This window comes from Microcaecilia unicolor, chromosome 2, assembly GCF_901765095.1.
Source record: "Microcaecilia unicolor chromosome 2, aMicUni1.1, whole genome shotgun sequence".
Classification (NCBI taxonomy): Eukaryota; Metazoa; Chordata; class Amphibia; order Gymnophiona; family Siphonopidae; genus Microcaecilia; species Microcaecilia unicolor.
The window spans coordinates 444,030,376-444,607,091 of NC_044032.1; the positions used below are offsets into that span (position 1 = coordinate 444,030,376).

General features: G+C 44.6%; 2 protein-coding genes and 1 non-coding gene across 5 annotated transcripts; all 3 read left to right on the forward strand.

Moving 5' to 3' along the window:
* Positions 1-21,190: 21,190 nt before the first annotated feature.
* LOC115461211 (nucleophosmin-like) lies at positions 21,191-269,009 on the forward strand. 3 transcript variants are annotated; one of them, XM_030190881.1, is made up of 11 exons: positions 21,191-21,496; positions 24,273-24,355; positions 53,155-53,274; positions 74,145-74,238; positions 74,599-74,699; positions 93,148-93,200; positions 141,504-141,555; positions 186,036-186,134; positions 238,906-239,016; positions 257,392-257,466; positions 268,768-269,009. In XM_030190881.1, exons 1-11 carry the CDS (start codon positions 21,451-21,453, stop codon positions 268,816-268,818), a joined length of 885 nt encoding a protein of 294 aa, XP_030046741.1. In that variant the 5' UTR covers positions 21,191-21,450; the 3' UTR covers positions 268,819-269,009. The 3 variants fall into 3 exon arrangements, with proteins under 3 accessions (XP_030046741.1, XP_030046742.1, XP_030046743.1); XM_030190883.1 differs by lacking the exon at positions 21,191-21,496 and adding an exon at positions 23,053-23,188; XM_030190882.1 differs by lacking the exon at positions 186,036-186,134.
* Positions 115,743-115,849, forward strand: LOC115463902. The gene has a single exon (XR_003941163.1). It is a non-coding gene; the product is annotated as a U6 spliceosomal RNA (small nuclear RNA).
* Positions 269,010-316,863: 47,854 nt separating the features above from the next.
* On the forward strand, positions 316,864-458,607 carry LOC115462129 (fibroblast growth factor 18-like). Its single transcript, XM_030192168.1, has 5 exons — positions 316,864-316,902; positions 334,758-334,788; positions 429,358-429,535; positions 449,545-449,651; positions 458,308-458,607. The coding sequence occupies exons 1-5, from the start codon at positions 316,871-316,873 to the stop codon at positions 458,605-458,607; spliced, it is 648 nt and encodes a 215-aa protein (XP_030048028.1). The 5' UTR covers positions 316,864-316,870.
* The last annotated feature ends 118,109 nt before the right edge of the window (positions 458,608-576,716 follow it).

Genomic DNA, 576,716 nt, shown 5'->3' on the forward strand with positions numbered 1-576,716 from the left:
ATATTAACCATTATATTACCATAGATTCAGTAAGGTGTAATTACTGTCATATTACCTACATCCTGAATGGACATATAAAAATGTATGTACTTCCTACTTCCTAAAAAAAAAAAAGGGAATTGTGAGACTGAAATAAGCTGCAAACTGCTATGTAGATAATGATGAAGAAAAAGCAAATTTGCTAAATACATACTTTTGTACTGTTTTCACAGAAGAAAATCCTGGAGAAGGACTGTGATTGACTGGCAAAAGAACGAATGAGAATGGAGTGGATACAGCACAATTTACTGAAGAGAGTGTGTATGAACAACTTGAAAATCTAAAGGTGGACAAAGCCATGGGACCGGACGAGATCCACCCCAGGATATTGAGGGAGTTCAGAGAGGTTCTGGTGGGTCCTCTTAAAGATTTGTTTAATAAATCCTTGGAGACGGGAGAGGTTCCACGGGTTTGGAGAATGGCGGATGTAGTCCCTCTTCACAAAAGTGGTGATAGTAAAGAAGCTGGAAACTACAGGCCAGTAAGCCTCACTTTGGTTATTAGAAAAGTAATGGAAACGATGCTGAAGGAAAGGATAGTGAATTTCCTGGAAGCCAATAAGTTGCAAGATCCGAGACAACATGGTTTTACCAAAGGTAAATCATGCCAAATGAATCTCATTGAATTCTTTGACTGGGTGACCAGAGAATTGAATCAGGGACGTGCTAAAAACGTAATCTACTTAGATTTCAGCAAAGCTTTGACACGGTTCCCCACAGGAGGCTCTTGAATAAACTTGACAGGCTGAAGATAGGACCCGACGTGGTGAACTGGATTAGGAACTGGTTGACAGACAGACGCCAGAGGATGGTGGTTAATGGAATTCGCTCGGATGAGGGAAAGGTGAGTAGTGGAATGCCTCAGGGATCAGTGCTGGGGCCGATTCTGTTCAATATATTTGTGAGTGACATTGCCGAAGGGTTAGAAGGTAAAGTTTGCCTTTTTGCAGATGATACTAAGATTTGTAACAGAGTGGACACCCGGGAGGGAGTGGAAAACATGAAAAAGGATCTGCGGAAGCTAGAAGAATGGTCTAAGGTTTGGCAATTAAAATTCAATATGAAGAAATGCAAAGTGATGCACTTAGGGAGACGTATGTGTTAGGCGGTGAGAATCTGATATGTACGGATGGGGAGAGGGATCTTGGGGTGATAGTATCTGAGGATCTGAAGGCGATGAAACAGTGTGACAAGGCGATGGAGGTTGCTAGGCTGTATAGAGAGAGGTGTGACCAACAGAAGAAAAGAGGTTTTAATGCCCCTGTATAAGTCGTTGGTGAGGCCCCACCTGGAGTGTCAGGCAGGACCGGAATTCGTGAGCCCTTGGACCACTGCCGAGGAGCGGCAGAGGGTAGGCAAGACCACCCTGGAACTGGATACAAGAACAGCAGGACTGGAGTAGTAACAAGGCAGGCAACTAGAACAGGCAGAACAGGACAGCTTCACCTCGCTTGACCACCTGTCCTTCGGATTGAGCTCCGGAGTGCGGGTGGCCAGCAGACTTGTAACAGAGCAGAACTGAAGATCCAGAGGACCCACTCCGGGTCTGGGAAACACGAGGGAGGCTAGGCACAGAACTAACTAGACTAGGACTGAAAGCTGCTACGCAGCACTAGCAAGAAACACAAGACAGACTAAGCCGAACAGGGCGTACACAAAGGCTAGCCAGAAACAGGGGCTTGATATACAGACAAGCTTGGTAGAACGGGGTTCAGGATATACGGGGTTCAGGATAGACATGCAAGCTTGGCAGAGGCGGGGGTTCAGGATGTACACTCAGGATACACACCCTAGCTAGGCAGAAGCAGGATTCAGGATATACACTCAGGATATGCAGGATTCAGGATATACACACTAGCTAGGCAGAAGCAGGTTCAGGATATACACTCAGGATAAACACACTAGCTAAGCAGCAACAGGTTCAGGGCAACACATACGCTGGGCAGCAGACAGGAGAATAACCAGGAACTAACAGGGTCTTGGGGCAGGCTGCAGACAGAGAGAATAACCAGGAACTAGCAGAGTCTTTGGGCAGGCTGCAACAGAGAGAACCCAGGAGCTATCAGAGTCTTTGGACAGACGGCAGACAATAGATAAACCAGAGCTAACAGAGTCTTACGGCAGGCAGCAGACAATAGAATAAACCAGGAGCTAACAGTCTTAGGGCAGGCAGCAGACAATAGAATAACCAGGGATTGCAAAGTCTTGGGGCTGGCAGCAGACAGAGGATAACCAGGAACTAACAGAGTCTTAGGCTGGCAGCAGACAGAGGAATAAACCAGGAACTAACAGGGCTGGCAGCAGACAGAGGAATAGCCAGGAGCTAGCATTCCTTAGGGCTGAAGCTTCAGGCTCCAACACAGACAGAGAGAAACTGGCTGAAGCTTCAGACTCCAAACACAGAGCAGGCAAGATAAGGACTAACAGTCCACAGACACAAAGCAGAAGGGCAGAGCCCACACAGAAGGACTAGAAGTCCACAGACACAAATAGCAGATGGGCAAGGGCCCCAGAGAAAAGCTAAGTAGCAGCGCAGCAGTGCACTCACTAACCTGACGACCTTTTGGCGTAACCAATGCAAAGGCCCTGAATGCAAGCACAGCACTGCCTTATGAAGACTCTCCCTGATGATGTCACCTACTGCAGGACAGGAGCAGGGAACACACTCACTCCAAAGAGAGGCTTGGAACACATAGGAGGACAGGCAGGGAGCCATCTTAGATGCTGGCTCCCCAAGAGGCATAGCTAGGGTTACCTTATGGCTCCAGAAAAAGGAGGCGGATTGAAGCCAGCCGGGTTTTACTTCCATTGCAATGCAAAACTTTGAATAAATTATTTAGTGTGCTGTAGTGGGTAATGTATAATGTGTGTAATGTAGTGTGTAATGTATAATGTGGGAGGTGTTTGCTAAGGCCTTCCCCATATGAAAGGCCATGGGAGGAAATTAGTAATATCACAAAGAATATTATCTTTGCCTCCTTTCTACCACCCAGAAAGAGAGTGAGAGCTCAACATCCTAGTATCTTACTAAAGAAATATTTAATTGTACATTGGTAAATGGCTTTTAGTTAATGAACACACATCAAACAGTGACTGACTTACAGTACAGCAGTGGACAATAATCTACTTTTCAAAACTTCTGATTTGAGTTTGACAAAGTCTGAGCCCAAGTGTACTTATCAGAGGAGCAGATATCCCTGAACAGCTTTGGCTGGCTTCTGAGATACATGTGAAAATCTTTGCATGACATATGTGCATGACACATGTGCTGCATGAATAAAATTCCTTTGACAGATTCAACCAGCAGGGAAACAGAGAGGAGAACACCAATGCCTTTCTCTCTCTTTAGCACCCCATGGGTCCAGAGATGGTCCAGAGATGGCCAGAGATGGTTTCTCTCATTATTTGGATAGATGTGTTGGTCATAGGCACATAAAAGAAAAAGAAGATATTTCCTAAAAAATGTAAAAACCTGGAGGACATATCTGAAGAAGTCCAAAAGGAGGAAATCCTCTCAAAAACTCATACTTATGCCTGCTGAAACCTGGTGTTAAATCAAACTATTCTATGACATGAGTTCTAATTTCTGGGAATGCTCCTGACCCAACCATGCCCCTCCCATGGCCACACCCACTTTCAAGTTGCACACTGTGAAATTTAGGCGCCCATGTTATAGAATAAGGCATAGGGCAGATGCCTGCACAACTCATAATTAGTTCCATTTAGTGATATTTATCTTCATTAATGATTGTTGGCACCTAATTAGTTGTCCATGCATATTTGGAATCCATGCTCAAATTTGTGCGTCCACTTTTGGTGACCTTTATAGAATCTGGAGGTTATGTGTGCAAAACCTATAGCACGAAACTGCAAGAGGAGATGCACGTGGGATGAGCACTGGTGAGTCAGAGGTGTGGCCCACACTTACGTTCTAAGATTCTAGAATATTTATAGTTAATGTGCACAACTGAACATTTAATCCTGGTCATTTACACCAGCTATTGTCATGGCACAAGAGGTTGTGCCTAAATGTTGGTGTGTAAATTCCACTTATGCTAGTATTCTATAATGGGAATCATACGGTAATACCCATATAGAATTTGCACATGGCGCACTACATCCTAGTGGCTAAATTTTGGTGACTTTTTCAGAATTAGCCCCTTAGTACTTCCCCTACTGGTGCCCTCTCCCCTACCAGCACTCTTTGGCAACCTCCAGACCTTAAAGTGCAGTTGGCAGCCAGTCCCATGGGATGGGAGCTCCTATACAGATGCACAACACAGCACTTCCTGAAAAACACAGGAAGGGCATGCAGGAAGCTGATCTAGTCTTCCACACCAGCACCACTGAAATTTTAACCCAGGCAGAAGCAGGAAGACTACCTCAGTTTCTCTCTAGAGCTTGCACAGGTGCTGGCCAGCTGGGAACCTGAAACAAGATTATGTATCAGGAGCTGCCACTGGAGAGACATGGGCCACAGGAGGCACTCTGGACAGGAGACACGAGTATTGACTTCTTTAAAACTATCAGTCAGCTAGAAAGGGGAGACAGAGAAGATGGCTGCCCAGCTGAGGATGGGGAAGGGCAGACAAGGGGGATGAGTGGGGGATTAAGGGAAGGAGAGAAGGAAAACTGTACAGTACTATAGGCAGGAGTGAAGGCAGAAGGGGTGAGTGAGATATTAGTTATAGGCAAAGGATAAAAGAGAAAGTGGAGGTGGGGCAGAAGTGTAAAAGAGGGAGAAGCTGCTGAATATTGTGGACTAGAGAAAAGAGGGCTTCAAGGGGTTACTGGTGATGCGCACAAGATGGCAAGCAGGGAGATAACAAACAGACCCCCTTCATTCTATAACAGGCTGCTTACATGTACACACCTATTGCGCCTGTAAATTTACAGAATACTGCCATCCCCATGGGCAAGTGCACACTTATCTGTGTAAATGGCAGCCATGTGCCATTCTATAAATACACACTCAACTGCCATAGTGTGTAACTGTTAGAGGGGTATTCACAGGGGAGAAGCATAGGCAGGCCATCAGCGGGGCTGATATTTACGTGGGCTAGTTATAGCTAGGGTTACCATATGGCTCCAGAAAAAGGAGGACGGATTGAACCAGCCGGGTTTTACTTCCATTGCTTTCAATGGAAGTAATTGAGCCAGCCGGGTTTTACTTCCATTGCAAAGCAATGGAAGTAAAACCCGGCTGGCTCAATCCGTCCTCCTTTTTCTGGCAATGGAAGTAAAACCCGGCTGGCTCAATCTGTCCTCCTTTTTCTGGAGCCATATGGTAACCCTAATTATGATCAAGGGACTGCCTCATAGGAATACTGAAATTGGCGACAAGGTGTTGTCCTTCAAATTTTGAACTAGGCCAAGAAAGAAATTTTTTCCAGTTGGCATGTCCATTCCCTATTGTGGAAAAAGCTTCACCTGTGGCTTACCAGATTTGCCTCATGAAAATCTTCAAGGTGAAGATTCCCTTAAATGGGTCCATGTCCATCAGCTGAGACTGTGTCCCAGACGTACAAATTGCTGACTTGACGCTTACTAACCATAACACAGAATAGCTTTTTATTCTTTTGTTTTTCAGCTACGAAACAAATGTTGAAAGATTCTGTTCCTGGTTTTCCTGCTGATTGGAATTATTGCCAAATTGATTGGCCCTATTCCTATACCTGGTGTCCATTCTTCAAGATGTTCCTGACTTTCTGCTTCCCATCCATTTCTGGTTCTGAACATTTCTTTTCCTTGTTCCCACATGATTTCAATTGTCTAGTCCTGACTATTGGATTCCTTTTTCCAAATAATTTTTTTCTTAATGTTGGGGGAGTTTTTCTGTTTTACCTTGAACACAGATCCGGTGTTCCTGCAACTGAAGTTCTGGATGGCTTTTGTGAACATCTTCTTGACTTTATTCCCGATCTGTGTCCACTCCTTATGTTTTAAGACTTTCTCCATCACCACCATCTTGTGGACCATTTTGTTCCTGTTTGCTGTCTTTTTGGTGTGAGAAGTTGTCCATCTACACCGCATCATTCATCAAGGTCCACCACCATTGACTTTGAGACTGCAAGATTTTGTGGAGAATAAATACATAAGTACATAAGTATTGTCACACTGGGACAGACCAAAGGTCCATCAAGCCCAGGATCCTGTTTCCAACAGTGGCCAATTCAGGTCACACATACCTGGCAAGATCCCAGAAAATTCAATACATTTGATACTGCTTATCCCAGAATTAAGCAGTGGATTTTCCCCAAGTCAATTTAATAATGGTCTATGGACTTTTCCTTTAGGAAGCCGTCCAGACCCTTTTTAAACCCTGCTACCCTGCTAAGCTAACCGCCTTTACCACATTCTCTGGAAACGAATTCTAGAGTTTAATTACACGTTGAGTAAAGAAAAACTTTCTCTGATTCATTTTAAATTTACTACTTTGTAGCTTCATCGCATGCCCCCTAGACCTAATATTTTTGGAAAGAGTAAACAAATTATTCACGTCTACCCTTTCCACTCCACTCATTATTTTATAGACCTCTGTCAAATCTCCCCTCAGCCGTCTCTTCTCCAAGGTGAAGAGCCCTAGCTGCTTCAGCCTTTCCTCATAGGGAAGTCGTCCCATCCCCTTTATCATTTTTGTCACCTTTCTCTGTACCTTTTCTAATTCCACTATATCTTTTTTGAGATTCGGTGACCAGAATGGACTGGGGGAAGAAGAGGTGGAGGTGGCTTGGCTGAGAACACAAGGTTAATTTTAAGAACCTTATCATGAAAGTAATCAGCCAGAGTCTGAGGAGAAAATGAAGGGGGGTGGGTGGGACCAACATTTACATGTGTAAAGTTACGCATTATAGTACCGTATTTAGACGTGTGCATTTGCATCTGCTATTGACATGGCATAAGTGGGCACACCTAAATGTAGGTGAATAGATGCCAACTTACACTAGTATTCTATAATGGAGCCATGATGGAGGCGGGGCTAGTGCTGGGCAGACTTATACGGTCTGTGCCAGAGCCAGTTGGTGGGAGGCGGGGCTGGTGGTTGGGAGGCAGGGATAGTGCGGGGCAGAGTTATACAGTCTGTGCCCTGAAGAGGACAGGTACAAACAGGCCCACCGAGAGACTGGGCCGGGCCCGGGACAAGGCCGCCCCCTGGGCCCCGCCCCCACTGCCACCCCCAGGTTGTCGCCGCCCCCCCTGAGGGGGGCCCGGCGCCACAGTCCCCCCATCTCCGCCACTGGGGCCGGGCGCCTTCCACCCGAACCCCCACCAGCAGAAGTGCTGTGTTCTGACTCCGGCGTGCGCAGCCCACAGACGCGCTCCTCTCAGCTGATCTTTGCTGTACTCTGCAGGGCTTCTGTGCGTCTGATGTCCGGCACGTGTAGGACGTCAGACGCACAGAAGCCCTGCAGAGTACAGCGAAGATCAGCTGAGAGAAGTGCGTCTGTGTTTGCCGCCCACACCGGAGTCAGAAGACAGCACTTCTGCTGGCGGGGGTTCGGGTGGAAGGGGCCCGGTGGCGGTGGCGGGTGGGACTGCGGTACCGGGCCCTCCTTGGAGGCCCGGGTCCCGGGAATTTTGTCCCCCCTGTCCCCCCCTCTCGGTGGCCCTGGGTACAAATAAAAAGTAGCACATATGAATTATCTTATTGGGCAGACTGGATGGACCGTACAGGTCTTTTTCTGCCGTCATCTACTATGTTACTATGTTATAGAATTTGCAGTTAGCATGCTGCATATTTTATTTATTTATTTTTGTTACATTTGTACCCCGCGCTTTCCCACTCATGGCAGGCTCAATGCGGCTTACATGGGGCAATGGAGGATTAAGTGACTTGCCCAGAGTCACATAAACACCTAACTTGTGGCACCCAGTTATAGAATTGTCCCCATTATCATGTATAATATGAGCAAATGGTGTGACCCAGTAGCTCTCACAGTAGCTGAGCTTGAAATGGCCAGTCCTGGTTTTAACCTTATTTCCAAAGCAGTGTGGTATTTGTAGTCCTCCCCCCCCCCCCCGGATATATTTAACCGGCCAGAAGGGCTACAGTTACCTACAAGCATATGAGACTCCCAATGCAGGCACACTAGCTGAAACATAGTGCCGTGTCAAGTCCTTTTATGCAATAAATTTGAATTTGATACATCATCATTGCCCACGTGTTTTTTTTTTCTGAAAAAGTTCTGTTGACTGCGCTATTCCTTTCTTGTGGTCCACTTTCGTAGCAGTTCATGTTCCTCCACCTGTTAGTTGTTCTTGAGGGCTCGATATTCAGCCAGCAGCGATCAGTGTTTTGCTGATTGCCACTGGTTTTAAACCCAGAAATTCAATGCCTTCCCATGTCCAGGCACCAGCACTGAAATTCTGGGTTTGCAGAGCTAGCTAAAGAATAGCCAGTTAAGTGCCGATATTCAGTATTTAACCAGCTATGGGGCACAGCATAAAGATAGGACTGATTTTTAAGCGGTCCTATTTGTACGGTTACCTTGGCTGGTTAAGCTCTGAATATTGGCATTTAAGCGGACAAATGCCGTCCCCAGAACGCCCCCAAAATAGGCAGTTTTCAGTTCGGGGCTAATCAGTTAAGTGCCACTGAAAATTAGTTGTTAGCCCCAAACAGGCAATTGGCCAGGAACTGTTTCTGACTGGTTAAATCACATATTGAATTGGAGATATTCTATGTGCTTTTTTTTTTTTTTTTCCGTCTAATCATCAAAAATGCAGAGTTTAAATAGGAAAGCATATGAAAGTGTTTGATCAAGTTAAACTGGAAAATACTAAGCAACAGCTGGCTGACAAAATAAGATTAAGAATCCTCCCTCTTCCCCAGACAGCTGCAGCAGTTTGCATTAATAGGACCAGACCCTCTACAGATTCTTCTCCCCCCCCCCCCCCCCCCCCCCCCCAGAGACAAACACATACACACACACACAAATATATACTGTACACAAGCATTAATGAAGCTCATGGATTGCTGCTGATTGGCTTTAAATTAGCTCTCAGTTGCCAGGCTGGTAATTCTAGGTGCCGATAATCAAATTTGTAGCTCAAACGAATAGGATTTTAACTCAGCCTCACTAATAGCTGTCTGTGAACCCTGCCTGCTCCCTTAGCTCATTCCCCAGAGCAGAGAACCGATATTCTGATTTAGAAAGAGTGGCTTCTGTTTCAGCAACCAGTACAGCACAATGGTGGTTGTAGCTGCTTCTGCTGCTCCATAATGCCCTCAGAAGAAAGATATGGCACTTTAGACACTAGTTCTGAAGTTGCCAGGGAGTATGCAGAGAAGCAGCGAGCACTGCCTCTGCCAGTTCTTAAGGAGAGGCAAGCACAGGGACTATTTGGAAAATGTACTTTGAGCATAGGAGCCGAATCTGTGGCTGCTGTGGGTGCTTGAGCACCCCCAATATTGAATAAATTCCTTGTATATGTCCAGGGAGGGGTTATCTCCACTGGGGTTAGCACCCCAATAATTTTAAAAAGGTGGCTCCTATGACTTTGAGCATAGAATAAATGGTAGCTGGCACGATGGTCAGAGCTAGCTTTGCATGTTGCCATATGATAGACCCTGGTTTCATTCAAGGACTGAAACTGCAACATTCACAGTGACATCTACTGACAGGATCAAAAGTAGCAGGGAGTGATGAGGAGCACAATCCCTGCCTTTCAGTCCATGTGATGGCTAGGCTCAATGGAAGGGGTTAAATGGAATAAAAAGTGGGGAGCAGCTGAAAGTAAGATTCTGGGAAAGTTTCAAATGACCTGGTAGCTCAGAGAAGTAAAAGAAAAGTGCAGAGCAAAACAGAAAGAGGAACTGATTTGGGAGTTGTGAATTACAAGTCAGTATTACAAGGTAAACTAGGAGGGCAAGACATGCATGTTTTCTCATGGCGTATCTACCCAGGAGCTTTTTTTTTTTCAATGAACATGTGTAACTTGTCAAATCATTGAGATGGACAAATGAAAATTTAAATAATTCCCCTCCCTTCAGCATCTCTCCCTTCTCTTTCTCTTCCCTTACTCCCCCCCCCCCCTTATGTATTCACTCTTTCCCCACACAGGCCACTACTTCCCATCTCCCTTTACCATAGGCATGAACATTTCAGAATGATTGGTGGTGCCAAACACAATACAAATTACCATTCCCTGGATGCAATAAAGAAATATACTTAGTATCAGGGGTGCTAAACACCCACACACCCACAGAGCTGGTTCCTTTGTGCCTTACTCCCTCTGCCTTGGCCTGCAGCTCCTGCTTGCTGAAAATACTACAGCCCATAGCTAAGTTTATTCCAAGTTTATTCAGAGCTTCTATCCTGCCCACGAATTTAATATCTGGGCGCAGGGGCGTAGCCAGACAACAGATTTTGGGTGGGCCTAGGCAAGAATTGGGTGGGCACCAAGTGTTCTCCCTCCCTCCAAAAACAAATGATCTCAGCTAGTGGAAAAACGCTTCTTTCCACCTTGGCAGCAGGCATGCACTGAAAACTGAGCATGCGCAGGTGCCGGTGTTGTGGAGAGTAGCATTTTTGTTACTATCAGGGGGAAATCTTCAGCTGGCGGAGCTTAGGATTCCCACCAGTTACCACTAAACATGTGCTACTGTTGGGTGGGTCTGAGCCATAAATGGGTGGGCCCTGGCCCACCCAAGCCCACCTGTGGCTACGCCACTGTCTGGGCAGCTTACATAGTAATACAGAGAACACAGGGGGGAATTAGAGAGCAAGAAGTGAGCATAGAAAAGTCAATGGAGAGAAGGAGGGAAGGGGTAGAAGACAGTAGAACTACAATATTTTGATAGGAAAGTGGGGAGGGGGCTAAGATAGATGAGTAAGTAAGTAGATGATATGAAATTCAGGGCAGCTACCGGTGGAGCTGAAGCGTAGCAGTGTCAGTCATAGGCCGTAGTAAATACAAACGGCTTTAAGTTCAGCTTTGAACTGCTGGAGGGAGGGACCCAATCTGAGGTGCTGGGGCAGTTTATTCCAGAGGTCTGGGCTTTGAACTGAGAAAAACAGAATAGCTATTTGCTCATTCTTTTCCCTGTGGAGACTCTGCCTCAGTTTCCCATTTTTATGGTGGTGCTGGCTCCAACATGACGTCTCTCACCTTTTTCAGTTCCTGCTGCACCTACCATGTAACTTCTCTCATGATTCTTGTTTTCTGGTAGGAGGAGGAAGAGTACAGCAAACTGGATGGAAATGGCTTAGCAGGCTGTAGTTTGGGAATCTCTTAGAACATGAAACACAGTCCTATGTTACTGTAGTTTAATAGGCTTTTCTACCTCTAGCACTACTTTACAAGTTCTTTTGGCAAAGGCAAATGCACTCTGCAAATGTTGGCATAAATGAGTGACAAATTCGTGGGCAGTAACAGCACTGAAAACATCCACATTATTAATTCTGTACAACAAATGAATGAGTAACAACGTCTACTTGCTGATCATTATTTCAAAAAGAAAACACTTCTGTGGAACAACAGAAACTTCATCACCCACTCCTTGTCAGAAAGTAACACATACTTCATCAGGATGGTAATGATGGTACGGTTGGCAATGATGGTAACATGCAGGTCAGTACTACTACTACTACTACTTAGCATTTCTATAGCGCTGCTAGGGTTACGCAGCGCTGTACAATTTTAAACAAGGGGAAGGACAGTCCCTGCTCAAGAGACAATCTAAAGGTAGTAAACTATGTAGTCAGTGTAGGTATCATGAATGGGGAAGGTGGTTAGGCGCCAAAAGCAAGGGAGAAGAGATGGGCTTTGAGTAAGGACTTGAAAATAGGCAGGGAGGGCGCATGGCGTATGGGTTCGGGAAGTCTGTTCCAGGCATAAGGTGATGCAAGGCAGAAGGGGCGGAGTCTGGAGTTAGCGGTGGTGGAGAAGGGTACAGATAGGAGTGATTTGTCCTGAGAACGGAGGTTACGGGTGGGGACATACGGGGAAAGGAGGGTGGAGAGGTAATGGGGGGCTGCAGATTGAGTGCACTTGAAGGTCAATAGGAGAAGCTTGAACTGTATACGGTAGCGGATCGGGAGCCAGTGAAGCGACTTGAGGAGAGGGGTGATATGAGAGTATCGGTTCACGCGGTAGATAAGACGTGCGGCGGAATTTTGGACAGATTGGAGGGGGGGATAGGTGGCTAAGCGGGAGACCAGCGAGGAGAAGGTTGCAATAGTCAAGATGAGAGGTAACGAGTGAGTGGACAAGGGTTCGGGTGGTCTGTTCAGAGAGGAATGGGCGAATTTTGCTAATATTATAGAGGAAGAAGCGACAGGTCTTAGCTGTCTGCTGGATATGGGCAGAGAAGGAGAGGGAGGAGTCAAAAATGACTCCGAGATTGCGGGCTGAGGAGACGGGGAGGATGAGGGCGTTGTCAACAGAGACAGAAAGAGGGGGAAGAGGAGAGGAGGGTTTGGGTGGAAAGACAAGGAGCTCAGTCTTTGCCATGTTCAATTTCAGATGCCGGTTGGACATCCAGGCAGCGATGTCTGAAAGACAGGCCGAAACTTTGGCCTGGGTTTCGACTGTGATGTCGGGAGTGGAGAGGTAAAGCTGGGTGTCATCGGCATAGAGATGGTACTGGAAACCATGTGATGAGATCAGCGAGCCCAGGGAAGAGGTGTATATCGAGAAAAGAAGCGGTCCAAGGACAGATCCTTGAGGAACCCCAACAGAGAGTGGGACAGGGGTGGAAGAAGAGCCATTAGAAAATACTCTGAAGGTGCGTTGGGAAAGATACGAGGAGAACCAGGAGAGGACGGCACCCTGGAACCCGAATGTGGACAGGGTGTCAAGAAGTAAATTATGATTGACGGTGTCAAAGGCAGCAGATAGGTCGAGGAGGATGAGGATGGAATAGTGACCTTTGGATTTGGCAAGGAACAGGTCATTGCAGACTTTAGAGAGTGCTGTTTCTGTCGAATGTAGTGGGCAAAAGCCGGATTGAAGCGGATCGAGGACGGCCTGAGAGGAGAGGAAATCAAGGCAGCGGCTGTGGACAGCGCATTCAAGTAATTTGGAGAGGAAGGGTAGAAGGGAGATGGGGCAGTAATTGGAGGGACAGGTGGGATCAAGTGATGGTTTTTTGAGAAGTGGTCAGTAAACCCACTATCATAGGAGTTTCATCACAGAGGGTCTTGTACTGATACAACAACTCAGTCAGCTGCACATTCTGTTCTTCATCAATAGTACAAGCATCAGTCTGTTCCAGGGCTGCCGGAGCCGGGCCCGGGACAAGGCCACCCCCGGGCCCCCCCACCCGAGGTCGCCGCCCACCCGAGATTGCCGCCCCCCCGCCGCCCCCCCACCCGAGGTCGCCGGGCCCCCTCCACCCGCTATCGGGCCGGGCCCTCGGAACTAACCTTAAGCCTCCTTTCACTTTGCAGCAAGCAGCGGCAGGGCAGACCTCGCCTCCTTCCTTCCGTGCCCTGCCCTCGCAGACGTTACGTCAGGCGAGGGCGGGACATGGAAGGAAGGAGTGGCCTTACCTGCTGCTGCTTGCTGCAAAGTGAAAGGAGGCTTAAGGTTAGTTCTGGGAGTGACGGAGGGTGGGCCAGGCGGTGACAGAGGGCGGGCCAGGCGGCGGCGCCGGCGCTGGGCCCCCCTGGAGGCTCGGGCCCTGGGACTTTTGTCCCCCCTGTCCCCCCCTCTCGGCGGTCCTGGTCTGTTCCAACTTATCATTCACCATGACAGCAAACTCGGAGAAAAGCTGGATTAATGGAAGTTCCTTTTGCTCTTCAATGTTCTTCTTAAGAGATGAAAGTGCTGTGGCATTGACCACTCCAGGAGTCTGGGTTATTTTATTATCATTATGCTGTTAACAAAATTGTAAGTTTTATGTTAAACTGTACCTGCTGAACACCACCTTGGGTGAATCTCTTCATAAAGGCGGTTAATAAATCCCAAGAAATAAATAAACAATAAATAAAGGATGCACCATAAGCAGTGGTGTGCTGGAGCCGGCTCGCGAGAGCCAGTTTTTTAAAGAATTTTGGGAGCCGGGACAGGCTGAAGAAAGGCCCCAGGATTGCCTGAAGCAGCCTGCTTTTTCTGACAGTGCCGGCTGGCACTGGTTTGTCAGCAGCTGTTTGCATCAAGCAGTTGGACTTTGTTGGAGAAAGCTGCTCAAATCGGAGCACACACGCTCTCGGGTGCTTGTCTTGAGTCACGAGCTTTGGAAGAACTTTGCCAGACTGTAGCAGGGCTTTTTTTGAGGGGGTACTGAGTACCGGCACCTTTTCCATTGTCTGCCAAAATTGACTTATGGGCCCCAAGTTTTAATGAAAGAGCTCAGGCTTTACACACCAGTTCTGTCTTGTCATAAATTCTGTGACCGGTTGCAGGGGGCCTGGCTATTGTGGTGTGGGTTCCTCAGTGATCACCCCACCCCTGAAGGGTGGCCTAGCATTTGAGTACTGGCACCTTTTTTGCTATAAAAAAAACGCACTGGTAAGGAGTGAGGGGTATGTGTGAACAATTTGAAAATCCTTACTCTGACTTTCTAGGCTATAATTACTTGAATTTAACTCATTTTGAGTTACCAGTGAAAAGACATGAGCTAAATCTAACTCTGTTTAGTTATTGTATTTTTTATTGATTGCTGCTGAAAATAGATTTATTTTATCTGTTTCTGATACCTGTTCATCATGTTGTAAGATGCTTCAAGTCCCTTTTGTGGGAAAGGAACAGACTATAAAAACTCAACTTTATGTAACATCATGGTATGAAAATCAGGTGCTCAACATTTGGAGTTTCTATCTGTCTATTTATTTATTTATTTATTTATAACATTTTTATATCTTTTTTTTCCTGTGCCTACATCAACAGAAAAAAGTAGCATGTGGGAACTTGCTCCTTTTCTTTCGTGGATTGCAGTGGTATATTATAAAAATGCATGTGCCTTTTTTATTACTACTATTTCACAGAGAAGATATTGATTAATGATGGAAGAGTTTCCTTCAGCAGAACTGTCCAGAGTCAGTCTAAATGTGCCAACGTTGTCCAGTTCAGTACAATATTGGCAGCCAAGTTCATACAAAGTTAATTATGAACATGGCATTTGATTTGGGCTATAAAGATTTGCTGTTTAATGGGAGATCTGACATGAGGGGGGAAGGAGAGAGAGAGTAATGCATTGCCCCCCCAGTCCACCTCTGCGCCCTCCACCATGCCCCCCACATGCCCCTTCCCCAAATTGCAGGGCGGGGAGAGTCTGTTGTTAAAAATTTACCAGCACACCACTGACCATAAGCATTAACAAGTTAGGTACAAAACATTGATAAGGAAGGCTAAAAGAGAATTTGAAATGAAACTTGTCATAGAGGCAAAACCTCATATAAATAACTTTTTCAGGTATATCAGAAGCAGTGATGACATGAAGGAATTGAAATAAATTTCGGTGAACCTGGAATACAAACTGAGCCAAATTGACAAGTTCAAGAGCAGTAAATCACCTGAACTGCATAGTATACACCCAAGGATAATGAAAAAAAAATGAAAAATGAAATTGCTAATCTACTATTAGTGATCTGTAACCTAGTGAAGGTAGCACAGTATGTAATCTGTAGAATTTTGAGATCTATATGGGTAGTGCTTTAGTCTTGAAGGGGCTCTCCGCTCATTATTCAGAATTCGCCTTTATTTGACATACCACATATAATTAATAAAATATATCTAAGTGGCTTTTAATAAAAGGGTTAGGCTGGGTAGACAAAGAGCCAAAGACAGTTAGGTAAATGTAGCACAAGGTTTTCACACCGGAGCCTGCAAAGACCTCTTCGGTACTATGTAAGCCACATTGAGCCTACAAATAAGTGGGAAAATGTGGGATACAAATGTAACAAATAAATACATAAAATATTATATACAGGTACTTTTTCTGTCCCTAGTGTGCTCACAATCTTACCCCCTCTATTTACTAAGCTGTGCTAGCATCTGCCGCATGGCAATGCCAACACAGCCCACAGCTAGTGCTGCTTAGTAAACAGAGGGGTAAGTTTGTACCTGGAGTAATAGAAACTTGTAGTAAGTGGATGCTGCCATCTGCATGTGATTACTGAGTATTACTGGCTTACTTGAATTCTTCAGAGATTTTGATATGTTTGATATCCTGTGATAACCTCTTACGAAGCCCTTTGGTTGGGCAAAACGTGGCCACAATGGTCTTTTTATTGTGTGAGATCTCCTGTACTGAATAAAAATATCTTTGAACATTTTTGACATGAGATCTGCTCCTTTGACCCCTCCTTTTTTTTTCTTGTTCTAGGTATGAAGCTTATAAACCAACATGTTGTGCTTTGAATAAAGATGATTAAAACAAAAAAAATAAGTTTTGGATGTTACTGAATTCTATTATTCTCACCGTATTTCCAGTTTTGGCTCAGTATAAGTCATCACAAGGACAAAATATACGAAAACCAATAGACTGCATTAGGGACTTATAGCCCCTTTAGTTACGTTTAAACAAATGAGAGATATGCATGAAAGAAAATATTTATTTTTATTATTTTGTCTTATGAAAACCACTTGTCTCTGAAACATGCTCAAAACAGAATAATCCATTTACAAAAGAGATGAGGTGAAGATGTGATTCCATGTACCCCAAAGAAAGGAGAATTTAATTTTACTTCCAATCTTTATAACACCAGGCTTCCCACGGCAGATTACAACAACAGTTAAGATGAACCCATAAGTAAACAGGATATCCTCACAGAAATTTGGCCATGTATTACTGTATATAGAACAGTGTAGAAAAAATAGCACAAAATACAGTCTTTATTAGTGCTGTTTTCACCAGCTACAATACTTTTTGAAGCTATTTTAGTGACACACAGTTTTTATTTCATGACTAGTAAAAAAGGCCCCTTTCTGACACAAATGAAATGGGCGCTAGCAAGGTTTTCCTCAGAGTGTGTATGTTTGAGAGAGTGACTGTATGTGAGAGAGAGAGAGTGAATGTGTGTGTGAGTGTATGTGTGTGTGACAGAGAGAGAGTGAGTGTGGGTGCGTGTGTCTGTGAGAGAGCATGTGTGTGAGAATGAGAGTGTGTGCGAGTGCGTATGTGAGCCACAGTGAGTGTGAGACAGTGTGTTTCACACAGATACAGTGTGTGTGAGAGAGAGTGTGTGTGAGACAGATAGAGTGTGAGAGAGTATGTGTGCGATACATAGACTCTCTGTGAGAGCGAGAGTGTATGAGATCGAGAGAGTGTTTGAGAGTGACTGTGTGACACATAGAGAGTGAATGTGATACAGTGTGAGACATAGAGTGTGTGGTAGACAGTGTATGAGAGTGAGAGAGACACTGTGTGTGTGTGAGAGAGAGAGAGAGAGTGTGTGAGAGTGTGTGTGTGTGTGTGTGACAGAGATACCTCCCCCTCCCTCTCTGTGGTCTCAGGACACCCTCCCCCTCCTTCTCTGGTTCCCCTCCCCCCTCCTCTCAGGTCTCTGGACCCCCTCCCCTCCGTGCTCTCAGGACCCCCTTCCCCCCTCCTCCCCTCTGACGTCTCAGGACTCCCTCCCCCCCCGTGCTCTCAGGCCCCGCCCCTGCCACCCCTGGCCACCACGCCCCCCGAGGTCGCAGCCGCTCACCCCTCTACCCCCCCCCCCGAGGTCGCCGCAGCCACTGCTCCCCCTCCACCCCCCGAGGTCGCCGCCGCTCACCCCTCCATCCGACGTCAGATCAGCTGCCATTTCCGGCCACTGCTGCTTCTCCTGTCGAGCAGCAGCAGCCGGTACAAAAACAAAAAAACCAAATTAAACCTGCAAAAATGCTTTTAAAAAGGAAGTAGGGCACCGCAGGCAGCCATCGGCTGTCAGCTCTGCATCCGCTCCTCCTCTCACCTCTCACGTCACTGCCCCTGGATTAGAACCCCGGAGGAGCACAGCAACATGAGAGGAGGAGCGGCTGCAGATCTGACAGCCCGGGGTTCCGGGCTGCCTGCTCTCCAACTTAGAGGAAGATGTGGTAGGGGCACTGTCACTCATCTTCGACCCTGGAGCCCAGGAGGGTGCTTTTACCTTGACACTCTCGCACAGAGCCTGCTCGTGTATCCAGAGGTCTGAGGCAAGAGTAGACTCAGATGTCTCATGAGGAATACTTTGCGGAGTCTGATACGGACTACTCCTGGGGACGTGGAGCCAGAGGAGTTCTCTGATAGCCGAGATTGGGTGGCAGAGCCGGTGGTGGGAGGCGAGGCTGGTGGTTGGGAGGCGGGGATAGTGCTGAGCAGACTTATATGGTCTGTGCCAAAGCTGGTGGTGGAAGGCGGGGCTGGTGGTTGGGAGGCGGGGATAGTGCTGGGCAGACTTATATGGTCTGTGCCAGAGCCGGCGGTGGGAGGCGGGGCTGGTGGTTGGGAGGCGGGGATATTGCTGGGCAGACTTATACGGTCTGTGCCAGAGCCGGTGGTGGGAGGCGGGACTGGTGGTTGGGAGGCGGGGACAGTGCTGGGCAGACTTATACGGTCTGTGCCCTGGACAGGTACAAATCAAAGTAGGGTATACACAAAAAGTAGCACATATGAGTTTATCTTGTTGGGCAGACTGGATGGACCATGTAGGTCTTTTTCTGCCGTCATCTACTATGTTACTATTGTTTTCCTCTCCAATTTTCCACCTGAAGCTCTATCTCCTTCTCAGTTGCCACTTTGAGAGGCATCAACTTCTCTTGTAATCAGCCTTTACTTATTTCTCACTCTAGGATCCCCCGATACTCCCAAGGACAAATCAGACTCAGGTATAAAGTATCACATACCATGTAAAATGAGTTTATCTCGTTGGGCAGACTGGATGGACTGTACAGGTCTTTATCTGCCGTCATTTACTATGTTATTATGTACCTCACTCAAGACTTTTATTCTTTTTCAAGCTCCACCCCTGCTGTCATTCTACTCAGTTAAGCCACTTGGGCCCAGATGCACTAAAAAATCGTTAGAGCCCTTCCCTTACTGATTCCCATAGCGAATTGGTAAGGGAAGGGCATGCATCAAGGAATAGGAATGCAAATGAGCTGCTCGTTGTAGCTCACTTGCATTCTCTATTCCATTGGTAAACAGTCGGCCGGTGGAGCATGCGCAGAGCAGCCAAGCGTTATGCTGGCTGCTCTGCGCATGCCAAGAATGTCCTTTATGGACGTGCTTCACTTTAAAAAACAAAACTTTAAAAACACTTTAAAAACAACAAAAAAAGATGAGCGCGTTTAGCTCAGCTCAGCCCCCCCCCTGGGGTTGCCGCCACCGCTGCCCCCTCCCCCTGCATCGAAATGACAGCTTCAGCACCGGCCTCCCCACCCCGTGGCCCCGCCACCCCCCCTGAGGTCGTCGCCGCCGCTGTCACCCTCCGTCTGCTACCAGGCCTTCTCAGCGCATCTCACCTCCGTGTGAAGGCGCTGCACCAGGCAACAGCTGATCGCTTCGCTTCAGACTTCCCTTCTTTCCTCCTTGGCATGCCCTCGTCTGACGTAAGTTACCTATGTAGGTTACTTATATCAGACGAGAGCGGGCCAGGGAGGAAAGTAGGGAAGTCTGAAGGGAAGCCATCAGCTGTTGCCTGCTGCAGCGCCTTCACACGGAGGTGAGAGGTGCTGTGAGGGCCCGGTGGCAGACGGAGGGGGGCGGGTGGAGGGGGGAGTGGCGGCGGCGACGACCTCAGGGGGGTGCGGAGGATGGCGGGGGTGCTGAAGCTGTCATTTCGATGCAGGGGGGGAGGGTGGAGCGGCGACGGCGACCTCGGGGGGGGGGGGGGGTGCTGAGCTAAACGCGCTCGTCTTTTTTTTTTGTTTTTAAAGTTTTGTTTTTCAAAGTGAAGCACGTCCATAAAGGACGTCCCTGACGAGCACTTTTTTCCCACCGATTTTTTTTTGTAACATTATAGAAGTTTTTTATCCCGCGCAGCCCCAATGAGAGGTACAGACCTCTCGTTAGATTTTCCAGCGTTAAGGCAATCGGAAAAGGTTAGTGCATCTCATTACAATAGGGTTTCTACACAATTTGCTCATCTGCATTCCGTTTTCGTTAGCTGCTAGTCGTCGGAAAAAAGTGTTTAGTGCATGCCAGGGTTTACTACTTGCTCGTTAATGGCTCATTTAGTGCATATCTCTGAAACTTCTCTGCCAACCCTTCCCCTGGGCAGGCCTCCAAGTTCACACTCCAACCCTCAGGCAGGGACTTCCCTCCCCCCTGGGCCTCTGGAAAAATCCACGACTGTAGGCTCTACTAATAACCATATCATAGGGTATTACACAAATAATAAAAGAAGCAATGTTAAATCAGAGATCAATATCAGTCTCAGAAAGAAGAGAAAGCAATAGAAACAGAGGAAGGGACAAGAAGACTTCAAAGGTATTTACTTATTTTATTAATACAGCTAAAGTCATCTGCAGCAGGGCCCATAGGAATAGAATGGGCCCTGCTACAGTTAACTCGAGCTAAAGTTTAGTAAAAAATCCTCATAATTTGCTATGACCCTGAAAATCAATCATGCACGACTTAAAAAAAAAACAGGCTTTGACAGATAAGAACTAAGCAGATAGCACAAAACTGTAGGCCAGTTCGTAGAAGCCAACTTTTCAAAATGATAGTGTGCTAAACACAATGAAAATTACCCCATCCCTGGTCACAGTTAAGGAATTTGCTCAGTACTACTAGGGGCGTTCGGGCACCCAGAGAGCTGGTTCCTATCGGCCAATTTATTTTTCTTTTATTTCTAAACAAATAGGAACCAGTGACTTACAAGACAATATTGACTAGAAACAAACAAAGAAGTTGAAATAACGTTGTGGACTTGATGTAAAAGTAGATCTGTTTTCTCTAAATGAGTTTAAACTGTACATTTTCCCCCACCGAAACACGCACAGCGAGCGAGCATGATGGAGCAGTGTTAAACTCCTCCCGCTGTTGGCAACAGGGCGCGCGAGAGATTGGACGCCCTCTAGTAACACACATTGGAACAGCTGGTGATAAACAATCCTCCTAGCGAGCCCGCCCTTCTTTTTCTCTGATTGGTCTCTTGCGTCGCCTGTCTGAGCAGCTTCGTGTCCCGTTGGCTGCGTGTTTGTACGGGAACGTTTCTTCCGCTGAAAGAGCTTGTTTCTTTCGTGCTTTCAGGGGCGTGTGTAAGGTGTAACGGTAGTGGAGGTCTGTGTTGTGTTTTGCGCGAGGAGGCGTGGTAGTCGGTGTCCGTGTGGCGCGTGGGGGGTGTATCGAGGAGGGTAGGGAAGAGTTCTGTGGGCGGTGAAGGAAGGGGAAAGGTAAAGGGACAAAGGAGAACATCCGTGCAGCGCTTGGGGTGAGGAGAGGGAGAGAGAGAGTCTGTGGGGTGCGGTGGGGCGGGGCGACTGTCAGTGCGGCGCGTGGAGCGCAGGTGTCTGTACATTGCAGCGCGTTCGGGACGCTGAGGGAAACATAATGGCGGAGGATCCGGGCAGGAGGGAAGCACACGTCTCTATCTTTGGTGGGTTGAAGCAGTAGCACAAGTAGTGCAGGATCTAGGAATTTAGGCTGCGTGGCCACCGCCCACTGTCATTCCACCCTGGCACAATAAGTAGGGTACCACTACAGCTGTAGTGATGAAGCTTGGACTGGCTCTGGCCGGGGCTTATTGTGACATGAAGCTGTGTAATGATATAAAGGTGGGCGGGCATATAAAAGGAGCGAGTCGGTGGCTTGCTCAGATTCTGGTACTGAAGGTTGGCGAATGGGACACCATCAAGGAACTTTGGGGACTGCGTGGAACTATGTTGAAAGGATCAGTCTGAAGTCTTATTGGAAGCATATATCTGTAAGACTGGGATGACATTGGCCTACGCTTCTTGAGAAGGGGGCCTTTTTTTACTAAGTTGTGCTAGTAAATGTAGAGCTGCCAAGTTACCCATTCCAGGAGAGAGACTTTTTGACTGGTCTTGGTTTTAAACTTGCATCCCAGAGCAGTGTAATATTTGTAGGCCATGATTCTATCCATTGGCATCAGTGCTGCAGGTTCCATGATGTGGTTCCATGATGTGGTTGCCACCAGGACCAGCCAAAACGTTTTCTTCCTGGAATAGGTAATTTGACAGTGCTCTGTAAATGAGCTTAGCCAGGTTGGCCTTTCCCACACACAAAGCCCATTTCTAGCACATCCATTAATAAGGGCTCGCTATTTGTTACTTTTCTGGTTGTGTGCTAATGTTGGCATTAAAAAACATTTAAAAGCCTGAAATTTAGTGCTTTTAAATTTAGCAGAAATGAAAGGGTTGATGGAAGGGTGGATACTTTTTTTTTTTTCCTTTCTGGAACATCTGTTTATTAAAAGGAGGGGGGTAGGGTGGAAGGCAAGGGAAACTAGGAAGAAGATCTAATAGATGAAGGGCTTCTACTTTATGGAGTGAGAGGCTATAAGAAATGAGTCCTTTCGTTGCAATTTTGGTTTGCCCTTTAAGCTTTATACTCCAGATTTCAGTTTTGGATATTATACATTGACTTCTTTGTATTTTAGTAATAAGATTTAATATTTAAAAAGTTTAAAAAGGGCTCCTAAGTTATGGATGCACTAAAGTGAGCATGCTAACTGATCAGTGCATCCACGCCCATTCTTCACCCCTGAAGAGCATGCTCCCTACCCCCCCCCCCCAAAAAAAAAAAATACAGTGCTCGTAGCATACACAGGTATGTGTTCATACCTAATTCAGTTAGTAAAAAGGCCCCAAGGAGCTGTATGGCCTAATTTAAGGCTACATTTCTGAGTTTTGTGTATAGTAAATAGGCATTATTAAAAAGGTGAGAACATTAAGCATGTTGGTAAATCTAGTCCTAAATTTCCCTTTATATGAAAAACTGATTTGTGCTTGTGGTACATCTGTAGATAATTTTCATGTTTGTTTGCGAAAATAAAGTGTAATTACTAAGTTTCTCCCGGGGTCAGCATGGCTCTCTGAATTCTCTGCTTCAGAGTATTTTGTTTCCTGCTGTATTTTTCCAGTCAATCTCAAGGATAGAAAAAATACACGAAGCAATGATTTTGGAAATGAATTCATAGAATGAGAGAAGTAGGGGATCATACTTAGGCCACAATATAAGAGTTATAGGAAGAAGTATTAGATGGAATCCTTGTTTCACAGAAAAGATGCTGGATGCAAAGAGTAGCCTTCTAGTGGAGATGATAAAGGTAAACATTCAAGAAAGCCTGGGTTAAGCATAGGATTATGAGTGCTGATGAAACGTAAAGCTAGAAACAAGTGAGTGTTGTGTTGTTGAGAGAGGCCTTGTGTATTTTGTCCCCTTCCATTATGTTTGATTTTATTATGTGCACCATCTATTCTCTGGTGCATATTCTGCCATTAGAACGAAAGTGGAGCATTCCAGTTCTTAATGATGCTTAGTGAACTTCCTGGGTTTGACCCAAGGCAGGTTTTTGCTCTGGTAAGTCGTCATCTGGCAGAAAGAAGGGGTGGAGGGGACCAGAGCCAGCACTGCCTGCATTTCTGTTATTCCCATCCCAGTATAGTGTTTCTTACCTTACGCTCATTCTGGTTTATGGAACCACTCAGGTCCCCCCAGTTAGTGGAAGTTTGAAAATGTGTTTATTTTGATGGGGGCCCAACGTGGGCTTACCAAATGGTTAGTCCTGCCCTGTATGTAAGCAGATGTGGGAGGAACCTGTGCATGCTGGAAATGTCCTGTCAAGGGATGAGGAGGAGTGAATGCAAAATATTTAAAAGAGAGGGTTCAAAAGGTTATGCCTAATAGCAACATTTTTGGGGATCAATTTTTTCCTTCTCTGAATGCATTTCTATTCAAGGGTTTTTTTTTCCATAAAAAGTTGTGCTGAGAAGGTCTGAGTAAGAAACAGCAGATAGCACAAGGAGGTCTTGGGATAGTGTAGACCTTTATTCAGGTTGTTTTGTAGCAGACTTAGACCTGATGAGGACAGTATTTCTAATTTAAAAAATATATGTTGTAGGCACAAGTGTTTAATTTTTGCACCTGCAAAATTGCTGTAGTTCTCTATCTTCTCCAGGGTAATTTCAAAGCTTCCTCTCTACTTGGTTCTTCATACCCCTTTCTTAGTGTACTGCTGAGTGATGTTAACAGAGGGAATAATGTTTTCATAAAGCAATAGGGTTGTGTGAACGTTCCTGTCAATAACATATTTCAAGATGAAATAATAGGCCTTCATCAGGCTTATCTATTCATTCATTTGTTCCCCAGATTTGTGTCTTAAAAATATTACCTCCTCTTTCTTTCTGCAGGCTGCCAGTTGACACTGGATAAAAATGAGTATCGTTTTAATGGAGAGGGTGATAGCATGACGCAACAGCTCGTGTTACAGACGGTGAGATCTCTCCTCATGTTCTAAGAGATTTGTATATCAGTGGGAGCTAGTTCTGCATTTTTCTCAAGCTTAATATTAGCGCTTGAAGCACAAAGGCCCTCGATTATGCTTTCCTAATTAGGGGAATGGAAATCCCCTCTTGGGACTTCAGTAACATTTTTGAGTGATATTATTAGCCTTTACTTATGCTTATTTTTTTGTTGTTGGAATTGGTATTTGACCTAGAATTTCTGCAGTTCTCTCTGTTTGCAGATATTTCTTAATAAACTTTGGGGGTTATTGACTATGGTTATGTTGATACCCTTTTAAAGAAGGAAAGTTAGTAATGTTCATTAAGGAAATGAGATACTTTTATGCTAAATAACGCATGTTATGTTTGTGCATTATTTGCCCTTACACAAAATTTTTAGCAGCAAGTATATTGAGGTACAAAAGCATACAGATTAGCTTGTTATTATGCAAAGTGAATTCGCTGTTTGCATTTAATCTCTCAGATTATTAATGGAAAGAGCACCATTCCTTGTCACTTGCAGCAGATGAATCCAGGAACTAGTGGGTTAAGTCCGCCTACCAGCAGGTGGAGATAGAGATAAACAAAAGGCAGTGATGCCAGACTGCCAACTCCTTCCTCAATTAGTATGTCTCTATCTCAGTAGGTGGTGGACTGCTTTATCTCCAGCTCCTGGGCCCAAGGCCTCTGAGGGTGCTCCTGGGCCGGTGGCCAGTTTGAGCCGGGGGTGGCTGGGTCCCTGCCTTCTCACTTAAAAAAAAAAAAAAAAGAGAGAAACAGAGAAGCACAGGGAAGTGTGTTTTTGCTGAGAGCAGGTTTGTGTTACTGCTGTCCGAGTCCTGTTTTCTGTTGCCTGCTTGTCTGAGCCAAGTGGAGTCGGAGAGTTTTTTTTTCTTGGGCTCAGCTGTCAGTTCCCGTGCTTTCCCGGTCCAGGGCAAGTCCTGCTGGGTTCCTGTTCGGGGACGGGCGATGGCAACGGAGGCAGCAAAACGCTGTTCTTGATGCGGGAAACGGCGTTCGGCGGCGGGCCTTTGCAGCGCGGGGTGCGCTGATTTGGTGGGACTCGACGGAGCAGTGGCCCCCCCCCCCCCCCCCCCGAGAGCGTGCTTTCCCGCCCAGAGCCTGGCGATTCTCGCGCCATTTTGCGATCGGTCGTGGAGCCGGCTCCGGTAGCGGTTTTGGGCAAATCTTCTTCTCCGCTGGTAGGGGAGTCGGGGGGGCCGTCAGGCACTGTGGGCAGTGGTGCAGGTGCCATGGCTGTGGCCTCCTCTGTTGTGGGGGAGGGGTTTTCACCAGAGTTTATTTTGCTACTCCCATCAGGTGTTTTTGTTGAAAAGGGCCTTGCCCCCTACCCCCCTCACGCGGCTGCGACAGTTTCGTACTTTGATTCTCTCAGGGGGTCTGGGGGGTAACCAAGAGATTTTGGATTTTTCCCCAGAGGATTTCTCCTCCCTTAAAAAGCCTAGGCTTTCTTTGGGGTCTGAGGAGTGGTTCTGCATACGGTCGCCTGCAGCTTCTTCCGTGGTGGCTCTCTCGGAGCAGACGGGGGTAGAGGACGTGGAGAGCAGTGTCCTCACTGACCAACCGGAGGACTCTTCCGCCGTGAGGATTTTCCATAAGGAGGAGTTGTCCTCCTTTATCTCTCAGGCGCTGGAAGCCCTGAATATAGAGGACCCCGAGGTTGCGGCTTCTCAGGCGGTCAACCCCAAGATGGCTAGTACCAGATGACCTTCTAAGGCCTTTTCGGTACATGAAGCTATTGAAGAGTTGATTTCGGCCTAGTGGGCGGATCCAGATGGGGGGGCTGAAAGTAGCCAGGGGTGTGGCCAGGCTGTATCTGGTTTCAGCGGACTGTTTACAGCAGTTTGCTCTACCTAGGGTGGATGCCCTGGTGATGGCGGTCACTAAGAAGACTACTCTTCCAGTGGAAGGTGGTGTGGCACTTAAGGATATGCAAGACAGACGGCTAGAGGCCTCTTTAAAACGTGCCTTTGAGGTGTCCGCTTTGATACTTCAAGCTTCTGTTTGTAGTTCTTGTGCCTTTGAGGTGGCCGCTTTGACACTTTAAGCTTCTGCTTGTAGTTCTTGTGCCTTTGAGGTGGCCGCTTTGACACTTCAAGCTTCTGTTTGTAGTTCTTGTGCCTTTGAGGTGGCCGCTTTGACACTTTAAGCTTCTGCTTGTAGTTCTTATGCAGCTAGAGCTTGTCTCAGTTGGCTACATTCTGTCATGGATTCGATTTCGGAGTCTGATATGCCGGGGACTCCTCAGATGTCGCTGATGGATATTGGGCTGGCGTACTTGGCGGATGCCTTGTATGATTTGATCCGTGCTTCGGCCAAACTCATGGCCTTGACCGTTTCTTCTCTGTGTCTTCTGTGGCTCCGTCATTGGGCTGCAGATATGGCCTCTAAGCAATGGCTCATTAAATTGCCTTTCCGAGGGAAATTGCTTTTTGGGGAAGACCTAGAAAAGCCTCGAGGTCACGTTTCAGAGAGACGCGACGGTATTGGCCGGGGCAGTCCAACTCAGCCTTTCAGCGTCCTCGTTTTGGGCAGCGTTCTTCCTTTCGCAATGAGAAGCGTCCGGCTGGACCCCCGTCTCGTCAGGGGGCTCCTTCTCGGGCCTCCCAATGATGGGGCGCAGGTCCACTCGGGAGGAGAGCAGATCGGTGGTCGGCTTTCTCTGTTTCTTCCAGAATGGGCCAGAATTTCTTCGGACCAGTGGGTCCTCGATGTGAGGTTACAAGCTAGAATTCTTCTCTCCAGTCACAGACTTTTTTCTGGAGTCCACAGCCAACATGAATACCAAAAAACTACTCATGATAATCTACTTCCTCCCCCTAATCTACCACGCATGGACCACTCCCAACTTAAACAACAACCTACCCACAGTACACAAACCCTATAGACAACCCATCTACAACTCACCAGACCAAAAGAATAACAACCAACTAAAAGGAAAAACAAATACATACGGAAATATCCAACAGAAAGGGAAGAAAGGAAACAACAAAACCAAATACCAAGAAAACAGGCAACTAATAAAAATTAACACATCTACGGCCCAGATCGAACCGTACCATCCAATCCAACTGGGATACGCAAACGCCAAGTCAGTAGTAAACAAAACAGAGATTATAACAGACTGGATTACCACAGACAATCTTGAGCTCCTATTCATCACTGGAACCTGGATCCACGACCTTAAAGATTCCTAGATTTATGCCCACCAGGATACAAAATTACGCACTGGACAAGAAACGGGAAAAGAGGAGGTGATATAGCCATAATATACAAATCCGAGTTCACTATCACTACCATAGCTGAATCCATCCTACCACAACTTGAAATTGCATCGGTATGAATCAATCACCCAAACCTGCAGGAACACCTTAACGCAATCCTATTATACAGGCCGCCAGGCAACTGGCAAGACACTCAAGCACACCTCATGGACTTCATCTCGAGCACATGTATCTTTACTTCAAACCTTATCATAATAGGCGATATTAACCTACACTTGGGAAGATCATACCTTAACAAGTACCCAAGAATGCAAAGAATTCCTACAATTATGGGATCTTCACGTACCAAATGCACAACCAACACACATCAAAGGACACACACTAGACATTATCGCATATAATTTCGATCCAGACTTAAACCTTATACTAGCAGATACAAAATGGATACCCACACCCTGGTCAGACCATTATAGAGCGTACATCTCCCTCCAGTGGTGAACGAAAACCACAATAAAAAAACAAGAACAAAAAACCTACACCACGAGAGGAAAAATAGACCCAGTAATATTCTGGCAACAGATCTACTATAACAGATGGACAACAAAGGCAGACACTACCAAATTCCTTCTAGTTGGGACGATAGATGGCAGAACAATATTAGACAACATTACCCCGACTCAAACCAGAATCTCGCATAGAAAGAACTCAATACCGTGGTTCAACGAAGAACTGAAAAAACTCAAAAACACAAGTTAGGAAACTAGAATGTGCATGGAATAAAAAGAAAGACGATCCCACACTTAATGCTTGGAAACAACTCCGAAGAAAATATAAATACACCATAAGACAAACCAAAAGACTATACTACAAAATCGAAATTGGACCAAATTACAAGGACACACACAAACTCTTCCAACTCGTGACTAAACTACTAGGCACCATACCAGTCACGAACAACAGCAAAGACACACCAGGAGCTGATAACCTCGCGAAGTATTTCAAAGAGAAAATAGAACAATTACGACTTAAAATACCTGTCAGCCACATCGAATACACAGCACTCCTAGACTGTCTAGACCCAGACCCTGGAGTATACCCAGCAGACAGGATTTGGACTGAATTCGAGATACTATCGGAAGATCTCATCTCCCAAACGCTTAAAAGATTCGCCAAATCTCATTGCAAACTAGATATATGCCCAAATAACCTTATGAAATCGGCCCCCAACACTTTATAACATATCTAACGAAACACATGAATTTTATGCTACAAAATGGACTCTTCCCAAAGGAGAAAGGAAACATTCTACTTACCCCTATACCCAAAGATGCAAAGAAAAATGCGAGTGAATTAACTAACTATGGACCAGTAGCATCCATCCCCTTAATAACCAAAATAACAGAAGGGATGGTAACCAAACAACTCACAGACTATCTAAACAAGTTCTCAATACTACATGACTCCCAGTCAGGATTTCGTTCTAATCACAGTACTGAAACAGTACTAGTCACGCTCATGACTAAATTCAAACAAACGATTGCAACCGGCAAGAATATATTACTTCTACAATTCGACATGTCAAGCGCCTTCGACATGGTTGATCATGGAATCCTACTACATATCCTTGAATACTTCGGTATCAGAGGCAATGTTCTTAATTGGTTTAAAGGATTCCTAACCACACGCTCATATCAAGTGACATCAAATTCGACTACATCAGCCACATGGACACCTGAATGTGGAGTTCCACAGGGATCTCCCCTCTCACCGACTATATTCAACCTAATGATGACACCCTTGGCCAAATTACTATCAAACCAAAACCTCAACCCATACATTTACGCTGATGATGTAATGATCTACATCCCATTCAAACAAGACCTAACAGAAATTTCCAATGACATCAGCCAAAGTTTACATATCATGCACTCCTGGGCAGATGCCTTTCAGTTAAAACTCAATGCAGAAAAAACCCAATGCCTAATACTCACCTCTCAACACAACATGAGCAAATTTACCACCATCAACACACCAAAACTTGAGAATCACGCAAAAAACACAGCCAAAAAGATGTTCCACTCAATGTGGAAATTAAAAAGAGTAAGACCATTCTTCCCAAGGACCGTCTTCTGAAATCTGGTACAATCATTAGTACTCAGTCATCTAGACTACTGCAACTCACTCTGCTCTGGCTGCAAAGAGCAAAAAAAAACTCCAAACAGCCCAGAACAAGGCAGCCAGACTCATATTTGGAAAATCAAAATACGAAAGTGCAAAACCCCTACGAGAGAAGCTACACTGGCTCCCACTCAAAGAACACATCACGTTCAAAGTATGTACCCTAGTACATAAAATCATCCATGGCGAGGCCCCAGCCTACATGTCAGACCTGATAGACCTACCACCCAGGAATGCTAAAAAATCATCTCACACATTCCTGAATCTTCATTTCCCCAACTGTAAAGGTCTAAAATACAAATTAATGCACGCATCAACCTTTTCCTATATGAGTACGCAATTCTGGAACGCATTGCCACGCAACCTAAAAGCGACCTATGAACTGACCAACTTCCATAAACCACTAAAGACCCATCTCTTCGACAAGATATACCACAAAGATCAAAACATGTGAAACCCCTACATATATCCAGAAATGTTAATAAAGCCTTCTGTCATATCACTATCATGCTATTCCATTACCATGCAACCCCAAATCCTTCTGTAACACCAAATGTCTACTCTCTTTTCATTTCCACTATCCAAGATGTATTGTAAGCCACTTTGAGCCTGCAAAGAGGTGGGATAATGTGGGATACAAATGCAATAAATAAATAACGCGGGCCAAGAGGACAGTGGTTCTGCAGTGTTTGTGAGACCTGCTAAGGATAGGGGCTATCGTGCCTGCTTCTCTCGAAAGGCGTACAGGTATGTACTCCATCTTCTTTGTGGTTCCAAAGAAGGGAGGGGCTTTTCGGTCTATTCAGATCATGCCCTGTGTGTCAGGAGGCCGTCTGGATGTGGCATTGGCTCGCCAGCATGGCATGTTCCTTGAAGCCACTTACCTGGTGGGCAAAACAACACCCAGGCCGACAGACTGAGCAGGATATTGGAACCACACAAGTCATCTCTCACTATGGGCATTGCCTGCAAGATCTTCCAAGCATGGGACACCCCCTTTGGCGGATCTTTTTTTCCACTCAAATCAACCACAAGGCCCCTCAGTTCTGTTCTAAGCTTCAGGCCCTCAACAGACTAGCGTCAGTATGTGTATCCTCCTATACATCTAGTGGGGAAAACTTTGTTGGTTTTCAAGGAAGACCGTGGAACCATGATTCTGATTGCGCTGTACTGGCCATAGCAGATATTGTTTCCTTTACTTCTGGAATTATGCTCTGAAGGACTGTGGAGATTGGAGTGTTTTCCGACTCTCATCATGCAGAACAAGGGTCTCGTCTACATCCCAACTCCAGTCTCTGGCTTTTACAGCTTGGATGTTAAGAGCCTAGAGTTTGCTTCCTTGGGTCTTTCAGAGGGTGTCTCCCGGGTCTTGCTGGCTTGCAGGAAAAACTCCACGAAGAGGTGCTATTCCTTCAAATGGAGGAGGTTTGTCGTTTGGTGTGAGAGCAAGGCCCTAGATCCCCTTGCTTGCCCTACACAGACCCTGCTTGAATACCCTCTACACCTCTCAGAGTCTGGTCTTCAGGTCAACTCAGTAAGGGTTCACCTTAGTGCAATTAGTGAACACTGAGTTAGCAGAACGGGCAAGGGTGATCATGGTACCTTGAATAGAAGGAGATACTTTTGGATTGGGGGTGGGGTGGGGTTCCCCATGATCCAAGAAGCAACAGTTTTTTCTGGGTTTAGGATTGCATGCTGTTTATAACCAGTTACAAACAGCGTTGAGACAAGATTGTAATAGAAGAAAGTCTGATCAGTCAAGGTTTTGTAGAAGTGTTTAAGCAGGTCGGAAGCAGAAGGAAGGGCAAGAGTAGGATCATGCTTGCCAGTAAATGTAAGTTTCGATAAGATGAAAAACTGTCTCCCGAGAACTGATAGTCAAGCTGAAATTGGTTTGCAGGTGGCGCTGTTGAGGAGGAGGGGGTGCTAGTCCCTCCTCCAACTTTCAAGATGCTGGGGAGGAGGTAGGGTTGGGGGGACCCCTGCACCACTAGCCCACCAGGGAAAGTTTTTGGGGGTGGGGGAGGGTGGGTCAGGTCAGGCCCCCTGTCGCTGGTCACACTGGATCTGCAGCAGTGGTGGGGGGCGGGAGTGAGGACAGGGGTTCCAATAGACCATCAGGGTGCTTATTTTTGTTTGTGTGCGGGTATCCGGAGGTCCACCGGACCCCCAGGGCCTTTCCAATGGGGCGGAGGGGGGTGGTGGTTCGAGGGTCCACTGGACCCCTGAGGCTCCCTTGCCAGAGCAGATGGGAGGCTTACTCCTTAACCCTAATGCTACTCCGAGCTGGGGTAGGGTTACGGCGGTAGCGCAGGAGAATCGGTGCGTCTCTCTGGTCATGAGGGGGAATACCAATGTGCACTTGTTGTTTGCCACACTAGAGCTCTCTGGTCATTCTGTGCAGGTAAATGCAGGTGGTAGTGCCCTCTAGCGCCCGCATTTACCTTTGATCATCTGGGTCTTAGAGCTTCTGTAAGTCCTTGATGATCTAATGATCTGACTGAGTGCCACACAAGCTTTCTGCTTCTAATGTACCTGAAAAGGTTTTTGCTATAAGTGTTTGCTTCTACAGCAAGTTTCTTTTTAAATTCTCTTTTAGCTTTCTTTATCGATGCTTTGCATCTAACTTGCCAGTGGTTATGCTGCTTCCTGTCGTCTTCATTCAGATCCAATTTCCATTTTTTTGAAAATTATTCTTTTGGCTTTAATAGCCTCTTTCACCTTACCTTTTGACTATGTTGGCTGTCATTTCGTTTTCCTACTACCTTTTTTTGATATATGGGATACAACCACATATCAGTACCAAGTTGATATTTTTAAGCAATGCCCATTTCTTATTTAAACTCAACCTTTTACACCTACTCCTTTTTAGCTGCCTTTTCTTTAGCCCTTTTCTGCATTTTATTATACTAGCCTTTTCAAAATGTAAATGTTGTTGCAGTAGATTTCCTTATTGTCTTTACTCCAGTTATTGCCCTAACAACATTACATCTTGCACCAAGTTCTTCATTCCACTAAGGATCAGATCTAAAATAGCTCCCCCTCTTGTTGGTTCCTGAGCTAGCTGCTTCACTTACCAGTATTTCATCTAGGAACTTTACTTCCCTAGCATTTCTTGATGTGACATTATGCATTCAATATTGGGGGTAATTGAAAGCTCACACAGCTTATTAATGGGAATAGCAGATTAAAACCATAAAGCAATGCTGTTAGAACGTTATTACCCAGTGATTTCCTGATCCTAAACTAAATCCCAAACAAATGTGTATTTTCAAAAGATGTGTAGAAAAAAGACCTCAGACTTAGCAGTATTCCTAATCTTCACACTGCCATAAGCACAGTAATTGGTAAAAAAAAAACCTCCACCATCATTCACCAAAAATCAGGAAGCACAGAGTATGCTTGAAAAAAAAGTGTAGGTATATAATAGAATACGCAAAGTCCACGTATCTGATGTATGGCTCATTTATAGAAAGAATTCTTTCTTAAAACGTCTTCTGTGCTCACGACTTTGATCTGATAACTTACAGAAAATTATCCTATCAAGGGCCTCTGTTTCACCAATGGCTGTTTCAGGGGATAATCAAGACGATTTCCATAATATTCTTTCCAGATTGTCACAGACTGCTGGTTTATCTACGCCCACTGGCAGATGGAGACTATGGGGTACTGATTTTAAGTTAGACTGTAAATTAGCTGTGGATTCCCCTGAGAGTTTTCCTTTGACATCAGATGGACGTGGTAAGCCTGTGCAGTCCTGGTCTGGTATCTAGGTATTGGGGATTTTCTCTTCTGAGAGTGGATTTATTATTAAAAAAAAAAAAACCCCAGGGAAAGAACAATTTTTAGTCTTCTCTGTGCTTCCTTTTTGTGTGTGTGTGTGTGTGTGTGAGGGGGAGGACCTTTTCTCTTTGTTGCTGCACTGCCAAGGGGTCAGTTTTGTTCTGGGGTGCTATAACAGGGTGACTGTGTCCTTCCCCACACCATTGGCCTTGGGGACCCATTTTTGTGCCTTGGCTGACCTCTTTCTGGCAGCAGACAGGTAGCTTTGAGTGCCCGTGGAATTGCCTGCTTTAAAAAAAAAAAAAAAAAAAAGGGTAAGGCAAACAGCAGACCAGTGAGCCTCTTACTGCCTTCTGCTTGCAGTGCCAGTTTCTCAGTGTGTTCCTATGGTGTGTGGGGACAAAACAGGACTGTCCTATATTGTGAACCTGACTCTTTAATGAATAGACTTAGGTCAGTGTGAGTCTTCATGTACAGACTTGTTCATGAAGCAGGCCTCAAGCACATTGCTGACACACCAATGCTAATGAGAGGCAAATATAACTGTTTGTTGAGCTGGGGACTGTCAAGAGTAAAACAGCTATGGCGTCTATAGCTGGGCCTTTGGGCCCCAAAGACACATCATTGGAAAACCCCAGATTTGGTTCTTGGTCAGCATGACACTTCAAATACTACTACTATAAATAATTTCTATAGTGCTACCAGTCGTACGCAGCGCTTCACAATTTAACATGAAGAAAAGACAGTCCCTGCTCAATTGAGCTTACAGTCTAAATCTGAGAAAAGAGTATAAGAAGGGCTCCAAAAGATATCAGATTATTCTGGCTGTTATCAAGGACAGTTCGCACGAAAGCTGCTGTGAGCTGGCCACAGGATGATGGCTCGTTAAAAATGTTGCCACCTTGCCTTTATGCTCGCCTGCATAGGGAGAGCTACCATCTGCCTACCAGCCTGTGGTCTCTGCTGCTGCTGTCATGAGGGAGAACACCTGCCATCCCAGGTGTGGTGCCTTCCTTCTTCAAAGGAGTTCAACAGTCTGGTGTTTGTGAGTGGGTGAGTGTTGCCGTCGTCTGTCAGGTTGAACTGTTTCTTTCATTGCATAGTGCCTTGGGAGTCAGGTGTTCTATAAGTTCTAGCACTAGTGCTAGTATGTGTTACGTTTACTCTACCTTGACAGGTACATAAATTCAAGTTTCGACCATCAGTTTTGGGTAATCCTGAATAAGTGCAATGTCTCTGATTTGCATTGCTGCTATTGCTGCCAGTATATCTAATAAACATCTTTTCTATTTTTCCTATAATATCGGAACCTTGTGTCCTTTTCTTTCCGTTTTTATTTTGGACTGTAACGAGTCTCGGATCTGTGTAGGAGGGAAGTTAATAATGTAATCCCAGAGTGCTAAATTAACATTTACTTGTCATTTTTGTACTTCCCTTCTTTGCCTGTTCTCTACCTGAGGCACAGCAATTGTTTGGCCCACACGGGGGCTGGGAGAGAGCAGGGGATCCAAATTTCCCGGTGCATGTTCTGCCTGCCTTCCATAATGATCATGGACCTTTAAAAAAAAAAAAAAAAAAAGCCAGGTTTGCTGTGGATGTGATTTGGACCCATTGGGGTCATACAAATTTTATGGTGGCCACAGAGGGGCCAATGTCTCTGATGCAGCAGTGCTTAAAGACCCAGAGAGCCATGGGAATTCGGTGGGTGCTAGAGGTTCAGATGATTCTGTGATGGCAGCCTGATTTCAGTATAACCACCACCATTTTACCTGTAGCTTTGTGTAAGGACGTTCTTCCGTATTTAGAGAAATGATGACTGGTTCTTCAGGTCAGCTGAGTAGTAGTGGGCTATGGGCCTCCTCTGAGGTAGGTTCTCCCCCCCCCCCCCCCCCCCCCCCCAGATTTTATCCTCACTCTGTACAGGGCCCTTTGGAAGTTTGGGGTTAAGCTATCCGGGAGCAGAAGCTGCCTCGGGGAGCTCCCTCCCCTCCCTTCCCCCTTCTCCTTCCAAATGATAGTGTTTGGACTAGGAGGAGGAGCCCCTTGAGGCTAGCTCTCCTCCGTTGGAGGTGGAGCAACTGTAGGCTGAGGATGAGCCTTTGTGTCAAAAAGAGAATGTAGTTGATGGGGACACCTGGATGGATGAGTTGCTGCCTGGCGAAGAGCCTTCAGTGGTCTGGGTTTTTCATAGAGAGGAGTTGCAAGAACTAATTTCCTAGGTGTCGGCTGTGTTGAGATTTGAGGAAGACCCAAAGGGCCCCCCCCCCGTAAAGTGCATCCCCTGTTGAAGGGTATTTGGAAGTCCTCCAGGCCCTTTCTGATGCACCATGGCATCAGGGATATAATCCATGCCAGGGGAAATCACTAGACTCCCCTTTTGAGGTCGCTAGAACTATGGTTCATTTATACCCAATTCTGGAGCAGGACAGGGAGTCCTTACATCATCCTTTTGGTGGATGTTGTGGTTTCTGTGGTCACCAAGAACAACATGGTACCAGTGGATGGTGGGATGGCCTTGAAGGACCCTCAGCTCAGGATCATCGTATGGAAGCCCTTTTGAATCAGAGTTTTGTCGTTGTGGCCTTTGCGGTCCAGGTGACTTTGTGGGGGGCTAGTAGCTAGAGCAGGGGTGGAGTGACAGTGATCTGGGTCCCTGGGCAGTAAGGGTCATTGGGCCACCCCCCCTCTCCGGCCACTTCTGCTCCCCCTCCTAGCCAAAAGGTATGCACAACCTCCCTCCCCCCCCCCACGCACACCCACCATCCACCTTTGTTTCCTGTCCCCCCCACGCACACACCCACCTTTGTTTCCAGACCTCCCGTACACCCCTCCACAATTTCCAGTAGCGCACCTCCTGCATACTGTAGTACCCACCTTTGTTTCCAGCACTCCCTCCCCCCCTCCCCAAGCCTCAGTGTGCCCTCCCTGAGCCTATCTTGAAGAGCCCTGTCATTCTAGTGGCTTCTGTGGGGCAGGAACCCCCCCCCCCCCCCACTCTTTCCTATCTGCTGCCGCTACTTTATCCGGCACTGTCGTTTCGTCTTAATGGCTGCCAAGACTTCCTGCAGCAGTTTTGTGGGTCTTGTGAGACTATCGTGGGAAGGCACCGCAACCATTTTGAAGATGTGGTGGCATCAACAAGAGCAGCAGCAGTGGACAGGAAAGAATGGGGTTCTTTCCTGCCCTCAAAGAGGCCACTAGACTACCATGGCTCTTCAGGGTAGGCTCAGGGAGGGGCCCGCTGAGGCTTGGTGGGCTGTGGTGTGCGGGGGGAGGGGGGGAAGAGAGCCTCTGTTTCCTCGGGCACTGCCTGGTTGACCATATAATCAGTCCACTCCGAGCTAGAGCCTTCTTTTGCTGGTCCGAAAAGGTCTTCGATAGATGACAGATGGTTGGTCCCTGGTGGACCAAGAGATTGCTAAGCTAAAAAGAAGGGTTTTCCTTCTTGTGTGATATCCTTTATGATCTTCTTAGAACTTTGGCCAATTCCATGGTGCTCAGTGTGGTAGCTAGGAAGTCTCCGTGGCTCATATGTGGTCAGCAGATGTGGCATCCAAATTGAAGCTTAGTAAAGTCCCCTTTCGGGGTTCCCTTTTGTTTGGTGAGGACATGGATAAGTTGGTCAAGAGTCTGGGAGAGACAAAGGTTCCCCATCTCCTGGAAGACACACCGAGGTCTGGCAGTAGAGGCTTCTGTACTAGAGGAAATTTTTGGTAGGTGTGGCACTATAGGCCTGATCGAGTGAGTGCAGGCCAGCATGCTTCCCCCCCCGCCCCCAAAGAACTCGGCCCTTTAGCTAATGTCGACGAGGTGGTTGGGAGGGACTCCGGACTTACTTCCTCACCGGTGGGCCGAGGTTCCCAATGAAAGTGTCGGGGGGTGGGGATCCATCCTCCAGCAGTGGGGGCGAAGTTGCAAAAATTCTTCTGGAGGTGGACCTATATCACTGCAGACCTATAGGTGCTCAAAGTTGTGAGAGAAGGGGGTACACCTTTGGAGTTTGCTTGAAACTCCACACCCCCCCTCCCCCCAGCAGACACCTTTCTAGAGTCTCCCTGTCATGCCCAGTGGAAGCAGAGCGCCATCAGGGAGACTGCAAAGAGGTCAGTCTAAAAGCAGTGCTGCTTCTCCTGCAAGAGGAATGGGGCACTGGGTGTCGTTCAGTCTATTCCGTGGTTCCAAAAATGAAGGGCCCATATTAGATCTCAAGGGAGTAAATTGGGCCCTTCGAGTTCTATCCATCCATATGCCTTCCCTGCAGTCGGTTATAGTAGTGGTATGGGCCAGGAACTATCTATCTTCGCTGGGTTTGATAGAATCCTATCTTCATATTCTGATCCATTGGGTTCATCAGCGGTATTTGGAGTTTGGGATGGCATTATCAGTTCTGTGTGCTCCCTTTTGGGCTAGCTATGGCTCCCTGTACCTTTTCCAAGGTAATAGTGGTTTAGCTGCAGTGCTTCAGAAGGAAAGCATAATGGTTCACTCTTATCTGGGCAATTGGCTCATTTGGGCTAAATCCTTTCAAGGCAGCACGGGGGTTAATTCTTGTGTGGTTCAGCTGTTAGTCTTTGGGCTGGGTGGTCAACCTGGCCAAGAGCAATCTGGTTCCCTTACCATGCCTGGAATATCTGGGTATGTGTTTTGACACTTGGGTAGGCAGGGTTTCTTCCTTCAGCTTAGAAGCTCCAAGCGCAGGTTCGTTCTCTTCTCCACATCCGAAGTCTGCAGGCCAAGGATTATCTACAGGTTCTGGCTCAATGGCAGCCTCTGTGGAGGTGGTGGAGTGGGCCAGAGCTTACATGAGGCTGCTTCAAGCAGTGATGTTATCGTGATGATCAACCCAGATGCAGTTCTTGGAGGTGGTTGCAGTTTCATCATCTGTCAGAAGGTATGTGTCTAGATTTCCCTCCCACCACCACCACCAGTGAGCTGTGGTGATGATGGATGCAAGTCTTGAAGGTTGGGGAGTGCATTTTCTGGGTCAGGTGGCTCAGGGGTGTGATCTCCCAAGAAGGCTTGGTGGTCGATCAACAAGCTGGAAACAAAAGCGATCTGTTTGGTGCCTCTAGGATCTTCTCACCAGTAAGGCAGTCCGGGTCCTGTAGGACAACACTACAGCTGTTGCCCATGTGAACAGACAGGGCAGCACCCAAGAGTCTTTTGGTGGCACAGGAGGCAGCCCTTCTCTTGGCCTGGGTGGAGAGCATCTGATGGACCTGTCTGCTGCACACATGGCAGGTGTGGACAACATTCAGGTGGATTATCTCAGCTGGGATGTTCTTGATCCCGGGAGTTGAATCTGTGGCAAAGCGCCTTAGATCTCATCGTGGCTCAGTGGGGTCACCCTGTTATGGATTTCATGGCAACGTCCCATAATGCGAAAGTTCCCTGGTTCTTCAGCAGGTGCAGGGACCCTTAATTGGAGGGTCTGGATGCTCTGGTGTAGGATTGGCCCAGCATTGGTCTCCATTGGTGTTTTCCCCGTGGCCTCTTCTGGGCAGAGTTATTCAGAGGATTGACCTTCACAGGGTTCCAGTGGTTCTGGTGGCTCCAGATTGGCCAAGGGGTCCCTGATGTGGGAATTTGGTGTGGTGGCCGAGGGATGGGTCACTCCATTTCCCAGCCTTAAAGGATTTACTTACACAGGGCCCAGTAAGGATGGCAGATCTGACTCCATTTTGTCTTGTGGCTTGAATCTTGAGAGGGCACCACTTAGGAAAAGAGGATATTCTGAAAAAATGATTGCAACTCTTTTGCAGTCTAGGAAGTGTCCTACCGCCCTTGCTTATGTGCAAGTTTGATGTTTTTTTTCCAGGATTGGTGCAAATATTGCCAGGGTTCCCTTGAAGTTGTACAGGATGGCATGGATAAGGGCCTTGGCTTATCTCAAAAGTTCATGTGATAGTGTTGATTTGTTTCAGGAGTTTGATTAAGGGCAGGCCTTTAGCTTCCCTTCGGAATGTAGTCCGGTTTCTTTGAGGAGTTCATTTTTGGCTTCTGCTTTGCCCAGCCGTCCGCCTTGGAATCTTAACCTTGTACTATTGGTCTTAGTGTTAGTTCTCTTTGAGCCATATGGTTGTATGCTTAAGGACCTTACCTTGAAGATGGTGCTTCTGGTGGCTATTGATTTGTCTCATCGGATTTCGGAGTTGCAGGTAGTGTGTTTTACTTGTCACTCAGTCTTTGCTGGTCCTGGAGGAGCGTGGGGGTCTCATTGGATCAGTTTCAATTATATAAACTGGATGTTCTTAGGGCTCTACATATGTATTCGCAACGGACACAGGAGTTGACGTTTGGACCATCTGTTTGCCCTCTTAGGGGGTCATAAGAGAGGGGAGGCAGCTTCCAAGGATACAGTTGCTAGGCTGATGACACCGTTTCCTTTATCTATCTGGTCAAGGACAGACCAGTTCTGCCTTTGCTTAAGGCTCATTCTACTGGAGGGCAAGTGACTTCCTGGCTTGAGTGTTTCCTGGTTCTGCCTCTTGAGTTTTGTAAAGCAGCAGTGTGGTCCTCCTTGCATTCATTTTTGCGTCATTACCGAGTGGATGTACAGGCCTGACAGGATGCAGCTTTCAGGGCTCAGGTTTTGGAGGTGGGGATTTGGGGGTCCCACCTGGATTGAGCATACTTTAACTTCACATCAGGTTGTGCTAGTCTGGAAGGATGCTATGAAAAGCAAAGTTAGGTCTTGCTTGCTAATTTTTCTTTCCTTTGGTCCCTCCATACCAGCACAGGGCCCTCCCATGTCAGCTGATATTTTCTCTCCAGAAGAATTTTCTTGTATTTAGTTTCTCGCGTTTTTCTTTTTTTTTTTTTTTTTTTTTTGGGGGGGGGGGGAGCTATGAGGCATTGTTTGGGGTTCACTTGTTTGGCAATTTTTTCTTGTTTTTTTTTTTTTTTTAATGTTTAAATCTGTTTGAGTTATACAACAAGAGAACAAGAATCAGTAGAAGTAGTCAGCCAGCATTGGGAACAATAACTATATGTCAAGTGAGGAAAGCCTCAGAGGAGCTTTATGTCTTTTAGCCCCCCTGAAAGACAAAGAGCATCTGTCCCAAAACAAATTCAGCGTTTCACCTAAACCAGCCCATTTATCTGCCCTCATTTACTAGGGAGGAGTTTCCGGAATCTTTTGGGCAGTTACATCTTCTGGATGTTCGCAGGGCTCTCTTGCAGTATCTGCAAATGTCAAATGACTTCAGGAACTTTGATCACCTTTTTGTCTTGTTGTCAGGTCCTCGAAGAGGGTCTCCGGTGTCTAAGGCCACTATAGCCCGTTGGCTCAAGGAAGTCATTTTTTCTGCATATCTGCTGTCAGGGCGGTCTCCGCCTGACGCATTTAAAGCGAATTCCACGAGAGTGATTTCCTCTTCATGGGCCGAAACAGGAGCACTCTCTCTTCAGGAGATCTGTAGTGCGGCTTCTAAGCTCTCCTTTGTCTGGCATTACAGGCTGGATGTTGCAGCGAAGCAGGACGTGCAGTTTGGAGCGCAAGTGCTTGCTTGGGTAGTGTCATATTCCCGCCCTAACTAGGGAGTGCTTTTGTACATCCCATCAGGTAATGGATTAATCTGCTGCTGATGACAAGGAAGGGAAGATTAGGTTCTTACCTTGGTAATTTTCTTTCCTTTAGTCACAGCAGATGAATCCATGATCCCTCCCTGCCTGTTTATTTGTTCAGTTGTTTCCTGCAGACATGTTCCCTCATTGGGAGAAGTTGGAAAACAGTTTTCAGGATTTCTGTTCTGTTACAGGAGGTTGAGATCGTCTCTCCTTTGTGTGATTATTGCTCCTGTTCTGGGGCATTCGTTCGCTGTGAGGAAAGTTCATGTTATTCTACTTTGAGGATACACTCTGCTTTGGAAGTTTCAAATACTGAAGGCAGATGCAGCTAGCCATCCATAGAGCACTATGGTTTTTCAGTGTTCTCTATCTCCACCTGCTGGTAGGCGGACACAATCCATCAGTTAATGATTCATCTGCTGTGACTAAAGGAAAGAAAATTACCAAGGTAAGAACCTAATTTTCCCATCTGCATCCCTTTCAGACACGATCTATCAGAAATTACCAATGAATGCCATGGACTCTTGGGCTAATCATTCCAACTGAAATTGAACATGGAAAAAACACATTGCCTTATCCTCTCATCCCAACACAATAATTACAAACCCACAATCTTAAACACCCCTGACCACACCCTCCCTATTTCAGATAGCCTCAAAAGTTTAGGTGTTACAATTGACCGTACTCTGACACTTGAGAGCCAAGTAAACTCCACTATAAAGAAAATGTTTCATCAATGTGGAAACTGAAACGTATCAAACCTTTCTTCCCAAGGGAAACATTCCGTAACCTTATACAATCAATGGTGCTAAGCCATGCAGATTACTGCAATGGAATCTATGTGGGATGTAAAGAACAACTTACAAAGACAATCCAAAACACAGCAGCCAGGCTGATATTTGGCAAAACACGATTCCAAAGTGCTAAACCCCTCCGAGAAAAGCTGCATTGGCTCCCTATTAAAGAATGTATCAACTTCAAAATCTGCACCTTGGTCCACAAGATTATCTACGGTGTAGTCCCAGGAAACATGACTGACCTGATTGATCGTCCAACCAGAAACAGAACCAATTCTTCACTAACTTACCTGAATCTCCACTACTGAAACTGCAAAGGACTCAAATACTACTACTACTACTTAGCATTTCTATGCGTCCAACTTCTCCTACATAAGCACACGACTATGGAACGCACTGCCTAAAGCTGTCAAAACAATTCACGATCATCTAATCTTCTGGAAATTACTAAAGACCCACCTGTTCGGAAAGGCATACCCTATCGACCCAACATAGACGCCTCTACTCTGCAACACAGCAAATCCAGAGATCGTATTGGACACTATTTTCCCTTCCCTATCTTTGACCCTTATGTGCCTAGTCTACCTACCTTATTGGACCCCAACATCTAATTGTATTTGTTCCTCTACTGATCCTGTCGATTGCCTCTTGGTACTATGTAAGCCACATTGAGCCTGCAGTTGGGTGGGAAAATGTGGGATACAAATGTAACAAATAAATAATTGATCTGTATTTCAGTTACCTGTTGTCGTGCTGATTGCACCTTTTCTGTTCATTGTTCTAAGTGTTCATGACTAAACATTTTTAGTTTGCCTCTGGACTGAATAAGAATCCTGGTGGTTTGTGTGTTGGGTCTTTGTGTGCTTTCTTGGAACTGTGGGACCACTGGGAGTGTGGCCCCCAGTAACCTAGAAATCACAGGGGATAATTTGAGAGTGGGAGACTCTCCCAGAGGCGGTTGTAACCCAGTCGGTGGGAGGAGGGTGCTAGTGTAGAGCACAAGCGACAGGTGCAGGTGGACCTGAGCTACGCTGGGGATAGGTCCTCTAAGTGGCCGTGGGATAGCCCCAGGTGGGTGGGATTTATTGGGATTTATTAACCGTCTTTATGAAGAGATTCACCGTAGGCAGTGTACAGTACTTACAGTTTTGGGGCTAGACCCTCGTAAGTGGCCATGGGAGTAGCCCATGCAGGTAGCTAGGCGTTTCGTGATACTCACCCTTTGCTTCTGCAGTAACACAATATAGTGGAAAAATGATGCCAATTCCAGAATGGAGGAGGGTCAGAAACAGTCCAAACCTTAAAATTGATCTTTTTACCCAAGGGGGCTGCCTTATGAGTAGACTACCCCCCTCACTCAGCAACAAGAACACCTCATATTTATCCAGCAAGGGACCCATCGTCGATAATGGTATTGTGGATCCCAAAAGGCGTTCTAAATATTGGACTACTGTAGACCAAAAAATATGAATCTTGGGATGTGCCCAAAAGGCGTGAAAAAAAAGAACTAGGTTGATTTACATTTGTGACAAACGGGGGTATTGATGCCACCCATATTGAAGAGTTGGGTTTGAGAGAGAAAGGTCTATAGAGTACCCTGAGGGGGTATTGATGCCACCTTTATTGAAGAGTTGGGTTTGAGAGATAAAGGTCTATAGAGTACCCTGAATTAACTTTCACGTAGATCCACTGCTATACCCAAACCGGGGATCCTCGCAACCAACCTACCAATATCAACAAAGGCCTCCTCAAATTGTCTTCCATTTAGCCAATAAAGCAGAGTTATCTCTAGGAGGAGAAAATGCCCAAATGGCCTTATGAAGCAATGAAACAAACGGTCTCTATCATGCAAAGCCAAAAGAAGTCAAATGAGTTTTATGATTGCCAGTCCTGTCCAGAGTAGATACATAGTGGCACAACTGATGATAGGCAAAAACATCTGCCAGCTGAGTTAAAGAGCCACCCCCCCCCAATGATTGTAAAGATAATAAAGATCCGTCTGGGTGGAGGACATGTTCCAAACGCATAAGCCCAACGTCTAAAGGTCCTATTCTCAACCCCAGCAGGAATTCCATGTTGCCATAGGGAGAAGGACCAAAACATTGGGGGACAGACCCCAGTGTCTGAGGTCATGCCACAATTTCTGAAGAGAAATTAATACTATCCCACAACCTGGAGGGGAGCATAGTATGAGGCATTTGCAATAAGGATGTAAAATTCCATGATGTGAAGAGCTTCCATTTTGTATCGGTGTGTACTGTTCTGTATCAATTTCCCAGATGGCAAGCTAGATTATATTTGTTTGGGACACCTATGCCCCCCCCCCCCCCCCCCCAAGCCTCCAATTACTCAACAACATTCGTGTAGGGATTTTTGATTTCTTACCACCCCAGCAAAAACAAGAAAGAGGTCTATGGAAAGTGTGAATATCCTTTTGGAGAAGCACTTGAAAAGTATATAACAGTCTAGGAAAATTCTACCATATTAAAAAGGTGTATCCTGTCATGTAACCTTAAGGGAAGATGCTGCCATTCCTGCAATGTGACAATTGTGGATGAGAAATATTAAGCTGATATAATTCAGATATTTTCATAGATAATTGAATCCCCAAGTAATGAAAGGAATGTGATGCCCATCTTAGTGGGAACGGATCACCCAACACTGCCAAAGTGAATCTGATGAGGCCAGTGCCAAGGACTTCTGTAAATTTAAATAAAAAAACAAAACAGAAAAATCATATTCCTCAAAGGTTTCTATTAGTACCCCAAGTGATTTATGGGGATCAGTAATATGAACTAACAAATCATCTGTAAATGTAGAAACTTTAAATTCAGAAATAGTAAATTTTACTCCTGGGATGTCTGGATTAGCCAACGCATCTCTAACAAAGAAGACCAAGAACATCCTTGACGTGTGCCTCAATGAATCACAAAAGGCTCTGACAAAATCCTGTTAACCCATATAACTGCCCAAGGATCCGAATACTGGACCCACACTGCATCTGAAAAGAAACCCTCTATACCACAGGCCTTCAAAACACTAAAATGAAAATTCCAGTACATCCAATCAAATGCCTTCTCAGCATCAAAACTAATTAAAAGAGAAGACAAATCACGCAGTTGTCTCCAAGGAGGCCGATAGCTTCCTAATGTTCTTAATAGCAGTTCGATGAACAAAGCTCACATGAGAACAATCCACTAAAGAAAGCAAAACCCGAGCCAGGCAAAAGTTTAGCATATTTAGTTTCTAAAGAGATGGGCCGATAAGAATGTGAAGAGCAAGGATCTTTATTTGGCTTCAATAACACTATCATCTGCATGGTGTTCAGTCAGGCAAAATGGTACGACTAACCATTTAATTAAAAAGTTTCACCAAAGAGGGTCCAATTTGTTCATGTAAACTGTTATAAAACTTTTTCCCTGAACCCATCTGGACCTGGAGTTTGATTAAGCACACTATCCCCCGACACAATTGGAGGACCTAGATAAAGATCTGATCGCTGATATTCAAAAGTTGGGGAAGAAAAGAGAGGTGCTGTTGTTGGGAGATTTCAATATGCCGGATGTAGATTGGAAGGTTCTGTCTGCAGAATCGGAAAGAAGTATAGAGATCGTGGATGCTTTTCAAAGTGCTTTGCTCAGACAAATGGTGTCAGAACCCACGAGGGAGGGAGCGACGCTAGATCTGGTACTCACAAATGGGGATAATGTGTCAAATGTCCGAGTGGGTGCCCACCTGGGCAGCAGTGACCATCAATCGGTTTGGTTTGATATGACGGCTGAAGAGGAGGGTGGCCACTCAAAGTCCTGGATTTCGAACATGCTGACTTTAGTAAAATGGGGGAATACCTGAGGAAGGAGCTGATGGGAGGAAATACAAGAAGTGGAAGGACAGTGGTCCAGGCTGAAAGAAGCTATAAATAGGGCCATGAACCTTTATGTAAGGAAAGTAAATAAAAGCAAGAGAAAAAGGAAACCGATATGGTTCTCCAAGCAAGTGGCTGAGAAAATAAAGGCTAAAGAGTTGGCGTTCCAGAAATACAAAAAAACTCAAGAAAAGGGACACAAGGAGGAATACCGGATGAAACTGAAAGAAGCCAAGAGAGAGATACATCTGGCGAAAGCGCAAACGGAAGAAGAAATGGCTAGAAATGTAAGGAGGGGTGGCAAAATTTTCTTCAGGTATATTAGTGAAAGGAGAATGACTAAAAATGGAATTGTGAGACTAAAAGATACTGCGAACCGCTATGTGGATAATGATGAAGAAAAAGCAAATTTGCTAAATAGATACTTCTGTTCTGTTTTCACAGAAGAAAATCCTGGAGAAGGACCGCGATGGACTGCAAAAAGTATAAATGAGATTGAAGTGGATAGAGCACCGTTCATGGAAGAGAGTGTGTATGAACAACTTGAAAAGCTAAAGGTGGACAAAACCATGGGACCGGATGGGATCCACCCTAGGATATTGAGGGAGCTCAGAGAGTTTCTGGCGGGTCCTCTTAAAGATTTGTTTAATAAATCCTTGGAGACGGGAGAGGTTCCGAGGGATTGGAGATCGGCGGATGTGGTCCCTCTTCACAAAAGTGGTGATAGGGAAGAAGCTGGAAACTACAGGCCAGTTAGCCTCACTTCGGTTATTGGAAAAGAAATGGAAGCAATGCTGAAGGAAAGGATAGAGAATTTCCTGGAAGCCAATAAGTTGCAAGATCCGAGACAACATGGTTTTACCAAAGGGAAATCGTGCCAAACGAACCTCATTGAATTCTTTGATTGGGTGACAGGAGAATTGAATCAGGGACGAGCTATGGACGTAATCTACTTAGATTTCAGCAAAGCTTTTGACACGGTTCCCCAAAGGAGGCTCTTAAATAAACTGGATGGGCTGAAGATAGGACCCGAAGTGGTGAACTGGATTAGGAACTGGTTGACGGACAGACGCCAGAGGGTGGTGGTGAATGGAATTCGCTCGGAGGAGCGAAAGGTGAGTAGTGGAGTGCCTCAAGGATCGGTGCTGGGGCCGATTCTGTTCAATATATTTGTGAGTGACATTGCCGAAGAGTTAGAAGGTAAAGTTTGCCTATTTGTGGATGATACTAAGATCTGTAACAGAGTGGACACCACGGAGGGAGTGGAAAACATGAAAAAGGACCTACGGAAGCTAGAAGAATGGTCTAAGGTTTGGCAATTAAAATTCAATGCGAAGAAATGCAAAGTGATGCACTTAGGGAGTACAAATCCACGGGAGACGTATGTGTTAGGCAGGGAGAGTCTGATAGGTATGGATGGGGAGAGGGATCTTGGGGTGATAGTATCTGAGGATTTGAAGGCGACGAAACAGTGTGACAAGGCGGTGGCCCTAGCTAGAAGGTTGTTAGGCTGTATAGAGAGAGGTGTGACCAGCAGAAGAAAGGGGGTGTTGATGCCCCTGTATAAGTCGTTGGTGAGGCCCCACCTGGAGTATTGTGTTCAGTTCTGGAGGCCGTATCTTGTTAAGGATGTAAAAAGAATTGAAGCGGTGCAAAGAAAAGCTACCAGAATGGTATGGGATTTGCGTTACAAGACGTATGAGGAGAGACTTGCGGACCTGAACATGTACACTCTGGAGGAAAGGAGAAACAGGGGTGATATGATACAGACGTTCAAATATTTGAAAGGTATTAATCTGCAAACGAACCTTTTCCGGAGATGCGAAGGCAGTAGAACGAGAGGACATGAAATGAGATTGAAGGGGGGCAGACTCAAGAAAAATGTCAGGAAGTATTTTTCACGGAGAGAATAGTGGATGCTTGGAATGCCCTCCTGCGGGAGGTGGTGGAAACGAAAACGGTAACGGAATTCAAACATGCGTGGGATAAACATAAAGGAATTCTGCTCAGAAGGAATGGATCCTAAGGAGTTTAGACGAGATTGGGTGGCAAAGCCAGTGGCGGGAGACGGAGATGGTGCTGGGCCGACTTATACGGTCTGTGCCAGAGCTGATGGTGGGAGGCGGGACTGGTGGTTTGGAGGCGGGGATAGTGCTGGGCAGACTTATACGGTCTGTGCCAAAACCGGTGGTGGGAGGCGGGGCTGGTGGTTGGGAGGTGGGGATAGTGCTGGGCAGACTTATACGGTCTGTGCCCTGAAAAGGACAGGTACAAATCAAGGTAAGGTATACACAAAAAGTAGCACATGTGCGTTTATCTTGTTGGGCAGATTGGATGGACCGCGCAGGTCTTTTTCTGCCGTCATCTACTATGTTACTATGTTCTACTATCCCTAGTAACCAAAATCAGCTCATCTTCCGTAATAGGGGCGTTCAAAAGTTTTGCCTGACTAGAGGAAATTCGAGGGAGAGGGACTTTCTCTAGATATAGAGAGCCATCCAAAGTATCCTCAGCTGGCGTGGCATACAAATTTTCATAGAAATGTTTATATGATTAATCTCCAAATCCAAAGTTGCCAGTCTACCCCTGCCATCCGACAGCTGTAAGATTCCTGTTGGGCCATATTTAGTATATATCAAGTGAGACAACAATTTGCCACTTTTACTGCCATGTACAAAAAGTTGATTTTTATAATAAGGATTTAGTAGCTTGTTGATGTAACAACATATTCAACACCGTTTTCGAAACCAACAGTGATTTTTCTAGCCCTAGCTGACTTCAATCCTGTCACGAATCACTTGTCTCTCGAGCCATAAGATTTCCTTGTCCCTCATCCTCCTCCTGTGGGCGGCATATGCTATTATTTCACCCCTGAATGCTTCCTTAGCTGTGTCCCAAAAAAGTAAAGGTTGAGAGGAATGATCTGCATTATGTAACTTATAATCAGACCACTTTTCCAGTAAAAAAAGAGCGAAAATATGGATTCCAATACAAGGCAATAGAAAATTTCCTAGAAGACGGAGAACTGTCTATAGGCGATAGGTCGAAGGAGATCCAAATGAAAGAATGATTGGAAGTGCCATATGGATATGGTCCGATCTTTGATGTAACTACATATTTAAATAAGGAACCAGGAACCAAAATATAGTCGATACTAGAATGTGCACTGGAAAAAGTATAATCCCGATCTCCCGTATGAAGCAAATGCCATGAGTTCACCAGATCGAGTGTTGCAGAGCAGGAGTAAGCCCCTAGACAGATGGACCCGCAAATCACCCTTCGAGTGAGGCCTATCCAGGGCTAGGTCACATACCGTATTAAAATCACCACCTAAAATAATATCATTCACATATGGGAACAAAACTTTGAGCAATCTAGCAAAAAACTTTATCATAAATATTAGATGCATACACATTGCATAAAACCATTGAATATTTATTAATTGACATGCTAGCCAAGACAAAACAACCCTCTGGATTCTGGGCCACTGATTGTATCTGGGCATCCAGATTTTTTCAAATCAAAATCAGGACTCCAGCTGTCCTCTGAATGGCAAGAAACTCTACAAGAGAGCCCACCCAACTTTTCTGGAATTTCAGATGTTTAGGTAGGAAATTCTGATCTATTGTAATATTGCAATGTCCATTTGACACCTGTTCAAACACTGCATAATCTTCTGATGTTTAATCGGAGAAGTGATGCCTCCTACATTCCAGTAAGATAATTTTAAGAAAACTCTGGTCAACCAGCTGGAACCTGTAAAAACCCAAGAAGAAACTCACTTATAGAGCTCGAAGGCCATCCCAGCCAGTGGCCTCCCCACTCTTCTAATCAAATGAAAAAAGAAAAAAAAACATACTCATAAACCAGAGCCCCAGGGGGTGTGTCAAGATGGCGCCGTGAGCGGTTGTGTTTGAAGTGGTCTCCTGCCTTCCCTGCCGATTAAATAGATATTCCTGTTAGAATGCCGCATACAAAACGTAAAGGGACGATCCGGGGAGTTCCCCTACCTTCCGGGACATCCACTCCGGCGAGGACAGGCTTGGAGCGCTTCTTCCCCGCGGTTTCCCGCGTTAGCGGAGCGGAGTCCTTAGCGGGGGGAACCGGTGAAGCAGCTCTCCTGCTGGCCATAGAAACATCTCTTTCCCCGCTATGCTCTATAACTCCTCCTTGCCCGGCAACTCTCGCTAGTCGAACGGGGCTTCCTTCAGGACCCCGAAAGGGTGATTCTGAAGAGCCCAGAGGGGAGCTCGACCTGACGGGGAGATCAGAAGTTGCAGGAGAGACGGAGGTGAATCTAAGTCGGATCTGGCTGAAGTTATTAGAAATCGAAAGAACCCTGAAACAATCTTCTGATGAGGTAAAGACATTAAATTTATCGGTGCAGGAAGTGAAGAACTCTATGGAAGTAGCTAATCGGGATTTTTCAAAGAAAATTGAGGCCTTGCAGACAGACTCTAAGCAAACGGAAGAATTCAAGGTGGCTGTGATTAAAGGATAGTATTGAGATCAGAAGAAAAATAGAACAAATGGAGAACTATAACAGGAGGTTAAACCTTCGACTATTAAATTTTCCTAGAATGTTGGGAGTCTCTCCAAATGATATGTTTTGCAAATTTTTGAAAGAAAATTTGAACTTTCCCCAAGAAATATTTCCTCCTTTGAATAAAATTTACTACATTTCAAATACAATGAATAAAGTAGAGGGAGAAGACTCAGTGGATTTACAAAATGTCATAGCCATTTTGGAACAATCAATTACAAATGCGATGGAAAGAGGAACGTTGATAGTGTCTTTTGTTTTCCAGCAGGACTTAAATGCAGTAATGAGACTTTATTTTAAATCAACCAGCCGCATGTTTGCAGGCCAGAAGATCTGGCTCTATCCTGACGTGACTAAAATAACACAGGAAAAAAGGAAAAAGTTTCTGTCAATGAGGTCAAAAATTTTGGAAATGGGAGGTTTCTTCCTTCCTTGCATATGCTTGTAAATGTGTTATCAGGATAAATCAAACAAAATATATATATATTATATGCCTGATCAGCTTCAGAACTTCTTAGATACTAAACAAGCTTAGAGATAAGAAGTATGGGAATAACGGTGTCACTATTTTTCTTGTTTAACGTGTGATATTGTGTAATACACTTCACTAATTCCTACCCCCCCCCCCCCCTAACCTTTACATTGTGGTCTAAGGAAGCCAATGTTATATAAATAATTGAACAAATGTTTTTTTTTCCTAAGTTTGTAAAGTTATTACAGTTATGGCTGTATTACACTTTGCAGTTGTATTTATCTGTATAAGTATATATAAAACAATAAAAATTATAATCTAAACCAGAGCCCCAAAACCCATACTGAAATCCTAGGTGCCAAAAAGGAGAGCAATAAAAAAAAAGGACCCCCCCCCCAAAAAAAAATAACCTTGCAAAAACTAACGACCCCCCCCCCCCCTAAATAACCCAATAGTGAAATAAGTTTTTGTGGAGGCGTGGCCTAGTGGTTAGGGTGGTGGATTGGGGAACTGAGGAACTGAGTTCGGTTCCCACTTCAGGCACAGGCAGCTCCTTGTGACTCTGGGCAAGTCACTTAACCCTCCATTGCCCCATGTAAGCTGCATTGAGCCTGCCATGAGTGGGAAAGTGCGAGGTACAAATGTAACAAACAAACAAACAAAAAAAACCCCTGCCCAGCCTGCCTCACCCAAACCCAACTTTTCTTGTTTATTACAAAAATAAAGGCGTGCAGTTTGAAGTGGACTTTTATGAGCAGCAGCACATGTGTCTCTGGCATGGGATATAGGCTTTCTTTTGGGGCACTGATAGAGAATGGTGGGATTTTTCTTCCCATTTTGTGAGTTCTGCTTTTTTATTCAGGATTTGATTCTCAGGGGGACTGCTCAGCCCACTTATAGTTTAACTTAGAAATTGGTACTCCTCAGTCTCCATCTGCTGGTGGGAGTGCATAACTCAGCAGTCTGTGCCGGTCTGGAAGGACGGACTAGAGGAAAGAAAATAATTATCGGATGAGATCTAATTTATCCTTTCTTTGACTTGGTGCACGATCTATAAGAGCATAATCGGTTTTATACAGTCTTTTGATTGGCTTCATCGGCAGCATTACTCTGCTTAGGTGCATAGTTGACCAACTGGCTAGCCTACCCTGTGTTTTTATTTTTTTTTAATTTTGTGCCACCGCTGCTGCAGCTACTTAATCCCTCTGTCGGGACAGGAAAGAGAAGATAGCTAGCATCCTCCCTCATTTGCTCTCGGCCTTGTGATGTACATCTTCCTGGGTCACGTGACATTTGTACATCACAACACTGGTAGCCAATAAGGGAGAGTGATGAGGACACCAGAACCACCTCTCTAACCCTTATTGGTTCCCAGCTTTGTGTTGTACAACAGTTGCGTGGTGTGATGTGTATATCACGAAATTCAGTCTTCCTTCTCTTTTCTGAACACACAGAATATTGCACCAGATATGATTATTAGGCCAATCTAGTCTGTCCATTTTCATTCTGGTGTGGTGCGGTAGACACAAGATGACGTCTGGATTTTTCCCTTATTACTTCACTACTAAGGATCCTACTTTGTTTACCCTGTGCTTTCTTGAATTTTGTTACCAGTTTTGTTTTATGACTTGGTTGAGCCATTTGTCTGTGGTGCTTGATTAAGAATATCTAGATCTGCTTCAGTCATTTTGGCAAGTGAGGTTGGAATTTTAATAGTAAGATTATGTGGGTTTGAACACTAACCTTCCAAAATTTTCTCCTTGTCCTTGTGGTTGTTTAGCTTCATTCCTGTTCCCTTTTCTCTTGTTACTGACACACAGGATCTTTACTAATGTCATGCGTTAACTTCCCTTCTTCATTAATTCTCAACTCCTCTCTATGTATAATCTGACTTTCTGAAGCAGTTAATGTGACAACATTTGCCTAAAATCTTGCAATCCCCCTTCTGATTCCAATACTACACTCTGATCCCTCCCCCTTTTTACCCAGGCCTTTGGTCCCAAGTGGCCAAGGACATTTATTTCATATTCCCTTCATTCTGCTGCTGAAGTATTTTGAGTATTAATTTGTTGTAATGCAGCCTTTTCTGTGACTTCTTGCTGTCCTTCTTCCTGTTAGGGTAATCAGAGTTTGTATGTATCAGCTGTAAGTCACTCTGAACAGTTTGGCACCCTTCTTGTTGAATTCTTGACCATTCTTCAGAGCAAGATCAAAATCTCTGCCTGATTTCATGGAACAGCCCTGGGGCTTGTGTTTGAGGCAGCCTAGCAAATGTTCTTGCTGCTTGGGTGGAGCATTGTCTGGTTCATGCCATGCCATTCCTTTCTTTGTCCATAGGTGTGCCTGGGCGCAGATGCCAGTGACGATCTGCACAGAGTGGAAGTGGAGGCAGCAAACTCTCAGGGGAAACTGACAAAAGTCCAGCTGGTTGCCTTGAAATCATCCATCCTCACCACGGTCAGTTTTAATACCTATTGCTCCATCTCACCGCCTTCTTTCCCATTTGTAATTTCACTTCAGCTTTTCTCCATTTGCCATCGACTGTGTGTTACTAGTGTTTCTGTTGCAGTATTGACAGCTGCTTTATTACAAAGCCTTGTGGTGAGACATTGTAACAGTGGAATGCCAGGTTTGAATTAAGGAGGGGGTAATTTCATAATATACTCATCTGCCTTAAATGCAGAGTATGAGCAATTACACTGAGGCTTACAACTGGGATAAGTGAATAGACTATTCCAGAACCTGTGGGATAGTTGTGTCCATCAACCAGCAGGTAGAGATAGAGAACTGAACACTGAGCTGAGACATCTTTGCATGCAGTCCATCTCCTCAGTATTTTCTATCTCCAGCAGATGGATGGATACACTTTTCAGTGTCTGGTTCTTAGTGATTTGCAGGGTAGTACAAGAAAAGGGGGTCCACTCATTCCACAATCTCGCAAGCAGAAGTCAACACAGAGTGGAAGAAAAAAACACAAATCCAAGTGACCAGCAAAACACAGTGGTGCGAGCTCCAAACAAAGTTTATTGGGACCCAACAAGTCCGTGTTTCGGCAAAACGCCTTTCTCAGGGGTCGATAAATCCTCTGCAGGATGTATAATCGACTATGTGCGCTAGGGAAGCACAAATATAATATCACTGAAATCCGTGAAAACCGGACGTAGCCAGGATTTATTGACCCCTGAGGAAGGCTTTTTGCTGAAACACGGACCGTGTTGGGTTCCAATAAACTTTGTTTGGAGCTCGCACCATTGTGTTTTGCTGGTCACTTGGATTTGTGTTTTTTCTTCCAATCTGTGTTGACTTCTTCTTAGTGATTTGCTCCTGGTCTATTTGGTCAACTTGTCCTCAGTTGAGCTTTGTGGAACTTCAAATCCATCTCTGTGGTTCCCTTCGAGTTTACTTCTTCCTTCCCTTTACCTCTCCTGTTTCCTGTGGAGCTCTCCTTTTCCAGCACAACAACCTTTTTAAAAAAAAAAAAAAGGAAAGAGGTTTCCTGAAGAGCAAGAGACAAGTGTATTAGTCTTGAGCCTAAGACTTGCGGAGACTGTGAGCTTGTGGGGACCAGCTGGCAGTGATAAGTCCGACTAAAGTTTGACTCAGTCACTTGGAGGCCTGCAAGTTCTACTTGGTGCAGGGGAAGGCAGTGATAAGTTTGACTCAGTTGCTTGGAGGGCTGCAAGTTCTACTTGGTGCAGAGGAAGGATCTTGACTCGCCACTTGGAACACGTGCTGCGCCAGTGACGGGTTGAATGGCAACTTCTGTGGACGCAGTTAAACGGTGTTCCTTCTGTGGGACTTGCCGGCCAGCGCTGGGGCGTCACAGTGACTTCATGTCTGGAATCCTGCGGGATATGGAGGAAGCGTTTGGCGGCAGCACATCTTTGAATTTGGCACAGCATCCAAATATGCCATGGTCTTTGGACTCTCTGACCAGGCTAGTGCACAGTTTGATGTAGAAGAGTGTGGGAAAGGGTGCTGTTTTGTTGGGGCCAGCTTGCAGTGAAGAGCAGCCTCTGGCTGATTATGCGCAGTGCACAGCCACCATTTTACAGCCTCATGGCCTGGCAGAGCATTCAGCTGCAATCGGGATCTTTGTTTCCTTTGGAGTTTACAGTGGTGGAAATAAGTATTTGATCCCTTGCTGATTTTGTAAGTTTGCCCACTGACAAAGACATGAGCAGCCCATAATTGAAGGGTAGGTTATTGGTAACAGTGAGAGATAGCACATCACAAATTAAATCCGGAAAATCACATTGTGGAAAGTATATGAATTTATTTGCATTCTGCAGAGGGAAATAAGTATTTGATCCCCCACCAACCAGTAAGAGATCTGGCCCCTACAGACCAGGTAGATGCTCCAAATCAACTCGTTACCTGCATGACAGACAGCTGTCGGCAATGGTCACCTGTATGAAAGACACCTGTCCACAGACTCAGTGAATCAGTCAGACTCTAACCTCTACAAAATGGCCAAGAGCAAGGAGCTGTCTAAGGATGTCAGGGACAAGATCATACACCTGCACAAGGCTGGAATGGGCTACAAAACCATCAGTAAGACGCTGGGCGAGAAGGAGACAACTGTTGGTGCCATAGTAAGAAAATGGAAGAAGTACAAAATGACTGTCAATCGACAAAGATCTGGGGCTCCACGCAAAATCTCACCTCGTGGGGTATCCTTGATCATGAGGAAGGTTAGAAATCAGCCTACAACTACAAGGGGGGAACTTGTCAATGATCTCAAGGCAGCTGGGACCACTGTCACCACGAAAACCATTGGTAACACATTACGACATAACGGATTGCAATCCTGCAGTGCCCGCAAGGTCCCCCTGCTCCGGAAGGCACATGTGACGGCCCGTCTGAAGTTTGCCAGTGAACACCTGGATGATGCCGAGAGTGATTGGGAGAAGGTGCTATGGTCAGATGAGACAAAAATTGAGCTCTTTGGCATGAACTCAACTCGCCGTGTTTGGAGGAAGAGAAATGCTGCCTATGACCCAAAGAACACCGTCCCCACTGTCAAGCATGGAGGTGGAAATGTTATGTTTTGGGGGTGTTTCTCTGCTAAGGGCACAGGACTACTTCACCGCATCAATGGGAGAATGGATGGGGCCATGTACCGTACAATTCTGAGTGACAACCTCCTTCCCTCCGCCAGGGCCTTAAAAATGGGTCGTGGCTGGGTCTTCCAGCACGACAATGACCCAAAACATACAGCCAAGGCAACAAAGGAGTGGCTCAGGAAGAAGCACATTAGGGTCATGGAGTGGCCTAGCCAGTCACCAGACCTTAATCCCATTGAAAACTTATGGAGGGAGCTGAAGCTGAGAGTTGCCAAGCGACAGCCCAGAACTCTTAATGATTTAGAGATGATCTGCAAAGAGGAGTGGACCAAAATTCCTCCTGACATGTGTGCAAACCTCATCATCAACTACAGAAGACGTCTGACCGCTGTGCTTGCCAACAAGGGTTTTGCCACCAAGTATTAGGTCTTGTTTGCCAGAGGGATTAAATACTTATTTCCCTCTGCAGAATGCAAATAAATTCATATACTTTCCACAATGTGATTTTCCGGATTTAATTTGTGATGTGCTATCTCTCACTGTTACTAATAACCTACCCTTCAATTATGGGCTGCTCATGTCTTTGTCAGTGGGCAAACTTACAAAATCAGCAAGGGATCAAATACTTATTTCCACCACTGTATATTGCTCTTAACACCAGGCCTATTTACTGAAGCAGGGACAGTCAGAGTTGCTGCATAGTTCTTCAGTTTATTACCCTGCTGCCCTTCCAGCTCCTAAGAGATCTTGTTTAGATCTCCAAGATTGGACAGATGAGGCTATCTCTGCTTCTCCCTCCTTACCTGATGTGGCTTTGGTCTATTCAGAGGAGCTATTGTTGAAAGAGCCTTTAGAGGAGGGGAGAGCTCATAATCCAAAAGTACTGAGGTTTCATAAATAGGAGCTCAGTATTCTTATTTCTGAGGCACTAGCAGTGCTTTCTATTGAGGAGCCTTCTGTTTCAGCATTAGGAGTTCCATCTTCGTCAATCATGAGGGGGCTTAGAGGTCCTTCTAAGGCATTCCCAGTGCATCCAGACATTCAGGACCTGATTACAGCAGAATGGGTCTCGCCAGACACGGGGCTGAGAGTGGGAAGAGCAATGGCTCACCTCTACCTGTTCTGGAGCAGAAAGAATTTGCAGCTTCCCTGGGCTCCCTGGTTATGACGGTGACTGAGAAGACCACTTTGCCGGTGGAAGGGGGGCATTGCCCTAAAACATCTACAGGATAGGAAGGCTTGCTGAAACAGTCTTTGAAGTGGCCGCCTCTTGTCCTTCTTGCAACAGTGTGCAGCTGTTTCATAGCAAGAGCATGTCTGAAGTGGCATCAACAGTCTGCAAAACAAGACAGGCGCCATAACATCCAGCTGGAAGTGGGATATGTCTGCTTGGCGGATGCTATTTGAGTCGACACTCAAGAAAAAGATCTAGATGTCATTGTAAACAATATGCTGAAATCTTATGCCTAGTGTGTGACAGTGGCCTAAAAAGCAAACAGGATGCTAGGAGTTATTAGGAAAAGGATGCAAAGTAAGACCAAGAATATTATAAAGCTTCTGTAACACTCCATGGTGCAACCTCACCTTGAATATTGTGTTCAATTCAGGTCACCATATCTCAAAAAAGATATAGTGGAATTAGAATTGGTTCAAAGAAGAGCGACCAAAATGATAGAGGGGGTGGAACTCCTCTCATATGAAGAAAGGCTAAAGAGATTAGGGCTCTTCAGCTTGGAAAAAAAGACGTCTGAGGGGGGATATGATTAAAGTCTATAAAATCCTGAGACGTGTAGAACGGGTAGAAGTGAATCAACTTTTCACTCTTTCAAGAAGTACAAAGACCAGGGGGCACTCAATGAAATTACATGGGAAATACTTTTAAAACAAATAGGAGGAAATATTTTTTCACTCAAAGAATAGTTAATTTCTGGAACTCTTTGCCGGAGGATGTGGTAACAGCGGTTAGTGTATCTGTTTAAAAAATTTGAACAAATTCCTGGAGGAAAAGCCCATAGTCTGTTATTGAGATGGACATGGGGGAAGCCACTTTTTGCCCTGGGATTTGTAACGTGGAATGTTGCTATTAATTGGGTTTCTGCAAGGTACTTATGACCTGGATTGGCCACTGTTGGAAGCAAGGTACTTTAACTACATGGACTATTGGCCTGACCCAGTATGGCTATTCTTATGTTGTTATGACATCTTATAGGTTACAGCCCGCAGTATGTCTTTGGCTGTTGCAGCATGTTGGCAACTCTGGTTGTGGCATTGGGCAGTGGATGCAGGGTCAGTCAAGTCTAGTTAAACTGCCCTTTCGGGGCAAGCGGCTATTTGGAGAAGATCTCGGTAACTTGGTGATGAGGGAAGTTGCTGGAAGATAAGCAGAAAGTCTCTGGTCATCCATCTTCAAGACAGTAAACGGTACCAACCTGGTCGTCAGCAGTGTGGTCAGAAGTCCCAATTTCAGGCATGCCTGTCTTCCTTTCTTGCAGGCAGGAAGTTGCCCCTCTGAGTCAACTAGAGCACCCAATGTCTTTAGACCTTCATAATGATGTGTGGCTGGTCCACTGTTCTCTTCCTCCGGTGGGAGGATATCTTCAGGAGTTTTGAGAGGGGTGGACCAAAGTCACATTGGACCAATGGGTTCTGGATATTCGTAGAGAAGGTTTCGAGATGAGTTCTCCTGCTCGGTCGCTCCTGTCTTCTTGCAGTCTTCTTGTCAAAAGGGAACCAAGGCGATCGAGGTTGAAGCCACTGTAGATTCCTTACTGGCACTTTGAACTATTGTTCTAGTTTCCCAGGCTGAACAAGGACAAGGCAGATTCTCTACTTCATTGTCCCAAAGAAGGAAGGCATCTTTTTGTTCTGTCTTTGATCTCAAAGGTATAAACCGCTGCCTTCAAGTGTCCCGCTATCACATGGAGACATTAAGAGCAGTCATAGCCTTGGTTCAAGTGGGAGAATTTTTTGTCGCCCTCTATCTTGAGGAGGCATACATGCATGTACCCTTATGGCCGCTGCATCACAGGTTTCTACATTTTGCAGTGCTGGGCCGTCACTTCCAGTTCAGGGCTTTGACTTTGTCTTGCCATGGCTCCAAGAACGTTTACCAAGGTTATGGTGGTGGTGGCATCCTTCCTTTGGCACCAAGGAATCAGAGTTCACCTGTATCTCAACAACTGGCTCATTTGTGCATCTTCTATTCGGAAAGCTTGGTGCCGGCAAAGTTTCTGTCTTCTGCAGTCGTTGGGTTGGGTTACCAATTTCGAGACGAGCAGACTCCCATTATGAACTCTGGAGTATCTGGGTGTTCTGTTAGACGCAGCATGGGAGAGGATCTTCCTCACAGCGTAGGAAGTCATAGCTGGTTCAACAGATTTGGCCTTCTCAGTAAAGAAAGACCCAGAGTCTGGGACTATGTCCAGGTTTTGGGGGTCAATGATGACAGTGATGGAAGTGGTGCCATGGGCAAGGGCTTGTATGCAGCCATTAAAGGAATCACTTCTCAGCTGCCGGTCTCCGGTGCACAGAAAATACAACTTTCATCTTCCTAGGATTCTGCTTGCCAGACAGCATATGCAGTGCTGGTTGTTGGCCAGGAATTTGACTGTTGGAGCTTTCTTTCTGATAACACAATGGAATGTGGTGACAATGGGCACCATAGTAACATAGTAAATGATGGCAGATAAAGACCTGAATGGTCCATACAGTCTGCCCAACAAAATAAACTCATTTTACATGGTATGTGATACTTATATATACCTGAGTTTGATTTGTACTTGTCATTCTTAGGGCACGGACCGTAGAAGTCTGCCCAGCACTGTTCTTGTACTAAAAGTTTTGAAGCTAATATCAGAGCCCCTTAAAGGTTACACTTCAGCCCATCCATATCTATTCAGTTACGGTCAGGGCGTAGACAGTAGAAGTGTGCCCAGCACTGGTTTTGCTTCTCAATTACTGGCATTGCCACCCAATCTCCACTGGTTCCATAGATCCAAACAGGATTCCTTTGTGTTTATCCCACGCATGTTTGAATTCCATTACCGTTTTCATCTCCACCACCTCCCGCGGGAGGGCATGCCACGTATCCACCACCCTTTCTGTGAAAAAATACTTCCTGATATTACTCCTGAGTCTGCTCCCCTTCAACTTCAGTTCATGTCCTCTAGTTCTAACAGCTTCCTGTCTCCAGAAAAGATTTGTTTGCGGATTAATACCTTTCAAATATTAGAACATCTGTATCATGTCGCCCGTTTCTCCTTTCCTCTAAGGTTTACATGTTCAGGTTGGCAAGTCTCCTCGAACGGTTTGCAACGCAAATCTCATACCATTTTTGTACCTTTTTCTTTGCTCCGCTTCCAGTCTTTTTACATCTTTAGCGAGATATGGCCTCAAAAAACTGAACACAGTACTCCAAGTGGGCACCAATGACTTGTAGAGGGGCATCAACACCTCCTTTCTTCTGCTGGTTATATTCCTTTCTATGCAGCCTGGCATCTTTCTGGCCACAGTTGTCACCTTGTCACATTTTGTTTGCCTTCATATCCTCTGACTCCACACCTCAAGGTCTCGCTCCTGAATCGAGCTTACTTCCCCTCCTATTCAGTATCTCTCTTTTGGGTTTCTGAGCAGAAAAGCCATTTGAAGACTCGTTTGAATTGTTAAGAGGGGAATCCTGTAATTGAGCTAAAAATGTATTATTCATTGATGTTATAACATGCTGGTGGTAAAGGATTGACTACAGGTGTGATCAAGCAGTGAATGGATGTGGTTGAGTGATAGGCTAGAAATAAGGAGTTCTGGAGTGACTGTTGTGAGGATAATGAGGAGGGGCATCAAAGTATGTAAGGCACTATAATTTATTTAAAATAAATTAGTGAAATACTATGATATAGGTGTAAAAGTGAGTACTTTATAATTGTATATTAAATTTTAACTGCCATACCCTCGACCATTTTTCTAACTTTTGGAGATCCCTTCTCCTTGTTTCTACTCCCTCCAGGGTATCCGCTCTATTGACTATCTTCATGTCATCCGCAAACCTTTCCTTCTAACCCTTCAGCAATATCTCTTACAAATATATTGAACAGAATAGGCCCCTGCAATGACCCCTGAGGAACTCCACTGCTCACCTTCCGAGCGTTCCATTTACCAACACCCTCTGCCACCTGTCGGTCAACTGCCAGCAAGTCGAGTTGGGGAGCTCATTACAAATTCCATCTTGCATAGGGCAGCTGGATGGAACAGGAATCGAAGTGGTCAATAAAATCACTTGGAGGTCAGTGCAGTGTGGAATACCTTAAGCATCTTTGCTCCTTTTCAGGAGAGGGCCCCAGTCTGTGTTTTCTCTGACAGTTTGACAACTGTAGTTTATATCAACAATCAAGGTGGGACCCACAGCTGTTCAACGGTGGTGGAGGTAGCCTCCTCGAGTTGGACAGAGAAAAATTTTCTCCTCTTGTCAACAGCTCACATTGCAGAGTCCTTGAATGTGGCGGTGGACTTTCTCAGCAGGCGTTCCTTGGACCTGGGAGAATTGGAACTATCCATCCAGGGTTTTCAGATAATAGTGGACCAATGGGGTTCTCCGCTTCTGGACTTGATGGCAACAAAAAGGAATGTCAAAGTGGCCAAGCTCCCCAGCCTTTGGAAAGAACTGGGCTTGATGAAGATCAATACCCCAAAGCAACCCTGGCCAGAGACACATCTACTGTATGTCTTCCCTCCTTGGTGTTCTAGCTCATCATAAATCGTTGGTTCATCCGATTATGGATCTCATGGCCATGGCAGAGAATGTCAAAGCTTCGAGGTTTTTCAGTCGCAGAAATGAGCCGCTGTTTGAGGGTCTCAATGTGTTGGCTCAGCCCTGGCCTCGTCGAGAACTGTTGTTTGTGTTTCCTCTGTGGCCACTTATCTGTTGTATTCAGCGCATTCAGGTTCAAGACTGCCACATGATCCTGGTGGCACCTGACTGGCTTTGTCGACTGTGGTATGCGGATCTCGTGAGGTTTCAAGTAGGCCCGATGTGGCTTGCTTCTCGCTTACAGCTTGGCTGTTGAGCAGGCGTGGCTGTTGATGAAGCGTTATTCTGCCGGTGTGGTTCATACCCTATTGAGTTCCAGATAAAGATCCACTTCTTTGACCTACGTGTGGATCCGGCATATTTTTGAGGCCTGATGTGGAGAGAGAGGTTCTATCTTTACGTGCTTTGGTGGTTCATTTGACTTTCTTCACTGTGGATTGGTAAAGGGTTTGTCTATCTTCCGTTCAGGTGCAGTTGGTGGCACTCGCTTGTTTCGGGGACCACTTCAGGGGAAATCGTTGGCCCTTCATCTGGATGTCTCACGTTTTTTTCCAGGGGGTTATAAGGTTGAGACCGACCTCCTATGCACCCAGTAGTCCTCCTTTGGGACTTTAATTTGGTGCTGTCTGCTGTTTGAGCCTCTTCAGCAGGCCACCCTTAAAGATGTCACTCTAAAGGTGTTGTTCTTGGTTGCTATCACGCCGGTGCGACATATTTCGGGGTTGCAGGCCTTGTGTCAGGAGCAGTTTCTTGTCTCCTATAAGGAAAAGGTATCATTGAGGCCAGTTTTTTCCTTTCCTACCTAAGGTGATTTCCCCATTTCATGTCAATCAGTCTGTCTCTTTACCATCTTTTCTGGGGGATGAGACTCCTTCACAGTTGTATAGGCTTGATTGTAGAGCGCTGAATTACGTGAACCGGCGACAGAGTTTCGGAAGTCGGACCATCTCTTGGTTTTGTTTAGGGGTCCATGGAAGGGAGAGGCGGCATCTATGGCCTCCATTGCTCACTGGATTAAAAAGGCGAGTTCCTCTGCATATCTGCTGTCTGGAAAGGAAGTGCCTGCTGTGCTGCGAGCGCATTCCACGTGCACCCGGGAAGATTCTCTGATTCCTCCTCAGGACATATGACTTGGTCCTCTCTGCATTCCTTTGTCAGGCACTACCAGTTGGATGTTCATTCCTTGCAGGATACTTCAATTGGAGCTTCCATATCATCAAGCTGATCAATCCATAGACTGGTGGGTTGTGTCCATCTACCAGCAGGTGGAGATAGAGAGCAAACTTTTGCCTCCCTATATGTGGTCATGTGCTGCCGGAAACTCCCCAGTATGTTCTCTATCTCAGCAGGTGGTGGTCACACACAGCAGCAGCTCTGGCTAGGCCTCCAAGCCTAATCCTTAGGTTTTGTTGAGGCCTGGGGTTGAGGGCTCTTTTGAGCAAGTGCAAACCTGGTGGTGCCAGGTCCCTCCTTTTCTCCCCCCTCCCGCTGGCTCCGTTTATAAAAAAAAAAAAAAAAAAAAAAATTTTAAACGTCTTTAAAGGCGTTTAATTCGACGTTTCTTTAAACGTTCATTGCAGCTACTCACTGGGACACCAGTTCGTTACAGCTCGGAGCGGCAAGCAGGTAATTTTACCTTTTTATAGCGGGCAGGGGGTTCCCCGATTCTTCTCCTCGTGGCATATGGCGTCGGAGGGCGAGGGCGCAAAGGGTCGCTCCCCGGATCGCTGGAGCGCTTCTAGAGGGGATGCGGGGGTTTTACAACCTGATTCGCCCTTGATGGGTGACAGTTTAGTGACCGATGAATGTCCCGGTCGTTCCTCCGGCGTGGCGGTTTTTTCCCGCCATAAACGCCCATCCCCCGCTCCTCGCCTCCGCCATCTTGGCCGGCCACGCGGCTCGGACGGCTTCTTCGTGGGCCGCCCTTGAGGTTGGAGACATTAATGCCATGAACGCCCTTAATTTGGGCGACGGCACAAGCGGCTAAAGTTAAGCGCCGTTCTTCCCGCGCGGCTCCTTCGCGGAGTTTCGCGCCGGACGCCATTTTGGATGCGCAGCATGTCTCTCCCCCGCTATTGCGAGCGCCGGTTGAGAGTGCGTCTAGGGCTGTTGCCCAGGCTGCGGAAGTGCACAGTCTGGGGGGTTTCTCCCCCGAGTTTGTTTTGCTGCTGCATCAGGCTTTCCTCATGCAAAACGCTGCCCCTGCTCCCTCTTCTGATAAAGAGGTTGAGGTTCCCAGAGGTAAACGCCCTCGGGTTGATTTCCAGGCCTTGGAGGACTTTGTCTCCTCCGATGTAGATGAGGGCAGCGTGTCTGAGGTCTCCCAACGGTCCTTTGCGGATTCCTTGGAGGAGATAGATCCCCGCTCGGTTGGAGCGGATGACCCCTCTGCAGCGCGGCTTTTTAGCCCAGAGGATTTGCCCAACCTGTTTTTACAGGCCATGGACACTTTGAAGATTTCCTCTCCGGAGGACGTCTCTCCCTCAGCCCCTGTTGGCTCTGCCATTATGCTGGGGACGAAGCGCCCGCCTAGATCCTTCCACGTGCATGATGCCATGCACACCTTAATTGCGGCTCAATGGGATGTCCCGGAAACGAGCCTTAAAGTGGCTAGGGCTATGTCCCGCCTCTATCCTTTGGCTGTGAGTGAACGTGAGGCCTATCTGTGGCCTACCGTGGATTCTTTAATCACTGCGGTGACTAAGAAAACGGCGTTGCCGGTGGAAGGTGGCACGGCCCTAAAGGACGCCCAAGACAGAAGATTGGAGGCGGCCTTAAGGTCGTCCTTTGAGGCAGCTGCTTTAAGTTTGCAGGCCTCAGTTTGCGGCTCCTATGTGGCCAGGGCGTGCCTGACTATGGTGCAGCGGGCTTCCCCCTCGGATCTTTCCTTGAGGGCTGATTGGCCGGCCCTGGAATCGGGCTTAGCCTATTTGGCAGACTTGCTGTATGATGTCTTGAGAGCCTCAGCTAAAGGCATGGCTCAGACAGTCTCTGCGCGGCGGTGGCTTTGGCTGAAACATTGGTCTGCTGACCACGCCTCTAAATCCCGCCTGGCTAGATTGCCTTTTAAAGGCAAGCTGCTCTTTGGGGTCGAGCTGGACAAAATCGTGACCGATCTCGGCACGTCTAAGGGCAAGAAATTACCAGAGGTCAGGGCTCGGGCTAGTACTCGTCCCGGTACCTCCAGAGGACGGTTGCTGGAAGCCCGTTGGTACCGCCCGGGCAAGTCGGGTTCCTCTGCCCCCTCTTCCTTCAAGAGGAATTTCTCCCCCAAGCAGCATTCCTTTCGCAGAGACCGCCGTCCCGGAGGTGCTCCCTCCGGTCCTCATCCAGGGTCTCGTACCCAATGACGGGGCCTTGGTCCACGCCCCAGTGCAGATTGGAGGACGGCTGTCCTCGTTTCTGGGCGAGTGGACCTCTATAACTTCAGACGCGTGGGTGCTGGAAGTCATCAGAGACGGCTACAAGCTAGAGTTCTGCCAACCCTTAAGAGACGGGTTTGTACTCTCTCCCTGCAAGTCTCCGGTCAAGCTGTGGCAGTGCAGCAGACCTTGGACAACCTGATCCGCCTGGGTGCGGTCGTTCCGGTGCCAAAAAATCAGATTGGCAAGGGACGTTACTCCATTTACTTTGTGGTTCCAAAGAAAGGAGGTTCTGTCCGGCCTATCCTCGACCTCAAAGGGGTCAATCGGGCCTGGAAAGTGAGGCACTTTCGCATGGAGACTCTCCGCTCTGTTATAGCGGCAGTGAAGGCAGGAGAGTTCTTGGCTTCCTTGGACATCAAGGAAGCGTACCTGCATATTCCCATCTGGCCTCCTCTCCAACGCTTTCTGCGTTTTACAGTCCTGAGATGACACTTCCAGTTCAGAGCCCTCCCTTTCGGGTTGGCTACTGCTCCGCGGACCTTTTCCAAAGTAATGGGGGTCATAGCGGCCTTCCTGCTAAAGGAAGGAGTACAAGTCCATCCTTATCTGGACGACTGGTTGATCCGAGCCCCCTCTTATGCAGAGTGCGGCAAAGCTATGGACCGGGTAGTTGCTCTTGTGAGCTCCCTGGGATGGATCATCAACTGGAAGAAGAGCCAGCTGCCCCCGACTCAGTCCCTGGAGTATCTGGGAGTTCGATTCGACACCCAAGTGGGCAGAGTGTTCCTGCCAGACAATCGGATTGTCAAGCTTCAGGCTCAGATGGACTAGTTCCTAGTAGCCTCTCCTATTCGGGCTTGGGACTACGTGCAGCTGTTGGGCTCTATGACGGCCACGATGGAAGTAGTGCCCTGGGCCAGGGCTCATATGAGACCACTACAGCTATCTCTGCTGCTGCGCTGGACTCCGATGTCGGAGGATTATGCTGTGCGCCTTTCCGTGGACCCAGCAGTGCGCAAGGCGCTGAGCTGGTGGACGCAGACAGACAAGTTGTCTGCAGGATTGCCTCTGGTGACCCCGGAGTGGATTGTCGTCACGACAGACGCCTCTTTGATGGGCTGGGGAGCCCACTGCTTGGGAAGGACAGCGCAGGGGCTCTAGTCTCCTGCAGAGGCAAGTGGTCTATCAACCTCCTGGAACTCAGAGCCATTCGGTTGGTGTTATTGGAGTTCATCCCGGTACTGGTGTTGTAGCCTGTACGGGTCCTGTCGGACAATGCCACGGCTGTGGCCTATATCAACCGCCAGGGAGGTACCAAGAGCGCCCCTCTAGCCAAGGAGGCTATGAGTCTTTGCCAGTGGGCGGAAGCGAACCTGGAGCAGCTTTCAGCGGCCCACATTGCCGGAGTCATGAATGTCAAGGCGGACTTTCTCAGTCGCCATACCTTGGAGCCCGGAGAGTGGCAACTATCTGCTCAGGCGTTCTTGGACATCACGAAGCGCTGGGGCCAGCCGAGCCTAGATCTGATGGCGTCATCGGCCAATTGCCAAGTGTCGCGCTTTTTCAGCAGAGGACGGGACCCTCGATCCCTGGGAGTAGATGCTCTTCTCCAACAGTGGCCGACACAAGAGCTCCTCTATGTGTTCCCGCCCTGGCTAGACCGGGTGGCAAAGCATCCCGGCAGGGTAATCCTGGTGGGTCCGGATTGGCCCAGACGTCCCTGGTATGCGGACTTGATCAGGCTCTCAGTCGACGATCCTCTGCGGCTGTCAGTGGAGCAGGGCCGGTTACATCAGGGTCCCGTGGTGATGGAGGATCCCTCTCCCTTTGGTCTTACGGCCTGGCTATTGAGCGGCAGCGTCTGAGGAAGAAGGGCTTCTCAGACAAGGTCATCGCCACTATGCTGAGAGCGAGGAAACGCTCTACTTCTACTGCTTACGCCAGGGTTTGGCGTATCTTTGCAGCATGGTGTGAAGCAGGCTCACTTTCTCCCTTCACTGCTCCAATTTCTTCAGTGTTGGCGTTCCTGCAAGAAGGTCTGGAGAAAGGCCTGTCGCTCAGTTCCCTTAAAGTCCAGGTAGCGGCTCTGGCTTGCTTCAGGGGCCGCCTGAAGGGTGCTTCCCTAGCTTCGCAGCCAGATGTGGTGCGCTTTCTCAAGGGAGTTAATCACCTGCGCCCTCCTCTGCACTCAGTGGTGCCTGCGTGGAATCTCAACCTGGTGCTAAGAGCATTGCAGAAGCCGCCGTTTGAACCCTTGTCAAGGGCATCTCTGAAAGACCTGACGTTGAAAGCAGTCTTTTTGGTGGCTATCACTTCCGCCAGAAGAGTTTCCGAGCTCCAGGCGCTCTCATGTCGAGAGCCTTTTCTGCAGTTCACTGAGGCAGGAGTGACTATTCGCACAGTGCCTTCCTTTCTGCCCAAGATTGTTTCTCGCTTCCATGTGAATCAGCAGCTCTGTCTCCCTCCCTTCCTTTCGTAGGGAGGACTACCCAGAGGAGTTCTCTGCTCTTAAATATCTGGATGTGAGACGAGTCATCATCAGATACTTGGAAGTGACCAATGATTTCCGGAAATCGGATCATCTGTTTGTCCTGTATGCAGGTCCTCGTAGGGGTCTGCAGGCTGCTGAGCCTACAGTGGCAAGATGGGTCAAGGAAGCCATTGCAGCGGCTTATGTGGCCGCGGGGAAGGTGCCGCCTATCCAGCTGAAGGCTCACTCCACAAGAGCTCAGGCGGCCTCGATGGCAGAGGCCAGTTCCGTCTCCTTGGAAGAGATATGCAAGGCGGCAACTTGGGCTTCGGCCCATACATTCTCCAAGCATTACCGCTTGACTGTGGCTGCTCGGGCGGAGGCCCGGTTTGGAGCTTCAGTGTTGCGGTCAGGGATTTCTATGTCCCGCCCTGGGTGAGTACTGCTTCGGTACATCCCACCAGTCTATGGATTGATCAGCTTGATGATATGGAAGGTAAAATTATGTATAATCATACCTGATAATTTTCTTTCCATTAATCATAGCTGATCAATCCATAGCCCCTCCCAGATATCTGTACTGTTTTTATTCTGGTTGCATTTCAGGTTCAAGTTCAGTCTTCAGTTACTTCAGAAAGACTTCGTGTTCAAGTTTTTTCACTTGGATTCTTCAAGAGTTAAGACGAGTTTGTGTTACAGTGAGCTGCTGCATTCCTCTCCCCTCCGTTTTACGGGGCTGGATTGAGACTTAAAATTCTGCCGGCACTCCCTCCCGCTTCGTGCGGCTGTAGGGCAGTTTTGTACCCCTCCCGCTTCGGCGGTGTTAGGGTCAGTCAGCTCCTCCCGCAGTTGCGGTTGCAGGATAAGCCAGATCCCCCCGCATCGGCGGGTGTGGTGTCCCTCCCCCGCTCCGCGGGGATGAGCTGGACGGATTCCCCTCCCCCACTTGTGTGGGGATGAGCTGGGTTAATTCCCCTCCCCCGTTTCGGCGGTGGTGAGCTGGGCAGAGTGTCCCTTCGTGGGTGTAATTCTCTAAGTGCTGAGTCCTGCGGATGGAGCTTTGATATCGACATACTGAGGAGTTTCCGGCAGCACATGACCACATATAGGGAGGCAAAAGTTTGCTCTCTATCTCCACCTGCTGGTAGATGGACACAACCCACCAGTCTATGGATTGATCAGCTATGATTAATGGAAAGAAAATTATCAGGTATGATTATACATAATTTTACCTTCTGTTTTGCTCCAGGGATTTTCCACCCTTCGTGAGTAGTGCTTTGGTACTTCCTGCTCGTCGGGAATGGTCTAGAGCAGACGATAACAAAGGAGAAATTAGATCTTACCTGCGAATTTGCTTTCCTTGAGTCTCTCTCCAGACCATTCCCGAATCCCGTCCGAGAACAGCACTTTAGAAATGTTAAGTAGTAGTAGTAGTTCTGGAGCTGCAAACAGCATCTGTGGTTTCTTTGTTCATGTATTGGTAACTGGCATGGTGCTCCCTTCTGGGGTTTCCTCTGGGAACTTAGTGTTTAGGTTTATAGGTATATGTTTGTAGTTAGGTATTTTGTCTTCTAGTTTGGAAGTTTCTGCTTGGCTATTCAAAATACTGAGGAGGTCACATAAGCACAGCCACACTGGGAAAAGACCAAAGGTCCATCAAGCCCAGCACTCTGTCTCCGACAGCGGCCAATCCAGGCCCCAAGAACCTGGCAAAAACCCCAAATTTAACGATCAATGGACTTTTCCTTCAGAAATCTATCCAGACCCCCTTTAAACTCAGCAAGGCCAGCTGCCGTCACTACCTTCTCCGGCTATGAGTTCCAGAGTCCTATGCGCTGAGTAAAGAAAATCTTTCTCCAATTTGTTCTAAACCTACCACATTCTAATTTCATCTTGTGTCCCCTGGTTCTATTATTGTTAGAAAGTGTAAACAAACGATTCACATCAGTCCGCTCTACCCCACTCATTATTTTGTATACCTCTATCATATCACCCCTCAGCCGCCTTTCCTCTAGGCTAAAGAGTCCTAGCCGTCTTAACCTCTCCTGATAGGGTAGTCGTCCCATCCCTTTTATCATTTTTGTCGCCCTTCTCTGCCCCTTCTCTAATTCCTTTATATCTTTTTTGAGATGAGGCGACCCTATACAGGTGCACTACTTAAATTCTCAGTCTCCCTCTGCTGGTAGGAATGCATATTACCCACTTATTGGAAATGGTCTGGAGAGACTCAGAGAAAGCAAATTAGCAGGTAAGATCTAATTTCTCCATAGTTCACCGATGTACTGGAGACTGTCTCTTTGAAAACTGCTCCTCCACGCCTCCCAGGAGATACTGGAGGCTAGATAGAAGTAAACAACGTGTCCTTGGGTGAAGCCAGCAGCACAGCTGTGCCAAGACATATTTTTCCTTGAAGAAAGTTAGTTTGTGATGTATTCAGGCCTCAGGCTGCAGAATCCGTATTATATCAGGAAAAGATGGTTCAGGTCTAACCAGCAAAGGTGAGACAGTAGGAAAAGACCCCTGCTCTGTTTTTGTATATGGAGACTCTTTGTTTGGTCATTGTCACCATTCGGAATGGGGAATTTCTCACCTCCTTGGATCTCACGGAGGCTTATCTGCATATTCTTATATATCTGGCTCATCAGTTGTATCTCCTTTTGGATGAACTGGGGTGGCATATCCAGTTCTGCGCCCTGTCTTTCAGACTGGTTACTTCACCCCCAGACATTTTCTAAGGTCTTGGTGATTGTAGTTGTAGCAGCTTTACACAAGGAGGACATTCTGGTTCATCCCTGTTTGGACGATTGGCAGATTAGGATGAAAGGAGAGTGAACAGCACACCACTTGGGTGGTCCAGTTTCTCGAGCACTTAGGATGAGTTGTCAATCGCTACAAGAGTCATCGTGTCCCTTAAGAGATTCCCCAACTATCTAGCAGTTTGCTTTGACACCTGGTTGGGGTGAATTTCTGTTGCTGGAGCAGATCCGCAAGTTGTAAGCTCAGGTTCATCACCCCCTGTCCGAGGCTTTTCTGCAAGCATGGGATTTTTTGCAGGTGTTGGGAGTCCAGGGTGGCGGCGACTCTGGAAGTGGTTCCATGGGCCAGGGCTCATATGCATGCCCTGCAGCTGGCATTAACTGGCCTGTTCTCCACGGAGTGATTCCATGGAGAAGTGGTTGCCTCTGAAGGAGGAGACCCACTCCAGTCTCCATTGGTAGTTACAGACCCTTCATTTTAATCAAAGGAATGCCAGTCTTGATGGCTGGGTTGCCCAAGGGCTGTGGTCCTCACTGGAAGCACAGTAGTCAGTTGGCTGGAAGTCAAAGCGATCCCTCTTGCTCTGGATGCCTTTCAACACCTGCTTGAAAGAAAAGCAGTGCAGGTGCTGTCCGAGCACCACAGCTGTGGTGTATGTAAATCAGCAAGGCAGGACTTGCAGCTGGATGGTGGCCAAGGAGGACTCGCAGATCTTTCGGTGGGTGGAATGCCACCTGTCGGATCTGTCTAGCAGGAGTGGACAATGTTCAGGCAGATTTTCTGAGTAGGTACACATTGGATCCAGGGAATGGTCCTTGGCTCAGGAAGCCTTCCGGTTGGTGGTTTTGATGTTGGGGGTATCCAGCATTGGATTTGATGGCGTCTGCAGTGCTCAGGTTCCTCGGTTTTCAGTTGGTGGAGAGATCAGAATTTTGAAGGGTTTATGTTCTGATTCTTCCCTGGCTGACTGCTTCCCTGCTGTGTGTTCTTCCTTGGCCGCTGATTGGTTGTACCATTCAACACAATCACATTTCACCCTGGTGATCCTGATAGCTCCGGATTGATTCCTAAGGCTGTGGTATACGAATCTCATTCACCTCAAGGTGGATGATACCCCTCCCTCTTGGGGGGGGGGGGGAGGGTTGCGGCCACCTGCATCAAGCTCCTATGCTGATGCTGGACCTGTCTCCATTCTTGCTTACGGCTTGAGGAAGAAGGGTTACTCTGCTAAGGTGACCGCTACTGTATTAGGTTCACATAGACATGCCACGTCCTTAGCGTATGTCCGGATCTGGCGTATATTTGAGGCCTTGTGTAGTGAGCGAGGATAGATTCTTTTATGGCATCTGTACCAGATGTTTTAAGATATTCTCCAGGCCGGAATAGAGAGGGATCTATCCTGGCTTCCTTGAAAGGTGCATTTGGATTCCCTGACGTGTTTCCTTGGCAGCGTGCGGGGTAAAGTTTTAGCTTTGTTTATGAATGTGGTCAGTGTTCTCAAGGGATAAGTTGTTGCGGCCTCCCTGTCGGCCGGTGGTTCCCCCTTGGGATTTAAATTTGGTCCTGGAGGTGTTTGTGTCTGCTTCTTTTTGAGCTTTTTTTCTTCGGCAACTCTGAAGGCTGTGACTTGTTTTTCTTGGTCGTCATGTGGTTGATGCGGAGGATTTTGGAGTTGCAGGCCTTATCGTGCAGGTTGCTTTTTTGGAGTACTCCGATGAGGTAGTCATCTTGAAGACTGTTCCATCTTTCGTTTCTAAGGTGGAGTTGGTTTTTCATGTGAATTAGTCCATTTCTCTTTTATGTTTTAGGCAATACCTCTTGGAACAAAGAACATGGCGTTTGGCTCATCTGGATGTCAGGTGGGCCCTGAAGCTGTACTTACAGAAAACAGAGGAGTTCCTTAGGTTGGACTGTTTGTTGGCCCTAAGAGGAGATGGCAGCTTCGAAGGCTTTCATTGTGAGATGAATTAAAGAAGCAATGGCCTCTGCCCATGTTCTTAAAGGGTGGGAGGTGCCGCCTGTCCTTAAGGGTCATTCTACCAGGGAAATCGCTACTTCTTGGGTGGAGAGTAGTTTGATTCCACAATATTTGTATGGCCGTGGTGTGATCCCATCTGCATTCTTTTGTGAAGCAGTACAAGCTTGATGTGCGGTGTGTTGGGATGTGGAGTTTGGTGCTAAGGTGTTGATTTTGGGGCTTCAGAGGTCCCATCCATGGTCTGGATGCCTAAAGGAATGAAAATTAGCAGGTAAGAACTAATTTCTCCTTCCTTTGTTTCAATCCAAACTGATCAAGATGCTTGTGAAGTACCAAAGCAATAGTCTCACGGATGGGACCCCTGAAGCCCCGAAATCAACACTTTAACACCAAATTGCACATGCTGAGATGCCTGCACATCAACCCTGTAATGCTTCACTAAAGAATGTGTCTGAGTCTTCAAGATACATTAGTTAAGTGTTAGAAGGAATTGGCATTCTTGATGATCAATTTTTCTAATTTGGTAGTTTGCTCAATTTTAGTGCTGTGTTTGTAGTTAAAAACTAAATACATAAATAAAATTAAAGTTTTATCCACATTGAGTAATTGAACATCAGTGCCTTGGTGTGGCACGTTGAGGATGACGCTGATCGCTCCTCTACCAGAGACGTTCGTGCAGCAGTACAGTGTGGAGTGATGTTCGGCATGAGGCAAAAGGAGAGGGGCATTGGGTGTCCTTTCATCTACTTTTTTATTGGAAATACTGGCTGCACAGGGATCTTATACAATTCTCACAGTCATTGTTCTCAGTCTCCATCTGCTGTTAGGTGTGCGATTTAACCTGTCTGGATCTTTAAAGGAAAGAAAACTAGCAGGTATGACCTAATTTCTAGGGCTGCACATTAATCAATTGTGATTACAAAAATTTGTACCCCCTCCCCGGTATCGCTTAAAGTGCCAGTGTCCAGCCAAAAACCAGCAGCATAATGAGAATAGAATTCTCATTATGCAGCTGCTTTTTGGCTGGACACTAGCACTTTAAGAGTTGCAAAAGGCTGTGAAGTGTAGTATTATGCTAGAACCCTTTTCAGTGTCTGCCAGGTCAAGGATATATCTCACTTGTTCTGCAGTGTGCTGGTCTCAGACAGAAGACTGGGCTACAGATTTGATATCTCGCAAAGCTGGAGTAGCCTTTACAGTGTCTTTAGGGAATGACTCTCAAATTGTGTGGTAGTAACACAACCTGCATAACTGGGTGCTTAGCAACACATTGATATGAAAGTCTGAGTTTTTATTGGCTTTGCTCGGCTTTTGTTAAGGACCTTTTATTTGTCATAGATTTAGCAGATTTGGGGGAGGGGTGTCAGAATTTTGATCCCTAATGGTCTGCCAAGTTTCAAAAGAATCAGCAGAACAGTCTTTAAGTGGGAGCAGTGTTTTGCAAATGATGTGGCTCTCAGTGTAGAGTTGCAATGCCATGCAATAGTGTGTTAACTGATGTAAAGGATTATTTTGCCTTTTGTGCACTAGGTTAATTGTAGGAGTTTGCATGTAGTGTGGGAGGACAGTATACTCTCATTTTCAGATGGTAGAGATGTTTCTAATTTTGAGTATGTATGGGGGGATGGGCTTTAATCTGTATAGTAAGTAAATATTTTAAGACTTGTTTAATACTTTAACAAAGGGGAGACAGTGCATGAAACATGTTACTACTAGACAATCTGAGAATTGTAGCCTATATGTAGTGTGTGATGGGGGTTGCTAAGACCTAAGGGTGGGTGGAAGTAGTCCAGGATACTCTGCTGTAGTTGTCTTACCTTGCTTTACCTTAAATATGTTTTTTTTTAAGCTAGTAAGATTCTAATATTTTTTTTCGTTCTGCCTCTAGGTGAGTCTTGCTGGCTTTGCTGTTACTCCTCCAGTCTCCTTTCGGCTGAAATCTGGTTCCGGACCCGTGCACATTAGTGGCCATCACTTCATTAGTAAGCACCAGCACAGGTGTGGCTGAGTCCACATGGGATTCTGTTCTCCAAGCTTACACTTGTCAAGGGTTCCTTTATAGGCACTCAAATGGATGGGGATCTGGTTTTCCAGAATCTAGCTTCCTTCTTCTATGATATGGTGACAAGAAGCTATAGAAGAAGTAAACATCGTTATTGGTGAAGGCTAGAAGTGCTATATTGGCATATCTGCCAATGACAGCCCTGTCTTCCCATTTGCAGTTTTCCCTTTCTGCATTTTTTAACTCTGCAGCTGAATGATTCTGGCATATTGTAGTTCTTGCCACTTGTGGGTGCAGGCTGCAGACTGATCACACTCCTGTCTTCTGCATCTCTCTTCAGGTCAAGAAAATTCTGAAGAGGAGGAAGAAGAAAATAACACATCTCCAATCAAGAAGCCCTCTAAGCATCAAGCTCCCCAGGGGTTACTGCTTCCTTCTCCGGTACTGTATCTCATTACCGTGAAGGCACACCTCCATGGTACTGTGTAGACTTGCTGTCTTCCTCTGGGGCACAGTGTATTTCTGAGATTTGGATTTTAGATTTATTATTCATTTTTGCCAAATCCAGACTTGAGGTGTTAGATATTCCTATATATGAGTAAAATCCTATCCACATGTATGGGTGATGTCATTGACAGAACCTGGCATGCAGGAAGCACTATCCCAGAAACTTTTCTAGAAGCCTTTGAGTAAACTCACCCTGTATACATGCTTGTTCCCACCTGCAGCTGTTTTGTGGTTCTCCTCAGTCTGAACTTTTTCATGGAGTCAATATGACCTGTTTTCTGTCATGCTCGCCAAAGTGCCTGTTTTTTGTTTTTGATTCCATCTTCCCCCATGCCCACATTCTTTACTCAAGTCTGCCCTTTCGCTGTTGTGTGGTCTTACGAGTACCTGATAGTTCTATAGTCAGTTTTTTGTTTGTTTGTTTTTTCCACATTAGCTCGGTGTGGGCCACCTGTAGGCCTCACGCTCCGATCTGGGGAATTTTTGTCATCCTTAAGTCGTTTGATTTTACTGCAGCTATGTTTCTGGATGAAGTGTCTCAAGAGACCTTCAGCGACTTCAAAAAGGTGTTTTGGTACAACAGAATCATACATTATGGATACCTACATGTTCATGGAGCCTGCAGTGCTTGGTATGCAACCATGATCACTCTCGTTGTGTTTTCTGTTCACAGATGTCAGAGAGGGATATGTGGTAGGGAAAAGCAGAGAGAACGGCTTTTTGGTGATAAGACCAGTCCATTGACATTGGCATTGGAAGCATCAATGTCCATGGATTCAGGATCTGCATCAGACACAGGGAATGCATTGATATCGAGAGTGTCTCGAGCATCAGTAGAGCTCACTAGGAATGGTCATTGTCAATTTCTGTGTTCAAAGAGGAAAGATTTGACATTGGGGAGAGACTTAGTCTGAGAATTGCTACCCATCCAAGTGTGGCACTGAGAACACATAGGCATCAAGGTCACTGATGTCAACACCCTTCACACTAGGACCGCTCGTCCTCTGTGGTATTGGAGAAGGTGCATCAGCCTCCATGAACTTAGGACCCCAGTTCTGATATACCCAAGTGACTCAGGAGAACATGGCTACTCTACTTTGGTGCCCAAGCTTTGTGAATGGCAGCCTTCAAGGAGCAACTCATGCAGAAGTTCAAGGAATGTATGAAACACTTCTTGTCGTCAAAGCTGCAGCATTGCACATATTTCCACAGAGCTTGGGAAGGAGTAGAAAGATCTGTTCAAGCATTCAGGTATTGGAGTTATGGGTCGTAATAAATTATCCCAAGTCATATTTGAGCACTTCACAACAATCCAATTCATAGGAGCCATGCTAGATATGACTCAAACCACAGCCTTTCTTTCACAACAAAGGATAACCAGTGTGGAAGAAATTCAAGAGAGTCGGCAGGTAGGAGCTGGTCATAATATTGAGGATTTTGGACCATATGATGTCAGTTGCACATGTCACTCTGATGACGTACTTCAATTTGAGGCATGCTCAACAGAGTTGTTAAAAAGATTTTTCTGGAGTTGGGGCACCCCCTTAATAGATCTTTGTCACTCCATACATCAAGAAGGTTCCTGTTCCAGAATAGGATCACATTTATTGGACGAGATGTGTGGTTCCTGCTGCTGGATCTATCCATCAGAAGACGTGAGACTGGCAAATTTTCCAGCAATGGTTGTGCAAGACTAGAGAACACTGTTGCATCCAGCATCGAGTCTGTAGTCCTCACAGCTTGGATGCTAAGAGATTGTCGTTGGCTCCCCTGAATTTGCCTGACAGCATCTCACAAATCTTGCTGGCTGCCAGAAAAGAATTCCACTAAAAGGGCATATAGATTTAAAATGAAGAGGTTTACCATCTGTTGAGGGCAAAACTATAGATACTTTACCTGTCCCACACAGAAATTGCTTCAATACTTTCTACATCTATGAGAGGGAGGTCTAAAGACCAACTCAGTAAAGATACACTTCAATGCAATTGTTTCTTATCGAGTGGAAGGTAAACCCATCTCTGTACAGCCTTTAGTTTGCTTTATGGAAGAATTGCTTCTGTTGAAGCCTACTGTACTAACCCAGCTGATAAAAGCTCCTTTTTAGCCACTAGATACCTGCCATTTGAAATACCTGAAGTGGAAGGTCTTGATTTGGTGGTGGTTATTTCAGCTCACAGAGTTAGCTCCAGGCCCTAGTGACTGATACACCTTACACTAATCTTTTTAGCAATAGTGGTTCTGCAATAAATAAAGAAATAAATTCTAAGTTCTTTCCAGAGCTGAAAGAGTTCTATCTTAACCAGTCAATCTTTTCAGACAGTCCTATTCCTCATGATCACAAAGCACACTGCATACTTTGAACTGCAAGAGAGCTGGAGTGGACTAAAGCCAAAGTCCACCTAGATTTTTGTTTGTTGTGACCTAGACAGGATGAGGCTGTCATCAGCACTCTCTAGTTGGCTAGCAGACTGTATCTCCTTCACTTATGGCCCAGGCAGGACTGACTCCAGAGGGCCTTGTCACAGCTTGTACTGTCAGAGCTATAGCTGCATCAATAACCCACTTGAAGTCTGCCTCCATGGAAGAAATTTGCAGGGCTGCATCATGGACATCTTTCCATACATATACATCACACTATTGTCTAGAGCAGGGGCTCTAAACCCAGTCCTCGGGACACACCTAGCCAGTCAGGTTTTCAGGACACACCCGGTGAATATGTATAAGATAAATTTACATGCCCCTACCTTCATGGTATGCAAATATCTCATGCATATTCATTGTGGGTATCCTGAAAAGCTGACTGGCCAGGTAGTCCCTATGGACTTTCAACGTAGTCCTCTGGGACCACCTGGCCAGTCAGCTTTTCAGAATACCCACAATGAATATGCATGAGAGATATTTGCGTGCAATGGAGGAAGTGCATGGTAAGACATGACATATGCATATTCATTGTGGATATCCTGAAAATGCAACTGACCAGGTGGTCCCAAAGGACTGATCTAGAGTAGGACTCTAATGTGACAGTAAATTTGGTCATACATTCTTCCAGTATCTGTTTGATGTTTTAAAGACTTCAGCCTCAGGGGACCCTCATTGTGTTTTGTTGAAGATGCTTGAAGAGAGCTCAGAGGCCTACTGTTGTCTTTTTGCCTTGGGAGAGCTTCCATGTCTAAGATGGGGAAGAGAAAGGGGAATACTGGATCTTAACCCTCTGAGGCTGGCCAGTCTTCTGTCTTGAGGCAGGCAATGCTGTATGCCTTCAGGACTCTTCTCTGGTTTGGGAGCAATTCCTTCTTCAATGGTTTCTCTGACAGCGCTTCATTCCACCTCAGCTGTAGGGGTGTCATTGAATCCCAGAACAAAGACTGACTCCCCCACAATCTGAAGTGGAAGTAGCAGTCACAGGAAATGCGGAGCTGTCTTTTTAGTCTTTGAGGGGACGCCTGCAGCTTTATCCTCCTCGGTGAGTTGATTGTGAGTACTGACCCATTGTGTGAGAGGTTAGGCAGTCTCGTTCTGGTGCAGTGGCATGTGCACAGACTATCCTATCCAATCCAAGGTGTGAACTGTTCTCTTTCTACAGTGGTTGATAAATTAGTGAATAAGGTGAATGATGTTTTCCAAATTATTACTGCCCATTTTCAGGAGTTGAACCAAGAAGTTGATATACTACCATTGAAACTAGAGTGTAATCAATACAAGATATGAGACTGTATTCCTTAGCGTCCCTCCGGACCGGACCAGGATTGGACTGATGGGTTGTGCACGCCTACCAGCAGGTGGAGACTGAGAAAATTCTAAGACTAGAGAGCCAATGAGAGCCCTGGCCATGTGACCCTAGCCTCAGTATTTTCTCAGTCTCCCAGCAGGTAGGAAGTGAGCCCATTAGTCTCTTTTTCTCTTAGAAGCTAATAATAAGAACAATAAGGCTGCTACTTCTTCTTCTGTCCTGGGGAATCTCTGTTAGAGGCTTGGCAGGTAGGGATTTCTTTTCTTTCTTTTCCAGCCTCTGGGGTGCTAAACTCGGGTGCCCCGAGTTCTTCCCCCCACCCCCTTTCCGCCCCATCTCCCATACTTAGCTGGGAAGGGCTACCCTTTCGCTGGAGAGGTGTATTGCCTTTGGGACAGGCAGCCACTTTTACTTAAACATAAATAAATATAAGACGTTAAAATGTAAAGTTTTTTCTTTCCCCAGAGTGCTCATAGGCAGGCAGCTTTGTTGTGCTTCTTGCTCTTGTGGAGTGTTTTCTTGCCAGTTCTTTTGTTTAAAAAAAAAAAAAAAAAAGAATGAATTGATACAGTTCCCATGGCCTTAACGAGCGATATTTTTTTACTTAGATATTTTCTTCTCCATTTTCCTCCCATTTTGGCAGCGACATGTTAAAAAAAAAAAGGCGCGAAGCGTTGATTCTGGGGCAGAGAAAGCTCAGCTATGACGGGCTGGCACCTATGCATGTCTTCTCAGCGCTGGGGTGTAAGTACTCTCGGCTCCTGCAAGTGCACTACGGGATTAGACGTTGCTTCAGTTTCTTTCCTTCTGTTCGCGTCAGCTGTTTTTTCTTACTTTTCGGTTCGCCGGTCCGTTGCGTTTGTTTCAATACCCTCTGTTCCTCCTTCGGACCTCTCTGGTACTTTAGTTCTCGCGCGGCAGGCCACCATCTTGCCTTCAGCTGCACCTTTTTGGTTTCATCGCGGGGCTTTTATCTGCTTCTCAGTTGGCTGGATGGCAGAAGGAAAACGGAGATAGGTTTTTCTGGGGCAGTCTAGGGGACCTTAGGAGGAGGTATTTTCCTCTCAGCTTGTCCCACTCATATATCACTCATTCTTAGCTGGTCTTGGGACTCAATGTGGGACTGTCTCTTTGTGTCAGATGTTCAGCGCTGCATGTGTCTGGGAGCGTTATATAAATGCTAACAATAATACTAATAATAATAACTCCCAGAGCAGTCATCTAGGTCTTTCCCTTCATCATGCCTACTGGTTGAGATCCATAAGGGGATTCTTTCTTGGCCCAGAATCGGACTACTACGCTATTACCCTTCTCTTCTATGGGGTATGCTTTATATATATTTTTTACATGGCATGATTGTTTGTTTGCGCCTTTTGCATTTAAACTCGTTTCACTCTTTCATACGATTCCTGTATGTCTTTGTACCAATCTATAGAGCATTTGGACAACCTTTTGATGCTTCTTTCTCTATAATATGGGGTGTTTTTTGCTGTGCATAAGTAGTGCGCAGTTATGGCTTCTGTTATAGCAACTTACAAAATGTCATGATTTCGCCCATTTGGTTAGGTATGTGCTTTTCTTCCATGGGCATGATTTCAGTCAGGTTTTGGTTTTTGGCGGGTGCATGTGTAGAATATATATGTATATCTATCTATATATATATATATGTCTGTGTATATATTTCTCTCTCTCTCTTTCTCTCTGTATGTGTATATATATATATATATATATATAACCACTAAAAAAAAAAAAAAAAGAAGAAATATGCCTACTTATGCTTAATTCAGTTTGTATTCCTCTCTTGTGGCTTCAGTTTTAGCAGTCACATATTGACCTGAGGCGCGCAAGAGTCTCAGGTGATCTTCTTGCAGAGGCAGCAGCTACAGGCGTTTTTTTTTGTCTCGTATGAATTTCACTCTGGGATATGTTTCTTCTGATATGATATGAATTATACTCTGGGAGATGCTTCTTCTCATATTATATGTGCCTCAGGTGTATATTGTGCAACTGCAGCGGCTGGCAGTTTATCTGGGGCTTCAGTCAGTTATGCAACAGGGGTTTATATACCTTCTTCTCAGCATGAGATTTTGTTATATGACTGTTTATTTAACTCTACTCTTGTTCTTGCCTCTTTTGATTCAGGTGATCAGGTAATTTCTTGTTGACAGCCATTACATACTTCGCTATCTGTTGGTATGTCGGCAATGCTCTACGATAACAGTAGAATTTGGTACTTCAAGATTCCTGTTCCACTTTCTACAGCTGAGGTGGACCCATTCCACATTTTTTGAGACGGCTGTGCCTCTAGCTTCGCCAGCCTTCTTTCAGCCATTTTTCTGGATTCTCCCTGTCCCTCTCGCTACACTGCTAGTGCGGTAGGGGACAATCTACAGCAGCTCTTGGACTTTCAGGCCTTTTGCTTCGTAATCATCTTATTTTGTTTTTGTTTTCCAGGTAGTCTACCGCGTTCTCAGTGTTACATGTTTTCGTCTGGAGACATTTGAATATGTCATAGTAGTAGTTTGTGCGGGACAGTGTTTTTAATGTCCTTAGATCTGCTGGAATCTTATCTACATATTCCCATCAGGACCGGTCTCCAAAGGGTTTTGTGCGGTTTGCGATTTTGGGACACCATTTTTCAGTTTCAGGCTCTACCGTTGCATCTTGCAACAGACCCTCCCACTTTCACCAAAGTTTTGGTAGTGCTGGCAGTGGCTCTTATGAAAGAGGGAATTCTACTTTCCAGTTTCTAGATGACTGGCTAATCAGGGAAACTTCTTACCTAAAGAGGCGGTAGCTCTTAGGCCGAGCGGTACAATATTTTTTGCAGTTCTTAGGTTGGCTACTAAAAGTGGTCAAGAGCCGTCTGATTACTTTGCAGTTTCTAGGAGACTTAGGGGTTACCTTAGACACAGCGTGGAGTCGTGGGGTTCTTTCTTTCCCACGCCACAGTTCTCAAGCTGCGATCTCAGATTCAAGCATTGCTTCTAGGTCTCCTTCTTTATGTTCAACATTATATTCAGGTTACCTTCCATGGCAGTGACTTTAGAAGTTCTTTCTTGGGCTACACTTTTCATGAGATCTCTCTAATTTTCTCTCATATCCAGATATTCCTTTTGGATGGAATCCCCTCAGCTGAGTTGGTCTCTACATTCTCAACAGCGCAGCACTCTGTTCTGGTGGTTGAGATTGAACATTCTCACTGCAGGTATGCCTGTAGAGTATACACAGTGGACAGTTTTTTTTAACGATCGTTGTCAGTCTCCGTGGATGGGAAGCACGTTGTTTAGGCAAGCTACCCCATATTCAGTGGTCTCCTTTGGCAGCTTTCCACTCCTTCAATTTCTTGGACATTAGAACAGTTTGTCTATCTCTTTAGGGATTTCTTTCCCGACTGCATAGCGAGGTGGTGAGAGTCGGTCGGACAATTCCAGGGCAGTAGCCTATGTCATTCATCAAAGTGGAATGTAGAATCTACTCTTCACATGGCAGAAGGCGAGTCTCTTGGCATGGGCAGACTTTCACCTTACTGCCATTAAAAGATTAATTTCTTATTTCACCCTAGTTCAGGGGAATGGACTCTCACCTTTTCAGCGTTTTCAATTGATAGTACCTTAAGGGGACTCTCCAGTTCTAAAACCTTTTGATTTCGCTCTCTCCTCACAGGTTCCTCGCTTACTCTCTCGCTGAAAAGACTCGTCAGCAGCAGGGGTACATGCCTTCTTGCAGCAGTGGTCTTCCGGTCTTCTTCATCTCTTTCCTCCATATTTTCTCTTGGGTCGTCTTTTACAAAAGATCGAGACACATGAGGGTCCGGTAGATCTGGCAGCTCCAGCTTGGTCCTGAAGTCCGTGATGCGCGGATTTTCTGCGTCTGTCTCGGCATCTTCTCTACATCTTCCTGTTAGCAAGGCTCTGCTGTTCCAAGATCCCATCTTTCATCCAGACCAGGCTTGTTTTTGTCTTAGGGTTTGGCTCTTCTACGGGCTTGAGGAGCTCAGAGAGAATTTGCCTCTTCAGTAATTGTTCCTGTGCTGCGGTTACGTCGTCGGGCCACGTCTCTCACTCATATTCGCACTTAGTGCATTTTTTGAAGATTGTTGTTCAGAAGTTGCAGTGGTAGACATGTGGGATAATGGCTGTTCTCTCTCTTATCTTTCCCTGCAGGTTGCAGCTGTTTTTCTTTAAGATTTTCTCTCTTAAGACACTGTTTTTAGTAGCCTTTGATTCAACTAGGAGAGTCTCGGGGCTGCAAGTTTCTTTCCTGCAGGTCTCCGTTTTTTCTTTAGGAATTTTCTTTTGGTTTCCGAGAAACAAGTACTTCTACGTTTCGAATACTTCTACATCTGGTTCCTTCTTTCCTGTCTACCGTAGTTTCACGTTTTCATCTTTCCCAATCAGTTTTTATTTCTCTTCTGGGGTCTTCCGGAGTACAAGCTCACAGGAAGCTGAACAATTTAGATATTAAGAGAGCCCTTAGCAATTTAGAGAGCTGTTACACGGTATTTGACAGCTATTGAACATTTCTGGCGCTCGGATGGTCTTTTTGGCCTTCTAGCCAGTTGGCGTAAGGTTTTGGCAGTCTCTAACTCACTATATCTCGATGGATTAAGGAGATCAGAACTTCTAATTGTCTTCTCACCGGGAGTGCAGTTACAGAGAGTGTTAGGACACATTCCACAACTTGATAAGCGTTTCTTCCTTGGCAGAGTGATTTTTTACTGCCATCTGCGCTCATTTATAAGGCGGCAGCATTGGCTTCCCTTCATTCTTTTCTGTTTACTACACACTAGATGGTCATTGTCGCCAGTAGGCGGTCTTTGCAACTCCAGTATTCCCAGCGGGTTTGATAGGGTTCCTCCCTTAACATTACTGCTTTGGTACTTCCCATCAGTCCAATCTTGGTCTGGTCCGGAGGGATGCTAAGGAAGGAGAAATTAGATCTTACCTGCTAATTTGCTTTCCTTTAGTCCCTCCGGACCGGACCAGGCCCCTCCCATGTTTAGTCAACTTTTCACATTTTCTTTTTTCTTAAGTTTGCAGTGATATCGTTCCTTTCAACTCACGGAATACAAAAAAAAAAAGACCATATGCTAGTATATATATATAGAACTTTAAGTGGGCCATTCCACGTCTCTGGTGAGAGTTGCTGGTGGGCTCAGTTGCTGATATATAACTGCTATATCTTTAAGTAGCACATACCACTTCTCTACTGACAGTTGCTGGGGTGCTCAGTTGCTGGTATATATATGTAAAATTTTCAGTGAGCCATACCACTTCTCTGGTGAGAGTTGCTGGTGAGCTCTAATACAAGTGAGCCATACCACTTCTCTGGTTAGAGTTGCTGGTGAGCTCTAATACTCGCATTGCCGAGTGCTTTGTGGCTGCTATGATTCCATGTGGCACAGAAGGCTGGTCTTTCTTTTTCTTTCTTTCTTTCTTTCTTTCTTTCTTTCTTTCTTTCTTTCTTTGTTAGTCAAATACCGAGGCTAGGGTCACATGGCCAGGGCTCTCATTGGCTCTCTAGTCTTAGAATTTTCTCAGTCTCCACCTGCTGGTAGGCGTGCACAACCCATCAGTCCAATCCTGGTCCGGAGGGACTAAAGGAAAGCAAATTTTCAGGTAAGATCTAATTTCTCCATAAGTTACGTCTTAAGTTAGAGTATGTAAAGATCCAGTTAAGGAGAAGTAATACCAGATTTTTGAATTTTCTAAGAATACTGCTGGTCTCCCTATTGGACAGGGTTTGGAAATATTTATTTATTTATTTTGAAGGATGATTTGGGAATGGTTGGAGAGGCTTTGCCACCTATTAATGCTCAATACTAGTCTTTGTTTGGGAGATCATCTGAGATTACTGGATGAGGTTGATATTTGGAGTTTTCTTTGGAGGTAATCACACAAAGTGTCTGGTGGCTTTGTGTATTTGAAATGGATCAATAGCTTGGATTTTTGTTTTTACTTCAGACACGTGGAGGCAGTTCTATAGAGCAGCTATTCATATTTTTCCTGATTTTTATCTAAAGCTACACAGAGGAAAAGATTTCTTGGTATCCAAACCAAGAATCCTGGTTCTAGGTGCAAGCTGCTTATTAAAATTTCCTTGAAAATGTTTGATTTTGAAGGGTAAAAGTTTTTTTTTTTTTTTTTTTTTTTAAAATAAAGGGCTCAATATCCTTGGGGTAGCTTCTCTAATGTACAGTTAAAAAAAGCTGTAGATACTGTTTGTGGAAAATCTCCAGCTTGCAGTTGTTAATTTTCCTTGCTTTTCCTTTTCTCTTTTTTTCTGGTCCCACTCCTCATATTGTGGATGAATAAGTAATTTTTGTGGTTGTATTTTTCTTTCTATTATCATTCTTATTGGAAGTGATAAGGCTATAGAACTTTATAAATAATTTAAAAAAAAGTTCAATTCTATTCCTTAGGTCAGTTATTTGTTCCATTTGTTTATTCTTTCCTTTTATTTGTGAGTTGAAGGCAGCTTGTAGCTATGGAGTCTCATCTATGAGGATTTAGCAGCTCTGCTAGTCTTCGGAGAAAATAGTTACTTGTAGCAGGTGTCCTTCAAGGAGACCAGGACTTAAATCCTCAAGATTTCATGTCTGGTGGCACTTGGTATATCTAGTTTATAATTGTGAAAATCACCTAGCATATAAATTTAGGAAAATTTAAAGAAATTACCATTGTCCAGCTAGACCAGTCCACACCACTGGGTTATATTCTCCGACCAGCAGATTGGAGGTAGAGGAAGAACAGACAAATTCTGGTGACATCACCAGTTTCCTTAGCCTTCACTGCAGATGAATCCAGGAACTGGTGGGTTGTGTCCCTCTACCAGCAGGTGGTGATAGAGAAGCTGAAGGCATTGACACCGGACGGCCAGCTCCTCCTTCAATCAGTATATCTCTATCTCCAGCAGGTGGTAGATGACATCTCAGCAGCTCCTGGACTTGTCTCTTAGGTCAGCTACTGGTCTTTTTTTGGCCAGTTGCGCCTTGGGGGGTGTTTGGTCTTACAGCTTTAGAGGCTTACCTGGGTCCCTGCCTCACCCTGTGGCCACTGTCCTCCTCCTTTATAGGCTGTTATTGAGGCTGTAGGCTTCTTCACCTAAACAAAACAAAAAAAAAAAACGAGGAACACTACTGCAGGCAGGACAGTGGGTGAATTCTAGCGGTCTCCGGACATCACTGTCTTTGCTCTGAATGGATCAGTTTCATGGCAGGCTTTTCTGACTGTGCATGGGTCTTGTGCTGTGCTTCTGGTGAGTATCTTCTTTTTTTTCCTGGGGAAATCACGATTATGGTGGCAGAGTCAAATGGTACTTGTATTGTGGCGTGTGCCTGTCTATGGTGGGGGTTGTGTATGGCTGGGTGCGCAAAGGTTCCATCAGGCTCCGACGATGGTCTATCCCCAGAGTGGTCTGATTCTCGCCTCGCAGCTGTTGGTTGCAGCGGATCCCTTGTGACCTGCATCAAGTCTGCATGTGGTGCCTCTGGGAGGTTCTCCCTCAGCTGTAGAGTCTGCTTCTGGCCTTGCTGCAGATGCTTCTGACTTAGTGGATTTCTTTTCTTTGGATTTTGTCGTTCTCCTTCACCATGCTTTGCCCCCGCCACATTTTCCTGTGGCCCCTCCTCTGGGGGCCTTCTCTCCGGATTCAGAGGTGGTCTTGCAGCCTTCCGAGGAGGATCTGGTTTTAAAGAGGCCATATCTTGGTGCTGCTTCAGAGGTGGGGTTGTTGGGGCCACTCTCTGGCCCCCTTTTGGTTGCTACAGGCTCTGGAGAGTCCTTGCGCCCATCTCTGGTGGATGAGTTAAAAGACGGTGTGGTTCCCCAGGAGGAATCTGATGATCCTTCTGTGATTCGCCTTTTTCATCAGGATGAGCTGCCTTCAATCATCTTTCACGCTTTGGAGGCCTTGAACATTGAGGATCCTGAGGCGCAAACTGTGGCTACAGTCAATCCCAAAATGGCTAGCACAAGGAAACCGTCTAAGATTTTTCCAGTGCATGATGCTATTCAGGAGCTTATTTTGGCCCAGTGGTCCAATCGTGAAGGAGGTTTGAAGGTAGCCAAAGCTATGTCTCATCTGTGTCCAGTCGCTGTGGATCATGTGGAGAAGTTGATCCTTCTTCAAGTGGACGCCTTAGGCATGGTGGTTACTAAGAAGACCATACTCCCAGTTGATGGAGTGACTTTGAAAGACATGCAGGACCGGCGCCTGGAGGCTTCTCTTATGCACATCTTTGAGGTGTCTGTGCTAGCCCTTCAGTCCTCTATCTGTAGTTCCTACACCGCCAGGGTGTGTCGTGGCTGATTGCCACAGGCTTTGGAGCAGGAGCAGGGGTTGGCTCTGGTCTTTGGAAGTTCCTTGACTTTCATGGATTCGGGACTCTTTTATTTGGCAGACTTCCTTTATGACCTGGTGCGAGCTTTGGCCAAGCTTGTTGTGTCTTCACCATTGGGCAGCAGATTTGGCGTCTAAACAGAGACTTAAGCGATTTCCCTTTCAGGGCAGACTTCTTTTTGGAGAGGACCTAGAGAATTAGGCAATTCTAAGTCTGAGGCTTCCCGAAGATAGGCCCAAGCCTTCCTCGCGGGGGGTTGTCAGACCTTGTCTCTGTGAGGCTCATCATTACTGACCATATCGAGCTTCAGGGGCTTTTCAGTGTCCTCTATTTCAGCAGCGCTCTTCCTTTCGGAGTGATAAGCGACCCTTGGACGCTGTTGCGCAACAGGGGTCAGGCCCGCATACACTCCAGTGATGGGGCGCCGATCTACTCGGGGATCGGGGGTTGGCTAACTCTGTTTTATGAGGAGTGGACCACCATTACTTCAGACCAGTGGGTCTTAGACATTGTCAGAGAAGGTTACAGGATTGAATTCTCCTCGTCCGCAGGCGAGGTATTCCCTGTTGTCCAGGTGCACCACTGCTTCCAAGTGAGCAGTGGTCGAGGCCACACTGCAGTCTCTCCTGGATCTGGGGCGGTGGTGCCCATGCCCCCATCAGAGATTTGCGCTGGACGTTACTTGGTTTATTTTGTGGTGCCTCACAAAGGGGGCTCATTCCACCCAATTCTAGACTTGTGGAATGTGAACCAGTGTCTCTTGGTCAGTACTTTTGCATGGAGACTCTGCGGTCAGTGTTGGCAGCTGTGCAGCCGTGGGAGTTTCTCACAGCCCTGGACCTTATTTGCACATTCCTGTTTGTCCTCATCAGCGATTTTATTTCTCCCCATTTTGCCATTTTGGGATGGCATTTCCTATTTCAGGCTTTGCCCTTTGGGCTCGCTACTGTCCCCTCGCATTTTTTCCAAGGTCATGGTTGTGGTGGCGGCTTTTCTCAGAAAGTAGGGAATTGGGGTGCACCCTATCTCGGCTGGCTGATCTATGCGGACTTGGCGGAGGAGAATCACAAGGCCACTTTTTGGGTCATCTCGTCTCAAGAGTCCTTGGGCTGGGTGTTCAACCTTCAGAAGAGCCACCTCATTCCGTCTCAGATTCTGTGTCCGGTTCGACATGGCTCAGTCGAGTTTTCTTGCCCAAGGACAGAAGGATCAAGCTTCAGGCTCAGGTGTGCAGTCTGCTGGGGTTGCCGTCCCCTAGATCTTGGGACTGTGTTCAGGTGTTGGGCTCTATAGCACCCACCCTGGAAGTGATGCAATGGACGGCGCACATGCGACCTCTGCAGCTCTCGCTTCTGGGCAGGTGGTCGCCTATCTCTCATGAATATCAGCGGTGCCTTCTGTGGTTGCCCAAGGCGCAGCAGAGCATGAGCTGGTGGCTCTGCAACTCCTCCCTGTGGAAGGGAATGCCTTTGGCACCTCTGCAGTGGGTGGCGGTGGTCACGGATGCTAGCCTTTTGGGCTGGGGAGCCCATTGTCTTCACCGACATGGTCGGGGGCAGTGGACAATGCAGGAAGCAGCGTGGCCGATCAACCTCCTAGAGCTTCATGTGGTGATGAATGCCTTGTGAGCCTTCCAGGACTTGTTCAACAAGCTGGTTTGGGTGCTGTTGGACCACATGACAGCGGTGGCATAGATCAATCGTCAGGGCGGTACTCAGAGTTGGGCCCTGGCGGCTGAGGCATTCCATCTCATGGAGTGGGCCGAGGACCATGTTCTCAGTGTGTCTGCACCTCGTGTTGAGGATCATTGCAACTTGCAGGCAGACTTTCTCAGTCATCATCTCCTGGACCCGACGGAGTGGGAACTGTCAACAATGGTGTTTTCACAAGATTTACCTCCTTTGGGGAACACTGGATGTGGATCTCATGGCGATCTGTCTGAACTCCAAAGTGCCCAGGTTCTTCAGTTGTCGGAGATAGGCCGACTCCGCAGGACTGGACACTCTCCTTCTTCTTTGTATTTTTCCTTCTTGATATCTGAGCGTTCTGTTAATTTTCAAGATCACATGCCACAGGGGCCGGGTCATTCTGGTTGCTCCAGATTGGCCACAATGCCCTTGGTACTCGGACCCGGTTTGTCTGCTAGTGGCGCCTCTGTTTCTACTTCCATTCCTCCACCAGTCTCCCATCCAAATGGAGGATCCCTCCTGCTTTGGCCTGACTCTTGAGAGGTTGCACTCGAGGAAGAAGGGTTATGCAGATGCGGTGATAATGACCTTTCTGCACGCTCGTAAGCGATCCATTTCCACCGCGTATGCTTGGGTGTGGAAGACCTTTGGTGCATGGTGTGTGGCCCACGCTTGGTTGCCATTGCAGGCTTCCATTTGTTAACTTTTATGCAGGAAAGCTCAGCTGTTAGCTTTCATGCAGGAAAGGTTGCACAAGGGTTTGGCCTAAAATTCTCTTTGAGTGCAGGTGGCTGCTTTGGCCTGCTTCCTGGGGCGGCTGTTGGGCTCTTCTCTAGTCTCGTGCCCTGATGTGGTGCATTTCTTGAGAGGAGTCCTGCAGTTCCGTCCACTGCTTTGGTGGCCTTGTCTGCCCTGGAACCTCTCTTGTTCTCTGCGCCTTGTGCGCCCTGGAACCTCGGATCATCTCTTTGTCCTACTCATCCCAATCGGGAGACATGGCGTCTAAAGAGACAATCTCCCAGTGGATCAAGGAGGTGATTGTTTCTGCATATATTTTGCAGGGTCACGTCCCTCTGGAGGCCTTGAGGGCGCATTCCATGAGGCTGCAGTTGGCTTCGTGGGTTGAAACAGGTGTGTTTTCTCTAGATGAGATTTGTAGGTCTGGCCTGACTCCCACAGTGAATCGCAAACAAGAGCCCACACTTGCACAAAGCAAGCAAACAAAAAAACAGCGACGTGGATGAGAAAGGCAGGAGATCTTTTATCGACAGTTCTTCAATCTGATTCGATAGACTGTGTTTCGGTGACTGCCGTAATGGCCTGCACCAGGAGTCTACAAATACATGGAAATACCAGAACTAGCAGCTGTGACCCAGAGCTGTTAACTTGACCTGCTTGTGTTTGATACACATTCTTTTGATATGGGCTTTCCATGCTTTTTCTGTGTATTTTCTCCCTGTCGCATCCTTTTCTTGTTTTCCCCACTCTGTCCCCCTCCCTTTTTTCCTTTCCTCTCCTCCTTGTTCTTTCTTTCGCTTTTTATCAACCTTTTTACTTTTCCCTCCTCTCCTCTTCCTTCCCCCTTTTTCCCTTTCCCCTCTTTCTTTTTTTTATTTCTTCCCTAATTCATTCCTCCTCGTTCCCTTTTCTTTTGTTTGACCCCTATTTCATTGATTGTATATGCTCGCATTTTTATCTTCTGGTAAGTTTCTTTTGTGGACTGAGTATTGCAGTCCTATTCTGTGTCCTTTATGGAGATGAAGACAATGTCTACTCTGATAGATTAGATTACTTTGCTTTGTGAGTTTTTGGAGGACTTTCCTGTTTGGGTCTGTACCGCTACTTAGGCTTGGTTATGGCTATACATATTAGCTCCAGGCTGTGTTTGCTGTTACGTTGGTGATGTCACTGCAACGATCTGTTCTTTCTTTACATCCATTTGCTGGTCAAGCTTTTCCCATGCTGTCCGGCATTCCTCCCCTTCCCCCCTCTCCCATGGTATCTGGAATGCCTTTCTTCCCTCCCCCATGGTGTTCCTTCTCTGCCACAACCCCCCCCCCCCTCGGTCTACCATTCCACTAGATGATACAGTGATGAAAACTCCTTTTGAGCCACTTGATTCATGTCATCTGAAGTATTTGACCTGGAAAGTTGTGTTTTTGGTGGCGGTCACTTTAGCTCTGCAGGGTCAGTGAGCCTAAGGTCCTACTAGCGGTTTCACCTTACACTAAGTTTCACCACAATAGAGTAGCTCTCCATTCACATCCTAAGCTTCTAACTAAGGTAATGTCTGAGTTCCATCTTCAGTCAATCGTTCTACCAACATTTTTCTTGAAACACATGCCCATTCTGGAGAAAGTGTACTGCATAGTTTAGATTGTAAGTGCTACTACTACTACTACTACTATTTAGCATTTCTATAGCGCTACAAGGTGTACGCAGCGCTGCACAAACATAGAAGAAAGACAGTCCCTGCTCAAAGAGCTTACAATCTAATAGACAAAAAAATAAATAAAGTAAGCAAATCAAATCAATTAATGTGAACGGGAAGGAAGAGAGGAGGGTAGGTGGAGGCGAGTGGTTACAAGTGGTTACGAGTCAAAAGCAATGTTAAAGAGGTGGGCTTTCAGTCTAGATTTAAAGGTGGCCAAGGATGGGGCAAGACGTAGGGGCTCAGGAAGTTTATTCCAGGCGTAGGGTGCAGCGAGACAGAAGGCGCGAAGTCTGGAGTTGGCAGTAGTGGAGAAGGGAACAGATAAGGATTTATCCATGGAGCAGAGTGCACGGGAAGGGGTGTAGGGAAGGACGAGTGTGGAGAGATATTGGGGAGTAGCAGAGTGAGTACATTTATAGGTTAGTAGAAGAAGTTTGAACAGGATGTGAAAACGGATAGGGAGCCAGTGAAGGGTCTTGAGGAGAGGGGTAGTATGAGTAAAGCGACCCTGGCGGAAGACGAGACGGGCAGCAGAGTTTTGAACCGACTGGAGAGGGGAGAGGTGACTAAGTGGGAGGCCAGCAAGAAGCAGATTGCAGTAGTCTAAACGAGGGGTGACAAGGGTGTGGATGAGGGTTTTGGTAGAGTGCTCGGAAAGAAAGGGGCGGATTTTACGGATGTTGTAAAGAAAGAAACGACAGGTCTTGGCAATCTGCTGGATATGAGCAGAGAAGGAGAGAGAAGAGTCAAAGATGACCCCAAGGTTTCGAGCTGAGGAGACAGGGAGAATGAGAGAGCCATCAACAGAAATAGAAAACGGGGGGAGCGGGAAGGTGGGTTTGGGGGGAAAATGAGGAGCTCGGTTTGGTCATATTTAATTTCAGGTGGCGTTGAGACATCCAGACAGCAATGTCAGACAAGCAAGCTGAAACTTTGGTTTGGATGCAAGGTGAGATATCAGGGGTAGAAAGGTAGATTTGGGAGTCATCAGCATAGAGATGGTAGGAAAAGCCATGGGATGAGATTAATGAACCAAGGGAAGAAGTGTAGATAGAAAAGAGGAGGGGACCAAGAACAGAACCCTGAGGTACGCCGACAGGCAGAGGGATAGAAGTAGAAGAGGATCCACCAGAGTGAACACTAAAGGTGCGGAGGGAGAGGTAGGAAGAGAACCAGGAAAGGACAGAGCCCTGGAATCCAAGTGAGGACAGGGTATCGAGAAGTATGCTGTGATCGACAGTGTCAAAAGCAGCGGAAAGATCAAGAAGAATGAGGATGGAATATTGACCTCTGGATTTAGCCAGTAATAGGTCATTGGAGACTTTAGTAAGCGCAGTTTCGGTTGAGTGGAGAGGGCGAAAACCAGATTGTAGTGGGTCAAGAATAGCATGTGAGGAGAGAAAATCAAGGCAGCGGCGGTGAACAGCACGCTCAAGTAATTTGGAGAGAAAGGGAAGGAGGGAGATGGGTCGGTAATTAGAAGGACAAGTAGGGTCGAGTGAAGGCTTCTTAAGGAGAGGTGTGACCACAGCATGTTTAAAGGCAGCAGGGACAGTCGCAGTGGAAAGTGAGAGGTTGAGAATGTGACAGATAAAAGGAATAAGAGCAGGAGAGATGGCATTAAGAAGGTGGGTGGGAATGGGATCAGAGGAACAGGTGGTACATTTTGAGGAAGAAAGGAGAAGTGTAGTTTCCTCAATAGTCCCTATTGTCCTAGCATTGTTGTTTTCAGGATTCTGGTAGCTAGGGATTCCCAACTGTGAGAATACAACTAGCCTGCTTGAGAATGTGCTCACTTGCAGCAGGTGTTCTCTGAGGACAGTAGGCCAGGTATTCTCACAAACCCTCCCACCTCCTCTTGGAGTTGAATTCTTTAGCTATATTACATGACTGAGGGACTCATGCTTGTTCGTTGGGTAGGAAGGCACCAGCACATGAGTTAGCATCCCCACCGGGCTCCGTCAGATGATGTCACCCAACTATGAGAATACTTGGCCTGCTGTCCTTGGAGAACATCTGCTACAGGTGAGTAACTTCCCTTTATGGTACCTGCAATCACTATTATGCTTATTAACTATATGTGCTAAATACAGTATTGCTCAGTCTGTGCATTTTATTGTATGTAGTGTTAATGGTGTTGCCTCATCACTTGGATTGACATGAAGCTGGCCTCTCTCTTTCTACAGAAAAAGTTAAAGTTTGAGGATGACAGTGAGGATGAATCAGAAGAAGAGAAAAAGTAAGTGTTTTGTGATTTTAATTTAACCCTGGTAACTATGATTCAGATTATTATTTCCAACAAGCAACAAAGCCTGTTTTGTGAAAAATGAAATGGGCCCTAGGAAGGCTCTCCTCTAAGCGATTTCTCCTCTCTCCCCTCCCTTCCCCTCCGTGTCCCGCGATTCTGGCCTCCCCTCCATGTCCAGCGATTCTCCTCTGCCCTGCCCTCTGTGTCCCGCGATTCTCCCCTCACCTCCTATCCATCCAAATGCACTTCCTGAGCTGGTCCGTCAAGCTCCATCTCTGGCCGTCTTCAAATCTAGGCTAAAAGGCCACCTTTTTCATGCTGCTTTTAACTTCTAAACCTTACTCACTTGTTCAGTACCCTTATTTTATCATCCCCATCTTAGTAATTCCGTTATCCCTTTAGTAATTCCCTTATCCCTTTGTCCTGTTTGTCCTAATTAGATTGTAAGCTCTGTCGAGCAGGGACTGTCTCTTCATGTTCAAGTGTACAGCACTGCGTACATCTAGTAGTGCTACAGAAATGATAAGTAGTAGTATAATCCAGCTATTTGCCTCTGCCCTGCCCTCCCATTGCTTGTGATGTACAGTATGTTGGAGTGTCCCTCTCCTTCTCCTCTCTCCCTTGCCCTACCCTCTATGTCCAGTGATTCTTCCCTCCCCTCCCATCTCACCTATGTCCAGCGATTATCCTCTGCCCTCCTCTCCGTGTCCAGCGATTCTGGCCTCCCCTACCCTCTGTGTCCCGTGAATCTGGCCTCCCCTATCCTCTGTGTCCCGTGATTTTGGCCTCCCCTCCATGTTCAGCGATTCTCCTCTGCCCTGCTCTCCCTTCCCATCCGTGTTCTGCGATTCTCCCCTCACCTCCAATCCCATCCATGTGCAGCGATTCTCCCCTCGCATCCCATCCCATCCATGTGCAGCGATTGTTCTCACTGTGGTAGGGAAATAATCCTTGGTGAGAGATTCAGGCAGTGTGTCTAGGCATTTAAGCTAGAAACTGGGGGTGGCAGATGGAAGCAGGTGAATTCAGGTAGTCACACCCAGCAAAAGACAAGCTGTGACTGTTGTTTTCCTTGCTTTCTTTACTACTATCTTAGCAATTCACTTCTTAGCAATACCATAGTAGGTGAGACTACAAACAAAATAAATACTATACAGAAGATGAGAACGCCACTGAAATGTAGCTGGAAAGCAATGACCACAAATGCTTGTAATCTAAGCAACTAAATTATTGATCTGTAAGCACTGAAGGTAGAGGCAGATTTAGATGATGTTGCTATCACAGAGCCATGGTTCAATGAATGGGACGCATACCAGCTTCTATTCTGTTTAAGAAGGATAGGGATGGTCAAAAAGTAGCTCTATATGTGAGAAATAATATCAAAGCGACTGAAATGCAGGGGGCCTGGGGAAAGGTAGAAGCAATATGGATCACCTTAAAAAGAGACAATGGAACCTCTATCCACACGTGTGTTGTCTACAGACCTCAGACACAGTCGGAGCAGCTTGATAAAGGTCTGGTTGCAGATATCCAAAAGTTGGGAAAGAAAGGGGAAATGCTGTTACTGCGAGATTTCAACCTACTGGATGCGGACTGGAAAGTTCCATCTACTGAGTCGGAAAGTAGTAGGGAGATCGTGTATGGCTGTGCTCTGCTCAGACAGATTGTTATGGAACTCACAAGGGAAGGAGAGACGGTGCTCACAAATGAGGAAAGTGTCTAATGTCTGACTAGGTGCCTACCTGGGCAGTAGTGATTATTCTCCGAGGACAAGCAGGCTGCTTGTTCTCACTGATGGGTGACGTCCACGGCAGCCCCTCCAATCGGAAACTTCACTAGCAAAGGCCTTTGCTAGTCCTCTCGCGCTCATGCGCACCGCGCATGCGCGGCCGTCTTCCCGCCCGAACCGGCTCGTGTTCGTCAGTCTTCTTTTGTCCGCGCTCGGTACGGTCGTGTTTTCGCCGTGTTGTGCCCCGCAAAGTCGACCTCGCGCGTTCTCTTCGTGTTTAAAAAAAAAAAAAAAAACATTCTGTGTGTGGAAAGGGACTCTTCGGTCTCTTTTCCCCCGATATTTCCAGCTTTTTCGCCCCGGTAAGTTTTCTTTCGTTGTCGGGGTAGGCCGCTTTTAGGCCTCGGGTCGAAGTTTTCTTCCCCTTGTTTTTTGTGGTGCCTTTTCCGCCATTTCGACTTTTGCTCTCGCCGGCGTGATTTTTCCGCCCATGACATCGAAGTCTCCCAGCGGCTTCAAGAAGTGCACCCAGTGCGCCCGGGTCATCTCGCTCACTGACAGGCACGCGTCGTGTCTTCAGTGCTTGGGGGCTGGGCACCGCCCGCAGGCCTGTAGTCTGTGTTCCCTTTTGCAAAAGCGGACTCAGGTAGCGAGATTGGCCCAGTGGAACGTTTTGATCTCGGGCTCTTCGTCGACATCGGCACCGGGGGTATCGAGTGCATTGACGTCTTCAGCGTCCAGACCTTCATCCTCGGCCGCCAGTGCATCGAGTGCATCGAGGCATCGGCCCTCTGCATCGGCGCTGAGACATCGGACAGCTGCGTCGACGTCGGTGGTACCGGGACCTCGTCTGCTGATGTCGTCGGACGGTGGTGCTTCGTCTGGAGTGCAGGTGAGGGCTGTCCATTCCCCTGCTGGTGGTGGTGAGCCTTCGGGTGGGTCTCCCCCTACCCTGAGGGCTCCTGCGGTACAGCCCCCCCGAGACCGACCTCCTTCGGCCTCGGCCCCGAGGAAGCGACGGCTGGATTCTACGTCCTCCTCGTCGGTGCCGGGAAGCTCCGGTGACATGCTTCGTTCCAAACACGAGCATACACATGCGGAACAATGTGCGGCAGTTGGCGGGCTTGGTGGATGCGCTCCCCCCTGAGCAAGCCAAGCCTTTTCAGGAGGTGGTCAGGCAGCTGAAGGCGTGCAGAAAATTCCTGGCCAGAGGGGTGTATGACACCTTTGATGTTGCGTCCAGGGCCGCTGCTCAAGGTGTGGTGATGCGCAGACTCTCATGGCTGCGTGCCTCCGACCTGGAGAATAGAATTCAGCAGCGGATTGCGGACTCGCCTTGCCGTGCGGATAATATTTTTGGAGAGAAAGTCGAACAGGTGGTAGAGCAGCTCCACCAGCGGGACACCGCATTCGACAAGTTCTCCCGCCGGCAGCCTTCAGCATCTACCTCTACAGGTAGAAGATTTTTGGGGGGAAGGAAGACTGTTCCCTACTCTTCTGGCAAGCGTAGGTACAATCCTCCTTCTCGACAGCCTGCGGCCCAGGCTAAGCCCCAGCGCGCTCGCTCTCGTCAGCAGCGTGCGCCTCAGCAAGGCCCATCGGCTCCCCAGCAAAAGCAAGGGACGAGCTTTTGACTGGCTCCAGCAGAGCATAGCCGACATCCAAGTATCAGTGCCGGGCGACCTACCAGTCGGGGGGAGGTTAAAAGCTTTTCACCAAAGGTGGCCTCTCATAACCTCCGATCAGTGGGTTCTCCAAAAAGAAAAGTTCAGGATGCTTTCCCTGGGCACCCTTCTACCCATGATTCAGCAAAACGATTGGCTATGCTCTCTGGACTTGAAGGACGCCTATACGCACATCCCGATACTGCCAGCTCACAGACAGTATCTGCGATTTCAGCTGGGCACACGTCACTTCCAGTACTGTGTGCTACCCTTTGGGCTCGCCTCTGCGCCCAGAGTGTTCACGAAGTGCTTGGCTGTAGTAGCAGCGGCACTTCGCAGACTGGGGGTACACGTGTTCCCATATCTCGACGATTGGCTGGTGAAGAACACATCCGAGGCAGGAGCCCTGCAGTCCATGCAGATGACTATTCGCCTCCTGGAGCTACTGGGGTTTGTGATAAATTATCCAAAGTCCCATCTTCTTCCAGTGCAGAAACTCGAATTCATAGGAGCTCTGCTGGATTCTCGGACGGCTCGCGCCTATCTCCCAGAGACGAGAGCCAACAACTTGTTGTCCCTCGTCTCGCGGGTGCGAGCGTCCCAGCAGATCACAGCTCGGCAGATGTTGAGGTTGCTGGGCCACATGGCCTCCACAGTTCATGTGACTCCCATGGCCCGCCTTCACATGCGATCTGCTCAATGGACCCTAGCTTCCCAGTGGTTTAAGGCTGCTGGGGATCTAGAAGACGTGATCCATCTGTCCACGAGTTTTCTCGAATCCCTGTATTAGTGGACGATTTGGTCCAATCTGACTCTGGGACGTCCTTTCCTGCTGACCACGGATGCGTCTCTCCTGGGATGGGGAGCTCATGTCGATGGGCTTCACACCCAAGGAAGCTGGTCCCTCCAGGAACGCGATCTGCAGATCAATCTTCTGGAGTTACGAGCGATCTGGAACGCTCTGAAGGCTTTCAGAGATCGGCTGTCCCACCAAATTATCCAAATTCAGACAGACAACCAGGTTGCCATGTATTACGTCAACAAGCAGGGGGGCACCGGATCTCGCCCCCTGTGTCAGGAAGCCGTCAGCATGTGGCTCTGGGCTCGCCGTCACTGCATGGTGCTCCAAGCCACATATCTGGCAGGCGTAAACAACAGTCTGGCCGACAGGTTGAGCAGGATTATGCAACCTCACGAATGGTCGCTCAATTCCCGAGTGGTGCGCCAGATCTTCCAAGCGTGGGGCACCCCCTTGGTAGATCTCTTTGCATCTCGAGCCAACCACAAAGTCCCTCAGTTCTGTTCCAGGCTTCAGGCCCACGGCAGACTGGCATCGGATGCCTTCCTCCTGCACTGGGGGGAGGGTCTGCTGTATGCTTATCCTCCCATACCTCTGGTGGGGAAGACTTTGTTGAAACTCAAGCAAGACCGAGGCACCATGATTCTGATTGCTCCTTTTTGGCCGCGTCAGATCTGGTTCCCTCTTCTTCTGGAGTTGTCCTCCGAAGAACCGTGTAGATTGGAGTGTTTTCTGACCCTCATCACGCAGGACGAAGGGGCGCTTCTGCATCCCAACCTCCGGTCCCTGGCTCTCACGGCCTGGATGTTGAGAGCGTAGACTTTGCCTCTTTGGGTCTGTCAGAGGGTGTCTCCCGCATCTTGCTTGCTTCCAGGAAAGATTCCACTAAGAGGAGCTACTTTTTTCTATGGAGGAGGTTTGCCGTCTGGTGTGACAGCAAGGCCCTAGATCCTCGCTCTTGTCCTACACAGACCCTGCTTGAATACCTTCTGCACTTGTCTGAGTCTGGTCTCAAGACCAACTCTGTAAGGGTTCAACTTAGTGCAATCAGTGCATACCATTACCGTGTGGAAGGTAAGCCGATCTCAGGACAGCCTTTAGTTGTTCGCTTCATGAGAGGTTTGCTTTTGTCAAAGCCCCCTGTCAAGCCTCCTACAGTGTCATGGGATCTCAATGTCGTTCTCACCCAGCTGATGAAACCTCCTTTTGAGCCACTGAATTCCTGCCATCTGAAGTACTTAACCTGGAAGGTTATTTTCTTGGTGGCTGTTACTTCAGCTCGTAGAGTCAGTGAGCTTCAGGCCCTGGTAGCCCAGGCCCCTTACACCAAATTTCATCATAACAGAGTAGTCCTCCGCACTCACCCTAAGTTCTTGCCAAAGGTTGTGTCGGAGTTCCATCTGAACCAGTCAATTGTCTTGCCAACATTCTTTCCCCGTCCTCATTCCTGCCCTGCTGAACGTCAGCTGCACACATTGGACTGCAAGAGAGCATTGGCCTTCTACCTGGAGCGGACACAGCCCAACAGACAGTCCGCCCAATTGTTTGTTTCTTTTGATCCCAATAGGAGGGGAGTGGCTGTGGGGAAACGCACCATATCCAATTGGCTAGCAGATTGCATTTCCTTCACTTACGCCCAGGCTGGGCTGGCTCTTGAGGGTCATGTCACGGCTCATAATGTTAGAGCCATGGCAGCGTCGGTAGCCCACTTGAAGTCAGCCTCTATTGAAGAAATTTGCAAAGCTGAGACGTGGTCATCTGTCCACACATTCACATCTCATTACTGCCTGCAGCAGGATACCCGACGCGACAGTCGGTTCGGGCAGTCAGTGCTTCAGAACCTGTTCGGGCTTTAGGATCCAACTCCACCCCCCCGAGGGCCCTGTTTGTTCTGTTCCAGGCTGCACTCTCAGTTAGTTGGTAAATTTTTTAGGTCAATCTCAGTTATGTCCTCGCCGTTGCGAGGCCTAATTGACCATGGTTGTTGTTTTGAGTGAGCCTGGGGGCTAGGGATACCCCATCAGTGAGAACAAGCAGCCTGCTTGTCCTCGGAGAAAGCGAATGCTACATACCTGTAGAAGGTATTCTCCGAGGACAGCAGGCTGATTGTTCTCACAAACCCGCCCGCCTCCCCTTTGGAGTTGTGTCTTCCCTTGCTTTGTTTGCTACTTATGGGACTGACGAACACGAGCCGGTTCGGGCGGGAAGACGGCCGCGCATGAGCGCGCGAGGACTAGCAAAGGCCTTTGCTAGTGAAGTATCCGATTGGAGGGGCTGCCGTGGACGTCACCCATCAGTGAGAACAATCAGCCTGCTGTCCTCGGAGAATACCTTCTACAGGTATGTAGCATTCGCTTCAGACTGGTTTGATAGCTAGAGTGGAGGGTAGTCACTCAAAGTCTTAGATTTCAAACATGCTGACTTTTAGTAAAATGGGGACATACCTGAAGAAAAAAATCTGATAGGATGGGAAAACATACAAGAAGTGGAAAGACAGTGATCCAGGCTGAAAGAAGTTATTAAAATGGCTACTGACCTTTACATGAGGAGAGTAAATAAAAACAAGAAAAAAAGGAAACCAATGTGGTTCTCCAAGAAGTGGCTGAGAAAATGAAAGCAAAAGATGTGGTGGTCATGAAATACAGAAAAACTCAAGAGGAACACAGAAAAGAATATAGGATGAAACTGAAAAGTCAAGAGAGAGACGTCTGGCGAAAGCAGAGGCAGATGAACAAATGGCTAGAAACGTAAGGAAGGGAGAGAAGAAATTTTTCAGGTATATTAGTGAAAGGAGGACGGCTAAAAATGGAATTGTGAGACTGAAATATGCTGTGGACAGCTATGGGGAGAGTGATGAGGAAAATCAAATGTGCTAAAAAAAATTACTTCTGTATTCATGGAAGAAATTCCTGGAGAAGCACCACGATCGTCTGGTAAAGCTACATATGAGAATGAATTGGATATCGCACAGTTCATGGAAGAATGTGTTTCCGAACAACTAGAAAAATTAAAGGTGGACAAAGCCATGGGACTGGACGGGATCCATCCCAGGATATTGAGGGAGCTTAGAGAGGTTCTGGAGGGTCCTCTTGATTTGTTTAACAAATCCTTGGTGATGGGAGAGTTTCCACTGGATTGGAGAAGAGCAGATGTGGTCCCTCTTCACAAAATTGGTGACAGAGAAGACGTGGGAAACTACAGGCCAGTAAGCCTCACTTTGGTTATTGGAAAAGAAATGGAAGCGCTGCTGAAGGAAAGGATAGTGAATTTCTTGGAATCCAATGGGTTACAAGATTGGAGGCAACGTGGTTTTACCAAAGGTAAGTCGTGCTAAACAAATTTGGTAGATTGAACTCTTTGGACGACCAGAGAATTGGATCAAGGATGTGTGCTAGATGTAATGCACTTGGATTTCAGCAAAGCCTTTGATACAGTTCCTCACAAGAATCTCTTAAACTTGGCAGGCTGAAGATAGGACCCAAATTGGTGAACTGGATTAGGAACTGGTTGACGGATAGACACCAGAGGGTGGTGGTCAATGGAATTCACTCGAAGGAAGGAAAGGCGAGTTACGGAATGCCGCAAGGATCGGCACTTGGGCCAGTTCTATTCAGTATATTTGTGAGTGACATTGCCGAAGGGTGAAAAGGTAAAGTTTGCCTTTTTGCGGATGATACCAAGATTTGTAATAGAGTGGACACCCCGGAGGGAGTAAAAAACATGAAAAGGGATCTGCAAAAGTTATAGTCTGCCAATTAAAATTTAATGGAAAAAAGTGCAGTGATGCTTTTGGGGTGTAGAAATCCAAGGGAGGCGTATGTCCTAGGAAGTGAGAGGTTGATATGCAGCGTATGCCTTGTAGCGCTATAGAAATGCTAAATAGTAGTAGTAGTACAGGGAGAGGGATCTTGGGGTTATGGTGTCTGAGGATCTTAGTGTGACAAGGTGGTGGCTGAAGCCAGAAGGATGCTAGGCTGCATATAGAGAGGAGTAACTAGTAGAAGAAAGGAGGTGTTGATGACCCTGTACAGGTTACTGGTGAGGCCCACCTGAAATATTGTGTTCAGTTTTGGAGGCCGTATGTTGCTAAGGATGTAAAAAAGACTAGAAGTGGTCCAGAGGAAGGCGATAAAAATGATATGGGGCTTGTACCATAAGATGTATGAGAAGAGACTGGAAGACCTGAATATGTATAGCTTAAAGGAAAGAAGGGACAGGGGAGATATGATACTGGTGTTCAAATACTTGAAAGGTATTAATATAGAAATAAACCTTCTCCAGCGTAGGTGAAAAAGTAAAACTAGAGGACATGAGCTGAGGTTGTGGGGTGGTAGACTTAGGAGTAATGTCAGGAAATTCTTTTTCACGGAGAGGGTGGTCAATGCCTGAAATGGAGGTATGAGTAAGGAGCGTTTCTGCTTGCTCTTCTAGCTTCAGTTCTACTTCCTCTACCCTTCCCCCCAGCTCATGGAGGTCAGAGCTTAGTGCCGCCAAACTGTACAGGATTTCCTCTTTGGATGTTTTAATTTCTCCCTGATTTCTGGTCAAGAATTTTCGCGTTCACTAGAAATTCCCTTCTTTGAAGGCGGCAGTCTCGTTTCTGCCAGAGATAACACTGAGTCTGAATCGGACTGAGGTAAATGTGCTGGTGACACATGGCGGCTCACCGCCCTGCTCCTCGGTCATCCTACCAAGCGTTCCAGATCTTTTTTCTGCGTGGATGCAGATTTACTCATAGTCATAGATGTACTGTATATCCGCTGACATTTGAAAAGGAGGACATGTCCAGGACAGTCCTGACGTATTGGTAACCCTATACGTTACAGGGTTGTGGTTTGTGCCAGTTGGTGTTTCTACTCACAATGGTGGTGGGGGGGGGGGGGGGGGGGGACATATTTTATGATTTGGTTTGTGGTTTTGAAAGTGCGTTGTGTGCTTGGCTTGGTTTTTCGGAGGGTTAAGTCCTTTTCTTGGTCAGATCACATTGGGATTTTAGTTTCTTTTTCTCTAGGGGTGTAAAAGGGGAGAGGGAGATCAGGGGGCAGTTGAGATGAAAAAATGGAAGAAAGTGACTGCTCAGGTATTTTGTGATCATTGGGAGTGAGGTGGAGTGGGAAGCGAGATATTTCTAGTTTGGTGGGTGATTGGGAAAAGAAAGTGGAAGTCTTGATGGATGAGACTGCACTTTGTAAAGAGGCAACTGAAGGGGGTGGATAAATAAGAACCATGGTATTTCTATAAAGCTTAGGAATTTGAAGACGTAACATAACATAGTAGAGGTGTGTACAGATATTTAGAAGTTGAGAGAGCCTCCCTTATTAACATTAATTGGAGGAGGCAGTTAATAGATGCAGAAGTCAGGCAAAGAAATTTTAATTCTCCAATACACGAGTCTAAAAAATTTGTTTGGAGTGGTGAGTAGACTAGTATAACAGAGTGTAGGGGGAAGATTGGGGATTGCCCTTGGAAGATGGATGTATACAGCTAAGTCTTTATGGATAAGGTGCTTGGGTTGAAAGAAAATAATTATCAGATCAAATATTTAATTGGGAATATGGGATCCATGTGAACACAAGAGAACCTTTCAGCTAGATCTACTTTTTGTTTCTCTGTGGCGAGATAAGGATACTGCTTTGACTAGGTTGAACAAGTTCTTAAGGTGATGGTGGAATGGGTAGGTTTTGAATTGGCAAAAGAGAACAATTTTTAGTGGTGGGTGGAGCGCAACATCCTGACTTTTGGGAATTTTATGGTTGGGTTTTGGGGGGTGGAAATTTTGCTGTCATCGGAGGTTAGGGACTGAGGGGCCCGATGCACAAAGCTTACTGTGCTGTGAACATTTGCTTTAGATTGGGTGTAGCCACTCTAAAGCAAATGTTATTTAATGAGTAACGCACAAAGGGGTTTTCTGTGGCTCTAATGTGTGCCATTATCAGCTACTGAAAAGCCTATGCATATGCATTGCAAGGAGCTCATTAGTATTAAAATGAGCATTCCAAACAATGCACAGACCTGAGCGCCTATCGTGCAAAAGTTTATGGCAGGTCTTGACCGGCTGTTAATGGGGAGCACCCTGCTTGCACTTGACCCGAAACCCCCCCTATCCCCAGATCTAAACACCTCCCTACCCCCAGACCTTAAACACCTCCCTGGTGGTCCAGTGGAACCTGCTTCCCCGCCCCCCCCCCCAAAAAAAAAAAAAAACAAAACAAGAATTGCCCTGGTCTAGTGATACTCTCCCCGTACCTTAAAAACCATGGAGGCAGGAGGGCAGAAGCATCACCTCTTGCCTCTGGGCCCGCCTGCACAAAATAGCGGTGCCCAGCCCCTGCCCGGTGCATCCTGCAATGCAGTAGGTGGGTCTAAGCATAATATATGGAGTTTTCTTGTATGGTGTTTAGTCCTGCCTAGTGTATCCCAGAAAGCACTGGGCAGGTAGAGAAGGCCAGCCCAGGAGCAGGAGAGGAGGAAGTGTTGCTCCTTCCCTCCTGCCTCTATGGTTTTTAAGGTACAGGGAAGGGATCACTAGACCAGGGTGATTCTTGTTTGGAGGGAGGGATGCAGGGGGGGGGGGGGGGTTGGGGTCCACTGGACCACCAGGGATTTGTTGCTTGGAGGTATTGGGGGGGCGGGGTCCACCAGACTACCAGGGAAGTTTTTAGGTTTTTATTTTTATTTTTTTGGGGGGGGGGGGGGGGGGGGGTGTTGGGTGAGGTCTGGCATCATTGCTGTCAAATGCATTTGACAACTCTGAGTCGTAAACAGCGACCAGTGCACAAAGGGAGATCCGTTCATCTCATTTTCATGCGATACCCTTTGCATCGGTCGCTGTTTGCAACTCGGTAAGTTTTCCCAAGGCAGCCGTATTTAACGGCTGCCTTTATGCAACGGGCTCTTATGTTGGTTTTCAGTCAGGACTTTCTCGGGGAAAGTCAAGTGAGTTGTGTAATTCAATCTGTGTTTGATAAGCTTTGTACTCTGTGGAGGTAAGTCTTTTTCTGTCTAAAGCTCTATGTCAGGTAGTGGAGCAGTTATTGATTTCTTCCAATTCTGCATTACTGTAATGCTTTATATTTGAGTTTACTAGGAAGGCTGTTGTGTCATATACAAGCAGCACAAAACACGGCATAATCTTTGCTGAATTTGCATCGTAGGTTAACTATTGGGGCTTGAGTGCAGTTTAAATATTTGTATTTGGTGTTACATAAGTACATAAGTAGTGCCATACTGGGAAAGACCAAAGGTCCATCTAGCCCAGCATCCTGTCACCGACAGTGGCCAATCCAGGTCAAGGGCACCTGGCACGCTCCCCAAACGTAAAAACATTCCAGACAAGTTATACCTAAAAATGCGGAATTTTTCCAAGTCCATTTAATAGCGGTCTATGGACTTGTCCTTTAGGAATCTATCTAACCCCTTTTTAAACTCCGTCAAGCTAACCGCCCGTACCACGTTCTCCGGCAACGAATTCCAGAGTCTAATTACACGTTGGGTGAAGAAAAATTTTCTCCGATTCGTTTTAAATTTACCACACTGTAGCTTCAACTCATGCCCTCTAGTCCTAGTATTTTGGATAGCGTGAACAGTCGCTTCACATCCACCCGATCCATTCCACTCATTATTTTATACACTTCTATCATATCTCCCCTCAGCCGTCTCTTCTCCAAGCTGAAAAGCCCTAGCCTTCTCAGCCTCTCTTCATAGGAAAGTCGTCCCATCCCCACTATCATTTTCGTCGCCCTTCGCTGTACCTTTTCCAATTCTACTATATCTTTTTTGAGATACGGAGACCAGTACTGAACACAATACTCCAGGTGCGGTCGCACCATGGAGCGATACAACGGCATTATAACATCCGCACACCTGGACTCCATACCCTGGGACTTGGGTACTTAATCTCCTAAATTGGTTCTCTATGTTCTAGACATCTGTTCTGTTCTATAAAGTGCATCAGGAAAGCTCGGTGGAAATCTTAGGCATTTTCAGTGGTTGCTCTATAAACTTACTTGAGGAATTGCTGATCTTGTAGCATTATGGATGTTTATGTAAAGGATTTTCCTTGATTTCTTGGGTGTATGGATTTGAGGTAGAGGTGGCATTGTCTACTTTTGGGGTTTAGAAGGGTTTGTAAGATGGGTTGGTTTTGGTTTGGGGTTTGATAACATTTTTATTTTATTGACGTATACCACTTCAGTTGCTTGTTGATACTATATAATTGTAAATAAATAACTAAATACATAAATGTAAATAAAACTGATGACTACATAGTGGATATTCAGTTCTGCTGTGGCTCTTAGAGTTTGAGACTCGTGCGCGTCCACTCCATTAGCTTTCCCCTTCCTTGGCTCCTTATTTGGCATGGTGCATATAAAACACAAAAAATGTGTCTTCCCCCCCTCCCCTCCCCCCCCCAAAAAATCATGCAGTATACAAAATAAGAAGTAGGGGGTAGACCAAATGTATATCCAAACCTCAGGTTTATTCTCACATAAAAAAATCTTATTTTTTATTACGATATTCAATAGTGTACATACTATATATACACTATCTATATAAATAAAATCCTCCCTCAGACGTTCTGAAGCTCATTCCATCTGTCCTGTCCTCCTGGTAGGCTAGGCTATTCGGATTACTCACCCTCAGTCTCAGCCACGCCCATCTGGGCCGTAGGCCACGCCCCATCTGCACATAAAAAGCACCCTCAACGTTCTAAAGCACACTCTGAGGCTTCAACAGTTCGTATGTTCGAAGCTCTGTAAAGAGTAGTTACTCACCTGTAACAGGTGTTCTCCGAAGACAGCAGGCAATATATTCTCACTGATGGGTGACGTCACGTCGGCCCGGAGGACTTTCCAGCAAAGTCCATGACAAAGTCTAAAATGTCCCCCGTCGCGCGGGCGGATGCAGTGCGCATGCGCGCGTCCACTTTCCCGCCCGCCGCGCGGGCACATTCCTCAGTTAATTACAAGAATTAGAGGAATACAACTCCAAAGGGGAGGTGGGAGGGTTGTGAGAATATATTGCCTGCTGTCTTCGGAGAACACCTGTTACAGGTGAGTAACTACTCTTTCTCCAAAGACAAGCAGGCCAATATTCTCACTGATGGGGTATCCCTAGCCCCCAGGCTCACTCAACACAACAAAGAATGGTCAATTGGGTCCCGCAACGGCGAGGACAAAAAACAAAATTGACCTGAAACCAAATTCAACTATTGAGAGTGCAGCCTGGAACAGAATAAACATGGGCCTAGGGGGGTGGAGTTGGATTCTAAACCCCAAACAGACTCTGCAGCACCGACTGCCCAAACCGACTGTCGCGTCGGCTATGCTGCTGAAGGCAGTAATGTGATGTGAATGTGTGGATCGAAGCCCACGTCGCAGCTTTGCAAATCTCTTCTATGGTGGCTGACTTTAGATGAGCCACCGACGCAGCCATGGCTCTAACATTATGAGCCGTGACATGACCGTCCAAAGTCAGCCCGGCTTGGGCGTAAGAGAAGGAAATGCAATCTGCTAGCCAATTAGAGATGGTGCGTTTTCTGACAGCAACTCCCCTCTTGTTGGGATTAAAAGAAACAAACAGATGGGCGGACTTTCTGAAGGGGCGCGTCCGCTCCACGTAACAGGCCAGTGCTCTTTTACAGTCCAAAGTGTGCAACTTGCTTTCGCCCGGGCTCAAGTGAGGAGGGGGAAAGAATGTTGGCAAGACAATTGACTGGTTCAGATGGAACTCCGACACCACCTTCGGTAGAAACTTTGGGTGGGTGCGGAGGACTACTCTGTCATGATGAAAGACAAGGAAAGGTGCATGAACTACCAGGGCTTGAAGCTCACTGACCCTACGAGCTGAAGTAACAGCCACCAAGAAAATGACCTTCAAGGTCAAGTACTTCAGATGGCAGGAATCCAGTGGCTCGAAAGGAGTTGTCATCAGCTGGGTGAGAACGACATTGAGATCCCATGGCACTGGAGGAGGTTTGATAGGGGGCTTTGACAAAAACAAACCTCTCATGAAACGCATGACTAAAGGCTGTCCAGAAATCGGCAAGCCATCAACATGTGAATGATAAGCACTGATAGCGCTAAGGTGAACCTTGACCGAGTTAGTCTTAAGACCAGACTCGGATAAATGCAGAAGGTACTCAAGCAATGTCTGTGCAGGACAAGAGAAAGGGTCTAGACCGTTACTGTCACACCAGACGGCAAACCTCCTCCATTTAAAGGAGTAACACTTATGTGTGGAATCTTTCCTGGAAGCAAACAGAACTCTGGAGACACCCTCAGAGAGACCAAAGGAGGCAACCTCTATGCTCGCAACATCCAGGCCGTGAGAGCTAGAGACCGGAGGTTGGGATGTAGAAGCGCCCCCTCGTTCTGAGTAATGAGGGTCGGAAAACAATCCAATCTCCATGGCTCTTCTGACGAAAGTTCCAGAAGAAGGGGAAACCATATCTGGCGGGGCCAAAAAGGCGCTATCAGAATCATGGTTCCCTGGTCCTGCTTGAGTTTCAGGAGAGTCTTCCCCACTAAAGGGATGGGAGGATAAGCGTACAGGAGTCCTGTCCCCCAAAAAAGGAGGAAGGCATCCGACGCTAGTCTGCCGTGGGCCTGGAGTCTGGAACAGAATTGAGGAACCTTGTGAGTGTCCTGGGAAGCAAAAAGATCTATCGATGGAGTTCCCCAAACTCGAAAGATCTTTTTGGCAATAGTCATGTTCAAGGACCACTCGTGAGGCCGCATAACTCTGCTCAGCCTGTCGGCCAGACCATTGTTTACACCGGCTAGATAAGTGGCTTGGAGAAACATTCCGTTTTGATAGGCCCATAGCCACATCTGCACAGCCTCCTGGCACAGAGGACGGGATCCGGTACCCCCTTGCTTGTTGGTGTAATACATCGCCACTTGATTGTCTGTCTGAATGAGAACAATTTTGTTGGCTAGCCGATCTCTGAAGGCCCTCAGAGCGTTCCAGATCGCTCGCAATTCCAGGAGGTTGATCTGGAGATGCTTCTCCTGAAGAGACCAAGCTCCTTGAGTGTGAAGCCCATCTACATGCGCTCCCCACCCGAGGAGGGATGCATCCGTCGTCAGCACTTTTTGAGGCTGAGGAATTTGGAATGGGCGTCCCAAGACCAGATTGGATCGAATGGTCCACCAACTGAGGGAATTTCGAAAATTGGTGGACAGTCGGACAACATCCTCTAGATTCCCTGTGGCTTGAAACCACTGAGAAGCTAGGGTCCATTGAGCCGATCTCATGTGTAGACGTGCCATGGGTGTCACATGAACTGTGGAGGCCATGTGGCCAAGCAATCTCAACATCTGCCGAGCTGTGACCTGCTGAGATGCTTGCACTTTGGAAACCAGAGACAGAAGTCTGTCTGCCCTGGGTCCTGGGAGATAAGCACAAGCTGTCTGTGTACACAACAGAGCTCCTATGAATTCCAATTTTTGCACAGGGACGAGATGGGACTTGGGGTAATTGATGACAAAGCCCAGCATCTCTAGCACCTGAATAGTCATCCGCATAGACTGCAAAGTTTCTTGCGGGGAGGTGTTCTTCACCAGCCAATCGTCCAGATAAGGGAACACATGCACTCCCAGTCTGCGTAGCGACGCTGCCACAACTGCCAGGCACTTTGTAAAAACCCTGGGTGCAGACGCCAAGCCAAAAGGCAAAACACAGTACTGAAAGTGCTGTGTTCCCAGCCGAAACCGAAGATACTTCCTGTGGGCTGGAAGTATCGGTATGTGAGTGTAAGCATCCTTCAAGTCCAGAGAGCATAGCCAATCGTTTTTCTGAATCATGGGAAGAAGAGTGCCCAGGGAAAGCATCCTGAACTTTTCTTTGACCAGATATTTGTTCAGGGCCCTTAGGTCTAGGATGGGACGCATCCCCCCTGTTTTCTTTTCCACAAGGAAATACCTGGAATAGAATCCCAGCCCTTCCTGCCCTGGTGGTACGGGCTCGACCGCATTGGCGCTGAGAAGGGCGGAGAGTTCCTCTGCAAGTATCTGCTTGTGGTAGGAGCTGAAAGACTGAGCTCCTGGTGGGCAATTTGGAGGTTTGGAAATCAAATTGAGGGTGTATCCGCACCGGACTATTTGAAGAACCCACTGGTCGGAGGTTACGAGAGGCCACCTTTGGTGAAAAAATTTTAACCTCCCCCCGACCGGCAGATCGTTCGGCACAGGTACTTTGACTTCGGCTATGCTCTGCTGGAGCCAGTCAAAAACCCGTCCCTGGTTTTTGCTGGGGAGCTGCAGGGGGCTGCTTCGGTGCCCGCTGCTGACGAGAGCGAGCGGGCTGGGGTCGAGCCTGAACCGGCTGACGGGAATAAGGAGTGTATTTTCGGTTCCTAGAAGCGAAAGGAGCACTTCTTTTTCCCTTAAAAAACTTCCTAGCAGTGGAAGTGGTTGCAGAAGGCGCCCGGCGGGAGAGAGAATCCATAGCGTTGTCACGCTGGTAGAGATGATCAATCATCTCTTCAACCTTCTCTCCAAAAAGGTGATCCCCCCGGCATGGGATATCTGCTATTTTCTGCTGAGTTCTTTCCTCCAGGTTAGAGGCACGCAGCCATGAGAGCCTGCGCATCGCTATACCTTGAGCGGAAAAGCGAGATGTCACATCGCAAGTGTCAAAAATGCCCCTGGACAGGAACTTGCGACATGCCTTCTGCTGCCTGATCACTTGGCGAAAGGGTTCAGCTTTCTCCTCAGGGAGTGTATCTACTAAACTCTCAAGTTGCCTCACAGAGTTCCGTAAATGCACACTCGTGAAGAGTTGGTAAGACTGGATTTTGGAAGCGAGCAGACCAGCCTGATACGCCTTCCTCCCAAAAGAGTCCAGAGTTGCATATTCTCGCCCCGGGGGCGCCGAGGAAAAATTTCTGGAACTCTTGGCTCTTCTGAGGGCAGAATCCACCACCGCTGAATCATGAGGCAATTGGGTCTGCATGAGACTGGGTTCCCCGTGGATCCTATATTGGGACTCAGCTTTCTTAGGGACGGTTGGACTTGAAAAAGGCTTCTCCCAGTTCCTTAGCATAAGTTCCTTAAGAGTCTCATGAAAAGGAACTGTGGCAGAAGATGAAGGTGGAGATGGATAGTCCAGAACCTCAAGCATTTTGGCTCTGGGCTCGTCCACAATTTCCACGGGAAAGGGGATGGCCTCAGACATCTCCCGAACAAAAGATGAAAAAGACAAGCTCTCGGGAGGAGACAGCTGCCTTTGTGGCGAGGGAGTGGAGTCAGATGGAATGCCTTGAGAATCCTCGCCAGAGAACTCCCCATGCATTCCTTCATCATCCTCGGATGAGGTACCATCAGATGGGGCTAAAAGCTCAGACAGAGCCGCCCGAATCTGAGCCCGTCTCGACAAAGAGGCTTGATGGCCTCTATGATGGTGCCGAGAAGTTGATGGTCCCTGAGGCTCCGGGGAAGCTTCCTGCTCTGATGCCTCGGGAGAGTCAACTTGGGAGGTCAAAGGCACCGGCACCGGAGACGGCACCGGTGAGACAGACCTCACCACAGGCTGAAGGCCTGATGCAGGAACATCCGGCATCGGCAATGTCGACACCTTCGACGCCGTCGGCACCGGTGCCTCTGAAAGCATCGACACCGGCCCCGTCGACGCCGTCGGCACCGACAACCTCGATGCCGACTGCCACTGCTGCATCATGTTCAAGAAAAAAGGGAACATGGCCTGCATACTCTCATCCACAGCTGGAGTCGGAAAAGGCTGCGGGGTCGGTTGAGGTGCCAGAGGCAAAGTCTGCTGAGGTTGGGGAGTGGGGACTCGGCTGCCAGCGACCCCACGCGTCGGAACCTCAGTAATAGAGGGAGAGCGATCCTCTCGGCACCGACGCTTCTCGGGTATCGAGTGCATCGATGACCCGGAGCTCCCGGTGCCGTGTCTCGAAGGAGATCGACGACGATGCTTCTTGGCCTTCGCCCGACGCATGTCATCGAGACTCCTCGGCACCGGAGAGGAGGACGTGGAATCCACACGTCTCCTCGGGGCCGGGTCCGACGCAGGACGGTCCCGGGGGGCCTGCACAGCAGGAGGCGCCGAGGCGGGTGGAGACCCACTCGATGCATCTCTGCTCCCAGCGTGCATGGGTCTAAAGGCAGCCTGTCCCCTGTCTCCCGGTGCCGACGCCTCCTTCGACGTCGACTTCGACGACGTCGGCCCCGAAGACATCATCCTCGACGGCACCGACTTCACCGGCACCGACTTGCCCGGCGCCGGTTTGGAGGGCGCCGACTTAGACGACGTCGACGGCGCCGACGCCGAAGCACCGGGCCCAAAAATCTTCTCTCTCTGGGCGTCTCGAGAGAGCAGTGTCCGCTTCCTCATGGCGAGACACAATTTACAACTCTCCGAGCGGTGGTCCGGCCCAAGGCACTGAATACACCACGAGTGTGTATCAGTGCCAGAGATGGCCCGATGGCAGCGGGCACAAGGCTTGAAGCCGCTGGGCGTCTTCGTTGACATCTCGGGAAAAATTGTCCCTGCCAAATCAAAAGACGCGATTGTGTCTAGAAAAATAATGACACAGAAAACAAAAGAAAAAGACGGGAAAAAATACCCGACCGAGCGATTTAAATAAAATCGCAGACTAAAATAAAGGAAACTTAATAAACGAAAACAATCTAAGATAACAAAAAAAGGATACTTCGCTTTTTTCTTTCTTCACCTCCGGGCACAGGAGGAACACGAAGACGAGATCGTCGAGCTCCGTGTCACCTCAGACGCGGAGAAGAAAAAACTGAGGAATGTGCCCGCGCGGCGGGCGGGAAAGTGGACGCGCGCATGCGCACTGCATCCGCCCGCGCGACGGGGGACATTTTAGACTTTGTCATGGACTTTGCTGGAAAGTCCTCCGGGCCGACGTGACGTCACCCATCAGTGAGAATATTGGCCTGCTTGTCTTTGGAGAACCATTTTTAAGCACACTGCATCTCTGCCCCGCCCTGACCTATCAGAGAAGGGAGGAGTGTCACAGCTGCACCGCTCTGACCTATCAAAGGGAACTGAAACAGGAAAAGGGAGGAGCGTCACACCGAATGACGGACCTATCAGAGGGAAGTCAAATAGAAGAAGGGAGGGGCGTCAGAGGCCAAGGGGACAGCCGTATCTACGTCTCATAGGTTTCCTTGCTTTCTTTTCAGTGTATTGCAGCTGCAGCCACTTAGGTAAGTCTAGCAAGCCTGTCAGCTACTGAATACAGAAAGCAAAAGATAGCATGTGTGAACTTGCTCCATTTTGTTCTCTGGAATGCAGTGATTATTATACAAATGGTCTTGCTTTCATTATTTTGGTAGGGACTGCCTTCATGACTGTCCACAGTCCCCCCAGTCCTGACACCTGACAGGGGGGACAGGGAAGGACACTCACTGTCTCACATACGCACTCGCACACACTCATTCTCACATACACACACGCTCTCTCACAGACACACTCACACCCACTCTCTGTCACACGCACACACTTGCACATTCTCACTCTCACACAGTCACTCTCACAGACACTCTCTCAAACATACACACTCCGCGCAAAACCTTGCTAGCGCCCGTTTCATTTCAGCCAGAAACAGGCCTTTTTTACTAGTATCTATATAATGTGTATATCTTTTGAATATATTTACGTCTTTTACTGTCTGTAATACATGTTATATTCTGTAATACATTTTGTTTTTCATTCTTTATCTGTATGTTCATTATTTTATTATGATTTGATGATACAAAATGTTTATATTATTTGTTGTTTGTATACAGAGATAATTGACATTGGCTTTTGAGGTAAGCACGGTAAGCGCCAAAATGCAGGACTGCTTCGTCTTTTGATTTTTTTTTAATGTGAGAATAAACCTGCTTTTTGGATATACATTTGGTGTACCCCCTACTTTTTGTGTGTGTGTGTGTGTGTGGTGCATACAACTATGTCAGTATGTCTTTTTTTTTTTTTTTTCCTTGAACCTCCACCTGTGGCACTTTACATTGTTACAGTCTGAAAGGACAGAAGATTTATGTGTCTGGATTGCCTGGGAAGTGGGCACTTAAGTAGCCTGCGGAAAAGGAGTGTCATGTCCCCTACCTCAAGGCAAGCGCCGTACTCGGGCTGCGCAGGGTCCTGTCGACACGCACACTTGACTGGCACAGCCCTGAGCCATGTGTGTGTAGTCCTCTTTGGGTTTGTTCAGAGAGCGGTGGTTGCAGGCTCCTTGATTGCTTTGCTTCCGTGCACCTGGCTCTGCTCTCTGTGCCTGGCTTCCAGGCTCTTTGATTGCTTTGCTTCCACCCACCTGGGTCTGCTCTTCCTCTGCCTGGCTTCCCTTGCTTCTCTCCTATTGGTCTTCTGGGTCCTCCTTCCCCTGCTCTTGTCCTATGGCTGTGCCCCTTTTCCCTGCTGATGTCAGCCACCAGCACTTTATCAGCTGAGCTCTCCCTAGACTCCTTGCTTTGGCTTCTACTTTGGTAGGTGTTACTTGCTCAGTAGTGTGCTTCTCCTCTACTTTGTTCTTCGTTGCTGACTTAGCCTGTACCTGGATTACTGTTGTGTCTGCTGCCTGCCTACTGACTCTGCCTGTACCTGGATTACTCTCTTGACCTGCTGCCTGCCTACTGACTCTGCCTGTACCTGGATTACTCTCTTGACCTGCTGCCTGCCTACTGACTCTGCCTGTACCTGGATTACTCTCTTGACCTGCTGCCTGCCTACTGACTCTGCCTGTACCTGGATTACTCTCTTGACCTGCTGCCTGCCTACTGACTCTGCCTGTACCTGGATTACTCTCTTGACCTGCTGCCTGCCTACTGACTCTGCCTGTACCTGGATTACTCTTTTGACCTGCTGCCTGCCTACTGATTCTGCCTGTACCTGGATTACTCTCTTGACCTGCTGCCTGCCTACTGACTCTGCCTGTACCTGGATTACTCTCTTGACCTGCTGCCTGTCTGGCCGTCACGTTCATCACCCCGCTTCCTGCTCCATTTCGTAAGCCCTGCAGGCCTGCTCGCACCTAGGGGCTCAACCTCTGGGGAATGGCGGGCAGCGCAGGTGAAACCCTGGGTTGTCCTGCCGCCAAGCAGAACCTGGTCCGAGTACCGGGCTTGGCAGCGCTCTACTTGGTACAAGAACTCACAGGTCTGACAGGGAGGAATCAGCTATATATAGAGATAAGGGGTATCTTAAGCAATAGCTATACAAGCATATGTCTGGAAAGCATTTACCTGCACTTTTGCTCCCTCTGGTGGTTTTATCACTTCTTTTCTGTTTTTTTTCTACTAAGCAGTATTTGTTGGGAAGTCTGTTCCCTTTCTGCCTTTTTTAACTAATTTTTCATATGGTCTGATTCCATAATTTTACACCTCTTCTGTATGGTTAGAAACTGCAGCTTTGTTTGGAGACTTGCACACATGCTCTTGGAACAAGCCAGTAAGTGTTAGTGGGACTCCATCCCTCCTTGGATCTGCAGTTGCCGCATTCAGAGATTCCCCAGAATCCTTTTGGCCTGAGCAGTAGTAGCTGGATTTACAACTGAACTTGGATCTTTTACGCAGCAGTGCACAGTGTTGCTGTTGAGACCCTGCTATTCAGGTTGAATAGGATAGAGACGGGGAGATATGGGCAAAATGAAGCGTTAGTAAAATACTTTTCTGTTGTGAGTTGAACCTGGATGTCTGTTATACCTTAAAGAAAACAAGCCTGAAAGTTGGGATAGAGTGATACAGATTAAGAAGTACCATTGGATTCCATCCTTGAGTTTATGAATAACAAAAGTGACTTTATTGGCATGAGAGGTTTCTGAATTTCTAGCTTGCCTCTACTCCGTTTCATGGTCTTGTTTTACCCATTGCTGTTGCAGGCTGGACAGTGATTAAGCTCAGCTTTTCCTCATTTTGCTTGTGACTTGCATCTAATGTCATAGCACGCAAAATGGAATTCAGCCGAAGCCCTTGCAAGCCATTTGCCTGGCGTGGCTTACAAGCTTGTGGAAACGTAATGTTTAGTCAGCAAACCGAGCAGCTATAAGCTGCAGATTTGAAAGTTGGCATTGCCACCGAGAGCCTGCGATCATCAAAGAGATGTTAAGTGTTAAAAAAAATAAAATATAAATAGAGAAGCAAGCACTGACTGAATCTGAATAGAAAAGTGCTGTGCTGGACATATAATCTTAGTAGAGGTAAAGTAAAGCCTTCTATTTTTCATCTGAATGAAAATTGGCCATCTGGCAACAGGTACAGTATTTTGTGGTTCTGGGCCTTACTATTTTTCAGCCTAATTTGAATAAAAACAAAGAAGTGTGTGTGTGTGCACTCCATTAATAAAAGTGTATAGTGCTCGCTTCGGCAGCACATATACTAAAATTGGAACGATACAGAGAAGATTAGCATGGTCCCTGCGCAAGGATGACACGCAAATTCGTGAAGCGTTCCATATTTAAAAAAAAAAAAAAGATCCAAGATGGCCGTCTGACCAGATGTGTGTGCGAGAGCTTCAGAAACTTACCTTTGAGGATTGGCGATACGGAGCGCTCCCCAGGTGTAATGGGGAAGAGAAAAGGTAAAACTGCTGCTCCTACCTCCTCGAGTGCAGTTAATGTACCCACACTGGAGAGCTACGGAATCCGCCCACCGGGAACGCCGGTTCAAACTTCTAGAAGTTCCATAACGCTATCTTTGGAACACAGTACAGAGGGAGCTACATTGAGCCCCGCTTCCGGTTTGACCCCTCCGCAACCTGGAAGGAGTAGCGGAGCTGAGAGAGGGCCGTATGAGGGAGCGTCCGGAGTTGGCGACTTTCCGACAGCTGTGGGAGGACTAGCCCTCGCTTCTACCCCAGGTACTATAACAACAGAAGGTGGATATTTACCCCTAGGTATAATCCAAGGAGAGTTTTCCCCTGGATTAGGAAGAGGTTCGTCAAAACCTGAAAAAGTCACTATGGACACTCTCTGGGAGGCCATCCAAGGGGTAAACACATCTCTACAGCAGATATTGAACTATGCCCAGACTGAAATAAGTCAACTAAAATCTATTAATGTACAGATATCCACTAAGGTTGAAAATTATGACTCTGAATTAAAATCTATGCAATCTACCGTGGTTTCTGTAATTAAGGAAAATAATGCCCAGGCATGTAAAATGGAGTATATTGAAAATCAGCTTAGAAAGAACAACTTAAGATTCTTGAATTTTCCTTCATCAACGTTTATTTCACCTACTGAACTTTTGAAAAAGTATTTCTTAGAGATTCTGGATATTCCTTCAGAAAGTCACCCTCCAGTGACTAGAACACAATATCTTAAAAAATGTACGCGATCAACAAATGGAATACCAGAACAATCGCAAAATCTGAATTTAACTGATTTTCTTGAAAGGTCTGAAATTTCAGATCGAGCTACATTGCTTGTAACTTTTGCACTGGAGTCGGATAAAAACTTGGTACTGCGTACTTATTTCCAGAAAATGAATGCTATCTTTATGGGAGCTAAAATTCAGATCTTTCCAGATCTAGCGAAAGAAACTTTAGTTAGGAGGAAAGAGTTGATGGTTTTTAAACCAAAAATTCTTTCACTCGGTGGAACTTTTCTTGTTAAATTTCCTTGTAAGTGTATGATTTCTTTGCATGGAGTTAATTACCTTTTTTCTTCTCCCAAAAGATTACAAGAATTTATTACTGCTAGAGAGAATGTGAGGGATACCCCTGAAATGGTAACTTCCAGTTAAATGTACTGTCTAGGCTGTATGCTCCTAAATTCCTTCTGGTCAATGTGACTTATTATATAATGTTTATTTCTGATATGTATTTAGATACGTGGATTTATTTCCTGTTCTTGGATCCACTTATTGTGGACAAGTTATTTTGATTTTTCCTTTTTATTATTAGGTTTACTGTATTATATAGAATATTGTGAATTTCTAAAACATTTTGATGTAATGTCATCTTTATGTGATTATATTAAAATTAATAAAAGAAAAAAAAAGTGTATATGTGTGCCCCCTCCCCTGATCAGTTTAGAACAGAGGGTATAGTATGTATTATGTTTGGCATTCAAGAAGCAATAGTCTCCATTCTTATTCTAGCATTAGCAATGCATGGATCCCTTCCCCAATCCAGGCATCTTGTTTTTGTAACTGGGGGGTGTCATTAAAATGTGCTAGCTACAAAATAGTAAGATATAGAGGAAATTATTTATATTGCCTCCATCCAATTAGTCATGAACTTGGAAACAGAGAAAATGACAGCAGATAAAAGTCCATATAGTCATCCATAAATCTATTATCTCTTCCTCTTTCTAAGAGATCTCACATACTTGTCTCGCACTTTCTTGAATTCAGATTCAGTACTTGTCTTCACCACCGCCACTGGGAGGCTGTTCCACATATCTACTACCCTTTCTATGAAGAAGTATTTCCTTAGGTTACTCTACAGTATATCTTTTTTAACTTCATCTTCTCATTCCAGAATTTCCTTTCATTTGAAAGAGACTTGCTTCATGTGCATTTATGCCATGGCGATATTTAAATGCCTTTTTATCATATTTCCTTTTTTGTCTTTGGAAGAAAGTATACAAAGTGAGGTCTATGTCTGCCCCTTTATGCTTTGATGGAGACCACTGACCATTTTAGTAGACTTCCTCTGACCCAGCTCCATCCTGTTTCTGAATACACACACTCAAAATGGCTATAATCCCAAAGTTCTTCTGATTATAATAGTGTCAACTGTATAAAAGAACTTCCTGTGTTGAACCGCTTCCAGTGTTTCTCAACAAAATGTGCTTTTATAATAGGAAAAAGGACCTCAGACTAAGCTACATGATACAATTGCCACAACTTTTTATGGCTTGCTTACATATCATGAGCAAACATTTAATCATTGGTCCAAAAAAACCTATTCAGTTGTCTCTTATTCGAGTGGAGGAGTAGCCTAGTGGTTAGTGCAGTGGACTTTGATCCTGGGGAACTGGGTTCAATTCCCACCGCAGCTCCCTGTGACTCTGGGCAAGTCACTTAACCCTCCATTGCCCCTGGTACAAAATAAGTACCTGAATATATGTAAACCACTTTGAATGTAGTTGCAAAAACCTCAGAAAGGCAATATATCAAGTCCCATTTCCCTTCTTGATAACATGTTTTTTTTTTTTTTTAATTTTAATCTTCCATCTAATACGTTTGTTTTGCAAATAATACTGCACATTTACAATACTTGCAACATAAACTATACAAAGCAACATCTTGGAGAAGGTCTTTTTGCACATTATGGAACTCTGCTTTAAAATCTTAACAGGCACCCGTTTTGCCTGACTGACTTCATCAGAGGATCTCTCCCATTCCTTTTGCAGAAACAACTTCCCATTCATCTTGCATTGTTAAGGCTGATTATCAAGGCATAAAATGGCACCTAGAGGTCTATTTAAACTCTAGCACCATTTTATGCCTTGCTATCCGCCTTAATAACGCAAGATGAATAGGAAGTTGTTTCGCAAATGGAATGGGAGATCCTCTAATGAAGCCAGTCAGGCGAAACGGGCGTCTGTTAGGATCTTCTTAAAGCAGAGTTGCATCATGTTGACCTTGTTGTATAGTTTGTTGTAGTCAAAGTGGTATTGTAAATGTGTAGTAGTATTTGCAAAAGTATTAGATAGAAAATTAATCATTTAAAAGAAAAAGCAAAAAATACATGTTATAAAGAAGAATAAAAGACTATTCAATTGATTGAATGTTTGCTCTTGATATGAAAGCAAACCATACAGAAGTTGTGGCAAATTGTATCATGTAGCTTAGTCCAAGGTCCTTTTTCCTATTATAAAAGCAAATTTTGTTGAGAAACATTGAAAGCGGTTCAACACAAAGTTATTTTATAAATACAGTTGACACTATTTTATCTTTCTGTATGCCTTACTGTTGTGGCCTGAAAGCTTCATGAATGTTTAGATGGTATTTTAAGACTCTTCACATGGTAGATGGCATTTATTTTCCATGTTCATTTTCTTTATTTTGCCATAATCTTCAATATGCTCAAGACTACCCATTCACAAAAACAATTTGTGTTTCACAACACAGCTTTGTACCATATCCTCTGTGTATGATATTGCACATATACACACTTTCACGTGTCACTTTTCTTTAGCATCCCTTGACACCAGCCTAGACGGATGGATTATGCACTCCTACCAGCAGGTGGGTAGAGACTAAGAACTACGGAATTCTAGTGGAGCCTATAAGTTGGCTGTGCAGTCCCTCCTAGAGTCAGTATTTCTCAGTCTCCCAGCAGGTGGTAGAGGTGCGAGCCTATGCAGACTCGACTGGTCTAGTAGGCCTGGGGATTCCTAGTCCTAGGGGAAAAAACATTACTGGGATCAGCAGTGTTCGTAATTCATTTTGGCTCCTAATTTCTCTTCTTCTTTCCCAGGCTCCTTCTTGGCTGCAGGTTGGGGCTGTGGCCCATGGGGGTCACATTGTGCCCTGAGGGTGTGAAACCCGAGTGGTTGGGTACCTCTCTCCTTTCCTCCCCTTCCTATTCCTCCTGGTTCCTTGGCCGTGAGAGGTTCCTTTTTGTTTCTGGAGGTCCTTTTTGTGCCTTGGTCCCTGGTGCTGTCTATGGGCCTTGAGTGCCTGGGAAGTGAGCCTCATCTTTGCTCTGAGTCTGGGGGGTGGGAGGGAAGCAAAGTCTCTGGTTTGGTAGTGCTCCTTGGTCTCTCTTGTTTTGTGCTCGATTTGTCAGCACCCAGGCTTCGCCTTGCTGGCAGGTGGTTTTCAGCAGTGTTCAGACCCTCCCCCCTTTCTTCTGCAGCTCCTGACTTTGTTTCTAGTTAGTTTTCATTTGAGCTAAAATTCTTTTTATGGAGATTTTCTCTTCTGAGCCAGTTTTTATTCTGAGCTCCATTTAGGGGTCTTTTTGATTTTTCTTTTCTTTTCTTTTTGCTGAAACAGTATTTCTGCTGTTCTTGTCAAGTTGGGGGTGCCTTTGGGCTTTTTCTCCTGTCCCAGTTTATACCTGGGTTTCAGTTGAGTTCGGTGGTGCCTTGCTTGGCTCTAGGTCCTGTTACAAATACAAAAAAAAAAGTGGAAAGTGGAGCAGAGGTACATCTCAGAGATCTTCGAGTTCCTTTTGAATCCTTGAGATTGAGTGATATGAATATTGTAACTGCATTTGTGTGCCTGGTAGAGGCCCAGATTCAGAATATGGAACTGAGTACCTCGTTGGCCCCATTGACTGAGATTGACTTGAGCAGCCTGAAAATACATTTTCAAGCTAAGTGTTCTTATCTTTGAGTTTTGCACCATCGCATTTTTGTTTGGGTTGTTATTAATTTCTGGATTGTGGAAATATACATATTTATTTAAAATATGAAGCTCGTCAATTAGGTGACTGCATTTCAATTTTGTTTTATTTTTTATTTTTCTTGCAAATATACCAGTTTTAAATGTTAATATTTTCTCAAGGTATTGTTGTATCTTCATTCACTCTTTCATACAACACTCATTCTCACACATCACTTATTGCCACTCATCTTACAATTCATATAAATGTGCTTAAACACCAAGGTAATCACATGATACTAGGTTTTCACCAATCCCATAAATGTACAACCATTTGTGTAATGATCCTCTTAAGACTATTAAAGCCTCATTTGTCATGGGAATAACCTCATTTCTCAGCGATTCTTATACATAACAATAAAGCTGTAAACAAAGTGGTAGAAAAATGTTCTCCAGGCTCCACAAATGGCGAATTGTTCTTGCCACTCGTGTTTCTACCAAAGTTCCTTATCTGTAGTATCACGTTTCTTCCTTGGACGGTTTCTTCCTTTCCAGTAGCCTTAGTTCAACTTATTGGCCTCCATCTAGTTCCATCTGTGGTAGACCGAGCCTGTACGTCTAGCCCCGTCTTGCCGTTTTCAAGTCCAGACTTAAAGCCCACCTCTTTACCACTGCTTTTGACTCCTAACCATTACTCACTTGCCCTGTCCTTTATCCTCACCTCTTTATTCCGTTACCCTTAATTGTTCTGTCTGTTTTCCTGTCTTATCTAGATTGTAAGCTCTTTGAGCAGGGACTGTCTCTTTTTTTGTATGGTGTACAGCGCTGCGTATGCCTTGTAACGCTATAGAACTGATAAATAGTAGTAGTATCCCGCACCAATCATATTGATGTCCGTCAAACTCTACGCTTGCAATGTGTTTCACCAGATGGCATCCTTGGGTTTAACTGTGATAAAATAGATACAGTACCTAACTATAATACCAATGCATCCTCTTACTACATTTAGATATATTCTCAATGATCTTAGTTCTCATACCTTTTAACTTTTAACCGGCTGCTTGCACAGGATCGACCTCTCACAGGAGTCCTGGAGAAATGGTGCCGGGGCTTAATAAAACGCCAGCGCATGTGCTCCTCTAATATACCAAAGGGGAACCATATGTAGCCAATCAGTATCTAGAACTCACAGCCCAGGCCACTCGACTTTCTTATTGAGCCCCGATGGTATAACTGTTCCCCATTCATAAATCATTCTTTGCTCTTTATTCCTCATTCTTTGCAGAATATTGCCAACACCAGCTTTATCAAATTGTATTAGGACTACAAAACGGAGTTCAGAAATAGTATGATTCTTGGACATCCAATGTTCCACTAATGGCGTATTCGTTTTGGATAACCTGATGTTACTAAGATGTTGTGCCAAATGATGTTTGATTTTTTTTCACAGTCTGACCTATGTACCACATGCCACAAGGGCAAGTGATCCCATATATAACCACGTCAGACTCATAATCTGTTCGACTATGTAGATAGAATTTCTTATTAAGTTGATTTGGTACATATATCCATTTTGTTTCCCACGCATATTCACAATATACACATCTCTTACATTTAAAATGTCCTCCCTCCTTTATCTGTATATTATTCGTATTGCCTAAGTGTTTAAAATATGAAGGAGTGTTATGGGTGATGTAACTCTAAATGTGTTGTTTAAGAGCCATGATAGCTTTGAATACATAAGCATTCAAGAGCAACGGTTGTTGCCACTTAGTTGATCGTTACTGAAACATTTTCCTTCATTCACTCTTATATTTATTTACTCATAAGTCTGAAACATGTCTTGTATTGTTAGGAGACTATTTTTCCTATAGCAGGTCCACCTTATTGGCATATGCTAAACAGGATTTATATTCATGGGATGTGTTGAGCTCAGTGTCACAATTTCATTGGAGCTTAGCTTCTTCGCTGCTCTGTGTAATGCAGTTGGCGGAGTTCTAGGCTAGTGCACCACCTTGAGTGAATTAATTCAAGAGATGGTACATTACTCCTAATACATAAACACAGCTTGCTGGAAGAGCCATACCACATGGCTGCATATGGTTCCTGTTCCAGGAAGCTGACTTATACTTATTCAGTTGTTTGGCTTCCCAGCTCACCAGCATAACCATCTTCTGGAAAAGCAAGGTATCTCTTGCAGCTTTGCAACACAGCTGCACCTAACCTCCTAGTCTTTTCTGTCTTTAAATGCATGAACTTACCTGATCTTTAGCTCACTGGGCCTTAACCGTTTGGTCCCATTTGAACCTTTCTTTTAAGATTAAGCTGAATTTCTCCTATCGGCCTCCTTGTATTCTCTGGGTTTTTGTCGTCTCTTCTAAACTCCTGTGTCAAGTTGCTTAACCTAATGGTTTGAACTACACATCTCGTACTAGCTGGATTTTCATTCTTTTCTGTTTGGCTACCTTTAGCCCTATAATAGGGCCAAAAATATTTTTTTATTTTTTGGAGAGCAGCTGGGATTTCTTAGGTGTTCACCGATTACATTACTGTCACTTTTGGTAGGCAGCTGCCTTTTTGCTCTAGAGCTTTTCTTTTTTCACTCTGCCTTACCTAGATTGATCGAGTCAACTTTTGCCTTCAAGGCTTTAGCAAAATCCTTCCTTGATGGTGGCTTTTCTCCTTTTGGAAGATGTGGCACCTTGAGTAGATGTTCGTAATACAGCTGGCCTCTACATATCACATTTAGGTGAGCACTGCAGTTTTGTCATACAGCTGTCTTTGGCGTGTTTTCCATTTCCCTTTTGATCATGATTAGACCCTAGATCCTACTTGATAGAGCTCTAATTCAGCAAGTTCCAATAGCTGCTGATGTGGTGGTTCAACTGTACATTGTTTCTTTGCAACTTGTTTTCTACCAGCAGAGCATGCAGTGTTTTCCTTATATGATAGATTTTTTTTTCCTGCAGACTGTTTTGTTCCTTGAAAAATATGGCATGTAACCCAAGATTTGTCGTCCTCATACATCAGCCTTCTGCCTTCCGAAGGGGCTGGTGTTGGAGGCCCAAGAAAAGGCCCTTCCTCTGTACAACAGCTTGAAGATGGGCCATTTTTAAGAAAGAGGTCAGGAAGAGACCTGGAGGAGAAACTAGGTGAGGTGTGGCCTCTCAGGCAGTGGTGGATTTGCTAGATATCCTAGAAGGAGGCACGGGAACTGTAGAGGAGCCCCTAGAAGAGGAAGCGATTTGGACTTTTCACTTGGATGAGTTGGTATCTGTAATAATGGAGGTGTTGGCAGTATTAAAGATCACGGAGGAGTGGCCCCTCCGATGTTGGATCTCTGGAAGACCCTTTCTTGGAGGATATTTGGAAACCTACCAAGGCATTCTCAACCTTTAGGACTAGAGGAATGAGCAGCAGGCTGAGAACTAGGGGAGCCCAGTTCAAATCCTACTTTAGCTTCTTATGATCTTGGGCAAGTTACTTAACCCTCCCTTGACTTGGGCACAGACTCGGATTAGATTGTGTCCTCCATTGACAAAATTACCTGGTGTACTTGAATGTATCATGCTTCAGTAGCTTACAGGTGATATAAGAAATCAATTCAAGGATATGATTATGGCAATTTAGGACATGCCGGATGGAGGTCTGAAGGTGGGTAGATCCATGGCCTGCTTGTACCTTCTGCCTGTGGAAACAAGAGTGATCCTTCTCTGGTGGATGCATTAGTGTCTTGCAGTAACCAAGAAAATGATCATTCTAGTGGAGGGTGAAGCAGGCGTTTGAGGTGTGTGCATTGGCATTATAGACGGTGAAATACAGAGGTTAGGTGGTAAGAGCCTGCCTATGCTAAACTTTGCAGTTACTAAAAGGATTTCTTGTTTGTTCCTCAGAAGGACTCTAGGGGGCACTGCACTTGGAAGCAGGTGCCACCTTCCTTGCTGATGCCTTGAATCTCTTCCTAAAGGCGGTTAACAAATCCCAATAAATAAATAAATAAGCATTGGTGAAAAATATGTTGATGGTGATGACATGCCAGTTACTTTAGCTCAGGAATTGGTCGGCAGACTTTGAGGCTCATTTTCAAAGCACTTAGCCTCCCAAAGTTCCATAGAAACCTATGGAACTTAGCCTCCCAAAGTGCTTTGAAAATATGCCTCATAGTGTCTAAGATGCAGTTCAGTAAGCTCCCCATTAAAGGGAGGCTGCTGCTCAATGAGGATTTGTAGAAATTAGTGAAAGTCCATGGGTCTGAGGCGTCTAGAGGACAACTTATGGGAACAAGGTGCTTCTCATCTACAAGAAAGCATTTTACAGGTGCTGGGAAGTGTTCTTTAGGGAAGGTGTGGTGTCGCCACGGAGTAGATTTCTATCCAGAGGGCATTTCTTTTGAGTGGAGGAAGGGGCATGGGTGTGTAGGGGTATATATTCAGGAGGACAACTCCTAATATATATCCAGAGGTACTTAGCTGACAGAACACTACTAACTAGCAATTATTCTGGACTTGTGTCTAGTGGAAGCGTATCTCTTGGGCCCTATGGCTAGCTAGCTGTGCTGGAAAAAGGAACAATGCCACAGATGGAATATATTATGATTGATTAGAAATAATTAGAAATAATAGTTATATGTATGTGTGGCAAATTGCAAAGCAGATTACAAAACTAGATTAGTTTCCAAAATATATACAAAGGGTATATGGTTATCTAAACAGACTATCTAAATGAGTGATTACACAACCAATCACAATACTGATATCCTAATGATTGTTATGAGAACTTACACCATACGTCTTATGCAAAATACACAGCAGCTAAATTCACAGACCATAAGTCCTGACATAAAACCAATCTGTCTCAGACAAAAGCCAAGAACTAATTATCCCCATGACCATAGGTAGTATATCCCGTTATCTCACCTTGCCGTCTTATGGCAGACTTCCAGTGGTAAAGAAGTGGATTCCTCCTCTGAGGCTGAAGCCTCAGCGAGTCTGTCAGTCCAGGAATAAAGTCCAAGGTCTGTATTCTGGATATAGATGGCACAGTCTTTAGGTAAGGCCATGTATCGTAGCTGAGAAACCTTGTTAGTTTATTACAAGGTCTGCAGTTCACTGGTGTTTTAGGAAATCAGTCTCTTTCTCTCTCTCTCCAGCTTCATGGTCATGAAGAGAGGTCTTTGTTATAGCAAAGAAAGTGTTATCGATGGCATGCAAACCTCCCTGTTGGATCCCATACTCCTGGAGCCACTGTCTCTCTCTCTCCTCCATTCTTCCCAGGAGATAACTGGGCTACTTTGCAACAAATATGTCCCTGGATGAAGGCTAAGACCAACAAATGTGAGATCGCAGGTAAATACTCCTACAGTGCCTGAAAAGGAGGCTGAGATGGTGATGTAGGAGGTGCCCTTAGTTTCCAGTGATGCTTTGGGGGCTTGTGCTCTGGTGACTCAGGTGGTTGGATGCCTGGGGTGGCTTTACCAACAAAACACCAGCAAGATACCAACTGATTAACATGAAAGGTGGACACCATCTTAGGCAAAAAAGAAAGAACTGGTGAGAATCTCAGCCTTCCCTGATATCACCAGCAAGAGAGCTCCAAGAAAGAGAGAACCTACAACATTTGAGATCCTCCTAACTGAACAAATTGCTATGTGGATTACTGCCTTTAGCGTCAGATCTTAAGGGAAGTAATGAAAGTGGGAAGCCATGTCTAAGATGACCATGGCTTGGTGGAATAAGAAAGCTATAATGTCTGTGTATATAGTTCATAGATATGGTTACCCTCAGGTTTTAGGGCAAATTCAACTAAGTCACAGGCATGATCTCAGCTTGGTGCCACTGTAGGAAATTTGTAAAGTGGCCACTTGAACATCCCTGTATTCCTTTGCCTGACATTATAGCCTGGATGTCAGGCTCTGCAGGACGCAGCCTTCAGATCAATCATTTTGGAAGTTGGCTTGTCAATCTCACCCTTGGTAGTTTTGTTTTGGTACTTCCTTCACATCTGGACTGATCTGGAGGGACAAAGAGAAAGGAAGCATTAGGTCTTACCTGCTAATTTCTTTTCCTTTAATTCCTCTAGAGTAGGGGTTCTCAACCCAGTCCTCGGGACACACCTAGCCAGTCAGGTTTTCAAGATAGCCACATTAAATATGCATGAGAGAGATTTGCATGCATATTTATTGTGGGTATCCTGAAAACCTGACTGGCTAGGTGTGTCCTGAGGACTGGGGTGAGAACCCCCTTGCTCTAGATTAGTCCAGAACCCAGCCCTTGGTTCATTCATGCTGCAGTGCTCTATGTTGGTTTGGTCCAGACTGAAGAATATGGCAGGATCAGAATGTGTGGTTGTGCACCGCTCCCTGGGCTTTACATATCATTTGCGACGAGATTGGGGTTGGCGTATTGATGCAGGATAGGAAGGGTGTGGGTACTGTCATGAAACTCCTAGCCATCCACCTGGGCCACTTAGAGGGTCCATCCCCAGCACATCTCAGGTCCACCTGCACCTGCCGCTTGTGCTCTACACTAGCATTCTCCTCCCACCGACTGTGTTACAACCGCCTCTGGGCAAGTCGCCCACTCTCAAACTGGGGATACCCAGTGATTTCTAGGTTACTGGGGCCACACTCTCAGTGGTCCCATAGTTCCCAGAAAGCACTCGCAAACCCAACACACATCACCAGGATTCTTTACCAGTCCAGACAGAGAGGCAATAAACTAAATATTGTTTGTCTTTTAAGAAATCAAACAGTTGAACAAAATAGCGCAAATAGCAAACAATAACAGGTAACAGAAATATGGATCACTTATAACACCAACTAAACATTTGCATACTTCATAGAAAGTACCTGGGGAGGTCAGGACAAATATTTCACTGAGCCTCAGCAAAGATATCAGTCTCTGTCTTCTCCCGGTCTAAGACTGAAGCAACAGCCAGCAACAACTGCTGGGTAATTTCAAACTCCAGGCCAATCAGAGCTCAGTCAACAAGTTCTAAAAGTATACTGCTTACAGTACTATAGATTCACTTCTTCACTAAGTGAAACTAAAAGAAGGTATGCACTTAACAGCTTTAACATAAAACATGTACCACCTGCTGGCCAAACTAGAGAAATGCACTTCAAGGTTTAATAAAGACAATTTTACAGGTTTAAAACATACAGTTCTGTCACAGGTAGTTTCTAGAGCTGTGGATCTAGGGCAGAAGGGTAGTGGGGGTGAAACAGGTGGGGAATCAGGAGACGAAAGGCAAATTTTGGTTCCAAACAAGGCAACTTTATTGCTAGCAAGTGAACAGCACCGAGTAGTCTCGGGACACTGTGTGTCATAAACCATCTGACACTTACATTTATACTCCCCTACTGGGCCTGCGCATTTGGCCCCTTACACGTCACAACCGACATGCGCAGTAAACATTTGTAGTTCTTACAGTACAAAATTGTAGTCCCAGTACGTACACACGTCATAACACTGAAATGATACTGGCAAGAAAAACGAAACTTAGCAGCTTATTCTTGAACACACAATGCTCCTTTCTAGCACAGGAGATAAGGTTCGTTCGGCTCAGGAATGCAGGGCGGGGTGTCAGCACCCACCAAGGTCGTCTATTCAGATGGCGTTGCTACATGCAAGCTGGTCTTGTATAGGCCTTGCAAACTACTGTTACAAGCTATATGTCTAATAGCCCTGCATTCTGTCTTTACATTAGTAAACAGCAAACTTCTTTCGTTAGTAAACAGTAAAACTGGATAAGGCACAAATGTCCAGTGCAGTGATAAGATGTGGCTAAACAGCCAAAAGCAGAGGTAGAGTGCATAAGTATAAGTCCATCAGTAGGCACAAAAGGAAAACATGAGGTTGTCCTGTTGCTCAGTAGTATTCATAGTATTCGAGCAGTATCCGGCGTTCCACTCCTTCATTCCCCCCTTTTGATACTTGAACATCCATTCTGGTGGAGAGTATCACCTCCATGAACCCTGAAAAGGAAAGAAAGGACAAGGATAGTTAGCGAGGGAGGCAACAAGCAAGCCCTAAGCCCTTGCGCAGCCGGTGGTTGCTTCGCCGGGGTTGAGACGGAAGGCCCCTAGTGGAATCCCCCCCCCCTTTGTAGCCGGTCTTAAGCTGGCACAAGGGTACTGGCTCATTAAGTGACTCAGGAGGTGAAAAGTGCCCATCAGCCACAAGGTACTTCATCGTCAGCTTCATCAGACTGGGGAATGGGGGAGTACATTTGGAGAGCCATAAGTTGGGCAGCAGCACGGCGATCAGCGATGCTTTCCATGGTGGAGCGGAAGCACCTGAAAACCAAGGGGAGAGACAAAGGTATTAATAAGCAGGACAACAAGAACAGGCCACCCATGACGAGGAGGCCATGCAGGCTCCTGGAGGTTGGAAGCCAGTTGGTTAGGGAGGAAGTCCAATCCCACGCACTGTTCCAGGTCTGGACGGGGACGTGGGCTAATTTGACCATCCGGTCAGTTATTTCTCTGATGACATGGCTCTGGTCATCAATCTGTAAGCAGCAATTACTGAGGTTAAACTTGCCACACACCCCGCCCTCCTGGGCTAAGAGGTAGTCAAGAGCCAAGCGATTTTGGTAAACTGCGGTAATGAGCTTAGTGTTCTGTCGAGCTAGGATATTGAGGGCAAGGGCCGAATCGTTGGTAAGGATTTCGAGTACGGCCTGTAGGCGAATAATGCGATTTAGCATGTAGATAGGGGTACGGTACCCGTATGTACCATCTTCAGCCCATGTGGCCGGTCCATAGTAATGAATGATGCGTTCAGGCGGCCACTCGTTGTCTTTCCAATCTCCAATTTGGACTTTGGGCTTGATGTTTGGGAAAGACCGTTTACGTCTGGCAGGGTTATCAGGCCCCTTGTCCACGTATAGGGGGATACCCAAAGTTTCGCCGACTCGCAGGGGCAGAAGGAAAAAACTAGGTCGGACAGTGCCCAAGAGACAGGTACCGTACCAGCGGGCCGGGAGCTGTTCATAGGCCCTGCGTCCGCAGATATAGTAGTAGCCTGCCGGGGCTACCCACTTGAGGGAGGCGTTTCCTCCGTACGTCCATGTCGTGTTCAAGGTGGGTTCTGTCCAGATAGGCTCCGGGGCGGGCAGGTTGTCTGTTTGCCACCAGGTCGTCCGGCTTCCATTATACTGAAGAACCCCCGTGCAAGCGGAATCTCCCACTGGTACAGAGTAACGCTTCGATGGCGCTCGACTAGCGCAAAGGGTACCTATGATATTTGTTCTCAGGGCCCATTCGTACGGCTTCGGCCGCTGGGGAAAGGTAATGTTGGTGGTGTTGAGTGTATCCCATGTTTGCTGTCGAATCTCTCTCGCTTCCCAGGGCCATTGTTCACCCATGTCGGTGCCTCCACAGACGAAACAGTTGGCAATTCCCAGGGAGAGGGCAATGTTTTCAGCCAAGTTGAGGAACATATTCCGGGCTTCTGGGGAAATGGGGAATTTAGTCTCGGTCTGTTCAGCACGAGCGATTTCATCGAATACGTCTTGGTAGCCGACGACAGTAGTCTGGTAGTGCGTAGGAGGCTTCGTTTCGAGACTCTGATATATGGTAATATATGTCAACGGATCCATTCCTCCGCCGTCAATGCCGAGGCCCCACGTCCCCCTCCATGGCATGTCGTGTCCTCGAATGGGCCAGTCTAGGGACACATAGTTACCAGAACCTCGACGAAACTCGCCCAGGCCGGTACATCCAGCATATCCTCCTCCCGTATAAGCACATACTCGGTCCCAGCCCGAGGCTCGAGTGTCGCCGGCGCATGGGAGCCAAACCCACGGGGAGCAGCATCTCATGTCTGGACTGAAGGGGCAGACATACTTGTGGTCGTTAACATATGCCTTACGCCAACTCTGGCTGCCACACTTGCGAGACCAAGGGTGTTTGTCCATGGCGGCACAGACGTCGAAGGTTAGGGTTGCTACAGTTTGGATGCCACCGACAAGGATGCGAGTGGAATTTATGTAATATAGAATGCCATCTCCCTCGACTCCCGGAGGCCCGGCCACATACGCAGGGAGTCCTACGCTGAGGGTGACATTGTAGTATCTCGGCTTGGTAGGGCTATGGCAGATAGTGAGATTTCCTTGGAGGCATCTGTGGAACTGTTGGAGGCCATTCGGAGTAATGAGGGCACAAGTCGGGAGAAGCCGGCAATCGCCTTCCGGGGGCTGCGTCTGGTGAATGAGGGTGGTGACTAGGTGATATCCTCCCTCTATACGATGGCGCACGAGGCGCAAACATTCAGTGCAATTCAGGCTCAGGGTGGCAGGATAGCTCGGGACTGCACACAGGAGAAGGAAGATGGTCAGCATTATATATGTGGTGGGAGGTATCCGAGCTTTTGCAGCAAGAAGATAATGAGGCCCACGATGAAGGCTGCGATAAACAGAGAGCCAAAAACGCAGTGGGTCCAGAAGCTGAGTTCCTGTTGCTGGGCAGGCATGAATCTGGTGGTTCACGTCTTTCTTAGAGTCAGCCGTAATGGAGCGTCAGGATGTTGGTGCGCAGTCCAACGCTTCAGGGTGCTGCTAGTGGGAGCAGCAGGTTTCAGTCGGGTCCAATGTATCCACACTGGGCTTCCTGCAATTTTAACAGCGGTTGAGGTCGTTAGGAGAACAAGGGAGGGCCCCTTCCATTTGGGCTTTAGGCAGTCAGATTCATCCCACTCTTTTACCCAGACCTCATCTCCTACCCTGAACCGATGTGTGGGACTGGTGAGAACCAAGGGAGCTACTCTTTCAGTGTATTGCTGGATGTCTTGCACTACCTCATGTAATGCTTTCATCTGTTTCACTAAGGAACTCTCGCCCTGTATCTGCAAGGAGTCGGGAAAAGAGGGTAGTGGTGGTGGCCTAGCATACATCATCTCGTAAGGAGTGAGGCCGGTAGCCTTGGGGGTGCACCTAAGATGCAGCAAGGCCAGTGGGAGCAGGTCGGGCCATTTGGCTTTTGCTTCTTGGCATAGCTTGGCTAGCTGGTTCTTCAGGGATCGGTTAGCCCTCTCCACTACTCCACTGCTTTGGGGTCTCCAGGCACAATGCAACTTCCAATCGAGGCCCAGTCTGGTACTGAGCTGTTGTGTTACTTCGCTGGCGAAGGCGGGACCGTTGTCAGAGTTTATTTGCTTGGGGAGACCGTATCTGGGTAGGATTTGATGAAGCAATAGGGAGGTGACTTCTTTAGCCGTTTCCGTTCTAGTAGGCTGGGCTTCAATCCATCCGGTGTAGGTACACACGGCGACGAGGATAGCTTTGTAGCCTCGTGCCGGGGGCATGTGTGTGAAGTCAATCTGGCATACGTGGAAAGGGCTGGTGCCTCGGAGAACATGTCCTGGCATAGGGCCGGGCCCCGTTCGAGGGTTGTTCCGGGCACAAGTTGCGCATCGGCTGGAAGCGTTTTTGGTCCACAGGGATAGTTTGTTGATGTAGTAGGTCTTCTCAAGTAAGCGCCCCAGGGCGTCCCTGCCCAGGTGGGTGCGGTCGTGAGCCTCCTTGGCCACCGTCCAGGCCAAGGCTTCGGGTATCCATATGCGCCCATCCTGTAGTATCCACCAGCCATTGCGTGACTCCAGACCCTCTTGTTGGGCCCACTCCGTTTCTTGGGGGGTGTAGATAGGGGTCTCCGTAGGGAGCTGGACGACGAGTACGGGGTCAGAAGGGTGAGAGGAGTGGGGGAGCTGACTTGCCCTTTTTGCAGCGTCGTCTGCCCGCTGATTTCCCCGGGCGATAGGATCCGTTCTCCCGGTGTGGGCCCTACAGTGCATCACAGCCACCTTCTTCGGTTTCCATACTGACTCGAGTAACTGGCAGATCTCAGCGGCATTTGCAAGCCCTCTCCCCTCAGCTGTCAGAAATCCCCTCTCCTTGTACAAGGCTCCATGCACCTGGAGGGTGAGAAAAGCGTATTTGGAATCTGTGTAGATGTTAACAACTTTTCCTTCAGCCCACCGGAGGGCTCTGGTGAGAGCTATCAGTTCCGCCTTCTGGGCTGACGTTCCGGGCGGCAGAGCCATAGCCTCGATCACGTGGTCCTCAGACACAACAGCATAGCCAGCTCTTCGAATTCCCTCTATCACCTGGCTGCTTCCATCGGTAAAAAGGGTGATGCCCCCTTGCCAGGGTTGGTCCTTCAGGTCAGGTCTGCTTGAGTGCACAGTGGCCATTACCTCCTCACAGTCGTGGAGTGGTGATTCAGGGGCCGGAAGGAGGGTGGCGGGATTAAGGTTGGTTGTGTCCAGGATCCGCACCTCCGGATTTTCGCACAGGAGGGCTTGGTATTTGACCAATCGGGAGTTGGTCATCCATCTAGGTCCATGGCTCTCGAGTAGGCCGCGGATGGTGTGGGGTGTGGTCACAAAGAGTGTCTGGCCGAAGGTGAGCTTATTGGCCTCGTGTATCAGCAGACAGGCCGCCGCAATGCTTCGGAGGCAGCCCGGCCATCCTCGTGCCACATTGTCCATGCCCTTGGAGAGGTATGCTACAGGGCGTTGCCAGGTGCCGACCAGTTGGGTGAGGACTCCAAGTGCCAATCCCTTCTTTTCGTCGATGAACAAGTGGAACGGCTTAGTCACATCTGGCAGTCCGAGCGCTGGTGGGGCCGCAAGGGCATCCTTAAGGTCCTGAAGGGCTTTCAGTTCGCTTTTCTCCCACTGGAGATCTTGGCCCTCGAGTTCAGGCCCCTTCAGTTTGGCATACAAACTGTGGGTCAGGATAGCAAAATTGATGATCCAAATGCGGCAATATCCAGCGGCTCCGAGGAGTGCCCGCAATTCCTTCTTATTTGCAGGAGTGGGTTGGTCGCGGATGGCTTGGGTTCGGGGGGGTACCGAGCCTTCGGGTTCCTTCTCGGAGGCGGAAACCCAGGTATTCGACTTCGATCTCGCATATCTGGGCCTTCTTGCGACTGGCCCGGTACCCCTGGGCTTCCAGGGTTTTCAAGAGGTAAAGGGTAGCTTCTGCACAGTCCGTGTACGTTTCACGGGCCACCAACAGGTCATCCACGTATTGGACGACCGGCCCGTACTCGTCTTGGTACGTTTTCAGGTCCTGGGCAAGCTGGTCACCAAAGAGGGTGGGGGAGTTCTTGAACCCCTGAGGAAGCCGGGTCCATGTATATTGCTGCTTGGTTCCCGTCTGTAAGTCTTCCCACGTGAAGGCAAACAACTTCTGGCTGTCGGCAGCAAGGGGGATGGAGAAGAAGGCGTCCTTCAGATCAATGACACTATACCACTTGGTCTGGGATGGCACTTGGGCTAAGATGGAGTAGGGGTTTGGCACGAGGGCGACTATGTCGGCCACCTGGTTGTTGACCTTCCTTAAGTCCTGGACGGGTCTGTATTCGGATGTTCCTGGCTTCTTAACGGGCAACAATGGGGTATTCCATGCGGATCTGATTGGTTTAAGAACCCCCTGTTGAAGGAGTTTCTGTAGATGAGTGTGCATACTATGCCGGGCTGCATAGGGGACGTGGTATTGTCCTTGGTTGACAACTTGAGCATTCGGTTTGAGCTCAATTCAGATGGGGATAGCGTTAACGGCCAGTCCTCCGGGGTTCACTTCTGCCCATACATCAGGCACTTCATCCATTATGGCTCGCCTCTGCTGGGCAAAAGGGGTATTCTGGTCGTAACGGCAGTCGCCAGGTCCTACAGTTGAGGGAGCATGTAGTCTCCATTCTTCTCTTACTGGACAGATAAGTGTTACTGGCCGATCTTCAAAGCGAGCTTCCACTTCACCCGTGGTCTTGAACTTCAAGGTGGCCTGGAGCTTACAGAGCAGGTCTCGACCAATCAAGGGGACTGGGCATCCAGGGATGTGTATGAACTGATGAGACACCATCGTCCCTCCGATCTGGACTTGGCGCTCCTTGAGGAGGGGGGCCGCAAGGGATTTCCCGGAGGCTCCCACAATTGGTATAGTCTCTTTCGTGGCTGGGGCTATGGCGGTGGTGATAACAGATCGCTGGGCCCCCGTGTCTAGTAAGGCCTTCATAGACTCTGTCCCCACCCGAATTTCCACCAGAGGGTCAGTGGGGACTCTGCCCTCCCGGTGTCTTCATGCTGTGCTGTCTCGGGTAGCGTCCACAGCCATCTGCCATTCCCTCCGGTCATCCCGTCCTCTATCTCTTCGGCCCCTTCCCCGGCCTCGTCTGGGGGCCCCTGTACGGTCGCCCGTCTCCTCCTCTCTCTGCCGGTCCCATGGTTCCTCTTCTCTCGGGCTGTCCCGTATCTCCTCTGGACAATCAGCCCACCAGTGTCCTTCTTGTCGACAATTTGCACACTGGTTCCGTCCTATGGGGGACCGCGTTCCTCTGGTTCTTCTGCCCCTCCCCTTTGGTCTAGACCTCATCCGTTCTTCCAGCACCGTGGCCAACACATCTGCCTTCTCCCGCATCCGCCTGGTCGATTCCTTTCAGGCCTCCGTCTTCTCTTCCTGGTCGCGATATCCGAATACGCGATCAGCTATAGCTTTCAGTTGGCTGAGGCTCATCCCTTCGAACCCCTCCGTTCTCTGTAGCTTTCTTCGTATATCCGGTGCTGACTGGCTAACAAAACTCATAACCACGGTTGGGAGGTTCTTAGGGTCTTCGGGATTTATCGGGCTGTGCCTTCTGAATGCCTCCATAAGTCGTTCAAGGAAGTCCCCTGGACTCTCGTCCTTTTGTTGGACTACACTGTGGATTTTCCCCATGTTGGTAACCTTCTGCTTCCCTTTCTTTAAGGCGGTCAGGTACGCCTGCTGGTATCGGCGGATAAGGGTTTGGCCTTCAGCGGTTCGGTAGTCCCACGCAGGGGCAGCGATGGGCGCCTCCGTCTCTATTAGGTTCTGTAAGTTGGCATGGGTAGGGTTCGCATCCCGGACGGCTTGCTCCATATTTTGTTGTAAAAGGCGGCGTTCTTCAGTGGTCAGGATGTGGGCGCTCAACTGCCTAAGGTCTCCCCAAGTCGGATTATAACTGTATATAATGCCTTCCACCAGCTCTACCAACTGCTCGGGTTTCTGGTCGTAGGATGGCCCATGGAATTTCCAGTTATACAAGTCGGCACTTGAGAAGGGAACGTGGCTATAAACTGTTGATTCAATGGGCTGGCCCCCCCCTTCCACCGGGTTAGGGGTATAGGTGGTAGATTGTCGAACTGGAAATAAGTGGGTGGCTCCCCCTTTCCTACTCGAAGGGAGGGCATTGCGCGGACTCGATTGAGGGAATCGAGTAATGTTCTTCACAACCCGTTTACTCTTCCGTATGGTTGCGGGGCCAGGTGACTCAGGTGAGTCTGGACGGGACATCTCTCCGGCATCCGACTCTGACCCGGAAGCCTCAGCGTTATCCGGGCCCTCCTCCAGGCTCGCGATGTCGGGGTATATCGGGGCATATGGCGGTGGCGCGATGTCATCTTCGTATGCTTCCGCCGTAGCAAGTATCGGGGCTTTTGGAGGCTTCTTTTCGGGCAAACCCTGAACTTTCCCTGGGGTTTTCTTTGGGGGTTTCATTCTAGAAAGTGTGTTGGTCGTACTGGGCGTAGCTCCTGCCTTACCAATGGTAGCAGGGGGCGTGGTCTCAGTGGCTTCAGCGCTAGGGGCGGTAGGCCGTATGGGGGCGGTCCCTGCGGCCTTCGGGACGGCAGCGGTTGCCGAACTTTGGAGAGCGAAGGCATGGGTCGGCAGGGTTTTAAGTTTAGTTTTCCGGCCTTTTCTCTGCTTTACCAACATGAGGGCGGCCTTTTCTACCTTTCGTTGGGCCCAAGCCGGCGGATCCCGGACTACATCCAACCACGCTTCTATGTATGGAATGTCCTCGGGACAGCCTGGGTTTCCCTCGACTATAACAATATTCATGACCGCCGCCACTTTTTCATACTCGAATGACCCTTCCGGGGGCCATCCAGCAATTCCTAGCCCTGGCCACATAAATTGACATCTCTGTATCATCCCGGCCCTGCTACATTTATCTAGGTCGAACACTTCGCTAAAGTGTTCCGTCATTAAATCTAACGGTGAAGACCCACCCCCGCCCATCCTAACCTGAGTGCCAAAGGACAGGTGACGGACAAAGGGGGAAAGGGGCGGTGGAGGAGTAAGGGGTCTCGTTCCACCAGACACAGAAGGGTCAACACTCGGCCTGACCAGGACGCGGTCGCCCGGCCTGGAACTGCAAGCCCATTCACACACTTTCATACGCCACAAGAAACCCTCCCGTTCGCCGCTCGGTTTCGTCGTCGGAGCCTAGTGAGTTTCGGGACCTAGTCGTATACCAATAGTCCGTATTAGTCACTGGCTAAAAGAGGGTGATCACGCCTCTTCTTCGGTCCTTACTGGGCCGGTCACTACGTAGAGTATACTCGCCTGTCCGCCGGGGTCGCAGGCCGCGCCGTCGTACGCTTCTCTCTGAAATGGAAAAGGTGCCTTGTCGGAACCACACAGCCCCCTCTACAGTCAGGCGGAGTTGATCGGCCCTCCTCCGGGAGATGGACGCTGAAATCAGCGGTGGCCACTCACCACCTTCTCGGGTGGGGGTCGATGACCCGATCCGACCGCAGTGGGGGAGGGGAAGAATATAATCCGATTCCCCTTTCTACTTCTGTCCCATCTGGGTCGCCAATGAAACAGGTGGGGAATCAGGAGACGAAAGGCAAATTTTGGTTCCAAACAAGGCAACTTTATTGCTAGCAAGTGAACAGCACCGAGTAGTCTCGGGACACTGTGTGTCATAAACCATCTGACACTTACATTTATACTCCCCTACTGGGCCTGCGCATTTGGCCCCTTACACGTCACAACCGACATGCGCAGTAAACATTTGTAGTTCTTACAGTACAAAATTGTAGTCCCAGTACGTACACACGTCATAACACTGAAATGATACTGGCAAGAAAAACGAAACTTAGCAGCTTATTCTTGAACACACAATGCTCCTTTCTAGCACAGGAGATAAGGTTCGTTCGGCTCAGGAATGCAGGGCGGGGTGTCAGCACCCACCAAGGTCGTCTATTCAGATGGCGTTGCTACATGCAAGCTGGTCTTGTATAGGCCTTGCAAACTACTGTTACAAGCTATATGTCTAATAGCCCTGCATTCTGTCTTTACATTAGTAAACAGCAAACTTCTTTCGTTAGTAAACAGTAAAACTGGATAAGGCACAAATGTCCAGTGCAGTGATAAGGTGTGGCTAAACAGCCAAAAGCAGAGGTAGAGTGCATAAGTATAAGTCCATCAGTAGGCACAAAAGGAAAACATGAGGTTGTCCTGTTGCTCAGTAGTATTCATAGTATTCGAGCAGTATCCGGCGTTCCACTCCTTCAGGGGTACATGTGAAGGAGGGAGGAAGAGGGAGGAGACAGTGGATGAAAAGAGAGGAGGGGGCAAGAGAAGGGAATGAGGGGTGAAAGATGAAAGTAAGAGAGAAAAGCATATGAGTGTATTGAAGGGAAGGGTATACCACACACAGCTTACCCTGCTGTCCACCCACTTCCCAAACCCTCAGGGGACCAGCAGATGGTGAATGCCTAACCTGTTTATCTGTCTATTTTTAAAAATTAGGTAATACTGAGCTGTCTGAAGAACATAAGTACATAAGTATTGCCATACTGGAAAAGACCAAAGGTCCATCAAGCCCAGCATCCTGTTTCCAACAGTGGCTAATCCAGGTCACAAATACCCGGCAAGATCCCAAAAATAGGGGCCTGAGTTTAGTGGAGGGGTGGAGGCAGTACTGGAAACTTTATTTAATGTCCGTATTCAGCCACTGAATGGATGAATATTGCGGAAGGGCTGTCTGGTAAGGTTTGTCTCTTTGCGGATGATACTAAACTCTGCAACAGGGTGGACACCCTGGAGGATGTGAATGACATGAGGAAGGACCAGAGGAATGGACCGATATTTGGCAACTAAAGGTTTAATCCCAAAAAAATGCAGGGTCATGCTCTTGGGTCGCAAAAATCCGAGGGAAGTATAGGGGGTGTAGTGCTTCAGTGTGGGAAGGAAGAGCGGGACTTGGAGGTGATTGTGTCTGACGACCTTAAAGCTTTCAAACAGGTAGAAAAAGTGACGGCCAAAACCAGAAGGATGCTTGGGTGCATAAAGAGAGGCATGACCATGCACCTATGGAAAGATATAAACAGGATGGAGTCGGTCCAGAGGGCGGCTACGAAATTAGTAAGCAGTCTTGAATGCAAAAATTATAGGGACAGGCTTATGAACCTCAACATGTATACACTGGGAGAGAGGAGACATGATAGAAACGTTTAAATATTTCAAGGGCATTTATGTACAGGAAGAGAGCCTTTTTCAAATGAAGGAGAACTCTGGAATGAGGGGGCATGTGACAAAGTTAAGAGGGAATAGGCTTAGGAGTAACCTAAGGAAGTATTATTTCACAGAAAGGGTAATGGAGGCGTGGAATGGTCTCCCGGTGGAGGTGGTGGAGTCGAGGACTGTTCCAGAATTTTAAAAGACATGGGATAAGCATGTGGGATCGCTTAGGAACAGGAAGAATTAGGGGTTACAGAGGATGGGCAGACTGGATGGGTCATATGGCCTTTATCTGCCGTCATGTTTCTACGTTTCTGTGAGTTTATCTGTTTTAATTTAGGGCAGCCAAATAGTGGGCCTAAATCATATGGATAATTGGTCAGTGACAGTCACTGCTTAGGTTTATATTTTGCAGCACTAGGCAAATGGATAGTGCTGTTGAGTGTATGTACAGTATAAAGTTAAGTGCCAGGGCCAGCATTAAATTGTATATGTAAGCTGCCTTAGATGACTATCAGGCCCTTTGTGTGTTTTGGGAAAAATGCTCAGCACATAGGTGCATTTTCTCCCCTTTATCTAGGGGATCTAGCAGGTGGCATAATTTTAGTACTTGTAGCTTAAACTTTATAAAACTGCCATGTGAAGAGAAGAGGATTCCGTTCTGGGATACAGGTTTTCAAAGGGAAAGAGTTCTTTAGAATGCCTGAATCGGTTCTCCCCGCTAAAAACAAACAAAAAAAAAAACCCTCCTGTGGTAGTTGGTTTCTGTAGATATAGCTGTTGTGTGACAGGAAATACAATGTATGAATGGGACCATTTTGAAATCCTATGGCAAGTTTCAGCCTGGTAGGTAGGTACATTTCACCTGCAGGACTGCAAACCGAGTTTCAGAGGAAAACCCTGTGTGAGGTTTCATTTTGAAAATGAAGGGATTGGCTGTAGAGTTTACTTTTGCTTTTCCGCAGTGGAGTTTTTCACTGCTGTAACCACCACGGTTACTTCAAAATTAAATTTCTTGCGTGAAGTTACTGCTTCTGCCCTCCTGGCACCCCCAGAGCCACAGGTACGTTTATCTGCAGAGGGCAGTTGCAGTTTTTGTCAGCCCTTTATATGCGGATGTAGGCATGCTACAGATGTCCAAGACCCTCTGGGGTTTAAGTGAAGACAGGGGATTTGCTTAGTTTGGAATTACTGAATTTTCATTTGTCACCTGACAGGAACACTATCGCAGTGCTGCTTATGTATTTTCTTTCTTCAATAACTACTACTGTACAATTAAGAGCGTATATTTCCTTTTTCAGTGATTCAGGCCCTGAGGACTTTCAGATCTAGCCAGCCCTGGGGCATTACACAGTTTTAAAGCCACTTTCTAACAGATATTCCTGGTTTCTTATATGTAGGTGCTATGTGAGTAACTGGGATAAGGGGGGGGGGGGAGGTTAATCAGTTCTAGACATCCATGAATGCTACAAAGTGTGCATGGGATATATAGCTAAGAATACATATTTTGCTCAAACTGATAGCATTAGACAACTGCTGAGAAACACATTCTGGTTTTCATATTCTGTTCCCACTGTGAAATTCTAGAGTAAGGTGGTGATTTTGACAATGACCATACGTAGCTGGGAAAGTCCTCTTATTATTTGAATTAGGGAAGAAACTCCTGGCCCCTCCATCATGAGAGAGTTTTGATGTGAAATTGAGCTGTTCAGAAGGTGCTGCTGCACAGATATCCTCTGATATGAAGAGTATTCAGGAAAGAGTGAGTTTTTTTTTTCTTTAAGCAAGTGTGTACGGCATAAATCTGCAAATAATTTCCTTTTTTACAAAATTAAGATATTAGATAAAGAAATATATAAGCTGAAAAAGTCTATAAGGTATGAAACCCTAAAAAGCAAGAAATGGAGTTGAAAAATAGACACGTTGCTATTTTGAAAAATGTAGGTGGTAGTATCACCAGATCCCCAAGATGACGAGCACTCTTATGTGTATTTAGGCTGGTAGAAGACAAACATTTTAATTTAAACTTGTTTTTTTATCCACAGTGGAGTTTGAGCTTGAGGGATGTTCTAGGAGGGCACAGAATTGTGAACAGTGGTAGTCAAGACAGGAACTCAACTGTGATCAATGATGTAGACAGAGCAGTATTGTGACCTTGCCGTGTATTTAGTGACATAGGCAAAGGAAGACTACAGCTTCATCCTTGGAAATGTCATTTGAGCGATAATGCCATCACGTGGTAACATCTGTTAAATGTTAGCCTGCTCTAAACATGTAAGCAGTGAGTGAATTCTAGCTAAAAAGCTGCATGCTTACTTGACAGTGCTGGCCACCTCTGTTTTGCTTATGTTAAAATATGGCATTGGTGTGCGCTGTGCAAGAGGCAACACTGGAATTGTGGACTTCTTGATCTGGTTTCTCTGTTTTAGGTGTACAGGTGATGCTACCAAACTTGGCCATCTCTTAAGAGTCCTTTTTCTTACTGCTTGGCCTGGGGTTGATGAAGTGATGACTTTTCTCTCCCCCCCCCCCCCCCCCTCTTCTATTTGTCAGAGCGAGTGAAGATGAGGAAAAGCAAAGAAGTCCTGTGAAAGTGTCCAGTAAAGTAAGTTCCCCTTTCTATTGTTTCTTCTGCTGTGAATGGCAATCAAGTTGGTATTTCTTTAACCCTTTTGACATGAATATGTACAGGAGTACATGTGATGTGAAATAGCCAGCACTCTGCATAAAATGGATAACTGCATCTTTCTGTAGCATGTCTGCCATGAAGTTGTTTGCATTTTGTGGAAGGGTTGTATGCTCCCAAAAGTGGCTGATCTTACTTGTTCAGGATTGCTGATGTCAGTGACTGAAACAATTATTCTGTTTATCTTGAAGCCTGGAAGGTTTTTTTTTTTTTTTTTTTAAACCAAGGGAGCATAATGGACTGTGAAAATCTGGATTTTTTAAAATTATTTCTATTAACTGCTAAAAATAGCTGCCCAGTTACAGAGTAATTTGAAGAAAGTTTAACTTTTAGTCACAGGGACTTCATAATTTTGGGCTTTACAAGTTTCTTACTGTTATCTCAGGCTTCCAGTTTGCTCAAAACATAGAGGATTCATGCCCTGATGCTCAAACCTCCAGCACTGTTCCGAATAGTGGCGTAAAAATACCACCGGAACAGCACAGAAAAACGCCCTAATGCTAAACGCTAATGGGATGCAAATATAGGCACGCTCGCAGTGTTGAGCATTAGGGAGTTCGGCAGGAGGATTGTGCTTGGAGCACGCGCAGAAGAGTTTCGCGTTAAGCTCGGCTCCTGTGCACATTCACCTGGTGAAACCCGAATTTGAAGCACACATTTGTGCCTGTTTTCTGCTACCTAAATATGTGTTTTTAATTATTTTTTTCAGCTTGGGTGCTTAGATTTAGATGCAGGAAATAGACGCCAATGTGTGCTTTCACTGGGTGTTTGTTAGCATGGGCGCTTTAAATTTAGACGCAGGAAAGAGGCACCAGTATGGTGGGGTCTGCTGTTTCTCACAACCAGCGCTTAAGGGCTTGCATGGGCTTCCTTCTAAACATAGTAACATAGTAGATGACGGCAGAAAAAGACCTGCATGGTCCATCCAGTCTGCCCAACAAGATAAACTCATATGTGTATACCTTACCTTGATTTGTACCTGCCTTTTTCAGGGCACAGACCGTACAAGTCTGCCCAGCAGTATTTCCCACTTCCCAACCACCAGTCCCGCCTCCCATCACCGGCTTTGACACAGACCGTATAAGTCTGCCATCCACTATCCTCGCCTCCCAACCACCAACCTCTCTTCCCCCACCTGCTCCGCCACCCAATTTCGGCTAAGCTGAGGATCCATTCCTACTGCATAGGATTCCTTTATGCATATCCCACGCATGTTTGAATTCTGTTACCGTTTTCATCTCCACCACCTCCCACGGGAGGGCATTCCAAGCATCCACCACCCTCTCCGTGAAAAAATACTTCCTGACATCTTTTTTGAGTCTGCCCCCTTCGATCTCATTTCATGTCCTCTCGTTCTACCGCCTTCCCATCTCCGGAAAAGATTTTTTTGCGGATTAATACCTTTCAAGTATTTGAACGTCTGTATCATGTCACCCCTGTTCCTCCTTTCCTCCAGGGTATACATGTTCAGGTCAGCAAGTCTCTGCTCATACGTCTAGAAATGCAAATCCCATACCATTCTCGTAGCTTTTCTTTGCACTGCTTCCATTTTTTTAACATCCTTCGCAAGGTACGGCCTCCAAAACTGAACACATACTCCAGGTGGGGCCTCACCAACGACTTATACAGAGGCATCAACACTTCCATTTACCACTTTCCATTTACCACCACCCTCTGTTGTCTGTCCGTCAACCAGTTCCTAATCCAGTTCACCACTTCGGGACCTATCTTCAGCCCATCTAGTGACCTGGCGTTATTTTTCTACAGTGGAAAGGCAGTTTTGTTTCAGGCGTTCTTTTCTGAGCATTGGGGAGGAATGCAAAATGATCATTAACATGAGCTTGACTACATTTGCATGCTATCTGCACTAAGACCTGGCACGCTCGTTTGCCATACTATACCCCTCTGAACATTCTGCACAGGTAAATGTGGGTTCTAGTACGGCACTAATAGCCTCTGGCGCCCAAGTTTACTTTTGAGCATCGGCGGCCCCAGTGCCTTCATTTTGACTCTACCTGGGGTTTTTATTCCCATTTCCAATTCTCAGTCATTGCCCTGATGGTCCTTCAGCAGATTGCATCTCCCTTTTCTCATGTTATTTACTTATTTATTTTTGTTATATTTGTACCCTGCGCTTTCCCACTCATGGCAGGCTCAATGCAGCTTACATGGGGCAATGGAGGGTTAAGTGACTTGCCCAGAGTCACAAGGAGCTGCCTGTGCCTGAAGTGGGAATTGAACTCAGTTTCTCAGTTCCCCAGGACCAAAGTCCACCACCCTAACCACTAGGCCACTCCTCCACTCCTTTTTCTTCAAGCACTTATACACAACCCTTTTTTACATGAGTTTGGCCATTAGCTGGTAAAGGCCCTTCCCTTTCCCTGTTGTCCCAGTGCTGTGAACTGTATCTCTTTAGTATTCATGACTGGAGCTGGGCTTAAAGGGGAGAAAAAAGGGGGATGCCTTCTCAGAGTCAGTGCAAGGGTATTAGGTACCATAGGCAAAACTTTAGCCTCCCCCTGCCCCCAAATTAATGCTTAGACTCCTTGCCCCCCCCCCCCCCCCCGCAACAATCGTGATCACTCTTACCACTATTCCCAGAATAATTGGGGTAAATGAGCTGCTTGAAAACTTAAGTACCACCCCTCCCCCTGCTACTAGAAATACTTGCTGTTTCTTTGAGTTTGGTTGTCAGAATATATTGTTTGCCTTGAATGTAGCTGGTCTGTTCTGCCTACCCCCCCCCCCCCCCCCCCCCCCCACAAAGTGTGTCTTCTAGGTTACTGCTTAGTCCTGCCTATTGGTTCTACTGGACCCAGGTCTGTTCTAATGTGATCCCAGATTTTTCTAGAAACAAAGGCAAACATGATTTGAAAAGCCTTAAGTATATCCTAAGAAAATGATCTTATCCTTTTTTTTGCCCCTCCTACCTCATCCTCCTTTATTTTCCTTTTCTTTTTATTTCCTTGTCCTACCTTCTAAAGGTTCACTGTTATGGGAAGATATCCCATGGACAGACTTCTCCTCTTTTCCTTGTCCCCTGCCCAAGCACACATGCTTAGCAGTGTATCTTGCACAGAGCTGACTCATTTGTGGCTTTTCTTTGATCTGAATTTGGCTGACAGTCAATTTGGATAAGACCTGAAATTACAGTGCTCCAAGCCAAATGCATGCTCCAGGTGTGCAAGGGAGGGGGTGCTGGGAAGAGGAGGGCTAAGGGAGCTGGAGAGACAGAGGGGGAGAATAAGGAGGATGTGTGGGACAAGAGGGGTCGGCAAAGAAGTTTGAAAGTAGGAGAACACTGGGACAGGGAGGAAGAGAGAGAGAGAGAGACAGTTGGTAGGTAGATGGTGTCCAGGTTTACTGGTTCTACATGGAGGAACTTTTAATCAACACAATAAATTAGCGTAAAATTGTGTTATCTTTATTGGGTTTACTTCCTCCCCATTCTTCATTCACACGATAGCTCCTCATATGTACAAGCTGTAATGCTGTGATGTGAAGACCAGTTTGAGTCATCCAAGATTTTACAACACCAGGTATCAGGTAGCCCTGATTTTTTTAAACCTGGTTTTTAGGTGTTTCACAGAAAACAAGAGCGCCTGTTGAGGCTGTCTCTATGCATTTAAGCACACATGTGCAGCTGCATACATGCAGAGCAAAGGTGCTAAAAATTGCCGGGGCAATGCTTACCCCAGTCTCCATTACCCAAAGTGCAGTTGGCATGGGAGTGAGGAGCAGGTTAGTGGGAAAGGAAGATAGAAATGGAGAATGGGCAGGGGAAGAATTAAAAAAAAAAAAAGAAAAGAAAACAGATTGCAGGAGAGGGAAAGAGTGAGAGAAGAGATAGGAGAAGTGGAAATAAAATAAGAGCAGTGCTGCTCAAACTCTTACCCAGTAGGATCCTCTTTTAAGAACTAAATATTTACACGACTTCCTGGTGATGAAAACTAAATAGCAGGTCTCCAACTTCTCTTTTGCTCAGGAAGGCAGGAGAATATCAGTGGAGACAACACTGGCAACCGTTAGCGTAGATCCCAATATTCCGAATAGTTTCTAGTCCAACAGGAAACTTACTTGGGAGGATGCAAGGATGTATATTTTCACTGGCTTACAGTATCCATGCTGATTACAGGAATAGGAAGTCCAGAGGGAGGGTGAGTGGCCTTGTTTCTGGGACTCTATCTGCTCATGACGTGACCTTGTTTGGGAACTACAGCAGTAGAGAGTTTGGGAGGGGTGGGTGGGTAAGATCATGCTCTCACACATATGCACAAAGGCACCTACACAACCCTTTACATGCTACCTACACAACCCTTTACATGCTGCCTGCACTCTTCCACCACACATAACACACACCCTAACTACCCATCTCATATACAAATAAACATTTGTCTCGCATCTCCCCTAGACACAAATTTTCCTCAACCCCCTCCAGTGCAAATGTGCACACTTCTCCTCCTCCCCAACACATACATACAACATAGATGGCACCTTGCCACCGTCAGGGGCATATGGATAGTACAGCCTCCCTGTTGACAATACTACCAACTGCCCTACTGAACTACAGTCCAGCAGACCTCTTTCTACTGAGCCACCTACACGGACATATCAGAATTTGCCAATGGAGGAAAGGGGAAATGCCATCGTGTTTCCCTCATGTTAAAATATTTGACATTAAGGTTCTCAGATGTTCATAATGTTTTCTAATGTTTTAATGTAAAAGATGGTGGCTATCGTAAACTGAGCCTTCAGTGAATGCATATAAGAGATTCTGTGATCAGAAGTGCCTATTTGTCCATATGCAAGAGAACTTGTTGCCCTCATTTGTTGAAACTAATCAGACAAAGAAAATGGCAATAAGGAATGACATGGTAGATGAGCCATACATTCTTTTAAAGCATTATTCTGAGAGGTATTATCAGAGACTCGTGTTGCTGAGCTAAGTGCGTGGTTATATCCCCAGGGCTTTTACCCTTTGTGAGCTTAATCACATACATTTGATTTTGTTAGCAGTTTTGAGGTTTTGGTTCATATATCTTTATCTCTTCTTGCAGGCTAAACCATGGGTGCTATAGAGAACATATTATAGATGTACAAAGGGCTGAATATAGGTGCAGGAAAGATTGATGGATGACACAGATATGGATGCCTAGCTGTAGGTGAAGCAGAGAATAGGCTCAGGAAGGGCAGGCGAAGGAGGGATATGCTTCAAGCCTTAGGAATAGAAGAGATGAACATAAAGGACTGCACAGAAGAAAAGGAGCATACTGGGATTCTGTGTATGAGGAGGGGGGTGTACGCTTACATGGAAGTATAGAAACAAAGAAAAATAAAGACCATATGGGCTATCCAGTCTGCCCATCTGTGCCATCTACTATCTCCTCTTCTTCCTTAGAGATCTGTATTTGTCCCAAGCTTTCCTGCATTCATATACATTCTTAATCTCCACTACCTCCACTGGGAGGCCATTCTTTGCATTTGCCACCCTTTCTGTGAAGAAGTATTTCTTAGGTTACTCCCGAGTCTGTCCCCTTTCACCTTCATCCTATGCTCCTTCATTCCAGAGCTTGCCTTTTTTTTTTTTTTTCAACATTTGATTATGAATAAAAGCAGAAACAGCAAAAAACAGTAACTCAGCAGCCAGTCCAAACAAAGAAAGGAACCCTCCCCATGTACACCCAGCCCCCTCCTCCAGTGTGCTGTGGTGCCATCAATAGTGTTCCCAGACCAGAATGGGATCTCCACTTTTCATAAAGTTGCCAAATTTTGGAAAAAGACAGCAGACATCTCAAAGTTTGGAAGTCTGCTTTTTGAAGAATATGAGACACAGCAGGCAAATATTTTTGTTTCCAGTTCCATGCCAGTGCTAGCTTAGCTGCCATAAACAGATGAATTGCCATCAGAATCAAAGCCTGTTGCACTAACCATTGGGCTACTCCTCCACTCTACATTATTTCTCAATGCCTGTAATTGCTTCTGCTTGCTTCTCAAGGCCCACCTCCGTACCAGCAATTTGCTTACCCAAGTCCATGATCTCACTTCTCAACTGTAAGCTCCAAACGAACCACTTTATGGTCCTTTTTTATTTCCTGAAGCCATGTGCAGACTGTCACCATGAGATCCTCTGCTACCATCTGGAGTGGTGTGGTTACAGAAGGGATACATCAGCTGAAACTGTCTGGAGCTCCTCTGTGCTTTCTCCTCCGTACTCGTGGGCTAGGCCCAAAGCCGCTGTATGTTGCTGGGAGGCATAATCCTGTAGGTTCACTGCACGTAGATGGGATGAGATTATTTCAATCACTCCACTGGCGTTTGACTAAAGATAATCAGCACTATTCCAGTACTCTGTGCCTGGGATGGCCATGGGGGCTGCTGATGTTAATCCGACAGCAGAGGTCTCCTTGCTCAAGCAGCCAACAGAGATGGTGATGTCACTTCCTTCCCATTCCAGAGAGACTTGTCTTCTGTGCATTTATGCCATGGAGGTATTTAAATGTTTCTATCATATTTCCCTTCTCATGCTTTATTTCAACATATATTGAGATCTTTGTCCCCATATGCTTTATGATGAAGATCACTGACCATTTTAGTAGATGCCCTCTGGGACTGACTCCATCCTGTTTATATGTTGAAGGTGCAGCCTCCAGAACTGTACACAGTACTCTAAATAATGTATCACCAGAGACCTTACACAGTGGCATTGTTACCTCCTTTTCCTATGCACCCAAGCATCCTTGTGGCTTTTTCTATCACCTTTTCTACTCGTTTAGCCACCTTACGATGATCATATATGATCACCCCGAAGTCCTACTCCTCTTTTGTTTGCAGAAGTACTTCACCCCCTAAACTGTACTTCTTCTAGTTTTTGTAGCCTAAATGCATGACCCTGCATTTTATAGCATTAAATCTTAGCTACCAAATTCTAGACTGTTCGAGCTTTGCTTAGTCCCTCCTCATGTTTACACCTTCAGGGGTGTCTACTCATTGCAGAGTTTGGTATAATCCGCAAAGAGGCAAACTTGAGAGTGAAGGGCATATAGTAGTATGTAGGGACCTATTCTGTGGAATTTCTCAAGCAGGCCCAATCCTCTGCACATTGCTAGTGGCAGGCACTGTTGTGCTCCTGGTGCTGCTTTTTCATTTCAGTTATTGCTTTTACGCCACCATTCCTGCAGGCGAAGGCTGCTCACTGTGATGCACAGTCTTGAATGAAACATTCTGTAATGGATGTCTTCAGCGAAGCTGCAGGGAGGGAGATTGAGAAACACCAACAGGAAATTTCTTCACAGAGAGTGGTGGATGCCTGGAATGCCCTCCCAAATGAGATTCTGAAGACAAAACAGTAATGGAGTTGAAAAAGGTGTGGGATAAACATAGAGGTTTCATGAAGGAGATACCAAGCATGATTGCCTCACTTCAGAAAAGCAGTGAAATATCTTTTTGCATTTCAAAGAGATGGGAATAAACTTCATGGAGCAAGCAGTTACCATCCCTAAATGAAAGCATTAGGGAGTAACTGCATGGAGTGGCAGTTACCACCCTATCCTCTAAGCTGTCTACAGTATAATATAATCACATTCCAAAACAACCGTTGTTCATTTACTATTAAATCTTTATTCAAAAATTATACTTATACATTTCACTTCATTATCCATTTACTTGTCATAAAATCCACATTACAACCCCATACTACATTCTACATACCCCATACTACGTTCACTCCACTCACTCTAACCTTCATACATAATATACACTCTCATTATTATTGCACAAATACTATTCCGTTATCCACAATTAACATCAAGGATAGCAGTGGCCATATAATCAAACAGTAACAATGCTATAGAATGGTATGCTTATTAGCTGTATGTATTTGAATCTTGTAGGCAAAGTTCTTTCAATTAGTGACCAATATTCGCCAAAATATTTTGACCAATCCACAAATTCATATACCACCAGCAATCCACTCAATATAGTATAGATTCCATCTTCAAACAGCTGTAATAGGTCCACTTTACTTCACTCACTCCCCGATGTTCTCCTTTAATATCCTTCAATATCCTTTAGAAAAAACAGGCTTCAGTTCATATTTTATGCTCCATAAATCATTCCTCCGCTGCATATATAATATCCCATCAACGGACCATGCCGTCAAAGTGTCTCTGATCTCTTCAGCTGAAAGCGTCACAGGTTTTAACTTTATAGCGATTCACTTTTTCATCAATAGGACCCTATACACACGTGTTTTGCTCTTCCGAGCGTCTTCAGGGGTCAGATTCTAAATGGACAACAATACGCTATTAAGTTCCTAATACAAATCTACCAACTTATAAACAGCTAAAATCATGCTTACTGGCTATCGCAGGCAATTGAGATCCCAAAAAAAAGCAGTCACTCACCGGGTCGTCACACAGGACGCCCACACATGTGCACTGGCTTAGTCTGGATGCAGTATTTAACCATCACCATTAAAGACTTAACCATTCAATTTCCTTGTTAAGACCTTTTGGAGTGACCGTGCCCCACCTAAAAATTAACTGTTGCTCTTTACCTAGCAACGTACGTGAGATATTCCCTCCTCTATCAGATTTCACCTGATTCAATACGACAAAATGTAAATCTTGTAACGTATGGCCCTTAAGTTGCCAATGAGACACTATAGGTGCTTCCTTACGACCAGTACATACTACTACTACTATTTAACATTTCTAGAGCGCTACTAGGGTTACGCAGCGCTGTACAAAATAAACAAAGAAGGACGGTCCCTGCTCAAAGGAGCTTACAATCTAAAGAACGAAATGTCAAGTTGGGCAGTCTAGATTTCCTGGGTAGAGGTGTAGAGGTTAGGTGCCGAAGGCGACATTGAAGAGGTGGGCTTTAAGCAGAGATTTGAAGATGGGCAGGGAGGGGGCCTGACGTATGGGCTCGGGGAGTTTGTTCCACGCGTGGGGTGAGGCGAGGCAGAACGGGCGGAGCCTGGAGTTGGCGGTGGTGGAGAAGGGTACTGAAAGGAGGGATTTGTCTTGAGAGCGGAGGTTACGGGTAGGAACGTAAGGGGAGATGAGGGTTGAGAGGTAAGGAGGGGCTGCAGATAGAGTACATTTGTAGGTTAGTAGCAGAAGCTTGAATTGAATGCGGTACCTGATCGGAAGCCAATGAAGTGACTTGAGGAGAGGGGTGATATGAGTGTATCGGTTCAGGCGGAAGATAAGGCGTGCAGCAGAATTCTGAACGGATTGAAGGGGGGATAGGTGGCTAAGTGGAAGACCAGTGAGGAGTAGGTTGCAGAATTCTGCCACGGTACTGCACTCACATGTTTCACCCATGCTGTCTCCAGCTTTCCCTTTGTCTCCCTCATCTGTTCTTTTCATCTCCCCACTCTCCCTCCACCCCTGAGCATGCTCCCGCCCTCTCTCGTTCATTACCTCTCCTTTCCCTCCTTCCCCGATGCTGTACACAAATGCAAGAGGAGGCCAAGTGCTGACCGTCGGATCCATTCCTATCACTCTAGTCTGCTGCACTGGCTGAAAGTGGAACCACGACAAGGCTCTACGGTGTCCCCAACGGTTCAAATAAATTCAGCCGTGAGATGTTGAGCAATACGTGCTTTAATTTTCTGAGTTGTTTGCCCAATATACCATAGCTTACAAGGGCATTGAATCCCATAAATGCAGTTGTTAGTGTTAGTCAGAAAGTTCCCTAACTGGCGAATATTGGTCACTAATTGAAAGAACTTTGCCTACAAGATTCAAATACATACAGCTAATAAGCATACCATTCTATAGCATTGTTACTGTTTGATTATATGGCCACTGCTATCCTTGATGTTAATTGTGGATAACGGAATAGTATTTGTGCAATAATAATAAGAGTGTATATTATGTGTGAAGGTTAGAGTGAGTGGAGTGAATGTAGTATGGGGAAGTGTTTGGGTTGTAATGTGGATTTTATGACAAGTAAATGGATAATGAAGTGAAATGTTTAAGTGCAATATTTGAATAAAGATTTAATAGTAAATGAACAACGGTTGTTTTGGAATGTGTATGTACACTTACTACAACTAATTGTAATTGTTTTGACCTATTTTTGGAATACAGTATAATATAATAAAACTTATATTCTGGTGCTCTCCAAAAAGTACTTCAGGTCAGATTACGATAAAAGAAAAATAGATAGAAAAATAGATATTTCTAGAAGTTAAAATAAAATTGAAAACATTAGCCAAACTAACTAAAAAATGTCTGAAAGAGATTTTAGTTTTCTCTGAAAACTCATTTACTGGGCTCCAGATTTAACAGGGGGAAGAGAATTCCAGCATAAGGCTACTTTGTAAGAAAATGAGCATTTTATTTAAAACTAGGTAAAAGGGCCCGTTTCTGACACAATTGAAACGGGCGCTAGCAAGGTTTTCCTCGGAGTGTGTGTGTTTTACAGAGTGTGAGTGAGTGTGTGATAGAGAGTGAATGTGTGAGTGTGTGTGACAGAGAGAGTGAGACTGTGTGTGAGAATGAGTGTGTGTGCTAGGGGCCCCCTCCCACCCACCCAGTTCCAGGGTTATTGCCCCCCTCTCCCCCTCCCAGTTTCAGGGTCCGCCTGGCCCCCCTCCCAGTTTCAGGGTCTGCCTGGCCCCCTCCAAGTTCCAGGGTCATTGCCCCCCTCCCACCCACCCACTCAGTTCCAGGGTCGTTGCCCCCCCTCTCTCCCTCCCAGTTCCAGGTTAGTTGCCCCCCCTTCCCCCCCTCCAGCCACCCTGTGATGTTTAAGTGAAAAATTAGGGAGCTGTGAGTGTGCGTGTGTGAGAATGACAGTGTGTGCCAAGGGCCCCCTCCCTCCCAATTTCAGGGTCCACCCGCCCCCCCTCCAAGTTCCAGGGTCCGCCCTCCCTCCCACCCACCCAGTTCCAGGGTCGTCACCCCCCGTCCCTCCCAGTTTCAGGGTCCGCTTGGCCCCCCTCCAAGTTCCAGGGTCCGCTCTCCCTCCCAGTTCCAGGATAGTTGCTCCCCTCTCCCCCCCCCCCCCCCCCTTCAGCCACCCTGCGATGTTTAAGTGAAAAATTAAGGAGCTGTGTAGTGTAACAAAACGCATCTGCAGCGTTGTGAAGCTGACTCAGTGGCTTCATTGAAGTGAAGGGTTGGTAAGGTTCGTCAGATTCGTGAGTCTGTCACCATCTCTCTTGGCCCGGCCCTCGCGCCTCTGATAGGTCCGCCGCCCTCGACGTCAAAACGTGATGACGTCAAAACGTGATGACTTCGAGGGCAGCAGACCTATCAGAGGCACGAGGGCGGGGCCGAGAGAGATGGTGACAGACTCACGAATCTGACGTACCTTACGAACCCTTCACTTCAGTGAAGCCATGGAGTCAGCTTCAGAACGTTGGAGGTGTTTTTTTATTATAGTAGAGATGGTTTCTTTTGCTGATGGAAAATGTAGCATCTGAAGGATCTGTCTAGATGGGCATTTTGGTCTTTATCTGCTGTCATCTACTATGTTACTGTAAAAGTGAAAAATGACATAATTCCACTACCCATACACACAGCGCTGCCAGTTTCTGGCTTTGCAAAGAGAGATCAGGAGGGTAAGCCATTGGAAAGCAGCAAGCTGTTCATTGTTGAGTCCTATTCTCACTTCAGGTGTGCTGTTTTGGCATTGTGCCTGCAGCCACCCAAAGAACAGAGAGAGCCTGCAGTGTTGTAGCACTCTGATGAAAAGAGACCTCCGTTCAGTCCTGTCATACTTTGCTCTTATCTGCACTAGATAAAATACCTGACACTGGCTGTTTAATATTCAGATGTGAGTAGTGATGTAATTCCATTTCCCTTTACTCAGTAAGCATTCCAACTTGTTGAGGCATTACTATTTTCTGCCCCAAAGCAGAAAGCTAAAATTTCAGAGTGTGGTGTCATTGCCCACTGAAATGGACAAGCCAGGTTTTTAGTTGTGCATTGCAGCTGATCCTGTAGTAATGTGCTGAATGGTCATTTGGGAGCAGCAAAAAGCACAAATGAGCTTTCAGTAGTGGAACAATGGAGAGTCCTTTAATTAAATAGACCTGACATGGGCTGTGTTTCGGAGCAAACTGCGTCTGTCTCAGGGGTCTGATAAAAAATAACATAAGCATATGTATAGAATAGAATGAAAAATATCTAAATGTGACTGAATTGTGTCCATGCATCAAATATATACATCACAATTGAATCTTACATATCAGTGATACACGTGAATAGATGTACATCATATTCAAAATTGGGAATACATGTTCTAAACATATGAGAAATAAGTTAAGTGACAAAAATCATCATTAAATAAATGAACAAATAAATATGTTGATACTATATAAAAAAATACAAAATCAATAAAATCAATTACATATACATACTAAAAGTGATCAACTAATGGAATGTGTTAGAATCTGCATGTCTTACCAAAGTAATTCTCTCAGCGAGTGCAAATAAAAATCCAAAAAGGGGTGTTCAAAACAACTATAAAAGCAGCATAAAAAAGGAAATTAGATCTTACAGATACCAGACAAAAACATAAGCTGTGTTGAATAAGCTGTGCACTGTGATACTTCGTAATATCCAAAGGTATCTTTAAAAAATACTGCTCTGAGACATCGTAAAATGCCATCAATAAGTGATCTGTGTACAATAATAAAAAAAATGCTACAATGTTAAATATCCTACCTTCTATGCTTATGCTGTAATCTTTGATATCCTACCTACAAAAATAATGTGACTGAAACTTCTGAAAACATGAGTGGATGGCAACACACACCAAATAGAAATGGCGCCATCTCTGAAAAAACTCTTTGAGGCGCCACAGCACCTATACTTATATTGCTATTCTGACGCAAAAACTTCATGCAGCCGCAATACATGACCAATCTTACAACAAAACACTGTTCAGCTATATAGAAACATACTTAAAATACACATGAAGGTACAGATAAAAAAAAACTGTGCTGTGTTGATAAACTGTAGAATGAAAAGTATGTAAAAATACTTGTTAATACAAAGGTAATTACTGTCACTCACATAATAAACTAAATAAAACATATGTAGCAAAATAGATTTACAAAAATGTCATACAGCTTTCAGTGATAATGAGCCACAGAACAAACAAAAACGTATTCTTGCACATTCAAGGCTTCCAACAAACAGCCAGAAATGAAAGAAAAGCACACAGAAGACTTGTCAGACGTAATGAGGTAGGATATGATGTAACATGGCACTCGTCAAGTAAATGAAAGAGCATCGCACAGACAGAAGACAGTATCAAAATTGATGAAATAAAATATAATAGGCAAATGAATGAATAGAAATGGAAAATGCATGCACACAATCCATTTCAGACTAGATAAAGTGAAATGTAGTATGACTGCACTTGTCAAATGGTTGAAAGAATGAGGAAATTTACAGGCTATATATTAGTATACTTGTAGATTGTAATATAATGAACAATATCCACATGTAAGCTATTACTTCCATACTTAAGTACTTATGTAATATGCTAATTTATTTGATATTAATACAAAAGCATACCATGTCGGGTGAAAACACAAATATTAAAGCTAAAAAGTGCATATAGTTGCATTACCACACAAATACTTTCTCAGTGGACCTCGCTTGTTTACTGACCAAATTTGAAATAAAATAAAAATATGGATATATACATATAAATCAAACCAAGAAATATACATAAAATGTATAAATGTCTACTCATTAAAAACTATATGAAATATCATGTAATGCTGTTCCTTACTAGAACTAGTATAATACGAGACAAGGCATTTTCCTCTTCTATCCTATAGAAACACTGACAGATCTAATTCTGCATTCAGCCCTGCGGGGGAGATGATATTCAGTTCAAAAGATAAATCTTTGTTCTTGTCTCAGTAAAACATTATTAATGTCTCCTCCACGCCAAGATAATTTAGCAGTCTTCAATACCAAAAATTTTTGATCAGACAAACCATGTCAATACAGTGTTGTACTGGGGTGGGGGGTGGGGATGGCTGTTATATTATTTTTTCTAATGTTGCTTCTGTGTTCTATCATTCTAGTTTTCATTTTCTTAATGATCTTCCCTACATAAATCAAATTGCAAGGGCAAAATATGATATATAAATTACTCCTACTGTGTTACAATCAGAGGAATGTTTTAAAGGATAAACCACCTGAGTGCGTGGATGGATAAAAGAAGTAAGACATTGATGATGAGCAAACTGAGCAGGATCCGCAAGGGCGGTTGTCATGGTTGTGGCCGTGCCCTTATGTTCAGACCTATTGTTTCTCTGTATCTAGCTCTGTTACCTCTCCAGTCTGCCTTTTTTCCTGTTGTTCTTCTTTCTGTAAGCCAAGCCTCGCTTTGGTCTCCCTGCTTCTGCTTCATTTCCTACTTGTGACATCATTAGCCTATTCCTTTATAAGGACCCCGGGAGCTTTCCTGCATTGCTTTTGCAACAGGTCTGTTTTCCTTTTTCTTGTTGTACTATTGTTTGATTCTGAGGGAGCTGGTCTTCTTGTTATGCTGTCTCTTTGGGCACAGCCTTGAGCCCTGAGTGAGTGGTTTTGGTTTGAATCTGTATGGATTACTTCCCTGTTAGGTTTGCTCTCAAGCAAAGCCCTCTTCTGTTTCTCTGTGTGTTGTTTTGCTTTAAACCTGTATGGATTACTAACCTGTTAACTTTCCTTCCAAGCAAAGCCCTGTTCTGTTTTTCTGTGTGTGGTTCTGGTTTGAACCTGAATAGATTCCTTTCTTGTTGTCTAGACTCTACTACTACTACTACTTAGCATTTCTATAGCGCTGCCAGGGTTACACAGCGCTGTCCAGCTTAATTAAGCCTGTTCTGTTTTCCTCGTGTGGTTTCCCGTGTTACCTTTCACTGTTCAGAGAGCCGGTAGTTGCCAGCCCAGCTGCTTTCCTTGATTATTTTGCTTCCAAAGCCTAGCTGCTTTCCTTGATTATCTTGCTCCCATGCAGCTGGGTGTGCTCTGTCTCTGCATGCCTTTCCTTTCCTGGCAGAGTTCTGGTAAGAACATTGTTTATCCCTTTGTTTGCTTTAAACCTTTTACTGCAGTGTAAGCCCTGCTTCTTTCTGATGTGTTTTAGAAGCAGCCTTTCCCTTAGCCTGCTTTAACTCTTTGAAATGCTGAAATGCGGGGAACCTGGGGAAAAGAAGAAGCTTTATGGATCGTCCTGGAAAGAGAAGACGGAACCTGTATCCACACGGGAGTTATCTACAGACCTTCTGTGCAAACTGAGAAGTTAGACAAGGATCTGATAGAAGATATTCAAAAGATTGGTATGAAAGGGGAGGTGCTACTGTTGGAAGATTTCAATTTGTCTGATGTGGATTGAAACGTCCCGTCTGCAGAATCAGAAAGAAGTAGGGAGATTGTGGATGCCTGTCAAAGTGCCTTGCTCAGACAAATGGTGACGGAACCCACGAGGGAAGGGTCGATGCTGGATCTAGTGCTCACTAATGGAGGTAGTGTTTCTGATATCCGGGTGGGTGCCCGCCTATGTAATAGTGATCATCACACCTTATGGTTTGATATAAGGGCGAAGGCGGAGTGCGGACGCACAAAACTGAAATTACTGGATTTCAGACATACTGATTTTGATAAAATGGGGGGAATACCTGAAGAAGGAGCTGTTGGAGTGAGAAGGCGTAGGAGAAGTGGAAAAACAGTGGTCCAAGCTAAAGGCTGCTGTAAATATGGCGACTGATCTTTTTGTAAGGAAAGTAAACAAAAACAAGAGAGGCAGGAAGCCTATATGGTTTTCTAAACAAGTAGCTGAAAAAATAAGAGCAAAAGAAATACAAAAGATCGCGGAAAAGATTATTGGATTAAACTGAAAGAAGTGAAGAGGGAAATACGGCTAGCGAAAGCACGAGCGGAAGAAAAAATGGCTAAAGATGTAAAGAGAGGTGACAAACTTTTTTTCAGATATATTGGAGAAAGGAGAAGAGCTAGGAATGGAATTGCGTGACTGAAAGATAATGAGAATGGCTATGTGGAGAGTGATGAAGATAAAGCGAACGTGCTAAACAATTATTTCTCTTCGGTGTTCACGGAGGAAAATCCTGGAGAAGGACCGCAGTTGGCTGCCGAGGGAACGTCTGGGAAAGGAGTGGATACAGCGCCGTTTCTCAGAGGACAAGCAGGAGGCTTGTTCTCACTGATGGGTGACGTCCACGGCAGCCCCTCCAATCGGAACACTTTACTAGCAAAGGCCTTTGCTAGTCCTCGCGCGCCGATGCGCACCGCGCATGCGCGGCCATCTTCCCGCCCGAACCATCAGTCTTCTTTTGTCCACGCTCGGGACGGTCGTGTTTGCGCCGTTTCGCGCCCCTCAAGTTGACCCTCACGCGTCTTTGAGCTTTTGCTTAAAAAAAAAAAAAGGAACTTGGTGGAAGACCTTTTCGGTCTTTTCCCCTTTTTCCCGTGTTTCCAGTTTTTGCCCCGCTAAGTTTCCTTTCGTTTTCGGGGTAGGCCCTTTTGAGGCCTCGGTTCGAGTTTTTCTCTCCCTATTTTTGGTGCCTTTACCGCCATTACGAGTTTTGATTTCGCCGGCGTGATTTTTCCGCCCATGTCATCGAAGTCTTCCAGCGGCTTCAAGAAGCGCACCCAGTGCGCCCGGGTAATCTCGCTCACTGATAGGCACGCATCGTGTCTTCAGTGTCTGGGGGCTGGACACCGCCCGCAGGCCTGTAGTCTTTGCGCCCTTTTACAGAAAAGGACTCGGGTAGCGAGATTGGCCCAGTGGAACGTGTTGTTCTCGGGCTCTTCGTCGGCAACAGCACCGGGGGTATCGAGTGCATTGACGTCGACAGCTTCAAGACCTTCGGCATCGAGACATCGACCCTCTGCATCGTCGGTACCGAGACATCAAAAGGCTGCGTCGGCGGTACCGGGACCTCCACTAGTGCTGATGTCGTCGGACGGTGGTGATTCGACTGGAGTGCAGGTGAGGGCTGTCCATTCCCCTGCTGGTGGCGGTGAGCCTTCGGGTGGGTCTCCCCCTACCCTGAGGGCTCCTGCGGTACAGCCCCCCCGAGACCGACCTTCTTCGGCCTCGGCCCCGAGGAAGCGACGGTTGGATTCTACATCCTCCTCGTTGGTACCGGGAAGTTCCGGTGACATGCTTCGTTTGAAAAAGTCAAAGAAGCATCTACACCGGTCTCCTTCCCGCATCAGTACCGAGAGCTCCGGGTTGCCGAGGGAGTCGGCACCCAGTAGGCATCGGCACCGGGAGGACCGCTCACCCTCTGTTCAGGAGGTGTCGATGCGCTCCACCTTGGACAGCCCGGAACAGCCTCCACGCCCGGAACAGACTCTGACTTCGACGCCTGCATCGGCTTCCATGACTTTCTCCACAGCCGGTCTGCACGAGAGTCTCCGGGCCATTCTCCCAGAGATCCTGGGAGAGCTGTTGCGCCCTTCCCCTCCGGTACCGGGGGTGCTTGCGGCACCGGTACCGTCGAGTGAGGCGCCGGCTGGCCCCTTGCCCGGGGTGAGGTCTCCGACATCGGTGCCGCTTGCGGTACCGACTGCGGTCGCCTCCCAGGAAGGCTCCCCGATGACGTCGGCGGAGGGAGCTTCGCCGGTGCGGGCGAGGGAGTCTACCTCTCGACGCTTCCACCGTGGCCGTGTTTCCACGGAGTCGGGCACGGCTTCAGACGCAGGTTCATGAACTTGTGTCTGATACCGATGGTGAGGCCTCGTCGGAAGAGGAAGAGGACACCAGATATTTCTCTGACGAGGAGTCTGATGGCCTTCCTTCCGATCCCACTCCCTCCCCCGAAAGGCAGCTTTCTCCTCCTGAGTCTGTCTTTTGCGGCCTTTTTCCGGGAGATGTCTACGGCCATCCCCTTCCCGGTGGTTGTGGAGGACGAGCCCAGGGCTGAAATGTTTGAGCTCCTGGACTATCCTTCTCCGCCTAAGGAAGCGTCCACAGTACCCATGCATCATGTCCTAAAAAAGACATTGCTGGCGAACTGGACCAAGCCTCTAACTAATCCCCACATTCCCAAGAAGATCGAGTCCCAGTACCGGATCCATGGGGACCCAGAGCTGATGCGCACTCAGTTGCCTCACGACTCTGGTGTGGTGGATCTGGCCCTAAAGAAGGCTAAGAGTTCTAGGGAGCATGCTTCGGCGCCCCCGGGCAAGGACTCTAGAACCTTAGACTCCTTTGGGAGGAAGGCCTACCATTCTTCTATGCTCGTGGCCAAAATCCAGTCTTACCAGCTCTACACGAGCATACACATGCGGAACAATGTGCGGCAGTTGGCGGGCTTGGTGGACAAGCTCCCTCCTGAGCAAGCCAAGCCATTTCAGGAGGTGGTCAGGCAGCTGAAGGCTTGCAGAAAATTCCTGGCCAGAGGGGTATATGATACCTTTAATGTCGCGTCCAGGGCCGCTGCTCAAGGTGTGGTGATGCGCAGACTCTCATGGCTGCATGCCTCCAACCTGGAGAATAGGATCCAGCAGCGGATTGCGGACTCCCCTTGCCGAGCGGACAATATTTTTGGAGAAAAAGTCGAACAGGTGGTAGAGCAGCTCCATCAGCGGGATACCGCTTTCGACAAGTTCTCCCGCCGGCAGCCTTCAGCATCTACCTCCTCAGGTAGACGTTTTTATGGGGGAAGGAAGACTGTTCCCTACTCTTCTGGTAAGCGTAGGTACAATCCTCCTTCTCAACAGCCAGCAGCCCAGGCTAAGCCCCAGCGCGCGCGCTCTCGTCAGCAGCGTGCGCCTCAGCAAGGCCCCTCGGCTCCCCAGCAAAAGCAAGAGGCGAGCTTTTGACTGGCTCCAGCAGAGCATAGCCGACATCAACGTGTCAGTGCTGGGCGATCTGCCGGTTGGGGGGAGGTTGAAAGTTTTTCACCAAAGGTGGCCTCTCATAACCTCCGATCAGTGGGTTCTCCAAATAGTCCGGCAAGGATACACCCTCAATTTGGTTTCCAAACCTCCAAATTGCCCACCGGGAGCTCAATCCTACAGCTTCCAGCACAAGCAGGTACTTGCAGAGGAACTCTCCGCCCTTCTCAGCGCCAATGCGGTCGAGCCCGTGCCATCCGGGCAAGAAGGGCTGGGATTCTATTCCAGGTACTTCCTTGTGGAAAAGAAAACAGGGGGGATGCGTCCCATCCTAGATCTAAGGGCCCTGAACAAATATCTGGTCAAGGAAAAGTTCAGGAGGCTTTCCCTGGGCACCCTTCTTCCCATGATTCAGGAAAACGACTGGCTATGCTCTCTGGACTTGAAGGACGCCTACACGCACATCCCGATACTGCCAGCTCACAGACAGTATCTGCGATTTCAGCTGGGCACACGTCACTTTCAGTACTGTGTGCTACCCTTTGGGCTCGCCTCTGCGCCCAGAGTGTTCACGAAGTGCTTGGCTGTGGTAGCAGCGGCGCTTCGCAGGCTGGGAGTGCACGTGTTCCCCTATCTCGACGATTGGCTGGTAAAGAACACAGGCAGGAGCTCTACAGTCCATGCAGATGACTATTCGCCTCCTGGAGCTACTGGGGTTTCTGATAAATTATCCAAAGTCCCATCTTTTCCAAGTGCAGAGACTCGAATTCATAGGAGCTCTGCTGGATTCTCGGACGGCTCATGCCTATCTCCCAGAGGTGAGAGCCAACAACTTGTTGTCCCTCGTCTCGCGGATGCGAGCGTCCCAGCAGATCACAGCTCGGCAGATGTTGAGATTGCTGGGCCACATGGCCTCCACAGTTCATGTGACTCCCATGGCCCGCCTTCACATGCGATCTGCTCAATGGACCCTAGCTTCCCAGTGGTTTCAGGCTGCTGGGGATCTAGAAGACGTGATCCACCTGTCCACGAGTTTTTTCAAATCCCTGTATTGGTGGACGATTTGGTCCAATTTGACTCTGGGACGCCCTTTCCAAATTCCTCAGCCACAAAAAGTGCTGACTACGGATGCGTCTCTCCTGGGGTGGGGGGCTCATGTCGATGGGCTTCACACCCAAGGAAGCTGGTCCCTTCAGGAACGCGATCTGCAGATCAATCTCCTGGAGTTACGAGCGGTCTGGAACGCTCTGAAGGCTTTCAGAGATCGGCTGTCCCACCAAATTATCCAAATTCAGACAGACAACCAGGTTGCCATGTATTACATCAACAAGCAGGGGGCACCGGATCTCACCCCCCTGTGTCAGGAAGCTGTCAGCAAGTGGCTCTGGGCTCGCTGTCACGGCATGGTGCTCCAAGCCACATATCTGGCAGGCGTAAACAACAGTCTGGCCGACAGGTTGAGCAGGATTATGCAACCTCACGAGTGGTCGCTCAACTCCCGAGTAGTGCGCCAGATCTTCCAGGTGTGGGGCACCCCTTGGTAGATCTCTTTGCATCTCGAGCCAACCACAAGGTCCCTCAGTTCTGTTCCAGACTTCAGGCCCCCGGCAGACTGGCATCGGATGCCTTCCTCCTGGACTGGGGGGAAGGTCTGCTGTATGCTTATCCTCCCATACCTCTGGTGGGGAAGTCTTTGTTGAAACTCAAGCAAGACCGAGGCACCATGATTCTGATTGCTCCCTTTTGGCCACGTCAGATCTGGTTCCCTCTTCTTCTGGAGTTGTCCTCCGAAGAACCGTGGAGATTGGAGTGTTTTCCGACACTCATCACACAGGATGAAGGGGCGCTTCTGCATCCCAGCCTCCAGTCTCTGGCTCTCACGGCCTGGATGTTGAGAGCGTAGACTTTGCCTCTTTGGGTCTGTCAGAGGGTGTCTCCCGCATCTTGCTTGCTTCCAGGAAAGATTCAACTAATAGGAGTTACTTCTTTCTATGGAGGAGGTTTGCCGTCTGGTGTGACAGCAAGGCCCTAGATCCTCGCTCTTGTCCTACACAGACCCTGCTTGAATACCTTCTGCACTTGTCTGAGTCTGGTCTCAAGACCAACTCTGTAAGGGTTCACCTTAGCGCAATCAGTGCATACCATTACCGTGTGGAAGGTAAGCCGATCTCAGGACAGCCTTTAGTTGTTCGCTTCATGAGAGGTTTGCTTTTGTCAAAGCCCCCCGTCAAACCTCCTACAGTGTCATGGGATCTCAATGTCGTTCTCACCCAGCTGATGAAACCTCCTTTTGAGCCACTGAACTCCTGCCATCTGAAGTACTTGACCTGGAAGGTCATTTTCTTGGTGGCAGTTCAGCTCGTAGAGTCAGTGAGCTTCAGGCCCTGGTAGCCCAGGCCCCTTACACCAAATTCCATCATAACAGAGTAGTCCTCCGCACTCACCCTAAGTTCTTGCCGAAGGTAGTGTCGGAGTTCCATCTGAACCAGTCAATTGTCTTGCCAACATTCTTTCCCCATCCTCATTCCTGCCCTGCTGAACGTCAGCTGCACACATTGGACTGCAAAAGAGCATTGGCCTTCTATCTGAAGCGGACACAGCCCAACAGACAGTCCGCCCAATTGTTTGTTTCTTTTGATCCCAACAGGAGGGGAGTGGCTGTAGGGAAACACATCATATCCAATTGGCTAGCAGATTGCATTTCCTTCACTTACGCCCAGGCTAGGCTGGCTCTTGAGGGTCATGTCACGGCTCATAATGTCAGAGCCATGGCTACATCAGTGGCCCACTTGAAGTCAGCCTCTATTGAAGAGATCTGCAAAGCTGCGACGTGGTCATCTGTCCATACATTCACATCTCATTACTGCCTGCAGCAGGATACCCGACACGACAGTCGGTTCGGGCAGTCAGTGCTTCAGAAACTGTTCGGGGTTTAGAATCCAACTCCACCCCCCTAGGCCCATGTTTTATTCTGTTCCAGGCTACACTGTTAGTTGGATAAGTTGTTAGGTCAATCTCAGTTATGTCCTCGCTGTTGCGAGGTCCAATTGACCATGTTTGTTGTTTTGAGTGAGCCTGGGGGCTAGGGATACCCCATCAGTGAGAACAAGCAGCCTGCTTGTCCTCGGAGAAAGCGAATGCTACATACCTGTAGAAGGTATTCTCCGAGGACAGCAGGCTGATTGTTCTCACAAACCCGCCCGCCTCCCCTTTGGAGTTGTGTCTTTCCATGTCTTTGTCTTGCTACATATGGGACTGACGAACACGAGCCGGTTCGGGCGGGAAGACGGCCGCGCATGCGCGGTGCGCATCGGCACGCGAGGACTAGCAAAGGCCTTTGCTAGTAAAGTGTTCCGATTGGAGGGGCTGCCGTGGACGTCACCCATCAGTGAGAACAATCAGCCTGCTGTCCTCGGAGAATACCTTCTACAGGTATGTAGCATTCGCTTTATGGAAGAAAGAGTTTATAAACAGCTGGAGAATCTGAAGGTGAACGAAGCTATGGGGCCGGATGGGATACGTCCCAGGATACTGAAGGAGCTCAGAGAGGTCCTGGCAGGACCTCTTAAAGATTTATTTAATAGATCTTTAGAGACGGGAGAGGTTCCGCGAGATTGGAGACGAGTGGATGTGGTCCCTCTTCACAAAAGTGGAGGCAGGGAAGAAGTGGGAAACTACAGACCGGTAAGTCTCACGTCGGTGGTAGGAAAAATAATGGTGTCGCTGCTGAAAGAAAGGATAGTTAACTTTCTAGACGCCAACGGGTTACAGGACCCGAGGCAACATGGCTTTACCAAAGGAAAATCCTGCCAAACGAATCTTGTTGACTTTTTTGACTGGGTGACCAAAGAACTGGATGAGGGACGTGCGCTAGATGTAATCTACTTGGACTTCAGCAAAGCCTTTGATACGGTCCCCCACAGAAGACTCGTGAATAAGCTGAAAGGGTTGAACTTACGACCGAAAGTGATGAACTGGATAAGAAACTGGTTGACCGACAGTTGGCAGAGCATGATTGTAAATGGAATCAACTCGGAGGAAAGGAAGGTGAGCAGTGGAGTTCCTCAGGGGTTGGTGCTGGGGCCTATTCTGTTTAATATATTTGTGGGATTTATTGCTGAAGGGTTGGAAGGAAAGGTGTGCCTTTTTGTGGATGACACAAAAATAGCCAATAAAGTGGATATCCTGGAGGGGTAGAAACGATGAGAAGGGATCTCCGAGAGTTAGAAGAATGGTCGAGGGTCTGGCAGTTAAAATTTAATAACAAACTTACTAATAGGGGATAATACTGAAAAACTGGAGTCACAGTTATAACCTATCACAATAAGACTCCCGCTGTAAATTTTTACAAAAACTCCTTTTATTACATTTATGTGCCCTTACAAAACCCTTGACACAAATAATCCATAAAAACATTCATTCATCATCATTCATTCACTACTCGACCATTACACCTACTTTGTTGACTTAAATATAAATAATCATCTTACATCTGCTGAAATACATAATAAATAATAAACATGAAAACCCAACACTGTACTTGTTATGGGTCACTAATGTCCACGAAGTGAACTGATGTATATCTTAATTAGCAGTATGTACGCTATAGATCACTGTCCAGTGCAGCTAGTCCATAAAACAAACATCAAAAATCATGACGTATATCACAACACCAATCAGTTGTTGTCAGTTGGAATGTCATCAACGCACAAATTGGATACTGCTGCAAATGTGAGTAGCGCTCTGCCCAATACCATCCTTTATAGTCAACTGTAGGTCATGGAAGAGAGGTGCTTAAACCGCCTTCAGGACAGATGTACTTCTATTCAAGCCGGTGCCCCGTACTTTGAGTTTTGTGTGTCTGCCTTCGCCCATAAGGTGTGATGATCACTATTACATAGGCGGGCACCCAGCCGGATATCAGAAATACTACCTCTATTAGTGAGCACTAGATCCAGCATCGACCCTTCCCTCGTGGGTTGCGACACCATTTATCTGAGCAAGGCACTTTGACATTAGTGACCCATAACAAGTACAATGTTGGGTTTTCATGTTTATTATTTATTATGTATTTCAGCAGATGTAAGATGATTATTTATATTTAAGTCAACAAAGTAGGTGTAATGGTCGAGTGGTGGATGAATGTTGATGAATGAATGTTTTTATGGATTATTTGTGTCAAGGGTTTTGTAAGGGCACATAAATGTAACCAAAGGAGTTTTTGTAAAAATTTACATAGGGAATCTTATTGTGATAAGTTAAAATTTAATGCCAAGAAGTGTAGAGTGATGCACTTGGGGTGCGGGAACCCAAAAGAGAGATACCGGATAGGAGGGAAGAGATTAGTAAGCTCAACTCAGGAGAGAGACCTTGGGGTGTTGGTGTCGGAAAGTGAAGAAACAATGCGACAAGGCGACGGCCGTGGCCAGAAGGATGCTAGGCTGCGTAGAGAGGGGCATAACTAACAGAAGAAAGGAGGTGTTGATGCCCCTTTACAAGTCGTTGGTGAGGCTCCTCTTGGAGTATTGTGTCCAGTTTTGGAGGCCGTATCTTGCTAAAGAAAAGCTACGAAAATGATATGGATTTGCGTTGCAAACCGTATGAGGAGAGACTTGCTGACCCTGAACATGTGTACCTTGGAGGAAAGGAGAAACAGGGGTGATATGATAGACGTTCAAATATTTGAAAGGTATTAATCCGCAAACGAACCTTTTCAGGACATGGGAAGGCGGTAGAACTAGAGGACATGAATTGAGATTGAAGGGGGGCAGACTCAGGAAGTATTTTTTCACGGAGAGGGTGGTGGATATGTGGAATGGCCTTCCTCGGGAGGTGGAGGAGATGAAAACGGTAATGGAATTCAAACATGCGTGGGATAAACACAATGGAATCCTGTTTAGAAGGAATGGTTCCGTGGAATCTTAGCGGAGATTGGGTGGCGACGCCAGTAATTGGAAAAAAAATCGGGAGCTGGGCAGACTTCTACGGTCTACGTCCTGATTGTGACTGAATAGATAGGGATGGGCTGGAGTGTAAATTTTAAGGGACTTCGATGTTAGCTTCAGAACTTAGTACAAGAACAGTACTGGGCAGACTTCTACGGTCTGTGCCCTGAGAAAGGCAAGCACAAATCAACTCGGTATACATATAAAGTATCATATACCATGTAAAATGAGTTTATCTTGTTGGGCAGACTGGAAAACTCTTTTTATTGGAAAAAAACTAAAAACAAATAACATACAAATCAAAAACAAGCCCCTAGCTATACACGGTCCTCCTATCTATGTACACCCCCTCCCCCTCCTCAATAGTACAGTGGAAACTGTTTATTAGAAAGACCAAAGAAAAAAACCGGACATGCAAATCAAACCCCAGGCTCCTAGCTAGACATGGTCTGCCTATCTATGTACACCCCCTCCTCAATAATACAATGGATCAACCCCCCCCCCCCCCGACCCCCCACAACCCCTTCAGACAACTGGCACACAATCCCCTGGGAAGCATGTCCCCTCATGGCGGCTTAAGCCTCACGTGTCTCCACCACCTCGAAGCCACCCCCACCCCTTTTTCCACCCTTTCCCACTTCGCCGCTTCCTGCACCGCCCTTACCACATCCCAGCTGACTACCTCCGCCGGCCGGACCTCCTGGTACAGGGACACCCTGCAGCGCGCCATCCAGAGGCAGTACCGCAATATCACCGAAATCAGAAAGCGTGTTACCGGATCCCCGCGTCCCTCTCCACCCTCTGGGCCATACACCCAGTCCGCATAGCTGTAGTTGCGGAAACTGGGGATCTGCAGCAACGAGGAAACCCGGTCAGAGACCTGGACTGTAAATGGGCACCTCACCAGGAAATGCTCCATCGTCTCTTCAGTTCCAGCACATTCCTCCTGTGGGCACCCTCTATCCCGCACATTGCGATATTTCAAATTTCCTCGGACGTACAGTCTACCGTGAAAGGACAGCCACGCCAGGTCTTTATACTTCACCGGGATGCGGTTCGAAGCAATCAACCGTAACCCCTGCTGCATCCGTGGGGCCGGCGCGTCCCTCAGCGCCAGAGGAGCTGAGAACACCTGCGCCCGTACTCTGTCCATCCAGACCCCCCGTTGTCCTGCCTTCACCTCCCCCACCGTCAGCCCCCACACCCTCACCAATTTCACTAGGGTCTTGCAATAACTCACCCCCCCCGGAGCCCCCCTTCGCAGTGCCACTACCCTCCCCCCCTCCCGCCATAGGTCCCAATATCTCGGCCACCACTGCAGGACACTCCTAGCCCACCCCGGTGGCTCCCGCCCTACCGCCCTCCCCAGATTGAACTGCAGGAACAAAGCGCTGAAAAACAGGACTGGGTTTATCATGCCCACCCCCCCCTCCCTCCTAGGCAGATAGGTAACATTCCGTTTTACCGGATTCGTCCTGTTGCCCCAGAGCAGCCGGAAGAACACCCCATACAAGGCCGTGTACCGGCTCTCCGGCAGCAGGCAGATGTAACTGACGAACAGAAACAAAGGAACTAAGTGTGCCTTGATGATCTGTACCCGCTCCCCCATGGTCATTTTCCACCCCTTCCATCTATCCACCCTCCCCTTCACTTCTTGGAGACACCTATCCCAGTTGTAGAGCCTATAATCCCCCTTCTCGAAGTATATTCCCAAGACCCGTATACGTTCCACAGCTGTAGGAAACCTACCTCCCAACTCAAATTGCAGCCCCTGATCCCCAACCCACAGGCTATTGGACTTTTGAAAATTGACCTGCGACGCTGTTGCCTGCGAGTATTCCTGGATCAGGTTCTGCAATCTACCTCCCTCCCTCTGGTCCGCTACCCACACTGTAACGTCATCTGCATACGCCACGACCCTTAACTGGTTATTGTCCCCCACCTCCACCCCTTCCAGCCTCTCCGCCCCCCCCCTTCTCCAGCCGTCTTATAAAAGGGTCGATGGCGTATGCATACAACAGCGGGCTGAGTGGGCACCCCTGTCGGACCCCTGCCCCTACCTCAAACCCCTGCCCTCTCCACCCGTTAACCAGGGGAAAACACCCCGCATGCCGATAGAGTAGCTGTAATTGCTCTATCCAACCCTTCGGAAACCCATAGCGCTCCAGAATGCTCCATAGGACACCCCACTGCACTCTATCAAACGCTTTTTCCTGGTCGAGTGTTACCAACAGCCTACCATGCCCTCCCACTCTACTGCGTTCTACCCCCTCCCGCACCCACGCTGCAGCTTCCAAGACCCCTCTCCCTTTAACCCCACATGCTTGCGAGGCTGCTAGCAAATCCCCAGACACCTGCCTCATTCTCTGGAATAGCATTCGCGCAAAGATTTTTCGATCCGTATTAAGCAGTGCTATAGGCCGCCAGTTGGCCAGCATCGCCGGGTCCTTCCCCTTACTTAGTAGGATAAGAGCCGCCTCTGTCAAGGAACTAGGCAAGGAACCCTCCAACTGGGCTGCCCCCCATACCCTCACCAGGATCGGCACCAGCTGCTCCTTAAAGGCCTGGTAGAACTCAGTTGTTAGCCCATCCGGCCCCGGCGAGGTCTTCCTGTGGAGCGCCCCGATGGCTTCCTCCACCTCCTGTTCTGTCCACGGGTTCAAGAGGGCCTGAAGCTGGGGTCCCCCGTGACCTATCCCCGGGGTTCCTTCCACATAACACTCCATCTGCTCCATATCAATCTGCTGGGCTGAAAGGAACGCCGCAAAGTGGTCCCTCACTGCCCCCAGAATCCCCTCCTTGGTGTCCTGCAGGACCCCCTGTGCATCCCGCACCCCCTCCATCACCCTGCGCGCCCTCCGCTCCCGGCAGCATGCGAAGGGGTCCGGGCTACACATTTTCCCGAAGTCCCGCTCATACACCAAGGAGGTGTAGCGGTTGTACTGTACCTGCTCCAGGAGTGCTTGGAGATCATGTATTTCTTCCTCCCTCCCCCCTTGTGAAATCAATGTGTCCCTCTTTTTCTTTATTGCCATGCCCAACTTTGTCCTTTCCCTCCCCTCCCTTCTCGCCTGTCTGAGAAAGAATCCCCGCGTTCGTCTTTTCACTGTATCCCACCACTCCCCCAATGACTGAAATGCCCCCTGCACTGACACCTGATCTTCCAAAAACCGGCGGTACTCCTCCCGCACCTGCTCGCTACCTAACCACTTTAAATTTAGTCGCCATAACCCCCTCCCTGGCCTCTGCGCTGCCGCCCCCCCCCCACCTGAAGGAGGACCATGTGGTGGTCTGAAAAGTCCACGTCCACGGTTCGTGGACCCCCCAGACAAACCCCCTTCTTTACCAGGAATCTATCGATTCTACTTTTACACTGCCCTCGAAAGAACGTGAACCCCTCCTGTTCCTCACAGAAGGCCACATGCGCGTCTACCAGCTCCGCCTCCCGCATGATCCCTGCCAGCCTCACCCCGTCATAGCCCACCTGTACCGATCGTCCCCCACTATCCTTTTTCCGCAATATGGTGTTAAAATCTCCCCCCCAGACTACTTGGCGCGAAGTGTATAGGTAGGGCTTGATCTTCCCAAAGAGGAGCACCCTTTCCTTCTTGCTTTGGGGCCCGTACACATTCACCACCCTCAGTGCTCTATCCTCCCAAATCGCATCCACAACAAGACATCTCCCCACCCCCAGCTCCACCACTCGCTGAATATTCACCCGGTGGGACTTAAATAAGATCCCCACCCCACCATACCTCTCCCCCGCCAACCCCCACACCGAGGGACCCCACTTCCAGGCCCGCCTTGCCCGCCTGATCACCTCAATGGACCGCAGCCGAGTCTCCTGGAGCAGGAAGCAATCTGCTTGGACCCTCGCGAACCAGTCATACGCTAAACCCTGCTTCTTCGGAGAGGCGATGCTGGCCACATTCAGCGTGGCAAATGTCAACACTAAGCCTGCCATCCTCATTGCGAGTCACGGGTCTGCTCACTCCCAACTTCTTTCCTTATCTCCTGGGATACCCCCTTCTTACCCTGAAGCAGGTCCTCTGCTATGCGGTCTACATCATCCCCTGCCAGATCCCCCTCCCCCCCCCCCGCAGCCGTCCTGTCTGCACCTTACCCCCCCCTCCCCCTTTCTTCCTTCCTTTCTTCTTTGCTCTATCCGGACCCACCCCCTGATCCCTCCCTCTCCCCTCTTCACCCCCGCCCCCTACCTCCTCCTCCGAGTCCTCCACCTCCCCCAAGTCCTCCAGATCCTCCTCTAGCTCCACTCTGTCCCCCCAAGCCTGCACTTGGGCCTTCACCACCTGCCCAGCCCCCTCAGCTTTCCTCTTACTCCCCTTTCCCCTCCCTCCCTCCCTTCCCTCTTCCTCCTCCCTCACCCCTCCCCCTCCCCCCAGAGCCTTCCCGCCCTTCTTCCTACCACCAGTACCCTCCTCCAGTGCTTCCTCATATTTCCGTTTGCCCTCTCCAATCCCCCCTGCCACCCCCTCTTCCTCCATTAACTCCACCTCTTCTCCTTCCCCCTGTTCTTCCTCCTCCCTCCCAACCTCCCTATCCTCCTCCTCCTCCTCCAACACCTGAAATCTGTTCCTCCCCCTCTTCCCCTGCAGCGACCCCTCCCTGCCCACCCCTACTTTCCCCCCCCTCCGAAACTTCCCTTTCCTCTGTGGCACTTGTACCCACTCCCCCTCTCCCCCCTGCTCCACTCCTGACCCAGCCCCCTGCCGCCCCCCCTCCTGCATCCCCTCCTTCTCCCCCCCTTGCCCCTCCCTGCCTATCACCCCCTGCCCTATCCCCTCCTCCATTACCCCCCCTCCCCGTCCCTTCCCCCACATATCCCACTCGTTATGGGCCGCCCTAGGGCAGTTCCGATATGCATGGCCTAACCCGCCGCAGAGGTTGCACCTGATCGCGGTGCAGTCCTCTGTGGCATGCTGATCCCCGCATCTTCCACACTTTACCACTGGGCATGACATGCTGAAGTGCCTAAACGAACCACATCTGAAGCACTGCCGCGGCTGCCCCTTGTAAAAGCACAGTATCCTGTCACGACCGATAAAGGCAGCCGAAGGAATGTGCTGGACCACATGGCTCTCCTGTCTCAATTTGACCAGGGCTCCCCAACCTCCTGCCCAAACCCTGCTTGGATCCGGTAACTTTGTAAGTGGGGATCTCAGCTCCGCGTACCTCTGTAGCCAGTAGGCTAAATCTGCCCCAGAGATAGACTCATTTCTCACGAGCAGGGTGATCTGCACCAGGTCCGGCTTGCTGACTGGAATGGCCCTGAGGTCCCGCCACTCCCCCTTTCCCCTCACCCCCTCGTACCTTTCCCAGAATATTTCCATCCCCCTCTGGGTCATGAAGCTCAAGTCATATTCTGGGATGTTGATGGGGTGTATACACGCGTAAAAGTCCTCGGGTATAAACCCCATCCCCATCACCAGCCTCAAGACCCGATCCCTGGAGGGCATTGCCCCCTCCCCTATCCATTTGAGCTGTACCACATTTCGCCGCTTAGGCAGCTGTCCACCCCCTGTCCCCGCTCCCCCCCAACCCCTCCCTGGGCCCTCAAAACCACCCGATCTCCCCCCCTCCCTCCTTCCCCCTCCCTGGACTACTGCCGCAAAGGACTTGGACCCCAGCCCCCACCGCCCCCCCTCCACACTTGTTCCAGCCCTTCCCTCTGCCTCCCCCCCCTTCTGTCCCTCTGCCCCTCCCCTCATCCCTCTCACTTCCTCAATATCCACCGCCCCCTCCCCCTCCCGTTGTCCCCCGTCCCCTTCCCTCTCAGACAAACATCCAGCAACGTCCATAGTCAGTTCTGCGGCTTGGGCTGCCTCCAACTGATTGTCCTGCCCATCACCACTTCCTGGAACGTCCCTGCTCGTCCCTGCCACTGCAGGCTCCAGCCTCTGGGCTAATCGCCTCCTCTCCTCTGTCTCCTGGCGATACTCTGGCACCTGCCCAGTCAGGTCTGCAGCTGGCGATACCAGACTCCCTGCTCGCTCTGCCCCCGAACTCCCTCCAACCTCCGGCACCAGGGGCGAAGCCTCCGGAACTCCGCCGCTCCCCTTGGCTCCTCGCTCCCAGCCGTCCTGCTGGCAGGTCTGCTCCACCACCCGCTGCACATCTGTTAGACTTGCCATGTCCACTTCTGTAGTCAACGAAAGTCTCTCAACAATCGGGTTACTTCCCCCTTGCTTCTGGTGCAGTCCCTCCTGCGTTCTCCCAATGGCTGGCGCTTCCCGGGGGCATGGCTTGTCTGTTCCTGATTCCGCCACAGGATGGCTGTTAGCACCCCCCCGATTTCACCTCTTGTAATGGACAGCTGGTCAAATGAGCTCCCAGCTGCTGCCCGCTCCTATTCCTCTCTCTCCGACCCCTCTCCTGTAAACCGCCAGCTACTCCATGCTCAGGGAAGACATCCCCTGCTCCCAGACTTCGTGGGCGGGGCTTCTCCAGATGCCATGCTGCTTCGGTTTCCACTTCAGTCATTGCAGACCCAGCCAAAAATACCGGAGTCTGCCTTTGCTGACCCTTTTCCAACAGGGCCTCCTTCACGGCAACTGTCTCTGCTGTTTGCACAACTGCAGGTAAGCCCTCTGAGACTTCGACCACCACCTCTGTAGAAAACAGGCTGCTACCTGCGTCTCCCTCTGCTGCCTCCATTATCTGGAGTTTTGAAAAGTTACTGAGTTCTGTCCTCCCCTCCACAGGTAGGATCTCTACTCCAGCCCCCACCTCAGAGCCATGTCCTGCCGCTGCCTCCTTATCCTCTGGCTGCTGGGTAAGTGCTCTAGACTGTGTTGCCAACTGTCTCATGTATTTTAAAGTGGGGTCACCTCTGAACCCAGACAACTCTTTTGAGTCTAATGCTGCTGAAGACACTGAAGCTTGCTGCAACTGTAGTGTTCCTGAACCCCCAGACTGTGGTATTGAAGCCATCCTTTCTCGGTTAACATAGAGCTCCCTCAAAGGATTCACAGAGCCCTTTTTTAAACAGTTCAACAAGTGTTCTTTTTTCCCCAACAACTTTGATATCCGGGCTTCCTCTTTAACATACATTTGTCTGTGCTCCGCTGGGGCAAATTTACACATAGTTCTTGCCATTTTCAGACGTTTTCCTAGCTCCACTACTTCTTTTTCCACCAGCTTAATTCGTCTTACAATATTTACCACACTACTTGCTGGATCATCAGGGTCATAGCTCACTTCAAGGAACTCCTCATCTGACGATCCACTCTCCTCACTCTCACTCTCAGCTGCCTCCAGCAAAGGCTTCTGGCAAACTTCCATCGCCTCTTCCTTCTCCCTTCCTTGGAAGCGCCCTTCTGGGGCCTGTACTATCTTCCTCCCCCCTCCACTGTCTTCTCGCTTACCTTCCGCAAGCTGGGCCATGGAGGGGGAAATGCTCTGGTGGCCTCCACTGGGCTGCTTCTCCCTTCGGTCCACTGGACTCCTTTCCCTTCTCCCGGTAGTCAAACCAGGGAGAGAGCCACTCCTTTCGGCCTTCTGGTCCCGGGCCCCAGGAGGCCCCATAGCCTGGGACTTTCCTGAGGCCTTCTCCCCAGGGACCCTCCTCATCTTTGGGGAGGGAGCTAGGTCTCACTCCCTTTCCACTGGAAGTCAGCAGAGCTCTCTAAAACACCTCCTTCCTCCTCAGCAGACTGGATAGACCGTACAGGTCTTTATCTGCCGTCATTTACTATGTTACTATGTTGTGTGCTGTGTCTGTCTCTTTATTCTTGTGAGCATTCCTCCTTATCTGATTTGTGTATGTAAAGGCAGCTTTCCCTGTTTGCTTTCTTTTCCCTTTGTCTCTAGTGTCTTATTTGACTCTGTGGCACAGCCTTGTGTATTCCTATAAGTGGCTTCCCTTTACCCTTGTGTGTTGTGTGGCCAGCCTTGTGTATTCTTATGAGCGGTTTCCCTTTACTTTTGAGTTCTGTGTGGCCAGACTTGTGTATTCCTTTGAGTGGCTTCCCTTTTCCCTGAGTGCGGTATGGTACAGCCAAGAGTGTATTCCTATAGTTGGCTCCCCTTTACCCTTGAGTGCTGTGTGGCCAGCCTTGTGCATTTTTATGAGTGGCTTCCCTTTTCCCTTGTCTACTGTGTGGCACAGCCTAGTGTATTCCTATGAGTGGCTTCCCTTTTCCCTGAGTGCTGTATGGTACAGCTTAGAATGTTCCCATATGAGTGGTTTCCCTTATCCTTGAGTTCTGTATGGCATAGCCGTGAGTGTTCCTCTGTGTGGCCTTGTCTTGAGTTTTTCCTGTGTGCTTTCTGTTTGAGTTCTCTTTGTGAGGTTTCTGGTTGTGTTTGAGTGGATTGCTTTTTCGTTTAGCTGTGACTACTAGCACAGCCTTGAGCAGTCTCTCTGTGTGGCACGAGTGGGCCGTTCTTCCGTTTAGCTGTCTACTAGCACAGTCCTGTGCATCCTCTCTGTTGATTCTGTTTGAGTGGGGTGGTTCTTCTGTTTGCTGTGACTACTAGCTCAGCCTTGAGCTGCCTCTCTGGCGCGAGTGGACAGCTCTTCCATTTAGCATTCTACTAGCACAGTCCTGTGCATCCTCTCTGTTTGATTCTCTTTGAGTTGGTGGTTCTTCTGTTTGCTGTGACTACTAGCTCAGCCCTGTTCTACCTCTCTGTGTGATATCTGTTTGACTTGGTTAGGACTTTTCATTTATAGCCGTGGTTCTAAGCCCAGTCCTGTGCTGCCTTCCTGTGTGGTTTTCTTATCTTTTACTTGTGGTTTCTACCATGTGAGTCTAAGTGGTGGTGTCTTTTTCCCTTCAGTTTCTTTGTGCCTGTGTGTAGGGTCTTTTGACCCCTTGTTTGTGGCTCCTTTTAGTGCAGTGTGTGTGCACTGCTTGAGTAGTACTTGCTCAAGAGATTCTGTTCTGTTTCTTTTCCCTTCTGTCTGGTATGATTCAGTTCCAGTTCAACTGTGAGGCCCGTACGCTTGGACTCTATACGAGTGGATTCCGAATTGGCTGTGAGGCCCGCTTGAGTGGTCTAGCTCCCTTTTCTGGTGGTGCTTGTTGCTTGTCTTGAGTGTGCTGACTATTTGCCATGTCTGGTATCCTGTGTGTATTTAGTGCGTGGTTGGCGCCTCTGCGCCTCCCCAGAGGACTTGTCTGCTGCAGGCTCATCATCCCGAGTTCTGTGACAGTGGTGACCCAATGTGGGAATTACTCCTGAATGTTTTGAAGGAAGGGCAGATGGTGCTACAGTTTTCTTGATGTTCTTACTATGCAGCTGTAAACTTTTTATCTTTAAAACAAAATTTACTAATGTCTTCTCAAAATCCTCTGGATATCTCCTGAAAGGTTGTAAAATGAACTACACATATGTTATGACCCGGTAGTAGTGAGCCCTTGTGCCCCGACGGAGCACGGCAGAGATGGAGAGCTACCGCACTCAGTCAGGCAGCCAGACAACCCCTAGCTTCACCTGGAAAGCGACTACCGTTCACCGGGAGTTGAGCTCCCAGCTGCAGGCGGCCACCAGGACTTCTGGAACCGGCGGGGTTGCAAAGCTACTGACCAGGATGGCAGGAAACAGACACAGTCCAGAACCAGTACTCCGACAGGCAAAGAATAGTCAAAATCAGTCCAGGGTCAGGGCAGGCAGCAAACAAGCGTAATCCGAGAAAACTAGCCAAGGTCCGGTGCACAGGTAAACAGGAACAGAAGAATAGACAGTGAACAGCACTTCCACAGCAACTCCTCAGAACAATTGAGGCCGAAGCAAAGAAGGCCTGGAGGCAGTGCTTTAAATATTGAAGCAATCAGAGCAAACCAAACTCAGGTGCATCCAACATGGCAGCCCCCATAGGAGATCCTCCCACGACCAGATATGGAGTTCCTTCCTGTTCTCGTTTAGACAAGATGGCTGCCCCCTCCTGAGCTAGCCAAGATGGCTGCTGCTCTTGCTCCAAGCCGGATGACGGCTGCCGGGTTAGGAAACAGAAACCGACCCATCCTGGAGAAGTGTAGCAGAGCGTAACAACATATCATCAGGCTGTTGTCTGACATCCATTTGTTGTTTACAGACTCTTCCTGTCAGCGGCTCTTCCCTTCTGTATACTCTTAGTAATACAATTTATTTATTTTATTTATTTGTATTTTGCTCACACCTTTTCAGTAGTAGCTCAAGGTGAGTTACATTCAGGTACACTGGATATTTCCCTGTCCCTGGAGAGCTCACAATCTAAGTTGGCATCTGAGGCAGTGGAGGTTTAAATGACTTGCTCAAGATCACAAGGAGCAGCAGTGGGATTTGAACTGGCCACCTCTGGATGTCAAGCCCAGTTCTGTAACCACTAGGCCACTCCTCCACTCGGATGCGAGGGATATCCTCTGTCTCTATATCTCTTAGCCATAGGTATCACTTGTTGATTGAATTCTTTATGGTCACTACATAACCTTCTCAGAGAAACTGTGAGTAGGGCAAATTTTTCTTCAAATTTCTGTTGTGAAAGCTCTCAAAATGAAGAAAATGGTTCCTGTACATAGGTTTTTCTATAAACCATTTTTGTAAAACAAGTGCTTTTCTTGATTAAAATGTATAGGAAAGAGATCTCATTGTCATAATGCATAGAGAGTCGTAGATTTTCATCAAGTGAATTTTAGCCAACTGTGGAATTCCTGCAACCAATCGATAATCCCTTTCCATAGCACTAGCCATATCATCTATATATTTCCTCCGAATCTCAACTCTTCTTGAAACTGATGTGATCCCAAGAATAAAAATTCAAACAATGCAACATATAAATATCAGGGGCCATAGTGGCCCCCATTGCTGTCCCCTTAATTTGTTTATAAAACTTTCCTTGAAAACAAAAAGTTATCTTTGAGAGCTATAGAGCCTAAATGAACAAAGAATGCAGTCTGTACTCTAATATTATCAGATTTGTAATTTAGGATATAAGTTATGATCCTTAAAGCCTGTTCTTGAGGAATATTGGTATACAATACTTCCAGGTCAAAAGTCTCTAAGACAGTGGTTCCCAAACCTGGTCATGGAGGCACCCCAGCCAGTCAGGTTTTCAGGATACCCATAATGAATATTCATGAGAGATTTGCAAGCACTGCTCTCACTGAATGCAAAACTCTCATGAATATTCATTGTGGATATCCCGAAAACCTGACTGGTAGTGGTTCCTCCATGATCATTTTTGGGAACCACTTCTTCTGGTGGATGCATAAATGTTACCAATGCATCATTTTGTTCGATGGAAATTTCTACAGCATTGCCTACCCACCACTTATTGTCATAAATGCAGGCAACATAACAACCAGGCAATAGTTTGTCCAATTTTAAATTAGGATCGACGATATCGGAAATTTTGGCCACAAAGTTAATCGTGTCATTTGAAACTTTGCTGACAGAAATCGAATTTGAATCATCTGGCACAAACTGGTGATGATCTCTTGTGCCAGCTATTGTGCAGCTAGCTTTCCATCTTTCTTCTTGCAGCATCCACCAGGCCTGGCTCATTCATTTTATTGGCCTGAAAGAAAAGATGTTTGTTGGGTTCCAGCACAACATCTTATTTGTGTGCTTCCAGCGCCATCAGTTACGTCGTCAGGCCGCCAGTATCAATTCCAAGAAGTGACACTAAAGAAAGTGGCTCATAAATTCAATAATAAGCAATCGTTGGAATTTGGCAGTTCATACAAACATTATGGACTTTGGCTTGGGAACCATTTAAGATACCCACCCACTTTAGGCTTAGGAACCTAGGATAAGCTGCCCAATCGTCAGCTTGGGAACCGGACAGATAACCACACAAGGCTTTGGAACCTTGATAAAGAAGCCAAACTAGAGGCTTGGGATCCTCATCCAAGAAACCCACCCGTGGCTGGTATTGCACAGCTATCGGGTGTGACCCATATGGCGATGGGGTTACTGGTTCACGTTCCTGAACTGGTAGTGACAATGTCACCATGGACCAACGCAATTTAGGTATAATAATGTCTGTATAAAACAAAAATAATAGAATGCATGTGATGTTGCGATAGCAGCGTGTGATAGCAACGTCCTCAACTTTGTCCCTATTTCTAGGGCCTTATATGCCAGCGATGAAAAACCAACCCTACTTTTTTAAGGGGTTTGAAACATGCTGTTTCTAATGAAAATGATTAAAAAGAGTTTCCAGAAAGTCTTTTGTTTGTAAAAGTGGGCTAAAAATACCCTATTTTTGGTGTTTTTGCAAAAATCATCAACTTTACACTCAATTTGTGAACGAATGGTAAATATTAGGAGAATGAAATTTTATATTCGAAAACCTTGTGTTAAGTTGTTGTGTGCAAAGTTTCATGTTTATCACATCTTTAATTCCAGAGATATAAAAAGCCAAACTTTACAATTTTTTCGAGCCGCAAAGTTTTCGGACCAAATTTGCTCCACATTTTCTTCATGGAAATTGCTCATGAAGATTTTTTTTTATTTTGTTTAATAGAGCACAAAAAGTTGTACAAGATGGCCAAGTTTTGTTTCTCTCAACAAAATATTGCCGGAGATACAGTGTCTCAAAGTTGCTGAAATCTCGGAGTCATTCCATAGAAGGCTGCAGTATGGGGTCAAACAGATTACTATATCTCAGCAAATATTGCATCGGCAAACGTAAAACTTTACCAATGTTCATTGGGGACATGTATGAATGTTCACAGAAAATTTCATCAAAATCCGTGATGGTCGAGCAGGGACCACCAGACTACTTGACATGGAATGACCCCTTTCCTTATAGGGAAGTCATCCCATCTCCTTTATCATTTTTGTTGCCCTTCTCTGGTTTCAAAAAATTTCCGTTTACTGCAAAACCGTAAAAAATGATGCATTGTTCCTATGGGAAATATAGGGTTAGGTTCCAGCTTAATTTTTTGTCAAGCAATTAAAAACAAAGAAACTGCATACTGAATCAAATACTGAATACATTAAAGAAGTTACAGTACTAAATGAAGTATGCACAGAAATCGCTGTAGGAAAATAAAACCACATTATATATCAATAGCTGCATGAGAGGGAGAGGTTTGTGCCTCCTGCAAAGTAAGAGACAACAATGACAGCGAAGCTAGCAGATCAACCTCTGGAGCCTCGCTCTTGTGACTCGCTGACTTACTGGAAGAACTTCGTCAGCCTTGTCTGCTTGGCTTTCTTTGATTCAGTCTCTACAGAAGATGTCAGAGATCTCTAACTGTACTAGAAATGGTTTTTCAAGGATGATGATGAAGAGGAACTGAAAACTCTCAGTGAACCTGGAAGACATACTGAGCCAAATTGACAAGCTAATGAGTAGTAAATCACCTGGACCAAATGGCATGCTCCCTAGGGTGCTGAATAAACTCGAATATGAAATTGCTGATCTGCTCTTAGTGATCTGTAATCTGTCGTTAAAATTGTCCATAGTACCTGAAGCTTGGAGGGTTGATCAGGAAATTATGGGCTGGTAAAGCTGACTTCAGTGGCAGGCAAAATAGTGGAAACTATTATAAAGAATAAAATTATGGAACACATAGACAAACCTGGTTTAATGGGACAGAGTCAGTATGGATTCAGCCCAGGTAATTCTTGTCTCACCAATTTGCTTTATTTATTTGAGGCGTGAATAAACATGGATAAAGGTGAACTGGTTGATGTAGTGTATGTAGGTTTTCAGAAGGCTTTGGACAAAGTACCTCATGAGAGACTCCTGAGAAAATTAAAAAGTCATGGAATAGGAGGCAATGTTCTGGTGTGGATTAGGAATTGGCTATTGGACAGAAAACAGAGTGTAGGGTTAAATGTACTCAATCTGCTGCCCCTCACTACCTCTCATCTCCCCTTATGTTCCCACCCGAAACCTCCGTTCACAGGACAAATCCCTCCTCTCAGTACCTGGAACAACCTTCCTGAGCCCTTACGTCAAGCCCCCTCCCTGCCCATCTTCAAGTCTCTGCTTAAAGCCCACCTCTTCAATGCTGCCTTCGGCACCTAACTCTTACCTTCAGGATATCCGGACTGCCCCAATTTGACTGCCCCTCACTTGTCTACTCACTTGTCCTTTAGATTGTAAGCTCTTTGAGCAGGGCCTGTCCTTTTATGTTAAATTGTACAGCGCTAGCGTAACCCTAGTAGCGCTTTAGAAATGTTAAGTAGTAGTAGTAAATGGCCATTTTTCTCAATGGAGGAGGGTGAATGATGGAGTGCCACAGGGATCTGTACTGGGGCCAGTTCTATTTAACATATTTATAAATGATCTGGAAATTCAAATGACGTGAGGTGATTACATTTGCAGATAAAACAAAACTATTCAAAACTGTTAAAAAAACATGTGGACTGTGAAAAATTGCAGAAAGACATTAGGAAATTCGAAGCCTAGGTATCCAAATGGCAGATGAAATTAAATGTGGACAGATGCAAAGTGGTGGCCAAAAAAGCAAACAGAATGCTAGGAATTATTAGGAAAGGGATGGTAAATAAGACCAGAAATATTATAATGCCTCTATAGCTCCATTGTGCGACCTTACCTTCAGTATTGGATTCAATTCTGATCACCAGATCATAGAAGATATAGCAGAATTAGAACAGGTTCAAAGAAGAGCAACTAAAATGATAAAGGGGATGGAATCTGTCGTATGAAGAAAGGCTAAAGAGGTTAGGGCTCTTCATCTTGGAAAAGAGATGGCTAAGAGGAGATATGATTGAGGTCTACAAAATCCTGAGTGGTGTAGAAACAGGTAAAAGTGAATTAATTTTTTACTGTTTCAAAAAGTGCAAACACTAGGGGACACTCAATGAAGTTACAATGAAGATACTTATGTGTAGCAGGTATTTTCCAAGGACAGCAGGCCTTACATTCTCTCAGTGGGTATCACGGTGCTGTGTTGCCTAGTCCGGGCTTTATAATAAGTGGAGGAGTAGCCTAGTGGTTAGTGCAGCGGACTTTGATCCTGGGGAACTGGGTTCGATTCCCACTGCCTCTCCTTGTGACTGTGGGCAAGTCACTTAATCATCCATTGCCCCAGGTACAAAATAAGTACCTGTATATATGTAAACTGCTTTGAATGTAGTTGGCAAAATACCACAGAAAGGCGGCATTTCAAGTCCCATTTCCCTTTAAGAGCTTTGTGGAGTGCGAGACATGCTCCATCACATACTGCAGTTAAATACTACAGCAATAAATATAAAAATAGACCACTCCTAGGGGAGGTGGGAGGGTTTGTGAAAATATAAGGTCTGCTGTCCTCGGAGAATACCTGCTACAATTAATTATCTTAATTTTCTCTGAGGACAAGCAGGCCATTAATTCTCACAAATGGAATATCCCTAGCATCCAGGCTCATCGAAAATAGCTAACTTTGGTCAATTGTGCCTCGCAACGACGAGGACATAACTCAGATTAACCTGAAACTATATACCACTGAGTGAGCTTGCAGCCTGGAACAGAATAAAATGGGAGTTGGATTCTAGACCCTGAACAGATTCTGCAACACTGTCTGCTCGACGCCCTGGAGCTCCCAGCACCATGCGTCAAGGACGACCGATGCCGATGCTTCTTGACATTCACCTGAACTCAGCGTCGAAACTCCTCGGTGCCGACGAGGATGACGTCAAATCCTCCCATCATCTTGGGGTCAGGTCCAACGCTGGCTGGTCCCGGGGGCCCTGTCTAGCAGTCAGCATCAAAACAGGTGGAGACCCACTCGCCGCTCCACTGCTCCCAGTGTCAATTGGTCTCAAAACAGTCATATGGACTGATGCAATCAATCTTCAATGTCAGTGCTGCTGCCACCGTCGAGGACTCTAATCTGGCTCCAGAAATCCTCTTGACGTTGATCCTGTCTGGCTACTTGGGTCCGTTTCTTCATCCAAAGACAAAGGACACCGCAGGGCTATGGTTCAGCTTTAAGCACTGAAGACACCAAGAATGGGTGTCTTTGCCGGAGATTGCCCGATTGCACCGGGAACAGTGCTTAAAGCCACTGGGAACTTTAGTGGACATGGAAGGGAAACACTTACTAAGCGAAATCAGAAGACACAATGGTGCCTGAAAAGAAAAAGGCAAGACACCACAGAAAAAGTCACGGGAAAGACCCGACCGGAAAATAGGTTTAAACGTGATGTAAGGTGCGGAAAATAAAGGAAACTTATAAGTCGGCAACAAAAAAAAAACTAAAAATGTTCGGGAAGTAAAGGGGAGAAAAGCTTGACAAGGCACAGTGAAAAATCGCACAAAAAGAAGCTGAAAAGGCACAAAAAAAAAAGCTCTTCTGAATCAGATGTGAAGAGAAGCTATAGATGCAGTCTTTTCTTCACAGCGGTAGAAAAACAACTGCAGTAACAGCGCCCTCATGGTGGGCTGGAAGGCACCTGCATGTACGTGGTGGAGCATGTCTCCCGCGCCACAAAGCTCTTAAAGTTTGTTATAAAGCTGCGCTACCCACTTTTGAGAATTAATGGCCTACTTGTCCTCGAAGAAATGGAAATACTTTTAAAACAAGTAGGAGGAAATAATTTTTCAGTCAAGAAATAGTTACCCTGTGGAGCTTGTTGCCAGAAAATGTGGTAACAGCGGTTAGCGTATCTGGGCTTAAAAAAGGTTTGGACAAGTTCCTGGAGGGAAAAGTCCATAGTCTGGTACTTGTGACCTGGATTGGCCACTGTTGGAAACAGGATACTGAGCTAGATGGACCATTGGTCTGACCCGAATGGCTATTCATATATTCTTATGTTCATAAGAGTCCATGCTTTCCTATAAATGCTTTTTTTCCTTGATCAATCTAATATGGTGGAATGGGGTAGGGGAGGGTGGGAGCTGTAGGTATTTTGTTTGTTAATAACAAAAAATTCAAATGTATAATGTATTACTTTGCCGTTTGTATTTTGGCTGCTCAATTAAATCATTTAAAAATCTTGCTGCTTTGGATCCTGCAACCTTCCAAAGTACTTCACTATCCTTTCTCTTATAAATAATTATAATAATTTATGCACTGCTGAATTTAAACTGCTTGGCTTGTAGTTTCCAACCTTGTCTACTTATATGAAATGAGGCAGCATCTGACCGTCTTCCTTCCTCTGGAACTGATCCTGTCTCTAGAGTGTGTTTATTTCTGTTTGTGGGATTTGATTGACTGCATTTAATCCAAAGACTACAAAGTAGTTTGTACATTCCAGAAAAATGAACCAGCAGTCCCTTCTGCCTCCGTTTTGTTGTATTACATGCTGCTGAATTGGTACTGAAACAGAGCTCTCCAACTTTTATAGAAATCTCTTCTGATTTTACACACACAAAAGAAGTGCTTTGAAAATTTGTGTTTCTGAGTAATATGAGAGAGTTATAAAGGGGATTGAATCTGCAGTCCATTCTAAGCCCTTTATATGTATAGACCTATTAAGATACTTTTTGGTTTAGAGTCATAAAAGATAGAAATGTATTGCAGTTTATTTTCTTGCCAATTTTCCTATATTATTGTGGTGCTAATCTCTTTAAAGGAGATTTCTTTTGAAGTGCAACATGAAATGATTTGGTAAATCCTTGGTACGTTATGTCAACATTACTTCCACTGTGTTAAATAGGTGGTGGTTCTTTTTATTAAGAACTTTTTTGTAAGGAGAAAACTTTAATCTGGCCGCACCTGAATACCGAGATCCATTCTGAAGCTCCTCTATCAAATCCTACTATATTCAATTACTGCTTTATTTTATTAGAGAGCCAAGGATGGTTTCCACAGTCTGTATTCCTTATTTGAAACAGAAGCACCATGATGGCAATCATGCTAATTAGTTGATTATAACTCTTTTCTCTAAAGTCAATAATATTGATTTACTAAATAACCTTGGATGTAAACTATTATGTCCTGAAGCCTAGTTCATATCTTGCACACGAGAGAGATTTCTTAACCTTCAGATACTGATACCTTGGGCTTTCTATCTCCAGCTTCCCATTTAAAGTTCTTAATTTCCCCTGCAGTTAGCCCCTAGCTTTTGTTAATCATTGATAAACTGATGAAGTGTCCCTGTTAAGTAGTTATTTTCCCAAGCAGTTCCCCTTTCTCTTATATGTAATGCAGATTGCTATTGCATGGTACTCTAGCTGACCAATTATTCTGAAGAGAATTATTCTCCGACGTTAATCTCACACTATTTACCTTTTTAGGTTCTTTTCCAGGCTCTGTTGTCTTACATGTTCTTGCTAGAGTTACCTTATTTACTGAGACAAAAAAGAGGGTAAAAAAAAATGCCACCGTGCCGCACAGTCACCTTGACCCCTCCCCAGGAAAACCAGATTCTGTAAGTGGTGAAAGTACTGGTAAAAGTAACAGAAATGCTTTTTCTTCTGTACTCTGCTAAATACAAAATTAGAAAAGATGTACATTTCCAAAAAACTAAACATCCATGAGCAGCATATATCCCTCTCCTCTCTATCCCTTTCTATACATGTGCTGTATTTCTCCCTCTTCTCTCCCCCCCCCCCCCCCAATGTTCGTCCCCCTCACCAGTCTTTTTTTTCCCAGCCCCCCTTCGTGCATCCACAATCCATCCACCTTTTTAATAGCCTCCTCCCTCTACTCACCCACATGACTCCATCCGTTCACCTCCCCCTCCCCTCTAGCAGTAAGTCAGGGTGCCATCCCCGAACATACCTTCGTTTGCGAGGCCACCTGAAGTCTCGGAAGCCATTTTGAAGAAGCAGCAGGAAAGTGTGGGTTCTTTCCTGGCTTGAAGAGACCACCAGGGTGCGTAAGGGAGGGCACCCTGAGGCTTGGGGAGGGGGAAGCTGGCCAGCCAACCAAGAAACCTGGACAAACGGGCAGGCAGAAAAAAACGCCCAGACCCCCCGACGGTCCCCTATAAAGGAGGACATGTCTTGGGAAACCCGGACGTATGGTAACCCTAGTCCTTGCCATTCTCAGCACACGATTTGTCTAATTTAACCTTTCTCCAGGTTTTCCATGGCCATTTCTGAGCCTGCTCTGTGGAATAAGCCCTCTCCACCAATGCTCATAGTGCACACCTGAACCATGGCCAGTATTTAGACCTTTATGAGATGGTGTGCCTGACAGTTGGTGACTTAACACAGTTCTCTGCTTTCTCAGTGAGTCTAGAAAGTGATCTCTAATGGCATATGTAGCTCTTCCCCACTGACGGGTGATATGCTGACCTCTCCTTTCTGAACGAGGCATGATAGTGTCTTCTTCCAGTTTTCTTCTTACTCTGTTGATTTGAGCAGGTCAGCAGGTTTTGACTCTGAGAAATAACCAGACAACTATTCTGCTTATTTACTGTCCAGAGCCACCCAAGCCCGACTGGGGGAGGAAGCAGTTGGAACTAGAGTCAGGAAATGGATTGAAATCTCCTTCACAACATTGTATGTGACAATCACTGCATTATGGATTGAGCCAAATTTAGTGTATTTTTTGGGGGGTGGGGGGGGAGGGGCAGTTTTCCAACCTTCTACTTCTGTTCACTTTGCTGCTTTATTCTGCTGTCCATCCTCTTCTCTACCGTGCCACATATGTGACCTAGCTTATTCCTTCTCTTATCTCCTGCTTCCACGCACAGCAGAGCCGCCTCCACCTCTGCTGGGCTTTGATATTTAATTTTAATTTTTTTCCATTTTCCTGCTCAGACAGTAAAAGAAATACAGTCAACAAAAAGGAAATCCTCATCCATTGAAAACTGTAAATCTGAGAAACTGCTTCCAGCCCTCAGCAAAGAGAAATCCAAGGTAAGGAGCCCTCATTCCTTTTCTTGATACAATGTAAGCTAGACTCAGGGTAAAATCCTTCTTCCTTTCCCAGACAATTGTACTCTAATACTGAAGTTAATTACAGTTTAAATTTTGGCAGCCACTTATTTTACATCTTAATATATGGATTAATTTGTTTGTAGCTTATCCTGTTTCTCTCTCCATATATTCCCTTCTAAAGCCAGCTTTCATGTCTTACTCCTCTTCATTGTTGACAAGCGCAGCCCAAGATAAGCAAGCATCGGTCGTAATCATCTAGACTCTTATTTTGATCTTCTTACTCTCCACCCTCGGGCAAAGCCTGGCAAGGCTAAGTCATCTATGCCCCTTTTTATACCCTCCCATGATTGCCACATTCTGTTATAAGCCAGGGAAGTTTACATTGGAAAATAATACTTTTTAATAGATCGTCAATTATCATGAGCAATATGAAACTGGCAGCAGGTCTAGAAAAGATTTGCTCATTTGGTAGCCTGATACCTCAGGTATTTTGGTGCTTTGTGTTTTTGTTTTACATAGTAACATACATAGTAACATAGTAGATGATGACAGAAAAAGACCTGCACGGTCCATTTAGTTTGCCCAACAAGATAAACTCATATGTGCTACTTCTTGTGTATACCTTACCTTGATTTGTATCTGCCATTTTCAGGGCACAGACCGTATAAGTCTTGGCCAGCACTAGCCCCGCCTCCCAAACACCAGCCCCACCTCCCAATCTCGGCTAAGCTTCTGAGGATCCATTCCTTCTGAACAGGATTCCTTTATGTTTATCCCACGCATGCTTGAATTTTGCTACCATTTTTATCTTCACCACCTCCCATGGGAAGGCATTCCAAGTATCTACCACTCTGTCCGTGAAAAAATACTTCCTGACATTTTTCTTGAGTCTGCCCCCCTACAATCTCATATCATGCCCTCTAGTTCTACTGCCTTCCCATCTACGGAAAAGGTTCGTTTGCGGATTAATACCTTTCAAATATTTGAACGTCTGTATCATATCATAGTAACATAGTAGATGATGGCAGAAAAAGACCTGCACGGTCCATCCAGTCTGCCCAAGATAAACTCATGTGTATACCTTACCTTGATTTGTACCTGTCTTTCTCAGGGCACAGACCGTATAAGTCTGCCCAGCAGTTTTTCCTGCCTCCCAACCACCTGTCCCGCCTTCCATCACCGGCTCTGGCACAGACCGTATAAGTCTGCCCTCCCCTATCCTCACCTCCCAACCACCAACCCCTCTTCCCCCCACCTGCTCTGCCACCCAATTGTAGCTAAGCTTCTGAGGATCCATTCCTTCTGCACAGGATTCCTTTATGCACATCCCACGCATGTTTGAATTCCGTTACTGTTTTCATCGCCACCACCTCCCGCGGGAGGGCATTCCAAGCATCCACCACCCTCTCTGTGAAAAAATACTTCCTGACATCTTTCCTGAGTCTGCCCCCCTTCAATCTCATTTCATGTCCTCTCGTTCTACCGCCTTCCCGTCTCCGGAAAAGATTTGTTTGCGGATTAATACCTTTCAAATATTTGAACATCTGTATCATATCACCCCTGTTCCTCCTTTCCTCCAGGGTATACATGTTCAGGTCAGCAAGTCTCTCTTCATACGTTTTGGAACGCAAATCCCATACCATCCTCGTAGCTTTTCTTTGCACCGCTTCCATTTTTTTGACATCCTTCGCAAGGTACGGCCTCCAAAACTGAACACAGTACTCCAGGTGAGGCCTCACCAACGTCTTATACAGGGGCATTAAAACCTCCCTTCTTCTGCTGGTCACACCTCTCCCTATACAGCCTAGCAATCTTCTAGCTACGGCCACCGCCTTGTCACACTGTTTCGTCGCCTTCAGGTCCTTGGATACTATCACCCCAAGATCCCTCTCCACGTCCGTGCCAATCAGACTCTCCCCGCCTAACACATACGTCTCCCTTGGATTTCTACTCCCTAAATGCATCACTTTGCATTTCTTCGCATTGAATTTTAATTGCCAAACGTTAGACCATTCTTCTAGCTTCTTCAGATCTTTTTTCATGTTTTCCACTCCCTCCGGGGTGTCCACTCTGTTGCAAATCTTGGTGTCATCCGCAAAAAGGCAAACTTTACCTCGTAACCCTTCAGCAATGTCACTCACAAATATATTGAACAGAATCGGCTCCAGCACCGATCCCTGAGGCACTCCACTACTCACCTTTCCCTCCTCCGAGCAAACTCCATTCACCACCACCCTCTGGCGTCTGCCCGTCAACCAGTTCCTAATCCAGTTCACCACTTCGGGTCCTATCTTCAGCCCATCTAGTTTATTCAAGAGCCTCCTGTGGGGAACCGTGTCGAAAGCTTTGCTGAAATCTAAATAGATTACGTCCATAGCACGTCCTTGATTTAATTCTCCCGTCACCCAGTCAAAGAATTCAATGAGATTCGTTTGGCACGATTTCCCTTTGGTGAAACCATGTTGTCTCGGATCTTGCAACTTATTTGCTTCCAGGAAATTCACTATCCTTTCCTTCAGCATCGCTTCCATTACTTTACCAATAACCGAAGTGAGGCTTACCGGCCTGTAGTTTCCAGCCTCTTCCCTATCACCACTTTTGTGAAGTGGGACCACCTCCGCCGTTCTCCAGTCCCTCGGAACCTCTCCCGTCTCCAAGGATTTATTAAACAAATCTTTAAGAGGACCCGTCAGAACCTCTCTGAGCTCCCTCAATATCCTGGGGTGGATCCCGTCCGGTCCCATGGCTTTGTCCACCTTTAGATTTCCAAGTTGTTGATAAACACTCTCTTCCGTGAACGGTGCTCTATCCGCTCCATTCTCAGGTGTACTTTTGCCAGTCCCTAGCGGTCCTTCTCCTTCACCCCTGTTTCTCCTTTCCTCCAGGGTATACATGTTCAGGTCAACAATCTCTCCTCATACGTCTTGTAACGCAAATCACATACCATTTTCGTAGCTTTTCTTTGCACCAATTCTTTTTACATCCTTAGCAAGATACGGCCTCCAAAACTGAACACAATACTCCAGGTGGGGCCTCACCAATGACTTATACAGGGGCATTAAAACCTCTTTTCTTCTGCTGGTCACACCTCTCTGTAAACAGCCTAGCAACCTTCTCGCTACAGCCACCGCCTTGTCACACTGTTTCGTCGCCTTCAGATCCTCGGTTACTATCACCCCAAGATCCCTGTCCCCGTCCGTACCTATCAGACTCTCCCCGCCTAACACATATGTCTCCTGTGGATTTCTACTCCCTGAGTGCATCACTTTGCATTTCTTCGCATTGAATTTTAATTGCCAAACCTTAGACCATTCTTCTAGCTTCTGCAGATCCTTTTTCATGTTTCCCACTCCCTCCCTGATGTCCACTCTGTTGCAAATCTTACTGTCATCCGCAAAAAGGCAAACTTTACCTTCTAACCCTTCGGCAATGTCACTCACAAATATATCGAACAGAATCGGCCCCAGCACCGATCCCTGAGGCACTCCACTACTCACCTTTCCTTCCTCAGAGCAAATTCCATTAACCACCACCCTCTGGTTTCTGTCCATCAACCAGTTCCTAATCCAGTTAACCACTTCAGGTCCTATCTTCAGCCTGTCCAGTTTATTCAAGAGCCTCCTGTGGGGAACTGTGTCAAAAGCGTTGCTGAAATCTAAGTAGATTATGTCTATAGGACTTCCTTGATTCAATTCTCCAGTCACCCAGTCAGAGAATTCAGTGAGAATTGTTTGACTCGATTTCCCTTTGGTAAAACCATGTTGTTTCGGATCTTGCAACTTATTGGCTTCCAGGAAATTCACTATTCTGTCCTTCAGCATAGCTTCCATTACTTTTCCAATAACTGAAGTGAGGCTTACCGGCCTGTAGTTTCCAGCTTCTTCCCTATCACCACTTTTCTGAAGAGGGACCACCTCCGCTGTTCTGCAATCGCACGGAACCTCTCCCGTGTCTAAGGATTTATTAAACAAATCTTTAAGAGGACCTGCCAGAACCTCTCTGAGCTCCCTCAATATCCTGGGGTGGATCCCGTCCGGTCCCATGGCTTTGTCCACCTCTAGGTTTCCTAGTTGTTCATATACACTCTCTTCCGTGAACGATGCTAAATTCACTCCACTCTCATATGTACTTCTGCCAGTCCATCGTGGTCCTTCTCCAGGATTTTCTTCTGTGAAAACAAAACAAAAGTATCTATTTAGCAAATTTGCCTTTTCTTCATCATTATCTACATAGCGGTTCGCAGCATCTTTCAGTCTCACAATTCCCTTTTTAGTCATTTTCCTTTTACTTTGTTTTTGTTTAAATTTGTATAGTTCCTCAAAATGGCCTGGGATAAGTCTCGGGAGTTAAATAATAACACAAGAATTGCCATACTGGGTCAGGCCTGTTTTCTTCTGCCTTCCCTCCATATGAATGGCAAGGCCACAATATGCAGATTAATTATACTAGTAAGAGTGAGCATTGCTTGTTCTCCAAATTCAGTAAGGTCAGTTGAAAATAAGCAGTTCTTCTGTGGTGCTGTGTTCCTAGCCATTTGTCCATGATCTGAAAGAATTTGATGTAAAAATAAAAGTGTTAACCCAGTGTGTACACACACAAGTACTTACAGGGGGTTGTTTTAAAAAGAACTAGTAAAAAAAAAAAAGGCCCGTTTCTGAAAGAAATGAAACGAGTGCCAGGAAAATGATGATGTAATTGCAATTATGTTGTTAACAGAACCATTACCAAACATCAGGGTATATAATGAGTAATATTGTGTTTTTTTAGAAATTTGTATGTATAGTATTTTTTTTAAAATAGTCAGCAGAATGTAAATAACTTTAATTGCAAACATAATGCTGGTTTAGATTTTTAAAATTTCATTATAAATAATATTTTTTTGTGTAAACTTAGTCACAATGACCGTTTCTTCAACAATGAAACAGGCCCTAGCAAGGCTCTCATGTGTTTTTTTTTTTCTCTCCCCCCTGCCCGTCCCGTGATTCTCTCCTCTCCATCCATGACCATCGGTATGTTCTGTTTATGTGTGAGAGGCATGGTATTTGAAAGGCTGTATTTGAATGTGTGTGTGGTGGGGGGTTGTGTATTGTGCTATCCCTGTGAGGAAAGGTGACCACTCCAGTCCCTCTGCTTTGGGAGCTGCATATTGAAAACTGGCAGTGTGCTTGCATTATGTACTATTGGACATATGTATCACAGCAGGCCTGTGATAAAGATCATGTAGAAAAAAAGACTATAGCTACCTAGCAAGGCTCTCGTGTAAGTGTTTTTCTCCGAGGACAAGCAGGCTGCTTGTTCTCACTGATGGGTGACATCCACGGCAGCCCCTCCAATCGGAATCTTCACTAGCAAAGGCCTTTGCTAGTCCTTGCGCGCCAATGCGCACCGCGCATGCGCGGCCGTCTTCCCGCCCGAAACCGGCTTATGCCGGCTAGTCTTCTTTTCTCCGCGCTCGGTACGGTTGTGCTTTACCGTTCGTGCCCCGAAAAGTCGGCCTCGCGCGTCGTTTTTCGACTGTTTTCTGTGAGAAATCCAGAAATTGTTTGGATTAACCATTCTTGGTTTTTCCTTTCCTCTACTTTGAGTTTTTTCGCCCCGTTAAGTTTTCTTTCGTCGTCGGGGTAGGCCTTACTTAGGCCCCGGTCGAAATTTCCCTTTTTTCTGTGCCAAATTTCGCCATTTCGTCTTTCGATTTCGCCGGCGTGATTTTTCCGCCCATGACATCGAAGCCTTCCAGCGGCTTCAAGAAGTGCACCCAGTGCGCCCGGGTAATCTCGCTCACTGACAGGCACGCGTCGTGTCTTCAGTGTCTGGGAGCTGGGCACCGCCCTCAGGCCTGTAGTCTGTGTTCCCTTTTGCAAAGGCGGACTCAGGTAGCGAGGTTAGCCCAGTGGAACATTTTGTTCTCGGGCTCTTCGTCGGCATCGGCACCGGGGGTATCGAGTGCATCGACGTCTTCAGCGTCCAGACCTTCAACCTCGGCGGCCAGTACATCGAGTGCATCGAGGCATCGGCCCTCTGCATCGGCGCCGAGACATCGGACAGCTGCATCGACGTCGGTGGTACCGGGACCTCGTCTGCTGATGTCGTCGGACGGTGGTGCTTCGTCTGGAGTGCAGGTGAGGGCTGTCCATTCCCCTGCTGGTGGCGGTGAGCCTTCGGGTGGGTCTCCCCCTACCCTGAGGGCTCCTGCGGTACAGCCCCCCCGAGACCGACCTTCTTCGATCTCGGCCCCGAGGAAGCGACGGCTGGATTCTACGTCCTCCTCGTCGGTACCGGGAAGTTCCGGTGACATGCTTCGTCCCAAGAAGTCGAAGAAGCATCGTCACCGGTCCCCTTCCCATGTCGGTACCGAGAGCTCTGGGTCGCCGAAGGAGTCGGCACCCAGCAGGCATCGGCACCGAGAGGACCGCTCACCCTCTGTTCAGGAGGTGTCGATGCGCTCCACTCTGGACAGCCCGGAACAGCCTCCACGCCCGGAACAGGTTCTGACGTCGACGCCTGCATCGACCTCCATGCCTTTCTCTGCAGCCGCTCTGAACGAGAGCCTCCGGGCCGTTCTCCCAGAGATTCTGGGAGAGCTGCTGCTGCGCCCTACCCCTCCGGTACCGGCGGTGCTTGCGCCACCGGTACCGTCGAGCGTGGCGCCGGCTGGCCCATCGCCCGAGGTGAGGTCTCCGGCGTCGGTGCCGCGTGCGGTACCGGCTGCCGTCGCCTCCCAGGAAGGCTCCCCGACTAAGTCGGCAGAGGGAGCTTCGCCGATGCGGGCGAGGGAGTCTACCTCTCGACGCCCCCATCGTGGACGTGGCTCCACGGAGTCGAGTCGGGCACGGTTGCAGACACAGGTCCGTGAACTTGTGTCTGACACCGAGGGTGAGGCCTCGTGGGAAGAGGAAGGAGACCCCAGATATTTCTCTGACGAGGAGTCTGAGGGTCTTCCTTCCGATCCCACTCCCTCTCCTGAAAGACAGCTTTCTCCTCCTGAGAGTCTGTCTTTTGCTTCCTTTGTCCGGGAGATGTCTACGGCCATCCCCTTCCCGGTGGTTGTGGAGGACGAGCCCAGGGCTGAAATGTTTGAGCTCCTGGACTATCCTTCTCCACCTAAGGAAGCGTCCACTGTTCCCTTGCACCATGTCCTAAAAAAGACATTGCTTGCGAACTGGACCAAGCCTTTAACTAATCCCCACATCCCCAAGAAGATCGAGTCCCAGTACCGGATCCATGGGGACCCAGATCTGATGCGCACTCAGTTGCCTCATGATTCTGGAGTTGTGGATCTGGCCCTAAAGAAGGCTAAGAGTTCTAGGGAGCATGCTTCGGCGCCCCCGGGCAAGGACTCTAGAACCTTAGACTCCTTTGGGAGGAAGGCCTACCATTCTTCTATGCTCGTGGCCAAAATCCAGTCTTACCAGCTCTACACGAGCATACACATGCGGAACAATGTGCGGCAGTTGGCGGGCTTGGTTGATGCGCTCCCCCCTGAGCAAGCCAAGCCATATCAGGAGGTGGTCAGGCAGCTGAAGGCGTGCAGAAAATTCCTGTCCAGAGGGGTGTATGACACCTTTGATGTTGCGTCCAGGGCCGCTGCTCAAGGTGTGGTGATGCGCAGGCTCTCATGGCTGCATGCCTCTGACCTGGAGAATAGGATCCAGCAGCGGATTGCGGACTCGCCTTGCCGTGCGGACAACATTTTTGGAGAGAAAGTCGAACAGGTGGTAGAGCAGCTCCACCAGCGGGACACCGCATTCGACAAGTTCTCCCGCCGGCAGCCTTCAGCCTCTACCTCTACAGGTAGAAGATTTTTCGGGGGAAGGAAGACTGTTCCCTACTCTTCTGGCAAGCGTAGGTACAATCCTCCTTCTCGACAGCCTGCGGCCCAGGCTAAGCCCCAGCGCGCTCGCTCTCGTCAGCAGCGCGCGCCTCAGCAAGGCCCCTCGGCTCCCCAGCAAAAGCAAGGGACGGGCTTTTGACTGGCTCCAGCAGAGCATAGCCGACATCCAAGTGTCCGTGCCGGGCGACCTGCCAGTCGGAGGGAGGTTGAAAGCTTTTCACCAAAGGTGGCCTCTCATAACCTCCGATCAGTGGGTTCTCCAAATAGTCCGGCAAGGATACACCCTCAATTTGGCCTCAAAACCTCCAAATTGTCCACCGGGAGCTCAGTCTTACAGCTTCCAGCACAAGCAGGTACTTGCAGAGGAACTCTCCGCCCTTCTCAGCGCCAATGCGGTCGAGCCCGTGCCATCCGGGCAAGAAGGGCTGGGATTCTATTCCAGGTACTTCCTTGTGGAAAAGAAAACAGGGGGGATGCGTCCCATCCTAGACCTAAGGGCCCTGAACAAATATCTGGTCAAAGAAAAGTTCAGGATGCTTTCCCTGGGCACCCTCCTTCCCATGATTCAGGAAAACGATTGGCTATGCTCTCTGGACTTGAAGGATGCCTACACACACATCCCGATACTGCCAGCTCACAGACAGTATCTGCGATTTCAGCTGGGCACACGTCACTTCCAGTACTGTGTGCTACCCTTTGGGCTCGCCTCTGCGCCCAGAGTGTTCACAAAGTGCTTGGCTGTAGTAGCAGCGGCACTTCGCAGGCTGGGGGTGCACGTGTTCCCATATCTCGACGATTGGCTGGTGAAGAACACATCCGAGGCAGGAGCCCTGCAGTCCATGCAGATGACTATTCGCCTCCTGGAGCTACTGGGGTTTGTGATAAATTATCCAAAGTCCCATCTTCTCCCAGTGCAGAGACTCTAATTCATAGGAGCTCTGCTGGATTCTCGGACGGCTCGCGCCTATCTCCCAGAGGCGAGAGCCAACAACTTGTTGTCCCTCGTCTCGCAGGTGCGAGCGTCCCAGCAGATCACAGCTCGGCAGATGTTGAGATTGCTAGGCCACATGGCCTCCACAGTCCATGTGACTCCCATGGCCCGCCTTCACATGAGATCTGCTCAATGGACCCTAGCTTCCCAGTGGTTCCAGGCTGCTGGGGATCTAGAAGACATAATCCACCTGTCCACGAGTTTTCTCGAATCCCTGTATTGGTGGACGATTTGGTCCAATTTGACTCTGGGACGTCCTTTCCAAATTCCTCAGCCACAAAAAGTGCTGACCACGGATGCGTCTCTCCTGGGGTGGGGAGCTCATGTCGATGGGCTTCACACCCAAGGAAGCTGGTCCCTCCAGGAACGCGATCTGCAGATCAATCTTCTGGAGTTGCGAGCAATCTGGAACGCTCTGAAGGCTTTCAGAGATCGGCTGTCCCACCAAATTATCCAAATTCAGACAGACAACCAGGGTGCCATGTACTACGTCAACAAGCAGGGGGGCACCGGATCTCGCCCCCTGTGTCAGGAAGCCGTCAGCATGTGGCTCTGGGCTCGCCGTCACGGCATGGTGCTCCAAGCCACATATCTGGCAGGCGTAAACAACAGTCTGGCCGACAGGTTGAGCAGGATTATGCAACCTCACGAGTGGTCGCTCAATTCCCGTTTAGTGCGACAGATCTTCCAGGCGTGGGGCACCCCCTTGGTAGACCTCTTCGCATCTCGAGCCAACCACAAAGTCCCTCAGTTCTGTTCCAGGCTTCAGGCCCATGGCAGACTGGCATCGGATGCCTTCCTCCTGGATTGAGGGGAGGGTCTGCTGTATGCTTATCCTCCCATACCTCTGGTGGGGAAGACTTTGTTGAAACTCAAGCAAGACCGAGGCACCATGATTCTGACTGCTCCTTTTTGGCCGCGTCAGATCTGGTTCCCTCTTCTTCTGGAGTTGTCCTCCGAAGAACCGTGGAGATTGGAGTGTTTTCCGACCCTCATCACGCAGGACGAAGGGGCGCTTCTGCATCCCAGCCTCCGGTCCATGGCTCTCACGGCCTGGATGTTGAGAGCGTAGACTTTGCCTCTTTGGGTCTGTCAGAGGGTGTCTCCCGTGTTTTGCTTGCTTCCAGGAAAGATTCCACCAAGAGGAGTTACTTCTTTCTGTGGAGGAGGTTTGCCGTCTGGTGTGACAGCAAGGCCCTAGATCCTCGCTCTTGTCCTACACAGACCCTGCTTGAATACCTTCTGCACCTGTCTGAGTCTGGTCTCAAGACCAACTCTGTAAGGGTTCACCTTAGTGCAATCAGTGCATACCATTATCATGTGGAAGGTAAGCCGATCTCAGGACAGCCTTTAGTTGTTCGCTTCATGAGAGGTTTGCTTTTGTCAAAGCCCCCTGTCAAGCCTCCTACAGTGTCATGGGATCTCAATGTCGTTCTCACCCAGCTGATGAAGCCTCCTTTTGAGCCACTGAATTCCTGCCATCTGAAGTACTTGACCTGGAAGGTCATTTTCTTGGTGGCAGTTACTTCAGCTCGTAGAGTCAGTGAGCTTCAGGCCCTGGTAGCCCAGGCCCCTTACACCAAATTTCATCACAACAGAGTTGTCCTCCGCACTCACCCTAAGTTCTTGCCAAAGGTTGTGTCGGAGTTCCATCTGAACCAGTCAATTGTCTTGCCAACATTCTTTCCCCGTCCTCATTCCTGCCCTGCTGAACGTCAGCTGCACACATTGGACTGCAAGAGAGCATTGGCCTTCTATCTGGAGCGGACACAGCCCAACAGACAGTCCGCCCAATTGTTTGTTTCTTTTGATCCCAATAGGAGGGGAGTGGCTGTGGGGAAACGCACCATATCCAATTGGCTAGCAGATTGCATTTCCTTCACTTACGCCCAGGCTGGGCTGGCTCTTGAGGGTCATGTCACGGCTCATAATGTTAGAGCCATGGCTGCGTCGGTAGCCCACTTGAAGTCAGCCACCATTGAAGAGATCTGCAAAGCTGCGACGTGGTCATCTGTCCACACATTTACATCTCATTACTGCCTGCAGCAGGATACCCGACGCGACAGTCGGTTCGGGCAGTCAGTTCTTCAGAACCTGTTTGGGCTTTAGGATCCAACTCCACCCCCCGAGGGCCCTGTTTGTTCTGTTCCAGGCTGCACTCTCAGTTAGTTGGTAAATTTTTTTAGGTCAATCTCAGTTATGTCCTCGCCGTTGCGAGGCCCAATTGACCATGCTTGTTTTGAGTGAGCCTGGGGGCTAGGGATACCCCATCAGTGAGAACAAGCAGCCTGCTTGTCCTCGGAGAAAGCGAATGCTACATACCTGTAGAAGGTATTCTCCGAGGACAGCAGGCTGATTGTTCTCACAAACCCGCCCGCCTCCCCTTTGGAGTTGTGTCTTCCCTTGTCTTTGTTTTGCTACATATACGACTGGCCGGCACAAGCCGGTTTCGGGCGGGAAGACGGCCGCGCGAGGACTAGCAAAGGCCTTTGCTAGTGAAGATTCCGATTGGAGGGGCTGCCGTGGACGTCACCCATCAGTGAGAACAATCAGCCTGCTGTCCTCGGAGAATACCTTCTACAGGTATGTAGCATTCGCTTTTTTCTTTCTCCCCTGCCCTGCCCTCCCCTCCCATGCCCTCTATGTCCAGCGATTCTCTTCTTCCCTGCCCTGTCATCCGTGTCCCGCAATTCTGCCCTCTCCATCCATGTCCATCGGTATGTTCTGTTTGTGTGAGAGGCAGTTTCTGGGGAGAGAGGCATGGAATTAGGCTGTATTTGAGAGAGAGAGAGAGAGTGTGTGTGTGTGTGAGAGAGTATGTGTGTTCCCAGCAAAGATTTGAAGCCTCATACAGTAGCTGACAGCAGGAACGGACCATGCTGACACCATCAAAGCTTTGCTCTCAGTATCTCTATTATCGGAACAGCTCTGTTAAACCTATTATCTTCCCCTCCCCTTTGCTTGTTCAACTTCAGAAACCGAAACCTACTTCCATAATGGCCCACAGACAACATTTTACACGTCCCAGCTGCTAGCTAAAAGAATTGTTTACTGGACATTTAAAATGCCTGGGAGGAGGAAGTGGGAGTCAGCTTGCTGATTTGTACCTGAAAGCTCTGGCTGGCTACCATAACGTTCCGTTCGTAACTACTCCTGACGTCAGCCAGCCTCCAGCGTTCCCTTCCCTCTCGCTGTTTAGCCCTCTGACGTCATTATGTTTTGACGCGAGGGCCGGGCAGTGATGGGGAATGGAACGCTGGAGGCTGGCTGACGTTAGGAGATGGTTACGAACGCAGGTAGACACATTGGAATGTTGCAGGAGCAAATTATTATATTAAACTAGTAAATCATGCCCATTTCTGACACACATGAAACGGGCGCTAGCAAGGTTTTTGTTGGAGTGTGTATGTTTGAGAGAGTGTGTGTGAGAGTGACTGTGTGTGAGAGAGAGAGAGAGAAAGAGTGAATGTGCGAGGGTGTGTGTGTGACAGAGAGACAGTGAGACTGCTGGATGCGAGTGTGTCTGCTCTGCCCCCTGCCCCCCTCCAGCTACACAGCGATTCTCCTCTCTCCCCTGCTGCCCCTCCAGCCACCCAGCGATTATCATTTTTCCTTGCTCCCCCCCTGTATCCACCCAGCGATGCTGTTCTCTCCCCGGCCCCCCTGCCACCCAGTGAGTCTCCTCTCTCCCCTGCCCCCCTCCAGCCACCCAGCAATTGTCCTCTCTCCCCTGTCCCCCCTCCAGCCACCCAGCAATTGTCCTTTGTCCTCTGCCCCCCTTCCAGCCACCCATCGATGCTCTTCTCTCCCCTCCCCCCTTCCAGCCACCCAGCGATGCTCCTCTCTGCTCTGCCCCCCCTCTACCCACCCAGCGATGCTTCTCTCTCCCCTGCCCCCCCTCCAGCCACTCAGCGATTCTCCTTTCTCCCCTGCCCCTAACAATATCGGCCAACCTTCGCTGCCGTGCACAGCTCAGTGTGCAGGCCCACTGAATGATCGATCCATTCGCCGCTGTGCGCCCGCCCTCCCACCTCTGGTTGGTCAGCTTTTGCGTCCGCCCTCCCACCTCGGGTTGGTCAGCTTTTGCGTGTGACGTACCTGGAAGTAAGTGACGTTAATTCATGAGATGGATGCATCCTTTCTGAGAGCACGAATGCTTCAGGCTTTACTGCCATGGAGTCAACTTCAGAACGTTGGAGGTGCGTTTTATTATATAGGATATTTAATTCATAAACAGGCTCTTCCTTTTCTCCTGCTAGACCAGCCACACCGAAGGAGAGAGCCCTTTTATGCAGCCTTGGAGTGATGCTAAGCAGCAAACACCGTGAGGCTTGCAGGAGCCAGCGGATGAACAGTGCTACTGGTTCATTCTGCCCCGATATGAGCAAGCTTGCTTTTTCAAGTGTACTTTGTTTAGAAAGAATCTGGCAAAGCTTGTTAAGGACTTGGGGGAGATCAGGTCTCAGAAGCTTCTAGAGGACAAAGCAGCAGGTTCTGAGCCAAGGATTGGTACTGATACCTCTTGAGCAGAAGGTCCTGCAGCCCTTTCGAGGAGCAAGGAGGTTGAGAAAGGGTGGTATATATTTTTTTATTTATAATTTTTAAAATAATACATTCATATCTATATAAATGCAGGATTAAAGATTAAGTTATAGGCAAAATAACATTTCTCTTTTTTTCCCATATTTAAAATAAAATAAAGAAATATAAAGAGACAAGAAATTTAGTCATATAGATATTGACCACCATAATTAGGGAACAAGATATAAAAAAAATTAAATAAGAAATAAAGCAATCATTCAGAGGGAGCGCGTTATTAGCCAACTAGAAGGTATAAACAGCATCATATCCTATGTAGTCATTCAGGGTTGAGCATTCCCCTTTTCCTTGTTATCAATAGAAATCAAACAAAATAAAACATGGAAAAGAAAATAAGATGATACCTTTTTTATTGGACATAACTTAATACATTTCTTGATTAGCTTTCGAAGGTTGCCCTTCTTCCTCAGATCGGAAATAAGCAAATGTGCTAGCTGACAGTGTATATAAGTGAAAACATTCAAGCATTACTATGACAGTCTGACAGGGTGGGAGGAGGGGGGTGGGTAGGAAGTATGCATGGGGACATCAAAGCATATCATTGATATTCTAACAGGGTGGGTGTGGATAGGTGAGGGGAGGGTGATCAACAGAGATATACAGCTTTATGGTTTATAATGGGCTAGGAACCCCAGATCCTTGTTAAGTCCTTTCTGTTGGGTGTTAAAGTATTCAATCATTCTGACTTCAAAGGTCTTACGTTCTTGTATGGTTTTAAAGTTACCTTTGAGGATTCTCACTGTGAAGTCACTGGTACAGTGTCCTGGTCCTGTAAAATGTTGACCAACAGGCGTGGGAACCCTGCTGGCACCAGTATTGTTCATATGATGTCTATGTAAATTGAATCTTGTCTTAAGCATCTGGCCTGTTTCTCCAATATAGCATCCTTCGTTACATTTTTTACACTGAATGATATATACCACATTGGAAGATGAGCAAGTGAAAGATCCCTTTATGTTGAATATCTTTCCTTTATGGATGACTTTGGGATCCTGTGAAATATTTTGGCATAGTTTGCAACTGGATAAATTACAGGGAAGTGTGCCCTTCTGTTCCTTTTCAGTCTGTGAAGGAAGTTTACTTCTGATTAGCTTGTGTTTTAAATTGGGTGGCTGTCAGAAGGCCAGTACTGGTGGGGATGGGAATATCTCTTTCAGTAATTCATCCTCCTGGAGTATAGGTTGTAGATCTCTTATGATTTTCCTCAGTTTTTCCAGCTATATTGGAGAAACAGGCCAGATGCTTAAGACAAGATTCAATTTACATAGACATCATATGACCAATACTGGTGCCAGCAGGGTTCCCACGCCTGTTGGTCAACATTTTACAGGACCAGGACACTGTACCAGTGACTTCACAGTGAGAATCCTCAAAGGTAACTTTAAAACCATACAAGAACGTAAGACCTTTGAAGTCAGAATGATTGAATATTTTAACACCCAACAGAAAGGACTTAACAAGGATCTGGGGTTCCTAGCCCATTATAAACCATAAAGCTGTATGTCTCTGTTGATCACCCTCCCCTAACCTATCCACACTCACCCTGTTAGAATATAAATGATATGCTTTGATGTCCCCATGCATACTTCCTACCCACCCCCCTCCTCCCACCCTGTCAGACTGTCATAGTAATGCTTGAATGTTTTCACTTATATACACTGTCAGCTAGCACATTTGCTTATTTCCGATCTGAGGAAGAAGGGCAACCTTCGAAAGCTAATCAAGAAATGTATTAAGTTATGTCCAATAAAAAAGGTATCATCTTATTTTCTTTTCCATGTTTTATTTTGTTTGATTTCTATTGATAACCTTAAGAGTGGACTAACACGGCTACCACACCCCTTTTCCTTGGCAATTATAAATTCAGCCAATTTTTTTGGGTCCAAGAATACATAACTAACATTTTTTTATTGTTACCAGACATCTACAGGGATACTTCAAGATGTATATCCCTCCTAAAGCGAGAATGTTTCTCCCCCCAAATTGGTTTGCATATGTTTAAAATATAAGCGAAATACATTATTCCTATCAACTTCAAAAGCAAAGGAAACTAACAAAGTCATTCGTTGTGTCGCAGTCTCTAGAGAATTTTCCAAAAAAGCGATTATGTTTAAATCAGGTGGTGGCTCTGGTATAACAGATTTTGCTCCAAAAATGTATTGGGCTTTGACAACTGGTGGGAAACCTTCTTTAGGAATATTTAAGACTTCTTCAAAATATCTCTTAAGCATATCTATAGCTGGTATTAAAGGTGTTTTAGGAAAATTAAGAAGTCTTAGATTGTTCTTTCTGGCCTAGTTGTCAAGATATTCAACTTTTTTTTTACCAGAATCTCCTTATCTTTAATCATTAAACTTGTTAAGTTATGCAAGGATTTAATTTCACCATCCAAAGTTCCAATTTTCTCTTCATTTTTCTGAGCTTGAGAAGCAATAAGAGTTTGAGAGGATTTAACAGAAAGAAGATCTTCTTTTATTATATCAGTTACCTGGACTAGGTTGCTGTTCATGCCCTGATTGGCGTCCCATAGGCTCTCAAGAGTAATTAATTACTGCTGGTTTAACAACAACTCGAATATCCATGGAGGCAGCCCCCAATCCACTGGCAGAGACAGGATTTTCCACCCTGTCTTTCCATGTAGTAATCACCACTGGGGTTAACGCTGTTGTAGATCCTCCTCTCACTGCCTGAAGGCTTGACACTTCGGTCAGCCCATCACTCTGTGATCCTGCTACAAACGAATTGTTTCCAGGTCGTGGAGGGGCAGTAAGTGAAGGCGGGCTTAACGAAGCTCCTTCGATGCTGCAGTCCAGCGATCCAACGTCGGAATTGACCCTCGTGAGCGTCTGCGGCTCAAGTCTCTGGACTCCGAAGCTCTCGAGCATCGGCTGATGGGGAGTGGAATTCACGGGGTCAGAGGAGGTTTGCAACACCGTTTTCCTTTTTCCCATGATGTTCGTCGGGTAAGGCTTGGTTCCACCGAAAGCTTATGCGGAGGTCAGGAGCTCAGAAACCAACATCCTCCCTGGACACCATCTTGTTCCAAGGGTGGTATATTTTCTCATCTTCCAACCTTATGGGGTCATCCAATGAAGATCAGTTGGTCCTATGTGGTTAGCCCTTATGTCAGATTGGTGGGTCTTGGGGGTTGTTCAGCAGGTCTGTTCTCTGGAGCTCACAGAATCTGTTTTGGTGTCCTCTCTCAGCTCATCTCTCAAGAGGCAGGTTGTAGAAGCTGTCTCCCTTTTAAATCCAGAATGGGACAGAATGTGCCACCTTTCTTGAGAGCCACAAAGTAAATGGAGTAATGCCCCCCCCCCCCCAAGTCCTGCTCCATGTCTCCCACTTGAATCAGCAAATTGGAGTGTAATCTCTACAAAACCTGCCTCTTGAGAGATGAGCCACTGGGGGACACCATAAAAGTTTCTACAATTTGGCTCTGCGTGCTCCACAGAACAGGTCATATGTGATATGGGACCGCTTTTGCTGGAACAGGTGGAAAGTCTTCCCCCTATCTGGACTGCCAGAAAATTAGCCACTGACCCTCATTGGGGCTCCTTAAGGTTGGAGGAAGATCAAGTTGTGTTGCCCTCTCTCAACCTCTTTGTTCCCCAAAAGACCTGCTCCTTTTGACCCCTCAGTGTAGATGTGGCAGTAGAAGACCACCTGCTCGAGTAGCATTGACCCCAATTTTTCATTTGGGACCTGCTTCAAGATCCGTTGTCTGAAGACTTTGCTTTGGAAGCCCCCGAGGCTTGATCTCCCCCAAGTCCTTAAGCTTTTCTAGATCCTCTCCAAACAAGTGTCATTAAAAAGGAAATTTGCTTAAATGAGACTTAAAGCCGAATCTGCCAACCAGTGCTGGAGCTAGAGCCATCTGTGGGTGATTTATCACTTAGGCCAATGAGTGAGAGCAAATGGGGATCAAATCATACCAGACATCAGCCAGAAAGGCTGAACCTGACTCCGGCCAAGCCACCTCAGGTGACACGGGCAACTGCTGAGACCAGTGTAAAACAGTTCTCGACACACAGCCACTTCACTGAAGTGTGGTGCCCAAACCACTTGGTCAGTAAAGAATGACAGTTCATCATGTCTGATCAGCCGCAGCACCCGGCGTAGTCTTTTTATTCTGAGAAGTGCTCTCCAGGGAGTCCCCTACCAGAGCGCAAACTCCTGCCATCTGCTTTGATCAGATGTTCTCCATGGTGGAGGCAGGCAAGATCCTGTGGGAGCAGAGTGGACTGTCCTACTTCTCCCCCCCCCACTCCACCACCACCAAGGATAAGCCTGTCAAAGTCTCCACACTGCCAGTGCCCCCGATATGGGGGAGGACCAAGAAATTGGAGTCCTCTGGCACCTGCTCACTTACCAGCTCCCATTACTTCGCAGTACCCACATTGAGGCTGCATTAAAGGGATCATCAATACACTGGACTTGTCTAGCAGGAAGTGAGGAAAGAAAATTGAGTTAAGATCAAATTTAATTTTAGGTTATGCTTGTGACATGAATGTGCATACTTTGTGACTCAGGTGTAAGCATGTTTTAGGTGGAGTTTGGGTGAAGTCTTGCAATGTTTGTAGCATACATAAATACATATGAACATTTACTCCTGCTTCCAAGCAGATGTGAATGTCTTTGGCCCTTTTTGCTGCAGTTTCTGTGAGAGTTCACCAGTACTCTGTCCAAACTCCACCCCAGAACATGTCAACACCTAAGTCATAAAAGTATGCACATTCTTGTAACAGCATGTACTTTTATGAGTGTAACTTATGGTTTAACGTTTTATAATAACACATAGGTGCCTACTTGGCTTTCACACACAGGCAACATGTTAAAATTTACCTGGCATTTTTCTATTTAAAAGCTTAAAGGGACACCCTTCTCTTTTATAAAGGAGAAATTTAAATATATTGATTTGGTTTGGCCATAATGTAATAATGTAATTACTTTTACGATCACCTCTTTCTGTGTTTTCTCTTAAATGCGTTTTACTTATAAAATGATGGTGGTACCTACTAGATAGCATTTGGCTTAGGGTGCATTAGCTCCGTTTTCATTTATGTATTGTATTTGGTGCATTGGCCAATTGTCCCCGTCCCCCCGTTCTTAAGTCTTCAACATGGAGAGTAGGTGCCGTCACATAGCCTGTTGGGACTTGCTTCTCACGGTCCTTGCCAGTCTGTTGAAGGGCAGACAAAACTGCTGCTTGTATCATGAAGCAACTTTTTATAAAAGTTGCTGAGTTAAGGTCTGTAGGGAAGTTGTAGAAGACAGACAATACTAATTATACATTTACCTGAAATAAAGTTATGGGGTTTTACCAGTGGTGTGCTACAAGGTTTGGTTCTTGGGCCGGTTCTTTTTAACATTGTTGTAAGTGATATTGCTGAAAGGCTGTCTGGTAAGGTTTGCCTCTTTGCAGTTCATACTGAAATCTGCAATAAGGTAGACACCCCTGGTGGTGTAAACATGGGGAAGGATTTAGCTAGAGGAATGGTCTAGAATTTGGCAATTAAGATTTAATGCTAAAAAATGCAGGGTCATCCATTTGGGCTGCAAACCTGGAGGGAACAGTACAGTTTAGGGGATGAAGAACTTTTGTGCATTAAAGAGGAGCGGGATTTGAGTGTGATCATATGTGATGATCTTAAGGTGGCCAAACAGGTAGAAAAGGTGATGCTTGGGTGCATAAGGAGAGGAATGGACAGTGGGGAAAAGGTGATGATGCCCCTGTATAAGACTCTGGTGAGACCTGATTGAGAATATTATGTTCAATTCTGGAGGCCGCACCTTGAAGATATAAACAGAATGGAATGGTCAAGAGGGCAGCAACTAAAATGGTCAGTGGTCTTCATCATAAAGCATATGGGGACAGACTTAAAGGTCCTCAATATATATACTTTGGAAGAAAGGCGGGAGAAGGGAGATATGATAGAGACATTTAAGTACTTATGCAGTATAAATGCACTGGAGACTAATCTCTTTGAATTGAAAGGAAGCTCTGGAATGAGGGGGTATAGGATGAAGGTGAAAGGAGAGAGACTCAGAAGTAACCTGAGGAAATACTTCTTCATGGAAAGGGTGATGAACTCATGGAACAGCCTCCCGGTGGAAGTAGTGGAGATGAAAACAGTATCTGAATTCAGGAGAGCTTGGGACAAGTACATGGGATCTCTAAGGGAATGATAGGGACAGTAGATGGCACTGATGAGCAGACTGGATAGGCCATATGGTCTTTATCTGCCTACGTGTCTGTTTTTTGTATGTGGTAGAGGGGGTGGTTGTTTTACTCTCAATCGGTATGTAAGAACTATTACTGTGTTAAGCCTGTAGATGGAACGTGTAGGATGGTGCATTGAACAGGAAGATCCCATATATAGTTGGAATCTTTTCCAACTAGTGGTGGTGCTTTTTTATTAACATAACTATATCTCTATAGGTGGCTGTATTGATTAAACTATACAGCAATTACATTTTTAAACAGTTTTTTTTTCTCATGAAATGCTTGTGCATGTATTTTTCAAGCAATACTGCAAGGTTTTGTGGCATAAATCACAGATACTGTATGGAGTATTGGAGCCTATGAAGTAGTAAATACAAGGTGGGAGTTGGTTCGACCATTATGAAGGGAAGGGGATTTGGATTTAGCTTATGTAACTAAAGCTCGTAATGAACACTATATAACTCTTCTTGTCTACAATCCCCAATATGTCTGTCACACATGAACCTTATTCGACTATAACATCACTTTGTATTTGTTTCTGTACTGGAGCTGGCGAACGCCTTCACAGTACTATGTAAGCCACATTGAGCCTGCAAATAGGTGGGAAAATGTGGGATGCAAATGCAACAAATAAAAAAAAATAAAATATGTTAGTAGTAACTCTAAGGTGAATTATATTCAGGTACACTATGCATTTCCCTGCCCCCGGAGGGCTGAGTCTCTGTAGTTGAGCTAATTTAAGGTTCCGTGATTTACCCAGGGTCACAGGGAGCATTTGGTGGGATTGGACTCCGCCTTCCATGATTCTCAACCTGCTGGTCCTCCACTGGACATAAAGCTCTAAGAACAAAAGTCAGGTTATGAGGAAGAAACTTGCCAAACATGACAGGATACTATGGAACTTGAGTTGTTAAGGTGTGGAGGACAATTCATGTAATATTGTGCCTATATATATATATATATATATATATATATATACACATATATATATATATGTGTGTGTGTGTGTGTGTGTGTATATATATATATATATATATATATATATATATATATATATATATATAGTCCTCCACACCTTAACAACTCAAGTTCCATAGTGTATATATAATATATATATTGTCCTCCACACCTTAACAACTCAAGGTTTCTTCCTCATAACCTGACTTTTGTTCTTAGAGCTTTATGTCCAGTGGAGGACCAGCAGGTTGAGAATCATGGAAGGCTGAGTCCAATCCCACCAAATGCTCCCTGTGACACACACACCCAGAGAGCATCTGATTGATGCATAATCTGTAAAGGAAAGTAGGTGCCTCTTTTATAGAATACTAGTGTTACCGGGTATGTACTTGTGTATGCAGGCATGAGTACTTGCACCAACCAAACAGCTGGTGTAAATGGTTGCACCGAAGTTCCATTGAAATACATATAACTTATTCTGTAACTTATGTGCATAATTGTGTGCTCCGCCTAGATGCCACACGTGTATACCCACCTGCAAACTGTGCTATTGAAGATGTACACATAGTTACATAAGTGCGTAGGTGGCGGCAATACGGGTACATATATGTGCATATAGGCCAATATTCCTAACGTGTACGCACACAAGTGGCACGTAAATTTTAGCACCTACCTTTATCGAATTTCTGCTGTAGAGGTTTATGCCTAAGAGTAACTGGTCCTGAATCTTTCCTCCTCATGATCTGGTGCTAGTAAAAACAGGCATTAAGCTGGGTAGGACAGCACCCATTAGGAACTGCTGGTGTAGAAAGCTGGCTTAGGTTGTCTTCAGGCCAGAAGCACAGGCCACAGATCAGTCTAGACAGGAGAAAAATGTGCTAGGGGAGGGGTGTGGGATGAAGGGCAAAACACTGTAAATGGTTTTGTGAAGTAAACAAGAAGAGTATGAAAGACATGGGTAGAGATGGGGATCCGAAAGGTGCAAGACCAGGTGGCAGGGAGACATCAAGATCACAGAGAAGGCGGATCAATGTCCCTCGAGAGGAAGACAGGATGACAAGCTGTGAAGATTACTAAGAGGATTGCTGAGCTCAGGTATCGGACCCTCTGCTGCGTGTCTTAATTACACATGGCGTCTGGCATCCTTTTGGAAGGATTTTTAAAAAGAATAGCAAGCACTCCTGGCACAAGGCCAAAGCCATATGTTCTGACAGAGCTGTGCTCCTGTCTTGTAATTTTGTTCTTTGAAGTCCTGGATGTCCACATCACTTTCACCAGGCAGCAATTAGAAGTTACTTCTGAGAGAGATGTGACCAAGATTTATTTATTTATTTGTTAGGATTTATTTACCACCTTTTTTGAAGGCGTTCACTCAAGGCGGTGTACAGTAAGAATAGATCTTATTTGAAATGGTACACATCCATTTGCTAGGTGATTATTTGATGCTTTTTATAATCAGTAAACTTTGCCTTAATATTTACAATAGCTTTTTAAAAAATGAAGTATTCAGGGTTAGTTCAAGGCAACCTTGTTAACCAGACAGAGATGGTTGTTCACTGTGGATCCAGAGAAGGAGAAGATTAACAAATATTAATTATAGCACTAGGTTCAGGCTTATTTTTAATGTCTCTAAATAAAACCTATCAGAATTGTTTATCCTTTATGACTGAACATACACATAATGTGTTTTATATACCAGATTTTCCCCAAGACAGACCTGGAGTATCCGTTGATCTGTCAGGTTTTCAAGGTATCCACAATGAATATTCATTGGGTAAATTTGCATGTACCAAGTATCTGTGTATGCAAACTGATCTCATGAATATTCATTGTGGATATTCTGAATACCAGATTGGAATTCAGGATATCAAGTTTCAAGCTTATTAACATTTTGTTATCCTGCTCACAGGACATGCGTTCTAGGCGGCTTACAGACTAGATAGAGCAATGCATTGAGGCATAACACATCACATTGAGGGAGAAGGGCAGTACTACAATAAATGATAAAGCTGGGGAGGGGTTACACATGAGGATACACTGGTGCTATTTAGCTGTTGCTCCAGATAAGAGAGACACAGGGAGTAAAGGCATCAGAGGAAAGCATCCTACAGTGTGTTTTCCAGGACCAGCTTGATACACAGTTGTTATATTATGCGCTGTATGCATGTGTGAAGGCCAACTTGTCTTTACAAAAAAATACAAAAACCCGCTTTAAAGAATTCTTCCTTTGATTAATAGTTAAATTGCTGGAGTAGAAATACATTGATGCAGCAGGCCACTTATGAATGGAGCCAATGCGATATATCAGAAAGGCAACTTCTTTGATGGTAAATATTATCACAGATGAATCCTTGACAAATAGCCTGAACTAAACAGGCTGAAACTGAAAGAGTGGCATTAAGAGTTTCATAAATTCAAACTATGCCAGCTGCAGATTGCAATGTCAACCCCCCCCCCCCCCCCCCCCCCCCCCCCAGTTCTCCAAAGACCCCTGACTCCCTGGGTTTCATTTTTGAAACTGCTTCAGGGGAATTGGGTGACAACCTTGCTCCAACACTAACTCCCAGAGTGTCCAATCCTAAATTGCAAAGTCGAGTGTCTTTGAAGTTTGGGCAGGGGGACCACTGCATTATTCAGCTTCTAAAGTTTGGGTTGCTTTACAAAACAGTGACTACTGTGGGGCAGTTAATTAAAACTTTTTAAAGTTTATTGTGATGGTTAAAGGTATTAATGCATGTGTTTTATAATCTATGTGCATAAGAGCCAGTCCTATTTGGCCCTGCTCCAGCAGTTCTCTAGCTCTGAGAATGTTTGTTTGTATATAGTGTTAACCTAGGCACCCTGCCATAGTGCCTACTTTTAATAGGGCAAGAAGGCACCTGTTTTAAAGATCCATGGGGGCTTGTGTCTCTTCTGAAGTATTAGCACAAAACTGCAGAAATAGCACCTTGATTGTGGGCACTGACATTTACACCTGCTTGGGTATTTTATATAATACAAATGTAAAGCATGATTCTGCAATGTTTTCACCCACGTTTCTCCTCTGAGTGCATCTACTGTACAAATATGTGCTGGTTTGAATCACACTTTTAGGTGTGAGTTAATTTTATAAGGAGCCTTTTTACATATGAAAAAGGTTTTAAAATTACCCTCTTATGGACTTAACTAGGCTCTTATAAAATTGCATTGGTGCATACACTAATACAATGTAGGTGCACAAGTACTGTTGTACATGGTGACCTTCCTTATAAAACACCCTCCCTCCATGGCTAGTTTCCTTTGGAAAATTGCCAACAAAGAACACAGGTACAAAATGCCCTGTGTACACTATGCACCTGGAATTTGTGCTCTCCAGAAAATGGGTGGAAAACAATGCAGGCGGACTTTGAAAATATTTGTAGGCTCTTTCCCTAGACCATTCTTTACCCAGCCCCAAGACTGCCTCCCTTCAGTCTGCATAAAAGTATGCACATTGTGTTAAACCCACATGTACTGTAGACTGTGGAGGGTGATTTTCAGATAGGACAATGGCTTTGTAAATTCTTATGTGCTAAATGTTAATGAAGTGTTAGATTTAATTGTTTCACTTATTTTAATAAAAATAAATTATTGCATTCAAATAGATTTTGCACACATTAAAATTCTTAAGGTGCACCAATATCTGCTGAAAAATGGATATTCCTAGTCCCACTTGAGAAAACTCCTGAGGAAATTAAGTCGTGGGATAGGAAACAAGTGTCCTACTGTGGATTGAAAACTGTCTAAGGATAGGCAACAGAGGAATAAATGGTCAGCTTTCCAGCAGAAAGAAATGAATAGTGGAGTGCTCCAGGAGTCTGTACTGTGACAAGTGTTTATCTTATCCATTAATGATCTGGAGAACGGATTAGTAAATGTGGTGATCAAATTTGGATATACCCTGCAAACCCTATGTTTAAATCAAGAAGTTGTACACAGGCTGTCTGCCAAATCCTAGAAGAAAGGAATTGTCACAGGGAAAGTTGCAAAGAGCATTGATACAAATTTTCAATTTTCTAATTTTAATGGTCAATGAAAAGAAGTATGTAAGAGAATGTTTATTAAAAAAAACTGAAGGCTTCTGTAGAAAAGTAGAAAAGAAAAAAAGGATGTCTAGGCAGGAATACAAGAAGGGTGTATGCCAAGAAAAAAGACAAGCCTTAGAAAGAAATTCCAGAGGAAACACGGAGTTTAGAGTAAGAGAGGGTTTGAAAAGTAGCACCAGAAAAAGATGATGGTGCAGAGAGAGAAGGAAGGGATCTGAATGGGAGTTCAAGGGGTAATGCAGAGAAGAAAGAAGGAATGCAAAAAGGAGCACCAGAATAAAACTTGATGCATAAAGATAGACTAAAAGGAGTTTTGGAGTGAAGTACTTGAAGGAAGACTGAGGCAGAGATTGAGAGAGATAAAGGAAGGACAGCTCAGAAGTCAGTTAAAAGAGGAAGAAAGGCTAGATAGAGACTCTCTGAGGTGGAGGAATTAATTGAACTGCTTGCCTAAGTGGAAATAGATGAATATGCTAGGTTTCAGGAAAGATTATCCAGATTGAATTTGATACTTTAAAGCAAAGATTAATAAGGCCATAACTTGCAAAGAGAGCTATCTGTTGATATCATGGAAAGATGCAATAGTGTCCACCAACAATTACTAAGAGATTACAACCAATGAGGAAGACAGGGTCAGAAGAAAAGGAGGATACCAGCTCCTCCGTGGGGAAAAATGCACTGGGGGGAAAAATTGAACCACTAGGTGCACAGGTCTGGGTATTTCAAAGGATCAAGGTCACCAAAAGTGAGAGGGATCCAAAATATCAAACTTGAAATATACTTCATTAACAGAAGACCTTCATTTCATATGTTCCAATAATAAGTTGAATGTAGCAGCAAAAGCGGAAAAACTGTAGAGAGATACCAAAATTAATTAGAGAGAACCCAAAACTTTTTTCTGTAGGGAATTGGAAAAGAGCATCAGTTCCATGAAAATACCGATAACGCTCTGTGAGGGTGTTGGCGAGGCCACCATTTTTTCCTCTCCTACCCGGCCTCGATCCTGTCCTCAGTGCGGCGGTTAGCTGACACGTAGGCAGGCATTTTTGTCCAAGACAGTTTAGTTTGCAAAATCAAAGTTCAGCACTTCAAATGCAGATGAAATGAAGGGAGAAAGGGGGGGTGGGGGGTTCTCCGAGCAGCTCACCAGCAACACTTCTGGTCTCACGCACCGCATCACATGACCTCTTTTAAACATTTTTGTTGTGGGTACATAATTCATAAAAACTTGTTGAACAAAACACAAACTTTCTGCTAGTAATAATAATGAACAATTTTATAAAAAAAAGTTCCCCTCCCCCCTCAAGTATTGAACCCACCGACCTGCAACAAACTTGTTTCTACCATGGTCCATACTTGTTGTTCCTTCAGTGACACCCTATTATCCAGTCAGTCCCTGTTCCCTCCCCCTTTGCAAGATCTCATTGAGGTGAGTCCATTTTTCAATGGTTTTGTCATAGTGTCTTTGGTGTTTTTCTGTGAGCTTTTCCATCTTGCCCACTATTTTCAGTCATAAAAGCCAGTCTTGTACTGTGGGACCAATAACCTGTTTCCACATAGCTGTAAGCCCACATTTAGCTGCCACCAGTCCCATTTCCTTACAGTCTACGCTGCCACTTAATGCCTTGCCGGTTACTCTGGCTTAGTAAACACACTGTTTTATAGGCTCCCTACAGATACTGATTTCAACCCTTTTTCTAGCCATTGAGCCACCATCTTCCAATATTGCTTAATTTTTGGGCATGACCATCATGTGTGCACATAAATACCTGGCTCTTTCCCACATGTCCAGCAAACTTCAGGAGGAATTGGGATACTCTTGCTTGTGTAAAGGTACCAACCACCACATTGCAACCTTATATACATTAATCAGCACACACGGATGGTTCCTGACCTCTTCAAATACAGCTTTCCATTCCCTATTACTTTGTGGCCTAGATCTTTTTCCCACAATGACATAAATTTATAGTTTTGAATTCTGTCCTTCAAAAGTATTTATAAAGAACAGATAATAGAATACCTCAAAATTTCCCCAGTGTCGACCACAAATTCTCAAGATTTCCTTTTCCTCTGGGTCTTCCTCATTCTCTGATATAGTTCTAGAGTTACAGGAATGAAAAAAAAATCCCAAGCTTGAAAATTAAACCCCTTTTTAATTGTTCCAAAGAGAGAATTCCCTCCCCCCCCCCCCCCCCCCCAAATTCCAGCAATTGCCTAAAGCATAGAATGCCTTTCCCTTCCCAACTTCTCTATTCCTCCCAGCATAGGAGCCAACTTTTCAAAATTATTGGGGGTGCTAAGCCCAATGAAAATAACACCTCTCTGGACACACACAAGGAATTTTCTCAATATTGGGGGTGCTCCAGTACCCACAGAGTCGGCTCCAATGCCTCCCAGCACAAAGGTAGGTTCTACCTTATTGGGGCAAATATGGAAACTGGATCCTTCCCCCTGTTTTTAGATTTAAGTAAGTATCAAATATCCAACAAATGGTGTGTAGAGGAATTCATTATTTGATAAATTTTTGTCTGTTCACCCAACATAAGACTGAGGTTCATTACTGTCATTTGGTATGTGCAAAATTAGCTCATTTGGAGACCACGCTCATGAGACGGGGCAGGACCTGTGAATATTCACTAACTCAGAGACCCCCATGCTGACTTTCAACTACTGGGTATAGATGACATTAGAATAGTTGGTCAGCATGGGGCCTGTGAGTTAGTGAATATTCACAGGTCCTGCCCCATCTCATGAGCATGGTCTCCAGATGAGCTAATTTTGCACATTACATTGACATTAATGAACCCCAGCCCTACTTAGGGTGAACAGACCTGTTTAAAAAAATTGGGGCAACATACAATTAAATGCTGTGAAATTTATTTCTGGAGCATGTGATTAAAGCCAGTCATTTAACAGGGTTTTAAAAAAGTTTGGGCAAGATTTTTGATAGCAGCCCATTAAGTTTATTAGCCAGATGTGGGAATTGCTACTTTTTACGTATGGAGTGACCAGCAAAAAAGGGATCTCCCCATTAGGATCTGCTGGATGCTTCTGAGTGACCTAGATTAACTATTGTCTGAGACAGAATACTGAGCCGTGCATATACCTATTATGGAAATGATTTCAGAACAAGGTATTAAACTGCTTCACCTGCGCTAATTCAATGTTTTTGAACATAATGACACAATATGATATATGCGAGTTAGGTACAGGCATGGCCCCTAGTTTCCTGCAACAATTTTTCAAGACTGCAGCAAGAAGGGAGGAAAGAGATATAAAGTAAATGAAGGATCTGGGAAATAGGGAGAGGGGAATCTCAAGAGATAGGAAATGCACCTCAGTGGAGGAAAATGAAGGGATCTCAAGCAAGATGAGTAGGAGGAGTGAAAGATAAGGAGACTGGGGGAGTAGAGGAAGGAAGAGGATTGTGGAAGGGGAGGAGAGAGGAAATCCAATATCAGGGAGGGATCTGAGATTAGAAGAAAGGACAGTCCACTCATACGGTTTCTTCCAAAACTAATCCCATCTCACTCTCTTGTTGCCTCCCACCCACCACCTGCACCTCTCACTTGCTTGGCAGCAGGAGGATACCAGTCCCAGCTGCTAAGCAGAGAAGGCACACTGTACTTTGTTGCATACTCGGTGCTTTTGCTTTTGCCGTGGTGCATCCGTTTTGAAATGTGATTCAGTGGACATAGTAAGCCAGGTACAGAAACAGATTGTGAGCCCACTAGGAACAGAGAAAGCACTTGAATTTAATATGTAAACAGCTTTGTACCACAGAAAAGTGGTATATCAAGACTCTAATAATAAGCAGTGAGGGGGAAGGTGCCTTGTAGCACAGTGCTTTTGCTGTACTTGGAAGTGGCAAGGATCATACCATCACAGTTCTAGCCCTTTGTCTCCTGCAGTAAGTCTATGGAAAGAGCCAGATTTTGTGTTCCTGGCTGCAGAATCGTGTGAGTTTGATCTCTGGATATAGGGTCTTACTTCACTGTATACTCTTGTGAGGTAGGTTTGTCAAAATTAACTTCAGTCCCCATCTATCATGAGCCAGGATGTAGGAATTTTATGGAGAACTTTCTTAAAATGGCATGGATTTTTTTTTCTTTTCTCCTCCTCCAAGAAAGTTTGCTGACTTTTGTTTCTGGAATCCTGCCATTAGTTGTGATACATAGTTTGTTCTTTTCTCCTGAAATCCTAGATTTCTAGAGAAATCTTCTAAGATTTGTGGAAGGTCTTCACAGTTGGGCTGGAATGTGTGTGGAGCTGGTTGGCATCTAGGCTTTTGAATCATAAAACCAGTTGTACTCCTCAGATAGGTTTTCATGAAATCATATTAAAGTATTTTCCTGAGGGAACCTCTGGTAATGATAGTAAATTCATGTTGTATAAACCACTGCATCAATTTCTCACAGAAAACATTAAACTGGCATTTGTAATCAAATGTGTTTATCACAAAATTTACGTAAACAGACAAACTATGTAGATCAAATTTTTATCTTTCACAATTAATCATCTTTGTCTCAATGAAAACCTTGAAAAAATATGCACAGATTCCCGCAATTGAGAGACTTCCTGTACAGCAGTCGCTCAACCTGAGCTGTATTTCACTCACTGTGAGATGGATTAGTTTATATGAACATAAAGGACCCCAGACTGTTTAAACATGAGTCGATCACTTTATTGAATGTGTCCCAACGATGCAAAAAGACACGTTAACTGAGCGGTCTAATACTTCCATAAATCAATCCTTTGTCCTTTCAACAAAGAGTGATAAGACAATCTGCTGCTGTTCATTATTGGCCAGCCCCTTCTAACTAAATTACATTTCTCTATCCAGCCATAGCTATTTTGGATGCTAAAGCTGCTGTTTCCTTATCCGCCCACTCATTTTAATCAAACATTGGCATGCTACTAGACCTGAAACACTGAACATCATATACTAAGCTAGTATATGGGGACCTGTTTTAAGTTTACATCTGGGGCTGAATACCTCTACACATGTAATCTTATAAGCATTTTAGGCAACTTCTCAGGTGGCTGTTCTGTCAAATTCACTTGTAAATTTGCCCCTGAAGCAGGCTCTAGGTGCCAAAATATGTTGGATATGTGGACTATTATATAAAGTTTTTTGGACTTATTCCACTTTTATTAAGGTTGCTTTTAATTAAAGATTCGATGTGCAGCTACTGGCATATTACATGCTGCTCTGTGTTCTTGGTATTATTAGCCCGCAACATTATGATCATAGTAGACTTGTCCAGACGAGTGGGGTATGTGTCCCTGTCAGCAGATGGTGACACAAAAACTTGAACGAGACAGCTCTCATATGAGTACTGGTGCACCCAGGCAACTAGCCAGAATTTAATGCTGATGTGTAGTCTGGTGCCGCAGTTACTTAGACCTGCTCTGTATTAAGGCATTTATAAGCCTAGGTTCCCAGTGAAGTGGGGGGGGGGGGGGGGGGGGGGGGGGAGGGGAGGTCTCCATTAAAGGGCATCAGTCCCTTCAAGTTTGCCCTACTTCCCTAGAGGTGTGCTTTAGAACTCAGCCCATGGGGAAGGGTAACACCAGAGGGGGATTACAGGGGGCTTCCATCAATTGATGGAGCTGGTAGTTGTGATGTTTTGGTGACTCCCCCCCCTTCTTTCCTGGTGGAGTGCGCGAGAGCTCACGTGTTTTTTAAAAAAATGCAAAAGTTCGTAACATGTCTCTCTTGGAACTCCCTCTTGTGCCGGAGTAGATCCTGGATTTGGTCGGAAGGACCAAGGTATGTGCCTTCCCTTGTTCCTCTTCCAAGTATGTCCAGGCAGAAGAGGAGAAAGTATATGCTGTAGAAGGGCTGGCACACTAGCACAGCAGCTGGCAATCTGTTCAACTCATATGAGGATAATGAGATGGGCTGCAGGAGAAAGCGAGATGGCAGCTCCTTATGCAGGGCTGACGCCAAGCCATGAGCATGGTCTAGAAAACCCCATGGATTGAGTTATGATTTATAGTGGAGGAGGGTGCCCAATGAAGAATACATGGAACTGGGTACCTTGGGCTTTCCTATGTTGGTAGGATTAGTGACCATATTAATTTGCAGTATTCTGGTTTATATATACAGGTGCAGTTCTGTTCCTTCATCTCCATTTAGTCAGAGAATTAGGAAAATGCGGGCAGTAGTGTAGCAAGGATCTGAAGCACCTGGGAGTTTCCCCTTCCTCTCACAGCTGCCCAGTGCCAGCTGACAGCAGGAAGGTGTGGCTGGTGTCATGAGAGGCCCAGTTTGTCTCTGGTGTGCTCTTTCTACTGGTGATGTGCCTCCTGCCCATGTGATTTACAGCTCATTTAATTATGGTGCTCCCTTTACTTCTGTGATGCAGCTGGTGGTTCAAACAGCTTTGAGAAAGGTGGGGAAGGCACTGGTATAAGGAGAGGCAGGTTAGAGCCTGCTTAACCCCTCGCACTACTAACTCGGTTCTCTTGCTTTCAGTTGTGATCAGGCCAGGGGATGCAAGGAAGGAACCAGAGAAATGGGGAGATTGGTGACAGATGGCAGCTATGAGTAGCAGGCAGAGAAATAGCTACAGTACTTTAAAGAACCAGGACTCAGCCCTGTAGAATTACATCCAAGACATTGATTACTAACACCTAATAACTTCCTTTCCTCTCAAGACTGATCCTATAAAAACACATAATTAGATATCATGTAACACCAACAGAGCTTCTCTCTCCTGCCAGGTACATTATGAAGTAATACAAAATCCTGCAGGAAAAAAACAAACAAACACTTGGCCTGTAGCAAACCTGTACTAACTGCCAGGACTTGTACAGCAACCTGTTAAAGACAGTACTAAAGATATTACCCTAGACAGTTGAACCTGAGTAATCTTCCTGTTGGGAAAACAGAACAAACCAGGCCAATATAGATTACAACATAGAAAATAACACTAACAGAATACCATACCTCGGTTATACTCACTGAACAGAGTCAGATCTCTTATGGCAGCATATCTGGCGGACAGACTGGGAGACCCAAACACACAGTCAAAGTGCAATGTAAATCAAAAGGAAACTTTATTACTGAATAAACAAACAAAATAACATTCTGTTTCTGACACAGATGCAGGGCTTATTGTGGCAACAAATATGTTAACAGTGGTTTCCCTCCAACAGTCCTAGCCTATTAAACATAAGAACATGAGTAGCTATACTGGAGGCAGTAGTGTCATTTTGTACAGTTCCTTCTTGCCTAAGGTTGTCTCCTGTTTTCTTGTCAATCAGATGGTTTCCCTCTTCAATTTTTAAGAGGATTGTAGAGAGAGTTTCTTTTTTCTTTGACTCCTTGATGTTCACAGAGGGGTTGTTTTTTTTTACATTACTTTGAGATAACAGACAGTTCCCAGAGGGCCAACCACTTGAATTTTTCCTGTTTGTGAACTCTAAGAAAGCCAAAGCTGTAGTGAAGCCTGCCATGGCTAGATGGATCAAGGAAGCTATTTGGCTTAATTCTGAGGAGTTAGGTGGTACCTGAGGATGGAGGACCCATTTGATGAGGACTTGGGAGGCTTCCTTGGCCAAATTGTGCTCTTGTATCTCCAGAAGAGATTTGCAGGGCAGCACCATGGTCCTTATTGCATTCCTTTACTTAGCAGTATCAGACTGAAGGCTTGATGGGCCTTCAGTCTGTGTATGACAACACTTTTATATTCTTACGTTCTTAGTTGTTCACTTCATTAGAGGTTTGCTGTTGACAAAAGCCCCTGTCAAACCTCCACCTGTATTATGGGACCTCAATGTAATTGTCACCCTGCTGATGAAAGCTCTTTTTGTGCCCTTGATTCTTTTCATCTGAAGTACTTGACTTAGAAGGTCATATTTTTGGTGGCTGTTACTTCAGCTCGCATGGTCAGTGAGCTTCAGGACTTAGTGCAAGATGCACCTTATACGAAGTTTCATCATAAGAATAGTCCTCCACTTGCACCCTAAGTTCCTACCTAAGGTTGTGTCTGAGTTTCATCTGAACCAGTCGATTGTATTGTCAACATTCTTCCCTTGACCTTATGCCCATCCTGGTGAAAGCACACTGCACACCTTGGAATGCAATCGAACATTGGCCTTTTACTTGGAGCGAACTAGGCCCTACAGACAGTTTACCCATCTTTTTATTTTTTTTTTATCCCAATAGGATGGGGGTTGCCATTGGGAAATGCACCATTTCCTATTGGCTGGCAGATTGCATTTCTTTCATTTATGCCCAGGTTGGGCTACCCATGATGGTCATGTCAGGGCTCTCAATGTCACAGCCATAGCTGCATTGGTAACCCACTTGAGATCAGCCTTTGATGAAATTTGCAAGGTTTCAACGTGGTCTTCAGTCCACAGATTCACGTCTCGTTACTGCCTTGATTAGGATATCCGATGCAAAAGTCAGTTTGGACAGACAGTCCTGCAGAATTTGTTTGGGGTCTACAGTCCAATTCCACCCTTCTAGGCCTGTTTTGTTCTGTTCCAGGCTGCACTTTCACTCATATTGTATATAGTTCCAGGTTAATTATTTTTTTGCCCTTTTCTGTTGTGAAGTCCAATTTGACTATTGGTTGTTTTTGGTGAGCCTGGTAGCTAGGCATTCCCATCTGTGATATTTATAGGCCTGCTTGTCCCTCGAAGAAAGTGAAGATTCTTACCTGTAGCAGTTATTCTCCAAGGATAGCAAGCCTTATATTCTCACACACCTTCCCACCTCCCCTTGGAGTTGTCTCCTTTTTTGAATGCTTTATATTGTAGTGCTGGTCCCACACTCTCATGGTAGATGAGAAGGCACTCACACATGTGCAGTGGAGTGCATCTCCTTCTCAAGACCTATTTTTGAGCTTTTTACAAGCTCAAGGTTGGCATCGCGGATCTGTGTTACCCATCTTTGAGAATATCAGGCCTGCTGTCTTCAGAGAACACTTGCTACAGGTAAGTATCTTCGCTTTATTTCTATATTTGACATACACTATATATATATTTTTTTTTGGGGGGGGGGGGTTGCTGGGTTCTTTAAGCCTGGATTGGCCGCTGTCGGAGACAGGATGCTGGGCTTGATGGACCATTGGTCTTTTCCCAGTATGGCGGTGCTTATGTGAGTCAGAAGTCCAGTTTTTTGGTAGTGCCGATTGGAGGTATTACATTAGTCTAGGCCTTTTACTGTTTGTTCTTTTTATCGCTTCCCTTCACCAATATATTCCTTTCAAATTTCATTTTTACATTTTGGTAGTAAGTTTACTGTTCTATTATTTTTCTTCTTAGACATGCACTTTGTCAGAACTTTGGGTTCTTTTTATTATATTTTGGTTTTCACGCACATAGTCACCCCTTATTTTATTAGTAATATAATTTCATAATTTGCTTTGTTTCTCATTTGATTCTTTTTGAGGAGGGTTCTTCTGCCAAGTGTATCCTGTACTATTTTGTGGAATGTGACCTTGTATATGTCTCTGAACTTTTGAAATAAACTGGTCTTTTGGCCATCCTGGTACTTTGCCTTGGTGCCTTCCACTTTTTTTTTGTTGTTCTGTGGATTATTTGTGGAATGTTTGTTCTCCTGTTCTTGTGACTGACATTTATCTGCCACAGTCAGACAATAATGGGGAAATTCACAAAAGATGACCTAAAGTTAGGCATTCGGATGTTGTGTGCTAAGCATGAATTCTATGTTGTCAATTTAGAGGCTGACTGACTTTGAGTTTTGGTTACGGTACCAAAAGTAGCCCCAAAATCCTGTGTTTCGGCTGAAAGGCTACAGCCATGGCTTCGCTTTCTGTTGAAACTGTATCAGTGGAAGTTGAAAATTTGTGCTGTCAGCGTTTTTTAAATGCCGATTGTACCTGGCTATATTAGCCTCCCTTATTCAGTGCCAGGCCATGCCTGGGCACCGGTACTTAATATTTAGGGGCTAAATGTGATGGGGATAGCCGCCGGAGCCTGTGCGGGGCCCAGCTAATATTAAGCCAGGACCCACATAAGAAAGTAATGCGGGCACCCAGTACCTGCTTACTTATATCTTAATTGGGAAGTACCCCTAATGCGCCTCCCAACCTCCCTCTTCTCCCCTCCCAGGTCTACCTGATATCCATGGCCCCTTCTGGCTGTCATTTGCAAATGGCTGCTGCAACCTCTCATGGCATCCATCTTCTAAGGGAAGCTGCAAGGGGGTAGCAGTGAGGGGTCTTCGCTCCTACACCTAGGACCACCAGGGAGATCAAGTAGAGGTCCGGGGGGGGGGGGAAGGATGGAGGTGGAGAGGCTTTGATTCCCACAGGCTGGGCTTAAGGGTAGGATAGAGGGGGCTATTTTGGAGACCCAGAGGGGGATTGGGCTTTATATTAAGATAGTTATGCAGGTCCCAGCCGACATTCAGTTCCCGGGGCCCACATAACAATGCTGATTAATTTAGGACAGTTTTTGAGCTGTCCTAAATTAACCTGCTTAGCTATTTGGTTCCTGGCACTGAATATCAGGCAGGACCCACATAATTCCTGGTTCTTCCCTAATGCTGCCTCCACCCCCCCCCCCCCCCCCCCTCCCCGTGCTGCCCCTGTTCTTCCCACTTCTTTGTAGGGCGGTCTGTGGTGATATTCAGTGGTGCAGTCCAATTAAATGCTTCTGAATATCACCACTTAGGTGGTGGTAAGAGATTTAAGCACATAGGAGATGCTCCTGCCCACTTAAATCGCTTTGAATATCGGCTGGTTTGTATGTACAGTTTGTAAAATCTTGACTTAAGAACAGTTACAGATCAAAAAGAACCCGTCAACTTGGAGGAACAGTAAAAATGACTACAAGACCTCAAAGGAAGTGAAAAGGAGTAGTTTTAAAGATGAATCTTCCAACTCTCGGGAATAAATCAAGAGTTTAATTTTACCACAGGACAAGGAGCCATGTTTCACATTACTGCCAACCTCAGAACTCTACAAAGAAATATACATAGATAGGAACAAAATATATGGGTAAATCAGTAAAAAATGGGGACACACAAATCAACTAAATCAGTTCATAAAAATGATAAATTATAAAACACAAATATTGATGTCTTATATAGGTTTATAAAATCAATATGTAAAACTATTGTATAAAAATAAACTAAATGCATGCTGTCAGAGTACAAATGAATACATATCCTGTAGTATTGTATAAAAAATAGAGATAAAAAACAAAATTGAGACAAATTAAAAGACCAATAAAGTGAATACTGTAAGGTCTCCACCATCGGGAGACTTTTGGAAAAGTCTGCACCGGGAGACTCTTCAGTCCCTCGGCCCTTTAACTGAGCTGTGTGCTGTAATCCACTGCTAAAGAGCACATGGCAACCCACAAGGTCAGATCATTATACTTTATTGTAATCCCTTTGTGTCAACTGTTCCTCCAAAGGTAGTTCCCACCACAGCATTTCTCAAGAAGGATAGCAGTTCAACAGCAGAGTATTCAAAATAAAACAAAAAAAAAGGTTCCAGAATCTCAGAAGTTCATATAAAGCAGTTATGCAAACAATTCTTCAAACAAAGCAGCTCAAAAAGGACTCAAACTCCCAGCAGTTCATGTATAGCAGGTATGCAAAGTAATTCTCCGAACACGGTAGATCAAAAAGGGTTCAAAACTCCCCAGCAGTTCATGTTAGCAGTTATGCAAAACAATTTCCCAAACACAGCAGGTCAGAAAGGGTTCAAACTTTCAGCAGTTCGTGTATTGCAGTTATGCCCAAAACCACCACTCCTTCTCTCTCCCTTTCAAAATAAATCAACCTAGGGAGAGTGGCAAGGGTCCATCCCCAACCAGGCCAGCATTATACCCAGACCACCACCCGCATGACCCGTGGTAAACCTGTTCTCTCAGCTCCCCTCGTAGGATAGCCACCTTTTCCCTTCTACCAGGCTCTCCTCCCGAGCAGCCCTCTCCTGTTTCACCTCCTTTCCTTCCAGTTTAGTCAGAGCAGCAGTCTCCATCGGCTCTTCTTGCTCTAATTCCTGCACCTTTTCTTCTCCTTGCCAGTCCATAGGTTCCTCCCCACACCATTGCTCAGCTGCTCTCCATTTGCTTGATTGGGCAAGTTCAGAACTCCTTCCCTCATCCTGGCTCTCTAGGATAGGTTTTTCCAACACCCTTCTCTTGCCCTTCTCCTGACCTCTTCTGGGGACTGTTGGGGATTGAAGTCCATGTTTCTACCATGGGACCTACTCAGGGGCTGCTGGGAATTGTAGTCTTTTCCTTTTCTCCAATCCCCCAGGGGAAAAGACTCCTTCCTTTCTCTACCCAGTCTCCCTCCCTCTCGAGCCTCCTCGTTCCTCCATGTGCCTTCATTCTCCCTCTCCCTCTCACCCTCATATTCCTCACAAATCATACCATTAGTGTATAAATAAATACATAACATCAATTGATAGTGTCCTCCTTTTGCTTTGTGAGGCCCCTTACTGGAATGCCCTGCCATCTACTTTAAAGGAGACTGCCGATCACAATCTGTTCAAGAAATCCCTTCAAACGTATCTATTTGGAAAATCATACTCTTCTGTTGCTTCACATCCTGCTGTTTGCTTCCCTCCCAAGATGTTCCTTATTCTTTGTTCTGACCTTGAATTTGTATGATGTCTTTTTCATAAATGTTGTAAGCCACATAGAGCCCGCCATGGTGGAAATCTGTGGGATATAAATGTTCTAAATAAATAAATATAACTAACCCTGGGGTTTAGTAAGCTACTAGCATGGCTGGCTGTGTGCTAGTGCTGACACAGCCCATTCAGGGGCTGTTGGCAATGCCGCTTGGAAGCCACTAGCGCGGCTTAGTAAACAGACCGCGTGGTTGGCAGCACCGTGCGAGTGTGTGTGTGTGACAGAGAGAGGGAGACTGGGTGCGAGTGTGTCTGTGAGAGAGAGAGTGTGTTTGATTGTCCTCTGTCCCCTGCCCCCCTCCAGCCACCCTGCGATTCTCCTCTCTCTGCCCTGGCCCCCCCTTCAGCCACCCAGCGATTCTCCTGTCTCTCCTGTCCCCCCTCCATCCACCCAGCTATTCTACTGTCTCCCCTGCCCCCTCCAGCCACCCAGCGATTGTCCCAGCCATGCAGCGATTATCCTCTCTCCCCGGCCCCACCTTCAGCCACCCAGCGATTGTCCTCTGCCCCCCCTCCAGCCACCCTGCGATTCTCCTCTGTCCCCTGCCCCCACCTTGAGCCATCCAGCTATTTTCCTCTGTCCCTGCCCCCACCTTGAGCCATCCAGCGATTTTCCTCTCTCCCCTGCCTCCCCTCCAGCCACGCAGCGACTTATGAATGTGCTTCATAACGTTGGAGGTGAGCTTGTTGCCTCAGTCCTGGTTTCTGATTACCCGCCCTCGAAATCATCACGTTTTGACGCGAGGACAGGGCCCGCCCTCAACGTCATCGCGTTTTGACGTGAGGGCAGTTCAGAGACAGATGTGACAGGCGTTATGAACCCTTCAGACTTACGAACCCTTCAGTGAAGCCATGGAGTCAGCTTCAGAACGTTGGAGGTGTATTTTATTATAGTAGAGATTGGGCAGGTCAGCTTAGGCAATTGTGCGAATGGGAAGGGTGTCCTTACAAGGGTGGTGTGGTCCTTGAATAGGATACCTTTTCTGCTATGCCTTTAACTGGGCTGTTATGGTTGTCCCGAGTTCCTCTGGAATATAGGCAAAAGATCTTCAATCCCTTTGTGAAGTACCTGCTGGAGGTATGGAATAGGGTAAAGAGAAATTTAGGGGTTGCAAATAGAAGTTCTTCTCTGACTCTGTTTAGATATGAACCAGGATTCCAGGCAGGGTGAGATAACAAGGTGTTTTCTGAGTATTCCTTCTCCAGATTTGAAAAATACTTATGGGTTAACTGATGGGGATGTTTTTGATTATCTTCAAGCCAAACATTATATACAGGGTCAGGAATGGCTCCAGGCATCTTGAAAACCTATGGAAAGGTATGGCCAAGTGGCCACAACCACTTTCCTTGTTTTATAGATTTTTTTTCAGGGATGGACCTTTAAAAGGTTTGGGTTTATGGGTCAGTGGGATCGGGATTTAGGTTGGGAACTTTCTCAGAGTGATTGGAAGCAAGTGTTTAAAGAAGTATAAAAGTCATCTATTTGTGTTTTGATTAAGGAAAATGCAGATAAGGTAATCACTCGCTGGTGGTGTTACTCTTGTGAAACTAAAAGCTATGTTTCCCAATACTGTGACAGACATTTGTTGGCGATGTATGCAAGATAAGGGTACATTTTGTCTTATTTAGTGAGAATGTGCACTTATACAACAATATTGGTCTCGAGTGGTGCAAGAACTAACCCAAATTTTTGGGCACAACTTTTCTACTCACACCCTGAGCTTCTCTTCTATGATTGAACAATGTAGTGGGCCATCGCTAGCAGGTTAACCTTTAAAGACTATGTTTGGCAACAGCTAAATGTGTTATTGCATCATTTTGGAAACAAACATCTGGGCCCACTGGACTGGCTGATAAAAGTGGTTTATCTTAGAGACTTGGTCCTTCTGACTGTTTGACTTAAGGGATGTTATGGTCCTACATTGGAGGAATGGACCCATTTGGCTATGTTATACCCAGCACCAGACGTGAGTGTTTAGGGTGGGGGAGGGAGGAGGTTGGAGAGGGGGAAGGTAGATAAGGGGGGGGGGGGGGGTTGGGGTTTATTGGAGTTTTGTGGGCATGGGGGGATTTGGTGGTATTTGGGGTGTGGAGGATTGAGATGGGTTTGTTTATTTCTGTTGCTGTGAAATACTTCATTATGATTGTTTTGCTATACAAATTTTACAATAAAAATGTATAGGTAATAGAGAGAGAGAGATTAAGCATAGACAAATTATTGGAGAACAGCAGCATCACCTTCACAAAGGATAAAAATCTCATCTATATATCTCCTATAAAAGCGGACGCAAGTGTCATTAAGAATAAGAACATAAGCACCGCCATACTGGGAAAAGACAGGGTCCATCAAGCCCAGCATCCTGTCTCCGACAGCGGCCAATCCAGGCCTCAAGAACCCGGCAAAAACCCCAAAACAAAACAAAAATTTTAATTAATAATGTTCAATGGACTTTTCCTTCAGGAATCTGTCCAAAACCCCCTTTAAACTCAGCAAGGCCAACTGCTGTCACTACATTCTCCGGCAACGAGTTCCAGAGTCTGTCTACGCGCTGAGTAAAGAAAAACTTTCTCCTATTTGTTTTAAATCTACCACATTCTAGCTTCATCTTATGTCCCTTGGTTCTATTATTGTTAGAAAGTGTAAACAAACGCTTCACGTCTGTCTGCTCCATTCCACTCATTATCTTGTAGACTTCTATCATATCACCCCTCAGCCGCCTCTTCTCCAAGCTGAAGAGTCCTAACCGTCTTAGCCTTTCCTCACAGGGAAGTCCTCCCATCCCCTTTACCATTTTCATCGCCCTTCTCTGCACCTTCTCCAATTCCTTTATATCTTTTTTGAGGTGCGGCGACCAGAACTGAACACAATACTCAAGGTGTGGTCTCACTAAGGAGCGATACAACGGCATTATAACATCCTCGTGTTTATTTTCCATCCCTTTCCTAATAATACTCAACATTCTGTGGGCTTTCTTAGAATGTTTGTAATCATTGTGGCCTTTTAAAGTGTATTTGTTAACAACTAATTCGCATCTATATCTAAGACCATTATAATATCTGCCAAGTCTTCATTGAATTCTTGTAGCAAATTGATCATATGTGTTGTCTTCCATATGGTGGAATTTGTGAACCATATGGACAAAGAAAAAAATCAACAAAAACAGACAGGTTCTAATACTAACCTATTTCCAGATACTGTTGGTCTGCCTGGTGGATTGGTGACTGATTTGTGGACCTTAGGCAAAACATATATAGTCGGAACCACTGGATTTTTCAGTTGGAAAAAATCACTCTCCTTTGGAGTTAGAAAACCAGCTTTAAGAGCTATTTTTACCACTTCTGAAATTTCTAACTGCAATTCTCGAGTTGGATCTGATTGTAAAAGGGATATAATAATGGTTTGTATTTCTCTAATTTAGTCTGAGCGATCGAGAACACTGGTACCCCCCCCCCCCCTTATCTGCAGGTTTGATAACAATTTGATGGTTATGTGCCAAAATATTAACACCTATTCATTTTTTGTGAGGTTATAGAAGCATGGCCTTCTCTTATACTCCACTAGTAAAAAAAAAAAAGGCCCGTTTCTGACACAAATGAAACGGGTGCTAACACGGTTTTCCTCGTAGTGTGTATGTTTGAGAGAGTGTGTGTGAGAGTGACTGTGTGAGAGAGAGTGAATGTGTGAGTGTGTGTGTGTGACAGAAAGAGAGTGAGACTGAGTGCGAGTGTGTCTGTGTGAGAGAGCGAGTGTGTATGTGAGAATGTGTGCCATGGACCCTCCCTCCCTCCGAGTTCCAGGGTCATCGCCCTCCGAGTTCCAGGATCGTCATCCCCCTCCGAGTTCCAGGATCGTCCCTCCCTCCTTCCCCCCCTCGTTCCAGGATTGTCCCTCCCTCCCCTCTCCGAGTTCCAGGATCGTCCCCTCCCTCTCTCCCTCCCTCCGAGTTTCAGGGTCTCTCTCCCTCTCCGAGTTTCAGGGTCCCCTCCCTCCCAGTTCCAGGATCCCCCCTCCCTCCCAGTTCCAGGGTCGTCGTCCCTCCTTTCCTCCCTCCCTCCCTCCCTCCCTTCCAGTTCCAGCACCCCGAATTTTAAAGTCATCTTCACTTACCAAGTTGGGGTTACGGCGGCAGTCAGCAGCGGTAAAAGGCATGCAGGCTCGGCCCTTCTCTCTCTCTCTCTAAGCTCTGATCCCGCCCTCATTTCCTGTTTCTGCAAGGGCGAGACCAGAGCTGAGAGAGAGAGAAGGGCCGAGCCTGCACGCCTTTTACTGCTGCTGCCGGCCGAAACCGAAAGTACGTGACGTCAATTCAGGAGATGGATGCAGGCTTACAGAGAGCACGAATGGTGGTTTAAGGCAGTAATCCTCCTTGTCATCCAGTCTTTCCTCGGGATTTGAACCCGGTCTTGTTTACTCTGGTTCTAGCTCCTTTGAACATTTAAGGGGAGATTCCCTGAAGGATCTTACTCTTAAAGCTGTTTTTCTCATTACCATTTGCTTAGTTTGATAGATTTCAAAATTACAAGCCTTGTACTGGGAGACCCTGTTTTTTTTTCCACGAGAGAGCAGTTATTCAGCTGGTGGTATCCTTTCTTCCTAAAGAGGTTTCCTTCTTCCATTTAAACCAGTCCATCTCACTGCCAGTCATTCAGGAAGAGAGAAATGAGTCCACCGTCTTGTACCTTAAATGTAGCTGAGTGTTGAAGTAGTTTCTAAGATAATGGGTGAGATAAGGAAAACAGGCCATTTGTTTTGTTTGAAAGAGCCCAAAACCACTGTAGCTTGCTAGATTAAGGAGTGATTGTCAGTTTATATTCTTCTTGGGCTTCAGTTTTAAAAGCTTACTCTACTAGAGGTAGTCGACTTCTTGGGCAAAGCATTCTTTAATTCTACCTCATAAAATTTGTAAATCGGTGCCTTAGGCCTCCATGTATTCCTTTGCCTGCCACTACAGATTTGGATTTGCAGGCAAGAGACGGTGCGGCCCTTGGGCCAACCTGTTGAAGGCGGGCATAGTGAGGTCCCACTCTGTATAATTTCTTCTTTGGTATGCCCCAAGTGTCTGGTGGAATGGTAAGAAAGGTTAAAATTAGGTGTTAACCTTCTAATTTTCTTTCCTTCAGTCCCTCCAGACCAGCCTGAACCCACTCGTGGTCAGTGTTCAGTAGTATATACTTTTTTTTTCCAGAGGTAATGCGATTTTTTTTTCTTTGTTGTATATTTTTCTGGATGCTACATATTGACCAATGTATATAAAGTTTAGAGTTTATAGTTGTCTGTTGAAAGTTCTTAGTTATTTCTTTTGGGGGGGGGGGGGAATCCCTTGTCTTCTGTGTATTTGACAACTGTTTTGTTGTTTAAATACTGGCTGGCCAAATTGCTGCACAGGGTTATTAAGCTATGACATCACATCACTTTTTATCTACTGGTAAAATGGCACTAATCCAAGTGTCTGGACTGGACTTGAGGAAAGAAAATCAGCAGGTAGTACCTAACGTAAACATTCTGTGTAATAGAGGTTATGTTTGTCCACTGGACTGGTCTGGTATGACTAAAGGAAAGAAAATTATTAAGCAGCACATAATTTCTCCCTTCCTTTTCCCAGGATATCAACAGTAGCATAGGCCCTTGTGGGTATCTCCCCACTTCATCCTCCAGAATGAGAGATTCTTATTTCTTTTGTTGTTTGATACAAATCCTGGCCCTTCCATCTTTAATCTTGAGAATATGGTTTCTTGCATTCCAAATTTTCTGCGTCTTCAATCTGCATCCTGTATTTCTATGCTCAAAGTGGTTCTGTTTGAGCTTAGCTTATAATGAAGGTCTTGGAATTTCCCCCCTGCAATACCTTCCAATTTTTTCTGGCACACCTGCTGTCTGTCTAGCTGGGATACTTCTGAAGCATTTTCCAGTAAGCTGTTGTTAAATCTCCAGTATCCTTTGTGCTGTCTTCAAACCTAAGCACAATATTCCCCAAGCCAGCATAGAAAGCACAACTTGGCTTGGGTAATACTAGGCACCCATTCTTCAACTATTGTCTTATCAATCCATGTCTACAGATTGTGTGATTTGGAATAAAAGGTAAACTCCCTTGTTTTAGAGCAGTAGTTTATACCCTTTTTTCAGTCAGGACTTCCCCAACAGACAATGCTCACATGTGGGTTTTTGTTTTTTTAAATTAAGTTTTCCAGTTTTACAAACCCTTAAGAGCCGAAAAACATACTCATACTTCACAAAACATAAGTTCATTATCCAAAAGTTCACATCACAGAGAGAAAAGAAGAGGATCCATAATTAGGAAACAATTTCAGTAAAAGAAAAAATAATCTCTGTACACAGAGCCTAATTCAAATATGCTGATTTAAGTTTTTGATTTCTCAATTCTCTGTGTCATAATTGTAAGGGATCATACGTATCTCCTACCCTGTAACGCCACCAAACACCTGCAGGGGTACCATAGAAAAGCCCAGAGCAGATGTTTTTAAAGGTAAGAAATCATTTCTTTCCTTGTTGCATAGCCCCAAGACATCTGGGATCATTTGTACACTATTTAGGAGGCGGTTAAGGCTCCCATGTTTGCTAGTGTCTTTTGTTTTTGACACAGATAAGGACTGTTAAGGAAGTCAATAACAGAAATAAAGAAAAAACAATATAACAACAAGAGCCTAAAGGATACAAGAGGCAGAGGAATTTTTACTTGGCCTGAGGGCTGTAGATTATTGTCAGAAGCAGTTTGTGACAGTTGGGTCTAGGGACCTTTGCTGTTTGATCAAACTATTTAGCTGGTTGCACCTGTTCAGAACCTGTTTTCATTCCCCCTTTTTTTGACGTTTTTGCTTGACCATTTCTTGTAAATCACTTGATCTTTGCTAAGGGATAGGATCTCAGAGAATGAGACCTTCTAGTCTGGGTCATAGAACATTCTAGCAAGGGGCATTACATATGCACAGGAGTAGCCTAGTGGTTAGAACACCAGTCTTGACATCCAGAAGTGGCCAGTTCAAATCTCACTCCTGCTCCTTATGATCTTGGGCAAGTCACTTAACCCTCCATTGCCTCAGGTACAAAATTAGATTGTGAGCCCTCCAGGGATAGAGAAATACCCAGTGTACCTGAAAGTAACTCACCTTGAGCTACTACTGAAAAAGGTGTAAGCAAAATCCAAATAAATAAATATTAGGAGTTTAGTGCGACTACAAATATTGCACACTTTTTACTTTGGGGTTAAAAAAGCCCAGTTACTTTTTAAAAGAGGCTGCTGTATTATTATGTATTTTACAGAGCACAGATGAGTGATCTTCCATGTGCTAGCTAGGACAGGGGTGGGTGTCCCATGCTAGTTCGGCAGTGCGATAGTATCATAAGTTGAAGTTTCCTTCCCATACCTATTCTTCATGTAAGTGTCTGTAGCCCAGCTGCTTGGCAGTGACCTGCAGCAGTCCAGGTGTCTTTGATGAACTGAGCCGTGCCTTTGTATTTCATGCCTGTGGTTGTAGAGACCATGCTGCTGCTACATGTCAGGCTGCATATTGATGAGATCCTGATATGTTTGCTCAGCACTCTGTGAGCAGAGCAGGTGTGCATATCCCTCACGGGAGGAGATGCAGCATGCCAGATGCCTTTAGTAAACTGAACAGAATATTGCACCTGACCTATCCAGAGGGAATGGGATCAACCATATTTCTTAGGAATCTGATGGCTGTGTGTGTGTAATGATGAAAGAAATAACAGGTAGCTGATGAGAAGTTAGTTACCTTGTAATGCTGGATATCAGATACTACTGCTTAAGCAGTATGGGTTATTGTGAGGTGCAGGATCAAAATGTCATTTGGTGTGACACCTGCCCTACACTGGAATGCTGCTTTCCCCTTCAGTTGTGGGGTTCTTTTCCAGTCCATGCACATGAAGCAGACCTAAAGCTGAAAAGTCTTGCTGTTATAATGTTTGAGAACCATGGTATTTTCAGAGCTAGGTTTTGCATACCTATCGTGGAAAAGGGGGAGAGGATTAGGTGGAAACACATTTTGAAAATTAAACCCTTAGTGTTCTTCTTTAATGCCACTTTTTCTGCCTTTTTTGTTCTAATTCCCTTTAAAAATAGTGTACATTTAATTTTTTATTCTCTGCCACTTGGGTTGTTTCACAGCTTGTTTTATTGGTAGACTTGTTCTCTGGCCTTTTTTCTGTTGTATTCATTTGTTGCATTAATTTCTAATGTGTTTCAAAACCTTCAGGGGTAGCACTAGCAAAGTTTATTAAATAACAGCTGAAACCCACATGTATATGAAACAAGGGTAACTATTTAAAAGTATGATGTCTAATTATGCATTTTTACAGGATTGTTCTAGAAAGAATGGTGTTAGGATGATCATGATTGTTGCGTTGAACTATCAAAATCTTGAAAGGGCCTAGAGTTATGAAATTGAGGGGGAGGGATGCAACAATATTGTAGGTAGCCTAGGTTAACCCATCCTTCTGCCCATGAATTTAATGGCTTTTAATTGCCTTAAAGATGGTAGTTCTAATCAGTTGTTGCCTGTGAGTGACGAGAACATCCTGGAGTGTAAGCTTTTTTTTTTTTTCTTGCTTTCTACTACTGAAGCATTGAACCAAATTATTTTTATTAACATAGGGGTTGATGTTAAAAGGCACTTTCTGGTTAGTTTCTGTGAACTTGATCAGAGCCACAGGGTATTTGGTTAGCAGCAATATTCAGACGCTAAGCATATAACGAATGGATAAATTTAGGGCAGCAAAGAGACCGTCTTGTCTGGTTAGTGGTCTGAATATCACCACCACCTGGACAGCATCACCAGTATGCTGGAACCAGATATTTGGAGCCAGCTGGTATCAAGATACCACTGCTGAGTATCTGCTATGATTTTAAATGCAATGGTTGATGTTTAAAAAAAACAAAACCACAAGTCTCGTTTGCCACTTAAGACCCCTCCTATTACTTGGGCCAAGCAAGCAGGATGGTGGCTCAAGAGGAAGGCTAGTTCCAAGTCTCAATTCCATATGCCATGATGAACATTTGCACTTTCCTACAGGGCCACCAGAGAATCCTGTTTCTTCCACACACCTCCAACATACATCTGCAGCATTAATCAGGAACATGACCTTTAATTTCACTGGCGTATAATACCAGCAAGTGACCATTTTATAAGCATTTTCCTTGATCAGTACACAAATAGAAGCTTTTATCACTTCATAAAACTCTTTTCTATTCTCCCTTCCTAAGCTCAATACTCAAATTCCCTTCCCATTGTGTTATAAAATCATTTCTTAAACTCATGCCTTCTGAGATACTGATATAGAATCGAAATAGTGCATTTTAATTTTCCCAGGGCAATGCACAAGTTTTCAAGATGTTTCTTCTCTTCAGGATCCTCCTGAAGCCAACCCTGCATGGTTATAAAATGTTTAATGTGCAAGTAAGGAAATAAGTCACATGTTGGGAGAGAATAAGTAATTCATCGAAGTGCATAGATCTCCCACATCAACCAACTGTCTAAACAATGAAACCCTTCCCACCTAGCAGAAACTCCCGCCTTTTTGCCCTGCTTCAAAAGAGGGTTCATGACAATTTTGAGCCAGAGAGGATACTTTGTTCAGTCCCCCAAACGTAGCTTGCACCTCTGACCAGAGCCGTAGCAAATGCTTCATAAGGAATTAGAGATACTCCTATAGCATCTATTTGGATTACCTGAAATCCACAATAAATACTGCAGGGCAAAGTTGGGAAAGTGTTCTAGTTTACCCAGACTATCTTTCCAATCCATCAATAATCACAGTTGAGCTGCCCAGTAGTATCAAACCAAGTTGCCCTAGCCCCAAAATCAGCACTCTATTACATTAACAACTTCGATAATCTGGGAGATCTCCCAACCTATATGAACTATGAATGTCCCTCTGAATGTTCAGTAATATTAATCATGGTTCTTCCAAAGGTAAATTTTTGGAATAGAAACAATGGTGGGAGAACATTTATTTTAATGGCTGCTATGCACCCCCACCATGATAATCAACTCCCCTTCCCTCATATTAAATCTGCACGAGTTTACTGAAAGGTTTTTGTCATAATTCAGAGTATATATAATCTCTTTCAGTCAAAAGGGTAATTTGTACTCCTAAATATCGTATGCCCTGACTGGCCCATTTAAAGGAAACATTTGTTGTAGGATGTCCTCTTGGTAGTGATTCCTGTTAATTCAGTTTTATCCAGGTTTACTTTAAACCCATTTACTTTGCCATATTCCCACAATTCTTGTATTCTAACCAGAAAAGTTCATCCTGGTGAACCTATCAAACATATAAACGGCGAGTGACCGTACTCACTCGCAAATGCGCAGTAGAGACTTCCCTGTCTGTCCCGCCTACGTGTCAATACGTGATGACGGGGGCGGGACAGAGAGGGAAACTGTGCGAAGGGGAGGGAACCGCCGAGGTCCCCCCCCCCCCCCCCCCCCCCGAGGTTGCTGCCACTGGTACCCCCCCCCCCCCCCCGGAGTCGCCGCTGCTGCCACCCCTCCACCCGGCTGTCTTTTTGCTATTCAACTTACATCTCCGCAGCAGGCAGAGATCAGCTGAGCTGCCGTTGGCCTTCCTTCCCTGCCTGTGTCCCGCCCTCGCTGACGTTACGTCTCACGAGGGCGGGACACAGGCAGAGAAGGAAGGCCGACGGCAGCTCAGCTGATCTCTGCCTGCTCTGGAGATGTAAGTTGAATAGCGAAGAGACGGGCCGGGTGGAGGGGCGGAGGGGGCGGTGACCCACCAGCCTGTTTTAACGGGCTCAACGGCTAGTATATAATACGTTGTCAGCAGAATCCAAGTACAAAAGTGATCCCTCAGTCCTAGTTTAAACATTGCCTTCCACAAGAAGGCCCAACAGAACCTGTCAAATGTTTTCTCCTCATCGATGGCCAAAAGAGCTAATTTTGAGTCTGCTAGGCACTCCAAATAATGTTCAATATCTACTTGTTGATTAGGTACTAAGCCAGATTGGTCAGTATGTATCAAATCCAGCAGCACTTGAGCTATATGATTTGCCAATAATTTGACATCTACATGTAGCAACAAAATAGGTCGATAAGACCCACATGATGCATCATCTTTCCCGGGCTTTAAAAACACAGTTATTCCTGCCTCGCGCATAGTGAGTGGTAGGGAGTTCCCCAATTATAAGCTATTACCAACCCTAACCAACAATAATAAGCTATTTCCAACCCTAACCAGTAATTGTCCCACTTCTCCAAAACAAATCTTGTAAAATTTGACTGAAAAACCACTAACCCTGGGGCCTTACTCTTCAAAATTTTAACCTCCCATGTAATTTTCAAAAGTGTTATGGGGGCTTCCAATTTATCCCCATCTTCCTGAGACAGATTGGGCAATGTAAGCTGATCTAAATATTGTTGAATACCCTCCTGGGTAGGTTTAGGACTTTTACTGCCTACCCAGGAGCAGGTTCCAGGCCTCAGTACTCTCCTCCTTCCTGAACTTGGCAGAAACTATAAGCAATAAACCAAAAGGAAACATCCATTTAAATCGATCATTTGCCGATTGTAAATACCGGGTCACCTCTCTCATTTCTTGGTGCTTCTGCAAAGTCACTCTCCTCAAGTCTTGGTACACTGTTTTGCAGTTTTACCATATTATCTCTTTTTTTAGATGTGCTTTGCGCAAAATCTCTCACCGTGCTCATGAAAGCATGCTATTATATCGATCTGGCCCAGGCTATGATGCACATGCTGCAGCTTGAAAAGCCTGAGGATTAGTAGCTCCATCCGACCCATTCCTGTGCATCAAAAATTCACAAAATGGGTTACAACTTGTGCACAGTCCTTATATTGTTCAGTCTCTGGTATCCCTTTCAATCTGAGATTACATCTCCAGAACTGGTTTCTAAGATCCTTAATCATGCCCAATAATTTCTGGTGCCACTTTCGAGTCTGTTGCTTATCTGCCTGGACATCTCCTAAGGCGTCAATGCTCCCGTTTAGTTGCCTCACCGTCTCTTGCTGCACTCGCCATGAGATCTTCCCTGCCCATGTCTGACTTCCAGCGCCATTTATATCAGGCCCAAATCTGCGCAAAGAAACAAGAACTTATGTTTAACAAGCTGAATAAGATTAATTAATCGTCACAAGGGTGCAGTGGCCTAAGAATCAGGGGAACCGAGTTCAATTCCCACTACAGCTGTTTGTGATTCTTGGCAAATCACTTAACCTTCTATGGCCCCAGGTGCAAAATAAGTAGCTATATATAACATGTAAACTGCTTCCATTGTAATCACAGAAAGACGGTATATCAAATCCCATCCCCTTTCCTTAAAAATTAAAAACAAAATTTGTGTTCTTGCATGTGAAATTATTTATTACTCCATTACATGCTATGGATTTGTTTGTAGCAATTTTATCTTTTATGTTTCTACATATTTATGGTTATCTGAAATATCATCATATCCTCTTCTGTAATTATACAGAAATATCTTCTATATTGAAACAAAAGTTTTCATTCTCAGCCAGAAGAGGCAAATGACACCACGTCATCTGACGAGTGGGGGTATTTGATATAATTATAAGCAGAAATAAGCTATTAACGTAAGTCATATATCATCCCTGCATTTTTTACTGTGTGTGTAATGCTATTCTGAAATAGGCTGCTTTTATTAAAATACATATCTATGAGGATTACCCCCCCCCCCCCCCCCCCCCCCGACATGTTGATAGGTTTCTATTGGTCTTGTCTTGGTGGTAGCATAAATGATTTGTCCTCAGAAACATCTTCAACTAGACTGCCACAAAAAATATATATTGTGTATTGTTCCATTAATACTTATTGTGCAGTAGATGACATGAGATAGGCTTCAAGTAGCTGCATCAGGTACAAACTTAAATGGTATATAAAGCCTGTAGGTACAGGGAAATGCCAATAAACGGTGAATAGCTTTTAAAAAGTAAACTATACCCTTGCAACATCAGTTAACGTTTTGAAAACATAGTTTGTGATTCATCCATACCTACACCTACCTTTACCCATCAGAATATCAGTTCCAATGTTAAAGCTTAGGATCCACCACATATGTTAAGATGTTCATTTATAGAACACCCTGCCTCATGACCTACGATGCATTAGCTCAATAACACAGTTCAGGAAACAGCTTAAGGCTCGTTTATTTACCCAGGCATTTTTGTCGTAAATTATCATATCTTATTATTGTTTGATATTATTTATTTCTGTTAATTATTTTATGTATGTTTTATTGTAATCTGACTAGAATGAGAGGATAGTGTGGGCTATAAGTAAATAAATTTGTAGTTAATGTTCTGAAAGCTGCACATGTTCCAACACCCTTAACATTTGTGTTAGTTGCTAGAGAAAGAAAGTAATGGACCTAAAATGGTTACTGTGGTTTCTAATGGGTCCCTGATGTGACATTCTCTGTATATTTGAAATGCCAGCCAAAATTGTTTACATTTTAGTGAATATTTTAAGTGTATTTTAGTTTTTTATAGGTCTTTAGCAGGGGTGGGCAACCTTTATACACAGAAGGCTGCATGAATGCCAGTGCAATTCTGAGTGAGATGCAACATTATTTATTTATTTATTTGTTGCATTTGTATCCCACATTTTCCCACCTCTTTGCAGGCTCAATGTGGCTTACAATACATCATGAATAATGGAAATATATGGGAAAGTATACATTTAGTAATAACAGAAGGATCTTGGGTAACTTGATAATGATAAATCATGATAGTAGTTTAGCAATCAAATATTATAAGAAATATATAAGAAAATGTACATATAGTAATAACAAAGGATCTTGGGTAACATAATAATGAAAAACATAATGGTAGTTTAGCAAGCAAATATTGTAAAGGCAATTCTAGATGTGTGAATAGGAGTTCATATTTGTTGGTCTTTGTTGTATGCCTTGTTGAGGGAGATGGGTCTTCAGTAAAATTCATAGTTCATAGATCGTTTTTAAGTTGCGCGGCAGCGTGTTCCAGAATTGTGTGCTCAGGTAGGAAAAGGTTGACGCATGCGTTAATTTGTATTTTAGACCTTTACAGTTTGGGAAGTGAAGATTAAGGAATGTGCGGGATGATTTTTTAGCATTCCTGGGTGGTAAGTCTGTCAGGTCTGACATTTAAGCTGGTGCGTCTCCGTGAATAATTTTATGAACTAGGGTACATATTTTGAACATGATACGTTCTTTGAGTGGGAGCCAGTGTAACTTTTCTCGTAGGGGTTTAGCGCTTTCATATTTTGTTTTACCGAATATGAGTCTAGCTGCAGTGTTCTGAGCTGTCTGAAGTTTCTTGATTATTTGCTCTTTGCAGCCAGCGTAGAGTGCATTGCAGTAATCTAGATGACTTAGTACTATTGATTGTAATAATGTCGGAACCAGAAATGCACAAAGCTGCGCATAAGACCACCTGTGATTAAATTTTTCCATGTTTATTTAAAAATGATGCAAACTGCTAGAGTGGCTATTCTGAAAATATTTGTGAAATGCAGTATTTAAAAATTGTCAAAATGCTGGTTAATGACTTTTTCTGTGTATATTTCCTGTGGTCCTATAAAATGCAGTAGCAGACTGCAGGTTGCCCACCTCTGATCTTTAGGTGGGTGCATAACATAGACCAGACACCACTGTTCTGGTAACTTCTCCCTCGGCATTTATTCTCATGAAAACCTGCTGCTACTGATTTGAAAATGTGTGCTTACAGAGCAGTAAATACTATACAAGGCTACTTAGGACTATACTATTGATGAACAAATCACTTTTGTTTTCTCTCTACATGCTTGTGAAAGCGAAGTGTGTCTGTCTCACTCTTTCAGCAACATGATTTTACTGGTAGAGAGGAAAATGGAATCTTTTCTCCCCTCCTACTCTGCTATACAGGATGGCATCAGCCACTGAATGGGAAGGGGGGTGGGGGTCCAAAAGAGTGAAGGAAGGATCAGCCTTGCAGTACCGCATTCGAATTGGAGAAGAAGATCCATCATGCTACCATTGATGGTGGTGGCCCTTATTGATATTGCACGCTGACTGCTTGTCAGTTTTTTCCTTTTGGTTTTTCAAATGCATGCCAAGGAGTCTACAGGAGCTGTGTGTTACTTTCTGGTTCAGTTCTGACTGGGGCAATGAGAATGGGGTCAGGGAAACAGTGCCATAGTCTTCGGTGAGAAGGTTGCTTTCAACCCAGTGTGTTGCTGCTCATTGCTGAAAGCCTATTGCCTGATGTGGGTGACTGCTTGTGTGCCAGACAAGTCAGGTGGGTAGCAGTTTGCTTATCCATATAAGATATTTAGATCAGTGTGGCAATTTGTGGACCTTGGGTCTTTCAAACTAATATGAATGAGTACCTGTGGAACACTTCATTGGAAAATACTTTCCACTGACCTGAATTTGCTGTGTTTTGTTTTCTTCTTTATTGCAGACATTTGATTTGACCAAGAAGGAAAAAGAGAAAGCAAAAACTCCATCTGCACCTAAGCCACCTCCCAGTTTAAGTGACATCAAAGTCCGGTTAAAGTCCATGTCAGATAAGGTGAGCTGGGGAAACACCATTCAGGAGTGGTACAGAGTGCTTCTGTCTACTGTATCCGTGTTATAACACTATAAAAATTTATAATTCTGCTCTATCAATTGTGGAAACAAAGTGTGGTGAAGGACTATCTTTTAAATCAAACAGAAGCCTCAACTACCCCAAGGAGAATCAGAGACTTTGCAACAAGACCTCTATGGGGTTTCCATCATTGGCTTCAGCCTGACTGAAAAAACAATGGTGGAAAACAACTCTTTAAAAAAAAAAAAAAAAAGGAGAAAAATACCACCGCTGAAAAAAACCAGTCTAGACCCTTAAAAGTCCAAAACTTTCCCAAACTCTGTTATACACAAATACCCTGCTAGTCTTACAATCCCACGGTTTCCCCAAAAAAGTACTAGATAAAGCTTCAGTGGAACATAGTACTTAATTGAACTTTCATTCTCTCTGTGCTCTTCCCACTGTAACTCTTGCGTTATAAACTGCACAGCAGCAACTATTGTACCAATACATCCCAAATTTTCAAAGCTTTAAAACCCCGACAAGGGGCTCTTCTTGTTTTACTGAAGCTGCATCAGGAGGAGAGAAACATCTCAACGGACTGCGAAGCCCCAAGATGGCAACAAACGCTGCTGCAATTCCACCAATCAAAACTAAGAATGCTCTTAAAGCAACCCGCCTCCTTCTAAATGAAAAGAGAGCTTCCCACCCTAAAGGTCCATTTAAGCCGTATGGTTACATGGACTGCAATGTATAGAATACATTCACTGTTCACACTGCCTCAACCTCTTAGAAATGTCTCCTCCCCATTTGATTACATTAATTTGATCTGTAGCCATGCTTTTTAAATAAAAAAAATATATATGTTGATAATCTATACAATGTTTAACCATAGGTGCTGTCACTTTTCCCACTGTAATGCAGTGGCGTTCCTAGGGTGGCTGACACCTGGGGCGGATCGCAGATGCCCCCCCCCCTCCCCCGGGTGCACCGCGATCCCCCACCCCCGGCGAAAGGACACACCCTTCCCCGGCGAAAAGACCCCCCCAGGTGCATTTTTACCTGCTGGGGGGGAGGGTGTGCCACGCGCCTGTTGGCTTCGCTCGTTCCATGCTTCCTCTGCTACGGAACAGGAAGTAACCTGTTCCGGGGCAGAGGGAGCAGGGAACGAGCGGAGCAGACAGGCGCGGGGCACCCCCCTCCCCCCCACGGCGTGCACCCAGGGCGGACCGCTCCCACCGCCCCCCCCCCCCCCCCCTTGGTACGCCACTGCTGTAATGCAATGCTTGTGTTCTGATGATCTGGTTTTTAAAGCTCTTTTTGTCTGCCCTATATATAACATTTTACAAGGACAATGAATCGTGTAAATCACTGCTATAGATTCACATGTGGTAGAATATTTGATAAGAATACTTTTATGACCCTATGGCCATATACTGTGTCTGTGCCGTAGTGTCTCTAGATTTAGAGCTTCTGATTTCAAGTTGTAAGCATAAAACACCACTGATGTGAAAAAAAATTTAACAGGGAAGGGAAAGTATTTTGGAATTAGTTCACTCTACTACTTTCTCATCCTTCGCTTGTATTATCCTCCACTAAGATTTTAGTCCTTTTCTGTACTAACAGCGCTAAGTGGTACAATCATAGGATTTGATTGCACCAGACAAGCTACTGAGCAATAGCACAAAAGCAAACAACCCATAATTAGCTGGAAAATAAACACCTTAGAATTAAGCGTGAAGCCCTATGCATAGTTGTGTGTAAAAATTTAGTCACACCTGGCTAAGTATGTTTCAGTAAATGCCTAAATGAACATAAGCTGACACAACTTCTGCACGATACAAAGTTAAACACAACAGTAGCAATGCATAGAAGGAGAGATACTGCAAAAGACTTGTAAAGCAAATTAAAAGAAAAATAAATGAAGTTATAGTAAAAATTAAGAATGTTTTATTACATCATAATAATGTGACATAGCCACAATTTGGTGATATGCATGCATCAGAGATTACAATGCTAATGCAAACCGATCAAATTAAAATCCTTTCAATTGTGATACATGGGTAACTTTGGAGGTTGAGTACAAATGGGGGGGGGGGAGGCGCTATCTTTATGTGGAACCTGGCATACCTGTTCCAGATGGAAGAGCACAGTGCTGCTTCCAAACTACTGTACACTAACAAAGGTGACAGGGTCATGCACTGTGTAGCTGATAACAAACCAACTTACCTCATCTTCACAACAAGATAATTAGTTTAAATGAGCGATCAAAGACTATTAGATAATGCATTTAATCTTCTAAGCTTTCATAGCATTTAAAAGCAGTTTTCAGCTTCCTCATTGGATGCATGAATCATACACAGAATGTTAAATAAATTGCTACTTCAAAGCTTATTAGCTTTACATGCTCAAATGAAAGCTTAGAAAATTACACAAGGTTTATGTTTATAGATAATTTTCCTTTTGTTCATTGCAAAAGACACATTCAATGTGGTTTTTTGGAGAATAGGGATATTATTACATGCTTTAATTTTATGTTTGATGTCTATAACACCCTTTATAATGCACTTAAATCGATAGCATTTAATGGGCATCGGTTGGTTCAAAATATTGCAGTAAAATTACTGTCACACTAATAGGTTTGATCATGTTAGACCCCCTACTCCTTCAGCATTAGCTGTAAATTACATTCAGATGTAAGTTTAAGATTTTAAGTTCACTGAATACTTTTTAAAGGTTCTCAGAAATCAAAAAATTATAATACAGTATTTATCTCATCCAATTAGGCATGATCATACAGTTGATAAGTACCAAATGGGCCCAAATAGAACATAACCTCAAACTGTCCAAGCCAAATAACCTAAAATATCAGAAAATTTGGGGAAGAGCTGATTTCAATCAAAGTAGTAGATTTTATTATTGGCCCACTGAACCTTTTGTTTGGGCGTACTTCAATATTTGGCTGTTTTCCTTTTATCCTTATACTTCCTCTCAGTCCTTGCATTCATCCCGCTTAACTTGCTGTCTCTTCCTTCACCTTCTCACATCAGTTTGAAATTAACTTCGCGGCACATCTTTTTCCATACTTGGCTCCATTGTTATGGAACTCTCTTCTGTTTGATCTTAGCGAGTTTTAGAAGTAAGTTTAAAACCAGGTTTATTCTTTCAGAAAGAATTATACAAAAGGAATTGAAAATGTCTGTCTGTCTAGGGGCAAAATAACGTCCAAAATTTAATGGAATGGGATGAAACTTGGCATAAGGGAAAAACTGGTTAAAAGGACACACGTTTTGGGGGTTCCAGAGAAATAAGCCCCCCCCACACACACACCCAAAGTGCATTTCCATGGGTGAAGGCGTTTAGCTTCTGTAGCACAGAAAACAGAATGAAATGAAAGTTGGTATGGGGAAATACTAATTTAAAAAAAAAACAAAGAGTTTGAAAATGGACCACATTGGACCAGGGGTTCCAAAAACATAAGGCCCCAAAATATGGTTTAATGCATTTCTATGGGAAAAGGAAATCCACTGTAGCATAGAAACGTATGAAATGTAGCAGTTAAGAACAGGACAAGGCAGTTTTAAAAGAAAACCCCAAACTATTTCCCCCCCCCCCCCCAATTGCTCTACCACACTTCAAATTGCTCTGTCTTCAAAATCTACCTCCTGTAACTGCCCCACACCTCAAAACAACAAATTACCAGGTTGAGACTGTGTAGTAGTTTTAATTCAGTAAGTTACTGAAAACATATATTTGTTTGAACATGCATGGGGCTGATTTTGTCTGTTTTATTTTGAATATTGTATAATTCAGTGCTGTTTTCTTGTGTTTTTATTATGTATGTTGATTTATAATCCGCTTAATTGTAGGTGTACTGGAAATGTTTAAATAAATAAACCCCCTGCAACTGTCACACCCACCACCAAACTGCACCAGTCCCTAAAACTACCCCCTAAATTATCTTACTCCAGTGAAAAACTAATCCCTCAACCCCAACCTGCCCCCACAACTGCCTCATCCCAAACCTAATCTCCCACAACTACCCCAGCATACCATGGGGAGGGCCAGGTTAAGCCATTGAGAACCTTTTCACGTACTTTGTGCCCCTGTGTTGGGGGAGGGGGGGTCCTGTGAGAGGTTACAATTACCAACTGTTTGACTTCTTTCAGAAGTCAGCAGAATTTATTATTTAATATCTAGATGGTTAGAAGCAGAGAGTTTTAACATATCAATGATGACACCAGGACCTCCTGTCTTGTCACTTTGTTTCTGTCCTTTCTTTTTCATTTCCTGCCCTATATCCACCTTTCACAGTCAACATTCTTCCATTTTTCTTCTTCCTCAAATCTGTCTAGTTTTCATCTCTTTTCTTCCCTTCCCCTGCTTCCATAGGCACCATCTTCCCCCTTCTCTCTTCTCTTCCCCTCCCACTATCTCCCTTCTTTATTCTGTCCCCCCTGCAGTCCATCTCTCTCCCTCTCCTTTCTCCACACTCCAGAATCTCTTCCTCTCCTGCAGGCCACCCTCCCCCCCCCCCACCCCCCCCCCCCCCCGGCCAAGTTCTGCACCTTTTCTCACCCTCACTCTTTTTTTTACCTCTGCCTTGCAACCCTCTAAATTTGCCTTTAATGCTGCAGTGTTGAAAGCATGCTGCTTCTCACCCACCCAAAGCCTCTCTGTAGCGTTCTGTCAGAGGAGTCAGGATGCTATAGAAAGAGGCTTTGGGCAGGGTGAGAAGCAGCATGCTTTCAGGGCTGCAGCATAGAGTGAGGATGAGAGAAGATAGAGCATGGGGGGTGTGAGGGAGAGATACCGGAGTGGGGGGGGGGGGTGGAAGAGAGAGAGAAGCAGGAAAGGTGCAGGAGCCTATAATGCATTAATCATGTTAAATTTAATGCATATTACATTTTTAACATGTTAATCACATTAATGATGTATTAAAGGTGCATCCCTAGTGTGTCTATAAGGGGAGATATGATTGAAGTCTACAAAATCCTGAGTGGTGTAGAACGAGTAGAAGTGATTCAGTTTTCTACTCTTTCAAAAAGTACAAGGACTAAGGGACACTCAGTGAAGTCACATGGAAGTACTTTTAAACAGGAGGAAATATTTTTTCATTCAACGAATAGTTGCACTCTGAAACTTGTTGCCGGAGGATGTGGTAACAGCAGTTAGTGTATCTGGGTTTTTAAAAAGTTTGGATAGGTTCCTGGAGGAAAAGTCCATAGTCTGCTGTTGAGAGAGATATGGGGAAGCCGCTGCTTGCCCTGGGATTGGTAGTATAGAATGTTGATATTATTTGGGTTTCTGCCAGGTACTTGTGACCTGGATTGGCCACTGTTAGAAACAGGATACTGGGCTAGGTGGACAATTGGTCTGACCCAGCATAACTATTCTTATTCTCTTATGAAAAGGGAACTCCTTTCAAACAATGTCTCAAAATGGGAAAAGCAGCTCCAGCGGCTGCAAAGTACATTAAATAATTCACTATAACATACTGTAGTGATTAAGGAATTGCACCTTTTCAACTGTCTTGTCCTTTCACCTTCTTTCCTGATCAGAGACTTAAGCACAATCACGTGTATACGAACACATATGTACACATGAATGCACACGTTTCCACACAGAGAGGTTGGTTGGAAAGAAGTCATTGAGCCATGCTTTCTCCACTTGCTTCACCCACTTTTAAACAGATTGATTTATTGGGTGGCCTGGGGAACTATGCTGGTCTGTGTGTGTTCACTGCAGTCTGAACTTGTTGAGTTTGTATTCTTGTTTTTCTGTTTTGTTTTACTTTTTAAAATGTTGAAGTAGTTTATAAATTGGGCCTGATAAAGGATTTATGCTCCTAAATTGGTAGCCTTGAAAATTTTATTAGGGCCTGAGAGCCAGATGCACTAAACCTAACGAGCCAGCAACCTGGTTTTTAAACTAGTTCTAGCCGGTTTAACGAGCAAGTAGTAAAACGAGACATGCACAAAAGGGTTCTTCTCTGAGCCATTTTCCTGTCATGGTAGCAGCTAATGAAAACGGAATGCAAAGCTATTATAATGAGATAATTACTATTATAGTGTGCATGCAAGGCGATGCACAGCCATTTCCGACTCCATGCACAAAAGCAGTCCCTACCTTTACCGTGGAAATTTTTAACGGCAGGTCTGGAGCTGTCGTTCTTAATTGTTGCAAATAGAAGAAGGGGAGAAACAAGGCAGGGAAGATGGAGTACAGAAAAAAATAGTACACTAGCTTAGTTTCTTTGCGTGTATGATGGCCGTGTATGAAATCCGTGCCATTCTTCTTTTTCAAATGACATTTTACTGGCAAGAAATTGGGGGGGGGGGGGGGGGCAGTACCGAAATGTCAAGCATAAAAGTAATGGTGACTTACCAAAAATACAAAGACAAGGGTCCATTAAACTGCGTCTGTGGGAAACAGCATCCCCCATGCTAGAAGCACAACAGAGAGGGGCTAAACCAATTGGACAGTGTGAGCCTGGGATGTCCCGCCCACTCACTACTGGAGGGGGGGAGACACCAGGAAGTTCGGATCCAATCAGTTCACAGCTCGAGTGATGTCATCAGGGAAGCCCTGCAGGGAGGAGGAGTTGGGACAGCAGCCAGCCAATGAGAGTCCATCTTCAGGGAGATGGGCATTCTAGGATGTCAGCCGGCCAATAGAAGGAAGCAGCAGGAACAGCTAGGGGTGAAACCAAGCCCAGATGTTGATTCCTCACAGAAAATGAGAGCGGAGAGTAGCAGAGAGGCTTTTCCCACTTTTTCCCAGCAGCGGGGAGGCAGGGAGCCCCAATACAGGTCTGCCCATCCCCCCCCCCCCCCCAAAAAAAAAGCACTTTTGTGCTTGCCAAAAAAAAAAAGGGTACATTTACTGCTTTCATACACGCAGCTTGTCTGCTTGTATGAGAGCCGTCTAGCATGCGCAGAGCAGCCTCGCATAGTGTTCTTCGCATGCTCAGCTCACCGACTGGCTTCCCCTATATTGCATGCAAATCAGCTGGGTTGCAAAAGCAACGAGCAGCTCATTTGCATGCGATTCTCTTTGTGAATCCCTCTGTGTTTCCAAATCGGTAAATGTTTACCGATTTGGAAATACAGACGGGTTCTTAATGGGACCTTTCTGCATCTGGGCCTCAGTGCCTAAATTTTATGCTGAAAATTTCACTGAGCTTTTAAATTTGGAAGCATAAAAAGTGGGTGGCAACAGGGGCACATTTAAAGCAGGGAAAACAAATTAGGAGCTTAACACTGATTTTCATCACTAGACCATAAATCTATGCAAATAATTGCAGGCCTAAATTCATAAACATAACTTTCCTTAGCATCCCTTCAGACTGGTCCAGACACAAGTTGTGCACTCCTAATAGCAGTTGGAGACTGAGACTTTTGTCCTGTGCAGTCCTCAGTCAGCCAGTATTTCTCAATCTCCAGCAGATGGTGGACGTGGTAATCCTGTTCAGTCTGGGTTGGTCTAGTTGGACATGGAGAGGGGGCTACGGGGCTGTGGGGTAACAGTAACTGTGTTGGGAAAAAATAAGGATCTTAGTAAACCATCTCCCTCTGTTTTCCTGTGTACACAGGTTTGGTCTGACTGTTGGGGGCTGAGATCTGTAGGGTTCTTGCTAGCCCCACGGGTGTGGTTCCATCCTCTTCACACCCTCCTCTGATGCCCTCTTTCCATGGGTTTAGGGTTGGGTTGGTGAGAACCACATTGTGCCTCGGCTTCCCTTCCCTTGGCAGGAGGGGGAATCTTGAGATCCTTATGGAACAACTAGCAACAGAGTAAAAAAAAAAAAAAAACAAGGAGAGGCTATGGCCATTTAAATCACCTGTCTAGGGTTAACTGGGTATTTTCAGCGGCACTTAACCTTATAGTGCCACTGAAAATGCCAGGTTAGGGCATAATCCAAAACTGGCTGTTCTGGAGGAATTTTAGGGGTGGAGTCAGCACTTAACCAGTTAAGTGCGATATTTGGTTCTTGACCGGTTAAACATAACCGTATAAATAGGACTGCATAGAAAGCAGCCCTATCTTTATGCAGTGGTTCTTAACCGTTTAAGTGCCAAATATCATACTTAACCAGCGCTGCACAAACATAGAAGAAAGACAGTCCCTGCTCAAAGAGCTTACAATCTAATAGACAAAAAATAAATAAAGTAAGCAAATCAAATCAATTAATGTGAACGGGAAGGAAGAGAGGAGGGTAGGTGGAGGCGAGTTGTTACAAGTGGTTACGAGTCAAAAGCAATGTTAAAGAGGTGGGCTTTCAGTCTAGATTTAAAGGTGGCCAAGGATGGGGCAAGACGTAGGGGCTCAGGAAGTTTATTCCAGGCGTAGGGTGCAGCGAGACAGAAGGCGCGAAGTCTGGAGTTGGCAGTAGTGGAGAAGGGAACAGATAAGAAGGATTTATCCATGGAGCGGAGTGCACGGGAAGGGGTGTAGGGAAGGACGAGTGTGGAGAGATACTGGGGAGCAGCAGAGTGAGTACATTTATAGGTTAGTAGAAGAAGTTTGAACAGGATGCGAAAACGGATAGGGAGCCAGTGAAGGGTCTTGAGGAGAGGGGTAGTATGAGTAAAGCGACCCTGGCGGAAGATGAGACGGGCAGCTAGAGTTTTGAACCGACTGGAGAGGGAAGAGGTGACTAAGTGGGAGGCCAGCAAGAAGCAGATTGCAGTAGTCTAAACGAGAGATGACAAGGGTGTGGATTGAGGGTTTTGGTAGAGTGCTCGGAAAGAAAGGGCGGATTTTACGGATGTTGTAAAGAAAGAAACGACAGGTCTTGGCAATCTGCTGGATATGAGCAGAGAAGGAGAGAGAAGAGTCAAAGATGACCCCAAGGTTTCGAGCTGAGGAGACAGGGAGAATGAGAGAGCCATCAACAGAAATAGAAAACGGGGGGAAGCGGGGAGGGGGTTTGGGGGGGAAAATGAGAAGCTCGGTTTTGGTCATATTTAATTCCCAGCCCCTATAGCTGTTGACAAGGGGGAATTCCCAGGGGTGCTTTTTTTCTCAGATTTTATTTTAGCCATGTACCAAGTTTTTTTGTATGAAGCAGGCTGGGGTCCTAGTGTGCCCAAACACCAGAAGCTAGACTGGGTGGTGGACCTGATCGAGGAAGGGTCTGTCTTTTTTTTTTTTTTTTTTTTCAGATGACCTCTCAGGAGGAATGGCTGGAGCAGGACTAATGAGATGACCCGGGGGTGAAACTTGAGTGGAAGAGCTACCCCCTGGGGAAGATGCCACTGTGGTGCGGAATTTCATAGGGATGAGTTACAGGAATTTATTTCAGTATCTTCTGTTTTAAATTTAAAGGAGGAATGTAGGGTAGAATCACTATGAAAGGGATTCACAAACTGACAAGAGTTTTTCTCCATACATCAGGGACATTCAAGGTCAGTCAGTATATAGTCTGTTTGTATCCCATCCTAGAGGGGATAAGGATTCATTGTGGCCCCCAAAGTTGGATGTGGTGATGGCAATGACCACAGTTGCTAAGAAAACTATCCCGCTTGGGTGCGAGGCAGCTCTCAAGGATCCACAGGACCATAGAATGGATATGCTCAAACTGAGCTTTGATGTTTCCGCTCTAGCTGTGCAGGCAGCCATCTGTGGGGGTCTGGTGGCTCAAGCGTGTTCATTGTGCAGAGAAGGTCCTAGGTAGGCTAGCTGACAGCTCGTTCTGGGTGGTTTGGGAGGTCACCAAAATAGAAATGGGATGGTTCTTGGTAGATTCTCTTTGTGACCTGCTAAGGGTCTTGGACAAGAATATGGTTGTTATGGTAGCAGCTCAGAGATTCTTTTCTGTTCTATTCCTGTTTTATATACTGCCAACTCTCCCAAAGGATTCGAAGTAGTTAACAAAAAATATAACTTTCTTGTGGTGCACAGCGCTGCGTATGCCTTGTAGCGCTATAGAAATGATAAATAGTAGTAGTAGTATTACTTGAAGGGAATCACATAATGACAAATATACTGTCAGCAAGCACCCCTCCGTGCTGTCCGTTCACCACCTCTCCGTGCTGTCCGCTCTCCACTCAACAGCTCTCCGTGTGGTCTGTGCGCAACTTAGCACCTCTCTGGGCTGTCCTTCTTCACCCACACAATTGGGGCTAATCCATCTCCTAAGCCAACTGCTCCTGCTCACTTGCAAAGAGTAATTTACAGTACTATTTATTCGGCAGAGTACTTTATTCCAGGGCACCACCAGCGAGAAAACAGCAAGTCCACTGTACTATAGCTGCTGGTCTCGGTGCACCTGGCTTCCCTTCTTCCCCCACCCAACAATCCCCAATAGTTCAGAACAGTTCAGTCTTGAAACTTCACAACTACTTGAAATAAACCTTTGGATCAGTCAATTCCTCTACTCCCTTTCTCCTACTGCTTAGGAGCTAGAGGCATTTTCTCCACCCTCGCTTGTCAGACACCAGCACTCTGACAACCTCCCACAAAATGTCCAGACTGACCTTCTTCAGGTAATTACCCTTTGTCCTGAGCAGAAGAACTCCATTTGCTCTTGTTCAGCCTCTTTCATGGTATTTTCACTGTTCTCCTCCAGATCAATCTCCTCCCACTCCATGGAGTCTTCCCCCACCCTCTCTCCCAGGTGCTGCTCCTCCACTTGATTATCCTCCATCTCCCAATCACCTCCTGACTTCTCTGCCTGCTGGGAGTTGGAGTGCTGTCTCTCATGTTCCCTCCTCCCTTGCAAGTGCTGCTGGGTTCTGTAGTTCTCTTCCTTTTTTACCAACCTCCTACCCCCTTTTCCCGGCAGAGAGTGCTCTTCATTTCTTGGCTGACTGCCCTGTCAGCTCTTCTCTGCTTTCCCTCTACCTCCTCCTTACATACCCCCCCGCTTAAGAACCTTTTTCCCTCCCGGGGTTTAACTACTTCAACCTCCTGACCAGCCATTCGGGACAAAATATCAACATTCCCCAATAGTTTCCCTGCCCGATGCTCCACCCGGAACTGAAAGGGTTGTAAGGACAGATACCACCTCATAAGTCTGGCATTAGCGCTTTTCATATGCATTAACCATTTCAAGGGGGCATGATCTGTAATGAGCCTAAAGGGCCGTCCCTCTAAATAGTATTGACACATTTGGGTGGCCCACTTAATAGCCAGACACTCCTTCTCAATTGTGGCATAGCCTTTTTCATGAGGAAGGAGTTTACGGCTCAAATATAACACCGGATGCTCCTCCCCATCATGAATCTGAGAAAGAACTGCCCCCAAGCCCACCCCCGAGGCATCCGTTTGCAGCACAAAGGGTTTGTCCCATTCAACTGCCTTCAGCACCGGATCCTCACATAGCGCTAAACGCAAACATTGAAAGGCTTCCTTCTCCTCCTCCCCCCATCTCAACTGGTTCGGTCGATTCCCTTTTAACATATTTGTTAAGGGTTCCGCCTGTGAGGCAAAATGGGAATGAACCTGCGGTAGTACCCGACTAGCCCAAGGAAACTCCGCAGCCTTTTTTTTGTCGCTGGATAAGCAAACTCCCTAATACTTTGTACTTTATCCAACAAGGGTTTTACCTGCCCACCCCCCACCTTATAGCCCAGATATTTAACCTCCTGCCGGGTGAAGTGACATTTTTGGGGATTAAGAGTGAGACCTGCCTCCCGGAAAGCTGTTAACACCTTCCTGACCTGCCTCATGTGTGTAACCCAGTCCTCACTATGGATAATGACGTCATCCAGATAAGCCGCAGCATAACTCTGATGAGGCCGTAAGACCCTATCCAGCAGGCGCTGACAGGACGCCGCTGCGGAGTTCAAGCCAAACGGCATCCTCTTAAATTGAAAGAGCCCCAAGGGAGTAGAAAAGGCCGTCTTGGGCTTAGCCTCAGCAGATAAAGGAATCTGCCAATATCCCTTGGTCAAGTCCAGCGTAGAAAGATACTGGGCCGACCCCAACCTATCTAATAAATCCTCAATACGAGGCATAGGATAGGCATCGGGAGAGGAGAGGGCATTAACCTGGCGGAAATCAATACAAAACCGCCAGGTATCATCTTTCTTAGGCACCAGCACCACTGGACTAGACCAAGGGCTATATGATTCCTCAATAATACCATACTCCAGCATTTCCTTCACCTGTCTAATCACCTCCTGTTGTTTCACTGGGGACAGCCTATAAGGTCTTTGCCTAACCACCCGGCCCTGATCTGTAACAATCTCATGCATGCTCAAATGTGTCTCCCCTGGACATGGAGTAAGTACATCCTGGAACTCTTCTAGTAGGGCCCCAAGTTCCTGCTGCTGACCTTTATTCAACTCCCCTGCAATGTGGGGCTTCAGGGACTTAAAGATGTCCGCGATCTGAGGCCCCAGATCCTCCTCCTCCATCGCCTTAGTCCCGCCCCACAGCACCTTCCTTTCCCTCCACAACTTTAACACATTCACATGATATGTTTGCTTTCTCCCCCTCTTATTCCTCACCTCATACGTAACTGGCCCCAATTTCTTAGTAATCACCACCGGTCCCCTCCACCGACTTTCAAATTTGTGCGGGCCATCTGCTATCATAATTATGACTTTCTCCCCTTCTGCAAACTCTCGCTCTTTCACTCCCCGATCATAATATGATTTCTGATATTGTTGACTTTTACCCAATCTATCCCGAGCATAGCCCCCCAACCGTCGTAACCTACCCTTCAGGTCAAACAGATAAGAGACCACTGTACAGTCTCCTCTATCCGGTGGCACCCATTGTTCCCTCAGGATATCTAAAATTCCCCGCGGACCCCTCCCATACATTAATTCAAACGGAGACACTCCTAATGAAGCCTGCACACTCTCCCTACAGGTGTTATAAGACAAACGGCAAGAGGCGATCCCACTCATCCATACAGCTGCCAACCCTCTACGCAAGAGAGTCTTAAGAGTCTTATTAAATCTCTCTACCAGACCATTGGTCTGAGGATGGTAAGCTGCGGTACGGATGTGTGCAATACCAAAGTCCTCCCATACTTGAGCCAATGTACGGGAGAGAAAATTAGTGCCTCTATCCGTAAGTACTTCCCGGGGAAACCCCACCGTACAGAAAATGTGAATCAGCTCAGCGGCAATAACCTTAGCTGACAGCGTACGCAGGGGCACCGCCCACGGGAAACGGGTGGCCATATCTATCACACCAAATATACACAAAACCCCTCCGCGACTTGGGAAGCGGTCCTACAATATCCATAGCTAGGCGGCCTAGAGGAACCCCAATACGTGGCAAAGGACATAAAGGCACCCGCTCTGGCCCCCTCTCAGCTACCTTCTGGCAGAGCCCACAGGAATTGCAATACCCTTCCACTTCTTTATAAACCCCTGGCCAATAAAACCTCTGCAAAACTTGGTCCAGGGTACCCTGTGTCGCCTTATGTCCCCCCAGCGGGTGATCATGCGCTAATCTCATGATCAGGCTTCGAAATCCCTTTGGTATCACCAACTGTTTCTGCCACCCTTTCCCTATTACCGAGTTCAGTCTGAATAGCAGCCCCTTCACCCTAAAATGCGGGGAAGAGCCCCCCTCCCCTTCTCGGGCCCTACTCCAGGCGTACTGCAAGGTACCGTCCGCTTCCTGCTCCCTCTGAAAAGAGGGAAACTGCTCTATGAGCTGCCCCAGGTCCCTTGGGAAATCTCCTTCCCCCTCGACCTCTATCATGGCCTGACTTCTTTTCCATTGAGCTCCTTTATTTTGCCGGCCCCCTTTCCTACTTTTCCCCGGAGTACCAAAAATCTCAGGATGAAAGGGAAAAACCTGCTCCAAAGGAAGAACCTCCCCACCCTCCTGTTGTGACTGACCCTGAGCCCGGGTAGTTACAAAGGCTTTTCCCCCCTTCACATATTGGGAAAACGGAGCCCAATCCCTCCCCAGTATCAGGTCCTGAGGCAGCCGAGCCAACACCGCTACTAATATCCGGTGTGCCCCCATAGGCCCTTTTACGGTCACCCAATGTAAAGGATATCTGGTACTGGCCCCATGAATGCATTGAATAGCTACCTCACCATGACTAGACCCTCCCTGATCATTCTTTCCCTTACTTATACGGGACCATAAACTCCTCGAAAGCATAGATTGGTCAGCTCCCGAGTCTAATAGGGCCTCCACTTTCACCCCCCCCCACCTCCACGACCTGGGTAAAGGGATGGGACACCTGCTTATAAGAGTGAGAAGTAAAAGCCCTCCTTGGCCCTACAATCTTTCCTTAAGTGCCCTTTATGCCCACACCTATAGCAAATACGATCCCCAGCATACCCCGAGACCCCCACTCCCCTTTCTCCCTTCCCAGCCGGTTCACTCCTTGCCTGAAAAGGCTTAGACCCTGTCATATATATTTCCTTCCCCGCCCGCACCCCTCCCCCACCCACATGCTACTACTACTACTACTCAACATTTCTAGAGCGCTACTAGGGTTACGCAGCGCTGTACAATTTAACAAAGAGAGACAGTCCCTGCTCAAAGAGCTTACAATCTAATAGACAAGTGAACGGTCGGTCCGATCGGGGCAGTCAAATTGGGGCAGTCTGGATTCACTGAACGGTAAGGGTTAGGTGCTGGGACTCTAGAAAGCATTCCATACTTTTAACAGCTTCATCCAAGGACCCACAGCCCCGCCTAATCAAATCCCTTTTTAATTCTTCCGGTAAGGCCTCCAGAAACTGCTCCAACACCAGCTCTAACATTACTTGTGTCACTGAGTTTTTTTCTGGTTCTAACCACTTGGTGGCTAAATCCAGTAATTTCTGGGCCAAAGCCCTGGGCGTCTCCCCTTCTGCCCACCTCCATTCCCTAAATTTCCTTCGGTAGCACTGCTTACTTAGCCCATACCTGTCCAGAATAGCCCGTTTAAGTTTAGCATAGTCGGCAATCTCCACAGCAGGAGACTGCGAAAAGCTGCCAGTGCCTCCCCGGATAACGCCGGGGCCAGTCTCATAGTCCATTGCTCCCCTGGCCAGGCTGCAGCAACCGCTACCCGTTCAAATGCCCCCAGGTAATCCTCAATGTCGTCCTTATCGGACAGCTTACCCCAGGGTAACCAGTTCATCCCCATCAGGCCTCCGGGCAACGGTCCTCCTCCAGTTGCAGTTCCCTCTGGCACTGTCGACCCAGGCTGTACCCGTGCTCCTCCTTTCAACAACTCCTGACACAGTTCCAGAAGTGGCTGTTGCTGGGCCCTCGACGCGGCCAAGGAGTCCTCCATCAGTTTGTGCGCCAGTTCCTGTTGTTTTTGGAACTGATGGGCCATGAAGGAAAACATCTCCTTTGGATCCATTACGCCCGGTCTCTTCTCTCCTAGACGACACAAAAGAAAACAACCTCCAAGTGCAGCTGCTTTTATAGGCTTGCCACCCTGCGGCCCCACACATGCATCCACAAAAATCCCCTTCCGGCCCTGCTATATGCTCACCGGATAGCTCAGGATTTTGCGCCTTGCTCCTCTCTCTCTTGGAGAACCAGGTAGTTCGGTCAAATCCCACCACTGCCACCAAATGTCCGCAAGCACCCCTCCGTGCTGTCCGTTCACCACCTCTCCGTGCTGTCCGCTCTCCACTCAACAGCTCTCCGTGTGGTCTGTGCGCAACTTAGCACCTCTCTGGGCTGTCCTTCTTCACCCACACAATTGGGGCTAATCCATCTCCTAAGCCAACTGCTCCTGCTCACTTGCAAAGAGTAATTTACAGTACTATTTATTCGGCAGAGTACTTTATTCAGGGCACCACCAGCGAGAAAACAGCAAGTCCACTGTACTATAGCTGCTGGTCTCGGTGCACCTGGCTTCCCTCTTCCCCCACCCAACAATCCCCAATAGTTCAGAACAGTTCAGTCTTGAAACTTCACAACTACTTGAAATAAACCTTTGGATCAGTCAATTCCTCTACTCCCTTTCTCCTACTGCTTAGGAGCTAGAGGCATTTTCTCCACCCTCGCTTGTCAGACACCAGCACTCTGACAACCTCCCACAAAATGTCCAGACTGACCTTCTTCAGGTAATTACCCTTGTCCTGAGCAGAAGAACTCCATTTGCTCTTGTTCAGCCTCTTTCATGGTATTTTCACTGTTCTCCTCCAGATCAATCTCCTCCCACTCCATGGAGTCTTCCCCCACCCTCTCTCCCAGGTGCTGCTCCTCCACTTGATTATCCTCCATCTCCCAATCACCTCCTGACTTCTCTGCCTGCTGGGAGTTGGAATGCTGTCTCTCATGTTCCCCCTCCCTTGCAAGTGCTGCTGGGTTCTGTAGTTCTCTTCCTTTTTTACCACCTCCTACCCCCTTTTCCCGGCAGAGAGTGCTCTTCATTTCTTGGCTGACTGCCCCTGTCAGCTCTTCTCTGCTTTCCCTCTACCTCCTCCTTACAATACATTCATTCATGAAATAGTCTACAATTATTCATCAAAAACAGTCCTTAACCATCTATTATTGATCAAATAATGTCTTCGATGCTTTTCTAAAAGGTAAGTTGGTTTAGCTGTAATCTCCCAAGGGAGTTCATTCCAACTTAACAGCCTAAACTGGGAAAGAACTCTCCGATAAATCTGAAATGGATAGTTTTAAAAGTGGGATATCCTATTTGTACAGTACAAAGGAAACATTTATTATATCTAGAAAGAGAGGAAATGTCCGAATTTCCACTACATCCTCATTATTCAGGCTGCAAAATGGTCCCTGTGGCTGCGCAGTTGGTTGGCGGATATTACTTCTATGACAAATTTGAGCAGGCTACCTTTCAAGGGCTCCATTCGTATGGGGAGGAGCCTGGATAAGTTGGTCAAAAGCGTTGATGTAAGGTTATCGAGCTTACCAGAGGATAAGCCAACACAGGATTAAGAGCCCTGGCAGGGTAGGAGGTGGCCAGTGTTGGTAGTTTTGTCCAGAGGAGCAGTCTTTCGGGGAGGATAGGGATTCTGGTATTGCCATTCCAGAGCAGTCCTGAGAAGAGCAATGAAGGTGTCTGTGTCCATCCCCCATTGGAAGTCGGTGCAAGGTTGAACATACTATCCTATCAGGTGGTCCTCAGTCCATCCACGAGGGCTATCCCCTGGCGTTTGTGCAGCTGCGGCTGGATGCATTCCTGGAGTCTCCCATTCCCAATGGAAGGTGGGAGCGGTCAGGGAGACTCTGCAAAGGCTGGTTCAGCTTGGCCATGGTCCTTGTGCCTCAAGAGGAAACCAGGGACTGGAAAGAACTCAGTTTATTTTGTAGTGCCAAAAAAGGAAGGAACATTCCATCCGATTCTCAATCTAGAGAGAGTCAACAGAGCCCTTTGTGCCCCTCATTGGTTGCCAGAGGAGTTGAAGTGGTTGAAACTGCCTAGAGACCACAGCAGTTCACCTGGTGTTGAAGGCTTTTTCTCTTCTGAAGGGCAGAGAAGTTTGGTTGTCAGAGATCTTTTTGCAATTTATTCCATTTCTGCTGTTCCTGTGTTGTAAATTAACATAATTACATATTTATTTTGTAGCATTCCAACTTTTGACCTTACCATATTTTAGCCTTATACTATGACACGGTTTTTTTCTTTTCTTTTTACATGGAAATACAATAGTAGAACAAATGCTTGGCTCTTGCTTGTTGATTACGCATTTGAATTTCTAAGGCTTTAATGGGGTAGTTTTCAAATGGTTTATTTTGAATCAGATATGGGTTCTTTTTGCTTATGGACTTTGCACAGTTTTTCAAGAGGAAGTGTTATGTGCATATTAGAGCTGTATCTAGCATATTTTACTATTCAGCTGAATACAAATAATGAAAGATAAGAAGAAATTGAGAGGAAATGCGCTTAGAAGGAATCTATGAAAATACTCTTTCATGGAATGGCCTTCCGGTGGAGGTAGTGGAGACGAAGACTGTGTCAGAATTGAAGGAAGCGTGGGACAAGCATGTGGGATCCCTTAGGAAAAGGAGGAGTTAGTGGTTACTGAGGAAGGGCAGACTGAATGGGCCTTTTTGCCCATATCTGCTGTCATGTTGTATGTTTCTATGTAAGTCCTTCGGGGACAGGAAGATACCTACTATATCTCAGTGTAACTTGCCTTGAACTACAACTGGTGTCTGATGTTGTTTTCCTGCATGCAATGCTCCTGCACATCACGTCCTTTTATTAGTGTAGTCTTAGCCTGGATATTTTGTAAATCTAAGTGTCATATATTTATATGCTATAAAACAAAGTACTACACTAAGTATACAAAGTACCAGGGCCTCATCTCTGTTACTTCTGTATTCTCTCACATTGTATCTGACACATATTGCTGTTCTGTTGTATTCATGCAATATATTATACACCACATACCATTTCTATTTCAAACCTGTGTACAAGGAAGAGCCAACACTGCTCATAGGATTCCTTCTAACTCATTTATTCTCTGGTTCTAGGGCCAGTCACTGCCAAAAACTGAGCAAAAGTTTGAGAATTTTTTGAAGAGCTCCTTTAAGCTGGAAGATAAGAAGGTAAGCAGAATGAGAGGAGAATGTAGGGCATAATTAAGGCATAGGCAAACTAGGGTGCAATTTATTTAGGGGGGGGTCCTGCTAGGTGTGTTAATTCAGTGGCTCTCATGGCAGCTGCTGGCAGATGGAGTGGAGGGACCAGAGCTGCCACCGCCACACATAGGTCTGTCTTTTCTTCCCAGCCCCTGTGCATTGTCCACAGAAGTCAGCAATTGACTGGTGTTTCTGACTTGCTAGTTCTTCCTCCACCAGTTTTCTTTTATTGTCAGAACCACATGGGGATTTGTGTGTGGAAATTTTAAAATGTATGTATTTTACTATGGGACCCCAATGTACTTGTTTGCCTAAGGCCCACCAAAGGATTCATCCTACTCTTGGAGAATGTATAGCTGAGGTTATCCTGAAAACTGAGTTTCCCTGTAGTTGCAGTGGACCAGCCTTATGCATGGCTGATGTCGGTTCTACTTTCCATTGAATTTTTTGAGGTTTTGTTTTTTAATACTGTTACATTTAACTGGTTTTCATACATTTGGAGAAACTGTAACATCATTATAATGCTATTACTCATGATTTTTCTGGAGAACAGGGCAAGGATATCCCTGTGGAAGTGTCCAAAAACACATATAGAGAACAAAACATGGATGTTCCCCTCTAACCATATTCATGGCCCTTTTTGTTCTGGCTGAGCCCTTCAGAAGTAATCAGTAATTAGTCCAGTTGCTACCATCTTGGGAGATGATAACAACTAGACTAATTAGTTATTACTTCTGAAGTAAGAAACATTGAGCTCTTAGGATATTGCTAGGTACAGCAGTATTCTCTGGGTGATGGATATTTGCCAACCAGATTGAAGAATGCATGATTGTACTGTGAACAAAAATAAGAAAATGCATTCAGGAGCCCTTTTACTAATAGCAGTAGGGCTAATGTGCAGGTAGCATGTGTCAAAACAGCAGTACCGCAGGGTATATGGCTGACCAGCGGTGATTCTGAATTTGGCACTTGGATGCACTACTTGCGTAGTAATCAGGCAGTTAATCAGGCAGTGCACGGCAATGTGGCCACGCTGCGATTACTGCCAGGAATGCCCCCTGTAGTAGAAAATATACCACTGGGGCATTCCTGACGGCAATAGACAGCGTGGCCACATTGCGCGCACTGCCTGATTACCACATGAGTAGTGCATGAGCAAGTAAATAGGTGGCGGTAAGGGCTCAGGCAGTAAATATCTGTGCGCTATTTTTAATTTTAGCGCACGGTCATTTACTGCCCTCATTAAAAAAGGTCTTTTTACCCGCCATGGTAAAAAATGGCCCAGCAAGCACCAATGAATTCTGTCCCATGTATAGGACAATGGTGTCTGTTACAACTGTGGAATTCTCTGTTTTGTAGGTGTCTGGTGGGGGTCGCAGGAGTTACTAAGTTTTATGCTGTTTTCTTCTGAGTGCTGTGGGCTTACATCTCCCTGAATATTTACTGAAATTTGTGGGAATAAATAGATACGGCTACAGACCTTGCAGTGTGTGGAGCATTGCAGGTGTTTGCGCTGGTTTCTTGTGTTTTTAGTTATGGGTGCATGCAGTGGTTTAGGGGGGTGCAGGTGTACAGAAGTATGTGGGGGTAGATTTTATGTTATATGAAAATAGTTGTTTTCCAGGTAGCTATAGAAGGAGGCAGCTGTAAGTGGCAACGTGGTTCTTTACCATTATTTCAGAGTTAACAGCAGTTTTCAGTTCCTTATCCACATTTGGGTTTAACTTTAAGAACATTTTAAAATTGTTAACCATCTTGACCCTTTAGCGACTTACAACATCACATACCTGAAAAAGAACAAAATAAAAAGGGAAAACCAAACAGTATAATTCAAAATCAATTTAACCCTGCCTGGGTGTTTCTCGGAGAGTTGACTGTGTGTTGCATCATGCAGCACATATCACTCCATCGCTCCAAACAAACTCTCCAAAATCGATTAATCTGGACTACTACGACCCCTGAGGATGGTGTTTAGCTGAAACACAGCCTGTGTGGAGTCTCCTTGGGTCAGCTGGCTTTGGTTAATAAATTCTCAAATACTCTTACTCCTTGCTTGCCTCAGTTATGTGGAACTCTCCTCACTTTCACCGTTTTGTGATTGCTTGACTTATGGAAACTGTGAGGACCGCCCCCCCCCCCCCTTTTTTTTTTGGATTGCTTCTCTAAAAAGTTCCGTTTTCAGCCTCTTTCTTTAAAAAAAAATGTTTTCTAATCACAACAGGGCACACCAGTGCATCCCACAAAAAGAGACCCACAACTGAAATAACAGGAGCCTGTTTTCCTACCAATTGAGCCTTTCTGGAAGACAGAAACTGCCTGTAAGAATGCAGAGGGTGTGTTGGGCATAAATTCCCACAGCAAATGCTGAATATGTGGCCCTTCACCTTTAAACAAGTAATTTATTATCCTTCATTCCTCAATCTTCACCTTTCCAGGCCCTATGCCATCCAAAACAGCACCTTAATTCTTATATCAACAGTGGCAATTTCCTTTGGGCTTGAGTTGAGGTGGTCTGGGCAACAATCCTAGGTAACTAATTTCCCATTTCCCTACTTTGGAAAATCCGTTTGGGGCTGATCCCTGATATCTCCGAGGGCACTGTACCTGGAAGAAGGCTGTGCTCAGACAGTCAGATAAGACTGATAAAAATTAAGTGAATATAAAATGTTTTCTTACTGAGTCAGGTCAACAAAGGTCCAGCAAGCCTAGCATTTTTCCAACAATAGCCAGTCCAGGTCATAAGTCCCTGGTAGAGTTCCAAAAGGTAGGTAGATTCCATGCTGCCTATCCCCAAGTATCAGCAATGGATTTTTCCCCAGTTCCACCTTAATAACGGTTCATAGACTTTTTTTCCCAGGAACTTGTCCAATCCTTTTTTGAACCGAGCTACACTAACAGCTTTTAGCTTTTACCATCTCATCTAGCAAAGAATTCCAAAGTTTAATTATGCACCGAGTGAAAAAATTTTTTGTGATTTGTTGTAAATGTACTACTTAGTGACTTTACTGTATGCCCCTAGTGTTTATTTAGAATAGTAAACAACAAATATGCATTTATCTGTTTTTCTCCATTCATTGTTATAGACCTCTATCATATTATTTATTATTAATTATTTTTCAAGCTTCTATACCACCTAAATCTAAGCGGTTTACAAAATACAAACAAATCCCACGTTAAGTACAAAATTACAATAAACAAAACATTTTAAAAAATTAGAAACTCGTCTTTTATCATTTTGGCCATCCTTCTGTGTACTGAGATGCAGTGACCAGAATTGCACACAGGGCTAAAGTTACAGTTGAACCATGGAAATTATATGGTTGAACCATAGGAATTATGAGTCTGTTTTATTCTCCATTCCTTTCCTAATACATCTAGCATTCTATTTGTTCTCTTGGTTGATGCCACATATTATCCATGATGACACTTAGATCCTTTTCCTGGGTAATGACTCCTAATTTGGAACATAACATTGTGCAGCTGTAGTTTGGTTGCTCTTTAAGTGCATTGCTTTGCACTTGTCCACATTAAATTTCATCTGCCATTTGGTCTCTCAAAGTCCTCCTGCAATTTCTGACAATCCTGTTGTGATGCAGCAATTTTGAATATTTTTGTCTCATCTCTAAGTTTGAATACCTGTCAAGTTCCTATTTCCAGATCATTTATAAATATGTTAAAAGAACACTAGTCCCAGTACAATCCCTGGTACCCTTCACTGTCCACCTTTTTTGATTTGAGAAAATTAACTATTCATCCCTACTCTGTGTTCTGGTTTTTTTAACCAGTTCCCAGTCCACAATAGCACATGGGCTCATATCCCATAACACGTTAATTTTCTCTGGGGTTTCTCATGATGTAGTTGGTCAGATTCTTTCTGAAAATCCAGATACACAATATCAACTGGCTCACCTTTATCTACTTGTTGCCTGGACATCACAGAAAGCAGTAACACCAAAGTCAAGGTCCATTTAGAAGATTGGTAGACAAGACATCCTTTGGCAAATTCCATGTTGGTTTTGTGCCATTAAATGTTCAGCAGTTTTGTTTTTTTATAATAGCTTCCTACTATTTTGTCTGATGTTAGGCTCACACCGATCTGTAGTTTCTCAGATCATCCCTAGAACCCTTTTTAAAAATTGGAATTAGGTTGATCACTCTTCAAACTTTGGGTACAATAGACAGTTTTAATGATGGTCACAAATTGCTAATAATCTCTCTGAACGCAGAAACCAACAAACTAAAGAGCAGCAAATTATCTGGACCAGACTAGAGTGCTGAAAGTATTGAAAAATGAAATTGCATACCTACTGTTTTTGTGTTCCTCCAAGTGGTCACCTTTAAATATAAATTCTGGCATGCATATCTCCCTTACATTTTATGACCTTGTCCTCCCTTAGTGCCCCTTTTACCCCTTGATCATCGAATAGTTGAACTGACTTCATAGTTTTTGCTTCCAAGAAAAGCTACACAAATGGTATGGGATTTGCATTGTAAACCATATGAGGCGAGACTTGCTGACCTGAACATGTATACCTTGGAGGAAAGGAGAAACAGGGGTGACATGATGCAGACGTTCAAATATTTGAAAGGTATTAATCTGCAAATGTGCCTTTCTCGGAGACGGGAAGACGGTAGAAGTAGAGGACATGCATTGAGGTTGAAGGGGGGCAGACTCAGGACTTAATGTCAGGAAGTATTTTTTCACGGAGAGGGTGGTGGATATGTGGAATGCCCTCCCGTGGCAGATGGTAGAGATGAAAATGATAATGGTTTTCAAACATGCGTGGGATAGACACAAAGGAATCCTGTTTAGAAGGAATGGTTCCGCGGAATCTTAGCGGAGATTGGGTGGTGACACCATTAATTGGGAAACAAAATGGGAGCTGGGTAGACTTCTACAGTCTATGCCCTGATCATGACTTGAGTAGATAGGGATGGGCTGGAGTGTCAATTTTAAGGGGATTCAACGTTAGTTTCAGAACTTAGTACAAGAACAGTGCTGGGCAGACTTCTACAATCTGTGCCCTGAGAAAGGCAAGGACAAATCAAACTCGGGTATACATATAAAGTATCTTGTTGGGCAGACTGGATGGACCGCACAGGTCTTTATCTGCCATCATTTACTATGTTACTATGGCAAGTTTCTTTTCAAATTCTGGTTGCCTTCTTGACCAGAGAGTGGACCCTGCTGCCTGCCATTTCATGAGAGGGAAAGGAGGAAGGGTTGAAAATGTGTCCCAGCTCTGGAGCAGTAATGAAGTAGCAGGAGTTCCTCACTGGGACACATTTCTGACATTTCCTCCAGCCCCCACACCATATTGGGGCCTTAGCCTGTGGTAGTGCAGCTGAGCCTAGGACAGGATCTCTCTGGACCTATAAAGTCACATGCTTGTGGACCAAGAAGATAAGATTAGTCCCCTATGTATTGGGGAAGGAGACTGAGCAGTCCCTTTGTTATGCCCAATTTTGTTTGTGATGCTTACTATCTTTCCAGAGTTTTATTTTGGTCCTTCATTGACTGCAGCCCAGCTTCAGGGCTAACAGGATGGGCTTCACGCCAGAATTTTGCAATGCAGTCATTAAGCCCTATTAGCCTTGAAGGTGATCTGCAGTCATTGAGACACCACAATAAGACTCTGGAAGGATAGTGAGCCTTTGGAGGCATACAAGGAGTCAGTGGTATCTGAAAAGACATCTGAAGGAAGGGGCAGAACTTCTTTGGGAGGGGGGTGTTGGAATCTGAGGAGCTGGAAGATGGGGAGCTTACAATTAGTTTTTTTATTTGCTTTACCACTTAACAAACTGTCATCAAATCACAGTGATGTACATCATATATAAACAATTTTTAAAAAATCAGAAAAGAACTCTAATGATAGGACAGTATTAGGCATAAAAGACCTGTACCAAATATGCAAAAGCATTTATCAAATATTATAGAAAACCCCACTACTTTGCAAATATTTCACAATCAGGAACTTGCTCCTCTTGTTTGCCTGGGCATTGCAAAGGGTTTAACACTGGAAGCACCAAAGCCAAGTTCCATTTTAACAGGCATTCAGAAACAGTCCTGTGGGCTTCTGTTCCCCCAACCTATTAGGGAGATTTTGGCTGTGGTGGGTGATGTGCCAGATGCTTCTTTTAAGGTGTTACTTGCTTAGGACTGTGAGTGAAGGCCTAAGTGCACCCTTCCCCGAAAATAATAAGATTCTTTGAAGGCTTCCCAAGGTAGATACCTTGGTGGCAGTGGTTGGGCATAAGACCTCTTCTGGTGGAAGGGGAAACAATGCCAAATAATTCTCAGGACTACAGAGTGAAAGTGTTGGTGAAGCAGGGCTTTGAAACTACTTACGTAGACATCAGAGAGTAGTGGCATATGCTCTGCTTCAACAATCACAACAACTTCCACAGTGTTTGGGTGATGACACAAAGGGTTGTTAAATCGCAAGGGGATTGTAAAAAATTGCAAGAGGACCTTACGAGATTGGGAGACTGGGCATCCAAATGGCAGATGACTTTTAGTTTGAGCAAGTGCAAAGTGATGTATGTGGGAAATAGAAACCCAAACTATAGATATGTGATGCAGAATTCTACATTAGGAGTCACCGCCCAGGAAAAGGATCTAGCATTGTTGATACTTTGAAACACTTTGCTCAGTGTACAGCGGCGGCTAAGAAAGCAAAAAGATTAGTAGGAATTACTAGGAAAGGAATGGAAATAAAAAACAAGAATGTTATAATGTCTTTGTATCGCTCCATGGTGCGACCACACCTCGAATACTGTGTGCAATTCTGATCACTGCATCTCAAAAAAGATATAGCAGAATTAGAAAAGGTACAGAGAAGGGTGACAAAAATGATAAAAGGGATGGGACGACTTCCTTATGAGGAAAGGCTAAAGCAGCTAGGGCTCTTCAGCTTTGATAACAGATGGCTGAGGGGAGAGGTCTATAAAATACTGAGTGCAGTGGAATGGGTAGACGTGAATCACTTGTTTACTCTTTTTAAAAATACTAGGAGGTATGCAGTGAAGGTAAGTAGTAGTAAATTTAAAACAAACCATAGAAAATATTTCTTCACTCAATGTGTAATTAAACTCTGGAATTTGTTGCCAGAGAATGTGGTAAAAGCAGTTAGCAGTTAAGGTTTGGATAATTTCCACTGCTTGCTTCTCAGATAAGCAGCAGCATAAAATCTGTTTTACTGTTTAGGAGTCTAAGACTTATTAAAGAACCAAACCTTTTTCTTGAAGATCAGGAATTTTTGAATAAATGGGCATCTATTTGGAATAAGTGCTCATTAGACCTTATGGTTCTTATTATTGAGATCTCTAGAGTTGTGTCGGCAAGAATTCAGAGTGAATTGGAAGTGAAATTGGTTGAGTTAAAACATAATAATTACACAAAAGGATTTTTTTTAAATATGATGAGATCAAGAAGAAACTAGAACAGTTTTGAATAGGTATACAACATTAAATTAAGAAATGTAAGAGAGATGAAAAGGATTATCAGAAAGCTGTCATTCACCAGCCCTTAAAAGTAAGTCTCCAACAAAGGAAATTGTAATGATATCTCTAAATTTCACCTTAGTGGAAACTATTTGTACATTCCTTTTTCTCAGTTTTTCAGGTATCATATGGTGTGCTTTGAATTAACTGAATATAAAAGCAAGCGATTTGAAGAGCCTATAATGCAACATTGCATTATTCAGCAGCATCAATTTTTGTAGTTAAAATGCTGTTGTGTTGACCATATTCCCATTTTTGACCAAGGTGGAAACAAGAAACTGATTCTGCTCAAACGTGAGCAGGAATGGATTTACAATCTTTGGTCAGACGATCCTGATAGATTGAATGCACATATAGAGTGGCAACGTTTTTATTAGGACTGTTCCGATGAAGTTTTGTTTTCTGCTAAAGTTTTTCGTTGATGTTGTGACGAGCATGAGGTTTGGCATTTTTTTCAACTATGGTGTTGCCTGCCATCTTTAAAAACTGTATACTGTTTCAGTAAAGTTTGTGAGTACTTGGCAGTTGTTATTGATAATGACATTACATTTTCTATATATATTTTAGATTAATTAGGTCCCGATTACCCTGAAGCATCATTTTCTATGCAAAACCTGGCCACTTGTCAGTGGGACCATATAGGTACTGTATTTCATAGAGGAAATGACAGACTCCCAGATAAGTTATCAATTTTTTATTACATTTGAACAGTTGAGCATATAATGATTTTTTTGGGACAGGTTTTATGCTTATGAGGTGTCTCTTATAGGTTTATGAGGATGTGTGAGTCTCAAACTGAGCTCTGAGTCTTTTACTCCTGTGTATGTATTTTTAACTGAGGCACCAGCTGAGTATACTGATATGTGAAGTGGATTGATAGAATTGATCGGCCTTTATGAAGTCCTTGTAGGCCAAAAGGGCAATTTCAGGAGACACTGGATTGTCTCTTGTGCCTGGAGACCAATAAGGCCAGTCTTAACTGAGGAGCATGGGCTGAGCAGATATGGTTTTTTTTGTGCCCCCCCCCCCCCCCCCCAGAAAAGGGAGAACCTTGAGGCCCATTCTGATCTCAAAAAGGCCAACAATTTCCTTAGGATGACCCATTCCATAAACATTTTCCTCTATTTCCAAATGGAGACTGCACTTGATAAACGCTGCCGTAAAACAAGAAGCATTCCTCACTTTGCTCAACCTCACAGAAACCTATTTGCATATCCTGATAACACCAGCAGTTTATTTGTTTTGTGCTGATGGGCAGGCGGTACCAGTTTGGAGTTCTGATCTTGTTATTGCACTGTGGACATTCTTCAATATGATGGTGTTTGAGATGGCCTTCTAGTGTAGGGATGAAGTATTGGTTCATCTGTATCTAGATGATTGGCTCATCCATATCTAGATAATTGGCTCATAAGTGAAATCCTATCAGGAGAGTGTGACAGCAGCAGCCGAGGTGATTTCTGTCAAAGCTATGGGCAGGAAGGTAAATGGGGACAGTCAATTGATCTGTCTCAGACCCTCAAATATAGGAGAGTAACCTTAAATACCAAAAGGGGGGCAAGGTCTGGTTGACTAAAGTTTGTAAGGTACACTGTTTGTAAGGTGCACTGTCAGATTCAAGGGCTGATTGTAGCCAGGTGCCCCATGGGCCAATGTCAGCAGCACTGGAGGTGTCCCTTGGGCTTGATCTTATATATGGCTGTTGCAGTGATCCTTGCCCTTGTAGAGATCTCCATAGTTACAGGAGATTGCCTTGAAGCTGATGCTTCAGCGGAGGCCATGTTGAGCCTGAAGTGATGGCTGTGCACACAGCACCTCAACTAGCAGAATGAACTCTAAAATCACTTGACCCCGTGCTGGCCATGGAGGCTACATGTCTCAGTTGCTGGGGAGCCCATTACCAGGACAAGGTATTTCAGGGTCAGTGATCTTTAACAGAGACAACATAGATGATCAACCACCTGGAGATCAGGGAAGTTTCAGTCCCATATTCAGGGAGGAGAGGTCCAAGTTCTCTGGTAGCATCATGGCAGTGATGGGTGTGAAAAGGCAAAGTGGCACCCTGAGTTGGTGGCTCTGTTAGAGACTCACTTAACAGAAGAGAATCATACTTGGGGAAGCTGCCAGATTCCAGACCTTTAGGAGTGGAAGCACTCAGGGCCTTCACCACCATGGTCAGAAAGCCCTAGTTAGATGATAGTACTCCAAGGCAGCTTCTTGTATTGGCTGTCAGAGAGAGATTGGGAGTGCAAGGCATAGATATTTTGTCTGTCATGGCCTGTGGGTGTTCTTCTGTATATGTTCCTGCTGTGGGTTTGCTGAAATCTGTGTACACCACATCTAGTGCCCCACCCATGTCCAACTGTTTGGTCACCCATTCAAAGAAATCAATCAAATTAAGAGCAATAAGATCATGCCTTCAACAGGAGGACTTCAGAACCTTAGCCCAAACAGTCTTGCTACCACAACTAGACTACTGCAGTTTGTTATACCTTCAAACTACGTGCAAACTATGCAACCATTTACAACTACTACAAAATACTACAGTTTGACTAGTCTGCAGTCTGGGCTACTGTGACAGTGTATCATTTTCCATACAGAAACTACATTGGCTGGCAGTTGATCAACATATTAATTTTTAAGGTATCCTGCCTAATCTCAGAAGGACTAAGTGAACTACTCAATGTACCTTCCCCAAACAGGAATCTAGGTTTCACGAGAACATTGAAACTGGGTTTTCCATCCCTGAAGGGTATTTGTCTCAAGACCATTATCGAAAACTCATTCACTTTTGCTAGGACAAGACTTTGAACATATTGCCATCAGTCCTAAGACACTCAGCTTCCTACCTCTCCTTTAGGAAGTCCTTGAAGACCTACCTGTTTGACCAACAGTTAGGCCTATGTTAATCTACCAGCCCAGATATGCAATATACCCTCTACTCACCTCAATAGACTCTCATCTGCGATGTAACCATCACCCTGATGTCTGGGTCCCTCTTACACTGTAAATTGCTATGAATCCTAGTCCTAGTGGAAAATGGGCGGTATGCAAAACTCCAATAGAATAGTCTGTGGATTTTGGCAGAAGAGCCATTGCAACTGCAGAGCAGATTGCTACATTGAGGTCAGATTTGGATGGGCAACATAGATCATTACTCTTTCTTATGGCCTGGTTCATCTCAGGTGCCAACATTTAGAGGGGATGAGAGTTCCTTTAGCATGTTTTCTGTCTGTGGTAAGTGGAAATAACCTGCTCATCTGGATTGGTCCAGTAAGTCTCCAAGAAAGGAAATTGTAACGATATCTCTAAATTTCACCTTAGTGGAAACTATTTGTACATTACTTTATTTTAGAAGAATTAATTACTTCCTCCCCATCCCCTCCCCCCCCCCCCCCCCCCCCCCCCAAGCCTTAAATGTGTTTCTGTTTGAAGGTTTGCAGTTGAGTCTAGTGGGAAGTAGGATTAGTAGTGGACTTCATTTTTCAGGACCAGCTGCCTTTACCCCACTGCATGCACAGAATTGTTCAAATTTCCTAACCAAAATGTCAACCTATCATGAAAAAGGGAATGCTGATGGTGGTGACTAGTGTGGCGCATGGCTTTGGGAACCACTGTTGGGGAATTTTTTGAAGTGATGGGGTGTACTTCTGTGCTGCCTAGAGCTACATATGTGTGCTAATATCTGTGGACAGTACCAGTACTATCTGTTTTATAGATTTCTTTGTCCAGAGCTTTTCCACTTATTCTCTCGTTTTGGTTTTGCAGGCAGCAAAGGAACTCTGGGCTTTCACACAGTCACTGAAAGGAGACAAGTAGATCAATCCAGGCAAAGAGATGAGGACTTTGAGATCCTATCCAGTACAAGGAGGAGAGGGACAGCCTCTGATAGCAAGACCCACCCAAGACTTCTGACATGCCTCTCTCATTACTTCTCTCCCTTCTTTTAATTGTTCTTTCCTTTGTTTTGTTTTTCCCACTCTTTCCCGCTCTTTTCTTCCATCTCTCACTTTTTCTTTGCCTTTCTTTCTCTCTCCTTCTCTTCTTTTTTCCTTCTCATTGTTTCTCTTACTACTTTCTTCATGATTGTAAAATTCCCCATGTATATGCATTTTTTGTTTTATCCTTGAAATGCCTACAGAAGCGTCTTCCACTGATGAATCTCCATAGTGTCCCATATACTGTGAGAGCTTGCCCTTTCACTTTACCAGCTTTTCTTGACACTGCAAATACGGCATTAGTATCAACCCATTTGTTGCCTCTTGTCATCAAGTGGCAAACTCTACAGTTCCTTTCGGAGTACGTCATTACTCAGTGTGACAAATAGATTTGTGATTCAAAAAGTGAGTTTAAATATTTTTATGCTGTTAATGCATAAAGGTTTTATAAGGATTTTTTTTTAACTAACTCACAATATGACTTCATGTAAAGTTCTGTTTGTGTAAGTGTGCCTCATCCTTGTAACAGAGTAAGTATAGCCTTGGTTTTCTAAGGCCATGGAGCCCACTTTGGACTTCTGACAAGGAACGAATCAATTATGGTCTTCTAATGTGTGCATAGACTTTGTCTCAATCCTTAATGTTGTATTGAAGAGGTCATGTGAACACACTGTACTCCACCTTATCCAGCAATCTGACATGCTGATGTTGAGATGTTCACAAGTTGAACAATGGCCATGTATGATGCCAACTCTTAAAAAAGCTGAAGGAAGCTGAATTGCTTTTCTGTTTATCCACAGACTTACAGTAAAGACTGCAAGTTCTTAGCAGTCTGCAATGTAAATCCATGTTGTTACTACCAAGATTTATGCTATTAATGTTGGCTCTGTAATAATAACCAGCATAGTATTAAAAAAAATCATGCAAATGATTAAAATATCAGAAAACCTATGTAAAGTTCTTTCATTTTGAAACTTAAAGCATTGTTCATGAACCAAATGTACAGAATCAGGTCATAAGGACACAGTAAGAATCAAACCAAAATAGCCTGAAACAGTTATTTTAGGAGTCATTGAAGTGTTGGTAGCTTGGAAGCATAGTCAGTAATTCAGTTATTAGTACAGGATGTAGGAGGTGTACTTACATATGCCCCCCTTTTTTATTTTTATTTAAAATCAGCATGGTGGTCTACTTGTCCTCAAAGTTGATTGCATAGAGCAGTAAATAATATCATAGACTTTTGAAAGATTTGTTGAGGTGTATAACAGATGTGTAATAGTTGTATACAAGCTGCATTAGCATTGTGATTTCAGTTATCTCCGTAGTAAAGCAGTACGCATGAGTTAGACCACTCCTAATTTAAAAGTGCTTGCAACAGAACCATCAATCTGGAAATGGAACGAACCAGATCATAAATTTCATAACCCAGTTTAGAGAATCAAATTATTCCGGTAAGATGACATTAATCTGCATATATGATCAGCAGTGAATGGTACTCTGAAGAGGAACATTATAACCTGCATTGCCTGTAGTGGTATGGGGAAGGCTGCATGTAAATACTCCTAACAGCAAAAGTCTGAACAGATGTACAGCAGATTCTGCTATGGATAAGTTGTTGAGATCATTTTCTGTTTTATTTTGAGATTTATTTGTAAATTTTAATGAAACATTAAAGCATTTGTGATTCTAGTTTTATGGCAACTGTTCTCTTTGTGAAAGACTTCTAGGTGGTATGCCTGTCTTTTTTTCATATTTACCTGTTATCCCAAAATGTTCTACTATCATTAGTCACTTTTTCATAGCATCATTAAAAGGAGTATCCATGCAGTGTACCGTATGCAAACGTTTAGGTGTTCCTTGTGAACTTGTCTGTTTCAATAACTCCCTAAGTGAACAGATATGACATAACTTTGCACCATGTTGAGGTTAAAACACAATATCTCTCTGCAAATTTGAATACATAATTGTTTATTTGCAGTATTTTACAGATGTGAAATAATAAAAGTGAATATGTCAGGTTCAAAAGGTAATTCTTTGCACTTTCTATGGAAGAAATACACCTCCAAATGTTTCCTGTAGCCAGTCTCTTCTGTTCTTGCTTTTGGATTTTTTTCCCGTTCTTTCTTGTAAACTCTTCTGGCTCAGACATATTCTTAGAGATGTGCATGAGAGAAATTTTTTATCATCACAGTTTTCATTGAAGTCAACAAGGAAAGCAGTTTCAGTGAAAGTGACTTAAAACTAGCAGACAGGCATCTGTTTAAAAAAAAAACCCAACACAACAAACAGTAACAGTTGTATGAATCCGAGCCACCGTCTGGGGGGTAAAGTGGCGTGAACATTGGCTAGAAAACCACAAAGGAATGAGGATGACAACTTGGGCATTGAGATTGTGCATGGAGGGTTATTCCCCTACAAAATTGACCATTGAGGTTCAGATGGCTGGTTGGCATTAAAGGTGCCAGTAGCAGTACGCTCCTGGGTTAATTAAGTACACAAAATTTTGTTTGCCTAGAAGGAAATATTAACCTGGAGGGTAGTTGGTAAATGGGGGACTGGGAGGTATAGCAGTCCGTCCTTTCCTTTCTGTACCTTGGAGGAAGGCACTGCAGAAAGGATAACGTGGCACCAACAATACTGGAATGAAGATTAAGGCAAGTCCAAAGCAGGCAGAGAAGGAATTCTGCCAGCTCCATAGACGGTGACTGATTGTAGAGGATGTCAGTTGATAACATTATTGATAGGAACATAATGGCAAATCACTTGGATCATGTGCAATGTTAGAAAGAAGCAGGAATGTCAGAACAGAGAAGGGCAATGAAAAAAAAACTCCCCTATATACTATAAAAGAATTAATTGCTGTGCTAAACTGCATAAAATTATTCCCAGTGAATGTCACAGACTTTGGGCCAGATTCTGGGTATGATGCCTAAAAAGTCCGTGCAGAACTCAGTTTTGCCTAAGCGTGTTCTATAAGATTTGCATGTAGTATATAGAATACGCTTGGTCAATATCATCGTGCCGAAATTGGTGTGCACCTGTTTACTACTACTACTACTATTTAGCATTTCTATAGCGCTACAAAGCATACGCAGCGCTGCACAAACATAGAAGAAAGACAGTCCCTGCTCAAGAGCTTACAATAAAATCTGGTGTAAATCCTGCTGTGTAGATTATGTAGACTGGGCTGTATTCTATAACATGAATAAATTTTGGAATGCCCACGAAACGCCCGTAAACATGCCCTGGATCCCCCTGTAATTATAGGTCCATTTAAATAGCCTTTGAACTGCATGCATTTATTTTGAACTGCGCTCTTTACCATTTAGGCGCAGTTCATTATAGAATGTGCTTACCGAGTTGTGTGTATAACTTGCAATTATTTTCAATTATTGCTTGTTAAGTGCTGTTAAAAAATGCTGATTTGCTTGTTGAGCCAATTAAGTACACAGTTGTGGAATCTGGCCCTTTATGTTGGAAAGGAAGCCTTCAGTAATCATTGCATGCAGCTGGTCTGCTTCTATTGAAACCCCAAAAATGCTATACTAAGAGCTCACACTGGTTCATGATGACGTTGACTATTAATTACATCATTGGTCTCTAATCCAAATAGTGCAATGTGTTAATTACTTAAAGCTGCTAGTATTCAATTTGAACAATATTCACTTGATGTGCCCATATCATAAAGATCCAATACTTACCTGGTGTGCAACAACTTTCAGTTTAAAAATGGTCATGTCTGAAGTTCCTCCTTTCAGAGTCTGCATCAGGGAACTTCATTCTCACTGCTGCCACAATATAAATCACTCATTTAAATTCAGACTCTAAAAGATTTTGCTTCATATCAGGGCTTACTGGAGACTCCTTTTTAAAGAGAACCTAAAAGGTAATTTCAAACTGTCAATACATGATGATGTCATGTTAAAGCAACTTTATGCAACCAACAAAAAGAAAATAAGAATGGTCAAATGATAGTATTCCATTCTACGGTATCATTCAATTCAAAGGGACCAACTGCTTCTAAATTGTAAATCCAGTACTGTTCTCAATACATCAGTGGAGAAATTGAGTAAATGGGCAATTCTCTAGAACTGAAACCAAAATGCTAAAAATTCTGAATATTAACATATCTAGTTGTCCTTTTATTAAAATAGGATGTCTTGCTAAGACTGAAGAGCCTGTAGACATGTGAAACTGTTATCTTTTTCACGGTTAAAAACTCAAAACAAATTAACATCCTAACCATACATAAGCTGTTCTTTGGATGTATGTCATATTGCATAATAGATTAGGCTCAGTTAGTGTTGATTCAATAAATCACAGTTCAATCCTTAATATCAGATGCTGCAGAACAAAGTTTACTCGGGGATGTCCCGTGCATCACAGATTAGTGCATGTCATTTCTCTCTTGTCTCTAATAATGGAAACTAATAATAAAAAATAGCAGTCAAAAAGACAGCCTATTGAACAGCTACCAGAACACAAATAAATTCAGAAGTAAGTATAGTGCCACATGAAATATCTATTTCGTGCATCATGAACTGCAATGTCAAGCACACAGTTCATTGTGGAACACAAACTATCCATGTGAACCAGCTACAGCTGGAGGGTGCTATCTTTTTCACAACGTTCTCTGACTTACCACAGCTTGTCCTCTAGCTGTCCACTTCCATTTATTTTCTACTGATTTAACCATGACCTTCACTTCATTTTCCTCACTGATGATTTTAGTGATTTCTCTGGGAAATAGTTCCTCATCATATCATACTAAAATGCAGTTGCGAATCACTTTTGCCTCACTAGAACTCTTGACAGTGCCTGTTTCATCTGCTGAATGTAAAACATTCATTGCATTGTAAAAAAAAAAAAAACTGCAATTCATCATTTGGAAATTCCTTGTGGACATGCAACTTCTTAATACCTGGAAGAGGTGATGCATTTTCCCAAAACAAATCTTCACTTGGGATATCCTGGTTGCTGATAAAGATTACAGTTGTGCTAGGCATGAGACAATCAGCCAGTTCACAGAAGTCCTTTGCACTCTACAGTTGGAGCAGTTTCACCTCTGCTCATAACTGCAGACCTCACTAATGACTTTGCAGGGCCCCCACTGCAATCCACATCACCGTTGCCATGAGATGCACTGTACTTCCAGTTTGTACTGTTTACTCAGGATATGGAGATGGACCATGAACCTATTTTTGAGTTCTGACAGCATATTATAAAGATTGTATCATATGGCATGTAGTACACAAATAATACAACTTTTTCTAAGAAAGACATTTAATACTATAGGTAATGATATTTGTCATCCATATGTCACACAGAGAACTGCCCATATAATAAACTAATGTATTTGAGGAAATAAATGATTATATTGTAGAAAATGGGTAACCAGAGGATCGGATACAGTGTGGGTATTTAAATAACTATGATGTTCAATTAAACGAGTTTGTCTTACTGCTACATACAACTTATTACATGTGTGTAACAGGATGAGCAAAAGTCACAATTGCCACAAGTTCTGTCAGACAGATGAGATTGTACTACTGTTGCAAGCTTGTGAAATAAGAAATATAAGATCCTAGGTGGAAGATTTCATGTAACTGAAGTACATGCCAATGATGTTACAAATTGCTTTATAGTAAATTAAAATGACTTCTGAACAGAGAAACATTTTTGCTGTGTGAATCTTTTCTTTCTTTTTTTTTTATAACTTCATTGCTTGGCTCATTGGTTGCATGCTCCAATCCAACTTGAAAACAAAATTTTTTTAGAAATTGTTTTTTGATCATCAGAGGTGGTGTACTTCACATGAGCCTATTGTATTTAAGCACAAGAAATACAAGAAAAAACAAACCATATGAGCAATGAGGAAGAATAAAGAAATAAAAGAATTAGGGCTCATTTATGAAGCCACGATAGTGATTCCCACAGGGAAATGTGATAAAGGCCATAGGAATTGAATCAACCTAGTCACATTTTACTGTGTTGGGAATCAGTACCGCAGCTTTGTAAAAGGAGACTTGGTCACGTTTACAATTGGAAGAGAATGTAACAATAATGCTTTCATATTTCCAATACATTAATAACCGATATATATTTCCAATACATTAATCAATTCCACCATATGTAAATGGATAAATAGAATTGTTTTTACAGTGATTGATCACTTTAATGCAACTGAAATCATAAAATGAAATGAGGATTTATCTTCATCAGTAAAAGGATGAGCTAAAGAAAATGCTTTCCAAATAATATGCTTAATAAACAAAGATTATTTAAATTTTATTAGATCTAGAATTTTAATCCATACTTCAGCCCAGAAGGTTGGATATTATTATGTTCAAATAATAAGTGGGTGAAGGAACCACATTCTTTCTTGCATGACCAACACAAGTCATCATTAGATAAACTGCTTTTCATTGAGTTTACTGGAGTCCAAAGAGCACAATGTTGAAAATATAATGATTGAGTTATTGAAGATGACCGTGGTTAACATGGACCTTGAAACCAAAAGATGTTCCATTGATCGTCATTTAGAGGTGGTCAGTGTCTGTTTCCAAAGCTTTTGGGGGTTTTTAAACTGAGGCCCCTTGCATTAATTTCCACATGTTTTGGGTGTGTGACAAAAATGTAATTAACCGCCTGGGACATGCGGTAGCTGGGTGGTAGTGCCAATTTGACATGCATAGTCACCTTATGCACCTTTGTAAAAGGGCCCCTGAGTGCTAGGTAACTTATATTCCTGCTGTAATTGTGAGAAAGTTTTAAATTTGCTGGTTCAGATTAGCTGGTCAAGAAATCAAATGTTGCATTTTTTTCCCATGAATGCCAGTTAATCGTTTTATAAAAATCTATAGTATTGTTAACATTATTCCAAATTAACATAATTGTAAACCTTATTGGGTTGTTTTGGTATGATTACATTTAGAGCCCTGTTTACTAAGCCATGCATAGGAACGCTAACTTTTATGCTAGAGACGCCCATAAGAATATATGGGTGTCTCTAGCATTAGTGCACGCTAATTTTTAGCGCGCACTAAAACGTTAGTGCACCTACAGTGCAGCTTAGTAAACAGGGCCCTTAAATAATTAAAGACAGAAAGAGTACCTGAGATAACTGGTTGAGAGTTATGTTTATATGAGTGATACATTTCCAGTAATAAATATAAGGTAATAGAGGGAGGTAACAATTTTTTCAATTTTTAACCATGTGGGTAAAATAGTGGGAGAATTAGAAGTTGGAAACCATTTTTATCCTTGACTGAGAATATATAAATTATGGTATCTCATGAAGTCGTGGAAATTTACACTACCTAAATTTGGGGGGAATTCCAGAATGTGAACTGCTATTTGAGGAGGTTTCTTGTTCCATAGAAAAATTAAGTAGCATTTTTTTTTCAATTTGTTTATAAAAGTGAGTAGAAAAATGAAGTGGTAACAAAGTCTTTCAGGGCAAAAGGGGACCTGCACTGCCATCAGCACATATCTTTCATGTGCGTCAAGGCCCCCTTTTACCACAGCAGGTAAAAAGGAAGTCCTGCAGGAAATGGCCATGCGGCAAGTAAAGCACTTGCTGCATGGCCATTTTGGGGTGGGGGGAGCCCTTACTGCCACCCATTGAGGTGGCGGTAAGGGCTTCTGTGCTAACCCGGCCGTAACCAGGCAGAGAGTGGCACTGCCCGATTACCGCCGGGTACATTCTGACGCTACAAAAATATATATTTTTAGTGCTGGATATGATGACGTGCTAGGGTGGGAAGTACCACCGGGCTGCTGCAGTAGCCCAGTGGTACTTGCTGTTTAGCCAGCAGTAAGCCTGCATTGGGCTTACCGCCACTTAGTAAAAGGGGACCCTCAGTTAAAGCCTCTTGAATTGTATGACCAAAGTATATTCCGAGAGATTTAATATGAGAGTTCAGTTTAAAAGGAAAAGGAGCCTAAGTCTTGTGGATAAACTTTTTCATCAAGAGGAAGGCATTCCTAATTTTGTAGCCAGATATTTTAGAAAAGGAAGTAATAAGTGATAATATGAGGGATTGATGTAATATTGGTAAATAAAAGTAGATCATCAGCATACAGTGATAATTTGGTTTCAGATTATATTAATTTAAAACCATTGTGTTTTGCATTTTGCCTAAGAGCAATTGCTGATGGCTCTATTGCTAAATTAAATAACAGTGGGGATAATGGGCCCCTGGAACTACTACTACTATTTAACATTTCTAGAGCGCTACAAAGTGTACGCAGCGCTGTACAAACACAGAAGAAAGACAGTCCCTGCTCAAAGAGCTTACAATCTCCATGTTAACAAATTGGGATCCAAAACCCAAACTATTGAAGAATTTTGAAAAGATAGGACAATTTGCCTCTGCACCCAGGGACAAGACTACCATGGAACCATTATAGATATTCACTAGAGAGAGTAAATCACTGAACAATCTCGAGTTGTCTGTAGTAGATCTGCTTTTTATAAAGCCATTTTGGTCTGGATATGAGTAATGGAAGTATAGAGGATAATCTTTAGCATAGATTTTACTATCTTTATTAGAGAGATGGGTCTGTAGTTAGATACATTGGAGGTGTCTTTCCGTGACTTAGGGATAACAACTAATTTAGCCTCTACAAAAGTGCAATTAATTTTTTGTTCATTTATAAAATTATTATATATGTTTTGAAGTAAAGGTGATTAATTATGAAGAAAATGTTTTGTAATATTCAGCTGTAAAGCTATCGGGGCCAAGAGCTTTGTTTATAGAAAAGGATTTAATGACATTGAATTTCTTTTAAGGATTTTTGAAAACTTAGTTTTTATCTGAGAATTGGGTATTATAGGGCAGATTAGGCCAGACAGAAAATTATCTATATCATTATTAGATGCTCAAGTTTCAGATGGATATAGGAATTTATAGAATTTTTGGAAAAGATTTATCATTTCTGAATCTTTGGTAATTATCTCACCATTGAGAGCTTTGAGTGATGAGACTCTAGATTTTAGTTTTTTATCTTTTAAATACGACACAAGCAAGCATCTTGCTTTGGGTTTTTTTCTGAGTAAATTCTTGCACCTATGGTCACTATTTGATGGTTCATTTGCTTGCTGAAAATCATATTATGTTGATGGTGTAGTTCACATAAATTTTGGAGTATATAATAATTAGAGGTTTTAGTATATTCAAAGTTTATTTCACTTCCTAGCTTATTTAGTGTAGCTTTAGTGTTGCCAGTTAATGGAAAAACTAATAGCAGCCCCAAAACTAATGGAGAATTTTAGAGCATCCCACCAAGTTATTGGTGAATGTTTGTTCTATTATGTTATGCTTATGAAAGTCTGTGATAGCAATTTTAACAGTATCCTGAAAGCCATTTAATTGAGAAGGAGGGGTTGAGCCTTCTTTGAAAATTCTTATTTTGTGGTGGTAAAATTTTTAATTTGTATGGACTGCATGATTGGAGATGGTGGTAGCTAGAATATTAGACAATCTGACATTTGGGACCAAAGTATTAGAGATTTAAAAATAACTATGTGTGAATGGGAATTGTGTGGTGGTGACTAAAAAGTAATATCTAAATCAGAAGGATGGAGTAGTCTCCATATGTCAGATTAATTTCTTAAATAATACCATTCTCCGAGGACAAGCAGGCTGCTTGTTCTCACTGATGGGTGACGTCCACGGCAGCCCCTCCAATCGGAAACTTCACTAGCAAAGTCCTTTGCTAGCCCTCGCGCGCCCGCGCGCACCGCGCATGCGCGGCCGTCTTCCCGCCCGAAACCGGCTCGAGCCGGCCAGTCTTCTTTTGTCCGCACTCGGTACGGTCGTGTTTTCGCCGTGTCGAGCCCCGGAAAGTCGACCTCGCGCGTCCAATTTGTTTGAACGTGTTTTTTTCCTTCGGGAAAGCTTTGTCCTAGTCGGGAAGTGCTCCGGAAACCCCCCGCCGGGTTTCGTGTAAATCCTCCCCGTACTTCCAGCTTTTTTGCCCGGTAAGTTTTCTTTCGTCGTCGGGGTAGGCCTTTTTTCGGCCTCGGTCGAGATTTTTTCTCCCTCTAAATTTGGTGCTTCAAATTTCGCCATTTCGGCTTTTGATTTCGCCGGCGTGATTTTTCCGCCCATGACATCGAAGCCTTCCAGCGGCTTCAAGAAGTGCACCCAGTGCGCCCGGGTTATCTCGCTCACTGATCGACACTCGTCGTGTCTTCAGTGTCTGGGGCCGAGCACCGCCCTCAGAACTGCAGTCTGTGTTCCCTGCTTCAAAGGCGGACTCAGGTAGCGAGACTAGCCCAGTGGAACGTGTTGTTCTCGGGCTCTTCGTCGGCATCGGCACCGGGATCTTCGAGTGCATCGACGTCGTCAGCGTCCAGACCATCTTCCTCGGCCGCCCCTGCATCGAGTGCATCGAGGCATCGGGCCTCTGCATCGGCGCCGAGACATCGGATAGCTGCATCGACGTCGGTGGTACCAGGACCTCGTCTGCTGATGTCGTCGGACGGTGGTGCATCGGGTGGAGTGCAGGTGAGGGCTGTCCATTCCCCTGCTGGTGGCGGTGAGCCCTCGGGTGGGTCTCCCCCTACCCTGAGGGCTCCTGCGGTACAGCCCCCCCGAGATCGACCTTCTTCAGTCTCGGCCCCGAGGAAGCGACGGGTGGATTCGACGTCCTCCTCGTCGGTGCCGGGGAGCTCCGGTGACATGCTTCGGAAGAAATCGAAGAAGCATCGACACCGGTCTCCTCCCCGTGTCGGCACCGAGAGCTCTGGGTCGCCGAGGGATTCGGCACCCAGCAGGCATCGGCACCGAGAGGACCGCTCACCCTCTGTTCAGGAGGTGTCGATGCGCTCCGCTCTGGACAGCCCGGAACAGCCTCCACGCCCGGAACAGGTACTGACGTCGACGCCTGCATCGACCTCTCAGCCTTTCTCTGCAGCCGCTCTAAACGAGAGCCTCCGGGCCGTTCTCCCAGAGATTCTGGGAGAGCTGTTGCGCCCTACCCCTCCGGTACCGGCGGTGCTTGCGCCACCGGTACCGTCGAGCGTGGCGCCGGCTGGCCCATCGCCCAGGTTGAGGTCCCCGACGTCGGTACCGCGTGCGGTACCGACCGCGGCCACCTCCCAGGAAGGCTCCCCGACTACGTCGGCGGAGGGAGCTTCGCCGATGCGGGCGAGGGAGTCTACCTCTCGACGCCCCCATCGTGGACGGGGTTCCACGGAGTCGAGCAGGGCGAGGTTGCAGACACAGGTCCGTGAACTTGTGTCTGACACCGAGGGTGAGGCCTCGTGGGAGGAAGAGGAAGATCCCAGATATTTCTCTGACGAGGAGTCTGGGGGTCTTCCGTCTGATCCCACTCCCTCTCCTGAGAGACAGCTTTCTCCTCCCGAGAGTCTGTCTTTTGCCTCCTTTGTCCGGGAGATGTCTACGGCCATCCCCTTCCCGGTGGTTGTGGAGGACGAGCCCAGGGCTGAAATGTTTGAGCTCCTGGACTATCCTTCTCCACCTAAGGAAGCGTCCACTGTTCCCTTGCACCATGTCCTGAAGAAGACATTGCTTGCGAACTGGACCAAACCATTAACTAATCCCCACATTCCCAAGAAGATCGAGTCCCAGTACCGGATCCATGGGGACCCAGAGCTGATGCGCACTCAGTTGCCTCATGACTCTGGAGTTGTGGATTTGGCCCTAAAGAAGGCTAAGAGTTCTAGGGAACATGCTTCGGCGCCCCCGGGCAAGGACGCTAGAACCTTAGACTCCTTTGGGAGGAAGGCCTACCATTCCTCTATGCTCGTGTCCAAGATCCAGTCTTACCAGCTCTACACGAGCATACACATGCGGAATAATGTGCGGCAGTTGGCGGGCTTGGTTGATGCTCTTCCCCCTGAGCAAGCCAAGCCTTTTCAGGAGGTGGTCAGGCAGCTGAAGGCGTGCAGAAAATTCCTGGCCAGAGGAGTTTATGACACTTTTGATGTTGCGTCCAGGGCCGCTGCTCAAGGTGTGGTGATGCGCAGGCTCTCATGGCTGCGTGCCGCCGACCTGGAGAATAGAGTCCAGCAGCGGATTACGGACTTGCCTTGCCGTGCGGATAACATTTTTGGCGAAAAAGTCGAGCAGGTGGTAGAGTCTCTCCACCAGCGGGACACCGCATTCGACAAGTTCGCCCGCCGGCAGCCTTCAGCTTCTACCTCTACAGGTAGACGATTTTTCGGGGGAAGGAAGACTGTTCCCTATACTTCTGGCAAGCGTAGGTACAATCCTCCTTCCCGACAGCCTGCGGCCCAGGCTAAGCCCCAGCGCGCTCGCTCTCGTCAGCAGCGTGCGAATCAGCAAGGCCCCGCGGCTCCCCAGCAAAAGCAAGGGGCGAGCTTTTGACTGGCTCCAGCAGAGCATAGCCGACATCCAAGTGTCAGTGCCGGGCGACCTGCCTGTCGGAGGGAGGTTGAAAGCTTTTCACCAAAGGTGGCCTCTTATAACCTCCGATCAGTGGGTTCTCCAAATAGTCCGGCAAGGATACACCCTCAATTTGGCCTCTCAACCTCCAAATTGTCCACCGGGAGCTCAGTCCTACAGCTTCCAGCACAAGCAGGTACTTGCAGAGGAACTCTCCGCCCTTCTCAGCGCCAATGCGGTCGAGCCCGTGCCATCCGGGCAAGAAGGGCTGGGGTTCTATTCCAGGTACTTCCTTGTGGAAAAGAAAACAGGGGGGATGCGTCCCATCCTAGACCTAAGGGCCCTGAACAAATATCTCGTAAAAGAAAAGTTCAGGATGCTTTCCCTGGGCACCCTTCTCCCCATGATTCAGCAAAACGATTGGCTATGCTCTCTGGACTTGAAGGATGCCTACACGCACATCCCGATACTGCCAGCTCACAGACAGTATCTGCGATTTCAGCTGGGCGCACGCCACTTCCAGTACTGTGTGCTACCCTTTGGGCTCGCCTCTGCGCCCAGGGTGTTCACAAAGTGCCTAGCTGTGGTAGCAGCGGCGCTTCGCAGGCTGGGGGTGCACGTGTTCCCATATCTCGACGATTGGCTGGTGAAGAACACATCCGAGGCAGGAGCCCTGCAGTCCATGCAGATGACTATTCGCCTCCTGGAGCTACTGGGGTTTGTGATAAATTACCCAAAGTCCCATCTTCTCCCAGTGCAGAAACTCGAATTCATCGGAGCCCTGCTGGATTCTCGGACGGCTCGCGCCTATCTCCCAGAGGCGAGGGCCAACAACTTGTTGTCCCTCGTCTCGCGGGTGAGAGCGTCCCAGCAGATCACAGCTCGGCAGATGTTGAGATTGCTGGGCCACATGGCTTCCACAGTTCATGTGACTCCCATGGCCCGCCTTCACATGAGATCTGCTCAATGGACCCTAGCCTCCCAGTGGTATCAGGCCGCCGGGGGTCTAGAGGACGTGATCCACCTGTCCACGAGTTTTCTCGAATCCCTGTATTGGTGGACGATTTGCTCCAATTTGACTCTGGGACGTCCCTTCCAAATTCCTCAGCCTCAAAAAGTGCTGACCACGGATGCGTCTCTCCTGGGATGGGGAGCTCATGTCGATGGGCTTCACACCCAAGGAAGGTGGTCCCTCCAAGAAAGCGATCTACAGATCAATCTTCTGGAGTTGCGAGCGATCTGGAACGCTCTGAAGGCTTTCAGAGATCGGCTGTCCCACCAAATTATCCAAATTCAGACAGACAATCAGGTTGCCATGTACTATGTCAACAAGCAGGGGGGCACCGGATCTCGCCCCCTGTGTCAGGAAGCCGTCAGCATGTGGCTCTGGGCTCGCCGTCAAGGCATGGTGCTCCAAGCCACATATCTGGCAGGCGTAAACAACAGTCTGGCCGACAGGTTGAGCAGGATTATGCAACCTCACGAGTGGTCGCTCAATTCCCGTGCGGTGCGACAGATCTTCCGGGCGTGGGGCACCCCCCTGGTGGATCTCTTCGCATCTCAAGTGAACCACAAGGTCCCTCAGTTCTGTTCCAGGCTTCAGGCCCACGGCAGACTGGCGTCGGATGCCTTCCTCCTGGATTGGGGGGAAGGTCTGCTGTATGCTTATCCTCCCATTCCTCTGGTGGGGAAGACTTTGTTGAAACTCAAGCAAGACCGCGGCACCATGATTCTGATTGCTCCCTTTTGGCCGCGTCAGATCTGGTTCCCTCTTCTTCTGGAGTTATCCTCCGAAGAACCGTGGAGATTGGAGTGTTTTCCGACCCTCATCACGCAGGACGAGGGGGCTCTGCTGCATCCCAACCTCCAGTCCCTGGCTCTCACGGCCTGGATGTTGAGGGCGTAGACTTTGCCTCTTTGGGTCTGCCAGAGGGTGTCTCCCGCATCTTGCTTGCTTCCAGGAAAGACTCCACTAAGAGAAGTTACTTCTTTCATTGGAGGAGGTTTGCCGTCTGGTGTGACAGCAAGGCCCTAGATCCTCGCTCTTGTCCTACACAGACCCTGCTTGAATACCTTCTCCACTTGTCTGAGTCTGGTCTGAAGACCAACTCCGTAAGGGTTCACCTTAGTGCAATCAGTGCATACCATTACCAAGTGGAAGGTAAGCCGATCTCAGGACAGCCTTTAGTTGTTCGCTTCATGAGAGGTTTGCTTTTGTCAAAGCCCCCTGTCAAGCCTCCTACAGTGTCATGGGATCTCAATGTCGTTCTCACCCAGCTGATGAAACCTCCTTTCGAGCCACTGAATTCCTGCCATCCGAAGTACTTGACCTGGAAGGTCATTTTCTTGGTGGCAGTTACCTCGGCTCGTAGAGTCAGTGAGCTTCAGGCCCTGGTAGCCCAGGCCCCTTACACCAAATTTCATCACAACAGAGTAGTCCTCCGCACTCACCCTAAGTTTCTGCCAAAGGTTGTGTCGGAGTTCCATCTGAACCAGTCAATTGTCTTGCCAACATTCTTTCCCCGTCCTCATTCCTGCCCTGCTGAACGTCAGCTGCACACATTGGACTGCAAGAGAGCATTGGCCTTCTATCTGGAGCGGACACAGCCCCACAGACAGTCCGCCCAATTGTTTGTTTCTTTTGATCCCAACAAGAGGGGAGTGGCTGTAGGGAAACGCACCATATCCAATTGGCTAGCAGATTGCATTTCCTTCACTTACGCCCAGGCTGGGCTGGCTCTTGAGGGTCATGTCACGGCTCATAATGTTAGAGCCATGGCAGCGTCGGTAGCCCACTTGAAGTCAGCCACCATGGAGGAAATTTGCAAAGCTGCGACGTGGTCATCTGTCCACACATTCACATCTCATTACTGCCTGCAGCAGGATACCCGACGTGACAGTCGGTTCGGGCAGTCAGTTCTTCAGAACCTGTTTGGGCTTTAGGATCCAACTCCACCCCCCGAGGGCCCTGTTTGTTCTGTTCCAGGCTACACTCTCAGTTAGTTGGTAAATTTTTTAGGTCAATCTCAGTTATGTCCTCGCCGTTGCGAGGCCCAATTGACCAATGTTGTTGTTTTGAGTGAGCCTGGGGGCTAGGGATACCCCATCAGTGAGAACAAGCAGCCTGCTTGTCCTCGGAGAAAGCGAATGCTACATACCTGTAGAAGGTATTCTCCGAGGACAGCAGGCTGATTGTTCTCACAAACCCGCCCGCCTCCCCTTTGGAGTTGTGTCTTCCCTTGAAGTGTATTGTCTTGCTACATACTGGACTGGCCGGCTCGAGCCGGTTTCGGGCGGGAAGACGGCCGCGCATGCGCGGTGCGCGCGGGCGCGCGAGGGCTAGCAAAGGACTTTGCTAGTGAAGTTTCCGATTGGAGGGGCTGCGTGGACGTCACCCATCAGTGAGAACAATCAGCCTGCTGTCCTCGGAGAATACCTTCTACAGGTATGTAGCATTCGCTTTAAGGTTTGTCTGCTTTTGGAGGAAGGAGCTGGACATCTAGATTTCCTGTCTAATAAAGAATTAAGGATATGTTTAAAATCACCTCCTAGAATAATATGAATGTTAGAAAGTTGTGCCAATGTATTAAATTATATTTTGGAACAAAGGATATGTTCTCTGCATTAGGCACATATATGTTAATATAATTGGCATAGATCCTTTAAGCGCATTAATATATACGCATCTACCTTCACTGTCAGAAGTATGGGAGTTAATTACTACTGGTAGAGAGGATTTATAAATAGGTAAAAAATGGGACTGCTATTTTTTTTTCTTTTAATGCATGGAAACAGCTACTAAAGAACAGTTATTATGCTTCAAAAGATAATGATGCTTAGCATCTAGGTGGGTTTCCTGTAAGAACAACACAAAAGAAGTGGAAAAGAAACCAACTTCAAGAGATCAATCCAAACACCAAGATAAGATGCTCCAAGAACAAACTTTATTTGGACCCTACATGGTCCGTGTTTCAGCTTTTAAAAAAGCCTTCATCAGGGGTCTATAAAATAACATAATAATAATGTCTTTCCTGTAAGAAAACATCTGGAGACAATTTACTGATGTAATTGCAAAGCTTATGTCTATTAAAAGGATTATTAAGTTCTTTGGTATTATAAGAAATTACATTGAGGACTACACATTAATTTTTATAAATATGTTCAGGAACGATGGCTTGAAAAGACACAATAAATAGTAAAGCATTGTAAGGTTGTAATCGATGTGTGGTGACTTCTGCAAGAATTGTTTTGTGAAATACATGAAGAAGTATTGTTCCAGTATGGACCTAGCTGATTGAGCTGAATTGATACGAGCTGTGGGATTTATACATTTTGGAATTTCATTTGAGGATGTTATTTGAAGACATCCAGCAGCTAAGTGCAAATGCTGTTTTTTAGGGGGGTCTTGGATGGTACTCAGTGGGCTAGTATGCTTTCTGTAGCACCGATTTTTTGATCTATATGTGACCTAGGTTGCTGCAGACATTTTTGCAGTTGTCTTTTCCTGTGCTATAGACTGGAGCATTTTCACCTAAACCTTACCGTTTAGTGAATCCAGACTGCCCCTATCGGACCGACCGTTCACTTGTCTCTTAGATTGTAAGCTCTTTGAGCAGGGACTGTCTCTGTTTGTTAAATTGTACAGCGCTGCGTAACCCTAGTAGCGCTCTAGAAATGTTAAGTAGTAGTAGTAGTAGTAGTAGTATTTATTAACCTTTATTGGGTGTTTTTCCTAGACTTTTTTTGTTACTATGTAATGGACTTTCCATATTTCCTTACTACTGGGATTTGGGGTTTTTTTTTAACCACCTGGGTTTTTCTCCCTTATGTGGTTTTTCCAGGTGTTTCTTTTTTTCCTCTAATCCTATATTATTAAGAACCTATGATAATACTCTGTTCTCGTTGTAGAGTAGTGGACTTGTCAGTACCTTATGGTACTTTCCCTACTGGGAAGTTTGAGGTTCTGTATGTAAATATCTATGTGCTATTTTCAATCTGTAAGTAGCGGAAACTTTTGGGAACTCCATTACATGGTAAATTAGATTCAAACGGTTTTTGAATAGGATTTGACATCAGGAGTTTGAATTCCCTTTTTTGTAATATAAGGTTGTAATAGAAACAGGAAAGCAATAAGCTGTAAAAATATAAATAAATGCATTGTTTATAGTATAAAAATTGAACCAGTTAACAGTGACCAATTGTGAGTGTGCCATCATGAGAGCAGGATCAGTAGCAAAGAAACTTTGACCCCAAAAATTGAAAATGAGAAACTTGTGACAGATTTTGATTAAATTAGTTAATCAATTTTCTGAAACTTCAACTCTGGAGGTTGAGGTTGTTTGATGTTACGAGTGTCTTCTTTAAAATCTGATATTTTCTTTTATGAGGTCTTTAACTTGCAGTAGTTCTTGAAGGAGGGTGTTCATAGAGGTTTCTTCTTGTTTGGAGGATTGTGATTTGCAAGGAGAGGATGGTTCTGGTTTAGAACATTTTACACCCTGTTGTTGACCGAAGGAGTCATTTTTCAAATGTTTTGATGTAGTCATGATTCAAGTCCAATATTCAACTGGTTATAACAGAAAATCTTCCAATCTGATTTATAATAATGATAATCTTTGTGAGTCAAGGAGAGCAAAAGCTCTAAGTTGCCATTTGTTCTGCAGCTCATGAATTACCCCCCCCCCCCCCCACACACACACACACACTGAATGATTTCTCATCTTTAAACAAAATGTAATATTAGACAAACTGAAACTGATTAAACACATAACTGTTTTTACATTATTACATCCTGTAATGAACAATGTTATCTATCACCCATGCAAAACATGTAACTACCCCCTTAGTTACTCAGTCAGCCAGTTGACCAAATTTGATTTATTCATCTGATTGAGCACAGCTAGCCTTGCTGAATCTAGATCTCACTATTTATTGAACCTTAGCATGAGAATGAAGTAGTCACCACAAAGTTTCTACAACACACTATGCCACAATCAGTGGAAATACCAGAAGAGATGAGAAAAAAAAGTTGTTGAAATATATCAGTCTGGAAAGGTTTACAAAGCCATTTCTAAAGCTCTGGGGCTCCACTGAACTACAGTGAGAGCCATTATCTTCAAATGGAGAAGATTTGAAACAGTGATGAGTCTGCACAAGAGTGGTCAGCCTGACAAAATTACTCCAAAGGTACAGCAACAACTCATCTGGGAAGTCATAAAACAATCCAAAGAACTGCAGACCTCTTTAACCTCAACTAGGGTCAGCATTCATGACTCTACAATAAGAAAGAGACTGGGTAAAAAAAATGGGGGGGGGGGGGATTCATAGAGTAGCAAGGCAGAAACAGCTGTAGTCCAAGAGACACATCAACTCTTCTCACATTTGCAAAAACATCTGGATGATCCTCAAGTCTTTTGGGATAATATTCTGTGGACAGACAAATCAAAAGTGGAACTCTTTGGACATCACAGGTCCCATTAGGTCTGACGTAAAGCAAATACAGCATCCACAGTATGAACTCAAACCAACAGTCAAACATGCTGATCGTAGTGTGATGGTGTGGGGATACTTTGCTGCCTCATAACTTGGAAAACTTGCCATTACAAAAGGAACCATGAATTCTGCACTGTAACAGAAACTTTTTCAGGAGAATGTCTGTTTATTTGTGCTAAAGCTGAAGTGTAAATGGATTATGCAGCAAGACAATGATCCAAAACACCAAAAGCAAGTCTATCTGTGGCTGAGGAGAAACAAAATTTTGGATTTCCCTTATCAAAGCCCTGACTTGATCCCAGTAGAGATGCTGTGGCCGAACCTAAAATGAACAGTTCATGCACAAAAACCCATGGAAGTGTCTGAATTAAAGCAGGTCCTGCAAAGAATAGTGGGTGAAGATTCCTCATTAGCAATGTGAAAGACTGATATTAAATTATAGGAAGCATTTGGTTGTAGTTACTTATAAAGGCGGTTCAACCAGAGGGCAGTTACTTTCTCACATGGGTGATGTGGTGTTGGATAACTTTGTTCTTTAAACAAATGACATAATAATGTAAACCTGTGTTACGTGTTGACTCAGGTTGTCTAATATAAAGATCAGGAACCATTCACTGTGTCACATAATAATAGGGGAAATAAGGAGGGGGCAAAACCTTTTTCACATCACTGTAAACCAACCTCATTGTGAGTAGTGAATCAGGAAAAATTGTGAGACCACAGACGTATTTCACACAAGTCACAGTGCATGATAATTTTTTCGATCCACTAAATCTTTTGTCAGTTGCTGGACTTTCCAATTTCTGGTGATGACACACCTTGAAATATTGAGGTTTATGTAAATAAAGTTCAAAGGGCATGTTGTTTTGAAAATCAACCCCCCTCGCTCCCCCACCCCCAATTTATAGGTTGGAGCAAGGTGTCTGTAAAGAAGGTTACTTATAAGACGGAACTGGGGCACTGTAGCAAAAAAGTGTCTTTAATTCTAGTTTATAAAGGCAATAAAGTAGCACCTAGAACCAGTCCCGAGAGTATGCAAATTCTCACGTGGTTCTGAAGAAGGTATAAATGTATGTAGACTTTTGTGTTTTTAATAAGATGTGCATGCCTCACAATTCTGCCCCTAGTCTGCCCAAAATATGGTCTGAGATGGAACACATCAGTTATATATGATCCTTTTCAGTGTGCATACTTAGGGTATATGACCATGAAGTTTTATAATATCCCCTGTCAATGCATAAAACAGGCTTTACAGGTGGAAAACCTTTCTAAAATTGCCTCCAAAGTGCCAACAGTGGTAACACTGACAACTTCAGGACACCATAAAAATACTAGCCCATTCTTACCAACCTGCCACATGTACCTGTGAGCCAGGGAATCCTTACTCTGTGATCTCCTTGGTGTATTGATTTTGTACTTCAAGTAACTGTGGGCAGTACTTAAGTAAGGGACAGACTGAACCTTGTTCAGAGAGAGAAAATCAAAATATATCCTTTTTGTTTGAGTTACTAAGTATTGTCATCTCTTCTCTCGTATCAGGGTTTTCTTCAGACTCTTAATCATATTGTGTTAAAATAACAGATAGTCCTAAGGGGTTCACAAACTTCCTCAGCACTATTTATGTAAACTCTGATTATTTGTTTAATTAGCATATTCTGTTTATTCTGCAAGTCCTATAGGGGCTCCTAGGGGACCAGATTTGAGAACACTGCAATAAAGGAATTCCCTTTTCCCATTAAAAAGTATGCACTAATCTCCTGGGGTGATAAATCTCTTTCTCTGAATATATGTCCCCTTCTTATTCTGTGTGCACTGTTTTGTGTCTCTTCTGGGTCTCTAGTCATTGTTTCTGTATTCTCAGCACACTCTTATGCACCTTGGAGCAGGTGAGCTCCAGATAGAAAGTTCAAGCATGCTTGACTTAAGGCAGCAGGGTTGATTACAGAGCTAGACTCTTTCTGGTGTGGCGTTTGTGTGATGTGATGCTCAAAGGCAGGCATTTCCTGTTCGGGGGGGGGGGGGGGGGGAGACACAGAGGGATGAAGTTTGGCTGTTAGTGAAAGCTTGGCTGGTCTGAACATGCACTTGCTGGAGAGTTGGGGCATTTCTGTCAGATCTTTCCTGCTATTGTTACAGACAACACAACCCTGTCTTCTGACATGGGTTAGTATTCTTGTCTGAAACACGCACCTTTTCCCTTTTTAACTAGTCTACCCTTTTCATTTCTTGGATCATGAAAGTTCAATATGACTAGATGCACACATAAAGTGTATCTTTTACTAAGCAGCGGGCTTACTGCTTGCTAAACTGGAAGTACCACTGGGCTACTACAGCAGCCCAGGAGTAGTTCCTACCCCCAGCATGTGCCATTTCCGCTGCTACAAAAATAAGTGTGGGGAGAGAGGAGGGACAAATGTCGGGACTTTCGGGAGTAGGAGGTAGAGATGCTGAACTCACAGGCAGGAGGAACAAGAGAACAACATTTGTTGGAATGAGGGAGGGAGGGGAAAGAAAGAGAGGAAGAAATGGCAGGACTTGGAAGAGGGAGGGATGATGAACCTGCAGGGAGGGAGGGGGAAGTTATGTGAGAGGAGGAGAAGATTGAGGAGAGAAACTGGACATGGGGAGGGGGAGAGGGACGCAGAAGAGTGATGTTGAACAGGGTAAGAATACGGATGCAGAGAAGGGAGATGCTGAACACCCAATAAGGAAGTCTTGTTTTTCTTGTTTATTGTTTTGATCACAATTACACTTTTGGATTATAGCACATGGGTGTGCCACAAATATGAATGCAATGACTATATGATAATATAATGGACAATGAAGATTGATCTGTTTGATTTGTGATGGTCCAATAAAAGTTATCAGCACATTTCACTATGTCTGACCTCATCGACCTGCCAACCAGAAACTCAATCAGATCATCACGCTCTTATTTAAGTCTCCGTCACCCTAGTTGCAAAGGACTCAAATACAAATCAGTTCATGGATCCAGCTTCTCATGTATAAGTACACAACTCTGGAATGCACTCCTAAAAACCGTAAAAAATACGTACGACCACGTCAACTTCTGGAAATCACTAAAGGCTTACCTGTTCGAAAAGGCATATCCTGATGACCCAACTTAATTATCTGAATCCAGCAACTCAAAGAAACCCAAACTTGTTATGAACTTAATGAACTTTATATAACCTCCCTCTCTGTGTTTCCCTAATGTGTCTGTACATATCTATTTCATTTAAAATAACATCACCCTATATTTGTTTCTTCACCGGAGGAGGCTTTCGCCCCACAGCGCTATGTAAGCCACATTGAGCCTGCAAATAGGTGGGAAAATGTGGGGTACAAATGTAACAAATAAATATTTATGTGAATTAATTTTCTGCGGGATTTGTGTTCATTTATGTTGATGATGATTTTCCCTCAGCTTGTGATTTAATTTTTATTCCTCTCATGATCATCATAAGAGGAGGGCAGGGACACAAGGGAGATGCTAGACGGCAGATAGGGACGCAGAGGGAAGATGAATGATAGACATGGAAAGAGAAGAACTGCCAAATGGATAAGGAGATACTGGCAAGAGAGTTAACAGAAAATAGAGCAAAGCAGAAACCAGAGCCTAAGACTGACACTATTAGAAAAATAAAAAAAAAACTGGACTACAAAGATAGAAAAAGCTGAACAGGGGTTGTATGCGCTGAGCAATGCACAGTAGAACTGTGCATGGGTGTTAGCGCATGCAGGAAGACACGGTGCAGGTAGTATTAAGATGTAAGATGCTAACAAGCTAGTTAATGTATTCCGTGCAATGATGAGAATGTGCTGCCCACTTCTGATGTGTACACAGCGTGCAAATCTGTTGCGGAGAGGATTTTATTTTGTCAATCTTTCACATTTAAGTGCTGATTTTGTCTTGTCTTGCAAGTGGAAGGAAAATCGCACAAGTTTTAAACAAGAATGTTAAGCAACAAATGTGCACCTATCCAAATAAAACCAAAAGTGCTGGCACACATTGGTGTGCCTTTCAAGTGCAAACAATTTCTGAAAGGCTCATACTTAGGCGCAGAAGAACAGTTACTGATGTGTGCTGACACTTTTTGGTTTTGGTTCAGGCATATGTACAAGAAGCTGTGCTTATCACGAAACCTTGTGTGCATGTGCCAGCATACGCTCCCCTCATTTGCTACAGGATTTCTGCACATACAATTTGCCTATAATTAACTTACCACATTCTGCGGTATTAAGCCCACAGTAGAAACCACATGCTCAGACATCTGTGCATGGCTGTACAGCGAGCCTTCCTGCATCGGCCTCCTTGTGTGGTAATTTTTGGGTGCTTACCACACTAGTAAAAGGGCTGGGGATGGGACTTGAAATACCGCCTTTAATGTGGTTACAGTCAAAGCAGTTTACATATTATATATAGGCACTTATTTTGTACCTGGGGCAATGGAGGGTTAAGTGACTTGCCCAGAGTCACAAGGAGCTGCAGTGGGAATCAAACCCAGTTTACCAGGATCAAAACCTGCTGCACTAACCACTAGGCGGCTGCTCCTCCACTCAGCTTCTTAGCTGTGCTTGCTTTAGATAGTTGAAAAGAAAAATATCCATAAATAAATACCTTAATTTGTGTTTATAATTATACTTAACTAAAAACAAATAACAAAAAAGTAAATGATATAGTCAAGAACCAGGGCAAACTGTTACTTTGAGGAATCTAGTTACTGCTGCTTTAATATAAAGTAGCGCTCTTGTCTGTCATATGTACTGAAGTAGTGTTAACGTTTAACACACTAATAGCTGCTTCAGTGAAGAGAAAGTACCTGCACATAATTGTACCATAGAAAGGTGGTATATCAAATCCATGACCTTTTACCTTTAAAAGCTTCAAGGCAGTAAGCTATGGAAAGGAAGGGGTGCTAGATGCGAAACTGGAGATACTGTATGCTTAAGATGGTAAAGTACTACTACTATTTAGCATTTCTATAGCACTGTGGATGTTGGTCAATGAACTGACTGAATATGATCAGAGAGATCACAGTGTTTCAAGCTTGCTCTTTCCTGGCATTTGGAGGTGATAAGAGCATATGTGCTGTCCTGCAGCAGAAAGAAAATGTTAACAGTAAGTATGAACTCCATTATTGCAGTTCATTGCTGGACTATTGTCTATGCTGAGGAAACAGAACAGTAATATTGATAAAATTGGGATATAGTGCCTTGATCTTTCCAGCAAGTGCAAGTTCAAACTGTGTCATCCCCACAGCTAGATACCATCCCTTCCCTGGCCCTCGCTCTGTCTGTTTTTTAACCTCCCAGACAGGAAACACTTTGCTTTGAGGATCCTCAAATGAGCAGCATGGAATGAGCCCAGGTCTGTAATCAGACCTGCTGTCTGGAGCAAGGAATGTCTGAACTGATTCACCTGCTTTGTACACAGGTGCAGTGCAAAAAAAAAACAGGAGTTAAGTTAACTTGCTGTTGCAGCCTGGAGATCCCAATTCTGCGTCGTATTGGACTGATTTTGCTTGTGCAATTGTTTCTAGACCTTGGCTGTACTTGGTCCTTGGGGAATTAGAACATGGTGTGGATTGTTTTTGCTTAGTATTTCCTCTGAGATGCCTCTTTGTTGATCCATCTGTAAGGACTCAACAAGGCTTCTCTTCCTCTCTTCAGTCAAGCACTGTTGATGCTGCTTGTATTCCAATAGCATATTTATAAGTCAGTGCTATTAAGGTCCACTGTAGTGCAATCAACACATTTGACCTTGGTGGGGGCTAATGTTCCACTAATCTAAAGATGGCCTTGGTTAACCTGTATCAGGATGCCCCATGACGTTTACAAATAAGATGATTTTGGAGTCACTGTTCTGAATCTCACATTGTCTTTGTAGTATGAGGTAATGTAGGTTGTGCCTGCCTGTCCTTCAATGGGCCGGAGATATTCCCTATATTACTTTTGAAGAGACGGATAAAAAGCCCTGGCTTTTTAGTAGCCTGGGGACTGCTTCTTCATCCTGAGAATCTCCATGTGAAAGCAGGGAACTACAGGAGCCCAGAGGCTTAGGAGACAGCATCTGAGCAGCCTTCCTGATAGCTAGGCTATAATATTCCTAAACTGGCTAGGCTCAACAAGGAAGCAGGCTAAGGAGGTAGGAGAGAAAAATGAGGTGTCAGGGCTGAAGGCGCAACTAAGAGGGTATCCCATGAGCAGAAGGTACCAGGGACATCATTCCGTGGGGATCCCTTTCAAGTCTGTGGGGATGGACCAGGGTCTATGGAGATTCTGCAGAGATGGATCTGGGTCCTGCAGGGTTTCCGCAGAACCACAAGGGTAACCGACATATGCCTTCCCTCCCTGCACAAACCTGAAGTCACCCTGGTGGTCTAGTGCCTTGCTTTGGGCAGGAAAGATCCCCACTCTTTCCTGCCCGCTGCCGCTGATCTATCTTGCTGCCACCGCTTATTTAAAATGACTGCCGAAACAAGTGGTGGCCTTGTTTGTTTCTTAAGGCATTGGTCAATCTGTGTCTAATGTGTGTGTTTTGTGTGTGTGTGTTAATTCTCTGGGACCACTAGAAGGCAGCATATCCTAGGAAAATCCAGATAGCATACTCCTAGCAATTATAGCCCAATTTTTCTACTGCAGGGTAGTGGAAAACCACTTAGCCAGGGAGAAGAGAAAGGGATAAATAGAAAGGGACAGGTAGTTAAAGATTAATTGCCACGATGAAAAATGGAAACAAAATGAGACAGGCAAAGACAGAAACAGGCTAGAAATAGAAGAGCCATCAAGTAACCATATATTGAGGCAAATGTGTGCTCAGCTGCAGATATTGCTCATCTATGCCTACCTATGAGATACCGAGGTGCAAATCCATCCAAAGTATAGAACACCTGGGAAAGACTATTATAAAAAACAAAATTACTGAGCATATACATAGACATGGATTAATAAGACAAAGCGAGCTTGGACTTGGCCAACAGTAATTTTGCCTCACCAATTCGCTGCATTTCTTTGAAGGGGTGAATAAACATGTGGATCAAGGTGTGCTAGGTGATATTAATTGTGTATCTGGATTTTTGGAAGGCATGTGACAAAATGCATCATGAACAACTACTGAAGAAATCAGACAGTCATGGGAAAGGAGGGAGTGCCTTATTGTGGGCTAAGTACTGGTTAAAAGATAGAATGGAGAAGGGTAAATAGTGGGATTCTCTAGGGATCTGTGCTTTTTTTTTTTTTTAGCATATTTCTAGATGATTTGAAAATAGAATAACCAGTAAGGTGATCAAATTTGCTGACAACATAAAGTTATTCAGTTGTTAAATCACAAGAGGATTGTGATGGATTGCAAGATGAACTTACGAAACTGGGAATCCAAATGGCAGATGGCATTTATTGTGAGCAAATGCAAAGTAATGTGAGTAGTGTACTTCACCTGCCTTTGTCAAAACAACCACTTCTGGGTTTTCAACCAATCAAGTGAGGACACGCCTAAGCCATGCCCCCAACCCCTTATGACATCACCACCCAAGTCATGCCCACTCCATGCCCCTTTGGATGGTGTCATTGGATATGAAGTATTGATCCTGCGCATGCCCTGATTGTTTGCATAGCCATGCCCCTTGTCCATCCTTATTTACATAGCCCTACCCCAGCCCTGCCCCTTTTGGTGATATCACAGGGAGTGACATCACAGCCATGCCCTTTTTTCAAGATGACGGCCACTACTGTATGCATCACATCACTTCATGTTTCTACTACTACCTGCCATCTGGGATGGGGTCATGTGATGGGACGTGACATAAAAGAAACCCTGATACTGCTCCCTACAGCCTCAGTGGAATTTAGTAGCGCATGCTCAGCTTAACTGTTTATTTCTCACAGGAAAGAAAATAGACATTTTGTTTTCGTTTTCTTATAATTTTTTTCTTTCAAAAGGATACCTTGTGCTTACTGAATGACAGCTTTTTTAGGTTTTAAAGCAAAAGAATAGACCGACCGTCCTCCTCCTCTTTGCTTTTAGCTTACATAAGAAACCGTAGGGATCTGATGCGTTAGGCTTTCAATTTCGTTCACACAGGGGCAGAAGCCCATGGACTGTGCCTGCAAGAGCTGCCCCCCCATTCCTGTTTTCAAGAGACAACTGTGTGAAATTGTGCTCTAAACATCTGAAGTGAGACAGAAAAAAATGCCAGGGTTGCCTGTGTAAGATCAAACAGTGTGCAGCTGAGCTGGTTTTCTCTGTAGCCAATTTGAAAGGAAATCCCCTTTTCTAACTCATCTCTCAAGGTAGAACACTGGTGTTTTGTGCCTCCTCCTCTCCCTCCCTCCCCTCCTGTTTTCGAGATTTGTGTGTGAGCTCAAATCAGGTTTCCAGGCTTCACACAGCCAGAAGCCCTGTTCAACTTTTTTCAAAGCTGTTGTAATCAAGATAAGCAAACTTTTTTTTTCAGATATCCAGTCCCATCCTTCTCCCCTAGCCACCCCACCACAGAAAGAAAATAGGTATTTGTTTTCTTTTTTTTTCCTTTCATTATACAGGGATTGTTTTGGACCTAGCAGTATTGTGACCCCTCCTCCTTCCCCTAGCTTGCAACAAAACTTACAAGAAGTAATAGCCCTAAGACAGATGTACTTTTTTTCAAGAGAGATCCTAACAAAGCCAATTTTGCTTTCAGAACAGTTCAACTCATTAGGCTTTCAATTCCGTTCACACAGGGGCAGAAGCATACAATGTTTAAAATAATCTGTAGCATTACAGAGGTTGGGTAATTTTTCCTCACATGAATGAAAACATAATAACACATTGCAAAGCTAGGCATGTCTGGAGAAGTCTGCAGGCAGACCGTAAGGAACCTAAAAAAAACCAACACGTGACCAATAGATATAAAAAGGCATTACCACCATTCTAAATACACCACCTCAGTTACTCTCCATCTACTGAGGATTCAGAAAGACACAAGAGCTAAGCATGGAGGCCTATGAAACTCCTAATATACAGAGGACCAGAAGGGGTAAACAGCCCTTGTTGTTAAAGACAGGGCAACACCTCAGTCTTTATCTTTAAGGTCTTGATGCTGAGGCCGAGGGCTACCCACCGGTAAAAGACCTGAAGATTCACAAAACATCGTTAGTGACCAGAACGTACAGTGTATGGCTAAGACGGAACAGGAGGACACGTTGCTGGGCCAGAAAATGACAGAGTCCTTGCTGGATGAACTGCCATGTGGGCAAAAGCTGTTTGACTCTCAAGAAGTCAACGTCTCACTAACAGAAAACCTATATTGGGAGCAGAATACAACTGTGACTGAAAATGCCATGGATTTGGCAGAAGCTATATTCGGAGAAACCATCGATGATTTATTTATTTATTTATTTATTGCATTTGTATCCCACATTTTCCCACCTATTTGCGGGCTCAGTGTGGCTTACAATATTGTGAGTCATGGAATTACATTGGTTACAATATGGTTATGGGTTATATTGAGAAGAGTTATGGGAAGACAGTCGAAGTTCAAACATATTTTGGGAAAACAAGTCAAAGTCAAACATAGTTTGGGAATGGAACAGTAGAATGTAACAATGGGGAAGTGATCGGCGATAGAACAATGGCGAGAGAACATTAGGGTATAACAGTTCCATCTGTGGGTAGAGTTTTAAGTGTGGTGAGAAAAAGGGAAGAGAGATCAGAAGAGAGTGCATTGCCCTATCTCTGTTAGTGCGTAAGGACTTCATATGTTTTGATTCTTGCCATAGCTTTTCTCGAAGAGGTGAGTTTTCAATAGTTTGCGGAAGTGGGTTAATTCATAAATCATTTTCAGGTTGCGTGGTAGTGTATTCCAGAATTTCGTGCTTGTGTAAGAGAAGGTTGAGGCATCCAGTGCTTTGTATTTTATGCCTTTGCACTTAGGGAAGTGGAGATTGAGGAAAGTTCGGGATGATCTTTTGGCATTTCTGGGTGGCAGGTCTATTAAGTCAGACATGTATGCAGGGGCCTCACCATGAATGATCTTGTGGACCAAGGTACATACTTTAAAGGTGATACGTTCCCTGAGTGGGAGCCAGTGCAGTTTCTCACGTAAGGGTTTTGCACTTTCGTATTTTGGTTTTCCGAAGATGAGTCTGGCTGCTGTATTCTGGGCTGTTTGAAGTTTCCTCAGTATTTGTTCTTTGTAGCCTGCGTATAGTGAGTTGCAGTAGTCCAGATGACTGAGTACGAGTGATTGCACTAGGCTGCGGAAGACAGATCTTGGAAAGAATGGTTTTATTCTTTTCAGTTTCCACATGGAGTAGAATGCAGAACTATATCAAGAGGCTGAGGATACGGAACTCATGGATCTTCTAAACTAGCCTATACTGGTCATTTCCAGATGTCTAATAACAAAGTTTGGTTAACATTGCAGCAATATTTGGAATCAAATACTGCTAGTTAGTCATCTGAGCACAATCATCTGATTCCCTTTTCCCCTTTCTTCCCTTTCTTAGTTTTCCCCTCTGTCCTTAGTTTTTCCCTCCAAATTATCATTTATTTTTTTATTTCTTCCATTTTTGATTACCTGTTGTATACTTAGTAACATAGTAGATGACGGCAGAAAAAGACCTGCATGGTCCATCCAGGCTGCCCAACAAGATAAACTCATATGTGCTAATTTTGTGTATACCCTACCTTGATTTGTACCTGTCCTCTTCAGGGCACAGACTATATAAGTCTGCCCAGTACTATCCCCGCCTCCCAACCACCAGCCCCGCCTCCCACCACCAGCTCTAGCACAGACCGTATAAGTCTGCCCAGCATTATCCCCGCCTCCCAACCACCAGCCCTGCCTCCCACCACTGGCTCTGCCACCCAATCTCGGCTAAGCTCCTGAGGATCCATTCCTTCTGAACAGGATTCCTTTATGTTTATCCCATGCATGTTTGAATTCCGTTACCGTTTTCATTCCAAGCATCCACCCTCTCTCCGTGAAGAAATACTTCCTGACATTTTTCTTGAGTCTGCCCCCCCTTCAATCTCATTTCATGTCCTCTAGTTCTACCGCCTTCCCCTCTCCGGAAAAGGTTCGCTTGCGGATTAATACCTTTCAAATACTTGAACGTCTGTATCATATCACCCCTGTTTCTCCTTTCCTCCAGGGTATACATGTTCAGGTCAACAAGTCTCTCCTCATACATCTTGTAACGCAAATCCCATACCATTCTCGTAGCTTTTCTTTGCACCGTTTCCATTTTTTTTTAACATCCTTCGCAAGATACGACCTCCAAAACTGAACACAATACTCCAGGTGGGAGAATTTATGAACTGTAACAGTATTGTAGTTATATGTTTGTTATCATTTGGTTCTTCTTATGGAATGGAAGTTACATTGTATTTTGTAATGAATTTGGATGGATGTTCTCCTTAAAACTAATAAAAATAAAATAAATAATAGTAAACTAGACGGAGGTGTCATCTTCCCCCATTTCACAGGTATGCATATAATTTTCTTATCTTTTTTTGACAAAATATGTTCTGGGGTATGCCTTTGTGGATTTTTTTCTTGATCCACCTCTAACGGACTGTCCATATTATCTTGTAGGTGAACGACAAAGGGTACAGAGATGCTGCGAAGCCACAGCTGGTCAGCATCATGTGTTTGTGTTGCTTGTTCTGCTGTCAGGACGTCAGCGTAAATGTGCAAGGTATACAGAGACTTTGCAAATGAGTCTCCAGACCTGAGGATGCCAGAGACATGGATGGTGGCACCATATAGGTCTGAGCAACTGAGAAGCCACGCTCTTTACTGGAGAAACGTCTTCAATTCGTTCATACGAATAGTGGTTTACAGTGTTATACATCACTGCTGGGCTGAGGCTGTGGCAAAAGACCGTGAAGCTTGTGCATTGGCAAGGTGGGAGCTGAGCCAACACACATGCCTGATATGACACTCTGTTGTGAGAGTGCAGAAACTAGAAGCGCTTTGCGAGAGACTGTGCTTGGAATGTATTCTAAATAGTTCTGGCAATACTCTACTTAACAATACAATAATCAATACTACAACCAGTAGAGAAGATCTACGAAGTATATATAGTAACTCAATGTGCCACTAAATACTATTAGCTATTCAAGGGAGAGTCTCATACAGTCACCATAATAATCTTTTACACCATTCGGTGTATGTCCTTTTAAATGGTGACGAATTTAATCATTGACAACCTCCCTCCTACCTGTGCTTCAAGATTTATATATTTTTGGGTTTTTTAAAAATATTTTTAAAGTTTTTTTCAAATGTGATACTTTCTAGCTATTCAACGTCAGCTTTCATACAGTCAACAGCGGAGCCTAAATCCTTTCTATACTTCTCCGCTGTGGTTGTACATACTTCCTTTGCAGATCAAGTAGTGCAGCTGGAATCAATTAATAATAACGGCACTATCGGCTGTGTGGTCTGCATCCAGCCTGGCCATATTCACTTATCTGGTATTATTACTGTCCTTCATTCTCCAGTCCAGGTACATCTCACGTCCCAGGTACTGGGACCGGTAGCATGGAATCTTGCTTCTTTTTAGGAATGGTGTTGAGACTCTAACAGTCTAGTGTGTACTTGATTTTGTATCGACATCAGATACATACACATTTGTGCCATTTATTTGTGCGCCATGGAAGATTTTTAGTTTTGACCCCTGACGAAGGCTTGTATAGTGAAACTTGGCTGAGTCAGGTCAATTCCCAATAAATCAACTTGTGGTTACACTTCAATCTTCTCCTTCTCTGGACTGCCTCTGTTTTGTTTTGCTGCTTTTCTCTGGGATCCTGCCAGGTACTTGTGACCTGGATTGACCACTTTGGAAGGATTCTGGGCTAGATGGATCATTAGGCTGTCCCAGTATGGCAATTCATGTTGTCTCCACCAAAGTGTATACAGCCAGTGAGGTGAGAAATGAATGAGGTTCAGTTGAAGTGTATAGACTACTATTAATCTTCCATTAAAACTGATAGCATCATTCAACCCATCCTTTCAGAAGGGAGCAAACTAGGCACAATGGGAGAAAAACCCATACTTCACATACTGTACACAGAAATACCCCCAATAATGGATGCAGAGCAGAATTAAGATGTGTCCCCTTATTTATGTATTTATAATATTTATATCTCACATACACCTAAGTTTACTGCTCACAATACAAAGGAGAATATACATATTTTGGTGTCATCTCAATAACAGCAGCAAAAACTTCATCCACCACCAGGCACTCTGTGAAATAACACAAAACCCTGGAAAAAATGCACACAACACATATATAGCAAACTTGCCCTACCAAACCAGTGTTAAGACCTGACCCAAACAACGACAGCATTGCCTGTGAAAAGCAGGCAATCCAAACACTGCAATTTGCCCTAGAACACCAATGCATCTCCTCTTGAGAGACACAGATAAAAATAAACTGTACGCTAGCAGAATACCTGACTTTGGTCACACATGCAAAAGACAGACCCTCATCAAATATAGAATAAGTAGCCACAGATTAGAAATAGAATGAAACAGACAAAAAACTGAAGTGGAAATCCCAAGAAGCCAGACTTTGCATACAATGGTGGAGAAATAGAAACAGACATGTATTTCTTATTGTGCTGTGCAAAATACAGAAATATCAGAGATACACATTTCCTAAAACTAACAGAGAAAATCAAAGACTTAAAAAAATGAACAGGAAATATTTGTATAATCTTGGGGAAAAGAGGAGATACAGCAGTAGCAAAATGTTGTATCCTGCCACCAGGAAAGAAATGTGTCTGACCAGGACCAGAACCTGGGAATTTTTCCTGTTTTTGATCTCTCTATACATAACTTTATTTTACTGTTTTTACTATTACTTTATAAATTATTTCCTTCTGTCTTTTTTTCTCTCTTTATCTACTAGTAAATGTATTACTTAGGCAGCACATATAAAATTGTCCTGGCAATAAAGTTATGTGAATCTATGTGGTGCTAAGGATGTGAAGAATGAGTGAAGTTCCATTGAAATGTATGATGCTAGTGAGGTGAGGAATGAGTGAGACTCTTCTAAAGTGCATCAGGTCAGGAACGTGAATAATGAAATAACTTCATTAAGATTTACGACACGAGTGAGATTTCATTTTAAAGTACACCACCAGTGTGATTTGCCTCAAGAGCCTGCGTTAACTGCTCTGATCTGGAAAGCTAGGTCGTATACCAAGTTTTTAAATAAAGATAAAGACCAGTGAGAGAAGCCTGATACTTAGCTTTAATGTATGTAATAACTCGCCTTTTACTTGCTCCAGACACAGCATTACTTTTTCATTTCCACCAAAATCAATTCCTATATAATCCCTAAAACAAACAGAACCCCTACCCTAATCAACTACTACTACTTATCATTTCTATAGCGCTACTAGACGTATGCAGCACTGTACACTGGACATGAAGAGACAGTCCCTGCTCGAAAGAGCTTACAATCTAGTCAGGACAGACAAACAGGACAAAGGATAAGGGAATTACTAAGCTGGGAATGATAAAATATGGGTACTGAACAAGTGAGTAAGGGTTAGGAGTTAAAAGCAGCATAAAAAAGGTGGGCTATTAGCCTAGATTTGAAGGCAGCCAGAGATGGAGCTTGATGTACTGGCTCAGGATGTCTATTCCAGGTATATGGTGCAGCAAGATAAAAGGAACAGAGTCTGGAGTTAGTGGTGGAGGAGAAGGGTGCAGATAAGAGAGATTTACCTAGTGAACGGAGTTCCAGGGGAAGAGTATAGGGAGAGATATGAGTGGACAGGTACTGAGGAGCTGCAGAGTGAATGCACTTATAAGTCAATAAGAGGAGTATGAACTGTAGGTGGAAATGGATAGGGAGCCAATGAAGTGACTTGAGGAGAGGGCTAAATAAGCATAGCGACACTGGTGGAATATAAGTCGTGCAGCAGAATTTTGAACAGATTGAAGGGGAGAGAGATGTCTTAGTGGGAGACCTATGAGAAGCATGTTGCAATAGTCTAAGCCAGAGGTACATCATCTTCCACTCCATCCAAAAGAACAGTGAAATAACCAGGCTTTCACATTCTTCTTACAAAACACGTAGTTGGATATCCAATGGGATACTATTTCAGAGAACTGGCACATCATAATTGCACATTGTTGCTTACATGAATAATTTCAGCTCCCCCAAAGTAGGGACAACTCACCATGCTGCCTATTGGGAGGACCTCAGTGCTTTTTCTGGAGCATAACTAAATGACAACATTGCTAGATATTGAAGTACGGCTGTGCATAGGCACTTCAGCACTTTGAACATTACCAAGAAATCCATCAGCAGCCAGTGTAGCTCTTTCAAGACAGGACTTACATGGTCCTCACTTTTTGCTCCCACTAACAACTAAACTGCTGTATATTGCAGTAACTGAAGTCTTTTTACACAACTGTCACTAATCCTGATGTTAGCAGCTCATTACTAGAACATGCATAATAGTGATAAGATCTTTCTGATCTAAGGGACAGTAACAAGCTTCTAGGTTACCAGTGGTGCATGACTATTCATTTTTGTAGGTTCTCCTCAACCTTGGAATTTCCTTCCATAGTCTTTGAGATTGGAAGTAAATTATTTGACCATGAAATACTGAAAGATTTACTGTTTCATTAAGTATTCAGTTAGTGTGAGCTGGTCTCGATTTGTCGGATACGGGTGTTCAAACTTGGCGAGGATTTATGTGTTTTGGAAAAGCTGAAGGATTTAGTGATCTATGGTTTATTTATCACTTAATAGACTACTTTTAACACAATGTATATCAAAGCAGTGTACAAACAATGTCTAAAAACTTGGCTGAATTTCGATTAAAATTTAATTGCGATTAATCATGTGATTATATGATTAAAGGTATGTTATTTATTTATTTTTCCCCACTGCAGCTCCTTGTGGCTCTGGGCAAGTTACTTAGGGCCTCTTTTAATAAACTGCACTAACAATTTCTGGCATGGTAATGCTGACAAAGCCCATTCAATTTGAATGGGCTTCGTCGGGATTGATGCACAGGAATTGCTAGCATGGTTTGGTAAAAAAAGGCCCTTAACCCTCCATTGCCTAGAGTCACAAGGAGCTACATAGGGAAAAAAAAACCCATACCTTTAATCACATGAATAATCGTTATTATAAATTTTAATCAAAACGCAGCCCTAAATAAATTAAAGAATAAAAAGTAATGAAAAGATAAAAAATACAAATTAAAGAATCTAAAACAGCATGCAGAATAGCTATAAACAGCCTTACAGTTTTCACAGCCTATTTCAGAAATGCACCCTACTAAAAACAAATGTTAACTTAAAATTTAACATACAATAGAAACGGAATGCCAAAATTTGAAAGAAACGGAGGATTAGTAAAACCTAAGAAACAAGACATAAGGCAGTATCAAAGCTACCATGAATATCATGAGTCCAACAAAGTAAAAGCCTGTTTGAAAAGTAAGTACTTGAGAGCAGTGTTTTGATTTAGGGTTTAATTTTATTGCTACTTTATGTGATGTAGGGGGGGGGGCTCAATTTCAAAGCACTTAGTGTTTTGAAAATACGCCATGTCTAGGGGGCTCATTTTCAAAAGAGAAAAACGTCTAAAAAGTGGCATAAAGCAGCATTTGGACATTTTTCTCACAAAAACATGTAAATCAGTATTTTCAAAACCTATTTTTAGATGTTTTTCTATGAAGTCCATCAGAAGTGCATTCAAATCACAAGGGGTTGGAGGCATTTCAAAGGTGGGATTAGGGAGTGGCTAACACGTGGATATTTTACAGCTATAATGGAACAAAACAAAAATGTCCAGGACTAAAAGCAAGATGTTTTGGTCTAGACCTGTTTTCAGAACAAATAAGACACAGAGGGGCAATGTTGATCACAGGGGAAGGGATTTAGACACAGGGTAGAAATGCGTGGCAAGACGTAGGAGGAGAGACTTGCTGACCTGAACATGTATACCCTAATCAGCATGTGGTAATGTAGCTGCTCCACCTCCCAGACACACCCCCTCAATGCAAAACTTCAACATTTTTTAGCATGCAGTTAGAATGCGCCAATTTGGTATGTACCACAGGACGCCTTATCAACTCTAATACAGTGCACAGATTAAACTGTGCAGAGAATATCATTCTTTGATTGTATTTGAAGGATATTAAAAGAGCTCTTTGGCCATTTGACTGAAGTAGAGAGATAATATGAGGAAGAGCTCTATGAGTTTATGATGAGGATGGCCAACCTTTTAGCTATAATGGATTGTAGAATATGAATGGGATGTAAATGGTATGAGTAGTTCTGGGCACAATGTTCACTGTGATTAAAAGAGTTTGGAATTATGCCAACAAGATAATGAACTGGTCTTTTTTTTTTCTTCTTTATATTTCAAAGCTTTTACTTGATGATTAGTTATAGCCTATGAGAAAATTGTGTTGGATGATTAAAAAAAAATCTTTGAATGTATCATCTTGTAGGTATTGATTTAAAGGATGACAGATGATGGAGAAATTAGTGCTTAAGAATTCTGTGGTGATATTTTGTTTTGTAAATTGTACACTAATGTGGTGCTAAGTCTGGGCTGCATGGTGGATGGGATAAGACTGTGAAACTGATCTTCGCAATTGTCTCTATGGTGTTTCATGCTGTGTAAGGCCTAGCATTGTCATGTTGCAGCAAAATTCCTTTCTTATGCTTCCAAACTCTTCTTAGTCGTTTTTTCAAAGTTTTCAAGGTTGCCTTTCTTGGGCGAGACTCGTCCATTGCTGTCGTGGGCTATCCACTTCATTTTTGATCACGCAAATCAGCCCTCCCCAGTCCACATTCTTTACATTTTTTGGTTCGGCAACACACAGTATTCACATCAACATAGTCATCACCATGAACAATCTGCGTTCGGGGGTGAGTTTCAACAGTCAGAAATTCTATCATGGCATGTTGCATAAATTGCACCAAGTGCACTCTGCATACTTCCATTTCACAAGAAATAGTAAATTAGCCTTTTCACCCAGACACTTCTGGCCACCTGAAGTGAAGGAAGAGATTTTAAACAACAAGTGAACGTGTAGCATGTCAGTGCTGCATCTGTTGATTAATTATGGAAGTGAAGGCATTACTTTTCATTTAACCCTTGTAGTATGCAATACAACTAGGTCTAATTACATTTAAAACAAGAACCAGATCGGGAAGTGGGAAGGTATGGAAACGAGGAAGGGGATTAGAACAGGGAAGGAATGGGAGTCTATGCAGAATATCTTTTCTGCATACCCCCATCCTACTAAAATGCAGTAATTTATTCCTCTTGCCTCTTGTATACAGCAATTACCAGCAACCTAGTTCATTGTGGGGTACACAAAAGAGTGTTTCACCACTTCCTCATCTTTGTTTCCTCACTTATTTTGTTGGTTTTGTATGTTTTTGTGAGGCTTGGAGTTTCTCCTTCTGTTTTCTACTTAACGGAAAATAAAATTTCACAAAAACCAAAAAAGATTATTTAAAATCCAAGCAGATATTTGTAACAAAAATGAAATAACCAAAGAAAAAACTCAAATAATTGGAATTGGATCTAACATCTTTGGTAATAGGTTCCAATTTTTAGCAGCTTTATAAACAAAGAGTGTGTTAAAGATCTGTTTATTTTCTTAGCAGAAGGAAAAAAAGATGGCCAAGTGATATCCCTGACAAGATGTTCTAGACAAATTAGACCAAATTATCAATTTAGACAACCATTTAAGAACTGAACACTCTCCTGGTTCTAAATAGAAAAAGAGAAAGGGAATGTGAATGTGAAATACATAGTGGAGGGTAGGGAGAGAAGCCACATGGAAAAGTGCTGGGCTTATGAATGAGTCTGGCTCTCCCTACACTCATAAGTCATGACCTTCTGCCAGAACCTGTGGATGTTAGAATTGGCTGCTAGAGAGAGCATGGGACTTAGAGGGCATTTATGGACCTTGAGGAACAGAGGCAACAGAAGTACTTCCTGGTGTTCCTTTGCCACGAACTGAACAAGAGTTCTAAAAGCTATAGCTTCCTCATGCATTATCTTGAAGTCATTCTGTTTCCTAAGAGATGGGAGCTAGAAGGCCACATGTCCACTGGAACTGATTCCATGCAAGATCTCACCACAAAATGTGGAAGAAAGTAGCATCATGCTATTCCCTGTACATCAGAAGTTCCTCCCCCATTTACTCCAGAATTTGATAAAAGTTGCTAAAAATTGCGTACATAAATTTGGGTGTGGCATGGAAGAATGGCCTAGTGGTTAGAGCACCAGTCTTGACATTCAGAAGTGGCCAGTTCAAATCCCACTGCTGCTCCTTGTGATCTTGGGCAAGTCACTTAACCCTCCATTGCCTCAGGTACAAACTTAGATTGTGAGCCCTCCAGGGACAGGGAAATACTCAGTGTACCTGAATATAACTCACCTTGAGCTACTACTGAAAAAGGCATGAGCAAAATCTAAAATAAATAAATAAGCAAGCAAGTGCAATTTAACTGAACAATGAGCTAATTGACATCAATGAAAAATTATGCATGTAAATTTAAGCCCTGAGATCCACATCACGTGGGTCCAAAAAGTGGCATGGTCATGGGCGGATCAGGGGCATTCCTTTAATATACACTTGTAGTTATAGAAAAAAAAGGGGATCGGCACCTAATTTAGGCACAGGGATTTACACCAGGTTTTCATTGGTGTAAATGGTTGCATGATTCTTAGGGCTAAGCGCTATTCTATAAATCAGTGGTGTAGCTACGTGGGGCCACTGGGGCCTGGGCCCCTGTAGATTTGGCCCTGGACCCCCATGCCGACGACCCTCGACCCCCCTCCCACCAACGACCCTCCCCCGCCGCCGCTGTTGGCTGCCTTAGCTGGCGGGGGACCCCAACCCCCACCAGCCGAGGCCCTCTTCTTCCGGCGCAAGGCTTCATTTTGTTTCTGTGAGTCTGACGTCCTGCACGTACGTGCAGGATGTCAGACTCACAGAAACAGAACGAAGCCTTGTGCCGGAAGAAGAAGGCCTCGGCTGGCGGGGGTTGGGGGTCCCCCACCAGCAAAGGTAGGCGACGGCGGGGGAGGGTTGGTGGCGGGAGGGGGGATTGAGAGGGTCGTTGGCGGGGGTAAAGTTGGCGGGGGTAAAGTTGGCGGCGGCAGGAGGGGTCAGCAGTGGTAGGGGGTCTAAAATGTGCTCCTTCACCTCGGGTTCTGGACCCCCCTCCCACCGAAGTCTGGCTACGCCTCTGCTATAAATGGCACCTAACTTTGAGCTTCGGAAAAGGAGAAAACAAAAACCAACAAAGAGTGGAGAAACAGGATCCGCTACGTGGATAAAAATAGAAGAACAGCAAAAAAGTAGTGAGTTCAACACAACACTCCAATTAAACATTTTATTACTCGTATCCACGGTGCCTTGGGAGTGTCGTGTTGAGCTCGCTACTTTTTTGCTGTTCACCTAACTTTGAGCACCGTTTATAGAATAGCAGTTAGCGCTTTATATCTGAGCTGATTTCTTAGGTGCCATTTATAGAATGTAGTCATTGGGTGTACCAGTCAAATGTTACTCAAATATCTGACGTCTGTCAGACAGATGTTGATTTAACATCTGGTACATGGGTTACAGTATTAGAGTCATGCTTCTTAGATGGGGCATGAAATTTCTTCAAGCTGAGTCTGCAGATTTTCTTCCACAGTCACCAAAGAGGTCAGTTTATGTTGCTCTAGATCAGCGGATCTCAACCCAGTCCTCGGGACACACTAGTCCAGTCTGGTTTTCCTGATATCATAAGAATAGCCATACTGGGTCAGACCAATGGTCCATCTAGTACAGTATCCTGCTTCCTATAGTGCCCAATCCAGGTCACAAGTACCTGGCAGATACCCAATTAGTAGCAACATTCCATGCTACCAATCCTAGGGCAAGCAGTGGCTTCCCCCATGTCTGTCTCAACAGCAAACTATGGACTTTTTTTTCCAGGAACTTGTCCACACATTTTTTAAACCCAGATACACTAACTGCTGTTACCACATCCTCCAGGAATGAGTTCCAGAGCTCAACTATTCGTTGAATGAAAAAAAATATTTCCTTCTATGTAATTTATTGAGTGTCCCCTGGTCTTTGTACTTTTTGAAAAAGTAAAAAAATCAATTCACTTTTACACGTTCTACTCCACTCAGGATTTTGTAGTCTTCAATCATATCCCCCCTCATTCTTCTCTTTTCCAAGTTGAAGAGGCCTTAACCACTTTAGCCTTTCCTCATATGGGAGGGAGTTCCATGCCCTCTATCATTTTGGTGGTTCTTCTTTGAACCTTTTCTAATTCCATTATATCTTTTTTGAGAAATGCATTCACTGAAGCTGGAGACCTTTTTATTTGATAAATTTTATAATTAGTCGTTCTCTTATTTTTTGATTAGTTTGTTATTTCCTGCTTTTGTGGGGGGGGGGGGGGGTTGAACTGTAAACCATCTGGATCCTCTTGTTGGACATGTGCAGTATATATGATGATTTATTTTGTTTGTACCCCGCGCTTTCCCACTCATGGCAGGCTCAATGCGGCTTACTGTGGATTAGATTAGATTCGTCCTTAATTGTATGCAAATTTATCTCATGCATATTTATTGTGGATATCATGAAAACCTGACTGGCTGGGTGTGTCCTGAGGACTGGGTTGAGAACTCCTGCTCTAGATGAGCCTGCAAATGTGAATCATGTTTTCTTTATAGATACAGCCGCTGCGGTAAGTCAGGGGCGTAGCCAGACCTGTCATTTTGGAGTTTGGATGGGTGGGCCTTCTAAAATCCCACCCCCTTTTGTCCTGCATTTATCTCCCTCTCCTCTGCCCCCAGATCTAGCACTTCTCCACCCCACCCCCCCTGTAGCCTAGCAATACCTCCCTCTCTGAAACAACCTCCGTACCTTAGTATTTTCGAGAGCAGCAACAGCAGTGATGTACATCCAGTGGTGTGCTGGAGCGGGCTCTCACGGGCTCGCGAGAGCCGTTTGTTAAGTTTTTAAGAATTTTGGGATCCGGTTGTTAAAGTAGGCCTCCCCATGGCTACTTTAACAACTGACTCCCAAAATGTGGGCTTGGGCCCCCTTCTGAATTCTCTTTTACTTTGCTGGCAGTGATGCTGGCCCCACCAGCCAAGTAAATCGACTTCTGCTGCTCCCTGCTCCTTGTTTCCGGCTCTGAGCATCAGGCTGGGACTTTTCATGCAAGCGCAAGAAGGTTCCATCATGCTGCTCAGAGCCAGAAACAAGCAGCAGAGAATGGTGGCAGTCCATTTATTGGCTGGTGGGGCTCGGCAAAGGTATGCCTAGCGTGCTCGCACAAGGGAGGGGAGAGAGAGGCATGTATTTCCCCCTCCCCCCCAAATTTCAGGGCCGGCTATGCCCAGAGAGAGAGCCCGTTGTTAAAAGTTTACCAGCACACCCCTGTGTACATCCATTGCCTGCACCAGCCCTGCAGGCTTCCCTCTGCTGTATCATACCACAGAGGAAACAGGAAGTGACATCGAGGACGGGATGCGACAAAGGGAAGACTGTGAGTTTGGCACAGGCAGCAGATTGCATCACCGCTGCTGGGAAAGGTGCTGAGTTAGAACAAGAAGGGGGAGTGTTGTCTAGCTGTGGGCGGGGTGGGTGGGGGGGGGGGGGGGAATGCCAAGGGTGGAGGACAGGGAGAGAGGGGAGTGAGGCAGCTGCTGCTGAACTGTTTTGGAAGCCAGACAGGATGGGCCTGAGCCAAGAATGGAAGGGCCTCTGCCCACCCAGGCCCACCTGTAGCTACACCACTGCTGCAAGTTTCACACTAATATTTAGTGCCTCGCAGGAATGGTCTAAGGTTCTGTTTATCTCTCTGAACTGATCCACATGAGGCAGGAGAAGAGGATAGAAATCTGCACAAATAGGAAGTTTGCCACTCAGTAAAAGACTGTGAAGGCCTAAGTTCTGCCTCATTGTCTGGTCATTGTGTTGTGGGGGTAATTCTCTACAGGGCTTTTTTTGAGGGGGCACTTGGGGGTACTGAGAACCGGCACCTTTGCATTGTCTGCTAAAATTGACCCAGAGACCCCAAATGTGAATGATAGAGCTCAGGCTTTACATACCAATCCTGCCTTATCATAGGTTCTGTGACTGGTTGCAGGGGGCCTGGCTATTGTGGGGTGGGTCCCACAGTGATCACCCCACCCCTGAAGGGTGACCTTGCATTTGAGTACCAGCACCTTTTTTGCTAGAAAAAAACACACTGGTTCTCTAACCCCCTCATCCATTACCTGGAGAGTAATGGGAGGCAAGTGCTGTGAATAGGTGCCGTCTGTGCTGGAGCACCATCAATGTCAAATTTGTTTCCTGTATCTGCTCTTAAATTTATCAAACCCATGGCAGCAGAGAGGCGAGGAGAGATTTGATGATAGGAAGCCGATCAGGCACTGGGAGTACTTAGAAGGTTGTTTTCTTTTAAATATGTGCACTAAGAGAACACTACTCCCTAAAGCAAGCATAACATCCATCCCATTATTGCCCCTCAAGCCCCTTCACTGTCTGAAAGAAGAATTTCAAGTGGCCAAAAGGTGCACCAAGAGCACTCATGGAGAGCAATAAGTCTCATTCAGTAGATGGGGGATCCTTGGGACAGGGGCGTAGCTATGTGGGGCCATGGGGGCCTGGGCCCCCATAGATTTGGCCCTGGACCCCCTGTCAACGACCTCTTCGACCCCCTCTCCCACCGCCAACCCTCCCCCCCCCGCCACCGTCGGCTACCTTTGCTGGCGGGGGACCACAACCCCCACCAGCCGAGGTCCTCTTCTTCCGGCGCAAGACTTCGTTCTGTTTCTGTGAGTCTGACGTCCTGCCAGCAAAGGTAGCTGACGGCGGCAGCAGGTTGGCGGCGGGAGGGGGGTCGAGGGTCATCGGCAGGGGGGACAAAGGTGGTGATGGTGGTGGTGGCGGTGCCGGGGGGGGTTGGTGGTGCCGAGGGGGGGGGGGGGCTAAAATGTGCCCCCTCACCTCAGGCTCTGGACCCCCCTCCCGCCGAAATCTGGCTAAGCCACTGCCTTGGGAGTGACAGAAGTGATAGCAAGCTAAGAGGAATCCCTTCAATCAAAATGATGTCTTCTGGGGCTTTTCTATAGCTGTTGATGGATTAGCAGGATCTGGAAAGATAACTTCATTTTATATAGACCCTACACATACAACATTATAACATATTCTTTCAGTTGGTGGTTGCTGCGATTGTGAACCTCTTGAATGTGACAAAGTTGCATTTCCAGTGCTGTGCATGGCTGATATGCTCCAAATTGCTCAACCACAGGCATTGGTGTTATTGCTTACAAGTTTCAGCTTGTGTTAATTTTAATTCTTATTTATGTCTATTTATGCCAGGAAATGTCAACAGTGTTTGCTGTGTCATTTTGATTTGTTTTGTAAATGAAATGACAGAAAACTGAATAAAATCTTGCTTTTCCAAGATTTTTCATTCACAAATAGCATACTGAAAATGGCAATCAGATCTGTTGCTCCCCATCCCCTGATTAAAACTACACCCCATATTTTTAAAAGAAGTCCCATTGGGCTTGCTTTCCATCTTCCCCCTTCATCCCTCTTGCAGTTTACCTGAGCCCTGGTATACAAAGAGGACAGGAGTGATCCTTTTGCTCCTGTTCTTCTCTTTCCCTAATTGAAAGTTGCACTGGCTTCAGGTCAGTTGGTGTCATTGTGCAGTAGGGTGCTGGTGGGGCAGGAATGACTACGGATCACGCCTCCATTTAGACCTCAATGCTTGGATAAGCTGTAAGGGGACAGAGAAGGCAAGCCTAGGGGAGGGGGAAGGGCTTTTTAAAAAGGTTGAGGGTGGATTTAATTGACAGGACAGGGTAAGTTTGGCTACCACTTTTTAGGGTGTGCTTCTGGTTAAAATCATGAACAAAACAAACACTAAAATAAAATAAAAATATTTTTTAAATGATATAGAAAAAAATGTCAAAATCTAAAAAGGGAAAAAAGAAAAGAAAATTTAAAAAGTGTGTCTGCATACCTCTAGTAATCATTGTAAGTCTCATTTTAGAAGGAGTTTAATTAGTCCCACTCTTTGTCGTGACAAATTAACACTGTTTTTAAATATTATGCGCTGCATGTTTCTTTTTTTTTTCTTCTTTCATTTCTTTAACAGTTGTGCTCCCAAAAGTGAGGTGCAATTGTAATGTCAGTTTTTGATACTGCTGTATTGGGTGGGCCTGACAATGCTTGACTTTTTTCCCCATTGATCTCCATGGAGCCAAGGTGAATAAATGTTTCAGAGAGTATGCAAATCAGGCAGTGTTTAGACAGAAGAGTGGTCAAGCATCTGTAGTGTCTTGCCTTTAGAGTGCACTTACATCATGATCAGAGCATACTTAATGCGATTTCTCTGCCTTTCTTACAAGGATCCTGCATCACCAGACTGACCACGTATACATCCAATATGGAGGCTCCTGCATAGTGTAATAATAAGATTTGATGGCTCAGAGCAGAGTGGACCTAAAAATAACTAAGGGCTCTGTTTATTAAAGTGTGATCATTTTTTGCATTTACTGCACTTTAACAGAAGTAAAATGTGTGGTACGTACTAACTGTTGGTGGCAAGTCATAAGTACATAAGTATTGCCATACTGGGACAGACCAAAGGTCCATCGAGCCCAGCATCCTGTTTTCAACAGTGGCCAATCCAAGTCACAAATACCTGGCAAGATCCCAAAAAAGTACAAAACATTTTATACTGCTTATCCCAGAAATAGTGGATTTTCCCCAAGTCCATTTAATAACGGTCTATGTCCCTTGCAGTTACTGCGCAAAAATGTTCATCAGCATATGTTAAGTGCATCCATGTGAATAAACTGAATCCCTCCTCTTGAGGGAGGTGGTAACTGCACCCACAGTAATTGCACACGTGACAGCATGCGGTAAGTACCATTTACTGACTGCCATAACCCTCTCAGTTCCCACCCGCAATACGCTATGCAGTTGGCATGGGCTTCTTAGGGGCCCTTTTTCTAAGGTGCGTAGGTAAGAACACACGTCCAATGTGCATCAAAATTGGCAGTACCACCCGGCTACTGCATGCCCCGGGCAGTAATTCCATTTTTGGCACGCACCCAAAACACGTGGGGCGCTTACCTGCTGGTAATCAGCAGTTGGCATGCACTGGATGCTTACCGCCCGGTTAGCATGTGAGACCTTACCACTAAGCCAGTGGGTGGCGTTAAGGTCTCAGGCCGAAAATGGACGCACACTGGTTTTCATTTTGCCGCATGTCCATTTTCCGGCACAATTTTTAAAAAATCCATTTTTTCCAGGTGCGCTCAGGAAATGGACCAGCGTGCGTCCAAAACATGTGCCTGCAACTGCACAGACCACTTTTGGACATGTCTTAGTAAAAGGGCCCCTTACTGCTTAGCGCACATTAGTAAACTGACCCATCGATGTTAATTTCACTTTAATTAGTTTCCTGTACAGCCTCTCCTACAGTTCTGAGCAACAAATAATTTTACTGACATCTGTTCATCTCAGCCTTCTTTCTAGATGCAGGTTGGATGAATATTGAGCCCTAACGGATTTAGCATGCACTAGCTGTGGGCTGCATGGCACTTAATGTACAATAATCCATTACCGTGTGCTAAATCTGCAGCACATGTTAGTGAAAGGATCCCAAAGTGTTCTGCCCCAGAGTCAGCAACTGAAGCTGTGCCTGAACCCAGTTTTCCTTTTTTCTATACCTATGAACAGGATACAGCTTTACACAAGTATGACTAGAGCTGCCTTTAACCATTATCCAGCTGTGGCATTATGTACGAGGACACAAAGAGCGACTGTACTTAAACTAAAACATTAGAGCCTGACATTCACACAAACGCAGATCCCTCAGCAGGGAAGGCAGAAATTGTATCTATCTCTATAAGAACATAAGAATAGCTATACTGGGTCAAACCAATGGTTCATCTAGCCCGGTATTCTGTTTCCAACAGTGGCCAATTTAGGCAGAAACCCAAATAGTAGCAAGATCCCATGCTACTAATCCCAGGGCAAGCAGTGGCTTACCCCATGTCCATCTCTATAGCAGACTATGGGCTTTTCCTCCAGGAACTTGTCCAAACCTTTTTTAAACCCAGATTCACTAGCCCATATCCTCGGGTAGCGAGTTCCAGAACTTAATTATTCTTCTAGTGAAAAAAATTGTTTCTCCTATTTGTTTTAAAAGTATTTCCATATAACCTCATTGAGTGTCCCCTAGTCTCTGTGCTTTTTGAAATCGTAAAAAATCAATTCATTTCTACTCCACTCAGGATTTTGTAGACCTCAATCATATCCCCCCTCAGCCATCTATTTTCCAAGCTGAAGAGCCCTAACCTTAATATTTGAAAGTATTAAGTCCAATTATGTTTTGACCGCGTTTCTCTGGGATGGTTTATTTGTTGAGTTTAATAATCAAAATCTGGGGTGAGGGAAGGTTTAAAAGCCTGAAAGTTATGAGGGTGCAAAGGCTGAAGGTTTTTCTAGGATGCCCTCAACACAATCTTCCACATTCAGAATTTATATTTTCTTAACTAAAAATATATACACAAAGATTTCTTCTCATATAAGCACAAATGAGTCTTATCAGTGTACCTATTACACTTTTACACGTCGGAAAATATACCGTTCTACATACATATGCATTCACAAGAAACTTATGATCCACAATCCTTCTACGCTACAGATACAGATAGGAGCTCACCTTCTGGAGATATACGATGGTATATGCATTTACATGTGTACGGACATTCAAATCTATACACACATCTTTGTACATATAGATATACCTATTTATAAGGAATAAAGCGAAAAAAAAAAAGGTTTTACATTCCAGCAACCCTTGTGTCTCCACTCCATTCCTACTCTGCTTGCTTAAAAATCTGTTTTCCCAGGGAACCTAGTCTATGGCTTAGAACCAAAAAATTGCACACCTTAGAGCAGTGCACCTGTACGCTATGTTTTACTAATGTCACATTCAGTATTTCCACACCCACCCCTAAAAGTTAAAAATCAAAGTAGCCAGGAGGGACAGAACGGCGGAACCCCCCCCCCCCCCCCCCCCCCCCCCCCCGCAGCCTCGCTCCCCTCCTTCTTCTTTTGGTCCATTTGCCAAAAAAAAAAGGGAAAGAATGTTGCTGAAAGTTTGTGAAGAGCTGAGGAAGAGAAGTCTTATCATAGGTGGAAATCGGTGCAGCCTGGCAGGGCAACAGAGCGACCCTCCCACTGCAAAACTTCAGCCAGGCTTCTCCCAAGCCAGAACTCATTCCCTTTTCCCTTCACTGCGGGGCAGAGGGAGCATCGGAGCTGCCGTTTGCCTCCAATATCTAAGACCACTTTTTTTTCCTTCCATGTTCACCCCGACCGGATCGCCAAGCAAATCCTTGCTTCATTCCCCAGTCCCCGCGGGGCTGTCATTAAAGCCGGGATTTTCAGGAAGGATTGCCAGTCATATCTAGCAATCCAAGCAGAGGGGGGACAGATCTGAACCGTAAACCACAAGAGATGCCAAGAAGCGGCAGCTTCAAGCGCACTGGGGAAAAATAAAGACTGGGAATAGCAGCAAGAACTTATTTTGTTTTTTTTCTTCCTGGAAAAGAAACAGGTTGCTGCGGGGGATTTGAAGTCATCTGTATTTTGCATTTCGTCTTCGGCGTGTCGCTCATTCCTGTGCAGGGAATATCCCTAAAGGCAGGTTTGGGACCGGCACACACCTGATTGCGATCTGCCCGGAGGTCAGACACTCCAGGAAGGACACACAGCCAGGGGACTAATTCGGGACTGCCAGGAGCTACAGATAAGGCCGGCTGAACTTCCTGCTCCAACGTCAGCCTTACCTGGGCCACCCTCAGCAGCCCCTGCCTCCCCGATGGCACGGGTGGAGGAGCTCTGCCAGGTGCTGCCGGGGCCAGAGACCGAGAGCTCACAGCCATCCGGCCCCTGAAGCCCATGGGAGACACCGCGCCGGGGGCTGACACAGCGCGAAGCCTGTGTTCGAACGCAGGGTCACAGTCACGATGCCTCTACCTCTGTCCCGCATCCTGTGCCTGTGAGTATTCTACCTTCTGTTGTTAGACGTAATAACGAGCAACCAGCGATCGGTGTTTGCCCAACAGTGCATGATTATTTCTTCGGGGGGAGCAGGAAGGAAGGAAGAGAAAATCGGGATGGAAAACGGGTAGCAGTTACACTGTCACCTGGCGCGACACAGAAGCTCGCATCGCGGAGAAACCTCCTTGCGCTCTGTACTCGGGAGGGTTGGGGTTTTTTGTAGATGTCCCCTAAGGATGGGCAGCCAGAAAATGTTCATTTCTTGGCATTTACGGCAATTTATTGGTATTCAACGCCTTTGCTCATTTGCCCATAATAGTACACGCTCTTTGGAAATAGTGTATGGAAAGAAGGGCGTACTATTTTCGCGATAGGGCGCGCATAGGTAAACTAGTTTGCGGCATGCATGGAAGTTCCACTACCCAAGAAATAGTTTGCCACTTTTCCACATAGTGCACTCTCTTTCCAAAGGCTGTGCACTACTTGGCAAACGATAAAAGCATGAAATACAGCATCATTTTTTTTGCTCATTTTCCTTTGGTAATGACATGCAGCCATAGTACATAGGATATATCATTGACATTTCCTATGTCTTTGCAAAGACAACCCAGCCCTAGTTTCCCCTCACAAGCGCTGGGCTGCTGCGCAGTCCACTTCAGAAAGTTTCTTTCAGCTTTGCCTGGACCTGCAGCAGGCAAGGATACAATTTCCAATCTTATCTGCCCATGTTTGCATCATACAGTGTTATAAAATAATAAACGCAATCAATTGTACTGTGAAAAACAACACACAAGCGGGTTTTCTCAATAGCTTCTGTTCAGAGGATGCCTCTTGAAAGCATCCTGTGGGAGCTTTAACCAAAGCAGCATATCCTTTATGGAAGCTTTTAAGTAAGACCAAAAGGAGGATGACAGGCATAGGCTTAATTTTATAATGCATAAAATCGTTGGGCCAAATATGCCCATTATAAGAAGATGTGCTGACAAAATAGTAACATAGGGTCCTTTAATGAAGCTGCGACAAAAGAGGGGCCTGCGTTGGCGTGTGTTTTTGATGCGTGCCGAGGCCCCCTTTTACCACAGCGGGTAAAAGGAAGGTTTCCCTTTTCTTAAAGAAATGACCGTACGGCCAGTGAACCGCTTGCCGTGTGGCCATTTCGGGGGGAGCACTTACCGCCACCCATTGAGGTGTCAGTAAGGGCTGCCGCGCTAACCAGGCAGCATGTGGCACTGCCTGATTACCTGCAGGTACACACCAGTGCTACAAAATTTGAAATATTTTTGCGGCGCTAGAAATGGTGCATGCTGGGGGAGGGAACTACTGCTGGGCTGCTGTGGTAGAAGGGTAAAAAAGTAGAGGCTGGTCGAAGGAAAATCCAGCACAGAAGATGGTACTTGAGTTGCTTTATTCAGAAAAAGAAACAAAACAAAAAAAAAAAAAAACAACGAAGTAACAAGGCAATCAGCTCGGAGAAAATGCTGACAAACCAGCACTGCTCAGGAGAGTTGGCATATGCTGAATTATATTGTGACCCCTGAGGCAGGCATTTCTAAACGCCGAAACACGGATCCTTGGTGTCCAAGCAGCGAATAAAGCATCTCTTAAAGCACCATGTTCTGTGCTGGTTTGTCCTTTGGCCAGCCTCTACTTTTTTACCCTTGTACTGTATATGTAGAGGTTCCTCCTGTTTGTTTGCTGGGGCTGCTGTGGTAGCCCAGCGGTACTTCCTTTTTAGCGAGCAATAAGCCTACATTGGGCTTACCACCACTTCATAAAAGGGCCCCATAGTGAATGAAAGCAGATAAAGACCTGTAGGGTTTATCCGCTCCACTGAACAAAGCAGCCAGGTTTGTATCTGTGGCACTGTGCAGTTTACACCCCATTATGCCCTGTTAAAAGTGTGAAGATCATTTAAGTTCTGCTTTGATTCCATCCTCTTTCAGTAGGTATTCTTGGTATTTATTCCACACATGTTTTGAATTCCATCCCTGTTTTTGTCCCCACCAGCTCTTCCTGGAGCGGAGGAGTAGCCTAATGGTTAGTACGGCAGGCTTTGACCCTGGTAGCCTGGGTTTAATTCCCACTGCAGCTTCTTGTGACCTTGGGCAACTCACTTAACCCTCCATTGCCCCAGGTGCAAAAACTTAGGGGTCCTTTTATAGAGCAGCGGTAAGCCCAACATGGGATTACTGCTCACCCTTCCGGGACTACCGCCAGCCCAATGTGGCTGCCGTGGTAGTCCCACCCCCGAGCGCACGCCATTCCCGGGGGAAAAAGAAAACCCCCAGAAATGGCTTGTACAGAGATAACCTGGCAGTAATTGGCAATTGGTGCATGCTACCCGGTTATTGTTAGGCTAGCGCGGGAGCCCTTATCGCCACCTCAATGGGTGGCGGTAAGGATTCCCCGCCACATGGCCATGTGGTAAGAGTTCTCTTACCACTTGACTATGTGTGTCTGGGGGCTTTTTTACCCGTTGTGGTAAAAAGGACCCTGGCGCATGGGAGAAATGCCCCCCCCCCCCCCGCTGCTAGCACAGGGCCCTTTTCCCCACAGCTAGGTAAAAGAACCCCTTAGATTGTGAGTCCTCTAGGGACAGAAAACGTACCTGCATATAGGGCTACATTCTATATATGACACCTACTACTACTACTACTTATCATTTCTAAAGCGCTACTAGACGTATGCAGCGCTGTACACGAACAGGAAGAGACAGTCCCTGCTCAACAGAGCTTACAATCTAATTAGGACAGACAAACAGGACAAACAAGAGCAGTGGCATTCCTAGGGAGGCTGACACCCGGGGCAGATCACCAATGTGCCCTGCTCCCTGGGTGCAGCGCCCCCCACGGATACAGCGCAACCCCCCCCTGGCGAAAGGACACCCACCCCGCGAAAGAACCCCCCCTGGGTGCACGCCGCTGGGGGGGGTGCCGTGCACGCCTGTCCTTCGTTCGTTCAATGCTCCCTCTGCCCCGGAACAGGAACTAACGAAGGACAGGCGTGCGCGGCACCCCCCCAGCGGCGTGCACCCGGGGCGGACCGCACCCACCGCCCCCCCCCTAGGAATGCCACTGAACAAGAGATAAGGGAATATTAAAGTGAGGATGATAAAATAAGGGTTCTAAACATGTAAATAAGGGTTAGGAGTTGACCCATCTCTTCAAGACAGCTTACCCGCCTGACCCTACTTAACTTTAAACTCTCCCTCCTTATCTCTGTCCTGATGATCATTATACCTTAGACTATATTTCCCAATCTCCTTATCCCCTTATCTTTTTCCTATCCATCCTTTGCCCTTTATCTTTTCCTCTCCGTCCTCCATCTCTTCACCCCTCCCAACCCCTTTTCCTTTTGCTATCCTACCTTTGTTTGCCCAGACATGTTCAATTCACTTAGTCCTCAAAACCCCACTCTCACTACATTTACTACAGCTTATAATATTCTCCTTAAAGACTTTGTGATTGTAATTGTAATTATTTACTATGTAAGCCACATTGAGCCTGCAGTGTGTGGGAAAGCGCGGGGTACAAATGTACTAAATAAATAAATAAATAAAAGCAGCATAAAAAAGGTGGGCTTTTAGCTTAGATTTGAAGACGGCCAGAGATGGAGCTTGACGGACCGGCTCAGGAAGTCTATTCCTGGCATATGGTGCAGCAAGATAAAAGGAACGGAGTCTGGAGTTAACAGTGGAGGAGAAGGGTGCAGATAAGAGAGATTTACCCAGTGAACGGAGTTCCCGGGGAGGAATGTAGGGAGAGATGAGAGTGGAGAGGTACTGAGGAGCTGCAGAGTGAATGCACTTATAGGTCAATAAGAGGAGTTTGAACTGTATGCGGAAACGGATAGGAAGCCAGTGAAGTGACTTGAGGAGAGGGCTAATATGAGCATAACGACACTGGCGGAATATTAGTCGTGCAGCAGAATGTTGAACAGATTGAAGAGGAGAGATATGGCTAAGTGGGAGACCTGTGAGAAGCAAGTTACAATAGTCTAAGCGAGAGGTGATAAGAGTGTGGACTTCTGGTAGTGTGCTCAGAAAGGAAAGGGCGAATTTTGCTGATATTATAGAGAAAGAAACGACATGTTTTAGCAGTCTGCTGAATATGTGCAGAGAAGGAGAGGGAGGAGTCGAAAAATCCTCACAGAACAAATTTCCACCTAGGCATATTCTATAAGCAGCACCTAGATTTAGGCACAGTATACAGAATACACTTAGTTGATATCTCAGTGCTTAAAACTATGCGCATCTATTTACACCAAGAGAAATGTGGTGCAAATACTGGCATGTAGATTTAGACGCAGAGGGGCGTATTCTATAAGTGTGCATAAATTTTGGAATGCCCACAAAATGCCCATTTCCCTGCCCATAATCACATCCTTTTTTGGCTCTGCACATTAGAATTTAGGCGCTATCAGGCTCATTTTCGAAAGAGAAGGATGCCCATCTTTCGACACAAATCAGAAGATTGGGTCCTTCTCACAGGGACGGCCAAAGTTCAAGGGGGCGTATCGGAGGCATAGTGAAGGCGGGACTTGGGCGTGCCTAACACATGGACGTCCTCGACCCATAATGGAAAAAAAAGGGCATCCCTGATGAGCACTTTGATGACTGTTTTTCTAACGACCAAGGCACAAAAAGTTGGCCAAAATGACCAGATGACCACTGGAGAGAATCGGGGATGACCTCCCCTTACTCCCCCAGTAGTCACTAACCCCCTCCCACCCACAAAAGACATCTTTAAAAATATTGATTGCCAGCCTCTATGCCAGCCTCAGATGTCATACTCAGGTCCATCGCAGCAGTATACAGGTCCCTGGAGCAGTTTTAGTGGGTGCAGTGCACTTCAGACAGGCGGACCCAGGACCATCCCCTTCCTACCTGTTATCTTTGTGGAGGAAACAGCAAGCCCTCCAAAACCCAGCAGAAACCCACTGTACCCACATCTAGGTGTCCCCTTCACCCATAAGGGCTATGGTAGTGGTGTACAGTTGTGGGTAGTGGGTTTTGGGGGGGGGGGGGGGCTCAGCACCCAAGGAAGCTATGCACCTGGGAGCATTTTGTGAAGTCCACTGCAAAGCCCCCAAGGGTGACCGGTTGGTGTCCTGGCATGTCAGGGGGAACAGTGCATTAGAAATGCTGGCTCCTCCCACGACCAAATGGTTTGCATTTGGTCGTTTCTGAGATGGGCGTCCTTGGTTTCCATTATTGCTGAAAATCAGAAACGACCAAGTCTAGGGACGACCATCTCTAAGGACGACCTAAATTTTGCGATTTGGGCATCCCCGACCGTATTATTGAAACGAAAGATGGACGTCTATCTTGTTTCGATAATACAGGTTTCCCCGCCCTTCCATCGGGACATTTTGCCAGGACATCCTCAACAAAACTTGGGCATCCCTTTCGATTATGCCCCTCCATATGTTACAGAATACGCTTAGTGAGTTGTGCGCGCAAATTGTATATATTGCCAATTAGTGCTCATTATTGCTTGTTAAGTGCTGTTAAAAATGCTGATTGTCTTGTTAAGCCAATTATGTTACACATGTTAAAGATTACGCTTGGATTTCCCCACAGAACACTAGGTGCGATATATAGAATCTGGCAGATAATGCCTACAGTGCTGCATACATCTAGTAGCACTATAGAAATGATTAGTAGTAGTGGTAGTTTATTCCGGGCAGCCACCATCCAGGGCCGGTCCTAGGGTCTCTAGTGCCCCCTGCAGACTATCAGTTGGCGCCCCCTCCAGCATCTCCTTTCTCTCTTCTCCCACCCTGCCCCTGTCCAGCGATTCTCCTTCGCCCCATCCCCCTCCCTTTTATGGCCACCTGCCTGCCCTCTTCTCCTTCCAACATCCTCCTTTTTCTTCTTGCCACCCTGCGTGGTTTAAGTCTTTTTTAATTTACCTCCGTCCCAGCGGCTGCATCATTTCAAAGCCCTGCCCGTCTCTAACCTTCCCTCCCTTCGTGAGTTCATTCCCTTAGAGTCCCGCCCTCGAGGAAATGATGTCAGAAGGTGGGACTCTGTGGGAACGAACTCACGAAGGGAGGGAAGGCTAGAGACAGGCAGGGCTTTGAAATGACACGGCCGCTGGGACAGAGATAAATAAAAGATTTAATCCCCCAAGGGCAGCGCGGTATGGCGCCGCAGTGCCGCAGCGGTACCCTTGAAGGCAGGTGCCCCCCCTGCGGTACTTACCCCGCTTACTGGGTTTGACCGGCCCTGCCACCATCCTCTCTATAAAGAAATACTTTCTGATGTTACTCCTAAGTCTATCTCCCTGCACCCTTAATTCATGTCCTGTAATTCTACTGTTTCCCTGTCTTTGAAAAAGATTTGTTTGATGGTGTATATTTAGATATGTGAACATAAGAAGAAAAGAGTAGCCATACTGGGTCAGTCTAATGGTCCATGTGGCCCAGTATCCTGTTTTCCAAACAGTGATCAAACTAGGTCGCAAGTACCCGGCAGAAACCGAAATTGTGGCAACACTCGATACTACAAATCCCAGGGCAAGCAGTTGCTTCCCATGTCTGTCTCAATAGCAGACTATGGACTTTTCCTCTAGGAATTTGTTCAAACCTTTTTTAAACCCAGCTACACTAACCGCTCTTACCACATCCTCCGACAAAGAGTTCCAGAGCTTATCTATTCGTTGACTGAAAAAATATTTCCTCCTATTTGTTTTAAAAGTATTTCCATGTAACTTCCTCGAGTGTCCCCTAGTCTTTGTATTTTTGGAATGAATAAAAAATCAATTTACTTCTACTCGTTCTACACCACTCAGGATTTTGTAGACCTCAATCATAGGTGTTTCAGAAGGTGTAGTTTGGATGGAGCAGGGACAAAGTTGCAATGTACAGTATGCACATATTTTGCAAAATATCACAAGCATATACACAGAGTATGCACATACATATACATCTGCATATATGAGAGAATTTGTGGACTAATGGAAACTTTTATAAGCTTTTTTTTATTTTTGCAAAGGCACATAGGGCTAGATTTCCTAAAAAAGCACCACTACATTAGTGTGAGCTAACAGTAACACATTAAATACAGCAGGTCCCTTGAGTTTTTTTTTCCAGGTTTAAGGAGTTAGAGTAATGAGTCATTAGTGAAGCCAAAGTCTAAATGGATACCCAGTAGCGTTCCTAGGTCGGCTGCCACCCGTGGCGGATCGCCGCTGCGCACCCCCCCACCCCCGGGTGCAGCGGCATCTGTCCTCGCAGGGTTCAGCACAACACCCCCCTGGTGCAATGACACCCCCCCCGGCGCATCAACCCCCCACCCCCGGGTGCATTCTTAGCTGCTGGGAGCAGCTGTTCGGCTGTCGGCTCCGCTGGCTCCTTCTCCCCCGGAACAGGAAGTAACCTGTTCCGGGGCAGAGGGAGCAGGGAACCAGCGGAGCCGACAGGCGTGCGGCTGCTCTCTGCACCCCACCAGCAGCGTGCATCCAGGGCGGACCGCCCCCACCGCCCCGCCCTTGCTACGCCACTGTGGGTACCACCAAGTGTCAAGAACCTACATACAATGACATTTTGGAGTTACGTCTACTAAAGGACACTAGGAAATGGGTTTAGCGTGTGCTAATGCGGGACTTTCCAGTGCACCCAGGAAATAGGGCATTTCCAGGTATTTCTTTTTCAGGTCATGTGCTAATGTTCATATTAACATGCGTAACCTGGGAAAAAAATGACATGGGAACACTTACTGCCTCTTATATAAGGGCTCCTGCATTATGAACATGCTAACCAGTTAGTGCATGCAAATGTCTATATGATACTTGCCTAGCACATCCATGCCCATTTTCTGCCCCAGACATGCCCCCTCCAAAAATGAATACAAAAATATAAAAAATGCACTGTTAGCGTGCACAAAAAGGTTGCTTACTGCGAATCACTTTAACACTTTGCAGAAAGCATTTTCATGTGCTCTAAGCTTACATTAGGGCTTCACGCCCTTTAGTAGACATACTCCTTTGTGATCTGGTTTTGTGTGATATGCAAATGATTTATGAAGAGCAGAGATTACAGAAGAAGAAAAAGTGGTACTTATGGAGTTGCAGAAGAAAAGAAGATGTTGCTATCAGTAGAACAGGTAAAGGGGTTGCTATTGTTATACAATCTATAGGGATGGGCTGTCATTTGCAAATACATATCCCATGTCATTGGATGTCATTAACAAATGAAAACGGTTATTTATTTTCGGGGAAATGCCCATAACTTGCTGGATGGTCCAACTAGATGACCAAGAGTTTTGGTGACAGGCTGTGTCCATAGACATTTATTTTAAAGTGGTATAATATTTTTTTAAAACACGCACACATGTTGAGAATCTTGGATGAACTGAGCGACGTGCCTGATGACATGTGGCTGGTTCCCTTTTATGTGTTTTTTTTCTGTACACAAACTCCTCAAGAGGCAGCATTAGCTATAATATGTCAGGTCCTAGAGGAGGTTGTACTGGATGGGAGGATCTCTGTGAATTTCATCATGATCCTAGTACTGAGACAAATTTACTATTGGTTTGATGGAACTTTATATGTCAACCAAGAGACCAGGCTGGTGGATACGGGAGTACTATTAAACTATTAAACTATTGTTTGGTAAAGTACTCCTTGAATGATTATTCATTTTATTAATTTTTGGAGGGCTCTCAGAGTATTAACTCACCCTATAACACGAGAATTTGCCCAACAACTGTGCATCTCGTTGGGTGGTTGAGCATCTCAATCATAGAGCCTCTCCGTGGTTTATTATTCTTTTTTTATTTGAATACGTGTTCCCTTCACGAAAACCACAATAGTGCTCAAACACTTCAAAAAATGTATTAAAAGTAACAGTCCCAACAAGTATCTCTTGTGCCACTATCTCTCTTGTAAGGTTTTATTGACTAATTCATAGTTCATATATTCAAGAGGCACTGAAATAATATTTAAATTCACTTATCTTATCGTGAGCTTCCTCAATAATTCTAATAAATCCCCATCCGCTATTTAAGTGGATCCAGTATGTGTTATTTCCAATGATTATATTCCACCACAAGCGTCACGCCCCGGTTGAGCTGTATTGCTGTCTTCAAAACATCAAGAGTCGACACTGCAGGGTTTCGTTGGAAAACTTCCTCAGGAACTCCAAATGTTTACAACTGTTTGAAACGTGGAACAAAGATCAGTCTTTCTCTCTTTTCAGAAGTATTACCTATTACTATGAGGGTTTTATATGATCCCTGGCAGGAAATGACGTTATCTAATTTACTCGTTTCCTCAATTGAGGCTAAAACTAAATGGTAATCAAAACTCAACCTGAAAAAATGTGTATATATTATATCTGACTCACTCACAAAGATCCGCTTGATTATACTTAAATGACTGTATTCCACTCTATACTATCATTCAAGCCATGAGGCATTAAGGTGTTAAGTTCAAAGATCCAAAATTGTTCTTTTCGGGTAAGGATCTGGATCATATTACCCCCTCAAGGGGAGCTAATCACTTGATCAATAATTAACCACCTTAATTGATCGAATGAATGATTAAATTCTAAACAATGAGCTACCATTGGAGCTGTTATAACTTTATTGTGAAGTCTGCTTTTATGCTCAATGAGTCTAACTTTACACTGCCTCATGGTACGTCCCACGTACCACAACTGGCAAGGGCAAATGATGCCATAAATAACACACTTGGATTCACATGTAGTGTTTGTTCTATGTTGGTATTTTTTACCAGGTTTATTAGGTTGGTCCCACTCAGTGCAATGAATCATTTGGTTACAAAATTGACAATGTCCACATGCTTGATGGCTTAATTCCACTGCAAGAGAAAAAGAAACAGTCCATAAATAACCCATACTGGATCCACTTAAATAGCGGATGGGGATTTATTAGAATTATTGAGGAAGCTCACGATAAGATAAGTGAATTTAAATATTATTTTCAGTGCCTCTTGAATAACTGAACTATGAATTAGTCAATAAAACCTTACAAGAGGGATAGTGGCACGAGAGATACTTGTTGGACTGTTACTTTTAATACATTTTTTGAAGTGTTTGAGCACTATTGTGGTTTTCGTGAAGGGAACACGTATTCAAATAAAAAAAGAATAATAAACCACGGAGAGGCTCTATGATTGAGATGCTCAACCACTCAACGAGATGCACAGTTGTTGGGCAAATTCTCGTGTTATAGGGTGAGTTAATACTCTGAGAGCCCTCCAAAAATTAAAAAAATGAATAATCATTCAAGGAGTACTTTACCAAACAATAGTTTAAAAGAGTAGTCCTTCTTTAATAGTACTCCCGTATCCACCAGCCTGGTCTCTTGGTTGAAGTGTAGTTATTTGATAAGTACCTAGGCATAACGTTGGGATTATTTTTGTTATATTGGAACTTTATATGTGGCAAATTTGGAAGAACGGTGATTATACTGTTCTGTTTAGTGGCAACGTGCTACTTTGGAAAAAAAATCATAGTGATATCTTCTGTATTTTGACTGCTTCAAGACAGTTATTATTGGAATTTGTTGACTGGATTACAATTCACTATCAGGCTCATTTTCGAAAAAGATGGACGTCCATCTTTCGACATAAATCGGAAAATGGACGTCCATCTCCCAGAGACGTCCAAATCGATATAATCGAAACACGATTTTGGATGTCTCCAACTGCAGTCCGTCGCAAGGACGTCCAAATTTCAAGGAGGCGTGCTGGAGGCGTGGTGAAGGTGGGGCTTGGGAGTGCCTAACACTTGGATGTCTTTGAGCCATAATCGAAAAAAGGAGGGCCATCCTAAAGTAAAACTTGGACGTTTTCACCCGGACGTGTTTTTTTAATGAATAAGGAACAGAAAGGTGCCCTAAATGACCAGATGACCACCAGAGGGAATCAGGGATGTCCTCCTCCCGTTACTCCCCCAGTGGTCACTAACCCCCTCCCACCCTCGAAAAATATCTTTAAAAATATTTTGTGCCAGCCTCTATACCAGCCTCAGATGTCATACTCAGGTCCATGACAGCGCATGCAGTTCCCTGGAGCAGTTTTAGTGGGTGCAGTGCACTTCAGACAGGCGGACCCAGGCCCATACCCCCCTACCTGTTACGTTTGTGGAGGAAACAGCGAGCCCTCCAAAACCCACCACAAACCCAATGTACCCACATCTACACTAGGTGCCCCCCTTCACCCGTAAGGGCTATGGTAGTGGTGTGCAGTTGGGGGTTAGTGGGGTTTGGGGGGGCTCAGCACACACAGTAAGGGAGTTATGTACCTCAGAGCAATTTATGAAGTCCACTGCAGTGCCCCCTAGGGTGTCTGGTTGGTGTCCTGGCATGTCAGGGGGACCAGTGCACTACAAATACTGGCTCCTCCCACGTCCAAATGGCTTGCATTTGGATGTTTTTGACATGGACGTCTTTGGTTTCGAAAATTGCCGAAAGTGAGAAACATCCATGTCTAAGGACGTCCATCTCCAAGGACGTCCTTGGTATTTTCGAAACGAAAGATGGATGTCCATCTTTTTTCAAAAATACGGTTTCCCCGCCCCCGGATTTGGACATTTTACAAAGACGTCCAAATCCCAACTTGGACATTTCTTTTGAAAATGCCCCTCCACGTCATGCAATCAAGAATTGATAGAATTTTGGAGATAATTTAATTACCAAAAAGGGAGTGGGTGTTCAGACTGCCTTGTAATGGAAGGATGTGGAATATTATTTGAGATTTCAAAGCTTTCATCCTTGGAGACTTTGGGCCAGCTTACCTATAAGCCAATATTTGCAATTTCAGAGAGTGTGTTTATCCTGAGGACATTTTAAATTGCAGACGGTAGATTCTTATATAGAGAATATCACCATATTAGAAGCAGTATGTACTCAAGCCTATGCACAGTGAAATTGGTTATTGAATAATAAAGATGAGGAAAGGCTAAAGATGTTAGGCCTCTTCAGCTTGGAAAAGAGTCGGCTGAGGATATGATTGAGGTCTACAAAATCCTGAGTGGTGTGGAGCGGGTGGAGGTGAATAGGTTTTCACTCTTTCAAAAGTACAAAAATCAGGGGACACTCAATGAAATTGCATGGATAAACTTTTAAAACAAATAGGAGGAAATATTTTTCACTCAAAGAATAGTTAAGCTCTGAAATTTATTGCCAGAGGATGTGGTAACACCAGTTAACGTATCTGGGTTTAAAATATGGACAAGTTCCTGGAGAAAAAGTTCATAGTTTGTTATTGAGATGGACAGGGGGGAAGCCACTGCTTGCCCTAGGATTGGTAGAATGGAATGTTGCTACTATTTGGGTTTCTGTCAAGTACTTGTAACCTGGATTGGCCACTGCTGGAAGCAGGATACTGGGCTAGATGGACCATTGGTCTGAACCAGTATGGCTATTCTTATGTTCTTATGACACTTTGCTTGGAGTAAGTATAATTGGTGTACTTCCATGGTGGAAGGTGAAGTATATGGAGATACCCTCAAGATGATCATGTAGTGTTGGCCATACTAATTGTGAATGTGCATTTGTGGTATATGTGCAACCATCTGTACATGGGACATATTAAATGAGCAAGTCAAATGTGATTAAATGAACGTCAGACCCAATTTGAGACTGTAAACTTCTCAGCACCTACTATGGTGCATTGTATTGAATATAACCATCAGTTTATGGACTTGCAGTGGAGAGTAAAAAATCAGGCAAAGCAGTGATCAAGAATGTTTATTGAACTATTGTGAACAGTTTTGGATTTATTTTTCATTGAATTCAGTTGAACCCATTGGTCTGAATACATAGACAGAGTGGATGATGGTTGTCTGACATCAGTTTGAATGACTGTTTGGTTATTGGCTGTTGGCTACTGCATGATGGAGGGTGATGGAGTATAAAGATGCTGATAAAGTTTTGTTTGCCTTGGCCATCTTTTTCTTTTTCGAATAGAATTTGGTGAATGTTAATGAAGTGGACTTGACGCCTTGAAGCAGATATGATCGAATCATAAATTCATGTCGGCGATGTGGATGGAATACAATTGCCTGGATTGTTTTGGCCATACAATTTTGCTGAACTCCATACTTGGAGTTTTTGAAAACTGTAGAAACACTAGTTATCCTGAATTTTGCTTTAAATGGACATAGTTTACTAAGCAATACTTTAAACAAAATTGGATCTATGATTATATTGCTGAGAGGTGCACACGCTGGCAGAGAAAGTGTGGTGTCCTCATTATCTGATAGTCTGAAATTTGTAATTTAATGGTTTTGTGGGATGAGTTAGGTGTGAATTGAACTGCTCTGCTGTGAAGGATTCTGGTGAATTTATGGCTGCATGAAATATGTCCCTTGTCATACAATTACCCCTCTCATATTGCACTTTATGTTTCAGATGGCATAGATTTTATCGTCTCCCTTTTCTGTCTCTCCCAGTCCCTTTCCCTCCCTCTCCAGCTGAGGTCCTTTCCCTTTCCTGAACACATCCAGAAGGGATGTTGTCTGTGCTTCCTAAGCATGTCCATGCACTGCTCTCCCCTCTTACACCATTGTAGGCCAGTCATTGCAGGGGCAGACTGACCATTCCGTCAACTTGGCAGTGCTTGAGGGCCCAGAGGCTCTAGGGGGCCCAGAGGCTCTGCCTGGATGCCTGCCGCACACTACAGCTCTCCCCAGTCCTACTTTTAAAGGCGTACCACTGGTGATCTAGTGGCCTCTGCGGGGGAGGGAGGGACATGTTATTTCCTGCCCATTGTGCTGCCGCTATTCCCCCTGCCCCACACCACCGTATTTTTAAAATGGCAGCTGAGACTCCCTGTGGAAGTCTCGCTCGCAAGACTACTGCAGGAAGTCTTGCCACCATTTTGAAAACATGCTGGTAGGTGGGAGAATAGCGGCAGCGCAGTGGGCACGAAAGAATATGCTACCCCCCCCCCCCACACCATTAGACCACCCTTCAGGCAGGACCGAGGCAGCAGGGGCGTTGGCTGCGGCAGTTAGGGGGGATATCGGGCAGCGGCCGGGCGGGGGAGCCCAGACCACCCTCAGTGCCCGGGGGCCCAGACCACTCTCAGTCCGCCCCTGAGTCATTGGTTTCATATTTTCGAGAGGCAGGCACTGCACGTTGCAAATTCAACTCTCTGCACCCAGGGAGCCTAGGCTGTCACTCCATACGGACAGCTATTCAGCAGTTTTTGTGTACAGGTGGAACTCATTATAATGTAATTCCATAGCAATATGAGAAAAATCAATGAATTCTGCTACTTCTGTTTTTTGTTCTACCTCCCTCCCTAAACTTAAAAATTGAATACCTTAGGTGGCATTGATCCCCAAGGTTCTCCAGCTGAAGATATCTTTACCTCACTGGGCCATGAGAACACTGCAGCAGTCAATTGAGCATGCATGAGAACTGAGCATACCTAGAATGCTGGTGTCAATGACTGGGAGACCTACTGCTGTCTGCTGCAATATTCTGATGGTCCAGGGGTTCAGCGAGCTGAGTATGTCTTCAGCTGGCAGGCCTCAGAGATCCTTGCCAGCGACACCAATGATGCATGCCAGTCTGGGTGGGCCTGAACCCAGGCCTACCTGTGGCTACGCCCCTGCTTTAGAGGCACAGCTCTTGCTGTTAGACTCCTGTTTTGGCTGAAAGCTTCCCAGCACAATAATTTTTAAAGCAATAGGTTTCACATGAGCTGTTTTTAGCGCTTTCTGAAAAATATCTAAACAGCCCAATGTAAATCAGTGACAAATCACTCAGCTGGCATTAACCAAAGGGTTAAGGCTTCTCGCATTTAAGGTTACTGGGTTTGTGTTAAATTTCTAATTAAATAATAACTCGGTATCTTGTTTCATACAGTTGTTAAATCTAATAACGCGGTGGGCATTATAGAAAACAAACATCTCTCAGCCATACTACAAAATTAGTCTACGGTTGGGGAATCAAATTTGGCCCTTCAGGGCCTGTACATGTGTGTGAAGATTACATGAAGGTACACGATAAATGTGTCAGCGGGTGTGCCTGGATTCGATGATGTAATGCCAAAGGAGCCCTTATTAGAGCCTTTATTTATCGAGAATATGTTTTGTTTCTCACGTTAGAAGTTTTGTTATTTTACAGGAATATTCTAATTCATCATACATAATTTTGCCACTGTTACCAGTGAAAAAAAAAAAGAACAAAGATGTAAGGGGAACAAACTTGTGTGTGTGTGTGTGTGTGTGTGTGGGGTGGGGGTATTTATTTACTAGCACTTGTTATTCGCCTATTTAAAAGCATTTAAAGTGGCTCCACAATATCAATTATGTAACCATACAGTCAGCAAAATAGTATAAATTCATAAAGCACAAACAGATTAATATACACATAGACTCCAATATAATCACTCTCTTATCTGTACCCTTCTCCTCCACTGCCAACTCCAGACTCCAGTCCTTTTAACTTGCTGCTCCATATACCTGGAATTGACTTCCTGAATCAGTACATTAAGCTCCAGCTCTGGCCGTCTTCGGATCTGGACTAAAAGCCCCACCTTTTTGAGGCTACTTTTAACTCCTGACACCTATTCACTTGACAGTACTTACATCTATTTTATCATTCCCACCTTAAGTAATTCCGTTATCCCTTATTTGTCCTGTTTGTCTTGGTTAGATTGTAAGCTCTTTCGAGCAGGGACTGTCTCTTATATGTTCAAGTGTACAGCGCTGCGTATGTCTATTAGTGCTATAGAAATTATAAGAAGTAGTAGTAGTAGTAAATTTAGGTACCAATAACGTGCACAGATATATAGAATAATAGCACTTACATGTGTGATTGGTGCCAAAAATTGTCAGTTACACACATATGTGCTAGGCTGTATTCTATAAACAGTGCACTTAAATTGCATAGCACATAGTTGCGAGGGGGATATTAACATGGGCAGAGCATGGGCATTTTGCTTAGTGATGAAACCAAAACTCTCTGAAAGCTTTTGGCCAAAACTGAAACCGATAACTCAAGTTTGGTTGAGTGAATGTGGACTAGCGAGGGCTGCTGGGGATTGTCAGAGCTTGTAATCTGCATCCCTCTGCTAAACCCACTGTATCCAAGCCAGAATATAATAAGCGAAATAACTTCTGCACACATGGACTTAAGCTAATGAAAACTGAAACAGAAAGCCACAGTGCTTTCATAGCAGTTGACTTTGCACCACAGTTGGAGCAACAGCTGATGTCATAATTCCACAGAGAGGTTAATTCCTAAGGAATTTCTCATCCCCAATTTAAAGACTTAAATTCTTGCTAAAATTATGTATGAAAACTATTTATTTTGAACATTTTATGTACCATATAAATTATTGTGCAAGATGATAACTGCATTATTTGCCATTGCAGTACAATTAAAAAACAAATGCAAAGAGTAGCCCCCCCCCCCCCCCGGGACTACTTTACAATCCCTGGTAGTCTAGTGGTGTAGTCAGGGCAGGAGCAATGCTCTAGTCACAGCAGCCAATTTGAGAGCAGAATTGGAATGGGAAGGAGTAACTGGGAATCATTTCTGCAACAACTACACTCCTAGACCACCACCAGAGACTGTAATATAAGCCCAGGGAGGCCTTTGGTGGGGGGGGAGGGAGGAAGGAAGTCTGGGAGTAAGGGCAACTCCCAAGGGAGACAAATAGGACAAAGCACACATTTTTGGCTTCCGTCGAAAACATACAGTCATTTTCGGCCAAAACCAAAACATAGCCGAAAATTAAAATAATCTTTCAGCCAAACTGAACCCGATCTGAAAAAGGATTAAGTACAAATAATGATGTCACGCCTGTGGGGCAGCACTTTACAAAACCAGAACACTGTACCAGTGATTTCATGGTAAGAATCCTGAAAGGGAACTTTAAAACAATACAGGAACGCAAGACCTTTGAAGTCAGAATGATTAAATATTTTGATACCCACCAGACAGGACTTAACAAAGATCTGGGTTTTCTAGCAAATTATGAACCATAAAATTGTACTGCTTTGTCACCATCATCTCCATGCATATTTCCCTGCCCCTCATCCACCCGACTCCCCCTGTCTCTTACCTAACCCACCCTCATCCAGTTAGACTGTCACTGAAATGCTTTGATGTTTCACTTATATATACTGTCATCTACCAAAATTTGCTTATTTCCGATCTGACAAAGAAGGGCAACCTTCGAAAGCTAATCAAGAAATGTACTAACATGTCCAATAAAAAAGGTATCATCCTGTTTTCTTTTCCATGTTTTATTTTGTTTTATTTCTATTGAGCACTGTAACTGAAACCAGTCAGCCTCTAGTGTACAACTTATAGAATACTGTCCATGGCACATGTTGCATGGCACACTTAAACACACCTACCTACCCTAATGAGATGACATAAGTGACCGCGCCTAAATTGTGCGTCAAAGGGGCTTTGCGCTAGTGTTCTATAATGGCTTAGGCATGCCTTTAAGTTGCTGTAGAATTGGCGCTCAGTGCACCCCTTTGTGGCACCTAAAATTTAGCTTCAATGTATAGAATTGCCCCCATTGCATATACAAATACAGTAGAATTACTATAAAAATACCCAAAGCAATACAAAGCCATAAACATAAATAAAATTAGTACATGCTTTTCCTTCAAAATAGATCAGTAGTTATAATTATACTTTGGTTGGAGGGTAGAGAAAGGAAGAATTTCTTCCCTCTATATACTGCTGTTAATTATGTTACCTCTGCCTGCCTTTCTCCTCTGCGGAATTCATTTGACTGAGCTCCAGACCTGTGCTTGTTGTTTCTGTTGAATTTTCACTTTATAATGTAGAACTGGCTGAAAAGTTTCATTTCCTAGTTTCATCGTTTGCCTTTCTTTCTCTCCTTTTAGGTATTTTCAGCTCCTAATTCTGTATTTCCAGGTAAGTACTGAGCTATATTTAAATTTATATATTCATTGTTGTGTCCTAAACCATGGGGCAACATATGTACAGGTCCTTGGTCTACTATGATTTTGTGGGTGTGAGATTCTGCCCTTGCTGTGGAATTGGCTGGTCTTGAGTAATTGCTGCAGGTCAGGGGCTATGCTGAAGCTTCAGTGCTGGCAGTGACTATGAAGACAAGCATCTTTTCTCCTTCTCTGTCTTTCCCTCCCCCCCCCCCCCCCCCCAGCTGAGATCCTTTCACTATCCCTCTTGTACCAGCAGTTCACTGTTCACCAAGTGGTTCAAAGTGCCATCCTCTGGCCTAGGAGGAAAATGCAGCCCTATGTTTACTATGTTACAAAGTGCCACACTGCTGCTGCCCTCTTCTGTGCCCTGAATTGTACTGAGAATGGCATTGGGGAGGTGATTCTGGTGGCAGCAACAGTGATGATGACAGTAGCTAGATGTCTTTGTATCCAGAGTTCTGTCAGTTGTCGTCTTTTGCCTTTTTACTATTTGGTGTCAAATGCAGTAAATGAAATATGAGACCCCAAATAATTATCTCCTGATCCCTGTGTCCAGTGATGGTGAAGGAAGGGGTACGAACTTGAGGAAGGAAGATGGCTAAGGGAAATGGGGATTTGGGAATAGTGCAGGGGGATAGCTGAGGGAGAGTGTGAATATTGTAGGAGATGCCTGAGGAATTGAGAGTGAGTGAGCGATCACAAGACAGGGGAATGTGGAGGAAGAAGGTAATTGAGTCTCTGAGATGGGAGATATGGGGAGGAAGAGGCTGTGGGGAAAATGAGGGGATTGGAGAAAGCACCAGGTTAGAGGAAAGAGTGAGAATATTGGAGGGGATGATGGGGGTGCTGGGGATGCCTAGGGAGCAGCGAGTGAGTGAGGGGATTGGAGGGAGTAGGAGAACAGAGAATGAGTGAGGGGATAGGAGAGAATGCAGGGGGGGACCATAAATAAGTGAGGGGATTGGAGGGCAGAGGGAGTGAGAGGGGAGAAAGTGGATGAGGGAAAGGGAGCAGATGCAAAAGAGTTGGGATGGGGGAAGCGAAGTTTGAGATAATTGGAGGGTGACAGGGAGAAAATAATATTGGTGTGGAGTGAGGAGATCAGAGGGCTATGGGATGCGAATGAGGGGTTTGGAGAGGATGCAGGGAGTAAGTGAGGAGTCTGGAGAGGTTCCAGCAGTGGTGTGAGTGAGAGAAAGGAGTAGCCTCAAAACAAGGTGTGTAGGAATGGATCCTCCAAACTTCATCTCATCCTTCCCCATGGGCGTAGTTTGGGGGGCATTTCCCCCCAAAGAAGCTGCCCTTCTGGCGATGACTGACAGTGAATGCGACTGCAGTGGCAGCAGTCTAAAAGAACCCTGAACTTCCTGGCCCTGCTTCTTGCGCTCACTCTCACTCTTCCCTGTCCCCTTCCCCTGCAAATTGTCAAAAATGAAACCATGTGCCGCTGCGATGGGAAGCAGTTGGGGACGCCCAAAATTGGTGTTCGATTATGCTGATTTGGGTGACCCTGAGAGAAGGACACCCATCTCCCGATTTGTGTCGAAAGATGGGCGCCCTTCTCTTTCGAAAATAAGCCTGATAGTGGGCTAGACAGGCTCACCTTGTCTCCTGTTCTCAGGTTAGACTGGGAGAGGTGAGGCAGAGGGAACGAGCAGACAATGGATGGGACTGGGAGGAGTGGTGAGCAGAGGGAAGGAGCAGGAGATGGATGGGACTGGGGGGGGGGGGGGGGTTAGGAGGGGGAAGAAGCAGGATGTGAAATGAGGGCTATGAGAAGAAGGGCAAGAAAAGGAGATGATGTGGGGAAAGGTTGAAACATAATGTGAATGACATGGAAGACTGGAGAGAGGATACGAGGCATTGAAAAAGGATTGGGGTGAGGGGTATAGGAGAAGGGATTGAGTCTCTGAAGGGGGTTGAGTTAGGGTAGAAAAGGGTTAAAAAGATGGTGAAAGAGAAGCTATTGGACATGGGGTATAGGGTAATAGACAGAAGAGTGGCCTTGGAGGCAAGGGAAGCAAGGAGAGACATGGATGGAGCTGAGACCAATAGGGTGATGAGATGCAGTGGAGGATAAATGAGGGCAAAGAGGGTGAGTACAGAGGATGGGAATGGGGACTAATGAAGTGGGTGAAAGAATGGGGAGGAATTTAGGAGACAGGGTAAGGGAGAGACAGAGGGAGGAATGGGAGTGCTGGAGAGGGAATGAGAGGGAGATGTTCAAAACCAGTAGGTAGATGGATACTAAGGACTAAAGAGTGAGAGAAAAGTGGGGGTGAAAAAAGTAAAATGAAAGATCAGTGCCAGACAGATGCAGAGAAGGACAGGAAGAAGACAAGAGAAGAGCGAAGAAATGGAAAAGCCAACTTGGAAAAGAATTTGAAACATGGAAAGTGGAAAAGAGACTGGGATCAACCCAACTAGAAAAATTGAATGCTCGGACAACAAAGGTAGAAAAGAAAGCATTCTTTTGATTTAATGCTTTTTAAGGACTGAGATGTGCCTGCTTTGTGAAATGTACATTTTTTTTCTATTGTTGTATTTTGCAGAGTACAGGAAAAATTACATTTCTGTTTCTCTTTTACCAGTACTTGCACTGCTTACAGAGTCTGGCTTTCTTGAAGAGATCTTTATTTCAGTTTTTGTGGGCATGTTTTTGTGGTTCCCTACTTTGTATTACATGAGGGTCTGTCCGTGTTCTGCATATGTGACAGAGGTGACATATTCTGCTAGCATATAGTGTTGTAGTGTTTGTGTAGGAATGTGTAACAGTCCAGCTTGTTCCATTTTCCAGTAGCAGGTGTATTGGTACTCTGGAGTTCAGTGTAATATTTATAGCACTGTCTTTTCATAGGTGGGTTAGGGCTGTTGTGTGTTAAGTTTTCTGTACAGGGTTTAAGTGTCTTTTTGTAGGGTTTTGTGTTATTTTATAAAGTGTCTGGCCCTATTGTTTTTGATATGCTGGCTTCATATTCAGCATTTTAGTCTGGTGTGTGTGTGTGTGTTTGTTGTTGTAGTTTTTTTTTTCTTAATAGCCATAATGAATATGTACAGTATATATTATCAAATAAATATGCAAATGTGCAAAGCCACACCCTTTGCCCCCCCCCCCAAATGAAACAGTCAAACTGCGGCCATGTCCTTCCCAATCTAAGAATCTCCCATTCTTCTCTCCTTCCTCCCTCTCTCTCTCTCTCTCCTCCCTTCCTTTTGTGATTTTGTCTTCTATCCTTCCCCTTTCCCTGAGATATTTTATCTTCTTAATCCTAGGGATGACCTGTGGGGGATGTGAAAGGGTGGGAGCAGTGGCGTTCCTAGGCTGGCTGACACCCAGGGCGGATCGCCGATGTGCCCCCCCCCCGGATGCAGCGCGGCCTCCCTCTGGCAAAATTACACCCCCCCCCGAGTGCAGCGCGACCCCCCCCAGGTGAAATTACACCCCACCCTGGGTGTAGCCCGACTCCCCCCGGTGAAATTACACCCCCCCGGGTGCAGCGCGACCCCCCCGGGTGCATTTTTACCTGCTGGGGGGGTGCCGCGCGCCTGTCGGCTCCGAGTCCACTCATTCTCTGCTGCTCCCTTGCGCAGAGGGAGCAGCAGGGAGGGAATGAGTGGACTCGGAGCCAACAGGTGCACAGCACCCCCCCCCCCCAGCGGCGTGCACCCAGGGCGGACCGCCCCCACCGCCACCTCCCCCCCCCTTGGTACGCCACTGGGTGGGAGACCATATGCAAAGACTCATTGTAGGGTCTCATTTGCTTAAGTCAGCAGGGGCTGACAGGCGGAGCCACATGCAAAAAAGAGAGTCACTCAAGGTTAGGGTTGGTCCTGTCAGAGCTCTTCTTTACCTTATTTTATATCTCCCTTCTCTCTTTCCACCATCACAGCACAGATCACAAAGTTCTCATACCCCCCTTCCCCCCTAAGAAATCAATAAATTAACCAGACTCACAGCAACTTTCAGAAAGCTACTTTATTGTTACAAAGTAAAATACAAGTTGACATTATTTAATATGCAGATCCATCCAAATTTATACCAATATGACACAGAAGTGTGAAAAGCCTGACTGAATTTGCTAACTGTTGCTGCAGAATCTTGACAAAATATGTTACGGGAAACTGGGGGAGTGGTTAAGAAAGACTATATTTGTAAAAGAGGAATGCTTAAGGATACATTTTTCAAATTTCTTGTCCTGCTCACTCATGATTTTACCTAGGAGAGAGTGGATACTTTAACTAGCTGTAGGCTGATGTTGGAACTGAACTAGCCCCTTAGCATTGTGGGGCAAAAATCACACTACAGTACCTCAGACCAGACTGTTCCCTGTGAGAATTTCATCTTGCTGCCTGGAAACAACTTTTAATGTGGGAAGTGGGGTGAAAATCGATATATAGAGTACTGAAAATATAATAAAAATAAATAAATATGTATATATTTTTTTCAATTCATGCTCTTTAGGCCTTGTATTGCACTGATATTTCAATATTTAAAATTTTGAAGAAAGTGATGCTTTAATTGTTGATGGCCCGATATTCAGACCAGGTAGCCAGTGGGTTCACCAGCTGATGCATTAAAAAAAAAATACTGATTGTGCATGTATGCAGCTGACCATAGACAACTAACGGGTCAGGATTCAGCTGGTGGTGGTCAGCGTGTCTTTAAAGACTGACTGCTGCTGGATATTCAATGACTGGCACTGGCATTGAAGGGGTCTTTGGGAGACCTGGAAGTTACGCAGGTACTGGGCTAAACCGGCAAAGATAGTGTTGTTTTTCATGAGACCCAATCTGTTTAGGCATGCGGACTCCAGAAGTGACTATCACCCACATCTGCATACCTTCCAGCTCCTCTGGACTCCTCTCCCAGACTGCCGGGTGTTGTGGCAGTCACACTGGATTTTCAGGGGCACTCTGTAGTTAAGTGCTGCTCAAAATCTGGGGACAATCCAGTCAGTGTTTTTTAAGCAGTCTGGAGCCTCTCCTACTCCTTCTACTATTTAGCACTTCTATAGCGCTACAAGGCGTACGCAGCGCTGCACAAACATAGAAGAAAGACAGTCCCTACTCAAAGAGCTTACAATCTAATAGACAAAAAATAAATAAAGTAAGCAAATCAAATCAATTAATGTGAACGGGAAGGAAGAGAGGAGGGTAGGTGGAGGCGAGTGGTTACAAGTGGTTACGAGTCAAAAGCAATGTTAAAGAGGTGGGCTTTCAGTCTAGATTTAAAGGTGGCCAAGGATGGGGCAAGACGTAGGGGCTCAGGAAGTTTATTCCAGGCGTAGGGTGCAGCGAGACAGAAGGCACGAAGTCTGGAGTTGGCAGTAGTGGAGAAGGGAACAGATAAGAAGGATTTATCCATGGAGCGGAGTGCACGGGAAGGGGTGTAAACCACAGTGAATATCGACCCCCCCCCCTGTCTGGATAGTGGTAACAATCAGCTACTATCCATACAGTTGAGTGGTTTTTAAATTTTGCACTCAGGGTTTCCTACATTTTTGTCTGTCCATCTTCTGTCCTGTGTTCCATCTAGAGCATTACGTTCAAGCCAACAACACCTTTTGTCTATTCCCTCAGTCAGAGATGTTCCTTTAACATCTCGGAAACCGATGTTTACTGTGGCTGGTCCGCATTGTGGAGCGTCCTTTCTTTGACAGTTTATTCAGATGTTTCTCTCTCAGTGTTTAAAACTTTATTAAAGACATATCTGTTCATTGTGGCTTGCGAGATGTGAATTTAGTCAGTATGAAGTGGTGAGACGTTCTGGCTCTTGCAGTTCTACAGGGGTTCAGCAAACATGCTAAATTTGGTAAATAAATTTATTAAGTACAGTGGGGGAAATAAGTATTTGATCCCTTGCTGATTTTGTAAGTTTGCCCACTGACAAAGACATGAGCAGCCCATAATTGAAGGGTAGGTTATTGGTAACAGTGAGAGATAGCACATCACAAATTAAATCCGGAAAATCACATTGTGGAAAGTATATGAATTTATTTGCATTCTGCAGAGGGAAATAAGTATTTGATCCCCCACCAACCAGTAAGAGATCTGGCCCCTACAGACCAGGTAGATGCTCCAAATCAACTCGTTACCTGCATGACAGACAGCTGTCGGCAATGGTCACCTGTATGAAAGACACCTGTCCACAGACTCAGTGAATCAGTCAGACTCTAACCTCTACAAATGGCCAAGAGCAAGGAGCTGTCTAAGGATGTCAGGGACAAGATCATACACCTGCACAAGGCTGGAATGGGCTACAAAACCATCAGTAAGACGCTGGGCGAGAAGGAGACAACTGTTGGTGCCATAGTAAGAAAATGGAAGAAGTACAAAATGACTGTCAATCGACAAACATCTGGGGCTCCACGCAAAATCTCACCTCGTGGGGTATCCTTGATCATGAGGAAGGTTAGAAATCAGCCTACAACTACAAGGGGGGAACTTGTCAATGATCTCAAGGCAGCTGGGACCACTGTCACCACGAAAACCATTGGTAACACATTACGACATAACGGATTGCAATCCTGCAGTGCCCGCAAGGTCCCCCTGCTCCGGAAGGCACATGTGACGGCCCGTCTGAAGTTTGCCAGTGAACACCTGGATGATGCCGAGAGTGATTGGGAGAAGGTGCTGTGGTCAGATGAGACAAAAATTGAGCTCTTTGGCATGAACTCAACTCACCGTGTTTGGAGGAAGAGAAATGCTGCCTATGACCCAAAGAACACCGTCCCCACTGTCAAGCATGGAGGTGGAAATGTTATGTTTTGGGGGTGTTTCTCTGCTAAGGGCACAGGACTACTTCACCGCATCAATGGGAGAATGGATGGGGCCATGTACCGTACAATTCTGAGTGACAACCTCCTTCCCTCCGCCACGGCCTTAAAAATGGGTCGTGGCTGGGTCTTCCAGCACGACAATGACCCAAAACATACAGCCAAGGCAACAAAGGAGTGGCTCAGGAAGAAGCACATTAGGGTCATGGAGTGGCCTAGCCAGTCACCAGACCTTAATCCCATTGAAAACTTATGGAGGGAGCTGAAGCTGCGAGTTGCCAAGCGACAGCCCAGAACTCTTAATGATTTAGAGATGATCTGCAAAGAGGAGTGGACCAAAATTCCTCCTGACATGTGTGCAAACCTCATCATCAACTACAGAAGACGTCTGACCGCTGTGCTTGCCAACAAGGGTTTTGCCACCAAGTATTAGGTCTTGTTTGCCAGAGGGATTAAATACTTATTTCCCTCTGCAGAATGCAAATAAATTCATATACTTTCCACAATGTGATTTTACGGATTTAATTTGTGATGTGCTATCTCTCACTGTTACCAATAACCTACCCTTCAATTATGGGCTGCTCATGTCTTTGTCAGTGGGCAAACTTACAAAATCAGCAAGGGATCAAATACTTATTTCCCCCACTGTATATGTTATTTGTATTTGCTATATATATTTATTCTGTGTATTAATTTACTTGCTTTTTACCTGTAAACCGCTGTGATGGTATTGCCTTAGGTGGTTAATCAAATAACCTTGAACCTTGGTTTAATTTAGAGCAGCCTTTTTGCTGGCCTAACCTAACCCACTTAGCTCTATGGATAGCAGATGCTATCTATATACTTAAGTGAAATATGCTTGCTCGACCCTAACTCCACCCAGGCACTATTGGGGCAATTCTATACCTGGGCAATTCGGTAAGAGCCTATTCTATATAGGCACCTAGATTCTGTTTTAGAATATTTGCATAGCCTGGTATCGATGTGCCTAATATTTAGGTTCTCATGCTTACACCAGCCATAGTGCAACAAGGATGCACGTAACTTACAGTATTTTGTAAAGGGTCCTTTTACCAAAATGCGGTAAAAATGCCTGAAAATGGTCATGCAATAAGATTGCTTTTACTGCATGGCCATGCAAGCACTTACCACCATCCACTGAGGTGGTGGTAAGGGCTCCCACGCTAACCCGACAGTAACTGGGTACCGCATGGTGCTGCCCGATTACCACTGAGTTACCGCCATGCTAGAAAATCATGGACGATTTTCCATAGTACCGAAACTGTACTAGTGTCTGCAATGAACTCATTCAAAAAAAACAATTGCAACTGGCAAGAACATACTCCTACTACAATTTGACATGTCTAGCGCCTTCGACATGGTTGATCATGAAATATTACTTCATATACTAGAATATTTCGGAGTCGGAGACCCAGTTCTCAAATGGTTCAAGGGATTCCTCACCACCAGATCTTACCAAGTAACATAGTAGATGACGGCAGATAAAGACCTGCATGGTCCATCCAGTCTGCCCATGACAAACTCATATGTGTATACCTTACCTTGAATTTGTACCTGTCCTTTTCAGGGCACAGACCATATAAGTCTGCCCAGCAGTATTTCTCGCCTCCCAACCACCAGTCCCGCCTCCCATCACCGGCTCTGGTACAGACCGTATAAGTCTGCCCTCCCCTATCCTCGCCTCCCAACCACCACCCCCTCTTCCCCCCACCTGCTCCGCCACCCAATTTCAGCTAAGCTTCTGAGGATCCATTCCTTCTGCACAGGATTCCTCTATGCATATCCCACGCATGTTTGAACTCCGTTACCGTTTTCATCTCCACCACCTCCCGCGGGAGGGCATTCCAAGCGTCCACCACCCTCTCCGTGAAAAAATACTTCCTGACATCTTTCCTGAGTCTGCCCCCCTTCAATCTCATTTCATGTCCTCTCGTTCTACCGCCTTCCCATCTCCGGAAAAGGTTTGTTTGCGGATTAATACCTTTCAAATATTTGAACGTCTGTATCATATCACCCCTGTTCCTCCTTTCCTCCAGGGTGTACATGTTCAGGTCTGCAAGCCTCTCTTCATACGTCTTGGAACGTAAATCCCATACCATCCTCGTAGCTTTTCTTTGCACCGCTTCCATTTTTTTAACATCCTTCGCAAGATACGGCCTCCAAAACTGAACACAATACTCCAGGTGGGGCCTCACCAACGTCTTATACAGGGGCATTAAAACCTCCTTTCTTCTGCTGGTCACTCCTCTCTCTATACAGCCTAGCAATCTTCTAGCTACTGCCACCGCCTTGTCGCACTGTTTCGTCGCCTTCAGGTCCTCAGATACTATCACCCCAAGATCCCTCTCCCCGTCCGTGCCTATCAGACTCTCCCCGCCTAACACATACGTCTCCCTTGGATTTCTACTCCCCAAGTGCATCACTTTGCATTCCTTCGCATTGAATTTTAATTGCCAAACGTTAGACCATTCTTCTAGCTTCTTCAGATCTTTTTTCATGTTTTCCACACCCTCCGGGGTGTCCACTCTGTTGGAAATCTTGGTGTCATCCGCAAAAAGGCAAACCTTACCTTGTAACCCCTCGGCAATGTCACTCACAAATATATTGAACAGAATGGGCCCCAGCACCGATCCCTGAGGCACTCCACTACTCACCTTTCCCTCCTCCGAGCGAACTCCATTCACCACCACCCCTCTGGCGTCTGTCCGTCAACCAGTTCCTAATCCAGTTCACCACTTCGGGTCCTATCTTCAGGCCGTCTAGTTTATTTAAGAGCCTCCTGTGGGGAACCGTGTCAAAAGCCTTGCTGAAATCTAAGTAGATGATGTCCATAGCACGGCCTTGATTTAATTCTCCTGTCACCCAGTCAAAGAATTCAATGAGATTCGTTTGGCACGATTTCCCTTTGGTGAAACCATGTTGTCTTGGATCTTGCAACTTATTGGCTTCCAGGAAATTCACTATCCTTTCCTTCAGCATGGCTTCCATTACTTTTCCAATAACCGAAGTGAGGCTTACCGGCCTGTAGTTTCCAGCTTCTTCCCTATCCCCACTTTTGTGAAGAGGGACCACCTTCGCCATTCTCCAATCCCTCGGAACCTCTCCCGTCTCCAATGATTTATTAAACAAGTCTTTAAGAGGACCCGCCAGAACCTCTCTGAGCTCCCTCAGTATTCTGGGGTGGATCCCGTCCGGCCCCATGGCTTTGTCCACCTTCAGCTTTCCAAGTTGTTGATACACACTCTCTTCTGTGAACGGCGCTCTATCCACCTCTTTCTCAGGTGTACTTTTGCTAGTCCCTCTCGGTCCTTCCCCAGGGTTTTCTTCAGTGAAAACAGAACAAAAGTATCTATTTAGCAAATTGGCTTTTTCTTCATCATTTTCTACATAGCGTTTTGTTGTATCTTTTAGTCTCACAATTCCCTTTATAGTCTTTCTCCTTTCACTAATATACCTGAAGAAGTTTTTGTCTCCCCTCCTTACATTTCTAGCCATTTGTTCTTCCGCTTGCGCCTTCGCCAGACGTACCTCTCTCTTGGCTTCTTTCAGTTTCGACGTACCTCTCTCTTGGCTTCTTTCAGTTTCATCCGGTATTCCTCCCCGTGTTCCTCCTCTTGAGATTTTCTATATTTCTGGAACGCTAACTCTTTAATCTTTATTTTCTCAGCCACTTGCTTTGAGAACCATATCGGTTTCCTTTTTCTCTTGCTTTTATTTACTCTCCTTACATAAAGATCTGTGGCCCTGTTTATTACTTCTTTTAGCCTGGACCACTGTTCTTCCACTTCTCGTATGTCCTCCCAGCCCATCAGCTCCTTCCTCAGGTATTCTCCCATTTTGTTAAAGTCAGCTCGCTTGAAATCGAGGACTTTGAGTTTAGAGTGGCCGCCGTCCACATGAGCCGTTACATCAAAAGAAACCGTTTGATGGTCACTGTTTCCCAGGTGTGCAGCCACTCGGACATTTGACACACTATCCCCATTCGTGAGCACCAGATCCAACGTGGCTCCCTCCCTCATGGTTTCGTTCACCATTTGTCTGAGCAGAGCACTTTGGAAAGCATCCACAATCTCTCTACTTCTTTCCGATTTTGCAGACGGAACCTTCCAATCTACATCCGGCAGATTAAAATCTCCCAACAACAGCACCTCTCTTTTCTTCCCCAACTTTTGAATATCAGCGATCAGATCTTTATCTAGTTCTTCCAATTGTGTCGGGGGTCTATAGACAACACCCACGTGGACCAAGGTTCTATCCTCTCTTTTTAAGGTGATCCATATCGCTTCCTCCTTTCCCCAGTTCCCTGTCATTTCAGTCGCTGGGATATCATTTCTCACATACAGAGCTACTCCTCCACCTATACGTCCCTCTCTATCCTTCCTAAAAAGATTATAGCCTGGTATGTTTACATCCCATTCATGGGAACCATTGAGCCATGTCTCTGTGACTGCAACTATGTCCAAGTCAGACTCCAAAATCAGGGCTTCAAGGTCACAAGTAACAACGAACGCTGAAAGATCACCTCCATGGATTCCGGAATGTGGAGTTCCTCAAAGATCCCCCCTCTCACCAATCCTTTTCAACCTAATGATGATACCACTAGCCAATCTCTTAGCTAACCAAAACTTTAACCCATACATACAGTGGGGGAAATAAGTATTTGATCCCTTGCTGATTTTGTAAGTTTGCCCACTGACAAAGACATGAGCAGCCCATAATTGAAGGGTAGGTTATTGGTAACAGTGAGAGATAGCACATCACAAATTAAATCCGGAAAATCACATTGTGGAAAGTATATGAATTTATTTGCATTCTGCAGAGGGAAATAAGTATTTAATCCCTCTGGCAAACAAGACCTAATACTTGGTGGCAAAACCCTTGTTGGCAAGCACAGCGGTCAGACGTCTTCTGTAGTTGATGATGAGGTTTGCACACGTCAGGAGGAATTTTGGTCCACTCCTCTTTGCAGATCATCTCTAAATCATTAAGAGTTCTGGGCTGTCGCTTGGCAACTCGCAGCTTCAGCTCTCTCCATAAGTTTTCAATGGGATTAAGGTCTGGTGACTGGCTAGGCCACTCCATGACCCTAATGTGCTTCTTCCTGAGCCACTCCTTTGTTGCCTTGGCTGTATGTTTTGGGTCATTGTCGTGCTGGAAGACCCAGCCACGACCCATTTTTAAGGCCCTGGCGGAGGGAAGGAGGTTGTCACTCAGAATTGTACGGTACATGGCCCCATCCATTCTCCCATTGATGCGGTGAAGTAGTCCTGTGCCCTTAGCAGAGAAACACCCCCAAAACATAACATTTCCACCTCCATGCTTGACAGTGGGGACGGTGTTCTTTGGGTCATAGGCAGCATTTCTCTTCCTCCAAACACGGCGAGTTGAGTTCATGCCAAAGAGCTCAATTTTTGTCTCATCTGACCACAGCACCTTCTCCCAATCACTCTCGGCATCATCCAGGTGTTCACTGGCAAACTTCAGACGGGCCGTCACATGTGCCTTCCGGAGCAGGGGGACCTTGCGGGCACTGCAGGATTGCAATCCGTTATGTCGTAATGTGTTACCAATGGTTTTCGTTGTGACAGTGGTCCCAGCTGCCTTGAGATCATTGACAAGTTCCCCCCTTGTAGTTGTAGGCTGATTTCTAACCTTCCTCATGATCAAGGATACCCCACGAGGTGAGATTTTGCGTGGAGCCCCAGATCTTTGTCGATTGACAGTCATTTTGTACTTCTTCCATTTTCTTACTATGGCACCAACAGTTGTCTCCTTCTCGCCCAGCGTCTTACTGATGGTTTTGTAGCCCATTCCAGCCTTGTGCAGGTGTATGATCTTGTCCCTGACATCCTTAGACAGCTCCTTGCTCTTGGCCATTTTGTAGAGGTTAGAGTCTGACTGATTCACTGAGTCTGTGGAGAGGTGTCTTTCATACAGGTGACCATTGCCGACAGCTGTCTGTCATGCAGGTAACGAGTTGATTTGGAGCATCTACCTGGTCTGTAGGGGCCAGATCTCTTACTGGTTGGTGGGGGATCAAATACTTATTTCCCTCTGCAGAATGCAAATAAATTCATATACTTTCCACAATGTGATTTTCCGGATTTAATTTGTGATGTGCTATCTCTCACTGTTACCAATAACCTACCCTTCAATTATGGGCTGCTCATGTCTTTGTCAGTGGGCAAACTTACAAAATCAGCAAGGGATCAAATACTTATTTCCCCCACTGTATATGCAGACGATGTCACGATCTACATCCCATTCAAACATGATCTAAGTGAAATCACCAACGAGATCAACCAAAGCCTCCGAATCATGCACTCCTGGGCAGATTCATTCCAGCTAAAACTCAATGCAGAAAAAACTCAATGCCTAGTACTCACTTCCCAATACAACACAAACAATTACTCCACCATAACCACACCATACTGCACTCTCCCCATTTCAGAAAATTTGAAGATTCTTGGAGTCACCATTGATCGAAACCTCACACTCGATACCCACGTGAAGAACACGACGAAAAAGATGTTCTGCTCGATGTGGAAACTCAAAAGAGTTAAACCTTTCTTCCCGAGAAACATTTTCCGTACCTTGGTATAGTCAATGGTAATAAGTCATCTGGACTACTGTAACACTCTGTACGCTGGCTGCAAAGAACAGACTATAAAAAAAACTCCAGACAGCCCAGAATACCGCAGCCAGACTCATATTTGGAAAACCCAAATACGAAAGTGCGAAACCCTTAAGAGAAAAACTTCACTGGCTCCCTCTCAAGGAACGTATTGAGTTTAAGATCTGCACGACCGTATACAAAATCATTCACACGGATGCCCCACGGTGCTGAAAAATAGGTGCTGGGAAAAATCAGTGCTCAGTGCTGTTCTGTAAAGGCCACTATGGGATGAAGGCCCTTTATAGAATAGCAAGTAGTAGGGATTCCCAAGCCCAAATTTTGGGTGCGAAGACTTATGCAGCTGAAATCTGGTGTAAATCCTGGTGTGCAACTGGGACGTTCATGCCCCAAATGGTATAACACTGCATGTAATTCTCTGGAATGCCCCCGACCAACCCATGCCCCTCCAATAGCCATGCCCCCTTTTGGGTTGCATGCAAGAGAATTTGGGCATGGATTGTAAAAGAATCACGTGCAGCCCGATCTGTGTGCAAATCCAAATTTGTGCTGCAGTCAATTTGACCCCCCCCCCCCAAAAGAAAGCCAGATTCTACAAGCAGTAAAAATGCTAGTAAAAGTAACATAAATCATTTTCTTCTGTACACTGCTAAGACAGCAGATATACAGATTAGCAGGACCCAAAGCTGTCCAAAACAAGTAAAGTCAGAAACAACAGAGTTTATACTTATTTGTTCAGCTGCCCTTAGGATTCACCTTTGGGTTTGAAAAGCAAAGCCATGTGCATGTAAGGAATGGATAAATGAATTAAAGCAAAGTTTAAAGCAAATGCCCTTAATATGTAATACTTGGTAGCAATAATGAAACAGTGATAGAACATTCACATAGGAAGCAGCCTGAGGCAACATATTTATTTTCCACTAAACATAATTAACTTTGTATAAACTTGGTGGCTAATAGTGTGCTGAACTGGACAATGTTGGCAAATTTAGACTGATGCGGGACAAAACTTCTGCATGAAGGAAACCCTTCCCTCATTATTCAATTCCTTTCTGGAGTGGAGGAGTGGCCTAGTGGTTAGGGTGGTGGACTTTGGTCCTGAGGAACTGAGTTCAATTCCCACCTCCGGCACAGACAGCTCCTTGTGACTCTGGGCAAATCACTTAACCCTCCATTGCCCCAGGTACAAATAAGTACCTGTATACAATATGTAAGCCACATTGAGCCTGCCATGAGTGGGAAAGCACAGGGTACAAATGTAACTAAATAAAAAAAAGGCAAGTGCATTTTTATAATATACCACTGCAATCCACAAAACAAAAGGAGCAAATTTCCACATGCTATCCTTTTCTTTTAATGTAGGCACAGGAAAAAAAAAGATTTTAAATGCTCCCAGGTATCAACCTAATTAATTTTTAATGTGGAATATAAATGTAATAAATAAATAAATAATTAAATAGATAGATAGAAAGTCTGAATGTTGAGCACCTGATTCTCATAACATGATTTCCGTTTTAGTGGCCCATTACCAGTAGAAAAAAATCTCTGCACGAATGTAACAGTGTTAAGGTGTCCCTTTAAACAGCTGCTCCAAATGACACACTGATTACAATTTATAAACAAATTACTACTCTACCTATGAAAAGTTATTCCGTTATTATACTTTCTCTGTGTACTCTTCTCCAGCCCTGGATGTTCTCCCTACACATATCTCAAATCACCTGGTGGTCTAATAGCTTGCTTCGGGGCAGGAAAGGTCCCCATGCTTTCGAGCCTGCTGCTGCTGATCCTCTCGCCGCCGCCGCTTGTTTAAAATGGCTACCAAGAGGTCAACGTCAAATAAATCAAATGCAGACTATGAATGTACATCTTTACTATGAAATGCACTCTTGCCCCCAAAATGAAAAAAAAAAAAATAACCCCGAAATCACACAAAAATTCCTGTAAACGACATGGGAAACTAAACAAAATACACACCCCTAATCTCTACGAGAAGGACTGAGACTTGGTTAGAAAGCTGTGTGAACAGAAGCCACAGGAGGCATAACAGGGAATAACCTAACTATTGTACTTTAATATCTACGGGTGCAAAAGAAGTATCTTCCTTTTTAAACCACACAGTACAGGCCTGCAAAATGCAGTTTTACTGATATCAGTGGCACCACAAAAGGGAATATACAGCTCATTTAGGGTTCCTTTTACAAAACCACGGTAGTGATTCCCATGCAGCAAATGCGAAGAAGCCCATAGGAATTGAATGGGCTTCATCATATTTGCCAAGCAGGAATCACTACCACAGCTTTGTAAAAGGAGCCCTTAGTAATTAATTAGCATTACAATTTCAAATATCACTGGTTCTGGTTCCCAGCTCCTCTTTCACTAACATGATTTCATTAATTACTGGTTCTTTCCACAAAGAGTGTAAATTATTTACAGTCACACATCAGTGAGAGGAATTATATGGATTCTGTTAGGCCTCTATTGTTTGAAATTCATGGATGTGCAAAAAATGGTGGAATTAATCCCTGTGGGAAAGAACGACATATCCCCTGCGTGGGCCCAAATATCAAAGTTTATGTAACATAGTAACATAGTAGATGACGGCAGAAAAAGACCTGCACGGTTCATCCAGTCTGCTCAACAAGATAACTCATATTTGCTGCTTTTTGTGTATACCCTACTTTGATTTGTACCTGTGCTCTTCAGGGCACAGACCGTATAAGTCTGCCCAGCACTATCCCCGCCTCCCAACCACCAGCCCCTCCTCCCAACCACCGGCTCTGGCACAGACCGTATAAGTCTGTCCAGCACTATCCTCACCTCCCAACCACCAGCCCTGCCTCCCAACCACCGGCTCTGGCACAGACCGTACAAGTCTGTCCAGCACTATCCCCGCCTCCCAACCACCAGCCCCTCCTCCCAACCACCGGCTCTGGCACAGGCACAGACCGTATAAGTCTGCTCAGCACTATCCTCACCTCCCCACCACCATCCCTGCCTCCCAACCACCAGTAATGTGACATGAGCAGAAAAACTGCAGCTGATGAACATCTCCAGATACTTAGTCATATATACAGCAGAGTTTTGTACAATAGTAGCCATAATTAACCGTGGACTTTGTTAACAATGAAATATGTGATCCGTTGAGCGAAAAGGTACCAAAAGTGGGGCATGTGACTTATTTATACCATAAGATAGAGGGATACCAACTGCATGATTCTGTCAAATTTCAGCCTCAAGTGTTGACTACTTACGTCTTTTAAAAAATGACCCTATAGTACACAAAACTTTCAAAAATGAAAGTTTCCCAAATTTACCCCTCCAAACCTTTATAGTCTTTATCAGGGGCGTAGCCAGACTTCGGCGGGAGGGGGGTCCAGAGCCCGAGGTGAGGGGGCACATTTTAGCCCCCCCCCCCGGTGCTGCCGACCCCTCCCCCTGCCATTGCCGACTTTGCCCCCCCTACCGCCGACCCTCTCGACCCCCCTCCCGCCCACCGTCGCCTACCTTTGCTGGTGGGGGACCCCAACCCCCGCCAGCCGAGGTCCTCTTCTTCTCGCAAAAGGCTTCCTATAAGTACATAAGTAATGCCATACTGGGAAAAGACCAAGGGTCCATCGAGCCCAGCATCCTGTCCACGACAGCGGCCAATCCAGGCCAAGGGCACCTGGCAAGCTTCCCAAATGTACAAACATTCTATACATGTTATTCCTGGAATTGTGGATTTTTCCCAAGTCCATTTAGTAGTGGTTTATGGACTTGTCCTTTAGGAAACCGTCTAACCACTTTTTAAACTCTGCTAAGCTAAATGCCTTCACCACTTTCTCCGGCAACGAATTCCAGAGTTTAATTATATGTTGGGTGAAGAAAAAGTTTCTCCGATTTGTTTTAAATTTACTACACTGTAGTTTCATCGCATGCCCCCTAGTCCTAGTATTTTTGGAAAGCGTGAACAGACGCTTCACATCCACCTGTTCCACTCCACTCATTATTTTATATACCTTCTGTTTCTGACGTCCTTTCATCCTTTCTCAGTGACTTTGATGCCTGGCTTGCCTTCTTCCATGATCCTTCCTCCCCCTCTCTCATCCTTGGTGACTTTAATATTCCTGCTAATGATCCTTCCAACTCTTATATTTCCAAGTTACTCGCTTTAACATCCTCCTTTAATCTCCAACTATGCTCCACCTCCCCCACTCATCAAAATGGTCACTGTCTTGATCTCATCTTCTCCTCCAGCTGTTCACCCTCTAGTTTCCTGGCCTCTGATCTTCCCCTCTCTGATCACCATCTTATAACTTTCACACTTAAATCTCCTCCCTCCCAGTCCTGTCCTATCTTATTTAATTTATCTAGGAATCTTCACGATATTGACCCTTCATCTCTATCCTCCCATGTTTCAAACCTCCTCTCTACTGTGGCACCATCCACGTCTGTCAACGAGGCTGTTTCTTCTTACAACAATACTCTATCCTCTGCCTTAGACACTCTTGCACCTTTGATGACCTGCCCTATAAGGCGTACAAAACCCCAACCTTGGCTGACTTCTAATATCCGCTACCTACATTCCTGTACCCGCTCCGCCGAACGCCTCTGGCGGAAATATCGGGCCCTTGCTGATTTCTTACACTTTAAGTTCATGCTGACCTCCTTCCAATCTGCTCTTTTATGTGCCAAACAGGATTATTAGATCCAACTGACCAACTCTCTTGGCTCTAACCCTCGATTTCTCTTCATCACATTGAACTCTCTCCTCAAGGTGCCCCCTCCCCCAACTCCCCCTTCATTATCTCCTCAGACCCTTGCTGAATTCTTTCATGACAAGGTTCAAAAGATAAACCTTGCATTCTCTACCTCGCCACCTCTCCCTCCACTAGTCCGTTCCCCTCTCTCTCCTTCCCCTCATTCCTTTTCCTCCTTTCCTGAAGTTACTATAGAGGAAACTACACTTCTCCTTTCTTCCTCAAAATGTACCACCTGTTCCTCTGATCCCATTCCCACTCACCTTCTTAATGCCATCTCACCCGCTCTTATTCCTTTTATTTGTCACATTCTCAACCTCTCACTTTCCACTGCAACTGTCCCTACTGCCTTTAAACATGCTGTGGTCACACCTCTCCTTAAGAAGCCTTCACTCGACCCTACTTGTCCCTCTAATTACCGACCCATCTCCCTCCTCCCTTTTCTCTCCAAATTACTTGAGTGTGCTGTTCAGCACCGCTGCCTTGATTTTCTCTCCTCACATGCTATTCTTGACCCACTACAATCTGGTTTTCGCCCTCTCCACTCAACCGAAACTGCGCTTACTAAAGTCTCCAATGACCTATTACTGGCTAAATCCAGAGGTCTCTATTCCATCCTCATTCTTCTTGATCTTTCCGCTGCTTTTGACACTGTCGATCACAGTATACTCCTCAATACCCTGTCCTCACTTGGATTCCAGGGCTCTGTCCTTTCCTGGTTCTCTTCCTACCTCTCCCTCTGCACCTTCAGTGTTCACTCTGGTGGATCCTCTTCTACGTCTATCCCTCTGCCTGTCGGCGTACCTCAGGGTTCTGTTCTTGGTCCCCTCCTCTTTTCTATCTACACTTCTTCCCTTGGTTCATTAATCTCATCCCATGGCTTTTCCCACCATCTCTATGCTGATGACTCCCAAATCAACCTTTCTACCCCTGATATCTCACCTTGCATCCAAACCAAAGTTTCAGCATGCTTGTCTGACATTGCTCTCTGGATGTCTCAACGCCACCTGAAATTAAACATGACGAAAACCGAGCTTCTCATTTCCCCCCCCCCCAAACCCACCTCCCCACTCCCCCCGTTTTCTATTTCTGTTGATGGCTCTCTCATTCTCCCTGTCTCCTCAGCTCGAAACCTTGGGGTCATCTTTGACTCTTCTCTCTCCTTCTCTGCTCATATCCAGCAGATCGCCAAAACCTGTTGTTTCTTTCTTTACAACATCCGTAAAATCCGCCCCTTTCTTTCCGAGCACTCTACCAAAACCCTCATCCACACCCTTGTCACCTCTCGTTTAGACTACTGCAATCTGCTTCTTGCTGGCCTCCCACTTAGTCACCTCTCCCCTCTCCAATCGGTTCAAAACTCTGCTGCCCGTCTCGTCTTCCGCCAGAGTCGCTTTACTCATACTGCCCCTCTCCTCAAGTCGCTTCACTGGCTCCCTATCCGTTTTCGCATCCTGTTCAAACTTCTTTTACTAACCTATAAATGTACTCACTCTGCTACTCCCCAGTATCTCTCCACACTCGTCCTTCCCTACACCCCTTCCCGTGCACTCCGCTCCATGGATAAATCCTTCTTATCTGTTCCCTTCTCCACTACTGCCAACTCCACACTTCGCGCCTTCTGTCTTGCTGCACCCTACGCCTGGAATAAACTTCCTGAGCCCCTACGTCTTGCCCCATCCTTGGCCACCTTTAAATCTAGACTGAAAGCCCACCTCTTTAACATTGCTTTTGATTCATAAGCACTTGTCACCACTCGCCTCCACCTACCTTCCTCTCCTCCTTCCTGTACACATTAATTGATTTGATTACTTTATTTTTTGTCTATTAGATTGTAAGCTCCTTGAGCAGGGACTGTCTTTCTTCTATGTTTGTGCAACGCTGCGTACGCCTTGTAGCACTATAGAAATGCTAAATAGTAGTAGTAGTAGTAGTACTAGCAAGTATATATTGTGAGAGCTAAAGAGCACGCTAGATAAAATGATATAAATTATACAAAAAAAGATATAAAAAGTTAGAAAATTAGCATGGTTGATAGCTCTAATTATGGTAGGAGGGTGGGCATTAGTCTATGATTACAATGTAAGCAGCATAAAAGAAGTTTGAAAAGTATTGCTGCTTGTTTATGAGACTTTGCCTGCAATCTCCACCACTGGATTCTCCCTTAGCACTCTACTTTCTTTTCTTTTGTTGCTATTAGCTATATTAAGTAGAGTTCAGCTGCGTTGTTTTACAGAATATGCTTAGGCAGAAACTTATTCCGCATAGAGTTTTCAGGTGCCATGTATAGAATCTGGCCCTATGTGCTAACCACAAGTATTCAGTGGAGATAACAGACTATCTCCTTCTGAATATTAGTAGTTAGCCAGCTAAATGCTATTTAAGCGACTAGGAGCCATTCCTGGCTGGTTAATTGGCGCTAAATATCAGCCAGTAGGCGCTTGGATGAAATCAGATGGTTGCTGTTTTGGTCCATTTGCATATGACACTGATGATATGAATTTCTTTGTATATCAGTCCTTATCAAAAACAAAGGTGGCTTATGGGTGGTGTTGGGTTATGTACAGACTCTTTCTGGAGCCTCATTTGCATAAGTATTTGCATAAATGTGTAGGAGCTGAAGAGCAGGGTCATGTGTCAAAAGCATAGTGGCCCATAAGTAGGGCTGATCTCTATCAAAAATAATGCCCTGTGGCTCAAGCTGCATTGAAGAAGACTTAGGTCTGACAGGGTGGTAGAGGCAGAATACACAGTACAGGCTGGGTAAGTCTTGGAAGACACTATCCAACACCTCTCCTGGCTGGTGAGAGTACATGTATTATTTCATTTGGACCAGCATGTGAATGAACTTATACATTTATGGCTGCATAGATATTTTCAGTAGCTACATTGCTAATGTTGGACAGAGAGGCAAAATTATCCAGATAGTGATTTTCAGACACTGTCCAGATATGCTGTCTGGAGTGGAGGAGTAGCCTAGTGGTTAGTGCAGTGGACTTTGATCCTGGGGAACTGAATTCAATTCCCACTGCAACTCCTTGTGACTTTGGGTAACCCTCCATTGCCCCTGGTACAAAATAAGTACCTGAATATATGTAAACCGCTTTGAATGTAGTTGCAAAAACCTCAGAAAGGCGGTATATCAAGTATCATTTCCCTTTAGTTATGGTGGCAGTGGCAACCGTACAAAATGTATATGTATAAAAGGGTTGAGATTTGATATACTGCCTTTCTGTGGTTACAGTCAAAGCAGTTTACATATTATGTACAGGTACTTATTTTCTACCTGGGGCAATGAAGGGCTAAGTGACTTGCCCACAGTCACAAGGAGCTGTAGTGGGAATTGAACCAGGTTCTTAGGCCACTGCACTAAACTTTAGGCTACTCCTGTAGTGGTGCTGAAGATATGTGTTAATTTAAAACCAATGCCAGTGTGTCAGATATTTTCCATTGATAATTAGGCCCGAGTCAGGCACACAAATGGGTGACATCATCTGATGGTGCTGGAACAAAGCTGCTCTCCCAGAATTCAGAAGATAAAGTTCTGAGTATGCATGATCCTTGCGTTGCATAGCAGTCTTTTCAGCTCCTTAGTTGTGTTTATTTACACATAGCTGAGCAGAGAAGAAACAAAGCTGTCCCGTGAAAACTGATAATTCCTGTCTTTTTCAACACTGTTCTGATTTTACCTTTCATTCTGCTTTGAAAGGGAAAAGAGACAATGATGCCAAAGTCCAGATTTCATTCATGTCTGGTGTGGCAGAAAAATTCAGAATTTTGACATGCATACTAAATGACTCTTATGCCTGGGTCCTGACAATGATCAGAAAGACTGCAAGCATTGTACTCAAATGCCACCATGGGCATGAAGGAATCATCTTAGTCATCTACTTGAGCATTTTGAATCTGAGAAACAGCTTGTTCTAGAAAACTCTTGCAAGAACCCTTCTGCACAGAAGACATCTACCCCTGCACAGACCAGTTGAGAATCTTCCATGCAAAAGCCATCAACCTCTAGGTATGGTGACCCTAAGAGTCTGGTTGGTCAAAGAGAACATTCCCTTGAGTTATCCAGAATCATTGTGCAGCCACTTCTCTGCAAAAGTCTACTACTACTACTATTTAGCATTTCTATAGTGCTACAAGGCGTACGCAGCGCTTCACAAACATAGAAGAAAGACAGTCCCTGCTCAAAGAGCTTACAATCTAATAGTCAAGGAGAGGGTGCTTGCATCAACTTCAGCCAATGTGCTGTCCAAACTCAAGCAGGACAGTTCAGATACTCCTTCAACTAAGAGGAGGTGTTTAGTTGTAGGAGTATGGAGCACATCTTCTGTTGACTCTCCCAATCTTGCAAAAGGCATCTTTATTGCAGACTAATTTACTTCTTTACAGTCCTTTGTGCAATGGCCTATGCCTTCTACACTGGTGTTGGTTATAGTCGTGGAAGAATCATTTTTTACATCTTTCCAGCTTCCAGAGCATCCTTATTCTTTTCTACAAAAGATGTTTATTAACTTTGTTAAGGTGTTTTTAAAAAATCTATCTGAAGTTCCTTTGCTCTCATGACCTAAACAGCTATCTCCCCACTCTGGTCTTTGTGCAGGAATAAGCTATCTCCCCCCTCTGGTCTTATTTCTTCACAGACATTCATGCTTTTGGATCCTAATATTTCCTTACTGTCTACTTCAGACTCAGAGAACAAGCCTGCTCATTCACTTCCTTCATCCTCACTGGTCTCATTTCCATTTAATTCAGAGGGTCTGATAGATCCATTTGATATTAAGCTTCCCTCTCCAGAACATGAAGAGAAAGGCTCCAAAGGGATTTCATTTGATCCTTCTCCTCCACCACAGAGAAATGAGTCTCCATATGAGGACATATCCTATCCAAAGTTTGCACCAAATGGCTAAGGAAGCTCCTTTTCCTCTTCAACAGGAAATGGAACCCAGATCAGTTGTCTGTACCTTTCTAGAATATATAGAGGCCCCTAAGCCAACAGTAGTCACACCTGTTCATTGCATGCTCAAGGACCAACAATTCTGCATCTGTCAGAATCTACTTTCAACTTAGTCTGTTTCTAAAAGGCTAAAAGTTACAGCTTTCTCAGTAGTGGTAGAAGCAGCTATGAGAAAAGCTAAGGAATGCAGAGATTTCTTTAATATCCCTGTAAGGAAAGGTTCTCAATTGCTGGATTATTTGGGGAAGAAAGATTTTCAGGGAGCTATGCTGTTGGCCAGGAGCCACTTACTAACTCTACACATAAACACCATCTTTCACAAGCTAGAAGTTTTCTCAGCTGCTCTTTCTATGCAAGATTAAGGTCAGCTAGCTTCTATACTGGTGGAGGCTAATGAATGTGGTACTCACCTTATCAGAAGAGCTTGTGATGTCTTCAGGACCTTGGCCAGGGTATTTGTTTTCCCTATAATTATGGCTTCAGGAGTCTGGACTGCATGAAGATGTCCATTCTAAGCTAGTTGATGCTGCTTCTGCTGGAGACTTGCAATTCAGGGAAATAGTGAAGGAAACTGTTGTCATGAGTTATGAACATTGTTCTACTCTTCAGTATCTGTTAGCAGTTCAAGCCTTTGCTAGAAGTGCTAATATGGTTATTATTAACACAAAAGATTGTATTACCAAAAACTATCTAAGCAGGCTCAATGTTCTGTTGCCCTAAGTCAAAACAAAGAGAGAGAACTTGGTCTAAGCAGGTTGTTCCTGACCAATTAAGCAGCAGCCTTCCTTTTGACTATACTCCAAATCTGCTGTATCTATAAAACATTGATCCTTTCTTACCTATGAGAGGGAAGGGGGGCGATTTCAATTTTTCCTACTGGCTTGACATAGAATTATGAAGCACACATGGATCCTAATCTAGGAGGGATATCATCTTGTATTCACCAGTTGTTCCATGCATTGCCCTCTATCTTAGACCCAACTTCCTTCCAGCCATCTTAGTTTGTAACAGAAGGAAGTCTACTGCCTTCTCCAAGTCAAAGCCATAGAATCTGTCCCACCATAGGAAAGGAATCAAGGTTTCTACTCAAAATACTTCTTATTCCAAAAAAGACATGAGGCTTATTGTCACGTCTGTGGCCGTGATCACCCTCAGACTTACCTTGCTCCTGGGGGTCAGCTTCCTAGCTGGCTCCTGTTTCTTCTGTCTGTCCTTTCTGAGCTAGCTCTGGCTCTCTGTGCTGGCTGCATCCAGCAGCATGACACTAATTGCCTCACTATACTGCACCTGTGGGTGTTGCCTGGGTTACCTCTCTCTCTCTGTGCTGGCTGCTTCCAGCATGACTCTAATTGCTTCACTACACTACACCTGGGTGTGGGAAGCCTCTCTGTGTTTCACTGTGCTTTCTGTCTGCTCTGTGGTTCGTGCCTGAACAGCCTCCATAGTTACTTAGAGATTGCTGCAGCTGTGTCTCTGGTGTTGAAGGGCTTTATTAATCACTTAGAGACTGCAGCCTTTGCCTTTGCATCGTATAAGGTCCCTGGTATGCTAGAGTGCTCTGTGCACTGCTACATTGTCCAGTTCTGTGTGATTGCCTAGTGTTTGACTAGTTAGCTTGGGCACCGCCTTGCTTGGTAGCCTGTGTACAGCTTTACTAGTTCTTCTGTGTTTGCTCTGTGTGAGTTCCTAGTGTTTGCCTAGTTAGCTTGGGCACTGCTCTGCTTGTTAGCTTGTGTACAGCTTCTAGGTCTCCTGAGTTTAGCCTCTGGTTTTCCCCGGTGGGGTTTCCTTGGTTTCTGGAGCTTCAGCCCTAGTCTTGTCCTTTGCCAGTTCTCCTTGTTACTGGAGCTCCAGCCCTAGTCTTGCTATTGGTTCTGACCCTTGCCTGTACCTATCTACTGCTCTGCTAGCCACCTGCCCAGAGACTCCTGCTTTGAACCTGACCATGCCTGTCTCTGCCTATTGCCTATACTTAGTTATTCTCTGCCAGCCACCTGTCTCTGCCTATTGCCTGTACTCAGATCTTCTCTGCCAGCCACCTGTCTCGGACTAATGCCAGAACCCGGACATTCCCTGCCTGCCTGTCTCACGTTAGCCTAGGTACCTGGGAGCACTGCTGGATCCTGACTCCGGTTGTTCCTGTTGCTGGTTCCAGTTCTGGTTTTCCTGTAAGCCCTACCGGCTGCTCGAACCTGAGAGCTCAACCCTCGGGGAAAGGCAGCTAAGCGTAGGTGAAGCCTACTCCAGTGTGTTCCAGTCCGGTGCGTTCCAGTCCCGAGTGTTCCAGTGCAGGACTCCAGTCCAGGGTTTCAGTCCAGCCTTGTCTCTTCTCTGCTCCGAAGGTGATCTTGCCTGCCACTGCCGCTCCTCGGCCGTGGTCAAAGGACTCACGTACCCAGGGTTCCCGGGGAAGAAGCCTGACAGAATGCCAAGGCCCTCGAGAACGCGACACTTATACATAGTAACATATAGTAAATGACGGCAGATAAAGACCTGAATGGTCCATCCAGTCTGCCCATCTCAGAGACCTCCACCACTTCCTCCTAATGGTGAAATTCAGAATGACCACTATCCCTTCTATGTTTCCTCTTCTCAACAAAGGAGATTGGATTGTACTCTGGGTCTCAAGGATGCATATTCACATATTCCAATCCACCCATCTTACAAGCAGGCTTCAGATGTACTTTCAATTCAGCCATTTGTTGTGAAGTGCCTTTGAGTGCTCTTGAATTGCATTATGGTGGTAGTAGCAGCACACCTTTACAAACAAGGCCACTTGGTATTTCTGTACCTGGACAACTGACTTCTAGTGGTTTAGTGAGAGTCACAAGCCTTAATTCTACTGGTGAAAACAGTAGTCCTTCTTCATTCATAGGGGTAGTCTTAGACACTGTCCAGTTTGAAGCATTTCTTCCATAGAACAGAATCTAAGCATGCATGGGTCATGTTTCTACCCTACAAGCAGACCATAGGGTCATGGCCAGAGCATACAAATGCTGGGGCACATGGCTGCAGCTGTTCATATTGTCCATTTAGCTCATGTGATAATGGTGACAGCCTCAGTAGGATCTCAAGTTTCAGTGGGATCAATGCTCCCAAACTCTTTCCACAATATCATACCCACCTTCTCAGCTGTGCCTTATGTTGTAATGGGGATGCACAAACCCAAACTATGAGTGGATTTACCTTTTGCACCATAGCAACATCTGTTAGTGCTGACTATGGATGCCTCAGCCTGAATGGGGAGCATATTTCAACAGTCAACATTTGCAGAGAATCTGGCCAAGCTATGAGATAAGTCTTCATATCCACTATTTGGAACTTGGCAATCTCCTATGCCGTATGAATATTCCTTCACTGCCTTCTTAATACCTCTGTGCTGGTTCAGACAATGAAGCAGCAATGTTTTATGTGAACAAGCAAGGGGGCTCAGGCTCTCTGCACCTTTTATGAGAAGCAGCCATAATCTGGTACTTTTCTATTGCTAACCACATCCGGGCTACTTTCACACACAGTTTTAGAATCAGTTAGTTGATAAATCAGCAGAGTGGGCTTCGTCCTTGATGTGACTTTCCTGAGTTCCCATTTTCAAGAATGGGGAATGCCTCAGATTGACCTTTTTGGCAGCAAGGAGAACACAAAGCTTCCTTTCTACTGTTCCAGTCTCCCTTCTCTGCTATGTCTAGCTTCAGGTTCCCTGGCAGTTCCATGGACTTGATTGCTCCTGTATCTTTATCCTCCAATTCCTCTCATTCTGAGAGTTCTGCACAAATTCCATCAAGACTGAAGCACCAATGATTCTCATGGTGCCTGATTAGCCTTGACAGAATTGGTTCCCTCTTCTCAAAAGGTTTTGCAGTTCCACTTTCTGGCAAGTTCTTTCAATTCCCAGTGCTAATGACTCAACAGGTGAGCAGTCTTCTTCTTCCAGATCTGACTTGTCTATTATTATTATTTATTGCATTTGTATCCCACATTTTCCCACCTCTTTGCAGGCTCAATGTGGCTTACAATACATCATGAATTGTGGAAATACATAAGAAAATAGACATTTAGTATTACAGAAAGATCTTGGGTAACATGATGAAGATAAAACATGATAGTAGTGTAACAAGCAAATATTGTAAGACAATTCTGGATATCTGTGTAGGAGTTCACATTTTTTTTTATCTTTGTGGTATGCCTTGTTAAAGAGATGGGTCTTCAATAGTTCAATAGTCTAGCCTTCACAGCCTGGAAATTGAGCAGTCTCTAGCATCTGCTCTCAGTGTTCTGCAGCCAAACCAAGGAATCCTTATAGGTGCTCAGAAATCTTCCACCAGGCAAATGTATCTTTCATGTGGAAGAGAATTTCAATCTGATGATTTTCTAATGGTCATAACTCTATTTCATTCCCTCCTATTATGATACTAAAGAACATATATTGCTTTTATTGCCTTAGCCTTCAAGCCTCTTCTATTTGAGTATACCAGTGCATTCTCTGCTTACCACACTCTGGTGGATAGCATTCCAGCATCATAATCAAACATGGTATCTCATTACGTGAAAAGGCACCTTGATGTAAAGTCTCCAATATGGAAGCCCCCTGTACCATGAGACCTAAATTTTGTTCTTGCTTTGCTCATTAAGTATCCATTTGAACCTTTAGGTGTAGCATCTCTAAAGCTCCTAAGTTAAAAAGTAATCTTTGTAGTAGCAATCACTTCAGCTAGGAAAGTAAGTGATCTCCAAGCATTGGTAAAAAATGATCCATACCTAACACTGTTATCACAAAATAGGTCACAAGCTCTTGACTAAATTCTCACATGTTTTCACCTGAATGAAGAAACATGTTTTCTAGCTTCTGTCTGAAGTCCTATGCAAATCCTCATGAGAAAGCCCTCTATACTTTAGACTGTAAATGGACTCTTGCCTGTTACTTAAAAAGAACAGAATCATTAAGAAAATGTATTGTTTTGATCCAAATAGGACTGGTATGTCAGTTGTAAAGAGAACTCTTGCAAACTGGCTGGATTCTTATATACAATTTTGCTATGAACAAGTAGATATGCCTCTCGGTTCCAAGTCAAGTCTCATCAGGTTACTAACTACCATCTGAAAAGCAGCTACTTGGTCCTCTCTTCACGTTCACTATACATTATTGTTTAGGTGAAGCCTCACTACAGGACAATTCCTTTGTCAAGGAGTGCTGGACAATCTGTCCCTATGAGCTAACAACTCTCAGGTTTGACTGTGTGGGTCACCCAAAAGACTAAGAGAATTTAAGACTGAGCAGCCCTAAGCGAGGGAATCATCCACTTATGTGCCTAATTCAGTATTACTTGTTGACAGAAAAAGCAATGTTGTTCACCTGTAACAGATGTTTTCTGTAGACAGCAGGATTGAAAAGGCACATAATCCCTCCCTGAGTGCTGCTTGAGTCTTTTGAGTTTTGGAATTAAATGAGGAGCTGAGGAGATAACTGCACATGAGATGGGCTACAAATACTCAATACTAAATTCTGAGCTCTGGGAGAGCAGCTCTATCCTGGTGCCATTGGATGACATCACCCACTTGTGTGCTTGATCAGTCCTGTTGTCTACACAAAGCACCTGATACAGGTGAGCAACATTAAGTTCCACTCAATGCTGCTGACATTTGAGCTCATTATTATTAATTGTAACCTCTTTCTGCCTGAATCAATATAAAGATCTATTTTAGGACCAGTATCCATTGGGCAAGGGGTGGGGGAATCATTGGCAATAGTAATTCCCATACTCCATACTCCACTTGCTGCACAAAAACTCAGCTCGGGCCACGATTGAGGTTATGAACCAAAATGATATAAAAACAATGATCTCAGCAAGCTGAATATTGGCTCCTTTATCTGGCTCAAGGTCAGAAGCAGAACTAGGTTGATGGTGCGAGGGGAACGAAAGCGGCGTGAGAGCGGACTTCCGCTGGTGCACGTTTTCAATGCAACACATTGAGAAACAAATAGGCGCCGGCACCAGCAGAACTCTGTTTGGGGGAGCGGCCGCTCCCCTGGTGCACCCCCCCCAGCTATGCCATTGCTCAAGGTATCATTTCAGGAAAGGCCTCGCTCACAAATGCCCTACAAACCTACAGCCATGAACTGGGAGAAGTGCATTCTGCCCCTCCCCCCATGTGGAACCTGGTAGCAGCTTCCATATAAATATACCTGTAGAAAAATAAACGCACTTATCTGTGCTCAACCACAAATCATAATATATAGCACATTTTAAAATAATATACCTCAGGAATAACAAAAACTAAAGTGAAAGTATTTAGATAGGAAATGGGTGTATACATATGAACAACATTTATTATATAAAAAAAAATCTGATGTTGTCTTACAAACTAAATAGTTATCTGATGTTATCTGATGACAAACTTCCTGAACCCACCAAACACAATAATGTGGAGTGGAGTGGAGGAGTGACCTAGTGGTTCAAGCACTAGTCTTGACCTCTAGAGGTGGTCATTTCAAATCCCACTGTTGCTCCCTGTAATCTTGGGCAAGTCACTTAACCCTCTATTGCCTCAGGTACAAAATTAGATTATGAGTCCTCTAGCAACAGGGAAATACCCAGTATACCTGAATATGACTCACCTTGAGCTACCACCAAAAAAGGTGTGAGATTAATAATAATAGTGATGTAATGTACTTAGATGAAGCAAAGCTTCAAAATTCCAACAGCAGATGGCTGAAATCCAGTCTGTAAATAGAAGAGCCTGGGAAAGCCCCACTCAATGAAAAATGCTTTAATCTCTTATGTCAAATAAGTTCACTGGTAAAGACCAACAGTTTCTATATACCTTACACCTGTGTCAGGTACTGGAGTGGACATTTCCTGTCACCTCTTTTCTAGTTACTGGAGGCATAGCATAATGGTTTGGGGTGTGGTGTGAGATCCTGTGGGTGGCAGGTTTGAATCCCACTGAGTCTTCTTATGATGCAGGGCACACTGGATCTCTCTCCATTTGGCAGACCTCTGTCAGAGCACTTGACATTAAGGAGAAGCTGCAAATTTAAGCAGGCTATTCTCCAGTGGCGTAGCAAGGGCGGTTGCCACCCGGGGCGGTTCCCCCCGAGAGCATTCTTACCTCTTGGGAGGTGGGAGCAGCCGTGAGGCTGTCGGTTCCGCAGGAAGTAACCTGTTCCGGTGCAGAGGGAGCAGGGAACCAGCGGAGCCGACACCCCCCCAGCGGCGTGCACCCGGGGCGGCCCCCACCACCCTGCCCTTGCTACGCCACTGCTATTCTCTCTGATTTTAGGGCAAACGTGCAGGGAGATTGTGCTTGAGCATGTGCTCAGGCACAGTCCTCCCGCACTTGTTTAACAAGTCTATATCCCCCCCACACTTGTTTGACAGGTCTAGGCTGTCACAAGTCCAGACCTGTCAAACACAGAGGCTGGAGGTCCATGGGACCACCAGACCCCAAGTACCCCCACCCTGAGCCAAGCAACATGGGGGACTGGAGATCCAGTGGGTCTCCAGACCCATACCCCCCCATAGTGTCCCCTCAAATAAAGCCCTGGTGGCCCAGTGGGCAGAGAGTCAAATCCCCTCAGTCCCCTGACACAGATTTGGGGGAGGGGGGGAGATCTGTGGGTCTCCAGCCCCCCTAATCCCCCCTAGCATCCCCTCACATGCAGCTCTGGTGGCCCAGTGGGCCGCGAGTCAATCCCCCCCCCCCCACCTGGTGGTCTTAGCGTCCCTTCCCCATCCCCTGCCTTCGTTGGAGGAGAGAGATGACCTCCTTCCTCTTCCATCTGTGCCACCTCGAAAATGGCAGCACCCAGCCCTGTCCAGGGCATCCTGGGTTGCACTGGGCAGGGCTTCACACAAGGGAGAAACCCTTATATGGTGTGAAGCCCCACCTAGCGCATCCCAGGATGCACTGGGCAGGGCCTGGGCGCCATCATTTTTGAGGTGGTGCCGATGGAAGAGGAAGGAGACCACCTCTCTCCTCCAATGAAGGTAGGGGGGAAGGGCGCTAAGATCACCGAGTGAGGAGGTGGGGTGGGGATTGACTCGCGGCCACTGGGCCATCAGGGCTCCATTCATGTGAGGGGATGCCAGGGGGGGGTTAGAGAGGCTGGAGGGGGGTTAGGGGGACTGGAGGTCCACTGGACTCCAGTCCTGTGTCGCCGGGGGGGGGGGGGGGGGGGTGTTGTGTCAGGGTTTCTGCTCCTACAGGGGGGGGGGGGAGAATCGCAGGCTGCTGCATTGGGGGGAATGGGGGGCCTGCTAGCATGCAAATGCATGTGGACAGGGTTCACCATTCCTCCCCAATGGTCTGCAAACCCTAATGCCAGCTCTGAGCTGGCGTAGGGTTTGCTGCAGCCAGCGAGCCAATGTTTGGCATGCTGGCCGCTGATCATTGGGGAGGAATAGGTTTAGCATGCATGTGCATACTACTTGCGCTAAGAACCCTGTTTTACATGCATTTGCATGCTACTTGCATTCAGAGCCCGAGAGTGCGTTGTTTATTTATTTTATTTATTTGTTGCATTTGTATCCCACATTTTCCCACCTATTTGCAGGCTCAATGTGGCTTACGTGGAGGGGCATAATTGAACGAAAACGTCTATGTCCATGGGCGTTTATCTCCGAGAACGGGTCCGTGAAGGGGCGGACCGAACCGTATTTTCGAAAAAAAATAGACGTCCATGTTTTATTCAACAATTTGTGAGCTGGGCGTTTTTGTTTTTCAGCGATAATGGAAAATGAAAGCGCCCAGCTCAAAAACGAATAAATCCAAGGCATTTGTTTGTGGGAGGGGCCAGGATTCGTAGTGCACTGGTCCCCCTCATATGCCAGGACACCAACCGGGCACCCTAGGGGGCACTTTTACAAAAACAAAAAAAAAGATAAAAGAGCTCCCAGGTGCATAGCACCCTTCCCTTGTGTGTTGAGCCCCCCAAATCCCCCTCAAAACCCACTGCCCACAAGTCTAAGGGGTGAAGGGGGGCACCTACATGTGGGTACAGTGGGTTTGGGGGGGTTGGACGACTAAGCATTAAGCAGCACAATTGTAACAGGTAGGGGGGGGGATGGGCCTGGGTCCACCTGCCTGAAGTCCACTGCACCCCCTAACAACTGCTCCAGGGACCTGCATACCGCTGCCAGGGAGGTGGGTATGACATTTGAGGGTGAAAATAAAAAGTTGTGAAACATCATTTTTTGTGGTGGGAGGGGGTTAGTGACCACTGAGGGAGTCAGGGGAGGTCATCCCCGATTCCCTCTGGTGGTAATCTGGTCATTTAGGGCACTTTTGGGGGCCTTATTCGTGAAAAAACAGGGTCCAGGAAAAGTGCCCTAAATTCTAGCTACAAACGCATACTTTTTTTCCATTATCGGCGAAAGGCGCCCATCTCTGTTCGGGTGATAACCATGCCCCAGTCCCCCCTTCACCACGCCTCCGACACGCCCCCGTCAACTTTGTACGCTTCCGCGATGGAGTGCAGTTGAAAATGTCCAAGTTCGGCTTTCGATTATACCGAGCTATTCGTTTTTGTGAGATAAACGTCCATCTCCCGATTTAGGTCGAAATCTAGGCGTTTTTCTCTTTCAATTATAAGGTGGATAGTACCGTAAAGGCATTCGCCAAGTCCGGTAGAGAAACAAATACAAGGTGATATTGTGGTCGATTAAAGGTACATGTGTTTCAGGGATGATGGGGAACGAGGAGAGTAAAGGTTATATAGTGTTCATTACAAGCTTTGGTTATGCTGTGTTGCAGAGTGCAGGTATTTATGTTGGGTCAGTGGTGTATGCCTTTTTGAAAAGGTTGGTTTTTAGTGATTTCCTGAAGTTTAGGTGGTTGTAGATTGTTTTCACAGTTTTTGGCAATGTGTTCCATAGTTGTGTACTTATGTAGGAGAAGCTGGATGCGTAGGTTGCTTTGTATTTAAGTCCTTTGCAATTTGGGTAGTGGAGGTTTAAGTATGTTCAAGATGATCTGGTTATGTTTCTGATTGGTAGGTCTATGAGGTCTGTCATGTATCCTGGGACTTGGCCGTAGATGATTTTGTGGATCAGGGTGCAGATTTTGAAGGTAATACGTTCTTTGATTGGAAGCAAGTGCAATTTTTCTCGGAGGGGTTTGGCGCTTTTGAATCGTGATTTACCAAATATCAGTCTGGCTGCTGTATTTTGAGAGGTGCTAGTATGGCGCTAAGAACCTCTAGCGCCTGCGTTTGCTTCTGATCATCGGCCCATGAATGTGTCCACTGAGAGCTCTTTGGACATCTCTCCCCCCCACCCCCCTACAGTCTCCCTTTCCCAAGGCTTACCTAGGAGTATTTAAACTACAGCAGTTGTCAGCCTTGCAGATCAAGGAATGTACACATATTTTAGAGAGTGGAATCAGAGACCTTTGTATGTAAATAACTCTGAACATTGTATTTGTGACGAAAATAAAACAGCAAATTATGTAACAAAAAATAGGTCCATGGCCTTCATTGTGGCTGATGCCGCTGCTCATGGAGCATCCTGAGCTCTGTGAGGATGTGTGCCAGTATGTTGCATAGGCCTTCCAGCTCCTGATGCATATCTCTGCACAGGCTAGTGACTTGCAGCAGGAGCTGACCTAGGGTGGCTGTAAGGGTGGGGTTGGCAACAGGCATGGCAGCTGTTTCTGGAGGAGTGGACTCAGCTGAGGTCACAGGCTGTGTTGCTTGCTGCCTGAGGGGCTCTTCCTCTGCCCCTTCTTCCCCCTCCAGTAGGGGCATGTCCTTCCAGGGGTTCTCCTCCTCCTCCAGGACATCCCCCTGCTGGGTATGGCCCTGTCATGGGGTAAGGGGCACCTCCCAGGGGCCAGGGTCCATTACCACCTCCTTCCAGGCCCTCTCAGCTGTAGGCTGGTTTGGGGCTGGTTGCTCTGGAACTGGCTAGTCCTGGACTGACAGGCTGCTCTGGAGCTGGGGGCTCAGAAACTGGCTGGTCTGGGGCAGACTGTGCGTCAGTTGCAGGGTGACCGCTATGTTTTGCTACATGGTTTGCATAGTGGTGCAGCTGTCTCTCAGTAGGCAGGGATAGGGATAGCTGGGGGCTGCTGGTTGTTACTCGGTTGACATCTCTGATCTGTGGCACCAGTGAGATGACATAGCAGGGAACCCCAGAGCCACTGAAATGATATCTGTTTGTCCACTAAGAGGGTTGTTTCCCTCTGGGCATGTAAGATGGGTTCTGGCCCTCCTGGAAGACCCTGGGTGACCAGGCACCGGTTGAGAAGCAGTGTGCCTCTGCATTGTTGCATGATGGGGCCATTATTACAGCTGTTGTCAGGGATATGGATGTGTATGCATCCCCATGCCTAAGTGATCTACAGCTGGCTGGGAGGTGGCAGGGGACCCTCCCATTCTTCTGGCCACCTGTGCTGGGACCTCCCTTGAGAAAGACACATTACATACTGCAAGGTGGTAAGTGTAGGTTTGGGGGCATCTATCTGTGATGTGATCAGGCTAGCTCAATGGTTCCCACACCTGGTCCTTGAGGCACCCCAGCCAGTCAGATTTTCAGTATATCCACAATGAATATTCATGAGATAGATATGCATGCAGTGGAGGCAGTGCATGCAAATTTCTCTCAAAAGTATTCATTGGCGGAATCCTGAAAACCTGACTAGCTGGGATGGCTCCAGGACCAGCTTTGGGAACTACTGGGCTAGCTGGCTTGGGGCCCGAACAGATGCCAGGGACTGCCATCACCCCATGACTCATGGGCATGCACTTGGGGTGAACAGGAGTGTGTGGGGAGAGATACATGTAGGTGGTGGTTTCCCTAAGGAGTGGGTTGTGTGCCACTATCATGTAGAAGTTTGAAGGGCCCACAGCGTGGGCTTGAGGGATGTTTCACAGGGTAGCACACCTAACTTTTGCACCTCACAATGTTATATACAGTCAATGAGGGGTCTGGGCCATGAAAGGTTATCCGTTTGGGTGACAATTTGTGCTCTCACAGCACTCTGTAGCAGGGCCATGCCAACACGGTAAGCGAGGTAAGCATGGCAGGAGGGCGCCATCCTCTGGGGGGGGGGGGGGCCCGCCGCACCATGCTTACCTTGCCCTCTTCTCCCCAGATCCTTTTCCTTTTTTTTTTTGTTTAAATTTACCTCTGTCCGGCGGCAGCGTAGCGTTAGTGAGAAGGAGGCGGCGCTCCCACGCCCCGACGTGTCAGTCTTCCCTTCGCTCAGTTCCGCCTTCTTCTGACATCAGAAATGACATCAGAAGAAGGTGGGAACTGAGCGAATGGAAGACTGACACGTCGGGGCGGGGGAGCGCCGCCTCCTTCTCACTAACGCTACGCTGCCGCCGGACAGAGGTAAATTTAAACAAAAGAAAAGGATCTGGGGAGAAGAGGGCGGGTAGTGTAGTGATCATTTTCGGGGGGGGTAGTGTAGCGATCATTTTTGGGGGGGGGCGGCGCGGGGCCAACTGCAGGGGGGCGCCGGAGACCCTAGGCACGGCCCTGCTCTGTAGTCAGTGTACTATCCTTCTTGCACATTCCTTTGTCAAGTATCTTTGTAGCATAGGGGTTAGGGCTGTGACAACGTAGGGGATGTGGTTTTGATTTCCACTATAGGCCTTTCTGGTTATTTTCTTATTTATCCTGCCAGAGCTACTGCAATGGGCTAGGTAGCTAGCTGTGTGTGACATGCTGGCCACTTTTGTTTTGGCCACAGGAGGGTGCTGTCCAGCATCCCTTTCCACTCCTCCCTTCCTTTCCATGTCATCTCATAAGTTTGTGTTTGGCTGTAACACATTCTAGTGGATATGGGGGTTGTGGACACACTGTAATAGGGGGTAGCTGTATATACAGGCCTTGATCCAGGACAGTGCTGTTATAGGTGTACAATGTCAGTACTACTTATGTTGAGTCCTGAGGCATTACCTCATGCGCTGGTCTCACTTTGTTCAAAAGTGACACATTTTAAGCCCAATTTTGTATAGGTCGTCTAGATTGAAAAAGGGATATCCAAGTTGAGACATTCACAATCTGAGTGCATTTTACAAAAGGCTTGTTGACACCCCCCCCCCCCCCCCCAAAAAAAAAAAAGAATAGAAAAAAATATATATTCTGGTGGCACATACAGGGCTAAAGTTTATAAGTGGCACCTAAACATTGTCAGTGAAAACTTTACATGTTGAGCGCTATTCTTAAACGGTGTGCTTGGCTACTTGGAGGAGTAACCTAGTGGTTAGTGCAGCGGACCTTGATCCTGGGGAACTGAGTTTGATTCCTACTGCAGCTCCTTGTGACTCTGGGCAAGTTACTTAACCCTCCATTGCCCCTGGTACAAAATAAGTACCTGAATATATGTAAACTGCTTTGAATGTAGTTGCAAAAACCTCAGAAAGGTGGTATATCAAGTCCCATTTCCCTTTCCCTATTGGAGATTCTACATGGAATGTTGCTACTATTGGAGATTCTAGATGGAATGAGCCCAAATGCACACATGGAGAGTGGCCCCTACAGTATAAATGCTGCCTCACCCAGATCCCAAAGGACCGTGGGAGAATGTGAAGACATATGCTACAGACAGCTCCTCCACAATGCGAAAAAAATTAGTTACAGAAGCAGATTTGTCCAGACAATAAAGGTGGACTTTTTTTTTTTTTGGTTTAGTGATTTGAATATGTGAGCTTTTGAAATCGGAATGTGCAGCATCTCTGATATCTTTGTATTTGCACAGTACAGGAGGAATTGCATTTCTATTTCTCCAATGTTGTACTGCAGGCAACATCCAGCTTTTTGGAGTTTCCAGTTCAGTTCTTGTCTGCACATTTCTGTTTCTAGTATGTTGACATTTATTTTGCCTTTGGTGAGGTTTTATCCATATTTTGCACATGTGACCAGGTATGTTGTGAGCATATAATTTCTGTGTAGCAGTCTGGCTTGCTCTCTTTTCCCAACAAGAAATAGGGGCTCGTTTAATATTTGCCTTGGTACTTTTACTTAGACTCTCTCTCTTACTTGTTGGAGGGGGCATGGGTATTGTGGGGGCATGTCCTTCAATAGTCACCCTATTCCATACAAATGGCTCCTGCATGTGAATACCAACACTTTTTTTTTTTGCTAGAAAAACGCACTGCCTCTCCGTAAGGTTGAAATACTTAAGCATGTCAGTGGCGTAGCCATGGGTGGACCTGGGTGGGCAGAGGCCTGCCTATTGTGGATTCAGTTAGACCCAGCAGCAGTGCACTCTTGCAATAGCTGGCAGGGATCCCCAAGCCCCACCAGCCTAAGACCTCCTCTGAAGTTTCCCAGAACTCCCTGCTGAGAGAGGTGATTCAATAACTGGATGCCTCCATTAAGACGCTCTGAGGATACGCAGTAGGAGCCTAGTATTAGTATTACAGAATACTAATGCATCTTGGTATCAAAGTGCCTAACATTAGCTATAGAGCTGGCATAAGTGGGATCTCTTAAATGCTGCAAATACCCGCATAACCCAAAGCATTCTGTTAGTTCCATGCAGGAGCCCAGCCTATGTCTTGCTTATGCTTTGTCCTTTTGAATGTCCCCCTCCCTGCAACCTTGTGCTATATAAGTTAAACAGGTATTGGCTGAATAGCATTTAGACAGAATGTTTGCATTTATGCACATATGTGCACACACATGCACATATCTGTCCTTATTCTAAACATCGACATGCATAATGCCCCTGTAAACGTGGTCACCCAAGTTATAGAATTTCCCTGGAAGTGCGTAACTTTACCTGAACATCAGATGGGCAATTTTACCTATAGAAATGGCTTTGAAGATTACCCTCCTGAAGAGGGTGATCCAGTGAGAATTAGTTGAGTGAATATACAGTATATAACTCTGTATCTTCTTTGTTTCTATATTATGTGATGAGAGGACCTAAAAGGAATAGGTGTGACTAAGTATTCTTTTTCTTCATACTGCCAGAGATGGTGAGATTATCTAGAAAGGATAGATGTGATCAAGGACATTCTCTCAGAATGCACCACCTTGGCTAAACATGAAGGCAGTTAATAAATCCTAATAAACAAACAAACAAATGCTCCATATACCTAAAACAGCTTCTGTGGAAAAGAGAGCTGTATAACAAGGCACATAATGCAGTATTACTCTGTAGAAAGTATAGACAGGTTTTGTATGTTTATTTCAGGGATCATACACTTTCTTGTTACTTTTCCTCGACCACCTTAAGCTCATGGTGAAGGGATCTCTTTATGAGAGATTAGTGTGATTCCTTTACACCTTTTTTTCCATTGGTGGCTGTTACTTGCAGATGTTTATCCATATATTTTTTTAACATTTTCTTGCAGAAAAGCTCTCTGGTTATGAACTATGTAGGTTTATCATGGTATGAATGCATAATTAAGTGGCTACTTTGCATATTTCAGAGAACAGTATTAGTTAAGCATGTGTTCTTAAGGGCCCCAATAGTATGATAAAAAAGCACTTACATGTTCTAAGCAGCATCAAATGTTTAAAGGTGTCAATATTTAGAGGAGTTACCTGGATAGAAGTATCTCCTCCTCAGATAATTCCAATTTACTAGGTTAACCTGGATTTTCAGCAGCATTTACCCAGACATTGCAGCTGAAAATTCTGGCAGACTGTCTCGGCACTATCCGGTAATGCTGGGCTGGTCTAGTGGCAGAGTATAGGCAGAGCTGGGAGTTATCCAGGCACCATCTATATTCAGCGATGGTACCCAGATAGCTACCTGGTTGGTCTTGAATTTGGCAGCTAAGATTTGATGCTAAAAAATGCAGTGTCATACATTTGGGCTGCAATAACCCAAGGGAGTGATATAGTACAGGGAATAATGAAGTACTTGTGGGATTTGGGGGTGATCATATCTGATGATCTTAAGGTGGCCAAACAGGTAGAAAAAGCAATGGCAAAAGCCAGAAGGATGCTTGGATGCATAGGGAGAGGAATGGCCTGCAGGAAAAAGGAGATGATAGTGCCCTTGTATAAGTCTCTGGTGAGGCCTCATTTAGAATACTGTGTGCAATTCTGGAGACCACATCTACAAAAAGATATAAACAGAATGGAGTCAGTCCAGAGGGCAGCTACAAAATTGGTCAGTGGTCTCTGTCACAAAGCATATAGAGACAGGCTTATCAACCTCAACATGTATACTCAAGAAGAAAGACGGGAGAGAGGAGATATGAAAGAGATATTAAAATACCTCTGTCGCTTAAATACACAGGAGATGAGTCTCTTTCAATTGAAAGGAAGCTCTAGTTTGAGGGAGCATAGGATGAAGGTTAGACTCAGGCATTATCTAAGGAAATAGTTCTTCACAGAAAGGGTAGTGAATTCATGGAATGGCCTCCTGGTGAAGGTGGTGAAGACGAAAACTTTCTGAATTCAAGAAAGAGTGGGATAAATACGTAGGATTTCTAAGGCAGAAGAAGGGATGGTAGATGGTATGGATGGATAGACTGGATAGGCCATGGGACTCATTTTCAAAGCACTTAGACTTACAAAGTTTTATAGGTTACTGTGTAACGTTGTAAGTCTTAAGTGCTTTGAAAATACACCTCTATATGTCTTTATCTGCTGTCATCTTCCTTGTTTCTATTATTCTAAGCGCTTAATAAAAGTCCATGTAAAAAGATGTCTGCATGTTGCAGAGTGCAGCCACTTGAGGGAGCTCATTTCAGATGCCATTTTCTTCTTTGGTCTCACTTTATGGCACAAGTATTTGAGATGCATGATGTTATTTTTGTAATTTGATGTTACAGAACACCTCACTTCTAGCAGACGTCGTCATACCAGACAGTCACTTATGTATCACACTGCACTTTACCATAAACAGATGTTTATACAGACCATTTTAATTGCTGAATAACATGAGATGGCTGTTGGGGAGAACTGGTTGCAAAGCACGTTCCAGTGCTATATATCTGATATGGATGTAACAGGCAGCAATTCATGTACCCATGCCAATGACAAACAGACATGGCTATAACAGAGACCTGGTTATATAGCACACTTCAGGTAAATGGATATAAGAGACAGCTGTTTTGCATACTGCAGCCAAGCATATAGCAGTCTATCGTACAGCACAATATAAAAGACAATCATTATATAATAACACTCCAGGTCTGAGAGGCAGGTATATAATATAATGTTAAACAATATGATGACATTAAGTTGAAGGGATTATAGCTATCAGTTATACAATGTATTTTACACAGAGAAGATGTAAATATACCAACCAGTCACAGCTTAGAGAGCACATGGTTGTGACAGGCCATTGGCTATAACTAGACAAAAGCTGGTTTCTCACTTTTTTTGAGGCTGCTTTTAACTCCTAACTCCTTATTCACCCATGTCTGTTTAATCAATCGTATATATATTATAAGGAGGAAAAAAAGACCTCAAATGTCCCAACATGGCAGTAAGCTATAAAATCTTTTTGCCAGCATATTTCAGATTCCAATCATATCATTGGTCTAAAAAAAACCTTCTTGCAGAATTTCTTATTATCGATTTTTTGTGTGATTTTTTAAATTTGCAATTATATATTGTGCACTTAATCTTCTTACAGTCTTCTTGCAATATATCTTTATCGTATTCTATTTAGATATACAAAGTTTAATATTAAAGCACTTAGCACTTTGAGTGCACGATATATAATAGAAAGTTTAAAAATCACACAAAAAAATTGATAATAAGAAATTCTGCAAGGAGGTTTTTTTTAGACCAATGATATGATTGGAATCTGAAATATGCTGGCAAAAAGATTTTATAGCTTACTGCCATGCTAGGACATTGGAGGTCTTTTTTCCTTCTTTTGTAATTTTATGATGAGAGATACATCAGTAATATAGAAGATTTGCAAACATTGTAAACCTTCAGCTTCTAAGACTGCTTACACATTTTTATTTTTTGCTGAAGTGTTTAGCCTAGATATTTGTTTAATCATTCGCACAGTAAGAATTCCCTAATCCCTTATTTGTCTGTCTTGAATAGATTGCAAGCTCTGATGAGGGACTGTCTTATACATGTTATTTAGCGTACAGCGCTGTGTACATAGTAACATAGTAGATGACGGCAGAAAAAGACCTGCATGGTCCATCCAGTCTGCCCAAGACAAACTCATATGTGTATATCTTACCTTGAATTTGTACCTGTCCTTTTCAGGGCACAGACCATATAAGTCTGCCCAGCAGTATTTCCCGCCTCCCAACCACCAGTCCCGCCTCCCATCACCGGCTCTGGTACAGACTGTATAAGTCTGCCCTCCCCTATCCTCGCCTCCTAACCACCACCCCCTCTTCTCCCCACCTGCTCCGCCACCCAATTTCAGCTAAGCTTCTGAGGATCCATTCCTTCTGCACAGGATTCCTCTATGCATATCCCACACATGTTTGAACTCCGTTACCGTTTTCATCTCCACCACCTCCCGCTGGAGGGCATTCCAAGCGTCCACCACCCTCTCCGTGAAAAAATACTTCCTGACATCTTTCCTGAGTCTGCCCCCCTTCAATCTCATTTCATGTCCTCTCGTTCTACCGCCTTCCCATCTCCGGAAAAGATTCGTTTGCGGATTAATACCTTTCAAATATTTGAATGTCTGTATCATACAGTGGGGGAAATAAGTATTTGATCCCTTGCTGATTTTGTAAGTTTGCCCACTGACAAAGACATGAGCAGCCCATAATTGAAGGGTAGGTTATTGGTAACAGTGAGAGATAGCACATCACAAATTAAATCCGGAAAATCACATTGTGGAAAGTATATGAATTTATTTGCATTCTGCAGAGGGAAATAAGTATTTGATCCCCCACCAACCAGTAAGAGATCTGGCCCCTACAGACCAGGTAGATGCTCCAAATCAACTCGTTACCTGCATGACAGACAGCTGTCGGCAATGGTCACCTGTATGAAAGACACCTCTCCACAGACTCAGTGAATCAGTCAGACTCTAACCTCTACAAAATGGCCAAGAGCAAGGAGCTGTCTAAGGATGTCAGGGACAAGATCATACACCTGCACAAGGCTGGAATGGGCTACAAAACCATCAGTAAGACGCTGGGCGAGAAGGAGACAACTGTTGGTGCCATAGTAAGAAAATGGAAGAAGTACAAAATGACTGTCAATCGACAAAGATCTGGGGCTCCACGCAAAATCTCACCTCGTGGGGTATCCTTGATCATGAGGAAGGTTAGAAATCAGCCTACAACTACAAGGGGGGAACTTGTCAATGATCTCAAGGCAGCTGGGACCACTGTCACAACGAAAACCATTGGTAACACATTACGACATAACGGATTGCAATCCTGCAGTGCCCGCAAGGTCCCCCTGCTCCGGAAGGCACATGTGACGGCCCGTCTGAAGTTTGCCAGTGAACACCTGGATGATGCCGAGAGTGATTGGGAGAAGGTGCTGTGGTCAGATGAGACAAAAATTGAGCTCTTTGGCATGAACTCAACTCGCCGTGTTTGGAGGAAGAGAAATGCTGCCTATGACCCAAAGAACACCGTCCCCACTGTCAAGCATGGAGGTGGAAATGTTATGTTTTGGGGGTGTTTCTCTGCTAAGGGCACAGGACTACTTCACCGCATCAATGGGAGAATGGATGGGGCCATGTACCGTACAATTCTGAGTGACAACCTCCTTCCCTCCGCCAGGGCCTTAAAAATGGGTCGTGGCTGGGTCTTCCAGCACGACAATGACCCAAAACATACAGCCAAGGCAACAAAGGAGTGGCTCAGGAAGAAGCACATTAGGGTCATGGAGTGGCCTAGCCAGTCACCAGACCTTAATCCCATTGAAAACTTATGGAGAGAGCTGAAGCTGCGAGTTGCCAAGCGACAGCCCAGAACTCTTAATGATTTAGAGATGATCTGCAAAGAGGAGTGGACCAAAATTCCTCCTGACGTGTGCAAACCTCATCATCAACTACAGAAGACGTCTGACCGCTGTGCTTGCCAACAAGGGTTTTGCCACCAAGTATTAGGTCTTGTTTGCCAGAGGGATTAAATACTTATTTCCCTCTGCAGAATGCAAATAAATTCATATACTTTCCACAATGTGATTTTCCGGATTTAATTTGTGATGTGCTATCTCTCACTGTTACCAATAACCTACCCTTCAATTATGGGCTGCTCATGTCTTTGTCAGTGGGCAAACTTACAAAATCAGCAAGGGATCAAATACTTATTTCCCCCACTGTATCACCCCTGTTCCTCCTTTCCTCCAGGGTGTACATGTTCAGGTCAGCAAGCCTCTCTTCATACGTCTTGGAACGTAAATCCCATACCATCCTCGTAGCTTTTCTTTGCACCGCTTCCATTTTTTTAACATCCTTCACAAGGTACGGCCTCCAAAACTGAACACAATACTTCAGGTGGGGCCTCACCAACGTCTTATACAGGGGCATTAAAACTTCCTTTCTTCTGCTGGTCACTCCTCTCTCTATACAGCCTAGCAATCTTCTAGCTATGGCCACCGCCTTGTCGCACTGTTTCGTCGCCTTCAGGTCCTCAGATACTATCACCCCAAGATCCCTCTCCCCTTCCGTGCCTATCAGACTCTCCCCGCCTAACACATACGTCTCCCTTGGATTTCTACTCCCTAAGTGCATCACTTTGCATTCCTTCGCATTGAATTTTAATTGCCAAACGTTAGACCATTCTTCTAGCTTCTTCAGATCTTTTTTCATGTTTTCCACACCCTCCGGGGTGTCCACTCTGTTGGAAATCTTGGTGTCATCCGCAAAAAGGCAAACTTTACCTTGTAACCCTTCGGCAATGTCACTCACAAATACATTGAACAGAATTGGCCCCAGCACCGATCCCTGAGGCACTCCACTACTCACCTTTCCCTCCTCCGAGCGAACTCCATTCACCACCACCCTCTGGCGTCTGTCCGTCAACCAGTTCCTAATCCAGTTCACCACTTCGGGTCCTATCTTCAGGCCGTCTAGTTTATTTAAGAGCCTCCTGTGGGGAACCGTGTCAAAAGCCTTGCTGAAATCTAAGTAGATGATGTCCATAGCACGTCCTTGATTTAATTCTCCTGTCACCCAGTCAAAGAATTCAATGAGATTCGTTTGGCACGATTTCCCTTTGGTGAAACCATGTTGTCTCGGATCTTGCAACTTATTGGCTTCCAGGAAATTCACTATCCTTTTCTTCAGCATGGTTTCCATTACTTTTCCAATAACCGAAGTGAGGCTTACCGGCCTATAGTTTCCAGCTTCTTCCCTATCACCACTTTTGTGAAGAGGGACCACCTCCGCCGTTCTCCAATCCCTCGGAATCTCTCCTGTCTCCAAGGATTTATTAAACAAGTCTTTAAGAGGACCCGCCAGAACCTCTCTGAGCTCCCTCAGTATTCTGGGGTGGATCCCGTCCGGCCCCATGGCTTTGTCCACCTTTAGCTTTCCATGTTGTTGATACACACTCTCTTCTGTGAACGGCGCTCTATCCACCTCATTCTCAGGTGTACTTTTGCCAGTCCCTCTCGGTCCTTCCCCAGGGTTTTCTTCAGTTAAAACAGAACAAAAGTATCTATTTAGCAAATTGGCTTTTTCTTCATTATTTTCTACATAGCGTTTTGTTGTATCTTTTAGTCTCACAATTCCCTTTATAGTCTTTCTCCTTTCACTAATATAAAATATTATAATATTATAAAATAATATAATATACATCTAGTAATGCTATAGAAATTGTAAGTAATAGTAGTTGTAGAAAGGCCTAGTTTCTTATTATAAGAGAGAACAGTTTATAAGTGCACTTCTAATAAGCACTTCTGATGTTTTATGGAGGAAAACATAGGTGCCCCATATAAGAGGCTTGGGGAGGCTAAGCTTCCCCAGCCCCAGTTGTGCCCTTCTCTCCTGCTGGCACCGCTGCAAGGATGTCTGGCATCCCAGATTGGTGGAAGCAGTAAACACAGTGCAAAGACACACAGTCAGAGGGGTGTGGCCAGCAGAGCTAGCAGTAGCATACAGAGGAAACTGGTCCTGCACATCTTCACATTGCTTTTATCGCTGACTGCTTCTGGCTTCTGCCCACCAGAGAAGACTACAAGAGGGCAAGTGGGAGGGAAGTAGGGTAGAAGAGAAAGTGGGTGATGGTGGATTGGGAAAAGAGCTTAGAAAGAGAGACAGAGAGACAGACTGAGATGGGGTAATGGGGTAATGATGGAGGAGAAGAGACAGAGAGGTGGAGTAATGCTGGATGAGAGAGAAGAGACAGACAGAGAGAGAGACACACAGAGCGAAAGAGATTGGGGGTAATGCTGATTAAGGGAGAAGAAACACAGAGAAAGAGAGAGAGGAAGGTAGTTTTGGCCTCTGAAAAAAAATGTATTGAATTAGTCCAATAAAAAGGTATCACCTTATCTTCCGTTTTTTGTTTTATTTTTGTCTGTTAATTTGTAATGTAGTGATTGGAATGTGTCAGGTTTTGAAAGTTACATCGTGGGACCAGGAAGTTGCATCAGAGAGAAGGCTCGGGGCCGGTGCGAACAGCAGGTATGAGTAACTGTTCGCTGCCGGTGAAGAACTAAAGGACTTAAAGGTACTGGGGGGGGGGGGGGGGGGGTTGGAGGAGTGGAGGTAATTAACCCCCAGTCGTCTAAGGGGGAGGGAGAGATGTTGAGCCTTTCCAAAATTAGGTGTCTGGCTACACCCCTGTTTTAATGTAAGAATGGTGGCAGAGATGAGCCATACAACAGTATGCATACTGGACTTCAGGAGTGAAAGAAGGATATGCAGAGGTGGGATTGCAAAAGTGAGAAGAAGTAAGGAGGTCTGTGGAGGAGCTCTAGGAGGGCAAAGATCATGGTTCCAACTGTAAATAAATTTGGATTAGGTCAGGATGGAATGTAGGAGGAGCAGCAGCAAGAAATGAGCTTCATGGGGCAAAAGGGGCTGCAAATCTGCCACCTCCAAAATTGTGCTATGTGTGTTTGATAAAATCCACTGTGATTTCCAGCAGCTGGCGAAAACTCATATGAACTCACACTGCTACCCACTAATTCCATGATTCTTAGCATAGAACAGATAGAAGTGAGTCCAAGGCACTTGTACAAGAACTCTACTTTGATGAAGCTTTCAGCATCCTTGTCTCATCAGAAAGACCCTGGGGAAATCTATTTTCCTTCTCATCTCAAAATGATCAGTCTTGAAGGCTGTTGACCACCAATGAGAACCATTCCCTCCCTGTCAATCCCAATGCGAAAGACAGAGCTTGGGGGCAAATTTAAATAACAAGCTCCTTCAGTATGCAGACTGGGCAGACTGGATGGACCATGCAGGTCTTTTTCTGCCGTCATCTACTATGTTACTATCCTGCTTATTTTCGAACGAGAAGGCCGGCCATCTTCTGACACAAATCGGGAGCTGGCCGGCCATCTCCTAACCCCGGCCAAATCGGTATAATCAATAGCCGATTTTGGCCGGCTTCAACTGCTTTCTGTCGCAGAGCCGGCGAAAGTTCAAGGGGGCGTATCGGCAGTGTACCAAAGGCGGGACGGGGTCGTGGTTAAGAGATGGCCAGCTTCGGCCGATAATGGAAAAAAGGAGGCCGGCTCTGACGAGCACTTCGCCGGCTTCACTTGGTCCATTTATTTTTCGGACCAAGCCTCTAAAAAGTGCCCTAAATGACCAGAGGACCACTGGAGGGAATCGGAGATGACCTCCCCTTACTCCTCCAGTGGTCACCAACCCCCTCCCACCCCAAAAAAAATTAAAAATGATTTTTTTCCAACCTATATGCTAGCCTGAAATGTCATATCCAGCTCCATGACAGCAGTATGCAGGTCCCTGGAGCAGTTTTTAGTGGGTGCAGTGCACTTCAGGCAGGTGGACCCAGGCCCATCTCCCCCCCCCCCCCCCACCTGTTACACTTGCGGTGATAAATGGGAGCCCTCCAAACCCCCTGAAAACCCACTGTACCCACATATAGGTGCCCCCATTCACCCATAAGGGCTAAAGTAATGGTGTACAGTTGTAGGGAGTGGGTTTTAGGGGGATTTGGGGGGGGGCTCAGCACACAAGGTAAGGGAGGTATGCACCTGGCAGCAATTTTTGAAGTCCACTGCAGTGCCCCCTAGGGTAAGGAGGACAATGTGGAGGGGGAAGAGGAAAAACAGACTTGCTAAACAAATACTTTTGTTGAGTGTTGACTGAAGAACATATTAAAGAATGACCAGGATATGGTGGTGGCATAGATGACAACATTTTTGGATGAAAGTTTTATTTAAATATTATTTTTATTGAATTAGAGTTTGTAAATAAGAAATAATAATGCTAGGAAAATCCTTATACAATAGCAAAAAAAAAAAAAAAGAAATACAAAGAAGAAAATAATCATAGATTCTCACAATATAGTCCAAAATAAAGTAATCAATCTCTTCTTTAGACCACAGTCTTTAACTAAGGGGGGGAGTGAATTACAGATGAGGAGATCAAAAATAACAAAGAAGTAAAAGAAAATAGTAAATGGCCTGGCCTTAAATTCCCATTATATTCTTTACTTGATCTACTTCCATCATTCACTTCTTCGGTCTATTTGATAGCTTTTTCATATCCAAAAACGTTTGAAGTTGTTCTGGTTTGAAGAATACATATTTATTACCCAGAAATCGTATAAGGCATTTACAGGGATATACCAGTAGAAATGTTGCTCCCATAGCCCTAGTCTCTTCTCTCAAGAGTTAGAAATTGCTTCCTTCTGTCCTGTGTAGTTTTGGTCACATTTTTATTTATTTTTTTTTGTTACAGTTGTACCCCACACTTTCCCACGCATGGCAGGCTCAATGCAGCTTACATGGGGCAATGGAGGGTTAAGTGACTTGCCCAGAGTCACAAGGAGCTGCCTGTGCCTGAAGTGGGAATTGAACTCAGTTCCTCAGGACCAAAGTCCACCACCCTAACCACTAGGCCACTCCTCCACATCCAGGAAAAGCCAAACTCTTTGTCCACAAAATGTTTTTAAAGAGTTCTTGAAGTATAACTTCATAACTGAATTTAGGTCTTGCTCAAATACGAATGAAACTATTAAAGTCCGTCTTTCATTTACTTCAGTTAATGATTCTTCTAATAGGGCTGATATATCCTGAATTCCTTGTTCTAGTTCCTGGTTTGCCTGCAAATTTTGTAAATTTGTTGGCTCCACAGATTTTGAAGGTTTAGGTTAATAATATGTCTTATTAAATGGAGAAATAGCCGTTGAGGGATATAGCAGGGTTTCCATCAAGTATTTTTTTAAAGAAATCTATCGAGGTTATACCCATAACCATAGGAAAATTCAGAATCCTTAGATTTAATCGCCTGTTGTAATTTTCTATTTGCTCTATCTTCTTGTAAATCACATTTCTATATTTAATCATTGTTCCAGTAATAGACTTGAATTGATTAATCTCTTGCTGCATTTATAAATTTTGATTCTTAGAGTCTTGTTTAATCTTTTCTAAAGACTCAGTTAAAGTGTCAGTTTTACTCACGAGAAGAGACATATCCTGGGTTGATTTTGTTACCACTGTTGTTAACTCCTGAATAGCCTTCCAAATAGACTTTAGCGTGACATCCGCGGGAGCTGAAAGCTCCAAGATCATTTCCTCTGCGGGCTGGGGGGGGGGGGGGGTGCACTGCTGATTAAAGTCCGGCTGCCGTCGATTCCCGTCCCAGCTGGATCCTCTGCACTCCGTCAAAAGAACGCAGGACACGGTGGAGGATTAAGATCCGGCGGTGATAAAGATGTTTCTATCCCTAAGAAAGCCATCACTCCTCCTTCAGCTCTCAAAGCAGGGTCAACCGCTCCAATCTGTGGGACACCCGTCGCATAATGATCGATCATCTGCTGGATCGGGGAAGAACTTCTGGCCTGTGGCAGTTGGCCCTTCACCATCCCCTTCCTTTTGGTATGCGGCATCTGGTAAGAAACTTGAAGAAAAAAACACCAGCAAACGACTCAGATCTGTTAGCAAACGTGGTCAGGTCGCCATGTTGATTCCCCCCCCCCCCCCCTACTGGGACATATCTTATCAGGACATTACCAGGCTCATTTTTGAAAGAGAAGGACGCCCATCTTTCGACACAAATCGGAAGATAGGCGTCCTTCTCACAGGGTCGCCCATATCGGTATAATCGAAAGCCGATTTTGGGCGTTCCCAAATGCTTTCTGTCGCAGGGATGACCAAAGTTCACGGGGGCATGTCGGAGGTGTAGCAAAGGCAGGACTTGGGCGTGCCTAACACATGGACATCCTCGACCCATAATGGAGAAAAAAGGGCGTCCCTGATGAGTACTTGGACAACTTTACCTGGTCCTGTTTTTCTTACGACCAAGGCACAAAAAGGTGCCCGAACTGACCAGATGACCACCGGAGAGAATCGGGGATGACCTCCCCTTACTCCCCCAGTGGTCACTAACCCCCTCCAACCCTCAAAAAATACCTTTAAAAATATTTTGTGCCAGCCTCTATGCCAGTCTCAAATATCATACTCAGGTCCATCACAGCAGTATGCAGGTTCCTGGAGCACTTTTAGTGGGTACAGTGCACTTCAGGCAGGCAGACCCATGCCCATTCCCCCCCCCCCTACCTGTTACACTTGTAGTGGTAAATGTGAGCCCTCCAAAACCTACCAGAAACCTACTGTACCCCCATCTAGGTGCCCCCGTTCACCCGTAAGGGCTATGGTAGTGGTGTACAGTTGTGGGTAGTGGGTTTTGTGGGGATGTTGGGGGGCTCAGCACACAAGGGAGCTATGTACCTGGAAGCAATTTATGAAGTCCACTACAGTGCCCCCTAGGGCACCCGGTTGGTGTCCTGGCATGTCAGGGGGACCAGTGCACTACGAATGCTGTCTCTTCCCACGACCAAAGGGTTTGCATTTGGTCATTTCTGAGATGGGGCGTCCTTGGTTTCCATTATCGCCGAAAACCAGAAACGACCAAGTCTAGGGATGACCATCTCTAAGGACAACCTAAATTTCAGGATTGGGCGTTCCCAACAGTATTATCGAAATGAAAGATGCACGTCCATCTTGTTTCGATAATACGGGTTTCCCCGCTCCTCCATCTGGACGTTTTGCGAGGACGTCCTCAGCAAAATGTGGGTGTCCCTTTCGATTATGCCCCTCCACATGTGTTGGATGTAGTTTTCTTGGCTTTATCTTATCCGTCCCCTTCTCCTCTACTGCTAATTCTAGACTCCGTTCCTTTTATCTTGCTGCACCTCACACCTGGAATAGACTTCCCGAGCCTGTACGTTTAGCCCCTGGCCATTTTCAAGTCCAAACTTAAAGCCCACCTCTTTACCACTGCTTTTGACTCATAACCACTACTCACTTGCCCTGTCCTTATCCTCACCTCCTTATTCCCTTACCCTTTATTGTTCTGTATGTTTACCTGTCTTAACTAGATTCTAAACTCTTTGAGCAGGGACTGTCTTTTTGTGTATGGTGTACAGCACAGCGTATGCCTTGTAGTGCTATAGAAATGATAAATAGTAGTAGTAGTAGTAGCTTTTGACAAAATGAGCAGCCCTTTGGTGGGTAGCAAATTAGAAACAGGGTGAGTGATAGATGACAGAGGCTGGTGGTAAATGTAATTCATTCTGGGGCTGGTTCTGTTCAATTTGTTTGTGTATAAAACTGCAGAGGGGTTAGAAGGAAAAGATGAGTCTGAAACTGAGATCTGCAACCTAATGGACAAGCCTGAGAAAGTAGACAGAATGAGAAATGATCTAACAAAGCTCTAAGAGTGGTTAAGTATTTGACGGTTAAGATTCACTGGAAAATAGTTTAGAGTCATGCGCTTATGGTGCTTCAGAAATCAAAGGAATCTATAGTAGGAGGTGAGATACTGATATGCATCAGCTAGAAAAGACACTTAAGGGCAATTGCTTCTGATGTCCTCATGGTAGTGTGATAAGATGCTGACCATAGCCAGTGGGATGCTACGGTGCACAGGAAAATACAGAACCAGCAGATAAAAGGGTAAAATAATGAGATCTCACCTAGCATACTTTGTTCAGTTCCATAGTCTGTACCTGAAAAAGAATGGAGAGTGGCTAGAGATGATCCAGAGAGAGGCAAAAAAAATGGTGTGGTCTGTGCCAGAAGTCATATGAGATAAGACTCAAGGATCTAAATATGTATACCCTCAGAGATGGATTTAAGTAGGCATGCCCTTAGGCGAGGTGAGGGACATACTCCTTTCCCACTTCCTGATCATTCCATCCAGAGTTTCCTTTCACCTTTGTCTCTACAGCAGCGACTGGTCCCATGCAGAAGAGCAACTCCTAAAGTAGAACTTCTGTTTGAATGGGTTGCCATAGGAAACCCAAGTGAAAGAAGGGGCAGAGCAAGACCTTGTCAGTGCAGGAAGGCTTGTATGACCTGTGCGGTTCTGCTTTAGGAGTTGCTATTTTTGCTTGGGACTGACCATGACTCTATAAGACAAGATCACCATGGTCTTAGGCCTGAACTAAGGAATAGTACCAGTGGTAACACTCCAGGGCCCATCAAAATTTAGTGCAGAGGAAGTTACCTATGTTGCCTATGCTTAAATCTGACATATATACCCTAGAAGAGGGGGGAGATGTGGATATGATAGAGATATTCAGTTATTTCAAAAGCATAAAACAGTCACATGAAGGAAACGTTTTTCAGAAGATGGAATGCTCCAGGATGAGAGTTCGCAGTATGAGTAAGAACTCTGTGGTCTGTGGAGGAGCTCTAGGAGGGCAAAGATCATGGTTCCAACTGTAAATAAATTTGGATTAGGTCAGGATGTAATGTAGGAGGAGCAGCAGCAAGAAATGAGCTTCATGGGGCAAAAGGGGCTGCAAATCTGCCACCTCCAAAATTGTGCTATGTGTGTTTGATAAAATCCACTGTGATTTCCAGCAGCTGGCGAAAACTCATATGAACTCACACTGCTACCCACTAATTCCATGATTCTTAGCATAGAACAGATAGAAGTGAGTCCAAGGCACTTGTACAAGAACTCTACTTTGATGAAGCTTTCAGCATCCTTGTCTCATCAGAAAGACCCTGGGGAAATCTATTTTCCTTCTCATCTCAAAATGATCAGTCTTGAAGGCTGTTGACCACCAATGAGAACCATTCCCTCCCTGTCAATCCCAATGCGAAAGACAGAGCTTGGGGGCAAATTTAAATAACAAGCTCCTTCAGTATGCAGACTGGGCAGACTGGATGGACCATGCAGGTCTTTTTCTGCCGTCATCTACTATGTTACTATCCTGCTTATTTTCGAACGAGAAGGCCGGCCATCTTCTGACACAAATCGGGAGCTGGCCGGCCATCTCCTAACCCCGGCCAAATCGGTATAATCAATAGCCGATTTTGGCCGGCTTCAACTGCTTTTTGTCGCAGAGCCGGCGAAAGTTCAAGGGGGCGTATCGGCAGTGTACCAAAGGCGGGACGGGGTCGTGGTTAAGAGATGGCCAGCTTCGGCTGATAATGGAAAAAAGGAGGCCGGCTCTGACGAGCACTTCGCCGGCTTCACTTGGTCCATTTATTTTTCGGACCAAGCCTCTAAAAAGTGCCCTAAATGACCAGAGGACCACTGGAGGGAATCGGAGATGACCTCCCCTTACTCCTCCAGTGGTCACCAACCCCCTCCCACCCCAAAAAAAATTAAAAATGATTTTTTTCCAACCTATATGCTAGCCTGAAATGTCATATCCAGCTCCATGACAGCAGTATGCAGGTCCCTGGAGCAGTTTTTAGTGGGTGCAGTGCACTTCAGGCAGGTGGACCCAGGCCCATCTCCCCCCCCCCCACCTGTTACACTTGCGGTGATAAATGGGAGCCCTCCAAACCCCCTGAAAACCCACTGTACCCACATATAGGTGCCCCCATTCACCCATAAGGGCTAAGGTAATGGTGTACAGTTGTAGGGAGTGGGTTTTAGGGGGATTTGGGGGGGGCTCAGCACACAAGGTAAGGGAGGTATGCACCTGGCAGCAATTTTTGAAGTCCACTGCAGTGCCCCCTAGGGTGCCCGGTGTCCTGGCATGTAAAGGGGACCAGTGCACTAAAAAAATGCTGGCTCCTCCCACGACCAAATGCCTTGGATTTGGCCGGGTTTGAGATGGCCGGCATCGGTTTCCATTTTCGGCAAAAAGAGATGCTGGCCATCTCAAACCCAGCCATCTCTGACATTTGGCCGGCCCCAACCGTATTATCGAAACGAAAGATGGCCGGCCATCTTGTTTCGATAATACGATTCATGAGACCTCTTTACGGTGCCGGCCTTAGAGATGGCCGTCCACATAGATGGTCAGCGCCGTTCGATTATGCCCCTCTATATAGTAATGTATGTGCAATTAATATTTCCAGCTGATACTTAATATCATGATTCTCACAATAACTGTTATTTTAGTTTTAATAGGATTCTTGATACACTGTCTTCCATAACAATGATAGCAAAGCAGTTTACTAGAATTAGTTCTCACAAGACAAAGGGTCATGAGGCTGGTTTTATTGGATTTAAACTCCATTTCCCATTACATCTCCTTAAGCATGAGAAAAAAATATATTTTTAAGGATGGTCTTGAAACAGTTATGATTGGATTCAGCACAAAGAGTGGCTGAGATGGTATTCCAAAGAGAAGGGGCAGTGAAGAAGAAAGCAGATTGTCAGGTAGATTCAAGATATACATAGAAAACTGGAGAAGGTAGAAAAGATTTACATGCTGAAACCTTGTTGGACAGAAGGGATGCAGCAGAATCAAGTGGGAGGCTAGACAAGATGGCAAACCAGTGGAAACAAACTTTTGGGCTAAGAAGAGAAAGGGAGCTACATGATTACATTTCTGTGCTGAGTGCAGGATTGTATCTGCAGTGTTCTGAATATTTTGCAGGCATTTGATTAATATAGAATACAGTCTATGATAAAGAACATTACCACAGTCAAAGTAACTTAGAACTAGAGTATGCATGATTGTTCTTATCTAGGCAAGATCTCAGAGAACAGATGAATCAAAATACCGCAAACATGTCTTGACAGTAGATATTTGTGTTTCAAACATGAGAGGGTTTGAGATAATATCTGAAGATCTTAAGGGAACTAACCAGAGCAATTAGAGTATTTGCAAGAATGAAGGAAATATTAGATAAAAAGAATGACTAGTAATCCGCATTACCTAGGATTTAGAAGATTTCAATACAAATCTATTTGCAGTGATCCAAGAAGCAATAGCATCAAAGGAGAGAGTTAAGTGGAGAAAGATTAGGTGAAGAAGAGTCATTATAGAATAAGAGCCGAACATCTTCAGTGAAGTGTTAGCCATTTACTGTATGTTGAAAGACTATGGGGCCCTTTTACTAAAACGTGCTAAAAAGTGGCCTGTGCTATCTCTAGCAAGGTCTTTCCTGCATGCTGAAGCCACTTTTAGTGTGGCAGTAAAATGGCCCCATTTTCTGTTTTTTCTGTTAATGGCCACATGCTAATTTCCCCGTTATTGCATGGTCACTAGCCTGTGAGCCCTTACCGGCATTTATTCTGTAGGCAGTAAGGGCTCCCACGCTAACCACATGCTCATTGGTTTTGCCTGGTGGTGTAGCAGTGCTAACTGATTAACACACAGCATGCCTACTCTCCAACCCAGACCCGCCCCTGTGCTATAAAATAAAAATGATTTTTTTAATCATGTGGGTAGCATGTGCCGATCCCCCCAAAAACAGCAGGATGCCAGAGTAAGTTCTACAGTAGTGCTTTTTAACCTGCGGTAAGCATGTATTGGTGCTTACTGCAGCTTAGTTACAGTAAGGCAATAGGACTGAAAAGCAAGGAAATGATTACTGAACCTTGAGGCACACCACAAATGAAGCAAGTGAGATATGGAGGTGGAGGCATTGAAAGAAACAGACAAAGATCCGTGCATAAGAAAGGAAGCAAACCCAGTGGAGAATGATGCTATAAATACCAAGGGGCCCTTTTACTAAGCCACAAAGGCGCCTACAAGTGCCCAACTTGCGTCAATTTGGAGTTGCCGCCTGGCTACTGCGTAGCCCGTGCAGTAATTTCATTTTTTTTATGTGTGTCCGCTACACAAGCCAGAAAATATATTTTATTTTCTGACGCACGGCGAAAATCAGGCGGTAACTCTGACTTGACACGCGTAGGTGATTACCGCACGGTTAACTTGAGAGCCATTACCGCTAAGTCAATGGCTGGCGGTAAGGTCTCAGACTCAAAATGGATGCGTGCAAATTTTTATTTTGCCGCACGTCCATTTTCGGCAAAAATTTTAAAAAGGCATTTTTTTTACAAGCGCGCTAAAGAATGGATCTGCACGTGCCCAAAACCTGCACCTACACTACCGCAGGCCATTTTTCAGTGCACCTTAGTAAAAGGACCCCCAAGTCCTGAAATGTGTGAGAGGAGGAGCTAGTGATCAATTAAGTCAAAAGTAGAAGTGAGGCCTAAAGATGTTACTGCAGAAGAACAGCTTTTGCCCTTTCAAGAATGCTGTACAGTATTTATCACTAAGAAAGGATGAAACCTTAGATGATGAGTAGATTGCTTAGGGTATAAAGTATTCACTGCCTAGTATAGCAATTTAGTTGATAGAAGACAACTTTCTCAGAAAAGGGAGATTAGAAAGAGGTCAGTGGTGGGATAAATCAGAACAGTTGGTCTTAGGCTTTTTTTTTTTTTTTTTTGAGCTTAGGGTGTATTATTGCCTGTTTCCAGAGAGCTGGTAGAATACCAGTGGACAAACTGGAATTGATCATGATTGTGATGATATAAAAAAAGATTCAAAGTTGGGTTTTAACAGGCCAAGAGAGAAGAAGGTCATTTTGTGATGTCATAGAATGCACAGAAGACAGAGTTCTTCTCCGTGGACAACAGAGTAACCTGATTAAAACCTAACTAGAAGCTTAAAGTAGAGTCAGATGACAGACTGAGGGTCAGTGGGAAAAGAACAATGGATCTCATAGAAAGGTTGCTGTGGAGAGAGGTTTCAACAAAGGTGAAAGAAAGCCAAGAGCCTATGGAGAGCAGAGTAAAGGTTGCAAATTATCCTTGTCAACTTCTAAGTAGCTTGTAGATACAAGGAAAAAACACAATTTGAAATATCTGTATACAAATGTTAGAAGCCTAAAAAAACAGGATGGGAGAATTAGAATATATAGCACTGAGGTCCTGATGCTCAAAAACACACGTAGGTTCTAGGCGATTAGTGCCGTACTAGCGCCCACATTTACTTGCACAGAATGTTCAGAGGCTCAGAGCGCGGGAACAAACGAGCGCACAGATGAACAACACAGGTAGTATGCTAATGTAGTCAAGCTCATGTTAATGAGGTTACAGTACTCAGAAAAGAATGTCCAAAACAAAACTGCATTACTGCTGCAAAAAAACCCGCCAAAGTCAGAACAGGTGTTAGGCTGTCGGAAGACAGGATTTCTCATTATTCTCATGATTCTCTCATTATTCTTTCTGCAAAATCTGCCAGTTTGATTGCTTTTGGAAGCAGAAGGAAGCCTGTGCAAGCCGTAAAGCACTGGCTGTGAGAAACAGCAGACCCAAGCGAAAGCACACATTAGCATGTGTTTCCTGTGTCTAAATTTAAAGCATCCATGCTAAAAAAAAATTTTAAAATGCCCAAAGTAAAAAAATACACATTGGTGTCTGTTCCTGCATCTAAATGTAAGTGCTCAAGCTAAAAAAAAAATTTTTTAACGCTTGTATTTAGGCCACAGAAAACAGACGCCAATGTGTGATTCACGTTCAGGTTTTACCAGGCGCTTGCACACAGAAGCCAAGCTTACTGCAGAACTCTTCTGCGCATATGCCAAGCACAATCCATAATACACAACGCTATGAGCATACTTATATTTGCATCTCATTAGCATTGCGCATTAGGGCATTTTTACAGTATCATTTGGAACAGCATTGGAGTTTTGAGCATCGGGACCTAAATGAAGAGGCAGATATACTAGAGATCTCAGAGACTTGGTGGAAAGAGGACAACCAATGGGACACTTACCAGGATACAAATTATATTGCAGTGATAAGGTGGACCAAATTCGAGGGGGGTTGTGCTATATGTTAGGAGGAAATTAATTTAAAAAATTAAAATTCTGCAGGGAATAGATAGCAATGTGGAATCCTTATGGATAGAAATTGAATGTGTGAAGTAAAAAAGTCAGATTGAAGTGGATCAAGAATAGCTTGAGATAAAAGAAAGTCAAGGCAACGGCGGTGAACAGCACATTCAAGTATCTTGGATAGGAAAGGGAGGAGGGAGATGGGGCAATAGTTGGAAGGACAGGTAGGGTACAATGAAGGTTTTTTAAGGAGTGGTGTGACTACGGCATGTTTGAAGGCATCAGGAACAGTCGCAGTGGACAGTGAAAGATTGAGGATATGACAGATAAAAGGGATGACAGTAGGAGAGATAGTGTTAAGTAGATGGGTGGGAATAGGATCAGAGGAACAGGTAGTTAGTTTCGAGGAGGAAAGAAGATGTGTAGTTTCCTCTTCAGTGATTTCAGAAAAAGAAGAAAAGGAGGCAGGGCTTGGAGGGTTGAGAGAATGGACTAAGGGAAGGAGAGGTGGAGGTGACCTGGTTAATAATTCAAGTTTAATCTTGTGAACCTTATCATGAAAGTACTCAGCCAGAGTCTGGGGAGAAAGTGAAGAGGGAGTTGGAGGTGAAGGCACTTTGAGGAGAGAGTTCAGTGTGGCAGAGAGATGTTGAGGGTTTGAGCCAAGAGTATTTGTCAACTGGATGTAATAATCCTGTTTGGCAAGTAAAAGAGCAGACTGGAAGGAGGTCAGCAAGAATTCGAAATGTATGAAGTCAGCATGGGCATGGGATTTCAGCCAAAGGCATTCGGCAGAGCAGGCACAGGAATGTAGGTAGCGGATTCTAGAGGTCAGCAAAGGCTGGGGTTTGGTACGCTTTACAGGATGAGGAATGGGAGGAGCAAGAGTATCCAGAGCAGAGGAGAGAATAGTATTATAGGAAGAGACAGCCTCATTGACAGACTTGGATAACATAGTGGTAAAGAAGAGATTTGAAACACTGAAGGACAGAGTAGGAGGGTCAATAGCCTGAAGATTTCTAAATGTATTGGTTAAGATTGGACAGGACTGGGGAGGAGGGTGTTTAAGTGTGAAAGTTATCAGATGATGGTCAGAGAGGGGAAGAGCTGAGGCACAGAAACTGGAGAGTGAGCAGTTTGAGAAGAGGATAAGATCAAGACAGTGGCCATTCTGGTGAGTGGGAATAGTGGAGCACAGTTGAAGATTGAAATAGGATGTTAAAGAGAGAAACTGATATGCATGAGTCAGAGGGATCATTAGCATGAAGATTAAAATCCACAAGAATGAGGGAAGGAGATGAAGGTTCAAGAAAGAAGGAAAGCCAGGCGTCAAAGTCAGTGATAAAGGAAGAAAGGGACTTATCAGGGGGTCGATAAATGACTGCTACTCGGAGAGGCAGAGGAGCGAAAAGACAGATGGAGTGGACTTCAAAGGAAGAAAAGCAGTGAGACTGAGGTGGAAGAAGAGGTTGAAATCTACAAGAGGGTGAAAGTAGTAGCCCGACAAAACCTCTGCAGCCAACCGGATGAGGAGTATGGGAGAAAAGATAAAATCTATGGCATAGGACCGCGACTGAAGCAGAGTCTTCAGGGCAAAGGCAAGTTTCAGTTAGGGTAAGCAGATGGAGAGAACGAGAGATAAACAGGTCATGGATGTAGGAAAGTTTGTTACAGATAGAGCGGGCATTCCACAGAGCCCACGAGAAAGGCAGGAAAAAAGGGGGGAGGAAAGGACCAGAAATTAGATTGGAGACATCATGGTGTGACCTGCACAAATAGGATGAGAGCTGATGTGGAGGACCAGGATTGGGATTGATGTCCCCAACGGAGAACAGGAGAAGGAGCAAGAGAGTACGGAGAAGAGTAGGAGAGGTATGATGACAGCGATGAAGGTGAAATGTACTCAGATAGAAAGGAGATGGATGAATGGAAGGAAGGAAATGTTGAAGGTTGAGAGCTGAGAAGAAGGAACAGGACAAAAGAGATGGTGAGATGATGAAAGCAGAGGGTGGGCAATGTGTTTGTACAGTGTACAGTGGTTTCAGATGGAGAAACAGATTAGGAAGGGACAGTACAGTACCAAGAAGAGAAAGTGTACTGGAACCATAAGTAGTAACTGGGAGAAAATATAAATGTAAAGAGAAAATGCCCCGGCACGCGGCACCTAGAGCGGAGGCCCTGAGTGGATCGGAGTAGACCTGGGAGTCACCCCGGAGAAGGCTGTAAGGATACGCAGATGAGCTGCAAGTCCTCCACAGCACCTGAAAGGCAGCCAGTGGGAGAGCTGGGCACCTCTCAGCCAAGGAAAGGCTTACCAGAGGTTAGGCCGAAGCCATCATTCCTCCCCCTGAGGGTCATCAAAATTGTCCAAAGTACCTGAAGACTGAAGTGTGGCTAATATTACGCTGATTTTTAAGATGTAGTTTATCTAGGTTTTCAGAAAGCTTTTGATAAAGTCCTTTATGAGAAGCTCCTGAGAAAATTTAAAAGTCATGGAATAGGAGCAGTGGTGTGATGGAGCCAGCTTGCACTGGCTTGCGAGAGCTGGTTGTTTCTTTTTGCGGAATTTAGTGAGCCAGCTGTTCCCCAGCACACATGGGCTCCAATTTGCTGGTTGGCTGGCCTCCCCCCGAAGCCTCAGGGTGCCCTCCTCAAACCTACCTTAACATACCCTAGTGGACTAGTGGCCTCTTTGGGGCAGGAATGAATCCCATTCTTTCCTGCCACTACTACTGCTCTGCTCGCTACCACCGCTTCTTGAAAATGACTGCCTCATGAGACTGCTGCTTGAAGTCTCAGCAGCCATTTTGGAGAAGTAGTAGCAGTAAGCAGAGCAGTGGCACTGGGCACGAAAGAGTGGGGTTCTTTCCTGCCCCATAGAGGCCACTAGACCACCAGGGTGTGTTAATGTAGGTTCGGTCAATGTACCCTGAGACTCGGAGGGCTAGGGATCGTGGGGTTCTTTCCTGCCCCATAGAGGCCACTAGACCACCAGGGTGTGTTAATGTAGGTTCGGTCAATGTACCCTGAGACTCGGAGGGCTAGGGATCTTCAGCTTGGAGAAAAGGCGGCTGAGGGGAGATATGATAGAGGCCTATAAAATAATGAGTGGAGTTGAATGGGTAGATGTGAAGCGTCTATTTATGCTTTCCAAAAATACTAGGACTAGGGGGCATGCGATGAAGCTACAATCTAGTAAATTTAAAATGAATCGGAGAAAATGTTTCTTCACTCAACGTGTAATTAAACTCTGGAATTCGTTGCCAGAGAATGTGGTAAAGGCGGTTAGCTTAGCAGAGTTTAAAAAAGATTTGGACGACTTCCTGAAGGAAAAGTCCATAGACCATTATTAAATGTACTTGGGGAAAATCCATTGTTTCTGAGTTAAGCAGTATAGAATGTTTTGTTCTTCTTTGGGATCTTGCCAGGTATTTGTGACCTGACTTGGCCACTTTTGGAAACAGGATGCTTGGCTTGATGGACCTTTGGTATTTCCCAGTATGGCAATACTTATGTACTTATGTAACAAACAGAAGAAAATATGTTTTTTCACTCAACAAATAGTTAAGCTCTGAAACTCATTGCTGGAGGATGTGGTAACAGTGTATTTGGGTTCAAAAAAGGTTTGGACAAGTTCCTGGAAGAAAATCCATAATCTGCTAATAGAATAGACACGTGGAAAGCCACTACTTATCCCTGGGATCGTTAACATGGAACCTTGCTATTCTTTTAGATTCTGCCAGGTACTTGTGGCCTGGGTTGGCTACAGGATACGGGGCTAGGTGGCCCATTGGTCTGACCTAGTATGGCTATTCTTATGTTCTTATATGTGGTGGTATCAGTGGAAGAACAGGGAAGAGAGGAGCGGATAGTCACTCATCTGCTGTTAGTGATCTGTAACCTGTCATTAAAATTGTCCATGTTCTTATGTTCTAGATGAAAAATAAACTGCTAAGTCATTTGCAGTAGATAGTTGGCAGAATTGGGATTCTTGAGTGAATGGAGGATTGGTGGAGTGAGAAACAATACTAAAATGCTTCCCTGTTCTATTTTCATTTGTTTGTATGATGGTAAAGTAGTAAGTTTTCCACCTGAGAGAGATTTGAATGCATCTAGCAACTGTTAATTTTCTATAAAAAGGCACCAAGTCATGGCCAGTATGGCTTTCACAAAATGTGGAAGAGAAGCAAGTTCCAGATTAGTGACAAAAAGTTAGAAGTCAGTGACCCTCTGTGACCTGCTGATAAATCTCTGCCTCCCAAGTATTAGGTTCTACTACTCTGAGGAGTGTGCAGCCACCTCCTGGTTTGTCCCACATGAATCGGAGTGTTAGGTCACCTGGCCAACATTCTGGGGAAAGGAAAGCCTATTCTGAACGGATGGGCTCCACTTTAATCAGGGTGGAACCAAGCTGTTGGTGCTTTTAACAAGGACATTGAGCAGCTTTTAAACTAGATTCTGGAGGAAAGCTGACAATAACGCTGGAGCATATGGTTTGGACTAAGGTATCTTCAAGAAATACTAGCAAAATGCAGATGTTAGAATATACCAAAAGAGAGATTAGGATAAAAGCTGAAGTAGCCCAGAAGTGTTTAGTCTTAAAATATTTATTGATCTTGTAATAAAACAAAGAACAAGAAACCATAAACAGAAACAGCATGAGGATAAACAACAATGCAACTGAAGCACATGCGAGATTGATATATATTAAGAGAATTCAAGATATTTCAAAAAAGTAGACCATTTTTCTCATAAAAATAACAGACATTTTTAACCCTTTGAAGATGTAAGTTTCATATTTTTAGGTAGTGCAAACTAAGGGACCCTTTTACAAAGTGGCGGTGAGCCCAACGCAGGCTTACTGCTCGCTAAAAGGGAAGTACCGCTAGGCCGCCTGAGCAGCCCAGTGGTAGTTCCCACCCCCAGCGCGCCATCATACCCGGCAGTAATCTTGCCCAGTTACCGCCAGGTTAGAGTGGGAGCCCTTACCACCACCTCAATATGTGGCAGTAAGGGCTCCCCTCAAAATGGCCACACAGCAAGTGCTTCACTTGCTACATGACCATTTCCTGAAGAAAAGAAAGACCTACTTTTTACCCGCTGATGCCAGCGCAGGCCCTCTTTTGCCGCAGTTTGGTAAAAGGGGACCTAAGTTCCACCATTTATTACAATTGGCTTGATCTAAAGATCTCCAAGAAGCAAAAAAACACTTTGAGTGCAACAGTAATTAATGTATTCAATAATAGGCAATCCTGATTGTTCTGGGTATTATAAAAACAAATGGAGGAGTGGCCTAGTGGTTAGAGCACCAGTCTTGCAATCCAGAGGTGGTGGGTTCAAATCCCGCTACTACTCCTTGTGATCTTGGGCAAGTCACTTAGCCCTCCATTGCCTCAGGTACAAACTTGGATTGTGAGCCCTCCTGGGACAGAGAAATACCCAGTGTACCTGAATGTAACTCACCTTGAGCTACTACTGAAAAAGGTGTGAGCAAAATCTAAGTAAATAATACTAATAAAAAATAGGACAGGAAATATTAAATATATAAGAAATGGTATTTCAAACATCCAACCAAAATGGTTTGATGCAAGAGCAGTTGAATAACATGTGTTTGAAAGAACCAGGATTTGTTTAGAAGACCAATAATTGGTTGTTAAAGAAGGATTAATACAATTAGATTTCAAAGGAGTCCAAAAGGATCTATATACAAAAAGAGGAGCATGGACTGCATTACTGAAGATGACTTGGGACTTTTCAGTGTGGAATTGGATTTGTTAAAAATGTTAAATATCTATTTCTAAATATTTATGCCCCAAATATTGATAATCCTAATTTTTTTTAGGGATTTCTCATTTCTTACTTGAGAATAATGACTGTTTATTTTTCATAGCAGGTGATATTAATCTTCCTTTAGATCTAACTCTAGATAGGCAATCTACTTCAAAATATGCCTGATTACATTCATGGAGAGAGCTATATAATCTCATTTCTAATCTGAATTTTACTAATCCTTGGTGGATACTTAGTCCTACCAGTACAGATTATGGGGGCTCTAAAAGTGGCATAAAGCAGCATTTGGACGTTTTGATTGCCAAAATGTTCAAATTGCTATTTTTAAACCTATTTTGTAGACATTTATCTATGCATTTTATCTGCAGTGTGTCCAAATCACAGGGGGGGGGGGGGGGGGGGGGCGTGTCAAGGGTAGGTTGAGGGTAGGATTAGGGCATTCCTAACACTTGGATGTTTTAGTGCCATAATGCAACAAAACAAAAATGTCCAGGACTAAAACTAAGACTAGACCTATTTTAATAATGACTAAGCCACAAATTAGTGCCCTAAATGACCAGATGACCACTTGAGGAATAAATGAATGACCCCTCCTTACTCCTCCAGTGTTCATTGCCCCCTCCCACCCCCCAAAGATGTGAAAGAAACAGTACATACCAGCCTCTATGACAGATTCAGATATTATGGCCAGTCCTATTAGAGCAGCAAACAGGTCCCTGGAGTAGCCTAGTGGTCAGTGAAGTGCGCTGTGGAGAAGGGGACCCAGGCCCATAGTCCACTCTAAATGTTACACTTGTGGTGGAAAGTATCAGCCCCTAAAACCCACCAAAAACCTACTATCCCCACATAGAGGTGACACCTGCAGGCATAAGGGCTATTGTAGTGGTGTATAGTTGGGTACAGTAAGTTTTTGGTGAGTTTTGGAGGACTCACCATACAATATAAGGGAGTAAAGGTGAGATGTGTACCTGTGAGCTTTTATGTGAAGTCCACTGCAGTGCCGCCTAGGATGCCCCTCTGCACTGCTGGGATGTCTGTGTGGTCAGAATGCTGACTCCTCCTACATCCCAATGGCTTGATTGTGTGCACTTACATTTTTTTTTTTTAAATGGACCAAAAAAATAAATGCACAGAGCACAAAAACATCTAACAAGTGGCCATTTTTGAAAAAAAGAAAAGATATTTTGTTGTTGCAAAAATTGCTATATTCACTACCTGGATTCTGAATGTTTTGAGCAAAATGTCCAAAGTCAGACTTAGACGTCATATTGAAAATGCCCTTGTATACCTTCTATTCTGCATCTCATGATACATGTACCAAAATAGATTTCTTTCTACTATCAAAAATATTAATATCAGTTGTAGCAGATTGTGCGATTTTTTTCAAATTTTGATTTCTGACCATGCTGCTATTTCTCTGAACCTAAAACTAGGAATAGACATATCACACAAGTCTCAGTGGACATTTAATAATGGCCTTTTATTTGATTCTGATTTTCTTCAGCATATTGAAAATTTTATAATTATCCCAAGATTACGATGCTATATTATTATGGAAGCATATAAAACTACTCTTTGAGGAGAAATAATCAGTTATAGCTCCAAAAAATGAAAACTTGACCATCTTGAATTTAATTAAGAATCTTGAACATAACATCACGATTTTAGAATCCAAACATCAATTATCTTCCTCACCTGTATTACTGAAGGAATCGATTACAGCAAAATATCAATACAGCAAAACTAGATAATAAACTGGCTGGTCAACAGATTTTTATTCAGAACTCTGGGAAATATATTGGAGATAACAAAGCTGGTTGCTTGCTGTCTCAATATTTGAAAGGAAAATGTAGTAAAACTCAAATCTCCTCTGTTAAAAATACAAATTCTCAAATTTTACATCTCAGACAGATATAGCAGATATAGAGCAGTTTTTTTGAGAGTCTCTTCCAAGATTTAGATCATCCAACCCTGACAAACAAACAAGAACTTTTGAGAGCTCCTATTTCTGGTAAAGAACTAAAAAAATATTATTAAAATATTAGACACAAATAAAACACCAGGACCAGATGGCTATACAGCAGAATTTTTTAAAAGCTTTCAATCTTCACTTATGCACTTTCTTCTGGATTATTTATTATTCTATATATCATGAACCTATTAGTCAATGCAATTTTGCTCCAGCTGTTATAACTCTTATTCCAAAACCTGGAAGAGATTACACATAACATCAAAATGATAGACCTTTAAAATTAAATTGTAAAATTCTAGCTAACACATTGGTGCTTAGATTAAATAAAGTATTAAATAGTTCACGACCATGAGGACAACAGAAACAATTGCCCTTAACCCCCATATTCTATATGGTTCACCTGGAGATCCATGCCAAGATGCAAGTGTATTCTATAACACATAACTTAATTGGCTTAACAAGCCAATCAGTGTTGTTAGCACTTAACAAGCAATAATGAGCACTAATTGGCTTTAATAATAATAATAATTATTATTTGTTACATTTATATCCCATATTTTCCCACCTTTTTGCAGTCTCAATGTGGCTTAACCGTTAACGGCGTTAGCCGATTCCGGTCTGAACAAATACATGGTATGAATGAATACAAAATGATATTGTGGTAGAATGAGGTACATGTATGGTAGGTACAGTGGGGGGAACTTAGAGAGGGAAAGGGGGAAGAAGAGTCAGGTAATGTCCGTTATGGTCTTTGGTTACATTGTGTCGCAAGTGACCAGGTATTTTTATGTTGGGTTGGTGGATTATGCTCTTCTCAACAGGTCTGTCTTTAGTGCTGTCTGAAAATTTAGGTGGTCAAGCATAGCTTTTACTGCTTTTGGCAATGCATTCCATAGTTGTGCGCTTAGGTAGGAAAAGCTGGATGCATAGGTGGATTTGTATTTGAGTCCTTTGCTGCTTGGGTAGTGGAGGTTTAGGTATGATCGTGCAGATTTTGTGGTGTTTCTGGTTAGCAGGTCGTTGAGGTCTGTTATGTATCCCGGTGCCTCGCTGTAAATAATTTTATGAACAGTCGTGCAGATTTTGAAAGTGATACGTTCTTTGATTGGTAGCCAATGCAATTTTTCTCTGAGTGGTTTGGCACTCTCAAAATGTGTTTTTCCAAATATAAGCCTGGCTGCTGTATTTTTATTTTGGGCGGTCTGAAGTTTTTTTATGATTTAATCCTTGCATCCCGCATAAATTCCATTACAGTAATCTGTGTGGCTTAGTACCATTGACTGTACCAGGTTACGAAATATTTCCCTCGGGAAAAATGGTTTCACGCGTTTGAGTTTCCACATTGAGAGAAACATTTTCTTTATGGTGGATTTCGCTTAGGTCTCTAGTGATAGATTGTTACTCCGAGAATTTTCAGGCTGTCTGAGATAGGGAGGGTGTATCCTGGGGTGTTAATGTTTGTGGGTTTGTATGTATTGTATTGGGATGAGATGATGAGACAGTGTGTTTTATTTGTATTGAGTTTTATTTGGAATGCATTTGCCCATGAGTTCATGATGTTTAAGCTTTGCTTGATTTCGTTGGTGATTTCCGCCAGATCATGTTTGTATGGGATGTACAATGTAACGTCATCAGCGTAGATAAATGGGTTAAGGCCTTGTGTGGATAAGGTCTTGGCTAGTGGAGTCATCATGAGGTTGAAAAGGATCGGTGATAGTGGTGATCCTTGCGGTACTCCGCAGCCTGGTTTCCACGGTGATGATATGTTTGTTTTTGATTTCACTTGATATGTTCTTGTGGTTAGAAAACCCTTAATCCAATTGAGGGTGCCACCACTGATTCCAAAGTATTCTAGGAGTCTTAGCAACATGTTATGGTTAACCATGTGGAACGCACTTGACATGTCAAATTGGAGGAGGAGAATGCTCTTGCCTATTGCTATTTCTTGCTTGAATTTGGTTAGGAGAGTGAGTAGTATTGTTTCGGTGCTGTGTAGTGGTCAAAATCCTGATTGTGACTCATGTAGTATAGTGAATTTGTTTATGTAGTCATTGAGTTGTTTGGTCACCAGTCCTTCCATTAGTTTGACTACTAATGGGATAGATGCTACTGGGCAGTAGTTGGTAATGTCGTTTGGTTTTTTTTTTTGTGTCTTTTGGTATTGGGGTGTGCAGGATGTTGCCTTTTTCTTTAGGGTAGATACCCTGTTGAAGCATGAAGTTTAAGTGGGATGTAAGATCTGTTATGAAGCGGTGGGGGGCAGATTGTATTAGGTAGCTGGGGCAGGTGTCCAGTTGACAATGACTGTTGGAGTACTGTTTAATCGCCTGGGTAACTGTGTCGGCGCTGAGGAGAGCAAAATTTGACCATATTCAGTCAGCGGGGTATTCACCAGGGGTTGGGTCTAGACCATTAATGAAGTTTTCTATGTCCATGTTGTTCTGAGGTAGGGTTTTGTGTAGGCTTATGATTTTTTCATTGAAATATTTAGCAAGGTTGTCTGCAGATGGGATGTCAGTGTTGGTTGTGGTGACCGGCGTTGTGTCTAGTAGTTTGTTCATGAGATGGTATAATTTCTTTGTGTTTTTGTAGTCTGGCCCAATTTTAGTTTTGTAGTACGACCTTTTGGTCTGTCTTATTGCATATTTGTATTTCCTTTGTAGTTGTTTCCATGCGTTGAGTGTGTGTTCATCTTTTATTTTTTTCCATACGCGTTTCAGTTTCCTAGATTGTGTTTTTAGTTTTTTCAGTTCTTCATTGAACCATGGTATTGAGTTGTGTCTACGTGAAGTTCTTATTTGTAAGGGTGCTATTTTGTCTAGTATGTGTCTGCATCTTTTGTCCCATTCTGAGAGGTAATATGTGGATTCCATTTGTGCTGTCCAATCGTTGTTGTATATCTGTTGCCAGAAAGTATCCGGGTCTATTTGGTCTTTTGTGGTGTGAGCTGTGTGTTTTCGTGTGTGGATAGAACCCCTTTTTCGTCATTTTAGGGATAGGTTTAGTTTGTAATGGTCGGTCCATGATGTTTCTGCCCATCTAGTTTGTGTTATGGTTAGGTTCTGATCAGTGGACAGTTTGTATAAGATGAGGTCGAGTGTGTGACCCTTCGTGTGGGTTGTTTGCATGTGTGGCCATGTAAGGTCACATAGATGAAGGAAGTCCTTGCAATCTTGTGCGTTGGTAGAGTTTGGGTCTTAAAGGTGAAGGTTAATGTCTCCTAATACTAGTGTATTGGAGTTAGATACACATATATTTGAAATGAAGTCCATGAAGTCTGCCTGGCTTTTGTTCCAGTTACATGGTGGTCTGTAGAATAGGACGCAATTTAGGTGGTCGAGCAGGGTTTTATGGTGGATTCTGATTGAGGCTATTTTGAGGTGGGTTGTTATAGATTCCACAGTGATTTCAATCGTGAGGTGAGATCGGTATATGAGTGCTATGCCCCCTCCTCTTTTTTCTTTTCTGGTCCAGTGGGTGATTTTGTAACCTGGAGGACATAAGTTTAAGATGATAGGGTCCTTCTGATCATGGATCCAGGTTTCAGTGATGAAGAGTAGATCAAGTTTCGCTGACGCGATCCAGTCTGTTATTATTGTTGTTTTGTTTACTACGGATCTGGTGTTGACGTAGCCTATTTGAATTTTTTGCTATGGGTCTTCTACGTTCGGTGTTATGTGGATTTTTGTAGGTTGTCGTTTCTTGGTTTGTGTGGATTTTTTATGACCTTTCTTTTCATTTTGTTGAGGTTGTACGCTCGTTGGTTCTTTTCCTTTGTTTTGGTTTATGTCGGTTTGGTGTGATGTGGTGTGTCTGGTCAATGTTCGGTTATTGATTAGTATGGGTATATTGTTGATTTCTGAACTCTATAAGCATATTCTGTGCTAAATGCACTGTGGCTAAATTTTTATGCATGCAGGCAAAAGGGGGCATGATTATTGGTGGGGAAATGGGCATTCTGTGGGCATTCTGAATATGGCCCAGTGTGCGTAAATCTGCATAATAGGATTTATGCCATGTTTTCATTCATTTAAATGGAGGCACACAGTTTTATGTGCTGTAATATCAACTAAGTGTATTCTATGTACTGCACCTAATAGAATACACTTAGTTGGCAATGTTTTCTGTGAAGATTCTTTTAGGCACCATATATAGAATCTCCCCCTAAGTGTCTTTTCTAGTTGACATACATCAGTATCTCACCTCCTACTAAATATCGATTCCTTCGATAGTATTATACATCCTAATCAAATAAGATTTATGAAAAACAGATTCATAGGAAATAATCTTAGATTGTTCTATTCACATAGAGGTCCTTTTACTAAGGTGTACTAATGATTAGCACTAAATGATAAGTGCCCACAGGAATATAATGGGCATCTTATCATTTAGCACATGCTAACCATTAGCATGCTAAATCCATTAGCGCATCTTAGTAAAAGGACCCCCAAATTATATACCCTCCAAGAGCCATCATCCTTTTGTAGCTCTCTCCTTCGATGTAGAAAAAGCTTTTGATTGCATCGAATGGTCCTCTCTCTTTAAAATCCTAGATTGATTTAACTTTGGATCTAAATTTTCCAATTGGTTTAAAATACTGTATAACAATCCTTCCTTGAAACATAGAAACATGACGGCTGATAGGGACCAAATGGCCCATCCAGTCTGCCCATCCTCAGTAACCACTAACTCTTCTTTTTCCTAAGAGATCCCACGTCTGTCCCATGCTTTTCTAAATTCAGACATAGTCCTTTTCTCGATGACTTCCATGAGGAGGCCATTCCATGCACCCACCATCTGTGAAAGACTATCTTCTTAGGATACTCCTAAGCCTGTTTCCTCTTAACTTCATCCTATGCCCTCTCATTCCAGAGTTTTCCTTCATTTGAAAAAGGCTCACCTCCTATACATTAATGCCACTGAGGTATTGAAATGTCTCTATCATACCCCCCCTCTCTCCTGCCTCTCTTCCCGTGTATACATGTTGAGGTTCATAAGTCTGCCCTATATGTTTTATGAAAGAGATCACTGACCAATTTTGTAGCCGCCCTCTAGACCAACTCCATCCTGTTTATATCATGCTGAAGCTGTGGTCTCCAGAATTCCACACAGTTCTCTTAATAGGGCCTCACCAGAGACTTATACAGGGGCACTATCACCTCTTTTTTTCCTGCTGGTCGTCCCTCTTCTTATGCACCCAATCATCCTTCTGGCTTTGACCTTTGCTCTTTCTACTTGTTTAGCCACCCAAGTCCCGCTCTTCTTTCATACTCAGAAGTACTTTAATGCTAAAAAAATGCAGGGTCATGACCTTGGGTTACAAAAATCCAAGGGAACGATACAGTATAGGGGGTGAAGTACTTCTGAGTTGTTGGACCATTGTTCAAGCTTCGTTAGATCCTCCCTCATGCTAAACATACCCTCTGGGATGTCCATCCTATAACAGAGTTTGGTATCTTACCAGACAGTCCTTCTGCAATATCACTCAGAAAGATGTTAAAAAGAGCCAGCCCAAGGACCAATCCCTGCAGTACACCACTGATAACATCCTTTTCCTCAGTGCTCCTCCCCTTGTTGGATTGCAGAGCAAGCACCACATTAATATCTTTACTTCTCTTAGACATGAGATCTTCCCTGATGATTTCTTCTTTTTCTTCTTTGGGCAGGATTTAACTGTGGCTCAGACTTAAGCCCCTTATCCTTTCTATTCCATTCTTATGGGAAACAGGTCCCACTCATGGCCTTTTCCCTCTCCTTATCTTTCTTGGTCTCTAGGTAAGAGTATCAGGGTCCTGATGGTTTCAAAGGTGGGAAATCCACCCCTTGTCCCATTGCATGGTTACAGGACTCTCTTTTGGAAAGGAAGGATGACCCCGGGCACACCCGGGTTTTACACTTCCCTCCAGTTCCTAAGGAGCACATTTCCATGACTAGCCTACCCCTTCATTTGTTTGAATGGCATCACTCTGGAGCAGGGACCCAGAATGCTCAATCTGTTACTGCCAGGAAGGCTCATGATGGTGTTCTGCTAAACTGACATATGTTTTTCACTTATTTTCTGCTAGTAATGTTTAAAAAATGTGGCTGCTCACTACTGCATAACTATGTTGTGTCCATTGTCAGTCAGCTCCCTGTTTACATTCCTGGACTGTTTAATCACCTTCCTCCATTATCTGTGACGGTGAGTATAAAGTTCTAATAAAATTCATAGACAGGTTTGGTAGAAGATGCCTTCAAAACTGCATTTCATCTCATTCAGGATCTGTTGGCAATCAGCCAGAGAGCCATTTCTATTTTCACCGAAAACAGCAAATGCCACACTGTTCCACCAACAATGTTGGCTTAGAAGTAACACACTTTGATGCTAAAACTAATTTAATCACTTAGATGCTCTTGGTATTCTCAGTGCAAATAAAGTCACACCTTTTGTATGTTTCAGCAGTTTCTAACCCAGTTTGCCATTTCAGGATTCACTGTCAAGTTTCCCAGTTACTGCTGCACACCAAGAAATTCATCCAAATCAAAGACTCTACTGAAACCTAGATCATTCATAGCTAGCAGTGACCCTTGACCTAATTTCTTCATCACCCAGTTAAGAAATCAAATTTGTTTGAAAATGCTGCTTTAGCTGCTTTAATTTAGCTGCCAGACTGGAGATGGGACTTCTCTACAATGTCCCTGTAGGTCTCCTCTGTCTCCCTCAGCTCCTCCAAGTCTGCTACTCTAGCCTCAAGAGAACTGACTCGTTCTCTGAGAGCTAGGAGCTCTTTGCATTGGGCACAAACATTTAACCTCTCACCAACTGGGAGATAATCATACATGTGACACTCAATTGAAAAGACTGGATAGCACCCCTCTCGCTGCTGGACTCCTGTCTGCATCTTAGTATTATTGAGTTGTTTAAATGTTGTTTAAAGATTTGTCCTACTCTGGAAATCTTCACAGCACCTCTTCTAGAGTACAATGCAGATTTCGCATTTCATTATGTAGAGACCCTAAGGACTTGCAGAGACCTCTGATGGCTCTTCCTGAGAATTATTGACTGTAAAATAATCTCACAGCTTCTGGAACTAGGGGGTGTTTCTCCTACCTATGATTTATTGTGGTAGGAAGAGAGACCTCTTGGAGAGAAACTGTGCTGGTATAAATACCAAGCCCAGTTTCAAATTCCCTCTCTTTGGCTCCAGCTTCCCCAGCCATCATTGGATAAAGGACTGTCTACTAAGGACTTTGCACCAAAAAGGTCCAAGAGACAATGTTGTATAGTAACTATGGAAATATAACTAGCTGCTGTACTTAAGTAACATAGTAACGTGGAGGGGCATAATCGAACGTCGCCGGCGATCTATTTTGGCGGCGGTGCTACAGCTGACCGGAACCGTATTATCGAAAAAGATGGCCGGCCATCTTTTTTTTCGATAATACGGTTTAGCCCGGCCAAATGCCAGAGTTCGCCAGGGTTGAGATGGCCAGTTTTGTTTTTCAGCGATAATGGAAAAAAATGCTGGCAATCTCCAACCCAGCGACATCCAAGGCATTTGGTCATGGGAGGAGTCAGCATTTGTAGGGCACTGGTCCCTCTCACATGCCAGGACACCAACTGGGCACCCTAGGGGTCAGTGCGGTGGACTTCAGAAAAGGCTCCCACATGCATAGCTCCCTTGCTTTGGGTGCTGAGCCCCCCAACCCCCCCACCCCAAAACCCTCTACCCACACATGTACAACACTACTTTAGCTCTTAGGGGTGAAGGGGGCAACTACATGTGGGTACAGTGGGCTTTGGAGGGCTCCCATTACCAGCACAAGTGTTACAGGTAGGGGGGTGGGCATGGGTGCGCCGGCCTTAAGTGCACTGCGGTACCCACTAAAAGTGCTCCAGGGACCTGCATACACGCAGGCCTCTAGGACTTGTTGCTGCTGTATAACCTTGGCACACCAGTTGACATCCATGTCCAGAATTTCTCTTGCCCTCCCCTCCATCCATGTCCTGAAACTCTCCTCTCTCCCCTGCCCCCCTCTAGCCATTCATGCCCAGCAATTCTCTTCTCTCCCCTGCCCTCCATGCCCAGCAATTGGCTTCTCTCCCCTTCTACCCATCCCTGCCCAGCAATTGGCTTCTCTCCCCTGCCCCCCTCTATCCATCCCTGCCCAGCAATTGGCATCTCTCCCCTGCCCCCCTCTACCCATCCCTGCTCAGCAATTGGCTTCTCTCCCCTGCCCCCTCTACCCATCCCTGCCCAGCAATTGGCTTCTCTCCCCTGCCCCCCTCTACCCATCCCTGCCTAGCAATTCTCCTCCCTCCCCTGCCCTCCCCTCCCGCTCCCAAACATGTGCAGCGATTTTCCTTCGCCCCCCCCACCGTCCCCTCCCGCTCCCATCCATCTTGTTTAGTACCTCTCTGTTGAAGTGCCGCCTTATTTAAGCCCTGCTGCGTCTCCAGCCTTCCCTCCCTGCTTGCTTCGATGAGTTCGTTCGTGCCCTTAGTCCCGCCTTCTGACATCATACGTTCAGAACAGAGGCAACTGGAGGAAAAACAAGAACTCAACTCCTACTTCTGTTTTGCCACTGATCTCCCTCCCAACTTCCAGTACAAACTCTAATCTGCTGCCTAAGTAGTGTAACTCACAGGTCATTAAAAATCTTCTAGATCTTCACAAAGGTTGATGGTATTTCATGTCAGGAAGTCAAATTTCATGTTCCAACTTCCTCCCCTCCCAGTACTTTTCAGAGACCGGGTAGACTTGAATCTTAAGCTTAGGTTCAGAAGGCTGAGTCAGCTGTGACCTTCTCACCCCATGACATCAGAAGAAGAATCAAAGACTAATTATTGCAAGTGTGATGATTTTTTTCTACATTACTGGCACAGATTGTGTTCTGTTATATGCATTCATTCACCTATCTGTGCATGCAGTTTTTGAAATCAGAGCCCAATGGAGTTGGGTTTCACCTTTCCCCTCCACCCTCAAGTCTCCAAAATAACTATGTCTCTTCATATGGGAAAGAGCTAAATATAGGGTCTGAGAAATAACGTTCAGATGTGAGCAAGATAACAAACATTAGCGTGCCATGCATGCCAGCTGACGGGCATGAAGCTTAGGGATACCAACCTACACATGCAAGAAATGTTCCAACAGGTTAATCAGTGCTGCCTATAATTAGACAGGAAACAACTCTGGATGGTGTCGTTAACATTATTATTATAATCATATGGGGATGCAGCAGCCTAGCAAGTACTGAGCTGTGTGAAACAGAGGCGTTCAAAGAGACAGCAGACCAGGGGGCAGAGATTTAGGCTGGATGGATGAGTCTAGGGTACTCTTGTAGCTCTTTAACCAGGTTGGAAGTTTGTAACTACCACAATCAACCAAATTGTGAACTGTTGGTTTCGATCGATGAATTATATCTGTTTCAGGGAAGAACTCTTAAAGCAACAGGTGGTGAAGGTTTGAATTCCGATGGCTTGACATATCTGGACATATCTGCTGCAGAACCAGAGAAATATATGAGGCAATTCTATAAGTGGGTGCCTTCTTTTAGGCACCCTAATGTCCCATGGTCAGAGTAGGGTTACCATATGTCCGGATTTACCCGGCCATGTCCTCTTTTTGAGGGCATGTCCGGCAACCGGGCGGGTTTTGCCAATCTGCCCGTTTGTCCTGATTTCTGGACAAATGGGCAGGCTGGTGGGTGAGCCGTCCTATAGGACGGCCTGCCTGCCAGCCTGCCCGTTTGTCCAGAAATTCGGACAAACGGGCAGATTGCTAGCCTCCCCTCCCCTTACTTACTAGTGCCCTGGTGGTCTAGTGACCTCTTCCATCTTCGGGGCAGGAAAGAGCCCCCTCTTTCCTGCCCAGAGCGCTGCACTGCATGCATCCTTCCTGTTGCTGATCCTCGGTGCAGATTCAAAATGGCCGCCGAGAGTTGACGTGAACTCGCGAGACTTCAACTCTTGGTGGCCATTTTGAATCGGCGCCGAGGATCAGCAACAGGAAGGATGCATGCAGGGCAGTGCTCTGGGCAGGAAAGAGGGGGCTCTTTCCTGCCCCGAAGAGGTCACTAGACCACCAGGGCAGTAGTAAGGTAAGGGGAGGGGGGTGACGGGGAGGGGGGGCGATGGGGTATGTGACAGGGGGAGGGGAAATGTGACAGGGGGCGGAGCGAGGGTGTGACAGGGGGTGGGGTGTGTGGTGGGGCGGGGCATGTATCCTCCTTTTGGGGGACAAAATATGGTAACCCTAGGTCAGAGCCTATTCTACAACAGCATTGGGGTGCCTGGATTCCTTTATAGAATAATCTCTTAATCCAGCATTAGCACACCATAGACCTGGCATAACTGTGGGTGCCTAAAAGCACATGAGTGGTAGCCCTGCCCATATGAATGTTCCCCTTGTATTTACACACTATCCCCTGGATTCTATATAGCACGCCTAGAGATCCACGCCGATTTGTGCATAATTTACCAAGCTAATATGCGATGATAACAGAACTTAACAAGCAATAATGAGCACTAATTGGCACTGACTAGAATTTAGGTGCACAACTCGCTAAGCATATTCTGTAATGATGTGCGCTGAACTTCTAACACACGTAGGCAAAAAGGGGCATGGTTATAGGCAGGGAAATAGGCATTTTGTGGGCGTTCCAAAATTTACTCGGCTAGTTATAGAATATGATCCAGTGTGCCTAAATCTGTATGCTGGGATTTGCGCCACATTTTCGTTGGTATATATGGATTCGTGTAGATTTAGGCACTGAAGTATCAACTAAGTGTTTTGTATAATCAGAGCCTAAATCTAGGCACCAATTATAGTATACGCTTAGTCAGCACTGATTTTAGCACCAATTTTTTTAGGCACCATATATAAAATCTCCCCCTATGAGCCTTATTCTATAAAGGTTGTGCACCTAAATTTATGCTCCTAAATTATGAGCGTAATCTATTTTGGAGCATAGATTAGGCTCATAATTTAGGAGCGTAAATTTAGGAGCATAACTTTATAGAATAGCGCCCTATGCCATGCACACTCTTACATAATAGAACTTAGTCACTTTGCTGCCATTTATGTATGTAAGAGCTGGTACGTGCAGGATGTCAGACTCACAGAAACAGAACGAAGCCTTGCAAATCAGCCAGGCTTCGTTCTGTTTCTGTGAGTCTGACGTCCTGCAAGTACAATGTACAGGATGTCAGAAACAGAACGAAGCTTTCGCAGGAAGAAGAGGACCTTGGCTGGCGGGGATTGGGATCCCCCGCCAGCAAAGGTAGGCAACGGCGGGGGAGGGTTGGTGGCAGGAGGGGGGTCGAGAGGGTCTTCGGCAGGGGTTGTCAAAGTTTGCGGCGGCAGGGGGAGTCGGCAATGGCGGGGGGGGGGGGTCAATTATGGCTGGGGGGGTCAGCGGCGCTGGGGGGTCTAAAATGTGCCCCCTCACTACGTCTCTGAACCCCCTTCCCGCTGAAGTCTGGCTACGCTCCTGTTCTCAAGCCAGTCTTTGGGACACACTCAGCCAATCAGGTTTTCAGGATTCCACAATGAATATGCATGAGATAGATTTGCATTCACTGCCTTCTTGATATGCAGATCTATCTTATGCATATTCATTATGGCTATCCTGAAAACCTGACTGGCCAGGTGTGTCCCAAGGACTAAGTTGAGAAGCACTGACAGAAGGGTAGAGAAGGACTATAAAGTTCATCCAGTCTGCCCATTTTTATTCCTGCTACAGTGTCATAGTTAATCTTTTGTCCACCACCTCTACTGAGAAAGCATTTCATACATCTGACCCCCTTTCAGTGACGAAATATTTTCTGATATTGCTCCACAGTCTTCCCTTTTTCCCCTCATCCCATGACCCCTTTCTTTTCTATTCTTTTCTCGGCGCCTCTGTCATAGCCCCATGTTTTGTATTCTCCTCTACAGATTTAGACCCTTGAGCAGGAACGTCGCTAAGTTTTGCCACAAAAGGTCATAGCCTTGCTGCGTGTTCAGTTATATATTTATATTTAATAGCCCTTAGTTCCTTTACACTTTAAAACAGGTTAGAAATCTAACATAGGGGTACTTTTACTAAAGTGTGGTAAAATATGGGCGTAATTCATGTTAACATAGGATTTTGCCACAGCGGTGTACCAAGGGTGGGGCAGTGTGGGTGGTCCACCCCGGGTACACGCTACAGGGGGGTTGCAGGGGGGTTGCAGTGAGCAGCCACATGGCTGTTGGCTCTGCTGGTTCCCTGCTCCCTCTGATGTTACTTCCTGTTCTGGGGCAGAGGGAGCATAGAACCGGCGGAGCCAACAGCCGCACAGCTGCTCCCAGCACCCCAGGAGGTAAGCAATGCACCCGGGGAGGAGGGGTTTTGATTTGATGCTCTGGGGGTGATGACGCTGCACCCGGGGGAGGGGACGATGCTGCACCGGGGGGCACAGCGGCGATCTGCCCCGGGTAGCAGCAGACCAAGGAACACCACTGCTTTGCCATGTGCTAAGCCCAGATTTAATACAGCACTTTTTTAGGGCCTACAAAAAATTAATGTGAGAACAGTTTCCGCCTCCTATTTAGGAGATGCTCTTACGTTAACTGCGTTATCCAGTTAGCAGGCACTAATCATAACATTTTAGCTGGATTATATTGGAATGCCCACTCTCTGCCCATGACATGCTCTCTCTGAAAAATATGTATTAAAAATCAGTGGGTTTTACTGCACAAAAACAGGCACAATACCACAAAATGCTTTAACATGCTCTTCAGTAGCATGTTCTCATACCCTAACCGCACGTTAAGGGCTTAGTTACATTTTAGTAAAAGAGCCCCATATTAAAATATAAAATACTACGGTGGTTATTTTAGAAGCTCTGTTCTTGTTTTGGATGTCTGAAAACTGGCACTTAGATGTCCATATTACATGGATGCCTAAGTCCCAATTTTACTAAGGCAGAATATGGAAATCTAACACTGCAGAACATCTATATGGCAAGAAGAAATGATCTGGGTGTGTTTTATGTGAAACAAGGGCGAGTCCAAAATATAGACATTCAACTCTGATCACAGAAGGGAGAAGGACGTTCATGTCTAAAAAGATATTTAGAACTGGTACTTGTCACATCAAGGTTACAGGAAAATGCTCTGATTGAGCAGCTGTCCACTGGAGAGATTAAGGCATGACACCTCCTTGATCCCCCAGTGGTTGCTGTCCCCTCCCTCTCCCAGAAGATGAAACCAGTAAAGGATACCAAGCTCTGTGACAGCTTCAGGTATTATGGACATTTTTAACAGAGCAGCATACAGATCTAAGGACTAGCCTAATGGTTAGTACAGTGGATTGTGAATTCACGGATCCAGTTCAAATCCCACTTCAGCTCTTTGTTTTTGTTTTTTTAATTGAGAGCCCTCCAGGGACAGAAAAATATCTACAGCACCTGAATATATAAGACACCTGCAAGCCTGAAGGCTATTCAAGTGGTGTACATTCAGGTGCAATAGGTATCTTTTGTTCCTGGAGGGCTCACAATTAAAAAAAATTAAATCACAAACAGCTGACGTGGGATATAAACCTCTTTTTCTCTTATGTCTTTCCAGATTCACCTTAGCATCCCTCCTGTTCTAATCATCACCTTTTCATAGCAGGGGCATAGCCAGACCTTGGCGGGAGGAGGGCCCAGAGCCCAAGGTTGGGGGGGGGCACATTTTAGCCCACCTCCCCCAGCCGCCGACTCTCCCCCCACTGCCACTTTCGACCCGCCTCCGCAAGGTACCTTTGCTGGCGGGGGTCCCCAACCCCCACCAGCCTTCAGCGCCGGTCACATGCTGGACGTCAGGACTCACAGCACAGATCAGTGAACGCGCTGGAGACTGGCGCTGAAGAGACTAAGGCTGGCGGGGGTTGGGGACCCCGCCAGCAAAGGTACCTTGCGGTGGCGGGTCAAAAGTGGTGGGGGAGAATTGGCGCGGGGGGGGGGGGGTCAAAAGGAGAGGGGCCAGGACTAAATCTGTGGGGGCCCATGCCCCCATTGACCCACCTAGCTATGCCCCTGTTTCATAGAGTCTCAGTAGGCTAGATAATTTTGTGTGCTGTAAATTAGGTCATTTTGTTTTAAAATAGCAGCTGTTTATAGATTAATAATTAAGTTAATTTTCATTGTCATATGAAGACATATGCGTCAGAATTTCAAAATGACAGTACTGGGGCTGAGTCAGGATGGAGCCAGGAATTATGCTGGTACTAGCAATATTCAGTTCTGGTGCCACTGGGCAAATTGTGTTGCAGAAAAGGTTATCTTAATTTTGCCTGGTTAGGTATATGGATACAGCACTGAATATTGGCTGTAGTTGCATAACTTTCGGGTGCCACCACTGACCCGGATATTTGGGCATGGCCTGGCATTGAGGGGCCTTTTTACAAAGGTGTGACAAAAACTGGCCTGCGGCAGTGTGAGCATGTGTTTTTGGTGCATTCTGGACCATTATTGTACTGCGTCTGGAAAAAGGAATTATTATAATGGGCCGGAAAATGGACGTGCGGCAAAATGAAAACCAGCGCACATCCATTTTTGGCCTGAGATCTTACTGCCACACATTGACTTAGTGGTAAGGTCTCACGCACTACTCAGATGGTAAGCATGCAGCAAGCACCAACTGCCATTTACCGCCAGGTAGGCTCCCCGCGGTAGAAAATAAAAAATATTTTCTACCGCGTGTTTTCGGCATGCGCCAAATTCAGAATTACTGCCCGGGGCATGCGGTAGTTGGGTGGTAGTGCTGACATGGCATGCGCTGGATGCGCATAGGTACTTACACACCTTTATAAAAGGGCTCTTGAATATCCAGGTCTATTTTAATTGGCAGTGGTCAGGATTTAGAAAAATGCTCACTGCCACTGAATATTGGTGGGAAAGTTGTGATGCTCAATAATAGAATAGCAGGGATTTTGTTGCAGAGGCATGCACTTAATAATGACGCATGGATTGAATGTCCATATGTATCTATTGCTAGTTACTTGGGGGTTTTTTGTTTTGTTTTTGGATTTTTGTTTGCTTTATTTAAATTTTAATTTATACAACTATACATTGTACAAATATAGAAAATTAGATGGAATCTGCATAAACAAAACCATAAAGAATCTACAATCAGAAGAAATTAAAACAAAGCATAAATACCATCAAGTTAGCCACAAAAAAGAAAAGAGAGGGGAAGGAGATTTAGAAATAAAGGAAGAAAAGAGGAAAATAAAGGAACCACCATTTGCAAAATGTCCCCACTACTTGATATGCTCGATCTCTAGCCAGATGGAACAAATGGCACTTTCTTAGAATCCAAGAAGCCTCTTAATTGTTCTGGAAGAACAAATATATATCTAGTACCAGAAAACTGAATTACAACGTTTACTTGGAGGACATCATAATAAAAAAGTTGCACCAAGATTTCTCGTTTCTTGATGCAGTGCCAAAAATGCCTTATGTCTCTCCTGAATAGCTTTGCAATGTCTGTGTAAATCCAAACCCTTTGACCCAAAAACATTGCTTGAGAGTTTCTAAAGTATAAGCATATAACTTTTTTCAAGTCCTGCACTCATGCTATATCTCACACGTTTGCAGTACATTTCGATTCTTCGGTGGCCATGTGGTGTATCAGTTTATGTATGCACAATCTTTTTAAAGACCCTTTTGCCTTTTTCACCCAGCATTACTATTTAACTCCATTTGCTTTCTGTCAGACTCCTGAGGAGGGCACGTTATATGCCGAAACAAGGTGCTGTGTCGAGTCAAGAGCACTGATTTTATATTTACTATCAAATGCTGATTTTTAAGCATTGATATTATTTTGTTGTGCATTGCTTTTACATATATTGAATTTTATGTAGTGATTTTATGTTTATTCTGTTATATATATATATATATATATATATATATATATATATATATATACACCAGCGCAATTAATATTCAACTTTGTTGATTCTAAGGTGTATCTAGCCCTTCTACGTTCCCACTTCCTTGGTATATTGCTGTTTGTCTTGTGGGACTTAGCTGTTCGGTTTCCTGTTGGTACTTAAGGTGTCCTTTTACTAAGGTGTTCTGAAATATGGCCTGCGGTAGTGTAGACGTGTGTTTTGGGCGCATGCAGAATTATTTTTTAGCACACCTACAAAAAAATGCCTTTTTTCGCTGAAAACGGACGTGTGGCAAAATGAAAATTGCCATGCATCTATTTTGGGCCCGAGACCTTACCGTAAACCATTGACCTAGCGGTAAGGTCTCACACAGTAACCGAGCGGTAATGGTCTACGCACGTCAAATGCCACTTGATGCACGGGCACCTACGCGGCTTAGTAAAAGGGCCCCTAAGTTACTTGCTGTTGAGTTATTGTCTGAATAAAAGAGTGTAGAATTTGATTCACAATCAGAGCTTGAAGTGCCATATGTCCATCAGAAGACTGTTAGAACTCTAGATCTCCTTTCTCCATGGAAGAACCCTTGTAAGTTTCATCTTAGGGCCCTTGGAAGACACTAGGGGTCCCTTTTACAAAGGTACGCTAGTGTTTTCAGTGTATGCATTAAATATGTGTTCACTAAACGCTAGAGACGCCTGTATATTCCTATGGGCATATCTAGTGTTTAGCACGAGCTAATCAGCATGCACTAAAAACACTAGTGCACCTTTGTAAAAGACCCTCTAGGTTACAAGGAGAACTGAAGATCAGGATTGAGGGGCATATGCTAAACTGTACAGGGTTCTCGGCATTACAATAAAAGGGGACAATGTGAAATCGGATTCAGGTGCATTGGGAGAAAAGTGTGAAAACCCAGTACTGAAATTTCAAGGAGTGCACAAAGTTTGTTATCCATTAAATGAAGGCTTAGAACTAAAAAAAAATTCTGCTTTTGCAGCTGATTTTATATTTACCAAATTTCAGTAGATGGGATAGCAAAAACTCCCACAAGCTGTAATGAACCATTCCAGTAACTCCTAATTCATCAATCTTTGAGTTACCTTCTTCCAGCTCTGAAGCTCCTGGAGAATTTTAGCCCCTGATACAGAAATCCTCATTAAGACACTTTAATCTGTTACCTGTCATTTCTATGATTAGATGTTGTTGACCTCCTTATAGTTCTCAAAATCCTTCATATCTTTCATCAGAAATCCTCCTCCCCTGAAGCACACGTATAATTACAAGCTGGCTCTTCGGGTTTCTGACGCCTCCCACACCCACATGCTATCAGGTGTTTAATTCTAACCAGAGTAACTATTAGAACAGTTCTTAGATGGCTTACTAAGTTGAAGTGGTCCACTGAAAGACACTGTGGAAGCAAAAACAGTGCTGGGATTCAAAAAAAGGAGGGGAATATACATAATAGGTTCTTAAAAGGCAAGAAGATGTAACCCAAATATTGAGCATTTCAGCTAAGTAATGATTTTTACTATAGTTCATTTGTTTGTTTACCAGATTGGCGATTGCCTTTACGGACTGATGTTAGCCACATTGAGCCTGCCAACGGGTGGGAAATGTGGGATATAAATGTTATAAATAAATAAATAAATAAAAAAAATTTCACTAAATACAACTCCAGCGTAAGGAGGAAAGTAACCTTCACTGCATGACAAGTACAAGCCCAACAACCTTCCTGGGCAGACTCAGTGGGTTATGTTGGTCTTTCTCTGCCATCATGTACTATATTACTATCTGCTCAATATTCAGCCCAAGGCGGTCAGTGGTTTTTTAAAGCCACTGACCATCGCAGGCTGATTCTAACCCAGATATTCAATGCTGGGGTCGTGTCTGGGTACCAGCACTGAATATCTGGATCAGGTGCTGACCCAGATGTCATGCGAGTTCTGACCAATATTCAGTGCCAGCACCTGCATAGATAATCTCTTCATAAAGGCGGTTAATAAATCCCAATAAATAAATAAGGGTCGATTTCCATACTGAATGCAAATGGAGATGTGAATTTAAAACCTAATTATGACATGCTGCTTAATAAAGGACTGTTGAGAGTCCTGCTTACCAGACTCATTTTCATCAAGTGTTGCATCATTAAATCTATGAAATAGCATAGTCACTCATATGTGATTGAACAAGTTAGAAGGTAAACAAGTCAGGGTTTAGTGTTACCTAAATTAAAAATTATATGAAAAATTGCAGCAGTACTATTTTGGATTGATAGCCTTCTGCACCATGGAGCATTTCATGCATCATGCCAACACAGCGGATACTTTCAGTGTTGATGTGCTTTTATTGTCTAATGCTAATCTCATGAGATAAGCATCAGGAAGTACTGTGTGTGGATGTTGACATTGTTCATGGTGCTGGTATGATACAGGAAAACTCAGTGGTGCAGGGTGGAGGGCCAGGCTTCTGCTTCTTACAGTGTGGTGGCAGCTAAGGTCAAAATTGTTGTAGCTGGTTGGGTCTAGGGATCTTCCCCACCAGCTACGCTATAAGTACAAAGCTCTGTGATCTGGCTTGGGGAGGCCCAAGCCAAAAGTATGAGGGCCCAGGCTCCCAAGTCGCCTCCATGATTATACCACTAGTTATTGTAACATCCATGGACTCTGCACTCCAATCAAGGCTCCTACTCTAAAAGGAAACTGGGAGCACCAGGTCATGGACTTCAGCTCACTCCATACTTGAATATACAGCTGCTGATATTAGGATCTTGGGACATGACCAGCAGTTGCTGGTAGGCCGTTATCAAAGGGATCACTCAATGTTCTCACTCACAAAATGCATAGTCTAATCCAGAAGGTCGTGGTCACAACTCAGAACAAACATTTACTGAAAGTTCATTAAATAGTTGGGTAGCTGAAAAAATATTAAATGACGCTTTTCATGGAATATCACAAGCTACAGTTCAGTTCCAGATTGCCTCCAATACCAATACCAATATACAGTGGGGTGCTGGCAAATTTGTAACAACAGGCTCTCTCTCCAAATTCCCCCCCCCCCAAAAAAAAAACCTCCACCCATAGATATGTACGTAACTGAATTATACATTCTATTGGTACAAATGATATATGCAGGCAGCAACCAATTTAGAAATAATATTAAAACATACAATATTCTTTACTGTAAATTCCAAATGGCCAATTGATTTTTGCCACACTCTGTAGCCATTCTATGTTTGCTATTCATCCCAATCTGCTAATTCTTTACACAATAAATTTGTTGACATTAAATCTGACAGATGATATACTGTCAGACTATTTCTCACCCTATATGCCAATTACCCACTATTGGTAATTGGTATATAGGGTGAGAAATGTGGATGACAGGGAAAGAAGAGGACAAGCTGCGTGGATGAGAGTGAGGGAAGGGGACAAGCTGCATGAATTTTCAGCAGCAGTCTCGCGAGATTGCCGCAGGAACACCTAGCAGTCTCGTGAGATTGCTGTGGGAACTCACGGCAGACATCTTCAATAGTATGGACTATGGGGAAGAGTGGAGACTGCATGGGCAGGAACATATGAGGGTCGCTTCTGCCCTAGCTGATTACAGTAACAACTGGCTCGCAAAATTGGACCAAAATCAACAACCAGCTCACAAGAGCCGGTGCAAGCCGGCTTCAGCACACCTCTGCCAAAATATTTCTTATATACAGCAAGATTCCTAAAAGGTCCAATGTGGTTTACATCAGATTTATAAACATACATGTGAAAAAAATTAAAAGAGAGTACAGATTATCAATTATAAAAAAAATAAAATACAATTTTAAAATATCTAGATAAATAAGAAGGTCTTACGTTTCTTGCGAAAGAACAAATAATTGGGGTTGATTCTAATATCTGCAGGTATGTGATAGGACTAATAACTGAACTAAAGAGCAAAAGCAGAATAGTCAAAATAAGAAGTTACTAATCTCAGTTGTCTCAATTTATAGAATATAAAATTCTCCAAAGTTGATTAATCTGCACTTTATAGAACAATGAAGAATCCAAAATAACATCAAAGATCCTGGTCTCATTCTCTACATCCACTGGCCTCCTTTCTTGCCAGATTCCAAGGGTGTGATCTCTAGACACTCTGGGCTTCCCAAAGGTTTTACCCGTGACTGTCTTCAAAAATATTTGTCTCCTTTATTCTTCCAAGGCCACTCACCTTCAGGATGATGCAGGTCTCACACATGAAGCACAGGTTCCTCTAACTCTGGAACATTTGCCCTCCTGAACTCAGCACCCAGGAATTTCTTGTGATTCCAACAATTCTCTTCAAGGAATCAGGACAACCCCCTTTCTCCTTTTTCTCCTGAGGCCTTGTCCTGCCTCTTTCTCTTTCCTCGGAGACATGGTAGTGCAATGGCTTAATCATTCAAAGACAACAAAAACTGTTTGGTACAGTGACATAGCTAGCCAAAGACAAGCTTCTGGGCTGTACTATTTATAAAATTATAATTCCTCTCCTTTTGTCAGGAACTTCTTCTACTAGGGTGTGCATAGCCAAAAATAGGCACGGTTAGATTTTGTTTTTAATGACGTTTTTGCAATTGTTGTGTGGTTTTTTTCATGTTTTTGCATACACTGTGTGTAAGCAAGAACTTTTGTGTGTACACAGATCCATTTTATATGTGTTAATTCATAGATAAACACATACAAATGATTTGCATACACTTTATATTTTTTGGCACCCATACAAAATGAATGTGAGCTCATGAATGCACATCCCTACCTCCTGCTATTACTTCATTTCTACAGAACCCTTTCAATACTATCCGACCCCGAGACCCCACTTTCCTTCCAATCCGCAGCTAATCTGAGTCTGTGCTTTTCTGCTTTCCTACACAATCCCTGAGTTCCCACTCTACTCTCAACCCCATGTATCAGGATGCCAAAAAGCTTTGTCATTGCAGCTGCAGATAGAACATTCTGGCCCCTGACAATCAAAGTGTAGCAGGAGGATGTATATTCAGAAATACTGATCCAATGGGATTCAACTATGAGCTTTTGGAGGGAAGTATAAAACCTAGGCACAAGGGAGGAGCCATATCTTTCCTCCCTCACAGAGAGTCCGTCCTAGAAGGATGTAGAAGGGAAGTTAGTAGAGAACCCCACCCAAGGGCCCACCGGAGTTTTCGTTCCATCCACTAGGGACTAAGGGGAGAAATAAGAAGTAAAGTGAAGAGGCTGCCAGCCTGTTATCAACTGTTCCCTAGAGCCTGAAGGAGCAGACTAAAGTATTCTCATCTTGCAGTAAACATTTCAGAGAGGGCAGTCTGATCCACAGCTATCTCTCTGAGGCACAGGGTTTCCTAAGGCAGAAGATCTGATCATGAGGAGACTGGATCTTAAATCTTTGTCAGTGAAGAGCCCAGTCGGGGAACTGATTGAAGAATGTGTCAGGGGATAATTCACCTGCCTAGGGGTTTATGCTTAACCTGTTCACAAAGCAAGCTTCAAGCATTTAGGGTACCCATAACACTTAAAGGAAAATTAACTGCTACCACTATTGGGATAAGAACACAGTAACCCTGTCACCACTCACTAAGAGATATTAGAGGCTCAGTAATTCGTCTAATGTAACCATATCATCTACACTGAAAGGAAAGGGATGCAGTCTGTTAGAGATGTGGGAACCTACCATTAAGGAGAAGGAGGCCACATCTACCACTTACTAAACACATGAAAGATGCTGGAGTTGGAAGTGCATGAAGTTCCTCCAAGGAGACCTTGCTGCCAATCAAATGTGTCTGCAAGTAAAGCTGGTAAAAATCGATGAGCTTATTTCACACAAGTTGAAAAAGCACATAATTGGAGAGTACACAAAGGCATTTTTCTGCTCCTGCAAATTCCAACATGGCCTCACTTTGCTGGTATAATTTTTCAGGGGCCTTCCCCTCAAATGCTTCTGAGTGGAATTTGGTAGGAGAAATGAAACCACAGTAAGAGACTTTTCCACCAAATTTCATCCAAACTCATTATTTGTTATAAAAACTGGTCTAGCTCAAAACGTCTTAGGAGATTGAAGGGGGGCAGACTCAGGAAAAATGTCAGGAAGTATTTTTTCACGGAGAGAGTGGTGGATACTTGGAATGCCCTCCCGCGGGAGGTGGTGGAGATGAAAACGGTAACGGAATTCAAACATGCGTGGGATAAACATAAAGGAATCCTGTTCGGAAGGAAGGGATCCTCAGAAGCTTAGCCGAGATTGGGTGGCAGTATAGCGTTGCATGAATCTGGTAGCGCTTTGGAAATGTTGAGTAGTAGTAGTAGTAGAGCTGGTGGGGGGAGGCGTGGCTGGTGGTTGGGAGGCGGGGCTAGTGCTGGGCAGACTTATACGGTCTGTGCCCTGACAATGGCAGATACAAATCAAGGTAATGTATACACAAAACGTAGCACATATCAGTTTATCTTGTTGGGCAGACTGGATGGACCATGCAGGTCTTTTTCTGCCGTCATTTACTATGTTACTATGCATAAGGACCGCTGGGCAGACAGCGATGGATGTAGGTACTTTTCACTGATAAAGCATACCTAATAAGAGCAGATCATGCTTTATAGATACAGCTGTGCAAAGAGGAGGGAGGGTTAAAACACAAGCTAAGAAAGAGAGAGAGAGGAAGGCCAAAGAGGCATGGACAAAGTGAATAAAATAAGTAAGACAATTAGAGTAAAAAGGGGTATGATACTGATGATGTATCTTTTTTGAACATCTCTCTGTTTATAATAAGATATCTCTCTGTTTATAATACAATACTGTTCTGCTATAGTATTAAAAGGTGGAAGGTATGAGGTATAGGCAGTATAATAATGGTCTCAGGTAGATGATAAACAGGCCAAGGCATTTATCAAAGCCCTGATCCTGTTATTAACAGGTTTAACTCTGCCTATACCATGGCATTATTACTATTAATTATTACTTTTGTACTGCAAAGTGCAGTTTGTGTGGTTAAAAATATAATTTGATGTTTTAGTTTTTACTGGAACTTGATTCACCCACATTCATAGTCATTTAGTTCAGAGAGTATAATAAAAGCAGATATCTGGGAGATATTCAATGTAAAAAGAATTTGTTCATGGTGGTATGAAATAAGATATTCAGAGTGTACATGGGATCCATGATAGATGTTCTCCAGTGTACCCACAGTTCTTTGACAGTACTGAGGTCAGGGCAGAATCATTTGATGATGATTGTGGTGGAACAGGGGGATCCCATGCTTTGGGGTCCTTTTACTAAGCCGCGATAAAAAGTGGCCTGCAGTAGTGCGAGCGTGTCTTTTGGGCGCTTACTGGGCCATTTTTTACCGCATCTAGGAAAAAGGGTCTTTTTTTTTAAAGGACTACTAATAATGAGCTGAAAAGTACTTAACTATCGCAGTCTATACGATATCAGGAAATAAATTATACTTTTTTCTTATTTAAAGTGGAGAAAACAACCTCAGTAGTCAAGGCTTGGCAGCAGTGTAATAATAGCACTCAATGCCAGCATCAAATTGACTCCGTTCTTATCACCGGTCCACGCAAGTGGAGTTTTCAGATCGGTGATAAGAACGGAGTCAATTTGGCGCTGGCATTGAGTGCTATTATTACACTGCTGCCAAGCCTTGACTACTGAGGTTGTTTTCTCCACTTTAAATAAGAAAAAAGTATAATTTATTTCCTGATATTGTATAGACTGCGATAGTTAAGTACTTTTCAGCTCATTATTAGTATTTTACCTTTTGACTTGCTGAAAATTGGGTCTAGCATTACCTCTTTTTTTTAAGGAGCCAGAAAATGGATGTGCACATCCATTTTCGACCTGAGACCTTACCACCACCCGTTGACCTAGCAGTAAGGTCTCACGTGCTACCTGAGCAGTAAGCATGCAGCGCACGCCAACTGCTGTTTACCACTGGGTAAGAGGCCCATGGTAGAAAATAGAAAATTATTTTGTACCACAGGATTCGGTATACACCAAATTCAGAATTACCGCCCCGCTAGGGCATGAGCCGGGCGGTAGTGCCAATTTGATGCACACTATATGCGCATAGGCCCTCCCGCGCCTTTGTAAAAGGGCCTCTTTGTGATTTGTATTGCTGCCCTATAACACTTTTCTTCCCTTCAGTGTATTTCCCTTGATTGTCCAGCAGGTGGTGTCTGACCTCTGCATTATAGCTATAGCAGAGGTCTGTTTTCTTTGTAGCTTACCTTCCCCAAAGAAAAGAGGAAAACACCTGAGGAGAAATATAACCTGCAGTGTCATTGGTCAAACATCCTGAATGCTAATGCTCTGTGCCCTGATTGGCTCTGAAGCCAAAAACCTAGCCCAGAATGAGCTAGAACGCCTCAGTTGGGAGTGAGGAGGGAATAGACCTCTGCACTGAGACCATGTTCAATTCATGTGAGCTGTTTCTATTCTTGATCTCCCCTAGATTAAACATTACATCCTTGTTATTTTACCTGTTCCTGTTTGCTGTTTTAAAACTTTTACTGTTCACAGTTCTACTGTTTTTGATAATAAACCTATTAGTTTGTTAGCTCTGTTGTCCTGGACTGATTAAGAATCCTGGAAATTTGTGTTCTCTGTCTGTGAGTGTTTTTCTAGGAACTGTGGGGCCCCAGGATTGTGGCTCCAGTGCCCATAGAAAGCACCGGAGAAATAATTTGTGGGTGGGAGAACTTATGCAGATGCAAGCGGGACCCAGCAGGTAGGCAAAGGGTATGCCAGTGTAGGCACATGTGTGCAAATTCAGGCAGGCCTGGACAGTGCTGGATAGGATACTCCTGGTGGTCACAGGGTTAACCCTAGTTGGGTGCTAGGGATAGCAATCAGGCTTTACGTGACAATGATGATGATGCCTTTGCCCTTTGCTATTAGATTGGCATTGACTAGACACTTCTCTTGTGTCTATGCTGCTCTGGGCTCAGTGGAATTCCATGCCACAATGGCTTAGGGATGAGTCTTAGGGTCAATTTTAAGAAGGGACTGAAAACATGCTGCGACATATGCATCAAATACTTGCTTGGTGAAACAGTGGACTGCTCTGTTCTCTCCTCCTTGTTTTTATGACATGTGGAAGACAGTTCTTTAACAGGGTACCTGATAAAAATCTATTCTATAAAGTAATATAGGCGCCTACTTTCCTTAATGGAATATTAACCTAACCAAGTGTTTACATGCTTAACAGTAAGGTGTGAGCACTTATGCCTGCTTAGAGCTAGTATTAGCTCCTAATTGCTGCAGGTACACGCACAGCTTATGTTGCACATGTGTGAGTACCACCCATGTGTATGCCCTCTCTTGCCAATATGCACTATGTAAGTTAAGATAGTATTACATAACAGCGCTTAGGTAGAATTTTGGCATTTATGCACATATGGATGGCCTGTATTCTTTGCTGATATTTCCTGTTTTTGAGATATTGCCCCAGAAGGTGCTTTATCTTTTTGAACCCTCACAATATTTTGCATGCTCTGTTCTGTCCTATTCTATTCTTTAAGGGCCCCTTTCACTCAGCACTACCTGTCGCTAAATAGGAAGTACCGCGGGGCTACCGCAGCAGCCCAGCAGTACTTCCACCCCTAGTGTGCTGTTATATTTGGCTGGGTTAGCGTGGGAGCCCCGAAATGGCTGCGCGGAAAGTGCTTTACTTGCTGCATGGCAATTTCCTGCACTGGTGCATATGTGGTAAACGGGGGCCTCAGTGCACATGAAAAACACGCGCCGACACCAGCGCAGGCCCCCTTTTGCTGCAGCTTGGTAAATGGGGCCTATATTTGTTAGTCATCTGATCCCCAATATTTAGGTTCTAAGCAACATGGAGAAAGTAAGACTGGTGCATACATAAGGAACCACAGAATTAAAACATCAAATACTAAAATAAAACTTAGTTATTAGTAGTATAATATTTAGCAAAATAGAAAGCTCTCATTGCCGGATGAAAGCTCAGACAAGAAGAAATTTGTCTCAGATATAAAGGGAATGCATTCCAAAGCTTAACTGCCTGGAATTGGAAGAAAGAGTCATAAAATTGTTTAAATCAAATATTACTACTACTACTTATCATTTCTATAGCGCTACAAGGCATACGCAGCGCTGTACACCATACACAAAAGACAGTCCCTGTTCAAAGAGCTTACAATCTAGATAAGATAGGTATTGCTGTTTTAAAACTTTTACTGTGGAAATTCAAGTAGATGATGATGCCAACTCAGGGGTTCTTTTACAAAGCAGCGGTAAGCCCAAGACGGGCTTACCATTTGCTAAAACAGAAGTACTGCTAGGCTACTGCAGCAGCCCGGCGGTAGTTCCCACCCCCAGTGTGTGCCATTTCCGGTGCTACAAAAATATTTTTATTTTTGTAGCACCGGTGTGTACCTGGTGGTAATCGGACAGTGCAGCGTGCTGCCCAGTTACCGCCGGGTTAGTGTGGGAGTCCTTCCCACCACCTCTATGGGTGGCAGTAAGTGCCCCTCCCCCAAAATGGGCGCACAGCAAGTGCTTCTCTTACCACATGGCCATTTCTTCAAAAAAGAAAGACCTGCCTTTACCTGCTGCGGTAAAAGGGGGCCTCAGTGTGCGTCAAAAGCACGCACCGACGCCAACGCAGGCCCCCTTTTGCTGCAGCTTCGTTAAAAGACCCCTCAGTGTCTTTTTAGATATAAATATACAAGCCACTTTAAAGAAAACCTGTGCCTGAATTAGCAACCAATGCAACCTCATCAATAATGGAGCAATTCTATTTATATGGCCTGCCCCACTCTTTCACTCAGTAGACAACTATATTGGTATCTTAGCATCATTCTTTTCCATCCTCTTTTTATTGATAATAAAGTTTCTTCTACCCCACCTCTGTTATTTGGAGTTCCGCATAGCTCTATTAGTGCCCATATATGTAATATCTTTTTAGCTCCATTGGCTTTACCGATCCAGGATTTAGGTCTGCCTGCACATTTTTATGCAGATGATTTTCAGCTAATTATTTTTAATGATCTGAGATAATGCATTCCAACAGTCAATAGGAAGAAAAATTGAACCAGATTAAGTATTGGTTGGATGAAAATAAATTGTTCTTGAATCTTTCTAAATGTGAAGCATTATGGATATCCCACTCAAGTACACCTGTGCTGTTCACTAAGATCCAACGCTGTCCGATTGCCCTAAAGAAATTGATTACCTCTCTTGGGGTGATTTGGGACTCACAGCTATCATTCTCTCCTTATATTTCAAAAACAGTTCATAGCACTTTTTTTTATCTTAGGAAAATCAGCTCTTTGAAGAGATTTTTGGATTTAAAAGCAACTAAATTTCATTAGTTATTAGCAGGAGCTGGTACGTCAAGCTCCATCTCTGGCCGTCTTCAAATCTAAGCTAAAAGCCCACCTTTTTGATGCTGCTTTTAACTCCTAACCCTTATTCACTTTGTTCAGAACCCTTATTTTATCATCCTCACTTTAATATTCCCTTATCTCTTGTTTGTCCTGTTTGTCTGTCCTAATTAGATTGTAAAGCTCTGTCGAGCAGGGACTGTTTCTTCATGTTCAAGTGTACAGCACTGCGTATGTCTAGTAGCGCTTTAGAAATGATAAGTAGTAGTAGTAGTAGTAGTTGTAGGATCCATTATTGCAGATCTCTCCTAGTAGGATGTCCACAGTATCAGATAAAATGCCTACAGTTAATTCAAAACATTGCTTTACAATAGTAAACCTTTTCAACATGTTACACCTTTTCTCCAACAACAGCATTGGCTTCCCCTTGTAGCACAATTAAAGTATAAGATCTTGATTTTGGCTCATCAGGCTTATTATACAGTTACCCTGGTTTATCTTCACTCTTTGCTCTTGCTGTATCACCAGTTTCCTGTGCATAAGAAAATCTGGCTTGATGCATCTCGGCATTTGACATTTAGCTGTGTCGTCCCAACACACTGGAACTCTTTTTCAATTGATCTTTGATTAGAGCCATCTTATCAGAAATTTAAGAAAGGATTGAAAACTTGGCTGTTTAGGCAATCTTTTAACTTATAGAGTATTCCAGTTCAGAGATTTGTAATTTTTGTACTTGTATATTCCTTTTGGCGGGGATAGTGCTGGGCAGACTTATACGGTCTGTGCCCTGAAGAGGACAGGTACAAATCAGGGTAGGGTATACACAAAAAGTAGCACATATGAGTTTATCTTGTTGGGCAGACTTGATGGACTGTGCAGGTCTTTTTCTGCCGTCATCATCTACTATGTATCCTGGTTTGATTTGAGTTTTGGAAATTTATTGTTGTGTAGTTCATTCCCCCTTCTTTTGTTCATAGTTTTGTCTAGTTGTGGTTTTGTGTTTCCATTAATTTTGCTCTTGTATTGTAAACCACATTGATATTCCTTATCTTATGTAGACTGGTTAACTGAGTGCTCTATGATCCCATGCCAGCATGGTCCATGTTTCATCATGCCACGTCTGGGCTGGTCCCAATATTATGCTTCAGTGTAATATTGTGACCAGCCCTGACGCAGCATGGTGAAACATGGGCCATGTTGGAATGGGTCCATAGAGCACTCAGTTAATCAGTCTACATAATTCTGAATTTGACACATGCCGAAAACACGCAGTAGAAAATATTTTCTACTGCGTGGCGCTTACCCGGTGGTAAACAGCAGTTGGTATGCGTTGCATGACTACCACCTGGGTAGTACATGAGCCTTACCGCTAAGTCAATGGGTGGTGGTAAGGTCTCAGGCCGAAAATGGATGTGCGCTGGTTTTTATTTTGTCGCACGTCCATTTTCCAGCCCCTTAAAAAAGGCCCTTTCCCAGGACGTGGTAAAAACTGGCCCGATGTGCGTCCAAAAGACGCACTCACACTGCCGCAGGCCACTTTTGCCGTGGCTTAGTAAAAGGGCCCCTGAATAATCTGGTCAATTGGACATGCTCTTGGTGCGTAAATGTTGGTGCTGTCTTTATAGAATTACCCCCTTAATATTTGAAACTCTATATTTCCAATGATCAAAACTTATCAGTGCAACTACTTGTGGTGAAAAGCTTTTCCGATGACATTGATTTATGGTCTGGATAAATGTGCTAAAGCAACCTTCTTTAGAGGAAAACTGAGCAAAACTGAAAATGTCTCTCTGCCTGATGACTGTGACATAAAGGAATTTGAACAGGAAGATGTATATAAATATTCAGAAGATTGAGATCATATTCCATATTTCCTGGTTTAGGAGTGAGATTCATTATTGCCATGCATGCACAAAACTGGAGACACTGTCCTAGAAGAATTTCCCTCCTGACCCCACCTTATTTTTGAGCCTGGGGGGTTGTGGGTTTGTAGATAGCAAGGGGATACATAAGAACCCATACCTAGCACTTTCCCATCCCAAGTGTATCTGCCACATTTAGGGCCCTGATTACTAAGGTGTGCTAGCATTTTTAGCGCGTGTTAAAAATTAGCGCACACTAATGCTAGAGACACTCATATATTCCTATGAGTGCCTCTAGCATTAGCGCGGGGTAAAAAGGCTAGCACGCCTTGGTAAACAGGGTTCTTAGAGTGTTAATATTGCTCAAGCTTAAATAATGTTTACTTGTTATTCCTTATTGGTCAATGTGAATATTTGCTTGACTTATCCACGTGTTATTACATAAACAGCAGGCTGTATCATTTTGTATGTTTTGGCTTTTTTTTTTCTCTTCTGCAGGAGTCCCACCAAGCAGTGGCAGACTTTCGAGTATATGTGGAAAATCACACCCGGAATCCAGATGAGTTGAGTCGGAAGCAGATTCGAATATACCAGCTTTATAGCCGGACCACCAGTAAGCATGTCCAGATCCTGGGCAAAAAGATTAATGCCAATGCAGAGGATGGCAACAAGTATGGTGAGAGGCTTTTATTATTATTATTATTATTATTATTATTATTATTGTATTCATATTATGTACCTGACTTATGCATGCAGTAGAACAGTTATAGGTCCAGTTCAGTGGCTTAGCAGCAGTGCTGTGTGTTGCAATGCATAGGATCCTTGGTTTGATTCCCTGTGCATGGCAACATTAAGTAGCTATGATAAAAGGTTCTGGAAGAAACCCTGGTTCGTACATCCCCGTCTGAGGATTGTTGTTGTACTGAGGACATTTCTGACTCTTCCCATCTTATTTTAGTCCATTTGCTATGGTAGCAGTCCTTGAAAAGGAGCCATCTGGGCCAATAGGTGTTACCATTACATAGTGACTAAGGCTCCCTTCTCTTATAGGCTGTGAATGGTTCCTATGCAGCAGGGGTGGCCAACCCAGTTGGGTTTTCAAGATTTGCACAATGAATATGAATGAAATCAATTTACATATACTGCTTCCAGTGCAGATTCATTATAAAAATCTTGAAAACTCAACTGGGTTGTGGCCCTCGAGGATTGTGGTTGACCACCCCTGCTCTACAGCATTCTTAGTTCTGGTAAACTCAAGAATTCTGCATAGCTGAGCTACATTTGAACCCAGGTCTCTGTATGTGCCAATGCTGCTACCAAGCCCTTGGGCTGGCCCAATTCTAAGAATTTTAAACATACCCACATTGGATAGGAGATGCCACTGCACTTGGTTCTTCTTTGTATTGTTACCATGGTCAGCATTTTTGAAACATACTACATTATCAATAAACCCTGACATAACAATCTCCTTGTATAAATACAATAAAACAAAACAATCAGTAAAATGTAACTATAAGTAAAAGCAAATGACCTGTTCAAATAAAAAGACTTTCATTAAAAAAAAAAAAACCTTTAAATTCTTCTTTAAGAATAAATAATCCTTGTGGGACTGAGCACCCAGTGTCACATTGTTCCAGGTCATAGGTCCCACACAGCTAAAAGCCCTCTCCCATTTCCACATCAATGCATGGTCTTCAACAAAGAGGAAAAAAGAAAGAAGCAGGGTAGGGGTGTCCTTCCACAGCAGTCAAGCAATCAACAAACAGGGTAGAAGGATGTTCCAAAGAAAGAACAGCCGTCAGATGTCTTCCAAAGAGTTTATTCTCCTTAATAAGTCATATGTGTTACTTGGACCCAACATGGTCGTGTTTCGGCTGTAAGCCTTCTTCAGGGGTCACAGCTCAGAATATGTAAGCATGGGGACTTGAAAAATGTTTGATTGGAGTCAAAGAAACATACTCCTCCACTGCTTGAGATAATGAGTGATGGGCGTGCAGACACTGCAAGTTGTTGCGCCCATCACGCATTATCTCAAGCAGTCGAGGAATATGTTTCTTTGAATACAATCAGGTGTTTTTTCAAGTTCCTGCGGTCACATATTCTGAGCTGTGACCCCTGAAGGCTTACAGCTGAAACATGGACCATGTCAGGTCCAAATGACACATGTGACTTATTAGGAGAACAAACCTTTTGGAAGACATCTGACGTCTGTTCTTTCTTTTAAATATCCTTCTAACTTGTTTGTTGATTGCTTCAACAAAGAGGGACCAGAAGTTTCACTTGAGAAGATTTAAAATCCTGGGAGTGGGGAACCATGCCAAACTAGTATGTTGCTGAAGTACCTGGAGTGGAGGAGTGGCCTAGTGGTTAGTGCAGTGGACTTTGATCCTGGGGAACTGAGTTCAATTCCCACTGCAGCTCCTTGTGACTCTGGGTAAGTCACTTAACCCTCCATTGCCCCTGGTACAAAATAAGTACCTGAATATATGTAAACCACCTTGAATGTAGTTGCAAAAACCTCAGAAAGGTGGTATTGCCCTTTTATGTTCATATCTTACTACTACTATTACTTGACATTTCTAAAGCTCTACTAGGGTTACGCAGCGCTGTACAATTTAACATAGAAGGACAGTCCCTGCTCAAAGAGCTTACAATCTAAAGGACACATGAACAGTCAGTCTGATAGGGGCAGTCAAATTGGGGCAGTCTAGATTTCCTGAAAGAGTTAGGTGCCGAACGCAGCATTGAAGAGGTGGGCTTTAAGCAAAGACTTGAAGATAGGCAGGGAGGGGGCTTGGCGTAAGGGCTCGGGAAGGTTGTTCCAAGCATAGGGTGAGGCGAGGCAGAATGAGCGGAGCCTGGAGTTGGCGGTGGTGGAGAAGGGTAATGAGAGGAGGGATTTGTCCTGTGAACGGAGGTTTCAGGCGGGAACGTAAGGGGAGATGAGGGTAGAGAGGTAGTAGGGGCAGCAGACTGAGTGCATTTGTAGGTAAGAAGGAAAAGCTTGAACTGTATGCGGTATCTGATTGGAAGCCAGTGAAGTGACCTGAGGAAAGGGGTGATATGAGTATATCGGTTCTGGCGGAATATAAGACGTGCAGCAGAGTTCTGAACAGATTGAAGGGGGGATAGGTGGCTAAGTGGGAGGCCGGTGAGGAGTAAGTTGCAGTAGTCAAGGCGAGAGGTAATGAGAGCGTGGACGAGAGTTCGGGTGGTGTGTTTAGAGAGGAAAGGGCGAATTTTGCTGATGTTAAAGAGGAAGAAGCGACAGGTCTTGGCTATCTGCTGGATATGTGCAGAGAAGGAGAGGGAGGAGTCAAAGATGACTCCGAGGTTGCGGGCAGATGAGACAGGGAGGATGAGGGTGTTATCAACTGAGATAGAAAGTGGAGGAAGAGGAGAAACTTTCACAAGTGGAGGAAGAGGAGAAGCTTTCACCTTTCACTAGGTGGTCTATTGGAGTTCTAGGACTTGGTGTAATATTTATAGTACTGCCTTTTTCATGGATAAGTTTGTTGCTCTTTGAGCCCTGGGAGTTAATGCTGTTATGGTTTCTGAGTGTATTTTTGTACAAGTTTGAGCATAGTGTTTTGCAATAGAGGGATTGTGTGTTGGCCTTACTGAGATTATATCAAAACATTAATATAATTTCAGTTATAATATCAGACGGGGTTTTAGAACATTTTGCAGGATCTGATGTGTGTTGAAGTGGTTGTCTAATAGCAGACTTTTGTCTGATCAGGTTTAAATTATAAGACACTGCCTCTCGATGGCGTTTTTAAATACAGTTGAATTGTTTGTGTATGTGGTTTAGTGTTAGTAAGTGCTTGAAATAATTGAGTTTAAAATATGTAACATGCCATGATACAGAAATCCATTTTTAGGTTCACATGAAGGCATTACTTGTCAATAAATGTTGCCAGCTCAGGCCTCAGTCCCTTCACCACTGTGCTAAAATTATATCCCAAATGCAGCAAGAGAAAAATCTCACTCCGTGGCCTTAAGTCTTACTTTTTGGAATGGGCTACCCTTGGCAGCTCTGCAATCTTGTCCGGCAACTTTCCTCCCTTCCCCCCCCCCCACAGCTAGCCCTGTTGCTTCCAGCTAAAAAAAAAAAAAAGAAAAAGAGAAGAGGAAGAAAAAGCAAAAGCAGTATAGGTGTGGAGCTGCTCTCTAGGCTACATAGCTGAGGGTTCTGCCTTTTCTGACATGGGCTTCCTGTTTTTAACAGAGTCATCATTTGTGTGACCTAGACAGCGGATCTGCACTTTTTATACCGCATTGGGCTAAGGAATCTGAACCACTGGTCTTGGGGGTGGGGGGGGGGGGGGGTGGCGCTATCCACAAAAGTTTGCCCAGGGCCCCATAGGTGGTTAAAGTGGCCTTGTAGCTATGTATGCTTGTGCGATGCCTAAAACCAAAGTTAAAAGCAATAAGAAACCCGATGGGGAAACAAGATGAGACAGAGCAGAGGATAACATCCAGATGATTCAGGACAGACATAAGGCTGTATTAAGTTATCTGGATAAGTTATCCTGATAGCAGACTGAACACTGCCACTATCCAGCTAAGTGCTGGTGCTGACCATCTTATCTGAATGTTCAGTGTCAGCCACTATTGAGATAGTGGTGCTGAATATCTGGAAACTTTTTCACCGCTGTAGCTAGTGTTTTAAAAATCGCTGATTGCAATGGTTGAGTATTGACTTGCACATACTTCATGCCTCCCACTCTCCCCCATGCCACTCAGATTCCACTTTTCCCAATAGTGGGATCTCCATTTTCAAAGTGACACAGGTGTGAACTTCAGTTATTCCTGCCCAGCTGGGTCCTATTTAGTTGTTTGCATTATTACAAAATAATGGCAGCCTTAGGGTTGGTTAGTGCCTTTTTAAAGACACAGCATAGTGGGGTTGAAGCAATTAAGAATCACTGCTGCCTCATTTTAACTACAGGGGTTGAGGTGAGAAGGAATAAGAGATGGATGGTCTGAAGGGATTCAGTATTTAAATGGTAATATTGGGGGAGGGGAATAATTTCTTTTTATTTGGCTCATTATTTTTATTATAAATGAAATACATATCAAACTAAATATCAGTCTAAAAGAAATTATACAATGACAAATATCATATCATATCTAGCTGCCCAGATTTAGAACTCTATACCTGGAGAGATTAGGGACATTAAAGCTTATTCATTTTTTAGGAAATAATTGAAGGCATATTTGTTTTGTATACATTTATTAACGGAAGAAGTTAATCAATGTTTATTATTTGGTATGTAATTCCCAATGTTTTATTGGTTACATTATTTTGTGACTTGTTTAGAACTGTGATAGAAGTAGCAGCGGAATATAAGCTTATCCTATATAATAATTTGTACCTCCAACGTTCTCTGGCTGGCTGGCTGGCTGTCTGGGTTCATAACATCTCCTGATGTCAGGAAGCCTCCAGCGTTCCCTTCTCTCTCACTGTCCCGCCCTCACGTAATGACATAATGACGTCAGAGGAGGGTGGAACAGTGAGAGGGAAGGGAATGCTGGAGGCGAGCTGAAGTCAGGATGTTACGAACGGAACGGAAGCCAGCCAGCCAGAGAACATTCAGGTACAAATCGCTGGACATGGAGGGGAGGAGAGAGTCGTGGAACATCGAGGAGAGGGGAGGGGAGGGCAGGGCAGAGGAGAATCGATGGACATGATTGGGATGGGAGGAGAGGAGAGAATCGCGGGACACGGATGGGAGGACAGTGAAGAGGAGAATCGCTGGACATGGAGGGCATGGGATGGGATGGGAGGGGAGGGAAGAATCGCTGGACATGGAGGGGAGGGCAGGGGGAGAGTGAAAAAAATGCTTACACGAGAGCCTTCCTAGGGCCCGTTTCATTGTTGATGAAACGGGCTTGGTTCCACTAGTTTTGTAATATAAAATGAAAAACTGAAACAAAATGGAAACTTTTTACACACACACACACACACACACACACACACACACACACACCTAGCTACACTGGCTCCCACTTAAAGAATACATCACGTTCAAAACATGTACCTAGTTCACAAAATCATCCACGGAGACGCCCCAGCCTACATGTCAGACCTGATAGACCTACCACCCAGGAATGCCAAAAAATCATCCCGAACATTCCTCAATCTTCACCTCCCTAACTGCAAAGGTCTAAAATACAAGTCAACGCATGCTTCAACCTTTTCCTACCTGAGCACAGAATTCTGGAACGCGCTGCCGCGCAACCTAAAAACGCTCTATGAACTAACTAACTTCCGCAAACTACTGAAGACCCATCTCTTCAACAAGGCATACTCCAAAGACCAACAAATATGAACTCCAACACATCTATGCAGGAATGGCTTACAAACTAGCTTATCAATCTACTAGTTTGACTCATCATTATTATGTTCGTGTGCTAAACTACCATTATGTTTTATCATTATCACACTACCCAAGATCCTTTTATAATACTAATTGTATATCTTCTTATATGCTTCCACTATTCACGATGTATTGTAAGCCACATTGAGCCTGCAAAGAGGTGGGAAAACGTGGGATACAAATGCAATAAATAAATAAATAAATAAATAATAAGATCTCTTTTAGGAACATATGCTTTCTACCTGGCATTTCCTTTGAAAGTTCTAATACTTTATGTTGTCCCAGTATAAGTATTATCAATAATTGTTTCTCCACATGAAATTACTGGACTACACAGTTTCCTTCTTGATATTTCAAGATGTCTTCATGTATTATGCTAGTTCAGTTAGATATCCCCTGTTTTATACTACATGCAATGGAATTACACTTTAAAATTCAGTGATCAACTTATATTTATTTATTTATTTATTTATTAATTATTAGGATTATTTACCGCCTTTTTGATGGAATTCACTCAAGGCGGTTGTACAGTAAGAATAGATCAAACATGAGCAATAGGCAATTACAGCAGTAAAATATTCAAAAACAAGTATGGCATGGTATACTACTTACAATGTCAACACAATATGTAATAGAACATTATAATTGATAGTGAAGGGTAAAGCAAAGATGTAACATATAGATAGATAAGAAAGTAGGAAGAGTTAAAATGTAGGGTGCTACATTGGAGAAACAAGTCAGATGATAAAGAAGAGATTTAATTTATATAGACACCATATGAAAAATGCTAGTACCAACCAGGTTGTTGCCTCTGTGGGGCAACACTTTACAAAACCAGAACACTGTACCAGCGATTTCATGGTAAGGATCCTGAAAGGGAACTTTAAAACAATACAGGAACGTAAGACCTTTGAAGTCAGAATGATTAAATATTTGGACACCCATCAGACAGGACTTAACAAAGATCTGGGTTTTCTAGCCCATTATAAACCATAAAATTGTGCTGCTTTGTCACCGTCTTATCTCCATGCATATCTCCCTGCCCCTCATCCACCCGACTCTCCCTGTCTCTCACCTAACCCACCCTCATCCTGTTAGACTGTCACTGAAATGCTTTGATGTTTCATTTATATATACTGTCATCTACCAACATTTGCTTATTTCTGATCTGCCAAAGAAGGGCTACCTTCAAAAGCTAATCAAAAAATGTATTAAGTTATGTCCAATAAAAAAGGTATCATCTTATTTTCTTTTCTATGTTTTATTTTGTTTTATTTCTATTGATTACCTTTAAAAGTGGACTAACACGGCTACCACATCTCTCTACTCAAGATGTCAGGTATGTATCCACTTGTGTTAGGGACCCAGAGAAGCTCGGTTTTACTTGGGTTCAGGCAAAGTTTGTTGTGTTTAGCCCATTCTTGAATTGATGTTAGACAGGTAATAAGTTTATTCAAGGCTGTAGGCAAGTCAGGTTCAATGGGTATGAGTAGCTGCACATCATCAGCATAGATGTAGAACTGAGTGTCCATTGACCGAATCAGCTCAGCTAGTGGTTTGAGGTAGATATTGAACAGAATAGGTAGCAGTATCGATCCTTGTGGTACCCTGCAGGTCAGTGTCCATGGTGGTGATGAGTTGCTGCCAAACATTATGGATTGTTGCCTGTCTGATAGATAGGATCTGAACCAAGCAAGTACTAAACTGAACTGCAATGATTTTGCTGCGTACTTTGCCAACAAAATTAAAAGTCTCCACCAGGATTTACAGGCAATCCCACACAGTCCCCAACCAGTCAACCAGGGGTACACAAACTCGCCTCCTCCTGACAGAGACATATGGAACACTTTTAACCCAATAACAGAGAAGAGCCTTGACAAAATCCTAAGAGACCTTCAACCAACTACCTGCTCCCTCGATCCCTGCCCATCAAAGATAGTGCATCAGGCAAGTATGGGCCTTATAGAAGGCGCCACAAAACTTGTGAACACCTCTCTTTCTAATGGGCAGCTACCAACAGCATTAAAAAGGGCAGTGGTCCGCCCTCTGCTGAAGAAAAACAACCTTGACCAGGACAAACTTGAAAGTTACAGGCCAGTATCCAACATCCCGTTTCTAAGGAAACTCATAGAATAAACAGTCTGTGTTCAACTTAATGAATGGCTAGAAAAGAGTAACTGGCTAGATCCATGTCAATCTGGATTCAGACCTGGTTATGGAACAGAAACGATCCTTGTATCCCTGCTAGATGATCTTCACAGAAACCGAGACAAGGGATTCGCCTTGATGTTAGTACTGCTTGACTTCTCAGCAGTTTTTGACACTGTGGATCATGATATCATGCTAGCACGACTGACAGAAACAGGTATCAATATATGCTGAATGTGAATCATGTGTATCTAGTCTAGTCTGCTCACTGTTCAGCAGCAGCTAAGAAAGCAAATACAATGTTAGGACTTAGGAAAAGAATGGGAAACATAAATGAGGACATTATAATGCCTTTGTATCACTCCATCATGCAACCGCACCTCAAATACTGTGTGCAATTCTGGTCACCACATCTTAAAAAAGATATAGCAGAAAAAGGTACAGAGAAGGGCGACGAAAATGATAAAGGAGATGGGACAACTTTCCTATGAAAAAAGACTAAAGTGGCTAGGGCTCTTCAGCTTGGAGACAACTGAGGGGAGATATGATAGAGGCCTATAAAACACTGAGTGAAGTGGAACAGGTAGACATGAATTACTTGTTTACTTTTTCCAAAAATACTAGGACTAGGGGGCACACAATGAAGCTACTAAGTAGTAGATTTAAAACAAACAGGAGAAAATATTTCTTCACTCAACATGTAATTAAACTCTGGAATTCATTGCCAGAAAATGTGGCAAAAGCAGTTAGCTTAGCAGGGTTTTAAAAAGGTTGGATAATTTCCTAAAAGAAAAGTCTATAACAGATGTGATCCTCAAGTGCTATTTTTCCTCTCTCTCCTCTTTTCTTTGCTGCATCTTGTCTCTGCTCTATCCCTATGATATGCTTCACTATTTATTTATTACATTTATACCCCATGCTTTCCTACACATGGCAGGCTCAATGCGGCTTACATAGTAACAATATAAATAATTACAAAGTCATAAGAAGAATATACAGTTTGTGGTAAATGCAAAACTAATGGGGTTAACGGAAAGTAAGTTAAATATAGGAGGAATTGGGTTCAGAAGGAAAAGAGCGTTGGGGGTAGGCATAGAAAGATGGAAAGGAATGGATATGGGGTAGCAGAAAGGATAATGGGGAACATGGTCAGAATATAACTATTGTTAATAAGAATCGTATGGGCAAGTTTTGGTTAGGTTGGATCGTTAGGATAGGCTATCTTGAAGAGATGAGTCTTCAGTGCTTTTCTGAAGGGCAGAAGGCCGTTAATGGTACGGATTGATCTTGGTAGAGCATTCCAAAGCTGGCTACCTAAAAAGGAAAAATTGGATGCGTGGAAGGATTGTACTTAATACCATTGCAGTTGGGGAGGTGTAGATTGAGGTAAGTATGGGAAGACATCAAACTGTTCCTGGTTGGGAGGTCAATAAGGTGATTCATGTAGGTGGGGACTTCTCCGTGTAATATCCTGTAAATCATTGTGTGGACTTTAAAGTTAATTCTTTCTCTAATGGGGAGCCAGTGAAGTTTCTCTCGAAGAGGTGTTGCGCTGCCGTGTTTTGGGAAGTCTGGAGCTTTTTCAATATTTGGAACTTACAACCTAGAAAAACACTATTGCAGTAATCTATGTGTGTATGAACCATGGATTGTACTAGGTTCCGGAAGGTGTCTAATGGAAGATATGATTTCACTCTTTTCAAAATTCACATTATATTAAACATCCTCTTGTTGATGACTTTAGCATGGTTTTCAAAAGATAAATGACTATCAATCGTGACTCCAAGGATTTTCAAGTTGTCTGATATGGGAAGTTTGCTCATCCTCCTCATGATGTTTCCCCACACTCTGGTTTCAAACAGATGGAGTTTTAAGGTTGTTTTTTTTTTTCTTGAGAAGATGGTCTCTTGAATTTGAAGCAGTTTATTCCACAAAAAAGGACAATGTTCAAGTGGACGAGTTGGGTAACTAAGCAGTTACTTGGCTAGAATTTTCTGGTTGAAAACTTTCCCTCATAGTAGCTACAAGTACTCATGGACTTTTGTACCACACATAATTTTAGTGAGATAAAGAAACCATCCTATGGACAGAGGGCTGAGCAAAAGCTATATAATTGAATTTTAAATTGTTTGTGCTCTGTTATGTATCAATTCTACCATCCTCAAAGTGGGTGCAACATGTGTAGGCATCCCTTCGCAGGCTGTTTTCAAATGGAAACAAATCTTGTTGCTTCCCTCTGACAGTTGCCTACTAGGTCCCAAGGTACACAAGTGACTGTGAATTTGCAACGATGTAGGTTACCAAAATGTTCCCCCAAAGAAGATGAAAGTAGAATGTAGGCATGACAATTGTACTTAGCTTGCTTAATGAAGGGGACAATAACAATTGTGTGAGATTTGAGCCAGTAAGAACCTATAATCAGGTCAAGGCAGAGATAGTGTGAGGAGCCAGATCACAGAAGCATTTGAAGATAGGGACCTTGGACATAGAAATAACTCTTTTCTGAGCAACACCAGTAGTTTATGAGCAAAGAAGAAGTTGGTGAAAAGATCCTCACAAACCAAATAATTGGAGAGGTGGGGGGGAAGAAGCAAGAGCACCAAAGAAATCAGGTGATATGATCAAGAATTTCAAAAGCAGCTGAGAAAGTCAAAATAAAAAAATGGAAGATGAGCAACAGATTAAGGACCTATGCAGGTGCAGAAGAACATCTTTTTGCTTGGATGGCCAAAGAAACCAAGCTCTGCCCCTGCCTTCTTATCTTCCTGGTGCTAATTCTGTGTGAGACAAAAGTTTGGTAGAGAAATTACTCCTGTGGCCAACCCCATCCACTGCCCATGGGAAGGATTCAGTGGAATGCAAAAGTTTGATATCAGTGAAAAGAAGAAATTCAAGGTTTCTAGGTCTAGAGCATCTTTCAAAAGGATACAGACAAAATAGAGAAGACAAAAAGGATAGAAGTTAGAAACAGTCTGGCTGATATTCAGTGCTGGCTGCATAAATAGCGCTATGCCTGCTAAGTGATAATATTCGGCATGAGAAAACTGGTTATCTCCGCTGAATATTAGCATTTAGCACATATCAAATAACCAGCAATATCTCATGACTATAGCCAGCTATCCGTGAATATTCATATGCTGGATGGCTACGTTTAGTGGCCAAATTGGATCACCTAAATAGCAGTCCTATCTTTGGCCGCTATAAACTTAACTGGCCAGTGCTGAATATCAAGTTAACTAGTTAAGTTTGAGTGCCCCCCCCCCCCTCCCCAGATATCCAATGCCAGTCACTGGAAACGATCCAGCATTGAATATCCAGGTTCAGCGGCAGCAGATGCGCTACCGATTCTCCGTGCCGCAAATGAGAGAAAGGTTCATTCAATTTCTATGGCTTCCTCTCATTTGCCACAAGGTTTGTAAAAGAAGCCCTAAGATTTTTTTCTTCCAGAAGGCAGACAGTGGCAAACATATCTTGAAGAAATAAAGAGAGAATGCTAGTGAGGATTAGAAACACCTTTTGTCACTACCCAACATATTCTTTCTGCTCTGGTGCATCTCTCTACCTCAGTATCCTCCTCATCCCCTACAATCCCCTCCGATGCCTTCGTTCAGTAGATCAGAACTTACCCTACCCCTCCTTCCACCCTTTGGAATGACCTCCCACATGACATTCAAACCCCACCTTTCATTGTCCTATTCAAGCAATCACTGAAAACCCACCTTTTCGCCAAAACATTTCCTTCACCTTCCACCTAATCACTCTGCTTCTCCTTTATCTCTTTTATTTCATTTCATTTGTAAACCACTTTGATGCCTATGTTAAGGCCATATTGTGGTGTATCACGTGCAATAAATAAATAGTATGAGGAATGTTGTCTAACTGAGAATATTGGGTTACAATTCATAGACATTCTCCTTAAGACCTGAAATATAAGGGGAAATAATCAGTTCTCTCTCCAGTTATTCAGCTGCTGTGTACAGGAGTGGCCTTGCAGATAGAAAGAGGAATGAGACAAGACTCAAAAGCGTCTTGGCAGCTTTTAGCCAGTGATATCATCTACTGAAGTGATAAAAGCATTTTAAAATTCTTCCTGTACAAATAGAGGAGAAAAACTAAATCTGAAATTCCGTGGAGTTCTGAGTCAGCCATGAGGAATGTGTAATATTTCTATAATGCATAAATGACAGATGTTACTAAGCGTGAAGTGATATAACATCTATGGATTCCTAAGGAACAGAAGGCAAGCTGTGAGTAATAGACAAGGTGAAGACATGTAAGTTAACCTGCTCAGGAATTCTTTGTTTCTACTATTGAAAAGTCAAAGAGACCCAAACCTTTTAGTCAGGTCATGACTGACTTTAGGGTAGGGTCACCCATGGGAGCTACAAGTGATCCATGAACCAGAAATGCTGCAAAGGTCCTCCACCGATCCAACTCATGCTCAGGATGTATAATTTGGAACACCATACAGCCTCCTGCCATCCAACCTGGTCTGCATAAAAACACAAATCAGAAGCCTCATTGCCTTAAACCACGAAAATCCATCCCTACTTATAAGAGGCACCATTGACACTCCCTTTCACTGGATGTGGTGCCATCAATGCACCCCTTCTTTATGGGGGACGAGAGGTGCCATCAAAACACCTCTCAGGGTGCCACCCATACCAAAGCCAGCATCGCATTATATGTAGAAAATGCTTTCACACCTCTGTGGCAAGGTACTATAGCAGTGATTCTCAAAGTTTTCAACTTGTGGCACAAGGTTGCAAAAATTATCAAGGCACCACCATCAGTGTTTTAAAGATATATATATTTATAATTTAACAAATGAGTATTAAGATTGTGTTTAAATTTCAATAATTAAAAATTTTAACACTGTGTTACCTTTATAGCTACAAATAACATGCATTCAAAAAACAACATTTTAAAGTGAACCCCCCCACCCACCCATTACCCTCATCTTTTTAAAAAAATAAATCAGTGGGAAATCTGTGCTTAGTGATGTTTTATCTAACCCATCTCCCTGCACCCACACTCCATCCACCTTTTTTCCAGCCCCCATCCCTGCATCCACACTTCATCTACCTTTTTTCAAGCCCCTCTCTGCACACACACACCATCCATATTCCCCCCCCCCCCCCCCTGCACACACACGGTACATCTTTGTTAAGCCCTCCTCCCTGCTTCCACATACCATCTATATTTTTCCAGCCCCTCTCCCTGCACCCACACCATCCACCTTTTTTTCCAGTCTCGCTGGTTGAAAAATGTGCTATAGAAAGGTAGTTTTACATCTAGGATCTCAATTCAAACATATCTTACTTGTGATCTCAGGTGCAGAAGATACTTTCACATCTGTGAAAGTATATAGACATAACAGAACTATCATATCTGTAAGGACCTAGGTGGTATCCTGATGGTATGTTGGAACCCTACTACTACTACTACTACTACTACTACTATTTAGCATTTCTATAGCGCTACAAGGCATACGCAGCGCTGTACAAACATAGAAGAAAGACAGTCCCTGCTCAAAGAGCTTACAATCTAATAGACAAAAAATAAATAAAGTAAGCAAATCAAATCAATTAATGTGAACGGGAAGGAAGAGAGGAGGGTAGGTGGAGGCGAGTGGTTACAAGTGGTTACGAGTCAAAAGAAATGTTAAAGAGGTGGGTTTTCAGTCTAGATTTAAAGGTGGCCAAGGATGGGGCAAGACGTAGGGGCTCAGGAAGTTTATTCCAGGCGTAGGGTGCAGCGAGATAGAAGGCGCGAAGTCTGGAGTTGGCAGTAGTGGAGAAGGGAACAGATAAGAAGGATTTATCCATGGAGCGGAGTGCACGGGAAGGGGTGTAGGGAAGGACGAGTGTGGAGAGATACTGGGGAGCAGCAGAGTGAATACATTTATAGGTTAGTAGAAGAAGTTTGAACAGGATGCGAAAACGGATAGGGAGCCAGTGAAGGGTCTTGAGGAGAGGGGTAGTATGAGTAAAGCGACCCTGGCGGAAGATGAGACGGGCAGCAGAGTTTTGAACCGACTGGAGAGGGGAGAGGTGACTAAGTGGGAGGCCAGCAAGAAGCAGATTGCAGTAGTCTAAACGAGAGGTGACAAGGGTGTGGATGAGGGTTTTGGTAGAGTGCTCGGAAAGAAAGGGGCGGATTTTACGGATGTTGTAAAGAAAGAAACGACAGGTCTTGGCGGTCTGCTGGATATGAGCAGAGAAGGAGAGAGAAGAGTCAAAGATGACCCCAAGGTTTCGAGCTGAGGAGACAGGGAGAATGAGAGAGCCATCAACAGAAATAGAAAACGGGGGGAGCGGGGAGGTGGGTTTGGGGGGGAAAATGAGAAGCTCGGTTTTGGTCATATTTAATTTCAGGTGGCGTTGAGACATCCAGGCAGCAATGTCAGACAACCCTCTGCTCAATGTGCAGCAGCAGCTAAAAAAGCAAATAGAATGTTAGGAATTAATAGGAAAGAAATGGAGATCAAAACTGAGAATATTATAATGCTTTTATATCATTCCATGGTGTGATTGCACCTTGAATGTTGTGTGCAATTTTGGTCACCCCATCTCAAAAAAAAGATATAGCAGAATTAGAAAAGACACAGAGAAGAATGATGAAAATGATAAAGGGGATGGGATGAATTCCCTATAAGGAAAGGTTAAAGAGACTAACAGGCTTATTTTCGAAAGAGAAAGGCGTCCATCTTTCGACACAAATTGGAAGATCAGCGCCCTTCTCACAGGGTCGCCCAAATCGGCATAATCGAAAGCCGATTTTGGGCATCCTCAACTGCTTTCCGTCGCAGGGACGACCAAAGTTTATGGGGGTGTGTTGGAAGCATAGTGAAGTTGGGGCTGGGGCGTGCTTCACACTTGGGCATCCTCAACCGATAATAGGAAAAAAGAAGGGCGTCCCTGACGAACACTTGGGCGACTTTACTTGGTCCTTTTTTTACGACCAAGCCACAAAAATGACCAGAAAACATCCCCTTACTCCCCCAGTGGTCACTAACCCCCTCCCACCCTAAAAAAATTTTTAATATTTTTTCCAGCGAAGGGCGACGAAAATGATAGTGGGGATGGGACGACTTTCCTATGAAGAGAGGCTGAGAAGGCTAGGGCTTTTCAGCTTGGAGAAGAGACGGCTGAGGGGAGATATGATAGAAGTGTATAAAATAATGAGTGGAATGGATCGGGTGGATGTGAAGCGACTGTTCACGCTATCCAAAAATACTAGGACTAGAGGGCATGAGTTGAAGCTACAGGGTGGTAATTGAAAACGAATCGGAGAAAATTTTTTCTTCGACCAACGTGTAATTAGACTCTGGAATTCGTTGCCGGAGAACGTGGTACGGGCGGTTAGCTTGACGGAGTTTAAAAAGGGGGTAGATAGATTCCTAAAGACAAGTCCATAGACCGCTATTAAATGGACTTGGAAAAATTCCGCATTTCTAGGTATAACTTGTCTGGAATGTTTTTACGTTTGGGGAGCGTGCCAGGTGCCCTTGACCTGGATTGGCCACTGTCGGTGACAGGATGCTGGGCTAGATGGACCTTTGGTCTTTCCCAGTATGGCACTACTTATGTACTTATGTACTTATGCCAGCCTCAAATATCATACCCAGCTCCATGACAGCAATATGTAGGTCCCTGGAGCAGGTGCCCCCCTTCCTCCCTAAGGGCTATGGTAGTGGTGTACAGTTGTGGGGAGTGGTTTTTTTTTTTGGGGGGGGGGGGGTTGTGGGGCTCAGCACACAAGGTAAGTGAGCTATGCACCTGGGAGTTTTTTCTGAAGTCCACTGCAGTGCCCCCTAGGGTGTCCGGTTGGTAACCTGGCATGTGAGGGGGACCAGTGCACTATGAATGCTGGCTCCTCCCATGACTAAATGGCTTGCATTTGGTCATTTCTGAGATGGGCGTCCTCGGTTTCCATTATTGCCGAAAACCGGGGACAACCATCTCTAAGGACGACAATCTCTAAGGTCGACCTAAATGTTGAGATTTGGGCGTTCCCAATTGTATTATCAAAACGAAAGATGGACGCCCATCTTGTTTTAATAATACGGGTTTCCCTGCCCCTTCGCAGGGACGTCCTGCGAGGACATCCTCAGGAAAACCTGGGCGCCCCATTCAGTTATGCCCCTCTAGGGCTCTTCAGTTTGGGAAAGAGACAGCTGAGGGGAGATATAAGTCTATGAAATATTGAGTGGAGTGGAAATGGTAGACATGAATCACTTAACTCTTTCCAAAAATGCAAGGACTAGGAGGCATACAATGAAGCTACTATGTAGTAAAATTTGAACAAATCAGAGAAAATATTTATTCACTCAAGGTGTAATTAAAATCTGGAATTCATTGCCATAGAATGTGGTAAAAGCAGTTAGCTTAGCAGGGTTTAAAAAAAGGTTTGGTTAATTTCCTAAAAGAAAAGTTCATAAGCCATGATTCAGAAGGGCTTGGAAAAATCAACTGCTTATTTGTAGGATAAGCAGCATAAAATCTGTTTTACTCTTTTAGGATTTTGCCGGGTATTTGTAACCTGGTTTGGCCACCTTGATGGACCTTCGGTCTGTCCCAGTATGGCAATGCTTATGTTCAATGTTAAGATAAGCTCATGCAAAAAGGAAAATCTCACATCTATACTCTCAGGAGCAATAGTCTTTCAATAATTTTGTTTCATCTTTCCTAAAGGCTGAAGATGGATGGACATGTTCTGTAGGACAAACTGAGGCAGTAATGGGGCAATTCCATAAAATAGGAACTAATATTTATGTGCTAGTTACGCTGTAAGGGGCTCTTTTACTAAGGCGCAGCTAAAGGTGGCCTGCGCTGGTGTAGGAACGTGTTTTGGACAAGCGCAGGTAATTTTTTCAGTGCACCTGGAAAAAAGGCATTTTTTAATGTGGCTGAAAATGGATGTGCGGCAAAATTAAAACCAGCACATATCCATTTTCAGCCTGAGACCTTACCGACACCCATTGACTTAGCAGTAAGGTCTCACACGCTAACTGGGCGGTAAGCAGCCAGCACGCATAAACTGCTGTATACCGTCAGTTAAGCACCACGTGTTTTGGACATGTGTCAAAAATGGAATTACCACATGGGGCACGTGGTAGCTGGGCGGTACTTCCAATTTGGCATGGATTAGACGTGCGTAGGTGCCTATGCACCTAAGTAAAAGGGACCCTAAATGTTTAGTATACCAGCTTAAATGCAAGTATGTGTGCACGTGCCAGATACGCCCCTCTACACTGTTCTGAATATATTCACATATGTGCGATAGTGCATATTTTCCAGGTGAGTGTGTACATGGGTGGCACGTGGGCAGGGCACATGTTTTTATAGAACACTATAAGTTACACAAGTATCACCGGCATGTTTGATGCACACATTGTGCCAGCCCTTTGGCTGGTGCAAGTTCTCGTGCCTTAGCTCCTACTTGCGTACATACCCACCAGGGGCGTAGCCAGCCTTCCGTGGGGAGGGGTCCAGAGCCCGGGGGGAGGGGGCACATTTTAGCCCTCCCCCCGGCACCGCCCCCCCCACCGCCAACATTGCCGCCCCCCCTCCCGCCGCGAACCCGCCGCCGCTGCAGCCTACATTTACTTTTGCTGGCGGGGGATCCCACTCCCCGCCAGCCGACGTCTTCTTCTCAGTCGCTTCCTGCTCTTCAATTTGTTTGCTGACGTCCTGCACGTTGTACGTGCAGGACGTCAGCAAACAAATTGAAGAGCAGGAAGGACTGAGAAGACGTCGGCTGGCGGGGAGTGGAATCCTCCGCCAGCAAAAGTAAAGGTAGGCGGCGGCGGGGGCGGGTTCGCCGGGAGGGGGGTCCTGGGGTGAATCTGCGGGGGCCCCGGCCCCCTCAGGCCCCACGTAGCTACGCCACTGATACCCACATGCTAGCATTCTCTAAAGGAAAGTAATCACCTACTTTCCTGCATAGAATCTGTGTCTATCAGCTACCCTCTGGGTGCCTATATTTATATAGATGTGCTGTTATAGAATTACTCCCTAAATGGTGGTTTGTCAGAGTTCTACTTAAATTGTAAATCACCTCAATGGTAGTACTGATTGGCGATATATCAAGACTGAAATCAACCTGGAAAACTTGGATGTATGCAATGGCATCAGCTTATGTGTACAGGTGTTAACAAGTCAGGTCATTTCAGCATCACTACAGCATATGTGCCTTTAGTTACTGAATTCTATGTTTAATATTGTCTGCGTGTAAGTGTATAAGTGCTGAAGGAACTTGAGGCGAGGGTAGGAAAATTTAGATTTAGATGATGTGGAGGGGCATTTTCAAAAGGGACGTCCATGTTTTGATATGGATGTCCTCGCAAAACGTCCCGATCTAGGGGCGGGGAAACCTGTATTTTCGAAACAAGATGGACGTCCATCTTTCGTTTTGATAATAAGGTCGGGGACGCCCAAATCCTGAAATTTGGTCATCCTTGGACATGGTCGTCCCTAGACTTGGTCGTTTCTGATTTTCGGCAATAATGGAAACCAAGGATGTCCATCTCAGAAACAACCAAATGCAAGCCATTTGGTCGTGGGAAGAGCCAGCATTTGTACTGCACTGGTCCCCCTGACATGCCAGGACACCAATCTGGCACCCAAGGGGGCACTGCAGTGGACTTCATAAATTGTTCCCAGGTACATAGCTCCCTTACCTTGTATGCTGAGCCCTCCAAAACCCACTACCCACAATTGTACACCACTACCATAGCCCTTACAGGTGAAGGGGGGCACCTAGATGTGGGTACAGTGGGTTTCTGGTGGGTTTTGGAGGGCTCGCTGTTTCCTCCACAAACTTAACAGGTGGGGGGGTGGGCTGGGTCCGCCTGCCTGAAATGCACTGCACCCACTAAAACTGCTCCAGGGACCTGCATACTGCTGTGATGGACCTGAGTATGATATCTGAGGCTGGCACAACATATTTTTAAAGATGTTTTTTGAGGGTGAGAGGGGGTTAGTGACCACTGGGCGAGTAAGCGGAGGTCATCCCGATTTTCTCCGGTGGTCATCTGGTCATTTCGGGCACCTTTTTGTGCCTTGGTCGTAAGAAAAACAGGACCAGGTAAAGTTGTCCAAGTGTTCATCAGGGACTTCCTTGTTCTTTTGATTATGGGTCAAGGACGTCCAAGTGTTAGGCACGCCCAAGTCCCGCCTTCGCTATGCCTCCGATACTCCCCCTTGAACTTTGGCCGTCCCTGCGACGGAAAGCAGTTGGGGACGTCCAAAATCGGCTTTCGATTATACCGATTTGGACGACGCTGTGAGAAGGACGCCCATCTTCCGATTTATGTCGAAAGATTGGCGTCCTTCTCTTTTGAAAATGAACCCAATAGTCAAGGTTGATCTTGTTTTACTTGTTCCAAATGTACAAAGACTAGGGGACTCTTGAGGTAGTTACATGGAAATATATTTAAAACAAATAGGAAGAAATAGTTTTTCACTCAACGAATAATCATGCCCTGGAACTCTTTTCCAGAGGATGTAGTAATGGCGGTTAGTATATCTGGGTTTAAACAAGGTTGGACAAATTCCTGGAGGAAAAGTCCATAGTCTGCTATTGAGACAGATATGGGGAAGCAACTGCTTGCCCCGGGATTGGTAGCATGGAATATTGCTCTTAATTGGGCTTCTGCCAGGTACTTGTGACCTGGCTTGGCCACTGTTTGAAAACAGGATACTGGGCTAGATGGACCATTGGTCTGACCCAGTATGTCTACTCTTATGTTCTTATGACTAAACACACTCTCTCTCTCTCTCTCTCTCTCTCTCTCTCTCTCTCTCTCTCTCTCTTTCTTCCTTCCATCCTGCTCAGGCTGAACTGTTTTAGTGCTGTGCTAGCCTATGGAGTCCTTTATCTGCATGGGCTATGCAGTGTTCCTGGATCAGGAATCTAGATGTGGGTTTGGATTGGGCTAACTCTCTACAGACTCAGATGGGGAGATCCACTGCCCATCCCTAGGATAAGGAGCAGGGGATGCTGTCAGGTACCTGTGATATGGATTAGCCACTGCTGGAAACTGCTGGATACTGGTGGGCTTGATGGACTTCTATTCTGACCCAGTAGGGTAATTTTCATGTTTGTATGATACAGAGTAGTAAATCTCTGTCTTTTCTGTTCCCAGCTCTCCTGGTGGTAGAAACAGATACATTTGGAAGTCATGTCCGAATAAAGGGCAAAGAAACTGGATACTACATATGTATGAATAAGAATGGCAAGGTCCTGGGAAAGGTATGTATTGGGAATCCCTATAATTCTGCCCAGGCTGCTCTTATTGCAGAGACAACTGGGATCTTGAGTAAAGAGTACATTGTAAATATAAATTATCATCAGTATAATCATTAATTAAATAACTGTTTTCATCATTTCTTAGTGAAAGATTTGAAGACATTTCTTTTCTATGGACTTTTCCCATTTCTTGTGTTGGTGGACTACACCTCTGGGACCAGCCTATGCATTCCTAGGTTTATTGGCAGTCTGTATGATTTTATACCCTTATATGATTTAGATTACTTTTTATTTGTTTTAGTTTTTAGTTATTTTCTGAACCTTATTATTGTAAATGTTTCAGTTGGCTTATTCAAAGAGATGGTATATCATGCAGTGGATCCCATGATAGACCATTGTGTTGGCAGATCCAGAAACTACAAATAAGATTTATTATGGTCTGGGTCTTGAGGGATGGGGGAAGAATTATCAAGCACAGCTGATTCAAGAGTATAGAGAACCATAGACGAACCTACAGTCTTGCACCCTCTCTCACCTTCAAATTATTTTTCAGGTCTCGAGGCCTTTTGATAAATAACTGTGATCACCCTACAACAATTCCATAACAAACACATAATTGGACATCAAGCTTTTAAATATTAAACTTTGTTTTGCAGGTAACAATAGGGGCTGATGGTTCTTTGAGTTTGTGTATCTTTTAGGGCTTACTGTTTTGCTTTAACTGCTGCTGTGTTGTGCTCCCTCCTAGAAGCTGCTGCCCTAGGTGATCATTAGTTTTGCCTAATGGTTGGGCCAGGTCTCCCAGGTTTTGATCCAGGCACTTAATTCAAAAACAGTATGCTTGCTTAAAAATATGCTGATCGCTATTAAGAAAAACAAAAAGGAAGTCCTATACTCCATAAAGGAACAACAGCAAACAGAGGGTGGAGTAAAGGTGCATGAACTGATGTGCAATTCAACAAACAACCTTTATTGAAAAGACCCGACACAGTCACCGTGTTTCGGCTCTACAGCCTGCATCAGGAGTCAATAAACACTCAGGCTGATGTTAAAATGAAAACAACTTCAAGATGGGAAGTGAATCAAAACAACCACCAGAGCCTGCACACAGCAAATATTTGCTCCAAACTTGTGGATCGTTACACGATAAGATCACATTGCATATTTCTATCAAATTCCACGATTAATACTGGCTGTGTGCTAGCTCCGGTTCACATGTCTTTACTCCACCCTCTCTATGCTGCGGTCAATGTTCAAAGACATTTACCTGAATCACTGACTGGGGCTATCTGCTGATTTTCAGTGGCACTCTCCAGGGGCTGAGCCTGGGCAGAGCATCAGAGGAGTAATCTGGATAGCAGTGATATCCAGTCAGCCGTCTGGATAACACGTGACAGAAAAGGCCATAAGGCATCTGGATAGCTGATCAAGATAACAGGCTGAATATTATTGTTGTCCACATAACTTCAGTGCTGATCGCTCTATCTGGATATTCAGTACTGGCCACTATCTGGATATCGGCACTGATTATCCCAATTTGTTTTTAATGCTGCTGCAGCTGGCAGTTAAAAAAAATACACAGACCACGGTGGCTTAGTATTGGGCCAGTGGTTTGGGGGGGGGGGGGCGGGGGGAGGTGAATCAGTGTGCAAAGAGTTCATCTGTTAAATCAGACAGGCAGCAACACAAAACTCAAAAATGCCAAACTAAAAGGGCAAATAGGAAAAAAAGGACTAAAGTTATTAGGAAAACTGCACCTTCATATGGTTATACATTATTAAAATGAAACAAGAATGTGGTTGTCTAGAAAGAGCATGACAGAAGTCTAATAATTAAGATATTAAGCAGTCCTGGAAATCTTTTATGGCACAATATAAAATTTATTTGACTAAGGCAAAAAGATCTTACTATGCTACCATTATAGAATCTTCCCCTTTGACTTTGAAGATACTTTTTTTTTTCAGAAAGTCAACTAATTAATTTGACCCTCTAAACCAAGTGATGCTGCTGTAGCTATACAGACGGATGATCAATATCTTGCAGACTTTCTTTTAGAAGAGATGCAATCTCTCACTGTAATGAATAGGGTATCATCATCTTCCCTTTTGAATATACACATTTTTGTAGATCGGTTCTGGTCATCTTTTGATTTAATAGCAATGTGATGAAATCACGTCATTAAGTTTGTAAACTTTCTCATAGACATAGGGGCTCACTATTGAAACAGAAAATTTTCAAAAAGTGGCACAAAGTGGCATTTGGACATTTGGTGTCATCGTCGATAACACACTGAAACCTTCTGCTCAGTGTGCTGCTGCGGCTAAGAAAGCGAATAGAATGTTGGATATTATCAGGAAAGGTATGGAAAACAGGTGTGAGGATGTTATAATGCCGTTGTATCGCTCCATGGTGCGACCGCACCTTGAGTATTGTGTTCAATTCTGGTCGCCGCATCTCAAGAAAGATATAGTAGAATTGGAAAAGGTGCAGCGAAGGGCGACTAAAATGATAGCGGGGATGGGACGACTTCCCTATGAAGAAAGACTAAGGAGGCTAGGGCTATACAGCTTGGAGAAGAGACGGCTGAGGGGAGACATGATAGAGGTATATAAAATAATGAGTGGAGTGGAACAGGTGGATGTGAAGCGTCTGTTCACGCTTTCCAAAAATACTAGGACTAGGGGGCATGCGATGAAACTACAGTGTAGTAAATTAAAACAAATCTGAGAAAATGTTTCTTCACCCAACGCATAATTAAACTCTGTAATTCGTTGCTGGAGAACGTGGTGAAGGCGGTTAGCTTGGCAGAGTTTAAAAAGGGGTTAGACGGTTTCCTAAAGGACAAGTCCTTAAACCGCTACTAAACGGACTTGGAAAACTCCAAAATTCCAGGAATAACATGTATAGAATGTTTGTACGTTTGGGAAGCTTGCCAGTTGCCCTTGGCCTGGATTGGCCGCTGTCGTGGACAGGATGCTGGGCTCGATGGACCCTTGGCCTTTTCCCAGTATGGCATTACTTATGTACTTATGTACTTATATATACCAGCCTCTATAATAGCTTCAGATGTTATAGCCATTCCTATTACAGCAGCAAACAGGTCCCTAGAATAACCTAATGGTCGGCGCAGTGTATTGAAGAGAAGGGAACCCAGGCCAGGCCTATATCCCACTCTATCTGTTATACTTGTGGAGGAAAGTGTGAGCCCTCTAAAACTCACCAAAAACCTACTGTACCTACATATAGGTGATGCAGGCATAAGGGCTATTGTAGTGGTATACAGTTGGGTACAGTAGATTTTTGGTGGGCTCACCAAACAAGATAAGGGGGTAACGGTGAGATGTATACCTTGGACCTTTTATGTAAAGTTCACTACAGTGCCCCATAGGATGCCCCACTGCTCTCCTGGGATGTCTGTGTAGCCAGTCTAGTAAGAATGCTGTCTCCTTCTACATCCCAATGGCTTGATTTTGTCCATTTTTCACTTGGACATTTTGTTTTCGAAAATGGTCCAAAAAGATAGACATACTGATTACAACAATGTCCAGAAAATGGGCATTTTTGAAACAAAAACATAAATTTTTTCTGTTTCAAAAATCGATGTATTCGCTACTTGAATTTAGAACATTTTGAGTAAAACATCCAAAGACAGATTTTAGACATCATGATTTTAGACATCATATCAAAAGTGCCCCTCATATTGTATAGGATCATTGTCCTTCGTATCATCTGGATTATTCTCCTCTGAGTATTTTGTTATGAATCACTTACTTAGTTAATACTATTTTAGAGGCAGGTCAATTTACCAAAGAATTGAGATGGATAGCACTCACCCCAACTCCAAAATCTAGTAATTTGTCATTCCCTTCTAGTTTTCGATCAATTGCTAGTATACCTCTATTCACAAAATTAATGGAAGCTATAATAGGAACAAGACTAACATGTTATTTGGATACATTTTCTCATCTTCATGACTCTCAATTTGGCTTTAGAAGCAATATTGGTATGGATTGGTATGGGCAGTATTCACAATGGAGAAGGGTAGTTAGTGAGGTTCCTCAGGGGTCCGTGCTAGGACCGCTGCTTTTTAATATATTTATAAATGATTTAGAGATGGGAGTAACTAGCGAGGTAATTAAATTTGCTGATGACACAAAGTAATTCAAAGTCGTTAAATCGCGACAGGATTGTGAAAAATTACAAGAGGACCTTACGAGACTGGGAGACTGAGCGGCTAAATGACAGATGATGTTTAATGTGAGCAAGTGCAAGGTGATAAATGTGGGAAAAAAGAACCCGAATTATAGCTACGTCATGCAAGGTTCCACATTAGGAGTTACGAACCAAGAAAGGGATCTGGGTGTCGTCGTCGATAACACACTGAAACCTTCTGCTCAGTGTGCTGCTGCGGCTAAGAAAGCGAATAGAATGTTGGGTATTATCAGGAAAGGTATGGAAAACAGGTGTGAGGATGTTATAATGCCGTTGTATCGCTCCATGGTGCGACCGCACCTGAGTATTGTGTTCAATTCTGGTCGCCGCATCTCAAGAAAGATATAGTAGAATTGGAAAAGGTGCAGCGAAGGGCGACTAAAATGATAGCGGGGATGGGACGACTTCCCTATGAAGAAAGACTAAGGAGGCTAGGGCTATACAGCTTGGAGAAGAGACGGCTGAGGGGAGACATGATAGAGGTATATAAAATAATGAGTGGAGTGGAACAGGTGGATGTGAAGCGTCTGTTCACGCTTTCCAAAAATACTAGGACTAGGGGGCATGCGATGAAACTACAGTGTAGTAAATTTAAAACAAATCGGAGAAAATTTTTCTTCACCGAACGTGTAATTAAACTCTGGAATTCGTTGCCGGAGAAAGTGGTGAAGGCGGTTAGCTTAGCAGAGTTTAAAAAGGGGTTGGACGGTTTCCTAAAGGACAAGTCCATAAACCGCTACTAAACGGACTTGGAAAACTCCAAAATTCCAGGAATAACATGTATAGAATGTTTGTACGTTTGGGAAGCTTGCCAGGTGCCCTTGGCCTGGATTGGCCGCTGTCGTGGACAGGATGCTGGGCTCGATGGACCCTTGGTCTTTTCCCAGTATGGCATTACTTATGTACTTATAGTTGTTGCTCCATGTTTTGTTAACTAGGTGTCAGACTTGTGAGTTCTTGTACCAAGTAGAGCGCTGCTGACCCCGGTACTCGGACCAGGTTCTGCTTGGCAGCTGGACAACCCCGGGTTTCACCTGCGCTGACCACCGTTCCCCAGAGGTTGAGCCCCTAGGTGCGGGCGGCCTGCAGGACTTACGGGATGGAGCTGGAAGCGAGGTGATGAATGTATCGGCCAGGCAGGCAGCAGGTCAAGAGAGTAATCCAGGTACAAGCGGCAGTCAGTAGGCAGGCGGTAGGCAAGAGAGTAATCCAGGTATAGGCAAGTCACTAGGCAGGCAGCAGGCAAGAGAGTAATCCAGGTATAGGCGAAAGTCAGTAGGCAGGCGGCAGGCAGAAGGGTAAACCAGGTACAGGCAAAGTCAGCAACGAGGGACCAGTAGATAAGAAGCAGACTACAGAGTTAGAAACACCTACCAAAGTAGAAGCTGAAGCATGGAGTCCAGGGAGAGCTCAGCTGGCATCTGACATCAGCAGGGAGAAGGGGCACAGCCATAGGACAAGAGCAGGGGAAGAAGGAACCAGAAGACCAATAGGAGAGAAGCAAGGGAGGCCAGGCAGAGGAAGAGCAGACCAGTAGCGTTCCTAGCCAGGATGGCACCCGGGGCGGATCGCCGATGCGCCCCCCCCGGGTGCAGTGTGCCCCCCCCGATAAAATGACACCCCCCCCCCGGGTGCATGCATCTGGGGGGGGGGGGGGGGTGCCACGGCGCGTGCCTGTCGGCTTCGAAAAGTTCCCTAACTTCGCTCGTTCGCTGCAGCTCCTTCTGCCCCGGAACAGGAAGTAACCTGTTCCGGGGCAGAGGGAGCTGCAGCGAACGAGTGAAGATAGCGAACTCGGAGCCAGGTGCACGCCGCGGCACCCCCCCCCCAGCAGCGTGCACCCGGGGTGGACCGCCCCCCCCCTTAGTACGCCACTGGAGCAGACCCAGGTGGGTGGAAGCAAAGCAATCAAGGAGCCTGGAAGCCAGGCAGAGAGAGAGAGAGAGAGAGAGAGAGAGAGAGCAGAAACAGATGCATGGAAGCAAAGCAATTAAGGAGCCTGCAACCCCAATCTCTGAACAAACCCAGAAAGGACTACACACACATGGCTCAAGCAGTGCCAGTCAAGTGTGCGTGTCGACGGGACCCCGTGCAGCCTGAGGACGCCGCTTACATTGAGGTAGGAGAAAAGACACTAGGATTAGAAATTTCTTAAATCATGGTACCCAATCAGTGTTGCTCCAGTTTGACATCTCGGGGGCATTTGACACTGATAATCACTCCATTTTGTTAGCCAATCTTGTGGCTTTTGCTATTTCAGGTATAGTTTAAGGATTTTCTAAAACAAAAAAAGAATAATAATTACCCTTTCACAAAAAGCCTTGTACTTATCTCAAACAAAATCACTATTCCAACTTCTACAGCAATCTATCTTGAGTTCCAGATCTGAAGGCAACCAAGCATACACCTCTTTGTTTCGCAAATTGATGCTTCAATGGAGGACACTGTCAACTGTGGATCTAAAATTCAAAGATGGCACCAAATCACTGAAGAACACCAAGGTTTTATATTGATATCACTCAAAGCTCCACCTATTGGGAATAACACACCAATAGGAGTAATCTAAATAAACGCCAACAATTCTATCTTGACATTCAAACCAGCTGGCTGTACTGTGTTAAAGAAATAAATCCACTTTTGTTCTAATTGAATTAACATTCTCTTAAAGTTGCCCTGGCGATCCAATTGCTGGACTTTTTCTAATGCCACACATCTTAAATCATGACCCTGAGATGTACAATGTGGAACCAGAGGTGCTGACATCTTCCAAGTGGTCAAACAAGATCTATATTCCACCAACTAAACAGATAACAACCGTGAAGTTTGACCTATATAAAGTAGCTTGCAGGGGCATCTGATAACATAAATAACACCCACAGATTGTAGTTTGCTGTGTAAGACTACACTGTTTACCGGAACAGAGGTCCTCAAATATAGTTGTTTCCATCATAACGGAACACACTGGACAGTGGCTGCATTTACGATGACCCCCCATTATCTGTGCTATGGGGTGAAAAGTATTTAGTGTGCCACACCTCATTTCAGCTCAATCGATCTCCAAGGTTCCTATTATGAACAAAAGAGAACAAAAAATGTGTGGCAGCAAAACAAGGATGGGATTTGAGTATAGCCAAATGCAGACATATAACTCTAGCAAATCGCTCAGATAAAGTAGAATTGTTAGTTACAAAGCACAAAATGTCAGCTCGCTGCTTGCTTCTCTTACATTCCAATAGAGCTTCTCTTGGGTTATAATATGCTTGCTTGGCTGCCTGCTTGATAAAGGGTGCAGGATAACCTGTCTCAATGAATATGAATTGTAAAGATTCTGCATTTCTCCTATACTCCTCATTGCTACTACAAATACGTCGATATTACAAAAACTGAGCATAAGAGATACTCTCTTTTATGTGCTGAGGATGCATGCTGGTAAAATGTTGATCTAGACTCATGTGATGGTCATGTCTATAAACTAGGCACCTGCATTTATGTGCCCCTTGCATGCATAAATGTATAGAGCACTAGCAGTTAGGCATGTAAGTGTATACTTACTCATGGAAGTGCCAGTAAGACACCTAAACACTATTCTGTAATAGCATGTGTACGTGGCATAGTGCGTAAATGCAAGGGGGGTGTATACATGGGCAGGACTCCCAATTATGCACGTACGCCATCCCTGCCACATTTATTCATCTGCTGTTACATCAGTCCCAGTGGCATAGCTGGAGGGCCATGGGAGCCTGGACCCCCTCAAACTGGCTCCGAGGCCCCTGGTTTGGCTGGCGGGGGTCCCCAACCCCCGCCAGCTAAGGCGTCTGTCCCGCGCTGTTCTTACATTGCTGGTGCCCTGTCCTGTTTTTTCAGTTCCTTGCATGCTCATTTTAATGAAACTGAGCATTCTCAGCAATATAAGACCAGCACGGGACAAATGGTTTAGCTGGCGGCGGTTGGGGACCTCCGCCAGCCAAGGTACCTTCTGGTGGCGGCGAGCGCTGGTGGGGATGCAGAAGCGGTGGGGGGGGGGGCAGAGGTGGCGGCAGGAGGGCAGCAGCAGGGACGCACCCAGTTGTAGACATGCCCCCATACGCGTTATACACAGCACTTATCGGCCAGTGGAACAGAAGACAAGCTTAGGGATCAGATCTGGAGATCTCGCATGACAGTGTGCAAAGGAGACTTTAATTCTTCTTTGTAGATTGGTTTAGGGATATATATTGGCTAAACACACTTTCTAATCAGCTGATTGGCAAAGACTTATTTTAACTTATACTATATGAAACTGAACTAATTTCTCAAGCACTTGCTTGTACTAGATAGAATACGAGTGTTTAATTTTTTTTTTTTGTATGTTTTGCCTCCTATGTGGTTTATTCACGTGCCAGAACAAAATGCCTTGGATACCACAGAGTTATCTCTAAAAGCAGCTTTGTCTTTCTTCTCATTGCAGCTGAATGGCAAGAATCGGGAATGTGTGTTTGTGGAGGAAGTTTTGGAGAATAACTACACCGCCTTCATGTCTGCCAATTACCAAGGCTGGTACCTTGGCTTCACACGGAAGGGGCGACCACGGAAGGGGCCCCGTACCCAGCAGAACCAGCGAGAGGTCCATTTCATGAAGCGGAATCCCAAAGGGAAAGGAGATACTCACAGCCTCTTCCGCTTTACCACTGTCACCAAACGAACTAAAAGAGCCCATCACCTGAGATCCCAGCCTCTGTTGGAAGGGAATCTGCTTTGGAGGCCTTGAGAAGATGCTGGAGTTTTGTTGTATATAAGGAAAAAGTACAGAACGCTTTCTGCAAGCGGGAAAGTTCTATTTTTATATTTGACATGGACAGGACCAGATAGAGCTGGCCTTTATTTGTGACTTTAGTAACTGCTTCATATGTTGTAAAGTATGTGAAAACAACAACAAAGGATGATTGAATGATCACTTTTGTTTGTTTTTAATTTAATTTTAATGACGACACAGACTGTTGAGGGTGGAAGAATATCTGGTTCTTTTCTCCAGATGACCTTTCTGACTACTGTCTGTGGTTAAGACAGGGAAAATGTTTCTAAATCTAATGACAAAAACCAAATCCTGTATTCTTCTTGAGAAAATGTTATCAGAAAATGGAGAGGCAAGAGGGCAGATCACATGAAGCCATGTTACCGCTGCACAGATTCAAAAATTTGGAGTCACAGATACATAGAGGTGTCGAATATGATGGAACTCTGTTGTAGTGATTGTCCCTGACAGACTGGATAGTTCTCTGGGCCCTCTTTCCTTCTTGTGTATTTCAGAGGGGCAAATTTCCAACTATATTAAGGAAAGCTACTGTTCTGGCCAGTAGTCAGCAGCAAACTGGCTATTGGAATGGACAAATCTCTTTTGAGGAAGCCTTCTTGTCCATTCCAAAAGCCAATTATAGATGCCAAAAGGGTACAATTCAAAATCGGTTAATAACAAAATAATGTGCAACGCTGTAAATGTCTGTATATGCTCTGTGTTCCTTAATGACATATAATAGAGTGGCACATGCTATCTAGATTGGTAAAGCTGTTTACTCTAGTGCTCGTTTTGGGGTGAATTCTATATATGGCGCAGAAAAAGCACTATTCTATAAATAGCGCTTAAAATGGGCGTGGCATATAGAATACCACTTAAGCACAGGGGTCATGCGTAAATCCTGTGCCACGGGGGAAGCAGGGCAGGCAGCGTGTGGCAGCGAACAGCGCTAGAGAAAGACTTCTGCTGTCAGGGTTTGGGGAACCCCTCCAGCCCAGGTATGTGGGGGGGAGGGTGGAGAGCAACGGGGAGGCGGGACAAAATGTGCCACCCCCCCAATTTGGACTCAGCCCCACCACCACACACACACATCAAAATTGAGATCTGGCTATGCGCCTGCTCACAATACTGAGATTTCTGCTATCCTTGGGGGAGGGAGGGGGGGATGAAGTATATGATAATTAGAAGTCACTATGACTGCGTGCCACTATATCTCTGTTGGCACTGATGCCAAGAAAAGGAAACAGGAACAGATAAAACAGAGATGAAATGTATTGTTTATCTCAAAACCAAGCACTTAGTCTATCTGGGAAAACTAGAAGAAGGGGCCTTTTAGTAAACTGTGTTAAAGTACTAACACAAGCCTAATGCATTAAAGTGTTTTGTGGTAGTTTTCCTGTCAGTATGCACTAACTTACACGTTATCTATTTTTTAAAATATTTTTGCTGGGGGGTGTCACGGGCCCAGAATGAATATGGAAATGTTAACGATCTAGTGTGTTCACATTAGTGAGTGCTAACTGGTTACCACAGAGTTAATGCGGGAGCATTACTACTACTACTATTTAGCAGTATGTGCTCCTGCATTAATTTTTTTTCAGGTAATACGTGTTAATGTGAAAAATAAATGAAGAATACCTAAAATACTCCTACATTAGAAATGGCTGCAGCATTTTCCTTTCACCACTGGATCTAAAATTTTCAGCAATCAGGCTCATTTTCAAAAGAGATAGACGTCCAAAAAGTGACATAAGTCAGCATTTGGACATTTATCTCACAGAAACGTCCAACCCAGAATTATCAAAACCTCTTTTTTGGACATCTTTCTCTGAAGTCCATCAGAAGGACATCCAGATCTCAAGAGGACGTGCCAGGGATGTGTTCAAGGCGGGACTTGGGCGTTCCTAAGACATGGACGTCTTTCAGCAATAATGGAACAAAACAAAGACATCCAAGACTAAGACGTTTTGAGCTAGACCTGTTTTTATAAAAAAATAGCTGCAGTGGGAATTGAACCCACTTCCCTGGGAGCAAGGTCTGTTACACTGACCACTAGGCTACTCCTCTACTCCACACAAGAGGTGCCCCAAATGACCAGATGACCACTGGAGGGACTGGGGGATCACCTTCCCTTCCTCCCCCAAATCACAAAACATTTTTCCAACCAGCACTTTCAAAAGGAAAAGATAGACTTTTTTTTTGTAGAAAATGACCTTTCCTGTTCTGATTTTGGACATTTTACAAAAAACGTCCAAATTCAGACTTAGATGTTATATCCAAAAATTCTCCTTGTGGATTTGACTTGCCCAAAGTTACAAGGACCAGCAGTGGGAATTGAATCCATGTTGCCAGAATCAAAGCTCACTGCACTAACCATTAAACCACTCCTCCTCTGTTTTGGATATCTTGCATTTGGACGTCTTTGTGTTCAAAAATGGCTGAAACTCCAAGGATGTCCAAATCCAAGGATGTCCATGGTATTTTCAAAAATAAAGATGGACGTCCATCTTTTTTTGAAAATGACCTTTTCCCCGCCTCCGAATTTGGACGTTTTACAATGACGTCCAACTTAGACGTTTCTTTTAAAAATGCCCCTCCATGTCATTCAACATTGCTTTGAAAGCTCAGGTTGCCTGCTAGAACCTGAGGACAACTGAAAGATTTATAGAACAATTCTATGAGAAGGTGCCTAGAATTAGAAGCCCAAAGAACACCTGGTAAGATCTATTCTATAAAGGAAGATGTGTCCACTTTCCATCATAGCCTAACCAGTTATAAATGCACAATGGGGCCAATTTCATAAAGTACTTACAGGTAGGCGCCATCTGTGTGACTTTGAGCAAGTCATTTAGCCTTCCATTGCCCCAGGTAGTACTAGTACTTGAAAAAGAAAATTGTAAATTGCTTGGGTCTAGGCAGTCTATAAATACAGAAAATAAATAAATAAATTTACATGCGTGCAAAGGCACTATTAAATTAACAGAAACCTAAGTGATCTGGAGGGGGAATTCAGTAAAGATCGCACAAAGGTAGGCACTAGGATGATGCATACTAAGTGCAAATTCTATAAAGGTAGTTCTGCTTAGTTCTTTATAGAATACTAGCTTAGTGTGCAATTTCGCACCTAACTTTGAGTGTGAGTGCTTACGCCTGCCAAAGACTGGCATAAATGCTTGCACCTAACTATGGGGGTCTTTTACTAAGGCGTGCTTGTGTTTTTAGCATCACTAAAAATAGGCACACGCTAAACGTTAGAGATGCCCATAGGAATACATTGGTGTCTCTAATGTTTAGCGTGCACCTATTTTTAGTAAAGACCCCCTATGGCAGTTAGGTGCAGAAATGTAAGCATTCTATAACTGTGCACCTACATCCTGGGAACGCACCTGACCCACTCATGCCTCTCCCCTGGCCACACTCCCTGTTGAGTTGCACACAAGATAAGATACGATCATAAGAATAGTTATACTGGGTCAGACAAATGGTCTATCTAGCCCACTATCCTGCTTTCAATAGTGGCCAATCGAAGTCACAAGTACCTGCCAGAAACCCAATTAGTAGCAACATTCCATGCTACCAATCCCGTGGCAAGCAGTGGCTTCCTCCATGTAAGTCTCAATAATAGACTATGAACTTTTCCTCCAGGAATTTTTCCAAACCTAGATATGCTAACCGCCATTACCACAGCAAGTTCCAGAGCTTAACTATTCGTTGAGTGAAAAAATATTTCCTCCTATTTGTTTTAAAAGTATTTCCTTGTAATTTAATTGCGTGTCCCCTAGTCTTTGTACTTTTTGAAAGAGAAAAAAAATCAATTCACTTTTATCCATTCTACAACACTCAGGATTTTATAGACCTCAATCATATCCCTCTTCAGCTATCTCTTTTCCAAGCTGAAGTGGCCTAGCCTCTTTAGTCTTTCCTAACTTTGGTCACTCTTCTTTGAACCTTTTCTAATTCTGCTATATCTTTTTTGAGATACGGCAACCAGAACTGAATGCAATACTCAAGGTGAGCTTGTGCCATGGAGCGATACAGAAGCATTATAATATTCATGGTCTTATTTTGCATCCCTTTCATAATAATTACTAGCATCCTGTTTGCTTTTTTGGCTGCCACTGCACACTAGGTAAAAGATTTCAGTGTATTGTCTACAATGACACCTAGATCTTTTTGTTGAGTGGTGACTCCTAGCATCAGGTAATTATGATTCGGATTATTCTTCACAATGTGCATCACTTTGCATTTGTCCACATTAAATTTCATCTGCTATTTGGATGCTCAGTCTTCCAGTTTCCTAAAGTCTTCCGAGGACGCCCATCTCTTAACCACGCCCCTGTCCCGACTTCGGTACATTGCTGACAAGTATCCGTGAACTTTGGTCATCTCTGTGACGGAAAGCAGTTGAGGATGCCCAAAATTGGCTTTTGATTATGCCGATTTGGGCGACCCTGAGAGAAGGATGCCCATCTCCCGATTTGTGTCAGAAGATGGGCGTCCTTCTCTTTCGATTATGCCACTGATTGTCTCCAATCCAATGATTTTCTCAGGAGTCTCTCTTGAGAAACTTTGTCAAAAGCTTTCTGAAAATCTAGATACACTTCATCAACATCCACTTGTTTATTCATGCTTTCAAAGAAATGAAGCAAATTGGAGAGGCAAGACTTCCCTTGCCCAAACCCATGCTGACTCTGTCCCATTAAACCATGTTTATTTATATGTTCCATAATTTATCCTTTATAACAGTTTCCACTATTTTCCCCAGCACTGAAGTCAGGCTTACCGGTCTGTAATTTCTTGGATTATCCCTGGAACCCTTTTTAGAAACTGACATTACATTGGCGACCCTCCAATCTTCAGATACTACGGATGATTTTAGCGACAGGTTACAGATCACTAACAGCCGAACAGCAATTTCATGTTTGTGTTCTTTCAGTACCCTGGAGTGTATACCTTCTGGTCCAGGTGATTTATCACTCTTTAACTTGTTGATATGGCTCAGTATGTCTTCCAGGTTCACCAAGATTTCTTTCAGTTTCTCCACATTGTTACCCTTGAAAACCATTTCCACTACAGGTAGATCTCTTACATATTCTTCCATAAAGACCGAAGCAAAGAATTAATTCAATCTCTCAGCTAAGGCCTTGTCCTCCCTGAGTGCCCCCTTTGAGCTCCTTCATAATCCCACAGATTCTTTAACAGGCTTTCTGCTTCTGGTGTACCTTAAAAAGGTGTTACTATGAGTTTTTGTTTCTGCAGCAAGTTTTCTTCATATTCTCTTTTAGCCTTCTATATCTATGTTTTGCATCTAGCTTGACAATGCGTATGTTGCTTCTTATTTTCTTCATTTGGATCCTTTTACCATTCTTTGAAGGATGCGCTTTTGGCTCTAATAAACTCTTTCTTGTCAGCTTTTAACCACGCTGGCTGTCATTTCTTCATCTTTCCACCTTTGTTATTACATGAAATACATCTGGTCTGGGCTTCCATGATGGTATTTTTACACAATGTCCTGATTTACAGTCCTAACCTTTGTGCTCAACCCTTTCAGCTTCTTTTTAACCATTTTCCTAATTTTGTCAAAGTCGCCCTTTCAAAAATTAAATGCTGCTACAGTATATTTTCTTAATGACTTCGTTCCAGATATCAGCTCAGATTTGATCATGTTATGATCACTGTTTCCCATTGGATCCAACACCGTTACCTCTTGTACCAAGCTCTGTATTCCATTAAGGACTAGATCTAAAATAGCTTCCCCTCTTGTCAGTTCTTGGACCAGTTGTTCCAAGAAACACTCATTTATCACATCTATGAATTTTATCTCCCTAGCGCTCCCTGATCTAACATTTATCTAGTCAATATTGGGATAATTGAAATCACATCAGCTTCAAAATTTCTACAATTGCAAAAGTGTTGAAAGGTGAAAATGGACTCTCCCGCATGAAAAATCGTGGAGAAAAAAGACCTCAGTATGATCGGCAACTCCTCCTTCCAAAGGACACGCCTTATAATAAGAGAGGGTGCCTCTTTAATCATAAGTCTTAGAAAGAAACTCCACTTTAGATAACTTCATGAGATAGTGCCCAAGCACCTTATCAAGCACTTATAGGTGAAGACACAGTAGTTTAAACACAATGTAACGACCAAAAAAAACGTTGCTTATCTTGGATGGTGAAAACAATAAGAAAATCTTCCACAGGTTAATGCAGACACTCGAAATGGCGTTTCAATCAATTTGTTTGATGCCTACGGAAGCACATGAGGCGAGCTGATCTCTTGTAGGTGGTTATTAAAAACTTTCCCCTGACGCAGCCATCCAACGGCGAAACAGGGCTTGCCTGTCGGGATATGAAGATAATGCAGTCACAAATTTAAGTGTCTGCATTAACCTGTTGAAGAGTTTCTTATTGTTTTCACCATCCAAGATAAGCAACGTTTTTTTTTTTGTCGTTACATTGTATTTAAACTACCGTGTCTTCACCTATAAGTGCTTGATAAGGTGCTTGGGCATTATCTCATGAAGTTATCTAAAGTGGAGTTTTTTTCTAAGACTTATAATTAAAGAGGCACCCTCTCTTATTATAAGGCGTGTCCTTTGGAAGGAGGTGTTGCCGATCATACTGAGGTCTTTTTTCTCCACGATTTTTCATGCAGGAGAGTCCATTTTCACCTTTCAACACTTTTGCAATTGTAGAAATTTTGAAGCTGATGTGATTTAGATTCTAAATATTCCAATTTTTTCAGCGATAATTGAAATCACCCATTATTATAATGTTGCCCAATTTGCCAGCTTTCCTAATTTCTGTAAACATTTCTTCATCAGTTTGTTTGTTCTATCCTAGTGGACAGTAGTACAGACCTACCTGTATACTCTTTCCCAACATACATGGAATTTCTATCCACAAGGATTCCACGCTGCTATCTATTTCATGTAGAATATTTATTTTGTGTGACTCAATTCCCTCTTTAAAATGTAGTGCAACCCCCCTCCCAATATGATCCACTCAATCATTGCAATATAATTTGTACCCTGATAACAGTGTCCTATTGATTGTCCTCCTTCCACAAGGTCTTTGAGATGCCTGTTATATCTACCTCATCATTTAGTGCTATATACTCTAATTCTCCCATCTTATTTTTTAGGCTTATAGCATCTGTATATTGACACTTCAAATTGTGTTTTTTCCTTGAATCTATAAGCTGGTTTGACGTTAATGGGGATAATTTGCATCCTTTCTTTGTTCTCCCATTAAACACTCCTGGCTTTCATTCACCATTATTGAAATGTCTTTTGGGATTCCCTAAAGATCCTGTTTCTGTAGAATCCTTCAAGGATACTCCACATCAAACCATGCACTCCTGGATGACTTTCAGCTCCCCCCCCCCCCCCCCCCCCCCCCACACACACACACTCATTTTAGTTTAAAAGCTACTCTGTCTCCTTTTTAAATGTTAGTGCCAGCAGCCTGGTTTCATCCCGGTTAATGTGGAATCCATCCTTTCAGAACAGGCTCCCCCTTTCCAGGAATATTGCCTAGTTCCTTACAAATCTAAAGCCCTCCTCCTTGCACCATTGTCTCAACCACACATTGAGACTGCGGAGCTCTGCCTGCCTCTTGGGTCCTGTGCATGGAATGGGAAGCATTTTTGAAAGTGCTAACCTGGAGGATCTAGATTTCAGCTTTCTACTTAAGAGACTAAATTTGGCTTCCAGAACCTCCAACTCACATTTTCCTATGTCAGTGGTACCCATATATACCAAGACATCCAGCTCCTCCCCAGAACTATCTAAAATCATATCTAGGTGACACATGAGGTCTGCCACCTTCACACCAGGTGATCCTCATGTCCACCAGCCACTCAGCACAGGTTATAGAATAAAGGCATATGGTAGATCCAAGCATAACTACAAAAGACTGCCAATTAGTGCTTGTTAATGCCAATAATTGATTGTTGTCTCCTATTTTGCCAATTAGTTTACATGCCCATTTATCACCCATTTAGCCAAAGCTGCATGCCCAACCTATGGGTGACCAATACAGAATTGGGGGGTAGATGTTTTTCTATAAGGCAGCAGTAAGTGCCATAGTGCCTAACTGCAAAGGGGGTGGGCCATGGGCATGTTTACCAGTTACATGCATAGTTTATAGAATACCATAAACTACATACATCAAGGTTCACCTAGATGCGCCATTGACATGGTGTAAGAGGGCGTGCTTACTCTTGGCATGCCAATACCGACCATGCACTAGTATTCTATAATGGAATCTTGGTGCCAAGATGCCTTTATAGATTTGATGCCAAGCACATGCAATTAGGGCACCTAGACTGAGGTGCCCAATTATAGAATTATCTTTATAATATTTAGGTGTAACCACTTAGACCAGCCATAGAGCTGGTGTCACTGCTCACACCTAAATGCGAGATACTTACATAACTTATAATCTTGTATAAGTTACGCACATGAGTTCCTCCCTGGCTTTGCCCCTGTGTTGCCTCCTTGGAAATATATGCTATGCAAGATACACACTGTATTTACAGAATAGTGCTTAGGCAGGATGTTGGCATATATATGCACACATATGCATGAATATGATAGTACAGTACAGTCTCAATGATCTGACCTTCACTAATCTGACCATCAAGCATATCCAACAGACCCCCTTCCTCAGTGATGACATTGCACTTATTTCTATTAAAAATCTTTGTTTTACAGCAAGCACATGTACAGTAATTATGTATTAGTGCTCCAGTCATGCTGCAGAATGTGCTAGTGTTAATAAACAATTGTTGAAAATCAGGAATTTTATGCCTTTGTTTATGCATTGCTTTCCATATTATTTATTTATTATTATTTATTTATTAGGATTTATTTACCACCTTCTTGAAGGAATTCACTCAAGGTGATGTACAGCAAGAATAAGTCAAACATAAGAAATAGACAATTATAGCAGTAAAAATATTTAAACAACCATACATAGTAGGACGTGGTATACTACATTACAATGTCACCACAATATATAATAAAACATTTTCATAGATAGCCTAGAGTATAAGCAAAGAAGAGAATGTAGATAGGTAAGATAGAGTAACAGGAGTAAGAAAATAAGGGTATTATCCAACTTTTCACTTATCCAACAATAGGTTGGTCCCGTGTATGTCAGATAATAAAGACTGTACTGTATTCTAAATATTTATGCTTGAAATGGGCATGTGAATGTTATCACCTATTTTACAGAATCTCCCCCTTTGTGCCTAGAAGCTTATTTCATCATGTTTGTACTTTTGTCTTTTTAGCCTCTCTTTTCTCCTTCTTTTAGCCAGATACCAGAAAGGCTTTCTTTAATCAAGGGAAAAGGACAGACTTTCCAGCTCTTCATTAGGGCTGCAGATATGGAGTACTGGAAAGGCAGTCTTAAATATGTTTCCTTGAAAATGTTTCCAGTTTTCAGGTAAAATAAAAAGGTCTCTCATTATATAAATGGTTTATATTAACCTTCACTTTCCATCCACATGATTACAGTTAGTATAGTTTATTTTACTTACTTATGACATTTGTATCCCACATTATCCCAAACAGAGTTCAGGTTCAATGTGGCTTACAATCCAATTATGTCTGTCCCTAGAGGGCTCACAATCTTGGTTTAAGAGATATTACCAGGTAAGTTCTAGTACAACTTCCCATAAAGCACAGCTGCTGCAGTATTTCACCAAAGAAATATACAAAGTACCGAACTTGACAACAAAGGAAACTGCCACACGTAGTTTCTGCATTTCTTTCCTGATGATTGAGGTACTGCTCACACTACTTGATCTTTGCTTTTACTGCCATTTTCCCACTGAAAAGGATTCTCTTTACCTGCTCCATATGTCTTGAATTCGAACGCCATATTTGTCTCATGCTTTCCAATGGACACCAGCAATATGATGTGTCTGCAATCTATCTTGGACGAACCATCTCTAGGTGTGAGACAGACCATTTTCCAGGTTATTTTACAATCTGTGGCTTCTCTGCTAAGACTGCCAACCAGGCTGTGATTAGTGTCCAGAGTGATGGCTCTGATAAAATTCACAGATGTCCATAAGGTACCAAACTAGTACCAACAGCTCATTTCAGAACTTCCAACAGGCTAGGTAGACAAAACTAATGGCATTGTCAATATTCTATAGGTCACTCAGTGGCAATTTAGCAGATTATGGTATATTTTCATGTGCATAATAACTAAGTAGATTTAACCCAGACATTTCTACATACAAGGATAACTGTGCTGAAATTTCATCTCCCCCCCCCCCCCCCCCACCCCACATCACACCTCTGGAAATAAACATTTTTCAGGGGGGGAGATGGGACAATCAAAGCGGTTTGCATATTATATACAGGTACTTATTTTTGCACCTGGGGCAACGGAAGTGACTTGCCCAGAGTCACAAAGAGTTGCAATGGGAATCAAACCCAGTTCACCAGGATCAAAGCCCACTGCCCTAATCACTAGGCGACTCCTTCTCAAGTAGCTAAATTAAGTGAAAATAAAGTGCAACTAGATTGTTAGATTTATTTGCTTAGTAGATTTTTTTTTTTTTTACCGTGACAGACCTGCTGTAATTCTTAAGTAGACAGCTAGATCCATCTGAATATCTATCTCATACAGGTGCTTCACTTTGTGTTTCTGTTCCAATTTACTAAAACATAAAGTGGATTATTCTATAAGTCAGCGCTTCCTTTTTGGCACTCTGATGCAGCACGGAAAGCATCTATTCTATAACAGCATAAGAGCACCCTGGTTCCATTCTAAAATACTAGCACAAAACCTCATTGACATGCCAAAAAGAAGACACACCTGCTAACGCTAAGTCAATGGCAGTTGTAAGTGAGTGCGCCTAGATGCATCAATCAAAATGCTCTACTTATAGTAGTCTGCTCCTCCCACTGTTACACCCCCTTCACAATTGAAACCCCATTATATTTAGTGGATTGAGTGTCTCTCCTTTTTACTAGAAATGGTGGTAAGACTCGTAACCAAGTGTTACTTTGTTTTCCAACATCTAAACAAGCTAAGAGTCTTAGAATTGTTAATTCCTCTATATATTATCAGGTTGCACATGTTTGGAATTCATTGCCTTTACCAATCCATCGTCTATCAAATTATATTTTGTAAGACTTCCAAAATGTATTTTTTTTGTAAAACATTTTCAATTATCATATTAACTATGTAATTATACATTGTTGGTAAATTCCGGGATATTGATCCTGTTATCTTGTCATGTGATTCGCAAAGAACTAGCAATGATGATTGCAGAATACAAGATTTGTGTAACATAACATAACACTCATGGGGCCCTGTGCTAGCAGCAGGGGCTACTTTTGCCATGTGCTGAGACCCTTTTTACTGCAGCAGGTAAAAAGGCTGAAAACAAGACATGGCCATGCGGTAAGATTGCTCTTACTGAATGGACATGCGGGGGGGGGGGGGGGGGGGAGCACTTACTGCCACCAATTGAAGTAGTGGCAACGGCTCTCACGCTAACCTATCAATAACCAGGTAGCGCTCGATGCTGCCCAATTACCACTGCCGGGTAACCCACTGTGTAAAAGTTTTTGAATATTTCCGCTAGAGCCAGAAATGCCACGTACTGGGAGTAGAACTACCACCGGTGCCCACGTTGGGCTAGTGGTAGCTCCAGATTGGTGGTGGGCTTACCACTGCTTAGCAAAAGGGCCCCTATGCCACTTTCATGTGAGGTTACAGAATAACACTTTGGGCAGAAGCACATAGAAGTGGTACCATGTAACATGTGCCTTATACAGAAATGCCCTTAAAGACTCCTAGAGGTAAACATTCCTCTATTCCTGTGTCAGCCCTCTAAATCATGTGGTCTACAGAACTGACTGTCTCAAACAAGGGATGCTATGTTGCTAGTTGATGAAAACTGATGATGCTCATGCTACTAATCTTCACCTCTCTAATCTGGAATGCAAAACTTCTCATGGTAATATACCCAGTGTCAAATTGTCATCAGGGTTGAGCTGAACATAGTGGGATTAGAAAAGTCTCTTTTGGGGTTGCATATCCAAGATATTTTACAATTATAGTACTTGTAGGGTTGCTTGCTTTCATTGGGTCTGTACTTTAGATCAGACTCTACAAGCTTGATGCATCACAAGTAGAAGATGAGAAAGCCAGTTTTATGTAGGTGCAGTTCTCTCTCCCCTAGAGAAGGGACTGGGCAAGACTTGATTTTATTTTATTTTTTTAATTTATTTGAAGAGACTTGATTTTCTACCTAAATACACAGAGCGCTACTAGGAGGTTAACAATAAAAAAGACATCTAAAAGTTAGAAAATTAATCACATCGGGCTCATTTTACAAAGCGGTGCTACTGATTAGCGTGCGCTGAATGCGAAGAAGCCCATGGGAATTGAATGGGCTTCTTTGCATTCAGCGCATGCTAATTGGTAGTGTCACTTCATAAAAGGAGTCTGTTGTTTGTTTTGAAAAGAAGAGAGCACGGAGACAAAACAAACCAAGATTTTGATTTAGTACAGATTTCTGTGGGTCAGCCTGCCTCTAGCTTTGTGCCAATTTTTATGTCTCAACAACATTTTTGGAAACGGAAAGTCAAAGTGTTCCCTTTTACCTCAAAAAGGTCAAAAACTGGATTCTCACCTGTTTATAATTATTGTTGGCAGATTGAATCAGCTACAGTATTCGTGGAATTAAGGTTGGGATGTGAACTAGGTCAAAGGCGATCATCCCACTTCTTCAATATTACTGACAGATTTTGTACATTCATAATGGCAAACTGAGTTTGAAATAGTTTTGACAATATATTATGTATAATATAGTATTTATTGCATTCCAGTTTGTAAATGAATGGTCCAGAGACTTATTTTCTGCCTCTTTTATTAAAAAGAACAATATTTTAACATCAACTGTGTGCCTATTCCTTTGGATGTTGGGGAGGGCTGTCTAAATAAATGATTGTGGACTTCACTCCTCAAGTATCATAAAAAGGTTTGGATTTCACGATAGGCAACCTATGCAAATTAACAAGGGTCTCAGATAAAATGCAAACTATATCTCATGAACCTTTTTTATGGAAATCTTTAAAGTCACACCCATTTTTGGCACAGGAGCGCTAGGGTGTAAATTGCAAAATGAAAACAAATATGTTTTTGGGGGGGGGGGGGGGGACCCAATTTCAAGTTGACAGCTGTACTAATAATGACTTTCTTTTAAAATCAATCTAGCTGTTATAGAAGGTGATTTTCATACTGCCTAGAGTGGTGCAAAGTTCACAGGTGCTTTAAATCTGTGGAAGTTGTGTCAACATTTAAAGTAAAAGTCTGATGTCTAAGAAAAAAGTATCCATACACATTTACACTTCAGTTTTGTATGGGTTCATTTTTCACCCAAAGCAGTGCATGTACTTTTGAAAATACGAAAGGTCATATGTTGTTTCAGTTCCTGCTCTAATCTCATCCCTGGGAATTGCTTACACAAATTCAGATAAATGCATGCAGGTAATAGAACCCCATGTGTACTTTTACTCATACAGAAGGAGAAAAGTTTCAAAAAGCCCATGTCATTGAATAAAATACTGTTTTACCCATGGGAATGGCTTTGAAAATGTCCCTCATGATAGTCACTTTTAATGACAATTTCAAGCATGCAACTCAGAAAAATAACCTTTTTCAAACTTACCATGTTCCTATTCAGGGAATTATATGATTCTTTGTGAGCAGAATTTCACACATTGCATGCAGAACTTCACAAAATTGTATACTTCCCAGTATGCAAGGCACTTAGAAGCATGGTAGTTGGTATGTCTCTTGGGCAGCCGATCTGCTGCACTGCCAACACTCTCCTCTTCCTCATTCCCCACTACAGCTTAATCAATTGTTGAAAAAGAATGATGAAAGTGCAAAGCTGACAATGACACTGAGCAATGAAGTGTTGGGGAAGACCAGGCCCTTCCAACCTCAGAAAACAAGGTGCAGTGACTGGTGGGTGCATAGCCCAAAAAGCTATATGGATATGAATTGGCAGTGCAGTAGGTGGGAACCCAAACCCAGCCTGCTGATTGGTGAAGGAGCATCCAAGACAGAGGGCTGGATAACAAGGAGGGAGGTAATACCGAGGGGGAGAACGGAGTAAACAGTAGGAGAGCCAGAGTTGAAGATGGATAAGAATGGGGAAGAAAACCTGCATGAGTCTGCAGTATTCAAGGGAGGCAGAGTGAACCATTATGGCCCTCTGGCCACACATCTCCCAGCAACATATGCACACACATTATACATACATGTACACACATTCACACATTCCCTAGAGGACCTATAGCAGAGAGAGAGAGAGAGAAGGAGAAGGAGGAGGAGGAGGGTGTCTTAAGGGAGAAGGCCTTGCGACCCAATCCAGAAGCACTGCCTCCATTCCACCTGAAACCATGTTTGCTCTGTGTCCCTATACCATCCCCTGGTTGTGACCTCAGCCAAAAATCCTGCCTCCATTCCAGCCAGAGCTATGTTTGCTCCTTATGCCTATGCCTTCCCCTGGTTGAGGCCAACCCAGAAGCCATGCCTTCATTTCAGCCACAGATGATGTTTGCATTGAGCTAGGGTTCATTTGTATTCAGGCCCAGTAGTGCTGCCCATGCTACAGTGGGTACAGCATGGGTGCAAAACCAAAGAATCATGACCAAGGAGCAGGTCTTCCTTATCTACAACTAATCCCTTAATATTTTAAACTGGATTGTATTGTGAGGGCAAAAAATTAGTGAGGATAGAAGGTATCCCTATTGTGTGGCCATTGATAGCTGAAAAGATTCTGAGTAGCCTCCAATGACACAAATTCTAAACTTTGTGGTGGAGCAGAGAACAGATATTCACAATGCTCATCACCTGCAAAGCATCTATTATAAATGCCCACTCCACCCAATCAAAAGCCTTCTCCACATCTATGGTTAGCAATACCATCAGTATCTTCTTGATTTTACCATGAAGGATAAATTAAGTGTCCATTTAACGTAATTGCCTGTCATATGCCCAGGGATGAAGCCAGATTGATCCTATGTAGAGTGCTCTTATAAAGGAATTCAATATTGTTTCCAGAACTTTGGCCAGCAATTTAACATCAAGGTTTAGGAGGGAGATTCATCTATAAGGTTCACATTGGCCAGGATCTTTTCCTGTCTTTGGAATATTTTTAATCCCCACTTCTAATATCGAGGACCCCAGACTTACCCTTTTCAAGAGTGCATTGAAGACCTCTTCCAAGAAAGGTGCAACAGCAGAGATAATTCCTTATAACATCTAAATAAAAAAGCACCTCCTTGCCCTCTGTAGGTCATATTCAACTTGTTCAGCCTTTAGGTCTCGTAATTGCCCTCTGAGAAGGGTAAGGCAATCATCCTACACTATACACAGTTCTATCGCATTATCCACAATTAGCTCAAGGTAATCCCACATAGCTGTATTTACATCTTGTATTACCTTTGTTGTTAAGAAGATTCTCATTAAGGCACCAGAATCTCAACTTGTGATCTCTATCTCCTCTAATACATTTGATCCAGACTGGCACATAGTCAGACCAAACTATCATTACTTCCAGCACCAGCCGTCCAATACACCAGTCTGGAGTCTAGAAAATATAATCACTAAGGGCCAGATTCTGTAAATGACATCTAGATGCATACAACTAATGTGCCTAGCGTTATTCTATACAATGCATCTAAAGTTAGGCATGGTGTATAGAATACGTATAGGACCAGAAAACACGCCTATATTTAGGTGAGGTCATTAAGACTACTGAAAACTTGGTGTAAATATCTGCGCCTAAATGTAGGCACATTCTCCTGAATTCTATAATATTGCACATAAATTTGAGCAATGCCCCCAACACGCCCACACTCCTCCCACGGCCATGCCCCCTTTACAGATACGTGCTTTAGAATTTATGCACGCTTCTTTTTAGAATACACCTAAAAAGAAATGTGTAGATTCCAATTATTGCCAATTAGTGATAATTGGTTATTAGCCAATTATCACTGATTGGCTCGTTACTCAATTGAGTAGCGCACATAAATTTGCCATATGCATAATTTAAGGCACGCTACTCGCCACATCTTATATAGAATCCAGGGGTTAATGAATGGGAATCATTTACTTGAGAATAGAGGGTATATGACCCAGTGTGAGAGTTCAGAGGTCTCCACACACCAACCACTTCCATGGGCTCAAAAAATGCTTGATAGCTAATCTAGAAGTAGCAAAAGAGAGGGTCAAAAAGTACATGAACAAAACAACAACAAAAGCACAAAACGGCCTTCAATAGTGGAACAATGGAGAGTCCTTTATTTCAATTGGTCCGGACATGAGCTGTGTTTCGGCGCAAACTGTGCCTGCTTCAGGGGTCTGACAAAAAAATAACAACATTGCAATGACATATAAGCATATGTATAGAATAGATCTAAATGTGACTAGATGTGCTAGTGTCCATGCATCAAAAGTGTATAGTTCAAAAGTGAATCTTCCATATCACAGTGATACACATTAATAGACATACAAAATATCAGAATTAATCAAATATTATGATTACATGCACTAAACATACAAGAAAAGAACTTAAGTGACAAAAAAAATCATGAAATAAATAATAAATGAACAATATACTGTAGTAACACTATATAAACAGTAATTAAAATCAATAACATACATATGCATACTAAAAAGTGACCACCGACTAATGAAATGTGTTAGGATCTACATGTCTTACCAAGTAAATACTCTCAGCAAGGGCAACTAAAATCCAAAAAGGCTCATTCAAAATCCTATTGCTATAAAACAACATAGACAGATACCAGATAAAAATATATCCTATATTGAGAGCATTTATCGGAATAGTGTGAGCACTGTGTGTAAGTGCCTTGTACTCTATAAGGCAAGCATGCATGATTGGGGGGATTCTATAAATAGTGCTCAAAAATGGGTACCCCCAAAATCAGCGCTATTCTATAGAGGGTGTGCACTTTGTATAGCATAGCGTGTAGTTCCAATTCCCAAGTTAGGTGCCCTGAGGCAGTATTCTATAACTACATGTGCAGTTTTTCAGAAAGCCCGTGACACGCTCATGGCCATGCCCCCAGGCTAGTAGAGTTAGGCAACATATCTTATAGAATAGCACATAGCCATATGTTCAGGAAAAATTTTAATGAGTGTCAATTAACTTCAGCAATTGGTTGTTAGCACCCAGTTATTGATGGTCAATGACTCATTACTCAATTAATTTGTGTGTGTATCCTAGGAGTGCAGACTTCACTTGCTTAGGAACCAAATGGTGAAATGCCTTACCATCCAAAATAAGAAATATACACGAATATAATAGATTCTGCAAAATCCTCAAATCGTTCCTATTCAAGGTACAACCCTCACAAGGTACAACCATATCTAAAACAATTAATTATTAACTGAAATGGATACTACTCTATTTACCATTAACTTTCTCTTTGCTTCAAGTACAATTTCTCATTCATAATAGATTTTCTAAATGTTAAACATCCAGAGTTATCCCAGTATGTTTATGATACTGTATTGTAAAATTGGATTCTTACAACAAATTAGTTTCTAATGCATTATTCATTGTTATGTATCCTTTACTGTTCATTGTAAGACACATTGAACTCAAACTTGTTTGGGATAATGTGGGATATAAATGTCACAAATAAATAAATAAATAAATAAATAAATAAATAAATAAGTTGATATTTGGAGATAGCCAGTTAAGTTTAAATCAGCCAAAGATATTCCAGCTATTTATGTGGTCCGATGTGCCAGTTTACAGTAGCCAGCTATGAATATTCAGGGATACCTGGCTATATCGTGCAATATAACTGGTTATCTCCTAGTCGCTAACCAGGAATATTCAGTGGGGGACAGCCATTTAACTGACCAGGCCGGTTAAAAGGTTTGAATATTGGGGGGGGGGGGGGGAGGGATTCTATGTTTATAGAATGGCCACTAAGTACAGTTCCATGCATAACTACAATTTAGTGCAAATGTGCACCAATGAACACTACTTAAGTGCTATTACTGGTACTTAATTCCACTTGGCTCCTAATTTGACAATTAAGATAGGCACGCAACTGCCACTATTATTTAACTTGCACGCCGAGGCCCAGATCTGTGCACTAGTCAGAAATTTGGGCGCTCAACTTTATAGATTCCAGGGGATAATCTTTCTTCATTTGTAAGTGGAAATGTGCAAATTTTAGTACATATCCACTAAGATCCCAGACAGGTAGTTTTCTGTGTATGCTTAGGGTCTTAAGGTACTAGTTTATTGTTCCAAGTGTAAGCTAAATGGCCTTCACATGACCCCAAGCTTTAGTACATAGGTTATGAATAAATTTGGCTGCCTAATATTGTCCATCCTTCTAATGTCAGAGCTCAGTGAAAAATCCTTGCGCTGCAGATGTGCAACATGAAAAATTTTGTTGTTTGATAATCTTTATTTAAGATGACTTTTAGAACAAAATTTGATATTAGACAAACAGTGATGTTATATGCCACTTCATACATGAACTGCATCTTTTAGGCAATAGGCTGATCAGCAAACATGGCATACTGGGTCAGAGCAAATGTCCATCAAGCTCAGTATCCTGTTTCCACTATCCAGCAGTGGCCAATCCAGGTCACAAGTACCTGGCAAGATCCCAGAAAGCAGATAAATTCCATGTTGCTTACCCCAGGAATAAACAGTGGATTTCTCAAAGTCTGCATTAATAGTTTATGGACCATTTGTCCAAACCTTTTTTAAACCTAGTAATACTAATTGCTTTTACTACATTCTTTGGCAATGAATTCCAGCCCTTAACTATGCACTGAGTTTCTTTTACATTCACTACTTAGTAACTTCATTGCGTGCCCCCCTACTCTTGGTATTTTTTGACAAAATAAACAGCTGATTTGCATTTACCCACTCCATTCACTCATAATTTTATAGATCCCCTCTTATCCATCTATTCTCTAAGTTGAACAGGAAGACAGGAATTGGTTTAGATTGCATACATGAAGATTTGTGTCACAGAAATATATATATATAAATTCACTGGTTGTCAGCTGACATCAGCACCAACAACCATATACAAGGTATATACTACTGACTTGCCATCTTAAATAATTATATATTTTTTTCCACTGCCCTTTCTCTCTTCATCCCCTCAACCCCCCCCCCCCCCCCCCAATAGTTCTCACTCCATCACCAGTACTTTCATTTTTCCTGTTGGTCCTATTTTTCTGCCCTCTCACTCCATTTCTCTTTCCATTTCTAGCCCTCTTTCCTCCCCTTCTCCGTTCTTTTCTTCTCTCTGCCCTGAATGAGTGGGAAATGAAGAGTGTTTGAAATATGGTTTACTGTTTATGGTTTTATCTTTATGTACTGCTTTTCCTGCAGGCATTGCAAAGTGGTTTACAATAATATTAAAACTGAAATTGAAACAGAACGCTAATTAAAATAGGAAAGAAAACACTCACACTACTAAGGTGCGCTGAAAAATGGCTTGCGGTAGAGTAGGCGCGGGTTTTGGGCATGAGCCAATCCATTTTTCAGCGCACCTGTAAAAAAGGCCTTTTTTTTTGCCGAAAATGGACATGCGGCAAAATCAAAATTGCTGTGCATCCATTTTGAGTCTGAGACCTTACCGCCAGCCATTGACCTAGTGGTAAAGACTCACGCGGTAACCGGGCGGTAATGACCTATGTGCGCCAAATGCCACTTGGCGCTCGTCCTTTAAGCACGCCCGAAAATAAAAAATATTTTCCAGAAGCGCATATTGGATGCATGCCAAAGTGAAACTACCGCAAGAGCCACGTGGTAGTCGGGCGGTAACTCCATTTTGGCGCGTGTTGGACACGCGTAGATGCTTACGCAGCATAGTAAAGGAACCCCTTAGAGTCTAAAAGTACAAAAAAGAAAACAGAAAAAAGAAAGCAACAGATGAGGTCAGTGAACCTGAGTCACTCAGTTATTAAAGGGTATTGTTACCAAAGGTCTTATGAAATAAATAAGTTTTCGAAGTTGTTCTAAATTAGGAATAAGATAATTCCAATTGAATATCAACTGGAAGAGAGTTCCACAAGGAAGGTGAGGCATAATAAAAAGCACACTGTCTCTTACTGTCTAACCTAGCATCATGAGTAGCCAGTATTTGCTGGTGGCGATCATTCAGAGTCCTTAGTAGTCTCAGGGGAGCGTAGGGTACAATAATGGAAGCAAGATAGGAGGGAACACTAAGATGCAAAACTTTGTGCATAAGAATGAGAATTTAAAATAGAATACGAAAGGAGATAGGTAATCAGTGGTCTTGCAGAAAGAGTGGAGTGACACGATCATAACGGTTTGCACAAGAGAGAATTCTTACTGATGTATTATAGGAGCCAAGGTAGGAGCAGAAAGGTGGCCAGTAATCCATGAGGCTATAGTCTTGTTATAATTCACCACAAGACAACTGTCACAAAGCCAGCAAGAAATTTTAGAGAGAGCTTAGTTAAAGAGTGAAATATCGGGAACAAGAGAGTCACAGTGTGGTAGACCAGTAATAATAAAAGAATGAATCCAGAGATCCTAAATGAGGATTGCTAAAGGGCTCAAAATAAGATGTTAAAAAGTAAAAGTGACAAAACTGACCCTGAGGGACACCACAAGTGAGTAAAAAGCACTGAGAAGTAATACCAGAAAAGGTGACCAAGAATGAACGAGCAATGAAAAAGGAAGTGAACCAAGTACAGTGATGCCAAGTTACCCAGTTCCAGGCTGGGTAGTTTTGACCAATCCTGGTTTTGAATTTACATCCCAAAGCAGTATGGGATTTGAAGTGCCTGATCCTGCCCATTGAAATCGGTGTTGTAAGTCCCATAATGCATCAAAATAGGGAGGTGAGAAATCTAGGAGTGACCCAAAATCTCTAACCTGGAACTGGGTAACTTGGCACATCTGTAAGTACTGTACCAGAAATACCAAATGCAGTTAGTCTAGAGAGAAGAAGAGAATGGTTAACAGTATAGAAAGTATAAAGATCTAAAGAGACAAGGAGAACAATCTTGCCTTTGTTAATTGCTAAGCGTAAGCCACTAAGTAAAGCAATAATGATGGTTTTGCAGCTATGACCAGGGTAAAAAGCCAGTTGGTGGTGTTATACAATATTTTGTTGATAAACAAAGTTAAGAAGGTGTTGAAAGACAACACTTTCTGCAAGTTTGGATATATAGCATGACCTACAAGTTCACTGGAAAAACAGAGTGAATGACAATATTGCTGTTTGTCTCATATGAAATTATGACCTTGAAATTTATCAAAAATTGAACAAATTTGAATGGAACAGAGTCAGCATGGATTTAGCCAAGGGAAGTTTGCCTCACCAATTTGCTTCATGTTTTTGAAGGCATAAATAAACATGTGGATAAAGGTGAGTCGTTTGATGTAGAGTATCTAGATTTTTAGAAAGCTTTTGACAAAGTTCCTCATGAGAGACGCCTGAGAAATCTAAAAAGTAATGGGAAAGGAGGCAATGTTCTGTTGTGGATTTGGAACTGGTTAATGGGTATAAAACAGAGGGTAGGGTTAAATGGCCATTTTTCTCAGCACAGGAGGGTGAATAGTGGAGTGCCACAGGGTTCTGTATTTGGACCAGTAATATTTAACATATTTATAAGTGATCTGAAAATCGGAACAAGTCAGATGATTACATTTGCAGATGACACAAAACTATTCAGAACTGTTAAAATACATGCAGACTGTGAAAAATTGCAGGAAGACCATAGGAAATTGGAAGATTGGACATCCAGATGGCAAATGAAATTTAATGTGGACAAATGCAAAGTGATGCACATTGGGAAGAATAATATGAATCATAGTTATCTGATGCTAGGGTCCACTTTAGGAGTCAGCACTAAAGAAAAAAATCTAGGTGTCATCATAGACAATATGCTGAAAATTTCTGTCCAGTATGTGGCAGTGGCTAAAAAAGATGCTAAGAATTATTAGGAAAAGGATGAAAAATAAGACCAAGAATATTATAATGCCTCTGTATCGCTCCATGGTGCAAGCTCATCTTGAGTATTGCATGTAATTTTGGTCACCGTATCTCAAAAAAACATATAGTGGAATTAAAAAAGGTTCAAAGAAGGGTGACCAAAATGATAAAGGGGATGGAACTCCTCTCATATGAGGAAAGGCTAACGAGGTTAGGGCTCTTCAACTTGGAAAAGAAACAGCTGAGGGAAGATAAGATAGAGGTCTACAAATTCCTGAGTGGTGTAGAATGGGTAAAAGTGAATTGATTTTTTACTCTTTCAAAAAGTAAAGACTAGGAGACATTCAATGAAATTACATGGTAATACCTGTAAAATGAATAAAGGGAAATATTTTTCACTCAATGAATAGTTAAGCTCTGGAACTGATTGTCAAAGGATATGGTTACAGTGGTTAGCATATCTGGGTTTAAAAAAAAGGTTTGGGCAAGTTCCTGGAGGAAAAGTCCATAGTCTACTATTGAGATAGGCATAGGAGAAGCCACTGCCCTGGGATCAGTAGCATGGAATGTTGCTACTACTACTACTACTATTTAACATTTCTAGAGCGCTACAAAGTGTACGCAGCGCTGTACAAACACAGAAGAAAGACAGTCCCTGCTCAAAGAGCTTACAATCTAATAGACAAAAAGTAAAGCATTTAAATTTAAAATATTTAAGCAGTCAAGCACAAGAGAACAGTCACAGAAGGACAGAAGATGTTGAAGGGTGGTCAGTGTGATTAGGTGTAACTCTGGTTGGAGTAGTGCGAGAAGGTGATAGAAGAATAGAAATGGGTGAGGTAAAGTAATGAGTGGGTTGATAGGGAGGTTATATAAGACATGTCACTCTAGGGGTGGGTGGGTAGAGGGGTAGGGTGGGTAGGATTAAGTCTAAAGCAGGAGAAGGTATTCTCTGCAGCCTATCTGTGAGATGGAAAATGCTCTCTGAAGCTGCTGCTATAAGTTGTTAGTTTTCTCTCCCTGAAAGAGATCCAAGCCACACCCACGAAGTTCAAACTGTCAGTGGGGACGGTGAGGGGAGGAAATGGCAGTGCTTGATGAAAAAGAGAGCTCAGTTTGATAGGAGATATACTATAGGATGTCATTCTGAGGCCAGGCTAAGTCTAAAGCAGGAGAAGGTATTCTCTGCAGCCTATCTGTGAGATGGAAAATGCTCTCTGAAGCTGCTGCTATAAGTTGTTAGTTTTCTCTCCCTGAAAGAGATCCAAGCCACACCCACGAAGTTCAAACTGTCAGTGGGGAGGGTGAGGGGAGGAAATGGCAGTGCTTGATGAAAAAGAGAGCTCAGTTTGATAGGAGATATACTATAGGATGTCATTCTGAGGCCAGGCTAAGTCTAAAGCAGGAGAAGGTATTCTCTGCAGCCTATCTGTGAGATGGAAAATGCTCTCTGAAGCTGCTGCTATAAGTTGTTAGTTTTCTCTAACTGAGTTTCTGCCAGGTACTTGAGTAGAGAGGTGCAGTAGCCGTGTTAGTCCACTTTTAAAGGTAATCAATAGAAATAAAACAAAATAAAACATGGAAAAGAAAATAAGATGATACCTTTTTTATTGGACAATAATGTATTAAGTTATGTCCAATAAAAAAGGTATCACCTTATTTTCTTTTCCATGTTTTATTTTGTTTTATTTATATTGATTGCCAGGTACTTGTGACCTGGATTGGCCACTATTGGAAGCAAGATACTGGGCTAGATGGACCATTGGTCTGACCCAGTATGGCTATTCCTATGCTGTAACCTTATTCAGTTGCATACGTGGAGTGGAGGAGCAGCCTAGTGGTTAGATCAGCAGGCCAATTGAAAGAAAGAAAATGAACATTTTCTGGGAAGCAATACAAAATGAAAATAATCTGACTACCTAGTTCCTATTGAAAATCAGGAAAGGCAGGGTTCAAATCCCACTGATGCATCTTATGATCTTGGGCCAGTCACCTAACCCTTCATTGCTGCTGGTACAAACTTAGAACTAGATTTTTTTTTAGTTAAAAAAATGTATAGACCACCTATAACTAGCAAAGCACCAATGTTGTTAACATACATTATTTATTTATTTATTTATGCATTCTTGTATCTCACTATTATCGAAAAACAAGTTTCAGTTCAAAGTGGCTTACAATTTACATTCTAGTTTAGGTTACAATAATTGTTTACAATTGCCTTCTGGTGGAAGTTGTGATACTGATTTACATTTCGGAGGTGATTAGCAATTAAGAAATGACTAGAAGTGGAGGTTTACAGATAGGGAATAATTAGTAGATTATTCCAATGGCATAAAATGGGACCTAGATTTGTCTCAGACAACAAGTTTAGACCTATAGCGAATATACTATTTTTGACTAAACTTATTTTCTCCGATATTCAAAACCATTTAACTGGTCAGGAACGGCACTTGGCCAGTTAAATGGCACTTAACCAGCTATCTGGTGATATTCAGCAGGGTTAACTGGCTATCACTGAATATTCCTGGTTAGTGACTAGGAGATAACCAGCTATATTGTGGTGATATAACTGGCTATCCCTGAATATTCAGTGCATAGTTGGCGATTGTAAGTGACCACTTTGGGCTACGTAAATAGTTGGAATATCTTTGGCCAGTTTAAACTTAACCGGCTATCTCTGAATATTAACATAGCCGGTTAAATTTAAACCACCATAAATAAACAGGATATTCAATGCCAGTCACCGGAAATGGTCCGGCATTGAATATCTGGGCTAACGCCAACCGCGTGAATTAACCGGGCTCCCTCCCGCAGTCTGAATATCGGCCCCATTGAGTTTTTGGCAGTGGCGTAGCTAAGGTAGTTGACACCCGGGGCCGGTCATTTTTTAACATCCCCCTCCAAAATCCAGTACTAGGCATACCGAGAATACAAATCACTCAGGATCTCTAGAACAATTTTACCATACCATAAGCAGTCATTTCTACGAGTCACACAAGGAAAAGGAAAGCATCTTAAACACTACAGTGAGCACTAGAACATCAATTTGCCTATTGTAAAACGTAACCAGACAGAATAGTACAGATCGTCGATCCTGCACAGTCAATGCCAACTGAAAGCCGTGTCTTTTTCACAAACACAGATAAACCCTAAACCACTATAGAATAAGTAATCAAACTTTCTATTTAGACAAAAATTAAACTGAACCCCCAAGAGGCCAGACTGAGCATACAATGCAACACCACAGAAACAGAAAATAAAATACCACCATTTTATTGGACTAATACATTTAGCTTTCACCTCCTTCCTCAGATCAGATCAGTACAGTGTAGTGATTTTACAATATCCTATCCTGGCCTGAGGAAGGGGGTTGTGTTCTCCGAAAGTTAGTCAAAATATATTAAAATTAGTCCAATAAAGATTACCTTATTTCCATGTTCTATTTATTAACACAGCTACAATACTACTTTATCCTAAAGCAAAAAAATAAAAATATATATTTTACTTGCAGTTTGCTGTCTCTGGTTTCTGCTTTCCTCATCTTCTTTTCACTGTCTTCCTTCCATCCAGCATCTGCCTTCTCGCTCTCTCCCTGCCATCCAGTGTCTGCCCTCTCTCTCCTGTCCCCTCCATCCAAAGTCTGCCCTCTCTCCCTGCCCCTTCCATCTAGGATCTGCCCTCTCTCCATGTGCATCTCCTTCCTTTGTCTTTCCTTCCCTCCATCCTTGTCCAACATTTCTCCTCTCTTCTCTCTTCCATCCATGTGCATTTCCTTCCTGACTTTCCTCCCCTCCATCCATCCATCCATCCATGTCCAACAACTCTTCATTCTCCCTTGCACTCTCCTCCATCCACCCATATCAAGCAAATTTCCTCTCTCCCCTGCCCCCATTCATCCATCCATATCCAGCAATTCTCCATCTATGTCCAGGAACTCTCCATTCTCTCCTGCCGTCTCCTCCATCCACCCATATGCTTCAAATTTCCTCTCTCCCCTGCCCCCATTCATTCATCCATGTCCAGTAATTCTCCTCTCCTCTACCCCTCCTCCATCCATCCATATTCAGCAAATTTCCTCTCTCCCCTGCCCCCTCCATCCATCCACCAGCAATTCTCCTCTCTCCCCTGCCCTCCCCTCCTCTCCAGTGATCTCTTCTCTCCCCATGCCCTCCCCTCCCATCCATGTCCAGCGATTCTCCCTGCCCTCCCTCAGCTCCCCCACAGCCATCCTCTCCGTTCCTTCCTGCCCTCCCCTCCATCCATCCACGTCCAGCAATTCTCCTCCCCTGCCCTCCCCTCCAGCGATCTCTTCTCTCCCCCATGCCCTCCCCTCCAGTGACCTCTTCTCTCCCCATGCCCTCCCCTTCTCTCCCCCATGTCCAGCAATCTGTTCTCTCCCCCTGCCCTCCCCTCCAGCGATCTCTTCTCTCCCCCATGCCCTCCCCTCCAGCAACCTCTTCTCTCCCCATGCCCTCCCCTTCTCTCCCCCATGCCCTCCCCTTCTCTCCCCCATATCCAGCAATCTGTTCTCTCCCCCTGCTCTCCCCTCCCATCCATGTCCAGCATTCTCCTCTCTCCCCTGCCCTCTCCGTTCCTTCCTTCCCATCCATGGCAGCCGTCCTCCTCCTCTCTGCGCCCCCCCCCATATCACAACCTTTTACTTCCCGTGGTGGCAGTGGCGTCAGTTCCGTTACAAAGAAGGCACTGCAGGTTCCCCTCTGGCTTCAGCTTCTCCCTTCGCTCTTCACACAGTGAGTGTCCCGCCTTCGCGATGACGCATTTCCTGTTTCCGCGAAGGCGGGACACTCACTGTGTGAAGAGCGAAGGGAGAAGCTGAAGCCGGAGGGGAGCCTGCAGCCTTCTTCGTAAGTAACTGACGTCGCTGCCACTATGGGAATTATTAGTTCATTCTTGATTTACTGATGACCATTTTAGAATAACTGTCCAGTTGCTGTTATACTGCTCTAGCGAAAGTGAAGTGTTCTAGGCAAAGTATAGTGTAGCTTAAACAGCCATCATAAACCATCCCCAAGTAGAAGCTTTACCGGTAGACTCTCAATTCTTAAGCAAATCTTCTTTATTGTAGTACTCAGAATAAACAAAGAAAATCCAATTTACAGTTCAGTTGCTTTGATGAGAATTGTTGCCTTCTCTGTATCTAGCCACCCTAGAGGGAAGGAGATGGCCAGAACCTCAGCCCAGCTGAGAGGAAAAGCTGTAACACTCAAGGAAAATAAAAGGGAGAACTCAGCGAAAATAAATGGGGAATGACTTGGGGTAATGATGAGAAATCTTGACAGAATTACAGTAGAGTAAGGAAGTCAGCCCCTAGAACAGCTGCTGATCACAAAGGCATGCTAGGAAGACTAGGCTCTCTCATACAGCCCGCAAAGGCAGAGAGGGAGGGCTGGCCCTAGCTCAGAGTTAATAGCCAATAGAGAAAGCTCACAAAGGAACTGCAAACTATAGGGAAAGCAGTCTTAATACACAGTGCTAACTACACACAATGTAATTAAATACAAATAATACTCATACTAAATATGCATAATAATACACCCTGCCTCCGTGAATATGGGGACAGACCAATTGTAATGCTCTTTATTTAGGCATGTGAAGCTCTTACAGAAGATTCAGCTGATACAGAATGTAGCAGCCTGTCTGATATTAAGGAAATCAAGATATGATTGTTTGTTGCCCATGTTGACACATCTTCACTGGTTGCCTTTTAAGGCCAGAATTCCTTTCAAGATTTGCTGTATAGTTGTTAAACTCTTTCGAGGATATTCCCCTAATTAGCTTTCAAAGGTAACCCTTCTTCTTCAGATCGGAAATAAGCAAATATTGACAAATATCAGAATATAAAGTGAAACACAGAGGCATTCCAATGACAGTCTCACAGGAAAAGGGAGGGGTAGGTTAGGTGAGAAACAGAGGGAGCTGGGTGGATGAGAGACAGAGGGAAGTCCTTCATGGCAGAACATTTTTAAATGCATATCAAACTAAACCCTTAAAATACTACTGGTATATTGATGACATTTTCATGATTTGGACTGAGGAAGAAGAGACACTCAAACATTTTATAGTTTCTTCAATAAATACCATCCTACAATAAAATTTAAAATTGACTACTTCCCAGAAAAAGTCGACTTTCTAGACACCACAGTTTCCATCAGCAATGACTACATACAAACATCGATATGCAAGAAACCTAGAGACAGATGCAGCTACCTCCACAACTCCAGCTTCCATCTTTCACATACAAAAATAGCCACTATACACAGCTAAGCCACACGATACCACCACATCTGCTCTGTCCCAAAAGGAAGAGATAAACACCTTAAAATCCTGACTGATTCCTTCAAACAAAAGGCAACACCCCCAAATAATCTCCAAGAATATTGCTTCTTCCCTTAAAATACCTACAGAAAACCTAGGGGCCCTTTTACTAAGGCACATCGAAAAATGGCCTGCGCTGGTGTTTTGGATGTGCGCAGGTCCATTTTTCAATGCACCTGTGGCTGAAAATGGACATGCGGCAAAATTAAAACCAGCGCATGTCCATTTTCAGCCTCAGACCTTACCACCACCCATTGATTTAGTGATAAGGTCTCATACATCAACCGGGCAGTAATTGTGAGTGCACGTACACTGTCGATTACCGCCGAGTAAGCGCCTTGCGGTAGAAAATTTCTACTGTATTCTTTGGTCGCGCATCAAAAATGGAATCACCATCCGGGGCATGTGGTAGTCGGGTGGTAGTTCCAATTTGACGTGTGTTGGATACTCATAGAAGCCTACGCGCCTTAGTAAAAGGACCCCCTAGGTATTAAGTTAGTCAATGAAAAAAGGTATCATCTTATTTTCTTTTCTATGTTTTGATTTATTTCTATTTATTACTTACAAAAGTGGACTAACATGGCTACCACACCACTTTACTCAAGATTACAAAGCGATAGAACAATTTTACAACTAATGCAGTGTTATGATGGTCAATGGAAATACTGAAATTAATTAGTATCTTGAGATACGGTAAAAACATTGCGAACAGAAACGTTTTTAAGGATTTGCTGAAGGACAGGTAGTTATCATTACGTTTTATTTCTCTTGGAAGACAGTTCCACCATTTCATGCCTAAATATGAAAAGCCACAGGTAATTATAGATCTGTACCTTATATTCTTCCAGTTAGGGAAATGTAGAATGAGATGGTCTCTGGTGCCTAAGGTAGCATTTCGTACCAGAAAGTCTATCAAGTTTTGCATGTAAGCAGGTGTTATTCTGGAAAGTATTTTATATATAAAGGTACAGATTTTGAAAATGGATCTTGCCTTTATTGGGAGCCAGGGAAGTCTGATTAATAGTGAAGATGCCCTTTCGAATCTAGAAACTTTTAATATCAAATGGGCAGCTGTATTTTATATAGCTTGCAATTTCTTTGTTAACCATTCTTTACTTCCAGCATAAATAGCATTGCAGTAGTCAATTTTCTCTTCTTCCTGCTGCCACCACCACCCTTCCCCTTCTGGATTTGAAGAGGAAAGTAGCTTCAGTACTGGTGCAGGGCCTTCAAACACAGGCCCACACACTCATGTATTGTCAAGGCCCGCCCCACCCTCCAAGAGGAAGTCCAGTATCAGAGAGAGGCGGAATGAGGCAACACTTGAACTTGGGCCTGTGCTTCAAGCCCTGTTCTGGTGTTGAATCTTCTTGTCTCCTGTGCTCTGGAACAGGGAGGGTAGTACAGCAGCAGGCCTGGTAGGAGGAAGAGAAAAGGGGGAGATGTTGACACTGGATACAAGGAGAGGGAGAGGATAAATGCTGTGGGCAAGTATGGAGGGGAAAGGAAAATGCTGAAGTGTTTGGAGGATAAGAAGGTAAAAAGGAGACGCTGAATGATAGAAGGAAGGATGAGAAAAGGGAGATACTGGACTGTTGAGGCCTATGGAAAAAAGATGGGAGATGCTGGAATGTTGGAGGATAGAGAAGAGGAGATGCTGGTCTATGAGGTGAAGGGGGTTTGGTATAAGGCCTTAGGATGCTCGGGGGGGGGGGGGGGGGTTGCATAGCTGAAGGTTTGCCTGGATACCTTTGGGTCAGCCCTGGTTTGAAATGGAATGAAATGAAACACGCCTGTTATGTTGAATTTTTCATTTTGTTTCAAAACAAATGCACTTCACTTCTGGAAGACTCTTCCATGTATCCATTGCCCTGGTAGGATGTGGTCCTCAGCCTGCCTTCATGCTTTTTGACTTGAGAAATGTGCCCTTTGATCTTTGGCTGGATTAATCAGATATTCTTTTGGCTCTTACTGAGAAACTAATAGCTGGATGCTGTCTTACAGCTCCCTGGAGAAACTGCGGCTGCTTTATTTCAAAACAAAAATGTGGATACATCATGAAAGGGGAAAGAAATCTCAGTGGAGTTTGCATTTGTATTGACAATTTTTATTTATTTATTTATTTATTTATTTATTTATTTATAGGGTTACCATAGCAAGTGAGGTCATAGTCACCTGATCTACTGGTGCGTGCATAGTGTTGCTGAGGAGCAGAGTCAGCTTGTGGTGTGCACGTGAAGATCAGCAGGTCAGGAGGAGCCATATCATTGAGGTTGTTGTTTTGGTTTTTTTTTTCTCGGACCAGGACTCTGAAGTACTTCACAGTTTGCACATTCCTGCTGCTGTGCTCTCTGGCTGCAGCACAGTGTCCCCCATGCGCCCCCTCCCTCCAGCCGGCGACACACACACACACATACAGGACATGGAGGCTGATGCTGGCTGAGCCTAAGAGGGAAGAAGGAAGAAAAGGCAGCAAGTGGCGCCCAAGCCTGTTGTGTTGTGTACTGTGAGCCAGCCCTTGTGAATGTGATCCTATATTATTATTTCTTTCTGAGTTCTGAATCCCGAAGCGCTCAAAATCAAGAGGTGAAAGGAATTTTTCTTTTGGGGGCTGGAGCTGGGGGAAGGGGAAGGAGAAACCCTTCAAAAGTTTACTAATCTGATCTACCCTGACCTGAGAGTTCTGACCCACTCCTCAAGATTAAAGGTTTTGAGGCAATCCTAAAACGTCACCACACCATGGAGAGAAAAAAAGCATCTGGGAAAAGGGACCAGGCAGAGAGTAAGTATGTATTTTTACTGCTTATAGAATCTGACTTTCTTGGGGGATCAAGATGACTGCGGCTGGGGTGGGATGAGGGGCGGGGTAGCATTTCATTTTTTTATGTCCTCTTTTTCATCTCCATGAATATGGTAACCCTATTTATATATTATTAAAACTTGCTAGACCACTATAACCAGTACGTTTTTACTAGCAAAAAAGGTGCCGGTACTCAAATGCTAGGCCACCCTTCAGGAGTGAGGTGATCACTGAGGGATCCACCCCATAATAGCCAGGCCCCCTGCAACCAGTTACAGAATCTATGACAAGGCAGAATTGGTGTGTAGAACCTGAGCTCTTTCATTAAAACTTGGGGATCATAGGTCAATTTTAGCAGACAATGAAAAAGGTGCCGGTACTCAGTACCCCCAAGTACCCCCTCAAAAAAAGCCCTGGCTATAACTACCGTAGGCACAGAAAAGCGGTGTACATACTAAAATTTAAAAGAGAAGAAAACTCTATTGCAGGACATGAAAGTGTATTAATCAAACCAAGACAGAGAAAGCAAAGGAGGAAGGGGTAAGGTGGGGAGAGAAAAGACTGCTAAAGACTTCTAAAACAGCATGTCAATCTGATCCACCAAAAGTCAGTTTAAAAAAACAAGTTTTTAAAGAAGTCTTAAAAGATTTGAAGGAAGTCTCAGACCAAAGAAAAGAGGGATGATTGTTCCAAATGTGGGGGGCAAGAAAATAAAAGGCGCTGTCTCTAGTGGATTCGTAATATGCTTGCTTAGGGCAAGGCAGAATCAGACGATGGTCATTTATGGAATGAAGAGTACGTGTGGGGGAAAAAGGTATATAGTTAAACAGCAAGGTAATCCAGAAGCCCAAGGCGAAAGGCATGAAAAGTCAGTGTTGCTATTTTGAATTGAATTCGTTGTGCAACTGGTATCCAGTGATGTTGTTTCAGGAGTGGGGAACAGTGATCCGAAAGACGTGAATGGCATAGAAGCCTAATTGCAGTGTTTTGCAGGGACTGCAGTTTTTTTTAACAATGTATGTGGAAGACCTGCATACACTACATTACAATAATCAAGTCTTGAGCTAAAAAAAGAAAGCAGGAGCTTATGGAAGTCTTTGTGACTGAAAAAATGTCGAACAAGTTGAAGTTGACAAAAAAGAGAAAGAAAGAAGTCTTTGTTAAGTGTGCAATTTGAGGTTTAAAAGAGAGAGTAGAATCCCAAATAATGCCTAAATACCTGAAACTAGTGACTGGGATAATTTTTGAACCCAATATAGTAAGAGGTGAAGATGGGAGAGTGTTAGTCCCAGAGAACCAAAAGGCCGTAGTCTTATCGGGTTTAATACTTTCAGGCCTTTGCATTTCGTCTAAGGGCCCTGATCCAAGATGGCGTCTTGAGCTGATGTGCGTGAAGCAGGCTCCCTTCCCCGGTGAAACGCTGCACATTCGAGTTCCATGGACCCGTAATGGGGAAGAGGAAAGGGAAACCCAATTCGTCTACCTCCACAGGCAGGGTGAATCCCACTCCCATGCGCCAGACGACACTCGAGGAATCGGGACTGCGAACGCGGGGAACTGGAGCGGTCACTTTGGGTGGTCCGAAAGATCTTTCTGACCAAAGCACCGAAGGAGTCTCGTTGAGCCCTCCTTCATTAACAGCGCCCCCAAGACCAGGAATGGATAGACCGGCAGCGAGTGAGCAGCGCGCAGAACCCGGAAGTCGGACCCCTGCGGCTGAATGTGGAGACCCCGCAGCCTCGTCGACACCAGAGGGAACACCAAGCCAGGCAGGTTTTCTGTCGGAGAGAAGCTCAGGCGTGCCTTCCTTAAGTTTTGAGGTTTTGAGAAAACCAACGTCTGTTACACTGGAAACAGTATGGGAAGCAATTCAAGCTGTGAACAACACCTTGCAGCAAATCTCAGGTACTTTAAGGGGAGAAGTGGCTGAACTAAAACAGGCCCAAGTAGGGGTGACAAATAAACTTGCAGAGCAAACAAACAAGATGGAAGTTTTTGATAAGGACCTGAAATCAGTTAATTCCTCAACCTTAATGTTAATTAAAGATAGTAACCTCCAAGAGCGCAAGATAGAATATTTAGAGAACCAGATTAGAGGTAATAATCTGCGTTTTCTAAATTTTCCCAAATCTCCTCTCATTCCAGCTCTAGAGATGTTAAAAAAATATGTTAGAGAAATATTGGGAGTCCCTGTTGAGGGTTTCCCACCTATTACCAGGTTACAATATATCTCTGGTACCGGGGGGGGGGGGGGGGGGGGGGGGGGGGGGGGGGGGGGGGGGGGGGGAGAGAATTACCAAATGAACCACAAGTTGCTTTAAATCTAACTGACTTTTTAGAGAACTCCATGGAGGTTATTACAGAGCGAACAACATTGTTGGTCACATTTGCTCTGCAACTTAACCGCAATAATATATTCAAGCTTTACTTCCGCCACATGAATTCTCCTTTCCTCGGATCAAAAGTCCAGATTTTTCCAGATCTTTCTAGAGACACTCAAAGAAGAAGAAAAAATTTTCTTTTGTTAAAAGAGAGAGTTCTTCGAGTTGGAGGGACTTTCTTGTTAAGATTTCCTTGTAAATGTTATGTTTCTTTTAATTCCACAAATTATATTTTCTTTGATCCAGGGAAATTAACTGAATTTATTTCCTCTAAAGAATAATGCTGCAATAGTTTAGGATTGCAAGTGCTTATACCCGGCTGTGATTTCAACAGCTCCTTCAGCTCATGTTTTCTTTCTTTATATTGAGTATAAATATTACCTAGATCTTGGATCTATTATTGTGGACTAAATAATTGGAAATTTTCCTGATTATCTATTTCCTATTTTGATATATTTTCTTTGTTATCTGGATTTATGTTATATTACATAAATGTAAATGTATATAATTTATAAATAAAAAATTTAAAAAAAAAAGACTTTCAACCAAAAAGCGACTATGTCTAAATAAGTCTGATGAGGGCTAATCCTAGAGGAGGATGAGGTACTCGATTAGGTGGGAAAGATTAAAAGGATATCATTAGCATAGTAATACACTGAGATTCCTAACAACTAAATAAGTGTGGTAAGCTGACTAAGGAATAAATTGAACAGAAGAAGGGAAAGAATTGAACCTTGTGGAACACCTCATTGCAGTCCTTTAATAGTAAAGTAGAAGGCTCTGTGATCACTTGAAAAGAACACTAAGATAGGAAAGACTGAGAACATTAAGATAGGAAAGACTGAAACCAGTTTAATACCACACCTGAAATACCAAGCGAAGAGAGATAAGAAACCAATAGAATCGAGAATATTGTTTTATCATAGCTTATATCACACAAATACATTCACACAGAAATATATACACATCGACAGATTTTTGCCAGAAAAATGTGTGCACATAAGCATAGTGTATATTATGAATGAACTGACACTTGGCAAAATACATGTTGCTTCTTTTTAATGTATTCAGGCTAGTTGAAAGGGGTCACTTGGATCCTGGTCTCCAAACTTCTTGCATATGCATGGCATGGAGTCTCCCATAGAGGGGAGGGATTTCCCCCTGCAAGGCCCAAGACATACTATCAAATTGAAATGAGATATTCCAGTCCAATAATGGTATCCCAAAATAACATATTTACTGATTTACTGGATCATCAATGCAAACAAGCAAAGGGAAGTATGACTGTCAACTTGATTTTTTGTACTGTACTGCATTTAGAAGATAATTCTGTAAAATAGGGGTGAGCAACCATGGTCCTTGAGGGTCACAACCCAATCGAGTTTTCAAGAGTTCCACACTGAATAGATATGAGGTCTACAATGGAAGCAGTACATGCAAATCAGTCTCATGAATATTCATTGTGGAAGCCTTGAAAATCTGACTGGGTTGTGGCCTTCGAGGACCATGTGTGACCATCCCTGCTACAAAAGATAGATGCCACAATATGTACTGAGATTGACCCCATTAGATGGCCAAACAGTAGGGATTATGCTAAGCGTGATTTGATAAAGGAGGAAAATGTGCATACTTATACACCATTACATGCACAAGTGCCTGCCATCAAAAGGGGCATGAATGTGTCAGAGAACGGAGGTGTGTGTGCTGGGTAGGACTGTAAAGTACATGTATATAACATATTCCATAAGCGTCAGGCATGTGTATGTCACCAAACGTATGTGGCCATGTTTACACTTGCTAAAACTACAGACCAGAATGGAAAGAAGCTGTCTCTTTCAACCTGTGTTGTACTACTATTTGACATGTCAGTGCATAGCCAGTTCTCATTCATCCTGAAATTATAAACTCCTCTGCTCTCAATAAACACTCCATTGCCCCATTCCTATCCACACTATGTGCTCTTTCACCCTAGTACCTTCACAACTAAAAGCATCTGCCCTCCCAGCCCTCTCCCCACAACCCCTCATCTCTGCCCTTCCTCTCTCCACACCAAAGCTCTCCCTCTTTCTCTCTTTCTGTGCTTGTGCTAGCCTGTGTATGTATGTGTTTGTGTGGGTCTACCTTGGTGTATCCCTCTGCCACTGTTTGTTTGTATGTATATGTCTGTATAAGTCTGTGTCTGTGTCCTTCTGTTTGTATGTGTATGATGGTGGTGGTTGAGACTGTTGGTGGTGGGTGGTGGATGGTGAGTGTTGGTTGTGGTTGGTGCTGGGTGTATGTGGTTGTGACAGCCATGAGATATTACTCCTCTAGGCATTGGTTTGTAGGAGAGAATGGCAACAGAGAAGCAGGGCCGCCAAGAGGGGGGACAGGGGGGACAAAATTCCCCGGACCTGGGCCTCCAGGGGGGCCCGGCGCCGCATGTCCCCACCCTTGTTGTCCAGAGAATTCTTCGGGTCAGGCAGTCTTGCCTGCCCACTGCCAGCGCTGACCCTCCTCCGCTGCCGGATCGTTCTTTAAAAATGGCTGCCGAGACTTCCAGCGGCGGCCTCGCGAGACTTCTGCTGAAGTCTTGGAGGCCGCCCTTGTAAGTCTCGGCAGCCATTTTGAATAGCAATCCGGCAGTGGGGGAGAGTCAGCGCCGGCAGCGGGCAGGAGACTGGGGATCTTTCCTGCCTGCCCCAAAGAATCCGCTGGACAACCTGGGTGGCTGGATGGGGGGCAGGGGAGAGAAGGGAGTCGCTCGACATGGGTGGCAGGAGAAGGGGGGGTAGGGGAGAGAATGGAGTCGCTGGGCATGGGTGGCTGGAGGAGGGGGTGCAGGGGAGAGAAGGGAGTCACTGTGCATGGGTGGCTGGAGGAGAGGGGCAGGGGAGAGAAGGGAGTCACTGGGTATGGGTGGCTGGAGGAGGGGGAGCAGGGGAGAGAAGGGAGTTGCTGGCATGAGTGGCTGGAGGAGGGGGGCAGGGGAGAGAAGGGAGTTGCTGGGCATGGGTGGCTGGAGGGGGGCAGGGGAGAGAGGAGAGTCACTGGGCATGGGTAGCTGGAGGAGGGGGCAGGGGAGAGAAGTGAGTCACTGGACATGGGTGGCTGGAGGAGGGGAACAGGGGGGAGAGAAGAGATTGCTGGACATGGAGAGGAGAGGAGGGGAGGGCAGCGGGGAGAGAGAAGAGATCACTGGATAGTAGGGGAGGGAAGGGCAGGGGGGAGAGAGAAGAGATCACTGGACAGGAGGGCAGGGCAGGGGGGAGAGAAGATATCGCTGGACGTGGAGAGAAGAGGAGGGGAGGGTAGGGGAGAGAGAAGAGATCACGAGAGGAGGGGAGGGCAGGGGGGAGAGAGAAGAGATCGCTGGACAGGAGGGGAGGGCAGGGGGGAGAGAAGAGATTGCTGGACAGGAGGGGAGGGCAGGGGGGAGAGAGAAGAGATCGCTGGGCAGGAGACGAAGGCAGGGCAGGGGGGAAAGAGAAGAGATTGCTGGGCAGGAGAGAAGGGCAGGGGGGAGAAGAGATCGCAGGGGAGGGCAGGGGAGAGAGGAGAATTGCTGAACATGGATGGATGAATGGAGGGGGCAGGGGAGAGAGGAAATTTACTGGATATGGGTGGATGGAAGAGAAGCCAGGAGAGAATGGAGAGTTGTTGGACATGGATGGATGGAGGGGAGGGAAGTCAGGAAGGAGATGCACATGAATGGGAGGGGAAGGGAGAGAGGAGAAATGCTGGACATGGATGGAGGGGAGGGAAGACAGGAAGTACATGCACATGGATGGAGAGGAGGGGAGTGAGGAGAAATGCTGGATATGGATGCAGGGCAAATTGCTGAATTTAAGGGCTGGATCGGAACACTTTCAGGGCAGATGCTGAAACTGGAGGAAGGATAGGGACAGGGCTACAGATGGTAGACAGGACGTATAAGGACACAGGAGGATGGTGGACATGGTGAGAGAAAAAATATCAAATGGAAAGAAGACACTGCATAAAACAGAAGACACTGGGACCAAAGCGAATAGAAAAACTAAATGATCAGTCAACAAAGGAAGAAAAAAGTATTTTATTCAGAATTTATTAATTGGAATATGTCAACTTTTGGAAATGTGTATCTGTGATATTTTTCATGCAAGTTTCAATTTTTCTAGTATTGCTGCATGCTGAGTCTGACGTTTTGAGGTAACTTTCCAGTTCAGTACTTTCCCTTCATATTTTTTTTATTTCTAGTTCCTTGTGTCATATCTGTTGTCATGTGTTTTTCATGTGTGATCAAGGTGCAGTATTCTGCTAGTGTGTAGTATTTGCAGCCCTTTTTGTTTTTCATTAGGTAGTGTACTGGTGTTTTAGAGCCCGGTGTAATTACAGTGCTGCCTTTCCATGCATAAGGTTGTAGCTTATCCTGTTCTTTGGTATTAGTGCTGTTATGCTTTGTTAAGGTTATGAGTGGGTTTTTGCACAAGTTTGTGTATAGTGTTTTGCAGTGGAGAGATTGTGTTTTGGCCTTACTGAGGTGGCACCAAAACATCAGAAAAGGTGTAGAGCCTAAATTTTTAATTTTTTTTTGTTATATTTGTACCCTGCGCTTTCCCACTCATGGCAGGCTCAACGCAGCTTACATGGGGCAATGGAGGGTTAAGTGACTTGCCCACAGTCACAAGGAGCTGCCTGTGCCTGAAGTGGGAGTCGAACTCAGTTCCTCAGGACCAAAGTCCACCACCCTAACCACTAGGCCACTCCTCCACTCATGACACACTACCTCTTGAAGGATCTACATATAGTGCAGGGGCCCGGCCCGGTGGCGGACGGAGGGGAGCGGGTGGAGGGGGGAGCGGCAGCAGCAACCTCAGGGGGGGGGGCAGGGGCAGCCTTGTTCCGCGCCCGGCCCAGTCTCTCGGCGGCCCTGAAGTTATTAAGCTGTTAAGTTGTGTTAGGGCAATAACCCATGTTATTAGTTCCTTAACATGACAAAGAGCTCTAATGAACATAGGCAGTCGTGGCCCAACTGTTTGGGGAGGCTAAAGGGGCCAGAGTTAGGGGTGGTGCTTATATCCATAATTGTCTGACAACACACAGAAAAAAAATAAGTAAATGTAAAATAGTCACAATTAATACCTTTTATTAAATTTAGATATTAGATATGTCAAAGAATAAAGTCAAAGCACATATTAACCAATGTATACTATTCAAAAATGTTATCAATTATTAAACACTGCTATTTCCATCCATTGAAAATCCCAAACATTATGCATGAAAAGGCAGCACTGTAAATATTACACTGGACAGACCCTAATACACCAATATACCACCTATATGGTAAACACAGACCATCAACAATATTTTTAATTTATTTATTTTATTTATTACATTTGTATCCCACATTTTCCCACATAGCAGTAGGCTCAATGTGGCTTACAATATGAAACAGTATTTCAATATGAAACAAGGGATCATAATATCACAATTCCTCATGTACAGCCACCAAACAACCTGTTAGGGTGGATAGTGTTCACAATGAACTCCTTCTATTAACGACTAGATAGAGATAAGAGTTTTCAATTTTGGTACAGTATAAGTCATCACAAGAACAAAATATAAGAAAACCAATGGACTGCATTAGGGGCTTATAGCCCATTTAGTTATGTTTAAACAAAAGAGATCTGCATGAAACAAAATATTTATTTTAACTTATAAAACCTCTCTCTCTCTCTCCCCCAATCCAGTATTGCCCCACTGTCTTGCCCCTCACCACCATCCAACATTGCCCCTATGCAGTGGTGTGCTGGTAAATGTTTAACAACAGGCTCTCTCCCCAGTCCCCCTCTGCGCCCCCCCCAAATTGCAGAGCTCGCTATAGCCGGGGAGAGAGCCTGGGGGGGGGGAGGGGGGCAATGCATTACTCCAGGAAAAAAAATTTTCAATGATCCCAGGTTCCAATCTAATTCATGTTTAATGTGTGATAAAATGCCATAAATAAGTAAATAAATATAAACTTTTAATGTTGAGCACCTGATTCTCAAAGTGAACATATTCCAAACACTATAATGAAAATAAAATGATTTTTTCTACCTTTGCTGTCTGGTGACTTTGTTTTTCTGATCATGCTGGCCCAGTATCCGATTCTGCTGTTATCTGTCCTCTTAACTCCGTTTCCAGGGCTTCCTTTCCATTTATTTCTTTCCTTTCCTCCTTTCTTCTTTATTTCTGGTCCTCCACAGACTTGACTGTCCAGTGGATCCAGCTTCTGCCTATTTTCTTCATCCATGTGCAGTTTTTCTCCTCTCTTCCTTTTCCCTCATCTCATCTCCTTCCTCACTCTTCCCTCCCCTCCATCCATGTCCAGCATTTCTACTCTCTCCCCTGCCCTCCCCTCCATCCACCCATGTCCAGCGACCCTCCTCTCCCCTGCCCTCCATCCACCCATGTCCAGCGACCCTCCTTTCCCTGCTCCCCTCCATCCACCCATGCCCAGCGACTCCCTTCTCTCCCCTGCCCCCCTCCATCCACCCATGTCCAGCGACCCTCCTCTCCCCCACCTTGCCCTCCATCCACCCATGTCCAGCGACCCTCCTCTCCCCTGCCCCCCTCCATCCACCCATGCCCAGCGACTCCCCTGTCCCCCCTCCAGCCACCCATGCCCAGCGACTCTCCTCTCTCCCCTGCCCCCCCTCCAGCCATCCATGCCCAGTGACTCTCCTCTCTCCCCTGCCCCCCCTCCAGCCACCCATGCCCAGTGACTCCCTTCTCTCCCCTGCCCCCCTCCAGCCACCCATGTCCAGCGACTCCCTTCTCCCCTGCCCCCCTCCAGCCACCCAGGTTGTCCAGCGGATTCTTCAGGGCAGGCAGGAAAGATCCCCAGCCTTTCCTGCCCGCTGCTGGTGCTGACTCTCTCCCGCTGCCGGATCGCTATTCAAAATGGCTTCCGAGACTTACAAGGGTGGCCTCCAAGACTTCAGCAGAAGTCTCGTCGGCCATTTTTAAAGAGCGATCCGGCAGCGGGGGAGGGTCAGCGCCAGCAGCGGGCAGGCAAGAATTCGCTCGACAGGGGAGGGGAGGAAGGAGAGCCGGCTTGCCAGCAGGGAGAAGAAAGTACAATTTTGTTGTTCCTGCCTGCTGAATTCAAGGAGAAGGCAGGGGAAGAAGGTCACAGTTGGGCAGGGGAGGCTTAGCCTCCCCAAGCCTCTTATACAGGGCGCCTATGCTAATGAAGGTTGTCTAGCCCTAATGCATCAATATTTAGGTCACCGCGGATTACACAGTAAAGAGATGCAAAACATGCAAATGCATGCATCATGGGTTATGTGGTATTGAAATGCAAAACATGTAAATACCTGTATACCAACTCATTACTATGTAAAAACATAATGTGAGTTGTGGTGAGCACCGAGTACAAACTGCAATTTGTGCTATGGTCATAAAATGATGGTAAAATAACCCCAGCCAAAAACTGGGATTATTTTACAATGCCGGAGAGCATTGGACCTCACAGCCATGGCCTGATGCTCCCAGGCCAGAGCTTAAAGGGGCCACTGTACTCTCCAGCCACCCCCGATTGCACCCCCAATCACACTCCTCTCTCCCTGATCACATCCCCATCACACTCCATATAATGAAAGTCTCATGCTGCTATTGCTAAGGGTCCTATCGCTAGGGGTGTCATTTTGGAGACAGCGCTGGCAGGCAGGAGTAACTGGGGATTGCTCCTGTCCTAGGACCCACTGGACCAAAAGATAGAGGGGGAGGGTCTTTCGGGAAGTGGAGGAATGTGATGGGAGGTGGACAGTGTGATTGAGGGGTGGAGGGTTGTGATCAGGCTGGGGGGGTGTGATAAGGGATGGTTGAGGGTACCACTGCCCCTTTAAGTTCCAGCCCAGGAGCATCAGGCTGCAGCTTTGAGGCCCGATGCTCTCAGCCTGCTGGAATAACCCAGTATTGAGATACCACAGGTTGCTGACTTCCATGATAAATCAAGGTGTGGTAAAAGCACGCTTTTTACTGCAACTTGATAATTTCCCCCCTTAGATCATCAGAGTGAATAGGTTTTTTAGAAACAGACTAACTCCTAAAAGTGCCAGCATATAGCCTTCAAGTACAGTCACAATTAACACTTATTTCAACTTAGGAAATACCACAAGTTCTTACTAACATAATATTAAAAAGAAAAAAAAAGGAAATATCCGTCTCACTTTGACCACAAAACTAAAAAGGATCCAAGGTTCAGAAAAATTAAGGGAAAAACCAAATTTAAAATATAAGACACTAATAAGGGTCCTGTTAACCAAGCTGCGCTTAGTTCCTATGAGCAAATTAGCATTTAGTGCGTACTAATCATTAGTGCACGCTAAAAACACTAACGTACCCTTAGTGCTGCTTAGTAAACAGGGACCTAAGGGATCTTTCTACTAAGGTGAACTAACAGATTTAGTGTGCGCTAATGATTAATGTATGCTAAATAATAAGATGCCGGTCTTATCATTCAGTGCACACTAATCATTAGCATGTAATAAATCCATTAGTAAAAGGACCCACAAGTCATTACATAGTCCGCATAGCTGACCTCAGTAGGTTCTGGAACAGATACACAAATCCTCGCTCCTTCCTGAGAAAACACCAAAGCGCTACAGCTGCTCACTGAATGACAATGCTAGCATACTCAAGATATAGAAAGGCTGTTAATTCAAAGTTTAAACTTTGTTTATGTTTTAGGAAAAAGTATTTCTCTTTGGTGTCCATTTTTTTCACATTAGTTGCAAATCTCTTTTTTTCTCAAAAATATATCTTGATCAGGTTTCAAGATCATAACCTCTACCTAATATTCAAGAATTCACTCACATGGAATTCAGACCAAAATCTTTGTTATGTCCAAGGTGTTATTACATATGCTGGGTCTCAGAGAAGAAACTTGGAAGGGTGCCTCAAAGTCTACTGGCAGGTTGAGTTTGGGCAGAGTTGGGGTTCCTTGTGGCATGGGGGGGGGGGGCCATGGGCAGTTGCCCTGATTGTCCCCTCCTCCCTGGATAAAACTAGTACTTTACTATTTATTCTATAACTTCATGAAAAAAATACTCATCTCAAGTTAAAAGTAAATTATGACACATTGCCAGAATCCCAAGACATAAACCGTAACCTCAGATTTAGTATAGAAGAAAAGAAATGAGATAAGAAAAGTGAGGTACACTAGGAAAAAGAGAGAAAAAAAATGCCAAAAGAGAAAGAGTGAAAAACAAAGAAGACCAAACATAGGCAGAAAAAGAAGAGGAAGAAGAAAAGAGTTAAGAAAATAAAACATAAAAAGAAGATGAACGAAAAGAAAAATACAAGTATGAACCAAAAGAGAGAGGAAATAGAAAAGCAAAATTTTCACCTGAGGTCTACAGATGCTATCTGGATGTGTGCTTTTCACCAGGTTGTCACACAGACATATCTTGCAGAGTAAGAATGTGAGGTGTGCTCTCTTGAATTTGGCTGGGAGGGGGGGGGGGGGGGGCTGCATAGATCAAAGTGAAAATAAGTATGGAGAGGGGAAGAAGGGTAATGGTGTATAGCCTGTTTACTTTCCCTTCCTGTTGTGTGTTTTCTGATGTCATCTTTCAATCTCCATCGGCTCATCATCTCCAGGTGAAGGGCTCCATTGTATGGTTCGCTGGGAAGACTTTGGCCTGAAATTGATTTTAATTGCTGGTTCTGACTCACTTCTTTAAATAACAGATGTAGAAAGAGTGAGAAGCTGGGATGGGGTACAAGTGGTTAGGGCAGAATTGAGAGAGGGGCAAGAACAGAGATGGGGAGAAGGGTTGAGAGCAATGGGGAAGGCTAGTAAAGAATGCCAGGGTTGAGAAATCACAAACAACAGCTTAATGAAGTGGAAAGAGATACTGGCAGCCCTCAGGGAGGGACGGGATGCACAATGTGGACTTTCAGCTATTTCGTCTACCTCCATGACTTTGTGGCAGCTCAACTGTTTGTCCAGCACTAATTATGATGGCATCTCATCATTTTAGCTTTGTGGATTCTGCTGGAGAGTTGAGAATTTGAGGATGACATGTTCCTGGACTCAAACAAGTGCATCCTTGTGTCCCCAGGAGGATGGGATAATTGATATCACTTGCAAAGTGTCACTTCCCAGGGTTTTCACTGCGCCTGCCTCTGGCCCTGAGTGAGTGAAATCAAGGAATTAATGGGGCTCTTGTAAGGTTTAAACAAGAAAAGATCCAGACCCCGCTGCTCAGCATATGATTGAGAACAGCAGGTTGCTCAAGGATGGTTTCTGTCTGCAGCAACTATGTGCTTCCATATATTTGGACCCATTGCTCTGGGAGTGATGTGTTTATTCTGTAAGTAAGCTGTCAAAATCTGAATATAAATTCTTCTTCCTCAAGACCACTTTAAACCCTAATAATACAATAATTTGGAGGGAAAAGTGGGCTCTCTCTTACGGTGGCCATCTCTCCATGATGCAATAGATGATAGAATAACCCCAGAGAACTGCTTGAATTAGTCTGTTTGTTTGTTGTGGCCCCTGATGCGGCCCTTGTTGGGCGAGGCGCGGCCTGTGTCGGGCAATTTGTTTGCATGCGGTATCTACAATAAAATCTTTCTGATGTTATATTGATCAGCAAAGTTACTGCTCCATAGACTTACCAGGAAAATGCATAGGTGAAGTCATATGACAGGGCTAAGAGTGCTGGAGTAGTTCTTCATATGAGTTTATCTTGTTGGGCAGACTGGATGGACTGTGCAGGTCTTTTCCTGCCGTCATCTACTATGTTACTATCATTAAATCCTTGTATGATCGGGCATAACTCTCCTACGAATACCTGAAGCCAAACTCAGGGGTCCTTTTACTAAGGCACATTGGCACCTACACACATCTAATGCGTGTCAATTTGGAACTACCGCCCAGCTACCGCGAGTCTCGGGCGGTAATTCAATTTTTTATATGTGTCCGATATGAGCGACAGAAAATATTTTTTATTTTCTACAGCGTGGCACTAACAGGGTGGTAATCGGCAGTGTACGCACGCTGATGATTACCGCCCGGTTAACGTATGAGACCTTATCACTGAGTCAATGGGTGGCGGTAAGGTCTTAGGCCCAAAATGGACTCGTCCATGTTCGCCCCATCAAAAAAAAAAGACCTTTTTTGCAGGTGTGCTGAAAAATGAACCTGTGCGCATCCAATACACGCACCTACAACAGCGCAGGCGATTTTTCAGTACACCTTAGTAAAAGGACAGCTCAACTGGTTGCTCTGAACAGCATATTAATGATTCTTCATGAGCTATTTTTAAAAATTGCTGTAAGCCTTTGCAATCAATACTTGTTTGGCTGAGCAGAATTCACATTTATGAATTTGATTTGCTGTTTCGATCATTAGGTTCCCTGACCAATGGCTTATTGTTCTCCCGTGGCTCTGCCTCCAAGTACCAGCCAGTTCCTCACTTGAACTCTGATCTATTGCTCCTCACTAACCAGTTGATTCATCCCAAATCATTTTAGTCTCTGGAGGGCAAAGAGCAGCATCTGTCTGGGTTCTGCCAAATAGCTAAGGTGTGGGAGACAGTCAGCATGGTGCAAATCATAATCACCGTGGATCAAAAAGGTATTCACAGCGCACTGCAGGAGAAGGCGAGTACATTCCATTAACACCCTTCTCTCTGTCCACAAACATTCAATCCCTCAACTATGTTTACCTCATCAGAGCCCAAGCTCCCAAATTAAATGAACCCTGTTTAAGGTTGCAATAATTTCAGGTCAGATGGTTGCCACAGTCAGTCTCTGAGTAAGCAATGATTTTGACACTTTAACAATCTTTTTTTACACATTTCTGGGATAATACAAACATTCAATTTTTCTGGTATAACATAACATCTCTGGAAATTTGGTTCAACACTTCTAATTTGAAATATTGTCAAGCATTTCCTGTGCTAAAATGTTATGGTGAAAAGAGGTCTGCTAGGATGGATCAGACCCTGGTAAAAAAAAAAAAAAAAGATCTATGTTGGCCCAGGGTCCACCCTGATACTGAGCTGTGGCACTAATTAATTCATGGACACAAACATCACTGTGTACGTGAAAGAACTACACTAAGAACATATGAAACAGGAATATGTTACTCTGGGGTCCATGCAGAAAGCTTTGCGGTAGAGCCTGCAGTTTAATGAAATAAAAAATACCACAGCATGCTATAATTAATGAGCATGCAAATTAGTTTGGTGTTAAAATCACAGCAGTAATCTGCAGCTCATTGATAAATATCATCTTTCTTGTTAGTGCCTGAAAAGTGTTTGGCTGGACACAAGAGAGAAGGGCCAGGGTACCGGAAGTGCCAAAGGCAGGTGCGAATGGGCATCGCTCCTGTCTCTTTTGAGGTATGGGGCTGGGGGGCTTGGGGAAGGATTTGGGGGTCCTTTAAAAAAGAAGATGGGGAAGGGAGGAAGGGGTGATCATTAGACTACCAGGGATATTTTTTGGAAGGGGGGTCACTAGACTACCAGGGGGTCCAGACTAGGTCAGGTCGAGGGGACCGAGGGATAGCAGAAGTGACCCTTGTAGACAGCAGTCTGGGGAAGGATAGACGGATTGGAGAGAGAGAGGGGATACCATATACTCATAAGCATTCATCCCCGGATTCTACATAGTGCGACTAAAGTTTACTAAATTTAGGTGCTGTTTATAGAATACGCCTAGACATATTTTTTTCAGCACCAATTTTTTAGGCTTGATATATAGAATCTAGTCCACAATATGTAGGCATTCCCAGGGTTGAAATTTGGGCAGAGTAGGGGCTAAGCTGCATTGTGCACCTCTATTTTATGAAACACTTAATACACAAATACACTCTAATTCTAACAAGTTGCAGGCCCAAATTTGACACTAGCTCGCTAATTTGCACAGGTAAGTTATAGAATAAGTTCAGCTGTGCTTGTAACTTAATTTAATAATGAGCCAATAATTGGTGTTAATGAGCAATAATAGGCTATAATTGGCCTTAACTGGGCCAATTGTCAGCAATTAGCAGTTAAGTCAGTAACTGCTCTTAGTCAGTATTCTATAAATTACATGCTCAAATTACAGAGTGCACGACTTCAAGAGGGGTGTGGACTTCAGAGGGGCTTGGGCGGGTCAGGCAGTTGCACACTTAGGCTAGAGCATTTATGCTTGTAACTGTCTATAGTTAGGCACAAAATCAAATTCAAGAGACCAATTTCAGTTCCTAAGTGCGGGGACCACACATTACCTCATACACTAACTACACCATCCCAGGCACTGTATATTTATGATTGAGTGCAAATATAACACTAAACATTAGATATTAAACATACTCTGTAATCCCTTTCTAAACCCTGGTGTAAATCTCGGTACTCAAGCTGGGCATGGAGACCTATTATTCTATAACACTGCATGCATCTTTTTGGTTATACCCCTTTTGGGTTGCGTGCTATGGGATTTAGACATCCACAGTTATAGAATAGTGCACAGCCAGATGTGCACTCAGATTCTAATTGGTGCTAATTAACATCAATTGGTTGTTAGCATCTAATTCTAGTTGGTTAACAGCTCATTAGCCAATTAAGTTAGGCACACATCTCGAAGTGCACCCAAAATCTGGAAGCCATACAAAGAATCTGGGGGAATATGTATATGTCAGTACATACATTTTAGCCTTCAGCTCTGAAAGTTATCATTATTTATGTGTGCAAATGACAGTGATATGTGATTTTTCTCCCAACAGTAAAACTATCAATTTGCATGTCTTGTTCCTGTTGTTCCCTCTAGTCTGTACAGCTCTATCTTCTGTTCTCCTACACAGGCAGTTTATCCTAGCTTTCAATAATAGCCCATCCTTTTATTTCCCCAAAACAGTTTGTTCCAGTAAAATAATTCTTCATCACCCCAAAACTCCAAACCACTGTGGGGGAGGTGGGGAGAAGTAATCATTAGCGTAGAGATGGACTGAAAGCCATGGGAAGAGCCAAGACCAACCAACTCAATTAGTATAGAATAGGTCCAAGGAGAGAGCCCTGGGGCACATCAATTGGGTATAGCTTGGGCAGCATTACACAATGTAACTGAGTATTTTATTTAGGAACATTGCCAAGCCCCATATTAGTATTCCATGTGGTGTATTAGCTTGTCTGCCCAAGAGAGGGCTGTGCCTGTATGTAACATTTGAATCCACTTAACTTGGTCATCAAATGTTCGCAGTGGTGGGGGGGTCCCGATATTACCTCCAGCACTTCTCACCATTTACTGAATAACAGTCGTTTACAATTCTACAATTTTGCCATACATATCTTGCGAATATTGACTCAAATATTAATCCTAGAAACATCTTGAATGATGAATTCATATGCATAAATACAATATCCTGTACGTACTGCACCTCAGTGGTGGCTCGTTTCAAATGAGGTTCCCTATGATTTACCTCCCTCATCATCAGTCCTTTTATTGTACATTTATTTTCTTAAACAAAACTTAAACTTTGCCAATATTTATTTATTTTATTTATTTGTTACATTTGTATCCCAAATTTTCCCACCTTTTTGCAGGCTCAATGTGGCTTACATAGTTCCGTTAACGGGTTAGCCGATTCCGGTCTGAACAAATACAGGTGAGATTGTAGTAAAATGAGGTACATACAAAATCACTTATCTTACTCACAGGACCCAGGATCAACATGGGCCATGTTTTGCAAAACTTGCCTCAGGGTATGGACCTTTAAACAGTGTTCTTACTTCATACTAAGTTGTCTGTGTGTAACATTTGAATGGCATATAATCCCTCACAGGATCTGTATGTTGGGAAGTGTATAAGGCTAGATTCTATATATCACGCCTAAAAAATCAGTGCCAAAGTAAAATACACCTAGGCGTATTCTATAAACTTCACCTAAAGTTAGATACAGTTTATAGAATACACTTAAATCTAGTTGTAGCTAATAGAATATGCCCAGCATCTGTTATCTGCGACTATAGTTGTGGCCACTTACGCCAATGAAAACCTGTATAACAATGCATGTAACTTCAAGGAACACCCATGACCCACCCATGCCCCTTCCATTGCCATGCATCACTTTATAGAATACACTTAGACAGTTACGCGTGTAAGGTCTAATTAATGCAAATTAGTGTCAAGAATTGCTTATTATCAGTGCTGATTGGCTTGTTAAGCTATTTAAGTTGCATGCACAAATCCAAAATATGACCAGATTTGCGTCACACAATATAGAATATGGGAGATTTGTGTAACACATCTAAAGGGGAGGCATTGCAGTGACATAATGCAGTAATACATAATCTCTAGCAAGGAGGGGTTAAGAGGTTTCTTTTCTTTCTTCATCCCAGTTAGAGGCAGCCAGGACTCAGGGAGTGTATCTGGACCTTGTAATAAGGGGTTGCTAGGTGAAATGTTGACTGAGACAGAGGTTAGAAGTACCATAGAGGGCCAATGTCCTGCAGAGGCTTAGAACTAAGAAGAGTATTGTGCCTTACACAGTGGCATAGCTACGTGGGGCCACAGGGGTCTGGGCCCCCCAAATTTGCTCTGGGCCCCTGGTTTGGCTGGTGGGGGTCTCAGACCCCCACCAGCTGAAGCCTTAGTCCAGCGCTGGTCTCCAGCACTGCTGCCGCATTGCCTGCCCTGCTCTTTCTTCTCCGCAAGTCTGGCATGCTCCTTTGAGTGAAATTGAGCATGAGTTTCACTAACAGGAGTGTGCCAGAAGTGAGGTGAAGGGAGACTGGGGCAGGCAATGCGGCGGCGCGGGAGACCAGAGCTGGATGAAGGTTTCAGCTGACGGGGGTTGTGGACACTCACCAGCCAAGGTACTTGCAGCAGCGGTGCTTCAGCTGGCGGGGGTTGGGGACCCCACCAGCCAAGATACGTTACAGAGGTGGCAGTGGGTGGGGAGCGGCAGGGCAGCGAGGTGGCTGAGGGGGGAGGCGGCGGAGGGGGGCTGCGAAGTGGTGGAGGGGGGTGACAGCGGGGCAGTGGACCAAAATGTGCCCCCCCCACCTTGGACTCTGGTCCCCTCCCACCTCAAGATCTGGCTATGCCCCTGGTCTTACAGATGTGAAGGATACTCCTAGGGAAATTCTGTGTACACTATAGTAAAATTCTGCAGCCTTTATATAAAATTTTTATGGTGCAGAATTTCACCCAGGCTTCCTTCCTCTCCCCCCCACCCCCCCACCCACCAAATTTCTCCCTCTTCAGACTTGATCCCTTCAGCTCTTTCCCCCTAGGTTATCTAGAACTCCTCCCTAGACTTGATCTCCCACACCTGGGGTTGTATCTCCAGATCTTACTGCCCCATCTTCAAGGTGGGTTCCTCAGCTTTCTCTTTTTCTCCCTTTACCTTCAAACTTTCTTCCTCTCTCTTGACATCTCAGTTCTCTCTCACCCTACCCACAGCAGGACACACAGCTGTCACAATATCACCTAGCTTTCTCTGTTCTTCTGTTCCCCCCCCCCCCCCCCCCACGGCTAAAGCTCTTACCATCCCACAGCAAGATCTCTGGTTCTCACTTCATCCCTAGCTCTCTCTCTTTTTATCACCCGCCACCCTCCAGTCAGGCGCATTTCCTGAGCCCTCTTTCTATTCCCCTTCTCAAGCAAGTATATATAGATCTCTTTGCCAAGCTATCCACTCTCCCATACTTCTTAGCTCTCTAACCTCAACCCCACTCCTACCCCCAACCATACACACAACTCTGCTTTTTCTCAAATCACCAATGGCACACACCCTTCTCTTAATAGTGATTAGTGCAGCGACCTGAGAACCTGCGTTCAATTCCCACTGCAGCTCCTTATGCCTCTAGGCAAGTCACTTAACCCTCCTTTGCCACAGGTACAAAATAAGTGACCATATATAACATGTAAACCACGTTGATTGTAATCACAGAAAGGTGGTATATCAAGTCCCATCTCCTTTCCCCTGTCTCTCTTTTCTCTCCCTGCAGCCCACGTGCCCAGTTTACCCTCTTTCCACCAAGCTGGTCAACAGATGCACAACCTCCAGTCAGCAATTGTGTAATGGTGGTTAACTAAAATCTGAATGTTCAACACATATATCCAGACTGGATAGATGCTAAAAATCTGCAGAGAGCGATGAGCATCCACACTATCCAGACAGTAGGAATATTCAAACCACTATCAATATAGCTAACCAGATAAAGTTTGGGGAGCAATCTTTCTCTCCTAACTTCATGCAGATAGTTATCCAGCTAGCAGACTGAATGTCGCTGCCAACTAGATACCTCCAGAGACTGCCCACGCTCCATCCATGCACCACTCCAGCATTATCTAGATAGCGATGACATGGTCTGTAAAGAAATCGAGCAGCGCTTTCTGGTTAATACTGCTGAATATCCCTGGATAGCTGCAGCTAAAGGAAATATCCGGATAACTATGGTAGTTATCTGGATATTTCCCTTTGAATATTAACCACTCATGTCTTTTTATTCAGAGAGTGGCCTGCACTTTTGGTCTGGATTTTATGTAGTGTCTGAGGGGTAAAAGAACAGGTGCAGGGCAGGAGGAAGTGAGGTGGGGCCTTGAGAGTTAGCTCCCCCCTTGCCCAACACAGCTTTAGTGTATTGAGGTCACTGCTTATCCCTGGGGGCAAGTAACATGGATTGTTGCTACTTTGGGGGATTCTGCCAGATTCTTGTGACCTGGATTGGCCACTGTTGGAAACAGGATACTGGGCTAGATATTCATGACTTGGTCTGACCTACTATGGCAATTCTTATGTTCTAAATAGGCATCTTTTGGATTCCTTATATAGGCATCCTAATATAAAACCAGGCCCATAAAGTTTTCTTTTTTTTCTAAAGATATGCAATAAATGCATTTTTGGAATGGTTTTACATAGATAAACATCACTTAATCAAAGTACCTGCAGATTTTCTATATCCATATCTTTTTAAAGATATGTTTGTGCTTCATTTTTATCATTTTGGCATTTAATTGAATGAAACATGACATCACGGCAAATTCTGAAGCTACTCCTATCAATGGTAAGAATCCCAAGATGCTAAAAAAACATTCCGCTAATATTTCCAAGGGCCTGCAGCATGTTTGCTGTTCACCATGAGGAAAGGAGCCTGAAGCTGGCCCTTCCGGCAAGACCAACACCCACATTCTTGTGGAGAGAATTCAGAGATATGACATGTCAGGTGGAGAGGAACAGCCTGTATACCAGGCTAATTCCTGAGCACTGCACCAGATTAACTCATCCTTAGCTCAAAGTGAGATCAGAGTAACATGAGCTCATCCCTGGCTCCATGGAATTCTTTTCCTTCTTTAATGAACAAAGTATTTTATGACAGCCTCTGTGGGGTTATGGAAGAATAAAAATCTGTTACTTTTGCACAATGAAGCCCCTTTGCAACAAAACAAACTATATATATATATATATTTCATAGAAATCAGGGCATTTTGTGCATCTGTGACTACATGTAAAATTTAATTTAAATTTAACATTAATGAGATCATGTAGCTATAATTTGGGTTATGTGAATCACTTTGTACTTGTCTATGATAAATTTCATCAGCCATTTAGATGTCTAGTCTTCTAGTCTTCCAAGGTCCTCCTGCAATTTTGCACAATCCACGTGTGATTTAACACCATTGGGGACCATATTCAGTGGTACTTAACTGGGTAGGAGAGGTTTTGTACCTGATTAACTGGTCCGTGCATGTTCTGGGTGAACGAGGGTCATGGCAGGTTCAAAGATAGTGCTGATCAGGTTCAAACAGGATATTGAGCAGGACATAACTGGATAGCGCAGCTGAATATCCTATCTGACCATCATAGAATTATCTAACATAGGGTTCCTTTTACAAAGGCGCGCTAGTGATTTTAGTGCACACTAAAAATAAGCACATGCGAAACATTAGTAGAGTGAAGTAGAGTGAAGTAGAGTGAAGTAGAGGAGTGGCCTAGTGGTTAGAGCACTGGTCTTGACATCCAGAAGTGGCCAATTGAAATCCCACTGCTACTTCTTGTGATCTTGGGCAAGTCACTTAACCCTCCATTTTCTCAGGTACAAACTTAGATTGTGAGCCCTCCTGAGACAGAGAAATATCCAGTGTACCTGAATGTAACTCACCTTGAGCTACTACTGAAAAGGTGTGAGCAAAATCCAAATAAATAATCATTAGCACACACTAAAACTGCTAACATGCCTTTGTAAAAGACCCCCATAATAACATAGTAGATGTTGGCAGATAAAGACCTGTACGGTCCATCCATAGCATAAAGTATTATGTGATACTACATATGTATACTTAATCTTGATTTGTCTTTGCCATTTTCAGGACACAGACCATAGAAGTCTGCCCGGCACTGGTCTTGTTCTCCAACTACTGAAGTTGTCATCGAAGCCCCACTCCAGCCCAGCCCATTCAAATCTGTCCAGCCATGATCAGGGCACAGACCATAGAAGTCTGCCCAGCACTGGCTATACTTCCTAATTACTTGAGTTGCCATCTAATCACTGCTAAGTTTGTTTCATTCTATGCCTTCTATACAGGATTCCTTTGTGTTTTTCCCACGCATTTTTGAATTCTGTTACCACTTTCATCTCCACCACCTCCCTTAGGAGGGCATTCCAGGTATCTACTACCTTCTCTGTGAAAAAGTACTTCCTGACATTATTCCGGAGTCGGACCCCCCCCCCCCTGCAATCTCAATTCATGTCCTCTAATTCTACCAACTTCCCGTCTCTGGAAAAGGTTTGTTTATATATTAATACATTTCAAATATTTAAATGTCTGTATCATATCAGCCCTGTCTCTCCTTTCCTCAAAGGTATACATCTTCGGGTCAGTGCCGGGGCAGAACAGGAGGAAGTAAAAGCAAAGCACTGAGTTAAATAGGCATTGCTGATATTCAGTGGCAGTACTCTCATTTCTACCCTTTTAATTTAGGACATAAAAAAATACTACCTTAAGTTAACTGAGTAGCTATCTGGGTACTGATGCTAAATATTGGTGGTGCCCAGGGAACTCCAGACTCCGCCCTGACTCCATCCCTGGACCGCCCCAGCACTAAGCGGATAGTGTTGCAGTGCTGAGACAGGATAGCTGTGATATCCAGTTATATGCCACTCAATATCTTTATGGGACCTGATCAGTGCTAGTTATTGGCCCCAAAGTTGTTAAATCACATGTGGATTGTGTGAAATTGCAGGAGGACCTTGGGAGTGTAGAAGACTGGGCATCTAAATGGCAGATGAAATTTTAATGTGGACAAATGCAAAGAGATGCACATAGGGAAGAATAACCCAAAATAGTAACATGATGATAGCTTCCATATTAGGAGTCACCACCTAGGAAAAGAATTCTAGGTGCCATCATAGACAACACATTGAAAGCATCTGCCTAGTAAAAAGGCTGTCCTAATTTCACCAGGTAGCTATCTAGGTACCACTACTGAATATCGGTAACTCCGGGTAGAAGCCCCAGACCCAGATATTCAGTACTAAATATCTGGGTCTAATTTAGCTGGCAAAGGTCAGCTTTTAAGCAAACACTGACCACCACTGGCTGAATACATTACATTACATCATGTTTCTATATCATTAACACCACTGGGTTCTAAACGGTTTATAACAATACAAAGAAAACCAAGAAATCCTTTGGGAAATTGTGTTAAACAAACTCTCTTAAAAAGTAGTCTCTCAAGCCGATTTTCAGACTGTAGGAGTTAGACCTGCTAACTCCACAGTTGGCGCTGAGAGCCGATATTCAATGCCAGCATTAAATGCCAGCAGTTTAGGCTAAACTGTATTTAATTTAATTTAGTTAATTGTGTTTTCATTAGTTATGTCCTTCTTTGTCATTTATGGCTTGCTGTGCTTTTCTATCAATGATTGGAGTTCCTACTTGTTTGTTTGTATGAGTTATATATATTTATTTTTTTTAATGTAAACTGTTCTGTTTTGCAACAGCAATAAGAAATGGTATATCAAACATATAAACGGCAAGTGACCGACTCACCTGTAAATGCGCAGTAGAGACTTCCCTCTCTGTCCCGCCCTCGCGTCAAGACATGATGATGTCAGAGGGCGGAACAGAGAGGGAAACGGAGTCAGAGTCACTGTCGGACGCTGCCGCCTGGAAACAAACATCGCGCGCACCAACCTCCACCCTTCCCCCATCCCCGCCACCTCTCCCGCTCTCCTCCGCATCGGGCCCCCTGCACTGACCTGACAGCGCCTCTCACCTCCGTGTGGAAGTGCTGCAGGCAGCAGCAGAGCGATCTGCTGCTGCCTGCAGCACTTTCACACGGAGGTGAGAGGCGCTGTCAGGTCAGTGCAGGGGGCCCGGCACAGAGGGGGAAGGGAGTGGCGGCGAGGAGGGTAGCTGGAAATCTCGCCCATTTTTACGGGCTTAACGGCTAGTAAAATAAATAAATGATAAATATCCAGTTTAATTTTGGCCAGTCAGACTTTAACTGGCCAAGCTGATATTCAGCACTGGCCAGTTAAAGTCAGACTGGCCAAAGATATTCCAGGGTCAGAGACTTGCTGACCTGAACATGTATACCTTAGAGGAAAGGAGAAACAGTGGTGATGTGATACAGATGTTCAAATATTTGAAAGGTATTAATCTGTAAATGAAACTTTTCCGGAGACAGGAAGGTGGTAGAGCTAGAGGACATGAATTGAGGTTGAAGGGGGACAGACTCAGAACTAATGTCAGGAAGTATTTTTTCACGGAGAGGGTGGTGGATATGTGGAATGCCCTCCCGCGAGAGGTGGTAGAGATGAAAACGGTAATGGAATTCAAACAAGCGTGGGATAAACACAAAGGAATCCTGTTTAGAAGGAATGGTTCCATGGAATCTTAGCGGAGATTGGGTGGCAACGCCGGTAATTGGGAAACAAAATGGGAGCTGGGCAGACTTCTACAGTCTATGCCCTGATTGTGACTGAATAGATAGGGATTGGCTGGAGTGTAAATTTTAAGGGGCTTCGATGTTAGCTTCAAAATTTAGTACAAGAACAGTACTGGGCAGACTTCTACAGTCTGTACCCTGAGAAAGGCAAGGACAAATCAAACTCGGATATACATATAAAGTATCACATAACATGTAAAATGAGTTTATCTAGTTGGGCAGACTGGATGGACCATACAGGTCTTTATCTGCCATCATTTACTATGTTACTATGTTCATGCAGTCAAATATGGACACCAAACTTGGCTGGTCTGATTTTAAAAATCTGTGGTTAACAGGTTCTATCACCTGATGTAACTGGCTATCCACTAACCAGCATTATTCAGCTGTACATGGCCGGCCATATACTGCTGAATATTGGCGTATAGCCAGTTATCCCACAATTAACCGGCTAGCTGTAGATCCTGGCTGGTCAAATGCAGCTATATATCGGGGGGGGGGGGGTGTTAAATTTTCTCCATATAAAGAAAGGTTAAGCAAAGTATTAAAATATGGCTGCAGATTTTTCCATATTTTTGGAACTTGAAAAGCAATGAGTTTTGCATATGTTATGAATCTTTTAACTCCCTTAAGTTTAGGAGAAACAAAAGGGGAATTATAGCATGGTCTTCTAACTCTGTTGTTGAGGGTGAATTATAGTAAACAAGCCGGACATTCACTATTTAAAATTCTGTATAACACATAAGAAAATTTAAACAAAATCCTTGCTTCAATAGGCAACCAGTGAAGTTCTGCATAACACAGAAATTTTATCATTCTTCTGCAAAAAATAAATTAATCTTACAGCAGTGATCTGAATCATCTGCAATTTTGGAATGGTTTGATTAGAAGCACCCAAATAAATACGTTTATGATAATCCAATTTAGATAGGAACAACGATTGTACCAATAACCTAAACTGTTCAAATTCAAAACATTTTCTGATATGTCTTAATTTTCTCAAAAGAAAAAAAAACAGCTTGTAATCAAAGCATTAATATAAAATTCAAGGAAAGAATTTGATCTAAGTAAACCCCCAAAACCTTAATCACAGATGATAATGAATTCCTGGTCTGATCTATCATTATGGGGCCCTTTTACAAAGGCCTGGTAGGGCTACCGCACAGGTAGCGTGTGCCAAATCAGCCAGTCCAGAGGCACTTTCTACTGAAATCCTGAGCCACCTCAGCCAATAGCCATTGTTCCCCCGGGACTAGTCCCCACTCTTTCCTGGGAGCATAGGCGCCCCGTATAAGAGGCTTGGGGAGGCTAAGCCTCCCCAGCCCAGCTGTGACCTTCCCCGCAGCCCCGCCTACCTCCTTCTCTAAATGCAGACTGAGACGACTCCCGAGTTCAAATCTTCTGCTGCCGCGTGCCGCCGCTTCTGTTGAGCAGCGCAGCGGCAGCCAGGAACAAGACATACAGCCAGCATAAAAGAAGAAGAAAAAGAAGCGCGGGGCCGCCCGCAGCAGCGTTCAGACATGCGCTGTCGGCTCTGCCGGTCTCTGCCCCGTGACGTCAATTTCCCGTTCCGGGGGGCAGAGGACCGGCAGAGCCGACAGCACATGTCTAAACGCTGCTGCGGCCCCGCGCTTCTTTTTCTTCTTATGTCAGCGCTGCAGCAAAGAGGCCGGAGGGTGAGAAGAGAACGTGGTCACTGGCGGGAAATGGTAGGAGGAGAGAGACAGAGGGAGAGCAGAGGAGAGCCAGGGGGCATGGATAAGAGCAGTCGAGAGCCAGAAAGAGATGGGGAGAGAAAGAGGGGCCATGGAAAAGAGCAGAAGAGAGCCAGGGACATGGAATAAAGCAGGAGAGAGCCAGAAAGAGATGGGAAGAGAAAGAGGGGCCATGGAAAGGAGCAGGGGAGAGCCAGGGACATGGAATAAAGCAGGAGAGAGCCAGAAAGAGATGGGGAGCGAAAGAGGGGACATGGGCAGGAGAGAGAGAAGCTGCTGGGGAGAAACTGGGGGAGACCCTAGCTGTCAGACTGAGAAATGCTGGCTGGATGAAAGGAGGGAGAAAGAGGAAAAATGCTGGAAGGAGGGGGCAGAATGAGGGAAGACGCTGGTAGGGAGGGAAAGAGGAAAGACACTGGAAGGATGGGGTGAGAGAGGACATGCTGAATGGAAAAGGGTCAAGAGAGAGAACTGTCTAGAAGGAAGGGGAGATAGAGGGAGACAATGGACGGAAGGATTGGGAGAGGGTAGTGGGTGGAAGGATGGAGAGAGAAAGAGGGATGACACGGGATGGAAGGGTAGGAGAGAAAGAAGGAAGGTGCTGGACATGGATGGAGGGAAGTGAAGTATATGCACATGGATGGAGGGGAGTGAGGAGAAATGCTGGATATGGATGGAGGAGAAACTGATGAATTTAAGAGCTGGATCAGGATACTGAAGGATAGGGACAGGGCTACATATGGTAGACAGGACGCATAAGGACACAGGAGGATGGTGGACATGGTGAGAGAAAAAAATATCAAATGGAAAGAAGACGCTGCATAAAACAGAAGACACTGGGACCAAAGCGAATAGAAAAACTAAATGATCAGACAACAAAGGTAGAAAAAAGTATTTTATTCAGAATTTATTAACTGGGATATGTCAGCTTTTGGAAATTTGCATCTGTGATGTTTTGCATGTAAGTTTCAATTTTTCTAGTATTGCTGCATGCTGAGTCTGACTTCTTGAGGTAACTTTCCAGTTTAGTATTTTGTCTTCATATCTGTTGAGTCATGTGTTTTTCATGTGATCAAGGTGCAGTATTCTGCTAGCGTGTAGTATTTTCAGCCCTTTTTGGGGTTTTGTTTCACTAGGTTGTGCACTGCTGTTTTAGAGCCCAGTGTAATTACAGTGCTGCCTTTCCATGCATAAGGTTGTAGCTTGTCCTGTCCTTGGAATTAGTACTGTTATGGTTTGGTAAGGTTATGAGTGTGCTTTTGCACAAGTTTGTGTATAGTGTTTTGCAGTGGAGAGATTGTGTATTGGCCTTACTGAGGTGGCACCAAATCATCAGAAAGGGTTTTAGAGCCAAAATCATGACACACTACCTCTTGAAGGATCTACTTATAGTCATTCATAAAAGGAGCTAATTGTGAGCACTTTCCACCCTAAAAGGGTGTTTTGTGGCTCTACATGAGAATTGTGATATTATGATCCCTTGTTTCATATTGTTGACGGTCTGCATTTTCCGTATGGGTGGTATATTGGTTTATTAGGGTCTGCCCAGTGTTATGGTACAGTAAGGTTTCTGAGTGTGTTTTTGCACAAATTTGTGCATTGTGTTTTGCAGTTGAGCAATTGTGGTTAGTACATGCTTTGAGCAACCACTTTATTTTTTGACATACAATACATATTTAATATCTAAATTTAATAAAAGGTATTAATTGTGACTTATTTTTTACTTTTTTTTTTCTATGTTGTCAGACAATTATGAATGCAAGCCCCGCCCATGGCCCCACCCCTAACCCCGCCCCCTTTAGCCTCCCCAAACAGTTGGGCCACCGACCGCCTATGCCTGGGAGTGTCTTACCCGGGCACTGGCACCTTCACTTCAGGCGGCACTCCTTCAATTGGGGCCAGAAATTCCTCCTTGACTGTCCCTCTTCTCCATGGCTCCCTCCCTTGCAATCAGCTGTCAAAGCCCCGGGGAAACAAGTGGCCCAGGGAGCTCAATACTGGTCTCCATCACCTACCTCTTCTTGGGGACTGATGGTGATGTCAGCTCTCCAGGTTTTGACCCGATCCTAAAGGGCGTCAGATCAAACAAGTCACCCTCACGTCTCCTCTCTTCTGCCAGCTCAGCTCCCACAGTGGCTCTCTCCAAGGCTTCTACCAGCCCCGGAGCCCTGATCTTGGCCTGAAAAGTGTCCCAGTCACTATTGATCTCGGACTCGCTGTCCTCCTCTCCAGTCATCTGCCTCCCCCCAACAGGGGTAGTGCAGGAACCGGCAATAGTTCCAAACCTGGCATTATTTTCTACCACAGGGGTGTTCCTGACAGTAATTGACAGTGTGGCCAAACCGCTGCACGTTGCCCGATTACTGCCAAGTAAATAGGAGGCTGTAAGGGCTCACACGGTAAATGGCCAGGCGCTAATTTGGAATTTAGCGCCTGGCCATTAATGCCGTAAATAGAATTTCACAATAATAGGTGCTGTTTAGATCAATCTATTGTTTCATTAACCACAAATTCACTTAGCAAACTACCAGATCATAACATATAACTGCTAGTATGCAAATGTATTGTTTGCCTCAGCAGTGCAACTCATTGAACTTTACTGCAGTCAACGAGATTTCCAGCACCCACCTGCTCATTGGCAAAACAATATTATCTTATGCCAAACCATATAATATCTTAGTAATCTTTTAATTAGCCATAGCATTTTCTTAAATGCCGGAGGATGTGGTAACAGCGGTTAGTGTAACTGGGTTTAAAAAAGGTTTGGACAAATTCCTGGAGGAAAAGTCCATAGTCTGCTATTGAGACAGACATGGGAAGCAACTGCTTGCCCTGGGATTTGTAGTATGGAGTGTTGCCACGATTTGGGTTTCTGCCAGGTACTTGTGACCTGGCTTGGCCACTGTTTGGAAAACAGGATACTGGGCAAGATGGACCATTGGTTTGACCCAGTATATGGCTACTCTTATGTTCTTAAGTGAATAATTTTCATCAACTTATCTTTTAAGAAATGTTCTCAAATGCAAGTAATTTGCTAGCCTATTTAGGAAAGTAGTAAGGGCTCCTGAGCAAACCCCAACGGTAACCGAGCAGTGCATGGGGCTGCCCAAATACCACCTAGGTATGGCCATAATATCTGGAGCTGCCATACAGCCTGGTATCTACTGTCACTGTCACAACTTGGGGATAGAGAGGGGGGTCAGTGACCACTGGGGGATTAAGGGGGAAGTCATGCCTTAAAACCTCCAGTGGTCAGCTGGTTAGTTAGGGTACCTTTTTCTGACTTGGTTGTGACTGGAACAGGCCTAGATAAAAACATACTTCTTTTCTGCCCTGGACCTTTTTCCTGTTCCATTATCACAGAAAAACATCCAGATTTTAAGCTCACCCAAGTCCTCCTGAAAATCGCGATTTAGATATTTTGGCAGGAACAACGTCCATCTGCCACTTTGTGCCACTTTTGAGTCATTTTTTTTCTTTTGCAATGGAAGGGGGGAGGATTAGAGAGCTATAGAGGGCTAAACTCTGAAAAATATCCATACTTTAGCCATCATTCTGGCTATGAAACAGTTAATTTAGAAATCTGTAAAGTCTTGTAAAAAACCCAGACAGTTGGCAGTCCCAGCCTCATGAATACATCTGACAGACCCTCCCCTCCCCCCATATACACAATCCTTTGGGCTGTAGGTATGTACCTAGTTTGCCAAGCCTTAATCCAACTCTGCTTACATGGAAGTTGGTGATGAGCTGAGCACATCATTCATTAAGTAGATCTAGATAAGAGATTACTTGAGGTGAATATTGTTCACTTGAGAATATTACAGTCCTACTTATTAATTATTTTAATAACATAGAGGGCTTGATTTAAAAGCAGTAGTGTTACAATTTTGTGACTCCAGAGGTTCCGTGTCTACATAGGTTTTATAAAGTAAGCTGAATAGTGGCACTAAATATACATTCAGCAGCCTCATTAATGTTTTTATTGCCATTGAAAATACGCAGTAGTGCCACCACAGAATATACATGTAGACCTTTAAGCAGATAGAAACATAGAAACATGACAGCAGATAAGGGCCAAATGGCCCACCCAGTCTGCCCATCTTCAGTAACCGCTAACTCCTCCTTTTCCTAAGTAATGCCACGTGCCTGTTCCACACTTTCTTAAATTCTGATACAGTCCACATCTCCACTGGGAGGTCATTCCACTCATCCACCACCCTTTCCGTGACAGAGTATCCTCTTAGATTCCTCCTAAGCCTATTTCCTCTTAACTTCATCCTATGCTCTCTCATTCCAGAGCTTTCCTTCACTTGAAAAAGGCTCATGTCCTGTGCATTAATGCCCTGAGATATTTAAACATCTCTATCATATTCCCTCTCTCCCGTCTCTCTTCCAGTGTATACATTTTGAGGTTCATAAGCCTGTCCCTATATGTTTTATGACAGAGACCAGTTACCAGTTTTTTAGCTACGCTCTGGACCAACTCCATCCTGTTTATAGCTTTCTGTAGGTGTGGTCTCCAGATTTGCATGCAGTTCTCTAAATGGGGCCAGAGACTTATACAAGGGAATATCAATTTAAACCAGGTGGTTCTCAACCCAGTCCATGGGACACATCAACCCAGTCTGGTTTTCGAGATATCCAAAATGAATATGCACGAGATAAATTTGCACGTACTGCCTCCATTATATGCAAATCTATCTCATGCATATTCATTGGGTGTGTCCCAAGGACTGGGTTGAGAACCCCTGGTTTAAAGTTATACCTGCTACTAACACATCTTAAAATGGATGGACAAGTTATTCAGTTAGAGACTGAATTTCACGAATGAATAACTCTTAGACCCAGCTGAGAAACACTGCTAACTCTGCCCCCATAAATAGAGATAACATTTGGATGTCTAGTGACTTAAGTGACCCAAGTTATCCATTTCCCAGGCTGTAATTTAAAACAACCCCACTTAGGGTATTCCTCTTCTTTCTGTTACATAACATAGTAACATAGTAAATGATGACAGATAAAGACCTGTACGGTCCATCTAGTCTGCTCAACAAGATAAACTCATTTTACCTTTCAGGAAATCTAGACTGCCGCAATTTGACTGCCCCTACTTGACTGACTGTACATTTGTCCATTAGATTGTAAGCTCTTTGAGCAGGGACTGTCCTTCTATGTTAAATTGTACAGCGCTGCGTAACCCTAGTAGTGCTTTAGAAATGTTAAATAGTAGTAGTAGTACATGGTATGTGATACTTTATATGTATACCTAGGGTTACCATATGTCCGGATTTACCCGGACATGTTCTCTTTTTGAGGACATGTCCGGGCAACCGGGCAGGTTTTGCCAGCCTGCCCGTTTGTACAGAAATCCGAACAAATAGGCAGATTGCTAGCCTCCCCTCTCCTTACTTACTAGTGCCCTGGTGGTGACCAACTCTCGGCGGTCATTTTGAATCGGCACCGAGATCAGCAACTAGAAGCGCTCTGGGCAGGAAAGAGGGGGATCTTTCCTGCCCTGAAGAGGTCACTAGACCACCAGGGCAGTAGTAAGGTAAGGGGAGGGGGGTGATGGGGTGTGTGACAGGAGGGAGGGGAAAATGTGACAGGGGGCGGAGCGAGGGTGTGAAAGGGAGTAGGGTGTGTGGTGGGGCGGGGCATGTGTCCTCCTTTTTGGGGGACAAAATATGGTAACCCTATGTATACCCGAGCTTGATTTGTCCTTGCTATTCTCAGGGCACAGACCATAGAAGTCTGCTCAACACTGTTCTTGTACTAAAGTTCTGAAGCTAACGTCAAAGCCCCTTAAATTTACACTCCAGCCCATTAATATCTATTCAGTCACGATCAGGGTGTAGACTGTAGAAGTCTGCCCAGTACCGGTTTCACTTCCCAATTACTGGCGTCACCACCCAATTTCTGCTAAGATTCCGTGGATCCATTCCTTCTCCTTCCCAGTAGGGAAACAGTAGATAAAGGCTCTGGCATAAGGCTAGAGGAGGGAGGATTTACTGGGGGTCACTAAGGAGACAGAGCTGATATTGATAGCCTGGTGGGAGAATCAGAACAAACCCCAGCCCATGAGGGCAGGGCTAGCAGTTAATAAAAGAGGTTGCATGGAGAAAATTCTGGTCTTTGGTAGCCCACTCTTGCCAAGACCCATACGTCCTGGTTATCAAAGCAGGAGAAGTTTGCAGTGTGTGGTACTGGAAGCCACTGCTTCCCAGCAGTGGGTACCTGAAGAGTGTTTCCGACTTGGGAACTACAAGGAGGGATGTAGGGGACAATGTACCCCAGGTAGGAGAAGTGGGAGTGGGTATGCCTCACTTCTGGCAGGACTTTCATTGCAAGTGTGAATGACCCCTGTTTTTGGTTGGGACAGAAATTAACTGAAGATGATTATGGACAAGAGAAGATTAATAAGCATTTTGTTCTGGTTTGCAAATAGAGGAGATTTAAGATAAAACTAAACTGTGAGTTTGAATGCCCTGATATCATTTGTACATTATGTTTGACATTGTGCTGATCATCTGAAGGACCCTGAAATGTACAGACCAAGTTGACAAGTTTATGAACTGCTTTTCAAGTTACTGTTAGTAAAGCAAGTTGAAGTTCAACACTAATCCTTTGAGTGAGAGTGCCCCCCAAAAAAGTACCCTCAGCCTACCGAACTTATTCCGGCCCCGATCCAGTTAGTGGGAGCTGTGTATGTGTGCAGAAGTATTCTGTTTGTGTGACCCCGGACCTGGGTGGTGGAAGCGAAACCCCGGGGAGCAGGAGAGTAAACCCGGGGTTACATGTTATTTAATGGGAGCATTGCTGACTCAGGAAAGTTCAGAACCTCCTTCAGATAATTATAAAAAGTCCCTAGGAAGAGTTTTTAACATCTGGGAAAAGTTCAAAATGTGCAGATTTGGATGCCTAGCAGTGTTTTCCAGATTTTCCAACTTTGTTGATACTATGAGCTTTAGCTGAACCAAAGAAGCATGGAATGTCTTTGGTTAGGAGTCCACTCCCAAATCTTACTTGACTTGTCTGACATTGCAACTTGAATGACTCACAACCAACTTAAATTTAACATGGCTGAAACAAAACTTCTCATCTTTTCCTCCAAACCCACTTTCCTCTTCCCTCTTTCTATTAATTGGTGATTAACACTGTCATTCTTCCAGTCCCTTCATCTCACAACCTTGAGGTCATCTTTGAGTCCTCTTTTTCTCTACATACAAGCAAAATATTGCATTTTAAGATTGCTAAAAAAAACATAAAGAAGGTAATTTTATAACTGGTTGCCTGGATTAAAAAGGTAAGGACACCTATTTTCAGCCTGTTATTTAAGACACATAGGATGAAAAATAAATACTATTTATAAATACTAGCACAAATCCTGTTGGGAACAGACTTCCTGACTGATGTTTTATGTCCCCTCTCTGGCTTTATTCAAATCCAGCCTGAAAATTCATCCTATGGAAGCTTCTTTAAAATCTTAACCCTTGTTTCACCTGATCACAACCTTGTTAGTTTTAAACATTTTCTTAAAAAGTTAAATTCCCAAAGATTTCTGTCCTTGTATTTTTGTTTTGCCTAGACTGCAGGAGTTACAGAGAAGGGACTGTCTATATTTCACAGTGTTTGCATATTTATTTGTTTATTGGAAATCATCTGAGGTAATGTACAACGAGGATAAGATGGACAAAAGCAATAGACACTAACAATACACATGATGGCATAGTACACTACTTCCAATGTACACACATTAAAACATTTTAATAGACAGCTCATTGTCTTTCCACCCAAACCCACTTCTCCTCTCCCTCCACTCTCTATTTCAGTCGATAACACCCTCATCCTCCCCATCTCATCTGCCCACAACCTTGGAGTCATCTTTGACTCCTCCCTCTCCTCGCCCATATCCAGCAGACATCCAAGACCTGTCGCTTCTTTCTCTATAACATCAGCAAAATTCGCCCTTTCCTCTCTGAGCATACCACCCAAACTCTCATCCACTCTCTCATTACCTCTCGCCTTGATTACTGCAACCTACTCCTCACTGGCCTCCCACTTAATCATCTATCCCCCTCCCCCCTTCAATCCGTTTAGAACTCTGCTGCGCGCCTTATCTTCTGCCTAGACCGATATGCTCATATCATCCCTCTCCTCAAGTCACTTTACTGGCTTCCGATCAGGTACTGCATACAGTTCGAGCTTCTCCTACAAATGCACTCAATCTGCAGCCCCTCACTACCTCTCTACCCTCATCTTCCCTTACGCTCCTACCTGTAACCTCCGCTCACAGGACAAATCCCTCTTCTCAGTACCCTTCTCCACCACCGCCAACTCCAGACTCCGCCCTTTCTGCCTCGCCTCACCCTATGCTTGGAATAAACTCCCTGAGCCCATATGCCAAGCCCCCTCCCTACCCATCTTCAAATCCTTGCTCAAAGCCCTCCTCTTCAATGTCGCTTTCGGCACCTAACCATTGTACCTCTATCCAGGAAATCTAGACTGCCTCAATCTTGATTGACTGCACTTTTTGTCCTTTAGATTGTAAGCTCCTCTGAGCAGGGACTGTCCTTCTTTGTTAATTGTACAGCGCTGCGCAACCCTGGTAGCGCTTTAGAAATGTTAAATAGTAGTAATAGTAGTAGTAGTATATGGAGGGGGAATATATAGAGGGGCATTTTCAATATGATGTCTAAATCCGATTTTGGACGTTTTGCAAAAAACATCCAAAAATCCAATAGTGAACATGGCGATTTTCAAACCAGAAAAATGTCTTTTAGAAACATTTAAGAAAAAAAATGTCCAAGGGAAGAACACACAAAAATAAGCCATTGGGATGTATTAGGGGCCAGCATTCTTAGTAGATTGACCACACAGACATCTCAGCAGAGCAGAGGGGCACCATAGGGGGCACTGCAGTGGACTTCACATAAAAGGTCCCAGGTACACATCTCACTGTTACCCCCTTATATTGTATGGAAAGCCCTCCAAAAACCTACTGTACACAACTGTACACCACTACAGTAGCCCTTATGGCTGCAGGTGTCACCTATATATGGGAACAGTAGATTTTTGGTGAGTTTTGGAGGGCTCACACTTCCCACCACAAGTGTACCAGAGAGGGATATGGGTCTGTGTTCCCTTCTCTACAGCCCACTGAACCAGCCACTAGGCTACTCCAGGGACCTGCTTGCTGCTCTAATAGGATTGGCCATAATATTTGAAGCGGTCATAGAGGCTGGTATGTACTGTTTCTTTCACATCTTGGGGGGGGGGGGGGGGAGTGAAGGTCAAATGACCACTGGGAGAATAAGGGGGGGTTATACCTTAATCCCTCCAGTGGTCATTTGGTTATTTTTGTCTAGACAAAAATGTCTTAATTTTAGCCCTAGGCACTTTCATTTTCTATTATTATTTCAGAAAAACATCTATTTTTTGGTGCCACCCATGTCCTGCCCCCCAACACACCCCCTTGAAATTTGGTCAAACTGTGGAGCAAAAGTCTAAAATCGGGGTGTCCAAAATTGTAACGTAGATGTTTTGGAAAAAAAAAACGGCCTTCTGCCACCTTATGATATTTTTTGGACTTTTTTTTTTTTTTAAATTAGCTTCATAGATCAGACAGGATAACAGGAGTTAGAAAATAAGGGTGACTAGCTTAATCACATGGTAGCAGGGCTTTTTTGAGGGGGTACTCGGGGGTACTGAGTACCGGCACCTTTTCCACTGTCTGCTAAACTTGACCCATGGTTCTCGTATTTTAATGAAAGAGCTCAGCTTCTACATACAAATTCTGCCTTGTCATAGATTCTATGACTGGTTGCAGGGGTCCTGGCTATTGTGGGGTGAGTCCCTCAAAGATCACTCCACCCCTGAAGGGTGGCCTGGCATTTGAGAACTGGCACCTTTTTTGCTAGACAAAATGCACTGCTGGTAGTACTACAGAAATGGTAAGCAGTAATAGCAAATTTTAGTCATGTATATGGCCTGTTTTGCAGTTGCTTCTGCCTTTCATAGTTGGTGTATCAACCGAAAATCGAAATGCCTCCCACCTGTTCATACCCATTGTATTTGCATAGCCTGAGCTCACCAAATACACAAATCTAACTAAACAATGAATAGTAGGGATGAGCTGTCAACAACATATTCCAGGTCATTGCATGTTATTAAGAAATTTAAATAAGCTAAAAATATGACATTTTGTGTTGTTTTTTTTGTGTGTGTGCCGATAATAGTATGTACTTTCACTATTTGCAAAGAGAGTGCACTCATTAAAAGAGTGTGCACTACTTGCAAATAGGGCAAGCTCGTTTGGAAAGAGTAATCAGTCTTTCCTGTTAATGCATGAATGCCTCAACCATGGTGTATGTGTGAATAGGTCATGCATGCATGCACTATCGGGAAAAAGTGCACACTATTTGCAAAGAACACACCAAGGCAGAAGAACTGCAAACTCCAAGATGGAAAACAACAGAGCAGATCAATGGAAAATCAACATGAACTTTATTAATGAAATAAAAAAGCCCTTTGTAATTCAGAAATTTATTAACATCTGTTGATTTGCGATAAATGTCAGTTACAAATTGTCTCCCTCTAATACTTATATTAATGTCTAGAAAAGATATAGTCTTTTTATTGTAATTCATTTGGAACTTAAGATTGGTATCAAGGGTATTCAACCAGCTATAAAATTCTTCCAGGTTGCTTACCGTCCCTCTCCAAATCATAAAAATGTCGTCAATATATCTTTTCCAAAGGCAAATATTATCAATGTACATATTGTCTGAGAGGTGTTTCTTTTTGAAATCAGCTACGTATAGGTTAGCTATAGAGGGCGCAAATGTGGTGCCCATAGTAGTACCCTTAATTTGTTGGTAAAATTTACCATCAAAGGCAAAAAGTTTTTAGTAAGTGCAATAGTGGTCAATTCAATGATAAACTCTGTGGGAATCCTACAATGGAATGCTCTATTTGCCAGTACTCCTTTGAGAATTTAAATGGATTCTAATTGTGGAATGTTTGTAGAGAGACTTTCTACATCAAAGGTGACTAATAGCATATGGTTGCTGGGAGTCATGGTGTTAAGTGTGTTGATCATATCGGCTGAGTCTCGAGTATATGAAGGAATCTTAAAAACAAAAGGACGTAAAAATTTATCAATAAAAATGGAAAGTGGTTCTAATAGAGAGCCACACACAGACACAATAGGTCTACCTGGAGGTTTAGACAGGGATTTATGTATTTTGGGGAGAGTATATATGGGCAGGAGAATAGGTTCTTCCACTATTAGGAAGCACAGTATATCACACTGAAGGAAGTGGATTTCCTAATAGTGGAAGAACCTATTCTCCTGACCATATATACTCTCCCCAAAATACATAAATCCCTGTCTAAACCTCCAGGTAGAGCTATTGTGTCTGCATGTGGCTCCACTATTAGGAAATCCACTTCCTTTTGTGTGATATACTGTGCTTCCTAATAGCTCCCACCCCTCAGCATGCGCCATTTCCAGCACTAGAAATATATTTTAATTTTTGTAGCACAGGTGTTTACCCGGTTGTAATTGGGCAGTGCCGCATGCTGCCTGGTTACTACCAGGTTAGCGCAGGAGCCCTTACCGCTAATTCAATGGGTGGCAGTAAGTGTTCCCCCCTGAAATGGCCATGCAGCAAGTGCTTCGCTTGCACACAGCCATTTCTTTAAAAAAAAAAAAACAGCCTTTTACCCTCTGTGATAAAAAGGGGTCTTAGTGCTCATCAAAAACTGCCTTTTGCCGCAGCTTAGTAAAAGGACACCTTGAAGAATTACAAATAGTGATCAGTCCTATCAAACATTCACAGTCAATTGAGTTTTAGGGCTAGTCCACAAAAAGCAATATCAACGTCATATCATCAATAATGACTGGTCAATCACTGACCTTTAGTAAGTTCTTGTTTCCTTCCGCAGCACAGTACAATAATTCCATTTATAAAATAGCACCTCCTGGTCCCAGGGCACTGCAATTATTTACTCTAGGCTGGTAGAGATAACGCTACCTATGGCATAGTTCAGTGCTTATAAAGATGAATGGACATCTAAAGTAGAGGAGCACTTTAATGCTGACTGCTGTTTATCTACCTATCTCCCTGCCTGAAATACAGTCAGAATAATACTAATATTATCTTTTCAGGATCTGCAACTCCTTTAACTGATGACAAGTTTATCTCTGCTACTGAATCAATCCCAGCCTGACAGGAACAGCGTTTGTGTACAGTAAACAGTATGAGCACAATCTCCGCATGCTCCATGCTCCATGCTCCAGCTCAATCTACAGTCTTGTCTCTCAGAGATGCCCCTGTTGGCCATATCCTAAAAAACATGTCCTATCCATTACCGGATGACAATGCAGTTTCACTTAAGCTCATGTTACAGCCAGGAAAATAAATACATTGAAATAAACCAAAACAGATCATTTTAAATGAGTTTTTGGCACAGCTGCAGGGAAGAAGGGGTTGCAAATTGAATAGAAGGTCTGTTCAGAGGTCTCCAGAACACACTCTAAAAGAAATATCACTACAATAGGTTTAAATTCATTAAAATACTGATAGTCTATGGTATTAGAAGTCACTGATTATATGTGAAGGATTGCAGATATAATCCATACATATAGATATAGATACATACGTATATATACAGGTTCATATACAAAGTCTCTGGTTTTGAAAGTGCCTCCCCTTTATTATTCAAATTACACCGGCTTCCCATCAAAGTGAGAATCACCTTCAGATTATGTACCTTTGCCTTTCAAATTCTAAATGGCTCAGCTCCAGACTATATAAACTTACCTCAAAGAAATGCTAAATATGAGGCAAGAAACTATCTCAGACTACACCTCCCAAACTGCAAAAAAAGTGATCTACAAAAAACTGTCCACTCTGTAGACTTCACTTACCTAGGAACCAAATGGTGGAACTCCTTACCACCCAAAATAAGAAATATACAGGAATATACTAGATTCCACAAAATCCTCAAATTGTTCCTATTCAAACAAACCCTCAAAAAGAACGACCATATCTCAAACACTTAATTATTACCTGAATTGGTTATTACTCTGTTTACCATTAACTTTCTCTTTGCTTCATTTACAATTTCTCATTCATAATAGATTTTCTAAGGGGTCCTTTTACTAAGGTGCGCTGAAAAATGGCCTGCGGTAGTGTAGGCATGGGTTTTGAGTATGCACAGAATCATTTTCAGCTTACCTGTAAAAAAGGCCTTTTTAAAATTTTTGCCAAAAATGGACGTGTGGCAAAATGAAAATTGCCACGCGTCCATTTTGGGTCTGAGACCTCACTACCAGCCATTGACCTATCAGTAAAGTCTCATGCAGTAACTGGGCAGTAATGACCTACATGCACCAAATGCCACTTGGCACGCGTCCAATACACGTGGCAGAAATAAAATTTTATGGCTGTGTGTATTGAACGCGCAGCAAAAATGAAATTACCGCAGGAGCCATGTGGTAGCTGTGTGGTAACTCCATTTTAGCATACGTTGGACTCACAGAGATGCTTACGTGGCTTAGTAAAAGGGTCCCATAATGTTAAACATCCATAGTTAACCCAGTATGTATATGATACTGTATTGTAAAATTAGATTCTTACAACAAATTACTTTCTATAACATTATTCTTTGTTATGCATCCTATACTGTTTATTGTAAGCCACATTGAGCTCAAAATTGTTTGGGATTATGTGGGACATAAATGTCATAAATAAATAAATAAATAAATAAATAAATAAATAATAGGATGTTTACAATGCTGGAAACATGTACTAGTGAAATGGTGAATTTATTCCAGCACAGGTGAACTCAAGTCATACCATGTCCCAAGTGTCACAGACAGCCTGACCTATTAGAACTCAACATTCATCACATCCAGCTGAAAATGAAGGTATTTCCACTAACCTTGCCATCCAGTTTCTTGGTAGTCTATGACCACGATTGATACATTTGATCTCCGACGCGCTCTTAATTAAAAAAAATTAACAATGATTTTAAAAAAAGCATGTCAAGAATATCGGAATCAAGTTTGGCAAGTTGTTTCTACAATCTTTGGTCTCTCTACACCATTCGCTCCTAAGCTAATAATTTTTGCTTCCTTAACATTAGATGACTCCCTGGATGATAATCAATCTAAACCTTTTAATACTCTAATAGTAACTGCTCTCAAATTAGTTCTATATAATTGGAAAGATAATAACAAGCTTAATGTTCATTTCTGGTGGACTTCCGTGCTATAAACACACAAATTTGAGCTGTCACTTTCCAGTAAGCTTAAATCTCTATTATACACTAATAAAGTCTGGATGGGCACTACAACAATATTTAATGAATCTTGATACTGGCTCTTAGCTGCCTCATCCCTCCCTCCTTATTGCTGTCTTACAGTAGTCACTTTATTCTGCTTTATATTTTCTTGTCTTTATTTATATACTTATCTATTTATTTTCTTTAGTAATTCCACCTTATATTATCATTGAGTTACACTGTCTCTGAATTATATTCCAGTTGTTCTCTTATTCATACATAGTAACATAGTAACATAGTAGATGACGGCAGAAAAAGACCTGCACGGTCCATCCAGTCTGCCCAACAAGATAACTCATATTTGCTGCTTTTTGTGTATACCCTACTTTGATTTGTACCTATGCTCTTCAGGGCACAGACCGTATAAGTCTGCCCCGCACTATCCCCGCCTCCCAACCACCAGCCCCACCTCCCACCCACCGGCTCTGGCACAGGCACAGACCGTATAAGTCTGCCCAGCACTATCCTCACCTCCCCAGCCCTGCCTCCCAACCCCGGCTCTGGCACAGACCGTACAAGTCTGTCCAGCACTATCCCCGCCTCCCAACCTCCAGCCCCGCCTCCCGATCTTGACTAAGCTCCTGAGGATCCATTCCTCTGTTTATTGTTACATATTCAACTGTACTAGATTGTTCTTTTAATTCTCTTGCTATTGTTGTAAATTAAGAGATTTCTCTATTTTATCACATTTTGCTATTGAAAATTTCAATAACATTTCTTTAAAAGAAGCATTTAGAATATATTTGCACACATGCATATGTAGAGTCAGAAAACAATTGACATTTTTTAAGGTTACATGAAGGGGCATAATCGAATGGGGTGCCCAAATTTTGCGGAGGACGTCCTCGCAGGACGTCCCCACAAAGGGGCGGGGAAACCCGTATTATCAAAACAAGATGGGCAGCCATCTTTTGTTTCGATAATACGGTCGGGGACGCCCAAATCTCCACATTTAGGTCGACCTTAGAGATGGTCTTCCCTAGAGATGGTTGTCCCCGATTTTTGGCGATAATGGAAACCGAGGATGCCCATCTCAGAAATGACCAAATCCAAGCCATTTGGTAATGGGAGCAGCCAGCGTTCATAGTGAACTGGTCCCCCTCATATGCCAGGACACCAACTGGGCACCCTAGGGGGCACAGCAGTGGACTTCACAAATTGCTCCCAGGTGCACAATCCCCTTACCTTGGGTGCTGAGCCCCCCAAACCCCCCAAAAAACCCACTCCCCACAACTGTACACCACTACCATAGCCCTAAGGGGTGAAGGGGGGCACCTACATATGGGTACAGTGGGTTTCTGGTGGGTTTTGAAGGGCTCACATTTACCACCACATGTAACAGGTGGGGGGGGGGATGGGCCTGGGTCCATCAGCCTGAAGGGCATTGCACCCACTAAAACTGCTCCAAGGACCTGCATACTGCTGTCATGGAGCTGGGTATAACATTTGAGGCTGGCATAGAGGCTGGCAAAAAACATTTTTAAGTTTTTTTTTTAAGGTGGGAGGGGGTTGGTGACCACTGGGGGAGTAAGGAGAGGTCATTCCCGATTCCCTCCAGTGATCATCTAGTCAGTTCGGGCACCTTTTTGAGGCTTGGTTGCAAGAAAAAATGGACCAAGTAAAGTCGGCCAAGTGCTCATCAGGGACGCCCTTCTTTTTTCCATTATCAGCCGAGGGCGTCCTTGTGTTAGGCACGCCCCAGTCCCACCTTCGCTACGCTGCCGACACGCCCCTGTGAACTTTGGTCGTCCCCGCGACGGAAAGCAATTGAGGGCGCCCAAAATCAGCTTTCGATTATGCCGATTTGGGCGACCCTGAGAGAAGGACGCCCATCTTCCGATTTGTGTCGGAAGATGGGCGCCCTTCTCTTTCAAAAATAAGCCTGATATTGTCATATTTATTGTTTTCCCCACTTAGTTGAGTTCTTTATTGTTATATGGGGGGTTTGTGTTCATTTCCCATTTTGCTTTTCTCATTCTTAAACATTTGCCACATTATGGGGCCCGAGAGTAAAATGGTGTCACATTACTTGTCATAAAACAAAAAGAGAGGGTATAGAGCATACATAGAAAGTATACACACAAAAAAAGCAACACTGGGCCTTCAAGGCTGGGACAACAGGAGTATTTTATTAAAAAATGACCCCCACATGGGCCGTGTTTTGGCGTTAAGTAACGCCTGCCTCAGGGGTCAGAGTTTAGTTGTAAATTATACAAGATGTATAAATGTCCAATGCCTCTGAGAATAAAATAAAAAAACTTCTGACTCAAGCTGTCCTGTCGAGAAGGACAGCCACGATCAACTCCTGTGTTAGCCGTTCCTTTGATGAAAACAATTTGCAAATTGTTTTCATCAAAGGTATGGCTAAGTGCAATTCTGGAGACCGCATCTATGGAAAGATATACACAGGATGGAGTTGGTCCAGAGGGCAGCAATTAAATTGGTAGGTGGTCTCTGTCATAAAACATATAGGGACAGACTCATGAACCTCAACATGTATACACTGAAAGAGAGGTGGAAGAGAGGGGATATGATAGAAACGTTTAAATATCTCAGTGACATCAATATACAGGAGGTGAGCCTTTTTCAAATGAAGGAAATCTCTGGGATGAGTGGGCATAGGAAGAAGTTAAGAGGAAATATGCTTAGGAGGAATCTAAGAAAATACTCTTTCACGGAAAGGGTGGTGGATGCATGGAATGGCCTCTCAGAGAGGTCATGCAGATGAAGACTGTGTCAGAATTTAAGAAAGCATGGGAAAGGCATGTGGGATCCCTTAGGAAAAGGAGGAGTTAGGGTTACTGAGGAAGGACAGACTGGATGGGCCATTTGCCCTTATCTGTCTTCATGTTTCTATGTTTCTAGTTTATCAGCCAGAAATGTAGGAATGCTACCAAAGGCTTTCCTACAGTTATTCATGATATACTGAGATTTCTGCTTTTCTTAGCACTATCCTAATAGCTTTATTGAATATTGACTGGTCCTTGGTTACATGTGTTTCCTTTTTATTGCCCTTCTATTCTATTGTCATGATACATTTAGAGCTTTGATCATATGTTCTATCAGCATCTGTTGCTGTGAACAGCTTATAGACTGTAGGTAGACAAGTTATGGGTCTTTAATTTTTGGAAATGTTACTTGGATCTCCTTTTAGAAGAAGTGTTTTGACTGTTATTAGTCACAGTGGTGTTAAATCTGGCTGTCTAACCAACTGAGTTTTGCAATCTGTCAGGTTTTGGTGGAGTGATAATTGAGCCAAAAGTCGGTCACTCCATCTGGACCAGGGCACTTCCAGTTTGGGACTCTTTTCAACCTATTTTCCAGTTCTTTTGTTTTTAAATCTGGCTAGTCCGTAACTTTGATTGTTGCCTTTTCCAGATTCCCCTGTATGCAGGGTAGCCAATCTGCTTCTCAGTTGTACTCAACATGGTCTTTGTATAAGCTTCTCCAGAATGTTTCTGTGTAAGTACAGTGCAAATACCACCAATTAAAGCGGAACCTCTTTCCCAGTTCCCTGTAGAATTGTTTTGGGTTCTCTCTAATCAGTTTATTTAGATATCTCTCGTTTCTGTTCTCTTCACATCTCCACAGTTTGTTTGTTTGTTTGTTTGGTTCTGCCGTTAATTTTATTATTGGAGCATACAAATTTAAGGTCTTTCTCTGTTAATGCAGCATGCTTCAATTTGATGTTTTGGATCTTTCTCGTTATCTTTACTGATTGTGATCCCTTGAGATACCCATTTATGTGGAACACCTCTTCTCACTATGATTTTATTTCTTTTTCAATAACTTTTTTTCAAAGAGGAGTTGTTCTCTTTCTCTTCTTCCCCTGACCCTATATCCTTGCTGGTAGAATTCTGCTAATGGAAGTTTTGCAGCACAAAATTGAATTCATATTGGAGGCAGCCTAGCCAGTCAGGTTTTCAGGATAGCCACAATGAATATTCATGAGATAGATTTGCATGCATTGTGGATATCCTGAAAACCTAACTGGCTGGGGTGCCTCCAGGAATAGGTTTGGGAACAAGTGGCTTTATTCATTTTACCATACTCTTCTCTCTCAGTGTTAAATTGAATTTGCATAATCTTTCCCTGTCCTGGAACCCAGCATATTTATCTATTACCAGAGTGGCTAAGTTATTAATTCCTCCATCTATGGGTCTTTCTCCCCCTTTTGTCTTCATCTTCAATTAACATCTTAGGTTGTCCTTCATTTATTTCACATTCTTGTCATTCTAGATTTCCATTGTCTATTGTTACCATATCATTGCTTTTACTACTCTGTTCTGAGCCTCCTCCTCTCAACTTGTCCTAACATTCTTTTCTAGATCTCTTCTTGCTTTCTTTCTTTCTCTTTATAGATCAACCTTCTCACTTGTACTCATTTCTGGATTTCCTCCTTCTCCCTCTACATCAGCCTTTCCTTTGATATTTTACTTTCAAAATCTTTCTTCCTCTTCCCGCTGTTCCCTTCTAAGACTCCTGCTTCTTTTATAGCAGATGCCTTTCCTCTGATGCTCTCACCAAGATCTTCTCTTTCTCTTTCCATTTCTTTTTCTACGGAAACCTTCAATTGTGTTAAGATACTAACACTCATGTACTTCTTTTGTTTGATCTTTAAAATTAGGGATATTAAATTTGCATCAGTCATTTTTTGAAGCTTTTCCAGTGGCAATATTCCTGTTTTCTCCAGTTTTTGGTGAACTCTCTTGGTATATCCTCTTGGTCTGAATATAGGATGTGTACCATACAAATAGCAGCAAATTATCTCCTCTTTATCTGCAAGAGTCCACTAATTGTAGTTAACCCTCTTGTTTTTCATTTTCTGTGGCTGATGTCCTGTTGCAGTGGGTCCATGAACAAGTCCACCATGGCCTTTATCTGAAGTATTTGCACTATTGCTACCACCTCATTAGCCCTAGTATGTAAGCTACTGGCAGGTACCTTTTTATTTTAGGCAATGTATAGCCAGTATATACCCTTCCTTTTCTTTCCAACCATACTTCAACTGTAGTATCACCTTGCTAAGATTCAATAAAGATGTTAGGGTCACCACATGAATTTACTCATCAAGACTTGAGGAGAAAAATTATTCTCGCTTCTTCAGAAATGTACAGAAATCTACCAGCTGCTGCTACTGAATTTTATGCTGCACTCCTGTGGAGGGCCTGGGGTGTGCATCCAGCAATGGACCACTCCATGACACCCTCCTTATACAATTAGTTCCTTCATTTAGGGATAGTAAGTTCAACCAGACAAGCAAGGTACAGGTGCAGGAGCAAGTTCCTTTTTTGGAAATAAGTACATAAGTATTGCCACACTGGGACAGACCAAAGGTCCATCAAGCCCAGCATCCTGTTTCCAACAGTGGTCAATCCAGGTCACAAATACCTGGCAAGACCCCAAAAAAGTTCAATACACTTTATGCTGCTTATCCCAGAAATAAACAGTGGATTTTCCCCAAGTCAAATTAACAATGGTCTGTGGACTTTTCCTTTAGGAAGCCATCCAGACCTTTTTAAAACCCTGCTAAGCTAACCACCTTTACCACATTCTCTGGCAACAAATTCCAGAGTTTAATTACACATTGAGTGAAGAAAGATTTTCTCCGATTCATATTAAATTTACTACTTTGTAGCTTCATCGCATGCTCACTAGTCCTAGTATTTTTGGAAAGAGTAAACAAATGATTCACGTCCACCTGTTCCACTCAACTCATTATTTTATAGACCTCTATCATAGCTCCCCTCAGATATCTTTTCTCCAAGCTGGAGCCCTAGCCGCTTCAGCCTTTCCTCAAAGGGAAGTTGTCCCATCCCCTTTATCATTTTTGTTGCCCTTCTCTGTATCTTTTCTAATTCCACTATACCTTTTTTGAGATGCGGTGACTAGAATTGAACAGGTATGGTAGCACCATGGGCTGATACAAAGGCATTGTAACATCCTCATTTTTGTTTTCCATTCCTTTCCTAATAATACCTAACATTCTATTTGCTTTCTTAGCCACTGCAGCACACTGAATAGAGGGTTTCAACATATCATCAACAATGATGCCGAGATCCCTTTCTTGGTTGGTGACTCCTAACATGGAACCTTGCATTACGTAGTTATAGTGCAGGTTCCTCTTTCCCACATGCATCACTTTGCACTTGCTCACATTGAATGTCATCTGCCAATTAGACGCCCAGTCTCCTAGTCTCGTAAGGTCCTCATATAATTTTTCACAATGCTCTTGTGATTTAACAACTTTTAATAACTTTGTGTTGTCAGTAAATTTTTAATTACCTCACTAGTTACTCCCAACTCTAGATCATTTATAAATATGTTAAAAAGCAGCGGTCCATAATCAGGTTAACACCACGTTTTCTTTGTTTACTGTTGTTTAATTGATCTCCTTGTCTTGTTTCACTCTCCCTATTTTGTGGTCTAAGAAAGAGTATAGAATTACCTGATTGAAATAATTCTTGTGTGTTATTTTCTCTGTATTTTTGGCAAGTTATTTTAGTGCTTGTAAAATTAAGTTGTTATAAATAAAATAAAAAAACAAAAAAAGCAGCGGTCCCAGCACAGACCCCTGGGGAACCTCATTATCTACCCTTCTCCATTGAGAATATTGACCATTTAACCCTACTCACTGTTTTCAATCCTTTAACCAGTTTTTAATCCACAATAGGACACGATCTCCCATCCCATGTAATTATTTGAGATGAAAAGACTTGATTTTGTGGATAGCTTATAGCAAATATATCTTTTCCTTGTAATTTTCGTTGCAGATATCTCAGAAGCAAAAGCCCCCTTGAAAACAGCACTTGAGCATGGGCAATATTGCAATTTTAAAAACAATTTATTGATTTACAAAATTAGGGGCCATTTTACTAAGCGGCAGTAAAATGGCCTCTTTTCTATTTTCTGCATTAATGGCCATGTGCTAATGTCGCCATTAGTGTGTGCCTATTAAAAACAATTGCCACTTATCACCATCCATTTTCTAGGTGGCAAGGGCTCATACGGTAATCCTGTGATAGTCAGTTAGCATGCGGTAATGTAGATGCGCTAACTAATTAGCAGAGAAACACCCACTCTCCATCCCAATACACCCCCTCCATGGAAAAAACTGAAATATTTTTTAGTGCATGATTTGCGCATGCAGATTGGGATCTTATTGGAGGATGCTTGAGTGCATCCTGCAGTAAATCCTTTTAAGCTGCGGTAAACTGCAATAATACAGTGGATTACATTAAAAAATAGCAACTAGATAGAATGTACATAAACATAATGGCCTGATATTCAAAGGATTTATGCTCCTCTCTGAAAATGTACTAGGGCTGAGTGCATACCTTAAACAGCCTGACATTCAAAAGGCTCCTGCCCGGTTAAATTCACTTTGGCCACCTAAGCATTGACATTCAGTGGCACTTAATGGGACAGTATCATTGAAAATCACCATAGACGGCCCCTGCACTGTCTGATTAGTGCTGGGGCTGGGGTGATCTGTGGGAGGAGGTGGGACTTACCCAGTTAAAAGCAAAAAAGCTGTCCTAACCTCAGGCACCTAGCTAATCGAGCACCAGAATGAATATTGGCTGGGCCATATTCTATAACAATACGACTAAATTTGGGAACACCCACAAAATGCCCATTTCCCTGCCCATAACCACACACCTTTTTGAACTGCGAGCTTTAGAATTTAGGCACAGTTCATTACAGCATACGCTTGGCAAGTTATGTGCATAAATTCTAATTTTTGCCAATTAATGCTAATTATTTAAGTGCTATTAACAGCACTGATTGGCTTGTTACGCCAATTAAGTTACCCTTATTGTTATGGAATACACTTAGATTTAGCCAAATGGAAAAATTATGTTCTTACCTGATAATTTTCTTTCCTTTAATCTGACCAGACCAGTCCAGACTAATGGGTTGTGTCCATCTACCAGCGGAAGGAGACAGAGAAAATAGTTCCAAGTAAACCGCCCTTTAAGGGTATCGTGCAGCCTGGAATGTTCAGTACTTCGAATAGCCAAGCAATGGTGCTCTGAAGTCTAGAAGAAAACACAGTTAATACCAAACAGGCAAACTCTTGGAGCCAATATGCAGAACCTCACTGTTCCTGCTTGGCCGAAGGAAACTGCAACCTTCCCTCAAAGAAACAGAAAGCGGGAGGGAATGGTCCATACCGAGCTTGCTCAAGCACATAGAGATCTACCCCTAAATCCTGGGAAAGAACTCCGTGATCCCAAGTAACAGGAGTAATACAGAGCTGGCACAGCATCAAGTGGCAAGAGATTGAATAGGCAGTGCTGTAGGACATCCCACCATACTGAAGCGTCGTGGAACAGCCAGGGATACCTAAAGGAAACAACACTCTGACAGACTTTAGCCAGGGAAGGCATCTGGACTGGTCTGGTATGTTCAAAGGAAAGAAAATTATCAGGTAAGAACATAATTTTTTCTTCCTTGTCATCTATACCAGACCAGTCCAGACTAATGGGATGTAGCAAAGCAGTTTCCCAAATGGGGGTGGGGGGGGGGAGGAGAAAATAAGAATGTAGAAGGTTGAAAAATCAACAAAGCTATACACACAGCAAAAACTGATCAGCAGAAAAAGATTCAAATATCCAAACCACCAGGCTACCAAAATGGAACAGAGTTAGACACTAGAAAAGGAACTGAAGCCATAGGACGTAAAACAAACGTCTTGAGCAAAAGAGAAACTACATACCCCTGTCCCCAGAGTAGCAACAGAAGCAGCAAAGATACTCATGCCAACGGACCCCCCCCCCCCCCCCTTGGAAGGAAGGCAACAGTTGTATCCGAGCAACAAGGAGAAGAACTGTCTCTCCTAGACCAGGATCAACTTCTCCAAACCCTGGCAGGACAAAGACAAACTCCCAAACCTGCCAATCTGCCTTGAGTCCAAGATGGTCTGAGGAAGCAACTCTAACAAGTACTAGGAGTATGCAACCCCAAACAGTGTGCCACACTTCATAGAAGAAAGGAAGCAACGCCCAGGAACCACCCAGACCTGCACCAGTAACAGAATCAAACTCCACAGAACAAGAAGATACTCCAGAGTCGAGAGAACCAACTAACTGTAGCGCTAGTCTCTCCAGGAGAACCATGAAGAAAAGGGCAGCAGCATATCAAGGTACAACTGTAGAAAGACAGTACTCCTAAACCAGCTCGCTCTGGACTTACGTAGGAAAGAACAGAGCCAAGAGAACAAAAGGAGACAAAAAGGAAGACAGTCGAGAGCCACGCTGTGGAGAAAAGACCCCCCAAGGTGCTAAGAAGCCACAAAAGGAGCAGAGACGAATTCAAACTCCAGCAATGGAGAAGCTTCTTGCCAGCAACCAAGAGGCTATGGCAAGAAAAGGTGCCACAGGAATGGTAGCTAACAGGAGACAAGGCAGCCTTGTCTAGCAATCTACTGTAGTATGCTACAGCTGCCAAGAAGTTGCTGTATCCAAGCTGCAGAAAAGAGCTGGGGTTGACCGACAATGTGAAACATTGCCCAACAGGCAAAGGTAAAAATACACTCCACAGTCAGAGACTGAACTGTGCTCAAGGGACAGAAACGAAGCTGCGCTCATCAGGCAGAGTAGAATCTGTGCTCAACGAGAACATGGATTTGAATTCAAAGCACACAAACTTATTCACGCACCACGAGCAGAGAAGGAGTTGCACACCTCTGGCAAAGATAGAAATGCACTAAACAAGCAGAGAAGAAGCTGAGAGTAACAGACAGAGGATGAGCAGTGCCCCACTGAAAGGGCTGGATGTTAGAGGTACCTGCAGAACTGACGCTGTGGTAGCGATGGAACTGTGTATAAAACACAGACAAGGAGCTGCTTTCCACACGCAAACAAGGAGCAGCGCTCCACATGCCAACAAGGAGCTATGCTTCCTATGCAGACATGAAGCTGTGCAGTACCTGCAGTCACAGAGCTGTGCTCCACATACTGCCCTGGAACTGCACCCAAACTGCAGAGAAGAGTTGTGCTAAACACACAGAGATGGAGTTACACTCAACAGGCAGTGAAGCTGCGCTCTGCACGCAGACAGGTAGCTGCGTTCCATATGTAGAGAGAGAGAGAGCTGCATGCCACACACAGACAAGGAGCTGCGTTCCACAGGCAGACACAGAGCCACGTTCTACATGCAGACACAGGACTGCGCCCCACACTGAGACCTGCAGAGAAAGAATTACACTCAACATGTGACAATGGAGCTGCATTCAACATGCAGAGATAAAAGTTGCAGAATATGCAGCGAAGGAACTTTACTCAATATGCCATGATAGAGCTGTCCTCAACATACAGCGATGGAGCTAAAGCCAACCTGGAACTGTAGAACTGTGCCCAACATGCAGCAATGGAGCCGTGCCCAACATGGAACAATGAAGCAGTGCTCAACATGCAGCGATGGAGCTGCGCTCAACATGCAGCGATGGAGTTGTGCTCAACATAGAACAATGTAGTTGTGTTCATCGTTCAGCGATGGAGCTGTGCTCAAATGCAGTAATGGAACTGTGCTCAACATGCAGTGATTGAGCTGTGCTCAACATGCAAAATGCATACATGAAGCTCCGGGGAACAGCCAAAGAAGAAGGTGCTGCCAAGAAGCCAATAAGAAAGGAGCACAAGTTGTGGAAATACAGACTTGGCGCTGCACTCCTCTGGCCCAGAGGGACTAAAACTACGAGAAGGCCCTGTGCCCCTGCGCCCTCCTAGGCAACCAAGACGAACCAGCAGTCAATGTAGAGAAAGAACTCTACAAGAGGGAGGTAAGCACCACAGATCTGGAATCTTAAGACCATAGGGAGCAAAATGCAGCCATAAGGCAGTGAGGAAGAAAGAACTCTCGCCAGGCCAGGAACAAAGAGGAAGCTGGCCACTAACACCAAACCGAGGAAAATCCAGCTAAGGAAGAGTCAAACTCCAGACCTAGAACAGAGCTACTTCCCTGCAGAAAAGTAGAGAAAAGTGCAGAACTAAGAGGCGATAATCCAGATGCATAGCAATAGATCTGCTCAACAGGAAAGAACTGTGCCCCTTACAGAAAAAGGAAGGAGTGCTAAATGTGCCAGGAGAGAGGCGCCTGAAACTAGAAAAGGCAAAATTTGCCTGTGCCAGGCTAAAATTCCCACCCAAAAGCAAGGGAAAGCAAGGAAGAGCTGTGGCAAACTAGTCCTAAAAAGGCGCATTCCCATAAAGAGACACTGAACAGAGTCCAAGCAAAAGACTGGCAAAAATGGCGCTCTCGAGGGTACTCAGAACAGGGATATGAGCTAGCAGTTGCACACCAAGGGCAACTCAGACCCTTGCCAGAAGGAAAGTACCCTGCAGACAAACCAGAGCATACAGGACAGATCAACGGGGATGAGAGAACCAGAACCTCCCTAAGGAAGGGAGGAAAAACTGCTGCCAAAACAAGAATCAAATAGCAGGGGCGTCTCAAGCAAGATGCCTGAAGCAGCAGAGACCGGACGGTCTGAAAAAGAACTGACCAAGAGCTATGTAAGATTGACAGGAAGGAAAAATAGCCCTGGACTAAAAAGACTGAGCCTGCAGCCAAACAGAGCCAGCGAGAGACTTCCCCCACTTTGGAAATGGCAGACTAAGACCTCCGAACCGCAAAGGTACAGGTTCTAGCAACGGGGCCGCCCTCTGAATCTAGGACCGTGAAGAGGAGAAAAACTACTGAGTTTCGTGATCCAGACACGAGCCGTGCCCCACAAAAAAAAAAAAAAAAAAAATCAAAGCAGCTCAGAAGGGTCCAAGATCAGAATCAGAAGCCGGCCAGTGAAATTCAAAGAAACTTGCAAGCGGCCCCCTAGAATACATTGTCAAAGGTGGGAAAGAGCAGAAACACCACGAGGGAACAAAATGGCCCAACAAAACCTGAGAGAGCAGAGAAGCGAAGCCGAACGCAAGCCTGCCAAAAACAAAGGAGGCCACGAGAAGAAGGAACTAAAAATAAATCAGGTAACAGGCAAGAGAAAGAAGGAAAAACAAAGTTTCTTCTTCTTTTTTTTTTTTTAAAACAACCTTCTTCACTAGTGACAGAAATAAATAAAGGTCTACCTCAGAGGCAGAAAAGGAGGGAAAAACAAAGTTTCTTCTTTGTTTTTTTTTAAACAACCTTCTTCACTAGTGACAGGAATAAATAAAGGCTTACATCAGAGGCAGAAATTCAGATATACCTATCACCACAGAAGAGAAGAACCCCCACAGGGGAGACAAGTTACTCCATGCCACAACTATCACCCTGCTATAAAGACAGCCAGCGGAGGTAGGGGAGGGGAGGGAACCAGGGTCACTGGATATCATCCCAGCTGGCAGATGAGGAACTCAGGACCACTGAGTATCATCTAAAACTAGCCCCAACACGGCTACCAGCACACCCCTGGCTACACTGTTACCAGAAGAATCTGGGACAGGAGCTACAAGCCATCAATCCAGAGCAGCTCCACCATCCGCTAGGAGACAGAGAAAATACTGAACATTCCATGCTGCACGATACCCTTAAGGGGCGGTTTACTTGAATCTATTTTTGCTGTCTCCTTCCGCTGGTAAATGGACACAACCCATTATTCTGGACTGGTCTGGTATAGATGACAAGGAAACGTAGATTCTTGCAGTATGCGTGTCTTGGCTAATATTCAGCTGTGTCCTCGTTGAAGATCGGCTGGGACCCGCATAAGCTCTAGTGGCCAGTGCAGTTGAGATTAGTGCTGAACCTTCAGTATCCATGCCCAAACATGGCACAGCTCTGAATATTTGGGGCTAATACTGCCTGCAGTAGACGGCTTTTTAAAAATTTCTGACTGCCGCAAGCTAAATATGAGCTAGAAATTTTCATAAAATTTAGGAGCATAAAAGATGGGTGGCAACAGGGGTAGATTGGGGGGGGGAGGGGGGATTAGGAGTTTAGCATGATTTTCAGCACTAAGCTCATAAATTAGGTTCATAAATCTAGGCAAATGAATGTTAGGCATACATTTATAAACAGAACGTTTAAGCTCCAAAATTAAGTTATCTAGGTTTGGCTGAAAATAGGGCACAATTTTAGGAGCCTCATTTAGGAGCAAACATTTAGGAGTTCAGCTTTTTTTTTTTAATATCAGGCCCGATAAAAATAAAAATTCAAAACACAAAAATAATAAATCTCAAATAAAATGTTTAGAAAGCACAGCCAATAAACCAGCTTTCAAAGCCTCTTAAACAAAGATAACAAGGCTCAGTTCTAATCTGAAAAAGAATTGCATTCCAACGAGTTTGGGCAAAGAAATGAAAGACTTGGAACAACTGGCTGTAGACTAATCAACACATTCTTGCTGAAAAAGACCTAAGATTATGACAAGGGGAGTACTACTTCAACAAATTCCACAGATGAGAGGGCCCATTCTGATACAAAATTTATAGACACATGAAAACACTTTAAATTGAATACATCACCATACTGAAAACTGGTATAATTCCCTAAGGATAAATGTCCCTACAATCAGTCAGGCTGCTATATTCTGCAAACGCTGAAGCCTCTACAGTGATTTCAGTGGTAACTTTTGATTAAATGAATTACAGTAATCAATACCTGAAGTGACTAAGGGATGAACCTGTGTCTAACATGAAATTACAATGGTAGCCAGAGCCAGAACAATCATCTGGGATGACTCTGCCATCCAAGTGGGAGGAAAGGGATCCAGTTTAGGAAGATATCAATTTTATTTGTCTCAATATTCTCTCCAAATTGGTCTCACTCTCACAACAAAAGAATCTTTTCCAGGGCAGGAAATCTCTCTCAGCCCCTAATCTGGAAGTACATATATTCAAACCTGGGACAACATTCTCTTTTGAATGAGTGTTATCTATGAAATGACTCTGCCAACTTGCCAAAACTGATTGAAGAGAAGTGTTGTAGCTAATTTATAACCATTTCCTCAGTTCACATTTAGATCAACATCACAAATGTCTTCAGGCTTTGGGGGTTTACAGAATTACATATGACCACAATTGCTCAAAAAATGTGAATATACCTGCAGATTGCCCTTCAAGCACCTTCTGACCCTTTCCTCACTTAATACAGTCAAACCTCCAATGACAGAAAAAATGTTCTCTAATGTGATTTTCTGTCAAGTTCAATTACTGCACAAAAAAATTGCTTTTTTTTGTTTCCCTATTAGCAATTCAGTAAAAATCAGCATGAGACTTACACCGTAGGGTTTTCTATGAGGGCAAGGTATTTTTCATGTCTGTCATTTAAGCAATCATAAATATTCATTACACCAGGTAAAAAAATGTCCTAACTTAAAAATTTGAGATCACAAAGGAGCCAAACTTTCTGAGACCAAACTATTAAGGTTTATGTAGTTCTCTCCAGAAGACGTTTTTGATTATAGTCTCTGGAACAAGGGATTGTGATTGTAGCTAACACCCTTTTCAGTAGTAGATCAAGGCAAGTTACATGTAGGTACAAGGTATTTTCTTGTCCTAAGAGTGTTTACAGTCTAAAATCCCTGTCTACTAAGCCGTTCTAGCGGAAGCCGTGCACTAATGCCGACATAGCCCATTCACTTTGATTGGCTGTGTCGGCATTGCCGCATGGCTTAGTAAACAGGGGGGTAAGTTTGTACTTGAGAAAATGGAGGGTTAAGTAACTTACAAGGAGTTACAGGCAGCAGGATGCAAATTCTAGTCTCCCTTGTTCTCGGCTCATTGCTATAACCACTGGGCTACTCTTCTATTGATATCAGCCTATTAGGTTTTAAACTTCACCTCCAGGATACAGCTATACCAGCAACTGGTCTACTCCTAGGGTGACCAGGAGGGGCATTTTCGAAAGGGACGTCCAAGTTGCGATTTGGACGTCCTTGCAAAATGGTGAAATCCAGGGGCAGGGAAACCTGTATTTTCAAAACAAGATGGACATCCATCTTTCGTTTTGAAAATACCATCAGGGACGTCCAAATCCTTAAATTTGGACATTCCTAGATTTGGACGTTTCTGACTTTCGGCAATTTTCGAAACCAAAGATGTCCATGTCAAAAATGTCCTAATGCAAGCCATTTGGGCGTGGGAGGAGCCAGCATTTGTAGTGCACTGGTCCCCCTAACATGCCAGGACACCAACCGGGCACCCTAGGGGGGCACTGCAGTGGACTTCATAAATTGCTCCCAGGTACATAGCTCCCTTACATTGTGTGCTGAGCCCCCCCACAATCCCCCCAAAATCCACTACCCACAACTGTACACCACTTCCAGCCCTTAGGGGGGAAGGGAGGCACCTAGATGTGGGTACAGTGGGTTTCTGGTGCGTTTTGCAGAGCTCGCTGTTTTCTTCACAAATGTAACAGGTGGGAGGGGGGGGGATATGGGCCTTGGTCCGTCTGTCTGAAGTGCACTGCAGTACCCACTAAAACTGCTCCTGGGACCTGCATGCGCTGTCATGGACCTGAGTATGACATCTGAGGCTGGCACGACATATTTTTAAAGATGTTTTTTGAGGGTGGGAGGGGGTTAGTGACCACTGGGGGAATAACAGGAGGTCATCCCCGATTCTCTCTGGTGGTCATCTGGTCATTTCAGGCACCTTTTTGTGCCTTAGTCATAATAAAAACACGTCCGGGTGAAAACGTCCAAGTGTTTGTCAGGGACGTCCTTGTTTTTTTCGATTACGGGTCAAGGACGTCCAAGTGTTAGGCACGCCCAAATCCTGCCTTCGCTACGCCTCTGACACGCCCCCTTGAACTTTGGCCGTCCTTGCGATGGAGTGCAGTTGGAGACATCCTAAATCGGGTTTCAATTGTACTGATTTGGACGTCTCTGGGAGAAGGAAATCCATCTTCCGATTTATGTCGAAAAATGGACATCCTTCAATTTTGAAAATAAGCCCACAGATCTCTTCTTTCATATAGTATAGTTCTGTTTAAAAAAAATTACCCTATATTTGGCAGAGGCAGGGAAAGGACATACAATTATCCTGTTTTTCAATCTGGACACAAAAGAAAAAGTATTTTTTCTGAACTTCATGTATGAAATGCATGGGCTGATCTCACTCTCTGTCACATCCCTTCCTCTCCCCTCTTCTTTTTCCTTCTTCCTGGCTCCCCTCACTTCACCCTCTTTTCTTTCATAGTACTGTGGGCAGATGGCCATCAGGGTGAGGATATGGTTATCATGTGCTCCCTTGTCACCGCCGCTGCTTTCTTCCCCTGATACTGCAAAACACTGGCCATTGTCAGAAAGGCCAAAAAGTGCTGTCTGAAAGTTACGCTTTTGATTGTTTCAGTGATAAAAATTCTTTTTATTACAGTTTAAGACTGATATTTATTTATTTTAAATACTTCTAACCTGATTATGTACAAAGTGGTTTCTATAAAAACATACATATTAAAATACAAAATAAAAATAACAAAGATAAGTCTTCATTAACATACTTAACAAAGTGCTGCCATTACAAACTCTCCAACTTTATATTTATATTTTTCTGCCAATGATAGAGCAGTCAGTAAATTGAAATTACTTTTGAGGCTTTTCCTTTTTGTTAAACTAATACTTTTGCATACTATTGTGTTTCTGGTACACTGTTTACAGAGGGGTTTGTTTTTCTATTGGTTATCGTCCTTTACCTTCTCTTCCATAACTGGAAATCCACACACTCAGGATTATTACACAGCCCATTCTGTATTCAGATTGCAAAATATGGGCGTTCTTTTACTAACTGCGCTGAAAAAATAGCCTGCGCTGGTATAGATGCGTGTATCGGACCCACGAAGGTCCATTTTTCAGTGCACTTGCAAAAAACGGCCTTTTTTGGGGCCAAAAATGAACGTGCAGGAAAATAAAAATGGGCACACATCCATGTTGGGCCTGAGACTTTACTGCCACCCATTGACTTAGCGGTAAGATCTCACATGTTAACTGGGTGGTAATCGTCAGCACGCGCACACTGCTGATTACCGCCCAGTTAGCGCCGCACGCTGGAACTTTTCCAGCATGCTTACTGGATGCATGTAAAAAATGAAATTACCACCCAGGCCAAGTGGTAGCCAGGCAGTAGTTCTGAATTGGCGTGCATTGGGCACACGTAGGCGCCCACGCGGTTTAGTAAAAGGGCCCCTCAGTCTGCAGTGTTGAGTAATATTTAGTAATACTTATTTCCTTTTGTCTCTATCTCCCCCCCTTCTAACTCAATTATGATTGATTGTAAACCACTTAGATAATTGTTTTTATTTGTTGCATATTAAATACAATTGGACTGTGAACTGTAACAACAATTTTTGTTTTGCACTCATGATATGAAGTTGCAGATAATTGCCATTTACATCATTAACTGACACATTTTTATACTTCAAGTGATCCTAGGAAGTTGGCAAATATGGGCTATATATGTATAAATAAATCCAATAAGAAAAGGGAATCAGAAGTTGTAAACTTCCCTTTACTGTGTTAAGTTGCAGAGCAGAGCAATAGTAGCTACAAGCGATTGCCATGTAAATGAGAAATGAACCAACCACTGCTTTCCAATAAATTTCACATGTAGCTCATTTTTCATCGTCTGGTTCACATGACGCATTCAGAATGTATTGGCAGCACATTAGAAAGTGATTTGCACCACTAAATCACATCCGAGCAAACAGGATGTGAAGGAGTTGGTGCTCCAAGATATTAATACAATCGCAGTTTATTCTAGGAAAGCATACTGTAAATGTAGACGTCTCTTTGACTATTTGGACCTTGGAAAGAATTTTTATGTAGTCTCTGTCTGGGATGCCTGATGGATTCTGTATGGTGTCAGACAAGGTTCATTTCCTTCTAACTCTGGTTTTCTTCATACAGCAAATGGAACCTCTTGTGCTCCAGAATTCTTCCCTCTCGTCCCCACTCCCTTCCTTGTTGCGGTCACAGACACTCATTTTCTCCTTCCCTGACCTTGATTTGTAAGAAGATAAACAAGTTGCTGGATAATGGTGGTTGTTGTCCAACATATAGGAGGGAATTCAATAAATGGTGCGAAAACTTAGGTGCTGAAAAAATTCAGCGCTAAGCGCTATTCTATTAAGGGTCTGAGCCTCATATAGAATAGCGTTTAACGTGGATCCCACACCTAGTTTTTGGATGCTGGACTTACACCTGCGAAAATCTGGTATAAATGCTGGTGCCCAAGTTAGGAGCAGTTAGACAATATTCTGTAATTCTGCGTGCAACATTTTGAAATGCCTTTGAAATGCCCAGACCACGCCCCCTTTTGAGATATGCACCATGGGAGTTAGGCACCGTGCCTTATAAAATAATGTACATCCAGATGCATATGAAAATTTTAATGAGCACCAATTAGCCTCTATAATTGGTTGTTAGCCCCCCTGTTAATGGCTTAAAGCGAATGCTACATACCTGTAGAAGGTATTCTCCGAGGACAGCAGGCTGATTGTTCTCACTGATGGGTGACGTCCACGGCAGCCCCTCCAATCGGAAACTTCACTAGCAAAGTCCTTTGCTAGCCCTCGCGCGCCCGCGCGCACCGCGCATGCGCGGCCGTCTTCCCGCCCGAAACCGGCTCGAGCCGGCCAGTCCAGTATGTAGCAAGACAATACACTTCAAGGGAAGACACAACTCCAAAGGGGAGGCGGGCGGGTTTGTGAGAACAATCAGCCTGCTGTCCTCGGAGAATACCTTCTACAGGTATGTAGCATTCGCTTTCTCCGAGGACAAGCAGGCTGCTTGTTCTCACTGATGGGGTATCCCTAGCCCCCAGGCTCACTCAAAACAACAACATTGGTCAATTGGGCCTCGCAACGGCGAGGACATAACTGAGATTGACCTAAAAAATTTACCAACTAACTGAGAGTGTAGCCTGGAACAGAACAAACAGGGCCCTCGGGGGGTGGAGTTGGATCCTAAAGCCCAAACAGGTTCTGAAGAACTGACTGCCCGAACCGACTGTCACGTCGGGTATCCTGCTGCAGGCAGTAATGAGATGTGAATGTGTGGACAGATGACCACGTCGCAGCTTTGCAAATTTCCTCCATGGTGGCTGACTTCAAGTGGGCTACCGACGCTGCCATGGCTCTAACATTATGAGCCGTGACATGACCCTCAAGAGCCAGCCCAGCCTGGGCGTAAGTGAAGGAAATGCAATCTGCTAGCCAATTGGATATGGTGCGTTTCCCTACAGCCACTCCCCTCTTGTTGGGATCAAAAGAAACAAACAATTGGGCGGACTGTCTGTGGGGCTGTGTCCGCTCCAGATAGAAGGCCAATGCTCTCTTGCAGTCCAATGTGTGCAGCTGACGTTCAGCAGGGCAGGAATGAGGACGGGGAAAGAATGTTGGCAAGACAATTGACTGGTTCAGATGGAACTCCGACACAACCTTCGGCAGAAACTTAGGGTGAGTGCGGAGGACTACTCGGTTGTGATGAAATTTGGTGTAAGGGGCCTGGGCTACCAGGGCCTGAAGCTCACTGACTCTACGAGCCGAGGTAACTGCCACCAAGAAAATGACCTTCCAGGTCAAGTACTTCGGATGGCAGGAATTCAGTGGCTCGAAAGGAGGTTTCATCAGCTGGGTGAGAACGACATTGAGATCCCATGACACTGTAGGAGGCTTGACAGGGGGCTTTGACAAAAGCAAACCTCTCATGAAGCGAACAACTAAAGGCTGTCCTGAGATCGGCTTACCTTCCACTTGGTAATGGTATGCACTGATTGCACTAAGGTGAACCCTTACGGAGTTGGTCTTCAGACCAGACTCAGACAAGTGGAGAAGGTATTCAAGCAGGGTCTGTGTAGGACAAGAGCGAGGATCTAGGGCCTTGCTGTCACACCAGACGGCAAACCTCCTCCAATGAAAGAAGTAACTTCTCTTAGTTGAGTCTTTCCTGGAAGCAAGCAAGATGCGGGAGACACCCTCTGGCAGACCCAAAGAGGCAAAGTCTACGCCCTCAACATCCAGGCCGTGAGAGCCAGGGACTGGAGGTTGGGATGCAGCAGAGCCCCTTCGTCCTGCGTGATGAGGGTCGGAAAACACTCCAATCTCCACGGTTCTTCGGAGGATAACTCCAGAAGAAGAGGGAACCAGATCTGACGCGGCCAAAAGGGAGCAATCAGAATCATGGTGCCTCGGTCTTGCTTGAGTTTCAACAAAGTCTTCCCCACCAGAGGAATGGGAGGATAAGCATACAGCAGACCTTCCCCCCAATCCAGGAGGAAGGCATCCGACGCCAGTCTGCCGTGGGCCTGAAGCCTGGAACAGAACTGAGGGACCTTGTGGTTCACTTGAGATGCGAAGAGATCCACCAGGGGGGTGCCCCACGCCCGGAAGATCTGTCGCACCACACGGGAATTGAGCGACCACTCGTGAGGTTGCATAATCCTGCTCAACCTGTCGGCCAGACTGTTGTTTACGCCTGCCAGATATGTGGCTTGGAGCACCATGCCTTGCCGGCGAGCCCAGAGCCACATGCTGACGGCTTCCTGACACAGGGGGCGAGATCCGGTGCCCCCCTGCTTGTTGACATAGTACATGGCAACCTGATTGTCTGTCTGAATTTGGATAATTTGGTGGGACAGCCGATCTCTGAAAGCCTTCAGAGCGTTCCAGATCGCTCGCAACTCCAGAAGATTGATCTGTAGATCGCTTTCTTGGAGGGACCACCTTCCTTGGGTGTGAAGCCCATCGACATGAGCTCCCCATCCCAGGAGAGACGCATCCGTGGTCAGCACTTTTTGAGGCTGAGGAATTTGGAAGGGACGTCCCAGAGTCAAATTGGAGCAAATCGTCCACCAATACAGGGATTCGAGAAAACTCGTGGACAGGTGGATCACGTCCTCTAGACCCCCGGCGGCCTGATACCACTGGGAGGCTAGGGTCCATTGAGCAGATCTCATGTGAAGGCGGGCCATGGGAGTCACATGAACTGTGGAAGCCATGTGGCCCAGCAATCTCAACATCTGCCGAGCTGTGATCTGCTGGGACGCTCGCACCCGCGAGACGAGGGACAACAAGTTGTTGGCCCTCGCCTCTGGGAGATAGGCGCGAGCCGTCCGAGAATCCAGCAGGGCTCCGATGAATTCGAGTTTCTGCACTGGGAGAAGATGGGACTTTGGGTAATTTATCACAAACCCCAGTAGCTCCAGGAGGCGAATAGTCATCTGCATGGACTGCAGGGCTCCTGCCTCGGATGTGTTCTTCACCAGCCAATCGTCGAGATATGGGAACACGTGCACCCCCAGCCTGCGAAGCGCCGCTGCTACCACAGCTAGGCACTTTGTGAACACCCTGGGCGCAGAGGCGAGCCCAAAGGGTAGCACACAGTACTGGAAGTGGCGTGCGCCCAGCTGAAATCGCAGATACTGTCTGTGAGCTGGCAGTATCGGGATGTGTGTGTAGGCATCCTTCAAGTCCAGAGAGCATAGCCAATCGTTTTGCTGAATCATGGGGAGAAGGGTGCCCAGGGAAAGCATCCTGAACTTTTCTTTTACGAGATATTTGTTCAGGGCCCTTAGGTCTAGGATGGGACGCATCCCCCCTGTTTTCTTTTCCACAAGGAAGTACCTGGAATAGAACCCCAGCCCTTCTTGCCCGGATGGCACGGGCTCGACCGCATTGGCGCTGAGAAGGGCGGAGAGTTCCTCTGCAAGTACCTGCTTGTGCTGGAAGCTGTAGGACTGAGCTCCCGGTGGACAATTTGGAGGTTGAGAGGCCAAATTGAGGGTGTATCCTTGCCGGACTATTTGGAGAACCCACTGATCGGAGGTTATAAGAGGCCACCTTTGGTGAAAAGCTTTCAACCTCCCTCCGACAGGCAGGTCGCCCGGCACTGACACTTGGATGTCGGCTATGCTCTGCTGGAGCCAGTCAAAAGCTCGCCCCTTGCTTTTGCTGGGGAGCCGCGGGGCCTTGCTGATTCGCACGCTGCTGACGAGAGCGAGCGCGCTGGGGCTTAGCCTGGGCCGCAGGCTGTCGGGAAGGAGGATTGTACCTACGCTTGCCAGAAGTATAGGGAACAGTCTTCCTTCCCCCGAAAAATCGTCTACCTGTAGAGGTAGAAGCTGAAGGCTGCCGGCGGGCGAACTTGTCGAATGCGGTGTCCCGCTGGTGGAGAGACTCTACCACCTGCTCGACTTTTTCGCCAAAAATGTTATCCGCACGGCAAGGCAAGTCCGTAATCCGCTGCTGGATTCTATTCTCCAGGTCGGCGGCACGCAGCCATGAGAGCCTGCGCATCACCACACCTTGAGCAGCGGCCCTGGACGCAACATCAAAAGTGTCATAAACTCCTCTGGCCAGGAATTTTCTGCACGCCTTCAGCTGCCTGACCACCTCCTGAAAAGGCTTGGCTTGCTCAGGGGGAAGAGCATCAACCAAGCCCGCCAACTGCCGCACATTATTCCGCATGTGTATGCTCGTGTAGAGCTGGTAAGACTGGATCTTGGACACGAGCATAGAGGAATGGTAGGCCTTCCTCCCAAAGGAGTCTAAGGTTCTAGCGTCCTTGCCCGGGGGCGCCGAAGCATGTTCCCTAGAACTCTTAGCCTTCTTTAGGGCCAAATCCACAACTCCAGAGTCATGAGGCAACTGAGTGCGCATCAGCTCTGGGTCCCCATGGATCCGGTACTGGGACTCGATCTTCTTGGGAATGTGGGGATTAGTTAATGGCTTGGTCCAGTTCGCAAGCAATGTCTTCTTCAGGACATGGTGCAAGGGAACAGTGGACGCTTCCTTAGGTGGAGAAGGATAGTCCAGGAGCTCAAACATTTCAGCCCTGGGCTCGTCCTCCACAACCACCGGGAAGGGGATGGCCGTAGACATCTCCCGGACAAAGGAGGCAAAAGACAGACTCTCGGGAGGAGAAAGCTGTCTCTCAGGAGAGGGAGTGGGATCAGACGGAAGACCCCCAGACTCCTCGTCAGAGAAATATCTGGGATCTTCCTCTTCCTCCCACGAGGCCTCACCCTCGGTGTCAGACACAAGTTCACGGACCTGTGTCTGCAACCTCGCCCTGCTCGACTCCGTGGAACCCCGTCCACGATGGGGGCGTCGAGAGGTAGACTCCCTCGCCCGCATCGGCGAAGCTCCCTCCGCCGACGTAGTCGGGGAGCCTTCCTGGGAGGTGGCCGCGGTCGGTACCGCACGCGGTACCGACGTCGGGGACCTCAACCTGGGCGATGGGCCAGCCGGCGCCACGCTCGACGGTACCGGTGGCGCAAGCACCGCCGGTACCGGAGGGGTAGGGCGCAACAGCTCTCCCAGAATCTCTGGGAGAACGGCCCGGAGGCTCTCGTTTAGAGCGGCTGCAGAGAAAGGCTGAGAGGTCGATGCAGGCGTCGACGTCAGTACCTGTTCCGGGCGTGGAGGCTGTTCCGGGCTGTCCAGAGCGGAGCGCATCGACACCTCCTGAACAGAGGGTGAGCGGTCCTCTCGGTGCCGATGCCTGCTGGGTGCCGAATCCCTCGGCGACCCAGAGCTCTCGGTGCCGACACGGGGAGGAGACCGGTGTCGATGCTTCTTCGGTTTCTTCCGAAGCATGTCACCGGAGCTCCCCGGCACCGACGAGGAGGACGTCGAATCCATCCGTCGCTTCCTCGGGGCCGAGACTGAAGAAGGTCGATCTCGGGGGGGCTGTACCGCAGGAGCCCTCAGGGTAGGCGGAGACCCACCCGAGGGCTCACCGCCACCAGCAGGGGAATGGACAGCCCTCACCTGCACTCCACCCGATGCACCACCGTCCGACGACATCAGCAGACGAGGTCCTGGTACCACCGACGTCGATGCAGCTATCCGATGTCTCGGCGCCGATGCAGAGGCCCGATGCCTCGATGCACTCGATGCAGGGGCGGCCGAGGAAGATGGTCTGGACGCTGACGACGTCGATGCACTCGAAGATCCCGGTGCCGATGCCGACGAAGAGCCCGAGAACAACACGTTCCACTGGGCTAGTCTCGCTACCTGAGTCCGCCTTTGAAGCAGGGAACACAGACTGCAGTTCTGAGGGCGGTGCTCGGCCCCCAGACACTGAAGACACGACGAGTGTCGATCAGTGAGCGAGATAACCCGGGCGCACTGGGTGCACTTCTTGAAGCCGCTGGAAGGCTTCGATGTCATGGGCGGAAAAATCACGCCGGCGAAATCAAAAGCCGAAATGGCGAAATTTGAAGCACCAAATTTAGAGGGAGAAAAAATCTCGACCGAGGCCGAAAAGAGGCCTACCCCGACGACGAAAGAAAACTTACCGGGGCAAAAAAGCTGGAAGTACGGGGAGGATTTACACGAAACCCGGCGGGGGGTTTCCGGAGCACTTCCCGACTAGGACAAAGCTTTCCCGAAGGAAAAAAACACGTTCAAAACAAATTGGACGCGCGAGGTCGACTTTCCGGGGCTCGACACGGCGAAAACACGACCGTACCGAGTGCGGACAAAAGAAGACTGGCCGGCTCGAGCCGGTTTCGGGCGGGAAGACGGCCGCGCATGCGCGGTGCGCGCGGGCGCGCGAGGGCTAGCAAAGGACTTTGCTAGTGAAGTTTCCGATTGGAGGGGCTGCCGTGGACGTCACCCATCAGTGAGAACAAGCAGCCTGCTTGTCCTCGGAGAAAGCTCATTATCCAATTTATTTGTGAATGCATTTTAGACGCTTTGGTTGTACCACAGAAATGTGGTATATCAAATCAATGACCCACTACCTTTTTGCTAATACTGTCCATAGTTCAGCCCCTATTACAGTTATTTTGCCATTCACCTCAGATCTTTCTGTCCAATAGTGACATCATTTTGCTGGCGCGCTTATGTGACAGCTCAATTCCTTATCACTGGGTGTTCTCTGCTCATACAGCTGTCTGTGAAGCCTCTTCCCTTCCTGTCTCACTCTCTGCCATTGAGACTCCAGTATCTTCCTCTGTGGTTGTGATTTTTCATGAGTTGTTCATGTCAGAGACCACACACATCCATGCATCCACCAGCACAAAGTTAGTAAATTATAAGATTTCCCTTTTATGGTGAAAGCAAGTCCAATGGAATAAATCCATTCCTATTTTAGATTTTTCTCTCTTAACATAGAAACATAAGAATAGCCATTCTGGGTCAGACCAATGGCCCATCTAGCCCAGTATCCTGTTTCCAACAGTGGCCAATCCAGTTCACAAGTACCTGGCAGAAACCCAAATAGTAGTAAGATTACATGCTACCAATCTCATGGCAAGCAGTGGCTTCCTCATGTCTGTCTCAATAGCAGACAATGGACTTTTCCTCCAGGAACTTGTCCAAACCTATCTCATGGAAGTCTATATGCCATCACAAAGTAGCAAGAGAAAGGTCAGCATAGATTTCAATAGCACTCTCCTCCTCTTTCATGAAGCTTTGAGTATTCACGCTAACTGTACATCTGTGAAAGCACACTTTTTAATTTATCAAACTGCCCCATTACATCTTCCTGGTTTACAAAGATTTATTTTAGTTTCTCTGACTCATCAGTATTGAATAGCACTTCTGGCACTGGTATCTCCCCCACATCTTCCTTGGTGAAGACCGAAGCAAAAAGTTCATTTAGTCTCACCACTATGGCCTTGTCTTCCCTGAGTGCCCCTTTTACCCCTCGGTCATCTAGCAGTCCAACTGATTCTTTTACTGACTTCTTGCTTCTAATATACCTAAAAAGTTTTTATTATGTGTTTTTGCCTCCAACACAATCTTCTTTTTAAAGTCTCTCTTTATTTTCTTTATCAGTGCTTTGCATTTGACTTGACATTCCTTATTCTGTTTCCTATTGTTTTCAGTTGGATCCTTCTTCCATTTTCCAAAGGATGTTCTTTTAGCTCAAATAACTTCCTTTACCTCAATTTTTAACAATGCCAGCTGTCATTTGGCCTTCCTTCCTCCTTTTTTAATATGTGGAATATATCTGATCTGTGCTTCCAGGATGGTATTTTTGACTTTTCCCTTCCTGTCTCTAACACTCTGAAAATTCTCGGAGTTACCATCGACTGCAACCTCACACTCGAAAACCATGTGAAGAACACAACTAAGAAAATGTTCCATTCCATGTGGAAACTCAAAAGAATAAAACCTTATTTCCCAAGGGCCATTTTTCGAAACCTAGTACAATCAATGGTGTATGTCACCTGGACTACTGCAATGCACTCTACGCTGGGTGTAAAGAACAGATGATTAAGAAACTTCAAACTGCCCAAAATACCGCAGCCAGACTCATATTTGGAAGGACAAAATATGAAAGCGCAAAGCCCCTAAGAGAGAAACTGCACTGGCTTCTACTTAAAGAACGGATCACCTTCAAAATCTGCACGATTGTTCATAAAATTATTCACGAAGCCCCGTCTTACATGCTTGACCTAGTGGACCTCCCACCTAGAAATGCCAAAAAATCTTCTCGCACTTTCCTTAATCTACATTTCCCCAGCTGCAAAGGATTAAAATACAAACTAACACATGCATCTAGCTTCTCCTACAAAAGCACACAGATGTGGAATGCTCTCCCAAACCACTTGAAAACAATTAACGAAATAACAAACTTCCGTAAATCGTTGAAAACCTATCTCTTCACCACAGCCTATCACGAAAATCCATAACAGCTACAACACATCAACACTCCCTCTTACTTTGATCATTTCTTTCTATAATTAATTGAACAGATTGACTGTTAGCCTTGTTATTACCGATACCTTTATATCTCCAAATGTATCTTTGTACCCTGTAATGGTGATGCCATGACAGATACCTTCATATCTCCAAATGTATCTCTGTACCCTGTAATGGTGATGCCATGACAGGTTTTTTGTAAGCCACATTGAGCCTGCAAAGAGGTGGGAAAATGTGGGATACAAGAGCAACAAATAATAATAATAATAATAATAATAATAATAATAATAATAATCCATGCCTGATATTAATTTTTTACCTTTGCAGTTGCGACTCTTAAGTGTTTTTTTTTTTTTTACCATTCTCCTCATTGTATCATAGTCTCCTCTTTGAAAGTTAAATGCTAACATATTGGATTTCCTGTGTGTACTTACTCCAGATGTTATGTCAAATCTGATCATGTTATGATCACTATTATCAAATGGGCCCAGCACCATGACCTCCTGTACCAGATCATGAGGTCCACTAAAGAGTTTAGCATTATTCCCCCTTTTATTGGTTCCTGAACCAGATGCTCCATAAACCTGCTTGTTTTCTTTGGTCTTAATTAAGCCTTGTTGATTTATTCCTCTTTAATATTATTAATGTAGGTAGCCAGGCTTTGTATATCCTCTTCCATTGTTTATAGTACCTGCAGTAATCCTCTTCCACTTTTGCTGCCAGGAAAGTAAAGGCTGTCAGCATCACTGCGGGGATGCAGAGCATGGTTGATGGTCATAATTGTTCGTGTTTTTCAATCCAAAGTTTCTAGCTCTACCTGAGTCCAAGTCACAGTTCCTATACTATAACTAATGGCAGGTATGGCCCAGATATTGATGACTATGATGGCATTTCCACCATTGAGTTTAGCCTTCAGGATTTTCCTAACCCTTTTGATGTATTCTTTGATGATTGTGTTCTTTACCATAGCTGTTTGATGTTATCTTCCTGTACGATGCTCAGATCTTACAATGGGACATTTCTATGCATTTGATGGCAACCATTTCCATGGCATTATCTTTACTGAATATTTGGATGGTATTTAGCAGTAATGCTATTTCCAGTTGCGATTTTCCATACAGTTTCCAATCATCCATGTAAAGTAGATGTGAAGTATTTGTAGATATCTTTCTAGTCTGGTAGCTTAACGCTGTCTTTTCCACTATAACTGACAGTGGAATCAAAGAAATCATAAACAAAGGCAAGAGTAAGTTTCCCTGAAACATTCTTCTCCTGATTTCCACCTGACACTTCTTCACTGCCATCAGTTCCGTTTTCCACTACACATTGCTTTCTGTACACATTTTCTGATGTTTTCTCACTTTAGTTATTTCCAGGCATTTTTTTAGGATCATTTTATCAATGAGAAGCTGATCTTTCATGCCTCTGGTGTTTTAGTGGTTTCCTTTTTGTTCCACTGGAAGCAAATAGTTTCTTTCCAAAATAGCTGGTTTCGAGCTGGATGCTAACTGGACATTTTCAGCAGCACTAACCAGTTAAGTGCAATTGAATATGACCAATTAGCCCTGTATAAGTGGTTTAACTGGACAGGAGTCATTTCTGGCCAGTTAAATTGCTTTGAATATTGGCCCGTGTATGTTTTATGTCAAGCTGACCTGCTGTACACCACCTTGGAAGAGTCTTTTCAAAAAGATGGTTAATAAATCCCAATAAATAAATAAATAAATAACGGATGTCATACAATGTTTGCCAATTTGAGATAATGCTGTTTTGAACAAGAGGTAGGATGGAAAAATTAAACCACTGACTATAATCGGTAAAAGAATATAGAGGGCAGATATAGAGAGCAATAGTAATAGCAAGGGGGGGGGGGGAGAGTTTGGGAAAGAGTAATTAAGGCCTGTCTGTTGTTTTAGGCATGTACATTTATATGCCTATCTGAGCAGAATGGTAGATGACTAAAAAAACGGGAAAAAATATAAATGTCTTGGATCGTAGCAGCCAACTTTTCAAAATTATTGGGGGTGCTAAGCCCAATGGAAATAACCCCATCCCTGGACACATACAAGCAATTTTCTCAATATTGAGGGTGCTCAAAAACCAACAGCACACACAGAGTTGGCTCTTATGTCTTAGATAACAGCAATCTCCCTCAGGTGGTCAAATGTATGTAGCAGACAGCTGGGTGATATCCTTGTCCAGCACAATATAGGTAGGGACAACCAATCTCATTAGGTAAGCTAATTGGTCCTTATCTGCCAGCATATATGTTACTATGTTAATATAATATCATGATAATGTGGCAGAAAAATGATTTGTTCCTGGTTCTTAATCCATTCTTTCGGCCCTATATACATTGGGCCCAATATTCTAAAACACTTATAAAGGCCTTTTTAAACTAAACCCCAGTCTGGGGAGTGCATATTTTTGGCTATATAAACAGCTATATGGCAAAAATTTTGTGGTAAAAATTAAGGCAGGATTTGGAACAAGGCAAAATGGTAGAGAGCAGTGAAATCAGCCACACTCCATCTAACTTTATGCAGTTATGTGAACCCACAAATCTTTTGTAAAGCTGTGTTATATAAGCAAGTTATTCATATAAAGTTATGTGATATATATTTAACTGGTTCACTTAAACATATAAATCAGTTGATGCGCTTGGTATCAAAAAGGCTTTGTCTTGCTTGAATCTAAGAAAGTAGACCAGTTACTTCCTTCTCCTCATACTGAGCCTGGCAATTAGTCTGATGCAGGCTTTGATCGCTGACTTGAAATCTCTCATTCTTGCACTTCATCCTGCCTCCTTATACAGAGGATTATTGGAGGCTTTAGATGTTGATTTAGGGCCTCTCTTATCAAGCCGCGCTAGCGATTTCCACATGGCAATGCCAACAGAGCCCATTCAAAGTGAATGGGCTTTGTCTGTATTACCACACCAGGAGCTGCTAACGTGACTTGATAAAAGAGGCCTTTAGTTTACCTTGAACTTAGAGATGAAGAGGAGGCAGCTATTTTTTTTATGTCAGGAGTCCAGTAGGTGAAAAACTTTATTTTAATGTTGATGACTTCATTGTTAAGTGCTTGAAAGATTTAGACATCTATGTCAATGTTGAAATGGATCAAAAAATTATTGAACTATTTCCTGGAGACTTTCAAAGTTTAAGGTCCTCAAAATCCCGAATAAAATTAGTGACAGGTGTTACTATTTGAACCCCATGGCTCTCAAGTCGGCCAATGAGAGAAAAATTCTGTCCACGCAACAAAATTAAGAAATTTTCAAAATGTTATATAACCCTCCACAGTCCCCTCTCAACTGAAGCAGGAGAAACAAAGATATTAGATAACCTGACTGCTGAGAGAACCTAATGAGTGAAGTGAAGAAAGGAGAACTGCAGGACACATCTGATTTCATTCTATGGCAATGAAAAGACTGAGATAGCTTCACAGCATGTGCCTTTGCGGTTTCAGCAGCACATGCGAACAAAAACGCTTTTAGATTTTTTTTCTAGATAAAGCTAGGCACATTTCTGTTGAACATCATTGCTCATGTCATCACAAATCTGGGTCTGATTTTCCTGCTTGTCCATGAAGGAAAACTGTAACAGAAGTCATAGAGGATCCTTAGTTCAGAAGAATTGAAGGTAACACTACAAATCAAGTAGACTCTATACTACTATAACAGGAAAGTATAATAACAAGAAAGTAAAATGGAGAATAGATAGTATGGATGGACAGCCAGAAATTTTTTATTTCATATTGTTTCCTGTGTTGTTTCCAGGAATGCTTGTTTTATTCATTTTCATTTGGCAATTATTTTCATCATTGGAGGAAAGCACTCTTTTGAAAGAGTGTGCACTATGCATGCACGCACAGTGGCCTGCACATGTGCAGTGATAATTATACCAGTCATACAGCTGTTGTATGTGCACCTGTTCCAGTGATACACACATAACAATGCACCCCGCCCTTGCTCAATCCAGACACCTCCATGTGTATGCCCAACTGCAAACTATACAATATTGAAAATATGCACATAATTACAGAATAGTGCTTAGGTGGAAAACTGGCATATATATGCACATGTCCACATATACATTAATATTTTAATTATTTGCATAGGTAATTGGCATGTAAAAGTTAGCCTGTGTAGAATTACCATGAGCAACTGCAAAGTCTTTGATATACTTCACAGTTAACCGTTCAATTAATGCAGAGGAAATGTCATTACTGCACTGCACTTGAAAGCGATTAACGAATTAATTAACTTTCGCAAATCTCAGAAAACCTATCTCTTTAACAAGGCCTACCACGAGAATCCATAACTAACTATAACACAACACCTTTCCACCTTTATTCAGAATGGCTCTTTCTATAACTGCTTGACCAGATCCTCTTGTTTTCCTTGATTTCTTTGTAACACCAACTGTATTTTTACCTTGATATGGCGATGCCATAACAGGTCTTTGTAAGCCACATTGAGCCGGCAAATAGGTGGGAAAATGTGGGATACAAGTGCAATAAATAAAATAATAATGTGGTGCAGTTAGCTATACCTGTTGTGAGAGTGCAGGTGAAAGGGGATCCGGGAAGGCACAAAGAAAGGGGGTACAGGGAGCCGGGGAATCCCAACGGGGCAGATTTCATGTGCACAACACCCACATTCAGAAAGCTGGGCTACCGGAGGCAGAGAGGTTGGCTGGGTTAAGGAAGAAGGGGAGGAACTACCAGTCCCAGAATCCTTCTCTTCCCCACCCGGCTGTGCAAGAGTTAGGGGAGGAGATAGAAGATTGGGAAATGGTCTCTGAGGAAGGTGATGAGGGCCAGCTGGAGAGATTGGGGGCGGGGGAAGTTGAAGAGGAGGATAAAATGGAGATTACTGAAGGCCTAGGGGAAGAACAGATGGAGATTGGAGCCCTGGCTCAAACCCAAAAAGCTGCTGTAAGAGGGTGGCTAGCTGTACCTTGGAGAGACTGGTGGAAGACCGGAGGAGAGAGGCTGAGGCACTGGGGGAAATCTCTACTAAAGAGGAAACAGGTGCAGCCTGTGGGAGAGAAAGAGAGCTGGGCACAATTGAAACCCCAGCCTGAACCAGGTGGGAATAAAGCTGTGTAACTGTGCTGTAAGAAGGTGCAAGAAAGACTATGTAAACTGTTTCATACTAAAAAGGACTGGGCTGCAACCTATCAAGCTATTTGGTTTTTCCCTCTGATAATGTACTGTTCCCTAAGTGAAGTAATCTGAGCTAAAGTGAAGTGAAGTTATATGGACTGTTTTTGAACCTGAGTTTGAAGTTATATGGACTATTTTTGAACCTGAATTTGACTGTGTTGAACCTGAATTGTGCTCTGGGCTGCTAGCCTAAACAACCTGGAGTGAAGGGTGTTTTGTTGATTTGAAGCAAGAAAATAAAAGCTCTTACTTATAAACATTGGGCTTTGAATGTGCCTCTGTGAAAGGAACGGAGGGAGGAGGAAGTCCTGGGAGTTCACAGGGCCTGGAGCCAAGGCTCAGAGGCACCAGATTGCTGTGGAGTGAAGGCAACAGTCATGTGGAGGAAGAAGCAGCTAAGCAGGGTCAAGCCTGGCTGGGTCCTGGATGGGTGACCCAGCTACACTGTTCAGGTGGCATTAACTGTGCTGTGTTAACATGCCATGTGAACATATAATGCATGATAGGTACCCAGGGTTTAACTGTAAGGCATAGTCTCCACCCAACCATTCTCTGCCCCATTCCACATTAGCTTGTCCCACAGAAATAACTGTTAATTATTGGCACAGTGCCTGTATCTGTTAGAATGTGTTAATTGCTACGTTAAAAGCTAGCAGAGCTTCAAAAACAGCCTCCATGCTGAAATACAATTTTTTTTTGTTACATTTGTACCCCGCGCTTTCTCACACATGGCAGGCTCAATGTGGCTTACATATTGTATACAGGTACTTATTTGTACCTGGGGCAATGGAGGGTTAAGTGACTTGCCCAGAGTCACAAGGAGCTGCCTGTGCCTGAAGTGGGAATCGAACTCAGTTCCTCAGTTCTCCAGGACCAAAGTCCACCACCCTAACCATTCTCATGTTCCTAAAGTTAATTTATAAAACTATATTAAGCTCAAACAATAAATCAATTTTACTAAAAATAAAAAGTACTTCTGAAGCAATATTTGCTCATAATATAATATAATATAAGTCCACCAGGTATCACATAATTTCATAATAAATCATGCCTTCATGACTTGAATCTCAGAGGGATGGGCATTCTCTAGTCTAGGTGCAATTATTAAAAATGATCCATTTCTTATCTCGGAGAGTTTAGCTTCTGATAAGGCTGGAAATATTCAAAAAGGCCTCTTGCAATAAACGCAGGACATGTATCAGGCTACAAATACATAGTTTCTTTGATAAATATATGGGAGTTCTCCCAGTAATCACTTTAAATATAAGCAAAATAATCTTTAATTAAACTCTGTATTGTATTGGAAGCCAATGTGCTTGTCTATAAGTAATGAAATATGAACTCCAGACCTCACATTTGCCACAATCTTTGCAACAGCATTTGAAAGGCAGCTCTGTGGGAAACCCACATATATAGAGTTTCAGTAATCTGGTCTGGAGACCAATAATGCATACATAATAAGAACATAAAAACACAAGAGTAGCCATACTGGGTCAGACCAATGTAAATGTGTTCAGGCCAGGGGTTTCTAAAAAAAAAAAAAAAAAATCTGATTTTTAATATATGCAGCTTACCAAAAGCTACGTGTTACCATGTTGATCAGTGACTTAATTGACAATTTATGATATTACTTAATTTCCAAATTGCAGATCTCCATGTTCACTGAAAGAAATATCCCATGTAGAAGAACAATTTAAATCAAGTTCCAGGGGTGTAGTTCTCCCTATCCAGATCAGTTTGGATTTCTTATGATTCAACTTCAGTCTGTTTCCCCCTAAGCATATGGACACTACTGCCAGAAATGGATTTACATTTACCAGACAGCTGGTGTCATTTTGGTCAGGGAAAACAGACCTCAATGTCGTCAGCACGAATAAAAAATTTCAAGTTGAACTGCTGGATAATATCACATACATTCCTTAAATACACATTGAATAGTGTAGTATTGAAAGCAACAAATCTTGTAGAACTCCACAAGCAACAGTCACCCAAAGCCATGGATTAAGTTCTTCCACATAACAAGTGGTAAAAGCATGCAGAGCATGGTTCTTGGAATTCTTTCTAAACCCTTTGCTTGTGTTTGAATGTGTTGTCTCTGTGTATATACATGTGTAGAAGACCTCTCAGATAATAGGGCTGACATCAGAGGCGAGTATACAAACAAATCTGGTAGGGTCTGTGGCCAAACTGTACAATTCTTCCAAAACCTCTTTTCTTAACACACACTGAGGGGCTTAATCGAACGCGAACGCCCATCTCCATGGGCGTCTATGTCCGAGAACGGGTACGTGAAGGGGCGGGACAGACCGTATTTTCGAAAGAAATGGGCGCCCATCTTTTTTTTCGATAATACGGTTTGTGCCGGGCAAATGCATTGGATGTGTGCGGATTTCAGCTGGGCGGTTTCATTTTTCAGCGATAATGGAAACCAAAGGCGCCCAGCTCAAAAATGAACAAATCTAAGGCATTGGGTCATGGGAGGGGCCAGGATTCGTAGTGCACTGGTCCCCCTCACATGTCAGGACACCAACCAGGCACCCTAGGGGGCACTTCTAACATTTTAAAATAAAAAGTAAAATACCTCCCAAGTCCATAGCTCCCTTCCTTTGGGTGCTGAGCCCCTCAAATACCCCCCAAAACCCACTGCCCACAAATCTACACCATTACCATAGCCCTTATGGCTGAAGGGGGGCACCTAGATGTGGGTACAGTGGGTTTTGAGGGTGGTTTGGAGGGCTCCCATTTACCACCACAAGTGGAACATGTACGGGGGGATGGGCCTGGGTCCACCTGTCTGAAGTCCACTGCACCCACAAACAACTACTCCAGGGACCTGCATACTACTGTGATGGAGCTGGGTATAACATTTGAGGCTGGCATATAGGCTAGCAAAAAATGTTTTTAAAGTTCTTTATTTTGGTGGGAGGGGGTTAGTGACCACTAGGGGAGTCAGGGGAGGTCATCCCCGATTCCCTCCGGTGGTCATCTGGGCAGTTGGGGCACTTTTTGGGGGCTTGTTCGTGATAAAAAAGGGTCCAGAAAAAGTGACCCAACTTCTCGCTAAAAACGCTTTCTTTTTTCCATTATCGGTCGAGGGCGCCCATCTCTGCTCAGCCGATAAACACGCCCCAGTCCCGCCTTCACCATGCCTCCGACATGCCCCCATCAACTTTGTTCGTTCCCGTGACAGATTGCAGTTGAAGGCACCCAAAATTGGCTTTCGATTATACCGATTTGGGCGCCCACCGGAGAAAGGCGCCCATCTCCCAATTTGGGTCTAAATATGGGCGCCCATCACTTTCAAAAATAAGGCTGACTGACTACCAAATCATCCTTTAATGGAAGGCTTTAATAATAGAGGCTAGTATTAGGCAGACATAGTATAGTCTCAAAAAAATAAAAAAAAAAACATAGCAGAATAAAATTAACACTTATTGGCCATAGGTTTAGCTCTGTAATCCACTCCTCTCACCTCTTTGGTAGGTGAACAGATCTCCTGTGCGCCAATTACCTTTCTCTCTCTCTATCATGGCTTCTCCCTTTCTCTTAGATCAGGAAACACTAAGTAGTTGGGTCTTACCATCTGTCTCTTTCAGGGTCTCAGCACTCACCAGCTCCATTGCTCTTCAGTGTCCAACCCTAATCACTATAAGGACTTTAGGTAAGCAGCAGCTTCACTCTGTTTCTCTCTCCTGTAGTGGATCAAATCTTCTCACTGACTTATCTCTTCTCTTCTCTCTGGCAAGTGTGCATCAGACTGGCAACCTTTGTGCTTTTTTTTTTTTTTTTTCCTTTCCTTTAAGCCCCTAGACCAGGGAGCTAAGGCTCAGATGGGTTCATCAGATGGCAGCATTGAAATGCTACACATGTTCACTTGTTCCTTGAAATCTCTTCCTTCACCTCAGTTGGTGAGAAGTGTCTGTGTGAGGAGGCTGTTTTGCTATCACTTGTGAAATGGAAGCATACAGTGAGTACTCATCAGCGCAATTTAAGCAACATGTCATTATAAAACTTCCAATTGAAATTCACCACTGCATGCAGATTATTTATGGTGATGACTGTGTTGATGTGCGTCCTGTGCACTGCTGGAGGAGTAGCCTAATGGTTAGTGCAGTGGTCTGAGAACCAGAGGAATTCAATTCCAACTGCAGCTCCTTGTGAGTCTGGGCAAGTCACTGAAACACAACAGAGGCAATTGCAAAGAAGGATCTCACAGTCTTACCCCATCTGACATACATGACAGACATAGCACCATGTGATTTCCTTGTTTTCTGGAGCATCTGTTCAACCTGAATGAAGAGGTAGGAAGAACTGTGAGCACCTGGTTGACAGAAATGTGTGGTGAACGGTAGCAACTCTGTAGAAAAATAAGTAAATGTGCAAGTCTCAAGCATTATTTTTTTTTATTATTCATTACAATATCTTAATTAAAACAAAAGTTAGGCATATGGAGGCATTACTTTTCATTCAACTCATATAGAACTTAAAAAATGTAGGCAGATAAAGACCATACAGTCCAGTCTGCCCATCCGTGCCATCTACTTTTCCTATCACTCCCTTAGAGATCCTATGTATTTGTCCCAAGCTCTCTTGAATTCAGATACTGTTTTCAACTCCACCACTTTCACTGGGAAGCCATTCCATGAATTTACCATCCTTTCCATGAAGACACAATTCCTCAGGTTAATTCTGAGTCTATCCCCTTTCATTTTCATCCTATGCCTCCTTATTCCAGAGCTCCCTTTCAATTGAATGAGACTCACTTTCAGTGCATTTATGCCACATAGAGGGTAATAATTGAACGGGGGCGCCCATCTCTAAGGACGGCCCCGTAAAGCGGCGTCCCCGACCGTATTATCGAAAAAGATGGGCGGCCATCTTTCATTTTGATAATACGGTCGGGGACGGCCAAATTTCAACATTTGGGCTGCCCTTAGAGATGGCTACCATTGGTTTTTGACGATAATGGAAACTAAGGACGGCCATCTCAAAACTGGCCAAATCCAAGCCAGTTGGTCATGGGAGGAACCAGCATTTGTAGTGCACTGGTCCCCCTTATATGCCAGGACACCAACCGGGCACCCTAGGGGGCACTGCAGTGGACTTCACAAATTGCTCCCAGGTGCATAGCTCCCTTACCTTGGGTGCTGAGCCCCCCAAAACCCACTACCCACAACTGTACAACACTACCATAGCCCTTAAAGGGTAACGGGGGGCACCTAGATGTGGGTACAGTGGGTTTCGGGTGGGTTTTGGAGGGCTCTCATTTACCACCACAAGTGTAACAGGTAGGGGAGGAATGGGCCTGGGTCCGCCTGCCTGAAGTGCACTGCAGTACCAACTAAAAACTGCTCCAGGGACCTACATACTTCTGTGATGGAGCTGGGTATGACATTTGAGGCTGGCATAGAGGCTGGAAAAAATGTTTTTTAATTAATTTTTTTGGGGTGGGAGGGGGTTGGTGACCACTGGAGGAGTAAGGGGAGATCATCCCTGATTCCCTCCGGTGGTCATCTGGTCAGTTTGGGCACATTTTTGAGGCTTGGTCGTGAACAAAAAGGGACCAAGTCGGCCAAATGCTCGTCAGGGACGTCCTTCTTTTTTCCAATATCGGCCGAGGACGGCCATTTGTTAACCACGCCCCTGTCCCGCCTTCAGTACACTGCCAACACGCCCCCTTGAACTTTGGCCATCCCTGTGACGGAAAGCAGTTGAGGCCGGCCAAAATCGGCTTTTGATTATGCCGATTTGGCCGGCCCTGAGAGAAGGCCGCCCATCTCCCGATTTGTGTCGGAAGATGGGTGCCCTTCTCTTTCGAAAATGAGCTGGATAGGTATTTAAATGTGTCTATCATATCTCTCGTCTCCCACCTTTCTTCCAAAACATATATATATATTGAGATCTTTAAGTCTGTCCCCATACACTTTATGATGAAGACCACTGACCATTTTAGTAGCTGCCCTCTGGACCAATTCCAACCTGTTTATATCTTTTTGAAGGTGCAGTCTCCAGAATTGTATACAATATTCTAAATGAGGTCTCACCAAAGTCTTATACAGGGGCATCATCACCTCCTTTTTCCTACTAGCCATTCCTTTCCTTATGCACTCAAGGGTATGAGGGAAGATGCCTGACCCAAGCATGGAAGGGAATTGGGAGAGGATACACAATCCAGGTAAAGTGTGTGTGTGTGTGTGTGTGTGGGGGGGGGGGGGGGGGTTGAGAGAGAGAGAGAGAGGGAGAAGATATATGACCTGGGCAAGGGGGGATTAAGAGAGAGAGAGAGGGGTGATACTCAACCCATGACATAGAGGGGATCAAGAGACAGGGGGAGATACATGACTGGGGCATGGAGGGGGGAGAGAGAGGGGGAGATTCTCTCTCCACCCCTGTGCTTGGGTTGAGTGAGAGGGGATACCCTACCTGGGCATGGAGGGGGGGGGGGTTAAGAGAGATGGAGGAGGTCGATACTTGACCAGGGTATGGAGGGGGTTAGAAAAGAGAGGGAGGAAACACTCAACCTGTTCACAGAGGGGCCAAGTTAAGAAAGATAGGGGGAGTTACTGGACCTGGGAAGGGGGGTTAAGAGAGATAGGGGGTTACCTGACCTGGGGAAAGAGGGGGGAGGAGAGAGAGAGAGAGAGAGAGAACCAACTGGGGTACAGAGAGGGGTTAAGAAAGAGAGAGGGCGAGAGAGGGGGAGAGACTCAATAAGGGAACAGAGGGGGGTTAAGAGAGAGAGAGAAACTTACTAACAGAGGGGGGAGGTTAATAGAGAGGGGAAAGACTTAACAAGGGCATTGATGTTAAGATAGAAAGAGGAAGATACCTAACCTGGGCATGGAGGGGAGGGGAAGGGTGTTATACCTGACTCTGGAACAGAGGGCAGGGAAAGAAACATACTGGACGACAGAAAGGGAAGAGATAGGGAGAGATGTTGGACCCTGGGACAGAGGGGAAGCAGAGATTTTGAATCCGAGGGCAGAGGGAAGGGACAGATGTGGGACGGGGAGATGCTGGGCAATGAGAGGGAGGAAGGAGAGATCAAGGGATGCTGGACCCCAGGGCAGAGGGAAGAGATTGGACCTAGAGGTGGAGGGGAGGGAGAAAGGGAAAGATGCTAGAAAATGGCAGGAAGGATGGAGAGATGTCAGACCATGGGGTGGAGGGAGAGAAGAGAGAGAGAGGTTGGACCATGGGGAGGAGAAGGTGGAGGGGGTGGAGATGGAGAGATCTCAGACCACAGGGTGGAGACAGAGGGAATGCCAGATCATGGGACAGAGAGGGTGGAGACAGAGGGAGAAATGTCAAACCATAGGGCAGAGGGGGTAGAGGAAGGGAAGAGAGAGGGGAGAGATGTCAGATCATGGGATGGAGGGAAGAGAAGGAAGAGAGAGGGAGAGATGTCAGATCATGGGGTGGAGGGAAGAGAAGAAAGAGAGAGGGAGAGATGTCAGATCATGGTGTGGAGGGGAACGAGAGAAGATGTTAGACATGAAGAGAACATAGGGAAACCGAAGAGAGATGTTGGACATGGGGGAAAGGAGTCAAAGGTGCACGGAGGGCAGATGCTGGATTGAAAAGGGGTTGCAAAGAGAGATGTTGGTCACAATGAGGATATATGGAGATGGCGGGAAGATTTTGGACATAGAAAGGGAAATGGGGAGAAGCTGGACATGGAGAGAGGTAAGAGGAGAATGCAGATGCCAGATATGGGGAGAGATCAGGAGAGAGATTGTGGATAGTGAACATATGGAAGGTAGAAGTTGGGAGATAGAGAGGAAATTCTGGACATAGGATGATACAGGGAGATGGAAGGAAGATACAGGACACGGTGGGGAACATTTGAAGACAGAGGAGAGATGCTGATATGAGGGGGCATAGGGAGATGTTGAACGTGGCAAAGGAGATTGGGCACATAGATGGAGTGGAGATGTTGGATTCAGGGGGATGTGAGGAGTTAAAGGGGAGATGGCTGGACATGGAGGGAAACAGAAATGGAGGGGAAATGTTGGACATGGGGGAATAGGAAAATGGACAAGAAGTGCTGGACAATGGGAAAGAATGCAGATGCTGGATATGGAAGATGGGAATTAAGGGACAGTGGAGATGCTGGACTTAGGGGGCATAGGGAGATGGAGGGCAGAGGCTGAATACAGGAAGAGAGAAATAGGAGGGCACATGGTGGACACAGAGAAAGAGGAGGACACATGTTGGACACAGGGAGGATATATATTTAGATAGAGAGAGGGAGGGAGAGAAATGCTAGACACAGGGAAGGTATGCAGCAAAACAGCGAAGATGACCCAAGAATGAGTAGACAACGTTCTAATCAGTAAAACAGTTTATTACAGATTGATCAAGACTTGAAACAGCTGTGTTTCGGCCGGCTATGCCTGCATCAGGAGTCTGATATATCAAATAAGGTCATCCACTTGTTAAATTGCTTGCCACTAGTAAACTCATGGTTAAAATAGTAACTCTCTGAATTACTGCTTACAAAGCTTTTGCAACATTGGAGAACATGCTTCATTGTCCCCTTACAATTGTGACGACCAATTTAACAAGTGATAACCTTATTTGATATACGAGACTCCTGATGCAGGCTATCACAGGCCTAGCCGGCTGAACTCTTTATCACGTGACTGAGTAACCTCTCTGCTAATAATGATCAAGCACTATCACTTTAATCCTTATGTCAAATATGGTCTCTATATAGTCAACGATCTAATGTATGTTACAATCCAATCTACCACTCAGGAACTAACATGTAACACTATAACGTATTCTTCTTTACCATGTATGTATGCACCTTAATGCAATGCCTTTGTAATTCTGTTACCCGAAAATGGCAACTGCCATTACGGCAAATGTAAGCCACATTGAGCCTGCAAATCAGTGGGAAAATGTGGGATACAAATGCTAGAAATAAATAAATAAATAAATACAGCTGTGTCCTGATCAATCTGTAATAAACTATTTTACTGATTGGAATGTTGTCCACTCATTCTTGGGTCATCTTTGCTGTTTTGTTGCATACTGTGCATCCTGTGGAGATTTGTTTCTTCTGTGTATACATCGGACACAGAGAAGGGACAGTGAGAGAATGACTGGAATGCTGGGCATGAGCAGGGGGAAGGGATAGGAAGAGAGAGCAAACGAAGGATGACACTAAGGGGGGACGTTATCAACATGGGCTACAGTTTCCTGCCTGTTTCCTCAACAATGAAACTGGCCCTAGGATGGCTGTCATGTAAGCTTTTTTTTCCTCTCTCTCCCCTGACCTCCCCTCCATGTCCAGCGATTCTCCTCTTCCCTGCCCTCCCATCCGTGTCCCACGATTCTCTCCTCTACTGTCCTCCAATCCCATCCATGTCCATCAATTCTCCTCTGCCCTGCTCTCCGCTTCCCTCCCTCCTTCTCCTCGATGTCCCGCGATTCTCTCCTCCCCTCGATTTGTACCTGAACGTTCTCTGTCTCTGTTGATCGGGGAGCTGAAGGCGGGAAGGAGCGGATGGACCGTCCGAGAGCTGCCTGGCGATTCTCCGTGATTCTCTCCTCCTGACATCATCTCGCCTCCTCTGTTCCCTTCCCCCTCATTGTTCTGCCCTCTGACATCATTACATTTTGAAGCAAAGGCGGGGCAATGAGTGGGAATGGATGTTACGAACCCAGGCATCCAAACTTAGAATGTTGGAGCCACCACTGGCATTAACTCCCGATATCCAATGCCAGGCCATGTCCAGGAACTGGCACTGAATATCCAGGTTTGTGTAGCTGGTCCTCTCTTATGGGGTTAAGTACGATATTAAGCCCTTAACCACCTAAGCAACACCACACGAAGATAGGACTGAGTGCTACGTGGTCAATATGGCGGTTTAACTTAGGGACCCTTTTAATAAGGCACGTACGCGCCTACACACATCCAACACACGTCAATTTGGAACTACTGCCCGGCTACTGCAAGCCCCAGGCAGTAATTCCATTTTTACGCATGTCCGATACGCATGGTAGAAAATACGCGTGCTGACGATTACCACCCGGGTTAATGTGTGAGACCTTACCACTAAGTCAATGGGTGGCGGTAAGGTCTCTGGCTCAAAGTGGACATGCGCCAATTTTTATTTTGCCGCACATCCATTTTTGGCCTTTTTTGCAGGTGTGCTGAAAAATTGACCTGCACACGTCCAATACACGCGTCTACATCAGCACAGGCCACTTTTCGGCACACCTTAGTAAAAGGACCCCTAAGGTAGTTAAGTGTACAAAATAGTCAGCTTTTAGTTTAGTGGTCAGTGGTGATATTCTGCAGCACTAACTGGTTAAGGGGCCCATCTACTAAACCACAGCAGGCCTACTGCATGCTAAAAGAGCACTACCATGGGTTGCACTGAGGTGTCCCGTGATAGTGTTCTGCTTAGCGTGAGCTAATCCCGCACTGGAAGATATTTTTAATTTTCCAGTGTGAGAAGCATGTCTGAGGGTGGAGAGTAGGCGTGCCTGGGCTAATCTGGAACATGAGCACATTACCGTATGCTACCCAATTAGTGCATGAGTAGTGCAGGAGCCCTTACTGCCTCCTAAATAGGGAAAAATAGTGCTAATGGGGAAATTAGTGCATTGGTGTTACAAAAACAAAAGAAAACCCAAATGCGGCCATTTTACTGCCATTCTAAAAGCAGCCGCCGCGTGGACACCCACATGCAAACAGAAGCACCAGCCACTTTTTAGCATGGCTTAGTAAAAGAACCCCTAAGTGTCACTGAATATCAGCAAATAGCCCCTCACAGGTGACTTAAGCAGCCAGGAGCCTCTCCTGACCACATAAATCGCTTTGAATATCCACCCCTTGGTTTTAATGTCTTCTTCATTTTCTACCCCTTTTAAATTCAGGATGAGGCAGATGAATAAGGTAATATTCAAGCACGTCAAGGCAGTGGAGTAGCTATGGGTGGGCCTGGGTGGGCACAGGCCCACCCATTCTTGGCTCAGGCCCACCCAGCGGCAGTGCCACACTGCTCTCTTCCCCCCTCTCTTCCATAGCATCCTAGTATCTGCTCTCCCGTCTCTGAACCCTGTCCCTCCCCAGTGTCAGTACAGGTGTCATTGGTGCCTGCAGCAATTCATTCCTGCTGCTTGTGCCAGCCCTTCAGGCGACCATCTGCCATGTTCTGCCAGACAGGAAACAGGCAGTGATGTCAGCGAGGGTGAGACGCAGCAGATGGAATCCTGCGGATCTGGTGCGTACAGGGAGAATGAATCGCTGCAGGTGCCAAAGACACCTGTATGGTACACCTGGGAGGGACAGGGTTCAGAGACAGGAGTGCAGATGCTGGAACGCCACAGAGGAGAGGGAGATGTGGGGGAGGCAAAAAAAAAAAATCTGTGTTCTTAAAAATATCTCCGGGAAGATATTTGTTGTGTGGTGTGGTGGTGGGGGTTGGGGTGGCATGTGCACGTGGAAGGGTCCATCCAATTTACCTCTGGGCCCATCCAAAATACTGAGTCTAGCTATGCCTCTGCATCAAGGGGTAAATATATAGTAGGCTCATTTTTGTAAATGTGATAATGTTTCCCATGCGTATGAACAGGTCAGTCTGCTGAAATCCACCAAACTCTCTTATGAAAATGGAGCAGTTCTCCCTGCTCTCATTTTGACATACGCCATCCTCTGTGGCCCTGGGTTATCCACTACAGTTTTATCAATTTTTTTTTTTTTTTGCCATCCGATGGACACAGAAATGGAAACTCATAGCACCTTATGAAGTCTGAAGTTTTCATCAACTGGCAGCAGAAAGTCTGTCCAGTGAGAGCATTCTATTCCTTCCACCCATCAGTTGAGTACAGCCAGAGAAACGATGGGGCCATGATAGATGGAACTAAAATAGCTGTACATCAGCCAGGCTGGAATGCTATTACCACAGCTATCATGCTCTCCCCCGAGATTCCAGGCTGCTGTTCGTAAGCTTAGCAATGCCTAGAATGTCAGCATATTCCTTTTAAAAGCAGGCAAGGAAATGCAAGCCTTGCTACTTACTATGTGAGGCTGGGAAACGTTCCAGTCAGCAGCAGTATAAATTATATATAGACCACCCAGGGAAAGCACAGTTTCATAGACCTTTCAGTATCCTTTACCAGGTAAGACGCCATCTGTTTTTCTTTTAGTATTTTAACTGAATCATCACAACAAACCTCCTTATTAGCCTACAGTGTAAATTGTATAAAAAGCAAATATCTTTAATAGGGAGGCCTGAGTTGAACATAAGTCATTTAATTAATTCATTAATCTATAACATTACAGCATTAGCAGTAAATTTGAGAAACTGTAATCACATCCAACATACCATGGCTTAGGAGTGAGGTTCATTATTGTCATGGTATAATATACATTCTCCACCTAGAGAAAAAATATCAGTTTAATAACATATTATATTGGCCCAAATATAAGACATCAGGCTGGTCTGGTAGAATTCTTGTGGAGGTGACGGTGTTAAAATTAAATATGAAGAAGCTGCTTAAAAGACAAAGCAGTCTCTTCAGAATAAAGAGCAACTCACAGCAGAGGAACTACTAAAATGTATGTCTCTTCCAGCCTCCTTCCTTCCTCTATCAGTCTCTTGCTCATCTAGCTTCTTGTGACTCACCTCTCCTTCTGCCAGTCTGCCTATAAGCCTGCCCTCCTCATCCCTGCCCAGACCCTATCCACCCCCCACTGTGCATTTTCAGGCCCACTATTTCTCTTATGGTCCAAAGGAGAGGCAAAAAAAGAACCAATTGGTTGTTGAAAGGGGAGAAAAATGATGTCAGTAGACCACCAGTAAGGTAGAAGAAAGTTTGAGAAATAGTAACCCAAAATGGCCACATTTTGGCAGATGCCTGCATAAGGGGTGTTAATTTCAATTAGAACCAAAAGCAAAATTAACAATGTTGTGAATAAATAACCAGACTTCACTCTTAAATGTGAATATCACCAGATCAAACAGCAGCTATATATTTTTTTATTTTTTATTATATTTGTACCCCGTGCTTTCCCACTCATGGCAGGCTCAATGCGGCAGGCAATGGAGGGTTAAGTGACTTGCCCAGAGTCACAAGGAGCGGCCTGTGCCGGGAATTGAACTCAGTTCCTCAGTTCCCCAGGACCAAAGTCCACCACCCTAACCACTAGGCCACTCCTCCATAGAGACTGCTGGTACTAAAAATAGTGGGCAGGGGGGGGGGGGGGAAGCTGGTCTCAGTGGCTGGACACTTAATACTGGGTTAGCTTCAGTGATTAAGGAGGAGAGATGAAGTATTCCTCTTCAGGCAGTATGCATTTGTGGCATTCTTCTTCAATCCAATGAGATAGACTCTACCAGGCCACCTCTGCAGCACTTTTCTTCAACCTGGCAGGACAGGGAGTACTGAAGGAGGGGGTCCAAAATATTTATTTTGTGGCTACAAATATAAGAAGGGATGGGACAGATTGGGAAAAAGTCTTTTTCTTTGAATAAGCACACTTTATTTGTAGCCCTTTCTCCAGCAAGGAAAATAATTCCTTCTGGTTCCCAAATTCCATTAGTTGTGCTGAGGGCAGGACTAAGAGATTTTCTTCAGTTTTCAGAGCGAGACTTGTCCGAGGGGAAAAGGAACAGGGCGTATATGTAGAGAGGGGCAAAAAGAGAACTATCTAAAAATGTTTTCGTAGATACAAAGTTCTCATTCACTGATTAAGGGGTCCTTTTACTAAGCTGCAGGTGGCGGGGGTTGTTTTTCATGTGCGTCAGGGCCCTTTTTACCACAGTGGGTAAACATCCCCAATAAAAATGGCCACGCAGTAAGATAACCCTTACCATGTGAACATGCAGCGGGGAAAACTTAGCACCACACATTGAAGTGGCGGTAAGGGATCCTGCGGTAACCCAGCGGTAACCACGCAGCATGTAGCGATACCATCCTCACGGTGTCACAGGAACCAAAAGGATGCGGTGCCCATCTGTCCTGTAACTGCAGCATATTTGGAGTCTACAGAGTGGAGCAGAAGGCTGGAATAGAAGTCTGGTTATTGACAGGAGAAGAACTGCAAGAGTTGAAGAGACAAGAAACTTGTTCCCTTGTGGCTTGAAATCTAAAGTCTAAGAAAGGAGTAAAGGATCAACCACCAACTTTCTTAGTTTGTACTTTGGTGTCTGGATCTGTGTTGAAGTAAAGTTATTATTATTATTTTGTGTGTAGTGTCCCTCTTAGGCAAAGGAGAATATTTCCCTTCATGTGAGGGGGGTGGGGGGCACTGCAGAAGTTGTAGCCTGAATGGAGAGTTAAGTTTGCCTACCCCTTGGGTGTAGTATCCCCCATAACTAGTGATAATATGGCCCTGCAGTTATTCAAGAAGTGGTGCAGAGGGAAGAAGGTAGATCATTCTCAAGAATTCCTATTTCAAAGACACTAATGTTCAAGAGGTTTTGGCAGTGATCGAAGAAGCTATTGGCCAAGATGATGTAAGAGTGATTGTGAGAATATGTTATTCCAACCTAAAACAACTACATGACTGTGTATGTTTCACCAATCCACCAGCCCTAAAACCCTGCCAGAAGAGATTAAGCCCAATTCTGAAGCCACTGCCTGAAAATTCAAGTGAATGAAGAAACTTATCTTGCAGAAGCATGATACAGTGACAGCGTATTATTAGAAGAATTCACAGATCTCCTTGTTAAGAAAGATAAATCCTTGAAGGACGTGAAGACAGTGTTAACTCATCAAAAGACAGTCCCCTCTGACAGCCTCACTTATCCTAGCAGTAGGGAAAGCGATGGAGATCAACTTGAGATCCTATGGTTACCCCTTCTCA

Excerpts from the sequence above, each read along its gene's own strand:
- LOC115462129 (XM_030192168.1), top strand. The coding sequence starts at position 316,871 with ATGCCTCTACCTCTGTCCCGCATCCTGTGCCT. Across the intron at positions 429,536-449,544 it reads AGAGGATGGCAACAAGTATG|CTCTCCTGGTGGTAGAAACA; the intron begins GTGAGAGGCTTT and ends TTCTGTTCCCAG. Across the intron at positions 449,652-458,307 it reads ATGGCAAGGTCCTGGGAAAG|CTGAATGGCAAGAATCGGGA; the intron begins GTATGTATTGGG and ends TTCTCATTGCAG.
- LOC115461211 (XM_030190881.1), top strand. The coding sequence starts at position 21,451 with ATGGCGGAGGATCCGGGCAGGAGGGAAGCACACGTCTCTATCTTTG. Across the intron at positions 53,275-74,144 it reads AATCATCCATCCTCACCACG|GTGAGTCTTGCTGGCTTTGC; the intron begins GTCAGTTTTAAT and ends TTCTGCCTCTAG. Across the intron at positions 186,135-238,905 it reads TCAGCAAAGAGAAATCCAAG|ACATTTGATTTGACCAAGAA; the intron begins GTAAGGAGCCCT and ends TCTTTATTGCAG.